The sequence below is a fragment of the Mesocricetus auratus genome, unplaced genomic scaffold, assembly GCF_017639785.1.
Source record: "Mesocricetus auratus isolate SY011 unplaced genomic scaffold, BCM_Maur_2.0 Super-Scaffold_6730, whole genome shotgun sequence".
Lineage (NCBI taxonomy): Eukaryota > Metazoa > Chordata > Mammalia > Rodentia > Cricetidae > Mesocricetus > Mesocricetus auratus.
In genome coordinates this window covers 60,790,123-61,366,838 of record NW_024429184.1, presented here as the reverse complement: position 1 = coordinate 61,366,838, position 576,716 = coordinate 60,790,123, and the positions used below count along the sequence as shown (strand labels likewise).

General features: G+C 39.8%; 1 protein-coding gene across 2 annotated transcripts; it reads left to right on the top strand.

Annotated features, from left to right (window-relative positions):
* The first annotated feature begins 109,800 nt into the window (after positions 1–109,800).
* Kcnb2 (potassium voltage-gated channel subfamily B member 2) lies at positions 109,801–547,935 on the top strand. 2 transcript variants are annotated; one of them, XR_005875630.1, is made up of 4 exons: positions 109,801–110,119; positions 134,215–134,882; positions 533,729–536,343; positions 537,081–547,935. XR_005875630.1 is itself a non-coding variant. In XM_005066767.4 (3 exons), exons 2-3 carry the CDS (start codon positions 134,304–134,306, stop codon positions 535,871–535,873), a joined length of 2,724 nt encoding a protein of 907 aa, XP_005066824.1. In that variant the 5' UTR covers positions 109,801–110,119; positions 134,215–134,303; the 3' UTR covers positions 535,874–547,935. The 2 variants fall into 2 exon arrangements, 1 of the variants encoding a protein (XP_005066824.1); XM_005066767.4 differs by having other exon boundaries at positions 533,729–547,935.
* The last annotated feature ends 28,781 nt before the right edge of the window (positions 547,936–576,716 follow it).

Sequence of the window (576,716 nt, the reverse complement as noted above, 5' to 3'; positions counted from 1 at the left end):
GACCGTGAGAGTCCTTCTCTCCAAACTACTTCCTACTGTTCAGGGAGGCTGTCATGGGGATCCTAAGAAAATGCAGAAATCCTGGCTGTAATGGTCCATGACTACATCATCTCAGCTGTTTTTGGATGTTGGATCACCTGGACCACTGCTTCAGGGGGTCTTGCTTCATCAAGCCATATTAGTCTGAAAGGAAACCACAGCTTTTCATTTTCTGTGGAAATATAAATAAAATCTCTTTTCCAAAGTAACATATTCTTATACTTAAATTTTGAAGTCAAGGCATTTTAAAGATATATAAATTGGATTAATCCAGCAGCATTTCTTTTAGCAGTTGTTGCTATTTCCTCAGCAGTCAAACAATTCAAAGACAGCACAATAGCATACAGTGTCCAGACTCTCTGGTATTTTCCATCTTTATGTGGCTTATTTATTTGTTATTATTGCTCTATTTCTTTTACTTTTATTTTTTCCTTATTTGAGACAGGGTTTCACTGTGTAACATTGGCTACTCTTGAACTCACTCTGTACACCAGACTGGCCTTGAAATCACAGAGACCCTCCTGCCTCTGCTTCCTTAGTGCTGGGATTAAAGGTGTGTGACATCATACCCAGCTACTCTATTTCTTTTTTCTTTAAATCACTTTATCCTGTTTCTTTTTCTCTCCCAAGCCTACGTACATTTTTAAACACTCTGTAAACATTTAGAGGTTTTTCTACATCTGAATCTGTCTTTACTGCAAATCTTTACCTTTTTCTGGCCACTCAGTCTTTTTTTTTTTTTTTTTTTTTTGGTTTTTGTGAGACAGGGTTTCTCTGTATTGTTTTGGAGGCTGTCGGGCCAGCCTGGCCTTGAACTCACAGAGATCTGCCTGCCTCTGCCTCCTGAGTGCTGGGATTAAAGGTGTGCCCCACCACCGCCCGGCTGCCACTCAGCCTTTTATCTACTAAACAACATTGTTAAAATTAAAGCAATAGTTGTTTTAGCCACTGTCTTTCCAAGACGGCAGGGGTACATTTGTCGCCAGCATGGAGAGCTTTGCTCACTGCCTTGGACTATGCTATCATCAAGCAGCATGCTGCTGCTTGGAGAGGTGGTCATTGCCAGCTGTTCATACACACCAGTCAATCGTTAGCAGGGTCCCTTAAAACAGCCTTGCAGTTGTTTTTCCTTTCTGCTTATGCTGAGTCAGGAAGATTCCCTTAAAGGAGCTATTCAAGTCTCTGCTTGTCTCTAGCAAAATAGAGCCCACCCAAGAAAATGGTGCTACCAAGAATCTGTGCTTGTTTCTGTTCTTTAGTTTCTAAAATACCTTTCTAAGCTTTTATAAGGCCGAAATTTGTGCCAAACGTTGAGAGCTACATTTTTGTAATGAGTTTCTCACCAAGTTATGTAGCCACCTCAGAGCTCCCAAATAAACACACATGACACTGTATTAGTTATGAAGCTGTTGGCCATTTGCTTTGGTTTCTTATTGGCTAGCTCTGACTTAATTATTAACCCATAACTGCTAATCTATATACTGTAACAAGGACTTATCTTCCCAGGATTACCTGGTGACTCCTCTTTACTACATTTCCCAGAATCCTCCTCAACTCCTAGTCCTACCTATCTTGCTTCCCTAATGGCCAACAGTGCTTTATTCATCAACCAATAAGACAAACATATACATAGAACACTCCCCATCATGTCATAGACCCTGTCATCATAGATCTTGTCACTATCTCTGGGGCAGGATTATCTGTTACTCAACTTCTCTGTGTCCAGTGGCTCTCATATAAAACAAAACTGATGGAGGTAACAATTCATGAAATGTCTTATGGTTTAAAATCCTTAGGCAGACATCTAGTTACATTATAATCTTTATTACACAATTAATAGCATTGTAGTCTTTCTAATGGCTGGTATCATACATGATACATCATACTGTGGTCATATGTTCTTTTGTTTGTTACTGAAAGCATTCTTTAGTGACATAAAGAGGAAAAGGCAGATTTATATTTGAGGCAGAGAGGCTTTTTTGTTTGTTTGTTTGTTTTGCAAAAATATCTAGTAGTTTCTCAATTGAGGTTGAATCCTCTCAGATGTGTCAAGCTGAAATGAAATTAGCCCACACACCTTAGTAAATTTTTTTGTCAAAATTATCTTATGTCTCTTTAGTTTTTAGACTTTAAAACCTAATACAAAAGAGAAAAAGGTCTAGAGCTTAATTTTTTTTGGTTTTTACGAGACAGGGATTCTCTGTATTGTTTTTGAGGCTGTGGGTCCAGCCCAGCCTTGAATTCACAGAGATCTGCCTGCCTGTGCCTCCCGAGTGCTGGAATTAAAGGCGTGCGCACTACAGCCCGGCTTAGAGCTTAAATTTTAAGCAAAAAATGCCATAATTTCTATGCCAAATCTGCTGATAAGCCACCAAATCAAGACCTATAAGAAGATACCATTTTTAAGTTAGAGGTTCATTGTCATTGTCTTTAGCCATGGATCAAAGAATAGTTATAAAGATAGCATCTCAGTGTTTATCTGGGAGGCTCTGTGGCATTGCTCTCTGTCTGCCCCCTAAAACTCATCACAACTGGATCCCCCTTGCCAATGTTTACTGGACACAGTTCTTCATCTTCTTTCCATCTCACCACCCATGGTGTTTAGCTGCCCCCAACTGCCTCTCTCCAAGCCCCACCTCCATCACTCTCTCCAGCTTCAATTTTTCTTCAGCATCATTCCTGTCTGCATATTTGCATATTCTAGGATATGTCTTTTCCATGCAAACTAGAAATAAATCCTTGGTGGTCTGCAATCACTTACTCTACCTAGCAAAGACTGCCACCACTTCCTTTGCAGCTGTTCATATTGGCTCTCTCTTCATCATCACCCACTGTTCCGTCTTCATAAGAGATTACTCAATCCCTGTGTCACTGAGGGACCATCCATTATCACCTTGTCCCAATATAGGTGTCCTTCTTAAAATGCATCCTATTTCCTCAGGACGCATACATAGTTTCTTTCTTTTTTTACTTCCTTTCTTCCTCAGTCTCTTGCATTCCTTTGTCCTACCTTCCTTCTTTTTTCTCTTCTTTGTCTTTCTTTCTTTCTTTCTCTCTTTCTTTCCTTTGTCCTCCCTCCCTCCCTCCCTTCCTTCCTTCCTTCCTTCCTTCCTACCTTCCTTCCATTCATGCCTTTTGTGTGGGGTTGACAGATTGCTTGCTGCTTCACTAAAATATAAGCTCTCTGTGGCCAGGAATAATGTTCAATTTGCCAGCCATGATATTGCTTATGATTGGTATAGAACCTTACACATACTAAGGACCCAAAATACTCTGTGATATCTGATATCATAGGGGAACAAATGAACTAAATAAGGACATTGAAAACAGTGTTTTGGTGGAAATATGGAATTGTATACTGTTTGGGTTGGATTGAACCTCTTTTTTCCCTTTGCAACAAGGTTTCAGGCAACCCATTCTGGCTTGTCATTCACTCTGTACCTGAGGAGAGCTTTGAACTGGAAATCCTATTGGTTCCCTGGTGCATTACAGGTATGTGCCAACATATCTGGAGAAATTTCTTTTATTATGATGCTGAAGTTACAAAGGTATTATGGGGCTAGGTTGATTCTTTTGTATGTTTCAATGGAAATATACTTATATATGCTCATGTGTGTGTGTGTATTTATTTATTTGTAGTTAAACAAATCATTGTTTACCACATGTAGCTACAACATGTGTTTATGTGTCAGTTTTAGTAATTTGGAGTCTAGAGATAATTTACAATGTTCTAATAGCCTGTGAGATATATTTTCCATTTTCCTTCTTTTTCTTTAATCTTTGAACATATATAAATTTATCTTCTACATAAAAGACAGACAATAATTTTATCAAATACCTGGCATTGGTTTTATCAAAACTAAAAACAACTGAACTTTATTAGGATCCTTATTAATATTGCAGCTCTTAATAATACCAACATAAATACAGATGAGTTTTTACAGTGGTTTGCAAATGCTCATTAGGACATCAAAGGCTGCCTTCTCCCCAGTGAAGTCGATGAAGTGAAACCCCATTCTCTTTCTGAAATTGTTGAATATTACTTTCAGGAAATTCGTTGTTCTCTGGAAAACTCAAACATTAATGTTAACAAAGAAATTTTCAACTTTTATATTTATGCATACTGGGAAACGCAACAATAGGGAAGATAGTAAACATGAAGGAGATTAGACTTTCAGAAAAAGAAATCCAGAGATGACAGTCTCTAATTTTGTTTTCTCTGTCTTATATCAATGGCTCTTTGATATAATACAGAAGTTGTGAATTTTATTTAAACAATACACTTGAATTTAGAGTAGGAGAGCCAAACCAACTCTAAAGCCAACTTCAGTTAAATGAATGGGGACTAAAGCATATTAAGAAGCAAAGAGAAATGGGTATTATAAAACAATATAGAGAGATTTAGACTTTGACACCACACAGTGAGTTATTGTTTGTTTGATGGTCCTAAGGGTAGCTATCCATTCTTCTTCAGGTAGCCATACGCCCAGTATTTTTTTGCTGAGTTTTCCTGTGAAGAAAAAAAAACAATTCTCTTTCCTTTTATGAGGTTACCTTACCCATGGTAGAATATGACCTTGTAGATGAGCCATAATCTTTCCTCCCCCTCCTGAGGTGTCTTCTGTTCAGATTGAATCTTGATTAATTTGTATGGAATCCAAAGTTTTTCTTCTCCTGTGGAAACAAAGGCAAAACCCCTTCCCCAGTGTAACACATATCCTGGTTTCCAGACTGAGGTTATAACATCCTTGAAATACACAGGTTGGTTCAGTTCAGAAGTTGTCCCTGTAGTCCTGTGCCTTTGTGAAGCAGTTTATCCTTTTTCATTAGCATGGGTAACTTACATTTCCTGACTTATACCCTCCCTGTCTTACCTGATTTTTTTTTGCATCCGTGTGGAAGGTAAGAACTCTCTGTTTTGTTACAAATCGTTCCCAATAAGTTACTGCAAGCCACTTGCCAATATTCTTTATCCTTCCATAAGGAGGAAATTTTCTCATTAGTTAAAGGTACAATAATTTCTGCTGGAACTCTTCCAGTCAGTTGATGAAGCCTTAACTTACCTTTTAATATCAAATCAGAGATCTTTTCTACATATATTTTCAGTTTTTTATTTTGTTTATGTAGCAGAAATAACCATTCTAGTATGATGTCTTCCCTCTGCATTAAAATTCCTGAGGGGTATTCCCGAGATGGTAAAATAACCAGAATGCAGTCCAGTTTTGGATCCACACGGTCCACATGTACTTCTAATATTCTCTTATCTACCCATTCTAATTTCTTGTCAGCCTCAGTTGATAGTACTCATGAACTATTAAGGTCTTTTTTTCCTTTTAAGGCCATTTTCAGGTGTTTTAAATCGTGTCCCTCAACACTGATAATTGTCTGTAGTTGAGAGATTTCTGCTAATAGATTTTGAAGATCATTAAGAGTCTGGTAACGATCTCTTCTGATCTATATTTTCTGCGGTCTAATTTTCTGTGAGTCTATTTTATAACCTAAATAATTAATAGAATCTCCTCTTTGTATTTTTTCTGGAGCAATTTATATTCCCCAGCAAGTCAAAGTTTCATTTACTGCTTTAAAGATCTTTTCCAAAGTACCTTTATTTGAATCAGACAGTAATATGTCATCCATATTTTGATGTATTAACGATTGTGGAAATTGTTTACAAATTATTTCCAGAGGTTTATGCACAAAATACTGGCACAAAGTCAGGCTATTTAAAATTCTTGTGGCAACACCTTCCTCTGAAATCTTTGTACTGGTTGGGAATTATTATAGGTAGGTACTATGAAGGTGAACTTTTCTCTGTCTTTTTCTTGTAATGGTATAGTGAAGACAGCAATCTTTTAAATCTATAACTATAATTGGCCAGTCCTTCGGTATTAAAGATGGTAGTGGCAACCCAAGTTGTAGGGAGCCCATAGGCTGAATTACCTTGTTGATGGCTCCAAGATCAGTAACCATTCTCCATTTCCCTGACTTCTTTTTGAAAACAAAAACAGGTGAATTCCATGTACTACTAGATTCCTCAATATGTCCAGCATCTAGCTGTTCCTGAACTAACTTCTCCAAAGCCTCTAACTTCTCAGATGTCATAGGCCTTTGACTTACCCAGACAGGTTCATCTGTTAGCCATTTAATGGTAGAGATTTTGGTTGCTCTGTAGGTTTGGCACTATCATCCTGTTTCTGTACAGCCTATATGTTTGGAATCTGTTTTCTGTAATGCCTTACTATATTCTTTCTACCACCAAGAGCTTGTCTATGATTCCTATCTGATATAGGAGGAATGTTAATCTGTATATTACACTGGTGTAACAGATCACAACCCCAGAGATTTATAGCAATATCTGCAACATATGGCTTCAATCTTCCTCTGTCCTTCTGGCCCAATAAAGTCAATCCATCTAGGACTTTGTTTTACTTGACATAGGGTTCCAATCCCTAAGAATGGAATGCTTACATGTTTTAGAGGCCCTTTGAGGGCCAAGGCCTCTGCTTTATGATAGTGACTTCAGTGCCAGTGGATCTTCTAATTGTCTTGGGAGAGGCTGTCCTCCACTGTTACTGGGAAAGACCAGACCACCTTTCATCTGGAAGCTTCCACCAAGAGGTCCCTGGACCTGTTTCCAAGATGGAAAGGTTTACCTTGTCTGTCTGTGGTCGACCAGAATTCCTTGGCCAATTGTCTGCCTTTGCCACACCTTCTGCAGAGATCAGAAGGCTGAGGCCTTCTGTTCGAAGAACTCCTGGTAGAAGCATTATTTCTAGGAATGCTTTGTCTACAATTCCTACTGAGATTTCCTATTCTACCACAGTTAAAGCACTTAGTATTTTTATGTCTTTTGAAATTTCTGGAGATTGTCTCCCCTACCCAGGCTTCAACATCATTACGGTTAAGGCAGTTGGCATCTTGGTGCCTCTTCAAACCTGTAGAAATCGCTTCACATACCCAAGATCCTGTATCCTGACTTTTATATTCAAGGTTAGCTATATATAGGACCCATTCCTCCAATGGCACTGATCTTATTTTTAATGGACAAAGTACCTACTTGCATTGTAGATTTGCATTCTCATATGCCAAAGGTTCTATGAGAAGTCACCTAGATTATGGATCTGTTACCTGTACTTCTACTGCTCTAGACAATCTTTCTAAAAATTCAGTGAACCTTTCCCTTGGACTCTGGACTACTTTGCTATAGGGTTTCATTATCTCTCCTGTTTCAGAAACCTTATCCAAAGCATTCAAAGCGGCTGTATGGCATAAAAACAATATGTGCCCATCATATGCAGCTTGAGCCTGTGGGTCAGCATAAGCACCCTCCCCAAGAATCTTGTCTTGGGGTGCTTCATAGCCTTTCTTTAATCCCTGAATCTCTAGGGCTTTTTCCTCTTGCCTCCATAAAGCTCTTCATTGTAATTGACATGAATTTTTGAGCACCGCTGAGACAAATTGGCTCCAATCTCTAGAATCCCTCTATTTGCAGTGGCCCATGAGTTCAGGAGCTCCCTGACATAGGGAGAATGAAGACCATATGAAACAATGACCTCCTTGATTTCCTTTAGGTACTTCATCTGTATAGGGTCCCATTGATAAGCAATGAAGCCATTTGGGTGATTCTTTGTTGCTGGTTTTTGGGTTACAGATACTGGGAACACCATAGGAGAGGGCATAACAACCTTCAGGAGGTCTTTCCAGTGTCTAAGAGGTGTAGGTAAACCTCTGTCATGACATGTTGCTTGTATCTCCGATTCTGAAGTATCAGAGTGGATGTCTTCTGAGACCTGCAATGTATTTATCGTTGTTTCTCTGAATTCTTGAGGTACTTGGGTCAAATAAATGGAATCATTCATTTTTTGCATTCATTATTTATATGTGATTCCAAACATTTCTCATCCTTAGAAAGTATCTCAATAGCATGAAAACTGCCTTCCAGAAATAATTTTCTATCAGCTAGTTTGTCATTGCTCTCAGACATGAATCAAATCTTTTCAATCTTATGTTCCAGTCTTTGTAGTTTGCTAGTGAAATCATCAAACACGGAACAGTTTTTTTTGGTTAAGCATTTCTACATTATGTTCCACTTTTTCTATTCTGTCTGCTGAATCAATAGATATGGAACACATATTTCCTGAAAGTAATTCAATTTTATGTTCTGTCTCTTTAAATCTGTTTGTCAGATCTTCATTATCATTTTGAATATTCTGAATATTTTTTTTTACCAAAACTTCCTTACTATCCTGAAAGGAATTTTCCATTTTCTGAATTCTTTGTACTAGTATTTCATAACCATCTTGTGATGACTTTATGATCTATATAAGTTTGTCATTTTTTGCCCTATTCTTGAACCATTTCTTTAGTAAAATTACATGGTGCCTGATTCATGGAAGAGTCTACCAGACTTTCTGAACGACACAGAAAAATGACAGACTGCCAATGCAGATGGACAGTTTGAAATTTCCTGCTTTTCTGAGAAGACTTCCAGACACACTGTGGCCTATGGGCTGAAGATGTGTGCCCCAATGTTACAGAGGAACTTCAGGTAACTGTCCACGTAGTTAGATATCTCTGTCAATTCTAGTGTTCATACATTATCCTTCTGTGGTCTTTGATGGAGTTGAAGACAGATAGTTATAATCAGAGTTTTCCTTAGTTATGATAAAAGATAAACTACATATAAGATTTGAGATTCACACAGATAGGATAGATGATAAAATACTAAATGTTAATGGACAAAATATTGTCACTATAGTTCTTACTTGATAACTGTTGATGTTATACATAATTTGACTATGTTAAAGTTAAAACCTTTCTTTTTGTTTAGACAGAAAAGAGGAGATGATGGGAGGTGTCATTCTGTAAATCTGTCTCTTATTGGTTGTTGAATAAAGCACTGTTGGCCAATAGGGAAGCATGATAGGTGGGACTAGGAGGCAAGGAGGATTCTGGGAAAGAGGGACATAGTCAGATACCATGTAGACCGCCATAGTAAGAGGTCTGGACCCTTTTCTCTGGTAAGAGAAATACATAGATTAATAATTATGGGTTAAATACTTAAGTCAGAGCTAGCCAATAAGAAACCAAGCAAATGGCCAACAGATTTATAATTAATATAGTGTCTTGTTTGTTATTTGGGGACTGCAACTGTGGCAGGGCCTAGGCAGCTGGCAAGGAAGACTACACTCTATAGAGTGCATTCATTCCTACCTGTTATCTGACAACCCTAAAGAGCCTGCTCTTCCTTTTCCACCTCAGTTAAAATGTTGTTGCAGAAGCTCTCCTGGAAACAGAGGTTTGTGTGTTGAACAATGTGGTGACAAGCAGAAGTATTTCAAAAGTAAAAGGAATTTCACAAATAAAGAAAGAAACTTGTTCAATGCTCCCTGTGGACATGTAAGGGAAGAGAAAGTTCTCTTTTCCCACCCCTTTTAAATAATTATTCATTTCTTCAAGTAGGATGATTTGCTTGTATTCTAATTACAGAAACCTTAAACACCCATTTCTAATGTGTTTGTGTGTGTGTGTGTGTGTGTGTCCTAGAACAACTAATGGACTTAATATGTAAGTGATGAATTACTGGCTTCACTATTCTTTGGAGCTATCAATATAATGAACTCATTATGTTAAAGAAGTAAAAAGCCAACAGAGATCTCAATGTCAAGGTATACTTTCCATCCTTTTGTGAATATGGTCATTGTTTAGTTGCATAAAAATTCACAGCTTCAAAAATAGTTTTAATCACATTAGTTTAATTTACCACTATTATTCAAGTGTTATAGTTCAAACACCTAACATAGGAGAAATATAGTCTTATGCTTACATTTAGTGCTAACAGCGTGGTGTGTGTGTGTGTGTGTGTGTGTGTGTGTGTGTGTGTGTGTGTTCTAAATGTAATTGAATTCTAGCTGCTTTATTTTCAGTCCACCCAGAACTGCTGATGTGGAAAACCCACATCAATAGTTAGAACATTGACTTACCTATTGTGGACTCCTATCAGTACCATGATTTTTAAATAGGAAAACCACACACTCTGGACTCTCCAACCAGGACATTTACTTCTTATCCATTTGCAAATGCAAGCAGGCTTCTCAGTGTAGCTGCTGAGACAATGACAAAATGACAGCATGTCTTTTCTTGTTTTGTAGTAGTTTCTGTTTGTAATTTGGATATCCTGGAAACATCTCTTGTCTATAGTTACCAGTGGCCATTCCAAAGTTGCGATAGCTCTGTTTTGGCTACTGTGCTTTCTGGTCAGGTCTCATGAACACCTATTGAGTGTTAATCTTTGCACTACAGAGTGCCACATGATTTATAGCCACTGGGACTCAAAACAATGGTACGTACCGCTTCAGTGGAGGACTTAGTATGCACACAACTTTTAGATGGGTGTTATATTGTATGTTTTCCATCAGAGATCTTCATTGGTTCACAGGCTAACTCCAGTTTGGGTTTAGGTACTTGTCACTATTATAACCATTTAAAAAGAGTTTTTTTCAAATGACATTTGCTTCAGTTCTAAATGTAAATGCTATTTAGAATAAAGAAGATCAATTTGTTTAAATACACAGTGCTATTTGCTGTTTGCTCTCACAATTAAGGGTATAGTGTTCATCACAGAGGACATGAATGATGTAATAGCTTATAATTTCATCCACAGTTGTTCAATACCTCTTGATTTGTGGGTCTATGTGGGTCTATGAGCTGGAATGAATAGGTTACTCCTTATGGTGGAAGTGGGCAAAAATGAATTCCAAGAATAGTCTACAAAAGAAATAGTGACATCATCCTTTCTGAGATTCTCCAATACCATGTTCTACATGAAGCCACAACCATGCTGGGAAGACAGTCAGCACTCTGTTGTGTCTTAAGTGTTGAGGATATGGGGCCTCCTTCCAGCAGCCATGGGAACACACCTTGTTCATGGCTATGTGGCATGATCAGGCTTTTTTTCGAATATTATTTAGAAGGACTACAAAATGGAAATACAAGGCATTTGATATGTCCAAATTGTAAATCCCCAAAAGGTGCTGGGGTTCTAACACTCACCTTAGGGTGTCACCTTTTATGGAACTAGAAGTGGGCTCATAGACAAAATGATTAAGAAAGATAAGGACACTGGGGTGAGCTCTAAATTACCATGACTTTGCCCTTACAAAGTGGGAAATTTGATTCCAGAAATAGATGTACATACAGAAACAATGACTTTGGACCTGAATATTGAGTTTAGTGTTGTATATCTACAATCCAAGCAACACCAAAGTTTGTTAGAAAATAAGAAAAGCTAGTACAATCTCCCACAAGCCCCAGAAGGAACCGACACTGCTAGTATTTGTCCTTAGGTTTCCAGCTTCCAGAACTATGTGAAAGTAGAGATTTTGATGTTCAAATACCAGTAGTTATGATACTTTGTTATTTTAGTTCTTGGAAACTCACAAAAGTTAAAGTAGCAACTTTTGTCATTGCAATATGCACAGTGATTAGTAACAGTGAGCACTCTCTCATTAGCTTGATGATACTATCTTTGTTTTAAAAGACTTTATGCCTTTTTTGTTTGTTTGTTACCTGAGTTGTAGATGTACTTAGAATATGCCATAAGTACAAGTTCTTGGAAGCATTTTCTCCATGTCCATGGCTTAGCTTTTCCTTGTTCTTTCATTGTTGGTGGCACAGGAGAAGTTGTAGCAGTCAATGCTGAAAGGTAGTTTGAAATTTTGTTTACATTTATATATATATACAAGCCTCCTTCTTGAAAGAGTCTTCTCACTTTAATCAAAAATTGTTTTATTTTGAAATTAAGAAAAGTAAAGTAATGGGCTTACATAGCAAAAAAGGCCTATGATTACAACTATGCACCTGATTCCTTCACCTATACATAAGACAGATGTAATTTTTCTCAGTTCTAGAAGTTGGAATCTCAAGATCAAAGTTCTGGCAGCTTCAGTGTTTGGTGGAAGCTTAGTTGCTACTTCCAGGGTGGCTCCTTTGAACTACATCCTCTAGAGCAGAAGAGTCTGTGCACTCATCTGAAGCAATAGAGGAAAATGGCTTGCTAGTTACCTTGAGCCCTTTGCAGGAGGTGTCTGTTATGATCTAAGGGTAAAGTGTCCCCCATAGTCTCATATGTTGAGTGCTTGCTTCTCCATTGATGATTTTTTTGGAGAGGTTCTGAAGACTTAGGAGGTGGGTGTATTAAGAGAGGCAACCACTGGGAATGTGCCTTAGAAGGAACATGCCTAGTCACCATTCCTTCCTTATTCTTACTTCTTGCCTGTCCTGAGGTCGACAACCTCTACCTACACATGTTCCTGTTACTGTGATGTTTTCACAACAGACACAGAAGCATGCAGCCAAGTGGGCACAGATTGAATCCTTTCAAGCTGTGAGCCAAAAATCATCCTCTCTCCCTTAGGTTTTTTCTCTCAAGTATTTCAGTCATAGCTATGCAAACATGAGTAATATGTCACCTAATCCGATTTATGGGAGAGAAGCTCTCATAGCCTGATCACTCTTCTCAACATTTCAACTCAATCCTACCACATTGGTCCTCAGTTTCTATATGTGGACATTAGAGGAGATACAATTTTACAAAACTCTTACTGTTGCCTGATTTCTGCTAGTTCTGGTATTTTGGCCTCTGAATGGCAATGGCACTTTTGAATAATAAAAGCTAGAATATTGTAGAAGAAAAAATAAAACACCATCATATGAATCAAACTAAAAACAAGGGAGAACAAACTTAATATAAAGAACTTTAATGTCTAAAAAGCTATGAGTCTGTTCACTCTCAAATACCCATTGTTGATCCTTAGCAGCCACTGAACCTTGATCTCAAGATTATTCTGTGTAGGATTTAACTGTGGAAATGAAATGAACTTGTTAGGAAGAGTACCTATCATATTGCTACCATAGTAACTAGACACTGATGATTAATTTGTATTAGTATCATTGCTATTATTGTCAGTAAATCATGAAAGGAAGATCTGGAACTAAACTTAGAACTGAATCAGTCACTTAGCGAATTAAATCACCTCTCCATCTCCCACCATTGTCTACACCTGCTCATCATCCTTCCTCTTTGACCAGTGATATGTTGGTAAATATAGAGGGAAGGTCAGATATGCAACATTTTCTGGTTAGATGCTGTAAATACTTATGCCTAGGTCATTTAAAGAAGATAATGTGATATCACTGAATGCAGAATTGGGAGGAGATGCCCTTAGAGATCATATGAGCTCACAGAGTCTGGACCAATAACCAGGAAGCCTGTATGGGTCTGACCTAGGCTCTCTATCTATATGTGACTGTTGTGTAGCTTGGTGTACTTGTGAAACTCCTAAGAATGGGAGCAGGGGCTGTGCTTAATGATTTGACTGGCTTTTGGGAGTTATTTCTCATATTATGTTGTCTTGCCCAGCCTTAGTAGGTTCAGTCCTATTGCAACTTGATATGTCATGCTTTGTTGATATTCCATGGGAAGCCTTCCCTTTTCTGAACAGAAAGAGCGGAGGACTGGATTGGGGGAGAGTGGATGGGAGGTGGGGATAGGGAATGGGAGAAGAGGAAAGGGAATCTGCAGTTGGAATGTACAATAAATAAATAAATTTAATTTTAAAAACCTACAATTATTGGAAGAAGATTTGCCATAGTCCCTTTAAATAACTCTAGGTCAATTTAGGTATAGAAAACTGGTGCCTGGACCCTACCCTGAATGAAATGATAGACTCTAGATATCCCCTATGTGGAAGGAATTGGCAATAGGGTGGGAGGATGGGGGGGATGGTGGCAGGGTGCGGGAGGAGGGAGGGAGAGGGAACTGGGATTGACATGTAAAACAAGCTAATTAAAATTAAAAAACTGTTAAAAAAGAAAACTGGTGAATATCAATAATATTCAAAATATGTACCCTCCATTCACCTATTAATATAAGTCACAGGGAATAAATACTCTTTTTTTTCTCATTTTGCATTTATTATGTGGGGTCTAGAGGTTTCTTTCCTTAATTTTCGGTGAACAATGGCTTATTCAGCTTAGCAAAGATATTTACAAATTTTGTGATTAAAAGGTCCTGAACACAGATGGTCTGACAAACAAAAGAGATGAATGTAGAGTCTTTAATGGAAGACATTGAAATTGTTAGGTTTAAAGGGCCTTGGGGTTGGTACCAAATGCAGCAGAGAAGCAAATACAGTGATGTAGGGACACGTACCACATGCCCAGTGTGCAGCTCCATCCCACATGACTACACTGAGCATCCTTTACTGTTGTTTGTTTTTTTATATATTTTTATTTAGAAACAACCTTATTTTACATATCAGTTCCCCCATTCCCTCTCCCTCTCATCCACCCATGCCCCCTCACTGATCCCCAACCCAGCCCCACCCACTTCCCAACGATAGTGAGGCCTTCCATGGGGCATCATCAAACTCTGTCACGTCACTCTGTCCTTCATGTATCTGGACTGAAATTATACTGGGCATCCTTATTCAGTAGAATTGGCAAGAATGTTTTATCCCTTTACTATGAGATATGAAAAAAATAAAATCTGGGCTGAGTGCTTGAAAGTCTCCCTGGGCATACAAACCCTATCAATTATCAAATAGAAACAGAGGGCAAAGGAAACTGGACAGTAAATGATACACATCTCAAATTCTCTTCCTCTCTGGTGCTGTTTCCAATCAATGTGGAGGAAGTAAGAATGGGTGTGATGAGCAGCCATCTGGCTGAGAATCAGAGGACATCTGGGTTTTTTTCTCCTTCGGGTCATACAAGCACAGCCAGGTAAAGCTGTCACATTTGATATTTCAGTTCCAGAATGACTTTTTTGTAAGTGAACATTATTCGAATGATGTCAGATTCCAGGATACATTTACTGAGAGAACATGGTTCAAAGAAGTAGCAATGTTTATAACATTGCAAGCAGTATTTTACCATGCTGATTGTCTTTCATATACATGTATATTTATATATCATAGTTGAGTTAGTGCAATAATGACATGCATGCAAAATGAAAATGTGAAGACATTATGAGTATTTAAAGCTGAAATATAAAGGTATAACCCATATTATTTAAGTCATTCTTAGCATGACAAAAATAAAAACTCATCACAGAGAACCTGAATGTGACTTCTGAATATTGTCTAAAATTATAAGGTTGTAAGGCATATAGTTAGTGAGTAGTCAGGTAGAAACTTAGATTAGTCTTAGTTGACACCTTGGGAGTTTATTTGCCCTACTCTACAAGTCCATGTCAAGAGCCATGGATACTCCATTCAGTTCCTTACTATATTGGCCGCTGATGAGGTCCAGTTAGAGTACATTAAAAGGCACATGTTCTCAAGAGCCTGGAGGAAGACGCTGTGGGCTGCAGAGCCACACTATGACAGCCACCGTAAGAACACACTCATCCTTGATTTGTGACTTAGTTTTATTTATATTCTTGCTCTTTTTCTGTCATAGTTACAAATTCCAGTACATGCCATCTCATTTTTTAAGAAGGAAAATCTCCTACATACTCAGCTATTAAAACCAACAGCAAAACACATTCTATTAGAAATCTTATCTTTTTTTAAAGGAAATTATTGAGTCAAAATTCTAACCAAAATACAAACAAACTTACCATGGGTATTTGCACAGTGATATCTGTGAAAAATAATAAAAGATTATTTTTAGGTTTTAAGAACCTTTTTTTCAGAGTTTCACTCATGTAATTTGTTAATCATGGACTACAATGAATAAACTCAGTGCAGCTTTCTACATTACTCCCATATCAACCCCAAAGCACAGTGAGAATGATACATTGACATATGAAACAATAATATCTAGATTTCTTTTATAATGATATAGTATTCTCATTATTCATTAACAAATACACTAGTATTCTTGATTTATGAAAATTCAAATATAGACAGATAAAATGCAGTAGTTCCCATGCTCATTACCCAGTCCCAAGAATTATAAACTTTCTCTCTTCTTATTCTTCAATCTACCTACCCAACTTCCCCTCTTGATTTTCTTATTTTGTCTCTTAAAAATTCTTTTGTTCCACTACCCTTTCAAACATAATGACTCCTTGATGTCACTTCTAGATTATGAGGCCCCATGTCTTCTATTGTAACCAACAAAAATCTAAGCACTCATACAGAGAGAATAGAAGGCCGTGTGTTACAACTTCTCTTTACCATATGGGCCTGGCAAAAAATTTCCTTCCAAAATAATTACTGGTAACAATTTTGGAAACAAAGTCATTGTTTCTTGTCATCAAGTAGTTTCAATCTCCCCTTCCCTTCTGGGAATACGAACACTCCTAGGAGGGCAACTGTGTCCTGCCAGCAATGAAGACACTGTTCAGTCTGTTCAGTTAAAAGACTCCATGTTTATTGTGATTGGAAATAGGGGCAACAGAGATGTGGCTTGTTTCACTCAGACACAGAAAGTTAGTCTTGACAACAGGAAAAGAGGGCTTGAGAATGGGGCAGTTCAGAAGAGACAGTGTAGTAGACATGAACAGGGGGGAGAATAGCACGTTCTGGGCATTTGAATAGCAAGCTGTGCCTTGGGCATTCTCAAGATGCTGACACATGAAATAAAACTAATGAAGCACGTTTAAAACTGAATTTTAACAATTCAAAACAAAGAGAATCTCACTAGAGTGTTTCCTAACATTTTTCTGACAACTAGCCAATAATATTGCACTGCAGATTCATTTGGCACCACATTTCTCAACTATAATCAGTAGACCATGACCTTTACTTAGATCCACCCCCATGAAAACATAGGGTGGCCTTGAATCTAAAGCAGGAGAATAATTTGGAAACATGTCATGTCCCCAGATGAACTCCTGATCTTTTCTTACATTCATCTTCAGTGTTTCTCATCCTATACAAGGCATCCCCAAACACCAGTGAGACAAACGGCCCTTATGACCTCCATTCCTAGTGCATGATCTAATCTGTCTGTCTGTCCTGGAAGCATCATTCAGCTTCCCCCATTTCTCTATATATCCAGTACCTACAACCTTAGTTTCAATGCTCACAGAGGATTTGAGCAGAGACAGAAATCTCCATCCTCCACAGAATCTGTCCCCCTCATTCATGCTTTGCCTCCATCATTTACTAAAATTCTAGTTTCTGTCATTCTCTGCCTTAAACCCTTCACTCCCTTTTCATCCTAATCACATTAATTCCAAACCCCTTAGACCAAGCTTGCAAGCTCTTCAATGACTGCTTCCAAAATCCTGAGTGCATAATAATGGTAACAAGTAGATTTGAATGCATTTTTAAAGTTTTAGATAATACAAAGCTAAATATTTTATAAAATGTTGTTAAATGCATAAAAGTTTAAACAGACTTCATTGTAAAGTCCTATAGTTTATTATGTCAAATTAGTGTCATTTATACCACTGCTGGTAGCTAGCATAGAAATATGTTAGCATAGAAATTAAAAGACTCTAATGAAGCATTAAAATATTCATTGTAGTTTTCTTCAGTTGTTGAGATATAATTTTATATTATTTTAATTTACAGTGTATGAATTTTCTATAAATACACATTTTAATTGAAAAAATGTTTCCCATAAGATATCATATAAAAGAGCAAATAATATCAGAACAATACAAATACTAGAGTAAATAATATCAAAGAAAAGAAAATACCTTCTTGGAAGTCGAGCACCTGCATATTTCTCAGGCCACCTTAAAGTAGGAAAAGCAGAGAGAGTTTACTGATGGGGCATACTGGTGACTCTCTGGGCCATAGCATGATCCTGTCCAGGGTCACTAGGGCCTAGTTCCCCTCAGATTTATAAAACCTTTATGGCACTGAGATTTCACTATGTTCCAGGAATGATGATAAGTACTTCGCTGGGATGATCAACTTTGATTGTCAAGTTGAGTAAAATAAGACATTCATAGGGCATTAATGACTACCTCTCTCCATTTACTGAATTTGTATTAATGTAGGAAAAGAAAAGGATCATCTGCAAGCATAGACACAATAGATTTATGAACTATGAGACATCTCTGTTATTAAAAGCAGTAACAACAAACTGACATATCAGATTTGTTGACTGCCATCTTAGATATTGGCAAAGGCACTGAAAATGCAAGATAAATAGAATAATTTTCACAAGCAAATCAAAGCTATGCTAGGTAGCAAACAAAGTGTATGGTCACTCTTCACACACAATGAGGGTTTGCATTAAAGGGACCTAGGTTAATCAAAGATATTCCAAAGACGCTGAATTTTAGGAGATAAGACTGGGTAAGAGGGATGAACTCTACAGAAAGCTATTGTCTGCTTCCTCAACATTCTCCTTGGTTAGTATTTAAAAGAATGTTCTGAGTCTGGGTCCAAGAATCAGGCAGATGTTGGAAGAATTCAAATAGAAAAGCTATAATTGCTTTTTGTTCTGGATGCAAAGACAGTTATTTTAGTAAACTGGCATTTATACTCAAAGACAGAGCTCCAGGCTTTTTTTTTGAGATTAGGTATTACGTGTCTCAGGATGTCTTGGAACTCACTATACAACAGAGATAGGTCTTGATTTTGTAATCGTTTTGCCTCCATCCCTCAAATGCTAGGATTCCAGGCTTATACCAACATATGCAGTTCATGAGGTACTAAAGATTGCATCTAGGGGTTTATGAATGTTAGCAGAGCACTCTCTCAATTAGGCAACATCCTCAGTCACCTAGACCCTCAGAGTTTCTACAGCTTAGGGAGTTAAAAGAGCAGATAGAGAAAATGTGGTACTATGCAATGGACTACTATTCAGCAGAAAAAAACAATGGAATCCTGAAATTTACAGGCAAATGAATGGCATTAGGAGAAACCATCCTGAGTGAGGTAACCCAGTCACAAAAGACAAACATGGTATATACTCTCTCATATATGGATTTTAGACATAGATCTGTGGTGTGCCAGCCTACAGTCCCACGGCCAGAGAGTCTGGGGAACAGACCCTTCATTCAGTGGCTGATGGAAGAAGAGGCAGACTCCCACCACTAAACACTGAGCTGAACTCAAGGAACCCAGTGACATAGAGGAAGGACTGATGAGGAAAGGGGTTAGGGCTAGGCTGGTTTAACCCCCAGAAAGAGCTGACATGACAAGGGTTAGCTCTTAAATCCCAGACTGATGGCTGGGAATCCAGCATAGGACTGATCAAGAACACCTGAATGTGAGTGTCAGTGAGGAGGCTAGGCAATCTATTGGGCCTTGGGTAGTAGATCAGTATTTATCCCTGGCGTACAAATGGACTTTGGACTCCCATCCAACAATGTGAGATGCACTCTCAGCCTGGACTCTTGGGGGAGGGTCTAGGCCTTGCCCTGGATGAAATGACAGACTATGGACACCCTAATGGAGGGCCTCACCTTGCCTGGGAAATGAGGGGGCATTGGGAGAGGCTGGTGGGAGGGTGTGGGAGGAGGGGAGGTTAAAGGGAGAGGCACCTGGGATTAACATGTGAAGCAACCTTGTTTCTAATTTAAATTTAAAAATAAAAAAAGAAATGACCAGGCCAGAAGGTGCTTGCAGGGCAGTCAGTGAAAAATGCATAGAATACATACAATGGGTAGAACACATAAAATCCTTTCCTGGGAGCTAAAGGTATCTCTGATATTCACCCCACTTCAATACTCATGCACATCCAAGGTCATATAGCTTAAGTTCACAACCAAGCTCCAAATTCCCTAGTATTCAATCTCTATGTTGAACCAATTAAAGGCATCACTTACTCAAAGATTTTTTTAACATTTGTAAGATTATCACTGCTTAAGTCAACAGAGGGAAGAACCCAAAGCTAGAAGTAAAGGGTTTAGAAAGCCCTTGGATATGTGTATTAAGGCTCTGCATTATCCAGTAAGGAAAGGTTAGGCTTTTGAATCCAAAACATATCTTTAAGGAACTGATTCAGAGACCAGTTAATTATCATAACTAGAGGGAATAACAAACTCAAGCTCAAAGAAAATATGTTCACTTTATCCAAATATGGGTCTCAGAATATACTCTCATACTGAGAGATAAGGAAAATACTGGAATGTCTTTTGTTTCTTTCTTTTTTTGTTGATTCTTCTCTCATATGATACATCCCAATATCAGCCTCCCCTGCCTCCACTCTTCTCAGTTTTTATCCACCTCCCTGTCCCTCTAGATCCATTGCTCCTTCATTTCCTTTCAGAAAAAAGTAGAATTCCCAGCGATTTTTTCCTAGTTCCATCTACTTCCCTGCAAATTTCATGATGCTATTTTTAACAGCTTAGTAATACTGAACTGTGTTTATCCATTCTTTGGTTGAGGGACATCTAAATTGTTTCCAGTTTCTGACTACTGTGTATACAGCCACTATGTACATAGTTGATCAGGTGTTCTTGTAATAGGATGGAGCATTGTTTTGGGTATATTCCCAAGAGTAGTACAGCTGGTTCTTGAGGTAGATCAGTTTCCAAATTTCTGAGAAACTACCATAATGATTTCCAGTGACTGTAAAAGCTTGCATTTTCACAAGCAATGGAGTAGTCTTCCCCTTGTTCCATATCCTTGCCAACATGAGTCATGAGCTGTCACTTGTGTTTTTGATCTTAGCCATTCTGGCAGGTGTAAGATGAAATCTTAGAGTCTTCTTTTTGTCCTGTTTTGTTTTTCAAGGCAGGGCTGTTTTGTGTAACATCCTTGGCTGTCCTAGAACTTGCTTTTTAGACAAGGTTGGCCTCAAGCTCACAGAGATCCATCTTTCTCTGCCTCTCAAGTGTTGGGATTAAAGGCATGCATTTCTCTGATGACTAAGGATATTGGATGTTTATTTAAATGTTTCTCTGCCATTCTCTTGAAAATTTTCTGTTTAGATCTGGTACTCCATTATAATGGATTATTTGTTTTTTTGATGTCGAGTTTCTTGAGTTTTTTTAAATGTATTTTGGAAATTAACCTTCTGTCAGATGTGGGGTTGGTGAAATTTTTTCCCTATTCTATAGTTTGCCATTTTGTTCTATTGATGGTGTCCTTTGCCTTACAGAATTGTTTCAGTTTCATGAGGTCCTATTTAATAATTATTGATCTTAGTGTCTATGCTATTTTTGTTCTGTTTAGGAAGTTGTTTCCTGTGTCAATGTGTTCAAGGCTATTCCCTGATTTCTCTTCTACAAGAATCAGTGTGTCTGGTTTTATGTTGAAGTCACTGATCTACTTACGCTTGAGTTTTGTGCAGGGTGACAAAAATTGATATATTTGAATTATTTTACACGCAGACCTCCAGTTAGGCCAGCACCATTTGCTAACAATGCTTTATTTTTTCATTGTATATTTCTGCCTTCATTATCAAAAATCAGATGTTGATAGGTATGTAAATTTCTATCTGTGTCTTTGATTCAATTCCATTGATCAACATGTCTGATTTTCTGTCTATAGTATGTGAGTTTTTGTTACTATAGCTCTATAGTACAGCTTGCTATTAGGGATGGTGATACCTCTGGAAGTCCTTTTATTGTTTAGGATTATTTTAGTTATCTAGAGTATTTTGTTTAGTTATCTAGAGTCTTGTTCTTTCAAGGTCTATAAAGAATTGTGCTAGAAATTTTTTTTAAGAATTGTGCTAGAATTTTGATGGGTATTGCACTGAATCTGTAGATTGCATTTGGTAGCATGGGCAGTTTTACTATGTTAATTCTACTGATCCCTGAGCATGGGAGATATTTCCATCTTCTGATATCTTTTTCACTTTATTTCTTAGGAGACCTGAAGTTTTTGTCATACAAGTCTTTCACTTGCTTAATAAGGGTTACCCCAATTGTGGCAGGTGTGGCCTGTGACCTTAGGCAGGGGGAGTCTGCCAGAAGGAACTGAGGGACCATTAAATTTTTTAAATGGTTGTCTTAGGGTTTCTATTGCTGGGAAGACACACCATGACCATGACAACTCTAATAAAGGAAAGCATTTAACTGGGGAGGTTTACAGTTCAGAAGTTTAGTCCATTATCATTATACTGAGGCGTGGTGGCATGCAGGCAGACATGCTGCTGGAGAAGGAGCTGGGAATTCTGCACTTTGATCCACAGGCAACAGGAAGTAAACTGTGGCACTGGGAATAGCTTGAGCATAGGAGACCTCAAAGCCTACCTCTTCAGTGATACCTTTACTCCAACAAGGCCATGCCTCCTAATAGTGCCACTTCCTATGAGCTTAATAGGGGCCAATTACACTCAAACTACCACAGCACAGCTCTTTTTGCATTTATCAATGTCAATTGAGAAACAAGTAATGAGTAATATTCACAAAGCAGCTCCTGCACACCTGAGATAACACTACCTGGCTTATAAATAAGCTGAACGTAAATCTCATTCCTCGTGCTCACATGTACAGTATTTCCTGTCTTTGTTTTCTTTTGGTGCATTGCCACCTTCCTGGAATCATCCAGAAAGCAGCATATCGTGCCCTTCTTTCAGCATCCACGGTCATCTCCTCTGTTCCTCTGCACCCTCGAATATCTGTTGGGATGGAAAAAACTCCTTCTTCTTCCATGTGTTCCAAAGTCGTCCTTTCCTACAGCCTCTCTTCATTTCCATATGTAATATTTTTGAGTTCCCCGAGCAGTCGTTTAGAACAGTGATCCACTTAGAGTGGCATGCTGCCCTGATAAGCACCTTCCCAAGCACCTGTCTGTGGAAGGCCAAGAGAACCGGTCCCTCAGAAAGAGCAGAAGGAAGAAAAGTCAAGAAACATTGCTAGGGGACAAAGTTACTTCTGTCACTTCTAGCACCACAGTACAATGCAGCATGCTTCTATGTCAACTTTAGAAAGTAGGGAAATTCAAATTCAGAGTAGTTAAAAATAAAAAAGTTGTGTTTTTCAGGCTACCCCAACATACTAGAGGTTCAATTTTACTTCTGAAAGATATCAAAATAACAAATTATGACATTTTAAAAATTAAGTTATATCATAGATTGGCAAAATATACTTTGGAGCATCTCATACATTTATTATTGTGTTTACTTTCTTTTTTAATTATGAAAATGAAACTTCCTCAGCATTGCTTGGACCTGAAGTATGGACAATGTTAAATGTTTTTTTCTTTTAAAAGTTTTGATTTGCTGGTAGGTGGTGGTGTCTACTTTTGATCCCAGCACTCAAGAAGCAGAGGCAGGTGGATCTCTCTGAGTTTAAGGAGGCTTGGTCTACAGAGTAAGTTCAGGACAGCCAAGGCTACACAGAGAAACCCTGTCTGGCAAAAAAAGAAGGTTTTTCTTTTGCTCTTTATTGAGATTGATTAAGACTGAGTTAAATTTGCCAATATTAACCTTGGACAAGTTTCCATATTGCAGAGGATTTGAACATGAACAATCACTCAGTGGGCTGTGACTCCTGCTTGTTGGATTTCTGGCTTTTAGACATTTTGACAATAATGTAGTCTTTAATTAGCCTACTTGTGAATGCATGCTTCTCAATTTGCCATTAATTGCCAATTAATAAAAGCATGGAGATGTCAGTATGTTAGTATATGAGCCACTACTTTGATGTATAATGTATGTCAGAAACACAGCTTTCAGAGTTGAACCAGGCAAAAAGGACAAATTCCACAGGCTCCACAGGTGTAGGAGGAAACCTGTATGCCACCATTAACCATGTGACTTACTAGAGGCGCATACAGATGAGGTAATAAAAGAGCCATTCACCACACCGCTAACCACACTCACTTTAGGCATGACTAAAGACGTATACGGACAGACGTAAAGATGTATACGTACGTAGGCAGTGAACTACGTCACTAGGGGGCGTTACGGGGGGAAGGCATAAAAGACAGCACACAGGAAGTCTTGGTCTCTTTTCCAGGAGTTTGGCTTCCGGTTCGGCAGCGGAAAACTACTTGGCTCATCTGGGTTACTTGTTTGATATCTTGTGAGTAATTTCTACAATAAATACTTAGTTTTACTTTCAGTAAGTGTGTCGCTTATCGTTACAGCGTCATTTGGAGCCTCACACAGGTCCCAGTTTTAAATCTTTAAACTTGACCTGATGGTTAGTCAGTTTTCTCAAACTCAACAACACTTTCTCTTCCCAAGAGATTTAGGTTTAATATTCCTGCAAATGTAGGATGCTGTACATGTTGAGATACCCACTCACTCAATAAAGGGAGGGAGATTTACATGCCTATGAATAATGCATGTTGACCTTGATGACTAGGCACAAATACAAGGACACAGAATTCACAGGGGTCAAGTGTGGCCAGGAAGCTCTGTGTAGGACACAGTGGAACAAGTTATCTTCGTTTCTACTCACTAAGTCTCCAGATACTCAGGCAGGAAGACCTAGACATGTGTGTCCGCCCACTCCAGAGCCAATACTAAACCTTAAGTCAAAAGAACCACTCGTAGACTTCTTCCTTCACCTCAAATAAAAGTTCTTTCCCTGACCCCCAAAAAATACAGAAGAAATGAATGAGTGCAAGAAGCTATGGTCTTAAAGTCCCTTACTGAGAAAAGAAAGCATCAGAAAATGTGCTTCAGAAAGCAGAGGAAGAGAGGAGCAACTCCAGTAAGACAGGAGAAGAGAGAACAGCCCACAGAATGGAGGCAAAGGAAGGGAATGGACAGCTACAAGTAGTTGTCAATCTGGAGCATTGGGAGGCATGAAAGAACAGTGTCTAATGTACAGCCAAGGAGACTGCACTGCCCAATTACTCCAAAGGCACTCTCCCCTCCCCATACTCCTTACCCTACCCCTAAGTATGCAAATACAATGCAGACTAATGTTGTTTTATTTTTTGCCTCCTGATAAATATTCTACAAGCTGAGATGGGACTGTACAGACTATAAATGCTTTTAGGGGCAAAAGTCGGGGAGAACTAAAGATGTGTAATTCTAAAGTGTTTGTTTGTCTAATGTTTCTGGAGGAATCATTTCTACTCCAGTATAAATGGCATGTTGGATGAATAGCTACCATTGTCTTGGCCCTGAGGAAGAATGTTTTTGAAAAGAGGTGCTGAATTTTTAAACGCTGTCTGCTTGCTTTTCAAGCTCAACTTTGTCATAATCTGACTTGAATGTCAATAAAACCAATTGAGCTGTGAGTGGCAGTGAAATTCACATGTATATGTATGCTTGTATGTCGTAAACACAAAATGTTACATTCTTGAATGATAATCCTTTGCTGATATCAGGGGGAAAGGATGGATTTACCATAAAAAGGGTGTAACATGAGTTTTTTGGCCCAGTTTGTTGGGTCCCACTGTCCTTCTCTGCCCCAAAGGAGCACACAGACCCTAAATTAATTATGATACCGTTGGCCATGGCTTGGGCTTCTTATTTACTAGCTCTGTCTTAATTACTAACCCATTTTTATTAATCTAAGTATTTGCAAGTGGTATTATTTTACCAGGAAATGCTGGACCTGCAACTCCTTTGCCACTACGTGATGACTGCTTAGGGTCTCTGCAGAGATGAGAGTGATTTCCTGTTTGTCCCTGCTTATATTCTTATTCTGCCCAACTATACCACGTCCTGCCTGTCTGTACAGACCTCCAGATCTCTATCGCCAGCTAGTGGCAGTTTCTGCCCAACTATGTTACTTCCTGGGATCGCATGATGACTACTCTCTGCCTACACTTCCCAGAATCCTCCTTGTCTCCTAGTCCTACCTATCATCCTGCCTGATCATTGTTTTATTCATCAATGAATAAGACAAACATATATACAGAAGAACATTCCCCATCAAAAGGGAAGAAACTTCTCTCTGGGTTTGGAGGCTAAAATACCTGTTCTAGCCTGAACCACAGTCATGAGCAGGCATCCCTCTAATTCATCTTCCTATTACAATTCTATAAACTTTTCCTTTGGAATCTCCATGAGGAGAGAAGGCTTGCAAATGCTTGTCTTTGGTAGCATTCTCCAAGCACCAGGATGGGCCATTCTTTAGAGCTCAGAACAATAAAGATAAAGGAGGACTCTCTAGCTCCTGTTCAAGAAAGAACTCTGTGGAATAAAATGGAAAGACATATACAGCATTTTAAGTTGTATGAAAATTCCCACTTGAGTTGAGCTAACTCATGTCATACTACTTGGTGAAGTCTACTGTCAGGTGCCACCGCTCACTCCAGGACTTTGTCACTGGTTCTGATGAGAAATGGGTATTCGAAAATAATTACTTTAGTGTTTCTCCATTTTGTTCATGTTAAAAAAGTTATTTTAGAATGTTATTATAGAAAAGTTATAAAAATAGTTTCTTTCACCACTCCTTCTACCTTCCCCTAATGTCAGATTGTTTAATGTCTAAGATACCAGTAGTCAAAAATAAGAATCCAATGTTAGTACATTCAGATTAGCTGAACTCTGCATAATATTTTGATTGAATTTAGCTTTCCTGTGAATGCTGTTTTTTGTTTCACAACCCAAGTTGTTTTCTAGGACATTGATAACTTCAAGGAGTACATCTCAGATATTTTTCTAAAATGTCTCTCCATCTGGATTTGTCTGAGCACATTGGAAATTGGCTTTGAGACTAAAATAGAAGAGATGGACAAGTTGGCCAATCAGAGCAAACAGCAAGTACTGTGCTACATAGGAGCATACGTCTGTAGCTGTATTTGTTTCTGATAGATCCCCTAAAAGATTGAGGGACCTGAGACTTATGTAACCCCCCAAATTTGTCATGACACAGAAGTTCACTGAGCACAATCTAAGACTAAGAGGATCATGTGGAAGTCAACCCCAGCACAGTTGGAGACAGATCATAGTCTTACTAAAGACAAAGATCCTTGCTTTGCCAAAATATAGGGTTCAGTGTCTCTCAGTCACTGGTGTGCAAATACAAAAAGTCAAAGTTATTAGAAAGATTAAAACATAGCCAAAGGAGATGAACGATAAGAGCAAATAGGACAAGAAGTCTCAAATACTCCCACAAGCATGGCCACAAAACCCTCCACTGCCAAGAGAGTCCCTAAAACAGTCTTAAAATGGAAACAGTAAGCAAATATCTTTCTTTAGGCTTTGCCAGTCAGATGTATTTCTGTAGATGTTAATGTTTCCATACAGTTAAGTAATGCACTTTTGTGCATTCCTAGGATTAAATCCATGGCTTCATGCATGCTAACTAGACAAGTACTCTGCTACTAACATCCATTGAACCTCACCATTTCTCCCTTCTGCTAGACTGACTAACCAGCTATCTCCTGAGACACACCTGCCTCCACCCACAATGCTGGAGGTAAAGGCTGGGTTTTATGCTGGTGCTGGGGATGTGAACTTATGTCTTCATGCTTGCAGAACAAGTCTTCTTACCCATTGAGTCACTTCTCTAGCTTCTGATTAAGTAGCTTTTAATGAGACCATTGGTTAGTCTAAATTGTTATATTCATTAGTCTCCAAAAACCATGGTTTCATGTTCAGCTTCAATAAAATAACTCAGCCAGCCACTGTCTACAAATATAGTACAAGGGGATACCCTATCTTGAGTTGAGTGAGAGGTTATACTGTAGATGCTGTACTGTTACAATTGATTTATTACATTGCTGATGTTAATCTCTTACTAAACCTAACGTGTGAAGTGGACAAACGAACCATAGCTATGGTTCAGGGTGATGTGTAGCTTGGGCATTCCATGCTTGCATAAAGAGAAAGCCACAGGACTTAAAGCTTCCTTTGGCTGTCATACATACCCAGATGCCGAGAGCCTCCTTGTGTACATGCATGGCCAGTAAGTTGGCCTCTGAAATTTGTTTCTGGAAAAGCCACCTTCATTCTGAGTATTGCTGCCGGGATTTTAAACTGGTCAAGCTTTTGTTCACTGTGATTTTTTTTACTTTAATTGGAAAACACTGTTCAGTGTCTGCATTTGAAGTCTAGTTAAGAATCAATTGGTTCAACTCACACAAACACTTGGGACCCATGGCTCTCATTTGCATTGCTATTTAACCATAAGTTATTATTGATGCCATATTATTTTTAAATCAATTATTTACTTATCATGGGAAGATACAGGTTTCCCTGTGACATCTTCATATATCTGTATATTATATATTATTCTTGTTTGCCCATATTAGTCCCTGCTTCCCCAACTCCTCTTATTGGACTCCTTCCTGGCCTGCAATCGTCCCCTTTCTCATTTCACAATACACATATTCTGTTATCCTCTCTTGATGCCCACATTGTTAAATCAGAAATATCTGATAATTGCCAGCATCTATTCTCTAGCAAAACAAATGTGATTAGACAATAACATTTAATTGTTCTAAGCCAAATAATGTTTTGCTTTTCCTAAATTAAAAAACAAATGCTTTAAGCAGGAGCCCAGGCAGAAAGCTGGAGAACCCGAGTCCAGGCTGGAGGTGCCAGGGTGAGGCTAAGCCTCTGCTTGTGGACCCCCGCAGTGGTGGCTGTAATCACAGGTAGGAAAAGTGTTGTGCACTGGGACAGCAGGACCGTGTGTTCCACATGCATAAAAAAGGTCTGTGCCATCACAGCCAGCCAAAATGTCCCTAAATCACTTGCTGTCATTCTGTTCCTCCTTTAGGAGGCTTTACTTTCTACATTCTTATGCTAACATAGCCAATGAGGCCAGAAGACAGAATGTGAGTCATGTATCAGTGACATTAGATGTCACCACACTTTTTAGAATATGCATACTGTCAAATTCTAAAAACGCAGAATTCAAACTTGAGCTATTTTTATCCGTATGACTATGAATGCTCTCCCAGTAGAAAGTTGTAGAAACACGGTAATACAGATAATAATTTAATGGTTTAAGTTAATGGAAGTTATAATCATGTTTTCTAACCTCAGTATAGCATCTGACATACTGGAGATGATAAGTTTTGGTATTTATGTAAACATTTTTCTTTTTCCCTCATAATTAAGGCCTAAAATATGGAAGCTAGCCTGCATTGATTAACTCCTGCTTAAAACTTGTTTTCCTGATTATTAATGGCCACCAGCAATTTCACCATACAAGAAACTAATTAATGTTATAAAGTCTGTGAATACACCCTAATTCCACCATTCCCTGGTAATGATATACTGATAAAAATAAATAAATTCTTATCTTATTAGATTTGATATCCACCCTGAAGCCAAGTCTCTGACCCACTAATCAGGTTACTAAAGGCATTCTTCCTTTAATTACAAAAGAAACGAACATGCACTAATTACATCCTTGTAATGTGTCATATGTGCACAGGTAATTACATATCCCTTAAATGCTCAGAGGAATGTTTAGAAATTTAAGACAGGTACTCAAAATATTCCCTAGTGTTCAAGCTTATCAGAGGTGAAATTCTCTTGTTTTTATGTAGAAGGAATATTCTAAGTGATGAGCTTGCATTATTTTCCATGTAAAAACACATGCTTTATCTGTCAACAAAAATTGATAACTGAACTGTCTTTTTTCCCAGAAATAAAATGAAAAGTACCACATCCCTTAATAGAGATTGTGTGGGACTTTGTAATCTGACCACATTAATCATTTCATGCCCAGTTTTCAGGAGTTGTATTTATGACCCATTCCTTAATTTTAACATTCATGTTTTGTCTTTGCTGCTCCTGTTCAGTTTCTATGACTGCCATGTCCTAGCCATGTCTGCAAATTTTCTTTCCTATTGCCTGGGTGGATTTTTTTCTGACTGTTTTGTCCTCACTGCTTGCATTACTTAGTACTGTTTATTGTGAGCCAAAAATATTGATTGTTTTATCTTTCCTGGGATGTCTCATTTTTAAAAAAAAGTTTACTTAGGTAATAATTGTGTGTCATATCATCTTTTGGTCCATTTAGCATTTCTTGGTTCGAAGTTATAATTAATGTTTACTCTGCCTGTTATGGAACTCAGCTAAATATATTCCCAAAGATTGCTTCCTTTTGTTTTATAATTCATGGTATAGGAAAGCAGGTGGCAAGATTTTCCAAGATTTTTATTTTAAATTAAAATTTAAATTAGAAACAAGGTTGCTTCACATATCAATTCCAGGTCCCTCTCCCTTTCCCTCCCCTCCTCCCGTGCCTTCCCACCAACCTCCCCAATACCCCATCATTCCCCCAGGGAGGGTGAGGCCCTCCATGGGGGTGTCCATAGTCTGTCATTTCACCAAGTTTTTTATTTTATTATTTAAAATCTTCACAACAGAGTGAAATTAAATTATGAAATCATATTTAAATAAAGTGATAACAGAAAAAATGATATGGAATGAAAGCAAAAGTTCCATAATATTAAGCAAGGGGATTGGTTGACAGATTGATTTTTGAGAGAGGTTCTCATGTAGTTCAGGTAGATCTCAAACTCTAAGTGTAATTGAGGATGCCCTTGAACTCCTAACCATCCTGTCTCCATTTCCAAAGCATTGGGACTGCAGGTGTATGCCACCAGGCCCAGCTAAGAGAACTTAACATTATAAAATAAGAAAAACAGTAAGGTGTTGGGGAGCAGTGAGATGGAGCTTACATTGTCACATGTTTCCCTCTCTGGATCATCACAATATCATACTGTGTGGTGGCTGTGCTAGCCACTGTTCTTCTGGAGGCCCGAGAGTAATGTTTATGACCACATCTCTTTCAAGGGGAGTTAAGGCTGTTGCTAGACAAGAAGGGTCACAGACCAGACAAATAAAACCACATCATTTACTTTCCTAAGGATTCTGCAGAAGCCTAGGGTGAGGCCAGCGGTAAATACTGTAATTGTTAAATATGGAAGCTTCTCCCATGTGGCCTGGTTTGAATGAGAGCCACCACTTAGCTTAATGACCCCGAATGAGTTACTGAATCTCACTGTGCCTTGGTTTCCACTTCTGTAAGAAAGAGTAAGCAGGTTCCTCTGGCGAAGTGTTAACTCCTAAAAGTTTCAGAATGTTCCAAAATGGCACCATTAGCCTGGAAGCATGTGTTCAAATACATGAGCCTATGCAAGACATTTTACCAATCCCCACCAGCTCTCTTATTTTGTGAGGTAATAACAACATCAAATATGTGCATAGTTTTAAATGGTCACAGAAGACTTTACTATTTAAAATGTGGTGTGTGTTCTAATAAACAACAATGCAATCATGAAATATCATGCTCTTTAATTTTCTCTACCTTTCTCATTGCTCATTGAACTTCAAAATCAAAGTTCTTAAAACTGAAAGTTCTTCCAGTGATCTGTCACCCATGATCTATTCCCTCTTCCATCTGACTTCATTCCCCTTGTTCTAGCACTTATTTTGGTTGCAATTTTAATCCCCTTTATTTTATATGAGATTGCATAACTGACTTCCAGCCCTGGCATATGACCCATGACCATGTGCCTCTTGGCTGACCAATGGCCATCAGCTTTCTTTCTTTCTTTCTTTCTTTCTTTCTTTCCTTCTTTCTTTCTTCTTTTTTCTGACCTCATGAGACTTTTATGAAGATTAAATGATTTGGTACATGTGAAGAATTCAATATAGACAATGGGACCATCAATATCATATCAACAGAGGTAAGAGTTTTAAAAGCCCAGAGCTAACAGACAGACTCACCTGTGGTATCCCCACCACCTAGAAAGAAACATGTCATGGCCATGTTAAATTTTCTGTTTTTCTAGTGTCAAAGCATGCTTATAAGTCATAATCCCAAATGGGAGGAACAAAGGGTAGACAGTCACTGTGCAGTGTGGCATAGCTTTAGCACAGAGGGGATGCTGCCTCCTTAGGAAGGCTTTTCTGCAGCCATTTTCTTACAGACAAAGGAACACTCAACTCCACTCTTCTTGGGGTTCTCTAGAGAGCACTGTCAAAAGCCACCGACACCCATGGTAATAATCTGAAGAGGCTCTTTCTTGCCTCTAGTTCTTGATGTGTTTGCTGTCTGGAGTGGAGGTCATCAGCTTTCTTTGTTTTCACAGTATATTCCCACTTTAACAATGACAGTCTCACAACCTTGGTAACTCCTCTCCTGAATTTGGAGTCAGTAACCTAACTCATACCTACTAAAGCCTTTTAGTTCTCCATACCCTATTGTCTGATGGATATCAAGATATAGGGTGACCTTGAGAGTCACGGACTGAATATCACAAATCCCCATAAGACTGGCTTCTCCATTTGTTGGGCCACTGCCTCTCTTCTCATTGTACCTTTTACTACAAAAGTAAATTCCTGTCTGATAAGTCATTAATTCTCCCTTGTGTTAATGGATGAACTAACCGTATTTGCTCTTGTTCTCTCTAAAAACTAATAAGGATGCTGTAGTAACTAATCATGGTTGTTATCCTCACCACATCTGGAATCAAGTAAACCCTAAGCACCTGTCACATCTGTGGAGGATTTTCATGATTGGATAATTTAGGTACTAATACCCTCTATGTATCTGGACTATACGTCTGGTGGCAGCCTATATAGAAGGACAAGGAAAAAGGTAGATTTTGCTTTTTGCCTGCTTGTCCTCACTCTCACTGGAAAGTTCATTTACCCTGATGCTGAGGAATGACTTCACTTATTTCTTCAGGATTCAAATGTAAACTGAAGACCAATGAAGACATCCAGCCTTGTAGACTGAATAACTATGATATTATTGTCTTACTGTTGGAAGACAACATTGTTGAATTAGCCTGACCACAGCCCATAAGACACTCTAAAAAATTCTGTATATGTATGTATGTGTGTATGTATGTACGTATGTGTGTATGTATGATGCAGGTATGTATGATACAGCTATACATTTATTCTATCGGTTCTATTGCTCTAGAAAAGCATAACTAACACAGAGGCTAAAAAGGCCATTATCTATTTAGAATCCTCCTTTATAGACAAATGTACAATTTTAATTTTTGTTCATTCTTTGCTTAAGAATTTGGCACTGAGACCCTATTCAAACTACCAGGCTATCTTCTGATCTATTTTTGTTTTCTCTCACCTTGAAGTTATCTTTAATGTATGTTCCTTTACTACTTCCTGCCATTCTTTATGCTTGTTTCTTATTGTCTGTCCACCTTACTGCTATCACTAGAGTATCAGTCTTCAAAAGATGTCTCGACCATAATGAAGTTCTTAACCATTATACACCAGTGTTCTAATGAGGTGGCTCAGCAGTAATAGTTATATTTTTAAGATTGATTACCTGAGTTCAGTCCCCAGGACCTACATGATAGAAGGAGATAACTGGTTCCCACACACATAATAAAATAAAATAAATAAAGAAATAGAATTTAGTATTTTTAAATATAAAAATCAAGGTATAGTAATAGGTGCCCAACAGATGTTTGCTGAATGAAGTAATTGATTTAGTTTACTTCATTTTTAGAATATACCAAGTTGATAAAAATAAAATGAAACCTGAGATACTCCCACACAGGCAAGAAGAAATATATTTGGTAGTGATTTAGCATTTTAGTCCCTTTCAAACATTTATAGTTCATTGTTATGGGTTTTATAAATCACATGATAATCTTTATTCCTCACTTGCATCTGAGATTTTCCAAAATAGAGAACCTAAGTATGTTCAAAAAGCAAGTATTTCAATCTTGGCACCTGTAATCACTCTAATTATTGCCTAGATGTCTCTGGGGATCACATCACACTCACTGTTGTTTTAGTGCTCCAGCATTGTAGCTACAGCTGTAGATTAATAGTGACCCTTCCTATCTGTCTGCCATTCTATACACATATCAGTATTTGCATGTCTCAGTAACTTATGCAAGTTTTACATTAAGAAATTGTAAGTTCTTATGTAGGTTGGAGACACCAAATCTTCAAGCAGAGTAAAAGGGCATTAGAGCACGTTGACTCTTCTGTTAAATCATCCCCCTAAAATAACATACATTCCTATTTGGCTTTTGCTTAGAGCAGGTATTGTGTAGCAGTCTTTGTGGCAGTGATTATAATGCAGATCCACAGGCGATAGTTTGTATCGTCTTTTCATTTCATCAGTAAGCACAACACGAGGTGTCATTTGTTCTTTGGGCCCTCTCTTTGGTCCAAGTTCCCAGCTAATCAGAATTTGTAGTTGGCAAGAATACCATCCCTGAGTGATTGCTTTCAGAGTGCTGAGCTTTTGTGCTCAAGGGAATGTTACCATGGCAAGAGCGTTCCATCTACCGATAGGATCAGTGTGATTCTGGAAGAGATTAAACAACCCACCACAATGTAATTCCACAGCTTTTTCATATCCCTCTGAGAAGTCTGTCAAAGCTGTTGTTATCCCTGAAGGGTACATATTCACAGAAGCTGCTTAATAACAGATACATTTGGAATAACCAGTTACAGAGGATCTGATCCCATGTTTTTTTCAGAATTAATTTTTTATGATTGTATTTGGGATTTATTTATGTTCTTTCTCAGTCAATTCCAAAATGAAATATTCACATAGAACTGGGCTTGGTGCTGGGAGAAGATAGTGAATAAATTTTTCATGTCCTCAGACAGATTGCAAGCTAGTGGCAAGGGTACTCAGGGGTTTAGTGGTTACAGTCCAGTGATGTCCCATGGTCCTAGGAGGAAATGGTAACAAGTCCTATTGCAGGGTTGGTTTTCTCGAGTTGGTGAGTGAGGACAGGTGATGGGAACCGTAAGAATCATGTGAACAGTCTACCAAGCTGAGTTGAGGTGGAGAGAGATGGTAGGAGAGGAGATAACAGTTGGAGGTTGGGCTTTTGAAACAGGGTTCTGTCTATGCCAAAGAGTTTGAGTAGTTCCATCATTGATATAAGAAAAGAACTGTACATGTCATCTTGACACAAATCTGTATATATTTGGGAAGAGGGAGCCTCAATTGAGAAAATAAATCCATCAGTTTGGCTTGTAGTCAAGTCTACGAAGAATTTTCTTGATTAATGATTAATGTGGGAGAACCCAGCCTACTGTGGGCAGTGCCACCTTTGGAGAAGTGGTCCTTGTTTACATAAGAAAGCAGGTTGAGCGAGCTTTGGAGAGCAAGCCAGTGTTTCTCCATGGTCTCTGCTTCAGTTCTTGCCTCCAGGTCCCTGCCTTGTGTTCCTTCTGTGGTTTCCTCCACAATAGACTGTTCTCTGTAAGACAAATAGACCTTTTCTTACCCAACATGTCATTGGTTGCAGCCCTCATCATAGCAATATAAAGAAAACTAGGACTGTGTGCACTTCACAAAGTTCTAGGAGTTGTAGTTACAATGTTTGTAAGCTTCTAAAAATACAGAACTCACTTTCCTTTCTTTATTTCCTATCATTGAGAAAGTTCACCCTTCTAGAAAGGCAGAAGTGTTTAAAATAATTTTGCTTTTTCTTTACAATCAACATATCAAAATAAGAGACTAATAAGGATGATAGTCACTGCAATAGGGAATACAATATATTTATTTACCAGAGAAAGAAAGAGAGAATCACACAAGCTCGGAATCAGAAGCGTGGTCGGCTTCCAAAAGAGGAGGTCCTTTTTCCTTTGCTTCCTTTTTATCTCTACCTGTGCTAATATCCTTATCCCCGCCCTCATGGATGGATAACTTTGTGGGGCTCACTCCTACAGACTAAGAGGCGTATTTGCTGGATTCATCCTAAAAGGACAACTGATGGAAGTGACTCAAAGTTAAAGTAGCTGTTTAGACAATACAGGCAAAATGGGTCACGGTGCATAGTTTTATTTCAACATGGCACAAGCTGGAGTCATCTGGGTAGAGAGAATCTCAGTTTGAGAAAATGCCTGCACCACATTGACCTGTGGGCAAACCTATGGTGCATCTTCTGGACTGATGATTTGTGTGGGAATGCCTAGCACTGTGAATTGTAGTACACCTAGGATGATGGTCCTGAGTGCTTTAATATGAAACAGGCTGAGCAAGTCCTAGGAAGCAAGCCAGTAAGCAGCATTCTTCCATGACCTCTGCATCAGCTCCTGCCTCCAGGTTCCTTCCTTGAGTTCCTGCCCTAGCTTTCCTGAATTGATGAAATAAATGATTTCCTAGCCAAGCTGATTATTGTCATGGTGTGTCATCACAGCAATAGAACCCCTAACTAAGTCAAGAATGATACTAGTTGCCTGTGCTGATCTGTACTTCCATCCAACAGAACAGACAAGACTAGTGTAATAATTTGTGAACCTATCTGGGAAGAGTAAACATTTGAATTAGTAACACAAATGAAAGACAGGCATTGTTTTTGTGTTGTTTTTACTACCATTATTAATCTTGTTAAAAGGTAAAAGAAGTGAGAAATTAGAAAAAGTCCAATCAGGAAGGGAAAAATGAGTTATCTGTATAAGAAGATGTTACTTTTTTTACTGCAGCCATAGTAAAAATTAATTTTATATTAATATACAAAGATATGCAAAATAGAAACAAAAATCTCTGAAAATCAGTTATTACCCTAATTATGTATAATGCACTTGAATGTTTTCAATTCTGCTGCTATTTTTGTCTTCTCTGCACAGCATAGTACATTTAATGATTGTGGATCTAGAAACTCAATGTAAGGAACAAGGAATGCCTGAGAACTGAACAGTGTGTGCTCTAGAATGGAGAGCATCACACAGAAGGCATACAGGAAGAGACCTGGGTTTTGACATCAGACCAAGGTTTACGACTTGATTTACAGTTATTTAAGCATGATATGTATGACACGAGGCATTCCTCAGGGAAACAAGACAGTAACAGAGTGCTCCCTCGCTGGGAATTATCTTCATTCTAGGTGGGGAGATACTGCAAACAGCAAAGTGAGCAAGTGAACATACAATGCTAAATACCAGATCAGGGTTACCGCTTGTGGAGAAATAGGATGGACCCTTGAAAATGGTCTGCAATGTAATAGTTCAGAAATAATGAACAAGAAAGACACTCAATGGAGGCATCCATTAAGCTTTTATTAAACACAATATGATTTATTCCTAAATATAAAGATGTTTTAAACATTCTGAAAATGCATATGTGTATATATTCATATATATAAATGTGTTTTAAAAGTATAAAACAAAACATAAATTCATATTTTCAGTAATAAAATATGACCCACACTTCTGAAACCCCCATGTGCTTTTACACAGCACATTGCCATTTTCTTCCCAGGACTAATCACTGCTTTGAACTTTTATTCATCTTCCATTTGTTTCTGGCATCTCCACAAATTTAAATAGTTGTTTCCCCTTATGTCATTTTGAAGTTACAACCATGTAATCACTCCTTATGTAGTTTCTTCTGTTGTTTGTTTCCTTCCTCTCCATATCAAGTTGAGGATACTCACCTAGAATATCTAATGGTTTACTTCCCAATAATAACATAACGTATATTTTTACACCAGGTACTTGGTCAAAGGGTGGGTATTCCCAGTTCATGGAGTTGTTTTTATGTTACTAAATACTTTTATGGTCATAGATATTTTCTGTGTGTTTCTTGAGTACCTAGGGTAACCATATAAAATATAGGTCACATGATTAAAATGAAATATTTTTAATAAACATGCCCCATGTAATATTTGGTGGCATATTTATAGTACATTTATTTAGTTTAACCTAAGAAACCTGTATTGTTATTTGATAAATCTAACCACCGTGTGTGGCAATCTTGAGTCTTTTGTTTTTCCATATAAAGCTGATTATTCTTCTTTCAAGTCTGTGAAGAATTGTGCTGGGATTTTGACGGGGATTTTGTTGAGTCTATAGATTGCTTTTGGCAAGATTTCCATTTTCACTATGTTGATCCTACCCATCCAAGAGCATGGGAGATTTTTCCATTTTCTAATCTCTTCTTTAAGTTCTTTCTTTAAAGACTCAAAGTTCTTGCTATATAGGTCTTTCACTTGTTTGGTTAGCATTATCCCCAGATATTTTTAGGTCGTTTGTGTATTGTAAAGTGTGATGTTTCTCTGATTTCTTTCTTAGTCTATTTATCGTCTGTGTATAATAAGGCTACTGATTTTGTTGAGTTGATCTTGTATCCTTCCACGTTGCTGAAGGTGTTTATCAGCTATAAGAGTCCCCTGGTAGAGTTTTTCGGGTCACTTATGTACACTATCAAATCATCTAAAATAGTGTAAGTTTGACTTTTTCCTCCCAATTTGTATCCCCTTAATGTCCTTTTGTTGTCTTATTGCTCTAGTTAGAACTTCAAGTACAAAATTGAGGAGATAGGGAGAAAGTGGACAGCTTTGTTTTGTTCCTGATTTTAGAGGAATTGTGTTGAGTTTCTCTCAGTTTAGTTTGATGTTGGCTGTTGGTTTCATGTAAATTGCTTTTATTAAGTTCAGGTATGTTTCTGTTCTCTCTAGGACCTTTATCATGCAGGGGTGTTGGATTTTGTCAAAGTTTTTTTTTCCAGCATCAAGTGAGATGATCGTGTTGTGTTTCTTTTGCAGTTTGTTTATATGGTGAATTACACTGGTATATTTTTGTATGTTGAACCATCCCTTCATCCCTGGGATGAATCCTACTTGGTCATAGTGGTTGATTTTTCTGATGTGTTCTTGGATTCGATTTGCTAGTATTTTATTGAATATTTTTGCATCAATGTTCAACAGGGAAATTGATCTTTAGTTGTCTTTCTTAGTTATGTCTTTGAGTGGTTTGGATACCAAGGTAATTGTAGCACTGTAAAAAAAAGTTTGGCAATGAACCTCCTGCTTCTATTGTGTGGAACACTTTGAGGACTATTGGAATTATCTCTTCCTTGAATTTCTGATAGAATTCTACAGTGAAGCCATCTGGGCCTGGGTTTTTTTTTTGCTTGGGGGACTTTTAATGACTGCTTCTATTTAATAGGGGCTCTAGGTCTATTGAAATTGCTTATCTGTTCTTGATTTAATTTTGGTAAGTATGTCTATCCAGAAAATTATCCACTTCCTTTAAATTTTCAAATTTTGTGGAGTACAGGTTTTCAAGGGATGACCTGAAGATTCTCTGGATTTCCTCAGTGTCCCTTGTTATGTCCCCCTTTTCATTCCTGATTTCATTAATTTGCATGTTCTCTCTCTGCCTTTTGGTTAGTTTGTATAAAGGGTTGCTTATCTTGTTGATTTTCATGAAGAACCAACTCTTTGCTACATTGATTCTTTGTATTTTCTCTTTGTTTTGAGTTTATTGATTTCAGCCCTCAATTTGATGATTTCCTGGCAACTAGTCCTCTGGGGAGAATCTGCTTCTTTTTGTTCTAGAGCTTTCAGTTGTGCTGTTAATTCTCTAGTGTGACTTTTCTTCAGTTTCTTCATATGAGCTCTTAGTACTGCTTTCAAAGTGTCTCATAAGTTTGGGTATATTGTGTCTTCATTTTCATTTAATTCTAGGAAGTCTTTAATTTCTTTATTTCTTCCTTGACCCAGGAATGGTACAATTGTGCATTGTTTGATTTCCACGAGTTTGTAGGGTTTCTGCAATTTGTATTGCTGAATTCTGACATTAAAGCAGGTGGTCTGACAATATTTAGGGAATTATTCCAATTTTTTGAACCTGTTGAGGTTTGCTATGTTGCCAGTTATGTGGTCAATTATACATATGGTCCCATGTGGTGCTGATAAGAAGGTATATTCTTTTGTGTTTGGATGAGATGTTCTATAGATGTCTGTTAACCCCAATTGGGTCATAACTTCTATTAGTTCCTTTCTTTTCTTGTTGAGTTTCTGTTTGATGGTCCAGTCTAGTGGTGAGAGTAGGGTGTTAAATTCTCCCACTATAACTTTGTGAGGTCTTAATGTGTGATCTGAGTTTTATTAATGTTTCTTTTACAAACGTGGGTGCCTTTGTATATAGGGCATAGATGTTCAGAATTGAGAGTTCTTCCTGATGGATTTTTCCTGTGATGAATACGAAATGACCTTCTTCATCTCTTTTGATTGATTTTAGTTTGAAATCTAATTTGTTTGATACTACGGTAGCTATACCAGCTTGTTTCTTGGGTCAATTTGATTGGAAAATCTTACCTCAGCTCTTTACTCTGAGGCAATGTCTGTCTTTGAAGTTGAGGTGTGTTTCTTGTATGCAGCAGAAGGATAGACTCTGTCTTCATATCCATTCTGTTAACCTGTGTCTTTTTATAGGCAAATTAAACCATTAATATTGAGGGAGATTAAGTACCACTGAATGTTAATCCTTATTTGTTTTTGATTTGTTGTTGTCGGTGTTATTATTTGTGGATTTACCCTGCGTTTTCCTTTAGCTTTTGGTAAAGTTGGACTATCTATTGCCTATGTTTTTGTGAACTTAGTTACCTTCCTTAGGTTGAAGTTTTCCTTCCAGTACTTTGTCCAGGGCTGGATTAGTTGACATTTATCGTTTAAATCTGGTTTTGTCATGGAATATCTTGTTTTCTCCACCTATAGTCATTGAAAGCTTTGCTGGGTGTAGTAGTCTGGGCTGGTATCCATGGGCTCTTAGTGTGGCTAGAATATTTATACAGGACCTTTTGGCTTTCAGAGTTTCCATGGAGAAGTCAGGTATAATAGGTTTGCCTTTATATGTTACTTGTCCTTTTTCTATAGCTGTTCTTAATGTTCTTTCTTTATTCTGTATGTTTGGGGTTTTGGTTATTTTGTGGTGAAGGGAATTTTTTTTGTGGTCCACTCTATTTGGTGTTCTGTAGGCTTCTTGTACTTTGATTGCCAGGACTTTCTTTAGGTTGGGAAAGTTTTCTTCTATTATTTTGTTGAATATGTTTTCTGCACCTTTGAGTTGGTTTCTTCACCTTCAACTATCCTTATTATTCTTAGATTTGGCCTTTTCACAGTGTCCCATATTTCCTGGATATTTTGTGTTAGGGATTTATTGGACTTAAGATTTTCTTTGGTTTGTGAATCTGTTTCTCCTAGTGAATCTTCAATGCCTGAGATTCTTTCTTCCAACTCTGTATTTTGTTCATTATGCTTGCATCTCTAGTTCCTGATCATTTACTCACCTTTTCTAATTCCAGCATTCCTCCAGACTGTGTTTTTTAAATCTTTCCTATTTCAGCTTTCAAACCTTGCACTGTTTGAATTGTTTCTTCAAATTTTTGGTTTGTCTTTTCTTCCATTTCTTTAAAGAATTTTCTCATTTCCTATTTTACAGTCTCTATCATCTTAATAAAGCTGTTTTTAAGGTCATTCTCTTCTGCTTCTTCTGCGTTGTAATGTTCAGGTCTTGCCAGTGTACAGTCCCTAGACTCTGGTGGCATCATATTGGTTTTTCTATTATTGAATGTGTTATTATATTGCCATCTTCCCATCCCTTCTTCCAGTGGGTACAGGTGGGGTTTCTTCCTTTCTTGGTGGGTATGGGTCCAAGGTTTTCTTCTGGTGGGTGAAAGCATGTCCAATATTCTGATGGGTCTCACAGTGGGTGCAGGCAGGTCTGAGGCACTCCCTTGCCTGGTTGGTGGGAGCTGGATTAGCACAGTGCTGTCCACAGTCTTGAGGTTGCTTGGTGAGCCTGGGGCAGGTTGACCTGTCTGCAGTTCCCAGGCCAGGAGATCCTAGAGAGGGCAAGGGGAAGGAAGTTGGACTGAGGTGCGGGGCAGAGCTCACCTCTGTCCTGAGTGGGGGTAGGAGTAGACTAGCACTTTCAGCAGGCTCCTGGTTAATTGGTCTTCTTGGTTGACTTGGCTGCAGTCCACAGGCCAGGAGATCCCAGCGAGCTTACTTGGTCTTTTTTCCTTGTAGCTTTTAATGTTCTTTCTTTGTTCTGTACATTTAGTGTTTTGATCATCATGTGTTGAGGGGACTTTCTTTTCTGCTCCAATCTATTTAATAGTCTTTAAACCTCATTTACTTTTATAAGCAACCCCTCTTTAGGTTAAGATAATCTTTTATGATTTTTTTTATAACTTTGATCTGTATTTCCTCTTCTTCCTCTATTCTGATTATTATTAGATTTGGTCTTTCATCGTGTCCCAGATTGCCTAGATATTATATGTTAAGAGTTTTTTTTAGATTTAACATTTTCCTTGTCTAAGGTATCCATTTCTTTTATCATATCTATAATGTCTGACAGTCTGTCTTCTATCTCTTGTACTCTGTTGGTAAATCTTGCCTCTGTGGTTCCTGTTCAAGTTCCTATAAGGTTTTGTTTCCAGAGTTCCCTCTGTTTCAGTTCCAGGTATTGAACAATTTCATTAATTACTTCCTTTGTGTTTTTTTTTGTTGTTGTTGCTGTTGCTGTGTGTGTGTGTTTAGATTATTTAAGGAATTTATTTGTTCCTTCTTTAAGAACCTCTCATTTACACAGAGGCTGTTTTAAAGTGTTTGTTTCAACTGTGTTGGAATATTCAGGGGTTGCTGTGATAGTATTGCGGGGTTCTAGTGGAGACATATTGTCCTGGATGTTATTGATTGTGTCTTCCCATTGCCATCCAGGTATCTGGGATTGGGGAAGACTGTAATTCTAGGTGATCATATCTGATTATGTCTTTGTTGGGTAGATGTTTTTTTCTTAGTCTCTGTTTCGTCTCCGGTTCTGAAGAGGGCGTGATATTTGTGTGTTGCCTGGTAGGTGTGGCCACTGGGGTTTTTTTAGTAAAATGCTTTTCTATCTATTTGGAGCTGAAACCTAGGAATGGGGACAGGCTTGGTCAGTGGAGGGCTTCACTAGAGGCAAGAAGGCAGGATGTTCCATGAGGATCTGGTTAGTTAGTCCCTGAGAATGGGAGAAGAGAGTGAGGACAGGCCACAGCAGAAGGTTGTTCCATAGCTGGTCATGAGATTGGGGGAATTAGACTTGGAGGAATGGAGGAAGAGGCAAAGATCGGTAGTTTGCCTACTTGCTTTCCCTGGCCAGAGTGTCTTGTTGGAGCTGCAGGTTGGGACAAAGTAATAAGAAGGTAATGGATGTTTGGAGAGGAATATGTGTGGGATCTGCTGGAGTACAGAGCAGGAGGGGTAACATAGCAGATGTACCATGAAGAGCTGGGGATGTGACTTAGGAATTAATTTGCAAGACACCTGGAGAGGTGAAGATCTGCAATTAGCTTGCCTGTTTCCTAGACTGGAATATCCTGTAGGTGCTGGTGTTGTGAGGTGGAACAGAGCAGTAAGTAGAGAAAGGGAGCTTAGGAGGAAAAGATTTGTGGGATCCAGCAGAGATGAGGTGCTCTACTACAGAGCTAGGGATGAGCCTGGAGGACTGGACTTGGAGGACTGGAGGGAAAGGTTGAGATCTGCAGGTCACCTACCTGCTTTCTTGACAGTAGTGGTCTCTGGGTTCCCAGGCAGTGCCAGATTGAATTGGGGGATGAGCTTGAGAAAATGGGCAGAGGGAGGCTAGGAAGGAAAGATTTGGGGATCACCTGGAGATGGGGCCAGAAAGGGGGAGGGAAGCTACAGCATTTGTTCTGTTGCAGAGTTCAGGATGTGACTGGGGAATTGGATTTGGAGAGGCAGAAGAAGAGGTGGGGGTCCACAGTTAGCCTACCTGATTCCCTGGATTTGGGGGCCTGTGTTCACAGGGAGTGTTTAACCTCATTTCTAAAGATCTGGAAGACGATAGTTGGGGTTTTCACCAATCTGATTACAGGGGTAGGCCAGTTCAGGCATCCTGTCTACTATTTCTAGGAGTCTTAGCTGGGGTCATCCTTGTGAATTCTTGGGAGTTACCCTAGCACTAGATTTCTCACTAAGTCCATAGTAGCTCTCTCTATTAAGGTATCTCTTTCATTTTTCTTCCACTCTATCCCTCCCCACCTCCACTATCTCATTCCCTCCTGTGCTCTTCCCCTCTTCTCTCACATTTACCATCCCAACCCTCAGTTTGACCCATAGATCTCATCTAATTTCTCTTCCCAGGGTGATCTATGTGTCCTTCTTAGGGTCCTCATTTTTACCTAGCTTTTCTGAAGCTGTGGATTGTAGTCTGGTTAGCCTTTTCTTTACATCTAATATCCACTTATAAGTAAATACATACCATATTTGTCTTTCTGAATCTGGATTTCCTCACTTGGGATTTTTTTTCTGGTTCCATCCATTTGCCTAAAATTTCATTAGGTCAACATTTTTTTACCAAGGATTAGTACTCCATTGTGTAAATGTACCACATTTTCATTATCCATTCTTGGTAGAGGGGCATCTAGGTTGCTCTCAGGTTCTGGCTATTACGAATAATGCTGCTAATAATATTGTTGAGCAAATGTCCTTGTGGTATGATATGAGCAAATGTCCTTTGGGTATGCCCAAGAGTGGTATTGCTGGATCTTGAGGTAGATTGATTCCCATTTTTTTTTAGAAAACTCCATACTGATTTTCAAAATAGCTGTACAAGTTTGCACTCCCACCTACAGTGGAATGTTCCCCTGACTCTACATCCTCTCCAACATAAGCTGTCCTCAGTGTTTTTGATCTTAGCCATTCTGACAGGTGTAAGATGGTATCTCAGAGTCATTTTGATTTGCATTTACCCTGATGACTAAGGATGTTGAACACTTCCTTAAATGTCTTTTGGCCATTTAAGATTCTTCTAGTAAGATCTCTTTGTTTAGCTCTGTACACAATTTTTCAGTTGGGTTATTTTGTATTTTGATGTCTAGTTTCTTGAGCTGTTTATAAATTTTGGAGATCATCTCTCTGTCAGATATGGGGTTGCTGAAGATCTTTTTCCTTTCTGCAAGTTGTTGTTTGGTCTTACTGACAGTATCTTTTGCCTTACAGAAGCTTTTCAGCTTCAGGATGTCCAATTTATTGATTTTTTTCTTTCAGTGTCTGTGCTACTGGTATTATATTTAGGAAGTGGTCTCCCATGCAAATATATTCTAGGCTACTTACCACTTTCTCTTCTATCAGGTTCAATGTAGCTGGATTTGTATTGAGGTCCTCGATCCACTTGGATTTGTGTTTTGTGCATGACAATATATATGGTCTATTTGCAGTCTTCTACATTTTGACATCCAGTTATGCCAACACCATTTGTTAAGGAGGTTTTCCTTTTTCTATCTTATCATTTTGGCTTCTTTTTAAAAAATCAGGTGTTTATAGGTGTGTGAATTGATATCAGGTTTTCAATTTGATTCCATTGATCTGCCTGTTTGTTTTTATGCCAACACCAAGCTGTTTTTATTATTAGAGCTCTATAGTAGAGTTTGACATCAGGGATGGTGATGCCTCCAGAAGTGCCTTTATTGTATAGGATTATTTTAGCTATTATGGGTTTTTTGTTTTTCCATATGAACTTGAGTATTGTCTTTCAAGGTCTGTGAAGAAGTGTGTTGGGATTTTGATGGGGGTTTGCACTGAATCTGTAAATTGCTTTTTGTAAGATTGCCATTTTTACTATGTTGATCCTACCTATTCAAGAGCATGGGAGATCTTTCCATTTTCTGGTATCTTTCAATTTCTTTCTTTAGGGATTTAAAGTTCTTGTCATACAGACCTTTCACTTGTTTGGTTAGTGTTACTCCAAGATATTTTATATTCATGGTTATTGTAAAGGGTGGTGCTTCTCTGATTTCTTTCTCAGCCTATTTATAATTTGTATATAGAATGGCTACTGATTGTTCTGAGTTAACCTTTTATCCTGTCACATTACTGAAGTTGTTTATCAGCTTTAGGAATTCTGGGTAGTTTTGGGGATCATTTATTTATATTTATATTTATATGAAGTTATTTATATCAGTTATTTATATTTATATCAAGTCATCTGCAAATAGTCTGACTTCTTCCTTTCCAATTTGCATCCCCTTTATGCACTTTTGTTGTCTTATTGTTCTAGCTAGAACTTCAAGTACAATATTGAATAGATGAAGTGAGAGTGGACAGCCTTGTCTTGTTCCTGATTTTAGTGGAATCACTTTGAGTTTCTTTCCATTCATTTTGATGTGGTCTGTTGGCTTGCTGTATATTGCCTTTATTATGTATATCTCATCTCTTCAAGACCTTTATCAAGAAGGGGTGGTGAATCTTATTGAAAGCTTTTTCAGTATCTAATAAGATGATCATGTTTTTTTCTTCTTTCAGTTTGTTTACATGGTGGATTACATTGGCAGATTCCTGTACATCGAATCCATCCTGCATCTCTGGGATGAAGCCTATTTGGTCATGGTGAATGATTTTTTTGATGTATTCTTGGATTTGATTTGCCAGTATTATATTGAGTATTTTTGCATCAATGTTCATGAGGGAGATTGATCTGTAGTTCTGTTTATTTGTTACATCTTTGTGTGGTTTGTGTATCAGGGTTACTATAGCCTCATAAAAGGAGTTTGGTAATATTCCTTCAGTTTCTGTTGTTGAATGGAACAATTTGAGGAGTATTGGTATTAGCTCTTCTTTGAAATTCTAATAGAATTCTGGGCTGAAGCCATCTGGTCCTGGGCTTTGGGGGGGGATTTTTAATGACTGCTCCTATTTCCATAGGGGTTATAGGTCTATTTAAGTTGTTTATTTGGTCTTTATTTAATTTTGGTATAAAGAACCAACACAGAAAACTGTCCATTTCTTTTAAATTTTCTAATTTTGTGGAGTATAGGTTTTTGAAGTGTGATCTTAGAGCCCTCATCCAGTAACTGATGGAACCAAATTCAGAGATCCACAACCAAGATCCAGGCCAAGCTCTGGGAATGTAGCCGAAAAGAGGGAAGAGAGAATATATGAGCAAGGAAGATCAAGATCATGATGGAGAAATCTACTGAAATAGCTAAGCCAAGTTTGTTGAAACTCATGAACTACAACTCTAGACCTATAACGGTGGAGACTCCAGGGGACAAAAGTAGGCCCTCCATATGTGGGAGGAAGTTGTGAAGCTTGGACTAGCTGAAGGGACCCTGGTAATAGGACCATGATACAAACCCAGTACATGAGCTACCATATTGGAGCCCATTCCTTAGACTGGGATGCCATGCTCAGTGGCATTAGGACCATATTTTCTTGGTACATGAGCTAGCTTGTTGGAGACCACTTCCCATGCTGGATGCCATGTTCAGTCTCAATGCATGTGAAAGGGGCCTGGCCTTGCCACAACCTATTGTGCCAGATTATGCTGACTTCTCATGGAGCCCTTACCCATGAGTATGAGTAGATGCGGATGGGCTGGGGAAGGGTGTGGGGTGGAAGGAGGGGTAATGGTGCTCAACAATAGGCTGGTATCATGTTATAGTTGTCTTAAAGACTAAAGAAGTTAATAGATTGAATAAGTTTTATAGTGCAAATTACCTACAGTACACTTACCCTGTATCAAGCCTGTAATAATAACTTTGGCATAGGATGTAAATTATTAGACTAATTAAAATATTCAAATAATTTTTCCTGAAATTCATATGTACATGTCACATAAATGTATCTGTCTGTGAACATTTATTAAAGTGTGCTTTCTCTGTTAGAGTAAACATAATTCCCTATAAAGTACTAGCATTATATGAAAGTGTATAAAACAGGAATATTGTGTGTGTGTGTGTGTGTGTGTGTGATACTAGATGACTGAAAAAGAAATTGTGTGTGTACTGAAAAGGAAATAGGGTGTGTGTGTGTAAATATTAATATACTAAAGGGTATGAAACAGGAATCATTTGTGTGTGCAGAAGTGCATGTGTCTCAAGGCCAGCAGACAACACAGTGAAGTTTTACAAAGAGCCATCAACCTTGCTTTCTTCTACAGTCTCTCAAGGGCCTGCAGCTTGCTGATTGGACCAGGCATAGAAAACAAACCGTAAGAATCCACCTTTGTCTGCTTTTCCTACATTGGGGTTACAATTAAATGTCACCATTCATACCATTCTTATCTGGATTATGGGGATCAGACCAGAACTTGGTGAATTGCAGAAAATGCACATCTTTACATGGAAATAACAGGTCACTTCCCTCTTATTTGTTTCTTTCTTTTTATGATCTATCTACCTACCTACCTATCTATCTATCTATCTAATGTATGTGAGTGTTCCGTTGAGGGCATTTCTGGTTGTCTTGCTTACAATGAAGCTCTTTACAAACAGAGCTCTCTCTCCAGCCTGAGATGGTAATATTTAAAGAAAACTGATCTTAGGAGAAATAATTTTAAGATTTATTAAGCACATCATTTTCAGTATTCCTAGTGATTGTGTCTGCATCCTTAGATACTTTTAGAAATCATACAGCTATGTTAAAGAATTTGTTTTGAACATTCAACTATTATATGTTCCCATGTTAATTGTCCATAATCTTAAATGTGACCACAACTCTAAATCAAAGTGTAATGTTTCATTCCCTTGCTGTATAGGACTGACTATAGTAATAAGCTCAATGGGTTCTAGACTATTTATTTCTTCCAACAGCAAATACTTACATTTTCACTGAAGTGCCCCTAATGTTTTCAGTCTCTGAAAGAAGATACTGACTTCCGTTAATTTTTGTTGTTGTTGTTTTTGTTGTTATAATAGAATGTATAATCAGAGAAACCACAACAGTTCAATTTCTGCTTTTTTTTTCAAACAGAAGACAGCATAATCTCTCCTGTTTTCCCTGGAAAAGCAGATAGAAATGCTACCATGAGGTACTGAATGTAGCACTTGCTTCTAGGTTCTACAGAAATGTTATCACAAGGTTTGTAATATAGTAAATCTAGCTTTGTGAGTGATGTCATTGGTATTTTGGTGGGGGCAACACTATATCTGTAAATCCACTGAGATAACATGGACCTTCTGATCACTAGACTTTTCTTATCCTTGAATTTAAAAGGTCTCTCCCATCCCCCTTCTTTTTGCAATTGCTTTCAAAGTATTTTGTAACTCTCACTGTAGATGTCTTTCACTTACTTGGTTAAATTTATTATGGGACATTTTATTTCCTTTTGCAGCTATTTTGAGTGGAATTCCTTTCATGGCAGCTTTCCCACAGTCTTATTATCAGGGTTTCCAATGCCACTGATTGTTGTATGTTACTGTTCTATCTTATAACTTTACTTAATTAATTTATGTTGAGCAGGGTCCTTGGGTATTTTTTTAATTGACATGATACATAATAGTACAAGGGTATAAGCATAACTATATGAAAGACAGAAGCACTCTGCATTTCTGCACTTAATTCACTTTACTGCTAAAATCCAATCATAGCAACCAGCTGAGTCATCGAGAATTTCTCAAAATGTAAACGTGTAACGAAAGTTGTTTTAAGTTCACTTCTCTACTTGTAAGATGTCTTTCAATACCCATGGGAGAGGTTTTCTATTTCTGAAATCTGTTGGTAATTAAAATGTGTATGCACGTAACTGCCTGAGAAGGTCAGCGGAAATAATTTTCACTCTCAAATTGGCAATTTGGTCTATCCCATAGTTTAAAAAAATGAGATGGCAAATGCTTGCATAAGAATTCATGGTCCTTGGAGGCTTTCTTTGACTCAAGGTGAACCTTCTTTCCTCTTACAACAGAACTTACAAAGTGAAATTCTAGGCATGAAATAATACAATGTGGAAGGTTTTATTTATCCCTTCTGCTGAATATTAACCACGGCCTTGAGCATGCTAGGCAAATACTATCACTGATTTATACCTCCAGCCTAGGTGATACTTTTTTAAAAAAATGAATTGCATGACATAAAATATCAGTCATTTCAGAGATCAGTATTGAATGAAACTATACTATTATAAAATGCATAATCACATTGCTTAAAAAACACAGTAAAAGATAAAAGGGCTCCAGTCCTCAGCTGGCTCCCTCAGACTCTGAACCCCCCCAATGTTGACCCTGGGGCTTTGGGCAGGAGGGAGGCCCTGGGTAGCTGTGGTGCTCGCTACCTTTGTACCTGCCTCTTTTAGCCAGCTGTGGTGCCAGGTGTGGTTCCATGTCCTCAAACTATAAAGAAAGGAAGAAAGAAAGAAAGAAAGAAAGAAAGAAGGAAGGAAGAAAGAAAGGAAAGAAAGAAAGAAGGAAGGAAGGAAAGAAAGGAGGGAGGGAGGGAGGAAAGAAAAAGAGAAGATAGAAGACAAATATTTAGAGCAGTAATAATGGGGAAAGTGTAGGAGAAACTACCAGCTAGCCTACCCAAGTCATAGGCACCCTGCCCAGGTGCCAGGGCAGCCTGAATGAGCATTCACGGCAACCATTTCTTCCCTGAGCCAAGCCTGCCTCTAAGTCCAGAGACTGTTGAAGAAGAGACATTTGACCAAAGACACCAATACAGAAAGGACAAAGCAGCAGAGTCAGTCCCCTAAGCCAATGAGACTTTGGTAGTGGGTATAAAGACAGGCCTAACTTCCTTAATAAATGAGTCTGCATCATGCTCTGTTACTCACTGACTCTCAGTACCTGAGTCGTTGGTGCTGCGTCTTCTCACCCCTCCCCCAAGGAGTATCTGAGCAGGCCAACCTACAACAGGAAAGTATATTATTTTTCAAGGAATAAAAATAAAAATAAAATCAGATTTCCTTCAGTAAAAATTCAAACCAGCATGGAGAGGACACTGTTCCTCTTGCTGAGCAAAGCTTCAGGCAAATGTCAAATAGTTGTAGAAGAGTGACATTAGGATGAATGCCAGCAGATAGACACTTAGAATGCAATGAAAATAATGAGGATCTTATGGACAGATAGGCACATGCTGGTCTTAAATAGCCCCACATGATATTTTATGGCTCCATGAGTCTAGCAAAATAAATTTCTATGCAACAACAAAGGACACAGAAGTGGAGAAGAATTAGTTACCAGAGTCCTCACATATCAGATGCAGGAACGTGAATCGTGATGTTGAAACACACACACCTTAAAGTCAGTTATGACTCATGATTGGAACTGCTCCAGTGGCCTGGTGTTCCCTCATCTCTAGCTTCCTCTAACTGCTCCAGCTCTTGGACAGTCAAAAGATAGCAGAACAAAGCTAACATGGGGAATGGGAACAGAAAAAAATATGAGAAAACCAAGATTATTTATATTGTGATTGGTCTAATTATCAACCCTGAAGACAGCTCACCAATTAGGTGAGCTGATTTGTCTTATTTAAAAACACATTGAGCTGAGATTTTTTTTCCTTTTGACATCAGAAGTATGCTAATTATGTGATTTTCTTGAGGATGCCTCAAGACATCAAAGCTTACCCTTCAGAAGAGCTACATGATCCTCAGCCTCTGCTCATTTACAGGACTTTCACTGTCAATTATGCAGTCATCATTAGCCACATTGGGTTGATAGGGTTCAACAGAACATCAGGTAAATGACAGAAGGGGAGAACAAAGCAGACTACTGGGTGCATTTTACAAAAACAATGGACTGAAGATAAGCAGACTCCAGGCATTGTCTGATATATTTCATACTCAATGGGATTCAAAGCTATAAAGTTCATTCCGCACTGCTAGTTTTTATTGTTTACAGGCATAATGGCAGTCAGCAGGTAAGGGACTGTACACGAGTGCTTCCTTGAACGTTTAACCATTTTATATAAACAAAAAATTACCCAGTGCTCCACAGGTAGCATCAGTGAAGATGCCCAATCAGTCTGACTTTATTTCCTCTTTTTTAAAATAAGAACACAAAACCCAAGGATTAGAAGAAGAAGTAGGTTGTAGGTACCACAGACTGCTTACAGGGAGCAGAAGTCTCCAGATGTGAAAACCAGCAGTTGAAGGATGAAGAAAGGCATTTAAAGACTGAAGGGTGTGGTGGTGGAGAATGTGATTACCTATTATCAGCTGCATTTGTCACAGTGACAAAACTCTGGGCATATACAGCTTGTAAAACAAAATATTTAAACCTAAAGTTTGATTCACGAAAGACTGGGCCTTCTGACATTATCTCATGTAAGGAGAGAAGAGACGTGTTAGGTTCCAGGAGAACCCTTCAAAGCTCCTCTTCCTGAGATTATATGAAATAAACAATGGAGATAGGTGGGAATTTGCAGTTGGAGAGCTGTGTTTACCCCTAGGAGCCTTCCTCGTGATAGAGGATTTTAAGTCACTTGTGTTTCTGTAATTCACTCTAATAAACTCATTCTTCATCAAGCTGGAATTGGAACCATTTTTTTATCTATTGATGCTCTCTGTGTCTGGCATGGATAGAAGCTTCAGGAATGTCTTCCCATCGAAAGTTACAAAGCAGCAGTCACTGCATTCTGAAATCTTACATCAGTGTAAATAACTGCTGGTCTGTTCACTTGTCTCACTCATTCAGTTACTTAAGTCATAGCTCATTCATTTGCTACCTGACATGCTTTTTTGAAATTCTTTTTTATCATTTTTTATTTTAATTTTAAATAGCTTGTTTTACATGTCAATCCCAGTTCCCTCTCCCTCCCCTCCTCCCGCACTCCCCTTCCCCCCCCCCACCCTCCCACCCTATTGCCAAATCCTTCCACATAGGGGATATCTAGAGTCTGTTATTTTACTCTGGGTAGGGTCCAGGCACTCCCCTAAGAGTCCAGGCTGAGAGAGCATCCCTCTTTGTGCTATAGGCACACGAAGACTGTTTGTATACCAGGAATAGACACTGATCCACAGCTCAGGGCCCCATAGGTTGCCCAGGCCTTCTCGCTGACACTCACATTTGGGGGGGTCCAGATCAGTCCCATGCTGGCCTCCCCACTGTCAGTCTGGGATCCAAGAGCTCTCCCCTGTTCAGATCAGCTGTCTCTGCTGGTTTTGCCAGCCCATTCTTTGCCAATTTGCTCATCACTCCTCTCTCTCTGTCACTGGGTTCCTTGGGTTCAGTTCAGTGATTAATTGTGTGTTTGCCTCTGCTTCCATCAGTCACGGGATGAAGGCTCCCGGATGGTTGTAGACATCAAGTTCATTATCAGGAATGGGCATTCGAGGTGGTCTCTCCACTATTGCTTAGCTTGCCAGTTGGTGTTATCCCTTTAGATCACTCGAGGTCGCTCTGGTGCCTGATCTGTATTCGATCCTATGATTCCCTCTTCTCCCTATTCTACCCCCACCCCTTCAACTTCCTGTCCCCCCATGACCAACTCTCTTCCTTTTCACCCCCTCTCTTCTTCCCAGGTCCCACTCCCCCCCCACCCCTTGCTGTGTTCCCCATCCATTCAGGGGATCTTGTCTCCATCCTCTTCTCTTGGGTACTATGCATATATGCCTATCTTTTAGGTTCTTTCCTGTTTCCCAGACTCTCTATCAGTGGAAGTGCAGACTGGCACTATCCTGATCCATGTCTAAAATCCATATATGAGTGACTACATACCATGTTTGTCTTTTTGCGACTGGGTTACCTCACTCAGGATGGTTTCTTCCAGTGCTATCCATTTACCTGCGAATTTCAAGATTCCATTGTGTTTTTCTGCTGAGTAATACTCCATTGTGTAAATGTACCATATTTTCTCCATCCACTCTTCAGTTGAGGGGCATCTAGGTTGCTTCCAGGTTCAGGCTATTACAAATAATGCTGCTATGAACATAGTGGAGCAGATGCCCTTGTTGTATGAACTTGCCTCATTTGGATATATGCCTAAGAGTGGAATTGCTGGGTCTAGTGGTATATTAATTCCCATTTTCCTGAGGAATCTCCATACTGATTTCCAAAGAGGCTGTATGAGTCGGCACTCCCACCAGCAGTGGAGGAGTATTCCTCTCTCTCCACATCCTCTCCAGCATAAATTGTCTTCGGTGTTTTTGATTTTAGCCATTCTGACAGGAGTAAGATGGTATCTCAGAGTTGTTTTGATTTGCATTTCCCTGATGGCTAAGGATGTTGAGCACTTTCTTAAGTGTCTCTTGGCCATTTTAGCCTCCTCTATTGAGAATTCTCTATTTAGTCTGTACCCCACCTTTTAATTGGATCCTTTGGTGTTTTGGAGACTTGTTTCTTGAGTTCTTTGTAAATTTTGGGATAAGCCCTTTGTCAAATGTAGGGTTAGTGAATATCTTTTCCCATTCTGTGGCCTGCCCTTTTGTCTTTTTGACTGTGTCCTTTGCCTTACAGAAGCTTTTTAGTTTCAGAAGGTCCCATTTGTTAATTGTTGATCTCAGTGCATGTGCCACTGGTGTTATGTTTAGGAAGTGGTCTCCTGTACCAACTCGTTGAAGAGTATCTCCCACTTTCTCTTCTAAAAGTTTCAGTGTGGCTGGATTTATGTTGAGATCTTTGATCCATTTGGACTTAAGTTTTGTAAGTAACATACAAAGGCAGACCTATCCGAATTACACCTGACTTCTCAATGGAAATGATGAAAGCCAGAAGATCCTGGACAGATGTCCTACAAACGCTAAGGGACCAAGGATGCCAGCCCAGACTACTATATCCAGCAAAGCTCTCAATTACCATAGATGGAGAAAACAAAATATTCCATGACAAAGCCAGATTTAAACAATAAGTATCCACGAATCCAGCTCTACAGAAAATGCTAGAAGGAAAACCTAGAGCCAAGGAAGATAACTACATTCACAAAGACACAGGCAATGTATAATCACACTTTACAAAACACCAAAAGAAAAAGGGAGGAGAAACTACACAAAATAACTTCACTAACAATAAATCAAGCACAAACAAGGATCACCAATCAATGGTCATTAATATCCCTCAGTGTCAACGGCCTCAACTTGCCCATAAAAAGACACAGACTAGCAGAATGGATACGAAGACAGAACCCTTCCTTCTGCTGCATACAAGAAACACATCTCAACATCAAAGACAGACGTTATCTCAGAGTAAAGGGTTGGGAAAAGATCTTCCAATCAAACGGTCCCAAGAAACAAGTGGGTGTAGCAATCCTAATATCTAACAAATTAGACTTCAAATTAAAATCAATCAAAAGAGATGAAGAAGGACACTTCATATTCATCAAAGGAAAAATACATCAAGACGAAGTCTCGATTTTAAACATCTACGCCCCAAATACAAAGGCACCTACATTCGTGAAAGAAACATTACTAAAGCTCAAAATGCACATAAAATCTCACACACTAATAGTAGGAGACTTCAACACTCTGCTCTCACCGCTAGACAGGACCTCCAGACAGAAACTTAACAAAGAAACAAAAGAACTAATAGAAGTTATGACCCAACTGGGTTTAACAGACATCTATAGAACATTCCACCCAAATACAAAGGGATATACCTTCTTCTCGGCACCACATGGAACCTTCTCTAAAATTGACCACATAATAGGAAACATAGCAAATCTCCACACATACAAAAAATTGAAATAACCCCCTGCATCTTATCAGACCACCATGCATTAACATTAGAATTCAACAATAACACAAATCGCAGAAACCCTACAAACTCATGGAGATTGAACAATGCACAATTGCACCATCCCTGGGTAAAGGAACAAATAAAAAAAGAAATTAAATACTTCCTCGATTTCAATGAGAATGAAGACACAACATACACAAACTTATGGGACACTTTGAAAGCAGTGCTGAGAGGAAAGTTTATAGCACTAAGTGCCCACATGAAAAAACTGGAGAACAGTCATACTAGAGAATTAATAGCACAGCTGAATGTTCTAGAACAAAAAGAAGCAAACTCCCCAGGAGGAGCAGACACCAGGAAATAATCAAATTGAGGGCTGAAATCAATCAAGTAGAAACCAGAAAAACACTGAGAAGAATCAATGAAACAAAGAGTTGGTTCTTTGAGAAAATCAACAAAATAGATAAACCTATGTCCAAACTAACCAAAAGACAGAGGGAGAGCATGCTAATTAACAAAATCAGGGATGAAAAAGGGGACATAACAACAGACTCTGAGGAAATCCAGAGAATCATCAGGGCATACTTTGAAAATCTGTACTCCACAAAATTTGAAAATTTAAAGGAAATGGACAATTTCCTGGATAGATATCACTTGCCAAAACTAAATCAAGAACAGATAAACAATCTAAACAGACCTATAACCCCTAATGAAATAGAAGCAGTCATCAAAAGTCTCCCAAATAAAAAAAGCCCAGGCCCAGATGGCTTCAGTGCAGAATTCTACCAGAAATTCAAAGAAGAGCTAATTCCAATACTCCTCAAAGTATTCCACACAATAGAAGCAGGAGGCTCACTGCCAAACTCTTTCTACGAGGCTACAATTACCTTGATACCCAAGCCACACAAAGACACAACTAAGAAAGAGAACTATAGACCAATTTCCCTCATGAACATTGATGCAAAAATACTCAATAAAATACTCGCAAACCGGATTCAAGAACACATCAGAAAAATCATCCACCAGGATCAAGTAGGCTTCATCCCAGGAATGCAGGGATGGTTCAACATTAGAAAATCTATCAATGTAATCCACCATATTAACAATCTGCGAAAGAAAAACCACATGATCATCTCACTAGATGCTGAAAAAGCCTTTGACAAAATCCAGCACCCCTTCATGATAAAGGTCCTAGAGAGATCAGGGATAACAGGAATGTACCTGAATATAATAAAAGCAATACACAGTAAACCAACAGCTAACATCAAACTAAATGGAGAGAAACTCAAAGCAATTCCTCTAAAATCAGGAACAAGACAAGGCTGTCCACTCTCTCCATATCTCTTCAACATTGTACTTGAAGTTCTAGCTACAGCAATAAGACAACAAAAGGAGATAAAGGGGATACAAATAGGAAAAGAAGAAGTCAAACTTTCACTATTTGCAGATGATATGATAGTCTACATAAGTGACCCAAAAAACTCCGCAAGGTTACTCCTAGAGCTGATAAACACCTTCAGCAATGTAGCAGGATACAAGGTAAACTCAAAAAAATCAGTGGCCCTATTATATACAGATGATGAAGTGACTGAGAAAGAAATCAGAGAAACATCACCCTTTACAATAGCCAAAAACAGCATCAAATATCTGGAGATAATGTTAACCAAGGAAATTAAAGACCTGTATATCAAGAACTTTGTGTCTTTAAAGAAAGAAATCAAAGAAGATACCAGAAAATGGAAATATCTCCCACGCTCTTGGATTGGTAGGATCAACATAATAAAAATGGCAATCTTGCCAAAAGCAGTCTATAGATTCAATGCAATCCCTATCAAAATTCCATCACAATTCTTCAAGGACCTGGAAAGAACATTAATCAACTTTATATGGAAAAACAAAAGGCCCAGGATAGCTAAAACATCCCTATACAATAAAGGAACCTCAGGAAGCATCACCATACCTGACTTCAAGCTCTATTATAGAGCTCTAGTCCTGAAAACAGCTTGGTATTGGCACAAAAATAGGCAGGTAGACCAATGGAACCGAATTTAAAGCTCTAATTTTAACCCACACACCTATGAACACTTGGTTTTTGACAAAGAAGCTAAAACTGTACAATGGAAAAAAGAAAGCATCTTCAACAAATGGTGCTGGCATAACTGTGTACTGGTATGCCGAAGACTGCAGATAGATCCATGTTTATCGCCTTGTATAAAACTTGAAATTCTTTTGTGATTCAACACATACTAGCATAATCATTTCCTGTTAAATATTCCCCTCTCCTATCTCTGTCTGCTGCTGTTTTCATTATGTACAGGCCCCGTCTCCATGCATTCACACAGAGCACAACTTTGGTGAAAAGGACACTGATGACTTCACATCACTACCACTGCATTAAAAATTGTGTAACTTCACCATGAACTTGATTAGGCTTTAATCAATCATGTGACTGACTTTTTCAAGGAAATATGCTCTTACTCTATTTTAACTCATATAAGTCACCTGAATTTAATCAGCCACAGAAAAATGATGGATTTCTAAGCCGAGTTGTTTGTCATTGCTGTTTTATTGGGCCAATCTATCTCCTACTATTTGACTTTTGACCTCATGCATAGTCTCAGCCCACATTCTTCCACTTGGAAAAAGTCATTTTCAAGATTTCAACTTTCAGGAGTTTAATACTCCAGCTTTTCATCTTTCAGTGTTGGGTCTGGGGGACTTTAGATTTAAGAGATTTGATTTCTTGGTATTTCAGTGCTTGGGATTATGGCATTTGATATTGTGTCTTCCAGGACTATTATTGGCAGTTCTGATAAAATAAATACTCAGAAAATCCCCCTTGCTCTTTCTTTCAAGTAGCACAGATTTTACTTTTTAAAGACCAATGGTATAAAACTTTGTCTTAGTGTTGTTCCAGATAGACTTTGTACAAACACCTACAGAGCCCAGCTAATAAATGAAGTGCCGAATGATCCCATGTTTCTATACACTAAATTCTCACTGTAGCATAAATCAGAAAAACACAGCTACTTTACAGAATGGCAATGCTCTAGCCATCATTCTTTTTCTCCTTCCAATGGAATTCAAAATTGTTTTTATATATACCTTCACTCTCCAGGGCTACACAAATTTTCACAATTCCTGCCACAATACAGTTGACAAGAATATTTATTGCTTTAAAGTCGTACAGCATACATCAATTCAATATATTGATAACTCCAAGTCAAGGCAGCAAGAACACTGTGTGCTTCCATAAAACAGAGCTAGAAATAAAAAATAAAAATTGGCTATGTATTTCATATAGGTAAATTTTGTGCAATTCAATAGATATGTATCACATGTCAAAACAGGTATTCTATGGTAAAGCATGATCTATTATGCCATGTACTCCATTGCCATTAGGAAGTATAATTCTTGTTGTAACTATTTGCGTTTTGACCAATTATGTCACAGCTGGCAACATGGTCTCATTCCATTCTCTACCATTTTATTTAGAAGTCAGTATGTGCTAAGTACTACTGAGATTTCTAGATAATACAAAATATAAGGAAGGAAAATAAAAGGTACAGTTATTAGAAAGGAAGAAATAAAAATTTACACTTGACATAATCATTCATATAGAAAGTATAAAAGAGTTAATAACAACACAAAACCCTGGAGCTTATAGACAATTATACAGAATGCATGAATGAAGTCATCCTTCCCTATTCCAAAAATAAATAAGTAATAAGTGGAATTTGATGCAAGAAATACATTGTTTATTCATTAGTACTGCTACACTTTAGGTATCAAGCTAACAATATATGTCTTAGTCTGTGTGGGCAAAACTATGAAACACTTAAAAAGAAAGGCTGATGATGTTAGTTTCTCAGCATCTATGATGCCCTGGACCCATTTTCTTGCATCACATAATATGTGATATGTTACTGCGCAGCCACAATCTCAGCACTCATAAGGATCAGGAGTTCAAGAAGATAAAGAAATTCTTTTATTACATAGAGGCTTTGAGGATAGCCTGGGCTATATGAGGTCCTACCAATGAGAGTCAGGTGATGAGAGGAAGGAAGAAGAGGGCAGAGAAAGGGAGACACAGAAGGGGAGAAAAAAAGAATATCAAATGTACTGTGGATCAATAACAATTAAGACAAAAGTAAGGATGGACAGCGAAATCAATGAAACAGAGAACTCCAAACATATGCGTGTATGAAGGACATGGTCAACCTATCTCTAACAAAGGCACAAAGATATTTTTCTTCACAAACAGTGCTAGAACAACTGGAAATTACGTGCAAACAGTAAAAATATATAAAGACACACATTATTCTCTTCACAAGGCTAACGCAAAACAGATCATAGAACAAAATCTGATGGGCAAAAATAGCCAATCCTAGAAGATAACATGATAGAAAATCTAAAGAGATTTTATAACTTAATGTATTTTTAGGTTATTTAGCCTGATACATGAAACGATTGATAAGCTGGACTTCATTAAATTTCTAATCTGCTGTCTCATCTTTACACTAGCCAAAGATATTTGCAATCAGCAAATCTAATAAATACCTGTTATGTAAATCATAAAAAGACTCTTAAATCTCAATAATAATATTAATGAAAACCACTTGAACAAAACAGAATAAAACAAACCCAAGGAAAATACCTGATCAGACAGTTAATTAAGATTTATAAATGTCATAGAGCAGGAATCAAGAAGACTGACCATAACAAGTCCCCAGCTACCTAAAGAGTGACAAAAAATCTCCTTCATTACTGGGGAGATACAAAATAATAGAGCCATTTAAGCAGATAATATGTCACAAAATTAAACACACTCTAAGTACATTTTCATTATTTATGTAAACTTTCTAATTTACACTGAAGGAGGCATCCTGAATGGCATTTGATCCTGGGACTAATGCTCTCCCTGTATGCCTTATCACCCAGACACATTGTTCTGGTTGCTTTCTAAAGCAACTTGGGAAGGAAGTTTCATCTTACAGACTCTGCTTCATCATCAAGGGAAGTAACGGTGGAAACGCAAGACAGGAGGCTGGAACTGAGGCAAAGATGGTTTACTGCCTACTGGCTGGGTCTCTGTGACTTGCTCAGCCTGCTTTCTTATATAACCCAGAATAATCTATCTAAGAGTGACACTGTCCATAGTGGGTTCAGCCCTCCCACATCAATCATTAATCAAAAACAGTCCTCATAGACTTTTTTTAGTTACTATAAATTATTTTATTTATTTATTATATATAGTGTTCTGTCCACATGTACCCCTGCAGGCCTGAAGAGGTGCCAGATCTCATTTCAGATGATTGTGAGCCACCATGGGGTTTCTGGGAATTGAAATCAGAACCTCTGGAAGATCAGCTAGTGTTCTTAGTCATCTCTCTAGTCCCAATAAATAGTTTTAAAAAGTAACGAATACATAAAATATGTTTAGAAGTTACATTTTTTAAATGATAAGATGTTGTAAGAGAAAAATGTGTCAACAAGTTTTAGGTAGGAGAATTTAATATTACAAAGGTTAATAATCCTGTCTTGGGGCCTTTTAGTACAACCAGTGGTTTTAACAACTGTCTTAGTTATAGTTGCTGTGAGAAGATGCCATGTCTAAGGCAACTTATGGAAGGAAGCATTTAATTGGGGGCTTGCTTACAGTTTCAAAGGTTTTGTCTCCTCATAGACTCTCTTACAGGCCAAAATGATGGAGGCTTCTCCCTCATTTTGCAGTCCCCACTTCCAAAACAACTCCAGTTTGTGTCAAATTGACAAAAACTAACCAACACACACACACACACACACACACACACACACACACACGCGCACGCACGCGCACACACACACACACACACACACACACACACACACAGCCTGACAGAACCCTGGAATGGCCTATGTTTTTGATATGCCCAAATTTATGGAGAATATCTTTCAATACATGAACTTCTGGCTTCAAAACTCAACTTCAGTTCTGCAAATAGAATAATAATATATAAAACATTCAATTTTTGCTCATTTACATCCCTGGTTCTTTAATTTTATTAACCAAGAATGAAAGTTTTATGTCAAGAAATTATTACACTGGGTCTTAGGCAGAGTTTATCAGTGAACACTTTTCGGCTTTCCATATCAGAAATCAATATTGGAAAATAAGCATACAAAAATTCTGGTAATTTTTAATACAGTCAGCTAGCTGTGAGTGACAGGAACTCACTGGTATGTATGTGGTTTTATTAAACAAACATTTCTGCTATCCAGTATTTCCCTGATGAGCTAATCCAGTTCCACAGCTTTATATTCCATCTTAGTACTCACAGCTTCCAGATTTGTATCTCCAGCATGGACCTCCCTGCACAGCAGACTAATACATCCAGCTATCTCCTAACATCTCCAAACACAGCTGAACCAGCATCCCAGGTTTGCCATGCCCCAAACCCCTGCACTGCTCACTTCTACTTTCTTGTCACTATTTTTCCTTTCATGTCTCATAACCCATCCTTCAGAAAGTGTTAGTGTGGCTGGCCAGACAATGACAAGCAAGGACAGGGAGGAAGGCAATGGGGCTTTCATTGAGAAGGAGAAGGAAAGCAGCTGCAAAATTTGAAGTAGAAGAATGGACTCTTCTAACTAGAGTTCCAAAATTATCATTCCTGCTGCTGTTTGGTAATTAGAGTGTTAAGAGGTGAAAGATGACAGCAAAAGTTCCAGTCAGGAGACTATTACAAGTTCCAGGTCAAAGATGATGGACTCAGCCCAAGATGTAAAGGCTGAAATGTATGCAGACTCTCAATGTGTATTCGAGAGGGAGGGCACTTATTTCCTGAAGGATGGGTTGTGAGACATGAGAAGAAAAATAGTGACAACAAAGTAGAAGTGAGCAGTGTGGGGGTTTGGACGATCCAGACTTTGGGGCATGGCAAGCCTTGGATGCTGGTTCTCACCAAAATAGACTCTGGACTCACTCCCTTTACCTCTTGTATATCTTTCCTCAAATGTCATAGCCCTCAACCCTGAAACCATTGATGGTCACCTAGATCACCCAACAAGCAGACACAGGGAAGGTTATCTACACAAGGGTTGATGAGAAACATCTTGGAGGAAACACCAGCTGTGAGCTAGAAATACTCAGCTGGCCCTGTGCCCAGAAGGAAGGAAGGATGTTAGAAGTGCCCTGGGCTTCTCTGTGGTTCCAGCCACAATAGCCTTTGTGCTTCTCCACAATACTGAGATTGCTGTCGCCTCAGTAAATACAGTATATACTGGTCGCTTATCTGTTAATATGACAAAACACTCTACCAAAAGCACTCAAGGGAAGAACAGGCTTGTTGGCTTAAAAGTTACATGTAGTTCACCATCAAGAGAAGCCAAGGCAAAAGCCAAAGCACAATGATGTGTACTGTCTTGCTTGCCTCAGGCTCACATTTAGCTATCTTTCCTATACAGTCCAGGCCCACCTGTCTCATGATGGTACTGACAGTAGATTTGGCTTTCCCACATCAAATAGCATTCATTAAAAGTCCACAGACATGAACACAGCACGGTATTGTCAAGACATGTTCTGATGTGTGTGTTTCTATGTATGTATGTATGTATGTATGTATGTATGTATGTGAACTCTCAAAATCTCAGGTTGAAATTAAATTATCAGCATGATACTAAGAAATAGGACTTTTTAGAGTCAGTAAGACATTCTTCTATGACATTCCTTCAACCTTGTTTTCTCCATCATGTTATGTGTTACGATGAGAGTTGAAGGAACTCACCATAGGCTGGTGTCATGCACTTGAACATCTCGTAACTGTGGCTAGTATATTCTTCTTGAATTAATCACTCTACATTATTGTGTTAAAGCAGTAGAAACAGACTAAGATGATATGAATGAGTGTTACTACCTTTGTGTTTTAAGAGCTACCACATTCTACTAAAGCTCTCTTCAAGCTTTCTTTCCCATTCTAATATTTCTAATATTTTGTTCTGCCCAGTGTCAAAAAGAATGAAATATTCTTAAGTTATAACTACATACAATATTTTGTGATATGATTAAACCACAACTTGTGTGTTCCCTCTGAATAAAATTTAGTTCTTTTCAATGTTTCTTCTTATATTCCAAAACACTAAAATGAAAAGTCTTAAAATATGACTTCCTGGAGCACATTTGTAAGAATCTTTCTGGACAGTATTTTTAGAGAAGAAGTTGATGGATTAAAAGGTATGAACAACTTTAGCTCCACTTAATTTTTGCAGAATTCTTTTCCCTATAATGATTGTACTATTAACAATACTATAGCAGTTTCGAGATCTCTTTTCTTCAAATATTTGTCAGCAAGTGCTGGGATGTGTGTCTCTATTTATATATGTCTGGTGTATGCACACATACTATTATATGTAGCTTTCAAATATCTTCTTTCAATTATTTTATGCTTATCTTTTAAACTAGGTTGTTAAGCAAATTTTGAATTTTACTGTCAAATTTATTAGTCTTTTTCTCTAGGAGTCATGCTCTTTTTTTGTCTTGTCTAAAATAAACCTTTTCTTGATGTTCAGTCACTGTGCCAGATAGTCATCACCACCCCCACACACTTCTACACCATTCTGTGCTGGGCTCTGAAACTCTAGTCTTCATAGATTATGTCACCAGCTCCCTTGTCTCTGGCTTCCAGATGAGTTTGGCCAATTGACAGCCTCTGCCAGAGATCAAGGGGCAGGAAGAAAGATAAATCAATGTATTTCTGTTCCCCATTTAACTCATGCTTTGTGAAAATGCAGGACAATTCATCTAAGTTCATGGTTCCTGTTAAATGGCCTTCTGAGTGGCTCTACTCTGGTGGTTCCTGTGTGCACCCACTCCCCTCTCTTCCTCCCTTCAAGTTTAAGGATTATAACACTAAAGACTGCTGACTGTTCGATAACCCCATAATTCTTTCTCTTCACTAGTTGATTATGTTTTTACACATTTACATATACATTTTGTTTTTTTCTCTTCCTTTTTTTAAAATTTAAGTTAGAAACAAGCTTGTTTCACATGTCACTCCCAGCTCCCTCTCCCTCCCCTTCTCCCCAACCCTACCCACCAGGCCCTCCCAGTTGCCCACCCAATTTCCACTCGGATCCCCAGGGAGGATGAGGCCTTCCATGGTGGATCTCCAGAGTCTGTCATTTCATCCAGGAAAAGGCCGAGGCCCTCCCACAAGAGTCCAGACTGAGAGATCATCCCTCACTGTGGGATGGGCACTCAAAGTCTATTTGTACACCAGGGATAAATACTACCCAAGGCACCATAGATTACCTAGGCCTCCTCACTGACACCAACATTCAGGGCATCTGGGCCAGTCCCATGCTTTCCACACAGCCATCAATCTGGAGTCCAAGAGCTCCCCTTGTTCAGGTCAACTGTTTCTGTTGGTTATTCTTATGCAGGCCAACAAGTAAACACATAGTACAGGCTTTAAACTCTGAAGTTATCACTTGTAACTGACTACTTGTTTCCTGTTCAGATCCTCTCAGTTCTTTCTAAGTTTCATGTTAATAATTTGAGCTTTTTAATTGTTTGTTTATATGGCATGATATAAAAATTGCATTTTTACAAGTGGGAAGCCATAAGTCACACATCTACTGAAAATCCAGGTCTTTTCCTACTGTGAAAATGCTAGTCTACCATACACTGAGGTATCATATGGTAAGCACATATTGAATTTGTTTCTGAAGTATGCATTCAGTTCCAGAAAAGAGGATTTATTTTTTCACAGTTTTGGCAGCTATGAAGACCAAGATTGTGGTTACTAGACAATTTGGTCCCCATGAAGGTATTTTCCCTTGGGAATCAGATGTTTGACATCTGACATCGACCTTACCTTAGTGCAGGCATGTGAGGAACAAGAGGAAGAAATTTTGGTTGCCATCATGAAGGCCCCATTCTTCTGAGCTAATATAACTCCTTTCTTGACTCACATTTATGCCACCTTAGAGGATTGCCTCTGATGAATTGATGGAAAAAGACAACCCCGAGCATGACAGACTGAAAGTGATGAAGTTCCTGTCTACAAATGGTGTTGCACTGAAGATTAATGTTTCAATATAGTGGTTTTAGAGATACACAAACTTTCAGTTCAGAAAGCTTCCATTCTACTGCTGTTGCTCCAATTATGAGCATGTTGAACAGGTGCTAGATTATCCAAGGACAGAAACTGACATTCATTTTTTGGACTATTCAGTCTGACTGCAAGACCATGTCTCTTCTACAATGGACTGTCTGAGGTATGTGTTAACATGGCATACAAGTATGCTTACTCTTTGCACTGACTCAACTTGTCTCTTAACACATCACTGCTGCAAATCTTGTATGCTGAACCTTCTAATATTATTTCTTCTGGCTTCTGACCAAATAGCTAAGTCATTCATTATCTATCAATTCAAATAAGCACTTACCACAGACCACTTTTCTTTCAGCACAATGGTGGTTAACTAAGTACTCATCAGCAAGATTTGCAATCAACATTGTCTTCCAGGAACTACTCATAGTAGCAATCCACTTCTGGAATCTGTCTGTGGAATCCAATTTATGAATTAACTCAATCTTTTCTTTTTCCATCAATTGATCAGGGGCAATTCTTCATGAGGTCATAAATGTGAGCCAGGAGGAGGGTCAATGATGAAAAATATACAAAGAGGCCTGAAGGTTTGGGAACTTCCAGTGCATGAAACTAATTATATCACTTTTAAAATCCAATGGATTACAATTGAGTCTTTTGCACCTTAAATCTTAAGTGTGTAATATCCATATATGAGTGAGTACCTACCATGTTTGCCTTTTTGTGACTGGGTTACCTCACTCAGGATGGTTTCTTCCAGTGCTATCCATTTACCTGCGAATTTCAAGATTCCATTGTTTTTTTTTTTCTGCTAAGTAATACTCAGTTGTGTAAATGTACCACAGAGAGTCTAGGAAACAGGAAAGAACCTAAAAGATATGCATGGTACCCAAGAGAAGAGAAATGAGGCAAGATCCTCTGAACAGATGGGGAACACGGCGAGGGGTGGGGGGCAGTGAGAACTGGGAAATAGAGAGGGGGAGAAGAGGAAGAGAGAGTAGGTCATGGGGGAACAGGTAGGTTGAGTGGGGGGTAGGATGGGGGAAGAGGGAATCATAGGTTAGAAGACAGATCAGGCACCATTGTGATCTCTAGTGATCTAAAGGGATGACAGCAATTGGCAAGCTAAGCAATAGTGGAGAGACCACATCGAATGCCCATTCCTGATAATGAACTTGATGTCTATAGCCATCCTGGAGCCTTCATCCAGTGACTGATGAAAGCAGAGGCAAACACCCACAGTTAAACACTGAACTGAACCCAAGGAACCCAGCAACAGAGAGAGAGGAGCAATGAGCAAATTGGCAAAGAATGGGCTGGCAAAACCAGCAGAGACAGCTGATCTGAACAAGGGTGAGCTCTTGGACCCCAGACCGACAGCTGGGAGGCCAGCATGGGACTGATCCAGACCCCCTGAATGTGAGAGTCAGTGAGGAGGCCTGGGCAACCTATGGGGCCCTGAGCAGTGGATCAGGGTTTATCCCTCGAATACAAACAGACATCGTGTGTCCATAACCGAAAGAGGGATGCTCTCTCAGCCTGGACTCTTAGGGGAGTGCCTGGACCCTGCCCTGAGTGAAATGACAGACTTAGATATCCCCTATGTGGAAGGAATTGGCAATAGGGTGCGAGAATGGAGGGAGTGGGGAGGTTTGGGAGGAGGGGGAGGGAGAAGGAACTGGGATTGACATGTGAAGCAAGCTATTTAAAATTAAAATAATAAAAATACTTCTAAAACAAAACAAAACAAGATCTTAAGTGTCTGAATTTCTCACATTATGATGTTTTATCCAGTCGGTCTAATGATAGGATGTCCCATGGTTCATATACTCAGTCAGTGCCATTACCCAGAATAATACGATCAGTTTATCAAATGATATAGAACTTCTGCTCCTGAATTTCAGGATCTATAGTATGATGCTTCTCTTGAGGTTTTCCAGAGACCATATGTATACTGCTTTGTTTTGTTTTGTTTTCCAACTATGATCACATACCTGACAAGGAAAATTTTCATGAAGGAAGGGTTTATTTAGTTTTAACCTTTTGAAACTAAACAGTCTCTTATCTTCATGTACCATCATAGGAGATTACACAGCATTTAGGATCATGTGCTCAGAAACAACATGATAAATATTATGAGAGTTTCCAATTGTGGTTAAGCTGGTGGGCTAATTCCAAGTGAAAATTGAAGTGACTTGTTACATTAGGTCAAAAAAGAACCCCAACTGCAATTACCCCATTGCTTCTTCTGGCAAAATATCTTGTTAAAGATGATGATCATCTGAGAATTCCATTAGTGACTCACTGGGCACTGCCTGGCCCATGCTGGAAATAGAGCAGGCAGTTAGGAATATCATTGTACTTCCAAAGCATAGCTCTCCATCGATCTTCAATGTTTAAGGTTTACCAAGAATGAATGTCACTAAGTGGTAACAAAATACTATTAGGATAATGTAATATGATACTCAGAATTCTTTAAGAACATTGTGTACTTTCCTGCTTCTTCTCCTTGGCTTGTGTCCCCTTGGTCTAGAACTATCTTTCCCTCTCTCTGCTATTGAATTTCTTTTTGTATTTAAGGCTCAGATCAAATATCAGCTCTGGGTAGCTCTCCATTTTCTCATTATTAAAAGAGCACTCTCTCCCTCCTTTTTGCTTATAAAACTATTTTAATACTGATCTAGTTGTAACTGTGTCTCCCTTTAGTTCTGTTTGCTTTTCATCTTTTACCCTGTGACACCTTCAACTCTACAAGCACATCGTTCTCATGTTTATTTCCTGATGACCAGAACTGTGCTTGACACAGAATTATGTACTCAACTATGTCTGTAACCTATGTTCCTTTTTTCCCGAAGCATGCCTTCACTCCCCCAGTGCCTTTATCAGTACCTATCAACTGGGTTTCTGTGTACAATGTCTGTTGAGTTGCATAAAATCCAGTCACATACTGCACTAATATTTGATGAATATTTAAACTTCCTTAACATTCTCCAAGGGGCACTACAAATAGAAGATAGTTACTTCCTTTTCTATGGGTCATTCACAACAGTGCTTAGGAAGGAATATTTTGTTTCACCTTTTATGGTGAAAGCCAATAAACCAAAATCATTTGTGAGCAGACTGCAACTGACAATTAAGCAAGTGGATGACAGAGGGCAAAGCTAGGTTTCTCAGTGTTCAGGAGTTTGTAAACAATCAAGAGGACAATCTAGAATGATCTAAGCAGTAATAGACTAGAATGGAAATGTGAGTATGAAATCACGTTATCTTAATGCAAATACAGATGGATTTGTGAATGTTCTTGTAGATATGTAAATGCTCCAGTTAATACGCGTGTATGTATTCAATTGATTTGTCACACGAAGAAGTCTATGAATAACAGTGCCCCCACAGCATTGAGCACATTCAGGATTCCATCTTGGGTTGTAATACCCTGTTAAAGTACACAGAACCAGGACTCCTTGGACAAACAGCAGCTTATAGGGCAAGAAATATACAAGTTGAAACTTGAATATCTTAAAGTAGCAAAAACAAAACAGGCAGGCAGTGGTGGCACACTCCTTTAATCCCAGTACTCGGGAGGCAGAGGCAGGCGGATCGCTGTGAGTTCGAGTCTGAGATGGACCGACAGCCTCGAAAACAGAGAAACCCTGTTTCGTAAAAACCAAAACCAAACCAAAACAAAACAAAACAAAAAACAAAAAACAATACTCAAAGATCAAAATGGGGTCAGCAAGACACTTCAGCAAATGGCCAAGCCTGACAACCCAAGTTTGATACCCAGAACCCACAAATATACCAGCGTGCACATTTTCCCACCAACACTAATTAAATGAATAAATAAACGTGTAGAATTTGTCAAAATGCCCACAGACGAAAACTAAAAATATTTCTGAATGATCAGAAATAAGATAAAATAGCATATTGTACTAGCTAAATAATCTATCCCATTATCCATGAGTACCGACTGACAAAAGAAATGATAACCATATGAATAAAAACATATTTTTTCTTTTTATTTTATGTATGTTTTTATTTAAATTAGAAACATGCGTACTTCAAATGTCAATCATGGCTCCCCTCTTCTCCCTCCACCAGCCCTACCCCCCCACCCCAGCCTAATCCCCACATCATTCTCCAGGGAGGGTGAGGCCCTCCTTGGGGGGGATCTCCAGAGTCTGTCATTGCATCCAGGGCAGGACTAGGCCCTTCCCCATGTGTCCAGGCTTAGAGAGAATTCCTCCACGTGGAATGGGCTCCCAAAGTTCATTTGTATGCCATGGTGAACACTAGTCTACTACCTAAAGCCCCAGAGATTTCTGAGGCCTCCTCACTGACACTACATTCAAGGAGTCTGGATCAGTCCCCTGTTGGGCCTTTAGTCATCAATCTGGGGTTCAAGAGCTCCCCCTTGTTCAGTCAGCTGCTGTCTTTGTGGGTTTCACCATCATGGTCTTGACCATTTTGCTCATCACTCCTCCAACTCTGTTACTGGGTCCCAGGGGGTCAGTTCAGTGTTTAGTTGAGAGTATCTCTCTATGTTTCCATAAGTAGCAGGATGAAGGTTCTAGGATGTCACATAAGTCACCAACCTTATCATCAGGGAACAGCTATTAATGTAGTCTCTCTGCTATCATTTAGTTTTCCAGTTGGTGTTATCCTTGTACATCTCTGGGAATCTCTCTACTGTCAGCTCTCTCCTCAAAGCTATAATGACTTCAACTATTATGGTATCCCTTATCCTGCTCCGCCATGTCTTCTTCTACTCTCCTCTTATCCCCCTCTCTTTTTCCTGGTTCCCTCTCTTCTCCCCCCATGTTCCCAATCTGCTCAGGAGATCTTGCCTCTTTCCACTTTTCTGGGGTATCATGCATATCTCTTGGGAACCTCCCTGTTTCCCAGACTCACTGACCCTGGAATTGTAGGGTGACACTCCCCTGATCCATGTCTAAATTCTATATATGAGTGAATACATACCATGTTTGTCTTTTTGTGACTGGGTTACCTCACTCAGGATAGTTTCTTCTAGTGACATCCCTTTGCCTACAAATTTCAAGATTCTGTTGTTTTCTCCGCTGAGTAGTACTCCACATTTTCTCTATCCATTCTTAAGGGGTGGGGCATCTAGGTTGCTTCCAGGATCTAGCTATTACAAATAATGCTGCTATGAACATAGTGGAACAGCCAGTGTGGCTGTACAAGTTTGCAATCCTACCAGCAATGGATGAGTGTTCCCCTTTCTCTACATCGTCTCCAGCATAAGCTTTCATTGGTGTTTTTGATTTTAGACATTCTGACAGTAGTAAGATGATATCACAGGGTTGTTTTGATTTGCATTTCCCTAATGGCTAAGGATGTTGAGCACTTTCTCAAGTGTCTCCCAGCCATTTTAATCTCCTTTATTGAGAATTCTCTATTTAGTTCAATCCCCCACTTTTTAATTGGGTCCTTTGGTGTTTTGCAGAATAGCTTCTTGAGTTGTTTGTAAATTTTGGAGATCAACCCTCTGTCAGATGTGGGGTTACTGAATATCTTTTCCAATTCTATGGGCTGACTTTTTGTCTTCTTGACTGTGTCCTTTGCCTTACAGAAGCTTCTCAGTTTCAGGAAGTCCCATTTATTAATTGTCGATCTCAGGGTTTGTGCTACTGGTGTTATATGTTCAGGAAGCAGTCTCCTGTACCAATTCATTCAAGGGTACCTCCTACTTTCTCTTCTAACAGGTTCAGTGTGGTTGGATTTATGTTGAAATCTTTGATCCATTTGGACTTAAGGTTTTGTGCCTGGCGATAGATATGCATCTATCTGCAGCCTTCTACATGCCAATACCCAGTTATGCCAGCACCATTTGTTGAAGATGCTTTCTTTTTTCCATTGTATAATTTTAGCTTCTTTGTCGAAAATCACCTGTTCCTAGGTTTGTGGATTAATCTCAGAGTGTTCAAGTCTATTCCACTGGTCTACCTGTCTATTTTGTGCCAATACCAAGCTGTTTTCAGTACTATAGCTCTATAATAGAGCTTGAAGTCAGGAATGGTGATGCCTCTAGATGTTGCTTTGTTGAGCAGGGATGTCTTGGCTATCCTGAATCTTTTGTTTTGCCAAATAAAGTCGAGAATTGTTCTTTCAAGGCCTGTGAAGAATTGTGCTGGGATTTTGATGGGGATTACATTGAGTCTGTAGATTGCTTTTGGCAAGATTGCCATTTTTACTACATCGATCCTTCCTATCCAAGAGCATGGGAGATCTTTACATTTTCTGGTGTCTTCTTTAATTTCTTTCTTTTAAGACTCAAAGTTCTTGCTATATAGGTCTTTCCCTTGTTTGGTTAGCATTACCCCAAGGTATTTTGTCTTGTGTGTGGCAATTGTCAAGGGTAATGTGTCTCTGATTTCTTTCTCAGCACTCTTATCTTCTGTATATAGTAGGGCTACTGATTTTCTTGAATTGATTTTGTATCCTGCCACTTTGCTGAAGGTGTTAATCAGCTCTAAGAGTTCCCTGGTGGAGTTCTTTGGGTCACTTATGTAAACTATCATATTATCTGCAAATAGTAAAAGTTTTACCTCTTCCTTTCCAATTTGTATCCCCTTGATCTCCTTTTCTTGTTTTACTCCTCTAGCTAGAACCTCGAGTAAAATATTGAAGAGGTATGGGGAGAGGGGACAGCCTTGTCTTCTTCCTGATTTTAGTGGAATCACCTTGAGTTTCTGTCCATTTAGTTTGATGTTGACTGTTGATTTGCTGTATATAGCTTTTTATCATGTTTAGGTATGTTCCTGTTATCACAGATCTCTCCAAGACCTTTATTATGAAAGGGTGTTGGATTTTGTCAAAGGCTTTTTCAGCATCTAGTGAGATGATCATGTAACTTTTGTTCCTCAGCTTGTTTATATGGTGGATTACATTGATAGATTTTCATATGTTGAACATTCCTGCATCCCTGGAATGAAGCCTACTTGATAATGGTGGATGAGTTTTCTGATGTGTTCTTTGATCTGATTTGTCAGTATTTTATTGAGTATTTTTGCATTAATGTTCATGAAGAAAATTGGTCTGAAGTTTTCTTTCTTAGTTGTGTCTTTGTGTGGCTTGGGTATCAAGGTTATTGAAGCCTTGTTAAAAGAGTTTGGCAAAGACCCTTCTGCTTCTATTGCATGGAATACTTTGCAGATAATTGGTATAAGCTGTTCTTTGAATTTCTGGTAGAATTTTGCACTGAAGCCATCTGGCCCTGGGCTTTTTGTGGTTGGGAGAATTTTGATGACTGCTTCTATTTCCTTAGGAGTTATAGGTATATTTAAATTAATTATCTTTTCTTGATTTAATTTGGGCAGGTGATATCTATCCAAGAAGTCATCCATTTCCTTCAAATTTTTGATTTTGTGGAATACAGGTTTTCAAAGTATGAGCTGATGATTCTCTGGATTTCCTCAGTGTCTGTTGTTATGTCTCCCTTTTCATTTCTGATTTTGTTAATTTGCATATTCACATTCTGCCGTTAGGTGAGTTTGGATAAAGGTTTGTCTATCTTGTTGATTTCCTCAAAGAACCAACTCTTTATTACATTGATTCTTTGTATTGTTTTCCTAATTTCTGCTTTATTGATTTCAGCCCTCAATTTGATTATTTTCTGGAGTCTACTCCTCCTGGAGGAGTTTTCTTTTTTGTGTTCTAGAGCTTTCAGCTGTGCTGTTACTTCTCTAGTGTAATTATTTTCCAGTTTCATCATGTGGGCACTTAGTGCTATGAACTTTCCTCTTAGCACTGCTTTCAAAGTGTTCATAAGTTTGAATATATTGTGTCTTTATTCTCATTGAATTCTAGGAAGTCTTTAATTTCTTTTTTATATCTTCTTTGACCCAGGCATGGTGCGATAGCAAATTATTCAATTTCCATGAGTTTGTAGGGTTCCTGCAGTTTGTATTGTTGTTGAACTCTAACTTTAAAGCATGGTGGCCTGATAAGATACATGGAGTTATTCCAACTTTTTTGTACCTGTTTAGGTTTGCTATGTTGCCAAGTATGTGGTCAATTTTTGAAAAGGTTCCATGTGGCGCTGAGAAGAAGGTATATTCTTTGTGTTTGGATGGAATGTGCTATAGACATCTGTCAAACCCAATTGGGTCATAACCTGTATTAGTTCCTTTGTTTCATTGTTAAGTTTCTGTCTTGTAGTCCTGTCTAGTGGTGACAGTGGGGTGTGAGGTTTTATATGTGGTTTGAGTTTTAGTAATGTTTCTTTTATGAATGTGGATGCCTTTTAATTTGGGGCATAGATATTCAGAATCAAGACTTCATCTTGGTGGATTTCTCTTGTGATGAATATGAAATGACCTCCTTCATCTCTTTTGATTGATTTCAGTTTAAAGTCTAGTTTGTTAGATATTAGGATTGCTAACCCTGCTTGTTTCTTGGGTCAATTTGATTGGAAAATTTTCCCAACCCCTAACTCTGAGGTAAAGTCTGTTTTTGAGGCTGAGGTGTGTTTCTTGTATGCAGCAGAAGGATGGGTTATGTCAGCCTGTTCTTTTTTTATTGGAGAATTAAGACCATTCTTATTTAGGGATATTAATGACCTTTGATTACTGGTTCTCGTTTGTTTTGGAATGGTTGTTTTTGGTGGAATTCTATGTGTATTTCCACCCCTTTTCTCTTTTGGGTATTGGTAAAGTGGGATTATCTATTTCCTAAAAGACATATTTTCCATAGAAGAATTCTAGTAATTTATGTAGGAACGTCCATTCAGTGTGACTGTATATAATTTCTGCCTTCCAAAGTATACAATGTGGAGAGATGAAAACAAATTAGTTTCATGGGAGGGAATGTGAATATAATGAATTACAATTCTGTGTCACAAACACATGAAGCCCCATAATTTGAGGCAACATGACAAGTGTGGAAGATGTTAAGTGAAACACATCAGACACAGGCAGAAGAGCACTTGTGGAATGTAAAGAAAGGCATCTCTCAGAAGCAGAGAATATAAGGGGAGAGATGGAACAGGAAGAGAATGATGGATATACAGTTAAAATTACATTCTACTGCACAGTAGGGTGTCTGTGGTTAACAATGCTGTTCTATTGTCACAGGGTGGCTGAAAGAGATGATACATATGCAAGGTGATGAATATTACAAATAGCTTGTTTTATTACACAGCACATTTATGTATTAGAGCTTCACAATCTATAAACATGTATGTGTACCAATGAAAGCTAAATAAACAAACTAAAACTATTGAGATTCTAATCAATTAGTAAAATAAAATACTATATATTTGCATAATACATAAAACATAAGTCAAGCATCATCCTTGATTTTTTCCCCATGACCATGAATGACCCAGAATTTGCTATGGACTGGAACAATTGTTCAGAACCTTTAAAACTCAGAATTATTAATTAATAATGTAAGTCCACACAACACTGCTATACTAGAATATACTGTATTACATTGTATGCCAAATATCACAAGCACACTGCTACAGAAACACAGATGAACACATCTATGTCTTTTCACAATTTGAGAATATATTGAGTAATAAATCCACAAGGTGCAGTGGTTTCAATAGCAATTTGTCAGGCAATCATGCCCCTATTGGTACTCTCAATAAGGCAAATGCAGGCTCTTTCATTCCAGTCTTAATTACTACTCTTGACTCTATCAGACAGCACACAGCAAATCTATCACCCTATAGTTAAAAAGACTTTAGTCATCTTCAATCAGTATCAGAAAAGGATTGATAGGAATGTAGCAGTCTGTGCTAATGAATCTAAACCAGCCACAAGGAAGATCCTACTTCTCAGGCTATGGAATTGCCAAGACTGGAAATGGAGGTGTAACACTGAGCCGAGCTACAAGGTGAGATGGACAGCTGGGAGCAGGAACAGCAGGTCTGGGTCCATATGGGTGAGCAGCTGGAGGAACAGACAGCATTAAAATAGGCCACATCAACAGCAAGGGTATTGAACCTTGCTGAAGCTACAGGAACATTTAGGAGATTTAAGTCCTCGATGTCGACATTTGCTATCTGATGACAGACTGCTGTGGGGCTGTTGCCATTGCTAGGCTACACACCCACCATTTCATGGGCTCCAAGTGAGAGAATTACACACTTTTCTTAATGTAACTTCATCCTGGGCTCCCTGATAGACTCACAATACAACCCTGTGTCCTCACAGTCTCAATTCACCCTGATAATTGTATAGGATGATTGCTACACTGGCGACTCTCCCAATAAGTCACTGATCAACCTGCGCTGCAGGGCTAGTGCCAGACCAATGGTAGATGCTCACTTGGTTGCTCACAAACGTAATCACCATCCACCCCTAAAATGGAGTCAAAGGGTCATTGTAAAGCCATGTGTCTAGGGAAAGACACCACCTGAAACATGAATGTTTTATGAAATTTGAAGTAACTTAGAATAGGGCATATCCTTCTCTCAATAGTAAAGTTGTCCAGACAAAGTAGCTAGTGACACAGTAGTTGTAAGTAACATTCCCATATTTTCCTGCATACTTAAATCATCTCTACATATGCTCTGCTGAAATGTAAATGGTAACTACATAGACACTGTATTGTATGACAAGGGGGCACATCTATTCATGCTCTGTATAGGTGGATTTTTATACCAGATTGTTTTAATCTGAGATTGATGAAATGCACAGCCATTTAACCAGAGCATTAACAAGACCAGCTGTCTTCTCAGACCCTACTAAGTGCATGGAAAACTCTATGCTTAGTGAAATGTAAGTAGAAAAGGGAATTGGGAAATCAGAAGATGAGAGGGGAAAGAGGGAGGAATAATTGAAAAAGGAAGACTTGGTCTTCATGGAGCCAGTGCCTTACTTAATCAGGTCTAACTTTTACCAATAGCACCACTGCCACATTGCTTAATAATCCATGAAAAACTAATTCCAATGGAAGCCCCTCTAAATTAAGTTGGTAGATGTTTTAGTTAGAGTGTCTATTTGCTATGATGGAACACCATGACCAAAAAGCAAGTTGGAGAGGAAAGGACTTATTTGACTTATTCTTCCATCTCACTATTAATCATGAAAGGAAGTCAGGACAGGAAGTTAAGCAAGGCAGGAACCAGGAGGCAGGAGCTGACGCAGAGACCATGGAGTGGTGCTGCTTACTGGCTTGCTTTCTCTAGCTTGCTCAGCCAGTTTTCTTATAAAATCCAGGACCACAAGCCTACGGAATGAACCACTTATAATGTACTGGTCCATCCCTCATCAATCACTAATTAAGAAAATGCCTCATAGTTGGACGTTATGGAGGCATTTCTTATTTGAGTTTCCCTCTTTCAGATAATTCTAGTGTGTGTGCTAAATTGATAGAAGGCTAGCCATAAAGATATAAAATCTGTTTTAGAATGCACTTTCCCACAGAAATAAAATGTTTATTCAAACACTAGTCTTTACCCCTTTTCAAAAGGAAGTTCTCTATGAAGGCTGTCACTTATCTCAGCTTTATCCGTCTGGATGACTCCAAGTAAGATTAGCCACTCTTCAACATGATGGTCCCTTCAATATTCAGAAACAGATTTGTATGTCTCTAAAACACTGCTTATTATTCTTTAGAGGCACTATCAAGGGATTTTTAAAAATGAAACTGGGGCAGTAGTTAGAAAACATTGAAAGACTACATTTTAAATTTTGCTTTGTGTAAGACACCTTCCTTGGAAACCAATCATCCACCAGGGTGGGTCCTCTATAAGAGAAACAAGGTCTCATAAAAACTGAGTCTTGGGGACCACAGACTGATGACCAAGCAACCTGGAACCTGCAGAAAGAGCTGATTCACTTCCGTCCACACTCAGGGCAGAGGTCAAAGGTGAGCTCCGGGTCCCCATCTTAGACCAGAATCCCTCCTGCTCACCCTCTCTCAGATCCCTGACCTGGGGACTGAAGCCAGATGTATGCACCGCTAGACTGACGACCAAGTTACCAGGAACCTGCAAAGAGCAGGTCCACTCCTGCCTGCACTCAGTACAGATGACAGAGGACAGAGAATAGAGAGCAGAGGACAGAGAGTATTGGATTTGCTTGCACCCACCAAAAGGGAACCCTGGTGGCCTACCTACCAGGAGAGGAAGAAGCTCTTTCTACACCCACTGGAAGAAGTGATGGGAGAAAGGCAATAAAATAACACATTCAGCAACCAAAAAACAAATATGACACCACCAGAGTCTAGAGATACTTTACCAGCAAGACCTGAATACCCCAATGCAGATGAAGCAGAAGGGAGTGACCTTAAAAACACCTTCATGAAAATGACAGAGGTCCTCAATGAGGATATGAGAAAATCCATTGAAGAAATGGAAGAAAGGACAAACCAAAAATTCCAACAAATGCAAGAAAGGGAGGAAATACAAAGCAAAAATTACAAGAAACAATTCAAACAGTGCAAGGGTTGAGAACTGACATGGAGACAATAAAAAAACACAGTCTGAAGAAATGCTGGAAATAGAAAAACTGGGGAAATGGTCAGGTACTACAGATGAAAGAATAACCAACAGAAGACAAGAGATGGAAGAGAGAATCTCAGGTGTTGAAGACTCACTAGGAGAAATAGATTCATCGACCAGAGAAAAATAAGTCCAACAAATCCCTAACACAAAGCATCCAGGAAATGTAGGAAACTGTGAAAAGACCAAACCTAAGAATAATAGGTATAGAAGAAGTTGAAGAAACCCAACTCAAAGGGGCAGAAAACATATTCAACAAAATAATAGAAGAAAACTTTCCCAACCTAAAGAAAGACATGCCAATGAAGGTGCAAGAAGCTTACAGAACACCAAATAGAGTGGACCAAAATGTCCCCTCATCACATAATAATCAAGACCCCAAGCATACAGAATAAAGAAATAATACTTAGAGCAGCTATGGAAAAATGTCAAATAACATATAAAGGCAAACCTATCAGAATTACACCTGACTTCTCCATGGAAACTCTGAAATAGGTCCTGGATAGATATTGTATCAACACTAAGAGACCACAGATGCCAGCCCACACTACTATTCCCAGCAAAGCTTTCAATCAATATAGATGGAGAAAACAAGATATTCCATGTCAAAGACAGATTTAAACAATACATATCCACTAACCCAGCCCTACAGAAAGTTCTAGAAGGAAAACTCCAATCCAAGGAAGTTAGCTACAACCAGACAAACATAGGTAATAGAAAATCCCACTTTACCAACAGTCAAAAGAGAAAAGGGGTGAAAAACCATAAACAATTCCACCACCATCAACCATTTCAAAACAAACAAGAATTAGCAATCAATGGTCATTAATATCCCTCAATATTAATGGTCTTAACTCACCCATAAAAAGGCACAGGCTAACAGAATGGATTCGAAGACAGAATCCATCCTTCTGCTGCATACAAGAAACACACCTCAGCTTCAAAGACAGATGTTACCTCAGAGTTAAGGGTTGGGAAAAGATATTCCAATCAAATGGACCCAAGAAACAAGCAGGGGTAGCAATCCTAATATCTAACAACTAGACTTTAAACTGAAATCAATCAAAAGAGATGAAGAAGGTCATTTCATATTCATCACAGGAGAAATCCACCAAGATGAAGTCTCAATTCTGAACATCTATGCCCCAAATACAAAGGCATCCACATTCATAAAAGAAACATTACTAAAACTCAAACCACACATAAAACCTCATACACTTATAGTGGGAGACTTCAACACACCACTCTCACCACTAGACAGGACCACCAGACAGAAACGTAACAAAGAAACAAAGGAAATAGTAGAAGTTATGACCCAATTGGGCTTAACTGGCATCTATAAAACATTCCATTCAAACACAAAAGAATATACCTTCTTCTCAGAGCTACATGGAACCTTCTCAAAAATCAACGACATATTGGCAACATATCAAACCTCAATAGGTACAAAACAAATGGAATAACTCCATGTATCTTATCAGACCACCATGCTTTAAAGTTGGAATTCAAGAACAACACAAATTACATAAACCCTACAAACTCATAGAAATTGAATGATGTGCAATTGCACAACTCCTGGGTCACAGAAGATATAAAAAAATTAAAGACTTCCTAGTTGATACCCAAGCCACACAAAGACACAACTAAGAAAGAGAACTTCAGACCAATATCCCTCACGAACACTGATGCAAAAATACTCAATAAAATACTGGCAAATCAGATCCAAGAACACATCAGAAAAGTCGTCCACCATTATCAAGTAGGTTTCATCCCAGGGATGCAGGGATGGCTCAACATAAGAAAATCCATCAATATAATCCATCATATAAACAAGTTGAGAAATAAAAATCATATGATCATCCCACGAGATGCTGAAAAAGCCTATGACAAAATCCAACACCCCTTCATTGTAAAAGTCTTGGAGAGATCTGGGATAACAGGAACATAACTAAACATAATAAAAGCTATATACAGCAAACCAACAGCCAACATCAAACTAAATGGAGAGAAACTCGAAGCAATTCCTCTAAAACCAGGAACAAGACAATACTGTCCACTCTTTCCATACCTCTTCAATATTGTACTTGAATTTCTAGCCAGAGAAATAAGGCAAAAAAGGAGATCAAGGGAATAAATATTGGAAAGGAAGAGGTCAAACTTTCACTATTTGCAGATTATATGATAGTTTACATAAGTGGCCCAAAAACTCTACCTACAGCTGATAAATACCTTCAGCAAAGTGGCAGAATACAAGATCAACTCAACAAAATCAGTAGTCCACTATATACAGACGATGAAAGGGCTGCACAAGAAATCAGAGAAACATCACCATTTACAATTTCCACAAACAACATAAAATACCTTGGGGTAACCCTAACCAAACAAGTGAAAGACCTATATCCCAAGAACTTTGAGTCTTTAAAGGAAGAAATTAAAGAAGACACCATAAAATGGAGAGAGCTCCCATGCCCTTGGATTAGTACAATCAACATAGTAAAAATGGAAATCTTGACTAAAGCAATCTACAGATTCAATGTAACACCCATTGAAATCCCAGCACAGTTCTTCACAGACCTTGAAAGAACAATTCTCAACTTTACATGGAAAAACAAAAACACAGGATAGCCAAAACCACCCTGTTCAACAAGGCAACATCTGGAGGCATCACCATCCCTGACTTCAAGCTCTATTTTAGAGCTATCATCCTGAAAACTTCTTGGTATTGGCACAAAAATAGACAGGTAGACCAGTGGAAGTGAATTGAACATTCTGAGATTAATCCACAAACCTATGAACAGGATGGGGGAAGGGAAAGGGAGCTAGGAAAAGAAGAGGGAGACAAGAGGAAGGGAGAGGTGGACATGGGGGAGCAAGAAATTGGAGTTGGAGGAAGAATAGAGGAGAGCAGGATGAGAGATAACATAATAGAGGGAGTCATTCTAGGTTTGAGGGGAGATATGGCACTTAGAACTCCAGACATGCATGGATGTAAATATTGAACCGTCATCATAATAATATTAATAAGTTATGATATAAAATATATTTATATTTAAATATAGTTATATTTAAGAATGTCATTACTTGTCAAGGCAGTATGATGTCATGTATGCAAATATTGAACTTTAATTATATTAATAAATTATGACATAAAATAAAAAAAGAAACAAGCCTAAGATATTGGCTAGAGCATTTATAATTAATAAAAAAAAAGAACTCCAGACATGTACAAGGATGACACCAACTGCCAAACTATGCAGTAGTGGAGAGACTACTTTAAATGCCCCTCCCTAATAATGATTTTGATGACTATTTTACATACCATCCTAGACCTCCATCCAGTGACAGATGAAAGCAGATGCAGACACCCACAGCTAAACACTAAACTGAACTCCTGGAACCCAGTGACCTAGAGGGAGGAGTGATGAGCAAAGGGGACAAGACTGGGCTGGTGAATCCCAGAGAAACAGCTGACCTGAACACGGGGGGGAGTTCTTGGACCCCAGCCTGATGGCTGAGAGACCAGCATGGGATTGATCCAGACCTCTGAATGTAGGAGTCAGTGAGGATAATCAAGCAATCTATGTGGTTTTTGGGTAGTATATCAGTATTTATGCCTGACACACAGATGGACTTTGGGGACCCATCCCACAATGAGGGATACTTTCTCATTTTGGACACTTTGTGGAGGGCCTGGGCCCTCCCAGGAACAAAATGACAGACTCTAGAGATCCCACATGGAGGGCCTTACCTTCCCTGGGGAATGGAGAGGGGATTGGGTGGGTGGCTGGGGGGGCCTGGGGGTAGGGAGTGGGCATGCAGGGGAGGGAGAGGGAGCTGGGACTGACATGGGAAGCAAGCTTGTTTCTAATTTAAATACGTAATAAAACAGTGTAAAAAATAATAAAGAACCGAGTGTTGACTAGCCCCTGTCACTTTTCATGTACTAATGAATTTTTGAATAGGGAATTTACAGTAGAAAGGAAGGAGATGGATATGCAAAGTGGATATAATAAAATACATATACAAAAGAATCATAAAACAACTGCTTAAATCTCTATAAACACTGATTGTAAAACAAGAGCAGAGGCAGGTGGGGTGAGACACTAGAAAAGAAGGTGACACTACAATGATTCAGAGCCATGCCATGTACAGCAGGCACTTTGGCAAGCTGTGATTTGAATTCAAGTATTCTTTTGTTGGACCTATCATTAAGATGGATTCAGACTTATTGGTATTCATCTATAGTTCTTTAGAGTAAATCAATCAATTAGATTTTAAAGTTAAATATATGAATAATAGCATGGGAATTATGATATTAACTATTCAAGGATTTAACAGCAATTAGTAAACAAATGTAATTGTTCTAGAAACAGTAGTCTTTTTATGCACAATTCTGCTCTGAGTTCTGGACAAACTCCTACACACACACACACACACACACACACACAAATTCAGACAACAGTGAGCACTCATTGTTCATCTCCTTCAATTCCATACTAAATAAATCATCATAAAATTACACGAGAAAACACCATAGACATTAAGAATGCATTGACTATACTGGCGTGTGTAATGCTAGAACAGAATGTTGAATACAGAAAAAACAAGTAGCAGGATGCAGGGAAAATTTTAGTACATTACATAAACTTAAATGAAGAAACCTGTGTTGTTTATGACTATGTACATATGCACAGGCAAATTATGAAACCATGCACGGAGGATTCATCTGACACCAAGGCAGCATTTACCTCTGGGAGGAGTGGGAGTTTGCGTGGGAGCAGGAATGTGGGTGAAATGACTTTAGCTCTCTCCATGACACCTTATTCCTTTTTTAACAAAAGAGAGTTGAAGCAAATATGTCAAAATATTGACATTTGATATATCTGAGCAATAGGTAGACAGGCATCACTTGTTTTCTTCATTTTTCCACATACTAAGTAGTTATTTATTTGGAAATTTTAAAACCTATTTGAATAACTCATAAGTTTTAAAGACTAAATCATGTTTTTTCCTCCTTTGACAATTTAATCTTTTTATACTTCTTTTGCTTTTACAGAAACATATGCATGCATATTTTTTAATTTGTGTCAGATGACACATATTACTCTGCTACTTGCTTTTATGGCTCATTGCATAAGTCAATACACGGATCTACATCACTTCATATTTTCCACCCTGTGGATGTGTCATAAGTTTATAACCTGATTTCTCCACTGATGAGCAATTAGATTTCTAAGAGTGTTTCTGTTTGTGTATTTGGGGAGAAATGATGCTACAATAATTCTATATCCAGCAAACTTGTGTGTTTATCTCTTTATTGAAGGAAAGTCAGATTAAAAAATCCCAGAACTGAGGGCATGGGGTTAAACAATATGCTATGACTTTTTCTAATTGCTTATAATAACAGCTGTAATATTTTATGTCACCAAGTCCTATCCATCCCAGGAAGCATCCATCTTTATTTAGCATTCTGAAATCTTTGTTTTTCCTATGTTTACTAGGAAGTCTCTTTAAATAAGCTCTCTCTCTCTCTCTCTCTCTCTCTCAAACACACACACACAAGTTGCTATTCATTAACTGTGTTAACGTGCACACCCACATATATGTGTGTTTTCTTTAAGACTCACTCTCTGACCTTAGTAAAATCATTTGATATTAGCTATACAACTCACCCATTCTCTCAATAAACATTCTTATAGCACATAGTAGATGCTTGGAACTAAGATTATGAGATGACAAGTAGCAATTGAGGCTGCGATGGTTTCTTCAGGGAGTTTATAATCCAGTAGAGGGAGACATACAAATCTGGGTGACCTGGAAGTTGCAGCAAGAATCTGTCTGGGCAGAGTGTGGAGAGCTGTTTGTGAAGCTCCCAAAAGGCCTAACTAATCTGTGCACAGCCATGGAATGCTTGATCTTGCAAATGGAGAAGTATTTGTCAGGTGCTTTCCAGGGCTACAAGAGAAAAAGACAAAGAGAGCAGGGGGAGGGCATGGATAATAGCACACAGGCGTCGTTAGTGTGGATTGGTACTCTGCAGTCAGAGCACAGGGTGGGAGACTCACCGGACTTGGACTCTGTTGAGCTATGGAATGCACAGCTGAGGACTTACCCAGGGAATCTTGGGCAATGTGTCTGGAGCACTGCATGGTTGGAATAAGAAATCTGGTTCAAGAGTCATCAACATTAGCAAGATTTGTCATTAGTCATGGCCTTTGTTGAACTGCTCCTGTCCCAAGCTTTGCAGTGTATTTCCAAGTTTGGCAGAAAACTACCTGCTTTCCAACTGCTGTTTTGAGAGATTTGTACTGAGTTTATTGGTTTTTAATGCCTCTTCTCTTGCTTTTAGTACTTGCTTCTTGATGCAGTCAAGTGTGTCCTATTCAAGGTTAGCCTAATGGTGTTTAGAACTGTGTCTGTACCAACATCAATGACTTACAGACATCTCACAGAAGGGATGACAATCTCTCATGGCAGAATATTGAATACAAAGCTCATTTCTTTGAATAATGTTCTTTTCATCTGATACTGGCATGCGCTTTTGAAGAAAGAACTCAAACTCTTAAGTTTCATGTTAGTAAAACCTTACCATGTTTAGAAACAAACATAATAACTGTTTTAATTATCTCCACTTTGCAAATAAACTCCTTATGATGGTTATTTTAAAGCTTTAAACCAGTAAGCTGGTTTTCAGAGATGCTTTAGGATGACTCTATTTGCTCTGATCCTTTTAAATTCCAGTGGCACCCCCACTATTTAAGGAGACCCATCCCTCCTGACTCTGTAGTAAGCCAAATAATATTTCACAATTGAGTCATTATCCCCAATTATTCTGATTCATGACTTCTAATCTGATCATGTAGTTTACGATATTATAACCTATATTCATTTTTTCATCATCAAAATAAGATATACATGTGCTTGAAAGCAGAAGGGCAAATGGTTGGTTCTTCAGGGACCACCGTTCACAATGCCTTTTATTTCCTCCTTCCGGGTGACCCAATACTCTCTTAACTTGCGCATTAATGCTCATTGCTCATTGCTGTCTGTTGTTTTTCAGCTTCTGTGACACTGGAAAGTCATTCTCAATTCTCCTTCCCTGTTTCTTTACATCCCTTTTCACACTTCTTCTACCAGACACGTGTGCAATCTTAAACGATATAGTTGAACATCTCTTTTCTACATACTAAAGGTAACCAGTGCTTCTTGACCTCCGCTGTAAAAGGTCAGGGTGCCAATGTGTTAGCATTATTACTTCAGCATGACCTCGTCTTTCAAATCTTCACTTTTTGTACCCTCAAGGTAGAGAAAATACATGGTATTATATTGCAATTATGTTCCTGATGTGTCTATGTCTTCCTTTTTAAAGTTAAAATTCTGATAATTAATTGAAAGTGTGTGGTATCAAGCACACACAAATTTGGGACACTGGAAAGAAGACTTAGTGATTCAAATGCCTGCATGCAAGCATGAGGAAAATTCATATCACCATACCCAAAAAGGAAACACCAAGGATTATGGTCTTTGTTTGTAACCCTAGCACCGAGTCGGGTCAGAGGAAGAAGGAAGATGGGACAGAGATCATATCAGCAAATCTCCAAAGCCCACTGACTTGTCAGCCTGGCTGAGTCAATGGACTTCAAGTTCAGTGAGAGACTATCTCAAAAAATAAATATGGAGTGGCTGGTGACATTGCTTAGCCTTAAAGTGCACTCATCAGTCTTCCAGATGACTCTAGATTAGTTCCCAGTACCTATCCTATGTCAGGCTCATAGCTGCCTGTAACTCCAGCTCCAGGATGTCTGGTACTCTCTTCTGACCCCTGTGGGGAACCAAACACACACATCATATATTGATACATGTACACACACACAAACACACACACACACCTACATTAACAAGTAATACACCATGCACACAACACAAAAATGAGCAAACATGTATTTGTTCCCATCAGACTGTGTATCACAGTTTCTGTGCTCGACTCTGAATGTTTTCTCCTGTATGTACTTCACAACATGCCTTCCCTGTATTCTCACAGCTCTCATTCTGTTTAATTGACTGAATTCCTTTATATCAGTAACACCACCCTAAGAGACTTCTGGCTGCCTGCTCCAATCTGGGCTGGATCCCCTTTGGCTTCAGCAAAACTGTCATTTGGGGCTTATTTACCACTGTATAGCTGGTATAACAGCCTCATAGGGCCAGTGTTGTCTTCTTCCTTTATGTTATTTATGAATGCTTCTCTGTCTAAGAAATGATGAGCGTTCTAAAGAAAGACTACTAGGACAGAGAACAGATCCCAGAAAGAAACTCTTACATCTACAGGTAAATGATTTTTAACATGTCTTCAAACCATTCATTATCAAGATGATAGCATTTTCAGTAAATGGTGTTACAGAAAATGGACATTGTAGCTGGAACCTTAAGGAAAATGGAATGTACCTGGAACCTTAACTTATACAATAAGGGTAACTTGAAATTATTTGAATGATTAACTATTAGAGCTGAAACTGTACCATTTTTATAGGGAAACACTGGGACAAACCTTCATGTCATTGACACTTCTGGATAGGAGACAATACCACTGGAAGCCAAAAAAAAAAAATAAAGAAAAAAGAAAACCAGAGTATTAGACCTCACTGAACTCATAAAATTTAGTGCATCAAAAGCACTGTCAGGTGGCTGAAAAGGTAAGTCAGTGTGTGTGGCGGTTGTACCCTTAAACTCTCTGTTCTCATAAAGCAAAGACTGGAAGATCTTTGTGATTCAGGGACACTCTTACTTATTTGTCTATAAGAGTTACAGGCCAGCCAGGACTAGAAAGTGAAACCCTGGCTCAAAAAATTAAGTCATATGATAAAAAATATTTGAACACTACAGCTCTACATCTTTGGAAAAGGATAGTATAGGGGTTGGAGAGAGGGCTTACCAATTAATGTTACAGGCTGCTCTTCCAGAGGACCAGGGTTCAATTCCCAGTACTAACATGGTAGATCACAACTATTAGTAACTCCAGTTCCAAGGGAACCAATGTCCTCATCTGGCTTCTGTTGACGCCAGAAATATGTGCGGTATGCAGGCACACTTGCAGGCAAACATTCATACACAAAAAATAACTTTTAACTGGTAGTATATTCACACACACAACTCCTAAAACTCAGTAATGACATAAATAATCTACAAAATTTTAAAAATGAGTCAAAGTCTATCAATAGCCATTTCTCCAAAGAAGTCTTGCAAATACCCAGCAAAGATAAAATGAGATGCTCACCATAGGAAACTAAATGGTGAAACCATAATGGGGAGATGGTGGTAACACTCAGCTTGTAAGGGAGTTTGGCCTGCAAGCCTGATGACTTGAGTTCTATCCCTGGAATCCACAGTGAAATAAAAGAACCAGCTCATGAAAGTTGCCTCTGACCTCCACACACTCACTGTAGGATGTGCACCCACATCCACAAACACACATCACACACATGTACAAGCATGCACACAGGGTGGGAGAGTCATGTGATTGCACTTCATACTATTAGAATAACCACTGTGAGACAAAAAAATAGAAAAACATTTTGGAGAGGATGTAAATAAATTGGAACTTTTTGCTCTGCTTAGTGGAGATGTAAATAATGCAGCTGTTGTGGAAAACAGCTGGTAGGTACAAAACCATTAAGCATGTAATCACCAATCATTCAGTAATCTATCTCTAGTTATGAACCCCCAAGAGATTAAAGCAACAACTAAAATACATATTTTTGTATCATGTTCACGGCAGTGTTGTTCAAAAGTGCCAAAAGATCAAAGCAATCCAACTGTCTACAGAATACTGTAGAGGAATATTAAAACATTTGCAAACATTCTAAGTGAAATGGGCCAAACATAGGTGGTCAAATACAATCTGATTCCACATATGTAAGGCATTTAGAAGAGCCTCAGTGACAGAAAGCAAGAAGCTTCTACCAGGGCTACCAGGGTTGGGAGGAGAGGATGGTGGTTGCTGTTTAATGGATATAGCTTTTTGTTTGGGGTGATCCTAAATCACATAGTAGTAATAGGAATAAAAATGTGGCTAGTTCCACTCAACTGTACATTCTATGCCACATATACTTTATCAAAAGTAACAAAATACTAAGGAGTAAACTAATTTGAATTTTAATACCCCCCCCACCAATTTCTTTAACTTTCATTGAGGATATATTGCTAATTTAAATAAGTGTTTGAATTCCAGGAAGAGATAATTTTTGATTAGAAATTTGAGGACTTTGCCTTGAGAAATATAATGTTCCTCTTTTCATTTCTCTTGAAAACTTCTATAAAGAAGTTGACATGCTTTCCAAAATTAAGTCATACTTCCCAAATAAGTGAAAGAATTAAAGGTGGTACTTTATAATTTTAATGAACAATAAAATTTCAAATTTACAGTTATTTGACCTGTTTAAAAAAGCTAAAGAATAATAATTTATTCCCATAAACCTCAGACCACTCCAACTAATTAGTCGTGCATGCTGAGGGAAGGACCTGACTCTGATATGGGCATGCATTTTAATGCCAAGGGATAATTTAGAAATAGCAAAGATCTGCCTCCTAATCAAGTATCACAGATCCTAATGCTAAAAATAGCTTAGAAAAAAATCACTAAATTAATCATTAACTGTAAAGACAAAAAGGATCTGTTGGGACTGGCTTTATCAAGAAAGGCTGCTCAATATCTTCTGATATTAGAATTTTAATTAAAAGTGATGGGTGTTTCAATTTTTCATTTCCTTCTTTTAAATCAGACTGCAAAGCCTGAAGGCTAAATACAAATCAGAAATAATTAAAACATATAAGAAGGGTTAGACTTTGAATAAACTTTTTTATGTAGTCTCTTACAGTACTCTGATTTTCAATATTAGTAATATTAATCTATTTGTATTGCCATCTAAATACTCTGTGTGGACAGCAGACTTTAAAACCCAGACATTAATTACTTACTTCTTTTTACAAAACTGATTCTGTAAATAGAAAGTATGTGATGAGTGTTCCCCAAATGGCATCAAGAAATACCAACAATATTAGTGATTACTTTCATCCTTTAATTCAGTTTGTGGTTCTGTGAGATGTCTCAGTTCTAAACTGAGTTGTTCTGCCTTTCAAGCCAAGCAAGACTTCAGGTCTAACAATCCCTGTATATGGCACCACAACAGCAAAAAACAGTAGGCTCCACTTTCTATTCTTCTGCTACCTGGGCATGGAGATTCAGGCTCCATGTGAAGACTTCATTCCCTTGTTGGTGTTTAGGACTCAAAGCAAGCTATGTAGTTTTGTTTTGCAACATTCTATTGAATTTTCTTCCTACTGGATTTAATTTAGCTTGATATAATGCTATTACATTTTTTTCCAGTAGCCAACGCTGTCTTATACATTTAGGAAACTGTTAAATTACATTTTTTAAAATGTAACTTCAGTCTGTTTTTGAAACTGGGCAGCACTGAGACTAGAAAAAGGAAAAAAAAGACAAATAGCAATTGAATGAGTCTGTCAAAGGTCACTGTCTTTGATGCTGCTATTTCCTTTGTAGTCTCAGCTCTCCATTGAATTGAGAGTCAATGCCATCATTGACTTTATTGGTAAATGTCTATTCCATCATAAACAAAGACCTGCATTTTGGTTTTTTTTCTAGAGAATTGTAAGTCATGGGACATATCTCACCAAATCTAATTTTAATAATAAGTCAACAAATAAAATAACATTCACATTTTGTAAATTGTGTTTTACAAATTTAATCTTACTCCTCCACTAGTCTCATGAAAACACAATTATTAGTTACAATTTTTAGGCAGGGAAACAGAAGTTCAAGGAAGGAAAGGGATGTGACTGTGGTCACTTGTTTTCAGGGTCAGGATATTAATCCCACCTCCTGACACCACATTTATGTTTTTGCAAACACCCACTAAGAACTCTGGTTGTTTTAAATTATGTTATAATAGGAACAAATGAAAAACAGAAATAGTTCATGTGACTCTGTTCATCTGTTTCAGCATATCATATTTCAGATTGAGAATGACTGGTAGTCAAGCTTTCCTGTTGTCTCAAACCACCTTGTATAGCTAACCATTGTGTCTTTTAATGTCCCATATGTGCTTTTACTGTGTTGAGACTGGGTTAACTTCTCATCTAAAAAAATTATATACTGTCACAATAGCTTTTGCAATGAGTTTGAATCTGACCAAGTCCCTGTGAGAAAACCAATGGTGAGAGCTCACATTTATTGTCTTCTATGATTAGTTTTTCTACGTGTTATTTTAACTGACCGTTAAAACAGTGTTTCAAGGCGGGGCATTGGTGGTACATGCCTTTAATACCAGCACTCGGGAGGCAGAGGCAGGCAGATCTCTGTGAGTTCGAGACCAGCCTGGTCTACCAATCGAGTTCCAGGACGGGGTCCAAAACAATACAGAGAAACCCTGTCTCGAAAACCCAAAAAAAAAAAAACAATGTTTCAAAATGCATATTCTCTCTGGCTTCTTATAAGCCATTAACCTGAGACTTAGAGACACTGTTTCATTTAGTAATGCTTGTAATTTATACTGAGTTCTTCAAATGGCTGTGGTTTCATAGCTGAAAGTTATAAATTTCATGTCTACCCAATTCCACTCAAGAAATTGATCTTTTTTGATGACCTTCAGAACTCTATGAAAATAGTGATGAGACTATTTCATGAGTGTTATAAATATTGTGTGATACAACAGACTGCTCTGTGTGAATGATACTCTCTCTTAGGACACAGAAGAAGCAGACGTGTCATAGTTTCAACATGAGCAACACTCTTCTTCTCAGAGTAGTCATGGAAGACTCTGGGGAGTAAGTAGAATTTAAGTGTACCTCTTCAGAATGTTGACTGTTGGAAAAGAAACGGGAGAGTAGTTTAAGAAAAGACTCTGGAACTATTCAAAGTCTGAAACTGTGAACTAGAGGAAACTATGTGGGGACCAAAGGAGCAAGCATGCAGTAATGTCAAACATAGGAATACTTAAGCCTCAGAGAGAGAGGTTGTAGATTTATCCAGTTACTGACAGGGAATCAGTCATAAATCAAACTCTGGTGTTCTTAAACCACTCAGTGGCATTTGGGGAGGATGAAATTGGAGGGGTTCTTAACGTTATAAACACCATATGTGTGCACGTACAGGTCTGTTCTTGAATGTACATGTGTGAATACAGTTCTGAGTTTGAATACTATGTGAGAGAAAACTTAAGACTTAGTAAGTATTGGATAAAGTATGTATAAGAACAAAGCAAAAATGGCTGCCAAGTGTTGATCTAAGGAATGGAAAGAAAAAGCTTCTGGGTGATCAACAGAAGGAACTAGTTCAAATAAGCTAAATTGAGATTATGGCCTAAAATTGGAGTGGGAAGATTCAAGAAACAATTGTAATTGTAAGGCTAATTATGGATAGAAACTACAAGTTTAGAAGGTATCTCTGTTCTCAGAGATTGCGGCTCTCCAAGAGAGAAAATGACAATGACCAAAGAGGAGGATACAGTGTACTTTGATACACTTTCTTAATTATTAACATTTCCTTCTGTTTGTGTGCAATTTATACATTATATTTTAGCTTCTACAACTTCAAGTCTAATAGTAATAGATATTAAATTGTTCATAGAGTGTGAGAATGTGAAGGAAACAGGAAAGAATGCCAAACAAGGAAGCTAAAAGCCATAAGTTCAACAGATTTGTTGCAAAAGAAATGCAGTGTTTAATACAGAAGTGATTTGCTTTCCTATTGTCAAGACTTATCATAATTTTAATACTTTAAATCTAGTTAAAGGCAGAACAATAGATATTCTTGTATTGAATAATGTTAATGTTTATTACCTGATATACTATACATTTTGAGCATGAGAGGCCCCAATACTCATATATAATAATATACCCAACTTTTAAATGCTCAAAGAGTATAACTTTACTTTGCTGCTTCTTTTTTTTACTTTATTATTGATTATCTGTTTTAATTATTTATTTTTAAATTTAAATTTAAATTACAAACAAGGTTGCTTTACAAGTCAGTTCCAGGTCCCTCTCCATTTCCTTCCCCTCCTCCCACGCCCTCCCACCAACCTCCTCCAATGCCCCCTCATATCCCCAGGCAGGGTGAGGCCCTCCATGGGGGTGTCCATAGTCTGTCATTTCATCCAAGGCAGGGCCTAAACCCTCCACCAAGAGTTAAGGGTGAAAGTGCATTTCACATTGTTGGATGGGAGTCCAAAGTCCATTTGTATACCCGGGATAAATACTGATTTACTGCCCAAGGCTCAATAGATTACCTAGGCCTCCTCACTGACACCCACATTCAGGGGGTCTTGATCGGTCCCATGCTGGTTTCCCAGGCATCAGCCTGGGATTCAAGAGCTAACCCTTGTCATTTCAGCTGTTTCTGGGGGTTAAACCAACCCAGTCTTAATCCCTTTGGTCATCAGTCCTCCCTCTCTGTTACTGGCTTTCTTGAGTTCAGCTCAGTGCTTAGCTGTGGGAGTGTGCCTCTTCTTCCGTCAGCCACTGAAGGAAGGTTCTGTTTCCCAGACTCTCTGGCCATGGGATTGTAGGCTGGCACTCCCCCGATCTATGTCTAAAATCCATATATGAGAGAGTACATGCCATGTTTCTCTTTTTGTGACTGGGTTACCTCGCTCAGGATGGTTTCTTCTAGTGCCATCTATTTGCCTGCAAATCTCAGGATTCCATTGTTTTTTCTGCTGAATAGTACTCCATTGTGTAAATACACCACATTTTCTCTATCCACTCTTCGGTTGAGGGGCATCTAGGTTGCTTCCAAGTTCTAGCTATTACAAATAATGCTGCTATGAACATAGTGGAACAGACATCCTTTTTGTATGAATGGGCATCTTTTGGATATATGCCTAAGAGTGGAGTTGCTGGGTCTTGTGGTAGGTTTATTTCCATTTTTCTGAGGAATCTCCATACTGATTTCCAAAGTGGCTGAACAAGTTGGCACTACCAACAGCAATGGAGGAGTGTTCACCACTTTGCTGCTTCTTACACTTGGAAAATTTGTTGAGAAATCCTAACAATGAGCTTTGTTCCTCTGAAGAGGCTGAGAAAAGAAATACTATGATCCAGTGCTGTTCTTTAAGTTGCATATTTTTAGTCTTGCTTTGCTTTTCAGGGGTGGGTTTATAGTACTTGATATCTGGGGAAGGATAATACTGTCCTGGTTACCCTTAGCTGTGAACTGGAAATAACCTTTAACTATATGAGAAGAGTCTTCTTAATAATAAAAAATACCTAGATCAAGCTGGTCCACAGGCATGTCTATGGTGACCTGTTTTGGAAAGTTGCAGCCTTGTGGGTGGCATCATTCTCTAGGCAGGGGTTCCTGGACAGTATAAGGGAGAAAAATGCTAGCTGAGAGTAGCAAGCAAGGGTACAGGCAAAGGTTCAGTCTCTTTGCTTTTGGCAGAGGATGTGACACTTTAAATTCCTTCCTCAACTTCACAGTGAATGATGTTTAACCCGAAATTTTAAACTAAATGAACTCTTTCTGTCCCAAGTTACGTTAACTCAAGTGTTCATCACAGCAACGAAATAACAATAAAATAAGTATGTTATAAATGTCCATTCCTTAAGAGTTGGATGTTTTAGGATCAGGCAGCTTAGAAGGTTTAAGAGTATATCTTGGTGATATAGTGTAGACTTAGCACACTTATTTAATCCCCAGAAACACACTTTGACCTCAAATTAGAAGGCTTAGTTATCTCTTATGTTTCTAGGAAATTTTTTGTTTTGCTTTAAAATATTTTTGTTCTTTGACAATTCATACATGTATATGCTATCTTGATAACAGTCACCCACAATTCTCTTTTTCCACTCATCAAGGGACACCCTCAAGTATTCCATTCCCACTTTGATATCCACTTCTATTTGTAAATAGCACACTAATCTAGCCACTGTTACCTACAAAGGGGTATAGACCATCCACCAGAACATGAGCTACCTACCAATAGCCATACACCAAAGAAAAATGATTTCCCTTCTTCCCCAGCATCAGTTGCCAATAGCATCTCAGCGAGGGTTGGAACTTCACAGGCTTCTACACTATTCATGCAGGGAAGCATGGCGGAGTTCAAGTCCACAATGGCCATATCTTGGTCAGAAGAAAACAACTCATGCTTCCTCTTCCACAATGTTCCCTTGGGTGGTGGTTGAAATAGATGCACTATAGTCTCTGAATCTCTGGACTTGGAGCCATTATGAGTTTCATTGCTTCCCAACAAAAAGAAGCTTCTCTGATAAAGGCTTACTTAGAGCATCACTGATCCATGGCTGTAAACACAAATACTTACGAGGAAGTTTAACAAGTCCAGTAGTAGTTTCCTCTTTAGAGTCTATGGTCTCTCCACAAATGGAATTTTGATAAGAACTATAGTACCAGCAATGAATTTCCTGCTGTGGATCAAGCCTAAAATCCTAGAAGAAAGTTGTTGGCTACCCCCCTTATCCATCATGCCATGATTGCACCAGTATGCATATCTTACCTAGTATGTCAATATGGTAGCCTCCAGTTCCAATTTATGGCCAAATCCAGGGATGAGGTTTCTCTTCCCAGCATCCTCCATAGCACCTTCTGCCACCAGAAAGCTGCACAGCAGATAAGTCTGCAGAGAAATTTCAGCTTGATTTATCTGTCCTGAAACTAAGGTATGTTTTGGCTTCATCAAATACTCTTTCCATGTAGCTGTAGTGGGCAACCAAGAGAAACAGCACTAGCCTGTGTTGTTTTGGGGACCATTGCAACTTCCTTACCAATAACTCATAGGAGGGTATCCTGTATCTGGCACTGACAGTTTCATTTAATAACTTGAATCTTCTAGGAGAAGTATTATTCCTCAACTCAAGATACCATTGTTTAAATTGTTTCATTAAAAAGTATCCCTTTTGTTTGTTTGTTTGTTTGTTTTACAAGACAGGGTTTCTCTGTGTTTCCTGGTTGTCCTGGAACTAGCTCTTGTAGATCAAGTTGGCCTCTAACTCACAGAGAGCCACCTGCCTCTGCCTCCGGGTACTAGGATTAAAGGTGTGCACCACCACCTCAAAGCTGAAAATTGTATCTTTAATTAGCTTACAATGTAGAGAAATCCCATGAAATTTTTTTCATACATTCTTGATTTGGGTTGATCCATCCATTCTTCCTTCCATCGCCTCACTTCCATACCTGCTTAAGGCTTTAACTGCAAGTATTCGTCACCTTCTACACTGACATCCACCAACTACCTGTCACTTAAGCCTTCTTCCCATCTGCCTCTTGTGGGCTCTTTCCAGCTTGATGACCTCTACAGACATTCCAATCAAACATATGTGTGCAAACAGTCAAAGCACAGAACCACATCTAGGCAGGAACATACAATTTTTTTTCTCTCAGACAGGGTTCCATCCATTTCTCTGGGTCATATGACAGCTCTGTTTCCAGCTTTGTGAGAACCCTCCACAGTGATTTTCACAGTGGTTGAAGCAATTTGCATTCATGACAATAATAGATAAGTGTTCCCCTTTCTGCACATTTTCACTATCACATTTTTCTTTGATGGTAATCATTATGACTTGGTTAAGACCAGACCTCAAAGTAGTTTAAATTTGTCTTCACTGATGGCTATTGACACTGAAAACTATTGAAGTATTTATTGCCAAATTGTATTTACTCTATTCAGAACTCCGTGTTCACTTTCTTAGCCTAGTTTATGAATTTCTTGTTTGTTTTCTTAAATTCTTTGTATACTGTACATAATCCCCTGTAGGATGCATAGTGTGCAAAGATTTTCTTCTATTCTTTAGGTTGCTGTTTCACTCAACTGACAGCTTTTCTCACTTTACAGAAGCTTTTTAATTTCAGGAGATTCTAATTTACCCATTATTGTTCTTACTCTATGAGTGATCAAAATCATAATTAGAAAATCCTTACCTCTGTCTATATCTTGAAGTGCGATCTCTACTTTTTTCTCTAGAGACTTCAGATTTCAGGTTTCATTCTGAGCTTCTTGTACATTTCTAGTTGATTTTGGGTGGGGTGAGAGAGGAATCTGTTTCATTCTTCTGTATGTAGATGCCCAACTTTTACAGTACCTTTGTTTGAAGATGCTCTTTTCTCCAAAGTATATTTTTGGCATCTTTGTAAGTAATCAGGTGGGTGTAGTTGTGTGCCCTCATATCTGGGCCTTCTATTCTGTTCCCATTTACCTACATTTCTGTTCTGTGCCAGTACCTTATATTTTTATTACATGTTGTTATTATTATCTAACTTGAAATTAGATAAAATGATACTTACATGGCTATCTTTTTCCATTCTCCTTGTTTTGGCTCTGTGAGGTCTTTTGTACTTAAATGTGAATTTTAAGATTTGTTTTTCTATTTCTTTGAAAACTGTTATTGGAATTTAGGCTGCAATTGGATTAAATCCTCAGATTGCTTTAAATAGGGTGGTCATGTCTGTAGTACTGATTTGTCTTATCTATGAACATAGGAGTACTTTTCATCTTCTAGTGTCTTCCTTAACTTCTTTCCTCAGGTTTTAAAGTTTCCACTGTCAAGTATTTTTTCCTTCCTTGGTTAGGTTAATTATAATATATGTTATATTATAATAGTATATAATATAATATATATTGTATATAATACATTCTTAGTTCTTTGGGATATTTAACACAGACAGACACTGGATTTTTTCTTTGAGTCCATATGTGAAATTTATTACATTCATTGATTTGTGTATTCTGAATTCTTTTAATCTTTGGAATAAAGCCACCTTGATCATTGTGAATGGTCTTCTGAGATGCTTCAGATTTGATTGGAAAATATTTTCTTGGGAGTTTTTGGTTTTATTTACTTATTTTTCTTGAGACAGGACTTCTCTGTATAATCCGGGCTGTCCTGGAACTAACTTTGTAGACCCCGATGGCCTCAAACTCACAGAGGCCCACCTTTTTCTGCCTTTCGAGTGCTGGTATTATAGGCATGTGCCACTATGCCTGACTTTGTTGTAAATGTTTATATCCATGTTCATGGGGGGAAATTAGTGTATAATTTTCTCTTTTCATTGTGTCATTATCTGCTTTGTGTATGAGAATAATACTTGGTTCAAAAATTAGCTTGGCAAGGTTCTTTTCTAGTCTATGGAATAACTAGAGAAACATTAGTGTTAGTTATTTTAAGATCTGATAAAATTCAGCAGTGATCCCATCTGGGCCTAGATTTTTCTTTTCTTTTTTGTCTGGGGACATTCTATCACTGCTTTAACCTCATTGTTTACTGTAGATCTGTTTAATTTTTTTGAGTTGCTTTTGGTAGGTGTGCTGCTTGGTTTTTGTCAATTTGACACAAACTAGAGTCACTTGTGAGAAGGGACCTTAGGATGAGGAAATCCTTCAGTCATATTGGCATGTAGGCATGTCCATGTGGCATTTTCTTGATTGTTGATTCATTTGGGAAGGTCTAGCTCTCTGTCCCTGGGCAAGATGTCCTTGAAGTATAAGAAAGGGAATTAGCTCTTCATTTCATTGTTTCTTTGTATTGTTTTGTTGTTGTTTCCATTTCAGTAATGGTGCCCAATCATAATGATTTCATTCCATCTACTGATTTGAACTTTAATTTGTTCTTCCTTTTCCAGTCCCTAAGGGATATCCTTAAATTATTTACTAGAGAGCTTTGATTTCTTAATGTAGGTGCTGAGTGCTGTGGATGTCCCTCTTAGGACTACTTTCATTGTGTCTCCCAATTTTCATTATGTTGTGTTGTCATTTTCATTTGATTGTAAGATTCCATTTTATGTATTTATTCAATGACTCCCTATACTATTCACCTTTCTATATCTGTGATAAAACACCATGGCCAAAGGTGACTTAAAAAGGACTTTACTTTGGCTTATGGGTTCAAAGGATTAAAAGTCCATCATGACAGGCAAGTATGAAAGGAAGTGGCAGGCGTGGTGGCAGCAGCAGAAAGCAGAGAGATCACACTTTGACAGCAAGCACGAAGCAGAGAGAATAAGCTGGAAGAAAGGATAGTATATACTCTCAAAATCCACTCACAGTAACAATCTTCCTCCAGCAAGTCCTCACCAATTCTCCAAACTGTTCCACTAACTGGAGGCACAGCAGTCTGAGAAAGAAATCTGAGAACTAATACACTTCACAATAGCCTCAAATAATATAACATACCTTGGTGTAACTCTAACCAAGCAGGTGAAAGACATGTATGACAAGAACTTAGTCTTTGAAGAATGGAATTGAAGAAGACATCAGAGATAGAAATATCTCCTATGCTCATGGACTGTTAGTATTAACATAGTAAAAATAGTCATCCTACCAAAAGCAATCTACAGACTCAATGCAATCCCCATTAAAAGCCCAACACAACTCTATACAGACCTTGAAAGAACAATATTCAACTTTATATGAAAAAATAAAACACAATAAAAAACCCAAGATAACTAAAACAATGCTGTACAATAAAATAACTTCCAGAGATATCTCCATCCCTGATTTCAAGCTGTACTACAGAACTATAGAAACAAAAAACACAGAGTATTGGCATAAAAACAGATGTGTAGAGCAATGGAATAAAATTGAAGATGCAGACATAAATCCACACACCTATGGATACCCGAATTTTGACAAAGAAGCCAAAATTATACAATGGAAAAAAAACCATCTTCAACAAATGGTGCTAGTCTAACTAGATGTCATCAAATAGAAGAATACAAATAGATCCATATCTTTCACCCTGCACAAAACTTAAGCTCAAGTGAATCAAAAACCTCAAAATAAATCCAGATACATTGAACCTGATAGGAAAAAAGTAAGCATTAATTTTGAATGCATTTGCACAGTAAACCCCTTCCTAAACAGAACACAAATAGCATAGGCACTAAGATGGACAATTAATAAATGGGAACTCATTAAATTGGGCAAAGGAAGCAATTAAGAAAACAAAATGGCAGCCTACAGAATAGGAAAAGATATTCACCAATCCCACATCTGACAGAGGACTGAATTCCAAAATACAAAAAGAACTCAAGAAGCTAGATATCCACAAACAAAATAATTTGATTAAAAATGAGATATAGATATAAACAGAAAACTCTCAACAGAAGAATCTCAAATGGCCCAAAAGCACTTAAGGAGATGCTCAACATCCTTACCTATCAAGGAAATGCAAATCACAATGACCGAGATTCTATCATACACCTGTCAGAATGGCTAAGATCAAGAACACAAGTGACAGCTAATGCAGGTGGGGATGAGAAGCAAGGGGAACACTCCTCCATTGTTGGTGGAAGTGAAAACTTGTACAGCCTCTTTGGAAGTCAGTGTAGCAGTTTCTCAGAAAACTGGGACTCAATCTACCACAAGACACAGCTATGCCATTTTTGGGCATATGTCCAAAGGATGCACAACCATACCACAAGGACATTTGCTCAACTATGTTCATAGCAGCTTTATTTGTAATAGCCAGAATCTAGGATCTCCCTAGGAATGAGAAATAAAAGAGATTTTGAGAGCGGACTGAGGGCAGGTGGGGATGGGAGCATGAACGAATAGGTTGGAGTGAGGAATGAGGGGGAGAGTGATTAAAGAGACTACTGGAAGTGGGGAAATTTGCATCCAGGAGCAAGAAAAGGGATGACCACAGCTAAGACTCCTAACAAGGTTGGGTACATAGCCCTAATTGGCTATCTTCTGTGACCAGTCTGATGCCCAGTCCAATTGTCATGAGTGAGTATTCATCCAGCACCTGATGGAAACAGATGCAGAGCCAGAGCCAAACATTAGGTGGAGTTCTCAGAATCCTGTAGAAGAGGGGGAGAAAATTGTAGGAGCCAGAGATGTCAAGGACACCACAAAAAACTCATAGAATCAGCTACCTTGTCTCATAGGGGCTCACAGAGACAGAACTGATAACCAGGGAGTCTGCATAGTATTGATCTAGGCACTCTGCACAGATGTGACAGTTGTATAACTTGGTCTTCTTGCGGAATCCTAACCTTTGAGATAGGGGCTGTCTCTTGAGTCTTTTGCTGGCTTTTGGGACCCTACTCCTGATACTGGGTCATCTTGCTCAGCCTTAATACATGGGGAGGTGCTGCGTTTTATGGAAACTTGATATGCCTTGTTTTGTTGATATTCATGAGAGACCTTCTCTTTTCTGGACAAAGGTGGATGAGAAATGCATTGAGAGTGGGAACAGAGGGGGTTGGGGATAGTAACTGGAAGGAGGGAGGGGAAATGTAGCCAGATATAAAACAAATAAATAACAAATAAATAAAATTTTATTAAAATTTAATAACTGCCATACCCATTCATCACTAGTGTTTTCTGTTAGTTTACATATGTTCTAAGGTTTCTCTTGCTGTTGATTTGTAGTCTCACTCCATTGTGAATATATAGAATATAAGGCATTCTTGTGACTTCCCTTGTGTGTTAATATAATGTCTATTTTAGAGGAAGTTCTATGAGCCCCTGAGAAAAACGTATATTCTTCAGTGTTTAAGTGGAATGTTTAGTTGATGGCTATTGAGCCCATTTGCTCTCTGATTTCATTTCATTCATGTTTATTTTTGGGAAAAATCTGTGAATTGATGAGAATGGGCCCTTGAAACTACCCAGTACTATTGGACTAAGGATAATTTATGGCTTCAAAGTTAATAGTATTTGTTCTGTGAAATGATGTTTAGTGTGTATTATACTCAGCACCACAGTGTCTTCTTGGTGTATTCTTCCCTTAATCAGTATGAAGTAACCTTTTTTTTTCTTTTCTTCATTAGTTCTCATTGGAAACCTATTTGTCAGATATTAGAACAGCGACACCAGCTTGTTTCTGAGGTTCATGTGGTTGGAGTAGCTTACTCCATCCCTCCACCTGTCTTGCTTAACAATTGTTCTAGCATGGTATATTCTTACTATGACCTCATAGCTGACATTTTTTTATCCTGAAGAATTCGTTCAAATATCTTCTGTGGAACTGAATTAAGTTCTTTGATGTATTTTTATTGTGAATGGTTTTTATTTTTCCTTCAGGTCTAACACAGTTCTGCTTGATGGAATTGTCTGCGTTGGCAGATGTCATCTTTCGAAACTTGAAACACATCATTACAAGCCCCTTTAAAGTTTCCATGGCATGATCTGGTGTTAAGATAATGCTCTCACCTTTAAATGGAATGTACTAGAATTTTAGTTAATGAGATTAGTATTGGAGTGAAGCAGGGTGGATGGGAACATGGATGAAGTATTTGATCAATTTTGAGAAAGAATACAAAATTGAAGTGGCTAAAGTAGTGGGAAGCAGATAGCTGGGAATGCTATAGATTTTGGAGGTAACTAAATTATGGAAAATGTTGTAAAAGGAGTGGCAAATGCAGGCTGTTCCCCCTAGAGACTCCACATTTAGTGTTGCTCTAGAGTATGAGAAAGCAGAGGTGTTAAGTCTGCGCCTAGGAACTCTGCATTTGGTTTTAGCATCTTCTGCACTTCAAGTCTGGTGTATGTGAGGTGCATCCTTTCCCTTACAACTTCCACTGCTCTGTCCTAGGCAGTTCAGTGCCGTGGTACCAGATGGGGAGGGCTTGCAACTGGGTCCAGATGCTACCTGATCGTTCTGTTCTTATCAGAATTAGTTTAAAAGTTGCTCAATACACTCTTAATACTATCCCTCTACATATAGCACTGTCTGGAACCTGGATTGTTATATCTCGTCTTCCCCCCAAGCTCATTTTGCAACAGAACTTTAACGTTTCTCTCTCTGTATTTTTCTTTTTAATTGCTTTTCTTTCTTTCCTTTTATCTTTCTTTTTACACAACTCCTAATCTGGTCACATTCTTCTCCTAGTGAAGTACACAGAATTGACTATAAATTTCTAGCTCACATCTTAACAGTCATTTAAATGTCAACAGCCATGTTTTCCAAATGGGAATGCCAACAACATTTTATAACTCTGCAAGCCAAACAATAATATTGTCTAAGGGCACTGGAATCTCATGCTTCAGGGGATAAACTGGAGTGTTTGTATAGAGGCAGGAAAGTGTTTTTCCTTCCTCAGCATTTGTTATTTAACTAACTCTCTTTTATCCACTGTCTCTTGTTTTGTTAATTTTCACATTAGTTTCCAGTCCTATAACTATTGGTAATTGCTATAGGCAATATGGAAAATTACATAAGGCAATAAACTCACTATAAATATAGTAAAAGCATTCTGCCTGGAAACTCTACAGTTTTTAGGTTATAATAGACAATTTTCACTTTGTGTATTACACAGAAACATGTTCTTTTTAAGAAAACAGTTTTATGATCTATGAATTTTGTGCAAAATGCTGAACTTTATAGTACATAGCATACTTGAATGAAAATGTCTTTGTGGAGCTTACCACTTTGTATAATGAATATACACTAATAACAAGTTTTAAGTTTTTGTATCTCATAGAAGTATGGTATGACATTTAAATTAAAGCAACGTGCAGGAGAAAAGATGGGAAGAAGCACACTAGACCTCTTTAGGACCGCTGAATGCAGTTGTCATGATTATTGCATTCACTGAGATTAGACAATATAAGAGAAAGCTATATCCTGCTTTATAGTTGCTGCATGTAGATGAACTTATCTGGAACCACTGATGGCCCTGATAGCAATCATATCAAGGTCTAGCTGGAGAGGTAATGATAAGGAATTAAAGAGGGAGCTAGAGGAATCCTCCAGCACAAAGAGGATTCCATCCCCCTGCACTACTTAGCACTAACCACATCACAAATGCGCCTTTTATTTTTGCTGGTGTTCTCTGGAAAGGTAAACTTTTATTGTATAGTCTCATTGACTGGAAAACAATACAAGATGAGCTGTGTATAGCTAACCTAAAAAACTCTTAAAGATGTGACTGGACTATTGCAGCAACAATTGATTTCGACTTCTTGGATTGCAGCAACAGAAAATCAAATTAGATTGTTTTCATGCTAATGAGGTGCATTCAGCAAGCTTGATTCTTCATGTTGATTTTCCCCTTAAGTACATCATTATCTTTATAAGCAATGTAACTGAAAATGATATATGTCAAATTCTAAGATTTCCTTGGTCTATGTAGTAGTTATTTTCTCATTGTTGTGACAAAACACCCAACAAAGTCAACTCAAGTTTGGAAATAATCTGAAAGAATAGAATCCATCTTATTTAAGAAAGTTTAGTTAAGAGTTAGTGAGAGTGGAGCATAGAGCTGGTATTCCTCATACCTCAGTTGTCTAGGGTAGCAAAAGCATGGTGTGATGACATTAGCTGACCTTGGGTGGTGACACCCACATTCAGGGTGTTATCCCCCACTCAGTTAAACCTTACTAGAAATTCTCTCACTGACATTTCTGGAGATGTGTCTCTTAGGTAATTCCAAATCCCGTAAAGTTGACAATGATGATTAACCATGGCAGTCTTGTTATCAAGGAATACAGTGGAGACAGAACGTGTGTAGGGGATTAGCCACTTTCACTTCTAGGTGTTTTTCTTTCCATTTCTGTATTTTAAATTACAGACAAATTTGCTTGCTATTGTACTCTAAAATATATTTCTGGATTCACTGAGACAGGTGTTAAACAGACCCAGTCACCTAAAATGTACATAGATAACATGTTACTTCATATTCTATATAATACAATATGTTGTATGTAATAAAATACTAAATGCACCATAACAAGCATTAAAACAAAGTGTTAATAGTAATTAAGGAATCAGAAAATTGGCATTATTGGAAACATTCATTCATCTTTATTGTTTAAGTAAAACAAGCTTATGTTTGAGTTTCTACAAATCTCATACTGTTGAAAAATTTTTATGAATTCCTCATATCTATTTATCATTAATGTTAAGCACTTAGAAATAGCTACTGCTCATTTCTTTATGTAATTTTAATAAATATTAGATGCTAGAAAATTAATTTCTTAATGCATTATTTATTATATTTTAATTAAACAAACATTGGAATATAAGTTTAGTGGAAAATGATAATTATTCAGTGACAGATGCCAGGGAGGATCACTGTTTCTACTGTAAATGTTTTGAAGGCATAAAAGTACCAACTCCACGGAAGACCAGGAAATAACCAGCACCACTTTTTCATCCTTCCTAGAATTAATGGCTCTCCGAAAGGTTTCTGTTGAATGGATTGCCAGTCCACTTAATTCTTAGAAAGGAACACAGGCACTGTTAGAGTATCTGCCACATTTTAAACCCAATTGCTTTGTTGAATACTGTGACCACATTGAAACTTCTCAGAAATGACTGTGGGTAACCAACTTAATCTTGCTAGTTATGGCTCTGATCTTGGCTTTTTCCAGACGAGGTCCTTGCCAGGGCAGAACAGATATATGTTGTTAAATCCACTTTGTTTCTGTTGATGAGAAGTCTGGGGTGCAGAACAATGCTTTGGTCCTTGCAGAGCAGCCCTTTTCACTTGTGGCTGGTTTCACTTTGTTCACTGTTGGAGACAAGTGTGCTCTCTCCTCGTTCTACACGTAGGATTTTTTAAAGCTGTTTTTTCTAGGGGTCCCCAAAGAGTTCTAACACACCATGTTAATGGTACATTGACAGATTGCAGCCGTCTGGTACATCTAGGTGAACCATCCACAGAGCTATCTTCCTTAGGTGAATCTGAAAGCCTTCATCAGCGTCCACGACAAGCCTCATCTTCAAAGCTCCAGTTTTGTCAAACCAAAACAATAGAATCCAGTCATTCAGACAACTGATAAACCGTGGGAGTAAAGCAAAGGACCAGCCTGTCAGGAAACAAAGGTGCATGCCCCACCTCCATGCCCATTTAGGATCAATGATAATTCTTTCTTTAAATAAATGGTTTCTTTTCCTTTTTTTCCTGCAGCTCCCACATATATCATATCTTGGTCCTTTGTTCATTTCTGCACATGAGAATGAGGCAATCAAGTAAAGCAAGAAAGACACTAGGAACGTGGGGTGAAGTACATTGTCTAAAACTTTAGGAATACACTGCTGCAAGTCAAAATCCAATGCTACTGTTTACCCACATGATCTTGAGCTAGAAATTTAAATTCTCTCTGGTTCAGTTGCTTACATCTTTAACAATAACAACAGTGTCATGATGATGATAATGATGATAGTTTTTACCTTTAAGAGATCTCATAAGGATTAAACTTGTAATAACATGTAAAGAATTCAGCCTATTGGCTGGTATGTAGTAAGATTGCTAAAAATGTATCTGTTACTACACAGCATAAATATTTAACAAAAAAGAGACTCAAGTCTGTGTGGGGCTCCAGTCATTGCTTTGCAGTGCCCTAGAATAACATACCGAATTTCAATTTCTAAGTGATGCATTTTCTAAATTTTCAGTTCACTAGTTCCAGAAATTCTGTGCCACTATCCTGTGGTACCTAAGAAAAAAACAAGCTGCTAAGGCTGTCTTCTGGTAGGTTAAAGGTTGAATTCAAATGTGGTACTTAGAGCCATACTAGGACATAGAGAAATGCATTTAAGTGTCTGGCAGTTTTCAAAAACTTCATGATCAGAACCAGAATTGTTTTGTTTTGTTTTAAATAAAAATACAGTCAGTCTGGAACTTATCTCTTGCCTTAAATCTTCAAAGGACAGCCAAGTCTGTCTCAACAAACCCAAGCATAGCCGGGAGATAGCACTTATCTTCTCAATGAAGAACACACAGAAGGCTCATTTATTTTCCAAGTCTTCGCTGCATACCTGAGTGTAGGATTTCAGTGGCTACTAAGATTCTGTTAGGTTGCTCAGAACTGCCCAAGTGTGCCTATATTTTTACTTAGAAGGAAATATTGAAGCACATTAGGCTTTAGTGTATGGTAAATCCTCATTGTCATACAAGGCTTCCATTATAACAGTAAAACCCACAGTAGTATTTGCTCTTTAAAAAATCCTGTAATCACAATAAATATAGAAATTGGATTTTAATTAAGGGCACAAATAGTATTATTATGTACTGATGTTTAAGGAAATTGATAACCACCACGTCTTTTGATATAACTGGTATTTGCCAAACAAAACAAACCTGCCTATTTATGCAGAGACAATTTCTTTAGCTTGGCAATGTAAACTTTTCCAGACTGTGAGGGTGTGGAACATACACACTAGCAGCATACACAAGCACATGCATGTACATGTGCATGAGCATACCCTATATTTATGCAGGTTTCTCTCTTAGTAGGGTCTGTGCAGTTTTTGGAATTCTTCTTTTGACATTCATTTTTGTTTTATTGGATTTTACTCAATATGTTGTACACTGCCTTCAATTTAAGGTATTTTTTTATTTTTAAAAGGAGTTTTCCTGGGTAGCCCACATTGGCCTGTAATTTGAGAATCATCTGCTTTAGCTTCCCAAGTGCTGGGATTATCAGCCTGTATCACTACACTGGCTTCATTTGTCATAATATAAACAAATAAATAAAAGTAAAACATACATTAAACCACCAAATTAAGTCTCCAAAAACTTAGAAATTGCTACCTTTTGTGCATTTAGCATTTAAAAAATGTGCTCATCTTCTAGCCTTCTATTTTATTCTAACGTATACAAGCCCTGCAAATCAACATGCAATTCAAATCGCTGCTTGATAGACTGAAGTAAGTTCTGATGTTATTCAGGTGGACTCCCATAGAACAATGTGAGGTGCACTCTCACCCTGAACTCTTGGGGAAGGGTCTAGGCCCTGCCCTATATGAAATGACAGACTATGGACACCCCCATGGAGGGCCTCACCCTCCCTGGGGGAATGAGGGGATAACGGGGGGGGGGGGAGGGCACGCGAGGAGGGGAGGGAAAGGGAGAGGGACCTGGAACTGACTTGTGAAGCATCCTTGTTTCTTATCTAAATTTAAACTGGAAAATAAAATAAATAATTTCAAATGTTGCAGCCTACAACAAAAACACATGAACATACTCTGCTTTGTACTGTATTTGCAGAGGTTCCTACACAGCAGCATTATGAGGCACGAGGAAAAACATTTGTCATTTAAATTTTGTCTATTGATATGCAGAAAGGTTATTTCAGGCTAACCTTGTACTACAGTTATTTGTTTTAGCACGTTTTACCAGGGAGGCATTCTGATACCCGGTGAGCAGTCATTTCTCCTCTTTAATATAATTTTCTCATATCACAGGATGAATCTAAGAAATTGAAATATAAGCAAAAAGAACATTTCTATAAATCTCAATAAAGATTAAAAATGAGTTAAGAAGCAATATGAAAACATGCCTGACTTTCCAGTTACATCATGTTACATTTTCCTCTGGAGAACAAATGGAGAAAATGGAAATTTATGTTCTAAAGAGGTGCAGCCACGTGATGATAATGAATGCAGGAGTTTCTGCTGTCTGTTGGAAGCAAAGCTCTGTGCTTTGGGCAAACTCTGCCACAACAACTGGTGCACAACGCCTCATTCTCTCTAACCCATTCTGAAGCGAGCAGCCCCCAGTAGGCAGAAGCAGATCATGCCCCCTACCCTGAAATTGCTTTCTTATCACTGCAACTCAGATTCACAACTGAGGCTATTGGGTAACCAAACCCTAGCACCCTGTTTCCCAGAAAGTAGAGTTGACAGCACTGCAGTTGGCTAACAATCATTCCCATGGTAGACAATGGATACAATTTTTCAAAACTAACCAAAGTCAAACGCAACTTTTTTTATTAAAGAAAGCTTTTTTTTTTTTTGCCTGCATGTGTATATGTGTACAACATCCAAGCCTGGTGCCCTCTTCTGAGGCAAGAGGCTGTAACATCTCCTGGAACTTTAAATACAGCTGTTTTTGAGTTGTGGTTGGGAACTGAACCTGCGTTCTTTGCAAAAGTGGCAGGAGCTCTTGACCAGTGAGATCTTTCCAGCCCCAAATTAACACCCCCGATTCTCTCAGTTTAGAAGAAATTTCTATGTGCCCACTTTTAGGCAAATATTTTTGAGCAATTATTTATCAAATAAATGAAGTTCTCACTGGGGTATTCAGTAGTATTGCTGATATATAGCTATCAAAGGGAATTTTTATAATTATTCTTACGTGTATAAAAGTTCTCTGTGCCATTGATATTTCAGTATACTCAAAATAAATGTTAGAATGTCTTTTTAGACTTAATGTTTCTTACAGATTCCATTCAAGTGACAAATATTGAATGGGAAAAATCCTGTACAGTGAGTGTTTGCTGAATAGGTGCCATTGTGTTTCCCCAAAGGCATGAAAACAGTGAAGGTATCTTCAAATTATTCCTGGGGGGGGGGACTTGCAGTTTACAATGATTCATTAAAGTACACACATGCCATAAAAAGCAGATGACATCCTGTGTCTCTTTAAAAAGCTGGGGCAGTGTGCTCTGGATGTCTAAGAGGAGAGGTCGAGTATGAAGTGGGCCTTGAAAAGGCTGTGGTAGTTAAGGAACCTTCTAGAAGGAAAGAAACACAGGACCTATTGTCACAGCTGTGCAGGCACAGTGATGACTTCAACGTTGTTCTTGGAGACGAGTTGTCTGCAGAGAAATGTAAACTGTATGGGGAAGACTGGAGGCAGGCAAGGTAATGCACTTCCTGCAAGCTCCTGGACACTTCGAGGTGGTGCTTGGGGGTGGGCCAGGACTGTGATAAACGTTTTATAATCTAGGCATTCTCTTCTTAGGGCTCACACTTCAGACGTCTCAAGGAGAGAAAACAGGAGCCAAGCAAGATTCCTGTTGGAGGGTGACGGAGTTAGAAGAACAAGAGTAAGCATCCAGCAAATGTGAGAGCTCACAAAAAGGAAACCCAGCACAAGCTAAGACCCAGAGAGGTAGGGACACAGAGAATCCCGGAAGGCAACGCCACACCCTGTACATAAGGACAAAATGAGTTGTATTTTAAACACAGTATCTAGACATTCTCGGTCAAAAGCAATGGTGGGGTCCCAGCTTGGAATATAATCTAGTGTCCTGAATTCTTTTAGAAAGAAATGGTGTTTTAAATTACGTGTTTTCCTGAAAGAAACACACCTGTCTTGACTGCTTAATTTCCCACACATCAAGGTGCACCTAGGTCAGAAACCTGCAGAGCCCAGTAATTTTGTTCACGTTCATTCTACTTATTGCACCCCGAAGTTGGGAAGGGAACTGGAGTATCCACTTTATGGCCCTCTCACTAAAGGAGAACTTGACATAGTTTTCCAGTCAGTAAATAGATCACTAAAGCAAGCAAGCCCAGGGTACGAACAGCGCCCCCATGGGAAGTAAGAGTCAAAGCCTCCCACCTAGCTTTATCCTAAAACACAGAAAAGCTGGTTGACTTTGACTAGGTAGGGATGGTCCGGAGTGGAGCTGGAAGATCTCGGAGTGAAGTCGCATTTCACCTGGTCTCCCGTTTATTCCGGGAGTTTCTCTTATGGGAAAACACACTGGGGCTCATTCTTCAGGAGTCATATGTCCTGGCCCCAGTGCCCCATGGTGGAACAGGAAGCCAGGCTTCTGGTCGCTTAGGGGTCAGCGGCGGGAGAGCATAGCCAGAGAAGGGCCAGGAAATCCGTGGAGCCACCGGAGCGTCTCCGCAGGGCTTCCCAGGGCTTTCCCGGCGGTGTGTTTGCTGTGGCCCCGGGGCTGAGGCCCCCTTGTGGGGTGCAGCAGTGTGGAAGCCACGCGGAGAGGCAGGTGGGTGTGGAGCCTGGACCAAAGCAGCGGCGGGAGCCTAGGGAGGATCCCGGCGAGGTGTGGGCGGCGCCCGATCGCCCGCGCCCCGGCCGCGCCCTGGGCACCGGGGGCGCTGTCGCCTGGCGAGCGCACAGCCCTGGCGGCTCGAGGCCGAGCCTGGCGTTCCCTGGAGGTGCCTGGCCAGCAGCGCAGCCAGGCCGCCCACCCCGGGAGCCGCGATTGCCTGGGAGCTGCGGGAGGAGGAGACGCAGAGAAAGAGAGAAAGAGAGAGAGAGAGAGAGAGAGAGAGGCGGCGGCGGCCGCCCAGCCTGCGGGTGCGCGGAGCGCGGGAGGCGGAGCGCCAGGCTGGGTGGCCGCGGGCGAGTGTGCGCGCCCGGCCAGAGAGCTGCGGGGCGGAGGACCCGCACCCCGGAGCGGCCAGCCTGGCCTCTCGCGCGCAGCTAGCGCCGCTGCTACACAGACACACACCCACCGAGTGCCACCGAGCCCCCGCCGCCCCCGCCGGTCTCCGCCGCGCCTGGGGCTGCAGGATCCAGAGCCAAGTCCAGGGCTGGCCCGGAGCGCAGAGCACCTCTTGATTTTTTTTTCCCCCTTCACTCCAGCCCTGTCTTATCTGGGCGGCGGCGGCAGGGGGATGGGGGCTCCACGCGGGGAAAGGGGCTGATGAGAGGAAGATTATTGTTCTTTTCAGAGGATGCCTTCGCTTCCTCCCAGTGAGTCTTCAGTGAACCTTCTTACTAGAGACTTCGGACCAGAGTGAGGGATGTAAAGAGAAGGAAAGCCGCCAGGAGCTCCAGCCAGCCGGGGAGACCCTCCTCTCTGTGGAGGGGAGGGGGATTTCCAGCGACACATCTCTGACGAAAGGGACCTTCGCAGGAGAGGAGCCCTCCGAGGGAGCGGGGAATCCCACAGCCCTTTGTGGCACAGGAGCCAGAGCTGCTGGCTGAGTGGAGCGGGGGTCTGTGGGAGCTAGGTAAGTGGCCCTGGCATTGCTGCTCCCCAAGAGCTCTTCTTTAGAGATGCTTCTCCGTGACAGCCTGCCAGACTTGAGTTGCTAAAGGAACTGGAAACTGCCATATGGCTCCTAGTGGACTTCCATACAAAGCTGATCGGGTTGTTAGCCCTGACTGGTTATAAATGCAAGGCTTCTTCCTGATGGGGAAGACACGCAAGTGTGAGTCCCTGACAAGCCTACCTTGACCAAAAGGATGAGAACTGCTGTATGTAGGAGAGGAGCCCCTGTTGCCTTCTGTTCCTGTTCATTTGTTGGTAAATGCCTCACTTGCAGGCACACACTTGTGGGACTAGACTTAGCGAGCGTGCTGTCTCAGTTGTATGCACAGTCCTCAGAACACAGAGATATGCATGCGTTTATTCCTTAATGGTGAGTGGTCTTGGTTCCCAGGAGCTAGCTAGAACAGATCTCTAAGGAAAGCTCTCCAAGGCTGTCTCCAACACGTTCTGCAGAGGGGACTTGGAAATACAGTTGCCCTGAGTGGCACCTAAAGACACCCACCATTTGCCTCATCATCTGCTCCTGAGACCTAATGAGCCTTTTCAAGATAGTGTCCCTCCATGCCATCCATTTTCTCACATTAGGAGCATTTGTTTGTATCCATTCATAAAAAGTGCCAATGTGCAATGTGTATAAACATGACATTTATGCAAAAACTATGACTGCACAAGTGTTTTAACAGGAATAACGCAGATAAGATTAAATACTGGGAAATTTTAATCTGCACGGCAGTCATTGAGGTAATTGCATTCAGGGTCAACACTCCATCTAATCAAGTCATGCAATAATGTCAATATTTTAAATAGCACTGCAAATTTCTATTTTTTGTATTGATTGGTTTTAGGGTTTTGTTGACAATCTGAGTGTTTTCAAGCCCAGCCCAAAAGAAAAGTAAATATTTTACTGTTAGTGTTTTTAAATGTCTAGCATTGGGTGGGACAGAAACCTCTTGCTTATTACCAGTGGTAGCAAATTGCACAGAATTAGCAAATAATAGATTTTGGTCAGATTTCTGGAGTCTTATCTGCCAGTGCTGAACGACTCAGAGGCTAGAACTTGAAAAGACAGTAAAATGCCAAAATTGCTCACATCGTAAAGTTTTGTATATTTAATTCTAGATTCATGAGCAGGGTGCATCAATAAATATAAAATTGCCCCACACTCATCTTTTAATATGTGAATAAAACATATAGATACCGAGAGAGTTATAAATTAACCAGAATTGCAACAGTTCAGTAAGTTCAGCCCAGTATGAATATAAGTGTAATTTTTTTTTAAGTTTTGCTGCCTTGGGTGTTGTTTTTAGAATGGGGTTTACTTGTGTAGCTACAGAGACTCAGAAAATACTGAAGGTCCAGTATGGAAACAACCCACTGACTTCTCCTCAAATGTAAAGGGGTCGGGTCACTTCTAAGTGTTCGTGTGCACTCAGGAAGCCTAGCCTGTGATTTGCTCGTTCGTGGAGTGCCTCCAGTCTCAGAGCAGTTGTTTACCACAAACAGGATTCTGTCTAACACATTCTCCTTCCTCTGGCACTACACAGACCTTTGGAGAAAGGCATGAACCACTTGGCAGTTCTCTTTTCTTACTTTCTCCTTCAGCCTTCACCTTTCCCTTCAAGCTCAGTGTCCCCAAGTCTCCCTCTTACACAAGCCGCTACACATGGGTTCCAGGAAAATGACTCTACTGCTTGCTACTTGGTGTTTTCGGCTTCACTATGGGTTTCCATCCTCTTGTATTCCCCCCCCGTTCTTGAAAAGACTTAATCTGTGCATCACTTGACACTGTTTCCAAATTAATTTTCACCCCTTATCCCACAGTTAAGTTCTCCGAGCATGTTTGTTTACTAACCATTCAGATCGACTGGTAGAAACGATCACCTTATCAATGCTTTTGATTTGTCTTTTAATGTGTTCTTGTTGATGCTGTGGGGGAATGGGAGCTTAGCCTGCTCTTCTAAGATGTTCAAGAATAAGATTGCTAGACAAAATGAAATTGCAGGAAGTGGGTTCAATCACATTTCTTGGCAACTTAGAGGCATATTTGATCAGATTTTTGTTAGACTTGTCTGAATGCTTAAAAATGTCTAAGTCTGTGGAACACTGAAAAGCACTTTGTTTCTTGAGAAAAATGTGTGGTTTTTTTGAACTGCTTGTAGAGAGGTCACTGCACAGGTCTACATCTTATGAAAGTAAATCATGTTACTGGCAACCTAGGAAATCCACAGAATATATTTCATTCCATGCCAGTGCGTGTTTTTCCTTTGATTAATTCCTTGAAATTTGCTGTCTCTTATAGACTAATTACTAAGGAAAATTCTAAACTGAGAGGTAATTTCCCCATGTGTATTCTAAAGTAGACAGATAAGATTAGGGTATTCTGTTTACTTCAGAATATCTCTTAGGGTTTTCTTACGGTCATGTAGTCATCAAGTAGGATTTGCAAAAAAAAAAGCACTGGGTCTGCTAATTTCATAAAGGCCTTCAGAGCTGGGCAAAGTACATATGGGTTATATGTGTGGTCTTTGAATTTCAAGAGTATTTTTTAAGGTAAGACTTTATGGTCATATCACTCCATGGGTGATACAATAAACTTTATAAAGCAGAGCAATTTTGAGGCTTTTTAGTCATCTATCACAAGTGTCTCCATACTAGGCCTCCATAGTCTAGCCCACTCTTATTTTTGCTCATTTCCTCCCTTCCTTCATAGATATATATTCTCCCCAGCTCTACATTAAATGTAGTTTCTAGGGAAGAAAGTCAAATGTTGTCAGAAAGGGTCCATTGACCCATGTCAAGCAAGCCCTAGAGAACCTCTTTAAAATTGCCTTTGCCGTAGGCTAAATTTTAGCTGTTTTTACTCTCCAGTTTAATATCATAAAGAGGTTACTTAACTTGTTAATGAATTGGTAGAATACTTGTTAAGTTTGTATCAGGAGAGTGCTATATCAGAATGGAACACCTGCCCTCAGTTTTCAAGTAGAAGAAGAGAAAGAAACAAAACCTCTTGCATTCTTAGTTTGAGAATCTCAGTTTCAGTTCAAAAGGACTAATTTCTTGCATGTAGAAATGCATCTCACAATTTCATATTAATAAGTTAATCAAAGCAAATTCATGGACAAGATGATGAAAATTTGTCATAGAGTATGAATTTAGGACTTCTCAGAAAACCCTATCATCAACAATACTAAAAGTTTTCTAAATGTTTCATTTTAGACTTACAAGGTATATGAGAATGATTTCATTATAAAATCAGAATAATATCTTCTTTAAACAAATAAAAAATCATAGTAGTCAGTTGAGCCATGTTCTGTCTGAAGTATACTGCAAAATCTTCATTTTTAACCTCATTCACCTTATGGGGCAGCCATACCAATGCCCTTCACACAGGGATGTGAAAACTAATATTCACAGGTGTTCCTTATCCAGAGTCACACAGGAAGGAATTGGAGAAGTCACTTTAAAGTTGGTATTTTGGGTTCAGGAACACAGTGACCCACTTTGCTATTAGGGCGTGTTGAGAAGGATAACCCTAGACAGAATTAGGAAGTATGTTTTTTCTTCTAGATTCATTGGGAGCTGTGTATTCTCTTTACAAAGGGTGTGGTTCTATGGACAAAGGGAGGCTTGGGAAAGACCAAATGGAGGGGAATTCATTGTTGCTTGTTTAGTTCAAGAGAAACCCACCCCCTCCACCTGCTCCCACGATAAATGTTATAACTGTGAATCTGAAAGAAGAAACTTTAGTTTTAGGCTGACTTTCAAGTTGTAGCCGTGGGGGTCGGCTTGGGGTGGCAGAGGTGGGGTGCGGTGGGGTGGTGGGGCAATCCTAAGAAAACTAGCATACTAGACAGCACTATGTTTATAGTGACTCTTGAAATTTGGGGGCTGGGGTGTGGTTCCATGCATAAAGCTCTTTTTCCAGAATACACATAAGATGCCAACATGGTGCCCCAGGCCTGAAATCCTAACACTAGGGAGGCCAGGCTGGAGGATTTCTACCCTCACAGCCTAACTCACTTAGCCTGACTCAAAGGAAGAGCGCAGCCTCCCCAAGGAGCAATGTCAATGATGTCTTCTGGCCTCTGCTTGTGTAATGGCATACACGTGATTTACATACAGTAAAAAAATGGAAAGGTGTCCAACACAGGTGACCTGACTGGCAGACTCTGCTCATAGGAGTACGATTTCATGTGTAAGTTATGTGAATTATTTCCAATAAAACATAGCATTACAGGTAGTTTTTAAGTTCCACGTCTCTGCTTTAAAAGAAAATTAGTATATTGGAAAATATAATAGTCATTTATCAGTGTCCTCATCTTTTGCTTTGCAAAATATGAACCCAGTATTTAATGGAAATTGAAGCATAGTCTCCGAACAGAGTCTTTCTAGTATATTCTTAGAATGCGTCTGTTCTATTACACAGCTTATAACTATAATTATGGAAGCACAATAAAAAATCCAACTTTGAAATATTTGTCAAGAGAACTTAAATAATATTTGAAGCAAAGTTCTTCCTAAGTAGCCACTACTTCTGTTAAAGTAGAAAATACCATCTGGTTTAAATCTGAAAGATAAAAATGATTAAATATTGTTTGCAAGATGCCATTGAATAAAATATTTGGATTCATCATCATGATTGATTGACACTTTTATTTTTCACACAGATGTGTCTCATAGGCTGGGTGACACAGTACATACACTTATCTCTCAGACTGCAATTAGCTTGTAGTATAAAAGTTCACTTAAAAACTTACATTTTCCCATTAAAAAAACAGTCTTCAGTGATGTTCAGGGTCCTCAGACAAAATTAGCAAAGCCTTTTAAACCAATAAAATACTTGAAGTACAGTACCGTTAGTTGCAAAATCCATGACCATTATCTCTAGTAGTGTTCCCAGGGAATGGCTGGTTTAAATAATGTGTATTGACTTCTCTGTATGAAACTCCCCCAGTGGGTATAGAGGTAGATGTAGTACTGTCCAGGCCCACAAGGAGGAGGGCAGGAGAGAGTAATGCATGAGCAGCTCTGAGTAGAAAAAGGGCTTTCTTAGATTGCTCGGTGCAGAGCTTTGATTAAGTGACTCATAAACTCATCCTGAGAGCAATGCCTTTAGGACTCACATCTGGTATTTCATCCTGAAAGGGCTCCTGGGTTTCTTCTCCACACTGGGTCCTGTGAGGATGAGTGCTAAGACATCATGTATTCTCAGTACAGAGGCAGAGGCGTAAATCCCCACAACATACCCTAAATGATCTTGGTGGGTGGCATAGCATTTCTGCTGAGTAGCTGCATTGCAGAAGGGTCCCAGAGTAAGGAAATACAGTGTGTTTTAGTTCCTCCATATATTTCGAGCCATGACTCTGTCTGCAGTTAGACCAAGTGCCTCTTCCCATAGGCAGTGTTTTCTAATACTCCCTTTGCCATCCTGAAATGACATTTACACACAACATAATTTGTCTGCACATTTATTTTAAACTAGTATAATTTGTCATAGAAAATACAAATAAAAGAAAAATATCTTTACAGAAAAATAGCAGGTATGGCAATATGTGTGTGCTCAGATCCAGATGGTCAGAAGTTAGGATGAAGTAGAGCCACTGAAGATGCAGATGCCGAGCAGAAAAGAGAAGCTGAAATAAGGTGACTTTGGATAAGTGAGTATTCTCTTGGATAGTGATGACACTTGTATATTTGCCATTTTAGAATAAGAGTGAGATAAACCTTCACTAACTGTGACAACTGTACACTGTAAACAAATGTGGGTGTGCTAGAGTAGTGAACCAGTTAACACGAACAGTGTTACGTAGGGTGACAGTTTTCCAGAGTGGTGAACAAATCCTGGTGATGTTCCAAATGTGGTAGTTACATCCCTAGAAAATTCCTCTGTAAAAATATACTGTTGTGCTATAAGGTTAGTATCCAGTGACATAATGAACAGGGCTTTGCTTATGCAGATGTCGGAGAAATATATGAACATTTGCAGGACAGGACAGAAGGTTTTTGTACATGTGACCAGGATACTTGCATCCCTGGGCCTGGCCAACTTTGCAGAACTCCTCCAACAGGAACAGTATCCTGCTTATCAGAAGCACTAGTTAGGTCTGTATTTTCCCATTAGAGGAAGCCACTGATGTTGTGATGCATGGATGGCTGACAAGAAAAGGTGGAACTCTTAAGCGTTTTATTTTATCTTATTCCTCAATATATGTTTTTATTTAAATTAGAAGCATGCATGCTTCACATGTCAATCTCAGCTCCTATTTTAAAGGCCTTTTTATTAGTTTGAGAAATTCATACAATGTATCTTGATCATATCCCCCTCTCCTCCAGGTTCCTCCTAGATCTATCCCCTTTACTTAACCACAAAACTCAATCTTTCATGTTCCTTTTCAACTCATTAAGTCCAGTTTGTGCTGTTGACACAATCTTGGGCACATGGCCATTCATTGGAATGTGATTTGACCCATCAAGCTGACATACCCTTAAAGAAAACAGCCATCAACTCTTCAGAGTGGAGTGGGAATCCGTGTTTATGTCTCCACTCCATGCTGGGATTTCCCTCTGGCACGAGTTTGAGCAGGACATTTGCATGCTTTTACACCCTCTGAGTTCATAATTGCAATTGCTCTGTTGTATCTGGAAGACACTTTCTGTACTCATCGACTGCTTCTGGATCTTACAATCGTTCTCCTGCCTTGTGGGAAGTATGTCCTGAGCTGTTGGAGGGTGGGGCGGTAATACAGGTGTGCCATTTGAAACTGGGCATTTCATAGTCTTTCAGTTATCTCTGTTCCTTGACCAGTTGTAGGTCTCTGAGTTAATTTTAATCTACTTAATCAGAAGCTTCTCTGATGAGAGTTGAGAGATGAACCTATCTGTGAGTTATCAGGGCCCACAAGCTTTTGGTAAGAAGGTGAGTTTAGTGGCTGGCTAAATAATAAACAAAATTGGCAACAAAAGGATCAAAACACATGGCTTGCTAAGCACTTGAGACACCCCAATAGTAGGTGCGATGTGTAAGGCTGGCTGGTGGGGCTGGTCTGATAAGAGCTGTCAGAGCTTCATTTCCTATGTAGGAGTGTCAGACATGCCTTCACAGATGAAGTGACATCTAAGCTCATTTTAAAAAGATGAGTAAGCCTTCTCCAGGTGGAGAAGGAGGCAGATGGAGCATGGTCTAGAAAGAGGGAACAGCATTTGAAAAACGTTGTCAGGAAAAGAGCTGGGCTGCGGATTGGCTTGGTGTTAACAGAAGTAGGAAACTGATGTCAGAGGAGGCTGAAGAAAATGAAGACAGTATTATATGCCGTCCTAAAACATTTAAGCTTTGCCCCATAGGCCAGACTATTGGGATCATGTGAAATTTAAAAGCAAAAGTGACACAATTCCCTGCATGTGTTAGAGACTATCTTTAAACTGGACTTTTGAGGCACTTGAGTTATGAGAGATAAGGTTGACACCAGGGAGACAAATAGGCTCTTGTGGAATACAGGCAGGATAAGATCAAGAACCCATTTAAACAAGAGTTGAAAGAGGGTGAGGAAGGTGTGGATTTCTTTTTTTCTTTTCTTTAGGGTCAGTTTTGAATTTCTTTAACTGTGCATTTCCCTCAAAACTGCGCTGTCATGTTTTCTGTTTTCCCACTGACCACAGGGAGCAGCATTCCCTCTGTATATTCCTTGAAATCACTTTCTTTCTTTGCTCATGTCTCAAATACACAAATCTCAAATGTTTAGTGTCCTAGTTAAGATTACCCTTGATGTGATGAAACACCATGGCTCAAAGCAACTTGGGAAGGAGAGGGTTTATTTGAGTTACACTCCCACATCACTGTGCAGCATCACAGGAAGTCAGGAAAGGATCTCAAGAAGGGCAGGAACCTGGAAGCAAGAGCTGATGCAGAGACCATGGAAGGGTGCTGCTTCCTGGCTTACTTATGGCTGTCTTTTAGAATCCAGGACCACCAGTCCAGGGGGGTCCTACCTAAAATGGGCTTGTCCCTCTCCCATCAATCACTAGTTAATAAATTGTTCTACAGGCTGATTTACAATCATATGGGAGCATTTTCTCAACTGAGCATCCCTCCTCTCCTGTGACTCTAGCTTGTGTCAAGTTGACATAAAACTAGCCAGCACAGTTACCTTTGGAATCATCAGAACAATAGGCTTCGATGGTTAGGGAACTTCATTTATCAGATGTCCATTTGGTAAGAGTTAGTTTCTGTCACCCAACACTCCCTGCAGCTGACCCTCTTCTTTGGGATCCTGTCAATAGTGAGCTGCTTCAGATTTTAAGGTCTTGCTTTCTAGACTTTGGCTACTCCCCCTTGTCTCTGTTATAAAACTAGCAATTCCTTCCCAAGGCCAGCAGTTAATTTGTTAATACCTCATTAAAAGTACTTGTAAAGAGCAAGCACAGTGTTCATTCTAATAATTTCCTTGGGAGTTACAGGTGGAACTTGAGTCTCTACAGTTTTGCACTACAAGTCTCTGTTCTACATTGGTTTCCTTGCTGATGGCCAGTATCACAATATGTATATTGTTGTAAAGCAGCACCTTCTTTCAGGGAACCAATTGCAATTTCTGAGTAAGATAGAATAATGATAATGGTTGCAAATAACACTGAATGCAGCTATTTAACTTGATGTATATTTCCCTAACAGTTAAATAAAGAGAAAAGAGAATGAGGAACAAAAAAAAGAAAGATAAAAAATGAGAGTGCTATCAGAGATGGAAGACGGGGATAGCAATAGGTAGATAAACAGATGATAGATTAATAACATAGATGATAGACAGACAGACAGACATATAATCAGTCTAAACTATTTCTTAAATACCTTGACTCTGATATGAAACATTTTGGGGGCTATTCGACTGATGAATATTTTTCAAACAGCCGCAACCTAGATAGATGGGGACTGGAAATTAAATCCTTGGCTCAATGGAAGCTTGTCAGTGACAAACCTCTCAGATGAAGGTGACGCATAAATTAAGATAGACACTTAGCCATCTTGGTGGTAGTCATCTTCCTTCACATTAAATTAGGAGGAATGGGTGTGAATTTGGCTCAATCACCAGTTAACCCATACTTTGCATACCACATAATCCCGTCTTCTCCTTGGCTCTCTTCCCAGGCCTCTGGGACATGATCCTGTGAGATACATCTTCCTTTATTCTCTGAATCCTCACCATTATAAGCCTCTAGTATGCATCAGACTCTGACTGGGTGCCTTTGGATAAAGGATGGTAATTATAGGATAGACAAGAAACTAATTATAATTAAATATTACGTGTCATTGCTCCTGGAACATATGTAGCATTTCTTACCACAAGGGCTTTTCTACTGGCTCATACTGCCCTGGAGTCTAGGCACCAGCCATTTGCTATCTCTCCCTTCCTCCAGATCCTTTCTCTCCATCCAGAACTGCACCACTGTCCTTTGTCAAGGTTCCAGTGGATGACTGGAAAAGTCAGAGGTATCTTATTATGTGGAACAATGTAACTCACGTTTGTCTCACTTCAACAAGAACACCTGGTTCTTGTTGATCTCCTTCCTTCCTTCCTTCCTTCCTTCTTCCCTTCCTCCCTTTCTCTTTTTCTTCCTTTCACAAACAGTTATTATTGTTTCTCAGAGGCTCTAGTTTTACATTATAGGCAGCTTTTCAGCGACTTTATCTCAGCAAATATTTGTCAGGCACTTTTCAGATAGGAAGTACTCTGCTAGCTCATGGGTTTAAACAATCTGAGTCTTTACCTTCATGGGATTCCTGTCCATCTGAGAGCAGGCATGGATTCCCCAGGCCTCTTTTCATGCTGTTTGTAGTGACTCTACTCTACGTGCAGACCAACGAGGGTTCTTTGGGTTATGAATGGTTTGAGAAAGAAAGGTGAGAAGCTGCATGTGGGATGTGGTACATTAAATCGGGAGAGTTGAGATGCTATGTCACCTCTATTTTCCAGAGCACTTAGCTGTTTGCATCTTGATACCAGTCTCCTCCTATTTTAACAGTCAAGGTGAAACTATCATACAAGGAGGTAAGACAGACAGGAATGATATGACATCTGGAGAAAATGGGGTAGATGACAAATGGCAATCGGCAGAGTTGGAACTTTCGAAATACAGCTGAATGTCCTGTGGGAGAGGGTGTCTGAGCAACCAGTGCCTGGAATTTTAGACGTGTGGAATAAAATGGCCAAACCAAAAACACAGAGTGCTGTTACTTGTAGGAACGTGAGATTTAGGAGAAACCTCTGTCTTTGGTGGCTGTCAGGGCTCCACCCAGTTTCCTTTATCTGAAAAACCAGTCGGTGGTCTTGTACTAATGAAAAGATTCAGTAGACAGTTGCATTTCTTGTGCCATCACCATGTGATTAAGCTGTCTTTCTTGAACTTCCTCTACCACTTACTTACAGGGACGCTTGCTTTTCTTACCATTTAAATTAATTTGGCACTTTGCATATTTTATAAATATCAAATTTGATCATGCCATTCTCAAATTCTTTCTGGACTTTTCTTCCTTTTCCTGATGGTAAACTACCAAGTGCCAACTCTGCCCTGTTTCTACTCACATTCCCTTTATACTCTTCTTGGCAAGCTCTAGGGCATTCTCAGAATCTAGGAGGCATTAGAGTGTGGCTGGAGACCCAGGATCTACCACAATTGAGAATGGAGATGGGCAGCAAATAGGAATATAAACACCGATGAGGCCAAGCTTCATGCTTCAGAGACATCTTTTCTCCCATCTTTTAAAGGACAGAACTTATTTCTGCATGGTGACAGGACGTGGCATCAAAGCCGCAGAAGAGGTTTTCAGAGCTCCATGAGAGGATGGGAATGTTGTAGACCTGGGCTTTCTGATCTGAAGTCACATGGAATACATGAAATGTGACTTCTAACACTGCAAAATGGCACTTAAGACTTATCTAAAGTGAAGCAGCAATAGTGACTAGTGGCCACGCTGGGAAGTGCAAGTCTAGACTATTATTAATATGAATTTATTTAGGAAGCCTAAGTTTCAAAAGCAGTGTTATTTGCTGATAATATTGGCCGTGCTTTGCTGTATATAAACATATCAGTCATTTCTTGTACCCAGTGTCTGCTTTGTCTCAGATGATCTCCTTTGTACTTGCTAAGGGAGGGATCTCAGTGCAATGATTCTTGTTTCTAACTATAAGAATCCCTGTTTTGGTGGCATTTCATGATTTCTGTGATCTGCACAAAATGTAGATACAAATTCAGAGCGTTATCTTTGTAAGTATTTGACTCGTGTGACCCTAAATGTTTTCTCACACCCAGCTGTCCTGACCAGGACTGTGGGGGGGGGGACCCTCTCCTCTCATCTGTTCCCACTTCCTGTACTCTACAGTTACACAAATACATCACTGTGTCCTTTATTTTTCATATTGATTTCTTTTCTCCAGTGCTTATTTATAAGACATGTTAGACGGTTTAGTTTAGTAGCAAAGAGCAGAACAGCAACAATTTATGCAAATCTATTTGGTTTATTTGCAGACACACACACCATATCTGAAACAATGGCAGCTTTTTGCTGCCAATTAATGCAGTTTGGAGATTTGTAAAATGTAATAGTTTCAATATGAATTATATAAAGGATGTAAGGTAGCACATCACGGTAACCTGGATTATTTTTCCTCTCTCTCTCTCTCTCTCTCTCTCTCTCTCTCTCTCTCTCTCTCTCTCTCTCTCTTTCTCTCTCTGTCTGTCTGAAACACACCACACACACAGACACACAGACACACAGACACACACACACACATTTTGATCCTTTAGAAGCATCTGCAGTTCAGGCTCATGAATTCTATGTCCTACTCCTTCCAAAACATTCTAGGGATGTGACCCTGGAAGAAGAATGAGGTGTCTAGATGTGAATATTATGAAATGTGATGGTAAAGTAACATTTAAGAAGGAATAGTCTATCCTGATCCCTTATCCTCAGTCACAAAGGCTCAGAAAAATCAAGTGGGTCCGGGGGCTTTCATACTGAATGTCTCCAGTTCATAAAATCATGATTATTAATCAGAACATCATTAAATATTAATTGACTTTTGAGATAAATGTCTCTTTAAATTTGGAATCCTGGCTTTTCTAAGTCTAAGGAGAGCATTTTCATTGGGTTTTATGGAATGTGTGCACAGAGGATGCTCAGAAGCTGGTAAAAATCTGCTTCTTCAACTGACCTCTGGCTTGAGTCAGACCCAAAGAAACACCCAGCTTTCAGCACGATAACTGCAGCTTGCAAGCATATACATGCAGCCTCCCTACAGCACATTGAGAGTTTTTGCTTGTTTGTTTTGTTTTTTATCTAAAGAGCTGTTTCCTTGCTAGAATTTTATAACGTTAAGGGCAGAATACTTAATAGGTAGTAGATACTCAATAGGTATTCATTGAACAAATGAACAAATTAAAAAAACCTCAAAGAATTTAAAAACCAAACAGCAGCCAAAGTTGTAACTGCCATAAATAGAGATATGATCCTAGATGGTACCTGGGATTTTATTACTTTTCTTCTGTTGCAGCAACATGTTTAAATCAAAGGGAAAGCTTAAAGACAACTCCAGTGTAATACTCAGGCCAGCAATATCATCTACACCTTAAAACACATGCTAAAAGCCCAAATCTAAGAGCTGCAATGCTCTGTTCAGGGGTCCTTTTGGTTTCTTGAAAGCAAAGAGGGGTCCTTGCCCAATTCGTTTCCTTTGAACTCAATGAACAGAAACAGATGAGTGACACATTGCTTTGGAAGAAAGAATGGAAATGAAAAGGGAATGGTGCATCTAAGCCAGCATTTTTATTTATATTCCATGTTCTTTTTCCAGTTTGACTATAACTGAAGCAGTACAAATTAGAGAAGCACATTGAAACCAGAATCATCAAAAATTAGGTTCAGCTAAACAGTGTTTGTAGGTCTCACTGTATATGAAGTAGGCACATTATTCTTGTTTTATACTTTTTCTAACCTGCAGTTTTCATTTTATATTTGTCAACTCATAAATTGTGGGTCTAAGTGAAAGAAGTAGGTTCTAGCCCTCACTCTTGGGAAGATAGCTTCAGTCCACTGATGTTATTTCTCTTCTACATTCTTTGATTTTCTGAAAGTTTTAACATTAAGAAAACAATTTTGGGGGTATGTCTTGATTGTAAGAATTAAATAATAATAAATTTATTAATGATCAGGACACTGTGCCAAGTCTCACCACCCATTTGATTCATCATATATATTTTATAATGTTATTTGGATAGTAAAAATTATTCTTCAAACATAAACCTACACCTAAGGGAAAAAGATATGCTTATTCTGCTGAAGTTAGGGAGTTGAAAAGTTTCTAAAGAGGGTTCTCGAAGTATTTTAAGTTGGGTCAGCACACTGGAAATAAGTTTTATTAAAATTAAACAAAATATAAGGTGGAGAGTAATACAAAAGATACCAGATGTCTGCCTCTTGCCTACACACAGACACATAAGCAGATACATACAAATACATCCACATGCAAGTGCATACACACAGAGACAGATACACACACTAACACACACAGACCCCCCACATACACAAACACACACAGAGATATGGCCACACACACACACACACACACATGAGCACTCACACACACACACACACACACACACACACATGCACTAACAATAGCATTGCTCCTGAGTGATGTATAAAAACTTATGATTTAGTGTAAAAATTTTCAATTTGCATGAACTGTTGTCAATATTATCACCCCTATCTAAAAATGGCATAATGTAATGTATATCAATTACACAGGTATAAATCTGTCCTTTTCTTTATCATGAAAGGAGTGTTGCTTCATATGAATCATTGTTGTGAGGTATCCCAATACCTACCATTCAGGGAAAATCCTTAGTGTCTTACAAAGTTAAAAGTGTGACCTCTGGATTCAGATAATGCTATAAGTGGGAGAATCCTGGAACCAACACTTAACCATATGTGTTAGTTTGGATAGGAAGTTTACCTTTCTGAACGTCAGTCAATCTGATTGTAAACTACACGAATAATCACCCCAACACGGGTTAAAAATAAAAAAGAAACCCCATTATCAGAATCAAATGGAATAAGCACATAATGTCACTTAATATCTGGTAGATGATGACAGTGATAATTATTAGCAAAGGTCACAAATCAAGTGAGATAAAAACTTGGTCTCAGTTTCAGATGCAGCCCCAAGAATATCCTGCCTTCTAGGAAATGTAAATCTTCCTTATGGACATTGAGATCATAAGCTGCAATCAAATCCAAATTAGGACTCTGAATCTCATTGCTATATTTATTTTACACTCACATGCTCACTCATGGTGAGCCTCTCTGTGCACCATGGGAGAAAGCATGCTTTGAGATTCCACCATCACCAAATCTAGAATACCAGACTTTCCTTGAGTGCAAAACAGTGGGAAGATAGTATCATATTAAATAAGAATTGCAAGCAGGAAACATACCCCTGACTTTATCATCACTCTAATGACATGCCTTCTTTCATTTATTTCTGAATATTTTTCCCTGGGTGAAAAGCAACAATTCCCTGTTTTATTATTCTTGCCACAATTTTTATGATTTTTATACACTGGTTTTGAAATTATTTATTTCAAGAATGTGTCATCTGGTACCAATCACATGAACTCGAAGCTTGATTCAGTCCATCTGTGGTCCCTAATTTTCACATTTTTACTTTAGAAACTGTTGGTGGGAATTGATGAGTTCATTTTCTGATTCTCAAATGCTTTTATATTTTCTCATCAGATTGTGCTAAATGTTATTATTGGCAGTAATTAAACACCCCAAAGTTCATAGATTCTAGTAGGTCATCTTGTTCATCTGCTTCCATCCTTTCCACTAACTGTCATTATTGAAGAACCCTAGCTTTGTGTACAACAGACACACATGATATATTAAGAGAGGGAGTAGGGACAAGGAAAAGAATATTTAAACACTCCAATATACAGACAGATGCTTAAAAATGATACTTAATGATCTGCTCAGATGATGAGAATAAATGGAAAATATCATTCACAAGATGGTGGAGAGACTGGTATCTATATTTTAGGGACATGTTTTCTTTACTAACTAGTAATGATAATAAATAAATAAATAATACTGAGCAGACATGTACTTATGAAAAGTTCTGATGTTTAAATATTTTCCATTAATATGATTTTCTTTCTGTAGTAGAATCTAGAGCACATCATCTTTCAATAGAAAGACATAAAGGTAGGAGGACTGAAAGGCAAACCAGATTGTGGTCAGATGAAGGGGAGAGAAGAGGAGGCAAAGAGAGAACAGAGAAAGGGGTAAGAGGAGGAAAGAAGAGAAGAAAGAAAGCAAAGGATAAAGGAAGAAAGAGGGATGAAGGAAGGAAGGAAGGAAGGAAGAAAGGCAGACTTGTGACTACAAATTTGTTTTGTTCCTGAGTCAGTGTAAAGGCATAATACCAGTTCATGCTTTGTCTGTTTTTGTTATTGTTTTTTTTTGTATCATGCCCATGTACCTTCACTAAGTTCCATGATGTCAGCAATGGCCTAGAGCAGAGTAATACCTCATAAATATTCACTGAGCAAACGAAGAAGAAAGAACTCTGGATGATCTCTGGAAAAGATGCTTGTTTTAATCTTGAATAACATGTAAGGGTTTACCAGAAACAGAATGTGGAAAAGAGCATTTCAAACAGGAAGCAGTATTTGATTGGAGAAATGGCAGATAATATGAGGTATCTGGAATGAAAGAAAATGACTTCTAAGTAAATAAAGTAAAAAGAATACAACATTTGATATTGTAATCATTTGTTGCTACAGGATAGAGGTACTTTGTTCTAAGAAGTCTTAAATATGAGAATTATTGTATAGTTAAGGAGGTCAGAGAGACCTGACATGTTAGCTGTAAGGTTATGCCTGGAGATAAAGATGGGGAAAACACTGCTGCTAGCTGACTCTGAAGGAAACAGAACCACTAGGAAGGGTCTGCAGCAGAAGAAGGTGGTCACCATAGAGATTGGACTGGAGAAGCAGAGGAAATAAAAGAATCTGTGAGGTGCAGCTCTCTTTTGATTGCAGCCATTGCCCATCCTGTGAATGAACAATACACAAAGGGTTGCTTGACTCAGTATTTTGACATGAGAGTAGTTCTTCAAAACTCTCACTAATAGGTAAAAAAAATCTATGGATAATGTGGAGCATGTGATGGGAAGAGACTTGTCTCAGTATCGACAGATCTGGGATCTAGTTCAAGCTCAACAGAGACCAGGTGACGTCAACTTAGTCATGTTACCTCACTGGAGCCCAGAGTTAAAAGTAATAAATAAGAAAAATGGGCCATATTCAAGCTCTCTTCTTCCAAGTACTTTGCTCTAGTCCCCAAACGTAGGCATGTATTAAAGCATGTTATAATATTTGTGTTTAGAGGTATGGAAATAAAGGCTTCTTGGTGAAGACTGAGAACTGACTTCAGCCCCCAGCACCAATATAGAATGACTCACAGCACACAGTAATTACAGCCCCAGGGCATCTACTACTTTTTTGTCTCCAAAGGTACACACACACACACACACACACACACACACACACACACACACACACACACACATACACACACACTCAGAGAGAAAGAGAGAGAGAGAGAGAGAGAGAGAGAAAGAGAAAGAGAAAGAGAGAGAGAGAGAATCTGTAAAAGATTATGCTGCAGAACATAATCCTTTAGTGTTGGTACTTAAGAGAGCTACATTACTTGTCATGTATTGGACTCTGGAAAATAGGGGACAAGAACATAATTTGAAATTTTATGTCTACTATTAATGGGACCTACCTGAGAAATATCACTTATGCCTAAAAATCATATGCCTGAATGCTTGAGACTCATAATTATGTAAGTTAAAACTAACAGTGTTAGAAGGAGTCTAACAACATGTTCAAACTCTACCCAAATTTCATGAACATTTTTTTAGTTTGGTTTCATAGAGTCTAACTTTGCTTTATGCCAAACATCCAAATGAAGTAGGAACTGTCAGCCAATCATCCAAGAAATTGACTGTACCATCCAGACAAAACCCTGGGTAGTAACTGGTCTTCAAGATATTACTATGGACCATTGCTTGCTATTTCTTCAGAACTAAGAACTTTTCTGTTGGTTGCTTTCTGTATTTCTCTCATCAGCTTTCATCTTTGTTTTTCCTTTTATTCCATTGTGACTTTGGGAAGACTTCTGTAGAATGAGATACGTGAAATAACACATTTCAGGTCCCAACATAAGGGCCTGTTCTCTGTCAGAATATCAAACTCTACACAAGGACAAACTCTCATAGTATTAAACTCCCTATTGAATGCCCAGGTGCTTACTATGAAAGTTGAGCTTTATTCCATATAAACAATTAATGGAGAAAAATTGTCATGGATGTGAGAGAGAGCAAGGAGGTATATAAAGTAAGGTTTGGAGGAAGGAAAGGAAGATGATATAATTATTCTATAATCTCAAAAAATAAAAGAAATATTCTTAGAGAAGCTTTAAAAGACCATTGTTCTAAATATAAGTCTAGAGCCTTCGTGTTCTAATTATAGCAAACACATGCATACATGGTCTAATTCTTTAAATAATTCTGTATTCTAGTGAAGAAAATGGTGTCTAAATAAAATAGTTTATTTATAAACTTGGGAACGTCTGTGTTATTGAATAATGCTCATGTTACATCGTCTTTAGTACCTGTCTTTCCCCCTTCTGACTGCAGGACAGCACATCCTGTGACCACAGAAGGCGAAGCTTCGGGGATCTAGCTGAGTGCATCTAAAAAAAGCATCGCATAGCTTACAGCAAGGGGGAAAGTTCTAGGTTTTTTGTTTTCAACTAAAGAGTAAATAGTTGTGCTGAAACTGAGGATCACATAGATACAAGTGGCCTTTGACTGCAGAAGAGAGATGCACTCTTACTCAGGACACAGAAACACCTCAGGTCTTCCTGGAGCCTGACTAGACGGTTCGAAATGCAGCAGTATTTCTAAGTTCCAACATAAATCCTGATTTGCTCAGTTTTCTCAGAATCCTTGAGAGGTTCCAGGAGCTCTGTTTAGAATGTTTTCTTGACTTACGATTTGATGGATCTTCAAGTTGTTAATTATTTTAAGGGTTTCTTTTTTCCACCTTTTAAAAAAGGCATTTTAACAGATTTTAGCAGGGAGTGGATTTTAAAAATTGATTTCATTATTATCTAACACTTATTTTGTCTTTCTCTCCAGACATCAACTGCAGATAATGTTTGTGACTTTCTGAAATACAAACAGCACTCCCAAAATTTCTCCTCCTTGTGTGTGTGTGTGTAAATTTAAGAAGCAACCACATAGTTAAATATGGATTCTAGAGACTTAAATGACTCAAAGCTGTTTGCTTGCAAATACCTGGTCAGCATGGGCCAGCAGCACAGAACTGAAAAGAGACATCACTGTCACCTTCAGAAACATTTGTTTTTTGTGTTCACAGGATCACAGATGTACATATCTTACCCTGTTTGGTTATACTAAGGAAGTGTCAAGTGTGTGGCATAATGCTAGTATTTTTGAGTCTGAAGAAAAGAAAGGAAAGGAAAGGAAAGGAAAGGAAAGGAAAGGAAAGGAAAGGAAAGGAAAGGAAAATCTCCCCCTCAAACCTGGAGCCTGAAGCTATAATTATGATGCCATGATCAGAAAGTTGTGTTTTGTCAGGTTTGGCCCTGAACGAGTGGCAGCATAATTCCACACTGCTGCTGGGAGAAGCGTGCAGCTGTGCTAACCTCCAGTATTTGTTTTTGTTTACTGTGTAAAGACTCGCTTTCTTCTTAGACTAATGAAGGGATGTTGAGTACATTTGCACTGGACAATTGATCTGCTGCAGGCTTTACGTTTCGTCGATCTAGCGAGGGAAAATATCAACTGCCAAAAGAAAACATTCACTGCAATTTCATCCCTCACATAAGTATATATCTTCATTTCTAACTAATCATTTGCACATATATAAATTCTACAGTTACTTAAAATCTATAGTTTAAGTATTGAATCATTACATTTGATATTTAACTTATATATGTGTTGAATTATGTGATTAATTTTATGAGGTAAAATTATTATGATAGACATAGTTTCACATATAAAATTATATGTGAGAGAACATGGTGTTGTATCCATTTGCATTACTAAAATTAAAAACATAAATTTTGCCAACACTCTGGAGTGGTAAGACACAATATCTAACCCAGAGGAAACCGACAGATTCATTGTTAGAAGTAAAATTAATATGGCATAAAAGAACATAGATTAAAAGTGAAATGTTACAGAAGACAAAATTAACCAAACACTAAATAAAGTGAGTGAAACTTTTATGATATTCAGAATGTAGTCTTGTCTAAGCCATGATAAAAATTAGAGGGCTCTTAAAGTGAAATATGCAAACCATCTTCTATTAGGAAGCTAGAAAAGTTTTCATTGATTTAGAGGTAGTTTGTGTTTATTCCTGTTTAAAGTAAACACAGAGATTGAAGAGAAGATGGAAAAGGCCACAGAACCATACTGACAGGAAAATAACAACCGGTGTCATGGGACATCAGAGGATCATAGACTTGCAAATGCCATTGTTCTGCAGGCGAGGAAACCAAAGCCCAATCAGAAAGGTCAAATGTGAAGCAGTCATCCCAGATGGAAAGAGATGCTATGGCCCTCATGCACCCTTCATTGGAAAGCACTTTGGGGGCAGGCACAGCAGCAGGTGCCTGTGACAAAGACTGATACAGGATGACTGCTTGAGACCAGCTTCAGGAGTCTGGAAGTTGACTGGGAAACACATTGACACCTTCTCAGAGGCAGTGAGAAAGAAAATGAAAATAGCTTCAGGGGCAGTGGTAGCTCAATGGTAAGGCACATCCCTTAGTGAGTGTTGAACCCAAGCACAAGGTTCAGTCTCCAACATCTGAAAAATAATAACAGCTTGGTTTACATATTTTTCCCAAAGTAAGATCTGATAGTTTCATCTCAGGAGGTTTTTATATTCAAAGGAGACACAGAAAAAAGCTTTGGAAAGCAGCGTAAATCTGAAAATAATAGTCTCTGTTTTTGTGGTTGTTTCCCAGGTTGTGTGTGAGAATTGAATGACATATGGAACATGCATGCTAGGAACACAGAGAATAGAATGGCAGTTAGATATAATTTATAGGGTAGTGGAGGCAGGCAAGTAGGGAGAGGCACCAGCTGGTAGACACAATGGGTCAGTGAATTTCTGAGGTTCTGTTGTCAGGGCTGGTGCGCTGGGGTGAGCCTGAGTCACTGGCTTACTCTGAAAGCTTCTGTGACCCTCTGAATACTATTCACAATGCTTCAGCTACTCAAGAATTAATGTCTTTAACCAGGAAGCATGCAGAACATTCTGCCAAGGGTGAATGAAGACATTTTACCACAGCAAACAATGTTAAGTTGTGAGGAAATCGAATCAACAGGGCACTCTCACCCTGGTCCCACTCTTCACTTTGAGAAGAAGGTGTTGGGTTTCAGCCTGCCTTTTATTGTGGGATCTGTAATCAACACTGGATTTCTTATAATAGAAAGTTCTTGATTAGGAAAGAAGACATTTTGAAATCTGAGTCTTCTGACCTCTCTCCACGATTTACTCCAGACTCCCGTTGAAAAGGAAAGTCCTATGTAAGTCAGGGGCATGAGATTGCTTAAGTAAATGGTGTCCTACTAGTGACTCGGACACAGAATTTAAACTTGGCTATAGGATTACAAGATGGCAGGTCTCAGTCTAGCTTTAATCATAGATATGAATTTTTCTATCAGAGTCATGTTAAAGTTCTCCCTCTATCATAAACCTCACACATGGAGTAGCTAATTAAAACACTGATTACGTTAAGTAGAAAGCATGATATTACAAAAAGAGTAGGTACATTTTTTGTTGTTGTCGTTGTTTGTCCTTGTGATGGCTGTTCAGGGTTCTGAACTTGACATACCCATGAAGAGAGAACCTCATCTGAACAATATAATCTCCTTCAGATTGACCTATTGGTCTGCCTGCCGGGGGTTTTCTTCATTGCCAATTGATGGAAGAGGGCCTACCTTACAGTGGATAATGCCACCCTGGGTAAATGCTCTTGGGTTGTATAAAGAAGCTAGCTGAGCAGGAGCAGTGAGTCAGGAAAGAGCAATCTTCCTTGGTGTTTGCTTCAGTTCCTGCCTCCAGCTTTCTGCTCAAGTTTTTGCCATGGTTTCCTTCAATGATGGAATGTGATGTGGAGGTATAAACCAAATAAACCCTTCCTTCTGCAAGTTGCTTTGGGTTAGTGCTTTATCTCAGTAAAAGCAAAGGAAAGTAGAACAGTATCCAAACTCAAAGCAGTCTTGCCTTAATGCTTATTGCTCCTGTGAACCAGTAACAAACTTTGAATTGTTAGAGTATTAGCAGGGTAAAGTCATTCAGCAGAGGAGACATCTGGGATCACCACTGGAATTGCCCTGTCCCTAATATTTTTATTTAAATTTGCCTTAAAAATATTTATAGTTCAATGTCAGTAAGATATAAAATGTGGACATGAACATCAGTGCCAACACAGTGCATATTACAGAATGCCTGTTATTTGTAGGTCTAATTCTCAGTAGAGAAAAAGAATGAAACCTGCAAATCCAGGCCTTAGAAGGCAAAAGATGTGCTATCATTCATCTAATAAACATGAAAGTGCTTTTTTATTATTCATTTTCTTTTGGTGGTTGAAAACCCAACCCCAAGAAGATCTGTGAATATCCTTATTTTATTTAGATATACTGAGGTCTTTACACAAACTGTCTCATTTACTCATCATGAAGCCATAACTTACGGATATATTATTTTGGTTTTTATAAAGGAAGAATTCAAGTTCAAACAACTTTAGCAGTCATTATAGTCCCTTTTTACTTTTGTAAAAATGGACATTATTTTTGTTCAGAAAAGAGGGAAGTATGTGTGTATGCTTAAAATATTCCTATAACTATCTATCTGAAGAAAACTCTCAGATTAAATATATTTGCTGCCCATGTTTAAAATACTTCTAATATAGTCCATCCACTTATTCTTCAGAAGCCAAACATATTCATTTGAGAGGATACTTGGCCTCCAGATGGTGAAATAAATTTAATTTGCAGATGGAGAATCCTGGGGCTTGCAAAAATTGCCGTGAGTCTTACAAGAAAGTTCTAGTCATAAGGACCTCTTGGACCTGAAAGTTTATCACTTCACTGTAGTCTCAGCCACTGACTTATGAAACGTGGCATTTTACATTAAAGAGGATTCTGTGGGCCAGTTTCTCAAAGCTCTCTGATTTTCTACCAAATCATTCAGAAGATATTAACCATGAGAATTCTTGCTGCTTCAGATGACAATACAACAAGACTATCAAGGGGAAACACTGTAGACACTGTGTTCTAAATAAGTAATGACCAATGGAAAAGAGATGTGAAGCAAAAAGAAGACAACTCTACATACAATAACACATTCTATATATGTGCAGCATGTATACATGGATGCATGTTTGGCACACAATCCCCAAAACTTCATTTATACATTTATACATTTTTTCTGTTAGCTGACTTGTGGAAAACAAATAATTGACTCATTTAAATATAGTAAACCACTCCAGTGTGTAATAACAGGGCTCAATGACAATGGCATAAAAATAAAGATGGGTGTGCTTGTTCTTGGGAGCTTTCAGTATATTATGAAAAGATATTTGAACAATATCATGGTGAAAAACAAGAGATACAGTGTCTTGATTCCAGAGGAGGTATGTCATGGGAGGCCTTCTGGAGGAGGTAACATCTATCTGGTCCAAGTCTTGAAAAGCAAGCAGTTGTTGATTAAAAGGAAATAGAAGAGGTGGGGATTCCACCAGGATCCACTATGGATAAACCTAGTCCTAGGAGTGGTGTGTGCAAGATGGGATGGTTGCAACACAAAGAAAAGTTCCACTCTTTCACTTTCTGTGTTTTTAGTTAACCGTGGTCAAATGAAGTCCTAAAGTATTACATGGAAATTTACAGAAATTAACAACTCCTTAGTTAACAACTCTATAGATAATTTTTAATGTGGTATGTTATTATAATTGTTCTATTTTACTATTAACTATTATTGTTGATCTATTAGTATAATTAGAATTAAAACACAGATTATGTGTGTATACATATGAAAATCATTTCACAATAGAGCTTTCTACATCTAGCTGCCTATATCATCTATCATCCAGCTATCTGCCTGTCTACACACATTTGGAGCTTCCCAAAACCCACTGAGTATTTTGAGTCATATCTCCTGCAGATAGGAGGATGGTTTCCAGACAGTGATTTGAACTAAAAGGTAATGTGGAGAGGATCTTGTAGGGCTGACTAGGTTTTACTTTCAGTCACAAAGAGCCTTTGAAGGTGTAAGACAGGGTGACAAGGCCAAGTCTGTATCTTAGTAGATGGTTTTTGTAGCTATTTGGTGAGTGTATTTCTTTGGGCAACACCAGAGGTTGGGCCACTTTTAATGGCTCTTAGAGTGACACATACAAGGAAGGCAAGGAATTTACCTCTGTGGCCTGGTGCTTGGGACTGGATAGTGTCAGAAGGTATAAGCAGTATCTAGGAGACACAATGTCTAGACTTCTGTAGTTGACTGAAGAGGTAAGGATCAGGTACGCTCAGACTTTGGCTTGGGCATCTGGGGAAGATGTGGGCATGAGGAAGTCATCAATGTGAAATGGATATTGTGACTAGAACTGGGTAAGGTGAAGGCCTGGCTGGTATAACTGTGCTGAGGTTTTATCTTTGAAGACTCAGGTGATACAATTGGGTCTTGTCAACTTACAGATGTGTACAAGTGAACATACAGCTTCCCCCTGTGAACCCCACTGTGCCGCCCCCTCTATGTTTTCTCACACAACATAGATTTATACCTATAAAAAATGAACATTAACAACATACCTCGTTGTAGCTGTTGAATGACCCAGTAGGACAGGCAGAGCTGTGGGAGACCCGTGAATAACCAAATGCTGTTGCTTTCTTCCAGCCATCATGGAGATGCCTGCTACAGAGCAATCCTTCTTCACCTGACCTCCTCCTTAAGGACCCTGGCTCTGTGATTCCGTCCAGGTCAAAATGGCAGAAAAGGCTCTCCCTGGCTTGAACAGGAAGACATCTAGGTCGACACTTTCTCTTCCTCCAGAACCTGTGGACATTATCCGAAGCAAAACGTGCTCTCGGAGAGTTAAGATCAATGTGGGGGGCCTTAACCACGAAGTCCTGTGGAGAACCCTGGATAGGCTACCCAGGACACGCTTGGGGAAGCTTCGAGACTGTAATACGCACGAAAGCCTCCTGGAGGTGTGCGATGACTACAATCTTAACGAGAATGAGTATTTCTTTGACCGACATCCTGGAGCTTTCACATCTATCCTCAACTTCTACCGGACAGGGAAGCTGCACATGATGGAAGAAATGTGTGCGCTGTCTTTTGGTCAAGAGCTTGATTACTGGGGCATCGATGAGATCTACCTGGAGTCCTGCTGCCAAGCCAGGTACCACCAGAAGAAAGAGCAGATGAACGAAGAACTGAGGCGGGAGGCAGAGACCATGCGTGAGCGCGAAGGAGAGGAGTTCGACAACACCTGCTGCCCGGAGAAAAGGAAGAAGCTTTGGGATTTGCTGGAGAAACCTAACTCATCAGTGGCTGCAAAGGTATGAAAACCATGGTCTTAGGTCACCTGTGTAGTCAGAAATGACGTGGCTCTCACATACGACTCAGTGTCACTTTCTTCATTGCTCTGGTAAAACAACATGGTTACACAGATAACAGAAAAGTCTTTCTCAGCATCGTATGTAGGCAGATGTAGTTGTTTTCCCTGTGGGATGTCATAAAATGGTGTTAGTCCTTGGTAAATGTTGCTGCTTGTAGCGACAGGCCAGGACCATGTGATAGAGTTCTGATTTCCCTGGCGTGTTAGATGGTGTGGTGGCTTGGAGGTAGAGGACAAAGTCTAAACTGAGACCCCCAGTCACAGAGTCTTGTAGACCTGGATGTGAGCTTCATCTTTGCTCAAGAAGGTGCCTTATTAGAAGTAGCAAAAGTGACTCCTGACCTGGTTCAGGGAAAGAGAAGACAGCAGGGACCAGAGGACTCAGGAGTCATGCACATGAGATGGGAACCATTTTAAGAAGCTGTGTAAGGCATGGGCCACTTTTTCACCATACATGTGTACTGTGAGGACTTCTCAAATAGAGATGTTTTTAACTATCGATGCATGTTTCTTTTATAAAAGAGGAATATTATCATGTCTCAAAGCTTATAAAGTGTTTGTTTAAAATGAAGGCAAGTTTATGTTTTTCATTGTGCCTGTATATACAACAAATCTGAATTAGTTTCCTGTCACCAGTTTTTGATAATAATGCATGATTTTATTTGTCTAATTTTATCTAGAGTGAGTGAAAACTGACTTCCATGCCACATATTTAATTCTATACTGTATTATGAATGATACAAAAAACACCAAGTTGCCTTTAGTGGCAGGAGCATAGATAGCATCAATGGTTCGTTCCTGAAGATGATGTAGAGTGGAACAGAGAGAGGAAATGGCATCATATAAATCTTTTGGATTACTTTTTGATTTTCGGATTTCTTCTCTCTATAAACACTAATGGCAACAGAAATAAAATAGAACACATGAGCATTTTGACCAGAAATGAACATTCTTCAGGATGATCTGCAGAATAAACAATAAAAGTAGCTGATGCGGATGATGAGAACATTGATTCTTACAGGGTTTGATTACCTGAATTGGATTCTGATTGACTTCTAAAAGGATTTTATTCTCAATGAGATGTGCACCTTAAATTTAAAAAAGTCTTTCCTTTATACACTATGAGGAAATGTATCTTTTTGGCGAATAGATGATCTTGCTAGTTTCTTCTTTCCTTTTTTTGTGACGAATTCTTGGTTTGTTCTTGCTTGTTCTATATGTAGAAGTAGATATGTCAGCTGTGTGGAATTTTGTAGGGAAAGTTTATTGTTTTCCCTTGTGCTGAATGATCATTTACGTATATGAGTTCCTACTGAAAATATTGGATGGATATTGAAAGTGAATGAAATAAACCCTACATTCTGTATTGTGGGAGTAAAAATTAACTTTTAAAAAGACTTTCAGCAACAGAGGAACAAGTTATGGTTACATAAAAAGTTCAAAAAGGAGTTTAGCCAATTATGTAAAATTAAACAGGCAAATCAAGAAGACTTGAAATTAATATGATTAATTTGATTATAACATTATTTATATACATCTAGAGTGCTAGTGAAAAATATTTCATATATTTATATATATGTATATATATATTGAAGAAGGTAATGCTATAACAGGGTCAGTAACATGTTTTCCAGACAAGGAAGGACATTTGACTTCCAAAGTATAGAAGCAACAGCTATCTGTTTATTTCTAGGAAGACAATAGTTTTTTTGTAATATACCATTATTACCCTATATATCAACAATTACTTAAGCTTGCTTTGTATAGGTATGTGCTTGTAGCCATACGTAAAAGCTAGTCACACTGTCCTTCAAATTTTTATGTTGTTATAGATAGTAAATTTGTCTCCACATAATAAATGAAATGAATGATTCTGCTACCTTAAGGACAGTCACAAAGCATTTACATTTATTTCAATGCCCACATTTTTCTCTCTGTTTCAACAGTGAAATATCATGGAAATGTTTATGTCTGCTTCAATAGTATAGTGAAAGTGTTCCTCTTTTGTCTGAACTTCAACTCTTTTTAAAGCCAGCTCTTCATAATGCTCAATGTAAACGGATGTCTTCTTCAACATGCTTCAAAAGCAACAAAACTTGTTATTTTCCTAGAGTGATCTGGGGGGGAGGAGAGGGCACATTCATGTGTGTGTGAAAAGTATTTTGTGTAACTTAAGAACAAGTAGTTGTATTACTGCAGTGGGAAGACACTCCAGTCCTTACTATGTATTTATGTTCTGGGTACATCAGGCTTCTTCATGTGCATGAAACTCATGTGGAAATTGCTAGAATTTCTCTGAGGCACAGCAGGCAGAAATCTGTGAACCGGATGTCTGTTTACCTTCCTTTCCAATCACTGCTGCTTTTGGCAGTTGAACTCATGTTCCATATCCCCTATACCTTTAGATCAGAGACTTGTGAAAGTGTCCCTTCTTCACAGAATTTGAAATCTGTCCTTTAACCTCAGGAATTTCATGCCATTGGAAATACTTGGGTTTTCGTCCTATGATTTTTCTGTATTTTCTGATTTATCTATAGTATTTCTGTAATAAAGTGCATCTGGGTGTTGGGTTACATGGCTTTAATCCTAGCACTTAGAATGAAGAGGTGGGAAGACCGCTGGTAGTTAAAATCAATCTAGGATGCTTACCTAGTTCCTGGGCACCTCACATTATGTACTGAGACCTTGTCTCAGAAATCAAAAACAGACAAAAGGAGTGTATTAAGACAGTTTTCCATTCCAACCACATTCCTAGTATGGAAAGAAAAGATTTTTTGTAAGACAACTTATAAGTTAAATATCTACTCACTGGTATTGAATGCATATTCAATCATTGAATAGCAATTGCTTAGCCATGTTACATGTTTCGATGTTGATCCATGTGCTCACTACTGACCTGCTCCACTTTATGTTTGGATACGGTCCTGTCAGTAAGAATTGACCCTTAGAGAACAGGTTCTCCAGTATCATGTAAAGAGCTATTTTGCCAAATAACTTTCAGGTATATTAGAACAATAACAACAAAGACAGACCAGGGTGTAAGAACACAGTCTATTTGAAACTTCAGTAGTTAACAAATTAGCTTCTGTGTTCATGAATAGAATATAATGAGCTATGATCATACTTTTCATAAAATATGAGAGGACTGGTAGAAATGGTGTCTCTGGGTTTCAGGCATGTTTCAGTGGTAGGCATTTGTCCAATATGTGCAAAGGTTTAATTTTAGCACCACAGCCCAAGGGAAATGTCTTTACCAGTTCATAGTGGTATGATATGACCTATGATTTGGTATTGTAGCATAAGTTAATTTTTGCAAGATGTATTTGTCTTCTGTCAATCCTGTCAGTGTATTTTGGTATCTGTATTCACCCTCATGTAAATATACTGTCCTGATTTTAAATTATGGGCTGTTTGTGAATGTTGGATCCTACAGCATGGGCCTGGATACTGACTGGGACACCTCTCTGATTACATGTGACATAGGATTACTGGCTCTACTATGTTTTCATAGGACTGAGGAAGGTCAAGGGCCAGGATTAACTCAATGTCAGTTTCCTGGGCAGTATCTTGGAATTAGATTTGAGCCTCAGTTTCCTGGGCAGTATCTTGGAATTAGATTTGAGCCTGTATCTCTTCCAGATTGGAACAATTTAGTCTGTTTCTAGATTTGAAACATTTTTCTCTCTTTATTTGGCCTTTTCCAAGGGAGCTATAATAACCATTTCCTATAAATATCACTGACAGGGACTTCAATATAAGGGATGTTTGGAAGATCTGAGGAAAATAGATCCTGTCCTCTGTAGTATCATCAGGCTTGAGGTGGAGAACAGAGGCACACAGCTGCCTACATTCTGAAGTAGACTAACTCACTGAATACCACACAAAGCCACACTTTGGATATCTAAAGACAGCTGTAGACTAAGGCCTTTAGCTCATTGTCTAGCATACCCAGAGACAACAGGATAGGCTCAGCTTGAACATAGATGGAGATGTGTGTAGAACAGTGCCTGACAGAAGGCTGATTTCAGGCTGACGTAGCATATGGAACCAGGACTCCAAGAAACCCTCTCCTGATAAGAGCAGGGCACATAAATACACTTCTGTTCATAGAAGCAGACAGTGAGAGCCATGCAGCAGCCTTGTCAGACATGGCACAGAGTCAGGACTGGACACTAGATTCTGTCTGCTTCCTCTGCAGTCCCCTTATTTGCCATGACTATCCTACCTCATACACTTTCCCCACTATTCCTGAGTTTCTCTTCCTTCTCCTTTACACCCTTCTCACTCTTCAAGTCCTGGACTCTACTCCTTCTGGCCCTCCTCCTTATCTTCTTGCTCTTTCTTCACCTTGTTCCTCCTCCTGTGTCTCTGTCCTTCACATGCAGCTTCGTTTACCTGAATGACTCTTCATCTTAACCCTCACCTCACCCGTCTCCTTTTCCTCCCCTATTCTTCTTCCTCTTGCCACCTCTCACATACTCATTTCTCCAATCTTTCATCCCTGGGAAATGACTCTATGGCGTAAGGGAAGTGGGGGTGACTAACCAGAACAATGCTTCTTCAACAAGTTTGTGTTAATAGCCACCTAAAAAGGAAGAAACCAAATAACCAAGAACAAGATGGAATAACATTTTTCCCAGATAGAGTAGAGCTTGAGAAATGCTACAAATGTCCATGTCCAACCTTCCCCATGAGAACTAGTTTTTCTCTCCTTGCAGGTGTTATTGTTTCCATTGATGTTGCAGGGATCAAGGAAAAGGAGATAAGCCTATGCCCCATCTTTGAGTCCCTCTCCATACTCTACATGACCATCATGGATAGCATGGCCCAGCACAGCACCTAAAGCAAGCATGGGCCTCCTACCCACTGGAGATCCAGGCTCAATGTCAGGATCTTCCCACTGTTGGGCTTCTCTGGGTGCAATAATTGCTTTAAAACCACATCCTCTCTTATCCACTGTATTACTGTGTGGGCCTTTTGTCACAAAAATAGTAAGGAGAAAACACATCAAAAGAAACAAAAAACCCTCCAAGATCATCAAGGAGAAAGAATATATAGCATTCTCATTCTTTTTACAGTATCTGTATCAATTATTCTACAGCTTTGAATGAAAAAAAAGGTACTAAAGTAGAACCATAGTTGATTTCTGTTTAGTCCAAGAACAGGAAACTGTCACGTGTTTGTGGGTCTGTACAGGGCCAAGCTCTGTCTTATAATACTCTCCATTTAACTCTGTGATGTCTCCCTTTGTGATCAAAGTCAAGTGACAATAAACATTTACATATTGATATACACAAAAAGATGGCTGAAAGAGTGTGGTGAACACACAAAGAAATCTGCCTGCATCTATTCATTTTTGTGAAGTAGACAGGTCTGTAATCCTTACCTAGTGTGGACAGTTGGCTAATTACCATGCTAGTGGCTGCGCTGGTGTTCTTCGGTCTCCTTTTCTTTCTGCATCTTCTTTTCTTCTTTCTTTCTTCATTCAGATTGTTCACATTGAGCCAGTCTGTGTTCTCTGGTACTATAGCGTAAGAGTTCAAACGTGCCAATAGGAGATTGGAGATTAACACAATGTGGCCAGGCTGTGGAAGCTGGACTGGGGGGTTGATGTTTTCATTTTTCTTTAAAAAGCATTATCCACGCAGTGTAGTCAAAATCCTAGTTAAAATATGTACAAAAAAAGAAGGCAGATAAAATAGAAAATTGCAGAAATTTGTTCCAAAAGTTGCAAATATTGTATTCCTTGATTTTTATGGTCTATTCCTAAATTCCACTTGTCCATTTTTTTTAAAGAAAGGCTGTCTGTGAAAGGCCCCTCTGCTAACTTGACCATATTTGATCAGAGTGAGAAAGGCAGAATAGGAGGAACCGACAAGACCAGTATGAGCCTAACTAGATGGAGGTGTGAGAGCAGAGCTTGCTTATGCAACTGTTTTGACTATTGTTTCAGTCTAATTATTAGTAATTTCTTTTTGCATGTAAAGGTACCTGTGTTTGTAAGGTAACTTGTGTGATCACCCTCAACCACTCCCCTACCCTGAGCCACAGAGCTGGGAATTTAACTCAGGTATTTGTGCTTGCCAAAAAGCTTCCTTGTACCCAGGAATATTTTTGAAAAAAGAAAAATCCAGGAATCACTAATTTTTCTCTTGTTTGTTTGGTCAGGTGTTTTTGGTTGTTTTGAAGAGAGCCAGTCCTAACTTGCAAGAAGCTTTTCATCTCTTTGAAACAAAAAAAAAAAAAAAACAAAAGAAGGCTGGGCAGTGGTGCCACATGCCTTTAATACCAGCACTTGGGATGCAGAGGCAGGTGGATCTCTAAGGAGTTCAAGAAAAAGAAACCCTGTCTCAAAAAACCAAAAAAGAAAAAAAGAAAGAAAAGGAAAAGAAAGAAAAAACGGACAAGGGAAAGTCATTCATGCTTCTTTTAAACCTGATTTTTAAACCTCAATAAGTGATTATCATTCTCAAAGTTAATCCAAAAACCACAGAAGCTCTTTCTGCACTACTTAATATTATCAACAGCCAGAATGCATTTGCAATATTTAAATGCCATGGCTTTTAAGTCCCAAGTAATTCTGAATTTATTTATTTCCAGCAAGAGACTTCATGAAGTGAATGAACTGTTATTTTAAGTCAACCCGGGTATCTGAAGAATGGTCACAATATTTAACACACTCCACTTTGGAAGATTCTAGAAGGGTTTAAACAATATGTTTTGATTAACTGCGCTTACTGAAGCTTGATCCCCCATTAAAACAGGAAGAAAAAAATCCCTTTAAGTGCTAAGAACTTAGAGGGGAATTCCAGTTGCATGTTCAGAGAGCTGACCCATCTTGTTTGTGCTTAAGAATTTATTTTCCAGTGGAATAATGCCTTGAGAGCCTGTTTGATAGCTGCATGAAATTGCTTTGATTCATTGAGATGATGACTAGAAATTGCCCTTTCCATTTTTATTCACATTGGCGTGGTTTAGCTTTGTTTATAGCTTGTTACACAGAACACAGATCATTTTCCCCCAAAACTAGTATGATGGGGAATGTCCTTATGTATGCTATGAATACATGATTCTCTTACTGGTTTAATAAAGTGCTGATTGGACAGTAACCAGGCAGGTAGTATAGGTGGGGCTACCAGACTAGGAATATGCTGGGAAGAGGAAGGCATAGAATGAGTCAAGAGTGAGATGCCATGTAGCTACTGGGAAGATGGGACACGGGGCATTCTTTGGAAAGCCAAGACCATGTGGAGATACATAGGTTAATAGAAATTCGTTAATAATTAAGAGAGTGCTAGCCAATAAAGGAGCCTGAGCATTAGGCCAACCAGATTATAATTAACATAAGCTTCTGTATGTTTATTTGGAATTTAGCATATGGCATAAAATAAATCTCTTCCCAGAGGATCCTTTAATATGACCATTATGAAATTTCAAGTTTTAAATATAAAGTGTTGAATGTTTTACTAAATACTATAATAAGTAATACACAAATTTAATCATCAAAAAGAAAAAGGGTTTAGATGTCTTATTCATGTTTGATTCATCTGTACTTCCAAATTGTTTCACAAAAGACAGCTCACTAGAAATACATGCACTAATGACTCAAATAAAGTCACAATAAAAAATCCAAAGCAAAAAATTAGAATTGGAAAAATATCTTTTGAATTGCCATAGTAACACTAGAGAATATTTTATTTTCTATAAAATGCAGTATCTAATTTTAGTGAAATATTACAATGTTAAAATCTTTATATTTTATACAATGTTAGAACCTTTAATATTCATAAACAAAGTTTGATCCTACGATTGGGAGAACCTACCTCTCTCGCCTTAGTGAATATTCCTAAATGACCCAAAAGAAGACCTATTCTTTTTTTTTTTTTTTTTTGGTTTTATGAGACAGGGTTTCTCTGTTTTGGAGGCTGTCAGTCCAGCCTGGCCTCGAACTCACAGAGATCCACCTGCCTCTGCCTCCCGAGTGCTGGGATTAAAGACCTATTCTTAATGAAGACACCCTTTGTGTACCAATTTGAACTGAAATTTTCCTGATAAACATGCTTTCAAAACTACTTAGCAGTCAATTCTAGAATTATTATTAAATGAATAAAAAGCCTAGCCTAATGAAATCATAGCTACATAGAAGTAGAACAGCTGACAAAGTACAATTTGTGAGGTAGATTTTTGTTTTGAGCAGCGATTTAGCATTGCTGATTTTATTCCACGTGAGAGTAAGTGCAGAGTTCCTTGCCATTCAACAGATGTAATGTGCTGTGCCATTCATCCGAGCTATATGTAATGAAAATTGAGATTAGGCATGCCAGTGGCTGAGAAAGTTACCTGGCCACACATCTTAAACTGCTTGGAGTTTTCTCCTCCTTGCTGTATAAATAATGTTTAATATTATGTATGAAAGGGGCAATCATATGCAATAAACATCTCATGACAAATTTCTCATTACAATCCAAGAACTTGAGAGGTTGAGGCAGGAAGATTACATGTTCAGAGGTAACCTGGTCTCCAAAGTAAGACCCTGCTTCAAGACAAATAACTAAGTATTAAGTGGGATGTATATACATGCTGAAAACTTTTCTTGCTTACCAGTATCCTGACATGAAGATATTCCTGTATGAGCAGAGACATCCTCAGGTCTCTACACCAAGCATTATCTATATACCATGTGGGCAGTGGCAAGGAGAGGCACTTCCTGTGTCTATTAACAATGCATACCACCTCCTCTTTCTTTATATTTCTCCATGTCTCCTGAACTATATTTGAAGATGGCTTTGTATCTCAGAATTAGAATTTAAGGACGTATGCCTGAGGCTATGCCAGCCTAACTTCAAACATAATCATTCTAGACTAAAGAAAGCAATTGGACATGGGCCAACAGAGAACTATAGTAACAGAACAAAGGTGGATCATAGCAAAGAGGATAAGGAAGATGTTTGCTTCCATCTTGCTGAAGATGTTCTAGGAGGCACTGACTGTTAACATCACAATCATTCCATACTTCATTCCATACTTGAAACCTGTGTACTGTTCATATTTGACTATGTATATTTCTATGTTAAGTTGACTTCTTATCAAATACACCAATTAAGTGGAGGCTTCTTACCCTCTCTCTCCCTAAGTCACCCCTTTGTTTTTATTAACCTTGAAGTAAGAGGTCCTCTGGATAGCCCCAAAGACAAGTCACTGAAGTAGATACATCTGTCCAGATGCATACACACTGCCACTTTTCCATTTAAACATGTAATAAGAAAACACAGTGAAGTAGGACATGTATTTGTTAATTTAGTATATATTCAACTTTGTCATCCAAATAAAATGTTCAGCCTATTCAGCCCATAACCTCCTGCGATAATCCGATCAAGCATGGAAATCCATGAGAAGTGTTCTATTATCCAAGAATAGGAAGATGAAGTATTTTTATTAGTCTCCCAGGATTTTGTTTCAGGATGTTAGAGGTCATTGCTACCCTGAGTGTCATGGTTTAACTTGTGTCTCATTGAGTCACTCCTGATGCAACCACAAGTGTTGAATGTCACTCTAAATAGATGACACTCAAGCCTATGCTATAGCAATATCAAGGGCAACTAAATGATCTCAGCACAACATCCTTCCCTGCAACCTACCTCAGGATATTAGCATATGAGAGGAAGGACTTCTGACCACTGCTATAACTCTAAATCAATATAAAACCTCGAGTACAGATTTGGATATTGAACTGCAGTTGTCCTAGCTGATGAAATGTCCTCAAACAAATTTTCAGTTAGAAACTTCCTTTTAATATTAAATTGTTAGTTTAAATTTCCAAGTGTCATTTCTTTGTGGCAATGATTTGTGTGGGATTATCTGACTTGTACTTTGGTGTCAGAGTGAGGAGTTTCAACCAGAACTTGATTGAATTAAGAAATAAATCAGTGCCACTTTCTATGACCAGATTTGTGCTGTAATTGACTTGTGTCATTCACACAGTGGGAGGTTTTGCTCCGAGAATCTAGCAGAGTCCCTGCATGGAATCCTGAAGGTGAGGAATCTGTTATGTTTTACAAGCAGACAAACATCAGTAAACAATGCCTCTTTTCAATGCCTGATAATTTGTGCTGCCACAGATGGGATGAACTGCAAACCAGATGAAGAAAGATAAGAATGAGTAAGCTAGGAAACAGGAAACTATACATTTGGCATCTCACATTTGCTCTGTAAAAGTCAGCACATTTTATTGTATTTCTTACATGAAGTCTTCAGGTGTGAAAATTATTGTATTACATAAGTAAAGTGATTGCATTATGAGTATTATTACAATTGAGGGCAAAATATGTTTTTTAGCATTGGTCTTTATTTTTTACTCTCTACACAAGTGCTATTATAAATGTTTTAATCTCCTCAGAATGATTATAATGTAATAGTCACACATGCCTTTCTCCTCTCTAAATTTTTACAGATTAGCACAAGGTAATTTAATACTCAGAAAACTGTTCTGATTAATAATATACATGCACAGTTTGTTCCCAAAGAAAGAATGATCCCTCTCTCTCTTGTACCTTTAAATGAATGAGCTTGAAGACAGGGTAGCAGACCTGGACTGCTTATGGGCTATCCCAGCCTGCCTGTGAGAGGGGCCTCTCACCATACTTCCATTGGAGAAGAGACTGGTCAAGGTACCATATTGTCAGTGAGGAGGACTTGGATACTGCAATGACTTTCTCCTTGCAATTTAGCCTAAGTAAGAACACACCTTAATTTCTTCCTTAGACTTTTATTTTCTCTCTGTCTGAGTAGGCTTACCTCCTTCATACTCTTCTCTAACAACCTACCTCTCTATTCCTTCACCTGGACCAGATCTTCCAAATAAATTAAAAAGAATTATGTCCTGCCCCGGGGAATGTACAGCCCCTTACCACTGGACTCCTCAAGAGCCCTCCTTAGAAGAGACTGTATGAGTTAATATGTACACAATTACACAAGTTCCTGCCTCTTCACTTGATTTCTTTGGCTCTTGTTAGATTTTGCATTTGTGCTAGCTTTTTCTTGTATCATTTTTTGTGCTGATATATTGTTAAATTATCATTTGTTAAGTATCATGATGTGGAACACCTTCCAAATCTAGCCTCCTCAGAGTGTAAGAGATGGTAGGCTTTTCCCTCATGGTTTCTTTGAAACCAGAATCCAGATAGTTCTTTTCCTGTTTCTTTGAGAGGAAGGGGTTCATTGTAAATTCAGCTTGTGCGAGGAAAGAAAGGCTTACCTTCTCATCCCTGTGGCTGCTACTCTCTCCCCCAGAGCCTTCTATTTTTTTTTTCAGAAATATAACGTGGGGGAGGCTGCAGTTACTTCACACCTGATATGGAACCCCAAACTTAATTCACTTCGGGTTGAAACATCCTCTCTAAGGTGCACAAACAGCTTCCTCACATACATCACTACACTGGCTCTACCTCCCTATTCTGATGCCCGATTCTTTCTCACAAGCTCATTTCCCTCACAACCAGGGAAAAGTGAACCTAATTCTCCACAGTCCAAGACATTACACAAAGCCTGACCATGTTTCACAGTCACTTTTCCACATCAGCAGTGGGAAACCATTTTCTGGAAAGGCAGCAGAGTCAACGTTTTCGGTTTTGTGGGACTCGAAGTCTCCATTCTGCAGGTGTGGCGAGAAAGCAGCTAGAAGGAATTGTGGCTTCTAAAGAACCTTGATTCTCTAGCTGTGTCCTACGTGGCCACTGTTACTTTGTGCCAATACCATGAGAAAACATCACTAATCCATTTTACAGATTAGCGATCTGTGCCTTTTCCTACTCATGTACAGCTGCCATGCTTTCTCACTGTTGTCCAGTGCCCCTGTTGCTCCTCCGCAGTCCCAGAAGACATTGCTTCATGACTTAAAGGAATCTCTTGCCAGCCATTCTTTTTTTAATTTTTTAATTTTAATTTTAAATAGCTTGTTTTACATGTCAATCCCTGTTCCCTCTCCCTCCCCTCCTCCCGCACTCCCCATCCCCCCCAGACTTCCACCCTATTGCCATTTCCTTCCACATAGGGGATATCTAGAGTCTGTCATTTCACTCAGGGTAGGGTCCAGGCACTCCCCTAAGAGTCCAGGCTGAGAGAGCATCCCTCTTTGTGCTATGGGCACACGATGACTGTTTGTATTCAAGGGATAGACACTGATCCACTGCTCAGGGCCCCATAGGTTGCCCAGGCCTTCTTCCTGACACTCACATTCGGGGGGGGGGGTCCAGATCAGTCCCATCGCCAGCCATTCTTAATAATAGCAAGTAATCCTGAGTCCCACCCTAGATGCTCTACATCTTGAAATCCATTAGCACAGGGATGGAACTTACTTCCCGTGTCTTAAATCCTGGTTACAGTCTCTGGGCTTGCTTCCTATGCCTCACTAAACTTTTTTTTTATCCTATGCAAGATCTTCATGATTGCTTGTCCAATTTATTTTCCACTAGATACACTTCTGTACTCCATGGTTTGCTCATCTCAGAATACTGTGAGTTCACTGACTGTATTTCCCCCTAGTTCCAACCTATTCTCCATTTGCTCAACATAATTACCTCTTAAGACACATCTGTGATGGATGGCCCCTCACCCACAATCCTCACTGCCTTCTCAATCACAGGGCTTTCTGTGTACACAGTTCGGAGAAGTTCTGAGGCATAGTATGGTAGCCTGTCTACAGGCTCAGGGTTAAGACACCTGGAATGGAGGCTTTCATCAGATCCTTCACACACTTAGGGAGATTGCTGGGCCTCATAGTCTTCACTGGCCAGGGGAAAGATGAGTACTAAGTAGCAATTACAGCTGTTACAAAGACCAAAATAGCTACTTGGCAGAACCAGTGGTATCCATACACATCTAGAATATATTTTATCATCATTACCCCAGTTTAGGGTTTCTGTTGCAATTTGGTAATTTCATTAGAGTGTGAAGGACAAAGTCTGTGTACACATAATAAGTTATTTTCTCCTATTTTAGAATAAATCCTCTAAGAGCAACTAATTGAATCAATTATTGATTTGTCCAGGTTTTCTAGAAAATGATACATTAGATAAATATAAATTGGGATGTAAGTAAAATATTAATGCCATCTCCACCTCATGTACTTTAGGCTCTTTTTCTCTAAGATAGGGTGGCCACACTTCTGTTCCACACAGTCCCGCTGAGGACTGAATGGGTTTAGTCCATGTCACATGATTTAGAGGAACACCTGACACACAGTGAGTGTGCTATTATTACTTATGTCTGTTTTCATAGCATGGTGTGATATGAGCAATGAAAACAGCTCCTCAGTAATATGCAGAAAAATTGCAAGTAATTCCCTAAGAATTAGCTGTAATATTATCAGTAAATAGGGTCTGACTCTCAGAAATATCATACAAGGCTGGAGAGATGGCCCAGTGCTAGAAAACACTTGTTGCCTTCCAGGGAACTTGAATGGTTCCTAGTCCCTGTGAGGAGCAGTTTACAACTGCCTATAACTGTAGCTCTAGGGAATCTGGCACCCTCCTCGGGCCTCTGAGGGCCCTAGTATACATAGGGAACATATATCTGGAGTCACTGGTAGGTAATTTTAATAGCTTTTTTTAAACGATGACTTTATCTATTTCTTCTTAATTATTTTCTGTGAATTTCCTCCCTCAAATTAGATCTTAAACTGAATGAGTATTATATGGATTTGTTTTATTTTTTTCTTCCCTCTAATGCTAGGATCAGTGTCCCACCGTGTTACAAAGTATTAAGCAAACATTGGTAAATTCCTTCATTTTGCTGTTTGCTTTAATTTAGAAATTTTACAACAATGCTAAAAGAAACAATGTATATCAAAATTATTATGACAAAATATGATTTTTTCAGAAATATACTGCATTTGTGAAAGCAGGTTTGGAATATACTGCATTTTAGTCAGATAATGGCTGTTGGCACTTTTGTCACTTGATTCATTTAAACCCATACTTTCAAGAGACAAGAAACTGACAACTTGAAAATGCACAGTTTGAAACATTTACAAGGATATGGAGTTTCTATCTAGTCAAATCTTTTCTTTTTTTTCACTCACTGTAAATAGATCCTTGTTAACCCAGCAGTATTCCTGAAAAGTGACATACTGAATATGTTCGTCCTTGTGGCAGAGAGGGATGTCCACATTGACAGATGCCTTGAGTTCACCAGAAGGAAGTCCTCCTACACTTTGGCCTCCTGGTACCTACCCTTTGGACAAGAGAACAAAACTATCAAAGAATGAACTACTTGGAAATGCTGGAGTCTGGATGTGGAGTTGGCATATTGCAAGCCAACATTTGGAAAGTGGAATTAAGAGTTTAAAGCCTCAGCCATAGAGTGAGTTCCAAATTAGCCTAGATTACACAACATTCTATCTAAGCAAATAAATAAGGTAAAACCCAAAACAAAAGCAAGCAAACAAACAAAACCCAAGAAAAAGAGAAAAAAAACCATGTTGGGTTATTTACCAATATAGAGCCCTTAATATGTGTCATTTCTCCTTTGAGAGACTATCTCTGAAAAAGTGAAAATATTCCATTAGCTGTCATGCTTTATTGTTGAGGTTTTGTTTTATTGTGTATGAGTATGTGTATGTGGTGTGTGTGTGTGTGTGTGTGTGTGTGTGTTCAGAAGACTGTGTACACAAGGCTGTCTTTTTAGGAGTACTCTCCACTTTACTCACTGAATCTAGAGCTTACAGTTTTAGGCTTAGTTGGAAGATGCAGGCAGCAAGCTCCAGTGTTCCTGCATGCTCCCATCATTATTGGGGTTGAAGTCATGCATAGGACCATGCTGGGCTTGTTACACGAGTTCTGGGGTTCAAACTCTGGTGTTGATGCCTATGAAGCAAGTACTCTCAACTGCTGAGCTGTCTCTTCAAATATTATTTGGAGATTTCTTTTATCTGTAACCCCTGAGATCATTGAACTAGTTCACTTTCAGAACTGTTTCTGAAACAAATATGTTGGAATATTTATAATTTCTGCATTATTAAAGGGGGAACTCCTAATAGAAAAGAATAACCAAACTAATAAAGCAGACATAGTGGGCTGGAGTGATGGCTCAGCCATTAAATGCTAGGCTCACAACCAAAAATATAAAACAGACATAGCATCAACCTGCCTTCTAAAATACTTATCCTTATACCCATAGATTTATGTAGCTCTCATCTCTTATCAGAGAAGTTTCTTATTGTAATGAAGGCAGCTAATATAATAACTCACAACTAGTCAAAGTGTAAATAATAAGTGATTGTGGGGTGCTCAGTTTCATGAGCTTCTGTAGTACCTCCTTCCTCCCAGGCTCAGAGAACATCCTAGAAGAAGGGATGTAATGTTGTAACACACAAAGGTCGGGGAGCACAGCTGTAAAATAGAGTGTTCTGGCCCATTTCCTTAATGAGCCCAAATATATATGGTTGCTTGCACAAGACCTACACACGATCAAGCCAGTCAACATTTGAACATGGATGGGAAAGGGACTACTGATGTCTGTCATCCCTGTAGCTGAGAGCATTGGCATTTGATGGCTATTGAGAGAGGGAGGGCCATTTTTCAAAGGTGAGACATCTAGTAGGTTTCCTATACTCAATAGATGGCCCTGTACCCATGAAAATATAGGCAGAAAAACAAAGAATATGAATTTGCAAGGGTGACATGGAGGTCTAGGAAAACAAGGATAAAAAGAGAGTAAATAGGATCAAAATACGTTGTATACATGTGTGAAATTCTCTAAGAATAGGTAAATAACATCAAAATTAACAATAGCACTATTATGTGAGCAAACAAGGAAACTGAAAAGAATGGTGCTTTCATAATGCACAAGAGTTAAGCGTCTACAGAAGAAATAAGCATTAATCATCTGCCACAACACCTTCCATGCTATATGACCACAACTACACAGCAATCCTCAGTTATGTGGTTTTGTTCTAACCTTGCAGAATGAAAAATTAAGCTCAGAGAGGTTATGCAACAAAACAAAGGGCATTTCCCAATTTTATGTCATGGCTTCAGTAAGTCGATCATCTATACTGCCAAGACTGTATAAATATTCTTGAGGAAAGAAGGAAAACTGCCATCCAGAATCTGACCTCATCATGTCATTAAAATCCTCCTCAGTCCCTAGGACTGGAATCGCTTCAAGTGGCCATTTCATTATGGGTTACCAGGAAATAGCATGTCTTAACTAACATGCATTATCTCTCTCATGGTGTGCTAGGGACTCCCATCCCGTGTTAGCATCTCTGATATTTCATTCAAATAAGGTCTGTGTGAAGAAAAGAAGTTGTGTATTTTCTCCTTTCCTAAATACTACAATGTGTTGCTGTCAAGAGACAAAGAGTCCTACACTTTTCATTTTTCATTACTAGAACTTCATCTGTAAACAAATAAAACAATAGAGAAATAATAAATACTGATTTTAAACCTTGAAAACATATTCTCAGAGGACAGCTACTTCAAGACTTCTTGTTGTGTGGCAGAAACCTTGGTGGCAGCCTGTGTCCCTGGGCACTAAAAGCTTCTTGGAGACAGGATGTGTGTTTTCATTTATGATTTTCAGCCCCTACCATGGGCAAGACTGATAGGTCCTCTGCAAATGGTGTCTCTGGAAAGATTGAGAGAATTTGTTAAGTCTGAAGTCACACTCTGTAATAGATGATAGACTTCAATTTAAAGTCACTTTCTATTTTTGAAGTTGTCATAATGTCTTTATTGCATGAAAAAAAATTAGGTGAGATATTCCTTTTCACAGAACTTACATACCTGAATCATGGAAAGAGTTAACTTACTACACTCATTCATTGAAAATCTAAAGAATTGAATTAAAATCCCATTCACATTTTAGGTAAAGGATTAATAGTACATTATGTGTACAAGGCTTTCATGGACTGCATGTATTATGCACTCATTTCCTTGGTTTCTGCATTAGGAAAGAACCAGGTCTGGAAACACAGTCATAGTTTTGAAGTTTGAACATGCTGTCTTCTGCATGCATGTTCATGTTGGCACACTATTGAGTTAAGGATTTTTTAAACCTCTAGGTTTGCTGCCAGTCTGAGGTTTCTGAATTCTGTGAGTTTCTTCATCTTAACAGAGACTCTTGGATATAATTCACATGTTAGTATGATCCCTGGACAACAGTGAACCTGTGGTACTCCACACCAGACTCGGTTTTATGAAGCACCTTAGTGAGCTATCTCAGTCTTCACACACAGTCAACAGGACTAATAGGTTTTCATCCCATTTGTAGGTGGGGATCAGAAAGACAAAAAAATGAACAAGTATGAACCATTTCACAGAGCAAGCAAATGACTGAGCTCAGGGTGATACCAATAGTCCTATTTTCATAGTCCATTATTGCATCACTGGAGACATTGCTCTGCCTAGAGAGAGAGCAATACATAAATGTGAGAACACACAATAAAAAGATATGAAACACTGCAAAAGAGGAGCAGCACCAGAACTGTATTTCTTACAGGTCATAGTGGTCCTTGATACACATTAACATGTGAGTATGGGCTACTATTTCCTTAAGACCTATGGGGTGCTTGATGGCAAAAGAATAAACTATCTAGGCTTAGTGAAAAGATATATTTATCATTTTAAATTATGTCTGGTTCTTTTTCTACTTTTTAAATTTTTATTTATTTATTTTTATTTACATTAGAAACAATCTTGTTCCACATGTCATTCCCAGTTTCCCCTCCCTCCCCTCGTTCTCTGACCCCACTAGCCCCCATCCCATCCCCCCTCTACTCACCAGGGAGGGTGAGGCACTCCATGATTGATCTTCAAAGTTTGTTCAAGTACTCATCCCACAGAAGAAAGAACTGAGGGAGATGAGAAGCATCTTGACTTAATTTAAGTGTAGGAACAACTTTTGTTGACATGTCTCTAAACCCATTTTTTGAACTGACTATCCAAAGAGTGGAATGGAAGTATAAGTTCTAAAGTGGTAGTAATTTACTTTGCTCTGAACTGTACAAGATGTTGAACAATTTTGAAAATCACACCAGGGTTGCAACACTGCTCATGGGATTATGGTCACTAATACATGCTTGCATGATAATCACATAGCTAAGGGCTGGCATATTCTGGTTGTCTACTTTGAAAATTTTCAGTTTAAAACCTAGACTATTTCATGAAAAGGGAATCCTTTTGTTTCTTGTTTTATATTTAGCTCCATTTATTAGTTGCTTTTTTAATCATTGGGACAAAATCCCTGAGAATGAGGTAAAGGAGGAGAAATGTTTGACTCATGGTTACAGATGGTTCTGTCTATGGTCACAGGCTTTTTGTTTTGGAGACTCTGGTGATGCAGAATGCCATGAATTTGGGAGCTTTAAGGGAAGGCAGCTGTGTGCAGCACGATTGACAGGAATCAGAAAAGAGCAGAATAAGAGGTAAAATGTAACTCTCAGGATATAGATTTCATAACCTACTTTCTCCTGCTAAATCCTATATCTCAACACCATCCAATGCTGCCATGGTAAGGAGAGAACTGACTCATAATAGTTGTCCTTTGACCTCAGCATGCATGCCTATTGTACATATGAACCTACATCTCCTCCCCACACACATCACATCAGCAGATTTGGAATCCATCCATTCAAAAATGAATCCATTTACTATTTCATGGTTCTCCTACAATCCAACCCACCTCTCAATATATGATGTGATGTGGGACATTTCACATTCAATATAAAGTAGCTAACAAGTTTTTTAAGTGTACAATAAGTTAAATTATTCACCAGTTTCATACCAATGTAGCAACGAATTCACACAAAATCATCTTTTCAAAAGAAGTGTCACTCTGGACAATTCAGAATCTCTGTGTTGCCTTTCATTTGGAACCATAAATAAGCAAAGTCATTAATTTTACTCTGCCAATTTTTGCAGCAGTTAACCAGAATTAACTTAATCATCTTAGAATTACTTCCTTGATACGTATTATGTGGTGTAATGAAGATGCACATATAGGCCATCACCCTGTTTATGATCTGTTATATGAATCTTAGAAGCAATACAAGAATGGGCATATATATATGGTCACGGGCTTTTTGTTTTGTTCTCCTAAAAAAAAGCTAACATTAGAATTAGGAAGAAGCTAATGCCATTGAACAAAACAGAAAAGTCACTTCTTTGAAAAAAAAAAGCTCATTTTTTTCCCATAGCGTATCATATGGCATACATACCACATGACCCATGAATATGAACCATTTCAGAGATGAATTTCTCTCAGAGAATTATGGTTGTAGCAACCTGTTCTATCAAGATCACGTCATTCTGCAGTATTTCATCTGCAGTTTGTAAGAGCCAATAATAGCATTTCACTTTGATAAAAATGTTTAATGAAAGCCAACCATGTGCTCTCATTATGCTCACAAGCATTTTACTAAGTCCCAGAAACAACATAGCCCCAATTCCTGTGAGTGTTAGAACTGAGAAAGAACTCTGGGCCTCACTCAGTCTGCATTTGATTCCCCAGGCCTCATATTGGTTGTTACTTATCTCCTAAAAACAACAATTGTAGCTCAGTATGTAGCCTTAGTAGGCAAAAGCTTTGGTTTTCAGTCAAGTTCACTTGTTTAATGAAGGAAAGGAAGAAGGAAGCCTTCTGTAGCATTCTGCATCAGACAGAGCGAGAGTTGTAAAACTTAATTCATATATTTTTAAAATATCTTTTGACCTCCGTGCTGGGAAGCACCTTTTGTTCAGTCAACCCTTTCAGTCAACTTCTTTGGTGTACTCTTGTCAAGGCAGACCTTCCTTATGTATTTTACCAATGCTTGGAGACCTTATTCAGTTACTGTAGTTTGTTAGCCATTCAGTGGTTAAGGGAGGTCTCTAGGCTGCATGCAAATTCAGATCGGATGACTTGAATAGGCAATGATTTCTATAGTTTGGTGCTGATCTGTTCTTCTCAGGGAATCCAAAAGATAGGTCACTATTAGTTATTATTAGTGGCTTAGAGGTTACATATGTTTTCTTTACTAGCATTTTCAATTTTTTACATGTATTTAAAATTTACATTTTAAATAAATTTGATACATATGAAAATATATGTAAGTCTAATATATCTTCATAGTTTGAGCCTGAGCAGACATTAATGAGTTCATAGGACACAAAGTAGGCTTTCAGAAATAATAGAAAACTTTGTTAGCTACTTCAGAAGTAGAAATGACTTATTCTAATATCCTCTGAGGCTCATCATATATTCAGTTATCAGTGAAAAGTCAGGTTATATATTTCTGAGTCTTAATACCTTTCCTTTCTCCCCTCAATGTTTCACTCATAGACTCAAATTTCATGATTTCAATGAGTAGAGACAATGAATATAAATCTTAAAAATAATGGAAGAAATCCACTGCAGGATAATCAAGCTAGGCTATCAGTGGGTTGAATACCACATTCAACTTTGACTTGTTTTGGGGTAGTATGGAACTGACAGGGCACTCAGCAACTGTTTTCTGAATTAACATTATTTTGATTATCATTTGGTGTAAAATTCTTCACATTATAATGCTGGTCTTGTGAACTATAAGAATAGAATCATGGGGAATAATCTTATGCAAATTTATATAACTGAGAGAGAAATCTTTTGAAATGAATATTTATCTACATAAACTGTATACCCAAAACTTGAAGCATAAGAAATTTACATTTTGGCATGGGAAGTCTCTTTATTGTTAAATTATACTGTGTCCATCTGCTCTAGCACTGCATAGATTTCAGCTCTAGTAAGCCAAGTAGGAGGATTCAATGGATTATTCATCTGCTTCACACTCCAATACATAGAAAACTTCTGATTTGTGAATTTTATCCTAAGTCTTTCTTTGTTTCATGATAATGAAATTAGGTAGTCTGTGCTTGAGTTAAGGTTGGCTTTGTAATTCTTCCCTTCACCCTAAAGAAGAAAAATGATGTGAATATGGTGAACTAAGGCCTTGCATTGGTACTGATTTAAGGTCCTTTTCTCTCCAGGACCTTATATATGAAAAACATACTTCATATGCATCTGTGTGTTATAGAAGTTAGCTAAAATATTTACAATTGGTATTAAAAAGTGTGTGTGTGTGTGTGTGTGTGTGTGTGTGTGTGTGTGTGTATGTGTGTGATTTGTTTCTGGACAGAAAGCCTACATTACATTGCAATCATCATTAAGGTTGTTCACTGATTTCTATGGTATGAGGCATTGGTGTCCTGGCTAATGAAATGTGAGTGCTGCAGTTGGTATCACTTCTTGGCAGATAATTTAGGAGTCTGTATGGAACATATGCATTTCCTTTCTGTTCCTTGTCTTTATGAATATGGAGAATGTGTTTTGTGATGGCTCTATCATCAGACAGTGTTTTTCAGTGGTCTGTGTTAATACAGTGAGAGTGAAAAAGACCTGAAATGTGTTTTGTTATATATATATATATCTAGTTAGTGTTTGACGAGGGTGTGCGTGCCATAGTACATATGTAGAAGTCAGAGAACAACTTTTGGAAATTGGTTCTCTCCTTCTACCCTGTGGATCCTGGTTCAGATCCTCAAGTCTGCTGGCAAGTTCCCTCTGCTGAAGCATCGTGTCAGCCTGAGGAAGAGACTTGTATGCATTACTAATCCTCTGATACTTAGAGTCATTTTGCTGTGCAGTATAGCTTACCTTAAACTACCTCAACTCTCATTCCCATCATATTCCCGCAAAGGAAAAGACTGCTTTATTTACTGAGTTTATTAGTGAATCTGGAGGAATATACTAAATAAGACTTTCTGAATTTGAAATACATAGAATTACTTTGGAAATCTTTTGTGAAAATTACATTTAGTGAAATAAAGCCTAATCTGACTGTGTGGAGTATTTCGCATGTTTGATAGTTGGTGGTTATAATTTAAATTAGAATACAACCATTATAGTTAGAATTCTTGGTTGGTTTGCAGACATAAAATTTATGTAGTATTTACATTTAGGATCATGTACTGTGCCCTAAATACCTTTTTAAAGAGAAGTACTTTAATTTGCACAGAACTGTAAGAGAAGTATGAACAATAAGTGTGTGCTTCATTAAATTATTTATATTCGTTAAGTATTATAGTTTGCTTACCTTTTGCTGTGATAAAGCGCTGATCCAAACCAATTTGGGAAAGAAAGGTTTTACTTGACTCACAGGAAAAAGTCCATTGCCAAATAAAGCCAAGACAGGAAACTCAAAGCAGGACCCTAGAGGCAGAGGCCATGGAGGAATGCTGCTTACTGGCTTGTTCCTCATGCTTGTTCAGACAGATTTCTTATACAACCTAGGAACACCCACAAATTGTGGCATTACCTATGATGGGCTGGACTGTGCCATATGAATCATTAATTAAAAAACAATGCCCCATAGACATGCCCACAGTACAATATAATGACAGCAATTCCTCAATTGAGATTTCATCATCCCAGGTGACTTTAGTTTGTGCCTAGATAAACAAAAATGAATTAGTACGTTAAATATGTTGCAGGGAACTGTGGACATGGTACTTTAAAATTATTCTGTCTCCTCTTTGGCTATGAAAAAATAACTGGCTATGGGGCTTGCAGGGTCTAAAGGGAAATATAAAAACATGTCCTGAGGGAAAACAGCTTTATAAAGACCCCATGATTACTGAGGCAAATATTGAAGAAACAAGGGTAAGTGCTGGTCTCACTTTTCTGTCTTAATTTCTGAGCAATTCCAGAGAAACAGCTTATAGCTCATGCAAGACCGAGGTGGGAAACCTGGCATTTTTATCTTACCATCTTTGAGCAGAGTGCATCAGATATGAGACAACAGCGGTCAATGACCACTTGGGGGTCTGGGTAATTTTTCAATAACATTTTCCCAGTCTGGAGCCCTGATCTGCTGCCATGGGTGAATTGACACTGTGGTGATCGATGATTAAGACCAATGTTAGGGCATCTGAAATTTTCAAATCTGCTGGGTTATGATTAATTTCATAAATATTGAATGAGCCAGTGTCTGCCAAATGGCTTCAATGTGTTTACTGGGCTTGTAGGAAGCAAAAAGGAAAAATGGGTCCTCTTTGGTTTCTTAAGTATTGGAAAGAAATAGAACCTCTATGGAGAATGAAAGTTACTGCAAGCCTTCAAGGTTTTTTCCACAAGGGCCATTGCACTTACCTTCACTTGTCATTTATTGACAACTTTGTAAGAGATATAAAGCTGAGCAAAACCACCTTCAACTTCAAGGAATTGAGAGTCCAGCATGGGAAATTACAGGCTAGTTGTGCACCTCATTTGGATATTGCTGTGACTCAACTCCACTGGTGCTTATGCTGGCCGTGCCAGTCTGCACTTCCACTGACAGAGAGTTTGGGAAACTGGAAAGAACCTAAGAGAGATATGTATGGTACCCCAGAGAAGAGGGATGAGGCAAGATCTTCTGAACACGGTGATGGGGGGAGTGGGAGCTGGGAAGAAGAGAGAGCGAGAAGAGGAAGAGAGAGTAGGTCATGGGGGAACAGGAAGGTTCAGTGGGGGATAGAATAGGGGGAAGAGGGAATCATAGGTTAGAAGAGAGTTCTGGCACCAATGAGACATCTAGTGATCTAAAGGGATGACACCAACTGGCAAGCTAAGCAATAGTGGAGAGACCATCTGGAATGCCCATTCATGATAATGAACTTGATGTCTATAGCCATCCTAGAACCTTCATCCAGTGACTGATGGAAGCAGAGGTGAACACCCACAGTTAAACACTGAACTGAACCCATGGAATCCAGTGACAGAGCGAGAGCAGCAATGAGCAAATTGGCAAAGAATGGGCTGGCAGAACCAGCAGAGACAGCTGATCTGAACAAGAGGTAGCTCTTGGATCCCAGACCGACAGCTGGGAGGCCAGCGTGGGACTGATCCAGAACCCCTGAGTGTGAGAGTCAGTGAGGAGGCCTGGGCAACCTATGGGGCCCTGGGCAGTAGATCAGTGTTTAGCCCTGGCATACAAACGGACTTCGTGTGTCCATAACACAAAGAGGGATGCTTTCTCAGCCTGGACTCTTAGGGGAGTGCCTGGACCCGGCCCTGAGTGAAATGACAGACTCTGCATATCCCCTATGTGGAAGGAAGTGGGGATAGGGTGGGATGCTGGGGGGTATTGTGGGGGGTGCAGGAGGAGGGGAGGGAGTGGGAACTGGGATCTGGGATTGACATGTGAAGCAAACTATTTAAAATTAAAGTAATAAAAAATAATAAATAAATAAATAAATAAAGGGCATAAGAGTGGAAATAGGGAGATAAAATGGATTTCTTTTCAATGAGTTTTTCCAGTTTTAAAAAACTAAAACTGTCTACCAAGAAGAAAATAAATACATGTATTGTATACCCTTGTTCCTCATCTTCTGTTTCTCTTTCTCCCATCTTTTAGATGTACAACCATTCCACTCTCTGGTACATATCAATTTTCAAAGCCAAATGTGACTAAGAAGAATTTCTAAGTTGCATTGGCTTGTGAGAATTTGTCTTGAAATACATCTAGGAGTTGAAGTGGGACATAAGGAGGTGATAATTCAGGTATGCTTGAAGTTAGAACACTGGATTACTTATTGGCTTTGTCAGCTTTGGTAACTTGGATTTTTCTTTCGATGATGACCACAATTTTCTTGTTGAATGTGCCAGTAGACACACTATTTCAATTTCAACATGATGTGTAGGCTTAACCTAGCCCACGGCTTTACCTAAGAATCATTTACTCAGCACTGAATATGTTTTGTGAAAGGCACCAGATGTCCTCTGTGGTGGCTAGTTTTGTGTCATCTTGACACAAGCTAGAGTTATCTGGAAGTAGAGAACCTCAAATAAGAAAATATCCCCTAATATCTGCCTGTAGCATATTTTCTTAATTAGTTATTCAGGACAGAGGGCCCAGCCCACTGTGGGTGGTGTTATCCCTGGACTGGTGGTCCTGAGTTCTATAACTAAACAGACTGAGAAGTCATGGGAAGCAAGCCATTAAGCAGCATCTCTCCGTGGTCTCTGCATCAGCTCCTGCCTCCAGGTTCCTACCCTGTCTGAGTTCCTATTCTGACTTCCTTCACGGATGTACTATGGTGTGGACGTGTCAGTCAGACAAACCCTTTACTCTTCAACTTGCTCTTGGCCATGGTGTTCCATTGCAACAACAGAAACCCTAACTAGGACATCCTCCAACCCCGCACTGCTTCTTGCTGACAAAAGGACTTTCTTGATTTATTATGTTGAAAGAGATAACAATTTGAAAACATGAATAGATTTATTATTATGGCAGGGCACGGAAATATATTAGCTTGAGAAAACTAGAAGAATGTTTTCTCTGTATTTGTGCATCAGCCAGAAGTGATGGTTGATGCACACCTGGATTGCTGAGAACAAAACCTATGAAAAACTTTTATGAGAACACAAACTATTTTAGTGGTTCTTTGAGAATTTCATGCAATGTGTTTTGGTCAGATTCACCTCCTCCCTTAACTCCTTTCAGATCACACTCCTCTATTCACCCAACTTCGTGTACTCTATTTTTGTTGTTTTTTTTAACTTCCATCAAGTCTGATTTATGCTGGCCATATATTCTTGGATATGTGGTCTTCCACTGAATGATGGTTGATTTACCAGGGACTAAACTCTTAATCAAAACTGACTATCTCCATACCAGTAGCTATCGATTGACAATACCTCCTTAGCAAGAGATGGAATATCATGCCCATTTCATTCTATGCTGGGATTTTGTCTGGGAGAAAACCAACAGCCTTGCCAACAGAACAGCCTTGCCAACAGTCTGTAAAGTTCAGGGACATGTGGGATAGCTCTGGCCAACAAAGAAAAATAGGTACCCATTCCTAGCATTGGCAATTTTATTGCTAGCCTGTGGTGTTAGTAGAGTCACTGAAACCTTCTTACAGGGTAATTCCATTTTTAGTGTGTGTGTGTGTGTGTGTGTGTGTGTGTGTGTGTGTGTATGTGTGTGTGTGTGTGTGAGAGAGAGAGAGAGAGAGAGAGATTCTACAGCAGTAGGTAGGTTTCCATATGATTTTTTTAAAAAGTTTTTAGTATTATTTATCCCTCCCCAGGATTCCTTCCTCTAACCTATCTAACCTATCCTTCTGTCCCAATTTATCCTGTTCCATTGTTCCCCTTGAAGTTTTTATACCAATGCTTCTGGATCAGTGGTGCAAAAGGACAAATTGTTCTTCCTATTTCAAATGCCCTCTGAGTTTCTGTTTTTTATATAATGGTGATTCCATCTCTTCTTCTACTCACAGGGGTGCAGTCAACAGAATTCCCATGAGCATTGTGTTAGGCAGCTACCAAGTCACTGTGACAAAATACCTGAGAAAAATGGTAAGAGGAGGAAATGTTTATGTTGCTGCAATGTTAAATAGTCCATGACCCTTTGATCCTGTTGTGATATATCATGGTGGGTGTGTTACACAGGGTTCTCTAAAAGAACAGAACTAATAGAATGATTATATACTTATAGATACACATACACTTACATGTATATATGTTATTTATTATATTGGCTTCCATGATATGGTCTGGATAGACTATCAATTTGTCTCACACTAGAGACACCTGAACTGAGTAGTTTCAGTTCATGAGAATGGATGTCTCTACAGCTCCAGTCTAGAACTGAAGTCTGGGTGATTCCTGGAGCACTGCCAAACTAAACTCTACATCAAAAACCTGAAGAAACTGGTTCTAATGTCAGCAAAGTAATGCAGTAGCAATAAGGTAAACTTGCCAGCAACAGTGAAGGAAAGACTAAGTGTGGAGACTTTCCAGGACTTACAAGTCATAAGCAATTAGATCTCTGAGAGTTAGAGGTCCACATATTGCACATAATTAGACTGTCTCACAAAATAAAACCAAAAAAAAACAAATAAAATAAAAGCTTTTTAAAGGAACTATGACCTATGAACTGTTGCTGGAATTTCTTGTCCCACTGCCCTTCAGCCCCAAATAAACACACAGAGACATTATATTACTTATAAAATTGTTGACTGACTAGCTTCTTACTGACTAGCTATCTCTTAATTATTAACCCATTTCTATTAATCTAAGTATTTCCACATGGTCTTGGCTAACCAGAGAATGCCTGGACCTGTTACTCCCTTGCTGTCTACATGGCATCTCTCTGGTTACTCTCTGCCTACCTTTCCCAGAATTCTTCTTATCTCCTAGTCCTGTTTATCTTCCTGCTTCTACTGGCCAAACAGTGTTTTATTCATCACGCTATAAGAGAAATATATATACAGAAGAACATCCCCCATCAATGGATCAAATGTATTTCTTAAGGAAAGTTACAGTTTAACATTACCATGCTGATTTCCATGGATCCTTCCACAACATGCTGGAATATCTGTACAGTTGATGCAGAGGGTGCATGCTCCACAACTCCTTTAGTATCTAAACTTTTCCATAAAGATGCTTCTAGTTCTTGGATTTTTAAACAAGCAATATATCTCTATCTCATGCACCAAATATCTAGTATTTAGGACAATGTTTATATACTATACATATTCCTTGTATTTTGAAGAAATTAATTTAAAATTAGTACAGTATATAAATTAACCAGTCAGGTAAAAATTAAAAGAATTATTCACACTCTATATGTAAGTAGTATTCTTGGTGCTACTCATGAATTCCTTGGGGCTAGCATGTGAAGACACTACTATAAGGAAGTATAAAACAATGATTTTGCTAAGCATTGCAAAGCAGGTAAATTGTCTTTCCTGAAGTTTTAAACCAGACTTCCCTTGTAGTGAAAGTAGAGAGAGAACAGCAAAAATCAGCATCTGGCATTAGAATTTAGGGCTGACTATAGTCCTAGCTGTCACATTTGCTACCTGTAGGACCTTGTATGACAACACATTGAACTTCTCTGTTAGTTTCCCATTTATGAGAATTTATATAATCTCTCAGGTATTTGTCTCCACATATAAAAATGAGTAGATTTTAGTGTTTCTTTGGGATTCTGTGAAGTTGAATAAAAGAGACTTTAAAGTAGCTTGCTCAAAGGAAGCTTTTAAAGATGTGATTTTCAGTGGTAAGTGTCTCCCTCAAAAATGCTTGCTTATGAGCAACAGGGCTGCAAATGGAGGTAATTACATTAAGTGAGATAAGCCAGACACAGAAAGACAGATACTGCATGTTCTCCCTCATCTGTGTAGTTACATAACAGCATCAAAATTTGGGAAGTAGGGCAGGGGAGGTTGCTCAGCACTTAAGAGCTATTGTTGCTCTTCCAGAGGTCCAAAGTTCCTTCGTGGAACCCACTTGAAGTGACTCACAATCACCTAGAACTTCAGGGCATCCAACTCCCTCTTCTGTCCTCCATGATCGTTCACACACATATGACACACACTCACACAGACACACATAGATGACTAAAAATAGGTAAAAACCAAATAAAATTCTGGAGAAAAAACAAAAAGAAAAGAGGAATTAATTTTGGTTCCCAGTTGGCTCCAGAAATCTAGGTTTTATTTCAAAATCCCAACACATAGAAATAAATGGTTTCACACCAGACAGTGTGCTCACTATGCTGACAGGATGTTGTTTTGCTGCAACTTCTGCAGTGATGAAACACGAACTACAAAACTCAACAAACCCACATGGAGTTTATTGGCAAACAGAACGAAGGGAGGGGTAGGTGTTGGCCAACCAAGAACAGAGATGGAAGGGGCAAAGGAAGAGAAAAGAGGTAAAGAGACACAGAGACAGAGAGGACGAGAGAGAAGAGGGAGACAGGAGAAGTCCAGTCTGCCCCAGGGGAACAGCAGAAAAGAAAGGAGAGTGAGAAAGAGAGAGTGGAAAGAGAGGAATGACCAGAAAGAAATGAGTGGGTATAAAGACCATTAACTTGGTGGAGCCTTTCTCTTAAAGGGGTCTTTGCACCTCCATGGTACCCTGGGCTGACCAGGGTACTGCCAGAGTGCATTCTGCCAGGTGACAGGGGTAGGGCAGCATAATGCCTGAATCCTTACACAGGACATGTAGTATATGTGCAGCATGTTATTATGTCGCATTCACAACTTTAAAAATACTACATCATCTTAAATAAAATTATAAATCATTGGTATTCCCTTTAAAGTTTTTAAGAAATTTCACCTTATTTGTGACATATTTCACCTAATTTCAAAGAAAATTTTCATTGGTATTTTTCCTGTGTTCTTTATATAAAGGGTTAGCAAGTGGTTCTGAATATAGCTAGATTAACAGATACACCAGGTATTATAATTTCTGAACTGCATTTATAAACATTCTTTTATTTCTATTATTTATACTTAATATAATGTAATATAGAATAGCATAGAATTTATAATATGTGACAAATTGACTTCTGGGTTGAAGGTCAACCCTTTTGTGTGCATTAAAGAGTAGCATGTATATAGGTTGCTGGGTTGTCATTTCACTCATTATAGCCTGACTGATTGATTGACAACTTTTACTGTTAGTGTTTAAGGAGCAAATATTCATGCAAGACATGCAAGATGAGTTAAAAATATATCTACTGTTCTAACAGGTAAATGGATTTTAACTTTTGAAAAAGAAGCAAGTATGACTTCTTGACCAAACAGGTGTCAAGACCAATTCACATAAGAATAGTCCATTGAGGCTTTTGCTAACACAAACCTTTCACAGGTCTAGGTAATGTGGGCAGTCAGACACTGAGGACAGGACATCACAGATGGAGGACCCTAATATGCGTATTTACAGACAGACTTGAGCTTGCTTATATGTTGCAAACTGCCTTAAGTGTGGTGTCTTTGGCAACATCCATTTTAGTAGCCCTTTTGATTTTGTGGACTGGGAATTTAGGAAGGCCACAGCTTAGAAGTTCTTGAGTTGTTCTTCATCAGGTATCAACTGCTGGTTTGATTTCGCTTAGCACATTCCTGGAAGTCTGTTCATCTATGGTTCTTTCTTTCCATGAAGTCTGACCACGTGATTTTTTTTGTAGATGTTAGACTTCACAAATAGCAACTCAGGATTCCAAGAGCAAGTCCTCTGAGAGGCCCACATGGAACAACAAAACTATTAGTGATTAAACCTCAAGATCCCTTCAAACCCACAGGTCCCAGCTAGAACCCCATTCCAACAACAACAGCAACTCCAAAACAAACAATAATAAGCAAGCAATGGCCATTAATATCCCTCAATATTAAAGGTCTTAATTTTCCCATAAAAAGACAGGCTAACAGAATGGATTGGGAAGACAGAATCCATCCTTCTGCTACATGCAAGAAATACACCTCAACTTCAAAAATAGACATTACCTCAGAGTTAAGGGTTGGAAAAAGATTTTCTAATCAAATGGATCCAAGAAACAAGCAGGGGTAGCAATCCTAATATCTAACAAATTAAACTTTAAACTAAAATCAATCAAAAGAGATGAAGGAGGTCACTTCATACTCACCAAGGAGAAATTCACCAAGATGAAATATCAATTCTGAGCATCTATGACCCAAATATAAAGACAATCACGTTTGTAAAAGAAACATTACTAATAGTCAAATCATATATAAAACCTCACACATTTATAGTTGGAGATTTCAACACTACACTCTCACCCACCAGACAGAAACTTAACAAAGAAGCAAAGGAACTAATAGAAGTTATGACCCAATTGGGTTTAACAGACATATATAGAACATTCCATCCAAACACAAAAGAATATACCTTCTTCTCAGCAACACATGGAACGTTCTCAAAAATCAACCACATACTCAGAAATATATCATACCTCAGCAGGTAAAAAAAATTGGAATACCTCCATGTAACTTAACAGACAATCATTCATTAAAGTTAAGAATTCAACAGCAACACAAATTGCAGAAACCCTACAAACTCACAGAAATTAAATAATGCACAACTGCACCATTCCATTACTGGGTCAAAGAAGAAATACAAAAAGAAATTAAAGTCTTCCTAGAATTCAATGAGAATGAAGACACAACATACCCAAACTTATGGGACACTTTGAAAGCAGTGCTAAAAAGAAACTTCATAGCACTAAATGCCCACATGAAGAAACTGGAGAATAGTCACACTAGAGAATTAACAGCACAACTAAAAGCCCTAAAACACAAAGAAGCAAAATCACTCCAGGGGAGTAATGTCAGGAAATAATCAAATTGCGGGATGAAATAAATAAAGTAGAAACTAGGAAAACAATAAAAAGAATCAGTGTAACAAAGAGGTGGTTCTTTGAGAAAATCAACAAGATAGAAAAGCATTTATCCAAACTTATGAAAGGATAGAGTGTGAACATGCAAATTAACAAAATCAGAAATGAAAAGGGGGTCATAACAACAGACACTGGGGAAATCCAGAGTCATCAGGTCATACTTTGAAAACCTGTACTTCACATAATTTGAAAATGTAAAGCAAATGGACAATTTTCTGGATAGATATGGCTTACCAAAATTACATCAAGAGCACACAAGCAATTTAAATATACCTATAACCCCTAAGGAAATAGCAGCAGTCATCAAAAGTCTCCCAACCAAAAAAAAATCCCAGGTCCAGATGTCCTCAATGCATAATTCTACCAGAAATTCCAAGAACAGCTTGTACCAATTCTCCTCAAAGTTTTCCATGCAATAGAAACAGAAGGGTCTTTGCCAAACTCTTTTTATGAGGCTTCAATAACCTTAAAACCAAGCCACACAAAGACACAACTAAGAAGGAGAACTTCATACTAATATCCCTCATGAATATTGATTCTAAAATACTGGTAAATTGGATCCATGAACACATCAGAAAACTGATCCACCATTATCAAGTAGGCTTCATCCCAGGGATGCAGGGATGGTTCAACATATGAAAATCCATCAATGTAATCCACAATATAAACAAGCTGGGAAACAAAAATCACATGATCATCTCACTAGATGCTGAAAAAGCCTTTGACAAAACCCAACATCCTTTCATGATAAAGGTCTTGGAGAGATCCGGAATAACAGGAACTTACCTCAATATAATAAAAGCTATATAAAACAAACCAACAACCAGCATCATACTAAATGGACAGAAACTCAACAGAATTCCTCTAAAATCAGGAACAAGACAAGGCTGTCCACTCTTTCCATACCTCTTCAATATTGTACTTGAAGTTCTAGCTAGAACAATAAGACAACAAAAGGAGATAAAGGGGATACAAATTGGAAAGGAAGAGGTCAAACTTTTACTATTTGCAGATGATATGATAGTTTACATAAGTGACACAAAAAACTCTACCAAGGAACTCTGATAGCTGATAAATACCTTCATCAAAGTGGCAGGATGCAAAATCAACTCAAGAAAATCAGTAGCCCTACTATATACAGATGATAAAAGTACTGATAAAAAATCAGAGAAACATCACACTTTACAGTTGCCACAAACAACATAAAATACCTTGGGGTAACGCTAACCAAACAAGTGAAAGATCTGTATCACAAGAACTTTGATTCTTTAAGTAAAAAAATTAAAGAAGACACCAGAAAATGGGAATATATGCCATGCTCTTGGATAGGTAGGATCAACTTAATAAAAATGCCAATCTTACCGAAAGCAATATACAGTTTTAATGCAATCCCGGTTAAAATCCCAGTACAATTCTTCACGACCTTGAAAGAACAATTTTCAATTTTATATGGAAAAACAAAAGACCCTGGATAGCTCAAACGATCCTCTTCAACAAAGCAACATCCAGAGACATCAGCATCCCTGACTTTAAGATCTTTAGTCCTGAAAACAGCTTGGTATTGGCACAAAAATAGACAGGTATACCAATGGAATTGAATTGAACACCCCGACATTAACCCATACACATATGAACACCTCATCTTTGTCAAAGAAGTTAAAATTATACAATGGAAAAAAGCCAGCATCTTCAACTAATGGTGCTGGCATAACTGAAGGCTGATATGTAGAAGAGTGCAGATAGATCCATGTCTATCGCCATACACAAAACTTAAGTCCAAATGGATCAAAGACCTCAACATAAATCCAGCCACACTGAACCTATTAGGAGAGAAAATGGGAGGTACCCTTGAATGAATTGGTAAGGGAGACTGCTTCCTGATCATAATACCAGTAGCACAGACACTGAGGTCAACAATTAATAAATGGGACCTCCTGAAACTGAGAAGCTTCTGTAAGGCAAAGGACACAGTCACCAAGACAAAAAGGCAACCCACAGATCAGGCAAAGAGTATTCACTAATCCCACATCTGACAGAGGGCTGATCTCCAAAATTTACAAAGAACACAAGAAGCAAGTCTCCAAAACACCAAAGGATCCAATTAAAAAGCAGGGTGCAGAACTAAAAACAGAATTCTCAGTAGAGGAGTCTAAAATGGCTGAACAACACTTAAGGAAGTGCTCAATATTCTTAGCCATTAGGGAAATGCAAATCAAAGCAGCTCTGAGATACCATCTTATTCCTGTCAGCATAACTAAAATAATAAAAAAAAACACCATTGACAGTTAATGCTGGAGAGGATGTGGAGAAAGAAGAACACTCCTTCACTGCTGGTGGGAGTGCCGACTCATACAGCCACTTTGGAAATCAGTATGGATATTCCTCAGGAAAATGGGAATCAGTTTACCACAAGATCTAGCAATTCAACTCTCAGGCATATACCTAAAAATGCACATTCATGCAACAAGGATGTCTGTTCCATGTCATTCATAGCAGCATTATTTGTAATAGCCAGAACCTGGAAGCACTCTAGATGCACCTCAGCTGAAGAGTGGACAGAGAAAATGGGGTACATTTACACAATGGAGTACTAATCAGCGGGAAAAAAAAACAATGGAATCTTGAAATTTGCAGGCAAATGGACAGCACTAGAAGAAACCATCCTGAGCAGGTAATCCAGTCACAAAAAGATAAAATGGTAGGTACTCACTCATACATGGATTGTAAACATGAATCAGGGGAGTGCCATTCACAATCCCACAGCCAGAGAGTCTGGGAAACAGGATCTTCATCCAGAGACTGATGGAAGCAGAGGCAGATACCCACAGCTAAACACTGAACTGAACTCCTGGAATCCAGTCACAGAAAGGGAGAACTGATGAGCAAAGGGATTAAGACTGGGCTGGTTTAACCCACAGAAACAGTTGACCTGAACAAGGGGGAGATTTTGGATCCCAGACTTTTGACTTGGTGAACAGCATGGGACTGATCCAGATCCCCTGAATGTGGGAGGCCTAGTTAATCTTTGGGTTCTTAGGTAGTATTTATCCCTGACATACAAATGGACTTTGTCTGCCCATCCTATAATAAGGGGTGCTCTCTCAGCCTGAACTCTTTGGGGAGAGCCTAGACCCTTCCCTGGATGAAATGACAGACTCTGAAAATCCTCCATGGAGGGCTTCACCCTCCCTGGGGATCAGAGTGGAGATTGGATGGGGGATTGGGAGACCTGTTGGGGAGTGCAGGGGAAGAAGGGAGGGAGAGGGAGCTGGGATTGACATGTGAAGCAAGCTTGTTTCTTACTTAAACAATAAAAAAGGAAGAAAAAAAAGATAATTTCATTGCCTGTGTAGATTAATTCCAGCACATCTTTGTTCAGACATTGATGGGTCAATTTAGTTTCCTCTGATGCTGAGCACATTTGTTTTTATTTTTATTTGAGAAGTTTGAATATGAGTACTGTATTTACATTATTTCCAACCCATCCCCTCCCTCTCCAACTCCCTCCCTCTTCCTCTAGATTCATGACCTTTTCTTTATTTTTTGTTTTGCACATGCACACACATCACACGTGTGCTTGCACACACAGAGACCACACACACAGCTGGCTGAGTCCATTTAGAATTGTCCATGTATATATGTTTACAGCATTTAAGTTTGCCAATTTAGGATTGAGATTGGGTAATTTATCAGGGGACTCATCCTATAAAAGACTGATTCTCCCTCTCTAAGGAGAAATTAATTGCCTGTAGTTTTTAATCTAGAGGATCCTCACTACATCTCTCCCATCTACATTGAGTTGTCAACTGGTGCTGTCATTGTTCATATCTTGCTTATGCAACCCTATTATTAAGATTTCATGGTTGCAACTATCTGTCATATACAGAAGACACTGTTTCCTACCAGATGTCCTGGCATACCAGATGTCCTGGACCTCTGGCTCTTACAGTCTCTCTCCACCCCTTTTTTTAATATTCCTGGAACCTTCTGTATAAGCTTGAATTGTAGATGCACAAATAGGAGATAGGCACCCCTTAGTTGTGTATTTCTGTAATGAACTCTGTATGTTGCCCTAAAAATAACTTATTTGATGAGGGATGAGAGCTATGTTTATCTGTGTATACAAAGAATCAGTCTTCAGAATGCAGTTGATAATTATACTGGTTTAGGAAAATGTCAGTTGTATGTTTTTCTCTAGGTTCCATGACCCAGTAAACCACGGGTAATTAGCCAGGTCTACAGTTACCATCCACAAATTTCCCCTATTGAACAGGCCTTAACGACAACTAGACAGTTATTGGTTATCCCCAAGTTATAGGTGCCACTATTGCACCCTTGGGCATATTATCTTGCTGTGCTAGTCATTATTGTGCCTCATTAGGCTTAGAGATGCATACAGCTATTGACTGCTTTTATTCTTAGGCAGCTTGTATAGCATCTTCAGATGCTATGAGAGCTAGGCCTCAGGACGTGGATTTCTGGATCAGTTACGACTTGATTACTCCAAGTACTGTGACCAAAATGCATAGCACCTTCTACAATAGGGTCCTACCTATTGGGATGAAACAAAGGGCAATAACAATGATCCATAATGTTTTGGGAATTTCCTGGACTCCCTTGACCAACAAATTGAAGGAAGGTTTCCCATATCTGTTAGTGGGATTCATTCCTCCCTAAGAGGACTAATTTTATTTAAACTATATTTGTGTGTTCAAGTAAACATGAAACAATATGCTTCCCTATAGATTTTCAAGCATTCTTAGTGTTTGTTATCCCTTTTTCCTCCTTCCTCTGTATTGGCCTTCCTTCCCTCCCTCCCCAGTTAAACTTTTTCCTATTAAAAGCAGGCAGTATGCTAGTCACTGAGCATGAAGTCATATCTCCTGTAAATCTCATACATGCAAGTTATTTTATGCTTCTCTTAACCTGTCCTTTTTCATTTAACGCCTCAAATACACCTTTGAGTGTCTTCTACATAGATAACCTCATCATTGATATCTCTGCCCTTACCGCTGTAACTGAAATTCTTAAACTACAGCACACACACTGTCAGTTCTCATTAACACCTCTAAACACCACATAAAGTGCTATACATCTGCCTTAGCTGCATGCTCTGAGACCTTAATTGTCTGCTCCTAGCCTGCTGTTGCTTCTTTTGTTGTAAACAACTTTTATACTTATTTATGCATGATTGAGAGAGCACATTTGGAGATCAGAGGACAGTGTGTGGGAATCAGTTCTTTCTTTACATCGTGTCAGTTCCATCAATAAATCAGACATTGTTTTCTTTTTATTTCTAATCTCAATAAAGGTGAAAGAGTAAATATTGTATTAAGCTACTAGTTTTGTAGAACTTTGTTATCGTATCCCTAGGAAATTAATGAACTGGATGACGTTGAGCACTTTGCTCCTTTCTACGCCTCAGTTTTATCATCTGTAAAATGGTCACAGTGATGAACCTTACTTGGCAAAGTGTTGTGTGAAATAAATGTGTTGTGATGCAGTAACCACTTAAAACCCTGTCTACACAGCGTTGGTGTTCCTCTACATATGCTGTTACTTAGCCTTAGGTTTCTTCTTCACTACAGTGGAGATGACCTCTGGTTATCATGCCTCTTATGAGAAGCAGGATGATGTAGCTTAAAAAAACTAATAACTGAGTTCAAGTTTCGGATGTCTCATTATTTAAGGGTAATTTTGAACAAATTATGTAACTGTGAGCCTCAATCATCTCATATGTAAAGTGATCAAATAGTACATGCTTTTCAAGGATATTGTAGCAACTAGGACTGTTTTATTGCATAACATGCCACACTGATCAGATAACAGAACTTGCTTCTTTTCTACAAAGTCACTAAGACATGAACTGCCTGTATGTGGATGGCACCCACCTGTAATCCCAGCACTTGGAGAGTGAAGCTGCAGGATAGAGAGTTCAAGGATAAACCTCTGCTACGTAAGGAGTTCCCAGTCAACCTTGACTTCATAATGAGACCCTGTGTCTAAAAAGAAAAAGTTTAGACTGAATGTACAAATCAATGAAGTATTTTTGTGGTTATGAATTTTGTGTCCTTTCAGATAGACTCCAGAGGCCATTCCCACCTTGGATAAGAATGCCAAGTAGAAGCACATGATCTTTTTAAAATGTATCTCTTATTACTTTATGAACTATCCATCAATCATGCCTTCTCTTGTATTTTTTTAAAAAAGGAAAAATGATTTTAACATTCTTGACAAGTTTTCTGTGCCTGCATCTGGATGCCAAGTTGGTTCTGCTGTTCTCATAACTTTATTAACAGTCTTGCTTAGAATATTTCATTCCTTTCATGTTGTGCTGTCACGTTTAAGACAGCCAATCAGCCTAACTGTGGTTCTCCATGGTGTGTGCCACTCAAATATGCAACAAGAAAGACTTGTAAGCTAGGCTACGAGACAAAGTTAATTAATAGAAGTAGGCAGTAAGAAGTCACTTGGGGGAAATGTCAGGAAGAAACGATGCTCCATTGCACTGCCACCGTGACTCTTACTAAGCCTGACACAGCACAGATGGGACCCAGTGTTAACAATAGTGCCAATAAGGTCATCATTCCTTAGCAGCTGTTTGTGTGTAGGCTACATTGGAGGCTCACAGAAAACATCATTAGGGCTTTTGTGATGTTGGAATCTGTGATTTTGTTCTTTGGGTCCATTTGTGTCATTGCTATCAGTCTGAAAGATAAGTAATTTAAATGCTAAGGAAATGATTGTATGGCCCTAAAGGATTTTCTTAGGAAAAATATAAGAGAACAGGATTTCAATAAAGTCATATAATCTTTTTTTTTAAATTTAAATTTAAATTAGAAACAAGGTTGCTTCACGTGTCAATCCCAGTTCCTTCTCTCTTTCCCTCCCTTCCTCCCATGCCCTCCCACCAACACCACCAATACCCCCTTATTTCCCCAGGGAGGGTGAGACCCTCCATGGGTGTGTCCATAGTCTGTCATTTCATCCAGAGCAGGGCCTAGACCCTCCCCAAGAGTCCAGCATGAGAGTGTTTCTCTCATTGTTGAATGGGCACCCAGTCCATTTGTATGACAGGGATAAATACTGATACACAAGGCCCAATAGAGTGCCTATGTCTCCTCAATGATACCCATATTCAGGGGGTCTTGATAAGTTCCATGTTGGATTCCCAAGCAGCATTTTGGGATTCAAGAGCTAACCCTTGTCAGGTCAGATGTTTCTGGGGATTAAACCAGCCCAGTTTTAACCCCTTTGTGCATCAGTCCTCCCTCTATGTCACTGGGTTCCTTGAGTTTAGCTCAGTGCTTAGCTGTGGCTGTCTGCCTCTGCTTCCATCAGCCATTGGATGAAGGTTCTGTTCCCCAGACTCTCTGGGCCTGGGATTGTAGACTGGCACTCCCCAGATCTATGTTTAAAATCCATATATGAGAGAGTACATACCATGTTTGTCTTTTTGTGACTGGGTTACCTCACTCAGGATGGTTTCTTCTAGTGCCATCCATTTGCCTGCAAATTTCAGGATTCCATTGGTTTTTTTTCCTGCTAAATAGTACTCCATTGTGTAAATGTACCACATTTTCTCTATCCACTCTTCAGTTGTGGGACATCTAGGTTGCTTCCAGGCTCTGGCTATTACAAATAATGCTGCTATGAACATAGTAGAACAGATATCCTTGTTGTATGAATGTGCATCTTTTGGATATATGCCTAAGAGTGGAATTGCTGGATACTGATTTCCAAAGTGGCTGTACAAGTAGGCACTCCCACCAGCAGTGGAGGAGTGTTCCCCTTTCTCCATAACCTCTCCAGCATAAACTGTCGTTGGTGTTTTTGATTTTAGCCATTCTGACAGGAATAAGATGGTATCTCAGTGTTGTTTTGATTTGCCTTTCCTGGATGGCTAGGGATTTTGAGCACTTTCTCAAGTGCCTTATTAACACAACTTGTGAAAAGCTGTGCATTTGCAAAAAGAGAATATATCTATGTGCTTTTTGATCTGTAAATCCTGCAAACTAATTTCACTGGAAAGAAAATGTTGAAATGAACCCCCTCACACACATCAGTTTCAACTTCCTTTGCTCACCAATTTCATCTTTGTGAAGTTATGCGATTGAGTAAAGATGCTAATAATGGCAGGAAAGCATAAAATTATAGACAAGATGATAATTAAGTGGTATCTATTTTAATGACAATATAAACTCATACAATTAAACTAACTTTTCAATATAAAGTATAAAGTGTCATGTTGTATCCTCAATATTTTTCTAGCAAGACATTATTACCCTAATAATGGAGAGAAAAAGACAATGGATGAAGGAAATTTATAAATTAACCAGTTATACTAAATAATTGCGAATAAAAATAATAGCCCACATTTCCAATTATACAGTTTTAAAGATACCAAAGCTTTAAAACATCTTAGTGTTCATGAGTGCACAGTAGGATGGCTGGCATAAATTAAAAGGGAACCAATTTTTGTGATATCCTTCTTGAGGGTAGCTGGAGTTGAAATGTATGTGCTATGGTTTAAATACAAAATGTCTCTCAAAGGTCTATGTGTTTTAACACTTGGTCTCCAGCTGACAATGAGTGTGTGTGTGTGTGTGTGTGTGTGTGTGTGTGTGTGTGTGTGTGTGTTAGGGCATTGTGGCAGAACCTTCAGTAGAACCTTGAGGGACAATGTGTGAGTCATTGGGAGTGGTTGTCAGTAGTTACACCTCAGCCTCACTTTCTGTCTAGTCTCTGTTTTCTGATCTTTCAAGATGTCAATATTACCAGCTATGTGACCCTAGTGGCTTAAACTCCAACATATCCTTGCTTTCATAATGGACTGTATTCTCAAGTCAACATCTATTCTCTCAAATTTCTCCTTGCTGAGTATTTAATCACTGCACTGAGAACAATCACTAATAGTGACTGCTGCTGTGATAAAACAGACAATAGTGTTTGTAGGCATTTAGAACAGGTTCATAGTAGGGTTAGAGATGTGAGCTGGAGAAGGCTTGGAGTGTTGTGAAGACATCTTAAGGGGTCCTTGTGACGGTGGTTAAAGACCAGAATGCTGGCAGTAAAGATAACAGTAAAGAGTAGGCTGCTGATATTTCAGAGAGAACAAGGACCCCTGAGAGTTGGGCTATAGGCCGGTTGTTGTATTTTAGCAAAGAGTCTGATTGTGTATTTCTCATGTCCTAAAATTTGATTAAAAACACAGAGATGGAGGAGTGATGAGCAAAGGGGTCAAGACAATGATGGTGAAACCCACAAAGACAGCTGACTGGATAAGGGGGAGCTTTTTTTATTTTTTTAACTTTTGAAATTATTTTTATTTTAAATAGCTTGCTTCACATGTCAATCCCAGTTCCCTCTCCCTCCCCTCTTCCCGCACTCCCCCAACATCCCCCCATCCTCCCACCCTATCCCCACTTCCTTCCACAGAGAGGATATCCAGAGTATGTCATTTCACTCAGGGCAGGGTCCAGGCACTCCCCTAAGAGTCCAGGCTGAGAGAGCATCCCTCTTTGTGTTATGGATACACGAAGTCCATTTGTATGCCAGGGATAAACACTGACCTACTGCCCAGGGCCCCATAGGTAGCCCATGCCTCCTCATTGACTCTCACACTCAGGGGGGTCTGGATCAGTCCCATGCTGGCCTCCCAGCTGTCGGTCTGGGGTCCAAGAGCTCCCCCCTTGTTCAGATCAGCTGTCACTGCTGGTTTTGCCAGCCCATTCTTTGCCAATTTGCTCATCACCCCTCTCTCTCTGTCACTGGGTTCCATGGGTTCAGTTCAGTGTTTAACTGTGTTTAACTAGATGAAGGTTCTAGGATGGCATATAGGGTAGACTTCAAGTTCATTATCAGGAATGGACATTTAAGGTAGTCTTTCCACTATTTCTTAGCTTGTCAGTTGGTGTCATACCTTTAGATCACTAGAGGTCTCACTGGTACCAGATCTGTCTTCTCACCTATGACTCCCTCTATTATGGTATTTCTCATCCCGGTTCTCCCCTTTTTCTACCCCCACTCAGCCTTCCTGTTCCCCCATGGCCTACTCTCTCCTCTTCTTCTTCCCCTCTCTTCTTCCAAGCTCCCACTCCTCCCCCACCTCTTGCCATGTTCCCAATCTGTTCAGGAGATCTTGCCTCATTCCTCTTCTCTGGGGTATCATGCATATCTCTCTTAGGTTCTTTCCTGTTTCCCAGACTCTCTATCTGTGGAAGTGCAGACTGGAACTATCCTGACCATGTCTAAAATCCATATATGAGTGAATACATACTATGTTTGTCTTTTTGTGGCTGGGTTACCTCACTCATGATGGTTTCTTCTAGTGCCACGCATTTACCTGAAAATTTCAAGATTCCATTGTTTTTTCTGCTGAGTAGTACTCCATTGTGTAAATGTACCACATTTTCTCTATCCACTCTTCAATTGTGGGGCATCTAGGTTGCTTCCAAGTTCTGGCTATTACAAATAATGCTGCTATGAACATAGTGGAGCAGATGTCCTTGTTGTATGAATGTGCATCTTTTGGATATATGCCTAAGAATGGAATTGCTGGGTCTTGTGGTAGATTGACTCCCATTTTCCTGAGTAATCTCCATACTGATTTCCAAAGTGGGTGTACAAGTTGGAACTCCCACCAGCAGTGGAGGTGTGTTCCCCTTTCTCCACATCCTCTCCAGCATAAATTGTCTTCGGTGTTTTTGATTTTCGCCATTCTGGCGAGAGTACGATGGTATCTCACAGTTGTTTTGATTTTCATTTCCCTGATGGCTAAGGATGTTGAGCACTTTCTCAAGTGTCTCTCAGCCATTTTAGACTCCCCTATTGAGAATTCTTTATTTATTTCCTAGGCTGATGACTGAGAAGCCAACAGGAAACTGATCCAGACTCCATGAATCTAGGGTCAGTGAGGAAGCCACAGACATCTCTGGGGGCTTGGGTAGTAGATCAGTGTTTACCATGGTATATGAATGATCTTTGGGAGTCCATTCCAAATAGAGGGATGCTCTCTTAGCCTGGACACATGGGGAAGTGCCTAGGTCCTTCCCTGGATGAAATGACAGACTTTAGAGATCCCCCCAAGGAGGGCCTCACCGTCCCAGGGGAATGATGTGGGGATTGGGTGGGAGGCTGGGAGAGCTGGTGGAGGGATAAGGGAGGAAGGGTGGGAGAGGGAGCTGGGATTGACATGTGAAGCATTCATGTTTCTAATTTAAATAAAAGCATATATTGAGGGGAAAAAGGGATGAGACCACAAAAAATAATGGACTAGGTGTTTGGAGAGAAAATTTCAAGGTGGCATATCTAGGCTTGCACACTATTGCATTTTCCCATATTTAGAGTGAGACAGACCAGAAACTAGAGCAGAAATATGTGGGAAATGTTCAGTGTGGCAAAGGAAGGAACATGAACTTAGTTACAGATGTGGGAAGAAATATGGAGTGTGATGGAGAAGGACATTGAAACCTGATGAAGTTAAGGTGAGGAATGTTTGAATAAAGTCATTGTAGTTGCTCAAAAGAATTAGTGCTATTAGGAGAAATTTTAGATTTTTCACAAGGTAAACAGGAAAGATGACTTTAGAACAATGAACCACCTATTGAAAACTCAATTAACAATAAAAATTAATTTAAATGGAGACCTATATTTTAATGTCAGTATCATATTGTCCTGGTTGCTAAGTTTTGAAAGCAAGTAGGGTTTTTAAAATTTTTTTATATATTTTATTTTAATTAAAAACAATCTTATCTTCCATACCAATCCCAGGTCCTTCTCCCTCCTGTCTTCCCATTTCCCCCACCAACCCCCCATCCCACCCGCCATCCAGTCCCCGGGAGGGTGAGGCCTCCCATGGGGGATCATCAAAGTCTGTCTCATTTTTGGCAGGGCCTAGACTCTTCCCTGTGTATCAAGACTGAGAGAGTATCTCTCCACAGGGAATGGGTTGGTTCCACTGCCAGAGGCCCCATAGACTGCCCAGGCCTCCCAACTGACACACATGTTCAGGGGGCCTGGTTTGATCTTATTCAGTTTCCCCAGTCCTTGAACTCCCACTTGCTCAGGTCAGCTGTTTCTTTTGGCTTTTCCAGCATGGTCTTGACTCCTTTGCTCATCACTCCTCCACCTCTTCAACTGGATTCCAGGAGTTCTGCTCAGTGCTTATCTGTGAGTGTCTGCTTCTGTTTCCATTGGCTACTGGATGAAGGCTCTAGGGTGACATATACAGTAGTCATCAATCTCATTGTAGGGGAAGGGCATTTAGGTAACGTTTCCACTATTGCTTAGATTCTTAGTTGGGGTCACCCTTGTGGATCCCTGAACATTTTCCTACTGACAGAGATCAGGAAGATCGAGTCAGGGGAGGAATAGAGAAGGAGACCAAGAAAAGAGATACCTTAATAGAAGGAGTCATTATAGGTTTAAAGAGAAAAATAGAGACCTATAAATGACTGCTTGGGAATTGTTTTCCCAAATTCGGCCATGAAGTTAAACAGAGGCTGAGCAACCCTGACCTGTGCTGACCAGATTGCGTCTTGAGCATGCAGTCAGTGAAGCTTTACATTCTATATGCAAGAGGTTATAGAGACTGGGAACCAAGGTTCCCAAAAGTTGCTGAGGCCATAGAACATGTGTCAGGGTCAGCTTCTTTATACAGAGCCCTTGAGCTAACTGTGTGTAAAGCTCTGAAGCCAAAGTCTAAGTTATAGTTATGACCCAGGTATATGAGAAATACCAGAAATGAGAGATATCTGAAGGGGCAAAATGTTGCAATTATCAGTTGGAACTAGCCTAAAAGAGGGGTCACATGCATCACAGACAATAAAGCTATAGGGATGAGGCTGCCCCAAGGCCATTGGAGCACGTGTTCTGCCATCATGAGCTTCTTATGCCAAGTATGAAGCAGAAGGGTCTGCTATTTGGCCTACTAGGGTTTGGTCTTACTTTGGAACAATCACTGTTCCTCCTTTTTTGAATGGAATTTTTTTACCCTGGGCCAAAATTCCCACATTGGGGTGTATGATTTGTTTTTATGAGAGTTAGGAGAATGCCTGAGCCTTGGAAGCAACTTTTAATCTCATATTTTTCAGTAGTGTAAAAGCTCGATAAGACTACTGGGACCTGCAAAGCTAGACCAAATGAAGTTTGCATTATGATATGACCACGAGCATACAGGTCTGGGGAAAACGTGCATATGAAATGGCCCCCATAAATACTTGAACACTGGTCCTCAGATTGAGGTGCTATCTGAGGATGAGGTAGAACCTTCTGGATGAAATTTTGCAGTCCAGTCCTATATCCTGTGCAGTGTCTGCTTCCTGGTTATATGAAGAATCCCAGTCATGTGCTTTCTGATGCCATGAACTCTACCTCATCAATCTTTCCTCACCATGACAGACTATATCGTCTCAAACCAGGCAGATGAGATCCTGCCTTTAAAAGAGATTGAGTTCTCAGCGGAGTGAGAGAGAGGGCCATCTGAAAATTTTTAGGTAGTGAGGCACTGCCCAAGGATTTTAGAGTAGAGGGTATGATAGAGAATTCTGAGTAGATATTCTAGATTATGAGGTTGAAGAAAATTTTGTAGAAGAAGACTGGCACATGCATATTTGTGATAGAATTATGTGGGCATTTCATTTTTTAAAATAGTTTTTATTTAAATTAAAAACAATATTATTTTACATACCAATCCCAGTTCTCTTTCCCTCCTGCCCCCCACTCTCCACACAAACCTCCATCCCACCACCCCATCTACTCCTCAGGGAGGGTTAGGCCTCTCATGGGACATAATCAAAGTCTGTCACATCATTTGGCGCAGGACCAAGGCCCTTCCCTATTTATCTAAGTGGAGAGAGTGTCTCTCTACAGGGAATGGGCTCCCAAAGCCCATTTGTGCATTATGGATGAATACTGGTTCCACTGCCAGAGGCCCCATAGACTGCCTAGGCCTCCCAACTGACACCTATGTTCATGGGGCCTGGTTTGGTCCTATGCTGGTTCCCCAGCTGTCAGACTTGCTCAGGTCAGCTGTTTCTGTGGGTTTTTCCACCATGGTCTGGACCGCTTTGCTCATCACTCCTCCCTCTCTAAAACTGTATTCCAGGAGTTTGGCTCAGTGCTTAGCTGTGAATCTCTGCTTCTTCTTCCACTAGCCACTGGATGAAGGCTTTATGATGGCATTTAAGGTAGTCATTGATCTCATTATAAGGGCAGGGCATTCAAGGTAGCCTCTCCCCTATTCTTTAGATTCTTAGGTGGTATCATCCTTTTGGATCCTGGAGATTCCCTTAGTGCCAGATTTCTCACTAACCCCCTAAAGGGCTCCCTCTATTAAGGTATCTATTTCCTTGCTCTTCTTCTCTGTTCTTCCCCCAACTTGACCTTCCTGATCCCTCATGTTCCTCCTTACCTCCCCCTTTTCTGTCCTCTTTCTCCTACCTCACTCTCTGCTCCTCCAGTGCTCTCAGTTTACTCGGGAGATCGTGCCCCTTTCCCCTTCTTGGGGGTTCATGTATGTCTCTCTTCAGGTCCTCCTTGTTTCCTAGCTTCTCTGGGGTTGTGAACTGTAGGCTGGTTATCTTTTTTATCATTTTTTATTTTAATTTTAAATAGCTTGTTTTACATGTCAATCCCAGTTCCCTCTCCCTCCCCTCTTCCTGCACTCCCCTTCCCCCCCCTCCCTCCCACCCTATTGCCAAATCCTTCCACATAGGGGATATCTAGAGTCTGTCATTTTACTCTTGGTAGGGTCAAGGCACTCCCCTATGAGTCCAGGCTGAGAGAGCATCTCTCTTTGTGCTATAGGCACATGAAGACAGTTTGTATACCAAGGATAGACACTGATCCACAGCTCAAGGCCCCATAGGTTGCCCAGGCCTCCTCACTGACACTCACATTTGGGGGGTCCAGATCAGTCCCATGCTGGCCTCCCCACTGTCGGTCTGGGGGCCAAGAGCACTCCCCTGTTCAGATCAGCTGTCTCTGCTGGATTTGCCAGCCCATTCTTTGCCAATTTGCTCATCACTCCTCTTTCTCTGTCACTGGGTTCCTTGGGTTCAGTTCAGTGATTAGTTGTGTGTTTGCCTCTGCTTCCATCAGTCACAGGATGAAGGCTCCCGGATGGTTATAGACATCAAGTTCATTATCAGGAATGGGCATTCGAGGTGGTCCCTCCACTATTGCTTAGCTTGCCAATTGATGTTATACCTTTAGATCACTCGAGGTCACTCTGGTGCGTGATCTGTCTTCGATCCTGTGATTCCCTCTTCCCCCTATTCTACTCCCACCCCCTCAACTTCCTGTTACCCCATGACCAACTCCCTTCCTCTTTACCCCCTCTATTCTTCCCAGGTCCCACTCCCCCCTACCCCTCGCCGTGTTCCCCATCCATTCAGAGGATCTTGTCTCCATCCTCTTCTCTTGGGTACTATGCATATATGCATATCTTTTAGGTTCTTTCCTGTTTCCCAGACTCTCTATCTGTGGAAGTGCAGACTGGCACTATCCTGATCCATATCTAGAATCCATATATGAGTGAGTACATACCATGTTTGTCTTTTTGCGACTGGGTTACCTCACTCAGGATGGTTTCTTCCAGTGCTATCCATTTCCCTGCGAATTTCAAGATTCCATTGTTTTTTTCTGCTGAGTAATACTCCATTGTGTAAATGTACCACATTTTCTCTATCCACTCTTCAGTTGAGGGGCATCTAGGTTGCTTCCTGGTTCTGGCTATTACAAACAATGCTGCTATGAACATAGTGGAGCAGATGCCCTTGTTGTATGACCCTGCCTCATTTGGATAAATGCCTAAGAGTGGAATTGCTGGGTCTAGTGGTAGATTAATTCCCATTTTCCTGAGGAATCTCCATACTGATTTCCAAAGAGGCTGTATGAGTCGGCATTCCCACCAGCAGTGGAGGAGTGTTCCTCTCTCTCCACATCCTCTCCAGCATAAATTGTCTTCGGTGTTTTTGATTCTAGCCATTCTGACAGGAGTAAGATGGTATCTCAGAGTTGTTTTGATTTGCATTTCCCTGATGGCTAAGGATGTTGAGCACTTTCTTAAGTGTCTCTTGGCCATTTTAGCCTCCTCTACTGAGAATTCTCTATTTAGCTCTGTACCCCACCTTTCAAGTGGATCCTTTGGTGTTTTGGAGACTTGTTTCTTGAGTTCTTTGTAAATTTTGGAGATTAGCCCTCTGTCAGATGTAGGGTTTGTGAATATCTTTTCCCATTCTGTGGCCTGCCTTTTTGTCTTTTTGGCTGTGTCCTTTGCCTTACAGAAGCTTTTTAGTTTCAGAAGGTCCCATTTGTTAATTGTCGATCTCAGTGCCTGTGCCACTGGTGCTATGTTTAGGAAGTGGTCTCCTGTACCAACTCGTTGAAGAGTATCTCCCACTTTCTCTTCTAAAAGTTTCAGTGTGGCTGGATGTATGTTGAGATCTTTGATCCATTTGGACTTAAGTTTTGTACAAGGCGATAAACATGGATCTATCTGCAGTCTTCTGCATACCAGTACCCAGTTATGCCAGCACCATTTGTTGAAGATGCTTTTTTTTTCCACTGTACAGTTTTAGCTTCTTTGTCAAAAATCAGGTGTTCATAGGTGTGTGGGTTAAAATTAGGGCTTTCGATTCGGTTCTATTGGTCTACCTGCCTATTTTTGTGCCAATACCAAGCTGTTTTCAGGACTATAGCTCTATAATAGAGCTTGAAGTCAGGTATGGTGATGCCTCCTGAAGTTCCTTCATTATATAGGGATGTTTTGGCTATCCTGGGCCTTTTGTTTTTCCATATAAAGTTGATTAATGTTCTTTCCAGGTCCTTGAAGAATTGTGATGGAATTTTGATAGGGATTGCATTGAATCTATAGACTGCTTTTGGCAAGATTGCCATTTTAATTATGTTGATCCTACCAATCCAATAGCATGGGAGATCTTTCCATTTTCTGGTATCTTCTTTGATTTCTTTCTTCAAAGACACAAAGTTCTTGATATACAGGTCTTTCACTTCCTTGGTTAACATTATCCCCAGATATTTGATGCTGTTTTTGGCTATTGTAAAAGGTGATGTTTCTCTGATTTCTTTCTCAGTCACTTCATCATCTGTATATACTAGGGCCACTGATTTTTTTTTGTTTACCTTGTATCCTGCCACATTGCTGAAGGTGTTTATCTCCTCTAGGAGTAACCTTGCAGAGTTTTTTGGATCACTTATGTAAACTATCATATCATCTGCAAATAATGAAAGTTTGACTTCTTCTTTTCCTATTTGTATCCCCTTTATCTCCTTTTGTTGTCTTATTGCTGTAGCTAGAACTTCAAGTACAATATTGAAGAGATATGGAGAGAGTGGACAGCCTTGTCTTGTTCCTGATTTTAGAGGAATTGCTTTGAGTTTCTCTCCATTTAGTTTGATGTTAGCTGTTGGTTTACTGTATATTGCTTTTATTATATTCAGGTACGTTCCTGTTATCCCTGATCTCTCTAGGACCTTTATCATGAAGGGGTGCTGGATTTTGTCAAAGGCTTTTTCAGCATCTAGTGAGATGATCATGTGGTTTTTCTTTCGCAGATTGTTAATATGGTGGATTACATTGATAGATTTTCTAATGTTGAACCATCCCTGCATTCCTGGAATGAAGCCTACTTGATCATGGTGGATGATTTTTCTGATGTGTTCTTGAATCCGGTTTGCAAGTATTTTATTGAGTATTTTTGCATCAATGTTCATGAGGGAAATTGGTCTATAGTTCTCTTTCTTAGTTGTGTCTTTGTGTGGCTTGGGTATCAAGGTAATTGTAGCCTCGTAGAAAGAGTTTGGCAGTGAGCCTCCTGCTTCTATTGTGTGGAATACTTTGACGAGTATTGGAATGAGCTCTTCTTTGAATTTCTGGTAGAATTCTGCACTGAAGCCATCTCGGCCTGGGCTTTTTTTGTTTGGGAGACTTTTGATGACTGCTTCTATTTCATTAGGGGTTATAGGTCTGTTTAGATTATTTATCTGTTCTTGATTTAGTTTTGGCAAGTGATATCTATCCAGGAAATTGTCCATTTCTTTTAAATTTTCAAATTTTGTGGAGTACAGATTTTCAAAGTATGCCCTGATGATTCTCTTGATTTCCTCAGAGTCTGTTGTTATGTCCCCTTTTTCATCCCTGATTTTGTTAATTAGCATGTTCTCTCTCTGTCTTTTGGTTAGTTTGGACAGAGGTTTGTCTATTTTGTTGATTTTCTCAAAGAACCAACTCTTTGTTTCATTGATTCTTCTCAGTGTTTTCCTGGTTTCTACTTGATTGATTTCAGCCCTCAATTTGATTATTTCCTGGCGTCTGCTCCTCCTGGGGAGTTTGCTTCTTTTTGTTCTAGAACATTCAGCTGTGCTATTAATTCTCTAGTATGACTGTTCTCCAGTTTTTTCATGTGGGCACTTAGTGCTATAAACTTTCCTCTCAGCACTGCTTTCAAAGTGTCCCATAAGTTTGTGTATGTTGTGTCTTCATTCTCATTGAAATCGAGGAAGTCTTTAATTTCTTTTTTTATTTGTTCCTTTACCCAGGGATGGTGCAATTGTGCATTGTTCAATCTCCATGAGTTTGTAGGGTTTCTGCGATTTGTGTTATTGTTGAATTCTAATGTTAATGCATGGTGGTCTGATAAGATGCAGGGGGTTATTCCAATTTTTTTGTATGTGTGGAGATTTGCTATGTTTCCTATTATGTGGTCAATTTTCGAGAAGGTTCCATGTGGTGCCGAGAAGAAGGTATATCCCTTTGTATTTGGATGGAATGTTCTATAGATGTCTGTTAAACCCAGTTGGGTCATAACTTCTATTAATTCTTTTGTTTCTTTGTTAAGTTTCTGTCTGGAGGTCCTGTCTAGCGGTGAGAGCGGAGTGTTGAAGTCTCCTACTATTAGTGTGTGAGATTTTATGTGCATTTTGAGCTTTAGTAATGTTTCTTTCACGAATGTAGGTGCCTTTGTATTTGGGGCGTAGATGTTTAAAATCGAGACTTCGTCTTGATGTATTTTTCCTTTGATGAATATGAAGTGCCCTTCTTCATCTCTTTTGATTGATTTTAATTTGAAGTCTAATTTGTTAGATATTAGGATTGCTACGCCCGCTTGTTTCTTGGGGCCGTTTGATTGGAAGATCTTTTCCCAGCCCTTTACTCTGAGATAACGTCTGTCTTTGTTGTTGAGATGTGTTTCTTGTATGCAGCAGAAGGAAGGGTTCTGTCTTCGTATCCATTCTGCTAGTCTGTGTCTTTTTATAGGCAAGTTGAGGCCGTTGACATTGAGGGATATTAATGACCATTGATTGGTGATCCTTGTTTGCGCTTGATTTATTGTTAGTGAAGTTATTTTGAGTTGTTTCTCCTCCCTTTTTCTTTTAGTGTTTTGTAAAGTATGATTATATATTGCCTGTGTCTTTGTGAATGTAGTTATCTTCCTTGGCTCTAGATTTTCCTTCTAGCATTTTCTGTAGAGCTGGATTCATAGATACGTATTGTTTAAATCTGGCTTTGTCATGGAATATTTTGTTTTCTCCATCTATGGTAATTAGGGGCTGGAGAGATGGCTCAGAGGTTAAGAGCACTGGCTGGACTTCCAGAGGTCATGAGTTCAATTCCCAGCAACCACATGATGACTCAGAACCATCTGCACAGGGTCTTTTAAGGTGGAATAATAGATCTTTACATTAAGATCTATAATATCATTCTATTTTTTCATGAAGAACAAAAGGTTATTCCAAAATAAATATTAATATTTTCTAATGTGCTTTTGTACCTGAATATAAACTATAGAGATACAGATAAAATCAGATTTTACATGTACTGCAAAAATGTCAGGTAAAAGGACCAAGAAATATTAGGTCATACTATCAGTTAGGATCATTGTAGCATAATTTCATTTGGAGTGCTTTGGAATATCTATAAAATGTTTTGGACCATTGAGCATTTATATAAATCAGGTTTTATTTTGGCTCCAGATTGGATAAAACATGATCATCTATACATCAGTGTCACCCCACCCTGCACTCTAAGTCACCATTCCCATGGAACTCTGGAACTTGGGGACTGTTATTAACATGAATTGTGGCCATGGTTACGCCGAGATGTGAAGTCCAGAGTACTCTGATTTCCTTGTGTGAAGGAAAATTGGGTTTTCACAAACAAATTCTACTTGAAGAGAATTTGTAGACTTTCCTATCTACAGTGTTTGGATAAGGTAGCAGTGGAAATTACACATCAATGATCAGAAAACGGTTAGAGCAGAGAGCAAAGAGAAAACTAGTGACTCATAAAGCACTGCACATTACATCTCTTGAAAAGTATGTGCTGAGCTGAAGTATAATCCCCTCAAAATCAAGGGCTTAGTATTTCAGTCCTCTGCTCTGACCAGTGGACAGTGGGGTCAGGGGGCATTTTTTCTTCTACTGATATGCATGCAAACTGGAGTCTAAGCTAAGTTGAGAAGAGGTTTTACACAGAATTTAGGTTTTATGCAATTCAATTTTGATGATTTATCTTGAAACCATTTTCATGCTCACAAAGTACTTTTGTTTAAAACCTCAGTTTACAATTTGTACCTTCCTCAGATTTCTTTCTTTCTTTTTTTTTTGTTTTGTTTTACGAGACAGGGTTTCTCTGTACTGTTTTGGAGGCTGTCGGTCCAGCCTGGCCTCGAACTCACAGAGATCCGCCTGCCTCTGCCTCCCGAGTGCTGGGATTAAAGGCGTGCGCCACCACCGCCCGGCTCTTCCTCAGATTTCTAAGATAAACCACGCTGAAGAAAAGGATAAGATAGGAAATGATGTCTTACTATATAGGCAGTAAAATTAATACTCATAATACCATCAACCAATGATGAATGCCCCCTGTAAGAAAAGCTCTGTTGTGCATAATTTACAGATAGGTTAACCAGTTGGTCCTTACAAGAAATTCTAAAAGAAAGGGTCTGTTATTACCTTCATTTGAAAACATGCCTAAGGAGGCAAGGTCAATAGAATAAAAATAGAGCCTTTCTTCTCTGTTGAGGAAAGAAAACATATCAATCTATAGCTTGAATAAAATCAACAGGCAAACAATTTACAACATAGAAAGCAAGACTTGGACAATTAGAAACATAGGAGAAGGAAAGAGACTGATAAATTCACTAATAATGCTGGGTTTTCAGAAAGTGATAATTACTCTGTCCATGGATGATTTAAAATGCATTATACCAGTAGGAGAGACTGCCTAACAATTACATGTTCAGTTAAGATCTTGTGCTACTCTTCCAAAGGCTCCAAAAGTGGTTCGTACCACCCATGTCTACCAGTTATAACCAGCTGCAACTCCAGATCCAGGAAGGTTTGATGCACTTAGCCACTTATACTCAAATTTGTATATCAACAAACAGATAAACACATACACATAATTAAATATAATCAAAATAAAAATTTAAAAATAAATTTTGCCCAAGTTTTGGTAAACATAAAAATAATTTTCAGTTAAACACTGAACTGAACCCATGGAACCCAGTAACAGAGAGAGAGGGGCGATGAGCAAATTGGCAAAGAATGGGCTGGCAAATCCAGCAGAGACAGCTGATCTGAACAAGGGGGAGCTCTTGGACCCCAGACCAACAGCTGGGAGGCCAGCATGGGACTGATCCAGACCCTCTGAGTGTGAGAGTCAGTGAGGAGGCCTGGGCAACCTATGGGGCCCTGGGCAGTAGATCAGTGCTTATCCCTGTCATACAAACAGACTTCGTGTGTCCATAACACAAAGAGGGATGCTCTCTCAGCCTGGACTCTTAGGGGAGTGCCTGGACCCTGCTCTGAGTGAAATGACAGACTCTGGATATCCCCTCTGTGGAAGGAAGTGGGGATAGGGTGAGAGGCTGGGGGGAGATGGTAGGGGTGCGGGAAGAAGGGAGGGAGTGGGAACTGGGATTGACATGTGAAGCAAGCTATTTAAAATTAAAGTAATAAAAAATATTCCCTCAAAAAAATCTTCAAAAATACATGGGAGGGAGATGGTTCAGAGTTCACATCCCCAGCACACATGTAAATTCCATGTGGGCATGGTAGCACACCTGTAATTCCTTCACTTGGAGGCAGGGTGTTAGACAGCCTGCCTCAGTTATCAAAATAGATGGTGATGAAGGAAAACACCTAATGTGAATGACCCTCTGGGTTTTGCACAAAAGCATGTGAAACGTACAAGTGCATGCACACTTGCACACATGCGTGCCCATGTATCCCCCACACATGCACATGCAGAAGATGAATTAAAAAGGAAACACAAGGCAATAGACCATAATTAAAAGAATATTACTTCCTGTTCTTTGTATTCCAAATCAATTACATTTCTGCTTTGCCTTCATCTTCCCTTAAGTTTTCCATCTCTTTAATAAAGGTATATGGAAGACGCTGTGGAAGTTAGAAACACATGCAGTGGGAAACCCTGCTCTAGTTCACACCTGTGTATGAAGTCTTTGCCCAATGCAGCAGTGTCAGCATCCGTCAGACATCAAGGTCAAAGCCTACAACAAGAGAAACAGAAATTGTTGCCTTGGGCTTTGTGGAGGTAGAATGGGTGTCTGAATGTGATTAAATGAAATAATTCATTTCTCTGGGGGCAAGAGTGATTTAGCAGTTAAAATTTCCAAAGGAGTTCAAGTTTTATCCTGTAAGCTACAGTTTCTAATAGGAAGTGCAGCATGAGAAAGTGTGCTAGAATGATGTTCTCAGTAGATTTAAGCCACACCCTTTGTGTTCCAAGGCTTCTTGGTGAAGAGTAAACACGATGTAGTATTAAGAGATATAATGTTTTGTTAAAATAACCTCTCTGCAAAGGGAGTGTTATGTCATTTACACAGGAGTGCACATGCACTCACAAATAAATGTCACAGGGAGGAAGGAAGGAAGGCAGGAAGGAAGGAAGGGAGGGAGGGAGAGAGGGAGGGACGGAGGGAGGGAGAGAGAGAGAGGGAGGGAGGGAGGGAGAGAGGAAGGAAGGGAGGGAGGAAGGAGGAAGGGAGGGAGGGAGGAGAGAGAGAAAGAAAAGAGAAGAGAAGAGAAGAGAAGAGAAGAGAAGAGAAGAGAAGGCAACAGTGAATGAAGAAAGGCTTTTCCACACTTTGGCTGCAAAGAGGAAACCTGATTTTGGGAAGGTAAAATGAAAATAATGGATGGCAAATAGGCAATTGTCTTCCAGCCGAATATGATCAGAGCAAGCAATGCAGAGAGAGAGGGTGGACTTCTACAAGTTCTTATGGAAATCTGTAAGTCTCGGATAACTACGACTGTATAGCCCTTGAAAAATAACATTTTATCTAATTTTCCCACAGCTGTATAGACGGAGGGCTCTGACAGACTATGAACATCTGTGTTATGTAACTGAAACATGTTTCTAATTAGTCCCATGCTTTTTTAACATTTGACTTAGAAAAAATACATAAAAATGAAACCCCTATTTCATTGAATCGATGTTTTACTGTGTTTCAGATCTGACTACCTAACATAGGCGCCTAACTGGAAATATGCATCGCTCAGCCTAAGCTGTGTGCCTGGAATTAACTCTCAATTCACTGTGGCCTGTCCTAGCCATTCAGGGACATCTGAAAACAATATTCACCTCTAGCTCATGTTCCCTTGTAAGCGCTATAGGTGATTGTGCAGTTTGGCTCATAGCTGCCAGCAGTTGGCATGCTGTGCATTCAATTAGACACTCCTTCCCTCTACTGGGAAATTGGAAGGGTCCCCTTGAAATATCATCAGAATGAAAAAACATGGAAGGGTGAATTTCTCGAGCACTTGTAGTTACTAAGATCTGGTCTGATCCATTCTCAATATGCAGAGATTAAGAGTGTAAACTCCCACACGGCAGCTGAGATAATGACACCAACTCAAAGAATAAATGTGGACTGATCTAATTTTAGTCGGGTGGCAGTAGATTCTCTTGTAGAAATGTTGCCTGTCTCCCTGCTGGGATGGATGGGAAAACACAGCTCATCACACACTGTGGCACAGCAATTTTCCTCTTGCTAAGCGTATAGTGTTCAGAGAGAAACAGTTCTTCCTTCTGATAGTATTGCAGTTGCCTCTTCTGGAGGTTGTTTACTGAGTAAAATAGTTTTAGTAGACACAAATTGAATGCAAAATAAGAGGGAAATACAGTTTGCAATTAAGTATATATTTCAATTATGTATACAATTAAGAAAATATACATGTAATTCCATTTTTTTCCTGTTTGTCCTACCATTGAGTTGTAGTGAAGGGTCAGTGTGGAGTGGTAAGTATAGCACCAGACAGGAGTTGGATCTACATTATAACTCTGCCCGTGGTCCTGTGAATAACTTGAAAACTATTTAATTTTATTTGTGATGAAGTGGATACCCATACACACATATACCTGGCTCTATTGCTATGGCAACAGAGATCTTACAATAAAATACACAGCCTGGCTCTGATGGGGCAGATGGCAGTCTTTGGGTGTCCCAGTGCTTGAGAAGTTTGTACCTCTTCTGCCTGCTGGACAGAGGGAGTTCATAAAGATGTCCACTTTTCTCTGATTTTTCCCAGTGAAAATTGCCTCAGGATAATTTGAATGGGACATAGTATGACCAGGTCCTCATTGTCTTCTGCAGGCTCCCACTTTTCTTTTTTCTTTTTTTCATATTTTATTTAAATTAGAAACAATCTTATTTTACATATCAATCCCATTCCCCTCTCCCTCCCATCCTCCCATTCCCCCCCACCAAAACCCCATCCCATCCCCCCTTCTCTTCCCCAGGGATGGTGAGGCTTTCCATGGGGGATCATCAAAGTCTGTCACATCATTTGTGGCAGGGCCTAGGCCCTACCCCATGTATCTGAGAAAGTATCCCTCTATGGGGAATGGGATCCCCATTCGTACACTAGGAATAAATACTGTTTCAGTACCAGAGGCCCCATAGACTGCCCAGACCCCCTAACTGATACCCATGTTCAGGGAGCCTAGTTCCTATACTGGTTTCCCAGCTGTCAGACTGGGGACCATGATCTCCCTCTTGTTCAGGTCAGCTGTTTCTGTAGGTTTCCTCAGTTTGATCCCTTTGCTCCTCCCTCCTTCTCTGCAACTGGATTCCAGGAGTGCAGCTCAGATCTTAGCTGTGGGTGTCTGCTTCTGCTTCCATCAGCTACTGGATGAAGGCTCTAGGATGGCATATAAGGTAGTCATCAATCTCCACTATTGTTTAGATTCTTAGTTGGTGTCAACCTTGCAGTTCTCTGGACATTTCCCTAGTGCTAGATTTCTCCTTAAACCTATAATGACTACCTCTATTCTTCCCCTGGCTCAATCTTCCTGATCCTTCATGTCCTCCTCTCCCCTCCCCTTCTCCCCTTCTCTTTCTGCTAACTCCCTCTCCCCTCCCTCCATTGCTCCCAATTTTCTCAGGAGATCTTGTCATTTTCCCCTTCTCCAGGGGACCCAATATGTCTCTCTTAGAGTCCTCTTTGTTTCCTAGCTTCTCTGGAGAGAGGCTGGTAATCCTTTGCTCTATGTCTAATACCCATATATGAGAGAGTACATACCATGTTTGTCTTTTTGTGACTGGGTTACCTCACTTGGGATAGTTTCTTCTAGTTCCATCCATTTGCCTGCGAATTTCAAGATGTCATTGTTTTTTTTCTGCTGAGTAGTACTCCATTGTGTAAATGTACAACATTTTCTTTATCCATTCTTCAGTTGAGGGCATTTAGGTTGCTTCCAGGTTTTGGCTATTACAAATAATGCTGCTATGAACATCGTTGAACCGATGTCCTTGTTGTATGTATGTGCCTCCTTGTGTGTATGACTAAGAGTAGAAATGCTGGATCTTGAAGTACACTGATTCCCATTTTCCTGCAATGGATAGCACATTGAACTTCTAGTGATGAAAGACTCCCTCTTTTCTGAAAGCCTCTTTCATTTCCTTATTGCCTGTCCCTTCATCAGATCAAGTAATTTCATAAGCATGTTGAGTCACTGTTACTTATAGATGACCCTACAACAGTTCATGTGACCTAATGACTAAAGGCTGACCCAGTTCCACAGAGCAAAGAGATATCAAAGGTCATATAGTGTCACCACAGAGCTCCATACCCAGGTGGAGTAAGTGGTGACCAGGGAGTTAGGAGACTGACCACCATGGGCTGTCTAAGCTATGCCTGCGTGAAACCCTGATAGTGGATTATGAATGAGGATCTGAAATCTTGCCCAACTCTTTCTTTTTCTAATCACTCAGAGCAGATTGTGCCCCTGCCCTGAACTCTCAGCATTTTTTACCTGTATAAAAAACACCATAAAACCTGTTTATTCTGCTTCTCACGATAGTTCATTATGAGAATAAACCACTTTGTGAGTGTTGGAGGTTCAGAAGGGGTCCATTCTAGTACAAGTAGTTGGCAGTCTCTGGTCCTGTTTAAAGCTTTGTGGGGCTTTGAAATCTTGCACTGAAGGGTATACTAGCCTCAAGACTTTGCCTTAATATTCCAGAGTTTGGCTTCTCAATTGTGTGATAATTATATAGAATACTAGTTTAAATGCTGAGTCTGGGGCCTCACCTCAAGAATTTTGAGTTCATTTTGTTCATAATTAAGCCTGTATTTTAATAAGCATACAGTGGTAATACAAAGCCTTGTCCTTGACCAAATGCCATTTTGTCCCCTAAGGGGCCAGTCCAACAGTAAAGTATGTTTGAAGCAATTACTTAGGAATAATAAAGTGGGAACACATATATTGTAGTCTATAAATTCTGATAACCTATAGACAGAAAATTTGGAAAATTAATTTAAAATTGAGGCATCTGAATTGTGTACATTAGCTTTTATAACCCCCAAAGGGCAGTTTTTAAGTGACTAGAGTGGATGAAATATGTAAGTCAGCAACCAGATCTGTCCTCAGTGGATTATGGAACTTCACATCTATAGGGTTATTAATCTGTTTTGATAAGCTTATAAAATTGAGGAACAAAACACAACTTAAGCTTAAGCCACACAGAAAAGAATTTATTACCTTAGAAATGCCAATTGTCTTGTGCTGAATTCTCCCAGTTATTAACTATCCTAGCATCATAAAGATTAAAGCTGATCATCACAAGGGAAAAACGTTTCTGTAAGTTAGCCAAAGACAATGAACCTTTTCTTTATTACATGGTTTTATTGATATATAATTCACATATAAGACAATTCATTATATTTTTGCCTATTATATAAATAATTTGATATACATATATGACATTTCCATTGTAACTGTTTTTGAGTGTATAGTTTCATAGTCTAATTGCATCACAATGTTGTGCAATCATCATTTTTATTCATAGTACCTGTCAGAAATTTTATAGCTGTTACAAAATGACTCTCCATTCTCCAATTAGCTTTCTATGCCCATGTATTTTCACGTTGTAGATAGTTCACATAGTGGTGATTCATATATTTCATGGTTCTTCAGAGAGGCTCATGGTACTTATTCTAGTCTTTATAAAATTTTTGTAACCATGGAAGCCAGGAAAGTTCCCATGTATCTCAATGTGAATTTCTTGAGTTCTTGGTCCAGTCATTTATTCAGCTATTCATTCTACATGTCCTACAGTTCATTGTATAGGACAGCCCTCTCTTCTGTTTCACATCTGCTTACACTTTCATAGCACGTCTCACTGTTTGAAACTTTCATATTTTTCTGTTTATTTTTATCTTCCACTCCCCCTGGAATGTGGAATTCATGAGAGCAGGGCAGGTGACCCTTCTTCTTGCTTCCTAAAGTGAGACATGAGGCACAGAGAGAAAACGATGCAGTGTTTGCTGATACCTATGTAAACCGTTGATGACAAGCCTCAGGGCTCTGCATTCAGACCCCTGCCCTCTGTCCTGTCATTGAAATTTCATTTTAAAAGTGAGGGAATGAAGGGAATCTCACATTTCTTATACATTCCTTAATTAAATGCCTTCTAGAATTCTTCTCTTTCCTATGTGCATTCTATGTTCTATGAAGTCTATGACTTCACACCAGGAGTCACTTTCTTCTTTAGTATGATTTATGTACAGTGGTTGTAACCAGTGACATATTACCTCAGTGAGTATGTGGCTAAAATGTTCATTAATAACGAGAAGGCTGGTTCAATATCAGGTTCTGCAGCTCTATGACACTAGGATTTGTTAACCAAGTACACTGACTTCAACATCATAGTGAGCAAGAAGAAACCCAATGGAAATTACTGCCATGAACCTGATCCTGCTACTAACATGTGAGGCTCCTTGTAGTCTCTCTGGAGATGGACAGAGGAAACAGTGAGGCCTGATTTGCAAGCCTAGCCACTGCCAGATCACACAGTTGATGCTGCCCTTTCTCTCCTCCTCTTCTATCTGGAGCATCTGTCAATGAACGAACATCTTTGTGGAATCATAGGCAAAAGTTTCAGTTGAAATACAGTGTAGATGCTGAGTAAAATCCATCATGGAAAACGTGGAGTGGTGGCTGATATTGAGTGCCAATTTGGCGAGATTTAGAATCACTGACTAGACAAGCCTCTGGGCATGTCTGTGTGGGATTATATAGACTAGGTTAACTGAGGTGGGAAGACATACCCTAAACTTGAGTAGTGTCATCCAGTGGTTGAGTTTCCAGGCATCAGTAGTTATTGTTCTTTGCTTTCTGACTGTGGACAGACTGAGTGGCTTACTCAAGCTTCTGCCTCTGGCTTTGGCTTCTTCACTGTGGTGGACTGTATGATCCAGCAGTTACACAAGTCTACCCTTCCTTCCCAAAGTTGCTTTTCTCGTGTATTTTGTGGTAACAGTAGAAAAACTAACTAATACAGGTAACAAGTAGTGCACTACTAGGTCATCAGATCACCCGAATATCGATGACCAGATGCAAGGTGAAAGGGACCAGTGATGACCCATAACTTGGACATGTCTGAGAAAGTGTGGGAAGCAAATGAAGTCTACTGAAGTGTTCTAAAATAAGGTCTGTGCTGGTTGCAGACACAGAACAACATAAATACACTCTCTGGCTGAGAATGCTGGATGATAGGAAAGGAAACAAAAGGAAGCAGACTCCTCCAGACTCCTTGACACATCCAGAACTGTTTCTACTTGGGTCTACTTGCCCAGGTTGTATGCTTTCCTCTCACCTCTAAGCTCACCATGTAATGGTTTTTCCTGACAACAAATTCCTCTCCTCTTCTCAAAAATAAATGAATAATCAATTTAAAATAGAGCGATTTCTGGCAAGTGCTGTCTAAAGCCCATTTTAGAAAACACACACACACCATAATATTATCTAAGCATCCTCTCAGGCTTTTTAGTGAGGGATATAAATATGCAGGCGAACAACTTCAGGGCTCCCATATCGAGCATCAGCTGTGACATTTGGAGTCTTTCATTATGCAGTTGCTGGGGCCGTGCAGCCTCCCACTTGCCTTGGTACCTACACACACTGCTGTTTCTCATGCTCCTTTGTGTCCCTGCATCTGGGTGACAGGAAAGCTAAAAATACCCCCAAAGATGGCAATGTAGATGGACCTCATGAACTGACAATGTGTATACAAGCATCCCTCCCCCCCAAATCCCAAATGACTCAATATTCTATAGTACCCACAAAGATTAAACTAGGTCAAATAACAAAAATAGATAGTACCCCTAAAATTCTTAAGTTTTTATCCCTAGAATCAGAGAAGTTGTATTAATTCCTAATTAGTTTACTGTACATATTGGTTTAAAAACAGAAATGTTGCTGAATTATCAAAAGCTGTTCTTGCTGGTGGCTAGAACTCAAAATATAATTTCATTAAAATATTTTAATTATTTTCAGGTCATACTATAAGCAGTAGTGAGCAATTTCATTTACTTGCCCTTATTATATGATTTCCTTTTCTTCAAATTTGTTCTTGTGAATATTATCATCCAAAATCATCATTCAGCATTTCACTGAGCACATACACAACCAGTTTCAGAAAACAACTAACAAAATCTTCAAAACTGTAATAATGAAAGTGAAATGTACAAACATCTCAGCATCATTGATTTTAAGTATCCAAAGACTGAATTGCCCATTTGCTGATGGTGTTATGGTAAGAATATGAGACGTCTCCTACAGGTTCACGTCCTAAATTCTTGGTGCTCAGATGGTGAGAGGCTATGAGGTGAGACCTACCTGAAGGAAGTAGATCACTGGGAGAGGTTACTTAGTGGGTGTTTTGACCCTGGCCCCTCCCTGTCTTTCTATGTTTCCTGTCAGCCATAAAGTCAAGAAGCACTTCTGTGCTATAGGCTACTGCCATAGGGATGGTCTACTCAAGCATATTGGGTCAATCAACCATGCACCAAACCCACCAATGTCATGATGCCATGAACCAAATTAATGCCTCCTCCCTTAAGTTGTGATATTCTACCACAGAGGTGATGAAAGTGATTCACATAGATGAATAGTGCTATACTGTCCAATCTGCCAAATACTAAGGACTTTAAATGTAGCTGGTTTGAGTTGAGATGAGCTATAAGCATTAAATATATGCCAATTTGTTGAGGACTTATTGATGAAAGCAAGAATGTAAACTATTCCTTAATAAGCTTTTAGAGAGGTGACACACAAAGTAATAATGTTAATAAATATTATTAATAATAAAAATAATAACACAATAATAATACATTATGACAAGATATGTCATTAAACCAGGCTTTGGGGTAACATGCCTTTAATCTCAGCAGTCTGGAGGCCAGGTTAGGTGGTTCTCCATGTGTTCAAGGCCAGTCTGATCTATAGATCGAGTTTCAGATCCGCTGGGGCAACACAATAAAACCTTGTCTTGAAGAACAAAACAAAATGATATGTCATTAAAACTAATTTGTTAGTATTTTTAAAACATAACAGAGAAATAGTCTTGTTAGAGTCCAGTGGACATGGCTGCTTCAGAGAAACTAAAATTTCCCATTCTTTTATTGGAAACAGTTAAAGTACAACATTATCCATTGTGAGATCCAGTGTAGCTAATTTAAATGTTCTGCCCAGAGAACCTACTCAAAGCTCCTCAGGGGCCACCTGAAAGGTACCTCTAAAGGAAAGGTACCTCATTGTCCTCACTGACTCCATCCTCCATCCTTCTTCTGCAGTAACAGCCATATCAATTACCAGGATGTGAGGGGGTTGCTTGACATTCAATTGCTGTAAAAGAAGAGAATGGCGTACATCAACAATCACAGCCGAATGAAGTGTGTCAGTGCCTTCCCACATTTGTCTATCCTAAAACCAATGGTCTCTTTCGAACCATGCATCCCTTCCAGAGGCATTGTTACCCAAGGGGTTAGGTTTTTCCAGTATTACCTCAGAGCTACATGAATTCATAGGCTATGTATTGAACCATCGGGCATAAATGTAAACTTGATCTCTGGACTTCTGTCTTCCCAAGATGTTTCTGTGAATGCTGTCTGATATTTGAGAATTCTAGAATAAAAAATATTAACATAGAAACAAGTCCTCTGTTTTTAGATAAGAAAACTACAATTGTAGCTTAAAGAAACATGTTTTCCAAAGGACCTTTGTGAAATGCATACATTTTATATACTACCAGTTTCTAACGTATGTGTTAAAAACTTCATCTGAATTCCATCCTAACTTGATGGTAATGACATTTTATGGACACCAAGGAGCTCCTGCCATCTGCTGGCATGTGTGGAGTTCACTGTGGTCACAAGCCCAGCAGCATCATCTCACACAGTCCACTTACCAGCTTCTAGACTTTTCCATTAAAAGATCCAGAAAGACGTTTAGAATATGCATTACATAACTGGCATTATCGCGAGACACTGTTACCAGACAATTGTCATCAGGTTCATTGTTTTGTTTTGTTTGCTTCCTAGGAAGCCTGTTTGCTTGCTTTGCTTTTTATTTCATTTTTAATTATTTATATGTGTGTTTATCTATGCATTTATTCATTTGTTTGTGACTACACATACATATTATCCATACGTGCGTTTAGTCATGTGTGTGACATACATATTATTGTGGGCTTGTGCCTATGGAAATCAGATATCAACATGCAGTGAGTATCTTTCTTGCTTCTTCTCTACTTTATTCTTTGAGAATGTATCCCTCATTGAACCTGTAACTCCTCATTTATCTGAACTGGTTGTTCATTGAGTTCTGGGAACTCATCTGCCTCTGCTCTCCCCCCCCCAGGGTTTGGTTTTTCAGAGCATGCAAGAGATCTACACATGTGTCCTTATACTTGTGCAACAGTCCTTTTACCCACTGAGCCATCCCTCCAGCCCTATATAGTTCATTTGTATCATAAAAACGACTTTTATCTATTTCCTTTCACTCATTTTATTTCTCAATATTGTAGAAATAAACAATCTAGCACTAACAGCACAGATTTTAATGAAATTTAGACCACATTTAAAATTTTATTTCAAAGATATATATCAGCTTTGGTTTGAACCTAGAGTGACCCAACTTGATCCCTAGCTGATGGTGGTGAAATGGAGCCTTGAAGAGTTGGTGTCTTGCTAGAAGTAATGTGTTGCTGGAGGCAGGCTTTGTGGGTTACAGCCCACCCTCATTCAGGCTCAGTTTCCTTTCTTTTTCCTGACTGCAGAGGTAATGTACCCAGCAGCCACAGTGTTGCAAGCTACAATGAACTCTGCTGTGCCTTCCCCACCATGACAGGCCTTTCAAAGTCTACCCAAAGGAAATGACCCTTTCTTCAAGTTGATTCTGTCAAGTAGTCTGTTGAAGCAATAAAACAAGTAACCACCATTGCAGTGTCTCCATGAAAGACGTGCCATTCAGTGTTATTTGACCCTGAGTTAAGTTATATTAGTGTAACAGTTTGCTGTTTTAAATGTAAATAGATTAATTATAGCCGTATCATATGGACTATATAAAACCTATAAAGAAAACGTTATTGTTTAGGTAGTTTTAGTGTATTTTAAAGCTCCTTGCCATGTCCTGGTCTGTATGTGAAGTGTTGGGGATAAACTGATAACTTGCTATTATCTGGTCCTTAGGCAAGAGAACAGACATGTTCAGGGTTTTGCTTGAGTTTTATTTTATTCTTTAAAAATGCCTGTGTGATTTGAACATTTTTAAACATATTTTTAATGATTTATATGCAATTTTGGAAGGATAAAAGCCCTATACCCATACTACTGGCTTCCTGAATAATAGTGACGGTCTCACCTTTTATCCCAATGAAAGGAGACCAAATACAGCATGTTTATCTTTTAGCAATAATAAGAAGTATCCAGTGTGCTATTGTCATAACCACCCATCGCAGATCAGCTGAAATTCAAAATGAGCAGCCCTAAACTGAAATCCAAACTGTTTTGAAATCTGAAACTTGTGCATGAATGAATGCTTATTTATGTAAATGCGTATTGCGTTACTGGGGACTGAAATCAAAACTTTGTTCATACTCAGAAGAGGTAATTCATGGCTGAGTTATTTGCCCAGCCTTGTTATTTATTTAAAAGCATTTTTTGAGGCAACACCTCACTAAGTTGTCCAGTATGGCCCAGCCTGAAGCTCAGGAAGCCCTTGGAATTCCAGTCCTACTGCTTCAATACCTTAAGTTGTGGAAACTACAGATCTGTGCCCCCAGGTGCTGCTTAAAACCTCCAACTTTTTGAACACTTTCTACCAGTGAACAATCCCACATCATGGCACTTGGTTTCACGCATAAAGTGATTTCAAAACCTAGTATAAAGTTACTTTTAGCCGGGCAGTGGTGGCACACACCTTTAATCCCAGCACTTGGGAGGCAGAGGCAGGTGGAACTCTTTGGGTTCGAGGCCAGCCTGGTCTACAAGAGCAAGTTCCAGGATAGCCTTCAGAGCAACAGAGAAACCCTGTCTCAGGAAAAAAAAATCAAAACCCAATAAAAGGATGGCACCAGAAGGTTTGAAGTGTTATTTTTGGTGTGCCTTCATTGACGGGGTTGTTAGTAATGAAGTCATTTAATTGGAGCATTTCTGGTGTAAGGACTTGTATTCCAGTCAGTCTGAGTCAATCTATGTTGAGGTTAACTTTCTCTGACTGTATTGATCTGATAAAACAGTTATCGCCAAAGTGCTAGGAAAGAAATATCTACTTGCAGCTTAAATCACAGAGATGCTCATCACAAATTAGGAGCACTTTTGATCATTTGTCCTTCTAAAGTTGACACAAGGATTGCAGACATCAAAGTTTAGTTTCGAGGAGGAGGGCTGGGTGAGAGAAGGAGGTTTCCCCTGTGCCCAGAGAATCAAACACCAAGAACTCAGGGTGATTGGCTGAAACTGCAGGTAGAGGCAAAAGAGACAAGGAAATCATGGCTATAGCCTGATGATGACTCCTGCTAATAGACAACTTTGGAACCCACGCTATTGAGTCACATATCAGGAGAGCACGAAAAACTGAAAAAAATGACTACTCAATGGAAGAAATATGAAAAGGTTGAAAGGAGAAAGATAGTGGATGCAACCTTTTGAATTAGTTGAAAGTAACTGGCTCCTGCTATACAAGAGACCTTCATTATATTGAAAAAAATCTGTTCATAAAACTCAGAACATGAAGAACTTGCTTCTTTGTTGTTTTAGAAAGAAAAAGAAACGGTTCCTGGTGGTGCAAATGAGTCCACTGGCACGACTTCATCTGAGAACACCCAGTGAATTATAAAAACATCACCTCCAGTTTTCATGTCCATGAAGGGAGGTATTTGGATCCTGCATCTTTTGGACACATCAAAATATGTTTTCTATAATACTGTATTAGTCAGGATTCTCTAGAGGAAGAGAACTCATGGGATATATATTTGAATATACATTCACATATATAGAAATTTTAGAATGGCTTAAAATCTGCGGGTCTATCTAGTCCACCAATGGCTGTCTACCAACAGAAGGTCCAAGATTTCAGTAATTGTACAGCCCAAAAGGCTGATGTCTCAGCTGAACTTCAGTATATTTCAGAATTCCAAAAGAGTCAGGATCTAATGCCAATGAAGGAATGGAGAGTAAGCAGGAAAAAGAGCGCGCTTCCTTCTTCTAGGTCCTTCATATAGACTGCTACCTGAGGGCACGGTCCAGATTAAAGAGCACGCTTCCTTCTTCTATGTCCTTCATATAGACTGCTACCTGAAGGCACGGTCCAGATTAAAGGTGTATCTTTTCACCTCGGTAGGCTCTGGATATCTGAGAGAAAGAACTTCAGAGAAAGGGTTTTAGTTTGCAACGTGGCTTCATCATTTTAGGCTTGTGGCATTTTCTTCAACAAAATATAATGTTACATTTCTCTTGGTTTTCTTGTGATCTCTCATCAAATTTCATGAACCTGAGTTGACATAGCATGTAGCATGTCAGTCTTACCACAGGTGTTTCTTTTAACCACATTTGAGCTTCAGAACTTTGCAGTACTCTGTCTGGTCCTGTGGTCCTAAAGAACATGGAAACATTTTTAAAAAATAAGCCACCTAAAACTTTAAATTCAAAGCTGCCTGAAGTCACCAGGATAAAGCAATTTCAAAATCAGCAATTCAATCTCTAGAAGACTATTTTCTGAAAAGAAAATCTGAAGTTCCTTTTCTGTCATCAGAAGATTAAAGTCACAATATGGTGATCACATCAGTTTTAATGTCTCCCCAGAAAGCTCTGAGCAAAGGCTTTTGTTGATTCTCTGCCTAACTTACATAGCTTTACATTCAACTATGGAATGCCCAGTCACCTAGACCAGAGCCCACCCCAGCCAAGTGCCTAGCAAGTCTGAACTGCTAGTCATGTAAGAGACCTGGACTATCTACCTCATTCAGCTAAGAGCAAGACAAAGGCCACATTCTATGGAGTCGACTAAAGTGTTTTGAAATTCCTATGTAAACAATCATATTCAGAACACTGTAGAGCTTATATGTGTTCTGTGTCCTATGCAATGCAGTGACTGCCACTGGAGTACACACATGGTTCTCGTGCAGATGATATAACCTAGTTATTTATAATGTATGTTGATTCTGTTTATCTGTGTTTAGAAATCAGGCTGAGTCATTTGATGTATATTTAATTTTGTTTTCTTAAGAGTATCATTACAGCTGGGCAGTGGTGGCGCACACCTTTAATCCCAGCACTAGGGAGGCAGAGGCAGACAGATCTCTGTGAGTTCGAGGCCAGGCTGGACCGACAGCCTCCAAAACAATACAGAGAAACCCTGTCTCGTAAAAACAAAACAAAACAAAAAAAAAAGAGTAACATTACAGGGATGGAGAAATGGCTCAGTGGCTAAAAGCATGAACTACTTTCATAGAGTATCCAAGTTCACTTCCTAATACCCACATCTGTCAGCTCCAAACAGCCTTCAACTCCAGCTCCAGCGATTCAAATACCCTTTTCTGACCTCCATGGACACCTGTACTCATAGACACATTCTACAGAGAGACACACACAAATAAATATAATTAAAAGCAAAAAATGAATTAGTGAAGAACTTTAGAGAACCTAAACTACATGCCAAAGCTCCAATAACAATGGCAACTTGGGGTCGGAGTCTTAAATTAGACCCCATGTCTGGCTTCTTCCTCCTACATGATGCTGTGATGGTGACAAGACATTGGGTTCTTTTTTGTTCCTCATAATAGCCCAGTGGAAGAATTTTAGAGTAGGTAGGATATACAATCAAAATGTTCAAACAACTATTTTTGGGAAAATCAAGATATAGTCATGAATTTTCTGGTGTTAAAATCATTCCTTAAACAACTGGGACAAATGAAGACACCAAAATTGTTGGTTCTAGTAGGTGAGCATTATGTGCATTATATGTGTCACACTCACACATATACAAATAAACACACACACATATGTGGTGTGTGTGTGTGTGTGTGTGTGTGTGTGTGTGTGTGATTTTTATCTGAGAATCTAAGTCAAGGCCTGCTAATGCTAGGCAAACATTCTATCACAGAGCTACATACCCAGCCCTGTATGCTTATGTATTAGTGTCTTTTCTGTTGCTGTGATAAGATACTGTAACCAAAAGCAATTTAAAAAAGAAAGGTGTTATTTTAACGTAGAACTCCAAGGGGATGAAGTCTTTATAGCAGGGAAGGCTTGACATGGCAGAAGCCATAGCAGCAGGAGCTGGAAGATTGATTGATCACATATCTCCCACACAAAGAGAGAGAGAGAGAGAGAGAGAGAGAGAGAGAGAGAGAGAGAGAGAGAGAGAGAGAGAGAGAGAGAGAGAGAGAGAGAGAGAGCTTCTTATCGGGGTGAAGCTATGAACCCTCAAAGCCCATCCCCTGTGCTGAACTTCCCTCTGCAGGGCTCCACTTCCTAAAAGCTCCATAGCCTCCCCAAACAGCACTACCAGCTGGGGAACAAGAGTTCAAATACCTGAGCCTATGGGGGCATTTCTCATTCAGCCACCCAAGCACATATGTGTATTTTAGTAAGAATAAGTTTCTCTCACACTTCCTCGAAAGGATTTGTTTAAGGAGAAGAGAACACAGACACATGGAAACCCGAAACACTTCTATAATGAAGGACATCACTAAGGAAGATGGTAGAAGGGAGTCTGTGTAATGGTTTTTGGAGATACTAAAACATTTTCTGGGGCTTTCAATTTAGATTTCCTTTATGTTTAATTATATTTTCTATCCTAAATAACCTTGTTTATAACCCAAGAGCTTCAGAAAGTACATATTCAGAAACAAAAAGCATAATCATTTCTACTCTACACATTTTAAACAGTCAAAACTGTTCCAATACACAATTTTCTTACATTAGAGAACAATTTGAGCACAATGTGAATTTCTACTTTCTTCCCCATTCCTTTTTATCAGTGAAAAACATTAGGTGAATACAGAAAACTGCAGTGAGCTAAATAACATATGTGGTAATGCAAAGATTGATCATACACACACACACACACACACACACACACACCTCTAACCTTTTGGCAGCTACCTTCACTCACCATATGTAACAACCATGTGTGTTGAACCACACACGTCCATATCTCATGTAACACCTTCCATTTGGATTCCAGAGCCCCCCTTACACCACCTCACACTCACTGCCAGGTTTCTGGCACACCTACTTCCACAAGCAAACTCCATGTCATCGTAGTATTATAGTATTTTCAACATGCAAAACCATACTACTATTTTATTCACTTTAAAAATGTTTCGTGTTGAAATTTTTTACATTCATGTCTTCCAAGTCCTGTGTGTGTGAGAGAGAGAAAGAGAAAGAAAAAGAGAGAGAGACAAAGAGACAGAGAGACAGGGTGACACACAGATGTTTCTGCATTCTACAGTGGTTGTTAGATAAGACATTATTCAGAACTATTTCCCTTCATTATGTTGACTGTGTCCCTGTTAGGATGCATGCATGCCCAGCCTTGCATTTGAAGTAAAGTCTACTATTTATATAAAGCAGTTCTTGTCACCAATTTTGAGGCGATTTCTCCAAAGAAAGACAGACTAACTAGGCATTAATTCTTACGAAGGTTTCCAGAAGACAGGCCCAAAGAACAGTGCTAATTTGATTGTCTAGGATGGCATTTCTTAAACACTGTGGTAATGACAGGAGTTCTTTCCAGTACTTCCAAAAAGCAGCTTGCAGATTTTTCACCCCTTCTTTTACACTGAGATGTAGCAAGTCTCAGGCATTCATGGGTTTCTCTTGAGGTCAACCATTCAGAACATATCAGTTAGTCATGCTCTATGCTTACACAGCCTTTGAGTAACATTCACATGAGATGCCCCATTTGAAATAAGACTTCAGCTTGGAGACCATGTTGGCTTCCTTCTAATCTTTACCAGGTCTCCATTCCTTTACTTCAAAGACATGAGAATAGCTTTGATTTTTTGAGTTATGAGGAACCTCAGAACTTGTTATATAAAGAATTTAAACTTGAAGCAATAAATAGATGATAATGCTACTAATGAGAGTCAAACCAATGGTCAAGCAGTGACTTCAAGGGAGTAAGCAACACCAAGCAGGGAATGGAGACACTTCAAAACATCTGTCTCACACAAGAGCTCTGAAGTGAATAAAGTTTGGTGGGTATGGGTAGGATCAACCCATGACTTCTGAAAAACAAGTCAGTAGCTAAATACGTGCTGAAATGTACCCAGGTGTAGAGACTGGGAAGAATCATGTTCACTGGAGGAATGAACTCATTGTAGATAAATGCATGCATCACACACATGTACAGACCTCAGAGACACAATTCACCCACATGTATGCATGCACTGATGTCCCCAATAGTCAGTCCTCACACTATGTTAAGTAAATCAGTCTTTGGTAATCTTACCTCTTAGGAAGTTCCATGGCTTCCAAAAACTTTAAGCTTATATTCTGTCTTCTCGATAATTCCAACAGAGAACAGTTTTCTTCTCCAAATTTATAAAATAATAACATCAGTGGTACAACCCTGAGCTTTATTGGTTTGGTGCCATTTCCTAAGCATCATCATGGCTAGTGTAGCAAAGGAAATAAGCCACTCTGATTGTCCAGTCCTAACTGATCAGTCATGTTAAAATTGGATCCTGGGAAGAAATCTGTTGCATATGAACAACATGAATTTAGAGCATAAAATAAGCAATGTCTAGAAGCCCTTAAGTCACTTGCAATATCTAGATGCATTGTTTCTCTTTTCCTATAGCCAGCTGACCAATCAAGGATAATTGGCAATTAGTTAATTGCATAAATCATCGCTATTATTTTATGCTGTTGAGGAATTTATCTGTATATCTCCTTCCCTTTAAAATGCATTAGTATTCATAACTTGAAATCACAAGCTGTGTGGGGATATTGGTACCACCACCGCAGTTGGTGCACATGACGAGGGAGGCACAGCTCCCCCATCACAAAGAGCTGGTTGTGACACATTTTCCAGGATAGTTGCAGGGATTTAATCTTCAAGTGCTTTTTCTTCTTGCCCAGAGTATTTTATCAAACTCTCAATACAAAGAGAGGTGTGACTTAAGAGGAAGTCAATTAAAATATTGGATTTTTTTCCTTCCCCTACTTACTGCCAATGCAAATGACTTGAATTCTATACATTTAGTGTAATTTTTATTTCATTTACACTATTAATTCAATTGACCAACCAGTCACTCTCTATTAGATAACAAACATGAGCTTTTAGCTATGAAATTGACTTCACTGATGATTTATTTTTAATATGACAAATGGAGAGGCTGGATATCACAGATGTACTTCTTATACATAGTGAATCTCTTGTACCCACATTTCCCAACAATTGTATTTGTTAGCTTTGTCCTTTTTGCCAGCTGGTAATTATTTGGGTAAAGGGGAGAAAGCAGACACATACAAATACTTCTTTACAAACCTAACTTGAAAAGAAACAAAGGTATATATTTTCATCACTTAAACTATGGAAACTGAGTATACCACAATTCTGGACGTAAGAAGTTCTAGATCATGGTGTCAGTAACTGCTTCCTTCTGAAGACTGTGAAGACTGTGAAGAAGCATTTGTTCTCCCTAGCTCTCCTGGCTGCTGCAAGTTCTCTGGAATCCTCAGAATTCCTGGGCTTCTGCTCTATCACTCTGCCTCTGCCTTCATCTTCATCTCCTTTCTTTCCAGTCTAAATGCCCCCTTTTGTTGCTGGTGTTTTTCTTACTGGCCTGGTCCCCCAGCCACTCGAGTCCCAAATAAGCACACAGAGACATATTAATTATAAAATGGTTGACCAGTGGCTAGGACTTCTTATTGGATAGCTCTGTCTTAATTGTTAACCAATTTCTATGTGTCTATATATTTCCACATGCTCATGGCTTATGGGAGAATGTCCTGACCTGTTTGTCTTTTGGCGGCTATGTGGAGTCTCTTTGTGGTCTCGCTCTGTCTACCTTACCCAGAATTCTCCTCATCTCCTAGTCCCATCTATCTTCCTGCTTCTATTGGCCAAACAGTGTTCTATTCATCAACCAATAAGAGAAACATATATACAGAAGGACATCCCCCACTACCCTTTTACTGAGGACATCAGTCACTGAGCTAGGGCCCAACCTCTGCTTTGCCTTAACTTGATTAATCCATGAAGAACTTGTTTCTAAATACATTCCATTCTGAAGTAGCAGGTTAGGATCTGAACATATTTTCTTGAAGGCAGACAGAATTCACTCATAATACCACCATAATTAAATTATTATTAAAGTATCACATATCAATATCAATCTATAATAGTTCTTGATTAAGCTGGATGCCTGGCAAATCAAATTCCCTTCCTTGTGAACAAGATATTCCTAATGATTTTCAGAGAGCACTCAGATTGCCCAGCCTCCCATGCCCCTCTTCAGCCTTTTAAGTGAACCTCCATTGTGCAAGTACAGTTTTGCTTATTTAATGGGCAAGCCAACTCAGCCTGTTGCCTTTCTTTCCTTTCCTTTTCTTTTTGTAGTATCTGTAAACCTAGAGGGTTTTTTTTCAATTTTAAAAGATTGGAAACAAATCAAAAGAAGAACATGTCATGACACATGAAATGATATAAAATTCAAATTTCGGCACCAATAAAGCAAGTTTTATTGGCAACCAACCACACTTACTCATTTGCATATTCCCCGATCCAGCTTTTACACTGCATGGTAATCGCTTACGGAGTTGTGGAATAGACCCATTAGTCTGCAAAGCCTACAATACCGAATCTACCCATTTATAGGGAGAGCTGGCTGACCTCTGCTTTAGGATACTAATTTTGTAAACCCCATTCACAGCTGATTTCTGAGGCTCCTGAGTAACAGCCCAGCCACCAAGACAGATAATCAAAGTGCTGCCTGTCTTTGTGCTATGGAAGAGATGTCTTCATTCATAAATATTAACATCCTCATGATTTTCTCTAATGTGTTACTATGAGAAGAACCACACAGCTAATTAGTAGGCATTTAATTAGGAAGCTGCATCAGAACTGTTGATAGGCATGATTAATATTCCACTCACAAGTTACTTCTGAGATCAAAGGGACAAGCGTTAATCCCCTCCAGCCCCCACCCAGTATGGCAATGTTTTATGTCTGTATGATAAACACAGTCTCCATATGTAGCTTTCATCATGGAGTAATTTAGTTCACTTAGATTTAGTGAGTTTATATTTGATTCTTTCTCTTATGTCTTTTCTATTGTAGCCAAAACAATATAACTGTTTGAACCACCCGGCATTTACTATCTCAGTGTTCTGCAGGTTAGGAGACTGTGCACATGGTTGGCTCCTCTGCTCTGGATGTCAGTGATCTGGAACCAAGATGTTGGCAGGACTACATCCCTTACTAGAAACTATGGGAGAGAATTTATTTCCACACAACTTCACATTCCAGAAAAACTCAGTTCACTGTGACTCTAGGGCTGAGGGCACTGTTTCTATGGTGGCTCTCAAAGGCACACCTTAAGATGGACCTTCTCTCAAAGGCACTCCCTTAAGATAGACCTTCTCTAAAAGGCACCCCCTTAAGATGGACCTTCTCTCAAAGGCACCCCTTAAGATGGACCTTCTCTCAAAGGCACCCCTTAAGATGGACCTTCTCTCAAAGGCACCCCTTAAGATGGACCTTCTCTCAAAGGCACCCCCTTAAGATGGACTTTTGACCTTTGCTCAAAGGCACCCCCTTAAGATAGACCTTCTCTCAAAGGTACCCCCTTAAGGTAGACCTTCTCTCAAAGGCACCCCTTAAGATGGACCTTCTCTCCAAGGCACCCCTTAAGATGGACCTTCTCTCAAAGGCACTCCTTAAGATGGACCTTCTCTCAAAGGCACCCCCTTGAGATGGGCCTTCCATCTTCACATCACTACATCCATCCTTCAATTCTTTTTCATTAGCTTATAAAAAATTTAGTTATCAATCAAAGTAGAATTACATCATTTCTGCCCTCTCTTCCCCCCTGCCCCCACCAAGTACTTTCCGGTCAATGGCCTCTTTTTAATTATCAGTTTTCTCTTTCCTTGTATTTACTTGTTTCTTTTTTTTAATCTTCTCTCATATATTGTATTTCCCCTCCCTCCCCCACCCCCCTAACCTCCTGTCTTCTGCAGATCCACCCTCCCTCTGTCTACTCTCAGAAAAGAGCATGCCTCCAAGGGACATCAACAAAACATGGTATAATATGCTACTACAAGACCAGGCAAAACGTATCATCACATCAAGGCTGGACAAGGCAACCCAGTAGGGAGAAAAGGGTCCTATAAGTGTGCAAAAGGGTCAGCAACTATCCCCGTTCCCAGTGGTGGAAGTCACACAAGAACACTGAGGTACTCAGCTATAATATATTTTGGTTTATAGAGACAGGGTTTCTCTGTGTAGCACTGGCTTTCCTGGAACTCACTCTGTAGACCATGTTGGACTTGAACTCACAGAGATTCACTTTCCTCTGCCTCAAAGTAATGGGATTAGAGGCACATTCCACCACCACCATCACCACCTGGCTCTCCTTTTAATTATTACTGTAGCATACAAATATGTGTGTAGATAATATATAATCTAACGAGTCTATTTAGTGTTGCTAATATGGCCAGTTATTTGGGATTATATAATCAATTTGGGAACTGCTCCTTAAAGAAGACACCCTCTCTTTCTCATAAGTTGTTAACTATTATAGTTCTTTTCCTAGGGTGGGGCTCTATGAGATTTGCTCCATCCACATTGGCATGTGACATGGTATTGTCATCAGTTGTGTCTTCTTTAGGCAGTAATATTTAGGAGAGCTCATGGGTGTAGTCTCCATGTCATATCTAGGAGACACAATTCCATAGCATCCTTCCTGGCACTGGAGCTCTTAAACCTTTCTGTCCCTTATTTTGCAGTGTTTTCTGAGTCTTGGGTATAGGGCTTGTATTGTACCCAACAGTCATTTTTTCTTTCCATCTTGATCAGTTGTGGTTTTCTGTAATGGTATTCATTTTTTCAAAGGAAAGATAAGGCTTTTTATGAAACAAGAGTTATAAGTATGTGTGGATAAGGCTAAGTATTTTAAATGAAGTTAGGAATTATACTGGTTTAGGAAACTGGCAATAGTCTGTTGTCCTCTAAGATCCATAAACATACTAGCCATAAGCAGTTGGTTAGGATTAAAATACCAGGATTGATTTCCCTCCGGTTGAATGGACCTTGCTGGTTACTATTAAGATATAATTCCCATTATTTCACCTGTTGGCCATTTTTGTGACTCATAGGCATCGCATATAGATAGGACTATTTATTACATTTCTCTCTTGGCAGATTTTACACTATCTTCTGGTATTACAAAAGCTAGTCCTCAGGGAAAAGGCATTTAGTTCTGATCCATCTCTGAATTCTGCATCCAAAGGGCATAGTGTCGTCAGCAACAGGGACTTGCCTTCAGCTTCTAGATGGCAATCAGGGGTAACAGAAGTAGCCTATATTGTTTGGGGGGTTTCTTGGACTCCTCTGAGTAACAATTTAAAAGGAGTTTCTCATACCTGGTACTGGGGTTTTTGTTAGACAGCCCATGGCTTTTGGGAGGAGTGTTATCATTATGAATATATAATATGTATCTATATGTAATTTAAAGTAAATATAAAATAATATGATTCCCTGCATCATTTTCTAGCATCCTTAGTGTTATTTATTGTTCCTCATCCCCTCTCCTGTGTTGGTCCCCCTCCTGCTCCACAATTAACTCCCTATTTTCTCATTTTCCCTTTCATATCACATATATCCTGCTATTTACCTCTCTAGTTCTCTTTGGTTGTTTGAAAAAAATGACCCCCAAAGGAAGTGACACTATTAGGAGGTGTGGCCTAGTTGGAGTAAGTGTGTCACTGTGGGGGCAGACTTTGAAGTCTCTTTTGCTTAAGTATGACTGAGAAAAGGTATGACTCTTTCCCTTAGTGTGACTGTGAGTCTACTTTCTGTTGCCTGTAAGATGTAGCACTCTCAGCTACTTCAGCACCATATCTGCATGCTTTTCTTCAAGAAGATAACAAACTGAACCCCTGAAACTGTAAGCCACCCCAATTAAATGTTTTGCTTTATAAGCGTTTCCATGGTAATAGTGTGTCTCTTTACAGCAATGGAAAACCCTAACTAACACAGAAGTTGGTACCAGGGACTAGTGCATTGCTCTGATAGGCCTGACCATGTTTTTATTTAGAGGAATTTGGACTTTGGTAGTTTGGGTTTGAAAAGCAATGGAATTATTTAAATGGGCTGAATGGGCCATACTAGTAGGAGCAAGGAAGACAGTGGTATGGAATGTGATTTGATGAACTGTGGGGATGAAGAGGTTCAGGAGAAGAATGTTAGTATGTAGCCTAGAGACTTGTCTTGTGATACTTTGGTGAAAAAGTGACTTTTTTGTCCTCATCTAAAGAGTCTGACTGAGGCTAACATGAAGAAGTTTTGATTAACTCTATTAGCAGAGGAAATCTCAAAACAGCTATGTAGTTTTTAGCCGTAACTCTAATAAAAATTTATAATGAAAAGGAGCAAGCTGAGAAGGGTAAATTACAAAATAAAATTTTTGAGGACAAAAAGAGCACAAAGAAGTGGAACAGAGCTAAAATATGTGTTCAAGGGGACACATGGATTAAGAAATGGAATAAGAAGAATGGTGACCTTGGGCAAGATCCCATTGAGTTAAGATTCCAACTTGTATAAAGAAACTAAATAAAAGTTTAGAGCAGGGTGTGGTTGGGTACACCTTTAATCTTAGCATGGAAGACAGATACTCGCAAATCTCTGAGTTTGAGGTCCACCTTGTCTACAGAGCAAGTTTTAAGACAGCCAATCATAGACAGTGAAAAACAGAAAGATTGTGGAGATGTAATTGAAAGAAGGGGTCATTTCCAACCATAGCAAGCAGTAGAACTCGGCAGTTTTGGCCATGTGGCTCTGGCTTTAGAGTTAAGGACAGAAGAAAGGAGTTATGGAAAAAAGCCATGAGGCAAGACATGTGTCAAGGGTGTCCCTTAATAGAGTCCTGGAAGAGAAGCCATTGTGTGAATCTGTGGAGGTGAATAATGGATTGCTTTGGAAACCTTAAGATGTTAGAGATGCCAGACTCATGGGATATCTTCAGAAGACAGCTGCTAAAAGGGAATGGAACCAAGAGAAAGAAGTGTGTTACTGTCAGTAAAATAAATGGAATTGGAGATGTGGAGAGTGTTTTGACATCAGACACTGAGATGCAGCATTTGGAGTTTGCCCAGCTAGTTTTCAGTCTTGCTTTGGTCCTGTGTCTTGGAATGGTCCTGTGGCATTATATGTTGGAAGTATGAGATCTGCTTTTTGATCTTGATTTTTGCAACTGATTACAACTAAGAGATTGCCGTACATCTCAAAGAGACTCTGAAGTCTGAAATAAGTTTGAGACTGTTACAGACTATGGGGGCTTCTGAAGTTCAACTGAATGCATTTTTGCATTGTGCTGTGGCTATAAGCTTTGCGGGGTCAGTAAGTGGAATATGGTGATGTTGGGGAAGTCTTATGTCAATAAAGCACTGTTGATCCAATAGGGAACCAAGATAGGAGGGACTAGGAGTCCAGAAGGACTCTGGGTAGGAGAAACACAAGAGAGTCGAGATGTAACGCCATGGGGTAGGAAGCCTGGAAACTTCTCTGGTAAGAGACATACTTAGATTAACAATTATGGGGTAATTACATAAGTCAGAGCTAGCCAGTAAGACACAAGCAAGGCCAACAGCTTCATAATTAATATAGCCTCCTGTGTGTTTATTTGGGACTGATGCGGCTCTAGAACCAGGCTGGCGGGAAGGCTTCTCTCAAAGAAAAAGCTTCCCTTTACTAATGGTGTCAGAGTGGGATGAATTTCCATGTAGAATGACAAAAGCTTTAAAGGAATTTTAGAAACAAACAAACAAAAAAAAAACAGAGAGAAGCACACATTTTTGGTAGCAGCATTTTCTCAGGCGGGCTCTGTTTTGTTAGCAGCAAGCAGAGACTCGCGGCTGGCTTAAGTTAGTCTTCCTGACTCGGCATAAAAAGAAAAAAAAACAATAACAAACAAAAAAAACCCAGCAAGGTTGTTTTAAGAGACTCTACTAACAATTAAAAGGTTTGTGCGTATGGCTGGAAGTGGCAGTGACCACATCTCCAAGCTGGCAGCTGGAGTCACGCTTACTCCTGCCATCTTAAAAAAAAAAAAAAGTCAGTTTAAAACAGTCGCGGTTTTACAGATAAGACACGTGGCCAGAAAAACATAAAGATTTACAGTAAAGTCAGAGTTGGATGAACAAAACCTCTAAAGGTTTACAGTGTGTTTAAAAATATACGTGAGATTGAGAGAGAAAATGAAACGGCAAAGTGGTAAATAAATACAAAAGCCGGCGTTGTGGTGGCACATGCCAGTAGGATTTACTCCAGAGGCAGAGGCAGGCAGATTTCAAAAGAGAAACCCTGTCTCAAAGAAAAATAAATAAAGTAATAATAGATAAATAAATAAGCCACGTAAAGATGGAAAATACACAGAGAGTCTGGATACTGTACGCTATTGTGTTTTTCAGTTTTTTCATTGCTAAGGAAGGAACAACTGCTAAATACACTTGTTTATAAATGCTGCTGAATTAATTCAACTTCTATCTTTTGAAAATGCCTTGACTTCAAAATTTAAGTATAAGGATATGTTACTTGGGAAAGGAGATTTTGCTTATGTTTCTACAGCAAATGAAAAGCTGAGGATTCCTTTCAGACTTCTGTGGTTTGATGAACCAAGACCCCCGGAAGCAGTGGACCAGGTGTTCCAACAACTGAAACAGCTAAGATGATGGACTTTACAGACCACGAAAATAAGGACTTATTCAGGTTTCTGAGTTTTTTCATGATCCCCATGGTATGAACACCGTCCCCTTCCAGCACGAAGCAGTTTGGAATGAGCAATGTCCTAATTCCCATCTTGTTTATAAATCTTTGTTTTCATTTAAATGGGGTTGTTTGTAATTGGCTAATGATCACAGCCAATCTCTTGTTAATGGTAAAAAGGGGAATTATGTTAAGGGTATGGTTTTTCATTTATTGATACAATTCAAGGTCAATTTTGTGATGTGTATATTTCTCCTCTTGATTAAGTATTGTGCTTATATTGATCTTTTAAAATGTAATGCGTAATTAAATACAGATTGTAGATAGTTACTTATAATAGTCAGAATTTATAGTTAGGTAAGTTAGGTTTTCTAGATACACAGAAATATATTTGAGATAGATAGGCAGTCTTCAAACCTTTCAAAGACCTTCAGAAAATGGCATTTAAAATGGTTTAGGGTTTTTCTTGACAATGAGAAATGTCTGCTCCTGGCAGCACCAATTAAGTCTCAGAGAAAGATGGGCATCAAAGAAACTTGTTATGGAGTTTGCTTTCAACATGGCAAGATTAGCCATTTGGGCAAGAAACTGCTTTTGCCTGGACTGCTTGACTGTTGCTATATAATTTGGATATACAGGACCCACAGGAAAGTGACTGCTGAACACAGTCTTACAGGGTTCCTGCTTCAGGTGACTGTCCAGGTAGCAAGATGTCTCTGTCAATCCTAGTGTTTATATATTATCCTTCTGTGGTCTTTGATGGAGTTGAAGACAGATAGTTATAGTTACAGTTTTCCTTAGTTATGATAAAAGATAAGCTACATAGAACTTTGGACTCACAAGGATGGGATGGATGATATTTTCTTTAAATCTTGCTAAAATATTGTAACTATATTCTTACTTGATAACTGTTCTGTTATATACAATTTGACTATGTTAAAGTTAAGGCCTTCCTTTTGGTTAAACAGAAAAGAAGAGATGTTGGGGAAGTCTTATGTCAAAAAGCACGGTTGAGCCAATAGGGAACCAAGATAGGAGGGACTAGGAGTCCAGAAGGACTCTGGGTAGGAGAAACACAAGAGAGTCGAGATGCAATGCCATGGGGTAGGAAGCTTGGAAACTTCTCCGGTAAGAGACATACTTAGATTAACAATTATGAGGTAATTACTTAAGTCAGAGCTAGCCAGTAAGAAACAAGCAAGGCCAACAGCTTCATAATTAATATAGCCTCCTGTGTGTTTATTTGGGACTGATGCGGCTCTAGAACCAGGCTGGTGGGAAGGCTTCTCACAAGGAAAAAGCTTCTCTTTACATGGTGGTTTGAAAGAAAATGGCCCCCAAAGGAAGTAACGCTATTGGGAGGTGTGGTTTTGTTGGAGGAAGTGTGTCACTATGGGGGTGGGTTTTGAGGATGCTCTTGCTCAAAGTTCCCTCAGTGTGTCAGTTGACTTCCTCTTGCCTGTAAGATATAGGACTCTCACTATACCAGCACTACTTCTGTCTGTTCTCTGCCAAGCTCCATGTAATAATGATAATGGACATAACTTCTGAAACTGTAAGTGAAACACCCCAATTAAGTTTTTTCTTTACAAATGTTACTGTTGTCATGGTGTCTCTTAGCAGCAGTAGAAAACCCTAACTAAGACAAGCTCCCTCTGAATGATCTTGTTTTCTTGTCCCGGTTTCTACAGTTAATCCATGTTATATATTCATATTTGAGGACTTGGAGCTAGGAACTGAAGATGAGATAGAACATGTGGTATGTGACTTTCTGGATATGTATTTCCTCACTCAATATAATGTTTCCAAGTTCCATATATTTACCTGCAAGTTCAATTGCTTTACAACCAGAGTAGTCTCTAGTGTATATACAACCCATATTCATTATCCATTCTTCAAATGGAAAACATTTAGGTTGTTTACATTTCCTAGCTGTTGTGAATAAAACAGTAATGAACATAGACGAGCATCTGTAGACTAGGATGCTGATGCTTTTCGGCCAAAGAGTGGTAGAGCTTTATGAGGGTTTTCTACACAAATTGGATATACTAGTTTGCAATCCACTAATAGTAAATGAGAGTTCACCTTTCTACACATTCTCACAAGCATTTTTTGGCAGCTGTTTCCTTGATCTTAGCTATTCTTAATAGGATAAGATAAAATCTCAAAGTAGTTTTAATTTTTTTATATATTTTATTTAACATTTTACACACATTACTCTCAGTTCCCTTTCCCTCCCTTCCTCCCAAAGCTCCCCATTACTCCCAACCACCCATCTCACTCCATCTCCCTTCTGCTCCCTAGGGAGGGTAAGGCCTTCCATGAGGGATTTTCAGATTCTGTCATATAATCCCAGGGAGGACCTAGGTCCTCCCCCATGTGTCCAGGCTGAATGACCATCCTTCCATGTGGAATGAGTTCCCTGAGTACATTTGTATGCCAGAAATGAATACTGATCTACTCTCCAATGTCGCATAAATTGCCAAGACCTCTTCTCTGACACATAGGTTCAGGGGACAGGTGGTGTCTGGATCAGTCCCATGCTGTTCTCTCAGTTATCAGTCTGAGTCAATGGGTTCCCCTTGTTCAGGTCAGCTGCCTCTGTGGGTTTTGCCAGCCTGGTCTTGATTCCTTTGCTCATCAGCCCGTTTTGCAACTGGGATCCAGGAGTTCAATTTGATTTTTAGTTGTGAGTGTCTGCCTCTGCTTCTGTCAGCCACTGGATGAGGGTTCTAGGATGGCATATAAGGTAGTCATCAATCTCATTATCAGGGGAGAGCATTTAAGGTAACCTTAATGCCAGTTGGTGTCATTCTTGTAGATTTGTGAAGATCTCACTAGTGCCAGATCTCTCCTCCAACTTATAATGGCTCCATCTTTTCTGGTATCTCCCATCCTTTTCTCCTTTATTATTGCCCTGGCTTAACTTTCCTGCTCTCCCATGCCCTCCTCTCCTCTCCTATTCTTCCACTCTCTTTCTCCCATATCCCTAGTGCCATCCATTTGCCTGCAAATTTCAGGATTCCTTTGTTTTTTTCTGCTGAATAGTACTTCATTGTATACTCTATTTACTCTTCAGTTGAGGGGCATCTAGGCTGCTTCCAGGTTCTGGCTATTACATATATAGTAGGGCTACTGATCTTTTTAGTTAATTTTGTATCCTGCCACATTGCTGAAGGTGTTTATCAGTTGTAGAAGTTCCCTGGTAGAGTTTTTTGGGTCGCTTACATAGACTATCATATCATCTACAAATAGTGAAAGTGTGACTTCTTCCTTTTCAATTTGTATCCCCCTGATCTCCTTTTGTTGTCTTATTGCTCTAGCAAGAACTTCAAGTACAATAATGAAGAGATATGGAGAGAGTGGGCATCCTTGTCTTGTTCCTGATTTTAGAGGAATCGTCTTGAATTTCTCTCCATTTAGTTTGATGTTGGCTGTCGATTTTCTGTGTATTTATTTTATTATGTTTAGGTATGTTCCTGTTATCCCTGATCTCTCCAAGACCTTTATCGTGAAGGGATGTTGGATTTTGTCAAAGGCTTTTTCAGCATCTAGTGAGATGAGCATGTGGTTTTTCTTTTTCAGATTGTTTATATGGTGGCTTACATTGATGGATTTTTGTATGTTAAACCATCCCTGCATCCCTGGGATGAAGCCTACTTGATAATGGTGGATGATTTTTCTGATGTGTTCTTGGATTTGATTTGCAAGTAATTTATTGTGTATTTTTTCATATTCCTTTATTATACAGGGTTGTTTTGGCTATTCTGAGTCTTTTATTCTTTTTATACAATTGAGAATTAATAAATAATTTAAATAGACCTGTAACCCGTAAGAAAACAGAAGCAGTCATCAAAAGTCTTCCAACCAAAAAAATCCAGGGCCAGACAGTTTGGGCACAGAATTCTACCATAAATTCAAAGAAGAACTAATACCAAGCAATACTGTTCAAATTATTCTACACAATAGAAGCAGAAGGATCACTGCCAAACTCTTTTTATGAGGCTACAATCACCTTGGTACCGAAACCACACAGACACAACTAAGAAATAGAAATAGAGACCAATCTTCCTCATGAACATTGATGCAAAAATACTCAATAAAATACTGGCAAATAAAATCCAAGAACACATCAGAAATATCATACACCATGATCAACTAGGCTTCATCCCAGGGATCCAGGGATGGTTCAACATACGAAAATCCCTCAATGTAATCTACCATATAAACAAGCTGAAAAAGAAAAACCACATAATCATTTCACTAGATACTAAAAACCTTTGAGAAAATCCAACACCCATTCATGATCAAGGTCTTGCAGAGATCAGGGATAACAGGAACATACCTAAATATAATAAAGGCAATATACAGCAAACCAACAGCCAACATCAAACTAAACAGAGAGAAACTCAAGGTGATTCCTCTAAAATCAGGAACAAGACAAGGTTGTCCACTCTGTCCATATCTCTTTAATATTGTACTTGAAGTTCTTGCTAGAGCAATAAGATAATAAAAGTAGATTAAGGGGATACAAATTGGAAAGGAAGAAGTCAAACTTTCACTGTTTGCAGATGATATGATAGTCTACATAAGTGACCTGAAGAATTCTGCCTGGGAACTCCTACAACTGATAAACACCTTCAACAAAGTGGCAGAATACAAAGTTAACTCAAAAAAATCAGTAGCTCAGACAATAAATGTGCTGAGAAAGAAACCAGAGAAACATCACTCTTTACAATAGCCACAAACAGCATAAAATATCTTGGGGTAACTCTAATAAAACAGGTGAAAGACCTACATGGCAAGAACTTTGAGTCACTAAAAAAAGAAATTAAAGAAGATACCAGAAAATGGAAAGATCTCCCATAATCTTGTATAGGTAGGAACAACATAGTAAAAATGGCAATCTTACCAAGAGCAATCTACAGATTCCATGCAATCTCTATCAAAATCCCAGCACAATTCTTCACAGACCTTGAAAGGACAAAGCCTGCCTAAATTGTAATAGCTCAGAAAATTAGTATTTGTTTCATAGAACACAGTTACAAAGCCTCAGTCACAAACATTGTGGCATGAACATGGCCCAATGGGTTGTAGTGTGTTGTTCAACCTACTCCTCCAGAGACCATCCCAAGCAAAAGGTCTGTGTGTTTTCCATTGCCCACACTTTTTCTCCTGAAGACAAAAGCCAGAAGTCATATCAGAAAGCACAGACATTCTTTAAAGTTTGTAATGCATCCATTTACTCATGACTACTCAAACCGCTGATCCACTTCCATCTGTGTTACAATATCCTGTTTCCTACTGCATATCTGGACCCGGTGTATGTACATGTTTGGAAAAATTCTTGGACTTGATACAAATATGAGAAATCTTGAAACATACTGAAAAATTTGGCTTATTTATGGTTACATTTAGCAAATCTTTGATCAGGAGAGTAGATTTCCCAGCCATAAGAAAAGTGAGTCATAAGGAGGAGCTGTATTTTCTGCCTTCCTACTGTGATCAAAGCATATAGGCCCTCAGCTCGGGTGGGGCTTTGTAAACTCTTACAGGTTCTTGAGTCACCAAAGGCATGCATTAGCATTCAGGTTCAGATCTGGTGCTGAGGTAGTGCCAGGGATTCCATAAACATCACCATATCTCAGAGAGTGCAGTCTCCATGTGCCATGGCCTATAGTTAGAGTGGTAAGAGTATAAGTGAAATGAATGTATTTATCCTCAAAGGGGTTACTTTTTATATTTTTGGTTGTTAGCCTAGCCTTTAACAACTGAGCCATCTCTTCAGCCCAAAAGGGGTTACTTTTTAATGTTAGCTGACTTTTATTTTGAATATACACATGTTACTGGGATGGTTTGGTGCCATTTTTCTTTCTTGTTGTTCACCTTTAAGTATAGTTTTGATGATGTTGTTGGCTCTCAGGTGAACAAATATGAAGAATGCCCTTAGTTCAATAAGTAAAGATCTAATTAGAGAAAATAATATGTTTATAAAGGATGCAAGCTAAAATTTTAATTCAAGTATAATTTGATGATGGGGCTAGCATAAGGAAGATAATTTTAAAGAGCATTGTATTCAATGGGACTCATCAATCCTCATCACATTGAGACAGTATTTTGATGGATAATATCCTGATCCTCATTACACTAAAGTTGGGAATTCTGGAGCTCAGAGAGGTTAAGTAACATGCCTTCAACCACACAGAACTAAGAAGCTGTTGCAAGGCAGTATACAACCATGCTCTCACTGACATTAAAGCCATACTTTTTATACTTGTCATGCGTTCCCTTCCATAAATAAGCTAAATCTCTTTATATCCAAGACAATTTTTATCATGACCAATTACAGAAGATCAGACCTCAGATTTATTTCAAAGTAATAAGTAAAGTGATCAATAAGAAAGAATAAAGAGTCACAAAGACAGATCTGAAAAGCTCTGGAGAAGACTCTGTTGGTAAAGTGCTGGCCACACAAGCATAAGGACTTGTGTATGGACCTTCAGCACCTGCTTAGAAAACCAACAAGTCAGCATACACTTCAATCCCCAGATGCTGAGATGGAAACAGGTAGATTCCTCAGGTCTCACTAGCTAGCTGACCTTCCCGAATTAGCTAGCTTGGGGGTATTAAGAGAACTTGCCCCCCCAAACAAGACAACTGAACTGAATCAGGTCCCCTGAATGTGGGTGTCAGTCGGGGGCTTTGGCAGTCTATGGAGCCTCTGGCAGTGGAACCAGTGTTTATCCCTAGTGCATGAATGGACCTTGGGACCTATTCCCCATAGAGGGGGATACTCTCTCAGCCTAGATACAAGAGGGGAAGGCTTAGGCCCTGCCCCAGTTGACATGACAGACTTTGATGATCCCTTATGGAAGACCTCATCTTCCTTGGGGAGTGGATGGAGGGTGGGATAGTAGGGTTGATAGGGGACAGGGAACTGAGATTGGTAGGTAAAAATAGATGGTTTCTAATTTAATTTTAAAAAATAACAACAACAGCAAAACAAAGAAACAAGTGTACTGGAATGACACCAAAAGTTGACCTCTGATCTCTACATATGTGAGCACACACATGTATGTGGTGTATACACACACACACACACACACACACACCATATCATGTCATACCACACATATAAATAAGGCTTTCTGTCAAGGAATTTCATGACCTCTGATGAGAACATGTGATGAAGAAAAGCAGAGTGAATACTCAGAAGCCTTCAGGAAGACCATATCTGAGCCTGTCTGAAAGGGAAAGGGAAAGAAGAAATGAAATGAACCAGTTGTGGAATGAGGAGTAAAAGAGGGGCAAAATTGGTCAGATGTTGATAATTCCTTTCTCCTTCCTGTACCACTCAGTTTTTGTGTTCTCACCTGAAAAATAAGAACATAATAATAATGCCAAACTCATATAATTGTAAAAACTAAGAAGGGAAATTAATGGAAAGCATACATTAGGGCTTATATTCACTTAGGTTAGAATTGTCCCTTTTAAGAGTGAACATGATCCTCCATGTTCCCATCCCCATCCCCTCCACTCTACCCACCTTCCCACCCCAGTTTACCCAGAAGATCTCATCTATTTCTCCTTCCTTGGGCGATCCACGTGTTCCTCTTAGGGTCCTCCTTGTTACCTAGCTTCTCTAAGGCTGAAGATTATAGCGTAGTTATCCTTTGCTTATGAGTTACTACATACCATGTTTGTCTTTCTGGGTCTAGGTTACCTCACTCAGGATGTTCTTTTCTAGTTCCACCCATTTGCCTGCAAATTTCCTGTTGTCATTGTTTTTCTCCCATTGAGTAGTACTCCATTGTGTAAATTGTACCACATCTTCTTCATTCATTCTTCACTTGGGGGGCATCTGGGTTGTTTTCAGGTTCTGGATATTACAATTAGTGCTGCTATGAACATAGATGAGTTGGTGTCCCTGTGGTATGAGCATCCTTTGGGTATATGCCCGAGAGTGGTATTACTGGGTCTTGAAGTAGATTGATTCCCAATTTTTTAAGAAACCAGCATACTGATTTCCAAAGTGACTGTACAAGTTTGTACTTCCATCAGAAATAGAGTGCTTCCCTTACTCCATATCTTCTCCAACATAGGCTGCCATTAGCTTTTTGATCTTAGTCATTCTGATACGTGTAAGATGGTATCTCAGAGTTGTTTTGATTTGCATTTCCTTAATACATAAGGATGTTGAATAATTATTTAAGTGTATCTTGGCTATTCAAGATACTCACTTCCATTGAGAACTCTCTGTTTAAATCTGTACCCCATTTTTAATGGGATTATTTAGTATTTTGATGTCTGGTTTATTGAGTTCTTCACATATTTCAGCTATCAGTCCTCTGTCAGGTGGGTGAAGATCTTTTCCCAATCTGTAGACTGCAATTTTGTCTTATTTACATTATCTTTTGCCTTACAGAAGCTTTTCAGTTTCAGGAGGTCCCATTTATTAATTATCAATCTCAGTGTCTGTGCTACTAATATTATATTCAGGATGCGGTCTTTTTGTGCCAATGCATTCAAGGCTACTTCCCACTTTCTCTTCTATCAGCATCAGTGGAACTGTACTCATGTTGAATTCTTTGATCCACTTGGATTTGAGTTTTGTGTTGGGTGATAGACATGGATCTATTTGCATTCTTCTATATACCACTGTTCAGTTATGCCATCGCCATTTGCTAAAAATGCTTTCTTTTTTCCACTGTATATTTTTTATTTCTTTGACAAAAATCAGGTGCTCATAGGTGTGTGGATTTATGTTAGGGTCTTTGATTCAATTCTGTTGATCCACATGTCTGCTTTTATGCCAATGCTACACTTTTATATTACTATAGCTCTATAGTAGAGCTTGAATTCGGGGATGGTGATACCTACAGAAGTTCCTTTGCAGTACAGTATTGTTTTAGCTATCATGGATGTTTTGTTTTTCCATATGAACTTGAGTATTATTCTTTCAAGTTCTGTGAAGAATTGGATTGGGATTTTAATGAGGATTGCATTGAATCAGCTGATTGCTTTTGGTAGGATTATCTTTTTTACTGTTAATCCTACCAATCCACGAACATGGGAGATCTTTCCATTTTCTGATCTCTTCCCCCAATTTCTTTCTTCAAAGTCTTAAACGTCTTGTCGTATGGGTCTTTCTCTTGTTTGGTTAGAGTTACCCCAAGGTATTTTATATTATTTGTGGCTAATGTAAAGGATGTTGTTCCTCTGATTTCTTTCTCAACCCATTTATCAATTTATATGGGGAAGCTGCTAATTTTTTGAGTTAATTTTGTATCCAGCCACATTATTGAAGGTGTTTATCAGCTGTGGGAGTTGCCTGGTAGAATTTTTGGCATCACTTGTGTATACTGTCATATCATCTGCAAATACTGCAATTTTGACTTCTTCTTTTCTAATTTGTATTCCATTGACCTCCTTTTGTTGTCTTATTGTTCTAACTAGAACTTCAAGTACTATATTGAATCGATATGGGGAGAGTAGACAGCCTTGTCTTGTCCCTGATTTTAGTGGATTCCCTTTGAGTTTCTCTCTATTTTGTTTGATGTTGGCTGTTAGCTTGCTGTATATTGCCCTTGTTGTACTTAGGTATGTTCCTTGTATCCCTGCTCTCTCCAGAACCTTTATCAGGAGGGGGGTATTGGATTTTATTAAAGGATTTTTCAGCATCTAATGAGATGAGTGTGTGATATTTTCTTTTAGTTTGCCGGTTATAGTGGAGTACAGGTTTTTTTGGTTTTTGTTTTTAAGTATGACCTAACGATTCTCTGTATCTCATCAGTCTATTGTTATGTCCCCCTTTTTGTTTCTGATTTTGTTAATTTGGATATTCTTTCTCTGCTTTTTGGTTAGTTTGGATAAGGATTTGTCTACCAAGGACATTGGCCACTTGGCTTAAGAAACACTAGTGCTTATTTTGCCTCTTTGCACAACAACTCAGTGGAGATGTTCTGCTCAGCTCAGGAAAGCCTTTCTTACAGCAGCTGAGTTCTTCGAAGGGGCATTTCTGATTGTACAGTTTCCTTGGATACAGCAAACATATTTTAAATCCAGTCTTACAATCATAACTATTGTCTAAATTCTGTTTCCTAAACAGACACAAGTCAGCAGCATCCTCCAACTCCTAGGAATTTTGGTTTTAATCATTTCAAACCTTTTCTAAGTAGGAAAATCTCAGAAGCCACTTCACATTACTGGGGAACCTGGAACGTTCTCCTGTACTTTTCCATTTTTAAGTAGAAAAATTCCAAGTAAAGATTCTTGCTTTTAGAAGTAAAAGCCTTAAGGAAGTTCAGTCAAAGGCAAACCTATCACCAACTTGTGTGGATAGTAGTTTGTTGAATTCTTGTTAATGGCTTCCAGGCATGTTCAATGTCCCTCTTCCTTCACCTAGTGATTTCAGGCTAAAAATATGAACTGGATTTTCAAATTTTAAAAGAATATGATTTTAAAAATGCATCATGATAGAGACAGAGGGAGTGGGAACTTGGCCTCTTGGACAGATAGGTGAATCTTTCCCCAACTTGGGCTTCTAATGGCAAGTCTCCGGAGTCTGACCCAAGATGACCCAAGTGGCATAAGCTCTCTTGTGCCACTCACCATGGGAAGAAACAGAAATATTCTACAACCAGTAGAGCATCCATTGCTTAGACACTTACAAGCTATTTTGAAATCTCCTTGATCCTTAAGCTTTAGACAGAGAAACACATTTTCAGCTCTCGTGCACTCGTTTTTTTAAGTTGAATACACTTTATTTCCTTGGTTTTAAAAGTCTATATCTCTGGCCGTTACTATTTGGCTGATAAGGCCTAATCTGTGTTGTTTCCTGCCTCTCTCTCAGATATACTGATGAATTACCGCTACCTGGAGGGATGTGCCCCTTCCTAAACCAGGTCTGTGACTTCATCCTAGTTTGACACCTTGGTTCCTGGGTGGTTGAGGAGTGGAGTCACTGGACCTTCTTCTGGTTGTTCTCAATAGTTGCCAGAACAGCTTTGAAGCATGTGGTACCAGGGCTGCACTGCAGACTGACTACAACACGATTTCACAAGAGAGGTCTTGACATTAGTCAATGTTTTAAACTCCCTAAGATAATCTGATGTGAAGTGTTCAACTTACTCACTTAGAATTTGCTTGGAACAGAGAAACAACCAAAATACAGAAATGTGGAAGGAAAACCAATGTGGAAGGTCATGTAGGTGGTATAGTGTTGAACAAATCAGAGTGGCTAGCAGATAAGGTGTAACCATCTGTACATCCTGGGTTTATTTACTGTCTTTTCAAGAAGTTAATTGGATGCATAATTGCATATCAAGTCTTATAGCCCCCAAGTGGCATGATGGTGGCCCTTACGCATGGTAAAGGATAAAATGTAGTTTGTGCCTTGTTAAACATCTAACATTGGTGTTTTGCTCAACTGTGGGTGATGAAACACGAACCACAAAACTCAACAGAACCCACATGGAGTTTATTGGGGAAAGGGAACAAAGGGAGGGGTAGATGATGGTTGACTGGGAACAGAGATAGAAAGGGAAGGGAAAGGAGAAGCGGAACAGAGATGGAAGGGGGAAAAGGGGAAAGAAGGAGATAAGGAACAAACAGGTGGGCGGTTCTCTCTTAAAAGGGAAAATTTGCACATGCATACAGAGTCCTTAGGCAGCCACATAATGCATGATGTAGCTACACAACATAGGGCCCTGTGAGCTGTCTAAGTATCTGCCTGAATGTCGATGTAAAGTATCTGCCTGAATGTAGGTGTGCATTCCATGCCAATTGTCAGGGCGGGTTGGGGTTTGAATAATGTCTGGATACCAACAGTAAGGACTGATGATGCTATGTTTTTTATTTCTTGTGCCAAATTATTATTCATCAAAATCCTGGTGCCAAACTTCAGTAATGGGAATGTGTCTGTGTCCAGTGGCTCCTACATTACAAGAGCTAAGAATGTCAAATAACTCAAATTACATTTCATTGGAGTATCTAAGTTAATTTTCTTAAAATGCCTGATAAAAGACAACTTAATCTATGGAGGTTTTATTTCTACTTGTACTTTAAGAAAGGATACTGTCCATTATGGAGGGGAGATGTGGTACCAGGAGTATGAGGCATCAGAGTTGAATCTGCAGTCAAGACACAAGGAGTAGATAGAAAATGGGGGCCACGTATCGAAGCATATCATTCTATGGGGGCTATTCCACAATGAAATTACGCACAGCCCAGTGATACTGAAAAATACTGTGTCAAGAAGTAAAAAGAAACTCTTCATTAAAAAATTCATTATTAATCTCAGAGCATGGAGGAGGGGAGGAGCCCAGAAAAAGAGAGAGGGAAGGGGAGGAGAGAGGAAGCCATGGGGGAACAGGAAGTTTGAGTCGAGGGAAGAATAGAGGTTCAGGAAGAGAGATACCATAGAGAGGGAGTCATTATAGGTTTGAGGAGAGATCTGGCACTAGTGAGATTACCAGAGATCTACAAGGATGACACCAACTGGCAAACTAAGCAATAGTGGGGAGACTACCTTAAATGCCCCTCCCTGATAATGAGTTTGACTACTTCCTTATATGCTGTCCTAGAACCTTCAACCAATGATTGATGGAAGCAGAGTCAGACACCCACAGCTAAACATTGAACTGAACTCCTGGAACCTAGTGACAGAGAGGGAGGACTGATGAGCAAACAGATCAAGACTGGGCTTGTTTAACCCACAGAAACAGCTGACCTGAACAAGGGAAGCTCTTGGACCCCAGATTGATGTCTGGGAGGCCAACATGGGACTGATCCAGACCTTCTGAATGCAGCTGTCAGTGAGGAGGCCTAGGCAACCTATGGGGCCTTAGGTCACAGATCAGTATTTATCCCTGGCATGCAAATGGACTTTGGGTGCCCATCCCACAATGAGGAATGCTCTCTCAGTCTGGACTTTTGGCGAAGGCTTAGGCCCTGCCCTGAACAAAATGACAGACTCCGGAGATTCCCCCAAGGAGGGTTCCACACTCGCTGGGGAATGGAGTGGTGATTGGGTGAGGGTATGGGGGGTCTGGGGGGCCTGAGGGGGCTGGGGAGGGGGTGAGAGGGAGGGAGCTGGGATTGACATGTGAAGCAACCTTGTTTCTAATTTAAATAAAAAAGAAAAATTCATTATTAATCTCACAAAATCAGATTTTAAAGAGGAAACCCCATAATAAAAATCAGAGCAAAAATATACTGGAAAAAAGAGTTTAATTACCACATCTACATTCCTAATATTACATTGTAATTGACATTAATGTAGACTAATTGACTCCAGGATTTTGATGAAAAATGCCCTCTTTCTAAACATCAGAGTTTTAAATGGTGCTGTCAGCTAATCTATTAATTCAATCTTATACTACAAATCACTCTGGCTGGCCAGTGTTAAGAAAAAGAACAGAAGTTAGAACAGTAACACTTCAGTTTCCTCCAGGTCTAACCTTGTGTAATTGCAGCGGGTGTTTTTCATTTGTAATATGGCCCTCTGACAGGCCAGGGAGTGTGTGTATGGTTGGAGGAAGCAGGTAAAGGTGCACTGAGGGTTTTGCAAGTGACACAGAAGTGCAGGGAATTAAGCAGCAGCTAACTTGATAATTAAATCATTGAAGAAATCTACCCAACCCCCTTTCCCCAGGCAGAAAGAAACATTTCCCCTTTACGATAAGTTTTCATGGATCACAGCATCACCCTTATCCTTTAGGTACACTTTTGTTGGTTGTGGTTCTACTGACCATGATGAACTTAGTTGTTCCCTACTTGCACTGAATTCATTTTCTTAGTCACAGTTCTATTTTGGAAAGCACTTTCCAAAATATGCTTGTTTTCCTGTAGCTATGCAGGTGAGTTAAATCAAGTCATATAATCAATCCACTCAAGTGAAGGATATATATTAAATGTTTCTATGTCAAACGAAAGAAATGGCCATTGTAGATGACCTGGCTTGCACTTCCTTTCTTGCTCTGTTAATCTCTCCTTATTAGTTTCCCCATCATTTGTAAGCTTCAATTTTATATACAATGTGAAATTAGACACCAATGAAGTCATATACTCATGGTTCTCCTGAAGTCACCAGTGTGTAATAACTGATCACAAGGATCCAACGATTGGATTGTGGAGATGCAGATCGTGACACTGTTTCTTACTATCAGTGTGTCTTTGAGTAGGCAGGCCACTTTCTAAGAATCAAGCCCTTTGTGCAGTGACTGTCATCATCTTACCTATCTCATTGGGTAATGACAGCATGATTGAGGTGATACATGTATGTGCTGAGGCAAAAGAGCAGCTAAGTTGGTGCTAAAGGTTCATCATGTTGCTATGTGTTTCCTGAGAAGCTAAGGCATCTCAACCCACTTACTTCCCTACACTGAAAACACTTGTTGAAGCTGAACAATCTTGTCTGGCACACATGATGAGCTCAGGATCTGAGTTCAAGCATTAAATTGGAGGAAGTAAGAGTAGTTAAGAATGGGGAAGTTCAGGTGACTCAGTGACTCAGTATGGCCATTTATTTCTGCATGTAACCATGGAGCACTGGCAATATGGCCAGTCTAAACTGATATATGCTGTTACATAATTGAAACCTAGTTCAGAAAAAGAAAATAATAAAGCATCTCATTGACACCTTTATGGTTTGTATTGAACTAATAAAAATTTGGATGAATTGTCCCAAATAAAGTATATTTTTGCAATTTGTTTTATCTATCTTTGGTTTTTGAAAAAGAAAAAAAAGTGATGACTATTAGTACATTTTCAATCATGTACCTAATTTGCATACTTCTACTGTACAGCACTGTTGCATATAAAGATGGCATAGCCCATAAGTTCTGTTGTTTGTTTGTTTGTTTAAAGAGAGAGATGAAGAATGACCATGGTATATGTGTCAGAGAACTTATAGTCTAGACATAGCAGACAGCACTGTGTAAAACCCAGCCCATAGCATGGGGGTCTTGTAGTCTATGTCATTTGTATGCAGCAGTGGCAGCTTAGGGTGGGACGTTTCAACAAAATGAGTTTTCACTGAAATGCAGCTGAAGCAAACAGCAGAGTTTTTCTCACTAGTTCTGAGAACTTACTGGAACTGTTAACACTCTTCTACAAATTCAGATATCAAAATACCAAAGTAAAGTAAAATAGCTTACTTTTGCTTCCCAAGTCTTCACAGACTCTTTGTTCAATGAAAAGAATTACACCAGCTTCACGGTATTTTGGCCAATAGAATTGAGATATATTTTGTTGCAATAGTACAAGATGTGAAGAAAAGCCTAGATGGAGAGGACTTAAAACCTTAATTAGACAAATCAAAAGAAATATCTTTGCTTCTTAGTAGCTGGAATGGTCAGGATTTTCTCAGGAAACAGAAACAATAGGTTCAATGAATAGACAGACAGACAGACAGACAGATAGATAGATAGATAGATAGATAGATAGATAAGTAGGTAGGTAGATAGGTAGATAGATAGATTCAATCAGCCTACATTAAAATGGCAACATAGAAGGTGAAAACAGTAGAAGGTGAGCATGAGGTAGTTGTGTGGTCCTTGAGCCTGGGTGCCTCAGCATTGGCAGGGGTCCCCTAGCAACTGTCAACAATTTGTTAATTTCTCAGTCCCTATGGCTAGGTGTCTTAGCAGTCTAGTGAAGAAAAGTTGGAAAGTTTCTGGAGAGCCACCAGTCCTTAGTTAATCATGGAAGCCTGGAGATGCTATTTCTGATATCAGCAAAAGAAACTGTACCTTCAGTTTCTCTTGGATAAATTAGGCCTGCAGCAAAAGGGAAAGGCAAGTGAGCAACGTAGAAACCAAGAGGGCATGAGGGAAAGCCAAGTGAACAAAAGAAGAATGAGCTTCCTTCTGCCATGTCACTTTTATCTTGGCTGTTACTAGAAGGGGCCAGCAGACTCCATTGGGGCAGGGTCTTCCCACATCAACTAAGACTATCAGGCCAGTTATTTAATTGAGTTTCCCTACTTAGGTGATTCCAGTTTGTGGTAAGTTGGCATTAAAACCAACTATAATAGTAGCTGTTTTGTAAGTTCTGAGACGAGAGTGAGCATGCCATCCTGGAATGAGAATGTAAAGATAACATTGTGATCAGTCACCTAAATATGAACGTAAAATATCGTGTTCTTTGAAAGTGGATTTGTGCTGCACATGAACTGATTGTTCTCACATGCTGAGCACATAATTCATACCCAAAACGTAAGTATTCATGTATACTGTAACCCTCCCACCTACATTAAACTATGGGTTTGTTTTCTCTATTGATTGAAAATTTCATTCATGCATGTGTTTTGATCAAGTATACTTTTCATTTCCTCCCCTTTAATAATTCCTCCCCTATGCCACCACCACATTTACCTCACCATTGTGTGAGTGTCTGTATGTGTGTTTGTGACTCTGTGTGTGTGTGTGTGTGTGTGTGTGAGTGTGTGACATGCTTAACCCACAGAGTCTTCTTAATGCTTCCTGTATGTGCATGTGTGTAGAATCATCTGCTGAGACAGACATGTATAGCCTCTCAGGGTCAAATCACTGAATAAACTTTAGTCACAGAAGCCAAATTGGTTGCTAATAACTCCTTGTCTAGGGATGGGATTGTGGTTTCCTGGCCGCCTCGCCACTATGGTGTCCCCTCCCCACCCCACTCTCACCCCCGGCTTGAGCATCTACAGATCTTGTGCATGCGGTCACAGCCACTGCAAGTTTATGTGTGCAACTACACTGCTGCTTCTGGAAAAAAAAGAGTTGCTTCACTGTGCTCGTGGACTTCCTCTGGCTCTCAGAGTCTTGACACTGCCCTCTTCTACAATGATCCTTGAGCATTTGGAGGGGGTGTGATATAGACGTTTCGTTCAGGACTGGCCAATCCATGCTCTCTTATTCTGAGCACCCCAATCAGTTGAGGGTTTCTGTGGTAATTTTCATATATTGCTACTCTGAAGACGCTCTCTGACAAGGGTTGAGAGATGTGCTTATCTATGGGTAGAAGGGTTAAACCTGTAGGAGCTGGAAACCATGGCTTTGAAAACTCTAGCATTCTCCTCCTCAGATGAACACTGTATGAGAACAAAGTAGAGTTTTTGCTGTTGTTTAGTTTTGTCCTGAATTTTGCTGCTTGCTCATAGTAACTGATCATTTGCCACAATTTCCTCCTACACTAATTGTCATGGTTTGCCTGGTACTGGTGATGCAGTTAGGATTTAATAACAAACGGGGGATGAGGAATAAGTAGTGAAAAATTCCTTCAATTTGAAATGTAATGTGATAGCTCCACATATTGGAACTCAAATATGATAATACTGTTGCCACTGAAGCGCTGTGTCATCTTTGCCAGCTTGCAGTTGCCCAATCGGAAAGCCCACCCATTTCCTATGTATTCTAAATATAGATTCACTAGTATCCAACAGGCAGAATTCTGGTTTTCTCAAATAGACAGGCATACATTTCCATGCCATTTAAAATACATATGGAAGATTTGCTTGAGTCTCAATTACTTTATCTCACAGTTCAATTATGATTTGTCATATACTTTTTCCCATACCATGTACTAACTAATTGGACCCATACACATTATTTTGTTTAAGCTTTGCAGTTCCTTGTGGGATTGTTTCTCCTAATTTCTAAATAAATAAACTGATATCCAGAGAAATTAAGTGGCTTGACCAAAAGAAATAAAAACCAAGATTCAGGTAGCTACCAGCTGACCCTTAATTTCATGATAGGGCTTGTTGCTTCCTTAGCAGGCCAGGAAGCTATGCTGAAGGATAGAGAAGGAAAATACAACCAATGTGTCACAGTTGCCTTACAACCATCTTTCAGAAGTTAGGAAAATCATACTTGTGATACCTGTGTGATATAATTAAGTCATGGCTCCATGATGCATGCTGCTACTGAGCAGTCACAGGAGCTGTGTCACTGCACTGCTGACCACACACACACCACACACACACACACACACACACACACACACACTGCAGGGGCACAACTGCTAGAGCGTATCTTCTGCCTAAGACCTGTGTACATGGAAGTGGGGATCATTTCTGGGACTTGGCATAGGCATCAGTTCCCTGTGCTTTGGTAGTCCTCTGGCTCCTTATCATAGGCTATGTGCTTTGTGGTTGCAATTTCTTGGTATTAAACTATTCCTGGATTCTTCACATAAGTAGCTACAAGGTGATAGCGGAACATCTCATGCTGGCAAGTGCATCATTTACGTCTGTATATACCAAAGCATCAACTGTGTCTTGATTTGGCCTAATAACAGAAGCTGCTCTCTCTCCACATTGCTGAAAGCAGCCCAAAGAGGGCACTATGTGTAGTTCATTTTGATGCACTTGGTTCTAGTTTTAGTGACATTAGATCTCCTAGGTTCCTATTGCAGAGTAATATGTGGGTGTGCATATTCTTTAGAAGCTTCCAAAGGCAAGAGGCCTGGTCTAAATTCTGTCATCAGAATTGCCTGGCTATCTCCAAACTGAGCCAAGTTGTGTTCTGAACCCTCCAGTCACCATTCTTAAGCACTCATGAATTGACTATACCTACTTCAAAATGAAACTTCCAATTCTTTTCACCAGTTTTAGATTCTAATCTGGTGGTGTTGCCACCTTCTTGACTACTGAACAGTGGAGGGTATTTAATGAGTCTTTCCAACCATTGTCATTGATGTTCAGTGCATGTCGTGTCTCCCAGGTTACAAAGTGGTACCACCTGCCATTGGAGTATCACTTATTTTCTTTTCTTCAGTGTTTTCATCAGTGTTAGCAATAGAATTGTTTACCTGTCTTTTAAAAATATAAATAAAAGCTCTACCTCATTAAGATGAAGTGTTTTAAAAATATATGCTTATCACATTTCTAGATATACTTAATTTTACTAAGTAGATAAATATATTAACTAACGTTAATATATCAAGAATACCATATATTTATATGTTAAAATACATTCAATTTAATATATGTATCAAATATGTTTTATATATTAGGGTCTGTAGGGAGAGATCTTAGGTACCTGTACCACTGACCACACCTGTTTGGGCATGGTCAACAGGTACAAGGGTCACTGAATTATTTTGTGTGGTTTGTATTTATTGATATTCAGTTCATATGCTTCATAATTCATTTCTTATTAGACAGTTAATAACCATGATTTTCTGAAGTCCTTATTTCTTATGGATGAATATAACAATATTCTTTCAGAACCAATGTCTTTCATGTAGTGGAGGGATTGACTAAAAAATCTTCCAGAGTCCCTTTCATCGTATGATGAAAGACAGAAAGACAAAACCAGGATTTCTAACTCCCAAAACACTGCATTAAAAAATTCTGCATTCATCCTTAAATAAAAAGAAAGAAATTTGCATCATTCTACTTTGGTGAGCATCGATGACATTGTTTTAAATCAAGTAAGTCAGAGAAGAAGAACAAATTTGTAATTGCATTCCATCTACATGTGGCAGCTACAGTAAGCAAAGCCATAGGGGCAGCGTGCAGAATAGTGGCTATGTGTGGCCTGGGACAGTTGGAATGGGGAGTTAAAGTTGACTAGAAGGTGTTTGGGGAGGTAAAAATGTAACAGATAAAGAGAATGGTGATGGCCTCCCAGTCATGTGATTGTGTTGAACACCCCTGCAATTCACACTAACATGTGTCACTGCTAACACGTGTGTTGTGCATACTTTACAATTTAAAAAAGCCACTGTGACAGTTTTCTTATTGCTAGAGGGTACACCCCCAGTTCTAAATAAATGAGAACAAATTCCAGGGGTGACTGAGCACACACAGAATCCTCTGTATTCCCAGGGCATGCCTTTCTTACTTTTAAAAAAGTAAGTCCAAGAGAAATTTTGTAAGCCACTTTCTCTTGTTTCTACTGTTTCTCAATAAATCCTTACAGAGGCTCTCCAGATCTCAGAGAGATTATGAAGAGGCAAAGGGAAAATAGCATATTTATAAGAAAGCAATTTATTGACACTCTTTGGAAAGTTTTAATGATTCTGCTTCCTGGACAGTGCTCCAGAATAAAAAGCAGTTAAGCCACCTTAGGATCACTCAATAAATAAATGGAAGAGCTAGAAACAGAGTGGAGGATTCCCCGAATTTCACCCTACATCTTCATAAACACGTTTGCACCCTTCTGAGCAGCAGCGAGGTTGGCAGGCAGAGGGTGGGGGTGGGGGGGTTGGCAGCCTGAGGACAATCTTCCATGCCTTAAAATAGTTTTGAGTTCTAAAAATCTTTCATGGCAAAGCAAACGCTGTTACAAATGCTGACTCTTCTCCCAGCTGAGCTAAGGGAGAGGAACCTGAGGGAGGAAATAGAGTATGTCTTCATAGCCTCATTGCTATTCCCTGATGTTCCTGATGTTCAGATACTTCAATGTTCCTATCTTTTAACTTTTTTAAAAAAATAGCAATCTGCAAAATTTCTAGAGATTTACTGGTGTCAAACAATTAATAGGATCATGTTAATCATTTCAGATTCTACAACCTACAATCCTATGTACTAATGGGCATTGTTTGGAAACCTCCTAAGTCTAGAGACGTAATCATTCTATTTTAGTGAAACCAAGCAAGCCTATCACTGACAAGAATTAGCACATGTTGGCATTTGATTTGATCTAGAAACTACTGACAGGAAGGGACATAGCTGAGTTCCCTTCCAGTCTATAAAGAGGGGATAGCATTTTGAAGTGAGACTGAAGAGAGCCAAGCAGAGGGTGAGTGAGACTCAAGACATCAGAGAAGTAAAAGCTTAGCAAAGATTAGTCCAGGCCTATAATTAAGCCCACTGTGCTGTTTAAGGAATGACCTCCACCCATGCAATGCCTGAGACAGGCCCTGCTCATTGTGAAGGGGAGGTTGACCCTGGTGGCTCTCAGGTCCCAGAGCACTCCTGAGTGCTCTTAGGAGAAACTTATGCATCACCACATGGCAGAAAGGTACTGACAGTTTTGATTTCTTTTTTATAACCTTTTTATTTTAGAAACAATCATATTTAATGAACCAGTCCTCCCATTCCCTCCCCTCCCATCCTCCCCTGCTTCTCACTGACCCCCCACCACCCTCACCCACTCCCCAAGGATAGTGAGACCCTCCATGGGGAGCCATCAAAGTCCCTCACATCATTTGGGGGAGGGCCTAGGCCCTCTCTTGTTTTCCAGCTGCAATAGTATCCCTCCATAGTAAATGAGTTCCCAAAGTCCATGTGTGCACTATGGCTCCATTGTTAGAGGTCCCATAGACTGCCCAGGCCTCCCAGATGGCACCCACATTCAGAGGGCTTGGATCCATCCAATGCTGGTTCCCCAGTTTTACCACTAGGGTCTCCTTGCTCTCACTAGGTGAGGTCAACAGTTTCTGTCGGTTACTCCAGCATAGTCTTGGCTTATTTACTCATCCCTCCTCCCTCTCCACTGCTGGATTCCAGGAGTATGGTTCAGTGTTTAGCTGTGAATGCCTGCTTCTGCTTCAGTCAGCTACTGGATGAAGGCTCTAGGAATGGCAATCAAGATTGTCATCAATCTCATTATAGGAGAAGGGTATCAAAGGTAGTCTCTCCACCACTGTCTAAATTCATAGTTGGGGTCATCCTTGTGGATCCCTGAACATTTCTCCAGTTCCAGACCTTTCTCCAAACCTCTACTGGATCCCTCTATCAAGCCATCTCCTTTTTTCTCTCATTTATTCCTCCCCCGTCTTATTCCTTCTGATCCCTCATCTTCTCCACCTCCCTCTGCTTCTCCTCCTCTCCCCTTCCATTCTGAACATCTATTTCCCAAATATTAAAGCACTCACATTCATAAAAAAACATTACTAAAGATCAAACCACACATAAAACCTCACACACTTATAGTGGGAGACATCAACACCCCATTCTCACCACTAGATAGGAACACCAGACAGAAACTTAACAAAGAAACAAAGGAACTAACAGAAGTTATAACCAAATTGAGATTAACAGACATCTATAGAGCATGCCATACAAATCCCAAATAATATACTTTCTTCTCAGTACCACATGGAACATTCTCTAAAATTGACCACATACTTGGCAATAGCAAACCTCAACAAATACAAAAAAAATTGGAAAAACCCCCTATATCTTATAGGATCACTATGATTTAAAGTTAGAATTCAACAACATAAATTGCAGAAAACCTACAAACTCACGTAAATTGAACAATGCACAACTGCACCATTTCTGGGTTAAGGAAGAAATAGAAAAAGAAATTAAAGACTTCCTGGAATTCAACAAGAACAAAGATGCAACATACCCAAACTTGTGGGACACTTTGAAAGCTGTGCTAAGAGGAAAGTCCATAGCACTAGGTGCCACATGTAGAAACTGGAAAATAGTCACACTAGAGAATTAACAGAACAATTAAAAGTTCTAGACCAAAAGCAAACAAACTCACCCCAAAGGAGTAGATGCCAGGAATCAATACAAAGAATCAATTAAACAAAGAGTTAGTTCTTTGAGAAAAATCAACAAGATAGACAAACCTTTATTCAAACTAACCAAAAGGCAGAGAGACAGAGCATGCTAATTAACAAAATCAGAAATTAAAAGGGGAGCATAACAATGGACACTGAGGAAATCCAGAGAATCATCAGGTCATACTTTGAAAACTTGTACTCCAAAAAATTTGAAAATTTAAAAAAAATTTGAAAATTTAAAAGAAATGGACAATTTTCTGGATGGATATCGCTACCAAATTTAAATCAAGAATAGATAAGCAATTTAAATAGGCATTTAACCCATAATGAAATAGAAGCCGTCATCAAATTCTCCCAACCAAAAAAAGCCCAGGGCCAGATGGTTTCAGTGTAGAATTCTACCAGAAATTCAAAGAAAAGCTAGTACCATTACTCCTCAAACTGTTCCATACAACAGAAGCAGAAGGGTCATTGACAACCTCTTTTTACAAGGCTTCAATTACCTTGATATCAAAGCCACACAAAGTAACAACTAAGAGAGAGAACTACAGATCAATATCCCTCATAAGCAATGATGCAAAAATACTCAACAAAATACTGGCAAATCGTACAAGAACACATCAGAAAAATCATCCAACATGATCAAGTAGGCTTCATCCCAGGGATGCAGGAATGGTTCAACATATGAAAATACATCAATATAATCCATCACATAAACAAACTGAAAAAGAAAAACCACATTATCATCTCACTAGATGCTGAAAAAGCCTTTGACAAAATCCAACACCCCTTCATGATAAAGGTCTTCCTGGAGAGATCAGGAATAATAGGAGCATAAAAGCAGTATACAGCACACCATCATCAAACTAAATGGAGAGAAACTCAAAGGGATTCCTCTATAATAAGGAACAAGAAAAGGCTGTCCACTCTCTCCATATCTCTTCTAGCTAGAGCAATAAAATATAAAAGGAGATCAAGGGGATACAAATTGTAAAGGAAGAAGTCAAACTTTCACTATTTACAGATGATATGATAGTTTACATAGGTGACCTGAAAAACTCTACTAGGGAACTCCTACAGCTGATAAACACTTTCAGAAAAGTGGCAGGATACAAGATGAACTAAAAAGAATCAGTAGCCCTAATATATATAGACGATAAATGTGCTGAAAAAGAAATCAGAGAATCATCACCCTCTACAATAGCCACAAACAACATAAAATATCTTGGGGTAATGTTAACCAGACAAGTGAAAGACCTGTATAGCAAGAACTTTAAGTCTTTAAAGAAAGAAATTAAAGAAGACACCAGAAAATGTAAAGATCTCCTATGTCATTGGATACATAGGATCAACATACTAAAAATGGCAATCTTGCCAAAAGCAATCTACAGATTCAGGGCAATCCCCATCAAAATACCAGAACATTTTTTCACAGACCTTGAAAGAACAATACTCAACTATTTATGAAAAAAATCTCAAGATAGACAAAACAACCCTGTACAATAAAGGAACCCCTGGAAGCATCACCATCCCTGACTTCAAGTTCTAATATAGACCTGTATTCCTGCAAACAGCTTGCTACTGGCACAAAAATAGACAGGTAAATCAACAGAATCAAATTAAAAATCGTGATATTAACACACACACCTAGGAACATCTGATTTTTGACAAAGATGCTAAAATTATGCAATGAAAAACAGAAATCATCTTCAACAAATGCTACTGGCATAACTGAATGCTGACATGTAAAAGATTGCAGATATCTATTGCCATGCACAAAATTTAAGTCCAAATAGATCAAAGACCTCAACATAAATCCAGCCACAATGAAACTCTTAGAGGAGAAAGTGGTAAGTACCTTGAATGAATTAGTACAGGAGACTGCTTCCTGAACATAACACCAGTAGCAAAGACACTGGGATCAACAATTAATTAATGGGACCTACTGAAACTGAGAAGTTTCTGTAAGGCAAAGGACACAGTCAATAAGACAAAACAACATCCCACAGAATGGGAAAAGATCTTCACCAAAACCACATCCAACAGAGGGCTGATTTCCAAAATATAAAATGAGCTCAGGAAGCTAACCACCAAAATACGAAACAATCTAATCAAAAACTGGGGTACAGAACTAAATAGAAAATTTCCAATAGAGGAATCTAAAATGACTGAAAAACTCTTAAGAAAGTGCTCAACATCCTTAGCCATCAGGGAAATGTAACTCAAAACAACTAGGAGATTCCATCTTAAACCAGCCAGAATGGCAAAAATCAAAATCACCAAATGACAGTATGTGCTGAAAAGGATGTGGAGAAAGAGGAATAGTCCTCCATTGCTGTTGGGAATGCAAACTTATATAACCACTTTGGAAATCACTATGGTGGTTTTTATAGGAAAATGGGAATCAATCTACCTGAAGATCTAGCAATTCCACTCTTGGGCATATACGTAAAGAATGTACACTCATACAACAAGGACATATGTTCAACTATGTTCACAATAGCGTTGTTTGTAATAGCCAGAACCTGGAAGCAACCTAGATGCTCAACTGAAAAATGGATGGAGGAAATGTGGTACATTTACACATTGAGTACTATTCAGCAGAAAAAAAAAACAATGAAATCTTGAAATTCGCAGACAAATGGAAATGGATGAAAACATCCTGATTGAGGAAACCCAATCACAGAAAGACAAACATGGTGTGTACTCACTCATATATGGATATTAGACATAGAGCAAAAGACTATCAGGCTACAACCCACACCACCAGAGAAACTAGGGAATAAGGAGGACTCCAAGAGAAGAACAGATGGTCCCCCGAATAAGGGGAGTGGAACAAGAACCTTGAGTAAATTTGAAGCACAGGGAGTGGGGGATGTAGAACTGAGGATTTTAATCCTCCCACACACATAGTTTTGAGGATTAAACCCCATTAAAAGGGGTCTTACAAACGTTATACCGCTGAAAAAAACCTTAGACCCTGTATGTCCCTTCCAGTAAGGTATCTATGAAAGGAGAGTCAGGGCCTGTTGTCAAATGCCACAAAGGAGACAAACAAATAACAAAAAGCCCAGTAAATTCTTGGACTTCTCCAGTCAGGAATTCAGAATAAGGCTGGGGATGGGAGGAGGGCTGACTCAGGGAAGCATCCTCAGGCAACTGTAGCCTGGTCTGAGTACAGGTGTGCTAAACTTCCAGTGCAGGAGCGTGAATGCCGTTCCAGTTTGCAGGGCCTATAGAGAAGAATGCACTGCTTGATTTGAAATGGTAAAAAAAAAAGAGAAGAAGAAAAAGGTCGGTTTTTCACTGCGCTGCCATTCCGTGGCACATTAGATGTGCACATCATCAGTGTGCCTGGGCTGTCTTCGACCAGCACATGTTTGTAGATGCAAAAGCTTAGGATAGCATACCAGATACTTCAGAATGAAAAGGAACATTATACAATCACATTTTTATCACTGAATGTCTTATAAAATTTCAATAAATTCCTTGTATGATGTGTAATTATTTTTAGGTTTTTTTTCAAACTAAGAATTTAAAATGGAATAAAATGCTAGCTGTTCCAGTTAGGTGAGACATAAGATAATTAACACAGGAAAAAACTGATTCAAATGACACCCTGTCTAGCTATTATAACCAGGAAGATTGTGTTATTTACCAGATCGATAAGTAAGGATCAATACATAAGATCTATAAAATAGGCACTAGTTTATGAGGAACAAATTTACTGCCATATCAAGTTAACATTGTCTGTCTTGTGAACTTAGCACCTCAAGATTTTTTAAACTTTTTTCTCACTCTGTGTACTTTGTGCACTTTGTGCAAACTTGTATGCAATTCAATATACACCTGATATGCTTCCCTATTAAAGATACTTTTATCATCTACTCTTAGATGGGGAGATTTTCATTATATGTTGTAACCTATGAATCTCTTCTGTTCATAACACTCCTTGGATTTTAAAGACAAGGCTAATGTGCTCTTTAAAAAATATCTTCTCACTCATGGTATCTGGAATTATCACACTTTGATTAATGAATATGGGTTTGTTTCTATGTCTCTGAGAATATTCTAACTCCTTTGGAGATATGCTGGAAGACATACCTCTTCCTGTTCACTTAAAGGACTCACTGGCATTCAAGCTTCAAAATAGAGACTGGAAGGTGAGTCATGGGTCCCTTAGACTTACCCATTAATCATCTGGCAAGAAGTGTTACCAGGATGGAGATGTGGGTCAAAGGGATCTAAGAGTCCACTGTGAAAAGTTTGTCACATCTCCCGTGTGGTTTGATTCCTTTTTGCATTTCATGGAACTTCTAAATATCATATACTTCTCCTGTGTTTGAGAGTCTGAATAGTTCTAAAGATTATGTGATCATGTGGAATGATTAATAGTAGAACTACCTGGAATGACTTCAAAAGGGGAAGTTATTAAATTGTCACATAAAGGGTCACAAGTGCATCTCCCTAAACAGATGGTTCTCCTGGTAAGGTTGATTCTGTTGGCAATGGAACCTTTAGGATGTGGATCTTTGCTGGAAGGTATACCTCACTGGAGATAGGCTTTGAGAGTTTATAGTCTCTTCCTACTTCCAGTTTACTATCTCTGCTCCATGGTGAAGATGTGATCTCTAAGCCTCCTGCTTTTGACAACCTGATATCATATCCTCTAAGATCCGTGAGCCCACTAATCCCAGGAAGTACTAGTTGTGATTTCCCTCTTACTAAGCAGGCCTTAAGTTCAAATCAGACAGTTATTGGTTGCCATGAAGAAGTGAATGCCACTATTACACCTGAGGAATATCTTTATTGTTATGGACCATGAGCACAACAGCTGGGTGGAACTACTGATTCCTTCCCCCATTTTGCAGCTTTCATAGCACCTACTATAAAACATAGTCCTAAGGAAGGCTTTCCAGTCAAATCTGCCTTGGGTCCTCCAAGTCTTATGTTTGAAGTAAATTGTATCTTTAGCAACAGATATTCTTCTTCAACCTCTGAGAAGAAACTAAGGGCAACAACAATAGCCCATGTTATTTTGTGAATCTCTGGGATGTCCCTCATTTAGATATACTCTGACTTTTGAGATGAGCATTGTGTTTTAACTTCATTTAAACTATATGTGTATACTTATACACATATAATTAAATGTGTTTTATTTTTACAAGCTGATCCAGTTGTTCCAGATCCCTTAGATACTGTCGATGCTTTTCTAAATTGGAATGTTTGTAATTTGTTGAATTCTTTAGTTATTTTTCTAACAGTTCTGCTTATGCTCCCTGATGTTGCTTGTAACAAAAGGAATCCATAAATGACCTTCACAGAGCATTGGATTCCACAATTTTTCAGTCCATTCTTTCATTTAAACTTCTCAACATTCCATTTCACCAGTGAGGAAAGTCATGTTCAGAAAGCTTAAGTAATTTGTTCAAGAGCACGTATACAGCATCTGTCAGAGCCATGAATCCATACCAGGGCCCTCAGAGACGACCTGTATTCTTCTCATCTGGATGCTGCCACCACAAGATATTGTCACATGTTTAGTTGCCCACTGATGAGTGACAATGAATGTGAGAGTCTTACAAAAGGGTACTATGAGGATTCATAAGGTATTTTATTTTCTTAAAGGGAAAATCAACATCCATCATACTTTCAGTGTCCTGAAGTTCTGGTAAAGCGATAGACATAGATAGGGCATAGTATTGATATAAAAGTCTACTCTAGTTTTTTTTTTAAAATGACTTTAAACCTCCCTGTAATGATTTCATATCTACTATATGGCAACTAAGATCATTTTAGGAGACTAATACAGTTGAGAACTCCAAGATAGCACCAAGTGTCAAAATTGATATACTTTTTCTAAACCTTAGAATTACCATGTCACAAGACTGTGGGAAGCTTCAGGAAAATGCCTTTTCCTGTACTCTAAGCATTCATTGAGAAAATTTCATTGAGGGGAGTCTTAGGAATTAGGAAAATGCAAAGCATGGCCTCTTGCTTTCCTTCGGCTATGAACATGCCTAGATTTTGTACATGAGACATATGCCACATTTTATTTCCTGTAAGTCGTAGAAAATAACTATGTCAAAAACTTACCTATTCTGTTGTTATTCAATTTGACCTCCAGTTGATTAAAGGCAGTATGTCTATATGTAACTAATTTCATTACTTGAACAAAGTAATAATAAACAATATCCTCTCAGGAGTTCTTTCAAATGTTTCATTTATATTGAAATTGTGGTGGATAACAAAAGCAGCCAAAATGGAATTATACATTTGACATACTCAAGACAACACTAAAACAACTCATTAACCCCCCATTAAAGATTATTTAACATTAACATGTACATCCAGGGAGACTTTCTGGCCCCCAAATTCAATGAAGGCAGCACTGAACCACACAAGCCAGTGATAAAAGGCTCAGCAGTGATTTGGCAAGAGGCCCAGATGTGGTTTATCTGCCATAAATTGTACTATATAATCATAGTCAATCCTGAGAGTCTTTTGGAAAATACTTCTACTTTTGGTCTTTGAATACTACATCTGTATCTCGTTCATCTACTTCACTTTAGACAGTTACCAGGTATCTATTCCATTATTTCAGGATATAATAACAAAAAATGGAAATTGGAAATTAACTCCTAATTTAATGTACAAAGTTGTCTACTTGATTTCTTTATTTGGGTGCTCAACAGTGATCTCAAAGAGCACACGAAATAGAACTTTTGTATCTATCCTTTCTTACCTGGACAACCATTACCTTATTTGGCCCTTCTTGTAAAATACCATCTATTATTCTGGTCAGAAAAGGTAACGCATCATTGGAAGTCTACCTCACTTTCCACATCAATAAACTCACTGATGCCAGCTCCATAAACTACCTTGAATTTGACCTTTTCTCAATACCTTCTTACCACTAGTCCAAGACTCAAGCATTATTACTCAATACATTTTAAAAGATGTCCCTTTATCAAGACACAGGCAGTGTACTGATGGTTTCTTGAGAACACATCTATTGACTTAGAAAGCCATTGTAATAAATTCACATGTCCCTGGGTGGCAGTGCTATAATTGATTTCCCTGAGATTGTGCTGTACAAAACCTACAGAACCATGTATAATGACCCTGAATCACCCACCATGAGTAGATGTTAAAAGAGCTATCTAACTGCCATACTTCCTTCATCCCTGTTATGCTATGGTCATTTTTTTTCAAGACACATCTGGAATGATCTCTTAAAATTATGTATCAAGCCACATGTTTCCTCCTCAATGTCTTCCATTGGCATCCATTTACATTTATAGTCAGAATCAAACTATCCTCCAAGGCCACCACTTTTAGGATTTCTGGTCCTTGACTTTTCAATGTTCTTTCTCTTGGGATCAATATGTAATCAAGATGGAATGTCAAGGCTTAATGACTAGTGTCTATTCTGATTGACAGGTGTCTTAACCATGTTGGCTAAATGTCTTTAATATCAACACTGACTAGCTGCTTTGTAACTCCCCACTTGGCTCTTTTTTTTTACTGTTCCTACACAAAAGCAGGATTTTTGAATATGTATTAACTCCTAGAATTGCCTCAACAAATCATGTCAAGCTGAGTGGCTTAAAATAACTACTTTCAGGGATTGGTTTTTTGTTTGTTTGTTTGTTTGGTTGGTTGGTTGGTTGGTTGGTTGGTTTTGGTTTTTCCAGACAGGGTTTCTCTGTGTAATTTTGGAGCCTATCCTGGTACTTGCTCTGTATACCAAGCTGGCCTCAAAGTCACAGAGATGCACCTGCCTCTGCCTCGTAAGTGCTAGGATTAAAGGCATGTGCCACAATGACCTGTGCAGTGTTTGTTTTCCTTTGAGAAAAGTTTGTTCTCTCACAGAAGTAAAGATAAGAAGTTTGAAATCAAGACTCACTCAGGGCCATTCCAATCTATATATAATGAGAATCCATTCATGTCTTCTCTCAGATTGTCATGCTTGTCAGCAATTCTTGGAGTTCCTTGGTCCTAACTCTGGTCTCTGCCTCTGTGTTTACACTGTTCCCATCCTTCTCTTTGTTTCCTTATAAGATCTTTTCATCAAATTTAATGCACATATCATTCCAGATGATTTCATCTCAAGGTCCTTAATTTAATACCACCCACAAAATCCCTTATTCCAAGTATGTTCATATTTCTGTGTTCCAGGTAGTGAGAATGTTTGGCAAATCCGTGGCAGCAACTACAGATATATAAGGCTGTATAATAGTTCTCAAGTCTATAGTTTTTTCCCTGGATCTTTTTAATTTGGCAGGCATGGCTTTTCTTCTTCACTTTATCCCATTTTATTCTCAAATAATAGTTTCTCAGGGACACCATCCTTTATGCCCTATCTGAAATACTTTCCTCCTCTCCCATGTCACTCTGAATTATTTTATTCTACTCCTATTTTCTTAATGGAACTTTAAAACCTCCTTCTACTCCTTTGGGCATTATCTATTTTTATTTTTTGATTATTTCTTCACAATATGAATTCTATGAAGTTAGAGACTTTATCTGTTTCACATAAGTGTCGCCTAGAATAGACATCAGCAAACAATGTCCCACTAGTCAAATCTAACCTCACACCAGTTTTTATAAATCATGTTTTATATAAACACAGCCAGCCCCACATGGTTAAATAATTTGTACAACCTATTAGACTGAAACAGCAGAGTTGAATAACATGACAAAGACCATGCAGTCCACAACCTGAAATAAGTAGTGTGTATTTGTCCGTTTATAGGAAAACGTATGCTCAGGGAATTAGTTTGAAGTACAGTATATGTGTGTTGAGATGTTGATCTTATAGTGTAGGGTATTATTTCTAAAAACAGAGATTAAAATAGATCTTGGATTTGACCCACTTAGTAGAAAGGTACCTGTAGTTTTGTTTCTTTCTTTCTAACCTAGAGGAATTCATAGGTGCTAATTTGGGTATTTAAGAGATGAAGAGATTATATAAAGACAAGTTTACAGAATGAACTTTTCAGATCTTAACCTACTTTGAAGAGTGTACCACAGTGTTTATGTTCATGATGACCCAGTTAAGATAACATTGGGTCATTCTATCAGAAGGAGGCAAAGCCAGAGCTCTACTTGGGCTCTGATTTGAAGTTCAGGGTCTCTTCATTGCATCTGTTTCACAGTGGATGCCATCAAGAAGAGCACATGCAGACACACTGCAACCACTTCCTAATTCTCATAGATGTCCATGACCAAGCATATCAGCTTGACATGTCTCTCATTCTTGACAGTCATAAGTACTAGCTTATATTTTAGTATATAATGCAAATATTTAAAAAGCAGCTATTTAAGAAAAACGCAGTGTTGTCTATTTTTTGTACACCAACTAATATTGGAAGAGCACAAAATAACCAGAGATGTAGATAAATGATATCGAGTCATTATAACTGAATTCTGATACCTAATAGCAATAGAATGAAATACAGTCTAATGGTTTAAACAACTTAAAATATTTACTTACAAGAACCATCCAAGGACTAAAATCAATGAATCTGTGTTAGTTACAAACAAGAAAGATTTGGTCTGAGGTAAGGAGTCTTTGTATCACCATATGCTTTTATGTATAATTTAACGATTTGATTTAAGTTAATGAATGTGAAACATGAAAACATGAGCACGGATATTCTGAAAATTAGTGGACTTAAAAACTTGAACATAAAGATCATAGGAAAACCATTAAGTGAAAAGACAAAAGACAGAGTAAATGCAGAAGAGCTTCATGGAATGAGCTTACTGAATGAGGATATATATATATATATATATATATATATATATATATATATATATATATATATATGATAGATAGATACATAGATTCTATAGCATGTTGAACAACAAGCCAGGATAGTATATGCTTTCTTCCAGTACTTATATGGCTATTTCTGAGTCCCCAAGTCATCATTATGGTTAAGATAATACAGGGAGAAAGGCACAAATTTAATGAGCCATGTCATTCTAAGAGACAGGATGGACATGTCTACCTCAGACTCAGTGGATCTCTCCGTCTTTAAGAGCAGCTATTCATCCTTGACTAATAATTGCTGAGTGCTCATGCTTGATTCTGGTATTCACAGCTGAGGAAGGCATCCTACTTTCCCTTGGGAGTTTCACAGTCATGTGGAAAGGTCAAGAAACGTTTGTCAGTAGAAGGGATTTGTGACCTGGAATCAGGCAGAAAACGACACCATAGGCAGAAGACCTAAAAATACCAAAGTATTCAGAGGCCAAAAATGTCTTAATTAAACTTCTGTACTTATGATCTTGCTTCTTCATGCCTGTGCTTTCAGTTTGTGATGCCTAAGCCTCCTGAAGACCAGTTTTTTTTTGTCTTTGGTAAAATTGACAGCTTCCTCCATTTTCCTCAATGATCCTAGCTGAAGGGGAAAGGTTGAAATGATAAAGAAAGGCCAAATATCTTCAACACAAATTCTCACCTTTGAGAACTACATGTCTTCAGGGTTGGAGGTTTTAATATGAACTGCTTTGCCAGTCTGATTCATTCAGAAAGCCCCAAGGCAGAAACCTTGATACCTCTATCCTTATGCAATGCTGAATTGACTGTCAACTTTCAAATCATAAATAATAGTAATAGCCTTAAAAAGTCAGGAAATACATAAGTGAAGGCTTTCATTCCAATATTAACTCATCCATTTGTGCCTTAAAATATCTTGCAATATCTAGATAAACTTCCCAGACTTATTTTAGTATGTGAAAAATGGACAATAAGGTTAAGTTACCATTATATTATAATAAGCATCTTAGGCTTTCATAACTTGAAATTTTCTAAGCATTATTGCTTAAAGCATTCATATAGTATAAACAGGAAGTCTCATATTAAGCTATAAAAGGCCATCTTGTGGATTGGTAGATAATAGTTTCTCATCTATGGAAATAGAAGCTCATCTACATTGATATGTTTTTCAGTATAATAGATTTTAGTAATGCTCTATCTCAAATGTAGTTTAGAACCAGCAAGACAAGCATGGCAGTGGAAAACGAACTATCAAACTTACCTCCTTGAGGAGAGGGTTTTTGGCATGTTTCTGAGATAATGAAGCAAGTCTGCTTTAAGGTGTGAGGAAAGGCAACTATATCTGTCATAATCCATGCTATGTGAGCATGTACAAACTATTCATGGCTCTTCGTGAGGCATGTGTGCAGAAAATGTCGACATTAGCTGGGGGTGAGTTTTTAATTCTCTGACACCAGAGTCACTGGGGCCCAAGTGGTGAATCTGTGTTATCCAGATCAACAGCATTTATCTCCTTGCAAAGTAACCTAGGCAACCATTATCACCATGACCCACTCCCCAGAAGTGATCTGTAATAGTGGTCTGCATGACTTCTAGAACTGGTGGCTTTTAAAGCCAACAAAAATCAAGTAACTAAGCAGTGAGAAGGGTGATGAGAGTCAGAATGAGAAAACTGCAAAGGGTTGCCCAGTGTAGGCAAGACTGGGCCAGCTATGACTATTGACTGGTGATGGTCAAAGTTAAGCTCATTCTTCCACAGCGTCTTAGAGATCAAGACTTGTTCTCTTGATGACTGTGTTTTTGAAATGAACTGCTGGCTTCTAACTTATCACTGACTTCATACAATACTCAGTGTGTATCAGATTCCTTACCCAAATGCAAAATATTTCTACTCCAATTTAATAAGTATTAGTCACCTCTGCAATATTTTATTCAAAACAGTCATGGATAGCACATAAGTTGTACACACACATAAAAAGTATAATTGGTTAAATGAAGATGTAACAAGATAATATACAATCAATAAAGAAAAAGTCTGAGAACTGGTAGGGAGAAATCACAGGAAAGGGTAAAACTTCCTAGAAAAGAAACAGACACAGGTTGTAATTTTAAAGGACTCAAATTTTATTTAATCAAATATATTTATCTTGTGGAAGTTGAGCCTTGTTTCACAGAAACATTTACAATTGTAAGAGGACACACATAAACTCTTTCTACAGTTCATGCTATGGAGGACATAGTAAATAGCACAACTGAAATGGGATCTTTGCCAGGTGTGGTGGTGTATGCCTTTAATGCCAGTGCTTGGGAGGCAGAGGAGGTGGATCTCTGTGAGTTAGAGGCCAGCCTGGTCCACAAATCTAGTTCCCGGAGAGCTAAACTGTTACACAAAAAAACCCTGTCCTGAAAAACCAAAACTAAATAAACAAATAAATTAATTAAAAGAAATGGGATCTTAGATAGATAGATAGATAGATAGATAGATAGATAGATAGATAGGGAAGTATTTACTTCTGAGACCCGCTTTAAACTACACCTATAGGATTATCATAATGATTACAATTCTGCTTAGCTTCCAGTGGCCTCTTTGGTAATCATTTAACAACAAGTAGTAAGGTCAATGAGAAGAAATTCAAAGTTTTAAGAGCTAGGCCAAGAAGGTTTAGTGTTTAAGATTATCGAGTAGCTATATGAGAATAATAGACTATCTAAAAATCAAATATGTAGTGAACTGCTTTATGCTCTTCACATTTGTAATGCATGTTATATAAAGACCTGGTAAGAATGGTGAGCACCCTCCAGTCCCAGATGAGCTCATGCATAATCATCACACCACCAGCAGTGAACCAAAACAGAGCAATTTCAACTTATTTTCAGAGAAAGGAAAAGGAAAGACTTGCTTTGCTGCTTTATTATTTTAGTGGACTTGTTAACAGCAAAAATACTGTAATTATACTACCTGTGAGTAGAATCAAATGTAGACAATTAACCTATGATGCCCACATTTCAATAATCTACAATTATAAAACATTATCCAAAAATTTAATTGTATCAACCTTCATTTAAGCTATTATGCAATATACCTAATAAAGAACAAATCAAAAATAATTTTAGTCTCAGGGACAAAATGTCTTGTTGGAGTTCTGAGCCTTCAGAAAGAGACCTATAAAGACTACCAGCCCCCTCCCCCTGGCCTGGCCAAGGGGCTGTCATTCTGTTTCCAGGCTGTGTGGAGGAAATTCAGAACAACATGCAGAGACTGTTCATCTTGCTAAGTTAAGGGTGTGACAGACCGGGTAAGACCCTTCCTAAGAAGATCTGTCCTTGCTGTCAGGAACAGCCATAGACAACTGCCCTGGCTTATTTTAGGAGATGCCACTTGCAAATTCTCTGTGACACCTGACTTCTCATGGGAGTGTAATGTGGAGGTGGAGGATCCCCATTGAAATGGAGAGTTAAATAAAAATAAAGTCCTTGGTATCTCCCTGGACAGTCAGGGAGCTCCCAAAAGGCTCCCCTGGAAAATGAACACAACTCGATGGAGTCAGCCTGTCTTTGAGCCTTGATCTTGGATGAGCTACATGATTAACACAGGATCATCTCAATGTCAGAATCAGTTCTCCTTCCTCACTGAAAATCATCACCCAGAGATTCTGTGGAGGTAGTCTCACGATGTCCCAAGTGTCCCACTTCTGACATTAGGGACACAAGGTTATTTCCAAAACGTTGAAACACTTCCATAAATTTTAGTTAGTGTGGGCCTTTCTTAAGTAACTGAGATTTCTCTCAGCCAACAGAACGCTCAAATGATTACTCTGAGCTTTTCTTCCAAGGGAAATGAGCTAACTTTGATAGTAATCAGTGATTTAGTTGACTTTTTCCACAAACAATTTTGCCCTTAGTTTTTACATGTATGGCTGGCCTTGTCATCAGCTACGGGTAAGTTTGCCTCTATTTTTTTTTTAGTGCAACTACTTCTAAATTGGTTATTTGTTGAAAATTCATTTTTTTTACTTCAGTAGAGGTAAGACCTTACGTTTCTACTAATATTTTTATGTTCTTTTCAACGTATTTCTAACTATAAGAAAACTTTTACAGTTTAAAGATTTCTAATATGATTTTGAAGTATATCACTTTATTTTTCTCCATAATTTACTGCATGCTTGATTTCTTCTTTATTTTACAAGTACGTATTTGACTCTGACCCATCACCTGGGCCTTCAAAGCTCCTTTAGATTGTTGCTCTAAGAGTCCTCAAACCACCATACCTTTCTCCAAGAAAAGCAATCTAGATTGGGATCATTGAGAATAAGTCCTCCAAGGGCTTCTTTTTTATTTTTTTAATTTAAATTAGAAACATGAATGCATCACATATCAATCCCATATCCCTCTCCCACCCCTCCTCCCTAATTCCTCCACCAGTCCCCCCAGCCCCCCCAATCTCCACATCATTCCCCAGGGAGGGTGAGGCCCTCCTTGGGGGGATCTCCAAAGTCTGTCATTTCATTCAGGGCAGGACTTCGCCATGTCTCCAGGCTGAGAGAGCATCCCTCTATTTGGAATGGGCTCCCAAAGATCATTCATAAACCATGATAAGCACTGATCTACTACTCAAGACCCCAATGATTTCTGTGGCCTCCTCACTGATACTACATTCATAGAGTCTGGATCAGTCCCCTGTTGGACTCTCAGGCATCAGTCTGGGATTCAAGAGCTCCCCCTTATCCAGGCAGCTGTCTTTGTGGATTTCACCATTATGGTCTTGACCCCTTTGCTCATCACTCCTCCATATATGTCACTAGATTCCAGAAGTTCAGCTCAGTATTTAGCTGTGGGTATCTGTCTCTGCTTCCATCAGTCACTTGATGAAGGTTCTAGGATGGCATATAAGGTAGTCATCAACCTTACCATCAAGGAGGGGCATTTAATGTAGTCTCTCCACTATTGCTTAGTTTGCCAGCTGGTGTTATCCTTGTAGATCTCTGGATATCTCAGTAGTGTCAGCTCTCTCCTCAAGCCTATAATGACTCAATCTCTCATCCTGCTCTCCTGTATTCTTACCTCGGATGTGAGAACAAGGTATGGGGTAGCAGGAAGGTTGAGTCGAGGTAAGAATAGACAAGGGCTTCTTTTTGATTTTGTCATTTAAACTTGTCCTGTAGACACTTCAGCATGAAAGGTCTACCATTTTATACTGGTTGTTCATGGCCTTTCCACACATTTCATTCTCTTTTTGAAGCAGATTCCTGGTTCTTTCAACAGTGGAATTTTCACCTGCACTATCTTTTAGAGTTGCCTGAAGTTGTTCTTTGTTGGTGTTGTTGTTATTGGTGGTGGTTGTGGATTTTGTTGTTGTTTTGTTTTTGATAAATGTTTTACTGATACTACTTGAATCAGATGTGAAATGATGTGCCTTGTGAAGATGGGAGCTTTCTTGCACTGTTAGGCATCCAGTCTCCTTGTTCTAAATATTTAGATTTCTCTTCTTGAGATCTTCTCCTAACATCTCTATTTTAAACTCAAGGAACGATTTTGAGTCTCGAAGCTTTTCATTAAAGACCTCCAGTTTTGTGTTTTGTTTTTTTGTGTTCCTAATGTTTTGTTCTTGTGACAGCCTTCAAATAAAGCTGTACTGAAGACTCCAATTTCTGTTCAATGGGGCTAAGCCTTGGAAGGATAAGAATTCCAGTAACGTATCCTGTGTGCCTGTGCAGGTCTTTGTTTGTTTGTTTGTTTGTTTGTTTGTTTGTTTGAAAGAGTATCATATGGCTCAAACTCGCTGTGCATCTGAAGACCTGGACCTTCTGATCCTCTTGCCTCCACCTTCTAAATACTGGGATTAAAGTTTGTGCTACCACATTCAGCATGACAAACATTTGATGAGCAAAATGTTCTTACCTTCATCATCAGTACTGCCACTCCCATGGCAATCTATGTGGCTCAGGGCACCGTCTAATGTACTTGGCTATACTTCTGGATTCTGGTACTGACTGCTAGGGCTGATACAATGCAGACAGAGCACTGTAACATCTGATGCAATACAAGAGCCAGGCTTCAGACTGTAAGAACCACAACAAACTTCAAAGGATACTGATGACCATTCTGCATAAAATGAAGCCAATGCAAGGCAGCCAGCTGATAACTCAGTGGAAGATGGAGAAGTAGAACAGTTTCTTCTCAACCTTCCTCACAACAGAATACGCAGACAATAGTATTATATGATCCTGGAGTTTGAACTGAGGCTACCTGAAGCTATGGGGTGAGCTGGGACTGCAGTTACCCCAGGTCCAGACTGCTTGCCCCCAGAACTGAGGACATGAATGCAATTCACTTGATCAATACAGTGGTGACAGTTGAGCACCTCTTTAGTAGAAGATTTGTAAGCCTATTACTATGACCAATAATCATTTTCTGCACTAAATATCTGCACCCTGGATAACTTATCCTGCCCATGAAAGTCACAGATAGCAATGTCCACAGCCTCTTTTTGATCTGTCCATCTTACCTTGCAAAACAGGTAGTAGTATAAAAGAACTCACAAGAAATCTGGACTTTCATCACTAATTTCACCTTTAAAAATGAAGGCAAACTGGATTTTCACAGTCCACACATTTTGTGGATACACAGTCTAACCATGAGCAAGAGATTCCTTTTGTTTTCAGACTTGTTCCAAGGGTAAAATATTTAATGATATAGGAGGCTTCAGTATGGCAGGGACTTTAATACTCCTGTAGGGTATAGACTGTCCCTGGGCATGGACTAATAGCCAGTATTTAGGAGATATTTCTATTTTCTATGTAGAGTGCCACTTGCTTCATATAGGTTAATTCATAATAGCACTATCAAATAAATACTTCTATTTTCAGCTCTTATATGTGGGTTTGCCAGAACTTGTAAGGGCTCCATACAACTAATAAGTATTTGATTCCAACCCAAGTTTTTATTCATCAGAACATCACAGTATAGGCGAGCGAATACTCCAACCAACAGACATTAATGGGCTAGGACTGAATATGGAAATCAGGGTCAGTGTAGCTCCAGAGAATAGTGAGAAGGTGATTTGGAATCATCTTTGAGAAACATCTTGCATGATGTTTCTATCAAAAAAGATAGAAAGAAAGTAATTTTTTCAGGCCAGCATTTTATTTTTCACACCTGCGGAGCCCCAACGATATATATCTGCTTATAGCCTTGAGTATAGCAAAGGGGGTATAAATCCAGTCAATTGGATTCTAGTTTGTCTACTCCCATCCTACTTAAATTAGAGCATTCTGCATGTAACTTTATCTGCATTTTCATTGAGTATTACATTTATTCCTGAAGGATAATTTTATTGCTTAAATATAAAAATTGAACCACTGTTCTGAGAAAAGACTCACTTGGATAGGCATCACCTGGACTAAAGTGAAGATATCCATACAAGATGAGTTGGAGTGGTGAGGAAGTAAAGATAAAACACACAGAAAGCTGGACTTTGCAGTGACTAAAAATAATAAGCTTCCCTTATAGGCCTCAACCCCAGACAAAGAACTACAAGCAATGAAGGAATATTGAGAAATAGTCTTTCCCAGGGGAGAGGACACCAACTGGTTATCCAACAGCAATGTTCAGTCCTAAAAATGTACATACAAGTAACAGACTGAGCATGGTGTATATATGTTTTTAGGAATGTGTGTGTGTGTGTGTGTGTGTGTGTGTGAGTGTGTGTGTAACAACAATTAAAGAAAAACAGGCCATGAATTTGAAAGAGAGTAAGTGGAGTTCAGAGGGAGGAAAGTAGTACAATCTCAAAAAGCAAAATACACACACACACACACACACACACACGTAAATATACTTTCATATATTTGTATTTTTGTTGTTCATTTTTACAAACAAAATTTTAAATAATTAGAAAGGTTACTTCTACAAAGCAACTGCAACTTTAAGGACTTGCTAAGCAATATCAGTGCCTCCTTAAGATTTTCTTTCCAGAAATAAAGGGTCTTCTCTTTGGTTTCATATGGGGACCTGTTTAAATAACATTCTCTTTGGATGTAGGGGTTGGGTCATTGTGAAATCCTCTATTTTTTTCTGATTTGAATTGCAGGGAAGCCTGTTCCCACTGCAGGAATGATGTCTCCCTTATGTCCCCAGAGCTGTAAGTTCCCCAGGAGATAAGATTGAGACTTGCAACCCATCTCTGTCCAGTGGCCAGATGTTTGACCTTGTGTCAGCCCAGCTCCTGACTCCCATGCTCTGCAGATTCCTCCAGTGAGGTCTTCCTATGCACTTTAGTAAGATCTGAGCCAGGATAAAGAGGCAGGATCTAAATGAAGAAGTCACCTATGTGTTATGCATGAGGGAATTTAAGGTTGAATCAGCAGGCATTTGCTCCTGTGTTTGAGGGAGGGAAGTGCCATAAACTCACCAGAGACAGTGTCCATCCCATTGTCATGTCTCCACATACAACTCTAACAGGCTTTCTCATCCCTGATATGACTGTCCTGAGTTAGCATAAAATGGCACCTGCACCACCCAAACTCTTCTGCTATTGATGGCTTCTTCTGTAGAATGTGTTATTTCCATGAAAGGACGGATGTAACATGAGTTAATAAATGACCCAGAGACTTACGTTGGGATTCAAGCTTCAAGCTGAATATCAGAAAATTAAAGCTGCTGGCCACTAGCTTCTTTTTTTTTAACTTTTAAGAAATAGTTTTATTTTTTTTTCTTTTCTTTTTCTTTTTATTAATATTTTTTTCCATTTTAAATTTAGATAAGAAACAAGGTTGCTTCACAAGTCAGTACGAGGTCCCTCTCCCTTTCCCTCCCCTCCTCCCGTGCCCTCCCCCCATCCCCCCCCCCGTTATCCCCTCATTCCCCCAGGGAGGGTGAGGCCCTCCATGGGGGTGTCCATAGTCTGTCATTTCATATAGGGCAGGGCCTAGACCCTTCCCCAAGAGTTCAGGGTGAGAGTGCACCTCACATTGTTCTATGGGAGTCCAGAGACCGTGTATATACTTGGGATGGGTACTGATCTGCTGCCCAAGGCTCAATAGATTACCTAGGCCTCCTCACTGACACCCAGATTCGGGGGGGGTCTTGATCAGTCCCATGCTGGATTCCCAGGCTGATGCCTGGGATTCAAGAGTTAACCTTTGTCTGGTCAGCTGTTTCTGGGGGTTCAACCAGCCCAGTCTTAATCCCTTTGATCATCAGTCCTCCCTCTCTGATACTGGCTTTCTTGAGTTCAGCTCAGTACTTAACCAGCCAGTAAATGAAGTTACTGTTTCCCAGACTCTCTGGCCATAGGATTGTAGGCTGGCACTCCCCAGATCTATGACTAAAATCCATATATGAGAGAGTACATGCCATGTTTCTCTTTTTGTGACTGGGTTACCTCACTCAGGATGGTTTCTTCTAGTGTCATCCATTTGCCTGCGAATCTCATGATTCCATTATTTTTTTCCGCTGAATAGTACTCCATTGTGTAGATGTACCACATTTTCTCTATCCACTCTTTGGGTGAGGGACATCTAGGTTGCTTCCAAGTTCTGGCTATTACAAATAAAGCTGCTATGAACATAGTTGAACAGACATCTTTGTTATATGAATGGGCATCTTTTGGATATATGCCTAAGAGTGCAGTTGCTGGGTCTTGTGGTAGGTTTATTCCCATTTTTCTGAGGAATCTCCATACTGCTTTCCAAAGTGGCTGAACCAGTTGGCACTCCCACCAGCAATGGAGGAGTGTCCCCCTTTCACCGCATCCTCTCCAGCATAAATTGTCATTGGTGTTTTTGATTTTAGCCATTCTGACAGGAGTGAGATGGTATCTCAGAGTTGCTTTGATTTGCATTTCCCGGATGGCTAAGGATGTTGAGCACTTTCTCAAGTGCCTCTCAGCCATTTTAGACTCCTCTATTGAAAACTCTCTATTTAGTTCTGCAGCCCACTTCTTAATTGGGTCCTTTGCTGTTTTGGAGACTTGCTTCTTGAGTTCTTTGTAAATTTTGGAGATCAACCCTCTGTCAGATGTGGGATTAGTGAATATTTTTTCCCATTCTGTGGGCTGCCTTTTTGTCTTGCTGACTGTGTCCTTTGCCTTACAGAAGCTTCTCAGTTTCAGTAGGTCCCATTTATTAATTGTTGATCTCACTGTCTGTGCTACTGGTGTTATGTTCAGGAAGCTGTCTCCTGTACCAATTCGTTCAAGGGTACCACCCACTTTCTCTTCTAAGAGGTTCAGTGTGGCTGGATTTATGTTGAGGTCTTTGATCCATTTGGACTTAAGTTTTGTGCATGGCGATAAACATGGATCGATCCGCATTCTTCTACATGCCAGTCTCCAATTATGCCAGCACCATTTGTTGAAGATGCTTTCTTTATTCCATTGTATATTTTTAGCTTCTTTGTCAAAGATCAGATGTTCGTACGTGTGTGGGTTAATACCCGGATTTTCAATTCGATTCCATTGGTCTACCTGTCTATTTTTGTGCCAATACCAAGCTGTTTTCAGGACTATAGCTCTATAATAGAGCTTGAGGTCAGGGATAGTGATGCCTCCGGACGTTGCCTTGTTGAACAGGGTTGTTTTGGCTATCCTGGGTCTTTTGTTTTTCCATACAAAATTGATTATTGTTCTTTCAAGGTCTGTGAAGAATTGTGCTGGGATTTTAATGGGGATAGCATTGAATCTGTAGATTGCTTTTGGCAGGATTGCCATTTTTACTACATTGATCCTGCCTATCCAAGAGCATGGGAGATCTTTCCATTTTCTGAGGGCTTCTTTAATTTCTTTCTTTAAAGATTCAAAGTTCTTACGATACAGGTCTTTCACTTGTTTGGTTAGCGTTACCCCAAGGTATTTTATGTTGTTTGTGGCAATTGTAAAGGGTGATGTTTCTCTGATTTCTCTTTCAGCCCTTTTATCATCTGTATATAGTAGGGCTACTGACTTTCTTGAGTTGATCTTGTAACCTGCCACTTTGCTGAAGGTGTTAATCAGCTGTAAGAGTTCCCTGGTAGAGTTCTTTGGGTCATTGATGTAAACTATCATATCGTCTGCAAACAGTGAAAGTTTGACTTCTTCCTTCCCAATTTGTATCCCCTTGATCCCCCTTTGTTGTCGTATGGCAATAGCTAGAACTTCAAGTACCATGTTGAAAAGGTATGGAGAGAGTGGACAGCCTTGTTTTGTTCCTGATTTTAGAGGAATTGCGTTGAGTTTCTGTCCATTTAGTTTGATGTTGGCTGTTGGTTTACTGTATATGGCTTTTATTATGTTTAAGTATGTCCCTGTTATCCCAGATCTCTCCAAGACCTTTATCATGAAGGGGTGTTGGATTTTGTCAAAGGCTTTTTCAGCATCTAGTGAGATGATCATGTGATTTTTGTTTTTCAGCTTGTTTATATGGTGGATTACGTTGATGGATTTTCGTATGTTGAACCATCCCTGCATCCCTGGGATGAAACCTACTTGATCGTGGTGAATGATTGTTTTGATGTGTTCTTGGATCCGATTTGCCAGTATTTTATTGAGTATTTTTGCATCAATGTTCATGAGGGATATTGGTCTGAAGTTCTCTTTCTTGGTTGTATCTTTGTGTGGCTTGGGGATCAAGGTTATTGAAGCCTCATAGAAAGAGTTTGGCAAAGACCCTTCTGCTTCTATTGTGTGGAACACTTTGAGAAGAATTGGTATAAGCTGTTCTTTGAATTTGTGGTAGAATTCTGCACTGAGGCCATCTGGACCTGGACTTTTTTTGGTTGGGAGACTTTTGATGACAGCTTCTATTTCCATAGGGGTTATAGGTCTATTTAAATTGCTTATCTGTTCTTGATTTAGTTTTGGCAAATGATAGCTGTCCAGGAAGTCATCCATTTCCTTTAAATTTTCGAATTTTGTGGAGTACAGGTTTTCAAAGTATGACCTAATGATTCTCTGGATTTCCTCAGAGTCTGTTGTTATGTCCCCCTTTTCATTTCTGATTTTGTTAATTTGCGTGTTCACTCTCTGCTGTTTGGTAAGTTTGGACAAAGGTTTGTCTATCTTGTTGATTTTCTCAAAGAACCAACTCTTCGTTGCATTGATTCTTTGTATTGTTTTCCTGGTTTCTACTTTGTTGATTTCAGCCCTCAATTTGATTATTTCCTGGCGTCTACTCCTCCTGGGGAAGTTTGCTTCTTTGTGTTCTAGAGCTTTTAGCTGTGATGTTAATTCTCTGGTATAACTGTTTTCCTGTTTCTTCATGTGAGCACTTTGTGCTATGAACTTCCCCGTAGCACTGCTTTCAAAGTGTCCCATAGGTTTGGGTATGTTGTGTCTTCATTCTCATTGAATTCGAGGAAGTCTTTAATTTCTTTTTTTATTTCCTCTTTGACCCAGGGATGGTGCAGTTGAGCATTATTCAATTTCCATAAGTTTGTAGGCTTTCTGCAATTTGTGTTGTTGTTGAATTCTAATTTTAAGGCATGGTGGTCTGATAAGATGCATGGAGTTATTCCAATTTTTTTGTAGCTGCTGAGGTTTGATATGTTGCCAAGTATGTGGTCGATTTTTGAGAAGGTTCCATGTGGTGGTGAGAAGAAGGTATATTCTTTTTTATGTGGATGAAATGTTCTATAGATATCTGTTAATCCCAGTTGGGTCATTACTTCTATTAGACCCTTTGCTTCTTTGTTGAGTTTCTGTCTGGTATTCTTGTCTAGTGGTGAGAGTGGTGTGTTGAAATCTCCCACTATAACTGTGTGGGGCTTTAGATGAGATTTAAGTTCTAATAATGTTTCTTTAACGAATGTGGATGCCTTTGTATTGGGGGCATAGATGTTCAGGATAGACACTTCATCTTGGTGGGTTTCACCTGTGATGAGTATGTAATGACCTCCTTCATCTCTTTTGATTGATTTTATTTTAAATTCTAGTTTGTTAGATATTAGGATTGCTACCCCTGCTTGTTTCTTGGGTCCATTTGATTGAAAATTTTTTCCCAACCTTTAACTCTCAAGTAATGTCTGTCTTTGAGGGTGAGGTGTGTTTCTTGTATGCAGCAGAAGGAAGGGTTCTGTCTTCGAATCCATTCTGCTAGTCTGTGTCTTTTTATGGGTGAGTTAAGGCCGTTAATATTGAGGGATATTAATGACCATTGATTGCTCATCCTTCTTCGATTTGCGATGGTTGTTGTTGGTGGAATTATGGGTGGAATTTCACCCCTTTGTTCTTTTGGCTGTTGGTAGAGAGGGATTCTCTAATGCTTATGTTTTTCTGGTTGTAGTTAGCTTCCTTGGGTTGGAGTTTTCCTTCCAAAATTTTCTGTAGGGCTGGGTTAGTGGACACATATTGGTTGAATCTAGTTTTGTCATGGAATATCTTGTTTTCTCCGTCTATAGTGATTGAGAGCTTTGCCGGGTATAGTAGTCTGGGCTGGCATCCGTGGTCTCTTAGTGTAGGTAGAATATCTATCCAGGACCTTCTGGCTTTCAGAGTTTCCATGGAGAAATCAGGTGTAATTCTGATAGTTCTGCCTTTATATGTTACTTGACCTTTTTCCTTAGCTGCTCTTAATATTCTTTCTTTATTCTGTATGTTTGGGGTCTTGATTATTATGTGGCGAGGGGATTTTTTTGTGGTCCACTCTATTTGGTGTTCTGTAGGCTTCTTGTACCTTCATTGGCATGTCTTTCTTAAGGTTGGGGAAGTTTTCTTCTATGATTTTGTTGAATATGCCTTCTGCCCCTTTGAGGTGGATTTCTTCTCCTTCTTCTATACCTATTATTCTTAGGTTTGGTCTTTTCATGGTGTCCCATAATTCCTGGATGTTTTGTGTTAAGGATTTGTTGGATTTAAGGTTTTCTTTGGTTGATAAATCCATTTCTCCTAATGTATCTTCAACACTTGATATTCTCTCTTCCATCTCTTCTATTCTGTTGGTAATGCTTGTATTGGTAGTGCCTGACTCTTTGTCCAGCTTTTCTATTTTCTGCCTTTCTTCAGATTGTGTTTTTTTTTTAGTGTCTCTATTTCAGTTTTCAACCCTTGCAGCGTTTGCATTGCTTCTTGCAATTTTCTGTTTATCTGTTCGTCCGTTTGTTGCCTTTTATGAATTTTTTGGTTTGTTCTCTCTTCCATTTCTTGCATTTTTTGGTTTGCTTTTTGTTCCATTTCTTGGATTTTGTGCTTTGTTTCTTCTTCCATTTCCTGCCTTTTTTGGTTTGTTTCTTCCTCCATTTTTTTCATTTTTTGCTTTGTTTTTTCTACCATTTCTTGCATTTTTTGCTTTGTTTCTTCTTCCATTTCCTGCCTTTTTTGGTATGTTTCTTCTAATTCTTGCATTTTTTGCTTTGCTTTTTCTTCCATTTCTTGCATTTTTTGCTTCATTTCTTCTTCCATTTCGTGCCTTTTTTGGTTTGTTTTTTCTTCCAATTCTTGCATTTTTTGGTTTGTTTTTTCTTCCATTTCTTGCATTTTTTGGTTTGTTTTTTCTTCCATTTCTTTGAGGGATTTTCCAATATCCTCATTTAGGGCCTCTATCATTTTCATGAAAGTGCTTTTAAGGTCGTTCTCTTCTGCCCTTCGCGTTGGAATATTGGGGTCTTGCTGGTGTGGAGTCTCTAGAATCTGGCGGTGTCATATTTGTTTTTATGTTGCTGACTGTGTTTTTGTATTGTCTCTTTCCCATCTCTTCTTCTAGTGGGTGCAGAAAGAGCCCCTTCCTGGTCTGGGGACCAGAGTTCCCTTTTTGGTGGGTGCTAGTAAGTCCAGTAATCTGGTGGTTCTTCTATACCTTGTCCAAATGCTGGTCCGTGGGTAGAGAAGAAGAACAGGAATCTGGGGCGCTTAGCCTCCTACCTGGTCCCCTGGACCCTATGCTGGGTCCTGTTGTACCTGATCCGGAACAGCTACTCCCCTGGTCTCCCTGGCTCCTGTAGTTTCCTGGTCTCTTTGGTGGGAGAGAAGATCTGGAGTCTGGGGTGCTTGGCTCCCGCCGGGACTGGGAGCTCTGTGCAGTTCCCAGGCGATCTGCAGGCTCTGGAACACAGGCCGGAAAGCCGGCCTGTTTACCTGATGATGCCAGAGGGACAGCTACTTCCCTGTGCTCCCAGCCTTCTCTATGCCACTAGCTTCTTACCTCTACCTCAGGCTAAATGGGCTGGTTCTGTCTTCACAAACTCTCACCAAGCCTCAGACTGTAACCTCTCCTCAGTATGGCTGGAGAATGAACGCCTCTCTGAGACCTTGCTTCTGTCTTATATACTTCCTTAATATTGAGATTAAAGATGTGAGCTATAATTCTCTTTTAAACTGATTCATCCTTGTGTAGATCTGGGTCACCTTGGATGCACAGAAATCTGTCTATCTCTTAGTCTTCAGTCCTAAAATTAAAGGTGTATATCACCACCTCCTAGCTTCTGGCTACTGGGATTAAAGGTGTGTATCACCACTGTCTGATCACTATAGCTTGAGCCTAACTTTGCTTTTTGAATCCTCAGTCAAGCTTTAATAAACCATAAATAATATTTCACAACAGACTGCCCTTTTAGTTTGTGATGGAGAAAGCATCTTTTCATTAACTTCACTCATGTGATAAGTCTTTAGTGCATACCTTCTATGTCTTAGAAGTGTTCTAGACAATGAGGATACAACAATTTGCAGTGCTGCAATTGTTCTCCATCTCTCTTAGTTAGAGTTTATATTGCTGCAATGAAACGCCATGACTAACAAGCAAATCAGGGGGCATCAAGATCATTCTTCTTGCTTACACAGAGATTTATGAGGCTGGTATGAGCTATATGAAACTGTCTCAAAACAGTTTTAAGCATAGTTTGTTAGACTATGATAATGCCATGAAAAAATCATGTGTGATAACATAATCATTTAGGAGTTACATTTTTAAATAAGGTAGTTGGAGAAATCAATGGAGGAAAGCCAGATCTTTAACACAGAAGTCAAAGGCCAGAGAATATCTTCAGTATTCTACAAACAGCAAAGAAAAAGGAGGGACTTAAGTACAAAGAACTGAGGGAAGGACATAAGGTGAAGCCTTGGAAAGACTACAAGGCACAAATCTGGAAGAAGCATGAATCTCACAGGTAGTGGTTCATAGACTTTATGTGAATCAGGGCATTATTGGCAAGGGGCACGTGTTATCCATGATTTGACCTGCCTTTGAATATGATTTCTTGAGTTTCTTTGCTGACTGGGGTGAGGGTGAGGGCAGAAGAGAAATGGAAATTTTCATGTGAAGGTAGTTATGGTCCAAATAAGGAAGCAGAGGTTTTGGAGGAGAGTCAGTGAGAAATACCAGGGTACCAGTGCAGGACTTGCTGATAGAAGACAGGGATGTGTTCTGTACTCTGTGCTTAGACAGCTGGAAGACTGGAGGTGGGGTAGTGGCAAAAGAACAGGTTGGAAGGAAAGGGGACAGGGAAACTTTATCAAGTACCTGCTGGTTATCCTTCCTAACACCATGAGAAACTTCACTGATGGGGCTAGAAAGGTAGCTCTGGAGGTAAGAGCACTTACTGGTCTCCTAAGGGATCTGACTGACCAGTTCCCACATCAGGTAGCTCATGAATGCCCATGACTCCAGCTCCAAGAGATGCTACACCCTCTTCTGGCATTGGAGAATGCCCACACACATGCACATATGCACACACACACACTCTCTCTCTCTCACACACACACACAGAGAGAGAGAGAGAGAGAGAGAGAGAGAGAGAGAGAGAGAGAGAGAGAGAGAGAGAAACATGCTAAACTCTTAGGGTGAATTTTTAGCCAAAATTATAAATAATATTGTAAGGTAGATCATCAGATTATTTGGGAGAAATCTCACTGTAGTAACCTAAATTCTAAATTAATGTTCGTTTGGTCTTGGATTGAGTTTATCCCTGCAAAGACTAACAGGAAGTTTCCTTCCTAAACCATTTTCTGATTGATGGGTTGGGTATTTTTTCCAGATTGAAGGATACATTTAGCCCAGCCAACAGCTTAGTTCTATCCAGATGATTATTTTTTATTTAACTAAAAAAGCAACTGCAGACTCAGCCCAAATAGACTAGCTGTCTCCCAGCAAACCAATCATTAAACACAGTCGATCTCTCCCCTCCTCACCAGCTGACACACTGTGAAAATGAAGTGGTTACCACAGTGAGTGAGGAAGGTGGTGAGTATGGGGACGTGGAGCTGTGCACACTAGGAGAGAGCAGGAGTAACTTCCTGGTTCTTGTGGACAGGAACTTACCGACCTCTGACAGGCCACAGATTCGTGAATGGGACAGAGCTTGAATATTTTTTTTCTCTTTAGGGTTTGTTTTTGTTTGCTTTGTTATTTAGTGAAATATTATTCCTTTTCATAATTACTTGATTGAAGCTGCTCTAAAACACCGTCAATGTTTTGTTCTTTGCAAACAAAGCCCAGTAACAATTTCATGAATGCAGAGAGCTTGTGGGCACTCTGGTCTGACCTCATCTTCTCTCAAGAAGCACAGTCACTGTTATCTGTGTCCACCAGAAAATACATCTTAGGGCTGATCTCTATACCCCTCCTGATTTAAAAATGTGGAAAGACTATATCTGTTTCATGAAGAAAAGATGCTTTTGCATCCTGTCCTGAAAAAACTTATGAAAATAATATCCCTAATGCTTCCTAAAGTACCTTTATACACATTACCAGTTTTCACTCCACTATCTCCCTCTTATAGATGGGCAAATCAGAAGCTTAGACTAAATTCTGAATGAATGGTTTAGGGAACAAATTTTATGCTGTTGTGATTTATTGAGTAAGTTGTCTGGGCTGTGAACAATTTTACATGCCTTTATATGAGTAATAGAAAAATTTTGACAGCTTAGTAATAATATTTCCTTGACTGTTTTTCTCAGTCATGAAAATTATAACTACTAGAAATTTCTTCAATCATACCTTTTTGTTTATTTTGTTGTTATGTTGGAAGTTGTTTGCTTTGTTTTCCTTTCTGTTTAGACATTGTAAAGGAATAGAACAGAAGGTTTAAGAGCCAAATGTCTGTATTCTGGTTCCTTTACATGAGTACAAGTGTCGGGGAGGGGGACAAAGAGAGAGATGAGAGAGACAGACACTGAGAGAAATGATACATGATAGATAGATAGATATTGATTGATAGATGATAGAGATGGATGATAGAGAGATGATATGCAAACAATAGACAAAGAGTTACTTTGAGATGGATTGTAATACTCTATATCACTTGTTCTGAATATCTGAAGAAGAATAGAAATAGTACTCACACTGTATACTTGGCGAGGATGACCAGATCAACTCACATAAATGGCCTAATACTGGTCTGATGTGTGCAAGGCTGCCTCTTCCTCATCCTGGATTCTAAAACCCTCAGGGATTCAGTCAGAGCCTTCTGTCTTTCATCTGCACAGAATTTCTTTCATGCAAATGTTCATTATCATGGCTTTAAATATTTATCGACCTGCTTTCACCTTTAAAATTGATATTTTTAGTCTGTTCAATTTAGATGCTTCCAAGCTTCTCACATACAACACATGCATCTGACTTTGTTCTCTCTGTATCCCGTAAAGCTTTCCTCATTTGCTCTTCTGTTTCATGGTACCACCATCTACCTAGTAAGTAGTGATATTATTAAGATGGTAATGTGGGGGGCAAAACAGTGGTGACCCATGCCTTTAATCCTAGCACATGGGAGGCAGAGGCAGGTGGGTCTATGTGTGTCCAAGGCCAGCCTAGTCTACAGAATGAGTGCCAAGACAGGCTCCAAAGCTATTAAGAGAAAACCTCTCTCTCTCTCAAAAAAGGAGGGTAATGTGGGAACCATTGGTTACATGTCTTGCCTTCTCTGCTGATATAGAACTACTAGTTTCTCTTCTTTCAAAGACAACATTGAGCACCCACAGCTTTCTCACACTTCACTGACCTCAGATACCCCAGCCCAGTCCAAGTTTCTAATGTGACTCATCTTGGGTGGATGCATGAAGGCCCTACCTATACCTCTCTAATCCTTCCTCACACAATGTCTATAGAACCTAGGAAGACGCAACAACTGTGTCACTCCCTTCCCTAAGCCCCTCCATCCCTCTGTAGATTCTTGTTGAACATAAAACCCAAACCCCATAACCTTCCTTATTATCACAGATGTTTCCTTCACTGCCCTCTACACTCAATGACCCAGAAGACAACCCCTGGAGTTCAGTGATTCACTATAAGAATTCACAATGCTTAGAAAACTTGTTAAAATCAAGATAATTACTTTCTGTGGTGAGATGACAAGACTACAATCAACAAAGGAAAATGAACAAAGGTCAACATCCAAGAGAAATCAGCCATAAGCTTCCAGTCATCCCCTAGCAGAGTCTTAAAAGCCTGGTCTTCTAGAAACAATGTATGTAATAACATGTGGAACATGGCCAGTCAGGAACTCTGGAGTCTGAGTTTTCACTGGAGATTAGTCACATAGTGTGACTTCATTTGCTCATTTTCCACCCCAGATTATTGTTAGCATAAACTCTCTAGTGTGACCCATAACCCCAGTAGACAAAGACAGCTTTCAGGTTGGGTATTCCAAGTACTCTGATGTTGTTTCTCAGAAGTTGGTCAGTGATCAGACTGTTCTTTGAAAGGTAAAGATGCTGGACAATCTAGGCATGTTGACTTAATCCTTTCTATCTCCTGACAAGGTGAACGATCTTACATTAGAACAAGCACTTTTCCCCCCAGGGTCCCTTCTTCTCATTTTGGGCATCATTCTCTGCATGTCACTTCATCAAAGAGAACTTTCCTAACTACTTGGTGCAAGGTGACCTGTTATTTCTATTATTCTCCACCATATACTCTGGACAAAATACTCTGTAATAGTTATTTATATGTTTATAGTCGTCTCTTAAATATTGTGCAAAGAACAGGGAAGATACTTATTTTTCTCTATGCTAGGTCATTATCTGAGATGCATTCATTACTCAGAAGATATCAATTAATTATTGGAGCTAAAATTTGAATAATGAACATCTGTCAGTTGTATTGATTTGGTAATTTTATTGAGTTTTGACATTTCTAACTTGACAGCCAAGTTAATGGTACTTTCTGTACTATATTTGTAACCTCCTGGGTTGACTAATCTGGTCAGGCAATTTCCAGTTTTTCCACCTATGTCTTTGCAAAAGAATGACAAGGAGGAAAAATCCACTTGCTCCTCCCAACTCTGTATAAATCTAACAACACAATTCAAGAGCCCTTGTGGTCATTTGCATGCCTACCTTGGTTTTATTAATCAAGTGTATTTGCCATTTACTTGCAGTAGTAGTAGTATTACTTCAGTAACATTAGTATCACACAATTTAGAAAGACACTAAAGTGCACATGACTATATTATAACTTAAAATAAAATATGTATTTTGTTTTATATTTAGCAGATATACTTTCTAATAATGGCTCTAAATAGGTGAATAGAAAATATAACCTCTTCAGTTCAAAGAAATCTGACTGACATAGAGAAGAAAAACACAAATTCAGCCAGAATATTCTTTTTCACACTGATGAGTATAATTATAGAAATGTCACTGTAATAAACAGAAACTTCTCTCTGTTTTGACGTTAAAAAGTTCTAAATGCCAGTGGCAATATTCAGAAAAAAATCCATTCTTTCATAATAATGAAGTCAATTGACATGCATTTCATTCAGCTTTTGTACAGAAGTTCAAGAGCTAGAGTACTTTAAATAAATCATAGTAGTACAAGCCTTAGTGGCATCTTGTTCTACCAGTGGATTTGGGGTGGTAGCCACCCCTTAGGACATGGCTTCAGGGGTATGGCGTGACTCCTTATAATGAAGAAGAGGGGATGGCTCACTTTCTTGGGTTGTGGTTGTAGCATCTTGAAAGGTCAGAGGCCAAATTTCCATGAGCAGGAAGACCACAGGGGTTATTTACCATCATTGTGTCAATGCTTCCTAAATAAATACCTGTTAATTCTTGTCTTTTTGTCTTTTTATTTTTAAATGTAAATTAGAAACAAGGTTGTTTCACATGTCAATCCCAGGTCCCTCTCCCTGCCCTCTTGCCATGCCCTCCCACCAGTCCCTGGTTCCCCCTCCCCCAATCCCCTCTCCTTTCCCCAGGAAGGGTGAGGCCTTCCATGGGGGGTATCCATAGCTTGTCATTTCATCAAGGGCATGGCCTAGGTGCTCTCCCAAGAGTCCAGGCTGAGAGAGCTTCTCTCATTGTGCGATAGGCACCCAAAGTCCATTTGTGTGCCAGGGATAAATGTTGATCTACTACCCAATGCCCCATAGATTGCCTAGGCCTCTTCACTGACACCCACATTCAGAGAGTCTGGATCAGTTCCATGCTGGATTCCCAGCCATCAGTCTGGGGTTCAAGAGCTCCCCCTTGTTGAGGTCAGCTGTTTCTGTGGTTTAAAAAAGCTCAGTCTTGACCCCTATGATCATCAGTCCTCCCTCTCTATTACTGGGTTCCTTGAATTCAGCTCAATGTTTAGCTGTGGGTGTCTGCCTCTGCTTCCATCAGTCACTGATTGAAGGTTCTGTTTCCCAGACTCTCTGGCAATGGAATTGTAGGGTAGCACCCCCCTGAACCATGTCTAACATTCATATATGAGTGAGTACATACCATGTTTGTCTTTTTGTGACTGGGTTACCTCACTCAGGATGGTTTCTTCTAGTGCCATCCATTTGCCTGCAAATTTCAGGATTCCTTTGTTGTTTTTTTTTCTGCTGAATAGTACTTCATTGTGTAAATGTACCACATTTTCTCTATCCACTCTTCAGTTGAGGGGCATCTAGGTTGCTTCCAGTTTCTGGCTATTACAAATAATGCTGCTATGAACATAATGGAACAAATGTCCTTGTTGTATGAATGTGTATGTTTTAGATATATGCCTAAGAGTGGAATTTCTGGTTCTTGTGGGAGGCTGATTCCCATTTTCCTGAGGAATCTCCATACTGATTTCCAAATTGGCACTCCTACTAGCAGTGGAGGAGTGTTCCCCTTTCTCCACATCCCATCCAGCATAACCTGCCATTGGTGTTTTTTATTTTAGCCATTCTGACAGGAGTAAGATGGTATCTCAGAGTCTTTGATTTGCATTTCCCTGATGGCTAGGGCTATTGAGCACTTTCTTAAATGCCTCTCAGTCATTTTAGACTCATATATTGAGAATTCTCTATTTAGTTCTGCAGTCCACTTTTTAATTGGATCCTTTGGTGTTTGGGAGACTTGCTTCTTGAGTTCTTTGTAAATTTTAGAGATCAGCCCTCTGTCAAATGTGGGGCTAGTCAATATCTTTTCACATTTTGTTGGCTGCCTTTTTGTCTTGTTGCCTTACAGAAGCTTCTCAGTTTCTGGAGGTCCAGAAAATCAGTATCCCTACAATATACAGAAGATAAAAGGGCTGAGAAAGAAATCAGAGAAACATCACCCTTAACAATTGCCACAAATAGCATAAAATACCTTGGGGTAACACTAACAAAACATGTGAAACGCCTGTATATCAAGAACATTGAGTCTTTAAGAAAAAAATTAAAGAAGATACCAGAAAATGGAAAAATCTCCCATGCTCTTGGATAGGTAGGATCAACATAGTAAAAATGGCAATCCTGCCAAAAGCAATCTACAGATTCAATGCAATCCCCAGTAAAACCCCAGCACAATTCTTCACAGACCTTGAAAGAACAATAATCAACTTTATATGGAAAAACAAAAGACCCAGGATAGCCAAAACAACCCTATTCAACAAAGCAACGTTTGGAGGCATCCTGATGTCAAGCTCTATTATAGAGCTATAGTCCAGAAAACAGCTTGGTATTGGCACAAAAATAGACAAGTAGACCAATGGAATCAAATTGAACAACCCGATATTAACCCATACATGTATGAAAATCTGATCTTCGACAAAGAAGCTAAAAATATACATTGGAAAAAGAAAGCATCTTTAACAAATGGTGCTGGCATAACTGAATGCTGGCATGTAGAAGAAAGCAGATAGATCCATGTCTATTGCCATGCACAAAACTTAAGTGTAAATGGATCAAAGACCTCAACATAAATCCAGCCACACTCTTAGAAGAGAAAGTGGGAAGCAGTACCCTTGAAGGAGTTGGTACAGGAGACTGCTTCCTGAATGTAACACCAGTAGCACAGACACTGAGTTCAACAATTAATACATGGGACCTCCTGAAACTGTTAATTCTTTATCTGGGTATTGTGGCCGCCTTTAAACCCACCATAACTTGGTGCCCACAATGGAGTAATATGTTGTTCAGTCAGTCGACTTGATGTGGTGGCCACCATTAAGGCATGACTTCAGGTACATGGACATGGCCCCTTATAAGGAAGAGGAGAGAGCTGACTTGCTCTCTTGGGTTGTGATTGGAGCATCCTGAAGTTACACCTAAGGTGTGGCCACCACACCAAGTCCACTGGTCAAACAAGATGCCACTATACCTTTTATGATTTCACATTTTCTATCTAAGTCCAGACCTACCCTAGACTGAAGCTTGATTTTCTGGTCCCATGTGAGTATGAACTCTTCTCAATTTAAATTCATCTATTATTGTTAAGGATTCTTCAGATGTGCTTTCATTCTACCACCCACATTGCTGTGCCTAAAATCCTAATGTTGTGAAATTTCTAAAGTGAGTGAAAAACACCATACACTATTCTGAACAGGAATGGAGGTAGGATTTTCCCATAGCTCCCTGTCCTTGACATGGCATCGCCTATCCTCTCAAGAATATATAATAAGTAGTATTCTGTACAAAGGTATGTGTGATTCATCTTTGCTGAATAAAGGAGATGTGGTCACCTTAATAGGGAAATGATGTAGAATATATTATGATATAGAAAACTGCGAACTGTGTGTTTTACTTATATTACTACTGCTGCAAGTTGCTACTGTGTTGTACAGGACAGCCTGTAAAATCCTCATAATTTCATCAATTCATTATTCCAGCATTTTTTAGGAGATCTATTCTGATGACTTTTATGGCCCTGGAATAATAACAGATTCGTAATATGCTTATTATGAATCATGTGATCGAGAAAAATAACTTTTCCTCAGACACTAGTAAAAGTTCTATGACTTCCTAAGGATATGAAGCAGATTGTGGTGGCCTAGTAGCTTTGAAAACTCATCTGTCAGCCATGCGTTTGTTCAGTTTCTTTTTGCACATGACTTTGTTGATCCCACTCCTGAGACTCTGTTTCCCCCTTTAGTTTGCTTTGCCACTTGTGGTTAGCAATGGTGCCATGAGCAAAGGTTTGAAAACAAACTTACCTGTCTGTCCCTGTGGTCTTCTTTCTCACTTCATCTCTGCAATCATATGACCACGCCTTCAGTAGGCTATTGGAGTGCAAAGTCGTACTGAGCCCACCATCAATTGCAAGGGATTGCTGCCCTGAGTGAGTCAAAACCCAACTGACAGATGAGGAGTTGTGAATCCCAGCCCTGTACAGCAAAGCTTTTGCTGGGTCAGCACCTTAGACTCATGAGCAGATCTTCAGGTTCTGCATGCTTTTGAAACTGAATGGTTGTTTGTTAGAATGTGTTATTTCAGAATAGATAATTGGGCTTGGGATGGTGGGACACACCTTTCATCTCAGCACTCAGAGGCAGAGACAGATAGATCTATGTGAGTTCAAGACCAGTCCAGTCTACTAAGAAAGTTCCAGGACAGCCAGGCACACACAGTGAAACACTGTGTGGAAAACAAACCAACAAACAAACGAAGCTAACTGATAACTGAGAGGAAACATAACCTCAGTCCCATACATCCCTTAGCAAGGACATGACAGAGAGTCAGTGTAGTAGTTTCCTGCTGAAGTGTTCAAGGGTGGCTGAGTGCAATGCTCACTGAATGATCAGGGCTATTCTGGAAAGTTAATTTTGCAGCAAAATTGCTGGCTTTAATTGAGTTAGATGACTTAGAAGAACACTAGGGGCAGTTTCAGATCCTGCAGAATTTCTTAATTCAGAATCATAAGAGAGAAACCTCGACGAACTCATTTCCTTCAAAACCATTAGCCTAGCCATTTTCAGCAAGTTGCAACAAATTAACACGGGCTGTCTTTCCACAGCGGCAGCCAGCAACATGCTAAGGCATTGTGAACTACGGGTGGCTTAATGAAACTCGACAGGGGCACACATCCTCGTGAGAAATGGTTCTGGGGACACTGCATGGCTCTGGGGAGGTTGACACATTGAGATAGTTATGGTTTTTGCCATGATTTGTTCTTACTAAAATTCACTAGGACTATAGTGAAGGGCCCATTTGTGATGCTCTTACTGTTTTTAAGGTTTCTAAAGCTTTTGTCCAGTTTTACGGTCTTTGTTTCAAATGCCCTGGAGCATAAGGAATATAAATTGCAATGTGAAGTAAAAGTTACCTGTTTCTCAATTACAGTGGGTATCTTATGTTCATTAATAATGCCATGAATCCCTGCAACTCTTATATACTTTGGTTGATGATTTTAATTTAAAAATTAATAGTAGTATTTCCAAGGGAAAAAGCAAATAACAGATGTCGCTGAAGAAATTAGAACCTGTATGTGGTACATTAGGTACATGATACTGCAGATTCTATGAAAAACAATATGGTAGATCCTCATAGATTAAAGATGGAATCATCGTGTGATCCCACAATCCCATCTCTGAATTTATACTCCAAAAAACCAAAACTAGGGACTTGAGCAGATATGTGAGAAACAATGTTCACAATAGCACATTCACAGCAGCCGAAAGGGAGCAACAGCCTAAATGTACAGCATTTAATGAACAGATGAACACATGAAGCAATGTTCAGGTACAGTGGGATTTGTCAATACAAGGTGTCAGGACATTCTCATGCACTCTATGAGACAGCTGAATATTGAAGCCATGCAAAGTGATAGAAACTGGCCACAAAGCAAGGATTGCAGCAAGCACATAGACAAGTCCCACTCAGCAGCAATCGGTACAACTGTGGCTATGAGACCGAGAGTGAGGCAGGACAGGGGAGTTATTTTAAGGAGTGTAGAGTTTCAGTTTTCGAAGATGGAAAATAGCTAAAAATGGAGGCTGATGATGGATTCCCAGCAATGTAAATGTGCTTAATACTCCCAAACTCCACACCTAAAAACCACAGAAGTGTTAATTTTTATATTGGGTATATTTTACCAGAATTTTCAAAAGTGAAGACAAAAGCTATTAATTACTTGCTTAAGTGGCACTTGGTCACTCTGGGGACATTTTTGACTCAGCCTGTGTGTGGGTAGCTCTTCTCTGCTAGAATAGCTAAGTGACATGGTCTCATGGTGAAAAGGGCATAGGTTACAAAGGCAGATGCATGATTCTCAATCCCAAGCACAGCTCTTAAGACTACAGGTCAAGCTAATTAGCCTTTCCTTACCCTTAGTTTTGTCTTCAGTAAATAGTGATGATGATATCTATCCAGAAAAGGGTTTTGAAACTATTAAACATCTTCGAGTTCAAAAGGGTCATTTCTTTTTCCCCAAGCCTTCTGATTTTCCTTCATTTGGTTTGCTAAATACCACTTAGGCTAACAACATTTTAAGGTGTAAGTTTCATCAAATATCACAGACAGATCAAGTTCCACGTAGCTTGTAAAAGAGTATAATTGCTTTTATGAATCTAGTTTATTTTTTCCACTTTGCAACTTTAGCTCATAGTACTACTATTCATTCATATGTCCAGCTTATGAAAATTCAATATTAATCAAAATTTCTTTGCAATTTGTTAATATGGAAAGTGCAGATATACATGTCTTAAATGACTAGTAATGGATAATTGACATTTTGGGCAGCCCTAGCATCCTACATAAACGAAATAGTTAGTACATATTGTGTGTAGCAAGAAAAAGCCCTGACTTCTAGAGAAGGGTGGATTAGAAATGCTGGGTGTGACTATGAGCCTGTGCTTACAGTACACAGGCTTTGATAGGACAGATTCCATTGTTGAAAAACTTGTCAGAACAGGGGATTTCCTATTGCTACAGAGAATTAAATGAAGTTGTAGCAAAAAAAATGAAGGATTTTTCCCCATATGAAAATAAAGAGAAAAAAGTGTATGTGTATGAGCGATAAAACATGTTCCTAAATAAACAGAAGCAGCTTCCTGTTTCACTTTGCTCCGGGGCTTGGCTTCTACTTGTTCTTTTGGTCATTCTTTCTGCTTGCATACAACACACTGTGGAAATGACAGATGAGGACCACAGCCATCATTGGCATGGGCTGGAAGAGAACAATGTGAGCAGATAGAGTGGTCTTTAAAATCACAGAACCAGGTATTACATCCAGATATCTTGGGAGAAAAAAAATAATAAAAAGTATGTGAGTGTCTTTGCTAAGAAATATTGCTTTCTTTTTTCTCTTTCTGTTTTTTTTATATTTTATTTTCCAGTTTAAATTTAGATAAGAAACAAGGTTGCTTCACAAGTCAGTTCCAGGTCCCTCTCCCTTTCCCTCCCTCCTCCCGTGCCTTCCCCCCTACTCCGCCCCCCGTTATCCCCTCATTCTCCCAGGGAGGGTGAGGCCCTCCATGGGGGTGTTCATAGTCTGTCATTTCATATAGGGCAGGGCCTAGACCCTTCCCCAAGAGTTCAGGGTGAGAGTGCACCTCACATTGTTCTTCTCTTTCTGTTTTTTAATTTAAGTTAGAAACAAGCTTGCTTCACGTGTCAATCCCAGCTCCCTCTCCCTCCCCTCCTCCTTCCCCCACCAGACCCACCAGTCCCCAAGCCAATCTCCACTCCAATACCCCAGTAAGGGTGAGGCCCTCCCTGGTGAATCTCCAGAGTCTGTCATTTCATCCAGGGCAGGGCCTAGACCCTCCCCCAAGAATTCAGGCTGAGATAGCATCCTTCATTGTGGGATGGGCAGTCAAAATCCATTTGTACACAAGGGATAAATACTACCCAAGGCCCCATAGACTACCTAGGCCTCCTCCCTGACACCCACATTCAGGGGGGTCTGGGTCAGTCCCATACTGTCCACTCAGCCATCAGTCTTGGGTCCAAGAGCTCCCCCTTGTTCAGGTCAGCTGTTTCTGTGGGTTAAACCAGCCCAGTCTTAACCCCTTTGCTCATCAGTTCTCCCTCTCTGTCAGTGAATTCCAGGAGTTCAGTTCAGTGTTTAGCTGTGGAGAAGTATTGTTTTCTTAATTCAAGGCTTTTATGTTTATATGTTCCCTGATGGAAGCAATGACTAGCAGCCTTTGCTTGATTTGCTTCAGAGCAATATTGGGGAAAAATGAACAAAATATGCAATGAGAAAAAAAAATCTGTGCAAGTCCCCCGGGTAAGGACTGCCTGACACTATAATGGATGTTTTCCATTTCCTCTTGTCTGGAGTTCTAGGTGGTTGCAGGCCATATATTACGCTCCTTTCACTCCCACCATTTCCACCCACATTAATGGTCGGTCCCATTGCAAAAACAAGGCAATCTGCAGCCTTATTGTTAGTTATGGAATGAGCTCATTCTATCTGGCATAAGTGCTTCATTACCCTTCATACTCTCAAGACAGAGAGGCACGAACAGAAACTGTTTGAAGAGGGGATGAATTAAGGACCCCCCCCCCGCAGTGTCACTCTCCAGAAATCACTTTAAAATAGATGAAATAGATGCTTCAATAACCATTTCCAAATGATTGCATTGATTTTGCTCCTATCATCCCTCTCTTCTCCCTCCCCAACCGACTCTTCATATACAGGGAACACCTGCAGATTTAGAGGTGCCTGTTGCGGCGGGGAGGGGGTGTTGCTACTCTGTTTCCAAGGTCTCCATCAGAAAGTCACTTGAAAAAACACAGTTCATTTAACTTGTCAAGGAAGTGAACCTAGTGGGTGGTGAGCCTTCACCCTAAACTTGTAAACACAATGAAAGTATCCATCTCATTCAAGGCTATTGAAGTCGAGATGCAGTGTATCTTATCTTTAAAAATCATTATGGGAAGACTCAGATGACTTTATCTATCATAGTAAGGACTGAATATCGGGTCTCACAGCTCCTAGCCGTGTACCCTGCCACTGGGCATCATACCATTGAGTCCTGTCCCTTACAGACAGATCAGTTGCCACGCCTGAGGAGCCCTTTGCTTCCTATGTCACTCGGTTGTTTTTCTTCCCATTGTGTAATGTTTACACATTCATAAAGTCATCATTCTAGGTGAGATTAAGAACTCTTTCCTATTCTAGGTCATAATTCCTGACGTCATATCTTCAGTTCAGTTTGGCTGAATTCCATGCATCTTAGGAGACACAATTCAAATCTGAAGATACTGACTCTCATACACAGATTGATGGGTATATTGATGGGTATTCTGCAGGGGTCTAAGCTAGGTAGACCTGCGTCTTTGCTCTTGCTGACATTGCTGCCTTTTGCTTCACTCAGAAAACAGAAGCAATTAGATGAGGCACAGTCTCTCACACCACAGGTAACCCCCTTTGGTACTGGAATCCATGCTCATTCCCTGCTCCTCTCTCCTTGTCCCCCTAGCCCTTCCTCTTCATATTGGATCCTTATGTGGTTTGAATTGTGTCCTCATCTCTCCTGAAGTGTATGTATCAAAGTCCTAAATCCAAGTACTTCAGAGCATAATCTTGTATTAAGAAATATGGTGTTTGCTGTTGCAATTACTTACATCAAAGTAAAGTCACCACAGCCAAGTGTTGTCAGTCATACACATCTATGATGCCAGAACATATGAGAGTGAGGAAGAATGATTGTGAGTTGCTGGACAGCTTGGGATGTATTAGACCCTGCTAATAGATGAACATGGGGTCATATTGGAGTAGGGTAAGCCATTATTTCTGTTTGTCTGGTATCCTTATTAAAGGGGAAATTTTAAACGAAGACTCATCTTCAGGGAGAACATCTATGAAGACTGGACCTAGGCTACTAGAAATCAAGGAACTACAAAAAGCAGAGAAGTCTAGAACAGATCATTTCAGAATAGCTACAGAGAGAGCATGGCCCTGTTAACTCATTCATCTCATTCCCTGTCTCCTGAACTGTCAGACAACACATTTCTGTTTTTAAGTTGCTTAGACTGTGATACTTCTACATGGCCATACTAGCAATCCTGCACAAGCTCCCATCACTCTCTCTTCCAAGACTGCATGACAACATTTCTTCTGCTAGTACATAATCATATTGGAAGTCATCCCTAGCTGTGTTCCTGTTTCCTCACTCCTTTGTATAACAAAATTGTTGGAAACCTCATGCATGGATATTGTCTCTTCCTTGTCTGCTCTTGTCTCTTTGGAACTAAATTGAAATAGGTTTTTACCCTCAGTGCCATTGACCTCCACATGATGAAATGCCATACACCCACCTCAGTATCTGCTTCACACCATCTGTCAACAGCATCCATTTAGATTCCATGACACCATTTCCTTTTTCAGGTTCTTTTGCCGGTCCACTTCATGTCTCAGTGCATCTGACTTCTATGCAATGTCCTTACCACGTGAGTCCTTCAGATACAATCAACATGAACTCGTTCATCACTCCTTCTGTCCCCAAACCCTAACATCCCTGCTTCCTGAGCTCGCCAAGAATTTGTCACGAACCTGCTGTGGCCCTTGTATTTGCAATTATTTTTGCTACTGATGCTGTCCAGAAAACCTCCCATGATAAAACCTTTGTTCATTACATGGTATTTCTTACTTTGTTCTTACTTTTTAAAGGAACACTGAAAGATTCACAAAGCCAGGGAGTTTGTAGCATGGACCATTAGGAAAGATGCAAGTGTACACTGGATGAATTACTAATTGGTCCACAGCTAAGCTGAGATAGACAACCAAGTACAATCTGGTAGTGCCACACTTCTTTCAGTGCCATGTGCTACACCTCCCTTTGTCTTGTGATGTTGTTGCATGTCTTGTACAAATCTTGGGGTGATGTACTTTGAGACACTTCTTTGCTCTTGCTGCTCTTGGAGTCTTAACAAATATTTAGTATGCTATTTTGAATGACTAAATGTGTACTTAGATTTCAGGCCTTAGAGTCTTAGTTCTGAAATACAATCCTCATCCAACTTCAGTTTCCTGTGGCCAAACAGTAAGTTTGATATGTTCCTTTTTAAGGGTCTTAGGCTGCACATTTTCCCAAATATTTGGAAAGATTAAAGGTGCAAAATTAAGCCTTAGTTGACTGAGGAAAGCATTAAAAGGACAAATCTTGAGACTGGAATTTCAGTGGCTATCAGAACTTGTTGTTATTGCAGAGGACCCGAGCTTGATTCAGAGCACCCCCATAGCAGTTCATAATATCTGTAACTCCAATCCAAGGAAAGCCAATGCCTTCTGATCTCTAAATGGACAGATGTGCTTGTAGAACGCTCACACGTAAAAAGAATAAGCCTAATAAAACATAAAGGACCAACTTTTAAGGACTAGTGTGAACAATGTTTCTATTTGTGCATCGGATTGCAGAAGGCAAATGTCTACATTTTTTTCTGTCTATATTGTCACATGGCCCATGCTCTTCACATCTGGAAAGAGCCTTTTATCATATGATAGATAAGTACCACTGGGTCTTAGTCCAAATCCCTTCACACATTACATCAGCATTTCCTCAGCCTTTCCACTGAAATACTCCTGACATTAGGGAACAGCAGCATCCATTCTCAAGAGTCTAGCTACGTAAACCAAGAGTCATCAGCAAATTCAAGAGTGCTTCTTGTTCTACTATTTAAAAAATGTGGAATTTTCTACCTCATGAGTTTTACAAATGATGTTTGTTTTCTAGATTTGTATTAGTGATTGAATATATATATATATATATATATTCAGAAATGTCCTGCCACTGAGATACACCCTCAGTTCCACATCTAGTATCCCCAAGATCATTCTGAAATAACTGAAGTGATTATTTTAACTATTCTATGTCTCTTTTAAAATAATTTCTGATGTTTTCAGTTCTTTACAGAAGAACACTAAAAGTAAGACATGTGTGTCTTGTGGCTTTAAGGAAGACATAGGACCAAGCGTCCATTGAAATCCACAATTTGGGGCTTATTACATAGTCTCTGGATAAGAAGGAATGTGCTGTCCTTGCTAGGCATAGATCTGGCAACTATTGAACACAGCTTACTGCCTGCAGAGGCTGCTTTTCTGATCAGAAGGCTGCTTTTGGCAGCCGATAACTTCCTGTCTGATCCAATCCTCATCTCTAATGGAATGATGCATCACCGTGTAATGGGTCCTGTTTTATTCATTTTGTTCTATTAAGCCTAGATCAATAATGCAACTAATATCCCGAAGGCTCATATTCTACCCAGCTCTCATTGTGGTGTCACCTATCTCAGTGCAAGATTCAGCTTAATAATAATCAATGCCTAATAAGATTTTAATTACCTGTATTTCTAGAGCACAGTAACACAGTTTCACTTTAATTAACTTAGGGCTTTTCCAAGGCCTGTTCTCTAAGGAAAAATCACTAAGGTAAACCCAGAGGTGGAGTTTACAAATGAAGGCATGGGTCAAAACATGGTGGAATACATGGGTGGGGGGGAGAGATGATAACCCTCTCTGGGGGAAAGTCATGTGAGGGAGGTCAGACAATTAAGGAATGTCATATTTCACTTGGCCTTGGATACCAGAACTACAAACTTGGAATTCATTAAATAAAAGCAATAGTGCTACCAAGGGGAGGCTATGGGACACTTTTGATACAGAAAATGGAATGTTTGAAGAAACAGTTTTTGAAAACAAAGTGGGTTACCATGGAACAGTGTAGTTGGTAAGCACAGCCAAGGCTGTTATTGTAGGCCAGGTGGAGGTAAGGAGGTGTGTAGGGTAGAAATGAGAATGGGTTTTATAACAACTGCCTGTCTGAGGCTTCATCTCTAAGGTGAGGCTATAGTCTTGTTCGTGGAATCGGAACATAGAGATCGCTCAGTCAGGGAAGTATGTAGAAGACTTGAATTCAGTCTTTCAAACCCACATAAAAAAGGTGGGCATGTTGGCGTGCTTCGACTTCCATCACTGGCGAAGAAGAGATGGACAGACCCTAAACTAAGGAAGTACCAGGCCACAGAGACATTTTTCTCTCAAAAAAGAAGAAATGTAGATGGTACCTGTGGTTGTCATTTGATGTGCACATGGGTATGCACACACTCACATGGGTACAATACACACACACACACACAGACACTGCACACACATACCCTACAAAACAGCAATTCACAATTTGCAGGACAGAGACACAGCCTTCTAGCGATATTTTACTGTTTCATGTAAAGTGCAGCATCACAGCCAAAAGCCTTCGTAGTTGACCACTCAAAGCTTTGCAGTCTACATGCTCACATCCAAGTGAAATAAATATCTTGTATTTACTTTTACAGAAACAGCCCATGGGGTAAGTGAATTCCCCTGGCTTCTGATGAATGTATGGTGATGTAGATCAGTAAGCTTGAGTTTTTCTGGGAATGTTTTGCACTTCTCATTAGAAGATGAATGACTTATGCTCTGTACCAACTCCAGACAAATGGAGAATCATGTGGCCTATGGTTGGTTTGTGGTTTTGCCTCTGTGGTGAAAATGCTGTCTAAGTTCCTGCCTATCAAGTCATGCTACCACTCTTAGATCAGCTCTTCCTGGGAATGCTACTGTTTCTTCACTCATGCCAGGATCTCGCTCAGTGCTGATGCCCACGGGTTCCCAGCAATCCTACACCCTTTCTGTGACTCTTGAAGCACCATTTCTATCCCTAGAGGTCTACCTGCAGCTTTCTCTTTCTGCTGCCTCTCTGTCATTTGCAGCTATCAGTGCATTCTCAGCCTGCCACATAGGATACACTCTCTATCTTGAAGCTCACAAAATATGAACACTTCCCATGCTGCAGATGGATACCTGCCTCAGAGTCTGGGTTTGGGTTGGTGTCTTCTCCCAGAGCATTGGCAGAGTGGGACTACATGTCCATCATAGTAGAAGGCGGGATCTCTGACACGGGCAAAATGGAAGAGAAGCATGAGATGAAATGTTGTGGTTTAACATATTCATATACTTCAGTGAGCATTCCAAAAATAATCTGCATCTGGGATTAAAATCATATTTTAGGCTATTAGTTCTACTCAGTTAACCATGATATAGTGGCTTCCCAGGCTGCAAGACCATCTTTCCTTTCTAGGCATTTATGCTGAGTTTTTCTAAGGTAATATGTTAATACCAACCTGTAACCTGTCTGATTAGGGAGTATTCTGTTTGAAGCCTAATTTCTTTTAGAGAGTAACTAAGGCATAGCTTTTCAAATATATCTTGGGTTCAAGCCATAATAAATGTCCTCTGGAGTGTGGCCACCCCACCTAACACAGCTGGCGCTGTCTCCAAAAAGCTCACCATGACTCATGGTGGTTATAGACCAAGGCAAAGACTCTTACTCCTTTCTAAATCACAGATAATAATGACTGTGCCACATCCTCTGGAATTTAGGAACTGCTGACTGGTATTATAAATGAACTGCTAATGACAGTATTTATGTCATTGTGTTCACATAAGAATTTTTTGCAATCTTTCAAGGTAGTTCTATAAGAGACAAAGGAGATTAATGGGAGAGTGAATATGGGAATGTGCAACTATATGACTATGTGGAAATCTCACAGTGACCTTATTTTCATACTAACATAATTTTTTTCAAGGAGGCAAAATAAAAATTCAAGTTAATTCTAGGATCTAGGCCGCCTGTAAATTTGGTGGTTTTTACACTGTGCTGCCTTGGGGAACCTTAGAATCTTTCACCTCACATCCTGCCAGGAAGTCATGGTGCATAAGTAGAACTGTATCTGTCACCTGGAAAAATCAGATAAAATATCATCACTGAGGTGTAATTACTTCTAAAGAGTGGGAAGAGCTGGGTCTTGTGGTAGACTGATTCCCATTTTCCTTAGCAATCTCCGTACTGATTTCCATAGTGGCTGTACAAGTTGGCACTCCCACCAGAAGTGGAGGAGTGTTCCCGTCTCTCCACGTCCTCTCCATCACAAACTGTCATTGGTGTTTTTGATTTTAGCCAATCTAACAGGAGTAAGATGATATCTCAGAGTTGCTTTGATTTACATTTCCCTAATGGCTAATGATGTTGAGCACTTTCTCAAGTGTCTCTCAGCCATTTTATACTCTTTTATTGAGAATTCTATATTTAGTTCTGTAGTCCACTTTTTAATTGGATCCTTTGGTGTTTTGGAGACTTGATTCTTGAGTTCTTTGTAAATTTTGGAGAAAAGCCCTCTGTCAGATGTGGGGTTAGTGAATATCTTTTCCCAATCTGTGGGATGACTTTTTGTCTTGCTGACTGTGTCCTTTGCCTTACAGAAGCTTCTCAGTTTCAGGAGGTCCCATTTATTAATTGTCAATCTCAGTATTTGTGCTACTGATGTTATGTTCAGGAAGCTGTCTCCTGTACTAATTCGTTCAAGGGTACCTCCCATACCCAAAAGATTCCCATTCACACAACAAAGATGTCTGTTCCACTATGTTCATAGCAGCACTATATGTAATAGCTAGATCCTGAAAGCAATCTAGATGCCCCACAACTGAAGAGTGGATAGAGAAAATGTGGTACATTTACACAATGGAGTACTACTCAGCGGAAAAAAACAATGGAATCTTGAAATTTGCAGGCAAATGGAAGGCACTAGAGAAAACTATACCAAATGAGGTAACCCAGACACAAAAAGAAAAACATGATATGTACTCACTCATATATGGATTTTAGATATGGATCAGGGGAGTGTTAGCCTACAATCCCAGTGCCAATGAGTCTGGGAAATACGGAGGTTTCCAAGAGAGATGCATGATACCCCAGAGAAGTGGAATGAGCCAAGATCTCCTGAGCAGATTGGGAACATTGGGGGAGGGAAGAGGGAGCCAGGAAAAAGAGAGGGGGGTAAGAGGAGGGGAGAAGAAGGCATTGGTGAGCAGGAAGGAAAGTCGAGGTAAGAATATAGGAGAGCAGGATGAGAGATACCATAATAGATGGAGTCTTTATAGGCTTGAGGAGAGAGCTGACACTAGTGAGATCTCCAGAGATCTACAAGGATAACACCAACTGGCAAACTAAGCAATAGTGGAGAGACTACATTAATAGATTAATAGCCCCTCCTTGATGATAAGGTTGATGACTACCTTATATGCCATCCTAGAACCTTCATCCAGTGGCTGATGGAAGCAGAGACAGATACCCACAGCTAAACACTGAACTGAACTTCTGGAACCTAGTGACAGAGATGGAGGAGTGATGAGCAAAGGGGTCAAGATCATGATGGTGAAATCCACAAAGACAGCTGGCCTGATAAGGGGGAGCTCTTGAATCCCAGACTGATGCCTGAGAAGCCAACAGAGGACTGACCCAGACTCCATGAATGTAGTGTCAGTGAGGAGGCCACAGAAATCACTGGGGCCTTGGGTAGTAAATCATTGTTTACCATGGTGTATAAATGAACTTTGGGAACCCATTCCAAATAGAGGGATGCTCTCTCAGCCTGGACACATAGGGAAGGGCCTAGGTCCTGCCATGGATGAAATGACAGATTTTGGAGATAATCCCCAAGTAGGGCCTCACCCTACCTGGGGAATGATGTGGGGATTCAATGCGGGGCTGGGGAGGCTGCTGGAGGAACAAGGAAGGAGGGGTGGGAGAGGGAGCTGGGATTGACATGTGAAACATTCATGTTTCTAATTTAAATAAAAACACATATTGAGGGGAAAAAGTGTGGGAAGAAGCACTTCATGTTGGTTTTGTGTGTGTGATTTGACATGCAGAAGAGGACCAAAACATCATACGTCCTGGCAGGAATAAGTACTAGGATGTAGCCTTGTGGTTGCTCTCATCTGATGCAATGGACAGTTTATTATTTGTGCTATTATATAATATAGGAAAATGGGAAGTAAGTGGTAGGGCTGTAAAGAGCTCAGACTCCCTTGCATCACAATACAGCACTGTTGGCACTGTCCCTATGCTCTTGCTATTGCTTATGACACTTTTTTTCATGTTCCCCTTCCCAAGGAGTTAGGTTATTCATGCCTGCAAGCTTTCATTCATCCCCTCAATCAATCAATGTTTATTGTGTTCTAGGCACTATGCCAAGCCAGTATAGGAAGAAAAATGAAATCCATTTTTTCAAGAGTCTTATCAGTTGGTGCTTTTAATTGGTGGCAGGGATGTGTACAAACAACTTTAAAATGTTAAAGGATCAAGAACGCAGTGTTAGGATTGAACATAACCACAAAGGTGTAGACTATAGAAAATTAATAAAGTGCCCCACAAAGGCATTGCTGCTGGACTGAATCAGCTCAGCCTCCTGTTCACTTTTGGTCATTCTCCTGAAGTCTAGGAAGCACTTCTCCTTAACCAGACTTAGGTCAGGAGCCCACCCTTTGGTCAAAGAAGGTGGGGATATCTTGACTGATTGATAGTTCTTCCAATAGAGATTGAGGAGACCAAATTTCTTTTACCAAAAGATGAGAGAATCACCACTGCAGATACAAAGAAGAGCAGGTGTCAGGTAAGCCAATGGACATTTCAATGTAGGACATTTCAACACACTACATCTTAGTACCACATGGATATTTTGAATAAATGAGGTTTAAGAGAATATCTTATCAGTGACCACTAGTTGAAATAAACTGGAAGAAAAGAAAAAGGGATGAAGGCTGTTTGATCAACAGATGCTAAATTGTAGATAGTTAATAACCAAGCTAGTCACCCAAAGGTGAGTGTGAACAAAAACAATATACTGCATATTTCAGGAAACTAGAAGAAAATATTTCAAGTGTTTCCATAAATGTTGGCATCAGTTACTTCTCTTTTTGTGACAAAATACCTAACAAGACAACTTAAGGAAGAGTTTATTTTGACTCGCAGTTTGAGGAGATGCAGTCCATCATCAAGGTAGGCATCCAGTGAGAGCATGAGGATGCTTGTAACAATGACTCCACAGTCAAGCAGTGGAAAAATTTGAATGCTATCACTCATCCAGCTTTCCCCCTTTTCCCTTTTTATGTATCTGTGACTCCAGCCTATGGGATGGTATTGTCATATTCAGGGGGTCTTCTCCCCTCTGTTAAGCATTCTGGAAACATCTCCCAGACACACCCATAGGTATGTCTCCTAGCTGATTCTAAATCTAGTATAGTTGACAGTGAATGTCAACTACCACAGTATTTGATGCAATTGTATTTAACCTGATTAACACACATTGTGTATATGTACCAAAAGAACATTCACCATTAATATGCATAATGTGTTTTGTAAGTTTTTAAAAGTCTAGAAAGATGATAACAAAATAAACAATATAAATAAAATCTCATTAAACATTGAGTAAAGCTTGCACAATAGATTTAATACTGTCTGATATCTGATTTTAGTTAAATAAAAATGCAAACACGAGCAAAATTAATATGTTATTTGTACATGGATGAGTTGTGTATTCATTGAGATAGTCACATCAATATATTCAAATTTGTTTTTCATTGTCCATCCAATGTAATTTGTCACCTCTGCTTCCACCTTGTGAATATACACACTCGTATTTATTTCTTTGCATAAATTCTTTTTTAAGGAATTCATACGGTAATAAGTTGCAGTTTATAAGCAATGAAACTTTAAATTTAATTTTACATGCAAGTAACATGCTATGATCTAGAAGGGACTGCACTCTTATTTTGAAACACAGATGGCGGTCTTAGTTTGCCTGTTGTGCCCTTACAAGTCAGGGGGAAAATCTCTACCATAAAGCCAACTCTGTCGACCATATTGTCATGTTTATGTCTCAAGAAGAATCAGTGGTGTGGGGAAATATCATTCTTGTATTCATCACTCCATAGTCTTTTATTTTCACCAGCCTGTTAATTTTTTCTTCCAAGTTGCTAAAACAATGTGTGCAACACATATATCCATAAAGACTACAACAATTTTAATTCATCCACAAATTGGACTGCTGCAGGTATGTTGTGCTTGCTCCTCAAAAGTAGAGGCACAGTGTTGAATAGGACCTGTGCGTTTACCTTCTTTTTGATTTGCAGGCTAGTAAGACAAACAGTAGCATAGATTTAAAAACGCGGAATGGTGGTGCTCCAAAACTGGAGGGCCTGTGAGCTCTGTGAGCAAGTAGCAGAAGCACCTCAGCAAATGTGGTGAATCAGAGAAGAAAGTCTAGATGAAGAAGATTGATGCTGAGGCCTGAAGATGATTGGCAGACAGACTGAGCCAGGGTCTTAAGGTATCACAATGCCATATGAGAATGTCAGATGTCAAAGAAAGACTGGCAGCTGAGCCTGTTTTTAGGAACCCTAGCTCCATAAGCCCAAAAAGTCCTTGGCCAACATTTCCCTTGAGACTTTATAAGACTATATTCTTCCTACTTGAAATACATAGCTTCCAACTTAATTGCTGTATCAAGACCTTAAACTTTCACACAGAAAAATATCCTAGTTGAATAGTGTCTGAAGGATGAGACTGTTAGAGTGTAACTCCTCTTCGGGTCAGTTTGGGATTCTCCAAGGCAACAGCTTCTAACCTCTCTTTACTGAAAATTTCTTGTCTAAGGAACCTGAGACAGCAAAAGGCAGAAGTGTGAAACTGTTAGCCTCTTAATATATTGCCTTTCTATCATGAAAAACAACCAAAAATAAGTCTCATCCAATCAAGCCTCATCTGTGGGGTGACCTCGCAGAAGTCCTTTCCTGTCGTTGGCTTATCGATCATTTTCTGATACTATGGTGATTCACCTCACCTTAGAATTATGCATCCTATGATCCCCCATGGAAGGCCTTACTCTCCCTGGGGAGTGGATGGGGGTGGGAAAAAAGAATTATGCATCCTAAAGGAACTTGGCTAGAAACAGACCCCTGAGGACACATAGAAGTTTACCCCACATCATGTTTGCCTAAACCAATACTTAGAATGAAGTGTATATCCTAAGCAGTCACTGTAAAATCACTAAAATCACTTTTCTTCTGGTAACATTAGTTTTCTTTAGACCCCCATGATTTCTGTGATGCTCCCTTGAGAAATGTGCTCCACAAAAGAGCTCACCCCAGAGAGCTGGTTATGCAGTCACTTGAGAATGCCTTTGAGAATGATAGAAAGCACCTTCCCTTTGTGACAGGAAGTTGATGATGTCTCTGTGAATATTTGAAATGAGTATCTGATTCACCTCATCCTTCAGGTGAATGACCACTGATGGTAGCAGATTGGGATATCTATCCCTGAAACAGAGCAACCTTGAAAACTGTACCCCGTATCAGCGTTCTGCTGTTTGGGGTTTTCTATCATTTACCATAGGATTACTATTTTTGCTCTCAGCTCTGGTGTCATCAGCCAATGGAAATTTTAGGAAGCTTGTATGACAGAACAGAAAGGAAAATGGACTTCTTAAAGCATCATTTAATTTTGTGTGTGTATCGTGTTTATCCTGTTTCCAAGCTTGACATGCCATCCTCCTCTGTACTGAGCCATGAGAAAGCTGTCTAGGGAGGTCTACTCCTTATTGTCTCCTGTAAGCCTGTAGCCTTGGGTGGGCATGTTATTTTCTCCCTGGAGGAACTGCAACAATGAAATTCATCAACAATGAAACCACAGCAATAACAATACAAAAATAGACCATTTCTAAGTATTGTACCTTTAAAACTGGGGTCACAAAATCTATTTCTCCAGACAGTAAGAGAGTTAGTTCTTTCAAGGTAAAAGCATGCTTTGGTAATTTCAGTTTGACTCAAAACTGTGATGCTTCTACAATAGAGAGATACAATGGCCGTGGAAATAGAGGAATTAGTCCACAGACTTTACTTAGATATTCTTTAGCTGAATGCTGGTGGTGCCTCTCTATCTCTGGTGTCACAGGGACACAGAACTGGTCTGCGAGAATGATAAACAGATGTTGTTGGTTAGTCTCAGCCATAGAAGAACAAGACTTCCCAGAGGCTTGATTGCAGGAGTAGGATAGACCAGAACCTATGAATGAAAGAAGATCAGAATCTAAAGTCAGTCCTGAGTGCTGTAGAGGCATACATACCTGAGAGCTGGATGGCTCCTGGAGGTGGATTTATCTGCAGAGCTCACCTCATCTACGGCCCCCTTATATGGCCTGGCCTGTCTGATCTCTACACTAATGACAAAGTGATCTTTGTGGAACACCCACCTGATTGTCACTCACCTGCTGGGGATCCATCGTGGGTGCCTTATTAGAAGATATATATCCAAGACCCAGGCTAGGGAGATAATTCAGTTGGTAAAGTGCTTACCATGCAAGAAAAAGAACCTGAGTTTGATGCCCAAGACTTAAAGCAAAGCTAATAGCAAAAACATAAAACGTGGTCTGGTGTGGCCACACATGGTGATGGTCCCAGCACTGGGGAGGAAGAGACAGGTATATTACTATCCTAATCAGCAGAACTCAAGGTGGCTGTTGCTTGAGAAGTGGGACAAAAGGTTGTACACACACACACACACACACACACACACACTGAAACTCTTTTGGTGACCTTTAGCTTTCTACCCTAGGCTCTGCTGTCCTTTATAGACTGTTTGCTTCTGATCCCTGAGGGGCACTCGTTGATATAAAGTCCTGGAACCTATTCAGCTTCTCCAAGAACAGCATGTTCTTTCACATCTGCCTGTTTGTCCTTTGATGACCAAGTCCTTCCTTCTTGAGACATCTTCTAGAACATTCCTAATTACATTTCCTGAAATGTCTTGGTTGAAAACTGATCTCCCTTGACAATGCCTGATACCTGCCTCCTCAGAGCAGCCACCACATTTTACTTTCTTATTTGTCTGTCTTCCCACTGTACCATAAACTTGGGTACAGAAACCAGGAAGCTTATTGCATTTCAGTGCCTAGAACGATGCTTAGTATACACTTGAAAAATACTGAGTAAATGAATGAGTGAACTAATTTAGATTGCCATTACTTAAGTTATAAAAGATGATTGGAGGAAATTAAATTTTACTTTTAAATTTTATTTTAATGTTTATAGATAATCTGAAAATTTTGATAAAAGATAGATATTTGAACAGACGCAGATATCCAGCCACAGAGAGAACTTAAAACTGGTTTAACTGGTGTAGTTACTTGTTAATAAGTGTATCCACTTGCATGTGGACCAATTGCTATGTGTTTAGCAATACAGGAAGAAATATCTATATGTTTTTTGTTGACAAAATGCTACATTGAACATGAACCAGTTCTTCAATTTTGCAGACTCATGCAACCATTACCATGTTCTAATTCTACTGTAGTCCCATAGCCTCGCAAGAAAGCTGTGCACATTAACAACCACTCCAAGCATTTACACCCTAAGCCCCAGTCAATCAGGAGCCTGTTTCCTGTAGACTGGTTCATTCTGGACATTTCTGTAAATAAACTTATAGAGTGTGTGATCTTTGGGGTCTGATTTCCTTCATTTGGCATAAAGTTTAGAGAGTATTGGGTGGTCAGCACCCATTCCATCAGGTGATCATGCTACGTTATCTAACAACTCACCAGTTCACAGACAATTTGTGTTGATTCTCATTTTTGTCTATGGACTTTGGAATCTGGTTCTCCTGTTCTATCTGGCTTACCTTGGCATTTCCATCTCTAAAAGTTACTTTGTTTTATAGTTAGTAAGCAGATGATTTTATATGTAACACTAAAGCAAGGCTATCATATAGCTGAAATTGCTCCTTACATTAACAAGTCTAAATTAAGCTTGCTCTGGTCCTGATGTCCAACCCCTTAACGTCATGAATCCACACAAACTTAGTTGGCTGTTGCAAGAGATTATCTTCCTGAGGTCAACTTGTCATTTCATGAGACTGGAGAGTCAGAGGAATTTCCTTCCAAGTCCCTTGTCCTTGTGGATCTTAGCTGTGCAGACAGGGGCGTGAGTGGAACGTCTTTGTGCCTGTAAATGTAGACCTGTCAAGTGCTGCCCAATAGGGGCAGCTGTCTGATTGGATAATTACTGTTTCCATCTCTCCTCAGAAGCAAATTGCTGTCATTATCAACTGTCATCAATTAAATCAGCTATCATCTTGGAGTCTTTAGACCAGTTCTCTTGTGGGAGGAAAAGCCAACTAAAAGTGCTTTCACTTCTCAAAAAGCCATTCTACCTTGTCCATGGGTTCCCACATAGGCTTGCAGGCTTCCTACCTCTTGGCACACCTACCAGGATGGGTTTGTCATCTACTAGGATTGAATGTTCTGATGAAATCAACCAAGGCCATCATTTCAGGACATTCCCAGTTTTAAACTTTGTTGAAACTTCTCACTTCTCAACCCCCTTATGTGATCATTTGCTTTCCCTTTCCATCAAATAGAAATCACACAGATTTAAATAAAATACCCAAAGGTGCCAATATTCCCCCAATTCAGATGCTCATAAAGCTTTCAGAACCATCCCTTATAGGTGTCTTTAATGTTGTGAGTAAAGGAAGACTGTCCTGAGTCCACAGCATTTCAATATCAAGGAAGCCATGCTGCTGTTACAGCCTCTGTTTCTGAAATTAAGGACAACATAATATGCGAAAGTCTTGAGACAGCTGGATGCCTTGTATTGGAAATGTCCATAGTAGACCCTGAACTGTCTGCATTGAGGACCTCAGTAGTGACTCGGTGCCATGTTCATAGGATGGGCTGATTCAGCTCCCCCAGGCTAAGAGGCATTTAATCTCTTTTCCTTTTGAATTAAGTGCTTATGTAACTTGACATTTTAAAGCATAGACTTTATCTTCCCCTGAGCCTGTCATTCCATATGATACCCTGACTTGAGCCCTGGCAGCAGGCATTACCCTGCATCTCAGATTCTGAGAGAACTTTTATTCTGGTCCATTTGGGACCAAAGTACCAGTTGACTTAAATTCCCACTTACCAGTTGGTACTAAAGTTGCCCCAAAAAGAAACGTTGTGCTGGGAGTAGTGGTTCTTACCTTAAATTCCATCACACAGGAGACAGAGGCAGGTGAGTCTCTATGCGTTCAAGATCAGCTTAGGGTATATAGTAAGTTCCAGGCTAGTTAAAGCTGCAGAACATAACCTTCTCTCTCTCTCTCTCTCTCTCTCTCTCTCTCTCTCTCTCTCTCTCTCTCTCTCTCACACACACACACACACACACACACACACACACTGCACATCTGTAAGGCTTGCACAAGGTCAAGCCAGCCAAAACTTCACCATGAATGGGATAATGAAATTCTATTCCTATCTGTGTAGTTATTGGCAAGTGATAAAAAGAGAATTCAAGGGATTCTCTCTCAGCCTGGACTCTTAGGGGAGTGCCTGGACCCTACCCCGAGTGAAATGACAGACTCTAGATATCCCCTATGTGGAAGGAATTGGCAATAGGGTGGGAGGCTGGGGGAAATTGGGGGTGCGGGAGGAGGGGAGGGAGAAGGAACTGGGATTGACATATAAAACAAGCTATTTAAAATTAAAATAAAAAATTAATAAAAAAGAGAATTCATTTTCTTTAGAGATGTGGCTTCTGAGAGGGTATTTGTGATCTAGTAGATAATACTACACTCATGCATATCCAGACAACACTAAATGAGCTCAGTGACGGGGGTGCATAGTATATTTGGAGGCAAAATGATATGGAGAATAAGGGACAAACTGATGGGAAGGGACTAAGGGGTGGATGTTATCCAGAAACATTACATGAAAGAAATGAAGAAAGGAAGGAAGAAAAGAAATAAAGAAAGAAATAGAGGAGGGAAGAAAGGAGGGAGGAAGAGAAGGAAGGAAGGATGGGTGGAAGGAAGGAAAGAAGGAAGTAAGGAAAAACAAAACAGGGAGGAAAGAATGGGAAGGAAGGAGAGAAGGAGAAAGGGAGGGAAGGAAAAGAGAGACACAGACAGAGAAGGAAGTCTTCCATAGTTGAACTAGTGCCATTTCAGGGCACAATAGAAGCCTCCTTCAAGTTGCTAATCATTTTGGAACCTGCAACTTCCAACATTATAAGCCTAGTAATTATTTTAGTGAACATAACTGGTATTTTTTTATTCATGCTTAAGGAGCTAATCTGTTTGCTGCAATAATATCCAATCTCTGCAGGTGCTGTAGGTTAATTACACTCTGAGGTTAAAAGTACAGCCGCTCACTAATCATTGGGTAATTTCAAAGTTCTCCAGCCCAGCATTCTCATTGAGAAGTTGACAATTTCATGACTTTGCAAAGTTGATCATCAGGCAGCTTCAGTGGTGACTGCCATAGTCTTGTCATCAGTTAAATGCTTGGTCCTGTCATCTATATCCCTGTCATTTTACATCTACAGTGTTGATACTCCCATGGGAGATGTTCTAAGATTCCTAGCTTGCTGTTCTGTTCTGTTCTGTTTGCAGTGGTCCTTAGTGGAGACTGAGGATTCATGGGCAGCAGTTTGGCTATGCCTGCTAGATCTGATGTGAAAGTGGGAGTTTATGTTCCACACCTCTTTAGGCTCTTCAATTTACTTTCTCATTGGTTAATATTTATTATGCCAAAATATATACTCAGGCTAAGTAGTATGTGAGGGAAGTAAATCGTTTGCCACAGATAGCTATAAAAAGCAGGGTCTGCCTCATCCTTGAGGCGCTGGACTGGCATGAGGTGTGTACCTCTTCATTTGTAAAAATTAGTCACACCCGGTGGTCTTTAGTTTCTTCTGTTTAACTTTATGCCAATAGCCAAGGATATTCTTGTTGTGAACATAGCCATATAGATCTTAATTTCTAGGCTCATAATCACTAGACTGTTGTTTTACCGAATATTATTGACCTCCCATACAAAATGTCACAGATTATATAAAACTGCTTTCTGCTTCTGAAAATTTACTCCATATTACTTGGATACATATCCACTGTGCAAGCTATTGGTGCTGGATGCCTTGTTTTCAATAGATTTTCTTTCTAAACTTGGGTTTTCTGATTTTTACTAAAATGTTAGTCAGACGGCAGATCTGGTAACATGAGTCTCATGAGTTTTTCACTTTGTTCTCAGGCTTTTTGCTAATGGTAAAATTGTGTAACTTGGTAATGAGAAATTAGAATATTGTGATTATCATAATGTTACCATATCCTGAGCAACTGGCAGCCCTTCTTGTCTAATTTGAACAAAGGAGAGCAGTGGAGTATTCTGCATTTCTTTCTTCCATTCACAGCTGTCTAATCTTGAGTTACATCCAGGTATGGTGTGTGGTGGGTCCATCTACCCAAAACCAAAACATAGATGACTTTCAGGTAAGAAGAGTTTCAAACACCACTCTTGGACCCACTGATTCCTCTCCCTCTCCCCTTAAAGTAGTGACCCCCCAAAGTTGACTTCCAGGGAGGAAGGGTTTCACCCAGCACTCTTAGACTCCTGACTCATCTCCCTTCTCCCCATAAAGTGGTCACGATTCTTCAGGTAAATGAATGTCCTCTCGCAGAATCCCTGCTATGACTTTACCTTCTGAGGGGACGCCTGCTTACATGAAGATTTGTCCTTCTTGTATAAGGTTCTCTGAGACTTGTTGAGACTCTGTCACAGGAGCATAAATCTTGTGTCAGTCAACCTGCCTGTCCACCCCCACAGCTAGGAAGAAGGCTTAGCTGCATCCTAAAAATAGCAACAACTCCTTATATAAATGTCACTCATTTGGCCTCAGCTTGTGTCTGGCCACAGAAATGCATAGGCAGTTCATAATATTCCAGAAATATTCTTGGAGATAACTCAAAATGGAGCTGGTTTCACTGTATCTGTGGAAACATGGTCTCCCAACAGTCATGGGTCCCATCTGAACTGAATAACCCTGGAGAAGAAAAAAAGTGAAGGCAAAAAGATGGGACATGACCCTCTGTTGCCCCCTCTGTCTCACGAAGTCCTGACCTCCCTACAGAAAATCCAGAAAGTTGCCTACATATAGCCTTCCTGAAACATCATGGTTGCAGTTTTATAGTCTGTGTTTCTCTTTCTTGAATAGCAAGAAAATTTGCTTCCAATTGGATTTTTTTCAATCAGCACATGGAAGGTTCAGTGCTACATGCAGATTGAGAACAAGTAGAAATTAACATTCAATTTGGGCATGTTTTTGCCATACACCATCCTCACAAGAGGAAGAAGAATAATTAAGTATATTATAACTAAATTACAAACTGGTCAGGATGGGGAAGTACTTGAAGCTTGATTTAATTTTTATTTTACAAAGGTCATTTCTTGAAATACTCCTGTAGGCATGTAAAGCACTTGACTTTGCATATGTGGTTGGAGAAGACAAGCTTTTAGAGGCAAATCATCCAGTTTGCATGTCTGTTCTCCCACAAACACATCTGTTGTTTTTCCTCCCTGCCCAAAGCCCTCCTGAGTATTAAAAAACACCTGGCCATAAATGGAGTGCAGACTTGTTCTCCTTGTGTATTACTGCATTTTAAATGAGAAACCTTTCTACACAGTCATTCCAACGACCAAAAAGGAATGCAACTAGCAACAGCAGTGTTTGTCTGCATGTATGTCTGTATACTACATGCCTGCAGTACCTGAGCAAACCAGAAAAGGGTGTTGGATCCCCTGACACAGGAGTTACAGATGCTTGTGAACCACCGTGCTTGTGCTAGGAATCAAACCTAGATCCTCTGGGAAAGCTGTCAGTGCTTTTAACCACTGAGCCATCTCTCTATCCCCAGCAGCAGCTTTGGAAAACAAACAGACAGATATTTAAAATAAAGATAGACAATTGTGACTGAAAAAATGTTCTAACAAACACATTAAGACTTCCATGTAGTCATAGGTCTAACAGAATGGAGGCTATTAGCTCATCATCTTTATGCCCACTGCTGTGTTGCTTACACTAAAACAACTGGGTACATATATTATTCATCAGAATGACCCAGAAAATAGTAGCACCAGTTATTAGTGATGATAAATGTCCTGGCATTTTTGTAGTCATCTTTTTCTCTTTAAAACATAAATGCATACAGTTTTTAAAGAAAAATAAATATTTTATTGTTTCAATTTCAATTAATTATCTGATTAAGACCTTTGGGTTTTTACATTGTTTCTTGTCCTGAAAACAAGACCTCCTACATTTTTAACCAAATTAGCTGTAAGTCATTAGCTTTCAATTGAATCTTGCAAAATTTTATAAAGGTACAGCTTTATAAATCCATACATTTATAAGTCTGTATTTCCTGACTGAGACAATGGATTGCTGATATTTATATTCCGTGGGGAACTTTTAAGAGTTCACATTACTATGTGAGTATAGTTGGCAAAGATAACACTTTAAAATACTAATCTAGTAGCCTAACTGAGCTAAACCCAGTTCCTCAAGTGTGTGAGACAAGAAACTTACGACTGAATTATCACCCCAGTAAAGTGAGCTTTTTTAAAATGGGAGTCTTCTATTACTGGCATCTCCTTTAAGTATTCCTACAGGGAGCTCGTTCAGAGAGGAAGGGGGCTTCTTAGGGCGGCAAAGACAGCCATTGACAAATTCAACAAGAACATTACCAGACACTTTTTCCATTATTGACCATTTCGACATACCCACTGTGTTTTCTAGAATTGACTTTTGATGTTTTCATATACTCATAGCACCTGAATGAATCACTGAGTATCTTCAATCATTTTTTTAATCCTAGTCAAATAATACCATCTTTTTTCATCTTGATCATATGATATTCTCTATGTTTGTCCTGTGTTTTTAAAGACCTCCTGAAAATTAGGCATTAGTTCTATATGGTGACACTTCAAATTAGAGACAGAGGTAAAATGCAGATTGAATCAAATCATGGTCTTAGGCTGTGACCCATGAACCACATTAAGAAAGCGATTTTTCTAAAGTGATTTTCTATCTGGCACCTGTAAAGACATCAATTGGAGGCATTTTGGTGTAACCTTGTCAGGGAACTCAGGGATAAATCTAATAGTTTTTGACATTTCCCTCCCTGCTTCCCTTCCTTTAGCCTTTCCTTCCTCCAATAAATATTTATTAAGGACTTTTTCTGTGCTAAGTGCTTGGGCAAGAATCCAGGGGTGAATCAGAATTGGATCCTGCCCTGAGGGAGTTTATAATCTAGCAAGGAGGTTAAATAGGAAGGATCATTGAATAAAATGATAGGAGAATTTGAAGGAAAGTCAGGATTTCTGTATGAACAGTTAAAGAAAATGGAGTCTTTGGGAGAACTTAATGAAGACAACAGACTTGTTCATAAAATAGACTTTCTAGTTAATATAGACATGCAATCCCAGTAAGTTCACAAAACCACAGGAGACATATATGAGTGCACATTCATACATGTTTTCATGTATAAATAGTGTGAACTGAGAGGGAGTAGTATTTGATTCAAGCCTTCAATCATGGACGGGAAAGATCCGATGGGAGGGACTGGAGGAAAAAGTAGCATGAGGGAATCAGGAGTCAGGAGAGCATAGGAAACCATCCCCTTCTGACCCTAAATTCTGCTTTATTCTGTAAGAATGCATTTTTATAAGCTTTTTGTTTTAGTGTGTACAATGTGTGGAAGCAAGTATGTGTGCTTCTGTGTCCACTCATGAAGGCCAGAGGAAACCGTAACCAGTGTTCTGCTCTGTCACTCCTCACCTTTTTCCTTTGAGACCAAATTTCTTACCAAATCTGGAACTAGGCTAGTGGCTAGCAAGCCCCAGCAGTCGAAACCTCCTGCCTCTGTCCTCCCTGAGGACTGAAGTTACATGTGCACATGCTTCAATACCCTACTTCTTAAAGCATTCTGGGGTTGGAGTCAAGTCTTCATACTTGCATAGTAAGTGCTTGTACTTACTGAACCATCTCTGCCAGGCCCAGTAAAGCTTTCCTTAAATAAAATTTTAGGGACCATTATGAACCATGAGCATGACAATGTTCTAACTTGGCTAAACCTGTCTTCCCATTTCTTCTTCTACCAGGAAGGCAAAGAAAAAGTGATGGCTTTTTTATAATTAATCTTTGTAAAACATCTTTCCTGCATGCATCTAGAAATGGGGTGAAGTTATGGTTTTATATCATCCCAGTTATACATATGCAAAACTAAGTTATTGATCTTAGGGAACTACTGTTTAATTTGTGTATACATCACTGCTAAAGCTCATTACACTGTCCTTTGCCATTACTTGGAATCTTTCAAGGACTGCAATCAAAATAATCAGATGAGTACAGCAGATAAGTAATTAAACAATTAACTTTCTATAGCATTCAAAGTATGCCTTTGACCTCATATTAGTCAAAAAGAAAATAAAAGAAATGGAGCCATGTCCTACAGTCATTTTGTAGATTAAGTGGGCCATAATATTTGTGAAACACTCATGAGAGTTCTAGATTCAGATAGCACTCAAAAAATGTCAACTTACCTCATCATCACCATTATTACTATTTTATTATAGTGTGTCTTACGCCTTTTCAGTACCTAATTCTTTAGCTGAACATCCCACCATGCGCTGCCCAAACAAGATCTTACCCAAGGTGTCCTCACTCCCAATAAATTTGAATGAGTTCACTGTTTGAGAAAACCCAGTCTAATTTCAGAAAATTTAGAATTACCAAATATGAGGTTTGGGAAGGAATTATAGACATCATTTATTTTCTAATACAAGTCAACAGGATGTAATTGCTGGAGGTTCTCTGAAGTCCTAAGATTCTGGTTTTTCCCAAAATGATTCCATCAGCAGCACCCCTGGAAATACAGCTGCCCATGATGCCCTGAGACTTTGTGCGTTGGACACTGGGGTAAGGCTCACAGACACAGACCCTCCAGGTAGATATCATATGCTAAAGGTTTGAGACCACTGATCTAGAGCTCGTTCTCAAATCATTTAAGTTGTTATTCTCATCATGCTTTACATTTCATGTCTAAGAGATTATTCTGTTGCTTAAAGGCAGGTACCTCACAACAGTGAGTCACTCAGTGACCAATGTGTCTAATAAATACCATTCTCCAGCATTCCCTGATCTTGGTATCCCATAGCACACTATTGCAGTATGAGTAATTATTTTCAACATGACATCTCTTCATTTATGTCACTTTTTCTTTCTTCTTTATCTTCCCTTTTCTTCCATGTTTTCCTGTGTGTTAGGCTAGGAGAAAAGCTAGCAGAATTAATATGAAAGCAACCAATTTCAACACCATTTTCCTTGTCCTAAGGAAATAATCATCCATGTGTTCATATGTGAGGAGATTGTCTACAAATGCCTTTAACTGAGTGTTGTTAATATAGCTAGAAATGAGAGATTACTCAAAGTGTAGTAGGCAATGGCTAAGCAATTTGTGGAACATACATAAAAGAAAAACCTATTAACATACTTGGGACAATATAGGGAGGTTTTGGGCCAGCAAGGCAACTCTGCAGGTAAGAGTTCCTGCTACCAAACCTGAAAACCTGATTCCCAGAACCTACATGGTAGAAGAAAAGAATTGACTCTGACCTTCACACATGTTCACACAACCAATCATCAATCAATCGATCCATCAAATAAAAGCTATTAGAAAAAAACACACATTCTTGAGGTGAACTTTCCTCTTTGATATTTGTCATTGCTTCTGAGGTCAAGCACTCAGCCCAGCTCTTATCTCTGCTAGAATAAGATCCAAGCAGTGAACCCAAATGCCCAGAACATAAGTTCATTCCATGGTTTCAAATGTTGAGTGGAGGAACTCACTAAGTCTAGTCTTTGCTATGGTCTGCTCCTTTTCTTCGTGTCTTGACTTGTCATTTCCTAGGGTTGTCCCCATGAAACCGAGGAAGAAAGATACAGAAATATGCACTTCAAATAAGGCTGGACACACTGTGCCAGCAGTACTGAGTCTGTGCCCGTGCCAGTCCTCAGCACCGTAACAGCAATACCGATTGTGTCCATACCTGCTGTCAGCACTGCAAAGCTCTGCGCGTGCTCCGAGTGAAGCTTAGGTACAGTTTGGTCTCAGTGAGAAGTCTGTTTGTGTTTTCATTTTGTGTTTTCTCCCTTAGAGGTGAGAAAATAGGACATACAGTCAATTACTTTACTAGTGATTGTTCAGTAAACCTCAGGCTTCCTGTGCACTGGAGAGGAAGGGGTTGGCTAGGGGGAGGCTGCCTTTACCAGGCCCTGGCTGTCTCAGACTGCCACTCTTTGAAGAAAAGAAATGATGTGGAGAAATTGAATCATGATGTGCCATTCATTTAATTCAAAAGCCAACTTCTGCCAAGAATCTTCTGGGGGGAAAAGTGAGTTTGTGCTATTAAATGTCGTGTTCTGTTTATAGGAGTCCTTTCAGCTTGGCAGACAGAGCCCAGGCAGGAAGTCTCATCCAGACCCATTGTCACAGCTTAGAAGAGCCTCAGGAAGTCATGAGGCATTAGGGAAGATGTTTGGAAACAGGCTTCCCAGAGATCTATTGGCCTTCGACAGAGTGTGTAGACTTAGATTGTCATTCCGTACAGTGACCTTGCCTCATCTCTTGGTTGTTGAGGGACATCAGGGGACCACTTCTAGGTCAATCAAGGAAGCCTCTGAGTATGTTCACCATCTTTCTCTAGCAACCATCTTATGTAACTATCAACAAACAATCAGAAGGCTGGGTGAAGGAGAGTATGGAAACAAAGGGCTTTTCTCTTCCTAGCTAGACCATTTTCTGCACTATTCCAAACCCGGTCATGGTGCTATTGAGATCAGCCAGCTTCCACAAAGACTTTCTGAAAATATCTTTATCTGTGAGATAATGGTGTCAAGGTACAGCTCCTCTGAGGCTCCCTGGGATAAAATCAGGCAAACCAGGCTGGTACTGGTAACTAGGTAGGAAAGGCCCTTATTTAAGCCAGATAAGAAGTTGAAGTATAGCCTGACAGTGGTGGCACATGCCTTTGACCCAAGCACTCGGGAGACAGAGGCAGACAGATCTCTGAGTTCCAAGACCACCTGATCTACAGAGAAAGTTCCAGGGCAGCCAGTGCTACACAGAGAAACCCTGACCTGACCCTGGCTCAGAAAAACAAAAGGAGGAAGAGAAAGAAAAAGAAAAAGAAGAAGTTGTTGTTGAATTATGACATCACCACCATGACCTCATGACCTCAGTCCCAAAATTTGCTCTGGAATATGGTGGCTCTTTACAGTTGTCACCAGCTGGACTGAGGAAGATAGGGATTTTTACAAAGGCCAGTCCTTGGATATGGGATGCCCCAAGCTCTTTGACATCTCTTGTCAAGGCTCAGCTAAGAGCTGAAGTCTCTCAGTACCTCCAGCTTCCAAAAGTATAAGAGCTTCTGTGCTGATGTCAGAGGAGGACTCTAGGAGTCTCAAAAATACACCTGTCTATAGTAAGCAACTAAAAGCATTGTAGAAGGGAGAGTCAGTTTTCTTCAGGGAAGTTACCCCTTTTAAGTACCATGTGATCCAGTGGATATGCATAAGAATAGCCACTGATTGGACACAATGAGACTCTGAAAAGAAGGCATGAAGTGTGTAAGGAAGAAAGTCTGGCAGGAGTTAGGGGAAATGAGGGATTGATATGACTAAGGTATGGTGCATATGTGTATGAAATTCCCAAAGAATGAATAAAAATATTTTGTGAGTAGTTGTTTCACAAGGAGTTTTACATGGATGACTCCCATGAGGCTCATGAACCTATGTGGTCCTGAAGGAAGTTCAAGGTTGCAGGGTAAGCCATTGTTGGAGAGTAAATGATGCTTCTGAACACCATCCTATGAATGTCACACTGAATGGCATGTTGCCTCTGAATCTATGTTTACAAGTTGATGTCACACTCAGTGACATATCACCTCTTTGCCTATGCTTACAAGTTGAAGATACATTTCTAAAACCAAGCTGAAGACAGTTGCCCACACTTTGAATTCTCTTGTGTGTCTGCCAGAGGGAAATCAACCCCCATGTAAACACTACAGTTTGAAAATCCTTTCTTGGATGATGTCAGTGACCATGAAAAACAGACCTTTGCTCCCAGAGTTAATTGAGAGAGTTCAGAACCAAATTACTTTATCAGTCATTTAGTCAATGACATTTATTAAGCAAATAACCTTTTATTTAGAGGTTGTGGAGCACTACCAAAATGGAAGAGAAGTAATTACTACTAACATTTGGCTCGTTCTTCATTGTGGAATATTTTAGCATAATTTTTAGTGAGTTTTGTTAATATCCCTATGTTATAGATAAGAAAATGGGGCTCAGGAAAATAGAAAAATTGTTTCCAACTGCTAATTGTTGATTTTATCTCCTAGAAGTTTTCTGGGAATATCTAGTTTGAAAGGGGTTACTGAAATAGTATCACTATTACAGCTCCCTCTCTCTGAGAGAAAGTCGGAGTGTGTATATGTGTATGAGTGTGTGGGCAGGGTATGTGAAGTGTGGGGTCATGTGGGAAGGGACATGGGGGTGTTTATAAAAGACTGAGTAATCCCTGATTTGTAGCACACACAGGATATACTGTATGCCTGGAAATATCTCAGCCTTTAAAAGCACTCAAGATACAGTATAGCTTTTAAAACAAATCAAAGGTTGCATCCTATCTAAAGACTCAGAATCTAGAAGTAACTCTTGGTACTTCTTGTGTTGCTATAAAATAGTATATGGTGCTTGGTAATGTATAAAGAACAGAAATTTACTTCTTCCAGTATGGAGGCTAGGAAGTTCAATGCCAAGGTGAGGCATCTGGAGACCTCCTTTCTTTTTTTTTTTAATTTAAATTAGAAACAAGGTTGCTTAGCATGTCAATCCCAGGTCCCTCTCCCTCCTCTCTTCCCATGCTCTCCCACCAACACCCTCCCCCAATCCCCACTCCTTAGGTCCTCCATGGGGGGTGTTCATAGTCTGTCATTTCATCCAGGGCAGGGCCTAGGCCCTCCCCCAAGAGTCCAGGCTGAGAGAGCATCTCTCATTGTAGGGTGGCCTCCAAAGTCCATTTGTATGCCAGGGATAAATATTGATCTACTACCCAAAGCCCCATAGATTGCTTAGGCCTCCTCTCTGACACCCATATTCAGGGGATCTGGACCAGTCCCATACTGGCCTCCCAGCCATCAGTCTTGAGTTCAAGAGTTTCCCCTTGTTCAGGTCAGCTGTTTCTGTGGGTTAAACAAGCCCAGTCTTGATCCCTATGCTCATCAGTCCTCCCTCTCTGTCACTGGGTTCCTTGAGTTCAGCTCAGTGTTCAGCTGTGGGTGTCTGCCTCTCCTTCCATCAGTCATTGATTGAAGTTTCTGTTTCCCAGACTCTCTGGCAGTAGGATTGTAGGCTGGCCTCCCCTGGTCCATGTCTAAAACCCATATATGAGTGAGTACATGCCATGTTTGTCTTTTTGTGACTGGGTTACTTTACTCAGGATGGTTTCTTCTAGTGCCATCCGTTTGCCTGCAAATTTCAAGATTCTATTTTTTTCCACTGAATAGTACTCCATTGTGTAAATGTAACACATTTTCTCTATGCACTCTTCAGCTGAGGGGCATCTAGATTGCTTCCAGGTTCTGGCTATTACAAAAAATGCTGCTATGAATACTGTGGAATAGACGCCCTTTTACGTGGAGAACAGGGAACACTCCTTCACTGCTGGTGGGACTGCTAACTCATACAGCCACTTTGGAAATCAGTATGGAGATTCCTCAGGAAAGTGGGAATCAACCTACCACAAGACCCAGCAATTTCACTCTTGGGTATATACCCCAAAGATAGTGAGGACCTTTCTCCTGGACCACACCATGGCAAGAGGCATCATATGGTAAAAAAGTATTCATGCCAACTCAAGTCTCTCTCCCTTCTTTAAAGACACTAATTTTGTCATAGGTGCCTCACCCTCATGACTTTCTTTCACTTTAATTATCTTCTCAAATATAACCAACATATGCATTTGGAGATGAACTTTCCAGTGCAGAAACTGTCAAAGCTTTACCTGGAAACTTTCCTCGGGTGACCTCTATTAGTTACATACAACTTTTATGAGATTGCTTAAGTCTCCATGGTTATCCATTTCTCATCTTCCAAATCTATGAAGGAATCCTTAGTCAGACTCCAGTCTAGGTGTTCTGATGGAATGTTAGAAGAAACTTAAGCTCAGCTTGCCTAGTGAAGAGAAGAGAAGATGAGAAACCGTACCTAAGAGGAAATAAATACTAATGGTAGTTCATTCTAACATCTGCAAGGCTTTGTTCCTCTTATCTGCTGAGATATTGGTTGTGTGATGCAGTTGTTTCATAGGCAGTAAGAAAACTAGCATGTGGGTTTCAAAGGTAGAGAGAGGTAGGCAAACTAAGCAGACCAGGGCATCTTCAAAATGAGTGTCTTGGATAATGGTAGGTGGGACAATATAAAGAGGAAGGCACCCCTGAGGTCACAGAATTGACAGATACCCACAGCATGATAATGAGATATTTTTCCTAATCATCTAGTGCAGTGGTTTTCATCCTGTGTGTTGCAACTGTATGAGGGTCAAATGGCCCTTTCACAGGTCACCTAGGACCACTGGAAAACAGACATTTGCATTGCCATTCATAACACTAGCAAAGTTGCAGTTCTGAAGGAGCAATGGAAACACTTTTATGGTTGGGGTCACCACATCATGAGGAACTGGATTAAATGGTCGCAGCATTAGGTAGGATAATAACCACTGATAATGACAGGTAATGGTGTCCCACACATCCTCAAGGGGGAGAACTCTGAAGAGAAAGAAAAGGCAAACCTTGAAAGACTGGAGGAGCTAAGAAGCCAGAATCCCATTTCCCAACAGAGATACAGGACCCTTGGGGCTTGGGAACTAAGTATCTGACTAAAGCAGATGCTGTGGTCACGCATCTAATACCAGGCCTGGCTAGAAAGGGAAGGAAGTCAGAGACCCCCAGAGGAGGACACTCCAGGGCCAGAACAAAATAAAAAGACAGGTTACCAGATTTAGCTACCTGATGGAAGTTAAGGGAAGGCTGAGCTGCACAGGGTCTGGCAACTTGAGAAGACATGGATCTGGCAGCTAGACTGAGTCTCCTAGGGATGCAAAGGAAGAGACACACTGAGAGTGTCTTATGAGACAAGATAGATGCAATGTGTCCTTGTGTCTGCAGTATGTTTCAGACAAGAAGGACAGTACCTCTCAGAGACATCCTGCTGAGTTAAGCATGGGCACATGGGGTGTTGTGGGGGGGGGGCTTCTGCTAAATAAACCTAAAAACCCTCTGCAGACCTCTATCCTTCTCTCAGCTAAAGTCATGTTCCCATAGATACGTAGCGGTCATCTGAGAGCTGAATACCGATACTCAGTTATGCTATGCATCTCTTGATGGAAGTACAGCATGGGGTTTCGACTCAAAGTGCTGGTTTCAAACCACAAGCAGCATGATGTTTTCTAAAAAGTGGGGAATAAGTAAGAGTAGTTCACAGGCAGGTCTTGCCTTTACTATGACTGTGAGTTCTTCAGGTGTCAGAGATAGATTCCCAATTAGTGTCATGGTGCCAGATTTTTTTCCTCATGCACACACAGGGATTTATAGCTTTTAAGTACTGTTCCCTGAAGCTTATTATTTTTCATCTGTACGTATCATGATGTTGAGCAGGCCAAGGGTTATGGAAATGAAAGTGATTGGTCTTTTAATTGTTTCACATGTATAAAAGATAGGCCTTTAGTTTTTTCTTAACATAGCCAGCCTTCTCTGAAGGAGAATGATAAGAAAGGTTGCCAAAAGTTATCCTTCAGATAGCAATTGGATTCCATTGCTTTGTGGCATGTGCTGTTCAAAGCATTTCTCAAGCAACAAGCCTGCTGTGCTGTCTGTCATGTGGCTCACAACCCAGTCTCCAGTCATGGGTCTATGTGCTGCCAGAGTGTGCTGCTCATCATTCGCCTGCCTCCTGCTGAATCACTTTCCTATTGCACTGCCTGTTTCTTCCCATCAGGTACAAAACTCGTACCATTTTGAACATTACCTTTTAGATATTGATGTTGATTTGACCTTTATGGGCTGCAGAGGGACCTTGAGAAGTTATTTAATCTCAGCACTTTCCTTCAGAGGGAGTCAGAATCAAACATCCTAGTGAAAAGAGAACTCCAATTGCAATGACATCCACAGAATGTAATCTCACCACTTTCCTTGCTAACCTCCACTGTTTCCAGACACGGTAACATACCCAGGCACTATGAGACTCTGTTTGGAATTTCTGATTTAGCTTCCTCATGCTCAACCTTAAATAGTTCTTAGGAGCCCAGGAAAGAATAAAGAATGGTTGTTGACTACCTTTATCTTCTTAAGGGATCACCTAATTATCCCCTTATTTCTCTTTGGCCATGTGATTATTGATGGTAAGTCATAGCTTTTCTGTTTGTTTTGGTTGCTTCACTTTTGTGTATTTCTTTAATACATTTCAGGGGGCATGACATAGCACAAGAAGAAACATAAAGTTGCAGAATATGAATATTACAATATCAGAGTATTCTGATATCAGAATATCAGAAAGCCCCACCCCAGTCCTTATATGCATATGATCAGATGACCCCACATATATCAAAATCCCAGAAGCATCTATACACCCATTAAGAAGTTACCCTAAAACTCAATGCTCCATACCTCCTAAATAAAAAAAGATATAAATAAGGCTTACCACTGTCCTTTTTAAAGTTTATTCTCTCCTACTATTTTCCAAACCATCAAGAGCTGGCCTTGGAAACATTCTCTTTATTTTCATATGTACGAGTCCCAGATAGTAAATGAGCATGCGAAACAAATAGGACAATGTGAAGAGAACATAAAGATAGGACTTTTAAAACAGGGCATCGTAAGATGAGGAAGTGCTAGGAAAGAAGTGAGGCCCTCTTCTATATCTCAAGACCAAAGAAGTTGAGAAAATCTACACAGAGATGTCAATATCTCGCCTCTGAAAAGACCTGGGCCTGGGGATAAAATAGAAGACTACACAACCCCCTGCAGCCCAACACACTCAGTCTTTCTCCAATGTTCCATTGGCCAGTCCCAACAGGAAGCCAAGAGCAGAAGGATCTACCACTGTGGTCATGCAAGGACACTCTTGGAGCACCTGGAGCAAGAAAAAACCAGTAAAGACTGGGCTTGGGAATAAATGGAAGTTTCCCAGCACAGACATTGAGAAGAAACTTGACCTCTTAGGAAGAGAAGAACTGGTGTTGTCTGTTGGTTTGGTTTCTTTCTTTGGGAAAGACATTATTTGAAGCATAAACTTGCAAGAGAAACAGCGAAGTGCACATGGAGGAGAAGCTACAATATTCCTTTAATTTGCTGAGATCATCTGGAATGATTTAGTGTGGTGCAAGGGAGAATCAATAGGGGAGCGTGGACTGGAGGTTGTCATTGATTTCAGAGAATGCTATCTTCTGTGCATTAACTTAGAGTTAATGCCTGTCTCATCCAGAATCAGAACAAGTCTCAAATCTCTTCACAAGCTTTTCTGCACCGGTCTTAATTATTCAGACACTTTGCCTCTTAATAGTGGAGAGTGATTTCTTCTAAATCTTTGGTTTCAGTGTGTTCAGAGTCTGCCCTGCCCTTTCTCCCCTTAGTCAGAGATAAATAAGGATCTGTGTCTTATCAGAGACATGCAGTCAAGTGTTTTCCATAGTTCCTTCCTTTGGACCTCCTAATGATGATATTTGCAACTATTTATTCATAATAGCAGAAGCAGTGTGTTCCCAAAGTCTGGTGTAGCTTTAAGAATGAGAACCTGGCATGGTGTTATGCTTAGCCTCATCCTATTTTTGTCTGTAGGCTTAAAGACCTGAGGGAAACTTCAGAACACAGACTCTCCCAGGACTGCTCATCTATCTTGTGGATGTCAGTAGCCAAATGTGTAGCTTGGATTTTGACCCTGCCAGGTGCTACAGAGTGGCTAATAAAAAAGGCAGACACTGTAAAAAGTGACACATTGTTTACATTTGGATAATGTCACGCTCTCTTAGTACTGACATTATTTACTGACTCTTTGTCTACTTTCATCAAGCTATGCAAGGTTTGAGCTTAAACTCTTGGGTGAAATATGTCTGGAGAAGAAATAAGAATACTATTTTCCCCCACTTAAAAGGAGACGGAATAAAAGAAAAAATAGCCCTAGTCTGTTCCTATTACCTCTAATGTGACTCAAAGATATTTTAAATTTTTATTAGCATAAAATAAGGACAAAATAAGGTTCCCAAAGCAAAAGTTATAATTGTTTGAAATGTGACCTTTCTTGACAACAACAACAACGATAAAATGGGTGGTCTCATTCTTCCAGGCATCTTTTCAAACATGGCTTTGCTTCATGATGACAGAGCTGCTCATGAAGTTACTATGGTCCCAAGTGGACAGATGTTTCCTCCAATGGTACTTGGGGGAGGGCAGCTTTTGCTTTTCTGTGGGAAAAACTACACTACTCATGAACGGAGCTACAAAGTGGGAACCCTTGACCTTCGCACCTCCCATTCTTTCAACAGCCCCATGCTCAATGTGTCCATGGTCTTCATTCCTCACTTAGCTGTCCAAGAGACTTCACTGAAACACCTCCCTCTTATGTCCTTGGCAGGCTTTATCCCATGTTTTTATCTTCTCTTGACCATGAGAGTGGGCAAATATTTTAGGGTAAGAATGAAGTAATTTTTGCCCGTCTACATGTGATTTACTTCAATTTGATAAAAGCATTTTAGAGACACTAACACAAATAATTTGTAATTTAAGGGCATTTTACTTTATGGTTCCTTTCAAAACATGTGCTTAATGTGTTAATTCTACTTTGACATACATGTCATCTCTAAGTTTTCTCATAGTCATCAATACTTGAAAATGATAAATGTCTTATCCAAAATACTAATTAGAGCCAGTAATGAACTAGCATGGAGAACTTGGTATTGCAAATTACTGGGACAATTCAGTGTGTTTTGAACCATAGGGAAAGAGAAATCAGCGTGTGTGTGTGTGTGTGTGCATGTGTTTGTACACTTATTTATGTATTACACATATGTGCATATATGTAAACATATATGTATGCATATATAAATATACAAACATATGTACATGTGTGTGATGTGTGTGTAGACATGTGCATGTGTGTATATAAGTGGCACATATATGTTCATGTGTGTGCTGAAGAGAAGACACTAAGGGAGAAGTAGATGAGAAGAGCAGTGGAGACCCACCCTCTCATAACGGTAACAGTTTCTCTCACATTAAGCTGATATACCAATGGCCTGGGACAGTAGGTCAGGACTGACAGCATGATGCAATCACAAAGTACCTTTCAGTATTGCCTATCTCACAGCAGCATGTCACTTTCCTGGTTAGTTACAAAGAAAATTTTGGCCAAGATGTTATTAAATTTCTAAATGTATTTTTTGCTTATGCCAGAGATTTTTTTAAAAGAGAATAAATTTAAAAATTTTAAAGCATGTCAGGCTTTCCTGAAAGAGAGAATGGATTTGAAGGTCTCTCAAGGCTGTTTAAGTGGACAAGAAGGTCACAGAGCTGTTTCTTCTTTATTCATTTGTCAATAGTATGGATGCCATGTATCAGGGTGTGCCAAGTTATGCTGATCACTAACAATGCCAAAATCACAAAGGTCTTGAGTGTCAAGGACTTATTACTTGCTGTGTCCATTGTGGGTCAGTTTAGGACTTGGCTGGGCATCATCCTTACTACAGAATCTAGAATGATGGAGCAAGCAGCTGCCTTCTGGGATGCTGGCTCCCGGCAGGTGAAATGACAATTGATTGCTCTGACACAAAAGTGGTACACTTCTACTTGTATCTCATTGTCCAGAGGACCTGGCACAGCCCAACGAAACCACAAGAGACCAGAAGCCCAATCTAGATATGAGTCCAGGGAGCAAAGGGTCAATGATATCTGTGACCACCAATTGCACATGTTCTGCCCACACATGACAGGTTACATGTAAGGTGCAGGCTCACCACTGCTCCCAGTTGGCCTGTACATTCACACTGAAGAGTCAGGTACCTAGATCAGCATCGGGGACAATGTTTAATAGAGTCTGTGATAAAGGATACCTAAAACATACTGGAGGAGGGATATGCAAAAATTTCTACAGTGTTAGGAGACATTTTAAAGGGAAATAGTATCCTTATGGTACAGCCTGAAGTACAAACAGGCGTTAGCCAGACAAACCCAAGGGTGATTTCAGATTTCTTAACAGAGCATAACACCTGCAAAAGCCACTGTGATGCTTTTTATCGAATCGTGTAGGAAATTAATTTTTCTTCTGTGTTCATTGATTATTTGGTTAATGTGATATGTACATTATTCCAAATGTGTACTCATAAATGATTTCAATTTGCCTTTTTTTAAACAATGGCTATTATCTGTGAAAAGCAATGAAAGTAATTCATGATATAGCTTTCATTATGGAAACAAATTATCAAGCTTAATACAAACAAGGATAAAAACTTTTGAAAGGCATTCCAAGTGCTGTAGCAGGCTGTAGTGGTACCCTAGTCTTGCTGGTGGGACACGTAATAGTTCTCTCTCATTGGACACTATTTTATTGGTAAATTTCTTAGCTTCAGTTGTCCTGTAGTACATGTTATATATTGAAAACTGTTAGCCAAATTTCCAAACTTGCTTTGGAAAAACCAAATGCCACTGAACTGACCCCATGGCCTGGGCTAGCTTTGGTAGTTTTCTTCAGAAATAATAGCACACTATCAGTTAGTACTTGCTGAGTGGAGTAGAAAATCTTTCAACTTGACGGGGCAGAATCACCTAGGAGGCTGGGCTAAGCCTATGACTGCATTTTCAGAGTCCATTAACTGAAAGTAGCAACAGTTTGGGGCTAAGAGTCTGGGTAGAATAAAAATTGAAAGGGGAAAATGAGCTGAGAGCAGACATTTCCATTTCTGTTTCTTGACCTGCCACTCAGGAGGCTGCTCCATCATGTTTTCCTCACGAAGAATTGAACCCTCTGAAACCATGAACAAGAAACCATCCCAGCCTAGGTTGTCTCTGTCAGCAAGGCAAATGTAACCAGTTCACAGATGTGTATACGCCACAGAAGGCAGGCAAGCTTCATGTGTGCTATAGTTTATATTGTTCACCATCGTGAAGCTGAGGAGCCAGCCCTGTACAGGACAGCAACAATCCTAGAAGGTGGATGTGTTGGGTTCCTTTCCTCCAATTCGCATATAGTAGATCAGAGGCTCAGGGATGAGGCAGCAAATTCAGCCATGATTTCCTCCACACCCTTCAGTAGTACACCATCCACAAATCGTATGATAAGAATTAGGGCACCTATAATAAACAGAATCAGGAGGTGTGTGGAAGGAACCATTTTCTTTGCTGATATGCTAATCTGAAAAAAGATGCCTACCATTGAAGAATAAATGGAATATTCTTGAACCACTCTTTGGGATTCAGTTTTCTTTTCCCTTGGGGAACTTGATAACCCATGGTTGCAGTCACATTCAGAAGGAAATACGCTGCTCCCAACAGCACCATGTGTTCTTGAGATACCCAGGGAAGACTTAGGGGACATCAGTGTTTGTTCCTGACAGAGTGTTCTTAGACATCATACATAAAACTATATGATTTGCTTATCATTTGAAACATGGAAAATAAAGGGTTTTACTCACACTCTCTTCTGAAAATATTCAGTTTTCTCTATTACCATTAATTTAGTAATTAAACACCAACCAACAGGTTTGGATAGCAAAGTGGCTAGACATTACTCATAATTTTTTTTTCTTTCAAAAAAATAATCTGATTTATCACTTGGTTTTCCATCCACACAAGTAACTATATGTCTTTCTGCTATTCCATTTTATTTAAACACAGTAATGATACTTTGGGGCTTGAGGGGAAACACTTCCTCTGCTCTCAGTCAGTCCAATAACAAGGTCGGAATGACCTACCTTGCAGTTGGCATTCACAGGTGTTTAGTAGCTTAGGAAAGGAAGGGAGGAGGGTAGAGAAGGAGGTGAAGAATGGATGGAGGAAGAAGACTGGGGGAAGGAAGGGAGAGAGGGAGAAGAATGGGCGAAGGGAGGGAGGGAGGAGGAGAAGAAAGGGTGGAGGAAAGGCATGAGGGAGAGGAGAAGAAGGGATGGAGGAGATAAAGGGAGGGAGGAAGGGAGGGGAGGAAAGGAGGAGAGAGAGTGAGGGAGGGGAGAAATGGGAGAAGCTGGAAGGCGGAAAGTAGAGAAACCTATTTTAATTTAAAATTATGAACCAAAGAAACAAAAGGAAACTCCAAGTAACAGGAATTTGATTAGAAACTCCTAAAAATGCAGGCCAGGGGCATGGTAAAGGACACACACCACGTGACAGCCAGTCTTTCTGGTACTGGAAACACAATCCGAATGTGCTTGAGCCCTGGGTAATATTTCCCAGGTGAGTAATCACAGTGGAGTCCAGTGCTGTCAGTGAGCAAGGCTCAGCCAGTCCTCTTCCTGTGCAGCCTATGGTCTGCCCCTGAACCACTGTCCCCTGGGCTGCTGGGTTTGGGTTTGGGTTTTGGTTTGTGGTTTGCGTTAGTGGTGACTGAGCCCAGGGCCTTGCACATCTCATGTGCTGAGCAAGCGCTGTGTCGCTGAGACACACCCTCGTCCTCTTTCTTCCTACTTTCCTTCCTTCCTTCATTTTTTCTCTTTCTTCCTTCCTTTCTTGTTTTCTCTCTTTAATTAATTTCTTTCTTTCTTTCAAGACAGTGTCTAACAAAGTTGACCAAGCAAGTTGCAATTCTCCTACCTCAACGTCTTGAGTTTTGAATTACAGAACTGCACCAACAGGCCCAACTTACACAGAGTATCTTACCATTGATCTTCTATTTCCATTGGCTCTACATCTGTGGAGTCAAGCACAATTATCTGAGCAAAGCATTGCATCTATACTGAATGTGAGAAGCTTTTCTACTGTCATATAGTGTAGCAACTATTTCCATAGCATTTACATTCTATTGATATTATAAACAATCTAGAGGTGACTTAAAGGATACAGATGGGTAAGCATTGATTATATGCACCTTGTATAAGAGACCTGATCATCCTCTACTTCTCAGTCACAGTCAACCAAGGAGAGATGGGGGTGGGAATGTGGGCTAGAGGATCTTGCAAGTTACACTTTCTTAGGAAAGGGGGGTGCAGGCAGTCAGGAAACTTAACACTGGAATTAACGGCAGTTGAAGCCTCCACATTAAAAACTGTTGGACCATGTCTGTTTGGCCTCCTACAGAATTGAGCATCTTATTATTTCTGTTGCATTCCTACAAATGTTAAGTCACAATTAGCACATCTGCAGTACTGTGATATCCAAAGGGGTGCTGGAGTAGTACCTGGACACTGAGGGTCATGTAGCATATTTATGTTGCCTTCTGCAGAATGGTATTGTTACTGAGCCTCCAGACATTAGTTAGTCTGTCATCCCCATTAGATTAAAGGCTTGGGGCTTACACAGAAAAAGCTTGGCTGCCCACTTTACTGAGGCTCTGTCAAGAGGTGTTTAAAAGCAGTACATAGTTGTTCCATGTGGATGACACTTATCTTCCTTTCTGTTTTGTCATTGTACAGAGGTCATTTCTAGACCTTGCTAGTTTACATGATTCATCACCTGATCATGGTTTCCTCTTGATTAACGTCAGAGTACATCTTGCCAGCCTCTGTCAGAAGACTGCAAATAAAAGTTTCTTTTAAAGGCCTTTCAGCAATCCATATAGTGGTTTCTTAGAAAATTGGGAATCAATCTACTTCAAGACTGAGCTATACCAATTTTAGGCATATACCCAAAGGATGTGTAATCATACCAGAAGTATACTGGCTGAACTATGTTTATAACAGCATTATTCGTAATACCCAAAATGTGGAAACAACCTAGATGCCCCGCAGGTAAAGAATGGAAAAGGAAAAGGTGGTACTTTTACACAATTGAGTACTACTCAGCAGAAAAAAATGAAATCTTGAAATTTGAAGACAAATGGATGGCACTAAAAAAATTCATTCTAAGTGTGGTAACCTAGACCCAGAAAGACAAACACAGCATGGACTAACTCAAAGGTGGTTATTAGGAGTAAAGTATAGGATAACCAATCTACAATCCACAGTCCCAAGGAGGACCCAAAGAGGGATCCATGGATTTCCCTGGGAAGAGGAAGTACAAAAGATCTCCTGTGTAAAATGTGGCCAGGGGTTAGGGGGATGGAGGGATGGGAACTAGAGGAAGCAGGTTTGGTGCAGGAGACAGGTTGAAGGCAAGATGGAGGGGAAGAGTAACAAAAGAGAAGACTTGATGGCAGGCATTTTGTGGTTAGGGAGAAACCTGGTGCCAGGGAAGCCCTCCAAAACCACATGGATGACCCCCACTAAGACTCCCAGCAATAGTGGAGAGGGTGCCTGAACTGGCCATCTACTGTAATTAGATTGCTGACTACTCCAATTGTCATCAGCAATGTGCAATCAGTCATGTGTCTTGAAGCTCTCTACCCTCTCCACCTCTGTCCTCAAAGGCAAACATGAATGAACCTTCCTCACTGATATATCTGGGTGAGGAGCACACAGTGCAACAGACCAGATGTTCCTGCAAAGTAGGCAATCTGTCTATGACCAAGCATCTCTCTTTTCCATGGAGCACCCTTGCTTCTAATTTCCATGATTTGTTGAGTTCATGAATACTCAACGATGCCATCTTGACATCTCAACTCAGTATCAATACATCATCTTCTAACTCACTCACTGGAAACTACCATCAGATTCTTTCTGTTTGTCTCCTCCTTGTGTCTCACATTTTGACCATAACATCTCTGTCACCATCATTGACAGGATTATTTAATGAGTGCACTATAGTTCAGGAGTTGTTTCTATTTTCTTCTCCATGGGAATTAGTTACTTCTCTCATTACTGTTATTAAAAAAACAAAAAAATCTAACACAAAGTAACATAAGGAAAGATTTATTTTGACTGGCAGAATAGGAAGGGTTACAGTCCATCATACTAGGGAACACGTGGCAGCAAATGTGTAAGACAGCAGATCACATTCCACCTACATTCAGAGCACAGAAAGTTGGAGACAGAATAAGGTCAGACTATAAAACCTGAGTTTTATAGTCACAGTCCACAGGGACCCATTTCTTCCAGTAAGGCTTACTATGCTACAGTGCTACAACCTTTAGAAAGAGCATCACTAGCTGGAGACCAAGTGTTCAAATGCACAGGTATATGAGTGCCATTTCACACAGAGACCACAATACCTAGCAAATCCTAACACACAATAGATTCTGATTCATTGATTGATAAGATCTTTATGGTTGTGTGAACATTAAAGCAGACCTTGTTTTAACGATTTATCCAAGAAGATTTGTGTTGTTTCAGAAAGGTTAACACATGAAAAGAAACATCCCTGGGCACCTGTTGACACAGTGAACTACATTTAATGCAATATTATTAATTAAAAAAATCAACAGGCTCACTTAGTACCTGCTCTGGAGAAAGCCAGGTATTGTACATACTGAGCCTGTCCATACTTCCCTGCTCCCAAAGTCTAGAAAACTGAAAACCATATTCACTGGAGAACACGCCATCTATTTATCACCAGTGACTTGAAAATGCACTGTCCAAGGGCCTAACAAGAGCCAACACCATTCAGTCTTTCACATCAGCGATACTGTAGAAAGTACACATTCTTGCTTGAAGGATTAACATTCGCCTAGGAGGGCTGAAAAGCACTGAATTAAAATATGTCTAATAATATAGGATGTTTGCCTTTTTATAAAATTTTATTATGAAACAATTAGTTGACTAAATTGCAATTGGAAAGAAAATGCAAAGAAGTGGAATCTGTCTTTAATTATTGACCTTCCATGCTTCATTTTAAGTAGAACATCAGAATGATTGCATTAATACATGCTGGGAACATGCTTTGGAAAAGATACTTACTTGAACTAAGACATTCATTAAATGGAATAACACTTATAACTGAAAATTAGTCTAAAAGTCTTAATATTTATCAAAACCTAAGCCCTATTGTCACAAATGAGTTACTCAAACTGATTTCTCCAGTTGTATTACAGAACTTTGTATACCTCAGAGTTACTAGAAATAATCATCTTACTGATCTGTGGAACTTCAAATCCCCCTATCCTGTACACCAATGTCTGGGAAAGCCCAGGATCCTCCATAGTTTCCCTGATAGCTTGTCAGACTCTTCTAGCCAGTCCATCTTCTACCTGGTCACTCATACATTAAGCCTCAGACACCAGATGGGTTTGCTTTCCTCTCCTCATGATCCAGATGCCTCAAGTAAAAAATAATCAACATTGTGATCATATTTTCCAACTCTAAATCTTATGGATAAATACTCTTTGAAGACCAAGGAATGTTAGGATTTCATAGGCCATCCTAGGGCCATCAAATAGAATATTCTGAACTAGGTTTCTCTGGTTGACAGTTATCTAAAAAAGGTTAGCTGCCCTAGCTGTGATTTGTGAAGTAGAGTGTCCTCTGCATACACATATTTCTACTATGGTCCCTTCCTGCCTCCATGGTGGATTAAAAGTCATTCCTCATTATCTCCTGCATCACAAAGTTTAAATCTTGTACCTGGAAAGTAACACCCCTTTCTTCCTTCAGGAAGAGACTATAACTGTTTCTTCTGAGTTGTATCGCCTTCCTTGCTGTTCCTAATTATACTTTTATCTCCCCTGATTGACAAAGGAGCCCCTCACAGCACTGTGGTCAAATTTCATAGTCTTACAAAGATATCACATGTCACTGTCTGCTTTGTGTTTTATGGTGTACCCACAGTACTGTAAATTAAATATGAGTGAGTGGTTATGCCCAGGAAAATCAATCTTTAGCCAGATTAATATTTCAATGCCAATTGTATACATATTTCTCCATTTATTTTGTGTCTTGGCTTCCAGATAGAAAACAATGAATGTATCATTTTAGAAAACCTTTAAATCAAGCTGAAGACAAAGAAAGTAAGCCAACTATAATAAGACTTTGAAGCTGACCATTGAAGGAGAACTAATGACTACATTTGTAGGCACAAGATCTTTTAACACAGACAAGAGGAACTTTATTTCATTTCTGGCTATTTCATCTCATAGGTTGGAAAGAAAAGCATAGATCATGTCCATGAGGAGCCACCCAAAGCAAATACAGGATACTCAGTCAATTTTATTTTAAGATTACTAATGATTTTTAGTACATATATGTCTCAGATAATTCATGGACTATACTTATGTTGGAAATAAGTCAAGGGTAATTTTCTACTATTTGGATAGAAATTCTAAGTAGGCACAGGGCCACAACCAGTCCTGAACTCTTGAATGGCAGATCCATAGTTTCTGGTCTTAGAGACCCAGATGCTTAGAACTGTAGGACATGAGAACTAGAAGGTTTTGGCCCCAGGATTTAAAGCCTAGAGGCTTAATTCTCTAGACATTCAAATCAGTAAACTGTAGGCTTTGGACTTAAGTCTCATGGATCTAGGACCAGAGAACTAGAAATGTATAGTTTCAAGTTGTCAGCAGCAGATACTCATAGCTCGAAGTGCCAAATCGAAGTCTCATTGCTCAAGGCTTTGAGTTTGAGACCCAGGAAGCACCATCAAGTGATGAGTCTATAGTTCCTGAGGTCATGGCTTTGGGTCCTAACCATTGGTGGCTCTTGGGAACTATTGTAGCGCTCACCTTTGGCACCTCCACAGTCCTTTGTAGTCTTCACAACTTCTGCTCCAAGCTCCTCTTTGAAATGTTTCCACTACTTCCTCTCTGTTAGCAAGCCAAGCATTGATATCCCTGTTGCTTCTGGGTGCTTATAGCCTCAGAAATCACCTTCCAGCCAACTTCTTTCTACTGCTACCTGATTCTGAAGTCCAGGACTGCATCTGCTTTTGGTGTTGCTAGCCCAGTTCACTAAATCCACAATAAAGACCACAAGAAGGCAATAAAGCCCCATTTGGGAGAAACATATCATGGGTCTAAATGTTGTAACACTAAGAAGGAGGGCTATAGAGATGGTTCAGCAGACTAAAGCATCAAATTTTCCCCTAAAGCATTTGATCACAGGGACCCACATGACAGGAGAGAATGAAGTCTACAAGTGGTCATGTGACTTCCAAAAAATGCACCATGGTTTGTGTCCCCAACTCCTACCCTGAAACACATACTAAAGAAACATAGCATTAACACAACAATATTACCAAGGGGTACTGTACATAGCAGAAGGCTCCCTGACTGATCCAAAACCCTGAGAAACATTCTGTTCATACAGCTAGAAAGAAGCAAGATACATTTATAATTGTATTGGTTTCTCAGGAATCTCAGCCTTACATGTGCTTGACCTTTAGTCCCACCAATGACAAGCCTTATAAATCCACTAGTTATTAGCCTTGCTTATGAACCAGTCATTAGCCTCATACCAATCGAAGGCTTTCTGTTAGGTAGCTGAGGTTCCCTACTATACTGAAGGAGAGGAGTTACAGGGTTGGGAGGGTCGTTTAGAGTTCACAGGCTGTGTTATCAAGCTGATGGGAGTTGCCTAGAGCTATTGTGACTGTAACAAGCCTGCCTACAACAGAAATAATGGAGTCAGTGGTCCTTGAAGCTAGAGTGTAATTTCCTAAGAGTGGTGGTGGAGTACTCAGTGAAGATTGTCAGAAAGGGGGATTGCTGGGCTAGTAACTCCCTGCTTAAAGCAGATGGACATAAGTGGAGGTGGAGATCCTACCAGCTGCCTTTCAAGAATGGCTTCCCCTGCCAGACAGTTTTGCTCATTCACCTCTCTCTCTCTCTCTCTCTCTCTCTCTCTCTCTCTCTCTCTCTCTCTCTCTCTCTCTCTCTCTCTCTCTCTCACACACACACACACCCCACTTACATTTTTTATTTAAATTAGAAACAAACATGCTTCACATGTCAATCCCAGCTCCCTCTCCTCCCACACCCTCCCACCAGCTCCCCCAGTCCCCCACCCAATCCCCACTCTGTTCCCCAAGGAGGGTAAAGCCCATCATGGGGGATATCCAGCGTCTGTCATTTTGATCAGGGCAGGGCCTAGGCCCTCCCTCAAGAGTCCAGGCTGAGAGAGCACCCCTCATTGTGGGATGGGCACCCAAAGTCCATTTGTGTGCCAGGGATAAATACTGATCTACTATCCAAGGCCCCATAGATTGCCTAGGCCTCCTCACTGAAACCCATATTCAGGGAGTCTTGATCAGTCCCATGCTGGATTCCCAGGCATCAGTCTGGAGTTCAAGAGTTCCCCCTTGTTCAGGTCAGCTGTTTCTGTAGGTTTCACCAGCCCAGTGTTAACCCATTTGCTCATCACTCCTCCCTCTCTGTCACTGGGTTCCAGGAGTTCAGTTCAGTGTTTGGCTGTGGGTATCTGCCTCTGCTTCCATCGGTCACTGGATGAAAGGTCTAGGATGGCATATAAGGTAGTCATCAGTCTCATTTTTGAGGAAGGGCATTTCAGGTAGCTTCTCCATTATTGCTTAGTTTGCCAGTTGGTGTCTTCCTTGTAGATCTCTGGAAATCTCACTAGTACCAAATCTCTCCTCAAACCTATAATGACTTCCTCTATTATGGCATCTCTCATCCTGCTCTCCTCTATTCTCTCCCCCCCCACCCTGCCTCAACCTCCCTGCTCTCCCTGGTGTCCTTCTCTTCTCCCCCTCTCTTTTTCCCAGCTCCCTATCCCCTCTACCCCCCCATGCTCCCAATCTTCTCATTCCCCTTCTTTGAAGTACCATGCATATCTCTCTTAGGGTCCTTCCTGTTACCCAGACTCTTTGGCAGTGGGATTGTAGGATGGCACTCCCCTGATCCATGGCTAAAATCCATATATGAGTGAGCACCTACCATGTTTGTCTTTTTAAATTATGCTGTTCATCTGAAATTTAAATATTTTGAGGCTACTTAGAGTTAAGTTTGACAAATATGATATGCCCAACCAGCCCAGTCTTAACCCCTTTGCTCATCACTCCTCCCTCTCTGTCACTGGGTTCCAGGAGTTCAGTCCAGTGTTTAGCTGTGGGTATCTGCCTCTGCTTCCATCAGTTACTGGATGAAAGTTCTAGGATTGCATATAAGGTAGTCATATAAGACAATTAGAAGAAAGAAAACCATTTCCTGAGGCAATCCAAATACATGGACTTAATTTACTGACTAACATAGAATTAACATAATGTCTAATATGATAAAGCTGGCTAAGCATCCTAGAGAGAAAATCCAACATGCTCCCAAATCTCAATTGAGCATGAACATATCACCAGTGGAAAAGCTACACCACATTGTGTGTACTGAGTTACAGTCAAAACGCATACACACTAATATATTATATAAAATCCCCTTCAAGTCTCATCCCTAAGATATATCTGTGGATTCTGTGATTATGTGATATAAGATGAGGTTATGTACATGTGTATATTCCAAAATCAAAAAGGAGGAAAAGTGGGAAGGGAGGGGAGGGGAAGGTAGGAAGGAAAAAGAAAGGAAAATAAACATTGAAAATGGTCAAAGTACTTAAATATATATATGGTCCCCAGCATTTCAGATGATACCAAGCCAGTCTTTAGATTCTTTACCTCTTTATTTATAGGAAGTCCTAAGATACCTTTCTGACCTATGTTGACTCCTCATGGGAGCCCTAACCTGTGAGGAGTGAACTGTGGGTGGTCTGGGGAAGGTGAGGAGAGGTGACAGGAGGTGATGGGGTGGCAAGGAGAACTGTGATTGGAATGTAAAAGAAATCAAAAAATGAAAAAAAAGATACCATTCTGGCAATGATTCTGTATTACTCTAAGAAATGGTTTAGGTTTGAGATCTTCAGAACCAAACACCTGTTATATTGCTTTTTTTTTTCATTATAACTCTGGTCCTGTGACACTTAGTTCCATAAAATTACTTAAAATTTAGTTTTATTAAAAATCTTTGGGAAAATCAATCACCCCTCCTGTCTACAAAAGGCAGCCATGTTTTAAAAAATGAGATTGTACTTTAGGTTGCATCTGACTTATTCCTCCCCACCAGACTATGAACAAATTAGGTAAAGGCAAAAAATAATGCTAAAAGATTTTAAAGTGTTCATTCCTTATTCCTGCCTCAGAGCAGAGACCTTGACAAAATGGAAGATCTTAGTATTTTCTCTGCCTAACAAACAACATTCCTACAGTTATGTGGAATAACTTTTGGCATCAAGTCAGCAAATTAATTACTACCAAGAGTTCTGGTAAGACAACTAAAGGTTAAATTCTACCCAGTACGTTTTTTAAGTGAACTGACCCTCAGCAAAGCACTCTCTTTTACTTGTGGAAACTATGTGCTTTTTAGAAGGCAAATTGCCCGTAAAGACCACAAAATCCTGAGGATATATGACCCTGTCTGCAGAGGGGACAGTGGAAGGGGGCAGGCTTCTGCTCCACTGTCTCTGCACTGGACCTCCACCCATCTGCTCAGACTGGACACTTCGTAGGATTCTGCTCAGTGATGACTAATCTTGGTTGTCTACTTTGACTATGTCTGGTTTCAGCTAAAACCCAAGCAGCTAGACACACCTGGGAGGGATTTTCTTGATTGGATCATCAGAGTTGGGATGGCCCACCCTAAATCTGGGTCTGGCCTTCATAAAGGACTTGGAAGAAAGAAGTGTTTGCTTTTTGTCTGCTTGCCCTCATCTCACTTTCAGCAGCAAGTTAATCTATTATGTTGTTGAGGTATTCTTCTTCCACTGGTGTTTGAATCTACTTCTTCAAGATTCTAATGTAGACTGAAGACCAGCAGCTTGCTAGGAATCTTCTGGGACACCAGCACCAGCTTCAGATTGCTGAGACATCTAGTCTCATGGACTGAACGTTCCTGGTCCTTGGCTTTTCTATTTGAATACCCAGATCACAGCCTGTAAAGAACACACACACAAACACACAAACACACACACACACACACACACAATCAGCTCTTTCCCCTTAGGGAACTCTGACTAAAACAACACTTCTTCATTATCAGGTCTCTCACTGGTTCCCTCATAAGCGGTCCCCAGAGAACAGCCTCCATCTCTACACCATATAAGCTCATAGTGAGAAAACATACATTTAAAGCTAAGAAAGGAGCCCTCACCAGACACTGACCATGTGGACACCATGAACTCTATACTGTGAACTGTGAGAAAGTGATTTCTGTTATTCAGGCTGTCCACTCTATGGCAACTTACTAAAGCAGCCTGAGTCAAGTTAGATCCATATCTAAGTACAGAATATGGATGCAGTAAGTGGTGGCAAAATCTCCTGTAAAACTCTGGGCAGTTATAGTCATTCCCAGGCCAACTTGGTGTATGGGAAAATGTTTGTGATGTTTAAATGAAAAAGAAGACTATATAACTGCACTAAACATTGTGCTATATTTTTAATATTTTCCTTATCATATATTACTCACACATAATGGGTTTCCTTGTAGTGTTTTCACACATGTACATATAATGTATTTCAGCATGCTTATCCCTTTATTTTCTGTTGCCCCTCTATCACTACTGATGATCCCATTTTTCTTCCTAAATTGCATCATGCTATTTTCATGTCACTTTTTGTTTATAACCCAGTGAATTTCCTAGGGTTGTTTATGGGAGTATAGACACTTTACCAGTACTTAAATGATGTAGAAAACTAAGAACATCCTCTCCTTCCTGTAGCAATTTATGGACTAATACATGTATGTACATACACAAAACATACCACATTGTTGGTTTTTTAAACACAAAAACACAAGGTCATAAGTCAAAAATGTGAATAGTTATCTCTGAGTTAGATGCTGCTTTTGTTTTATTCTCTACCATACTACCTACATTCTGAATTTTGAACATTGTTTTACTTTAGTTATCAGAAAAACCAACTAGGAGACATGTTGCCGTCATTGTTTCCAATGACTTGATCCCTACTTTAAAGGCTGACACCCAAGAGAGGAGCTGGTCCAAGAAGTCTTCCCACGTACACAGGAGTCTTGCTCCATAAAGGCCTCTTGATGAGCTAGGAGGCAGATTCACAGCTCCCTAGCCAATAGGGGCCCTACCTGATAGGAGTGCTTTCTTTCCCTTTTCTTGTCATCTCATCACTTTCCATTTGCTATGATAGCTTTGTTCATTGGATGAGTAAGCAAGACAAGGCACTCTAGCGTGAAGCAGCAGAAAGATCCTTCTAATGAACAAAGACACTGTTAGAAGCTGAAATGAATCAGAAAGACATGCTGCAAACAAGACCGGGTTGTGTCAAGGGTTTGACTGGCTTTTCTGTACTTGCCTAGATAAACTTTAAATCCCCAGGGCACTCACCCAATTACTTCACTTCTACACAGCTTGGAATTTTTGTCTGTCTATCCAATCTTTTAGCAATTATCCTGTAAATCAAGAAAAGGGACATACTAATTAGGCTGATTTGAGCATTGTATATTGTATGCATTTGTCAAAACATCACATTGTACCCCATAAATATATGACTTTAATTTGTCAATTAAATATAAAGTAAAAATTAAAAGTGTGCATAAAAAATAAATTAGGGTATTTCTCAATTTGGCTATTGCAGCAAGCTCATTAACTAAGACTTCTGACCCTCCTCTCTCTTTCTCCTTAACAGGCAGCTCATTATCATAGAGCATATTGTAGCTTCACTGCAGTGTCATAAAATAGAAGAAATTTTGTAGATTGCATTGAAAGTTAGATAAGCTGCCAGTCTATTCATTTGTTACTGGGTCTCTAACCTTTTCCATAGATGAAATCCTATTAGCCAGGCTCTTGAATTATCTGCAAGTCTATACTTACGTAGCAAGGCTGGCATTGAAACCTTTCTAGGGGTGGTGATCTCTGCTCTTTCACTGTCACAAGATGTATGGTGTGATCAGAGCCAGGAGAAATGTTCAGATGACATGGATTTCATGGGTCATTCCTGATGGCACACAAATTCATAGAAGAGTAAGTGACAAAGAAGAACAGGCAGGAGTCATAAACTGAGACCGAAAAAAATAGCAAAATATCACAGATGGATTAGAACCATTGTCTAAGAAAGGAATTACCATGTTGTTATTTCTAGGAACCCGTTACAGAGCTTTTAAGCATCTATTTAAAGCATAGATTTTGTGCAGTGTGTATAAATAACAATCTAGCAGTACTTTTTGCATTTCTAAACTTTATGTAAATACTAAGATTATATATCCCCAAAACGCAAAGGGAGCTCAACTCATTTGGGATGCAAGAAAACCAATTCCAAATTATCCAACCAGCATGCAGTTTCTTTTTCCAATCAGAGTGGATTGTCCCTTCACCAGGCACTTTGTGTGACTGAGAAACCAAACAAAGGGAGACAAGCCAGCTCCCTTCATATTTCAGGACTCCCCAAAAGTGTCTCTCTAAGTCCCTGTTTGATGGTGTGACTCTGTTCTGACATCTCCACTTAGTTTTTAATTGGGAAGAAGTTGAACATTAGTTTCAGAAATAGTGAGCTATTTTCATCAAAGGCTGTATGATATATAGTGCTTTCCTTTAGACTGGTGATGTGGTCCTCAGACATGTTGTGGTCCTCAGGTATGAGGTGGGCATCAGATATGATGTGGTCCTCAGAGAGCAGACTGATGAAGAAACATCAAGCATGGCTTCTCTTATGTCTGCTAATCCTACTTCTCAACTTGTCTCCGAGGTCTAATCCCGTACTGTACCAGTAATACATAAGGGTTAACAGATAGATTAATAAATGGTCCTTAAGGGATAGTCTGAGAATGGGGAATACTTGATTGGTAAAGCATCAATGAATACCTTTATATGACATATTTCAAGCACTCTAGTGCTAAAGAGTGCAAAATCTGACAGCCCTCAGATAGTTACAGTGTTGTAATAATAGCAGATTTAGACAAAGTATGATTAATTTCCTCATAGTGTTCTCTTATATTTCTATTAAAGCATGCCACACATTCCAAACTATACCATAATGATATTATTTAATAATTACTTCATTGTTCAACCTGTAAGGCAAAGAGAAGAAGGAAACACAGGGAAACTATGGAAAATGTATAACACTGAGGTAGGCCTGGAGGTATCAGGAGGCATTTGCCAGGCTGATGGAGTGACAAAACATCTAGCAAGAAGAAATCAAAGTACAAATTTGTCTCTTTGGAGGCATTTGCAGTGACTGGTTTTGTGTGTCAACTTGACATAAGTGCAAGTCATCAGAGAGAGAAGAAGGAACCTCAGTTGAGGAAATGCCTCTACGAGTTCCAGCTGTAAGGCATTTTCTCAACGATCAATGAGAGAGGGTCCAGGCCATGGGTTTTGCCATCCCTGAGCTGGTGGTCCTGGTTTCTATAAGAAAGCAGGCTGAGTGAGTTGTGATAAGCAGTCCAGTCAGCAGCGCCCCTCTGTGGCTCCTGCATCAGCTCCTGCCTCTAGGTTCCTGCTCTGATGAAGTTCATGTCCTAACTACTTCCAATGATAGATTATGATCTAGAAGTGTAGCCAAATAAATTCTCTCCTCCCCAACCTGCTTTTTGGTCATGGTGTGTCATTGCAGCAATAGAAGCCCTAACTAAATCAACACCAGTCTCCAAAAGACTCCAGAAGAATTCAAGATAACGTTTTTTATTGATATAAATGCAAGAATTAGAAAGTCAATGCTGGAAAAAAGGACTAGAGGACACTGGAAAAAATAGGCTGTGCATAAAGACCATGGTGTCCTTCACAGTCAGCAAAAACCAAGACACACCTGAATCCTGGGCTTCACAGTGGATGAAGACCACAATAGCTTGGGCTTTGTGCCTACTGTTCTCTGGCTCTGAGTGTGGGCTCATCATCTGCGTAATGAGGATTCTCACTGCATGGCACACACTATGGTGAGCACATATATAATTAGCCTTTTATTACCCAATCTAAAAAATTGAAATCATTAAAAAGAACAAAATCTGTGGCCCACAGAAAATGCTAGAAAAATCACAATGGGCCTTCATGCTTCTTGTCAGTTGGGTTACATGATATTCTGCCATGAATGTTCACCAACACCATTGGTCCATTTTCTACTTTCCTTTCTTTTTTGTTCCTTAAGAGTTCCATATAATTTATTGTGAGCATATTCATTCTGCTCAGCAACTCTTACCAGATCTTCCCCTTCTCTCTATGTATCTAACTCTTCATGTTCTTTCTTAAAACACACACACACACACACACACACACACACACCAAACAAAAAACATGGAGTCAAGTCAAGTTTTCCAATTTATGTTGGCCACCTGTTCCTTATCATGGGTCCTGATATGGTTGCTATACTCAGTGTCACTCCATTAAAGAAACCTTAATTTTCCCTCTCCTGACAGCTATCAATTACAACTCATTCCTTGGCTAGATGTGAATCTTCTCCTCACTTCCCCTCCTCTGTGCTGAGATTTTGACCAGCTTGAGCCTGTGAAGGTCTTGAGCATGGTGCCCTAGCCTCTGAAAGCTCATATGTATATCTGCCCTACTGGTTCTGGAAAACACTGTTTTCATGAAGCAATAACCACCACTGCCTCGGACAATCATTCTGTCCCCTCTTCCACACAGAACACTGATCTTTGTGTTTATTAACACCCCCTGCAAGAAGCTTCTCTGATGAGTGATTAGCTGTGAGCTAATCCATGGATATAGCAATATGTCATTAGGGGTCACTTTGTTGCTGTATTCATCTAGCAGAATAACAGTAAGAGATTATTCCTCTGGGGCCTTTGACTTATTGTCCTGTTTTACATCAACTTGACATAAGTTAGAGTTATTTGGGAAGAGATACTCTCAACTGAGAAAATGCCTCCATATGATTTGCCTGTAGGCAAGTCTGTAGTGATACATGTGCTTAATTGGTGATTGATGTGAAAAGGCCTAGTCCATTATGGGTAGTACCATTCCTGGGCAGATGCTCCTGGAATATATAAGAATGAAGCAGGCTAAGCAAGGCATGATGAGAAAGTCAGTAAGCAGCACTTTTCCATGGCTGCTGCTTCAGATCCTGTCTCCGGGTTTCTCCCGGAGCTCCTGCCCTGACTTCCTAGATGACACACTATAAGCTATAAGATGAAATAAACCTTTTCTTTCCTAGATTCCTTTTGGTCAGAGTGTTTTATCACAGCAATAGAAGCCCTAAGGCGTGTGTCTAGCTTCAAGTTCTTAGCATCAATTACCTTGTCAAGTATGGGTTCCATCTCATTGAGCAAGCCTTAAATCCAATTTTAAAAAGTAGTCAGTTACTCCATAACATTTGTGCCATTATTGCACAAGTGGTTATATCTTGCAAGCAGGTCATTACTGTAGCTAACTAGGTTCAGACCTAGGTAAGATTAATTATTACTTTTCTTTTCTAGTTCCAGTACTGGTCAATGAAGCTTCCAGTTGAGGACCAGCTAGGTTTCTTCATATTCTATAACATAGGTAAATGGTGTCTTAAGTCATAGGGCCTTACTACTGTGTGTGTGTGTGTGTGTGTGTGTGTGTGTGTGTGTGTAAGGTAACCACTAGCATTGACAGTAGCATGTACTGTGCAATGTTTTGGGGTCTTTGGTACCACACTGGCAAACAGCTAAAACATATATAACCCTTTACTTGTACTGGGATCTTATTTGACAGCATATGGTGTCTAATTCGTGTATTGTTACTCCTGTTATGTGGTAACTTCATTTAAACTTCATATATATGTGTGTGTATGTATGTATGTATATATGTATACACATACATATATACATTATAAACAAGTATCTACGCTATTGTGTTTCTGTGTAGCTTTTTAAAATGGGTTTTAGTGTCAAATATCCCTCTCTCTCATCTCCCCAATCCCTTATTCCATTCATTTTCTATTTCAGTGTGTACATGCTATTTTGGGCTTCAGTTTCCAAATTCTAGATACACAATATTAAATCTAGAATACTTTACAAGGCATCCTACATAGGCTCACCATATTCTATCCACTCTCCACCCCCTTGTAATGGTCTCTGCTACAAATTAGAAACAATTTTTTGCAAAATCTAAAACATAGGAGGAAAGGCTGTGCTTGCTAAGGTTGGCTAGACCCAAAAATACATGAGTTTGCTTTTGACACAACTCTCCTTGAACCTTTCCTTATCCATTACAGCCACTATTTCAACATAAAACTTAAACTAGGCTTCCAGTATAGCCTTTGATGAAATCTTGATTAGTAATGTTCCTTTCTCACCAAATGCCAATTAAATTCTGAAACTGTATGTGGAAAGAAGAGTGTATAATGTATAATGCATATCCTAATGATAGATTGATTCTGTGTGCTGTTATTAGCCTGTTTTCAATCCATCAAATCTTACTGGGTGTATAATAGAGCAGCAACTCATGAACTAATTCATCTACATTTATTTCTTCACACGCAAAAAAATTACTCCAAGAGTTCCCACCAAAACAGAGTACTCATGGTTATTAGTAATTAAGAAATTTACTACTGAAAAAGGAATATTCTATTTTATAAAAACAGTGATGCTAACACACAACGTTCTGGCCCAGGAAGCCATTGTTTATCCTTCCCCTGTTTCCACTTTCTGCTGTGTGTCATGCATGACACCCAGCAAGGAAATGTGAGCTTTTCATGATTCTTATGCAATGGTCAGAAAGTCTTTCTAAATAATATGACCATGAGATGGAGTGGATGGAATGGGTGAGTGGGGATAAGGAACAATAAAGAAGAAAATGTCCAGCATTGTATATACATCATCCTTTATTTTTAGATAGAAATATTTGTTGCTACTTAAGTTAGCTACTTCACTTGCAAGATGGCCACTCTATATATCAATAGTCAACTAATTGCTTAAGAATTGCACAAAATAAAGTACACAGAAGATAAAATACATGCTGGGCATAATTTAATTTCTTATTATGATTTAGAAGGTCTTTTTGAATCTGGTAACATTCATTTTGAGTATCAATTATCATTGTATGCTAAACATGAGAATATATGCTGTGATTTTTCCCATTAACCAAGCACTATATTTTTATAAGTAGTTCACAAACAAAACAGATGCTTTATATAAAAGTCACCAGTTTAGAAGCTGCTTGAGCAAGGCTACTTCTTCATGGAAAAGTATTGGGACGTAGTGTAGTGTCTACTCATTAGCAAGAACTAGTGTGAGTGAGTACATCATACTTTCTCAGCCCCACAAGCACTGTGGTATGTTAAGGTCAACACTGCTCAGGGAAACCCTGAGAAATGAGCCAAGGGAAGAGAGAAGTATATTGTAAATCAATACATGTCCGAGAACTTCTAACAGAAAATGTTCTGTGTCAGAACTGATTGTTAATTTTAGAAACTCCAATTTTTTGGTGTCATACCTGGTGTCATACTTTCCTGGCGATTGTTTCTGGCCCAGGCCTCTTTGGCTTTATGAAAAAGTTGCCTGGAGAATGTATTTGCCCAAGTCCCATGTGGCAGCTGGTGTCACATATGTAATTTAGCTAATTCATCTTCGCAGAATGGAAGAAGTTTCCCCACAGTTAGATTTGAATTCTCTGATGATTCTTCCTCCCCTGTGGATGCCAAGAGGATGTCTCATTTGGAAGTTACTAGATCCAAGTGGGTTCTCTCTGGTACAGGGTGTTTTGTTCATTTTCTGCTGAAGATGTTTCCTTTATTCTGCTTGCCCTGGGAGCTGAGCTCTTTGATATGATAGCATCCTTATTTGCATGCACACCTGCTTACTATATGTCCAACTGTGTGTCCTTAGTTGGAAGAAACTACTTCATAGCTAGAATCTGTGAGCACCACTATTTATGAATCTTCAAGCTCATATTCCAGGTTTTGCTGGGGAACCTAAGGCAGAGTTAACCACACCTCATAGGCTGTGGCCAGTCACCTGACTCCACTGCTGGGAGATGACCCTTCCAGCATGGCCCACAAGCTTCTAGGAAACTTAACAACATCCTACTGGTTACTCTTTACCCTGGACATTTATACATTGCAAGGGAGTATAACTAACAAAATGATTTCATTGCCAAGTATTTTCAAGAGAGATTTTACTGCAAGAACTGATTAACTGAAGTAATAATAAGTACAGCTGAGTATCCACAGCCCCAAATCTGAAGCATCTCAAAGTTACAAGTTATTTAAATGCTGTTTTGAAGCTATAAATGGATAATTTCATGTTGGAGTTCATGTGCTTTCTGATGATTCAATATACACAAAATTTGTTTCAAAAGTAACAATATTTTTAAAACTTTATAATACGTATTCATGCACAAATCATAAAATGATAAAATTGAAAAGATTGTACAAAGTTACCTTCATGCTATATGTATAAAGGATATATGTAAAATAAGTGAATTTCGTGTGTAGACTTGAAATGCATTAGGAACATACTATATGTATACATATATTACAAGTTCAAAATATCTAAAATCCAAAAGAGTTCTCATTCCAGGCATCTCACATACTGAGCTTACATGTAAATGCTCTTAATGGACCATATTTTCAAGGAGTAAGGTATGTAAATAAGGATGCTTGTTCGGTGACCATGAGTGGTAGGTAGTATTCTCCACAAACACGACTCCTACCTCTGAACTGTCTAAGTAGCTATGTTTGACATTAAAAATAGCACACATAATAGCGTGTGGGACTGAGTGGGACTGACTGTCTTCACTGCTAAAATGTAAGCACTGTGGGGACAGTCACGTAGCCTGCCTCTGCTCAGTACCTGGCACTGTGCTTGATATGATGAAGGTGCGTATGAAATAATGGAATAGATGATGCATGAATTCAGAACATGTAGGGAGAGGGGGTAGGGAGGGGATACTAAAGCATGAGAGGAGGAGGAAGGAAGCACAGAGGGGGAAGGCTGTGCAAGCCTTACGTTTATTGTTAACTAGCTTGAAGAGACAGTGTAAGGATGCTCCAACAATATCCAGCGTCGATGTGCCACGTGTTCTCTCTGTGGTCCCCCTGGCACATCACTGAAGTTGTAACTAAACTGCACCCTTATGTATTTTGGCTTTTCACTTATCATCTTGGTCTAAATATAAGTGAGGTAAAATCACAGATTTTGATTTTGATTTTGAGCTGAGAAACAAGGCAGGGCTGTGGATAACAGGCATTCCTGCAAGGAAACCCTGCCAGCATGTGTATCGAAGATTCCAGGCTTTGTCCAAGCAGGCAGCAGCAGAGCATAACAGCTGAACACACAGCTTGCATGATCACACAGGGTCAGAGTCTGCTCTACCACTAATTAAGTGTGTTCCTTTGAATAAGTTATTTGTCTGAGCTCTCCTCTCCTTGTGGGTAAAATAAGGAGCATAATGACTATGACGCCGGACTGTCTGGGGCTGATGTAAAGTGTGTGAAGTGTTCTGCACAGTGCCTAGCACCTTGGAGATTCATTTTGCATGTCAGCACTATAAAGCCATCCTGTGCCAGGAAGGTGGTCCTTAGACAGTGAGGAGGAGGAGACTTCTGGGCTGGCAGCATCTAGATGCAGTTTCTGAGGGAGCATTTGGTGCAGAGGACTGGGGCACCTGCTCTCAGAGCTGAATTCACCATGGAGATGGGTTAAGGAGATGGAGGTTGGGGAGGGAGGCAGGGTGGTTGGAGGGAAAGCCTGACATTGAAGTGAACTAAATTTGTGCAAGTGGCTATTTTTGTCAGCCCAACCACAGTGGGTGTGTGATCGGGCGTCTACTTCTGATCCAGCTCTTTTTATAGATGCTGGTTTTTCTTAAAGGCAGCTAGCTCTCTTCCGTCCTTTCTCAAGCTGCTGCAGTGACTTGGAAGTTGGCTTATGGAATATTTGTCATCTGCAATCCCAAAAGGACAACATTGAGGTTAGTAACTGGATTCTCCTTGAAGATGTAAAAAACAATCTCACCAGCCCCAGCAGGCTTTCTAGCAGTGCTTTCCCCTTAGAGAAGGCAAACGCATTACCATTTCAAAAGGTTTTTTCAGAGCCCAAGCTCAACCTGTACAGGCAGCTTTGGTGAAAATAAAAGCCAACATCAATCCATCCCAGCAGCCGGCTCTCTTTCTTCTAGTAAGGAAAACTTGACTTCAACCATGTCAAAACCTGTCCCTATGATTGTCACTTAGACAAGTTCAATTAGCGTCATCTTGCTCTTTCCCGAGAGGGTGTATAGAAAGTTATGAACTGTTGGATACAAAAGAAGGAAGCCTGTCAGCTGGTGCTTCCAAAGTATTTTTTAAGGATTCTATGAACTTTTCATTTTGGTACTGCTGTTTTGTGTGGTTACTTTAAGGGCACAGGATGCTACCAGAACCAAACCAACACTTGAACCACAGGACCCATAACGCAATGCCAAGCGCATCTGGTAACCATAATCACTACAATAAGAAAGTTGAATGAGACTCAGTGTCCTAGCTTCAGAATGCTCCCTGTATCCGCAGCAGACCAAGTTCCTCCTCTTTAGTGAGCAGGTAGGTCTCAGTTGGCACAGCTTTGAGCTGGTCCAGAGAGGAACATGGCTGCCTGTGCATAGAGCAGCTCATGATGCTAAGGAAGATTTTCAGCAATTTTAGATGTGTCCACCATTTTAGAAAATTCCAGTCTATTTCCTCCCTTGTTCCTCTTCCCCAGGGCAGGCAGGTGGGCCAGCCAGGCTTGCGCTAATGAATTGGGAAGATTCTAATGTAGGAAGCATGTTTTCATCACTATGGACATAACAGGCACATGATAGGGGGGCAGTTAATAGTCACTTCCACTCAAAGGAAAAGATGCAATTATCTGAAGCCAATTCGGTGGTTTATAATGGACATCGGAGGAAAGGGAATTTGTCTCCTTGTCACAGCCTTCCTGTGAGCATCACCATGAGTCATATCCAAATTGTAGTGACCCTATACCACACCAGTCATTTAAACCACAGACACCTGATGCCACAATCTCAATCTTCACAATTATAAATAGCATCCAGGAGTGAAGTTATTTTTTTTATTTTTTTATTTTATTTTCCAGTTTAAATTTAGATAAGAAACAAGGCTGCTTCACAAGTCAGTTCCAGGTCCCTCTCCCTTTCCCTCCCCTCCTCCCATGCCCTCCCCCCAACCCCCCCCCCCGTTATCCCCTCATTCCCCCAGGGAGGGTGAGGCCCTCCATGGGGGTGTCCATAGTCTGTCATTTCATATAGGGCAGGGCCTAGACCCTTCCCCAAGAGTTCAGGGTGAGAGTGCACCTCACATTGTTGGATGGGTGTCCAAACTCCATGTGTATACTTGGGATGGGTACTGATCTGCTGCCCAAGGCTCAATAGACTACCTAGGCCTCCTCACTGACACCCAGGTTCAGGGGGTCTTGATCAGTCCCATGCTGGATTCCCAGGCTGATGCCTGGGATTCAAGAGTTAACCTTTGTCTGGTCAGCTGTTTCTGGGGGTTAAACCAGCCCAGTCTTAATCCCTTTGATCATCAGTCCTCCCTCTCTGTTACTGGCTTTCTTGAGTTCAGATCAGTACTTAACCAAGGGAGTCTGCCTCTTCTTCGATCAGCCACTAAATGAAGTTTCTGTTTCCCAGACTCTCTGGCCATAGAATTGTAGGCTGGCACTCCCCAGATCTATGTCTAAAATCCATATATGAGAGAGTACATGCCATGCATGTTTCTCTTTTTGTGACTGGGTTACCTCACTCAGGATGGTTTCTTCTAGTGTCATCCATTTGCCTGCGAATCTCATGATTCCATTATTTTTTTCTGCTGAATAGTACTCCATTGTGTAAATGTACCACATTTTCTCTATCCACTCTTCGGTTGAGAGACATCAGCCACTTTGGAAATCAGTATAGAGATTCCTCAGAAAAATGGGAATAAACCTACCATAAGACCCAGCAACTCCACTCTTAGGCATATATCCAAAAGATGCCCATTCATACAACAAAGATGTCAGTTCCACTATGTTCATAGCAGCTTTATTTGTAATAGCCAGAACTTGGAAGCAACCTTGTGAAGTTCTAGTTTTAAGACAATATTTTCAATTTGTGCAAATAAAAATTGGTCACCAGGTAGTGACTGTTTGATTATCCCTTATGCTTTGCTATAGTCAAGCATTGAGGTTTTTCAAAGTATTTGATTAGAAGCAGTTAGAATCATCATTTCCCAGCAAGACTTATTATTTTATTCATGAAAGTCATTGTGTATCTTACTGAAAAAAAATGGCAGGAATTTCCCATAAGAAATCTGTATGCCAAATTTGATACTCCGGGTTTTGTAAAAGTCTCCCACACAAAAACAGATGAAGTTACAATGTAACCAAATAATGTTTCCATTAGAGATTTTTCAGACTTTACTGTGAATTGGAATCATCTGCCATACTTGCTAAAAATTCAGACAAGAACGTTCTGTGAGATTGGGCCTTTTGTTCCTTGTGGTCTACCGATGTCCTGTTATGTGTGGGACCTTGGACTCTTCCTGGGAGCACCAGTGACTCAATTTGTCTAGGACGACAAAGATGGTGTACATTAACAGTAAAGTAGCCATTCACTAAGCCTATTGGCAATCCCTTCATCTCCTGGTTTGTTCAGATGCCAATGAGAATGTCATTAATGGGTGTCCTTAAGAAGTGTTACAACAACTGAGCAGGACTGGCTGGTGTTCAAATTTTGTACAAATTACAGTTTCCCAGCAAGTCAGTCTCCAAATGGATGGGCAAGTCCTTTGATCATTGCTACAGGGTGAATTCTTTCTGTGCATCTATACTACAATTCTTAATCTTTAACACTAATTCCCAGCAATACCACAAATAGGGACATTTCCCAAGTTTTACTGTAAAACTCACCTGATAGCAAAATGTGGTCTGAGTTGACAGTACACCATGAATATAATTTTTAAACAGTTATGTAACAGTATGAATATTGAATTAGTTTGTTATAAAAATCAAAATGATTTGGAATCACTGCTGGATTTAGTACATGTCCCCTATTTCTTTCCTACTGTTAAAACTTCTTAACTATGTCTGGTCCCAGGATGGATGGACCAGAACGACCTCATCCACATGCATGACAACAAACAGATTTTCTGAAACCTTAGCTCAATCCAAAAAGGTGTTGTTCATAAATTGAATGAGGTAATAAATCCAAAGTTCATTAACTGAAAACTAAGATGACTGTCATTTCTTATTGAGAAACAATGGCAAGTGTATCTCTGTGGTACAACACATGCCTAGCATGCACAAGGCCCAAGAACTGTCCCACATCCATAAAAAGAAAGCATGACGAACACTAATGGCCGTGTGCTATGGAGCCAGGAATCCTGCTTCCATTTGTTTGAAACAGGTAAAGCCCAAACTAGCTTTTAGAACCACTTATTGTCATTTCCCACTTTACAAACAACTCCTTTCTCCCTGACCCCTTTTTTTATTAAAATAACTTTTTTCACACCTAATATATCCTGATTACAATTTCCCTTCCCTCTACTCCCCCTAGTTCCTCCCCACCTCTGCCTCATAAGGATCCACCGCTTTCCTGTCGCTCATTAGAAAACAAACAGGCTTCTAAGAGATAATAATAATATATATAAAGTGATAAAACAAACCTAATACGTTGGAATAGGACAAAATAAACAGAAGGAAAGAGTCCAAGAAAAGGCACATGAAAATGATATAGACACAGAGACTCACTCATTCCCACACTCAGGAATTCTATAAAAAATAATAAAAACTAGACTGGAAGTTGCAGGACACCATTGCAGATCAAAGGGCTTGTAGATGGAATGGTGTTCATGTTTCTCTTTTGGTAGAATGCAGAGCACCTTCCTGTACCAAAGACTCTAGCACAAAGAGGGAAGGCTCTATTTGGGCACCAGCTTAACTTCTGAATATCCAATGAGTTTCGTAGGTGTTGTCTCCAGCAATGGGCCTTTTCTATCAGTTTATGGAGAGCTGCCTATAGTTTTGGCAACAGCTTTGGTTGTTAGAGGTTACCATGGGACCCTTTTGGGGAAAAAATCTCAATTAAACATAAACCAATCCTTAGACTGGAAACTGCATTTAATGACAAGAGATGTCCAGTTAGGGCTCTCTGTCTCCCCCATTATTTGATGATTTCATTTAGATTCCTTTCATATATGTATATATGTTATGAAGCTTCTATTATGTTAGGTTTTCATACTACCCCTTAAATGGACATTAACTTTAGCTATCTCTCCTTGTATTCATTTTCTTGTCTCCCTCTCTCCTCCCCCTCCTTGTTTGATCTTTCCATTCTAGCCCCACCATCCCATTCATCCATGTCTATTCCATTCCCCTTCCCTAGGGAGATCTGTCTGTACCCATTAGTCCCTTACTCTACCTAACTTCTGTGGTTTTACAGATTATGGTAATCATTTGGTTATCAATGAATTAACAGCTAATATCCACATATGAACAAATACATACCATATTTTTCTTTCTAGGTTTGAATTACCTCAAGATGATTTTCTTTTATCTCCATTAATTTAACTGAGAATTTCATGGTATCATTTTTAATAGCTGATTAATACTCCATTTTGTAGATGACCATATTTTTTTTGGTTTTTTACGAGACAGGGTTTCTCTGTATTGTTTTGGAGGCTGTTGGTCCAGCCTGGCCTCGAACTCACAGAGATATGCCTGCCTCTGCCTCCCGAGTGCTGGGATTAAAAGCATGTGCCACCACCACCCAGCCATATTTTCTTTATATTTTTCTTTATATACTCTTCTGTTGAGGGACATCTAGGTTGTTTCAAGTCTGTGATTATTTATGAATAGAGCAGCAATGAACATGGTTGAGCAAGTGTCTCTCGGTTGGATGAAGCATCCTTTGGGTATATACCCAAAGGTGATATATATAACTGGATCTCGAGGGAAGTTGATTTTCATCTTCCTCAGGAACTGGCACACTGATTTCCATAGTGGTCATACAGGTTTGCACTCCCACCAGCAATGGAGAAGTGTTCCCATGCTCCAGGTCCTCTCTAGCATGAGCTGTCATTTGAATTATTGATCGTAGCCACACTGACAAGTATAAGCTGAAATCTCAAAGCAGTTTGATTTCCATTTCCCTGGTGGCTAAGGATACTGAACATTTAAATGTTTTCAGATCTCTTGAGTTTCCTCTTTTAGGAGTTCTCTATTCAGATCTAAACTTGTTTTCTTGATATCTGGTTTTTGGAGTTACTCATATATTTTGGATATCAGCCCTCTGTCACACTTAAAATTGGTGAAAACCTTTTCCTATATTGTAGGATGCCACATTATCCAAATGACAATGTCCTTTGCCGTAAAGTAACTTTTCAGTTTCATGAGGTCCCATTTATTAATTGTTGATGCTAGTGCCTGCACTTTCAGTGTTCTCTTCAGAAAAATCGTTCCCTATTTCCTACTTTCTCATCTATCAGGTTCAGTGTACCTGGTTTTATGTTGAGGTCTTTGGTCCATTTGGAGTAGAGTTTTATGCAGGAGGATAAGTACGGATTTACTTGGATTTTCTACATTCAGCCATCCAGTTGACTAGCACCCTTTGCTGAAGACACTGTCTTTATTCCAATATGTATTTCTGGATTCTTTATCAAAAATCAGGAAATCATAGGTGTGTGGATTTGTTTCTAGGTCTTCAATTCAATTATATTGAACAACATGTCTGTTTTTGTGCCAGTACCATGCTGTTTTTATAACTATAGTTCAACAATACAACTTGAATCATCATAGTGATACCTCTAGAAGTTCTTTTATTATTCAAGATTGTTTTAGCTATCCTGGGTTTTCTGTGTTTCCATATGAAGCTTAAAATTGTCCTTTCAAGATCTGTGAAGAATTGTATTGGGATTTTGATGAGTATTGCATTAAATCTATAACTTGCTTTTGGTAATATTGCCATGTTTTACAATAAGTAATCCAAAGCCTAAAGAATGCCCCATCTTTTGATATCTTCCTCAATTTCTTTCTTATGTTTTTATTATGCAAGTCTTTCATTTGCTTGGCTAGAGTTACCCCTAGATATTTTAGATTATTTGAGGCCATTGTGAAAGTATTGTTACCTGATTTCTTTCTCATACACTTTGTCATTTGTATATAGGAGGACTGATGTTTTGTTTGTTTATTGGTTGGTTGGTTGGTTGGTTTTATATCCAGTTATTTTGCTGAAAGTGTGTATCAACTATATGAGTTTTCAAGTAGAAGTTTTAGGATTATTTATATATACTATCATATCACTTACAAATAACAATACTTTGGCTTCTTCCTTTCCAATTTGTACTGCATTTCTTCCTTCATCTTCTTCAGTTATCTTATTACTTTAGCTAAGAGTTCAAGTACTATACTGAATAGGTATAGAGAGGGGGTACAACATTGTCTTTTTCCTGATTTTAATACACTTGCCTTGAGTTTCTCTATATGTAAGCTGATGTTGGATATTGATTATTGTAAACTGCACTTATCATGCTGAGGTATGCCCCTTGTATCCCTAGTCTCTCCAGTACTTTTATTATGAAGAGGTATTAGATTTTGTCAAATGCCTTTTCTGCCTCTAATGAGATGATCGTGTGTTTTTTCTTTGTTTGTATGATGGAGTATATTTATCAATTATGTTTGTTGAACCATCCTTGTATCTCTTAATCATGGAGCCTACTTAATCATTAAGCCTACTTAATCATGGAGAATGAATGATCTTCTTGATGCCTTATTAGAATTGTTTTGCAAGTATTCTATTGAGTACATTTGCATCTGTGCTCATAAAACTGGTCTGCAATTCTCTTTGGTTTGTTTGTTTGTTTTGGTTTTTTATGAGGTTTGAGTCTCAGGATAACTGTGGTCTCCTAAAATGATCTGAGCAATGTTCTTTCTGTTTCTTCTTTGAGAAATAATTTGAGGAGTGCTGGAATTAACTCTTTTTAAAAGTGCAATAGAATTCTGTGTATAAACCAACTGCTCTTGGACTTTAGCCTGTGTCAAACTGGCATAAAACTATCCATCATAGGTGGAGTACAGGATTTTAAAGTACATCTTATGATTATTTGTATATCCTTTGTGCTTGTTGTTATGTTCCCCCTTTCATTTCTAATTTTATTAATTTGGATATCTTCTCTCTGCCTTTTAGTTAACTCTGCTTTGGGTAAGAGTTTGTCCATCTTACTGATTTTCTCAAAGAACCAAATCCTCGTTTTATTAATTCTTTGTATTGTTTATTTGTTTCTAGTTTATTGATTTCATCCCTGAGTTTGATTATTTCTTTCTGTCTAATTTCTTCCTTTATGTTCTAGAGCTTTCAGGTATGCTGCTAAATTACTAGTATGAAATATCTCCCATTTTTTAATGTAGCACTTAGTGCTATAAGCTTGCCTTTTAGAATTGCCTTCATTGTGTTCCACAAGTTTGGGCATGTTGTATATTCATTTTAGATTAAGTTCTAGGAATTCTTTAATTTCTTTCTTAATTTCTGTCTTGATCTAGTTTTCATTCAGTAAAGAGTTGTTCAGTTTCCATAAGTGTATAAGGTTTCTGCTGCTTCTGTTGTTGTTGATATCCAGCTTCAACCTGTAGTCAGGTAGGATGCAGAGTGTTGTTTCAGTTTTCTTGTATCTGTTGGGACTTGCTTTGTGTCAGTATGTGGTCAATTTTGGAGATAGTTCCATGAGGTGCGGAGAAGGTTTGTTCTTTTGTGTTTGTGTGAAATGTTCTGTAAAAGTCTGTTAGGTCCATTTGGTTTATAAAGTCAGTTAGCTCCAAGCTTTCTCTGCTTATTTTATGTCTAGATAACATGTATATTGGCAAGAGAAGGGTATAGAAATATCCCACTATCAGTGTGTTAGGATCAATATGTGATTTAAGCTGTAGAAGTTCTTCTTTTATGAACTTCTATGCCTTTTGGCTTGGGGAATTAAGAATTGAAATATCCTTTTGGTGAGTTTTTCCTTTAATGAGTATATAGTGTCATTCCCTACTCTTCTAACTAGTTGTCATTTTAAGTCTTTTTAGTCAGATATTAAAATGGTAAACCAGCTTGCTGCTTAGGTTCATTTGCTTGGAATATCTTTTGCCATCTTTTTGCCTTGAGGTGATGTCTAACCTTAATGTTAAGGTGTATTTTTGGAAGCCACAGAAGAATGAAATCCTGTTTTAGCATTCATTCTATTAATCTGCTTGTTTTTGTTGATAAATTGAGACCACTGATGTTGAGAGATACCAATGGATGGTGTTTGTCAATTGCAGGGGTTTTGTTGTTGTTGTTGTTGTTATAGTGAGGTGTGTGTGTGTATGTGTACCCTCTTTTGATTTGCTGGTCTGAAATTATTTTTCCTTATCTTTTCTGGAATGTGGTTAAACTCTTTAGGTTAGAGCTTTCCTTCTAATCCTTCTGTGGAGCTAAATATATAAACAGATATTGCTTAAGTTTGGTTTTATCATGGGATGTCTTATTTTCTCCATTTATAATTATTTCATGCTTTGCTGGGTATAGGAGTCTGGGATGGCATTTCTGTTCTCTTAGACACAGACATGGTCTATAGCACATCTGTCCAGATTCTTTTGGATTTCAGAGTCTCTATTGAGAAGTCAGATATTAGTTCTAGTAGATCTGCATTTTTAGGTTACTTAGTCTTTTTCCCTTGTAGCTTTTAACAGTCTTCCTTTGTTCTGTATCTTTAGTGTTTTGGTTATTATTTGCTGATGGAACTTTATTGCCTTGTCCAGTTCACTTGGTGTTTGGTATGCTTCTTCTACATCTCCTTCTTCAGATTAGAGGAAATTTCTTCTATGATTTTATTGAGAATAGTTTATCTGCCTTTGATCTGGGTTCCTTCTCTTTCTTCTATCCTATTATTCTTAGAGTTGGTCTTTTCATAGTGTCCCAGATTTCCTGGATGTTTTGTATCAGGAGTGTTTGTTTTGTTTTAGATTTAATGTTTCCTTTAACTAAGGTATCTGTTTCTTCTATTATGTCTTCAATGATTGTGCATCTCTATTCCACATCTTATATTCTGTTTGTGAAGCTTCTCTTTGAGGCTCCTGATTCAGTTACTATCTTTTTTCATTTCTAGATTTCTCTCTATTTGGGTTCTCTTTATTGGATTCTATTTTCACTTTTAAATATTCTTGAACTATTTTAATCATTTCCCTCCAGTCTTTGTTAGTGTTTTCATAGATATCTTTAAGGGACTTACTCATTTTCTCTTTTAGGACCCCTAACATATCCATAAAGGATATTTTAAGTACGTGTGTGTGTGTGTGTGTGTGTGTGTGTGTGTGTGTGTGTGTGTGTGTGTGTTTCAACTATGTTGCAATACTTAGGGCCTACTGTGGTAGGGTTTCTGGGCTCTAGTGAAGACATGTTTTCCTGGCTGTTACTGATTGTGTTTTTATGCTGGAATCTAGGAATCTGGGTTTAGGAAGATTGTAATTTTGGTGCTGATATCTGATCTTGTCTTGTTTGAGTGAGTACTTTGTTCCTTAGTTTCTGTTGCCCTGTCTGATTCTTATGAGGGAGTAGTGACTGTATAATGCCAGGTAGGGAAGTCTGTTAGGATCCTGCCATGTGTAGCCCTGGTGTTTCCAGGTAAAATGTGTTTCTAGGTATTGGAAGCTGACACTTTAGAAGGTTGAAATGCTGAGAAGTCTAAAGGAGGAAGGAAAGCAACGTGTTCTACAAGGATCTGCTTGTTCCCTTGGGAATGGGGTCAGGGAGTGAGGAGAGACCACAGTATGCAGTCTGCTACAGCACTGGGGATGAGACTGAAGGGTTGAATGTAGAGAAGAGAATAGGGGAAAGAAAATCCAATGCTTGCTTACCTGCTTTGCTGGCCGACTTGCTTCTGTGGCAGTCTTGACTGGTGGGTTCCCAGGGAATGCCTAATGCAGTTGGGAGCTGGGATAACAGGATGAGTGGTGAAAAGGGTTGGAGAAGATCTGTGTGATTCAGAAGGGGTTTAGAGAGGGGGAAGCCACAGCAGGTGCTTTGTTGCACAGTTGGTGGTGAGACTGGGGGAGTGTGTGTGTGTGTGTGTGTGTATGTGTGTGTGTGTATGTGTGTGTGTGTGTGTGTGTGAGAGAGAGAGAGAGAGAGAGACAGAGATCTTACTATGTAGTCCAGGCTGAGCCAAAACTCATGCTGTAGCCCAGGGTATTCTTGAATTTGAGATCCTCCTGCTTTGACCTCCTTCCTGAACACTTGTTGTATTGACATGTGCCACTGTACTCACACAGCCTGCTCTTTAACCAACCTCATATAAATATGGGTATAATATTTCCTAAATTTACTTAAAGTTTATCTAAGCCAACCTAGGCTACCTAGTAAGACCCTGTCTGAAAAATAACATAAATAAAAATAAATTAAAACTAAATAAAATATATAAATAATAAAGAAGAAAGTAAAATAAAAAGACAATCAAGTTAGCTTATGTGGCTAACTATTTCTGATTAATGTCAGAAATTTATTTAAGACAATGTTACTTCAGGAAGCCTCCTAAGTCAAGTATTATTCCTTCCAGAATGCTCCTTCAAAAGAACATACTTGCGTGCGCGCGCGCACACACACACACACACACACACACACACACACACATATATATATATATATAGAGAGAGAGAGAGAACACACAAGCATATGTATACAAACACATAGGCAGAACACACACCCATGAATACAACCACAGAGAAGAACATACATGCTTTTGTGTATGACAAATATACATGCAAAAGAACACATGTGCTTGTATTCACACACATAGAACTCTCATGCATGTACACAATAATGCATACAGAAGAACCCACATATGCATACACACATATACAAACACATACTGAAATAAAACACACACTTGCATATATCAAATATCTCTAGTCCAAAAACAAAAATATAAAATGCTTCAAAAACTCTAAAATTCTGAGCTTCGATACATCAAAAGTAGAAATTCCACACCATGAAACTTTACTTTCATTCAGAAAAATCACTAAAAAATATCCTGTAAAATTATCTTTAAGTTCACTGTGTGAAGAAGATGTGTGTGAGAGAGATATATGAATGTCTCCTTGGTATTTGGGTGTGGTCCCTAATGTCTCACTTGATACACATGTTAACTATTAAAGTATTTTAAAGTTCCAAGTGTTAAACACATTGGTCTCAAGCATTTTGGATAAAGGCTGGATATATGTGTGGGGGGTGTATTTACATATGTATTACACATATTGTACATACACACACACATACACAGAGGTATAAATTTCTCTGTACTCCTGTACTTAAAATTTATTAAAAATTGCACATAAAATAAACAATTCATCATTGTGTTTTTCAGCTACCACCATCACACTATTACAAAGTTATGTTTTACTTTTTGTTATGGTTGTTTTTATTTGTGTGATTTGGCAAAGATTACAGAACATATTCTTTATAGGCAGTAAATCATATTCTTTCTGAATATATTTAAGCATAATATATGCATGGTGAAATAATTCATTGGTATTTCTAATTGATTCCAGCATATGTTTGGGTTATAGTTTAGCTTTCAATAATTTCTGAACCAAATGAGCAACAATGTGCTTGTTTTCCAGATAGGGCTATTAGTTGTGATTAATAATGTCTGGATTTTGCCAAATTATATTAAGCAATGAACAGTCCTTATGGGCACAATCAATAGCCTGTTCTTATTAAAAATCTTGGATCCAGTACAGAATTAACATGGAATAAGGTTGCACCTTCACAGCTTGCAAACATGACTGCTTAGCCAATGTTCATTAATGCAAATTAGTGAACATTCTTGATATCAGTACTTAAAGATCCTTTCTGAGATGTTTTCTGGTATTAACCAGATTGAATATTTTGTGCTTTAACACCGCATATTGAGAGATGCTATGGACTCAGTATTGAGTCATGTATTATTCGAGGTAACATGGAAAGCTCACTAAATCCCTTAGTGCTATCCCGTGGTTGTCCATGGCAGTAAGAATGGGGACAGGACAATAACCAAGGAGAGATGCCCTGAAATTTCTTCTGCTCCAAAAAGAACCCCACACACTGAAGGACATGATTTTTAAAGAAAAACACTACTGAAATTACGGGATCTATCCTTGCTCAATTGTCCATTCTGTTCAAATGAATATCTGAGATAGTTGCCCAGAAGGCAGCTGCCCAGTCTGTCTTCCACAACTGATAGATACCAAGTGTGTACCTTGTATCTCAACCATCCCCCTGGAAGCCAGGCCTGGCAAGGCATCACTGGAGACAGGAATGCACTACAGTGGGAAGTCACATCAAACTCTGTATGCCCTCCACCATTCTTCACAGAAAACACACATCACTCCCACTTCACCCTGTGACTATGACCATTCAATGGCTGAAGTCACTTCATGGCTCAGAATTGGTGTTTCTCACAAAATGCAACTTAGTGTCAGAGTTCATAGGGTCAAGCCTACATATTTCTGGCCGAAGTATCACACACTAAACCAAAGATAAGGTAAGCAAATAATTTAGAAGAGTTTTATTATATTATGTAATCTGTACGTTTCAGAAAGAGCCTCTAGGAACATCAGGACATAAGATGTGATTGTCATCTTGATGTCATTGGGGAAGTGAAGCTATAAGCTTACAATCAGCTCTGATGTCAGTAGGTAGTTTCAGAATTATTTGCACATCACAAATAGATCACTTATTAAAATGAACACGTTCTTTTCTTTGTTTTCTTAAGTTTGCCTCTTAAGTATCTAGTGATACATTCTGACCTTTGAATAGTATGAGGAGCTCAGTGGATATGTTTTCCCACTTCTGTCATATATGCTTTTGCCTAGTGCTCTTGTTCTCTCGCTTGGGGTGTCTTGTTTTATTGTTAACTCTTTCATTTCCCAGGAAGAAAATGTGTCTACCTGCTGTTCCACTTATGTAAGATAGAATTACATTAATTTATTAATTTATTGTTAATCATGTATGCCTTTATCTTAGTTGGTGTATATTTCTTTGATTCTAATGTTATTTAAGTCTGGATAATAATCAATAATAGCTCAGTACCCATCAATCTGAAACCATGACTTAATACTTGAAACAGTTACTATTTTTATACTGAATGAAAGAGTGACGAGCAAGTATGTTCTGAATTACAAAATGCAGATGTACAAGTAGGTGTTTGGCTAATAGTTACAATGGAAAACTTAATATATGCTGCTCATTAGGCTTTTGGAATGCCCCTCCCCAGTCAATACACCTCTGTGCCTGGCAGCTCATCCCTCAAGCTCCGCAATATTTCAGGTCCCTGCCACCTACTAAACAATATGGCAGAAGAGGAGAAGTCATAAGGCTTAACGACCATTCATTTCCAACAGCATTGTGTTTATGGAGCCCTTTCACAGAGCCCGTTCTGGTGGTGAAAACAGAGGCAGACTAGGAAAGGGCTCAGATGGAGAAACACAAGCTGGATTTATTTACATTATCCTTTGCCAGCTCTGCATTCTCCTTCTACTTGAATTACCATGATCAACTTGTCTTAAAACCACCACCAACCACTTCTGCTCTCAGAAGACCTTATGCTTGTTAGTTCTTCCTAGTAAATCCGATACTTTAAAAATTGGTCATTTCTGAATGCAGAAAGGTATCTTTCAGCAAACGGATACTAAGTTCAATAATGCTCAATAACACATGTATCCTGCACATTATGCCTTCCTTCAAGATATTTTAAAGATTGATTGACTGATTGATTGACTGATTGATTGATTGAATGATTGATTGATTTGGGAGGCCTGTTTAATTTTAATAGGGCTATTGCGATGATATAGGAAACACATGAAACTGAAATGCAGTATTAGGAATAATAGACAAATCTCATAATTTTGAGGAATTTTGTAGCCAACATTCTTTTAAATAATTTTCCTATTTTCAAATCTTTTTCATCATTTATTCTTCTTCAGATGGCATAATGGTCTTTTGTCCCCCAGCACTACTTCACAGAAGAGCTGTTATTACAGAGGACCAGAGAATAACAGTTGGGTTTCCAACACTCTTGTAATTCTAGCCATAGGGATCTGATACCTTCTCCTGCAGCCCCTGAGGACACTTTGTACCTCATTGCCTGCTAGATTTCTACTCACTCATTTTGCAGTTCAGAGTCAACACTTTCTCATGTCTCCAGGCAGCATTAGTGATGCTAATCTCTGCTTGTACTAAAATGGAGCTGCTGTTGTCTTCTTGTGCTCTCATACTGCAGCATCGCACTTCCAGTGAGCTGGGAACAGTTGACTAGGCAAAGGCTGTCACAGCCTCAGACTCCTAACAACACACAGTGTATAAAGTCAGACTCTGATTCAGCCTTGCAATTTTCATTCATCATCGCATATACCTTCCACCCTCTTGGACCACATTCCAAACTAAGAGACAGAAATATGCTGCCCTGTTGCTTCTCCTCTTAGATGTGGACATCTGCCCCCAGATGTAGATATCTGGGTGTTTTGAAACCTCTCATGTTGCTAGTAACTTAATGAATCACAACCTTGCCTCCTTAGATACCTGAATGGGATGAGTGTTTCCTATTTCTTGGGTGCAGGAGGAGCATTTCTCTCAGAAGTCTACTTTCTGCACCATTATCCATCCTCTTCTCTATCCTCATGAAGGAGATTTAAAACCTGTGCAAAGAACACAGAGACAGAGCTGACTTGAAATTTTACTAGTCTCCTTTCAAATCCAACTTTTTCTTGGTTAAATTAGAAGGTTCCATTTACCAGCATTAGAAGTGTTTTCACCATTGAGGTTGTGGTAAAATCTGTGTCAACCCCATCAAATTGTTCCTAGGATAGAAACATGGAAGGGTCTGTGACTTCCTCTGCCACTAGTAGCTTACAAACAGAGGCAGAATATTTGTCACATTTTATTTTTAGTAAAGTACATCTATATTAATAGGTGTGTGAAGAATGAATGAATGAATGAGGACATGAGCTCCTGCCAAGACCTAGAATCTGTCACTTGCCAGTGTAACAATGAATCCTGCTTCTATGCAGAATGGGAGCCTTGAATTACAACTGAACATTCTGAAAAGTCCACTCTAGCAACAGTTTATTTGGATCCTATGAAATATGAAATGCTAGCACTGCCTATACATAACAGGAGGTGCAAATATGGCAATGGGCTTGGCATAGTCTAGAGAGAGCAACATGACTAATCCTTTGTATATCATCTTTAACTATGACCTGTATCTTCTCTGAACTATATAGAGCATGGTGTAGATTGTTCATCTAGAGAGTGAGTATCCTAATAGAATACCAATCACCTTCTAAAAGTACACCCTTCATTTCAAAGGTTCTATTGGATGGCACTTATAAAGGAAATGCAGCTGGGTAAATTTAGAGTGTTGAAAGAATTCCAGACCAAGAATATTCCTTGGCACTGAGTCTAGGGCATTTTTATTTGTTACTAAATTCAATAAATTTTCACTTATTTTATGTCCTTTGCTGTCTGCACTTTTTTTCTTCTGAGACAGGCAACTAGCCATTTGTATTTATTCTGTCTTGAACATTACAACTAAATTACGACACATTGTGTAAAAACTATCAAAATGCTTATAAATCTTCCTTATTATACAGATTTATCTACACTTTATATGGATCAGTCTCATTTAATACAATCCTGATAAAAGAACACCACAAAAAATGTTTAAAAGTGATTGCATCATGTCTTTTCCCTTTAATTAAGATGTGCCTGTTTTTTAAATATAAATGTAGTGAACCTAGAGACCATAAACCTTACTTTCCTGTACATTTTAAGTAATTTTTTCTGCAAGTTTTGTGCTCTTTCTGGTTCTATCTTATGCATAGATAAGAGATATTCTTAGAAATAATGTTAACTTTTAAAACTAATAACAAAGAAATGAAAATATTAATATTTTTCTGAAATTGAAAAATCAATTCAGTTGAGTACAGAGGATGCTATGTCATGTCGGAGAGCAACTGAGTCCATTAACCACAAGGAAAAGGAAAGGACACCAGTGCAGGACCTTGAATGTCCTGAGAGAGAAACTGCAACACAGAAATGACTGTCTTCTCCCTTCTCATAGGTATAAGGCTCGGTTTGCACAGTTCCTTCAGGGAAGAACTCAGTCTTATACATTTGCTGTGGCCTCACATCACCGACAATAGGAAAGCTATTGTGTGGGCCTAGGACATGATACAAAACAGACATATAAACCCTGTCATCATGGAGCTCACTTTAGGGCAGTGTGTATAGAAGTAGACAAAGAAAATACAAATGTAAGAAAATAAACCACTCATACATTTAAAACAGTAAGCATTAAAAAAATAAGCCAAGACACAAGTGAGCCTTTCCCATAAGAGCCAGCAATATGTCTAGAGGGAACTGACATTGAATGCCAACTGTGAAGAAACATACAGCTTATGAGTTGATTGTGGAAGAACATTCTAGACAGAAAAAAAAAACAATCGCTGAAGTCCTGAGGCAAGAATGAAGTCAGAAGGATGGAGGAAAGGCAGGCATTCAGGAAGCCGGTACACAATGACAGAAAGGAGCAGCAGAGATCACCTGGACCCTGGGTTCCCACTGGCCTCAGAAGCTGCTTGAATTGAGACCTGCAGTTAGTTCATTTAGTCTGCCACTCATCCCTTCATAGCTGCTAGTGGCTTCACTCATCTGTGTTTCTGTTTGACAAGGAGTGAAGGGACTTGACAGAATCAGAAGGACTGTGCTTGCTAGTGCAGCTTTGTCTTTGAGCCTTTTGCATTAAGTTTGCATCCTGGGGCCTTTTGCCTTCTCCATCCAGGAGAATTTGGGTGCTATTTACCCCTGCATCTTGGAAAAGAAGGTAAACAAGCCCTTGGCCAAATTCAGCTGAACTAAACAAGAATGGAAACTGCACTGATGAGATCAATCTACCACGAGGAATTCTCTATGTAAGAATGTGTGTGGTGGGTATTAGGAGGGAGGGAGTATAGTGGTCGCTTTTCTCATTGTTGAGACCACATACCTGACTTACCTAACTTAAGGAAAGAATGGTTGAGCTGTATCTTGGCTCATAAGGGACAGCATGATGGCAGGAGTGTGAAGTAGTTAGTCACACTGCATTCACAATCAGGAAGAGGGGAAATATAGGTATTCAGCTTGTTTTCTCATTTTGATTCAGTTCCAGATGATGATGCTAGCATTCAGGGTGGGTCTTCCCACCTCACTTAGTGCCCTCTGGACCAGTCCTCACAGACACAACAAGAGTGATGTTTCCTAGGTGGTTCCTGAGGAATCAAATAGTCAGTCAACCATCACAGGAAGAGGAAAAGGCAGTGAACAAGGAGCCTGTCACACAGCTCTCTCCTCAACTGGCTTATACCATTGACCCTCTAATCACAGGATTGGTCTTTGTAGACTACACAGCCCCTTCTTAGATTACAGTATCAGGTGATATCAAAAGAGGCCATCATCAACAGCAAAGGCACTCTCTTGTCACTGTGTAATAAATCCAAACACCCAGAAACTACCTCCCAAGAGGCAGAGACAAAGGCTGAAAACATTATTGTGAGTGCCTTACATTGCTTTTGTAGGCTCTGGACTAGTCATGAGTCCAATATAAGATCCCTGAGTTACAAAGCAGCCATGTCTAGTGCTTGAATTTCTTTGCAGAGTAGAACTTGGAATTTAGGTATCTTATAAAGGAATCACGAATTTGAATTTTGCACCCCAACATGTCGCGTGGCACTTATGTGTGGTCCTTTCCTTATTGACAAGTGTCCCAGCCCTGCTTCTGCCCTCTCCTGGATGTTTGCCTCTGCCTGGAAGACATTACATGAGCGAATGACATCAGCATCATGAGAACCTGTACTGGAAAGGCAACCCTAGCTCACCCTTTCTCCAAAGAAGAATGGCCTAAATAGAACCCCCCCCCCGCTTGTGTCCTTGGCATTTTAGGGTCTGAGATTTCAGTCAACTCTTCAAACTGTTCTTTGTCTACATGTGATAAAGCATAAAGGTAAAGAAAAATAACAACAAATAAATCGCAATGACATTCTAATAGCTCTGTGGAGGATGTGGCTGAGGACTTGAGGTCTGGGTTGGTTGTTTGTGCATGTCAAAACCTCAAATACAGATTCCAGAAAATGTGGTTGCTAATTTAATGTAAGTATGACTTGTGTAATTGAATAAAGCTGGAGAATTAACCTGGGTGTTTACATTTCATTAGTACTCCTTTTTTATTAGCATATATCAATTGTATACAGTAATGAGCTCCACAGAGACATTTTCATTCATCATATATTTTGACGTATACACCACCCTTCCCTATAATCTTTCTTCCTTTCCTGATAGTCCTCTTCCTTTTCCCAGAGAGTTTTGTTTCTACTTTCAAGTCATTCACAAAGATTGTTCAGCTATATAGAATCTAAGAAAACATGCTGTCTTTCTGAACTTGGCTTATATCTCTTAGTTTGATTATCTCAGCTTCACCTCTTTTCTTGGAAACGACGTTTTATTCTCTGTGACTGAATAAACCTCCACTGTATAAACCTACTTCACTTTTGTTATCAGTTCACCTCATGACAGGTACCTGGGCTTGGGTATTGTGTGTACTACTAAAATTACCATATATGTGCACAGATCTCTATGGTACAGTGACTTAGATTCCTTTGGTCAGATTCCCACGAGTGGTATAGCTGGATCATATGTTAGATCTATTTTTAGTTTTGCTGGTGGGGGTGTAAATGAGTTCAGCCCCATGGAAATAAGTATGGAGATTATTCAAAAAAATCTGAGAATAGATTTCTGAAAGGATAAATGCTCAGACTCTCCCAAAGGACATAGAGAATCACATGTGCCTAGGTTTCTTCTTAACCAATTAAATGAGTGTTTCTGTGGAGAGGCAGCTGCAGTTTATCCAGAAGTCGAGGGAAGCCACACTGAGAAAGTATGGTAAATGTCAGCATCTCCCACCACTGTAACCCAGAGAATCAGAAGTTCTGGAGAAGGCTCCAGCATTGCATAATTATCTACTCCAGTTGATGTTCAGAGGACACAGAGAAAGTTAAATTAAGAGACAAGAATAAAAATAAAATTTTAGGCTAAGTGTAGCCTGTGTAACATTCAGGATGTAGCATTCCCTAAACAAATCAATTGCTGTCTGAGAATCTAATTTAGCCAACTGTCCTGACTTTATTTACAAAATAGGACAATATTGCTAGCCCAAGGACTCTTGAGAAAATGCATGTTCTGATTTAGCAGGTAAGAACTAGGCCTAGAGCTTTTCTTGTAGCAAGTGCAAGAGTCTTACTAATTAATTGTTGCTCTCAAACCTCACTCTGAGTAGCAAAACTTTATTGAACATCCTGTGACTGTTGTCAATGTCCTATAGAGGGCTATCAATAGAATTCATCCACCTTAAGTTCTTCAGCACAGGGCATTGATTCTCTTCATTCTTGATTCTCTCTACCTTCCCGTGTTGCCAACAGACCTAACTTATCCTTTCTGAGGTTGTGATGGTGTGGGATCTGCACAAATGAAGTCTTTGCATGTGGAAACCAAAAGTCTGAACTTACAATAAGAGTGTTTTTCTGTGTGCCTTTCCAAAAGCCAGAGGAGGTGAACAGGTTAGTTGTCAACAAGCCAGAGTACTCTCTCGCTTGACCAAAGCACAGATCTCGATGAAGCACTGTTTATTTAAAAAAAAGCATTGAGTGATAGATGGAAGAATGTCGTTCTACTCTAGAGCAACTGTAGTTTTTCTTCCAATGGGCAGCACTCTGGTGCTTCCATCTGCAAAGTTGCTATTTTCTTATCAACAGTGGTGTTCACCTCCCCTGATTTGGTCAAGTGTGAAATTACAGTGAGAGGCAGAGTGCAGGGTGCCCTCCACAGTTCATAAGAATCTTAAAAAGATTGAAGGGCAAACACAAACATGGCAAGAGAGAAACAGGATGGATTAATAGAGATGTGGTTTAACTTAAGACGAGTGACGCCATTGTAACTTTCACATCTTGGATATTTATTTCCTCCTTCAGTCAAGCCTCAACTACCTACAACATGAGAAGTTTATTTGTCTTTTTTTTAACCAATCACTGTTATTGAACCCAGGGATTCATGAATTGAAAGCATGAACTCTACTACTGAGTTATACTCCTGACTTGGTTCTGATTGGTTCTTTATTAACCTAGCATTGCCTATCAAATGAGCAGCCCACTCTCTGCAGAGGGACCCTACTGCATGTTAGAGGAGTAAACTGCCATTAGAAGATGGAGAATATTTAATTTTGATGTTTAAGTTTTATTCCCAATTTCTGTGAGCATGCCATGCTTTGAGAAGAACAGTCTGAGAAAGAGAGATCAGGTTGAAATACAATAAATAAATTCCTAGTCCTATTCAATATACAGTGTATCCAACTCATTGGTTTGGTTTAGAAACTAGAAGCTGATGAAATAACAAGGTTTGTTATAATGGTTTATCCTTTTAAAAAATCTCTCCTTGTTCCATTTCTCACAATTACACATTTATATTTGGAAAATTAAAAATTGTACGTATTTGTCTGTATGATGTTTTGAATCATACATCCAACAAAGGCTTAGTCCTCCTAATTATGTCAATTACCTCCCACAGTTATCATTTTTCATAATAAGAACACCTAACATCTACATTAACAGTTTACAAAGTAAAATATGTTGTTAATTACTAGTATCAGACTGTTGTGCAGTATTTTATAATTTGTGAGAAATTTTGTAACCTCAACAAGTAAGTTGAAATTTGAGCTCCAGTCTTCTCAGTCCCTGAAGCTTGGCCACTTCCATTTACTGTTCTTCCTTTCAGCAGGAAGCCTTTCGAGACTCAATGCCTCCATTCAGCAAGGCATTACAGTGATGAAAAGCTAGGGTACTAGGGCAAGTCACTGGGGAGGATGCTTCAGAACCATTTGTTTTCCATAGAAAATGTGTATATATCAGCTTTGACTGTTTCATTCTGAATTCAGTTTTGAAAAGCCAGATTAGGGACAGTGTGCCTTAGACGTTTACTAAGTTAAGCATCTGTGGGATGTTTCCTATATGCTTGGCACTCCTTTGGGAACATTGTACACATACATACACTGAATACACGCACACGCATGTGCACACACACACACACTATTCATGTACATATACATACACACAAAACGTAGACACACTGCCTACTTTCAAGAATAATGACATCAAGCAGAGACCAGGAGAATAGGAGAAAGTATTTCACTAAATCTAAATGCCTTTTGTATTTTGGAGATAGGCCCCTAGCATTTTTAGTGGAAGCAAAACGGGTGAGACATGTCTAGGACATATGGAGGAAATAGAACCCAAAGGATTGGTAACCTAGTGAACATGAGTGCAACAGGAACAAACAACAGGAGTGGCCCCATGAAATCCTTATATTCAGGCCGGCCGGCACGTCCAGGTGGTTCCATTGCCAGGAAGTAACAATAATGTGACAGAATAGGCTTAAAGGAAGCTAGATGAGGTCAAGTAGGTAGATGTAACAATGACTGTAGCATAAGGCCCCAAGGAAGATGGTGGGCACGTGAGGAGGCTGGAAGCAGAGGAGGGAGGGAAACTGCAGGTGGAATGCGATATGTGGGAGAAGAATGAACTATGGTGGTAATGATGACGGTGTTCAGGAGGCTGTGGTTATCATGGAGGCTCCCATAGTTTTGCGTTTTGTCAACTTGACTTGACCAAGAATGACTGGATCTGACTGTTGACTTGACCAATGACTGCTTTCTGACTGTACATCATTTCTGGATGGGTCCTTATGCCTATGGTGGAGACTGGTATTTGAATCAGTGGATTCAGTGAAGAAGATTTTCCTCCCCAACATAGAACAAACGTAGAGGCAGAAGAAACCATACCTATTTGTTTTTCTGTCTGCCTCACTACAGGAGCTGGAACATGCCATCTGGTCTCCTGTGATTCTCAGGCCTTTGGGCTCAGCCTGGAGCCAGTTTCCACATGAAGATAACTGCTCATGTGTTTATTAAGCTCTATAATCATGAGAGGCCGTCCATCATTTTATGTGCATACGCTCCTTGATTTGTGGTGAGATTCTATCCTGATAAGTTGAAAATATCACGTGTCAAAGGTGTATTTAAAGTATCAAGCTTAGCGATCATCGCAACAGCACAGATCTTACAGAGTGAAAGTTTAAGCTGGCCATTGTATTTCAGGCCCAGGGCTGCAGCCTGCTCACCCACTAGCAACTGAAAAGCTATCTACCAGCTGGCTCCTAGCTCAGGAAGAGTTGAAAAAGAATAAGTGTCACCAATTTTACACCATCACAGAGTGAAAAAAATCCTTAAAGTATTTCCATTTATGGACTCTGTGCACATGTGTGTGTGTGTGCATGCATGCGTGTGTGTGCGTGTGTATGTGTGTGTGTGCATGTGTGTGTGTGTGTGTGTGCCTATTGGACTATTTCTCTGGGAAACTCTAACACACAAGCTAACAGCTTACTACTAAAATACTTGATAAATGATAATTATCCTAATTTTTAGTCAGGAAACTTTCAGCTAGGATAGCTGTGCTCTTCTGTTCCTATTTGCTTCCTTCCAAAATACGGTGAACGAATGCTGACACTCAGATGACACATTTTTGTTCTAGTTTGGCTTTGAGTCCTTCATCTATGGATCAAAATGCTAGGAATTAAAACGAGATTCTGTTCTGAATGTGTTGAGATGACAGCCTAGGGAAGGATGTGCTCTCCTTAAGACTGCTAGACTTTCTTCTTTAAGGTGTATTGTGACAGCAGACTCAAATTTGGGGACAGAATAATGGTACTGTCAACAGACACCAAAGGAAAAATCCATCTTTTCTCCCAATAGTTTTATGTGGGACAGAGATGCAAAGGATGGAACACAGGGCCTTGCACAAGCAAGAATGCAACCCACCTCTGAAATGCAGTCCAGCTCCCCATAAAATTAAATTTTATTACCCATTTCCGTTGACTTACATTGTAATTGGTTCTGCTTACTAACTAGCTAATGCCAACAAACATATCTCTATTTATATGGCTGTAAGCAGTCTCATCATCCTATAACCACCATCTTGCAGCATCACTTTTGCAGTGGTATAGTTGAACAAACTTTCAACAGTGCCTATGCCCTTATGCCCTGGTAAACAGTGATAAATCAGGGACATACAGTGTCTGTCTTCTTGCAGCTTAAAGTCAAGAAAAACATTTATCAATCAGGAACAGGTAGAATGGAGCCAGTTCAGAATCTTATTAGTTGCAAGAGATTTTATTGAATTCTTGTATCAACCCTGTGCAATAGGTTATCCTTGAGAAAGCAAGCTCACTGAGCTAATTGACTAGTCTCCATTCTTAATGAATATGTTGGGCAAAAATCAAACTTTCAATTCCTGTTCTCAAGCTATTTTCAAGAGGGCTGAAGATTTGTAGCAATGGTTTGGGTGAAATAAATCAGATATATGCATGCAAAGGAGGATTAGTCAGCAGCCTACAGAAGGTCTGCCTGAGAATCTCCCACTAAGGCGGTAAGTCTCTAGGCCTACAGCAGAGCACTTACTAAGAAAGGCATTCTTGGCACCTTCCTGCTTGCCTGAACTGTTGCCACAACATAGAGTTCGGCACACTTGCACCTCTTAGCTGGGCTAGAGGAGCCTGGAGTTCAGGTACTGTCCGCAAGATGCCAGAGAATGGGTTAGCCTTAGGAAACTCTAACACAAACCAGATCCTAGCAAGCACTAGACATGGGATTCTCTAAAAACTAGCCAAGTCCATCCTTGAATAGGAACTCTATGGGTTGAACATTTATACAAGTCATTATATGCTAATTTAAAGTAGAAATGAAAATGAAAATGGGCAGGGCACAAGCTGGAATAGCCTGAAAAGGGGCACAGTCTGACCACCATAACCATCACATATCTAAGAGTCTTCATTTTTCCTTCCTCATTAAAGGAAGGCTTTCTCTGTTCACTAAGTGTTTCAGAAACCAGGATGCACCTTGCAATCAATATGTACATTTAACAATATAGAAGCAGTGACTCTTTCTGAACATGTGTTAGCTTAGTAGTAAACCTTTTAAAAAACAATATAGTAACAGAAGAGCTGGAAAAAAAACCCACTGAGATCTTGATAGAAAATAATGGGACAGGCAAGCTCTCCAAACCCAGAGTCCTGGTCTAATTGTGAAGAAACATCTGACAAACCCCAGGGAAGGCAGTTCTGGGGAACGCCTGAGGATGTTCTCTAAGATTGGAACAGACACAACATCAAGAAAAGTCTGAGAAACTGCCTTAATCCAAAGGGAGCCTTTAAGGTGAGTGGAATAAACTGTATGCAACCCTGACACAGCAAAAGGACACTGGGTTAAAACTAAAGAAATCGACTGTAGGCTTCACTTGGTCAACATATCAGCACTGTTTCCATGACTCCAATATATGCACCAAATTTCTGTTAGGTATTATTCATAGGGGAAACTGAACCCAGGCTATAACCCCTCAGAACCAAATATATATATATATATATATATATATATATATATATATATATCCATTGGAAGAGAATATTGCAGGTTTTCATGTAAAGATGATGTGTAGCTTTCCCTACAAATATCAGAAAGCCAGAGAAACGTTGAATAGAGATGAGATCCATCTCACTCCTTCCTAAATTTTGTGGCTCCTGCCACCCTATTTCTGGCTATGAGGTCTCTAAGCCTCTCAGAGGCTTCACTGTGACAAAAAGATGGGAACAAATTCAATCCCAAAGCTAGATGCTCCTCTGCCTGTTGCCTCACCTGTGGGTGGCAAACGACAGGGACCCAGAGACAGTGTCTTTTGTAGACAATAACAGTCTTGGAATGAGAAATAACAGATAGCCTTTTCTGCAATTTGTGCATGGCATCAAATCCAAAGCTGGCCTGAATCTACCTGCTCCAGGCAATAGATAGCCTGGTCCTGCTCACAAGGCTGATTGCAACTGTACATGGACATGAGCCAGTGGATAAGGGAGGACTTTCAGTAGGAAATCCAAGGAAGCAGAGCTCCATGTCCAGTCACAGCCTAGCAATCTCTTGGTGACCACTCTGCCAGAAAGAACCCCCATGCCAGGTTTGAGTAAGTGCACAGTAGAAGCTACTCTTCTTCCCACTGGAAGGTCCCCCATGGACTATCAGTTCTCACAACCCTAAACTCTCAGACTTTATAAATCAACTATTTAATGAATTGAAGTTTCAAATGAAAACTGGGGTGGCCAGCCAATTCCAGGCCCTCCTAAAGACATGCCTCTTGCCTCTACTGACTTGACTCAACATCTTACTTACACCTTCTTCATGGTCAGTGCCCCTTCGGAGGAATACAGTGTTGCAATGCACCCGGACAGCGGGAGTGTTGGCGCATCCTGCATCCTCAAGCACACCCATCACAAGGGCAGAGACAAGAACTTCCCACAAGCTTCTAAGCTCATGAGGACTTGAAATGGGAGAAACCAGGTTTGAGGTTATCCAACCCAGAAGAAAGGCTGCCCAAGGCAAGATGCCAGAGAGCTGGAGAAGCAAGCAAATCATTCCCATGCCATCACTAAAGAGCTGCCCTCCTCAAGCCTGGTGCAGTTATGTTTGCAGCAGCTTGATTCTGATAGAAACTGCAAGAGGCAGAAGAGGTTGCCGACAAAGGGCATTTTCCCACCATTTCCCCCACAGACACCTTGTTAAATGGAGAGGTGCCTTTCCTGGGAACAGCAAAGCTGAGAAAGCCGTGAGAGATGTTGGGAATGTCCCCATCTGGCTGCAGACTTGAAGCAGGCGTTGCCGGACTCCAAAGGCATCCTCTGTTCCTTGTGAAATCTGGAGAAACTCACAAGAAAGCAGAAGTGCAGGCTGAAGGAGAGTCCATTCTTCACCTACTACACTCCCTGCTCTACAGCAACATGTGATGAGTTCTGCAGCCGAGTAGCTGCGCTTGCTGCCCAGAGCATCCCTAAGTGCTGTGGCACTTAAAGACCAGAGGGACATCCCTCATGCCTCCTCCACAAATAATAAAACAAAACTAAATGCAGGGCAAACACAGTGTGGCGGGAGAAAACAGTGGGAAATGGGGGCCACATGTATGAAAATCTCATATGGGATTACACTGACTCTAACTAAACGTAGTAATGAGGCATTTTAAAAGAGGGGCAGGTTGGTCGGTAAAACAATGCAGGGGAACATTTTAATTCTGTGAATGAAAGAGATCAACTAAGCAAGCTGTGTCTAGAAGTCCTGCCCAGCTGGGGAAAGTTGACTCCTTGGGCTTTCAACAACTGTACACATAATGTTTCCTTCTGGCTGGGACTGTCAGAATATTCCAGATCTTATCACCATTTACTCAGGAGAAGTGAGCAGCAGGAGACAGATGGGAGAGGGAAGATCCAGGTCACTATAGATAGGAGGCACATGAGCTTCAGACAGCAACCTCCCAGCAAGCAGCTTCCCTGTGTGAACAAGTGTGTTTACCCATCTCTCCCCTCCCCTGTAGAACCCATCCTTTCCTACTCCTCTTCCTGTTAATCCTCCACTCTCAGTCTTTGTAATACTGTGTCTGTGCATCGTATATCATGCATAGAAGTTGAGTTTTGTGTCACAGATACTGACATGAACAATACCACGCATGGATGATCTTGACAGCCTATTCGAATCACCTTAGTGAGCTAGAATTCTAAATACTAGATATATCCCAGACTGACTGTAACAAATATGAGTTATCCTAATATCTATCCAAGGTCAAAGCTACTGACACGATCAGAAGTGGAATAGAGAAAAGGAAAAAGTTATTGGCATTTTAGTGTCTGATGTGTCCCCGGGCTATACTGGAGAGTTCCCCAAAAGGTCTGGCCAAGAACAGCGCCTTCACTGGTCATGAAGGTGGAATTAGAAGATCCTGTGGTACTAGATAGAGAGGAGAGAAAGTTAGTGTTTTGGGGTCTATTAAATCCAAATAAAAGTCACAGGCTTCTGGAACTATCCATGTGGGCGTGTGAGATGCTCAGAAGAGAGGACGGCAGAGGAAATGGTTGGAAAGCGCTGGCATAAAACGGTCCCTGGGGACTTGGAGATGAGTGAGATTGCTTTCTGAGGCTGATGGAGTGGGGAGAACTGAGTCATTGTGCTCAAGATCGGGGCAGAGAAAAGGGAGCCAAGAAAGCAAACTGAGTCCCTCCAAGGAGAACCATGGCGAAGCTATGGAAGATAAAGGAGCAGGTGGTGTAGGAGGGAACAGCAGGTCCATGGAGGCTGCTGAGTCCAGTGTGGTGTTTATTGGATTTGGCTGTGGACTTGGCTCAGGTCGAATAATTTTAATAGATACGGGTGGGAGAAGCCTGCCCACAGTGGGGCTGAAGAAAGGAGACTGGGACAGTGAGGCTAAATTCTTTTTTGGCAAAACTGGCTGTGAATGGAAACAAAGATGCTTGGAGGCAGCTGAAGGAAAATGTAAAATTCAGGGAAGGTTCATAGTGTGTTTATGAGTTATGGGGGAGGAAATATAACTGTACCAACAAAGCGGTGAAACTCCAACAGAGAGAAGTGGGAACTGATATATCAAGGACTCTGAATGGGACAGAGAGAGTGGTGGCTCCTTGAACACTGGAGACAGAGGGACATCCTTGTTCTGTTGTTGTTGTTCTTGGTGGTAGTGTTGGCAGAGAGAGAGAGAGAGAGACAGAGAGACAGAGAGACAGAGAGAGAGACAGAGAGACAGAGAGACAGAGAGAGAGAGAGAGAGAGAGATGTGTGTGTGTGTGTGTGTGTGTGTGTGTGTGTGTGTGTGTGTGTGTGTACCTAGAGAAAGAAGAATGATTCTTCTAGAGAAAATCATGGTGAGCCAACATGTCTACAGACTTTCAACTAGAGAAGGTCAGGGTTGGGTCCAAAGTCATAACCCTGAAACTGAGAAGTGACAGCAGAGAAAAAGTGTAACTTCCAAGAGCAGAAAGAATCTAACAGTGCATGGGACTTGAATCCCAGTGAGCGCTAGGTTTCAAAGTAAAGAAAATCAAGTGGGGGACACTATATCAAGGCAAAGTCTCTGTGGAATGTGCATGGTGGAGAAAGAGAATCAAAGATAGAGAGGAACGACTGGGAGGTGTGTTATGTAGCCCATTACCCATTAAGTCACGGGAACTTAAAAGTAAAAATGGGGACAGAAGGTGACCGATTCCCAAGGAAGAGCTGCCCCCACCCCCAATTCTTAACCACGTGGGACGCAAGGCATCAGTCTCTAAAGGAGAACAGGGGTTTGGAAGAGACTAGAGTAGCAAAGGAAAGTTCTGAGTGACCACTGAAGAGAACAGAAAAGGACAAAAAAGGAAGCTGAACAAGAGAAGTCAAACAGAGGTCAGTTGACATGAAAAAGTGGGTATTTTTGGTGGCCCCAGTCCTAAACCATTAGTTATTGCCTCCAGTTGAGCTTGACAACCCAGGTGCAATCATATGCACAACTGTGAGATTCACCCTACCAAGGCAGATGTGGCCGAAATACAGGAGCCAGGCTGTCAAAAGAGGCTAGAAAAAGGTAAAGCCAAAGCAGATGCAAAAGAAAGGCTGAAACAGAAAGTCACAATATATTGCTGCCTTGTGTGTCACCATTATGACAGTTAACCCAGCCTCTTTCAAAAGGCTTGTGCCTGGTTCTCAAGAATGAAATCTGATTCTTCACTCAAGATCTTACTCATTTCTCATAGCACAAACCTTTCCATTTATTTCTTGAAACGGAATATCTCTACCCTTCTCATTAGATGGAAAAGCAACCCAGTTTCCAGACTTACCTTTGTAGTGAGTAGACTAGTTTTAAACAGTGATTGAATGGCAGCCCTTGAAAATGCAGGGCCCATGACATCATATAGTTTGAAGAAGGAACTCTGGTTATTTCCCATGAGGATACTAACAATAGAGAAAGGCAGAACTCCACAGGCTAACCTGATTTGACATTTACTTCAAATGTGCCAAGTGCTGTTTATCTGAGTTGCCTTATTATATGCCCTGGCTTGACTGGATAATTAAAGGGCAGCTGGAGAATGAAGATAAAATCATGCCAATATTTTACAAGAAAAACTTTTAGAGTTTTCTTTCTCCCCCTACCCCCTTGTGTAATGAACTTAGTCTGAGCTGATAGAAATTTTATACTGAAGCCAGGGAAATGAACTAGGGGAAAAGATGAAGGTCAAATAACATTTTATTTTTCTTTTTAGCACATTCCAGCATTTATTATAACTAACAGAAATATAACATGAATATATTGTACTGGTTAAAATGTATACATACAAAGGAAATAATATTTTTATATGTGACACATGAATATCTAAAACTAATACCAAACAGGCTAAATACCACAGCTTTAGTCACCATGGAGAAAGGACAACTGTCTGATATAAATACATACTTGGAGTTTTTATTCTATCATTTTCAACTATTATTTTCAAAATATGACTTTAAAAGTCTGACTTATTCTAGCCAGTGAAAGAAATGGTGGTACAGAGGGAAAGATATTAATCTTTTCAGGTTTAAGGGAAAGTGGTTCTTGGCTCACTTATGTGGTTATAAGTTGCATTATAAAATATGGAAAAACTAAATTTGCCTTGAGGAGAAAGGAATCTACTTCCCCTATATTTACTAGAAATGAAGACATAAAAATATCTCAGGGAAAAGAAAAAGTAAAGAAAATATAGACAATCTGAGGAAAATTATACAACATATTGTTTGTCCCAGGGGTTCTTAATATATACTAACAGACAGCCATCATAAATTAAATTTCTATCTCCACCTCCATACTGATCCTTTTTTCCTTCTACTGGGGTTAATTGAAATTATTCAAGCAGAGCCCATGAGGTTCTGTTTCATGTAGGATGAGTTCACCACTCTCCATCAGGACTGACTTCAAATCCTGCAAACCACAAGGACAGTAAAGAGTGCCATTTTTAAAAATTACCTTTCCTATTGTTTGGGAGAGATAATTCCTAAGGTTTTTAAGGTAGAGATAGGGAGAGTAAGATGGGACATAGGTTTTGCCCCAGTCCTGAATGATGTCCTCATGAGAAGTAGCAGGGAAGGCAGGGAAGGCAACAATCATTCCTAGAGTCATTCACCCATTAGAACAAGTTCTTGTATGGAGACTAGGAGTGACATCTGTGTTACTGAGTGAGCTGAGCTAAGATTCAAGATCAGTGATGTATGACAAGGCAGTCATCAGAATTGGGGTCAGGTTAACAATGTAACTGACAGAAACAAGGCAATCTTGTTCGCCTGTTACTTGTCCTAAAACAATGAACTAATGTTTTACATAGTAAATCCAATGCATTCCTTTACTTATCCCTGATTCTTCTTCTCTGGGTCTTTAAAAATATTCTCCTTTTAAGGCAAATTGGCCCAAAGAGAAGCTTAGATGTTGTAGAAAGTCTAAGATTGGGAGCCAGACCAACTCTGGTGACTCCAGCCTCAAGGCATGTCCTTCATGGACTGATACAAAGAAGCTCTCTGAACTTAAATTCTACTGTCTGGGAATTAGAGATAGTAATACCCATCAGACCACTGTGAGCACTAAATGTGATAATGTATGAACTATCCTGTGCTTAATAGTTCCTCAGTAAATTTGTCTCTTCCCCATTCAAGAGTAAACATTAAAACAATGTAGGGGACATAGACCTGTGCTCAAATCTACCATATTCCCAATGAGCTGAGTAAGGTGTCCCCTCTTCTAGTGTCTCACAATGGGACAATCAAATTTGTTCCCTGGATATGGAGTAACAATATTACCTGGAAACCTAGGCCCTGTTGCAGACCTACAGGATCAGAAATTCTTGAGGAAGGGCCCAGAAAACTGTGCCTCACCAAGTACTCCAGTGGATTCTGGTGCACACTGAACATTGGCATGTTCGGATGAACCAGGTTAGTAACTCAGGATCAAGCAGTGCAATGCCCATAGACTTCAGCAAACATTTTCTACAGAGTACAAGCTCATGAGTGCCTTCACAGATCCACTTGGTATTGGCAATATTTTACTTCAACTAGAGCCTGCATGGTTGATGTGCCTAAGTCCTGGACTTGGTGAAAATTTCCAAAGTTCTGTCCACTAACACAGATTTGGTTATGTATCTTAAGTTTTGGAAATTACCAGAACCAATCACTGGGCTGAAGAAGTGACCTGGCTCATAAGAACCAATCACTGGGCTGAAGAAGTGGCCTGGCTCATAAATTGCTTACTATGCAATCATGAGTATCTAAGTTTGAGATTTTAGCACCCACATAAAAGACCAAGATACGGCAGTGCAAGCATGTAATCCCAGCATTATGGGAGCAAAGACTAGAGCATCCTTGGGTCTTGCTGTACATGAGGTCTATTCAATCAGAAAGTTTCAAATTTAGTGAGGAAGCCTATAAGATAGAAGGAGATATAAAGAGGGGAAGAAAGGGGGAGGGAGAAGAAAGGAATAAGAAGAAAGATGAGGAGTAGAAAGAGAAGGAGGAGGAAAGAGAAAGAAGAAAAGAAGGAAGTATGTGGCCAGTGTCACACACCTACACACAGAAGAATGCACACACACATACACACACACACACACACATACACACACACACACACACATGTCACCTTCCTTTAAAGCCAGTAATTCCTGAGTGCCATCATCCCCCTTCCCCTCCCAATTGGTATGTTTGGTGCCTGAGTACCAAATGCAGCCACCAAGTAATTCTCTGAGCTATTACAAAATCTCAGTCTCAGAGAACGGTAACTGTTAACAGCTTTCCAGAGAATAATCCTCCAGGTGTGTGTGACGGTGCAGCTAAAGAGGCCAAGAAGCAGAGTTCATCTACAACTTCTGACTCGCAGTGTAAAGCAGATGCCAACTCAGGACAGCCACTGACCCACGATCTCTCTTTCCCACTTTTTCTTATATAGTCCCTGCACTGAATGCTACACAGTCCCTGGGTCACGTACTATCTCATGCAGCCTTGGAATTGTGAGCTGTCTCATATAATCCCTACACTGGGTGCTACCTCACTAATGATTTTGAAATGACTCATCAGCAGGTGTCTGTCACTCTTAGGTTGACTGCACCTGCTCCTTCTCTCTAGCACTCCTTAAATGAAGGAGAAAAACAAAATTTCACCTTGAAATGCGGGCATTCACAAGTGATCTCCTTTCAACAGTGCCCAAGGATAAACAGAAAACCAAACCAGCCTTTTCTGTCTTGTACAAACCATGGCCACCAAAGTATGTGCATTGTTCTGTCAAGGTCCAACACTTGCCAGAGTGATTGTTGGAACATTCAGGGAAGAGAGATTGTGTTTATAATGAGAAAAAAATAGATTAATCAAAACTCTAGCCCTCAGCTGTCAGAACCAGAATGTAATATGTCAATTGGAATATCAGATACCTTCAACAAGAATATCATTGCTTGCTTTAGTCAATCTTACTTGGAGCAACCCTACTGAAGCAATGATTTTTCTGTGTAGCAAATGAATGCCTACCAACAAAATCAATAAGCTATGAAAGTTGTGTCATTGATTTTAGAATAAAATGGCTGTTTCAAAAGAAGGAAATCATATCCTAATATCTGCAGTGCCGGCAGCCTGTTCAAGCCTCCAGAGAGATCAAATGCAAAGGTAGATCCCCTTTGCAAAATGTGCATAACTCGCTTCACTCATCACTCTGCAGATTGTCATCCATGAGATCATCAAAGAGAGATTTTTGTTGACTCTAACAATTGGTTTCAATTGGCATAACTCAGCAAATTTGTGATTAAATACATTGTACTACCTACTAAGAGATGTTTCTGTCTAATACCCTCACCATGCCGTAAATGCCGTAAACAAATGTGCAACAATGTCATCTTAGGTACATCAAAACCCCATTCCCAAAACTGCCTGCTTCACAAAAGCTGTGGCTTTCTGACCATGTTCTGGGATGAGAGGTGGGGCCCTGTGGATTTGGGGCCACAGATTTTAGATGGTTCAGGTGTGCATAAAATGGAATATGTATCTATCCATCAACAATGTAAAGGTGATATGCTGACATTTTTAACACATTGTCTTTTAAATGGCATTCCACTTGGGACATTCCTTCAGAGTTCCCAGACATACTCGGCCCCCCATTCTACCTGCATAATTGTACCTTCACACCAAATGGGCTCTACTCTGCCTTTCAGGAGGTGCCCCCGAGTTTCTCTGCATATGAATTAAGGATCTACATGTGCATTTGTATTGATTTTAGAAGAGTAAATGAAATAATGAAGTCGAAGATGCCTAGCATGCAGGAAATGTTCAACAAGCATTAGCTCTTAGTATCCCCTCATGCTAGCCTGCTCTTAAATGCTTAGGCTAGATAATTCTATGCTTATTTCTTCATTGGAGTTTTGAAAGGCTTTTCTTGGTAGCTAAGAAAGAAAACAAAACACATCATTTTAATAAATATGTACATTTGTGAATTTACATAATACATACATCAATAAAATAAAGCTTTTCATTTTGGGCAAAAGTAAGCTTGAAGATAAACATGTAGGCGATTCTTTCTTTATATTTGGTTCAGAATGAATTAAAAAAGTCCCTCTTAAGCTACTCTTTGATCAGCACTGTCCTGAAGCTAAGGGTCTACTGGCAGAAAGCAATCCTAAATGGACTTTTCTGTATGGGTTTTCTCATTGATGGTGTGTGCAAGAATTAAGGTAGATGCTGTAGACCCCACAATGAAGCATCTCACAACCTGCCACACTGCTGGATACTATGCTGTGGTGATTTGAGTGAAAATGACCCCCATAAGCTCATATGTTTGAAAGTGTGGTCTCCAATTGGTGGAACTATTTGGCAAGAATTAGGAGGTGTGGCCTTATTGGAGGAGGTGTGTCAGTGGAGGTGGGCTTTGGCGTTTCAAAAGCCCATACCAGGCTCACTTGCTTTCTCTCTGCCTCATGCTTGTGCATCAGATGTATGTTAGCTCCTGCTCCAGGGCCATGCATACCTGCCTGCTGCCAGGTTCCCCACCATGATGTTCCTGGACTCTAACCCTTAAGAACCTTGAGCCCCCAGTTAAATGTTTTCTTTTATAAGCTGTCTTGGGCACTTGGACATGGTGTTCTGTCATGGCAATAGAAAAGTAATTAAGACACATACAACGACATATCAGAAGCACTGATTTTATTACCGTATCTAGCAATGGGTTGACAAATGTGCTTTTTTAAAACTTCAGTACCTTCAATGGCCATTAAGCAGGCACAAAGTTCTCTAGATGCTAGACAAGGCCTAACAGGGCTGAGAGATGTTATTGAAATGGAAAGTCACATGCTTAGACATGAAGCCCAGTGAGAGAGATGCCATTCGGTTATAATTATTTAAAACCAGACTTCTGTTTCTCAAAAAAAAAAGTTTAGCACAGACATGGGAAATTGAGCATGTGCCAGTTCAGCCAATAATGCCCAGTGATTAAAAAACGGAGTCATTTACCCAAAGTAAGGTTCTATCCTGCCCAGGACAACTCAAGTGCTCAATAAATTATGTTGAATTATTAAGTACAGAGAACGTATTGTTAGCTTCAACAGTAAGCACCATTGTGAAGGCCTGTGCCCAGCACTGCTGGGAAACACAAGCAGCAGGCTTCCCTGAGGGAGGTGAGACTTGCATGACCTTGAAGACAGAGTGGGCTCGGGTAAGCAGCTACAGGAAGAGGAGGAATCCAACTAGATTAATGTGTGCCCACAGACATAGGAGAGGCCTTGTGTTGAAGAATTCAAGCAGTTCCTATCATCCACAGCTACTGTGGGGGAACCATACCTGCATTCATGGTGATACTGCACTAATTCTTCACAGGGGAAAGGAAAAGATAGAACTGAGGCCATGTGCCAAAGTCTTCCTTGAAAGAGGTGCAATGACCTCAGAGGTGACAAGGCACAGTAATGAAGGAAGAGCAGAGAAATTAGAGAGAGCTTTGCAAATGGGCAATGGAGAGCCAGCATATGCTTTGAGATGACTTAGAAATGAACTGGGTTAACTCAGGGTTGGACAAAAGAGAGTGAAGAGGCCTTTGGCTGAGGTGGAGTCGCTTCACTGAAGACAAGGAAATGAATACAGTGTTGGAATTCAAGAGAATTCAATTGCAGAAGATGAGATAGAGACTGGTAAGAGAGAGGGTCCTTCAGGAAGGAAGAGCTCAAAGAGGGAGAAAAACTGTCCAGGAATCCGGTTACACAGGCAGAGGTTACTGTGAAGGGGCAGCAATGGAAAGACACAGTTCCATCTGCCTAAGGTCAGATCTGAGTAGAGAGTCTATCCAGGACCACATCTTGTGATATTGAACTACTGGTATAGTCAGTGTGCCTTTGGACTGGGGTGAGTCCACTTGTCTTGGCCATCGTGTATAGCCCTGCATCCCATTGCCTATCTTCCCTCTTATTTGAAAAACACTGAACAGTAGTAATCACAGCAGAATAATCCTCAATTTTTGATTGTTTATTACACATCACATTTTAGGAAAATACGTCCTCAAATCTATCAAGAGAAAAATGTGGGCTTACAGGTTCACTTGTTTTAGTTTCCAGCTCAACAGAATAATGCCAGAGCTAGAGTATATTCTAGGCAAAATATATCTGCAAAATTCACTGGTATACATTCCTTCACAAGGAATGACAGGTACTCTTCATCACGGAGTCTGAATCAACTGTGACAAATGCGTTACTTGGGAGAATATTTATCCAATTGATACAATTCAGTACACACATTCAAGTTAGTAGTTGCTAATTGCAGGGTGTCAGAGAATGTATAAAGTGGGACGAGCCCTACATAACTCTTCTGATGTGCAGACAGGTACTTAACCTTGACTCATTACTGGCCACAGACAGCTGAGCCTAACCTCTGCCATCAAGCTGGACTGCCACCCAGGGTTATTTGTGTATTGTTTCTTTCCACCAAGCAGATAATTGCTGGGGAAAAATACCAGAATTTATGAAGTTTTCAGATGGAATGTTTTTTATTCTTGTTTGTGTATCATGTTGATATCAATTTGATCACCAGTGTCCTTTATTAAGCAAGATAGAGTAATAGATTCTCTACTAATTTCAATCAGCCTGTTTTATGCTCAAATGTAAGTCAAAGAAATACCTGTTCCTACCATGCACATGAACAAACAAAAACCAGTGTGAGTACAGTCACATTCTGAGTTCTGTCCCTGGGAAATTTCTTGTTCAATTTTATCTTCTTTGGTCTCTCAAAAATATCACAGTTCTAGTTTTGCTGTCATTAGCAATTTGGGTAGAATCCGAATAAGTTTAATGGAAAAGAGCCATTTTAAACACAGTCTAGTAGCCTTATCTGTGGAGCTAAGTCTACTCCAAATGCTCATGTAATTAATACTACACTAAGTCCCCAAGATTCTCAAGATTCAACAGACATCTGAGTCTTGTTGGGTGGTTTGCCAAAACACAAATAGCTGGGAACCACACTGCCAGACACCCAAATTCTCTGGGTCGGGGCTCCCAGACTTTAATCCTAATATGTTCTAAAATGGTGCTGACATTTTTAGTCTAGAATCCATACAAAAAGAGCCTCACTTTTTTCCCTCAATATATGTTTTATTTAAATTAGAAACATGAATGCTTCACATGTCAATCCCAGCTCCCTCTCCCACCCCTCCTGCCTTGTCCCTTCACCAGCCTCCCCAGTCCCCCACCCCATCCCCACATCATTCCCCAAGGATGGTGAGGCCCTCCTTGGAAGGATCTCCAAAGTCTGTCATTTCATCCAGGGCAGGACCTAGGCCATTGCCCATGTGTCCAGGCTGAGAGAACATCCCTCTATTTGGAATGGGGCTCCCAAAGATCATTCATACACCTTGGTAAACACTGATCTACTACCAAAGGCCCCAGTGATTTCTGTGGCCTCCTCACTGACACTACATTCATGGAGTCTGGATCAGTCCCCTGTTGGCCTCTCATCCATCAGTCTGGGATTCAAGAGCTGTCTTTGTGGCTTCTATCATCATGGTCTTGACCCCTTTGCTCATCACTCCTCCATCTCTGTCACTAGGTTCCAGGAATTCAGTTCAGTGTTTAGCTGTGGGTATCTGTCTCTGCTTCCATCAGCCACTGGATGAAGGTTCTAGGATGGCAAATAGGGTGGTCATCAACCTTATCATCAAGGAGGGACAATTAATGTAGTCTCTCCACTATTGCTTAGTTTTACAGTTGGTGTTATCCTTGTAGATCTCTGAAGATCTCACTAGTGTCAGCTCTCTCCTCAAGCCTATAATGACTTCATCTATTGTGGTATCTCTCATCCTGCTCTCCTCTATTCTTACCTAGACTCAACCTTCCTGCTCCCCCATGCCTTCTTCTCCCCTCCTCTTATCCACCTCTCTTTTTCCTGGTTCCCACTCCCCTCCCCTGATGATCCCAATCTAAGAGCCTCACTTTTAACCCAGCAACTACCTTCTCAATTTACAGTAGTTAACTGCTCTAGGTGATTTCCTCCTTCAGTCACAAAGCTGATGGTTATTTTAAGATGTGTGAGTTTGTGGGTTTGTGTGTGTGTGTGTGTACGAGTGAGCACACATGTGCCTAGAGTCCAGAAGATGGCATCTGTTCCCTTGAAGCTGAAGTCACAGGCAATTGTGAGCTAATGTGTGTGTTGGGAACTGAACTTGGGTCCTCTGCAAAAGTAGTATATGTTATTAACTGCTGAGCCTTAGTCAGCCCCACAATCATTATTTTTTTATTATTTTTCTAGGCTAGGCCTCAGTATGCAACTCTGGGTGCCCTGGGACTTTTATAAAAATCAGGCTGGCTGTAAAGCTGTGTTTTGAGATACAGTCTGAGCACCATGTATACTGAGCTCACCTAGATGCTATGAGCAAGCAGTGAACTCATGCCAGGAGCATTTTGCTAGGAAATACACATGAATCTTTCAACACTGACTCTCCAACATTGCCTCCCCCAGAATAATGGCATCACTTGAAAAGCTCTAGTGACCATAGCTTCCTGGGTTCTGGCTGCAGACTGTGATTTAATTGACTTGAGCACATCCTAGGTATTGAAATATTTCAGTGCTACCCTTAGATATTCAAGTGCAGGCACCACTTGGGAAGGATGGCTTGGGGATAAACTCTTTGTAATTTTTTATTGTTGTTGTTAGTATTGCTTAACATTGTTCTTCCACAATTTCATATATGTTGTATTAGGGTTTCTAGTGTCGTGAAGAAACACCATGACCACATCTCTTATAAAAGAAAACATTTCATTGGTTTTTTTTTCATTTCAGAGGTCTAGCTCATTATCATCATGGTGGGACATGTAGGCAGACATAGTGCTAGAGAAGGAGCTGAGCTCTCTGTCTTGATTCAGAGGCAATAGGAAGCAAACTGAGACACTGGGTGTGGCTTGAGCATAAAGGAGATTCAAAGCCTGTCTCCACAGAGACACACTTCTTCCAACATGACCATACCTACTTCAACAAAGCCATACCTCCTAATAGTGCCCCCCCTATGAGTTTATGGGATTATAATTAAATTCAAACTACCACACATGTATACAATGCATTCTACTTACTCTCACCTCCTGTTGTGTACCAGTTTCCTCCAACGATTGAAACAGTCCATCCTTCAGGAAGCTCCATAAACAAGAAGGTAAATAACCTAAAATAGCTTCATGAAGTTCCTTAAATGGGAAGGTAAATAACTCAAAATAGCTTCAGGAAGTTCCTGAAATTGACCAGATTCAATAGGCCTTCCCTTCCAGAGTAAGCAACGAAAGACAAGAGTCTTCAGACTGAAGGGAATTGAGCTATAAGGAAAACTCTCAGACAAGCAAAATTCCAACTAAGATCAATACCAGACCAGCTGTCTGGAAGAAGCAGAAACTAGACAAGCCTCTTAGAAGATGTTCAGACTAACTCAGGCACCTGGAAAGGACATTCTCTAGCCTGATGAACTACCTACAGGGTAGCTCCAGGGTACTCTAGGTTCCCAACTTTGTGAGTTGTCACCCATGCTAGGTTGGGCCTTGGTGTTGCAACTTGTCTTTGAGTCATTTCTGCTCCTCTGGGTAAGCTATCACCAATATTCCTATAAGTAACACCATAAAAACTCTTTAGTTTATCAAAGTGGACTTTGGTGATATCTGTACATTGGTTTCTCGTGGGTTCCTTGTCTGGGGTGAATAGACTTATGTGTTGCATCTTCCCAGAAAAGATTGTATCACAGAACACCTTCACCCTGACCTGTCTCCCTCCCAACTCAGCCATTACCCAGTCTTCTTTACAAGTCTGTTCTCACATTCATGCCTTGTTGCTTTATCTTTTGGTTCACTGATTTTAACCAGGATCATCTGTATGACCAAAAGTTTAGAACAAGGCATTGGAGCCTAAGGGGCTCACTCTTGAGTACACAACTGAAGAAAATGACTTTGTTTTTTTAAACAGAGCATTTATACCACTCCTCTGAGGCTTATAGAGTGTAATGGAAATAGGATAAAAAGAATTTCAGAGCAGATGAGAAATGCTATCTTCAGGGCACAGCCTTTACAAACACAGTCTCACAGTAGCTGGGCATGCACTGGGCATGCACAAGACTAGACCTGTTAACAACCAATCATGGATTGGGGAAGGGTTAATGGTCTCCTGCTCCCTATTGAGGTAGTCCAAAGGTTCTTCTGTCTTAAAACATGTTCCTTAGGAGAACTTGCAACTGGTCAACCCTTACCTAATGACCAGGGCTGTCATCATACACAAAATTGCTATATTGAGACACAATTTGTACAACATAAAATTTGCCTATTTGTAGTACACAGTTTCGTGGTTTTGTTAAAGTCATCAATTTGTGCATTCATGAATATGGTTAACTCCATAACATCTTTGTCATTTCAGAAAGAACTTACATGGCAAAAAGGAAGCATACACATTTCCCTCTGCACCCACACCAGCTCTAAGCACCAAACATCTACTCTCTGTCTCTGCTTCATATAAACACAATCATGTAGTATGTAGGCTTTGGTTTCTTTCACTTTGCTTGATGTCTCCAACTTTCATCTACATTATAACACATAACGGTAAATCATCCTTTTGTATTACTGCAAGACATTCTATTGCCTGGACATACTGCTTATTTTATACAGTTATACCTGTGGGCATTTGGGTTTCTGCTTTGAGGCTGTTATGAATAATACTTCCTTGAACGTCCATGAATAAATTCTAATTGAATGTGCGTTCTATTCCTCTAAGAGCAGAATCACTAGATGATCAGATAAGTTCATGTTTAACACCTTGAATAATTACCAACTGTATTCTAAAGTGGTAGCACCATTTTATGTCCCTACCCGAAATGAGGATTTCAGTTTTTCCACATCTTTATTAATAGTTGTTATTTATTATAACTATACTCATGTGTTTGAAGTGCTATTTCATTGTGACTTTTATTTGCATTTCCCTAATGACTAATGGTAGTAAGCTTCTGCTGGATGCATTTATCAGCCACTTACATATCTTCTTTGTAGACGTGTAAGCTCAGTGCTTTGTACTTAGGGTGGGTTACTTAATTTTTATGATTGGATTATAAGAGTTCTTTTTATATTCTGGTTGTAAATCCCTTTCTGGAAATAGGATTTGCAAATATTTTTGGCACTGTATTATTTGTAGCATGAAAACTTTAAATTCTGATCTAGCGTAGCTAATTCATTCTTTCTTTAGTCAGTTGTGAGCTTTGGCAGAGCATCTAAGAAGTTGTTGCTTAAGAAAGTCACAAATGTTTATGCTTGTCATCTTCTTAATAATTTATAGTTTAGCTCTTTCATTTGCCTTTTGATCTCTTTGAGTTGCTGTTTGTGCATGACATAAAAAAGGGACCCAATTCCTTTTTAACATGTAGATCTCCAGTAGCTGTGGCTCTAATTGTTATAAAGATTATTCTTTTCCCCCAGCTGAACTGTCTTAGTATCTTCATTCTATCAAAAATTAAAAGCTATAAAAAGACAAACTATAATATTTCCTTAGATGAAAAGACTCACTGAAAATTAATTAGTTAGGTGTCTATGTATACTGGATACTGCTCATGTCCTCCAGCAATTAAAGATCCTAATTTAGCATCAGTTAGACACTGGTTAAATACTTCCTACATGCTGGATTCTAGGAAAGAAAAATAAATTGGCTGTAATTTGTATCCACTCTACCTATCTAGGAAGACAGAAGAGTAAACAGTAAACACTGGTAAATATGCTGTCAGTAATATGGAAGCATAGAAATGGGAATGTTTCTCTCTGAGGTGAAAGCTGGGTTCAGCCCTTGAGAGAAGGGGCTGCCTGCAAAGAAGGGAAAAGAAGGTCTGGAAACTCTATGAGACTCCAGCTCTTGAGCAATTGGGGAGGAGAGTTGCTGGTGATGAAGCAGAGAGCAAATCAGTTTGGAACAACCCTGCATACCAGCCTCTGGAGTTTGGGCCAGATAGGCATCACTGAGAACAAATTCTGATTGCTTTTTCCTCACCAAACCGTGAGTCAGGTACATACATGGCCCTTTAACTAGTAAGGTCTCCACCATTCAGATCACAGCGCAGCCTCAGTGTCCTTCATTATGAGTGGCACACTGGCCCAAGTCAAATGGAAGCTGGACCAATGCTTAGTTTGAGACACAATACCAGTTTCAAGTACCCATTGGAGAAGAGAATAGCCCGTAAAGTTCTGAGAGCATCAGGATCCACCCTTAGCCCCCAGTCCTGAAAGCTCACTTCTTTGGATACAGCTGAAAAGTAACCCTCTTGGTGTCATGTGACAGCCCAAAAAACAGTATAGACCTGGTCACATCAGGACATATAACTACCTATAAATTTCCCTGTCTCATCTACAAGCTATGTCCCTGGGGATGACAGTGGTGTGCAAGAGTTCTGTTTATTGAGATGTAGGTTCTCTTCCTGTGCTTAATGAAAAGGACCTATTTGTGCAATCATCTACAGTGTCCCAACTTGAGCTCTGAGGGGAAAGTCCCTGTGCTGCTGTTTGCAAAACAGAGCAAGAAAGTATACCTACACATTAAGAGAGAAAGTCCTCCTTATTACTAATTAGGAAGTAGCAAAGCAGTTAAAGGTTGGAATACAGTCATGCTATCTACCAACAAGTTTATTTTTGAACTGTCAGTTCTGTGCTGCACAGAATGAAGGTGGCGGAACCGACTGCCCAAAGTCAGTGTGAAGATTAGTTGGAGAATTCATGTTGAAGCTTAGCTACTTAGAATAAACTAAGTGCTCCTTTAATGACCACTTTTAGAACTAGGGCTGCGGTTATTTCTCATACTTACAACAGAAATCAGTGGGGATGCTGCATTGGATACATCTATGTAGAGATGGGGAGAAAGATTTGGTTTTTCTCATAGTTCCAGAGACCTCAGGCCTCACTAGGCAGACCATCATGGTGGCTGGAGCATGTAGGGGAGAAGACTGTTTATCTCATGGTTGACAGGATGTAGAGAAGAAGGATTGGGACTAGGTATAGAACTTCAAGGGTTTGTCTCCAGTGACCTGCTCCCTGTAGGTAGGCCCTACTTCTAATGTTTTCAGATCCTCCCAAAAGAGTGCAGCCAGCTAAGGACCAAGAATTAACTACCTGAGCCTGTGGGGACATTTCATATTTAAATGACAACAGATGCAACACACTGAAAATAGCCACATGTTTCTCTCTGAGTGTAAAAGCTTCAGAACTGAGCCCAGGTCCAAACTACATGACTGACTCTGTAGGCCCCAACCACATGGCTCCACATATGATTCCACAGGGGACCACAACCATATGGGTCTGTAAAGACAACCTTAAGCAACATGCTGTAAGTTCTGACGACATTTTACTGATCTAAGTTCAAATTATACCCTTCACATACCTTTTTATGATGGGAATTCAGCTAAATTTGTTGATGGTGATTTATATACTGTTGAAGAGAAAAGCTTCCAGCTATTGACTGAGAGAGAGTACTGCTCTAGCTTTAGCTAAAGTCATGGTTTCTCAAGAAAAACAAATCATCACAGGTTGTAATTATTCCATAAGAAAGGACATAGGGAAGAGATACATTAGCTGAAAATCATAATGATAAGGAGGAAGATGATGTGTGACTAGCCTTGCAGTGGGTAACATTAGCAGCTCCCCAAGCCTCTTTCCCAGAACTGCTCACTTGAAAATCAGCCAAGCTTGCTGTGGCATTTTCTTAAATATTTAATTTACCTGCCTGCAAAGAAAGCCATTCCCTTTCTTCATCTTTTTTCCTTCTAGCTATAGAATTCTGCTTTTACCATATCGACATTCAAAGTCATTGGTTTTATAAAGAAGATTATTGTTTTTCTTGGGCTCTCTAAATATAAACTACTGTCTGACACGGAAGGTAGCTTCATTTGCTTGTGCGATTGAAGAATAGGATGAGATGGAGAAGAAATCATGTGCTTTGTGGCTAAGTCTCAGTGAGAGGTAGGTCAGGCCGATGGAATCCTGAGACCAAGCACATGTAGGAAGAGGATTAGGGGAAGATGTGGTATGTGGGGAAGCTAGCTATGGCCAGAAACTGATGTTTCAGGAGGCTGACATTCAATACAATATTGTAAAACCAGAGGTTATGCCTTAAAGTCCATTGTCTTTAGGAAAGTCCAGGGGTTGTTTGTGAAGCTTAAATGTATATTATGACATCCCAGAGGGTCCTAGTACCAAAGACCAGATGGCAGGAGTTGGGACTTCAGTCCCTAAAGGAATCAAGGAGAAAGCTAATACCACAGCTCCAGATGAAGCAGGTGACCATCAGAGGATCTAAAGAAGCATCCAAAGACATGGCGTCAAAAGTGAGGAAGAGGCCAGCACTGAGGTCCAAGGGCAGAAAAGGCCATGCTGCCAGATCAGTGCACCCTAGCCACTGAGGTACCACTTGGAGGACCTAACCAGGGCCAGTATGAACAAACACCTAGAACAGGTCACATATAGGTGTCGGCCTTGGTACTGCTGACATTTTAAGAAAATACATTTTTTTTGCAGTGACAAACTGCTCCATTCTCTGTGGAGTATTTAGAAGCATGTCTAGCCTTTAGACATTAACCTCCAGTAATAAAAATTTTAAATGTCTCCAGCCCTTGTTAAATATCCCCGTGAGTTCCTTTGATTGAAACTAGTAAGTGGGCACAGCTGCCTAAGTCCAGCACCCAAGGTGAAGAGCCATGCAGAGCTATATCACTTCGTGCTTGAAGTTTGTCACTGTTGTCTTCCCATTGTCCCTATATGAGCTTCCCAGAGCTTCCTTCTAGTTCTTAAATATCAAGTCTTTTCTGGTCATGTTTGACATTTGTCTAATTCATTCTACAAGAAGGATTGGGTTAGAAAATATCAGTGTCTACCCTAAAAGCAGTGAGATGCCTGCACAATCCCTATGAGATGATAGGCCTTGCTCTATATCCATTTACTCTAACTACATAGGTAAAACATACCTATTCAAAAGAAGTAGCATGGCAAGACCCAAATTTTAACTAGAGTTTATAGTGGATGTCACCTTTGGTAAAGTGAATCTATGATTCTAGTTCCTAGTCAATGTGTGCCTCTGGGATGGAAGCTGGAACACTGTGGAAAGTCAGTAGCTTTAAAAATACTACCCTTGCTAGTAAGGATCAGATGACATTGGTGACAATCTAGATCTCTCCACCTATTGCAATCACACATGACCTCAATTTCTCTCGACTGGCTATCACTAGACAGAAATACCATGTCAAGATTAAATTGAGTTTAATGTATTAGCCCACAGTTATAATCTTAGCAGTTAGGAAGTTGGTGTAGGAAGACAGACGTGAGTTCAAGGCCAGCCTGGACCATAGAATAAATTCTAAGTCAGCCTAGACTAGACAAATACCCTTGCTAAAATAATCATACCCACACACATGCACACATAACACACAGTACTCTGGAAAACATGGACAACACTCACATCCTTCTTGACTGGGGTGTTCTAGGTAGTGTTCATCAGCATCTGTCATGTGAATTATTGATAGATGGGAGGCAGTCAATCAGGTCTGCGGAACAGAGCATCATAATACTTACTTAACCTGCCTTCCCTAGGAAGATATGGTTTCATAGCTTCCCCTCTGCGAGGAAAACTGGTTATTTTTGTTAGTTTGGAATAAAGTAATCTAATCTAATCTATTCATTTCAACATTAACAAAGGGATCTCTATATAGTGCTGCTGAGGAAAATACCATTTGTGTTTTAACCATAGGATTACTTGTCTTCTTCCTAACCTGTGTTACACTGGGGGAAAATCTAGAATATGCCCGTGGGGTGGGGATAGGTTGGGCAGGTTTCACGTGTGATAGTTTTAGAGTACTGGCAGAAATTAGGGACAGTTCAAGACATTGTTGGCTGAATGGAGTAAAATATTGTCTGGCATGTTAGGTAAAACATTATTTCAACTTAACAGGTGTATTGAAGGGCTCAACATACTTTCATTTTCCCAGACTTTATCTTAATCATTAATTTTGTATGTAAGAAATTTTAAGATAGTAGAGAACTTTATTGTCAAAGCATAGTATTATACTACAGTATTTTTATGGAGCTATAAACCAGTCACTGATTCATTCCAAGATCTTGTAAAGCTATATATTATTGAGAGAAGTGTCATTTGGTCAAGTTTTAGTAGCAGTCATGACATTGATAAAAATCAAAGGCTCTTTACATGATACCATCCCCCCTTATATATATTTCTCATTAAATCCATTATGAATCTATGAGGTCATTTATTGTTTCCATTTTTTGTAAATAAGGAAACAGAGACACAGAAAGCCACCTGCTTGATGTCAGCCATGGATTAGTCAACATTCAAGCCCAGGCAGACAGATGGTCTACATGTATCATAATTATGTTATTTTATTTTTCTTGTGTATGAGCCAAAGGAGGCTATTTCTATACTTTTACTTTTCCTTTTATTTCACATTTACACCACCCCTGTCATTACATACATTTTATGTATACATAAATTAGCATACAATTTTATGTATACAATTGTGTGTGTGTGTAATAAACGTAGAAATCCTACTGTTCTCAATACATAAATACCCTGGTATAAATTTGTATTTCCCTGGATTGTGCTTGGTAATGTGTTTATAGCAATAACACACTTTAGGTAAATTCACAAAATGGCTCAGATCTCTCTTATGGGATCTCGGGCCATGAGCATCCTAACCAACCCTACTAGAGTTTCCTTTAGACAGAGAAATTGGTCCAGAGCAGAAGCATGCAAGCTGCTGAAGCCAAGGCGGAAGGAAACCCAGGGAAGTGGGAGGCTAGCAAGTTCACCCCTGCAGATACACATGACTGGCAACTCAATGGCTCTTCATCTGCCTCCTGTCCTTATGCCTTTGAGGCAAACAAAGGCCAGGAGAGCTAGCTATCTGCTGAAAGTCACCTTTCAGGACCCCCATTCTCTACCTTGACACAGATTCTTAAAGTTCTGGCCCCCAAAGATGGCCCCAGACAACTAGAGGTGGGGATGGGTGCCCTCAAGCAGAGGTTACTGATATTGTCAAAGGATGCTGAGCTGCTTCTTAGAAGGATGAGGAAGAGAAAGGACCATGAAGTGGAGGAGGGGGACTTGTTTTATTTTTAAGAGTTGGTGGGATGCCCATGTTGGATCTCTTGGAGTTGGAGTTATGAGCAGTTGTCAGCTGCCTGATGTGAGTACTGGGAATTGAACTCATGTTCTTCTCAAGAACAGTGCACACTCTTAATTGCTGAACAATCCCTCTAGCCATGACACTGAACTTGTAATCTTTTAAGCAGTATCTAGGGAGGAAGACCATCTGTGCAGCATATAGCTGCAGGCTGTCAGTTTTGAGCATCCTCCATGGAGACAGCTCAAGGAATTCCTCAGAATATGCAGCAGTTTGACCTGAGAGGAACCATGGCCTTCCCTTCAGTATCAAGATGAGTGTGCATATTTTTAAGAGCATGCTCTTTGCACTCCCTTTAAGTAAATATAGAGATTTAAAAACACAGAGGCACAACTTGACTTTGTGACTCACAATAAACAACCCTGTGCCAACACCCCTCAGCCCTGAAGCAAAAGCACAGAAGTCCACCCTCCCCCAGTGTCAGCATCGTGTTAGTGAGTGGGGAGGTTTAGAATAAGTGGCCATATGAACTCGCTGTTCAAAACCGATCTACAGGTAGGAACAGCTTGTCTGGGTCTATTTTGATTTGCAGGAATCCCGAAGGGTGCCCTTTTCTCAAAGCCATTTGATTGCTTCCTGCACTTTGAGCAGCTCTTCCTTATTCATCCTCTTGCCCTTATTTACATATGTTTGCTTTGTGTGGGCTCTGGGATCTCAGGAGGATGTTAGCAACTCCACTGGTGAATATTTTTAGCATTTTCAATGTAGCTCTCCTTGTTCACAGTGTCTTATTTGTATTTCTGTGCCTGCCACTGACAAGTATCCTTTACAAACATCTGCAGGGTGGGGACTTGGGAGTGGGGCCCAGTCAAGGGAACTGGGGTAATAAATGAACTGCACAGTTCAGGGTTCAACATCCCCGAATCCAGCTTTGCCAATCAGTTTTAGATGATGACGTCTCCTGAACAGAATCTGTTAGGGAGAGAGGAGACTTGGGACTTGCAGAACAGATGGAGTAAGCTGGAGCTTTTTTCTCTCTGGGTCTTCAATGAGAAGATAAAAGGAGACTGGGCAACCTCTGAGATACCCTGAAGCTATGACCGCCCATGGCCAATCGTTCATTGAGCTACAAAGGTTGGGAATGGAATAGACTCCAGAAAATAGACAGGAAATGCAGAGATCATCTTACAGCAGCGAAGAACAATTTACCTACTTAAATCTTCATTAGACCAAGGTTTGGAAGCATTCTCAAGCTATCATTATATGGCATCCTCTCTGTATGATATGCTCTTAGGTCCACGGACCAAGAGCTTGCAGACAAAACCTCCAGTGCCATAGAAACATAAGCTGAAGGACTAGTGAATGGCACTGCATCTGCTGGCCCTTTGGCCCTTCGCATTGGCGAGTGCTCCTAAGACTCATGAATGAGTGTCATGTACACTTGACAGATGAGAGGATGAGACACCCTGGTTTGGCAGGCACCGGGAATGAGAAGCTTTCTGGAAACTCTTTGGAGTTGGGTTGAACGGTGGTGAGTGGCAGAGTGAGTCAAGCTGTCAACCCCCTGAGGCAGGAAGTCACTGTGCTCTCTTGGAAAAGTCACCCACATTTTGTATCTCCAGTTCTTGACTTGTGAAATCACCCCCTCCCAAAAAGGAAAAGGAGTCTCTTGGTTATTTGCTGCTATCATGGAGTCAGGGGGTGTTTACTCTTTTTGTTTCTGAAGAATTTCCAGAGTCCTAGACCTTAAAAGTAATGGCAAGCTAATGTGTAATGTGGTCATCTTATTACAAACACTCTTTAGAACTGTCTGTACACACACACACAGACACACACACACACACACGTGAAATGCCACCAGGCTTAGTTGACAGAGGAGAACAAAATGAAGCTGCCATCTGTGACATTGATGACATTCACTCCTAAGACAAAAATGTGTGTGTGAGGGGCGTGTGTCTGTCTGTCTGTCTGACTGTGCGACTGTGTGTGGTATGCAGGGTGGGGCTGTGTGTAAGAGGTGTGTGTGTGTGTGTGTGTGTGTGTGTGTAGAGAAAGAGGGGGGAAGGAGATAAAGGGAAAGAGACAGAATGCTTTAAAGAAATTGGCTGCTATAATCTTGGGGGATTCATTGATATGTCATAGAAGATACAATTTGTTACTTCTAAAGAAATAGTCACCAATGGATAGTCAATTGAGGTATTGCCCTTTCTAGAAGCCTTGTTACTTTAAGCCAGTGAGTAACTCTGGCCTGACTTCCTCACTGAACTCATAAACTAGTGTCAGTCCGAGAAGGAATTGTCTAAAACATCATCTGAGAGTCAAGAGCCCCTGTGGTGGCCCATGTGCTAGCACTACTGTTACTTGACGTGTGATATTTATAATTAATGCTCTCCCATTTCTAGTCAGCAGTTATGCAGCTTTCTTTTCCAATTATGGAAACAGAATGAGTGTTCACACTGAGGTATTGTTTTTACTGCCCTGGAAAAATGAAGATCTATGAAAAGAGAGGAACCCTCACTGGCTCCTGGCTTTCAACCTGTCTTCCCAGGTCAGCTGTTACCTTGGCTCCCTTGAGGGAGGATCAGGAAGTTGTCTTTGATTGAGGATAGTAAATGACGATTGGAGTCAGCATCTTCTCTAGAAATCTTCCTGGTTTGATGAAGTGATGACAGAGAAACACCTCTAACTCCAACTCAACTTTGTGGCTTCATTTCCTACTGGGTCACTCTAAAAGGCAAGTGTTGTGTTTGGCTGGTGTGTTCTCCTTCAGACACAGCTGCCAAGGCTACCTGCAGAGGAGGCAATGGTAAAGATCCAGGGAGTACCTCAGCAGCCAATCATGAGAAGTTGGTTCTGTGGTGATTCCATCTGGCCCAGTCAGGAAGTTCACAGAGTGCTGGCTAGTAGCTGGTTTCCTCCTGATGTGTGGCTCACTCGCACCTTAGCATGCTACTCTCTGAGTAAATGCCAATCGAGGCCTTGGCATTACAGTCTCAGGCAGAGAAAACTAAACCCATACACTCAACCCACAAGGCAGAGGTCTCGGCATTTTCAACACTTCTCTACTCTGTAAGTAACAATTTTAGGACAACTTTTGCTTTCATTTGCTTTCATTTAAAGAAGGCTTTTGACTCTGGTTAGGCTGCTTTCTGTTGATATAACAAAATAGCCAAGGCTAGAAAACAGAGAAAGAAAAAAAGGTTTATGTAGCCCATAGTTTTGCAGGTTCAAGAAACAAACATTGACATCTCCGTGGCTCTGGTGAGAAGCTGCTTGACTGCTTCACAATGGAGATCACATGGTAAGGCAGAAAGCCAGAAGGTGGCAGAGAGCAATCCTACTCTTTGGAAGCTTACAAGGGTCCCCTAAGAACTGTATTAGTTCCCTCTCTCAGCAGTACCCTAAGTGCCACAGTTACCTTGTACTAAGTCTCATATCACAAAGGCTAAAGGGGAACTTGCCTGCTCAAGCACGTGGCTCTGGCAGGCCTTGCCCTTCTCTCCCATTCCCTCTGCCGGGCTGAAAACCCTTAGATTGCATTCCTGAAGCTGGCCACCAAGGTCTATTCCCTTATTTGACCAATTCCTCCTCCTGAGGCTGACTACCAAAGTCCAGCAGTCAGAAGCCCCCTTTGACCCACATAATTTACATGCCCAATTAAAATTAAACGCCTCATCCTAACTCGGGGTTTCCCCTTTACCTTTATAAACTGTTATTTGTCCAGGTGCCACGCCTATTCAGAGGCGGGCCTGTGTCCCTTTGGGACAAACACCCCTGTCCTCTCTCCCTTGTTCCCTTCCCCTTCCCCTTGCCCTCTATTTCCTCCACCTTTGCAAGCTAGGCGATTCTAACACAGACCTCCCTCTCCTATTTCTCATCTTAAAATCACACCTGCAAGGTTGTTTGCTGCCCTGAACGTGGGCGGCACCATCCCCTAGGCTAGGGCGCTGGACTGAGGAGAGAGAGGAACGTATGCCTCCATTCATCTCCCTCGTTTCTCGCTACCAAGTCCTGAGGGCGTGAGAGTCCCAAGTTGATATCCCTGCTGCTGTACCTTCCCCACCCAAACCAATCTTCCTTCCCTAAGTTGCTGTTTGCCAGGTATTTGGCAGCAAGAAACATAGCTAATACAATCCCCGACTGCTGGATTCGACGGGCCTGTGAAAATCTTATCTGTCTATAGCGCTCTTTTTAGAGGAAACTTGACAATTGTAAAATCTAAAGTTATAGCCAAATGAGGAGAAGGTGCCAGGTCAGAACATGTAAAACTGAAGTGCCTAGGTGACAGCTGTGAAACACTCTCCTCGGATCAGCACAAACTGAGCATATGAGACCTGTAGAAAAATGGCTGTCAGGGACAGTGAGATGACTCAGCTGGTAAAGGTGCTTGCCACCAGGTCTTAGGACCTGAGTTCTAATCCCAGGACCCACATGATAGGAAAACAAGACTCCTACAGACTGTCTTTTGACCTTCATGTGTAAACCAGGGCACACGGACACACGGGGACACACACACACACACACACACACACACACACTAAATTAAACTATGTAGTATTTTTAATGACTGGTTTCCTTAGTGATTTCATGTCTCACACACTCTGTGCCTTTGGAGGACTATTTCTTTGGTGTGAGGAGAGGTCCTTCAGATGTCTAGTGCATCTTTTTCCATCACTACAGACAATGCTCCAGCCTCTATGGGTTAGACCTACCTATTTATTGGGACAGTTGCTCTGGACTAAGCTGCACTGTAAAGCTGCTGGTTTTGGAATGCAAAGCCTCTTATCTGAAGTGTCACTTAATGATGCTCAAAGCTATGAGTTGAGTCCCTTGGTTCCAACACGGGCCCAGACACTGCCACTCTAGTTTATGACTTCTGATTGTCCCTCTGTTTGGAGAAAATTGAAGTTCTGAGGCCAGTTTGACAAATAGAGACCAAAGTATCTGAAGATCCTGGTGCTGAAAATTTTTCATCTCGAATTACATGGTTAATGTGTCCTTCCCATGTCGCCTTGCATTATTCCTCCTCTATTTCTTCTAGACAATGACTGCAAATATCACTTAGCTGTTGTTAAATGTTAAAATTCTCAAGCAGAAGGAAATATGTAACAATTGAAGTATTTAAGTTGAAAGTGCTTCACAAAGTTCGGACAGTTCTGAAGTCTATTCACATTATTTGTATGTCTGAATCAATTCTCAATTTCATAAATCTCAGAGTATTATAATAATCCTCATTTTTCCCTTGAGCCTGAACTTTCCTAATGACTATAATTGTGTTTAAATCACATTGGAAAATAAACAACCTTTACAAGCGGTGTATTATATGAAATGCCACAGACTTTTTGATGGCTCTTTCCAAGTGTCTATCTTCATGGCATGTTACTAGCAGTTGCAGAGAAATCCATTTTCTTAAAGATGTGCTCCATACACCACATGCTCCAACTCAGATGGAGCTGAGAATTCCTGTCATCAAGTGATGTGGCTGCCATGCTGTTATCATACCACGATGCTTGTACATTGACACTTCTATACTCCTGTGCTACCAGGAAATACATGGAACATACAGTATACACCAGGTCCATGACACCTGAGAATGATAACAGACAATTTTGTTACCAGTTATTATTACCGCCTACAAACTTTTTATTAACACACAGTCCTCTACCTATAAAAAAAATTATATATTATGCCAACAGTTGTCTGGTAGATCTCAGGTTCACAGTGTCTCTCGGTTGCATCACTACGCCATAGTTAGTGACAGCCCTATGCTCTCTAGGTTCATGTAGGTATATTCTCTTGTGTTCGTACAGGTGGAATCACGCAGAAACACCTTTCTCAGAACACTTGCTTGTTCTTAAAAACCATGTGACTGCAATAGTACCGCTTAGAGATGAGGAGTAGGCATGGAGTGCCTTGTTATTTGATTTCAGTCATCGACACTCCTGAGAAGACCACAAGCTGATATTTGTCATTCTGACCATTGGTTTTGTGAGATCCTTCCAGATCTTTCTTCCTAAGTGGATCTCTCTTTTTAGGTTTGCCTGGGTAATTCCTAAGACTTATGTCAAACAAGTCATTTCTACAATAGTTTCTGCTGGCTGAGAGTGAAGTTCAATTCTATTTTGAAAAAGTTCTAATGACCTTGGTCAAGTTTCTGAAAAGAACATTTCTCCCTATGGGTCTTTAAAAAAATTCTTTCAAGTCACTGTAGAAGAATACTTTTCCTCTTCATAAGAACAGCTGTGGGTTTAAAGCTAATTAGAGTTGCAACATTATCTGATGTCTGAATCAGAGAGCTGTAATGTGGTACCCTGCAGACCCTTCTTTAAAACAGTTCTTCAAATTTTGCAAGCACCTTTTCTGCAAAGATTTTTATTTTGTTCATCAGCGTCGTCATCATCATCACTATTTATGTGTATAACACAGTGGGGAAGGTGTGTGCGTGCCACATGAGGTTAGAGGACAACTTTTGTGGAGTTGTTTCTCTCTTTCAACCTTTATGTCAGTTCCTGAGATTGAACTCAGGTCGTCAGGTGTGGATAACAAGCACTTTACCTGCTGAGTTGACTCGTCCAACCACCTAGACAAATTTTATAAGTATCTTCGCGTCTACTGTGCAAAGAAATGTTAAAGATACTTTTATACTTAGATCCCTAAAGAGATTCTAGCTTCTGCTTTTCTGCCTTCACTCTATTGTTTACCCCCATCCAAGAACTTCTGTGAGTTTTCAGAACAGGATCCAAATCATAGCCTGACAATGACCACTGGTGTTTTCCCCCCAAGCTCCAAGGCTGACCTCAGCTTGCTCACACAGTTCTTTCCCCATGACTTTGAAATCTCATGTGTTTTCACTCTTCTTCAAATGAATGGCTGTTCTCCTGGGACCCCTGGGAAGGCAGGTTTATTCCTATTTTGAGCCCTTTGCAGTCTTCTGACCCACTGCACAGAATTCTCTCCCCCAAGTCTCTGCCTGGCTCAAGGTACAGTTAGCCTTCTCAAACAAACTGACGCTCTAGATAAACATGTCATCCATGAAATGTGGCTCATGGCTAAGCTTTTATATATATGGCCTGCATGGTTACTAAGGATAACCTAAATCCATAAGAAAACTGCAAACAGTATTTTGGAAACTAATTACTCTGAGTATTTGATCGCAGCCTCCAACTCCTAAGGAACTATGCTGATGAGAGCACAGCCTCTGCTCATTTCTTTTCCTAACAAAATTACGTAGGAGAAAGGGATGCAGAAAGGAACTACCAACAGCCCACGTGCTGGGAAATGAGCTCCTGACTAATTAGAACTCCCTAGATTTCTGCTAGTCTTTTATTTTCTTTTCCTAGAATTCTCAAGTCCGTACTTAGGAATGATGAAAACCTGCAAGAAAATAATCAGCTGTGCCTTGTTGATTTATTCTTAATTCTCCAGGAAGAAAATTAAGTTAATCCAGTTAACGATTCAGATAAGAAGTCAATATGAAAACTGCCTGGAATTGAATGGTATTCTTTAATTGAAATGCCCCCCCCACCCACCCATGGGAAGATAATACCATTTAATCTGGTACTTTCTGACATTCTGTTTTATGAGATTAAAGACACCTGCCATGAATGAGAACTTGTTTTTGTTTTTTTTTTGTGTGTGTGTGTGTGTGTTTTTATGTCAATGTATTCCCCAAACTTCTGGCATATTGTCAGCTTAGCATGATTAACTTAGATTCCAGAAATCTGATTCCTTTGGTTTAACAGTCTTTGGTACAAGGTGGAGTTATGACATATTCACTCACTCATTGTATGCCTACTGTGCACTTGCCAGTGCGGTAGGTGCAGAATGAGACACGTCGTCACAGGGTTGAGATTTCCCAAGACCTTTCCCCATGACCAGCATACTGAAAAGGGCAATTCCATTTTTAAATTCTGGAGGATTTCCATATTGAAATGTGGCTTGGAGACACAGAAAGGTCACTATTTTGCTGCAAAAATGATGTTGCTCATAATTAAATGTGAAGTGGGAAGAAAGATGGAAATGAAAAAGAAGCAAGACTTGGCTTGGACCCCCCAAATTGGTGTATTCACTGTTTACTTGTAAATTCGTAAATTTTGATAGATTTTTTTATCTAACCCCCTAAGCACAAAAATATGATAGAATTAAACATAGCTGTATCCTTTTAAATACGCACACTCATCTCTTATAAGACATGGAATATGACATTTTGCTCAGGAAACCCTCTAACCCTTAAGGCAAATTTCTTATAAACTACAGCTTTAGCATGAGAAATAAACAGCAGGTGGCCTATCAAAGTTATCCAGTCAAGAATAATTGGTAAAAGATTTTTGCACTTCCCTAGGCTGCCACTTTGCTTGTATGATGGCACCCTTTTCTATACAGAAGGATTTGACTTAAAGGTCCCTTCTACTCATTACTGGTTTTAATGCCTACACTATCCATGTCGTATTCAGGAAATCCTTCCTTGTGCCAATGAGTTCAAGCCTATTTCCTACTTTCTGTTCTCCCAGATTCAGGATATCTAGTCTCATGTTGAGGTCATTGATTCATTTGGAGTTGTGTTTTGTGCAGGGTGATAGTTATGGATCTGTTTGGATATAGCCATTCAGTTTGTCCATCACCATTTATTGAAGATACTGTAATTTCTCCAGTGTATATTTCTGGCTTCGTGTGTGTGTCTGTGTGTGTGTGTGTGTGTGTGTGTGTGTGTGTGTGTGTGTGTGTGTGTGTCTGTGTGTGTGTGTGTGTGTTGTTTTGTTTTGGTATTTTTTGGCTTATTGGCTTTTGTTTATTTGGGGGTTTGTTGTTTTGATTTTTATTGTTTGTTTCTGTTTTTTGAGAGAGAAGTGAATGAACATAAAATTGACTGGGTGTGTAGGTGGGAAGGATCTGGGAGGCGTTAGGGGAGAAGAAGGAATATCGTCAAAATATATTATATGAAAAATAAATGAAAGTTATCCCATGAAACTGAAACGCTACTGGGAAAAGGGCTCATGTTTAAGAATCTTCGCCACACTCACACCTAAAAATTTATTTACCTACATCTATAACTCCATGTGAAGCAAGATTGACATCAAAGTGGGACTTTTCTGGAGCTGCAGGGTTTTCCATGGGTCCTATTCCCCTCTTCCTACAGGACTTGATAAATTCTGTGTCAGCTTAGCTACCAGGCTGTGAATTACCACTGGATGTTGCTATCTCAGTCTCCTTCTGTTTGATTCATTGCACAGATTGTTTTACATGATCAGACAATTCAGTTAAGCTTCCTTGAGGCCATGAGGACTTGATGGTATCTTCTGAAAGCTTAGTTTTGCTTAATTCTGAATATCCTAAACTGATTATATCTGTGATGAAATGAAAAGCTTTAAAGACACTGTAATAAAAATGAGGGAATCACAGTCATTGAAAATGAGAGTCTTTAGGATAGGCATCTCACTTCCCATTCTCCTTTCATCATATCTACACAGCCCACAGTAGAGTCACTCATAGTCTATACTGTCTAACCTAGGAGCCAATGTAAGAGCCATAGCTCTTCATTCCTTGCTAATTTCCAAAGCACACTGACCACTCAGGGCTAGGATTCTTCAAATGTAAGGTTGTATTGTTACTTTTTGTTATATCTGCCTTTCAATCTGTCTGTGCCAGTTGCCTTTGTGTATAAGCCCATGGAAGACAGTACAGTAAGAATGGGTTGTTACTTTTATGAAAGCTAAAGTGAGTACTGTAGGGATAGTCACTAAGGGGTTGTGCCCACATTTTTTTCTTTTGAATTAAGTTCATGCGTGACAACTTTACAAAACTAGGAAGATGAAGATAAGAAGCTAAATGGTATAGCAAAGGTCTTTATGGATCCACTGTAGACTTGAAACTCATGACTCAGAGTTGTACACAATGTGTTTCAAAAGTGACTTATGGAAGAAAGGCAATGCAGAGTTCCAAGCATTCAACCAAAGAAATAATCTTTATCGTTCCTTCTCCATGCCCTCCAGCAGAACAAGAGCAGATGAACTTGCATGCATGCATTTTACACCAAAGTGACACCATAAAACTGTACTGTTTTTCACTGTGTGTTTTTCTTTAAAATAACCTTTATTACTTACTAATTCCTGATTTCACTCATGTCAGATAATTTAGTTTTACCATCTGGCATCATCAAATTCTTATGTTAGACATCTTGAATTACAGATTTGAACATCCCTGCTTTCTATGACCTTGGGCACCTGCCCTGTTCTGTTTATTTATGAAATGGTGGTGAGTGTACCCATTCCATAAGCTTATAAGGAGGACTGAATGAAGTAAGGCACATTAAGGAAAGTGTTTGGCAATACAATAGTTCTTTCTAACATTGTAGAAGTGTCCTCCAGAGTCCCACATGTTAAATGCTCAGTCCTTAACCTCTGATGCTGTTTGGGAGACTGTGGAATCTTTTTGAAAATTTATTTATTTTTATTTTATATGCATTGGTGTTTTGCCTGCATATATGTCTGTATCAGAGTGTCAGATCTTGGAGTTATAGATAGTTGTGAACTGCTATGTGGGTGCTGGGAATTGAGTCCAGGTCCACTGGAAGAACATCCAATACTCTTAAGCATCCCTCAAGGCCCTGACTGTGAGTCTTTTAAGAAATGGAGTTTGGTGAAAGGAAGTTAGGTCACTAGAGGAATTCTCTTGAAAGTGATGGTGGGGCCCCAGCCCTTTTCTCTCCTTTATTATTGGATGCTGTGAAGTGCACATCTTCCTCTGCCATTCTTTCCCCCGCATGATATACTATTGCTGCTTTGCCATGGGTCCAAAAGAAATGAGCTCACTGACCATGGACTGAAACCTCTCCCAAACCATGAGCCAGAATCAACCTCCCCTCTTTATAAGATTGCCAGGTATTTTATCAGAGTGGTAGGAATCTGACTAATATCCCTTAATAAGTAATATCTGCTTACACATTTTGTATTATCATAGCAGAAATTTTGTTCCATGTGTATTAACCCACTCAGCCTGTCACAACAAGATGCCAAATACAGGGCGATTTGACAATAGAAATTTACTTTGTTTTGGTTCTTGAGACTTCCATCTGAGAAATAAGTCACAGGGCTTTAGGAAAAGAAGACAAGTAAACAAACAATGTGATGATAATGAGCTAGAAACATAGTTCATAGAGTTTTATATAAGATTAAGTTCCATGAGATAAAATAGCTATCATTTATTGGATATTCAAGATGATGTCCTAGTTACCATGCCAAGTGTTTAATAGTAATTGTTAAATTTAAATTTAAAAAATATGAAGTTAAGTACTGTTATAATTAACATTTTTAGGATTACATACGTTTGGCATTGTAGTGGTTAGCGTTGTCAGTTTAACATAGTCTAGAACTAAGTCATGGGTTATCTACATTGGGTTGGCCTGATTGCATGTCTGTGAAGACTGTCTTAATTGATGAAGGAATATCCAGTCCATTGTGAGAGGTACCATTCCCTAGATTGAGTAGTGGTGGTCCTGAGTTGTGTATAAGTGGAGAAACCAAGCAAGTGATCATGTGTGCGTTCATTTCCATCTGCCCTTGACAGTGGATATGATGTGACTAGCTGTTTGAAATTTCAGTCTTGACTTTCCCACAATTGTGTACTGTAATCTGGAATTATAGATGAAATAAACCTCTGTCTATTCTATGTTACTTTTGGTAAGGGTATTTCATCACAGCAACAGAACTAAAAGCACAGGAGTTGTGCTGTTTGTAGCTATGAAGTGAGCAAGCGAAGATGAACTCAGGTCTGGATGATTCTAAAAGTAGATTTTCATCACCATGGTGCATTCTGCATTTTTGCATGGTGAGCAATGAGACTGACTAAATCTCCATGAGCCACAGCATACTTAGTAGGAAAAGTCACCATTGAGCTCTCGAAGGGAATACAGAGGTTATCTGGGTGAAGAAAGAAAAAGGAGCACACAGGCAGCCCAGGAGGATTGGAGAAACTTGGTGTACTCAGGAGTGGACAGCAAGTTTGGTTTGGTACTCATGGGTGCTTTGACTCTTCTGACCTCTGCTGTGTCTTGTCTGGGTTCTTCTGGGTAACTCACCTCAGATATTATCTCTTCCCAAATGCATTCTGGTCTGGATTAAGCAGGATTTAAGAAAACTGTAACATTAGAAAGAAGACAATTACTTCACCATCTCTCCAATCAAGAGATATGATGTGAGAGATGGCTCAGCAATTAAGAATACTCGTTATTCATACAAATCACCAGGGTTTGGCTCCAAGCATCCACGTGGTAGCTTACAACCATCAATTGATCCAGTTCCAGGAGCTATCCCATCATCTCCTATCCTCTATTGGCATGAGGCATACATGTGATGTAAATGTGCATCAAGGCAAACATTCATACATGTAAAATAAATAAAATAAATCTAAAGAAAAATGTAAGAACAGTATGAAAGACATGCTTGATAGCACAGTCTATTAATCCCAGCACTCTGGAGGTACCAGCAGGCAGATCTCTACAAGTCTGAAGTTATCCTGATCTATATAGCGAGACCCAAGCCATACAGTGCTACATGATAAAGCCTTGCCTCATAGCCACATGAAAGAAGAGATGGAGTGTATCTTAACTAGGAAAGTGGGATTGGACTATAGAGGGGAATGTTGAAAACATGTTATTAAAAGACTGATAGACCAGTAGTTTAATTAGATGAATTGAATCCAAATAAAAAGGCAAGACTCAGACTGAGAATCTCAGCTGGAAGAATTGTAGCTGGAAATATTGTTCTGTGAATCAAGAGAAAAGAAAGGGGAGGGAGTTATGGGTGGATGATAAAGTTCCACTTAGGATCTCTTGATTTCAGTTGCTTATGAGATCAGCAAGTAAGCAATGCTTGTAGACAGTGGGTGTGCTGCTCTCAGGTATCAGGGAGAGAAGCCATCTGGAAATGGTGATTTGGGAGTGCTTACCCATAAACAATAGCTCATGGCAAGGTGAAAAAATGAAAGTCTCCAGATCAGCAGCCAAGGTCAGTACCCAAAGACCCCAGAATAGATACTGCACTGCAGTGGTCAGAAGAGCCAAAGAATGCCAAAGAGAGGAGATTCCTGGAGGTCAGGAGGATTAAACAGCATAGCAGGAGTCTACCCACTGCAGGTAAGTAAGAATTACTTAATATTTGTTGAATGTGATTATTTGGATATCACTGGCCACAGTGCTGTTGAGGCTTTGTTGGAATGTATGGATAGACGCCAAAGTATAATGGGTGAAGGAAAGAGTAAACACAAGTAGAAGATATGTTTTCAAGAAATTCAGCACTCTGGGATCAGAGTCAACAGGCTATCAAGTTCAAAGCAAAAATGATGGGGTTTTTCCCTATTGCATCTACTGTTTCTATTAATACCAACACTATCTTTTCAGAGCTTTAGAGCAAAGAGAACACTGCCATTATTTTAAACTTCACTTCATTTGCAAGTGGCAAAGTTTGTTTGCACTTGAAATTTGTATATGAGATTTTCCTGTGCTTATTCTGTGTCTAGCTAATATAAAAAGTTTACTGAAATTCAAGAGTACCCGACTCACAATGTTCTTATACATCCTTTTTCCCTGAGTGTTCATTAATAAGACTCATAATCGGTTTGTGTTATTTGACCTATTTTTAACATTGTTCAGAATGTGAGCATTTTCTGAGTAGAAGAGAGAGGAGCCAAGGCAAGACTTCCAAAGATTTGCATGGGAACAGGAGACCTCCTCCCTCAAATTTGAATAAACTATGCTGAGAGACTACTAGGAGGCAAGATGAGGTTTCAGACTAGTGTCAGATATGAGAGAGCTAGCCTTCTAAAAAACAAAATAAAATAAAACAAAACAGGTAAACACTGTACACACAGCAAATACACTCATCATAGGAGGACCCGCAGCTGTCACACTTGTATACTCATTTCCCTCACTCCTACAGGGAAACAGTAGATCACATTGGAAAGTCATCATCACCAGGGAAATATAGAGTCCAGCAGCCAGCTTATTCACAAATCTTGCTCTATTTCATCTGGATTTACCTGTCTGAGAAGCTGCAAAATGAGCATTGCTCCACTAGACAGGAAAGAGAAATGAAGCTTTAAATAATGATATTCCACCTTTTAGAGCTTCAAGTAAGGTATACCAGCGTCCAGAGCCCATTAATGACAATGGATGCTGCAAACACTTCCTTGGCACTTAACATAACCATTTATAGTTCTCCCAGGATGTGGTGCTCTACTGTAGAGGGAGAGGAGAGCTGTGCCCCAGTAATGCTCAGTGCATCTGCCCATAGCTACTGTCACAAGCAACCATCTCCTCTTGTTCCTTTTGCTCTGGCAGTAAATAAATAGGCTGGAAAATCTTGGACTGGCCTGGGCCACAGAACTGACAAGAGTGAGTGAACAAGGCAGGAGGGGCTGTTTGGTTTAAGGGTTTAAGGGAAGGAAAGTATGGAAGTGGGAATGGCCCCAGCTATGGCAGCAGGAGTGTGAGCCATCTAGGTAATCAAGAAGCAGAGTGGATAGAACTTTAATGTCCACCAGCATTTGCCCACCTCCTTCAGTGAGGCTCCCCTTCCTACTCTCCATAAGCTCCCCAAACGATGCCACCAATTGCATTCCAATATACGTTCTTATGGGGGCATGGAGCATTCCAATCACAACACTCACCCTAATCTTCAAAGTCATAGCCAATGTCAGGTCTTCCTTCAATGTGTTCTTCATGGAGGAAAGTAATGTCACAACTGAACACCTTTTGAATTTATGCCTGGGTTGATCTTATGATTAATTTTTTGTCTTTTGTTTAAAATGTTCCCAACTTTGTGTCTGGAGAGATGACTCTGCAGTAAGGGTGTTTGCTGCTTCTCCAAACACTCAAGTTTAGTTCCCAGAACCTATGATGGGCTACTCACAACCACTGTAACTCCAGCTTCAGAGGAGCCAATACCTTATTCTGGCCTCCATGGGTACCTACACTTATGTGGGGCAGGCACAGGCACACATGCACACACGCACACACGCACACACACATACACACAAACACACACACACACACAAATAAAAATTAAAAAAAGAAAACATTCTAAAGTATAGAACTAGGCCTGGAACAATACTTGTCTGTCTGCACATGAGTATTGTTTTGGTTCTTTTTTCTTTCTAGTTGTTCTAGCTACAATGGTATTATCACTAAGCCCATCCCTGTCACAGAAGCTAAATTAGGTGTCTGCTCCAAATGCCTTCTCCACATTTCCTTCACAAACCAACTTCCCTGTTAGAGTGTTTTTTCTTAATTCAGAAATTCAGTTTTCAGAAAAGACTTCCCTTGTCACTCATCTCAAGGGGCTGCCCCTTGGTCTGTTCTTTTTGAACAGCTAGTAGCTCCAGGGTTGTTAGTTTTGTGTGCTCTGCTTATGCATCTGGAATAAAGGCTGGTGAAAGCAAACACCACAGCTCAGCACGATAGGTCATATTAGACACCCAATGCATGCAAACATGAATGTAGAATCTCTGTAATCATGGGAAAACATGAAAGGATACACAAATTTTTCATGGTTCAGGAAACCCCAGTGTATTTCATTTACTTAACAAACAAGCATGTTAAAAATTGGGTAGCCACTTTCAGGTTCTAGAGTACTATTCTCTTGGTTTGTGGAGGGGGAGAAAGATAATGTCATTAAGTTCCCTAAAAATCTCTAAACATACATTTTAAGACAATTAAAGAAAGTGAGAAGTATATTCAGTTGACCATGCTATTAATAAATGTCATTGAGTTTTCACTTGCTAAATTCTACCATCTGGATGATGCTATGTTATGCTAAAAATTAAACAGACAGATAATAGATATTGGCAATGCATAATTTACCTGGGGGCTATTAATGGGTTTATCAGTTGGCTTGTAGATGTCAGTAGTTTCTATTCTTGGCTACAATTAGAGACTTGTATTTGTACATACACAAAGAATATTCTACTAAAGAATATCTGAGTGTGGTGGCCTGCTATCAGAATCTTTTATAAGTACCCCCTGACGCATGTGCAAGCTCTGTACAGTCATGCTAAGTATGACTGACACATGATTTGATATACTTTGGTCTGGAGAGGGGAAAACCTTACATTTGCAAGAGAGACAAAAAACACCCCCAACAGGAATTGTTTCTTTCATTTGTTTGTTTGTTTGTTTGTTTGTTTGTTTGTTTTTTAGGAAATGGGGACATTTACCTTTTTATTTTGAGAAACGGTCATCTTTTTTACTTTATCATCTGAGCTAAGTCACAAATGTTTTGTTAAGTGCCAAGGAAGTGTTTGCAATATCCATTGTCATTAATGGGCTCTGGATGCTGGTATACCTTACTTGAAGCTCTAAAAGGTGGAATATCATTATCTAATGCTTCATTTCTCTTTCCTGTCTAGTGGAGCAATGCTCAATTCTGCAGCTTCTCAGACAAGTAAATCCAAATGAAATAGAGACAGATTTGTGAATAAGCTGGCTGCTGGACTCTATATTTCCCTGGTGATGATGACTTTCCAATGTGATCTACTGTTTCCCTGTAGGAGTGAGTGAAATGAGGATACAAGTATAGCAGCTGCGGGTCCTTCTATAATGAGTGTATTTGCTGTGTGCACAGCGTTCACCTGTTTTGTTTTATTTTGTTTTACTTTTTAGAAGGCTAGCTCTCTCATATCTGAAACTAGTCTGAAACCTCATCTTGCCTCCTAGCAGTCTCTCAGCATACTTTATTCAAATTTGAGGGAAGAGGACTCCTGCTACCGCACACTGCTTAGTAGATGGATTAGAACAGACTCGGGAAAACCATCAAAAAGCCAATTAAAGACACTGAACAGAGGCAGAACAGTTAGAAAGGACTCAAGAAAATCATCAAGAAGTCATTCAAAGACAATGACTATTCTAGAAGAGAGGCGCTGGTGTTTTGTCATAGTCCAGAACAAATAGAGAAAAGTGGTCAGACTTGGTCTGTTGTAGGTACATGGAAGGTAGTCAGCTGCACTTGCTAGATTTTCCTGAATCAAAGGTGTGGTGGCTTTATAACCTCAAGGTTAAGGAAACAGTGAGGATGACTGTATGCCCCATCTGTGAGGGAGAAGATCAGAGTCAGGATGCAATAATTAAAATATGAGTATGTGGGTCCTAAAAATCTTTTCCTTGGCTTCTCTGTTGGACAGTAAAGGAGGAAAAGCAAGTAGGTAGGTGAACAGATAACTCTGAATCTCATTGAAAGATAAGGGAGACAAGCAAAATGAGAAATTACAATTATGTAGAAACTAGTCACAGACATGAAGGTGTCTTAAAAGTATTGGAGCCAAACTCCTAGAGCGTGAATTGTTTGAAAGAAGAATGGCTAGCTGGTTCAAATGTTACTCATAGAGATGCAGTCACTGGAAAAAATTGTTATCTCAGATGTGGCGTTTGAGAAATCAGGTGGCTGGGTAGAATGTAATCAATGATAATAAGGTTCTAACCACAAGTTAATGGATACCTTCAGCTAAAGTGACCCAGACTGAAAACATACAAGTCAAGATGTTAGAGGTGTAGGATCAATACACAGTCAAGGTTGTCAGGAGATAGGTACGATTGAAGCTTTAAGAAGAAGGCCTGAGGGAACATGTATAGATCACAGTTCTTCTGAAGTCGAGTAAGTGGATGCATAAAAAATAGATAGGGACTCCATAATTTACATATTTCTACTTTCATTTCCCTGTAAATCTTCAGGAAGGACTCAGGAGAGCAGATGTCTAAGAAACAGCAGTTAGAAGCTTGGAATTTCAATAAGTAAAATTACTTAGTCAGGGACTAGGGGAGCAAATTCACCAAGTGACCACTTAAGTAACTAATGTTTTCTATGACAACTTTGAGATTTCTGTTGAAAGTCTTGCAGTATAATGGAATACTAAGACATTTTGAAAGCAATCTTGATTTGTCTAAAGGCAAATACAGTGCATGACCTCATCCAAGTGCTGCACAAAGGGCCAACTCTCACTGACCATGCGTAGTCAGGTAGTCCAATTACATCTACCTTGAAACTAGTGATGTATTCATCACACAGATTCATTTCCAAACACAAACTGAAAGCTCACATTCGAGTTTCTTTTTAGGGGAACTTTCAGAAGATGACACTGAACACAGTCCAAAGCCCAAAGTATTCCTACTCCTGCTGGGCAGAGGTAAAGCTCCATTGTGTTCCCTGCAGCAGAGTCTCTCTCATGACTCTGTAATAAAGCATCAGAACTAAACCAACTTCAATCAACTCAGAGTACAAAAGAAAAGTCTCTCATTCCAAATGGCTGATGTGTGCATATGGGGCCCAGAAGCTGTTGTTCAGCTTGCAATATAATGTATAACATAGGCAGTCGCACACTACAGAGGTATAATTCCCTTCTTACAGAATAGAGGCCATAATAGTCCCTCTTCCGAGGCTCCATCTGTCACGTCTTATATTAAGCTGCTACATTTATGACCCATGATCTTTTATATCGCCAGGAAATATTTACTGAAGGTAATATTTATTCAAGGTTACTTGTCATGAGTAGACACCTGTTTGGAGCTGTTGTAAATCAGTCTGAATTCACCTCGATTCAGGGTAACTATGTACAACTGAAATCCAATGTTTTATTTTTCTCCATTCCTCGGTTTTCATTACAAGTACAGGAGGGCAAATGAAAGAGATGATCTAATGTATAAAAGAACACAGATGTAAATGTATGTGCTCTGTTTTTAATTGCACCAAACATCTGGCTAATGTTAATCATACAGCCAGAAATTCAGGACCTTTCCAAAGATACAAGAAACAGGTTATTTTGTCACAGTTCTTGTGATTTTTAAGGCAGCTCAGGAAAACTAAGTCATGCCAATTTTAAAAGTAATTATAGTTTGCAGCTTTTTAGTGTTGTTTTGAGAGAATTTATAAATATACAGGTCATTTATTGAGACAATAAGATGGGGATTAATGTGCCTATGTAATCTAGCAATCTATTCAGATTTACTAAAATTTACTAAAAACTACTAAGTATAAAAACTTTAAAAGATTCCCATGGTAATGGATACCAGGAAATTGTTTTTGTTCTGTTCCACAAAATAAGGAGGTTAAGCAGAAATATTATTAGATTAAGTAATAATATGAGAATTTCAGGTTGTCACTAAACTGGGGTCAATTCTGAGTGCATGTGTTCTACATGGATAATTGTGGTTGCTGTTTTTGATGTGCAGAAAGTTATTTTCTGACAAAATTACAAACCAAAGACCTTGCTAGATACTTTTAAAAAATGTTTTTTTTTTTTTTGCTTGCTTGCTTTGGGTAAATCCAATGTTCCACTAGGATTGATGAAAGTAAATTGGAAATCATCTGTTTGGGCCTCGTGGCTTGTCTGGGTTACTACTAATGTCACAGTGTGGCACTTGATGTGATTTGTATGATATATAGCATGATACTGAGATCCATTTCTCACCGTGCTCCATTTCCTGACTCAAGTGAAGCTAGATTTGCATTCTCTGAAAAAGAATGTTCATTTTCCTGTTTTTATGGGACTAGCTGTTTTTATAAGCATCTTTAAAAGTTTTTAAATGACTGTCAACACTGTGCTATAAGAACATCTGTAAAGGTGATAAGAAGTGAAACTGAGCCTTCTCATTTGTCGTCTGAGAAATCACAAGTTCTGTCTCCTGTGGCTTACTAATGAATGTATGGCTACCAATCAATTAACCCACAGTCAATAATATAACAAAAAGGGAGCTCATTACCTTTCAGATGGCAGCCAGCCTCTCTAGGCCCAGGGTTAAGAGGAGGCCCCTTGGTAGGACCGGCACTCAGAATGAGGCAGCTCCTCCCACCACAGAAACCCATGAGCTACCTTCTACCAGTTTGATAAATTTATTCTTCCTATTTGTGTTTTTCAACTTGATGACCATGGAAATGTGCTACAAATGGGAGTAGCTTAATAAACTGGAATGAAGTTTGCTAGATTCAGTGCCTTGCACCTGCCAGACTGAGAGTGTTTTCTCATCTGTCTGCGATAACCCCTGCTGACACAGCTTAGCACTGTGAAACCAATTATCCATCTCACCTACAGTAACACGGTGCCAACTGGATTATAAAGATGCTAACTGCTGGGAATACATGCCAGCTCCCAAGGGCTTGTTTGTAATGTCATTGAGGCTTGTCCTGTAGATAGTAAACGTCTTTTCAGAAGATGGAGAAGAGAATGTAGAAAATAGGCAAAAGAGGACTGCCATTGCCTTTCATATTTTAGTATTTTTAATATGCTATGAAGATCAAAACCTCTTCTCCGCACCACTTGTCCTCCACAATATTACTACTTCTTAGCCAGCTTTTTCTTGATGTCTGTCCCCACCTTTAATACACATGGCCTAAATAAACTTTTTCTGTTCAAGTATTTTCATGAGGATATTTTATTTTGGGTCAAAACTGGAAAAGACACAACAGTGCTGTGTTTGCCCTTGATCCTGAGACACAACTTTTATCCTTAACATTTTTATAAGTTTTTTTAAATAGCCCCAGGCTTGAAAACTTGCAGGCTCTGCCTAGATTAGTGCTAGCCTTGGAAACTGCCACAGCTGCATTTTAAGACTAGTCTACAAAGACAGAATTTTGCCACAAATCTCTGTGTCTCAACAATTTCAAAATGTGGATCGTCGGCTCCTTTTAAAGGCTCTCTCTCTCTCTCTCTCTCTCTCTCTCTCTCTCTCTCGTCTCTGTCTCTCTCTCTCTGTCTGTCTCTGTGTGTGTGTGTGTGTGTGTGTGTGTGTGTGTGTGTGTGTGTGTGTGTGTGTGCGTATTTAATGTGGAAACTACTATGGCTCTGGGCTCAGTGCCTTCCTCACAGAACTCTTTAGTTGAGTGCTTGTAAAAGTGAATTTTTCCCTTTTCTACTCTCCCTACCCAAATAATCAACACTAAGATATCCCTCCTTCAACTCAGCAATTGTGATAGCCAAAAATTGGTAGGTGTCTTTTCGATGCAAGAATGAAGGCAAGTTCTCCCTCTCCCCTGACTTGCCCTTCTTACCCTAACCCTCCCGACACAAACACACTAGTATGTCTTTTCTGATTCTTCAGCTCATCAGGTACTAACTGTTGCATTATGGTGTCCCATGGCAGTAGAGGGCATCTGTTATGGGGCACTTGTTGGAGGTTTCTAAGAGTGCTTACAAAAGGCCAGATTCTTATGAGGATTGACCTTTTAGGAATAGTTAGCACACAATGGTCAGGTCCCAAGGTGACAATGTGGTGGCTCAGGGAAGTGACAAATAAGTGAAAAGAATTTTGTTGGTCAGTTTTTCAGCTCTATGACATGTACCCAAAAGAAACAGCTTAGAAGGAGAAAATATTTATGTTGGCTCATAGTTTCAGACTGGGACCAACTAGATCTATGGCTTTGGGTCAGAACTGAAAGGGAACATCATGGTGGTAGGTTCATGTATTGGAGGAAGCTGCTTACCTCATCATAAACCAGAAGCAGAGAGAGGTACCAGGACAATATATGCCCTTATAAAACATGTTTCAGCAACCTCTGTCCTCTAACTAGGTCCCTTGTCCCATAGTTTCTATCTCCTCCCAATAGTCTATTCAATTATCAGTCCATCAGTGGATCAATGCATTGATCAGGTCAGAACCCTCATGAGACAATAACATCTCATGGTTTGGACTTAGCACAGGAGATCAAGCCATTAGAAGAGAAGCCTCCCTAGGAGAATCTTGCCCTCTTCCTCATTTTTTAAGACAGGGCCTATCCCCACCTCTCCTGTCCTCTTGACTGTCCTGGAGCTTGCTAAGTGAACCAGGCTGGCCTCCATCTCACAGAGATCCTCCTAACTCTGACTTGTGAGTGATGGGGTCAAAGGTGTGAGTCATCATGCCCATTTCCCTCTTCTATCTCTTGACTAGGGTTTCTCTAGGACCATCTTTTGCCCACAGAGCTTCATCTTTAGATGTGTGAAGAAACTCAAAGAGAGTGCTGCTCACAGGGCTTAAATCCAAATGCAGCATATAAAAGACCATAAGCCTGTGGTCTATGGCCATCTTCTCAATTCTGTAGATGACTTAACAGTACCAATATCACACGTGGTTGGAACAATTTAGAGAAAAATACTGAGAGACAATATTTTCCTAAATTCTGATCTAATGCTATCACTTTGAGCAAACCAACTGAAAATTGCAACACTATTTTCCTCCTCAACATTCATCTAAAACTCTGATTTTAAAAAATGTATAGAAGATGTGGCCTGCCTTATTTGAGGAAGCATGTAGAGAGCTATATGTGAGTGTTTGAAGGGAAGAAAAGAAAGGGAGAAATGTTATAGTAACATTACAATGTCAAAAATAGAATTTTTGAAAAGAAAAAAAACACTATTATCATGTGTGGATCTCAAAAGAGATTTGCTTTCAAATGCTGATTAAGTAAATTCTCTGGATGCCTGTATTATAAACTGAAAAATATATTGTGGCATATAATAAAGGGTGGGAAACCAAACCCCCCCAAAGAAAGCTATGAATGATCTTAAAGACAAAATCAAGGCGACTTATAAAAGCAACCATTTAATTTTAGGCTTACAGTTTCAGAGTGTTAGAATCCATGATTAGGAGCAAAGTCATGGTGGCAGAAACAGTTGAGAGCTTACACCTTGATCTGCAAGTAGGAGGCAGTGAGAGAGAGAAATGGGAATGACATGGCCTTTTGAAACCTCAAAGCTAACTGCCAGTGACACAACAAAGTCACACTTCATAATCTGCCTCAAACAGCCCCACCCATTGGGGACCAAGTAGTCAGATATATGAGCTTATATGGGGCCATGCCCATTCAAACCACCACAGCATTTGATCTTACATTTTCAGATGTCTTCACAGGCCTAATATTCCCAGATTGCAGAAATAATGTGTCACTGGACTATAATTACTCTCCTTCAAAACATAGTCTAATTTAATCCATGGAAAAAACAACATACTGTATTTCTACATTTTATTCATTGGATATTCATGAATATTGACAAAATTGAGCCTATGGAACATTCTGTCTCTTATCCAAAACTTTAGTCATCGAATAAGTTTGAATTTAATATAATAAAACATCCCTGGGACTGCATGCTTATTCTTCAAACGAAGTCTCAGGATGTTTATGTTTAAAAGTTCCAGTAAAGTGGCTTACACCAGGCTGAGGCAAGGATTTCCATGAGTTCCCTATAAACCTGATGTGTATATTGGGTTCCAGAAGAAGAAGCAGAGGAGGAAAGGGAAGGGAAATAAAAGCAAGCCCTGGTGAGACCAATAGCTCACTGGACTATTGGCCTTTGCTCACAAACACTCCATAGCTGGAAAAACATGGATAATGCCCAAGGCAATATACAAGGTTCAATTCCTAACTTGTCTACTGATATTAAATAAAAACATTTGTCAATAACACAGTCTCAGTGGCCTCTTTTAAAAGATTTTGTGAGAAAAGATCCCATTCTCTAGCCCAGGCTAGCCCGGGACTTGTGACAATCTTCCTGTTTCAGCCTCCCAAGTGTTAGGACTACAGTCCTAGTCCCTACTACCTTTGCATATATGTTCTTATATCCTCAGACTCACTAACAGCAAGAGGTGATTGGCTAAAGTTCTGTTTCTTGTTATATCTGGTAGACTTTCATATCTGCTTCCCAAAGTGATCATTGGTAGACTGATGTTTCTTTCACAATTTCCAATAATAGAAACGGCTCCTAAGATGTCATTTTCAGAGAGAACATGCTGTTTGAGCTAAAATTTTCAGGTTGTAAGCCTTCCTAGAAGAAGGCAACTTTGATTCCCACTTGGGTTGCTGCCAGCAGCCCTTTGTGAGGACTTACTTCCTAATGTTACATTTGCTCTGTTTCCTGTAGAAATGGCTTATCAGTAGCTTGGACCATGAAAGGGGATATAACAGTGTGAAATCTGAGGTCTGTACTTGTCTGCCTCCCCTTGGGGAAACAAAGCAAACTGAGTCCCTGTTAAGACTTTGAAGGGATGTGACCAAAACCAAGTTCTTCTAGAGTCTTTGATTCAAAAGTTTCCATCATATGAAATAGTATTGTTATACACCACACAGGGTAATCATGTACCCTCTTTTAGATACTTGCCCCTAAAGCCAAAGATATCTATTGATCAAAGTGTCCCATTTTTCTGTTTTGTGAAGAAAAGACTAGAAAACACTTGCTAATGCGTTTCTGAATGGTTTGAGGCCACCTTTTAGGAAAAAGTGAATACTATTCTGTATGTAGTTTAGGTTTTAGAATTGAATTCTTTAAAGGCCAGATATTAGGAAATCTTATTTAGGTAGACATTGTTGTCATCACTTTTTCTAATAGCTTCATTTTTTGAGTATCTGTTGATTTCCAACTATATCAGGTGAGTTTCCAGGTTTACAAAATAGATGACACAGTTTCTGCCTTCAAGCCTAGCAAGGGAGACTGAATACCCGCCCTCGGAAATACAGCACATGGAGCACTGGGATAGACAAAAGTGGCATCAGGGTCACTGAGACCCCCAGAGAAGATGTGCTTTATCTTAGCTCATCAGGTAAGATGTCTAAGAGGAGCTTTTAGAAGCTTGAGGCACATTTCCCAAGCAGAGCCAATGGAAGCTTTGGGATTGACAAAAGGACGGCATCATTTTCCATTTCATGTATTTGCTGAAACAAAAGTAGAATCATTTCAGCCACTTCCTCAGCCTCTATGGGCAGGCAGGGCAGGGAACAACATTTAAAAGAAAAATTAAGTAACTGGTTTCCTATTAAGTCTCTGTAAAAGATGAGTTTATTATTTGTCCTGTTAGCCTGCCCAGATCTCAATTTGGATAATTACATTCCACCCACCTAATTTATCCCTGTAGTTTTAATTGCTTTCAGAATTTTCCTTCTCTTCAATTGTTGTGTAGTGTTGTTATTTGGTATTAAACAGCTGTTGTATTCTTCCACAGAGCTGAATATTTTTCAGGAAGCAACATAGTGATTTCAGTCCTATAGGGCAAACAATGACATTTGCAAGAGCTTGGAGATGACAAATAATCCCTGAATGCATAGACATGCTGCGCTAATTATTGATAGCAATGGTTCCTAACCATACAGTCATCACACTGAGAATAGCACAGAATGCTGTCTCTAGGCTACAAAGTCATATACCCTGAGAATGATTCTTATTTCTTTAGATAGTGTCTCTGTGTTGACATATACTCCAGTGTTGCTCATTCTTCATTCTTCTATTTTGTTTATATTATGTTGGTTTTAATTAAATATATACTGCAGTATACCAAAAACAGATGCTCATTTTACTTTTTAATCAACTTAGAAGACGTTTGTTTGGCTATTTGTGTGTTTAGTAATATGATTGTAGGCATTCTCCCATCAATCCCATGTGTGTCTCACTGAGATGACAAAGATGGAAAGATTTCATAGGTTTTACAGTGGTTAGCTACTCTGAAGCCTGACCTCAGTACTTTCATTAATTCAGTCCTATGCTTAGCCACATTCCTCCTCCTCCTTCTGATACTGCTGTTGTTAAAGGCCATGCTTGATACCTGTAATGAGATCATCATTCTCTGCCACCCATTATGAACTTCACTTTAGGGTGAAAGTTCTGGACCAGGGGAAGCACTAATGACTTAGTTGGTAGAAATGTCAGTCGCTTTCTTCTTCACCTTTTTATCATCAAGTATTTCTTAGCTCTTTTGATGAATACTATAGAAAATCCAGGAGAGTTTTTTCTAAGAACTAGTGCTTAGTAAAAAGATTTGTGCTTCATGTCCTTAAAATCATCAGTCATATTTGAAAATCTGTGCAACTTTGAGGAACTTGTTTGGTTGTAACAATAATAATTCTGTGTCCATGAGCTCAATGCATGCAAATAAAGAAGGCAAAAGCCTGATCATTTGGTGGAAGGTGGTGTGATGTATGTCAACCAAAGGAATCACAGATATATCAACATTAGTATCAAGGAAGTCAGTCTAGATACCACTGACCTGAGCTGGGGTAACCTCAGGCTACTAAATTCCATGGTCAAATCAAATAATACTCTAGATTATTCTTTGTGTCATTGCAACTATCTGCAGACTGACTTCAGATTCTCACTTCTTGTTTCGTGCATATAGCATCTCACCAACATTTCCCCAAACTTTCCTATTGCCTGAAAGACAAACCAGTTCCAAGACAACCATTCCAAGTATTTAAAAACTACTCTGTTCCCAAGGATGCACATCATCTGGTGTCACCAATACTGCACTCATAAAATTGCCATCACACTGTGACCCACTGTACAAACTGAGAGGCATAAAAAGCACCCAGAAAAATCTGAGCTTATACCAATGGCCAATTTTATACCACTCATTCTTCTATAATCCTGTGAGCTCACAGGCCTGAAAGAGAGGGGAGCAAATTCTGAAAACCTGCAGAAGGTGATACAAGAATTTTTCCCCACGATCTTTTTGGTGTAATGACAGATGGACTCAAAGCTGAAATAAATGTAAATGAGAACCAGAGTTCTGGGAGCTGAAAAGAATAGCAGGAGAAGGCAGAGAGTTTGGAAGCACAAGCGAGGAGTAACAAGCCTTACTTCCTCCTGTCCTGGGTTGCTGGGATGATGGGACTGGGTAGCAGTGAAGACCCAGAGGACCATCATGAGCCCCTGCATCTGAGTGCCAGTCTCCCTTCCCATTCTAGTGTAAACAAAAGGGTGTGCAAGCAGAAGGCCCTTTGTAAAGACGTATGGGAGTGGCACCTATATGGTCCCATGTGCCTACAGTCCTGGCATTTGAGAGGAGGCAGTAAGATCAGAAGTTCAAGGTGAGCCTTGGGTGCATAACACATACAGAGCCAGCTAGGTTGCATATAGGAAAACAATAGCTCTTGCCATAATCTGTAGAATGTACTTGGAGACACAAAGAGCAGCAAAAATATACTTTTAATAGTTGCTTTCAAGGTCAAGTGAGCAGGCAACCTGGGGAAGTTACAGTAAGCATTTTAATCACCTGGGGAAGTTACAGTAAACATTTTAATCACCTGGGGAAGTTACAGTAAGCATTTTAATCTCCTAGCACAAAATTCCCTCTACTGTTCCTCACTGGCTATGAAGTTTATAATTTTCCAAGCCACCCGAGTTTCATTATTGCCTTATAATCTATTCCTTTTTCTTGATCCCCATTAACATTTACAGTTTTCAACAAAGACTTTCTTGCTATTTTATCCCTTCTCCAATATCCAGTTTTCTTAGGGACCATCAAGATGCATGAACTTCGTCACGTATGTCCGAAGGCCATTGGGGAAGTTCTGGCTGCTAGCACTGTTCCACGCTGAGCTCAGCTGCTCTTTTGGATGGGAGTAGTTCAGAGACCCTGAAAAGCAGGTACAGCGTCTGAGGGTAGGAGCCCAAGGATTTATTTCATGCAAAACATTTTCGTGTTGAAAAGGGACATCACAGTTTGGTTTTTGTTGAGACAGAGTGTCACTGTGTAAGCCCAGTTGACCTGGAATTCCCTTTGTAGACCAAGATGACCTTGAATTCACCAAGATCCACCTACTTTGCATCCTAAATGTTAGGATTAAAGGCATGCATCACCACACCCAGCTCATATGTTTTTATTTCTTACACTTGAGAGCTTATCTTAAGCACATGTGGGTACACACAAGGAAAAGGACACATGAGAATGGCATGTTCCAGAAAAACAGAAGTTCAACATAGCCAGACAACAGGTGGGTGAATAGATTCATGGTGAAAGGGAAGTTTGATCAAGTTCCATGTTTTATGTAGAAGCATCCTTGTCCCCAGGGCAGTGGAAATGTATGGGAGAAATTTATGTAGAAGGGTAATAGGATCAGATTTTGTTAGCAGAAGTGCAGCAAAATGAACAAAGGCCAAAAAGAGAAAAGGGACACACAATCTAGAAAATCTAATCTGTTTAAGCCATAACATGTCACCAGAACATGGAAACATTTAAGGGCCACTGGAAGGTGTGATTCCAGTTGGGAAGACTGACTACTACCTAGGAATACAGACACAAAAACAACTTACTCAAGCAAAGCTTCTATTGATGAAGATTAAGATTCATATATAATTGTATTTCCCTCAGAGGTCTTCCAATTCAAAAAAATTAATCAATACTGTCCTTTTTATATTTCCTTCCTCTACAGATAACCTCCTTCCCCAGGGATTAAGTCAAATTAACCACTAATTAAAACATAACATTCGGAAATGACTTGTGGGGCTATGCTATACAATTAATAAAGTGAATGGAATTGGAATTAGTTCTGAAAATGCATTGACTCATTGAACAAACATTTGCTGAACACCTGTTACCTGCATTTGTTAGCTACGACACTGTTGGGAATATCAAGATGGAAAGGACTAAACTGCCTCTTGGAGCTGGAGCCAAAACATGGGAGTGGAGATAAGGATCTTGTCTAGACAAAGTGTTGAAGGCAGAGAAGTAGAGAAGTGTTGAATGGAGCCTGGGGTTCACAGAACAGCAGGCATTTGCTCTCCAGAGTGAAGATTACAGTCAAAATACTGACTTCATAGTATTGGATCAGAGACAGCATGCTGCAATGGATCAGCTGCTGGCCACCAATACTAGAGTGCCTCAATTTATGTTCCAGCTGCATACACATAGCCCAGTTTCCATCCCAGTAAGATGAGCATCCCTATGTCATTGTGGCAACTGTAAGGATGACCAGTACCAGTTACCACAATGGTCAGACCGTGTGTAGGAGTAGACTGGAGTTGTACATGCCATTCTCCATCATCATTATCCAGTCTAGTAGCTGAACAATCTATAATAGCAAAGTGGAACAATATGCTTCAACAACAATGAGAGAAAATGCCAAGGGAGAAAAATGTTTGCTAGGTAATCCCTTTGATGGCTAATCTTTATTGTTGACCTGATTGGATTAAGGAATATCTAGATTAGTGAAATGCACTTCTAAGTGTGTTGGTGAAGAAGTCTACAGAGAAAATTCAATCTTGAGAACAGTGACGTGATGGATGGATTCATGATAGGATGGCATGAGAGGTGGTGAGAGTTAGGAGGTGGGGCCTAGCAAAAGAAAATGGCTCATGATGGGTCTGTATATCCATTCTCTGATCTCTGACTCCCAAGAAGTACAGAATAGCCTCCACCATAGACATTTGCCACTGTGATATACTGCATAAGTACTTGAGCCTTGCTGCCATGGACTGCTCCAATGAAACCATGGTTCAAAACTCATAATAATAATAATAATAGCAATATTTTTAAAAATGTTTCTTTTAGGTATTTGGTTATATAATAAAAAGCAAATGAATACAATTGTCCTCCATTAACAGGGGGAAGATAGCCCCCTCTTTGGTCATAATTTTATGCAGGTATCCTCTTTGAACCCAGACAACCTTAAGAAATAAATTGCTATTCTCTTTTGCCTTCTCTCTGTGAAAGTTTAACAGTGTACAGCGTGGCTCCCTAAGGAGCTTAAGAATGGATTTTGAGAACACTATCTTGAACTATAAATCTGTCCTTCTACATACAGCCAGGCTCTCAAGGATTATTCCCTCTGCAAATAAAGATTTTAGAAACAATGATAAATAGAATTATCTCATCCCATTGGCCCACTGATGTCTTAACTTATCCCATTTACTCTCATTACCCAGAGTGATTCATGCCCCTCTCAGCCTTAAATTCATTTTTAGTCTGGTTCTTTAAATAATCTTACCCCAAAAGTGCTTGCAGATGATTTCAAAGTACATGACCTCACCAGCATCATGCCCCTTTGTGCTTGCTTATGACACACTTCATAAATAGTTTCAATCTGTCAATGTGAACATTGAAAATATGACCCTTGCGTGGCAAGAGGAGTAGGTGTGAATGAGGCAGAGACCTGGCTGCTGTCCTGCCCAAAACCTTGAATAAAACATGACACCCGCAGCTACCGTTTGTTCATCTGCACAGTGCAGTGCAAATACAGAACTCTGTTGTTTTATTTCATGTTAGCAAGTAATTGAAAATGATCATTATTTCCCACAAAGGTGTTACTGAGTAAAGTCCTTTCAGATATGTGTTGCATGCCTCGTATGTACCTGTACCACATTCTGTGCTGTCTCACTGAGGTAGCAGGTAATGAGTCTCTTGTCTTCCATTCCAGTCAAAAAAGAAGCCAGCAGAATGAGTTTAGATGGTTACAGGTGCTCCAAAGGAACAATCCAGTGATGAGAACAGATAGCAGAAGAGCACTCCATGCTTAAAGAACATAGTCATGGATAGTCTCTCTGTGTGTTTCTGTGTCTCTGTCTCTATCTTTGTGGTTCTGTCTCTCTGTGTCTCTCTGTGTGTATGTCTCCTCCCCCCTACACACACGCACGCACACACACACACACACACACACACATACACACACACATTCAAGCACACACATTTTAATTATGTCTATAATGGTAAAAGGGAGCCTGTTACTAAATAAGGAAAGAAAAAGAGGAAAGATACAGCTCACTGTAAAAACTCTAAGGAAGAAAAATATCTGAATTTTTTAACACAACTATCTGGCCTAAATATGCACACACTACCAGCTGGTAGGAGCTTTATGTCTGTTTGGGGACTCTGCAGAGTTATGGCTTCACAGCATGCAGACCATGTATGTGATGCCCTATATCTCAAATTATGGCTGCTCCCCAGTGAGCTGTAGAGATGAAGTATATGAACCGTACCCTGCAGGCCAATGCAAGCAAGCTGCTTTGGGGGATTCAAGGTTGTTAGGAGAAGCATATGCGGTATCTCAAGTGAGTAAGCACTTGTAAATTTGCCCACCCTGCAAGTGTGAGCTATCACAGCTAATGTGGAACTTATTGATGGTCTCTGCAAGCACCATTCACTTCTAGACACTCGCTCTGTGTGCATCTTTGTTCTTTCCTGGTTCTATCTTCCTTTGCGTTCAATGAACTAACTTTGCTTAGGACTCAACTCCACGTTCATGGTGGCGAGGGGTGACCTTAGACTGTATAGGGAGATTTGTGTTTGATTTACTCACCGCATCCTAAATAACAGTTCAGCAGTAGGAATTGGAAAACGCTACCTAAAAAACATCTGGGCAGGGAGAAATTGCCACTTCTGTGTCACACAAATATGAGACAACAGTAAATCTGCATCTCTGTTTGGGTCACTTATTTTTCCTCAAAGTTGCAAGTAAAATAAAGACATCTGGGAAAAAGCATATGGGGTGGGCATTTCTTTCTAAACCCAAAACTGAGTAAGTAAAGGGATGCTGAGAAATAAATCAAAGGAGGCAACAGGGCAAACCCAGCTGGTAAAGCTGTTACCAAAAGGTTGAACATTTGCCTGGTTCTGGCACTTAAGATAACCTTCCCTATGCTAATACTCATAACAATTTCTGTACAAGTTACTGGAGAATCAAGAGTCTTGGGAGTCAGGGTGAGGCAGAAGATCAAGGGTTTTGGGCTAGCCTGGGCTACCTAGCAAGACCCTATCTCAAAGAACACAAACAAACAAGAGCAACCAAAACTGCCTTCCTATTTCTGCATTTCCTGGTTTGGCCAAACCCAAGCCTCCATTTCATCTCACTAAATCCTGAGCCAAAGATTACTTTCACTCTGAAACATTGTTCTTCCATGATATGAGCTCCAGTGTGATACAGTAAGATGATAGGTGTCAGCGATTTCCGGTGTGCAGTTGTTACATCTCAGAATACGTTTTGATCAGAAATAGATCAAGGGTCAGTGAAGTGACTTAGCAGATAAAGGTTCTTGTCACCAAGCATGAGAACTTGAGTTTGATCCTCTGAAGCTCTTTGACAGAAAGGACCAACTCCTAAAATTGTCCTCTAACCTCCATATGCACACCATGGCGTGCACGTGATATACATAGACGAATAAATAAATGTAAAACTTCGGAAAGAAATATGTCTAAATCTACGTAGCAATCATCTTTAGTATCTGTGAAGCTTCATAACATCGCTATATAAAAGACTAATCTCTTGAGTGAACACTATCAAGTGGTGGGCCTCCAAAGTCACTATAGTCTAATATCAGTATTAATGTCAGAGTCAAGAATCCATCTAGAATCTTCAGAAATGAAAGAAGTATAAAGAGATGTGTACAGTTAGAAAATATTACTCTACTGGGGAAACCCATACAAATAGCTGACCTGAGCAAGTGAGAGCTCACAGACCCCAGACTGACAGCTGGGAACCAGCATAGAACTGAACCAGGGCCCTCTGAATATGAGTTTCAGTTGCAGGCTTGGACAATCTATGGGGCCTCTAGCAGTGGAACCAGTGCATGTATTTATCCCTAGTGCATGAATGGGCATTAGGAGCCCATTCCCTATAGAGAGATATTCTCTCAGCCTGGATACATGGAGGGTGGGCATAGGCCCTGCCCCCAAATGATGTGACAGACCTTGATGATCGCCCACGGGAGGCTTCACCCTCCCTGAGGAGTGGGATGGGGAGATTGTTGGGGGAATGTGAGGACAGGAGGGAGAGGAAACTGGGATTGGTATGTAAAATAAGATTGTTTTAAATTTAAATAAAAGATAATTTAAAAAGAAAGTATTAGTCGGAGCACCAAGAGAAAATATATTATTACCAATTAAAATTACATCATTTAGCCGGAAATTAGCAGGGGTCCCAGGTGTTGATAGAATCTGAATCCCAACCCTAACTCTTCACCTCGTGTCAATCTATCACCCAAGTTTAGGAGTTCTTCATAGAACCTTCCTGACCCTAATTGTGTACTATATCTTTCTAAGCTCTTAGCACCAGTTTGTCCTCATCATACTAACTTTTTTGAGGATTCTACTCTAAGTATCACAAAACTAAAACTCACTTATCATTCATGCAATTATAATTTGAAATGCATTTTTATCTTTCTTGGTCCTAGAGGATAAAGTCTGGAAACCATGAGAAATGACTCTTATTACTATACAATGATACCTGCCAAGAACCAAGTGCTCAATAAATATTTGCTGACTAAACATTTTAGGAAATGATTTTTGTGTCCAGGATCTGTGTGGCCCCCTAAGTTATCCTAGCCATCAACAATAAAACCGCCTTTAAGTAAGAGAAGCTATGCTTGTGTGGGATCACTTAAATGCCCAGCTCTATGTGACCATTTAGTGCTCCATGAGAAGGTTAATTCAGATATTGTGTGATTTCTACTTTCCAAGACAAATATTTCAACAAATTTCCTAAGAACTTTCTTCTCTAATGTATAGAAATTACTTATCCTTCTCTCAGTAAATCTTATTTCCCCAGTGGTAGAGCGACATTTACAAACTAAAATTAAAATGAACACAAAAAGAAATGTGGAATTTAGAGTAATACGGCTGGTATTCCTAAGAGCATTTGAGAAAGCTACCATCACTCTGGGGGGTTAAAAGGAGATAAGACTGATTAGTTCAAGAATGTTGCTTTCTGGATCTGAGAGAGACGTCTTCTTTCAACTTTATTAGATAAGTGCTTTTAAAACTGAAGCTACCATCCTTCTATCACTCGCAAATATGCCCCTATCATCTCCCTGGAAAAGATCATCAATATTCATGAATGTCTCCAAGGAAGCCCAAAACATCCCAATTGCTCTGGTTTCTAAATATCAGTACTTACCATACCTGCAATCAGACTTGGTATCTTAAAATTTAGAAACAAGTGAAAAATCTCAAGTTATCTCTTCAAGTAAACAACTGCCTACCTAGAAATGCCTTAGCAAGGCTGCTTGCCATTGTTTATCATTATTTTTGCTTGTATTTTGTAGCACTCCATTCATTCTTAGTTCCTATTACTCTAACAATCCCTCACTCTGACATACTGCCAACTGGACCAAAATAGTAAAAACTCAATGGTCCCAAAACTGTCTTAACTTTGATTCCTCCTGGAATGGTTTTATCTGTGCAGTCAATTCAGCCCCCACCTGTCAGTAGATGTGACAGGTGCTTCATTCCCACTGAAGATGTCAGAGGAGAGAAAGTGTTTTAGGATGCTACTAATCAAAATTCAAAGCAGAACATCCAACCAGTTTAAAAAAATTCAGCACAGAGGGCTCTATACCAAGGGGTCAGAGATAAGAAAATAGGTAAAACAGAAGTCCAAAAGATCAGGGACTGTTAGTCACCCATGTTATTTTGAGAATGAAAGATATATAAATAACAAGAGGTGTAAACCTGGACCATTGCTGACCATCCAAGGTTCCTGGTCCATCATGAGGGTGTGAAAAGAGTCCAAAGCAATCCTTCAGGCTCTACTGAGTTGAAACTTTTTCTGCCATCCTTTGTCCAAGTGTCCATGGCCGGCTGTCCCCCTTTGACTGACATTCTAATCCCTTCTCTTATTTAGATGAGGAAATATTTTCTTTTTTAAATTTTTTGAGACAGGGTTTCTCTGTGTAGCTTTGTAAACCAGGCTGGCCTCAAACTCACAGAGACCCCTGCCTCTGCCTCCTGAGTGCTGGGATCAAGGGCATGCACTACCACCACCCAGCATGATGAGGAAACATTTTCATCCAAGGTCAGATTTAATCTCTGCATTGTCAATATCATTAAGGTGATATGAGCAGGTCCCTAATAGAACCAGCTGTGTATTATTGTTATAATATTGCAATTAGTAGAGAACAGACTCAAGTCCATTATTACCCAGAGAGTATTGTTTTGTGGTACTAGGCAATCAAACTCTCAGGGCTCACGCATGCTATGCAAATGTTATGTCACTGAGAAATATGCTTATTCCCAGGTTTTTGTTGGAGATCAGCCATTGGTTACTCACAAAGCTTTTCTTCATTGATTAGAAAGATTTCTATAACAAAGCAGTACTGGAGTACTCTCAGTTCAAGAGCTTGATACCAAGCACTTTGGAAACTTGAAAGAAAAAAAGCACAGTGTGTATCCTAAGTCACTCTAGCCCAATGGTCACAGACATCAAATCTAAGACATGGTAACATGCCTTAGATGGTAACGTCAGTACATGCCTTCAATGGGATTTTTCCATCTTAGACATGATGGAGACATAGAAAGGGCATGGCATCATCAGCATGTCAGCGGTGAAAGAGTAAGCAACAACAACCCAGTTTGCTGCATTTCTCTCATGGCTGTCAGGCTGGAACATGAAAAGGAAAGGAACAATGTCATCTTCTCATGACAAGGCATGTTCAAACCCCATTTACATGGTCTCTGGGCTGCTTTCTCTCTATGTATGTGTATGCACATGAACTGAGTGTGTACACATTTATATGTACATGTTCAGAAGCCAGCAGTAAATACAGGATGTCTTCCTCAGTGTCTTTTCACCACCATCCTGAGGCAGTCTCTTTCTTGGCCTAGAGTTAACTGAGTTAAATAGAATGGCTGGCTAGCAAACTCCAGGGATCCACCTACCCAGCTCTTGGATTACAGACTTCTGCTACTATACCTTACTTTCTGCATGAGTGATGATATATATATATATACATATACATGTATGTATATATAATTTCTGAATCGTCTGCTTTAGATCACATTGTCTTCATAAATTCCCTTAGAGAGATATGACAACTTTTTAATTGCCTCCTATTCTGATCCAGTAAGCAGAATTTTTTCTTTTGTTCATGTCTTCAAAATGTTGGAAAGTTGTGAAGGTTTCCACATAGCTTGCTAAGTTTTGTCTTGAGATTGCATTCTCAATGCCGTCTCTTCCCCATTACACCTTCTAACTTGCATTTCTATAAAGGGTTGTTGACCTATCTTAATTGAGGTTGTATCTTCCTGATTCTTCTCATTCTTTGTATGCACTTTTTGCTAGCTCTCTTGGATTTTTCAGATAAACACTCTTGCTTACAAATACTAACAGATTTACCTCTTTTGTAATTTTTATGCTTCTGATTACCTTTTTGTTTATTTTTTTAAAAGGTAATGCTCACAGCAGGCATCCTATTTCCACCCTATAACTGGGAGGGATTTTCTTTTGTTTTCCCATGATTTTGATGTTATTTGGGAATGATATAGATGGCAGACAAGGATAGATAGAGGGATGAATAGATGGATAGATGGACATATAAAGACATCATATTACTTTAAAGAAAACCTATAAATTACTGCTCAAATTGATGTTTTAATTACAGTTGATGAATTTAGACTGCCAGTTCTATAAAGAGGGCAATATTTTTTCTTTATGTCTACCAATGTTATCTCTGTTAGTATAGAACCTAGTATCAATACTTTCTTTTTCTGGAAGAGTTTCTACTTGATCCTGTCTTGCTTACTTTTCTTTTAATGTGTTTCCAGATTCTTGTTGTTGGGGTTTTACATGGATTTTCATCTGGACACATTAGTTCTCTAGGGTTCCCTTCTTTGTGTGATGCTTTTCAAATTCAGCCACCCAGGTTGTACAGGCATCGTGAACAGTTGAGAAGGTTTCCATATTTCATGTGTCTCAACAAAGAATAAATGCCATGGAAATCAAATGTCCTTTAATGTTACAGTCAGGTTCCCAAAAGATTTGATGGGCAGTGCACTCTGTACCAAGCACTGTGCAAGGTCACATGGAGATACAGAAATGAATGGTTTTATCTCTGCCTTCAATGTTCTAATGTAGGGGTTAAACATGTTGCTGGGCGGTGGTGGCACACGCCTTTAATCCCAGCACTCGGGAGGCAGAGGTAGGCGGATCTCTGTGAGTTCGAGGCCGGGCTGGACCGATAGCCTCCGAAACAGTACAGAGAAACCCTGTCTCGTAAAATCAAAAAAAAAAAAAACATGTCAGTAACACATTACACAAAGGAATAATAAGTTTCTATAGTGGAATAATGCAGGAGATACTGTGACAATACAAAAAAAAGTTTCAAAAAGGGCAATACACTGTGCTTAACCAGTATTGACTACATCATGAGAATGAAAAGCAAAAGCTCAAACTGGAACTTCGGAACCTCTGTTCCCCTGACACGCTGCAGCTGCTGAAGTTTTCTTTGTGGGAGCCTAAAGATTTGTGGACAAGAGGGACAGTCTAAGTGTTAGAATGCAGCTTCCCAAGGGAGATGTTGAATTCCCAATTATAGTTATACCCTAAAGCTATGATTTATGGTCATTGCTCTCAAAGATGATTTTCATACAGAAAAGGCAAGAATAAGGATTGTAATGTTCCCAGATTCATGAAAATGGCAATAATGAGGAGGATGGAAAGAGTAATGATTAAAATGTCCCCAGATTCACAAAACTGAAAATGAGCTCCCAGAAGAGAAATAAAGGATTGGCAAAGGTAAAATTCACCAGTGTTTTTCTGGTTCTACCTAAATTTATTAGCCATTGACTAGATTATGTTTGCTCTTACAAATCTTTCCCTCCCTCCCTACCTACCTACTGTCCTCTCTCCCTCTCTCTTTCTCTCTCTCTCTCTGTCTCTCCCTCTCTCCCCTTCTCTCACTATCTTTATGTGTTTCTTCTTGTAAGTTTTTATTGAAAAAGATCACACACATTTACACAAGTACACAACTCAAAAAGTGTGTAAATTAGTTAATTTTCACAACTTACACATACTCATGCAATCATCAGGCCCTTCAACCATGCCAAATAAGTTCTTTTCTGATTTGTACCAAAATGAATTGGTTTGCTGGTTTTGAACTTTATGTAAAATTCATCATCTAGTTCATGTCACTTCTTGTATCTACTTTCTGATGTTCTATATTATATCTGCACAATACAAACTTGTGGATGCATGTTGATTCTGTTCTTGTTATTATACGGTCTGATGTTATAGGGAATACCACAGCTTTGGTCTTGGGTTTTGGTTTTGGTTTGGTTTAGTTTTTGTTTTTGTTGTTTTTATTTGGGTTTTTTGTCCGTGTTTGTTTTTAATACATTCTGGTTGGTTTTTTTCTTAAGGTTTGCTTTTTTGTTTTTGTTTTTGTGATCAGGCCTCCATGGTACTATATCCATATTTGTTCATGAGTTCTCATTATCCTTGTTATCAAATATATATTGAGAAATGAAGTTGTAGGTTATCGGATGGCCATGTGTTTAGTTCCTAAACAGTTTTCTGAAGTGATTATACTAATTTATTTTACATCTAGCAATGTATTAGAATTTAATAGCCTCTATACCAGCATTGATACTTTTTAATTTTCATCATTGTCATTTTAGCCACTCTATAAGTTAATTTAATGCTCAACAAAGCTTTGAATAATTTGTATTAAAGAGCTTATTTCTAATTAATTAATAGATAATAAATTAATTAATTATAAAGAAATAATGAAAGGAATGGGGAGTTCTAAGTAGCCAAAAAATGTAATTCACTCCGAAGCTAATCACCCTACTGAGGACATTTGCATTTATATTCATAGTGAACACTGAGGGGACTCACTCTTTCAGATTTTAATGATTTTCCTGTTCTCATGTTGGCATTTAATTCGGCACACCATAGTTCTAGCAAATAACATCTCTAAGTGAGGGGAATAATAATTGTTCCACATTAATTTTTCAAGACAATGGACCAAAGAATGGGGCCTGAGTTACAGAGAAAACAGTGGGCTGAGCTACAGTAATTACTAAGGAAGTTAAAGAGGTGAGGGCTTGCTAAAGAGAAACAAAATACATTAGAGCAAAGGAAATTATTGAGGCTGGGCAATGCCTTGTGAACTAACAAGTGACAAGCTTTAGAGGTGTTGCAAATATCTGCCTTTCAATTTGGGAGTTAGTTAACAAAATCTACCCTGGTGAGAGTGATGGTCCATTCTAAGGTCATCTTTAGTTTCATTCCAGCTAGCTGGTACACACTCTCCATACATTCTCAGGAAGAGAGGAGTAAAGGGACAGGGAAACTGAATGCCCAGAATGAGGACTTACATTCATAAAATAATGACTATTTCTTGGATATTTTCAATTTTAACTCCAGCTTCTGTGCAGAATGTCTTGAAGTATATTCTTAAAGGGGTGAACACTTAATTTTAGTCCATCTCTATTAATCCCTAAGGATAGTTTTGTCTATTTTGAGACAAGCTCTCATTAAGTAGCCCAGGCTGGCCTAGAGCTTGTAATCTTCCTCTCTCAACTTCCTGAGTGCTGTGAACATAGGCATGGACCACACATTATTTTTAAATAGAATTCTGGATCATATGCTTTCCCCCTCAAGTAGCATTATCCATATCACCACCCATGCTTCGTTTTCCTTTGTCCTCTGTGAATGTACACACGAAGCAGCTATTGCTGTGTAGCATCTCCATTGCTTGTCATATCAGGAAAACCATATGAAAAATATTTGTCACATAAGTAGATGAGTGAACAAACCAAGAGGGAGCAACTCAGAGTTAACACTTTTCTAGTTTTTCATTGGCTAATTGATCTTAAAATCTTATCTTGCGTATCTTATGCTTTAAAGGGCAAAAAACAAAGTGAAAAATAATCCTATTGCAGCAAATTTCTAAGTGGAAAATCTAGCAGGAAGTAATCCCCAGCATGAAAGAAAGTGCAGGAAGATGTTCTTGAGGAAAGTTAGGAGAGTGTGAAGAATTCCCTAGCACCCAGACAGCAAACCTAGAGGTTAAAACGCTGATATGAAAAGCCTATGAAAGCTAAATAAGAGCATAGAGAAATAAGAACATAATAAAAAAGGAAGAAAAAGACAGTTATTTCATGTTAAAACTGCAGAAGACAGCAGTAAAGCAAGACGCAATGAAAATTTAAATTCATAATGAAGTAATTCAAAATTAAATACCTATGAAGAGAACAAATTTGAGAGCTTTGCACAGATTTGTGCAAAACATGCTGAATAATGAGGCTCTACAACTTGAGGAGCTAATGACACAAGTTCTGTGGATTTAACCAGATCCCCAAACCCTGGTCCTTCGTAAACTGCACAGCTGCCAGTGCAGCAGGCAGGGTTTATTGTAAAAACATTTACAATTTCCCTTTGGGTTGAAGAAAGGCTGAGGGACCATCTGAACAGATAATGAAATAACTGTGAAAGTTCAGAGCCCGCTGAACAAAACAAAATATGTTTTGCCTGATTTATGCAAACTAAACATATTGTCAAGATTTCAAAGCAGTCAAGTCCAAAACATGCACGAAACACAGCAATTTCTTAAGTCTCCTGGTAGCAGATGAATTAAATGGAAATGCATCTCAGAAAGTTTAATCAGACCAGATACATTTTTGTAATATGAATTCACAATTAATGTCTTTTTCTGTAAGAAGTAACCTACTCAATGCACCTAAACAGTCTTGCTCCTATTAATGGTGTTGTCTCACTAGAGAGACACCTTTGTTTTTGAAACTCCTGTTAAGGAAGATACAAAATTAGATATCTTTTTTTCTTGCTCTTTTCCTCATTCTAAAGAAACCAGGTCAATGACTGGCCACCACTGCTGTTTCTTCTGCATAGTATCTCATCCTGAGACCTCTAGCTGTGAATTTTGGAGGCCAAGTGGTTCAAACAGTTCTTTCATGACATGGGAACATTCAGGTATCTGAAAAGCTGTTCCCCTCCCATCTCTTGGGACAGTAAATGGATCAGTGAAATCTCCGGAGTTGGGCAATTTTTGAAACCTTTCATGCACCTTGGTGTGGGTGGTCCTAGAAAAAGGAAACAGTCCTGTAGAAAAAATATCTTCCAAGGGTAAAGAAAAACAGTAACCTTGGACAAGACTACAGGATTTTGAATGAATCAAAGGTCTGTGCTTGTGACATGTTGTCAGTGGTTTTCTATATCTGAATGAGGAGTTGGTGATTCATAGGGCAGAACCATGCTAGAGCTGAGTATGGCAGCTGCACAGTGAAAAGTCTTGCCCTCGTCTCATCCTGTGCTCTCCCTCCTGAAGCAGGTGTATTCAAAGTCCTGCCTTTAGGAACTGAAGAGGCCCATCCTCTCTATCTGCCATTCAAAGGCTGATGTAAGTGAAGGCAACAAAAGACCATGTAATTCTCTCCTCATAGAAACTGGACTGAGTACCAATTAAATGTTTTACAAATACCTTTTTGAATATCTTCTATCAGACAGAAAATAGGATGTTAACTAGTAAGATTATTTTACAAATGAATAAATGACTAGAAGGATTGGAGGTTTTATAAGTGTTATGGTTTCCATCTAAATTTGCTCTGCAAACAGGCTCATGTTTTGGTTCACTGCTTCTGACATAATCCCGAAAATCATGAAGGCTTTAGGAGGTGGGACCTATCTGGTGGAAATCACTCAGTAGGGATGGTGTGTTAAGGTTACAGTAGTCCTTGGTTCTTACAGTTTTCTGTCTGCTGGTCTGTCCCTATTAGAGGCTCCTGCCACATGCCCTGGCTACCATGGATGCTACCATGACTTTCTTATGATGGACTAAAACTGAAATCATGAGCCAAAAAAAAAACTCTTTTCTCCCTTAAAGTTGTTTTCATTACATGTTTTGTGACAGCAACCCAAAAGTAGCTAACCACCAGGTTTATTCAACAGAGCTAATAACCAAAATTTTATACCTTTGAATTTCATTGTTAAAATGTTCCTCCCATTCTAAAGGGGGCCATGCAACCATTCTTTTAATATACAAGAAATTTACTACATTCCAGCAAAAATCTTTCTTAAAAACTGGTATTTAAATATGGTGGCAAACATACACCTTTAATCCTAGCCCTGGGAGTCTAGGGTAGCAGTATGGAGAGTTCAAGTCAACCTGAGTTATATAGCAAGTTCAAGACTAACTTAGGCAACTTATTGAGACCTTATCCCAAAAATAAAGTTTTGGGTTTTTTTGTATTTTTTAAAGTGAGGGGTGCCTCCCAGTGGTAGAATATTTGCCTACCATGCACAGGCTCTGGGATCTGTAGTGTAAAAATAAAATAAAATGTAATCTTTACTTCCCTGATATTTAACAAAAATATTATACAACCTATCTAACAATATCAATATTTTTCTATTATTCAATCTGTCGTCATCCTAAGACATTCCATATCAACACACTTTGCATAAAAGGGTAATTTGGTTTAGAATGACTACACAGGACTAGCCAATAACACAGGAGCTGTCCAAGTTCCACTGCAAATGAGCTCTGTGACCCTAAGACTATCACTTCCAATTCCTTCTGTATCCCCTGGAAAATGTAAGAGCATTTACAGTCTGATGTTTTAAGGACTAAGTAATATGAACTGACATTATGCCATACCAAGTTGGTAGGAAAATCTTTTCACAATAATGATGTAACTCTTCAAATTAATTGACAAGAATGAATAGCATTCGTGGTGATGTTTTCAGAATGATCTGGCCTTCCTTCCTTAATCATATGCTGATGTTGCAGATCTATGTTTCCCTTCGATATACAAAATTCTTCCCCTTCAGTTGTTCCCAGAGCCCTCTCTGGTCAATCTACAGTGAGCAAGACACACTACATCCAGCAACTTCTCTTTCCTTCCTACCATCTGACTCATTGCCAACTCTTTTCATTCGGAGCTTCTTTCTTTCCACCATGGATCCAGTTTAGACCCTCTCAATGTCACAGTGCAAGATGAGTCCTGGTTCTGCTCTTCAGTCATGTGAAATCATTGTTCTGTGTCCCAGCTTCATTGTGTCTAGGACAGAGAGAGTAAATCCCAGTTAGACAAGTTCCAAGACAAAGACAATGCAGAGCAAGGATGTCTGCCGAGGTCAAGGCACAGCCACACCACTCTTAACCCACCACACACTCTTAATCCTCTCTTGCCTTATTCTTCTGTTCCTGAAAAGAGATCTATAGAGATATACAGCTACTAAACTACAGAAAATATCAATTTCTGTTCATTCCACCTTAGCTACAACATCCCACCCTCTTTAGAGCCTCTTCAGAATTAGGCCACAAAACACTGCAAGACACCCTCTTACCAAGCTGCTGCAGGATTTCTCATAGAAGGGTTCTCCTTGTGGGACTATGGGCATGGTCCTAATTATCTATATTGACTAGGAAAATGCCAATAGAAAAACTATGTAACTGTTCTATTAATAATAATTTAACTTAATAATAATAATTTAATTCCCTTAGGGATGTTTCAAAATTCAATGAGGTGATGTGAATATAGTTGTCCTTCAACAGGTGTAAAGAACTAATTCCAGGGCTTCCCATAGATACCGCAATCCACTGCAGTTCAACTCTTTTATGTGAAATGGTCTAGTGTTTGCATATAACCTATTAATATCCTCTCATATACCTGAAACCATCTCTACATTGCCTACAATGCCTAATATAATGTAGATTCAGTATAAATAGTTGTTGTACTGAATTGATCATGAAGTAATGACAGGAATGTAGTCTGTGAATGTTTAACACACATACAACTATTGTAGTTCTCTCAAAATAATACATAAAGGAGCCTGGAGGAAAACAATGCTAAAGAAAAGTGTTGGGGAGACTGAGGCTCAGAAGAAAGCCAAAACACAGTTGAATGTGACTTTATTTGTATGAATTAAATGAAGTGTTGGGCAAAGCAATTTACATTTTGATTTCTAAATCTATCTGAAATTTTTATGTGTGTGTGATATTGTGTGTGTGTATGTGTGTGTGTACACATACACATATTCAGTCTGTACTTAGCTTGAGTTTGTAAAGACAGAATCCACACATTTACAGGGACTATTATGACACAATGAGCAGAAGTCACACATGGTAAGCACTTAGTAAGTCCTAGACGCTGTCTTTCTTATTGTTATCACGATCACTATCACTCATTACTGATTTGGGCACAAGTTTCATTACTCTCAATACACCCAGCATTGACCTTCAAGTTATTACCGTCTACTTATCTCTCTGTTCAAATCTTCCACTGCTCTCACAATCCAAACTCATTCAAAGAACCAACATCTGCTGTGTTCAGTGCTTTTTCTATCTTTCCATCCTCCTGCAGAATGCTGTACTCCCACTGGTTGACGGTTTTTCATGGTTATCCAAGCAAAGCTCTCACAAGAAATTCACACATTCATCCAAATGAGTCCCAAGTACTCATTCTTCACATAACTTCACCATCCTGTTCTTCCAGAAACAGCCTTATCTACCTCTCATCACCTTTGTACCCATCAAATCAAGCTTGCCTGTTCATTTAGCATAAACTCCAGGACTTAATACATGACTGCTGTTCCTACAAACACATTTATTATCATCTAAAGTGTAATATAGATGAAAATCTCCACCAAATACTGAATTTCAAACCTCTTTTTGTCACAAATAATTATATCATACTTTTTGATTGAGTTACTTTGATTATACTTTTTGAGTGAGTTACTTTATATATTAAACCTTTCTTTCGGTAGTCTGCTCACTCCAGGAATTTTTTTCTAATTCATTTGCACAATGAGTTTCTCTAAGTATGTAGATAAAGATATACTTACTTGGTAAACCATACTTGCATCCTCTGTCTTTCAGGATAGGCTGTACAAGCATCCAATTCCTCACCCCCTGCCTTCATCTGTCTCCATGACACAAAGTTGTATCTTGTTGGGCTTGCCCATATCTCCATATCTTCCCTATGAGATTTCTGTGTGAAACATCACATTTGAGTTGTGAAGCAGCTTTCCAGTGTGACTTGTGGTTACTTCTATACTCATCCTGCAACCCTCAATGAGTTCTATAGTCTTTACCTCTTGAATTTTTCTAATAGGCTTAATTCCAAGCATATAGCCCCATGGGACCCCCACTGTCAAATCATAAAGTCTTTGTTTTCACCCACTCTAATTTATTCAACCATAATTACCTTTTAAAAGTCCATTGGCTAATGTAGTCTCTCGTCATTACCTCCTTCCCTCAAGATTCTTTCTCCATTTCTGCTCTTATTCAGCCTTCTTATACAAGTCAAACGCATTTTTCTTATCTCTACTAAAATCAACTAAGGCTTTATTGTGGTGTTTCTCGTGAACTGGGAATATATTTTCTTACTTAACATTTATATCTCCCTTATGCCTCCCAAAAACCTTTATCTAACTGATGAAATAAAGAATCTTGGTCTATTGTGGGTTACCCCATCCTGTTGTGGGCTACCTGTAACCCTTACTTGGCTTATCCCACATAGCCACATGTTAATCCATGACCTGCATGCCAGGTCAGGTGTTGTAAGAATTTCAGAGTTTAGCTGTTCAGTCTTCTCGTCTGCCTGATGGGGAATATCCTTCTGTATATATGTTTCTCACATTGGTTGATGAATAAAACACCAATTGACCAATAGCCAGTAGAGGCAGGAAAATAGGCAGGGCTACCAGACCAGAAGGAAGCTGGAGACAGGAAGACAGAGAGGAGATGCCATGTAGCCACCAAAGGAGTAATAGGTCCAGGCATTCTCCAGTAAGCGCCAAGGCCATGTGAAAATATATAGATTAATAGAAGTGGATTAAATAATTAAGAGAGAGCTAGCCAATAAGAAGCCCTAGCCATCATCCTATGGTTTTATAATTAATATAGCATCTGTGTGTTTATTTGAGGCAGAGTGGCATATGTTTCTCTTATTGTTTGATGAATAAAGCACTGATTGGCCAATAGCCAGTAGAGGCAAGGAGATAGGTGGGACTATGACATGAGGAGAATTCTGAGGAGAGGCAGAGGGAGACCTCGAGGAGATACCATATAGAGACAGGGTGTTCTCCAGTAAGATAATGCCATGTAGAAATACATAGATTAATTAGAAATGGGTTAAACAATTAGGAGAGAGATAGCCAGTAAGAAGCCCTAGCTATTGGCCAACAGCTTTATAATTAATATAGCATCCTTGTGTTTATTTGGAGCCAGACCTGGTGGGACAGAAACCTCCATCTTCATCTGCCTTTTAAATTTTTTAAGTAAGCATAGTATGTATTAATATGTCAAGTTATTAGTCTGGTGTTGTTCTGTTGGTATTCACTTAAATAAAGAAGACTTATACAGGAGTGAAAAGGGAAGAGGAACACCAAAGGGGTGTAAAGACCTAAGGCAAGAACCTGGCTATAGTTCTTTAGACCCACAGGCCTTTGTGTGACCCTTAGCTGCTCTGATCCTATTTGCACTGTACAGCGTGGTAATCACAGCCTAGAACATGGCAAGATGCAAAGTAATCATTGGCATTTTAAAAAGAATTTCAATTAAAGATTATTTTCTAGCATATTCACTCTAAATGTGTTCCTATATGTCACTATACTGTGCAGTGAACATACAATGTATACATATACATACACACTCACTGAGCCCATACACATGCACATGCACATGAATACATTCATTGAGCCCATACACATACATGCACATGTATACACACATGTATACTCATTGTGCCCTATGTATACACACATACATGTGCACACACATACTCATTGAGCTCATTCATAGATAGATAGATACATAGATAGATGATAGATGTTGATATGGATGGAGACAGAAAAAGAGAATCTTCCTTCTCTGCTTGCTCTCCCCAACCTATCCATCCTCACACACTTATTTGCAGGCAAATATCAAGTTGAGTGGCTTCCAGTCCTTGGTATATCTTAGCTTCATCCTCATCTTCTATCTCCATCCTCGCTCTTGCTTCCTTCATCCATCCTGACCCACCACACCCATGTACCTACCATTCTTTCTATGCTGTTTCATCTCTATCTCACCTGGGCTGTCTGACAGCACTTGTAGACATTTAGTTAGTTGGAAACTAGGGAATCCATCCTAGTTTGCTTCAGATGCCAACTTGGCACAACCCAAAGTCATCTGAGGGGGTCTTAATGGTAGTATTTCTCAGATCAGGTTGTCCTGTGCCCATGTCTCTGAGGAACTGTCTTGATTGATAACTAATGTGAGAGGGTCCAGCCCACTGTGGACAGATGGTCCTGGGCTGTATAAGAAAGCTAGCTGAGTATGTGCTGGGGAAAAACCAGGGAGCAGCATGCCCCATGGTTTATGCTTCATGCTCCTTCCTGCCTTATGTCCCAGACCTGAAGAATGCCAATGATGGACTATGCAACCTGAAAGCGTAAGCCTATTAGAGGCTTTCCTCTTGCAAAGACTTGAAAAGAATTGCTTTTGTTCAGGGTGTTTATCACAACAGACAGAAAAGTAAAACAGGATCTGTTCATGCATTTCAAAAGATTTACCCAATGGCCAAGAAAATGCTAGGCCAGGTACAGAAGAAGGAAATAAATGGCCACTAAGAGGGCTGATGATATGCCAAGATAATTTGAATCTGGACTTTCAACCTCTCATCATTATTGAAGTTCCAACCGAAAGAATCCACTTTGCAGAAGACCTGGTGGAAAGTGCAGTTCTTTTCATCATCTTTCTGTCACAAAATCCTCTGGTGACACCACGTCATTTCAGAGAGTCTCTCCCCAGGAATTAGCTGCTTGAAGTGGGGAATTAAAATATCACTTTGAATGTGTGAAAAGGCCAGCTTGTCCTTCAGCAAGACCCACTCCTTTGCGGCTCTGGCCCCTGTCATGGTTCCACAGTTAACTGTGTATTTGAAATGTGTCCCCTCCTTTCTGTGCCAGGAGGACCAATGTCTCACACGTAGCACACACCTGGCATCTCTGTGCTGAACCATGTAGTAGTCTGGCTGCAAAGATGAGACACAGAAACAAGAGCGGGGACTAAGTCTGAGGCAGTAAGGGTCCACTAATCACATACAGTCTGTTGACCTAAGTGTGGGGTGCGTTCTCTTGACCTCACAGAAAGAAGCAGTCAGCCCCTCTCACCTTCCTTCTCTCTGCTCTGCTTCCCTTGACCAGCCATCACGATTTTTCCCCTCCTGCATCTCAGTCTCTTTATGCTTGCCCTTAACCTCCTACCTGGGTCAGTCTCCAATAGCAGTCATCATTATCACTGTAAGTAGTTACAAATCACATTGTCACCCATGTTTCAAACTTCAGAATGGAGCCAGCAAGATGGCTCAGCAGGTTAAAACACTTGTCTCCAAGCCTGACAACCTGGTTTCAGTCCCTGAGACTCACATGGTAAAAGGAGAAGACTAAGTCTCTCAAAGTTGTCTTCTGACCTTGACATGTGTACCATGGAATATGCATGAGTGTGTGTGCATGCAAACACACACACACACACACACACACACACACACACACACCTGAATATAATAGAAAACTCTTTAATGATTCCCTACCAAACTTAGGACAGGGTTGCCCTCCCACTTCTCTGGCCTTTGGCATGTGTGTGTGGCTGGGGTCATCTGTGCTGAGCTCTGTCCAATACCCATCTCTTTCCTTCATTTACATCTCAGCTTCACCCTAGCCCGGACCCTGTTATCCTTCCGAGAATGAGGCACCTGGCCATGTGGTTCATTCTTCTTTCAGATCCCCTCCTTCTTAAGGCCATTTGTAGTTTAGGCATACACACATTTGAAAAGAAATTTCCCATGCAATATACTCTGATCATGCTTTCCTGTCCCACGACTCCTCCCAGATCCCAACCCCCTTCAATGCCCTGTATTTGCTCAGCATTTATGGCCCAGCCTATAACCAGAATGAGGAAGCCGCTCTGAGTCATGCTGTGCAATTTCCAGTACCTTGAGAACAGGTGATATTTTTCACAGTGTCAGCTGCAGGGCTCTGCAAGTGTTTCCCTGTTGCCATGGTAAAGGCTTTGTGAAGCAAATCTCGCCTGGGAAGGAGCTTCTCTGTGCTTTTGAAGTCTCTGCACAGACACTAGTTCCCAAATGGACCCTGCCAAGGGCATTGCTCATGGCACACTCTTCGTTAATCTTGATCTAAGCTAAATTGAGTTGAGACTTTGATGCCTCTGATACTCTACTGCCAAGCCCCTTGTCAAATGCCAGTTCCAGGACCTCAGAGAGAAGACACGATATTCTTTGTTGGAAACACAACCCTCAAAAGGAAGACACCTGTAACTTTTCTACCCACAATAACAATTATATTTCACATATAGAAGTACTTACTTTCATTGTCTCATGCAATTCTAAAAACATCTAGGTAGCAGATAATATTATTAACTCCGTTTTACAAGACAAAAAACCAGGACTGAAAGAGGCTAAGTGGATCATTACAAGTGCAAGTGCTAGAACTGAAACATGAAAACACAACATCACCCCGGAGGCTGTGGACGTTGCTTTCATGTGTAAGGGGTTTCCAGGGAAACCTGCATTAGCTCTTCAAGAACCTGGGAACCCTGAGCTTGGGCCTGGTGTACCCAACAAGCATGGCTAGTGGTTGGTGATCAGAGTGCATTCTTGGGAGCTGGAGAGATGGCTCAGTGGTTGCAGAAGACCAGAGTTAGGTTCCCAGCATCTACACTGAATAGCTCACAACCATCTAGACCTCTAGTGCCAGGGAATCCAATACTCTGGCTTCTGATGACATGAACTAACTAACATGCAAATATCCCCACATAGACATGCACACATATCCATAACAAATAATGATGATGATAAATCTGTAAATATTTTTCACAATCACTCTTGTTTCAACCTTCTCCATTCCTTTAAACTATATTAATACTGGCAAGAGTCCTCTCCATAGACATAACCATTCATCTCGTCACTCAAACAAAAGCATTCTATGGCAAAGACAGTCTTTTGTTGTTGCTGCTATGTTTTGTTCAGCTGGTGGTTTATTTTTGCTTTGTTTGTCTTGTTTTATATGAGACACAGTCTCACTCTGTAGCTCAAGCTTGCCTGAAGCACACTAAGCACCCTACACTGGCCTTGAATTCACAATTGTCCTTCTGCCTTGGTCTCCCCTGTATTAGAATTACAGACATGTGCCGCAATGCCCTGAAACAAATAAATGGAAACAATGAAATGAGCAAGCGACATCACTGTAGAAAACTTGGAGCCTGATAGGCCATCTCTCTGCTCTCGCACTTTGCTTGGCTTAGGGCTCCTCCTGACGCATCCCTTGCCAGTATTTGTCTCATGTGCCCTAGTCCGGCACATGTCTGAAAGATGACTCTCCTGTAACCTGTCCCTGCTGGACTCCCCTGTATTACTGTCTCTCCTGCAGAACCAGGCCATCGCCTCTAGCTCCCTGCTCAGAGCCCCCCCCCCCAGTCTCCTGATGTATGTATGCTCTGCACTGGTATGGCCATGATCCTCCTGCCCTTGAAGTAGGCTTCTTTCAGGATGTCTTTGAAAATCTGACAATGTCTTTCCTGCCTGGCCTAAAACCACTCTCGAATCCTTTGTTCCCTCAAATCTCTGCACATTCAGACTCATTTCAAAGCAGCAGTCATGGTCATGAGCCTAAAGCACCCAGTCTTCCTTGGTCTTGATATACTCGTCTATGGATCACATACAAAGAGTTAAGTCTGATTGGTAGTCTCATGGAGCCAGTCTCAGACTGGCAATGGGTGAGGTGACAGCCCACACTGGAAGGAGAGTGGGTAAGACCGCTCTGTAGCTGATTTTATTTTGCACTTTGGGAGCTCACTACCCAGATCCCAAATAAATACACACGGTCTTATTCTTTCCTATAAATGCCTGGCCTTAGCTTGCCTTATTTCTAGTCAGCTTTTCTTAACTTAAATTATTCTATCTTTTGCCTCTAAGCTTGTATCTTTCTCTGTTTTCATATGCCTTTCTTTCCTTCTTACTCTGTGACTTGCTGTGTAGCTAAGTGGCTGATCCCTGATGTCCTCTTCTCCTCCTTTTTCTTGCTCCTCAATCTTCTCCCAGATTTACCTGCCCAGCCTTTCTCCTGCCTTACTACTGGCAGTTCAGCTCTTTATTACACCAGTCAGGTGTTTTAGACAGGCAAAGTAACACAGATTCACAGTGTTAAACAAATGCAACATAAAAGAATTTAACACACCATTGCATTGTCAGATAAATGCTCCACAGCATAAATAAGTGTAACACATCTTCAACTAATATTCTACATCACCCTTCCCTGCAAGGCTTTCTCTAAAGAGCCCTTTCCCTCTTCTACACTCTGGCTCCTTTTAGATTTTGATGTGGTAAAATATAACATAGCTTTTGTCACCTTATGGACTCATTGTTGGAGCCAAGTTTTGTAGCATGAAGTGGGTTTACATGGCTGCACAACCATCACCCACTTTCATTTCCAAAATGTTTTCATCTTTCAAGACTAGAGCGCTGAGCGCACGAAATTCCCTACACCTGAAAACTCATACTTCTTTTAGACATTGTGATTTTTTTGTATTGCTAATACTTCCTATCAATCAATATCTGTCCTTCCACAACTATCTTAGTTAGTGTCTTACCTTAGAAACATAATCCAGGTTTCCTCTTTTAGATAATATTTCATTATCCATACATGTTGTATTTTGTTCATCTATTCAACCTTCTATAGACACCAAGTTGCTTCAACCTCTTGGCTGTAATGAATGGTGCCTTTGCCATGCATCCCTGCTTTTGATTCTGGGGTAAAGGACTAGTAATTGAAATGTAGAGTTGTATACTGATTCTGTATTTAATGACTTGGGGAATTCTCTCACAACTTTCCACAGTAGCTGTACCATTTTATCATGGGGGGTGTCCTGTATGCTGTGAATATGTGTTTCTTTTATTGGTTGATGGATAAATGCTTACTGACCAGTAGCCAGGCAGGAAGGAGAATTCTGGGAAGTGGAAAAGAGAGAGAAGTCACCATAGAGATACAATGTAGCCACCGGGAAGACAGGACTCTGGGCATTCTACAGTAAGATAAGGCCATGTAGAAATACATAGATTAATAGTTATGAGTTAATAATTAAGAGAGAGCTAGCCAGTAAGAAGTCTGAGCCATCAGCCAAAAAGTTTATAACTAATATAAACCTCTGTGAGTTTATTTGGGTCCATACAGTTACGGGATAGAACCAGGCAGAACAGAAACCTCCATCTACAATTTTATATTCTCTCTAACAGTGCACAAGATTCCAAATTCTCTGAATTCATCCCACCACGTATTTTGTATCTTGCAGCTATTGCCCATATTAATGGAATCAAAGTGAGATTATGTAGTAGTTTTGTGTTTCCCACTGATTATATGGAACTCTCCACGTACTTAGTGTCTTTAGCTCTTCTTTGGAGTAATATCTATCTAAATTCTTGCCCTCTTTTAAATTGGATTGTTTTTGTTTGTCATTATAGATGCAAACTCCTTATTAAAGATATGATTTTTTCACATAGCTTTCCTATTTCATGACTTTTTTATTCTCTCTGAACTAGTGTCCTGTGGTGCAATTTCAGTTTTGTCGAAGTCCAACATCGGTTTTCTTTTAAATTTTCTGCCTATGATTTTGGTGTCATTACTAAATGAAATTCCACACAAAGTTTTTTTCTGTTTTCTTAAAAGAGACTTACAGCACTGATTCTTATGTTCAGATATCTGATTCCCTTCTAGAAAGATCTATACCCTAGTAGCTTTGCTTTTCTGCAGGAATTTCATATGTGATGCTTTTTATCCTTGCTTTGGTATTAGTTACCAATCATATTGGTACCCAAGTCAGGATTGAGACATGAAGAATCTAATTGTAACATCTATATGATGGGAATACAAGATGTAGGAACTGCAAGTCATCTAGTGTATTCTAACTGGATCTCACAGACCACAAGTCCTACTGTGGTTAGTATGGTGAAGATTTTCATCCTAACAAAGATGAATCAGCAGCAGACAAGGAGATTTCTGTGAACAGTGAAGAAGGGAAATAGGTGTGTCTAACTTGAACACAGAAAGCTGAGGTGTGACAAGAATAGTTTGCAAGCATATGATGAAGACTCGGACAGCTGTTCCCTTATTTCATAGGGAAAAGAATTTAAAAAATAGGTTTCAATAGCAGGATGAGAGATTAATTTAGGTATTTCCTGAGAATGTGTGTCTAGGTTACCATGGATGCTAAGTCTTTCTGTTTAGAGATTTTTCTTCTTAGATAAATGGAGGGAAGGTGACTAAATTGACTTCTTAGACTTCTCAAATAGAAAATGTTATTACAGGAGAAAATCCATACTTTGAAGGAAATCAATTTCCTTGCCTGACGAGAGTAACTCTGAACATTACAGAGTAAAACTGGCAATACTCCCAGCTGTGACCCTCACATCTGTTGCTACTTTTTTCCATTGCACAATTTCTGTGTCATTCATGGCCATGTAAATGTGAGCAACAATAATAACTACACAGCAGCATTGTGTTAGTTTTATTTCTCATTTCTCAGTCTTTAGAAAACGTATTTGAATGCTGCATGGAAAGTACTGAACAGCACTCCTTTCTGATTTTTGCTATCAGGGTCACCTGTTTGGCTGGCCACTATTAGCTCAGAGGAGATGTTCACTTGAATATCTGCAACACGAAGTAATCCCAAACTTAACTTCTGCTTGGTTGTAGATTCTGCCACCTGATGAGCAAGCATAGATTGACCTTTCTGGGTGGTTAAGGGTAGAGAAAGCCCGCTATTTGTGAAATCAGTTTTCATTCCCTACACACATACCAAATGCTCAGGAAGCAAAGAGAAATGGCAGAAGTGATTTTGACATAGTCAGGGAAGTCAATTTGACATTGAATTTTTTTTCCACAAGCAACCTGCTAAATACATTGATGTGTGAGATGACCTAATGATATTTTCAATTTCAGGCCTCTGTTGTTTTTCTAGAAAATTCAAGTCTACTTTATCTGTGGGGTGCATGTCAGGGACAGCTCTGCCACCACGTTGTCTTGAGTTCCACAGACTGAAGTACAAGTCTGAGGAGTCCTCACACTTTGCACAGTTGCAGGAGACTGTTTTCCCTGGCTGTAATCGGATTCTCTACACAGATGCAACTTTCTATCACTTTCTCCCCTCTGTGTTGGCTGCAGTCCTTTCCTAGACATGAATCTCTCCTCTTCCAACAACCCAGTAAGGGCCCCCTTTCCTCATATCCCCAATTTTTCCTTTAAGGTAGTGATAATATCTTTCAGCCTCTGGGAAGCCTTTCTGATTTTTTCATTTTAAACCCTGGTAGAATAATATTTTTTCACAATGTCCAGGTCATCCTATCATGGAATCAAATGTCTTGTAGTTATGTATGTATTTAAGCTTCACTCCCTCTGAGATTCCCGCTAGAAGGGATGGGGCATGTTCATATCTGGGGTCCGTGTACCAAGCATGCAAGAGTCTGTGGTGGTTAAATGAATACATTTAATCCCTGTATTAACTAGCATTTCTAAAGTATTTCAACAAGTATTAACAGTTTTCTCTTAAGCAAGGAAACTAAGCCTACCCTCTAAAATATTTCCTAGAGAGATTTTAAATTCAGATACTCTACTAAGGTAAAAGATGCTAACCAAAAGATTACTTAAGCTATCACTTAAGTACTGAGTAAGTAAAAGACATGCAAGAAAGCAGTGCTTTAATTGCTAACACAGCAGCCAAGAATTGTAAAGAGAATAACCTCCAACTTAAACTCACTTGTTCACTAGTTCATTCAGCAAATATTAACAGATGCCTACTTACTAAACAGAACAAAGACAACAAAAAAGAGCACAGTCCACTGCAGGAGTGACAAGCCTCTAGGTGGGCTCATTTCTATCCAGGGCCTTCAGTTCCAAGTAACTCTATTCTTTATTCAACAAAATGCCTTTCTGACTGCAATTGCAACCACCTAGAAAAAGGGAAGTGTTCTTGTGAGGAATAGCGTGAAATATACAAGGGAAAGACAAGGTTAGAGAGAAAAGTTAATTTCTAAACGATTCTCTTACGAGGGCTCAGCTTAAGTATCATTCATTGGAAAGAACATAACCCAGTTGGGTCACAGCCTGTAATTGTCATCAAGTCTCCATAGATGATATGATGAAGCCCATAGGAAAATAACTTAATTTGCACAGTATCCCAGCATGGTTTTCTGTCTAGCCAAATAGCTCCAGTATTTGGGTTCTTGGAGTAATCAGCATCGTAGATCTCCTTATGCACATTTTATTAACAGAAATGGGTTACTGTCCATGAACCAAGGCCACTTACTATCCGGCACTAGCAGAGAGTTTGGCAGGGCTTCCTGGATTTCTTAATGTGCATATTTGATCAGAGCAGTTCTGGAAATCTCAGGATTTTGTTAGAGAAAGGACAGATTTGTGGCCGCAGGGTTTCAGTGTTTATCTCATTTAAAACCCTGGACTTGTGACAAACAGCACATGGCCTCCCATCTGTTTGCTCTTTCTGTGGATCTATTTTTTGAGCAGATTGAAGAGATCTATTATGCTAAAAATATATTCTATTCTATAGTTTTCCAGCCAAGCTAGGATCGTTCATTTTCAAACCTTCTAAGAATGGGGAGGCTGTGGTAGTGCTTTACCCAAAGTCCCAGAGTAAAGCATGCACCGAAGAAAAGGCAGCTGAGTTTTCCATCCCAGCACTCAGGAAGTTTGACACTCTGGAGAGCTTGAAATAGCCTCTTCTATTCTCCCTCTGCCTGTTTCTCTCTTTTCAGCTCTGACTTAGAGAAGCCCCTCCAGGCAAGCCTCCTCCTGTAATTTCATCTGCTTTGTCATGGTTCTGCCCAGACAAGAGTCTGAGAGTCTGCCTGTAAAGACAAAATTTCACCTGTTGAGATGAAGAGTTAAATCAGTAATTTATTTTAGATTACTCTACCCAAAACTCATTCTACAAATTGAAGGATGTTAGAGGCCTGGATTACATTCATGAAGACACTGTCATCTAGTTCTTATATGCACAGAGAAACTCATGAACTATGGCATGTCGAAATGAATTCAGTAATTATTCCACTCTACACATCATGTTAGAAAGCAACTTTGACTACAAAAAAGTATTTCCTTCCAGTCTGGGCATCTAGCTGAGTGGGAGAGCACTTGCCTGGCCCGCAGGAGGCCCTGGGTTCAGTCTCTGCCTCCGATAAACAGAAGAGAAGGATTTTAGCACCCTGCATCCATTTGGAATCCCCTGAATATACAGAAGGCACCTATTATTTCCTGAAACATGTCCTCTGAGCAGTGATGACAAAGTAGTGTACGGAAGAAAATAGAGAAGAAATGCCTGGTGTTTCTGACATTTCTGCATAGGCTCCCAAGTCTTTTGGAAAATGTTTTCACATTGTCCTTCAGTGTCTCTCTATGGACGGTCTTATTTTTATTACAACATTCCGTACATGGAGAGTAAGACCTAAGAAATGAGGTCGCTTGCCTCAGGTCACAGTAATTCTAAAGGTGTTTTGGGACTGGCCCCCAGCTCTGGTCCTCTCCTTCTACTGTGGGATATCCCACATAGTACTTTTAAAGTATCTATGCACACTGCTTGGTGAGCCCTTTCCAATGCCTTGATAACGTAAACGAGCAAAAATAATCTCTCTGAAATTAAAGCATTCAGGTGTTTATTTTTGTGTGATTGGCTTTTGTAACCATGGATACAGATGTGTCCTTCCATGAAGACTGACAGAAAGCAAGGTTGCAGTGGAAATTATAATTATTGGGGGGTTAAAAGGAGGGTGTAAGGGAAGAAAGTGATGAAAAAATATCACTGCTTCAAAAGTAAAAGGCTAACTATTCCATAATTGGTCACCAAAAATAGCTACATGTCAACTGAGAGCATCCAGTGCACCACAGAACTGTTTAATCGGCTCTTCATTATTCCTCTGCTTTTAGTGACACAGCCTACGTCATCATAGTCCCCTTGCCTTCCAGTGACACACTGCCTCATAGGCTGCTGTAACAGCAGGGATTCTTATGAGCTGGCAAAGTCTTCATAGATACTTGTCAAGAAAGAAGGTGGTGAAGGAGGAAAGACCCCTCATATCCTCATCATTAGCCCTCGGTCTCTCTGTTCATCCTTCAGATGTCATGCTAACCTGTCCAGATGGTTTCTCCTGTCTGTGTCCTGGGCAGAGAAAGTTTGAGTGGAAGTATGCGATTCAGATACTTCATTCAGAGACAGCCTAAGATGATATATCCTGTAATGCCGTATAAAATCTCAGGATTAGCAAAGCTAAGGTTGAGTTGCCTGCTTTTGAATTTTAAGCAATTTCTCTTTTGTTTTCCTCCCTATAGACCAACATCATAAACTAACAATAAATTTTAAATACTGTAGATGTCCACTCAAACTTTGTCCACTGTAACAACTTATCTCTATTTTTTCCCCTCAGTAATCATGTTTACTAAGGCTTATCACATGCTAAGTGGTCCATCCATGGGGTATTCCATCATGGTCTCATGAGACCACCCTGAGAGTCAGCTATGTTTGCTCCCGTACCAATTTACCTTGTTTTCACTTGTATTATAATTATGTTACATAAGTTAAAAATTGACTAATATTACCAATGAAATCAGTACCCAAAGAGGAAGTTTTTTTCAATTAAAAAACAAAATAAATGCCTTAGAAACATACACAGCAATAAACAAAAAGTGCAAACCTATTCTTAAAGCAATGTATAAGGGACACTGTGAAAAGAGTGGACATAAATCCACATTTGCTAACACAGTTGTTAGAGAAACAAGAGAATTATAAAGATAGCCTTTAATGTCACAGTAAATTGGACATCATTCTGCAGAAGCCATGGGATTATTAAAGCATCTGGGCAGTGTCTTATGTGTTTGAGGTATGGCATCATATGATGAGGAAAAATAAGTCTCCTAAATTTGGAATTAGAAAGTCACTCTCACCTTTCCAGGGAGTAGGGTGTTAGAAAGATTGGGAACAAGGTTGAGATTCAAAGTAGGCATTTGTGGGGATGAGTAGAGACATTACTTTTGAGAAAGAGCTGTAGGTGCAAGAGACAACATAACTAGATTTAACCCAGTAACAGAATCAAAGAGAGATTACTTTTAAAGATTTGAAGGACCAATATTACTGTTGCAGAGAACTGTAAGAGATCTGAAATTTAACCCACTCTCATCTTAAAGTACAGGACCACTGATGCTGGCAGAGTACACAAGACCACTAAGTAAGAGGAGAAGTACCATGCCAGTATCCAGAATACTACTATTTTCAGATGTAGATCTCCATGTCCAAGTTCCCATAGGGACATACTGAAAAGGTCAAGTGATCCTTCATCTTCAGGAGGGAACCTTTGGCTTAAGGACCACTAGTAATTTATGATAAACAGTGGTGAGCCCACCCTGCTCTGGTAGTGCAGATTGTCACCTCTACGTTGTACAGCTGTGCACTGATTCAAGCATCCCTGGGATAACACACCAGGGCAAAACCAGAGTTAAGTTCTGCTCCACACATGAATACAAGAGTCCTGTATGATTTCCTAACAGTGAGTGGGTATACTAAATCTAATGAAAGGTATTTCGTGGCAAAGGTTCTAAAAAGCACCAAAAGGCAGAATCAAGACTTACAATAAAAGCATTGAAGAAGATATTGGCTTAAGAGAGGAAGGGGCTTGTTTCTATGTACACCATGAGAAAGCAAATAAGACAAACCAAAATTGTAAACTGATCACTGTCTGTGAGTACAAACAACTCAGGAATCACTCCAGAAATAGACACTGTAGTGTTTCTTCATTCTATCACTCTGCACCACCCCAGCAAATCGGGCAACTGCTTTCCTCAAGTGGTATCAGTGGGAAACGGGCAGGAAAAGTCCGATTGAACAAGTCTCTGCGTGGCTGTTTCTCTAGCAAAGCTCATTTGATAGGTTTCCACAGCCGTTTACCTCTAACAAGGAACTTGGAACTTGCGCATGACTGAGAGAAGGAAGCAAGTGAACCACGCATGTGCGCAAGGGCAAACACTGACCCGAACCACTCTGCTCCTCATAATTCACAGGTCATTTGTTAAGACCTCACTTTGAGTACAGTGGTGTCTCTGAGTGATTAAATTTATAAATACTATGTTTTATTATGAAAAGAAATAGTATGGCTCTCTTCCCTGAAAATTAAACCAAACCCAGTTGTAGCTGTGCGGGTGGTGGCTTTGCCTCAACAAGGAAAATAAAGTAATGGGAAACAAAAAGATGTGAGCCAAGCATGAGCCTGGAGAGAGAAGGCACCTGATGCAGCAAGCTCTCGGAACTGTGTTTTCTTTATTAGGAGCCTGGCAAGACACCTCTGAAACTAATTGCCTGTCTTTGAATGCCGGTACTGCGAGTTGTGCAAACTGGACTTGACGATACTTAAGGCGCTTCAAAATAAAGACCTGCTCTTACTCTGAAGGTTTCTGTGCAGAGAGCTCCCCAATGTGTTCTTTCCAAGGCCCTGAAGGTGTAAGCAGAGTAGAAAGTACAAATCACACATGATGCAAGCTGAAAACTCACAATTACTGATGAAAGGAATTGTGCGGAGAACCAAAGTGGATAAATCACACTAAACACTGAACTCCTCTGCTAACGGCAGGCATCTACTGGAAATCTTCATTCCTTCACACACACATTCTCCTCCAGCAGGCCTGCCAGCTCCCTGCACTCAAAAGATACTGTGCCACCCATGAGCTTGAATGTATCACAACACACACACACACACACACACACACACACACACACACACGCGCGCGCGCGCGAGCGCATTAACTCTTGAGCTTCTCAGAGTATGTCAACCATGACCTAGCCACCTTTTGCTTCATCTGTTCTTTACAATTCATATTTAATATCTCAGCCTTCACATGTTTTGGCAACAAACTTTAAAGTGAGTTAAGGCTAAATGTTTGGATTGGGAAAGTTTGTCAGTGATACAGCCCTGGGTTCAATCACCAGCAACAAAATCAATAAAAATAGGAGCAAGACAGGGACAAGAAAAACTAGACAGGCAGAATAAAAAAGAAAAAGATTATTAGCCATTTTCACTTCTACTTGCCTAACTTGTTTTCTCTTGACTTTGTCGAAAACTTAATGGTGTGGGTAATAGACAACAAGGTTCCAAAAAGATTTACTACCTTGATGTTACTCACAATTTACACATTGTGGGTACTTTTCTTTAAAATAAGCAAATGGTAAGGTAACTATTCAAAATGTGTCTCTCTACTTTAAAATAACCTTACGGCAAATGAAACAGAAATGACAGTGAAAAGCCACACACAATTGTTTAGACGTCCTCTAGGAGCTAGCCAGTGCTGACTGAAATCTAAAGTACCAACCAAAAGGTGCTTGAAATTCCAGCAATTTCCTGGAAACCTGACAAGCTGGGACACCGCTAACACAAACCAGCACTCCAGTGACTCTGGGAGTTACTTCTTTGCATAAGCATCACATAACCTTCTTTCACTACACAAAGCACTATCAACATCTCTCTCCTTCCTTGTTCTTCAGGTGTTGCTAATTCAAGGCTCCACAGCGCTCCCCCCATGTCTTGAGATATGAGTACTTTTCCAGGAGGTGGTTTTTAATTCTACCAAAATGCTTATGAATTCTGTTTCATAGGTTGAGTATGTTTCAAGTGAACATAGTCCCTGTGAGAGTCACCAGACAAGATGTTACTACTGGCTGTTCTCTGGGATATCTGCCCACTTACTCCTGGTTTCGGTACAAGGGCCAGTGAAGTCCATAGGTCCATCTCAGAACATCCATGTCCCTTCCATCAGCTGGAGACCCTCAAGGGACCTTCATGCTGTTAGAAGCTCTTGTTCCCCCTCCCCTACATTCTGAAAAACCTACCTGCCATGCCTGCTGATTTCCAAAGCTACTTCACAGAGACCTGATTTATGAACAGTGACCAACCATCTTCCACATTATAATCCTCGGGTCCCTTATAAATTCTGAAACCATCCTCAGAAATTATTATTGGTCAGACTCTCTGTATTCCCTGATACTGAGTTGATTGCATTGAGTAAAATCCCTCTTCTCCAAATCCTACCAACTTAGAATCCTAAACTCTTCAGTGTTGACTAATGGTGTGGCCCCTGGCAGATTGACCATTCAGCATGGTTAGCCCATCCCACCCATGAGATTTACTAATCCCGTGGCAATTAACCCACAAAGAGAATGTTGGCGACGCTGGCAAACAAAATTCCTCAGATATTCTAAATCAATGCCCATGCCAATTTCAGACCTTATTTATTTCCAGTTTATTTGTTGAAGAAGTAAAGCCCCAAGGACCCATCAAAAACTACAAAATATCTGGAAGTTGGGAATGTAGCTCAATGGTCCAATGCTTGTAGGGCATGTATGAGGCCCTGGGTTTCGATCCTCAACACTGCAGAAACAAATTCTAAAAGCATTTGTTCGGCAAAGTATGGGTTCAGGTTGCTACTTACACAGCAAAGCTCTGTGTCCTCAGAAATATTTTTAGGCTTTGGTTAAGGCACTCATACTGGTCTAACCTTCTTATGCTAATTTATATTAGTATTGTTGTCCTTATGAAATACAATACATAATCATTAGCCGAGGATTTCACAGCAAGGTCTGTAGGATTCATTACAGCTGCTTCCAGGGTGAAAACTTCACATTGGAATCCATATTTCCAAGACCTAGGGAGATGGCTCAGCAGTTAAGAGCACTTACTGTCCTTGCAGAGGATCCAGGTTTGGTTCCCAGCACCCACGTCAGTGACTTTCAACTGCCCGTAGCTCCAGCTTTGGGGGCTCCAACTCCCTTTTCTGGCTTCCCAGGACACCCACATGCACATGGCATATACATGTGTACACACACACACATTCAAAAGTTCTTAAATTTTCATTCCTGTAAGCAAATTCTAAGATACATGCCTACAAATACAGAAAATGTCTACACATGCCATCAACTAGATACTATGTAAAATAAAGGAGTTTTCTATGTGTAGTCTTCTGAAACATTAAAAAAATTAATTATAAGAAATGTTTTCAGTTGTTAGAACCAATGTGGACTGGGGCTACTGAATGAGCATAGCAATCCTCTCACCTTTTCAGGGGCTGGAAGGGGGTGGGGTGGGGGTAGGCTTGTAATTTTTATATGACAACATTAGCCACCAATTACTGTTCAAAGTAATTAAGCTTAGTCTCAGCATTAACCTGGAAGTGTTTCTTTGATTTTGTTTAAAAGGTAGTTAATTGAATGTAATCACCTATTCAATAAATTGTACTATAGTAAAAGATCACCCAGTGCAGTAAGACACCTCGTCACTCAAGCACGTGCACTGTCTTCTCCTTTTGTCATTACCAAATGTGTATATTTTCAAGTTAACTCATAATTTACATAGTATTTTACATCCCCTTTTATACTATAAGCATTTTCCAGCACGGTTGCTGGCTTTTTTTTTTTTTTTTTTTTTTTTTTTTTTTGGTTTTTTGAGACAGGGTGTCTCTGTGGCTTTGGAGGCTGTCCTGGAACTAGCTCTTGTAGACCAGGCTGGCCTCGAACTCACAGAGATCCGCCTGCCTCTGCCTCCCAAGTGCTAGGATTAAAGGCGTGCGCCACCAACATTAAACATTAAACAATTAAATGTTATTTAAATGTCCTAGTAAGATGCAACTTTGTAAGTCGTGCCTTCTGTTTTGGAGAATTCGGATCCACTTCCATTCCACGCACAGCTTTGGAACACCAACGGCTTCCCCTGCCGTGTACTATGTTAGGTATCCCACCGAAAAATGAAAGAGTCTGATTCCGTGCAGAGCAAAAGCAAAAACACACCAGCAAAGCATGCTCAGTAATCCCTCAAAGCACATTTCACATTGCCGGGAGAGGAGAGGAGCTAAAGTGAAGAGATTTTTCAGTTCCATTGGAAGGCTCCTTTTAAATGTGGAATGATTTCACACATTTGGATGAAGAGTTCGCTCAGGAAACCACTAAAAGCCCCGCTTTCTGGGCAAGGTTTGGGGTTAGAAGCAATGTTCAGTGCTCTCTCATGGTAGCCAAACACTGTCCCGGTGCCCTGTGCAACATCGCCCCCAAGTGGTCTTCCAGTTTCTGCCTAAATCCTAGACCTCCCAGGCCACCCAAGATCTTACTTTGCTTCTGGTTTTGTGTGTGTGTGTGTGTGTGTGTGTGTGTGTGTGTGTGTGTGTGTGTGTGTGTGTGTGTGTGTGTGTGTGTGTGTTGTTGTTGTTGTTTTGTTGTTTTGTTGTTTTGTTCTATTTTTGTTTTGAGGCAAGGTCTTGATTCTCTTTCCTCAGCCTCCTGAGTTCTGGGACCACAATCATGTATTAACCACCATGCCTGGCCTCTTCTAAGCTTTAAGTCTTGATCTCTTGATATTAAAGACAGAACAATAGGTTCCTTAACGTTTGCCATTCCTCCATTGCTACTTGATAATTATTTGATTTGCGAAGGTCTTTGTAAATTCTAATGTTCTTGCATTCAGGTCAAATATTTCCTTTAACATTTATACAACCAGTCAAGGGCAAGAGATAATTGTGAATATGTAAAACATTTTAACACCATTTGATTAACCTGCTGTTCAACCTGAGAGGTTGTCCTTGCTTTCCTGAGAAGGCTCTGTTTTCCTTCCACTCAAACTAAATCAAATTCTGTCAAATTAATGAGTACCCTAATAATGAGAGCACAAGAGACCTAACAAATGGCTACAATGTTCTGAGTCTTCTGGGCAAATCAGCAGATGTTCTCTACCCTCCATCTCCATCCCAGAACCCAGCTGGCCCTCTCAGTTCTCCAACTCACAGCAAACGGAAGCTGCCTCCTGGAGTAAGTGGTCTGTTAGTCCCTGGAAGGAAAGACTAGGGTAGGGGAGTCTGTGGGAAGACCATCATGGTCTCTTTCCCTAACAGATCACAACCAGACTTGCCCTAGTGGATAAACCCTCTTGCATTAATTCCTTGTGTGTGCTTCTTCCTGCACTGACCACTTCAGGCAGATTCCCAACTATAACTTCTGAACATGCCATTATTTATACCATTAAAGTCCAATTTGCATTTGAAATATAGAAAAATGGCCAGATGCTTTCTGTTTTCGTGTTTGCCAGTAAGAATGGGTCATTAAATCAAGCACTTAAGCAAAAAGACACATCTGTTTTCCAGATAAGAAAGGGCCAGTTCCAGCTATCCCCACCCACTCTGGCTACTCCAAGTACTGATCTGATTCTATCAGTAAGGTGGGGGGGGTGTAGCTTCAGGGAAAAAAAAGGCATTTCTAAAACTTTACTGAAGGAACACTTTCTCATTTGTTTGTTGCCTTTATATTTGTTCTGGACAAAGACTTTGGTAAATAATAATGATGAATAAATTAGGATAAACCATGCCCTTGACTATTTGGGCATTGTCAACTGTTATAAAAACAAATTCGCCTGGCATTGGTGGCATATGCCTTTAATCCCAGCACTCGGGATGCAGAGACAGGCGGATGTCTGTGAGTTCGAGGTCAGCCTGGTCTACAGCGCGAGTTCCAGGACAGGCTCCAAAACAATACAGAGAAACCCTGTATCAAAAAAAAATCAAGCTGGGTGAGGAGGTACAGTACAGACTTATAATGCTAGCTCTTGGCAGGCAGAGGACCTCAAATTCAAGGCCCACATTGCCACATTGACTACATGACACTACTTGTATCAAAAAAAACCTGAAATAAAAAAATTATTTACTCTAAATGATTTCTTTCAATTTCTGTTGTTCCCTTGTTAGGGGTTAGTGGCAGTGGCACCTCGATCTGGTCCAGGGACAACACTTTGAATAGTATGTCCATAGAGGATGAACCTGTGACTAGATCTAAAGAACATGTGTTTCCTTTTTCTCCCAAAGCTGCTGTTCAAAATGCTTGTTAATTCGGCCATCTGTCTGGTCTTTCACCAAATACTTGTTGCATATGTAAATATACACTGCTAACCCGTTAAGTAGGACGTTGTTGCATACTGGAGACACAATAGTAAATAAAGAGCACTGTCTATTCTTGGGGAGCCTACCCACTGTTGGAAGTGTTTTCAATGGAAATTAAAAATCTAGCGCTACAAAGTTTTCTTTATTTTCTTATACCTAATAACAGGGTCTATTTTTTTTAGTGTTTTCATCACATATATATCATTTCCTCTAAGGAAAACGTGAGGTATTTATTGCCTCATTTCCTTACCCACTGAAAGAAACTTTTTCCTTCTCAGCTTGCAATTCTCTACACACAAGTCATAATTCCTTTCTGTCTCAGATTCTTGAGCTGTGGCTGAAATTGGATTAATACAACCAGAATTCTATCTAACATTTAGCATTCTCTATATGGCTGTAAACCCCTGCTCCTAAATACCGGCCTTTCAACTTGTCCATCCCCATTTACATCACATGCCAAAACCAGAGCACTGCTTACTTTAAGGGACTCGTAAGGTGAAGACATTAAATGTTTTGTTGCTCTGAAGAAGAGCTTGCCAAAAGTATATCTGAGGAGCAGGGCTCAAGTGGCATTCTGTTTGCTTTTCCAACCACACCGGGTAGTTTTGTCTTCTTCCATCGGTGCTGTGAAGTCGGAAGTCTTGTAGGCAGTCTTTGAAAAACTCGGACTTCAGACATGGGGGGGGGGGGAGCTGGCAATCAATGTTCTACCATCCAGGTACTTCAGGGCTATGCACAGCACCCATCACTTGCCAAGCTGACTCACATGCACTCACAGAGCAGGACCATACTGCAGCCGACTGTGTATGCCACAAATATGCTCTGACACCCACTGAGGCCCCAATGTTTGTTGAGTGAATGTTGAATGTAATGACAGCTCAGTCCCAAAAGTGGGACACAGTGAGGGGTATGATGTTGCCTCATTAAAAGAGACAAGATGCACCATGGGAAGCCATCAGGACAGTAAGAACAAAGGACCTGTGTTATGTTGCCTCACAGTTGATGCATTTGTACATTCCTGTTGCATAATTCTCATTCAATTCATGAAGTTGACCAAGAGTTTTGATACGGGAATTTGAAGTGATCTTAAATCCTCCTCCTAGACAGCTGGACAAGGACACAAGCCTTCCTCCAAAAGCCAAACTTGTGTGTACCTCTCCACTGAGAGCATGGGTGCCTTAACAACAGAAAAGCTGGCTTCAACCGGAAACCTGCATGCCATTCTAAACTGCCGGGTGAGCAGGCTCCATGGAAGAGACCAACATGGTCATAGGCCTCTTTAGAGGAGAGAGCTGATGAGTCCCTAAATTAAGCCAGGAGGTCAGTGTGCCTTCTTCTCCTCCCCCCTTTAAATAAAGAGATAGGAGGAAAGGACTGCTGCTGAGTTCGGAGACTTCCCCTCCCACCTTTAAAAACTCCTGATCAGACTGGAGAGAATTGGGGCTTTCTGCATAAAGAATGAAAAGGAATGTAAGGAGTAAAGATGCCGTTTTCTTCTTACGGGAAGCAGATGGATCTGGTGCCTTTATTTGCACAAAACAGAGGAGAGGAGTGCTGTAGCTTTGTCCGAGCATGCCCGTGCAATGTGCCTCCCAGCTCAGTTCGGTAGCTGCTAGCTTCATGGCTACTGAGGGTGCAGCTTTGGCTGCTCCACACTGAGATGCAGCAAGGGTTAAGTTCACAGGGATGTGAAGAGGGACTAGTGGGGAAGTGAGAGAATGGAATGGGGCTAAGGAGGTGGCTCTGCAGTTAAGAGCGTTGAGTGCTCTTGCAAAGGACCTCCATGGGGAGGGTGTATCATGAGAGACAGCTCAAAATTCCAGCTCCAGCTCACAGCCCCAGCCCCAGCAGATCTGAGGCCCTCTTCTGGCCACCTGCCCTTATGCACATACTCTCACACAGGCACACATTCATACACATTAGCAATAACAATAATAATCTCAAAAATACAAGAGTATGTAAAATATCCCTTCAGTGAATTTGGTATTGTCCGAAGTTTAAGTGATAATGTTTTCTATATAGTGGGTTATATAAACTATACAGTTGAAATTAATTTCACCTTTTGTTTATCTTAATTAATACAAAATTAGCTTTGGAAGGATTTGGCCTCTTTAAAATCTCTTCGTTGTTGAAATAAAGTCAGGGAAACCATCAGAAAAGACATTGACTTTGTTAACCAGACGTTATATTTGTGTACATCTTCAAACTTTTTTCTCAAAATCACTTTCCATTTACTCCTTAAAAATAAATAAAAAATGGGGCTGGAGTGATGCCTCAGAGGTTTAGCACACTTTCAGGAGACCGTGGTTTGGTTGCCAGCATCCACAAGGAGGCTTAAAACCCTAACTCCTGTTGCAGGACAGCCAGCGCCCTTTTCTGACCTCCACAGGCAATAGACATATATGCCCTGTGCTTCGCTGGTACATGTCAAATAAAATAGATGAATCTTTCTTTAAAAACTAAATGAAAGCACTGTACCTCTTTAAAAAAAAAACCTACCATGCTTCTCTCAAAGTATGATAGTTTTAAGTGAATAACATCAGCTTTAAAAAACTGATTTGCTAGTGATACTACAATTTTAACTTCATCAGTTGTTTTGAGGAGCTGGAGAGATGACTCAGCAGGTAAGGGAAGTTGTTCTTGGTTCCCGCATTTGGTTCCTGCACCCATGTCTGATGAGTCTCAGCCACCTGCAACTCTAGCTCGACATCCTCCTGTAGCCTCTGTAGGCAAAACAAAACTCTCTCTCTCTCTCTCTCTCTCTCTCTCTCCATTGATAATGCTCATTCACTAATCTAAGCAGATGAATTATTTATCATCAGAATTTCATATTTCATTTTATTTGCTGCTTTGTTTGTTATTGTGCAGTTATGATCCTAACTAGAGTTGAAATACTGCAGGTCTCATAGTTTTATTACATTAATCTTTTGTTTATAGAAGAAAATATTCTTAAATATTTATAAGCATTGGAAAAGCAGTCAATAGCCATATTCTACAGCAGATAATATAGAACGAAATAGGCTTCAATACAATAATTTTCTACATGCCTGGTGGAGACACCCCAACAGGATCTGATAACTAATCTCCTGGTCTTGTTTCTACATGGGAAAGTGTCCCATAAAAGAGTAGATAGCAGCTGTTGCCAAAAACTGACAAAGTGATCAATCATCATTAAAGGCATTTGGCCTCTTATCCGTTGTAATGTAGATTAAAACAATATTGATGATTCATGTGCAAGTCTAAGACATTTCCTCCCAATTAAATTAGAACCATTTAGAGCTCTGTTCTACTCCTATGAGGTGCTTGTCAAGGAGCTATTCATTTACTTATTTACTTATGAGATCTAATTGTTTCCTGGACTAATATGCCCTAATTGTGATTGCTATTAGAGGATGTTCCCAAAACTGGATCTTGGTGCTCTGCAAACACTATGAGGTTTTTTTTGGTTTTATTTTGTAAACAGGAAAAAATAAAATCACAAAGAGTAAAGTGCATGTTCTTATAAACATAGCAAAATAACATCTGAGACAACACGGAGAAGTTGAAAGTTACTGAAAGTTTAGGTCTGGGTGTCAATTTCAACCCAGGGACTGTCATGGTTCATCATACTGACTCTGTCTTTTCAGAGCTCTGATTCTCGGAATAGTCAGAACTCATCCACTTTATTGATAGGTACTTGTCAAGGATTACCGGGCACCAAATACTGTCCTGAGAAGCTGGGAATAACACAAAGTAGAACAGAAACATATAGGACCCCGTCCCTTCAAGTAGAGTATAACTGACAATGCTGTTTTTAATTAATTACTGTGTGAATATAATTGGGAAGGGTGTTTTCAGGATAGTGGAACATGGTCAGTTCCAAGTTATCAGCCTAGACTTCCAAACAACCCAATCATTACATTGACATTGTAGGAAGCCTGGAAGTAAATAGAATAAGGAAGAGTAGTTCATGGTGAGCCTAGTGTGTGCAAAGATCCTGTGGCAGGAAGAGGGCATAGCCAACTGTGACAGACATGGGTACCTGCCTAAGGTGATAAGCTGAACAACCCAAAAAAGATGAGGAATGTTTTAAAATGGGACAGTTACCCAACTAGGCATAATCTCTCAATCCAATTAAAATATTTTTAAATTGTTTCTATTATTTTATTATTTGCATATTTGTGTTTTGCCTGAAAGTATGTCTGTGAACCACATGCATGCTGTGCCCTCAAAGGCCAGAGTAGGGTATTGGATTCGAGGAGAGTACAGCTTTGGATAGTTGTGAGTCACAATGTTGACACTGAGAATCAAACCTATGTTCTCTGGAAGAGCAGTCTCTGTGTATCAACTGAGTCGTCTCTCCAGCTGGAATTGAAGTATATGTAATTTGTGTTCCCTATAAGCAAAGACTATGCTCAATTCAGATCTAGGAAATCTTCCTCAAGAGAACCCTAGCAATACTTCTCAACTCTACTGGACTCCATGAGTGGCTTTTCTACCAGGGATCCTAAAAACAAACAGAACCTTACATCATTTGTATAAGTTGTACCATAGCCTCTAACATAGAGCCAAATGGTTTTGAGATTAAACCTATACAGCCTTCTACATATATGCACGGAAGAGTCCTATCTTAAAATCTGCAGTTTTCCCTTATCTGAAAAGAAAAACTGTGACTTTGTATACAAAGCCCCCAGGACCAGACTGTCTACACTATCTCTTTTCTGCCTGAGTCATTACATTCCAACAACTCCAGGCTGCTTTGGGGGCTCAGAAAATGTTTCATCAGAATTGGCATAAACCAGAATGCTTCAGGTTTCTGTTATCGCCTGTATTTCAGACTTCCAGACTGTTTAAATGAAGTCCGGAGTATGGAATGGCACTGTCAAGTAGAAACACAGTAATGCAAGCCATGTCTCTGATTTCCAAGTTGCTGTATCAAAAAAGTAAACAGAGCAAGAGTAGTGGTGGTGACACACGCCTTAAGTCCCGACACTCCGGAGGCAGAGGCAGACAGACTCTGAGTTCTAGGCCAACTTGATCTACAAAGCAAGTTCCAGGGCTACGCAGAGAAACCCTGTCTTGAAAAAAAAAACAGTAAATGTAAACAGGTGTAATTAACATTAGTGTCATTTATTTAACCCATATATTGAATAAGCTATCATTTCAACATGTGATTAAAATAAAAATTATTAAACCTTCCGTGCTTTTTTCCCCTAAATTTGGTGTATATTTTAGCAACATATTGCCCGGGTTCTCACCATGTCTCAGGTCCATCTGCGGCTGATGGCCACCATATTGTGTAGAATAGATTTAGATAGCTGGCCTCCAGGTAAGGCCAGAATCCACACGAAATGAAAAGCAGAGAATGAGTCAAAGAAAATCAATATGGGCCTCACTGAAAATACTTTGGAGAAATCAATTGTCTGGGCACAGAGGCTCTAATTGTCTCATTTAGTTGTGGATGGACTAAAATGTCCTTGCCCACTTCCTCATGTCTGCAGACAACTTCAATATTATTATTATCTCTAAAAAAAGAAGTCCAGTGAGCATTTCTTCTGCTCTTCGTAGTTCACTTTTTCTTGATTCTAAATCTAGATATATGTGAGCTACTCAGATGGGCTGCGTTAAAGAGCACTGCAAACTAATTTCTAACATTTTTTAAACTAGCATTTATATTTCAGGAGAAAAACAGATAACTGGCATAGTGTTACCTAGCAACATTTCTTCTCTTGCCTCCAGAATCAGTTTTTCTCACTTGATCAATTCATATAAAAGTATTACTGAGTGAGTGAGATTCAACAAGAATTCTACATTTGAGCATCTCTCTCAACCTCAGAAACATGGAAACTCAGAAGTTGCTCAAGTTACCTACTCAGCTAGAAAAACTTTTACTCTCTTCTTTTACAACTAACTGAGAGACTCCAGTGTGTTCATTGAGAAACACAACCTTAGGCTGTTCACTGTTTGAGTCAGTTTTTCCTAGACGGATTATTGGTCACCTACTATGTACCAGGCTTTAAGCTGGGCTCAGGGACTACGTAATCATAGACTTCAAGGAGTGTGCAGGCCCTTGAAGAAGTCAGACATTGCTTATGCCTGTGATTTTTGTGGAGAAATGTGAAAGAGGTGGTAGAAGCAGCCTGGGGCCTGGATCTGGGCTACTGAAGGCCTTCCTGAGAGAGAACCATCAAGGTGAGAGCTGAGAGAGGAGCAAGAGTTAGCTATCTGAGGAAATTGGGACAGAGCTGGCTCAAAAAGAAAAGAGCACATGGGAGATTCACATTTAATACAGCATATGTCTATTTGGGCATCAGAAACAAAGCTTTCCAGGAAATGGAAGTCCATTATCTCTTATGAGTGGGGGATGACTGAAGGAGGATGCATGTCTTAGCTAGGGTTTCTATTGCTCTGAAGAGACACTGTGACCCCCCCAAAAAAGGTCATGGTCCACATGAAACACTGGCACTGACCATGAAAGCCTAGTAGGGATCATTGATGAAGATGCACTAACCATGGAAAGGATTAAAACCTGGTTTATAGACCTCTGCATACTGCCTTGAGTAGTTCTCCAAATAGCATGTTTGAAAATGAAGAAGCAAGATCAAGGGGTGGGGATGGAGTGTTTGCCCATAGTCTCTGTGTGGAAATGGAGCAAGAGGGACATGGACACCTAAACTCAGACCTACCAAGCCACTAAGTCAATCACAAAAGGGAATCTTAGTTTTTCAAGGAATGTGGGATAGGGTGTGGAACGTTTGCCTAGAATGCTTGTGGCCCTACCTACTTCCCATCTCCAGTACAACAAAAATAAACAGATGAAGGAAGAGATGAGGAAAGGGAGGAGAGAGAAAGAGGAGAGAAGGAAGGGGGAGGAAACTCAACTTTTGGGGTCAATACAGTTGAGTTCTTTATATGGGGTTGCTTATCCATGCCTGTATGCCCTTAATGTTAAAAGCAGGCATTTCATTATTGCAGTTGCCTTCCCACAAGTGTCAATCATAAATAACACATCAGCAGTGCCCTGAGCTAGCAGAATGGTGGTACACATCAATCCACATTTGTCATTACATATCTAGTTCATATAGTCCTCATTTTTACATTAAAACAGTCAAAATTCATTGAACAAGACTAGCCTAATTAAACGGCTTTGATCCAAGTCTCATATGAGACTTGGAATTAAACATATGTCTTAAGAAGGAAACCCCAGCCATTAAAAACAGCAAGTTTTTAGTTTTAGTTCTTTCAAACAGTGATTTGCAAGAAAAAAAAAGATTACATTCCGAGCAGGGAATATCTTTACCTCTCTAATGTGCCATTTCGCTGCTTTGCTACAGTGTTTGTTAAGTATTTGTGCACAGTTGCATTTTCAGTGGGCTAAGCATAGACACAAAATAGCCTTCCCACACCGCAAGCTAAGTTTCCTGCATAAATTGGCTTTTCTCTATCACATGACATTGGGCTCCTGTCCTTCTAATGAACTGAACCAACTTTTAAAAACAGATTTGCAAACAAGGTGGGTAATATGTGCATCTCAAGGTGGTTGTGGCTATAAATCCCCAGCCAGAGCTGCTGAGACTGCCAGTGGCCATGTGAAATGCCTACAGAATGATGAGGTCACGGGAGTCCTGGATTCTCTTGTTGCTTTCTCTCCTCAGTCAGTACATGTTGTCTCCCACAGTGTGAGTTGCTCTGCTCCCTGATAACTTTTCTTGAATAAATGCAGTTCTCCAAGGGAACAAGGTTTTCTGGCTTCTGCCCCCTTTACTTCAAGTAAATGAGGCTTGGCTTCGGGAATGGAACCTTTCTCTTATTGGCATCCAGCGCAGGCTGGATGATACAGAGGCTAAGCTGACTGCAACTCCTGCTGTGCAAACCCTTAGAGATCATGCACTGTGTACTCATGAGCCTGGGATTCTTCTTGTCTTTTGATGGTTGGCTTACTTCATTTGGGACGTTGTTCCCTACTTCCAGCCATTGATGCCACAAAAAAAAAAAAAACACAAAGCTTGTCTTACTTAGGGTGTCTGTTGCTGTGACAAAACACCATGACCAAAAAGCAAGTTGGAGAGGAGATAGTTTATTTGGCTAACACTTAAGATCATAGTTCATCACTGGAGGAAGTCAGAACAGGAACTCAAGAAGGACCTCGGCAGCAGGAACTGATGCAGAGGCCATGGAGTGCTGCTTAGTGGCTTGCTCTCATGGCTTGCTCAGCCCACTTTCTTATAGATCCCAGGACTAGCACCCCATGGATGGCACCACCCACCAAGGGCTGTGCCCTCCCCATTGATCACTAATTGAGAAAATGCCTTACAGTTGGCAGTTCCTCAAGTAAGTATCCTTCCTCTCTAATGACTCTAGCGTGTCAAGTCGACAGACACATAAAACTTCCCTATATTTTTCTCTACCCACTCCTGCTTCATTGGACACTGAGACTGGCCCTTGGATTGGCTGTTTTGAACAGTGAAGTGAGCATGGTGTGAGCACATTTCTTAGCATACAAAATTTATATGCAACTGAGCAGTTGAAAACAAAATTTGTTTTGAAAGTTGGGCCTGTAAATGAGTGGAATGCTTGCCTAGCATGTATAATGCTATTAAAAAAAATACTGCCTTGGTCTTTTGAGAACTTTGCCTTTTTTGTTTGTTTGTTTGTTTGTTTTTTGGATACTGGACTAAGTAACATTCCTGCCAATAGTACCCAGAAGTTCTGCTTTCTCTACAACATTTTGTTTTTGGGGGGTTTCTGCTTTGTTTGTTGTTGCAATTGGTGTTGCTGATTGGTAGGAGTGTCCTAACCATTAAAAAACAGGAGTGATATTTCATTGTGGCTTTCATTTGCAAGTCAGGGAACATTTGCTCATGTTTCTGCTACCCATTTGTATTCCTTCTTGTAATAAGCCCACTCAGGTCCTTGCCTGTTTCTTAATTGGATCATTTCCTTCTGTAGTGCTGTTTGAGTCGCTCATAGATTGCAGACATTAATCTCTTGCCTGACACATGGTTTGCAAGTATTTCTCCCAAACCTTAGGCTGCCTCTTTTTTCCTTGTTTTGTTTTGTTCAATTCGGTATATAGCCTACTTACCTGTTTTTGCTTAAGTTGCACAAGTGTGCTTGTGTTGGTTGTTGTTGACCATGGTGAATTTGGATTTATTTGTGATTGTTTTGGATTTTAAATCAGTCTCAGATAAGCAAGTCCAGAGATGAACACAAGAATCTTTCTGCACCCTTACATGTGGAGCTGTCACACATTTCGTGACAGTCTATCCATGTTTTCTACAATTATTCCCAAGTCACTTGTGTGTTTGCTTTTCCTAAAGCATTAACTACTCCTAATGAACATCTGCGTCTTACCTGTGTGGTGACACTGAAGCATGTTACAAATGCTGATCGTACAGCAGCCACTCACAAGGCAGTATGTCAGAGATGGTTTCTATCATGAAGTCGCTATTGTTCACCTCACACAAACAAGTATGTTGGGAACTGTGGCGTGTAGCTTAGAGAAACACACTGTTGAGCCCATCTCAGAACCTAGAAGGACATGAGATGCTCTTCCACGGTACTTGTTCATGTCTACGCTGTTGAAATGGTGAGGCCCATGATGGGAAGAGGAGCTTCGCTTGCTTTTCAGTCGAAGTGCTTGTCCAGTCTGCGAAGACTCCATTTATGGATGTTGAACCTCTACACCTTTGCAGCTTCTCCCACATTTGTGGCTCAAATTTGTAAATTATGAATTTTCTGTGTATCCCTAACCTCAAAGCCATTATGTCGTTTGCTGTAATGTCATTTTGGTAAAAATAAGGATTTGCTCATAACTGTGCAATTTAAAGTCAAGAAGTACTCTCGCTTCTTTCTCTTCTTTGACAGCCTTTCAGAGGTGATTATAGCTCTGCTCCCTAGAGACAAGTCCTGAGAGCTGGAAGTTCACTACTGGCAGCTGTCAACCCAAGGGTAGGCAGAAGCAGCTAGTACAGCATGCAATAAAAAGCAAACGCATTCACACTTAGCTGCTGAGGACCAAGATGTCTTCGTGCAGAAGGGTGAAATGAGGGACACGAGCTGTTGACAGCAGTGACTTTGGTGTCATGCTTCAATTGGTACCTCTCCCAGCCTGCACTAGACCGGGACTCAATATTCCCTGGTTAATCTTAATTTACCAGACCCACCCCAGGACCCCAAAATAAAAGTAGTGGCTAATTCACAAAAGACCGTGCTGCACTGAAAGTTCGTTTACTGCTTTTTTTTTCTTTTGGCTTTTCAAGACAAGGTTTCTCTGTGGCTTTGGAGGCTGTCCTGGAACTAGCTCTTGTAGACCAGGCTGGTCTCAAACTCACAGAGACCCGCCTGCCTCTGCCTCCCAAGTGCTGGAATTAAAGGCATGCACCACCACTGCCCAGCTTGTTTACTGCTTCTATAATTACTCTTCAGTTGTTGTGCTAAAATATCATGACCTCAGTGGCATACAGAAAGAGTTTATTTGTGTGGATGGTTCCATGGCAGGGAGGTATGACAACAGGCAGTCCTGGCAACAAGATCTGGGGGCTGAGCCATCATGTAAACAGAACAAGATTTTCAGTTCTTGGAGCCTATCCTCAGAGGCACACTTTCTCAAGCAAGGCTTCCCATAGCCTCTCCAAACAGCACCACCACCTGGGGATGAAGAGTTAAAATGCTTGTGTTTATGGGGCATTTCTCATTCAGAACAACTGGGATAGGATGTCTCCTGTGACCAAGGGCAGTCCTTGTTCTTATAAGCTCTGGTGCCAACCTAAGATGCTTAGCTGGCTAATGATTTCGTTGAGAAACTCTAGACATTTGAAATTGAAAGAAATTTACAAACAACCATTTTTAAATTCTCCACGTCCAGACACAAACCAACTTCTGTTTCATCGATGTAATAAGTCACACAAATACTTAATCTTCGGTGTAAATGAAACCTAGAATATAATTTATTTCCAAGTAAAAGAAATTGAAGTCATGAACTTGTCTAGTGTTCTCCCATGGCTATTAGTTAAAGGTGGCCATTAATTGTACAGGTAACTATCTCTCTTCCTCCTCTTTCTGTGTGTCTCTCTGTCTCTGTCTGTGTGTGTGTGTGTGTGTGTGTGTGTGTGTCTTCAGTCAGTCAACTTTTTTCCTTTGATTCTTTTTTCCACAAGATAGGGTCCCATTATGTAGCTCTGACTGTCCCAAACTTGCTCTGTAGGCCAAGATCCATCCACTGCTAACTCCTGAGTACTAGGACTAAAAGTATATGCCACAACCATTTCTGAATAAAACCTGAGACCTATAAAAGTTTGAACTGTGACTACAATTTAAAGTATATGAAAATTTCCAGCATACTTACATTAAAAAGATACTATGATTTTTAGCATTGGGGTTTATATTGTCATTGCATGCTTTGCTAGCGATCAAACCCAGAGGCTCGGAGCATAATAATCAAGTGTTCTACTGCCTCGCTCTATTCCCAGCCCCCAAATCCTATTTTTACTGAGATTGTCTCTTATTTCTTAATCATAGATCTCTGGATTAACCATGAAGTTACAAAAGGTGGGAATCTCCCAGTCTTCTTATCTATTAAAAAAATGGGTTGAGTAATATCTTACATTCAGTCATTAAAAGTCTTAATGTTACTGTAGTTGTAAGAGTCACCATTTTTGGCCATGCTCTCCCCAGGCTGTGAGCTTGCACTGTGTTGTGCAGACACTACACTTCTTTTCTAACTCATAGGCAACTTGGTGGAAATATGAACAGATCCTGTGATGTCAGGGATGGTTTTAGCTACTTGACACACAATTATATCATCTTCACAATAACCCACAAAGATCAAACTATAATTCTTACTTCACCTCTGACAGAACTCAGGCTCACCAAGATTAAGCTGCCCCTGGACTCAGAGTCACAACGACAGTTAGATGAAAGGCCAGGACATAAATCCAGATTGCTTTCATTACAAAGGCATGGAGTTGTACTATCCCAGGCACTTTTCAATCACAAAAGAATGTTAAGAAATATAGGGGTTTTTTTTAACTCTCTGAAAATCATATAGCTGGATATGGTGGCATGTATCTGTATTCCCAGCACTCAGGGTTATGAGTTTGAAGTCAGCCCAGGCTACATAATAAAATTCTGTCCCCAAAATCAAAACAAAAACAAAAACCATACAGTAAACCATATAGTAAAAACAATACAGTAAGTGTTGTCTAGTAGGGGATCTGATTTCATTAATAAATTCAGTGGTTTGTAAGCATCATGCCATTTGTTTTTGTGTAAACAGCACTCCTACAGGGCTTGTCAGTGCTGAAAACAATTTGTCCTTTAAGTATTTCAAACATTCCCTCTGCAATCTGGTTTGCACTATTAATTTCACTCTATTAGGAATGCGTTTACCAAGCAAAAGTAAGCCAGCCCAGCTTGGGCCTGTCAAAATGATAATACATTTTAAATTAGTGGATTTTTATTAGTTTTTAATATGCTAATGGATTTCAGAATTCACACCAGATAATTATCCAAATCTTTAAGTCAGCTGACATATTCCTAAAAGAGAAAAAAGGGGAGAACTAAAAGGGAAGAAAAGAGAGAGGAAGGAGGGGAGGAGGGAGGGAGGGGGAGGGAAGGAGGAGGGAGAGAAGAAGGAGGGAAAGAAGAAAGGAAGGAAGGAAGGAAGGACAGAAGGAAGGAAGGAAGGAAGGAAGGAAAGAAGGAAGGAAGGAAGGAAGGAAGGAAGGAAGGAAGGAAGGAAGGAAGGAAGGAAGGAAACTGTACTTGTGTCACTGTTCTTATCAGCTCAGTGTCCTCTGGGCTGTCATCCCACCAGGAGCTCTCACCACCTGTTGTCATTGGTGGCCAATAACCTAAGAGTTCCCAGGTGTGCACAAAGGGCATTCTTTGCTCACCTCCAGCAACTGGACCCGGATAGCACCTGCCAACTTGTGAAAGTGGGACCAAGTGTGTACAATGGGCATGGTTCCTTTCTGAACACATCTGGGTAGAAAAGTCCCTTTGCTTTCTAAAGCCAGACCACAGCCTGCCTCCCGAATCTGATCCTAACCCTAACCATCAACAGCCCCTGGCAGGCTGGCTGTGTGCTGGGGGAGGCTGTTGTCCAATCTTGGAAAACACAGAAGTCACTGAATACATAATGGCGTCAGATTGAAGAGCCCTGTGTCCCTCATCTACCTGAAGACCCACTACTGTCCTTCATGTTCCTTAGTAAGAAAAATGAGCACTGAAATGCAAAGTGGCTTCATTCTAACTTCCAGCATTTAGATCTCTAAAAGCAGATCTCTTATTCTGTAGATGTTTCCTTGTCTTTATTCTGGTTTTTAAAATCAGAAACAAAAACCAGAGCAGAAACTCCTCTGGGAGTTCCCCTGGTCGACACCCGCTGCCTGCTGTAGAGAAGGCATGAATAATTGATTGAATTTCCATTAGGGTCAACCAGAGTGTATATTACCTACAGTGTGATGCAAAGGGGAGGGTGAGCTGGAGTTAATGATCCGAGATCGAGACAAGGGAGTCAAAGCTTTGTCCTGTGAAATCAGAAGTGTCTTGACCCGAAAGGACTAATCCAGATGTGGAAAATAGCAGAAAGACAGAGCATAACTGTGCTGGGATCTACAAGCTGCCCTTCACTTGGAGCCACTCCCAACACTTACTCTGTTTTTCTTATAGCTTGATTAGCCATCTGATGAGCCTTCAAGAGTGTTTGCAAGGGAATACAAATTATGCTGGTGATGCTACATGAGTGTTCTAGCTAATTAAATCTCAAGCAAGGGCTCCTGTTTGACTTGGAACTGGGTGTGAGAGAAGGAATCAGAACCAACACTGAGTGTTCGTGCAATGTGTTTGTCTTACTGACAGTTCATGTCCAGTTTCTCCAAGAGAGAACTCGTTTTTACCCCACCCCTCCTGCCCTGGCTGTGTTTGCCTCGTCGCATCCGTGTCTCTTCCAAGCCAGAAGAGTCTCGCCTGAGAACTGTTCCCACTAGCCGCAGCTCACAGGAAGGATCACTCTGAGCTTATTTCCTTTTTCTGCTTTTTTTTGTTTGTTTGTTTGTTTTTGTTTTTTCGAGACAGGGTTTCTCTGCGGCTTTGGAGGCTGTCCTGGAACTAGCCCTTATAGACCAGGCTCACAGAGATCCGCTCTGCCTCTGCCTCCCGGGTGCTGGGATTAAAGGCATGGACCACCACCGCTCCTTATTTTGGATTGAAACATGGAACACTCTGGCACCTTCTGGGAGGTGTGTAGGATCCCTGATCAATGCCTTCACCCTGCAGCGATTCAGCCAGCATCACTCACAACAGGCTCCTCTCTGTTCCCTCTGCCCAGCAGTCACAGGGATGGTCTGTTCTAAAGCTCCCAGTGCTGGGCCTGTGCCTCAACTTCCTTCCTTCTCTGTTCATGCCTTCACTCTCCTCTTGCAGAGAAACAAGAATGCTCCCTGAAATCTAAGGACAAAATTTTTGGTGTGGTTTTCTTAAGAACATGTATTTTGAGTGCATACAGTGCAGCACTTAGCCCTCACCAAGGAGTTACTAAACAAAGATAATAATGACGATCATCATCATTACTACTCACTTAGAATAATCTCATAATAATTGCAAATAAATGCTGATCTTACCCCTCCTTAGCTCATATGTAAGATGCCTACCTCTCCGAAAGTCTCGGAATTACCAGCACACTCTCCCTCCTGCCCTTCAAAGACTCAGCTCTGGCCCGTCCAATAGATATTTTCCTGCTCATTGTCTCTTGCTCATCGTTCTGGTCTCGTGTGAACGCCCCCACCGTGAAGCAAGCCTTAGCTACCCTCAGGAATCCACCAACATCCCAAATGCACTTTGCCCACTTGCTTCCTGGCACTTGCTGCATCCTGTTTGCGGTACTTTTCGCTAACACCATCCTCTCAGCCTGTGCTCTCAGGTCCATGAAAGCAGAAGCTTGGGTTCTTTGGCGCCATATCCCCAGCTCCTGGCGTAAGACCTTGCACATCGTGCTCATTCAAGAAAGACCTTGGTCATCTGTTTCAAGCCTTTACAAAGCTTTGCAAAGAGCTTTTGGTAACAGAAAGAGCCAATGAAAACAGCTGAGTATCACAGCTTTCTCCAGATGAACCCTTGAAATCCGCTCTCATTACTCTCCCTATGTGTTCGTTGACAAGTTCTAGCCAGGTTCCCTGAATAATTACAGCATGCCACTAGAAAACAGAAACCTTTCCTACTCTAAAGGTCAAGGGGCCTGGAGGAGTCTCTGGAACATCTTTAAGATGGAAAACTGCCCTTTCGGTTTGGTTGTGCAAATTTGTCTTAACCACATGTTCTGTTACCTGGTTGAAATGCCTACTGAACTCCTTCACAAAGCAAGGGCTCTACAGTAGACACAGGACCCAGAAAGTTCCAACTGTGACAACCCAGAAGTACTTGATTATCAGAGTTAAAGCCCTAAAATGACTGTCACAACAGGCACTCTGTTTGAAGAAACATTGTGCAGAGCAATCTCCGGGGTAAGTAGTTATCAAAGGACATCTCAGAAGCCACTTACAGGGACACTCAGAGAAGTGTAGATGCTTATTATAAATACTACTGATGTCATGAAATCCATTTCATGATTTATTCTTAAAAGAGAATGAAAATTCTTGTCTCTTTTTTTTCAGTATTTTAAAGTAGATGGGGAAGAATTCTTTTTAAAAAGTGTTGGGCCTGTGCCTCAGTTGCAGGTCAAGTCACTGGTGACACTGACTCCAGTCAAGGGCATCTTCTCAGGGGGGCCCTCCCAGAAGCACAAGGTGTGCTCAGTGCTGCTCAGTGCCGGTTTGCTTTTCACACCGTGGATTTGACAGTGGTTTGCAGATGCACCAGTAAATTGCTCAACCGTTTACAACCCTCTGCCTTAGACCTGTCTATCCACATGAATCACGCCTAGTTAACATATCACTAAACACCATACTGTGAAGCATGTGTTCTGGTAAGAGAAGTAGGGTAGTTCCAGGTGTGAGCATTTACTCACAGGAAAGTGTTGCTGCCTTTGCTCTGAGAGATCAGCCCCATGTTGAACATGTCTTAGAGCCACAGGGTGGAGATTTTCTTGTTGATACGATCTAGCAGCTCTTGTTGAAATTTAGTCAAGTGATTCTAATCTAAAGAGGACTTCATAAGTAGTAGCCCGCAGTAGAACATCCATCTGTCATGAATCTAGTCAGTGAGTTAGCACAGTTTTTCCTTTTCTCCTGCCTCCTGGGACATGCCCTGTAAATCTCCTCACATTTAAAGTGAGCTATGGGCCTAACAGTAGACAGGATGCTTTGACCCACCCAGTGACAGCATCCCTGTGTGAAATGACTTTGTTGCAGTTACTTTCTAGAATAGAGCAGTAGTCAGCGACTACTGGGGCACATTCCAACATTACTTGGTTGTTTCCTTCTTGTCACCTTTTGTGTCCCATGCACATTCACAGGAATGTGTTGTTCAATTCATTGAAATAAATATTACAAACAGCAGGTAATAATGTCATTCATCAATGAAAGAATAATATAGAAGCTTAAGAACAGTATTGAAGCAAGGTGCTTGAGGTGTTTTTGGTTTTTACCTTCAATTACTTTCATAATCCAATGACAGTTTTCTAGTTCTCATAAGATCCTTGTTCTTTTACTTTTGTTGCTTGTTTTTATATTGTATTTGAATTACGACATTTCTTCCTTCCCTTTCGTCCCTAAACCTCCCCATCTACCCCGCCCTGCTCTCCTTCAAATTCACGGCCTCTTCATTCATTAATTGTTATTGCCTCCATATATTTAGTATATGTGCATGCATATTCCTACCTAACTGGTTGAGTCTATATAATGTTAGTTGTATGAATGTTTTCAGGGCTGACCGTTTGGCACTGGACAGCCAGTTTGGATGCTCTTTCCCAGGAAGGACCGCCTCTTCTGCTCTCAGCTTTATCCGGTTTCTGTAGTGCTTTGTTTAGGATTGAGATATCGTGGGCTTTTCCCCATTCAGTTTGGCATGTTTGTTGGTGTCTTCTTTGTTCAGCTCCCTTTCGGGCATTCATGCTGATATGACTTTGCAGGTGTAACTTCTGATGTTATTCAGAGACACGATCTCATAGAAAACCCCTTGGTCCTCTGGCTCTTACAGTCTTTCTTCCCCCCCTCTCCTGAAATGGTCCTTGAGCCTTGTGTGAGGTATTTTGTAAATGTAACTCTGATGACTGGGCTCCACTACTCTGTGTTTTGATTGGTTGTTGTTTTCTATAATGGTCTCCATCTGTTGCATAGAGAAGTTTCCTTGGTAAAAGGTTGAAGACTATATTTATCTGTGGGTATAGGAACAAATGTTTATACACTGTTATTAGGGATTGTGCTGGTTTAATAAATTAGTGGTTGTAGATTCTCCAGTAACCATGACTTCATTAGCACTGAGTAGTTTGCTAAGTTTCCAGTGCAAGTGTGGTATCCCTCTTGTTGAGTTCTACAATTGGGATCGTAGAGCTGTTGGTTATTGCCAAGGTATGTGTCCTGCTACCATCTGCAGGGTATCATGCCATGCTGATCATTGTCGTGGTACATTGGCATTATAGCAGGGTAGGACTGTTGTTTGCCTCCCTCCTTTGAGAGCTTGCATGGTTCCTTCTGGTACCATAAAAGCTATTCCTCAAGGAGGGGGCATTTAGGTCAGCTCCAGCTCAGGAACCTCTGAGAGAGGTCTCACTCTTAAGAGAAACACTAGGAAGCCAAATCTTGGCACTTGGAGGTGGAGAAGGAATAAAGAGTTCAAGACCAGCTTCAACTACATATTGAGTTTGGAGTTAGCCTGGGTTACATAAAACCCTGTCTCAAACAAACAAAATCCTTCCTTACTTTCATTAATTATAGTCCAACCAGACTTAAAGACATGAAATAAAATGTTGTGAATTGATTGGTAATTTAAAAATTACAAAAATCCCAAAAAAGAGGAAGCTTGAGTCAAAGCTGCACACCTGTGTCAATGGAGGCACCTTCTTCTCTCTTAAGATTAAAATGTGGTCCCTGGAAATTTCCTGATGTCACTTCTAATTATTCACTTCCCCATGTGTTCATGGAACAGTCTATTTCTTCCCCCAAAGTCCGTCCTCATTTACCAAAAAAAGAACCAGGTATGTAGCCAGATTGGTGTGGAATGGGTAATTGATAGTGGAGAAACCAGGCCAATCCCCAGGAAAGTGAACCCACCCCAAGCCACACCAGTTCTTTTCCTACTGTAGAGAAGAAAAGCTTCTAGCTTAGGAAGAACTCAGAGATAGAAACAGAGTGGTTGGTCACCTGCCTTGTGGGTAAAGGCAACAGGTTAAAGTCCATGGGAGGCAAGAAGAAGTGTCTTTGCATGCCCAGGGCAGACAGAGGATGTGGAAGGAAGAGTAAACCAAAAAAAAAAAAAAAAAAAACATAGACCGTGGCTCAGACACATTCGGAAGGGGACAAATAAATTGACATAAATCATGACTTTCATGGACTTGGAAATGTGTGCCTTTGTGAAAATGGGGAAATATTTTAAAATTATGTACATGTTCCAAAATATATAAGGAACTACTAAATGTATCTGCCGTGCTGTTAAGCTGATGTGCGTGCCGCCCAGCACCCGTGTGCAAGGAGGATAGCAAACTAAACTCAGCAGCAAAAATGGATAACAAATGACTCAACTTAGAAATGGGCAAAACAATTAGACAGACAGTTTTTAATATTTTTATTTACTAGTATGTGCCTGTGTGGGAGGGTCACATACATGCCATGGCACATGTGTAGAGGTCAGAGGACAATCAGCGGGAATTAGCTCTCTCCGTCTACCATGTGGGATGCAAACTCAGGTCCTGAGACTTGGCAGCAGCACTAAATATCAGAGTAAGTCAAGTCAAAAGCACATTGAGACATCACCTCACACCTGTTCATTCAGCTGCTTTGCTTGACACAAGCCTAGACATACCCAGGAAGAGGGACTCTCAAATGAGGAATATTTTTCCCATCAAATTAGTCTTTGGGATGTCTGTGTGGTATTTTCTTGATAAATAATTGATGATGATACTCAGGCTGTGCCAGCTCTAGGCAGGTGGCCCTGGGATATGAAAGAAAGGTAGCCAGAATAAGTCATAAAGAGTGAGTCAGTAAGCAGATGCCCTCTGTGGTTTCTGTCTGTTACTGCCTTGAGTTCCTGCCATGACTTTCCTCACTGATGGACTGGAAGTATAGGATGAAATAAGTCCTTTTTTCCCCAGGTTATTAGTGGTCATGGTGTTTATCACAACAACAGAAAGGCAAAGTAGGACAGCCATGATCAACAAAAGGAATGCTAAATTATTGTTAAGGTTGTGGAGAAAACATAACCTTGGTACCTGTTGGGGGAAATGTAAATTAGTGTAGCCACCATGTAAAACAGTGTAGGACAGGAAACTGAAAATAGAACTCTTGCATGATTGAGCAATCTTGTGTAAAGAAGGTCCTAAAGAATTGGTATTAAGATCTCCAAGTACTGTCTCCTACCGACACCACGGCAGTCTTACAACAGGCAAAGGTTGGAGAAAACCTATAGATCCATCAACAGATGAGTGAATAAGAGAAATATGGTGGCTACATAAATAGAATTTATCCCACCTTAAAAATTAAAGAGGCCCTATCATGTACAGCAGCATGGATGGGTAAACCTTGAAAATGTTATAGTAGGAGAGATAAGCAAGTTGCAAGGGGAAAAAATACTGCCGATTCCATTTACATGTGGTTGTAAAGCAGTCATCCTCAAAGAGAGGGGAGTAGGTGTCTCCTGTTAATGAGGATGAGTTCCTGTCATACAAGATGGGTCTGACAATGATCTGATGTGTGGCATTGTATATCTATTTAACAATCTGCATCAGGCACCTGGCAATTGTTTTAAGAGATTTATCTCAAGCCTAGTGTTATTACCACAATAAAAATACATTTTTAAGGCTGAGGATATGGCTCAGAAGGTAAGTGTACTTAATGTACAAGCTTAACAGCCAGGGTTCAGACCTGCAGCACACATGTAATTGCTAGGTGTGGCCACAGGGCTAGGGGAGGGTGTAGGAGACAAGACAGGAGGATTGCTAAGACCTGTTGTCTAAGAGAAAAAACAAGTGACAAGCTGCAGCTTCAGTAAAAGACCCTGTCTCAAGAGTAAAAGATCAGGACCCCTGATGTCATGCATGGGCTCACCTTCATAACACACACACACACACACACACACACACACACACACAAATGAATAAATAAATAAGTAAATAAAAACTCTTAGAATCCAGTTTGGTAAAACCATGCTTGCACTCCATGTAGTTGCTAGGCTGAGGCAGGAAGATCAAGGCTTCACATCCAGTCCGAGGCACATAGTATAACCACGTCTCAAAAAAATGTACAGTGCAGTCATATGTAATAGACGCACTGAAATAGAGTTGAATATAATCCAGGTAGACTCTTACATATTAGTTGCTCTTCTTGTCATCGTCTGTTCTTTGATCATAAATGAGCTTAAATTCATTAAGGAAGAACTTGAACATCCCTCTTACAGTATTTGCATCTGCGATGAAATAGTGACCCACCATGGGAAAATGCGGGGCTACGGCTCAGCTCCGCTTCTCGCTCCTGTATATCATCCCTGAGTTTTGGCTTTCTCATAAGTTGTTATGATGAAGACTTAGAGGTAATGCATCCCAAATACTTTGCTGACAGCTGCATCAAAGCACTAAGTAAGTGGGGGCTGCCAAAAGTGCAGCGATCTTATAATATAAAGGCAACATTTGAGGGGCCATCAAGAAGGCATTGGCCACCAATCCTGAGGCTTGAAGTTCAATTCCAGGGACCCACTTTGTGGAAGGAGAGAGACAATCCCCACCAGTTGACCTCTGACCACCACCCGCACACTTTGGCGTTGCATACCTGTGCACAGGCACACCGAATATATAAAGGTGCAATTTTTAAAAAATAGATAAATAGAATATTTGAAATGGAGTCAAACAAGGTGGCTTGTTTGCTCTTTTTCCCTCACAATAGCTATGTGACCTCAGTCAGGCACTGACCCTTTCTGAACACTAGTTTCATCATTTGTAATAATATCTGATGTGGCATCCTCACAGACTCACCAAAGGGGACCAGTGAGGTGACAGATGCAGAAGCATCTGATTATTAATGCTAATAGCTTTGCATGATAGAAAATACTGCCACAGAAAAGGAAAAATATAGACAGACATATGCAGACAAAAGCTATCCAGTAGATCCTGATAAATGAGAGAGTGAGTGAATGAATGAATGAATGCCTCAAAAAGCTCCCTATATGTGAAATACTAAGCTTTTGGTTGTTGGCCTTGTTGGTGAAAACATCACAAGGCAGCCCAAAACAGAGGTGGCAAATATCCATGTGATTTATGATGACTAATAATCCATATCTTGGACTTTACAGACATACCATAGACTTCAAACTGTCTTTAGATTCCCTGCATTTCCCATCCCAGAGATGACTCACTTAGTGGGTGATAGGGCAAATGGGATTTACCCAACAGCACTTGCTCTTGAAACACATCACATTGGACCTTCACACTGAAACATTCTTACTTGCTATTTCCTCCACACTCCTCCTCTTTGTTTACTAAAACTGTCAGGTTAAAATGACTTACAAAGGACTAGAGAGATGGTTCAGTAGCTAAGAGCATCAGCTGTTCTTCTATAGCAGCCGGGCTCAACTTCCAGTATCCACATGACAGCTCACAATCATCTGTAGCTCCAGTCCTAGGGGATGTAACATGCTCTTCTGGTCTCTTCAGGCACCAGGCATGTATGTAGTATGCAGACAATATATCCATTCACATAAAATATATTTTAAGTATTAAATATAAAAAATACAGCTTACAGGCTGAAGAGATGGCTCAATTGGTTAAAAAAAAAAAAGAAAAGAAACTTAACTGCACAAGCTTATCAATTTCCAGAACCCACATAAAGGTCAAAGGAGAGAACTAACTCCCCACAACTAGTCTCTGAACTTCACAGGAATACCAAGACACAAATGCTCCCATACACATCCTGTGTGCACACATACACTCACACAATAATAATAAAAATTTTTTAAATGCAGTGACATGTCAGAGTTGGGTATATAACTCAATGGTAGAGCATCTGCCTCACATGAGCATAGCTGTGGATCAATTCCCAGTACCACACACACACACACACACACACACACACACACACACACACTCTTTCTCTCTCTCTCTCTCTCTCTCTCTCTCTCTCTCTCTCTCTCTCTCTGTCTCTCTCTCTCATGCACGCATCCATGCACACTGACATATATTATTTAAATGATAAAATAATAAAGTGTACACTGAAGTTTTATTTTAAAGTCATCTGCTCAGCCTACATGAAAAAATACAGTTTTTATTATAGGAGACACAATAGAATGGCTTGTTTCCTATGTCATGTAGTAGTATCTTAAATCAGAATTTCACTAGTTAGTCTTGCTCAAGAGAATTGTTTCTTCATAAAAGTCCTTTGTGGCTTAGCAGAGAACCATGACCAAATGTAGGCATTCCTCATCAAAAGACACGGGTTACAGTCTTTCCTCAGCCTGGGAAGGGGGCCCCACAATGTTTCAGAACAGCTTACAGTTACAAACATGCCTCAAGCTCATGCACGCTTATCAGCGCCCCCATAGCCTGCAGAATCCCTGGCCTGTGGGCACTTGCTTGTTCAATGGAGAGTGTCTCTTGGGAGAATTAGCCTGTGGCATCTTAAGAAAACTGCTCTTTTCAGCAGCTCTGCTTATGATCTGGCATCTCATCTGTGTAGCTGACTGGCATTCTGAGCACAAAGGACAATGACCATGTTTCTTAGGCAAATGGCTCTGTCAGAAGAGCCCTCTGCTTCCCAGCACACCCCAGTCTGCCTTTAAACAACTTGGCTCTAAGCTCCCATCTTGTATTTTGTTTTCTCCCGCCTCCACCTGTTCCAGTGTGGCACCCTGTATACAGTAGGATCCCCGGAGAGTCTTTTGAATGCTAATATGCCTTTTTGTCTGGGAGAAAAGAAAAGTCAGAACAAAGTCTTATATTTTCACTTATATGTTGAGAGATTTCTGCGACTCTAACATTTGTCCTGAAAGCACCTATTGCAAGTAAATCTCTGTGAGGGGCTCATAGTAGTTACGGTGGCCAGGCGTTCCTATGTAAGAGAACCAGCTTTTCCAACAGGCTTTCTGTGAAAGGAAAGCACAAAGTCAGATCCATGGCCTTCATCCTTTGCCTAGGCTCATCCATGAGTCTGAGCCAGCACAAGTAGGATGAAAAGCCTCAGTTCTGTACTGCTGCCTCCCAAGCAATGACAATAGAAATGACATAGATGCAACATGACTTCAAGTCCTGGCCACGACATACGACATGGAGCCTTTGATTTTAAAAATAAGAGAAACGTAACCCAAGTTTTGGCTCTTCTTTTCCTCCATCAGTTTCACCCTGCTGTGACCACCAGAGAAGACCACTCGGACAAAGGTTTAAGCCAATAGGAAGTCTATCAGCTGATCAGCCATGGCACTGGGTGCTTGGGACTTGAGTGTGGTCCCAAGCCTTCCTCAGGGTGGGCTAAGCACTAAGTCCTCATCCTGGGTTGACACATCTCAGTTAGCAAAAACTCTTCGCCAGAAGTAGAACTACAGAAGCCAAATCCAGAACTTCAGACTTTGATGGATTAGGTCTTTCTTCTTATTCTGGCAAGGTTGCTGCCTACATGCTGGGTTCCAAGGCAGAAACAGTACTTCCATCATGGAGTCATTTGTGCTAAGGCCTAGAGTCCTACTGAGGTCTAGGGAGTGTTTTACTCCCTCCCTAGAAATAGATTTTCCTAAAACTCCTGGGGCCTTTTTGTTTGGGGCAGGGAAGTAGTTTGATTTTTAAAGCAAGGTCTCACTATTTAGCACAGGCTGGACTCTAACTTGCTATGTAGCCAAGGATTACCTAGAATTTCTCATCCTTTTGCCTCTAACTCCTGAGTGCTGGCATTATGAGTATAGTCTACCCTGTCCCCTTCATGCAATGTTGGATTTCATATGTGCCTGGTAAACATGTCACCTACTGGGCTAGCCTCAACCGGAAGTCCCTGTTATCTAGTTGAAGGCAGAGTGCTTCTTGCTACTATGAGATTTGGCATCCCATCACACACACACACACACACACACACACACACACACACACACACACACAGTGCCGTCTTTTTCTCATTTCCAAAAGACGAACCAAGAGGCACATGTGGACTTGCCTGCTCCTGCCCACTCAGATCTGCAATTTAAAAGGGAATTAACTGTGACTCGCTCTCTTTTCACTTGGGGACTCTTCCCTTTCACTTGTTTTTGAATTTAAATGGGACATAATTTCAATTTCCAAAACATTATCAACCCCATATCCCAAAATTACTTAAAAACCAACTTCAATAATGTAGCTTTGCTCCAGTGACTGATAGGCGTTTGCTAGAGGGTTTCCAGAATTTTCAAACTATCTTAAAGTGGAGCCTTAGCCTTTACTCTATTTTGCCTGTGATGTACCCTGGCAGGCCAGAGCCTCTTGAGGGAGTCTGTGAGTGGGGCTTGAGTGGAATTCTCAGGCCCCGGCAGTGTGACTGCCACTGAATCTGGTTTCTGCCTTCACCTGTAGCTAGTGCCTTCCCTACTGTGCTGAAGCAGCCGCATGGCCAGTTCCTGGAGCTCAGGCACCCCAGGCCTTGTCCCATACTCTCTGACCAGCTCAAGCATGGAAAAGTGTGTGCAGGGCGGGAGAGGAAGACAGCTGTTCAGAGGCAGAGGGCACAATGGGCTGAGCAGATGACATGTTTACACTGCGGGCGAGGCTTTAGCTCAGCTTCCAGAACCAAACAACATCTGTTGCGGTCCTGTGGGGCCCAGAGGTTCTCATGGCCTCCCTGTCGGAAGCAGGAGGGGCCAACCTGACTGTGACACCATCTGTGTGCCAGGGACTCAAGCCAAATGGCCTGGCACTGGAGGGCATAATTTCTCTCCATCCAGGCTGCTCCAAGAGAAACCTTGGAACCGACTAGCAACAGCCCCCTTTTCACTCTGGCTCACCTGATCTGCCCCAGTCTCAAAGGACCGCACAACTGCTAATTTGCCATGCACGGAAGCCTAGCAATACCCTCTGCTCACACACTCCCTCCTCCAGCCTTCAGCTGCTGCTAGTTTGCAGCCCAGAGACTAGTTGACAGGAAGCTGAAGAACCCAGGGCTGCAGTTCCAAGAACAATGTTGGCTGGCCCTGTCACCTCACACAAAGGCAAGCGCAAGAACCCTCCCTCTGGGCCTCTGCAGTCAAGACTTCACCCCAACAAGGCTCAGGTGATGAAGTACTATCCTACGTAAGAGGGGGAGGCCCATCTCATAATAAAGGGGGACACTGCATCTTCCCACGTTTTCCTCTCTGTAGCCCTCCCTTGACGGATGCAGATGCGGTATGTAGATGAACAACCTCAGGGGCATCTGGAAGCTCGCTGGGGGCCTCTGGGACCCTTCTAACCCAGAGTATCAGAATCTGCATCTTAACAAGACATCAGGTGATTTGTTTGCACATTGTTTAGGGAGTTACTCTGTCCTGTGGCTGAAGATAATGATCTGATGGCTCACTTTAAATGAACACCAAGTTGGAGGAAATTGCTTCTGTGAAATCACCCTGTGAAACAGAAAAGGATGGAGGTGCTGACACTTCTGAGACAGAATGCTCTGCACCAAAGCTGTTCATCTTAACAGTCTTACCAAGAGATCTGTCTACCCTGCCCGGCCTCCTGTTCAGAGAAAGGAGAAGAAAATACTTGTAGGCTTCCTGTTTCTAACAACACCCAGTGAATGGGGAGGGGGGTGTCTCCTATAACTAAGAAGATAGGAGGGCTCTGTCCTCACAGCCACCTTCTGCTGCAGCCAGGAAACAGCCAGTGGAAGCCATTTGGAACTTCCCTTGTCACTCAGAGGCTATTAAATTTTTACAACATGAGAAGTACTTTTTCCAAAAATAAACCCCAGCGTTACCATTTCAGCAGACTGGGGAGATGTGCAGTTCTTTTATTATAACCAGATGAGAGAAGGTCTACAACAGTTCTAAATTTCTTCTAATGCTATAATCTTCTCTCTTGGCCAGGAAAAATAATAATAATAATAAAGCAACCAGGTATTGATTAGTACATCGAAGCACACCTGTGTCCAACATGGTCCCTCTCTCCTGCAACATGCTATAAGCTGAGAAACTCAACCGTCTTTGGGGAGAAAGAGAGAGCAGGCCTGGGAAGGGGACTACACAGAGAGGGCCAGTGTGAATGGGGGTCATAGTTCATCCCCAGGAGATTCCTGGGCCTTCTTCCAGATCATCCAGTTCTGCATTTTGGACTTCATAGAGTTTACAGGCTAGGTCTGTTATTTCAACTATCCAGATTCATGAGGGTGGAATGTGGTGTGTGTGTGTGTGTGAGAGAGAGAGAGAGAGAGAGAGAGAGTGTGTCTGTGTGTTGTATGTGTGTATGTGTGAAGTGTCTTTATAATATGTGTGTACACATTGATCTCTGTGTGGTATATTCATGAATTGTGTATAAGAGTGGGCATGTGCAGTGTGTATGTGTGTGTAGTATGTAAAATGTATGCAGTAGTGGTGTAGTGTGCCGTGTATGTTTATAGTGTGTAACATGCATGCAGTAGTGGAGGTGTAGTGTATCATGTGCATTTGTATGAGTGTGTTCAATCCTACTCTTCACTGTGAGCTTCTCAGCATTAGGGCACTAGCAGAATTGTCATGGCACCCCAGGACTGGTGCTTCCTCGGGTACTGCCTGCAAGATAACAGTCTGTTGGCAGGAATCCGCAAGCAACTGACTCTTCTTGATGCTTTCTCCCACACAGTATTTCAAGAAACGTTCAAATTTATGGAATATTTTAAAAATCAGGAAATTTTACCTATCTTTGTTTTAAATATGTCCGGATTTCTGGCTTCCTTTGAATTGGGAAGCTGATGGCATCTTCACTTCGATTTGACAAGAGCTAACTCCAGTTGTGGCCACCCCCCCACCCCCCCCAACCCCCGCCTCACCTCCCCTCCCCCAACCCCCGTTTAGATGCTGTCTCCAGCCCCCATCACACCTGGCTGGGAGAAGATCCACTGCAAAAGCATCTAGATGACTCTTCATCTCAGAGTGTCATGTAAAAATAAGATTGGATGCAACAAGAAGGAAATGGAATGCCTGTGTGGACAGACGCTGTGCTTCTTCAGTGCCGTGGCGCCACTAGCCAGCACCCGCCTGCAGAAATCCCTGTGGAACTGGGCATCGCTGTCAGCCCTCCTAAGCAGCTTTGTGACTCCAGCCACTCCTCAGCAATGAGCTGTCTACCTCTCTGCATTCCCTGGGGGAGGTCCTTTTCATGGGTGCAAGGACACACGGCATCTCTAGACTTTCTTAACAGCCCCTCACTTCCATTGTATGGAACTTGCTCATTTGTAGCTGCTCCTTGGCTTCTGTTCTTTACTGTGAATTATTTCAGATCTATAGAAAAAAACATGAGAACAGGGTAAGCATGAAGCTCCCAGCGTTACTGGAACCACAAGCTTTGCCCGGTGCTCCAGGCTATTTTCTCCTGAGAACAAATAGCTTTGATTATATTTAAGGCTCTCCACATGTTCTTCCCAGATTCATGAACTTCTCTAACTTTCTGAGGTTAGCGGCAGTCTAAATTACCTTCCTCTTCCATTATTTCAAATGCCATCTTTAGGTTTAGCCATTTGGTACAGGTTCATGTTTAAGTGCTACGCCCCTGCAGAATACTGTATGATCAACATCAACACTTGCTCCTCTAAACAGATGTGTACCTTCTATCTGGATTTTCTCATTACCAACACTGAAGTGACAATTCCTGTATTTGGCACGTGGGCATGAGTCTCTTGATACACGAGAAGTAGAATTAGGAGTCATGAGATAGTGTTTTCATACTTATATTTTATTTTATGATCGCTACAGCTTTTGCAAGAGCGTCCTTTCTTTTAGCTTTTCCAGTATTTGATATTATGGAGGCTTTTAATTTAGGCTAATATAAGGAAAAATAGACATCTGAATATCACTTAAATTTCACTTTTAGACTACTGGTTAGCATCCTTTAAAATATATATATCTAAAAATATATAAAGTATATATTTATATAGTTTTTAATTATAAAATTGTATATAATTCAAGTGTGTGTGTGTGTGTGTGCGCGTGCGCACGCGCGTGCTCCAATGCCAGAACAGGTGCCCTAGAAGGTGAAAGGCACCAAATACTTTCTAAGAACTGGGGTTAACAGGTGTGTGAGTGGTCCAGTGTGGACACTGGTAAATGAACTCAGATTCATGTGCTTAACACTGAGCATCTATCTCTCCAGTTCCAGGTTGCAAACCTTTTTGCATGTTCATGGGCCCAACAGCAGGGTTCCCCATGCCGTAGATTGCCTGATCATTTTGTTCTTTTTTTCTCTTGCAACAATTGATGGGCCCACTCCTTAGCCCTAGTGACAATCTCTTGGAGGTTAGATATATTGAAAATGAGGGGGTCTTTTGTTTTTTAGAAGTTTGGGGTCTTAATGAAGAACAGTTTGTTAATATTTTCATGCCTGGTGCTTTCCATGCCTAGTTTAACAACTATTTCCCTGCTGTGAAGTCATAAATGTACTTTCCTGTGTTAGTTTGTAAAGGTTATTTTAAAGTTTTATTTTACTTTGCACACTTAAATTCCTGAACCCCCTAGAAGTGTTGGCATAAGGGCAATTTCCTCATTTCCCCTCACCTTTCTGACAAGGTCTCGCTGTGTAGCCCTGACTGGCCTGAAACTCACAGAGATTGGCTTGCCCAGGCCTCCCAAGTGCTGGGATTAAAAGTGCGAGCATGACACCAGCTCATTACCATCTTTATGATGGGCAAGCAAGCGTGTCCGCAGTATTGCTTGCAATGTTGCCACTGTTGTTTATGTATTTTCTGTTTGTTTCAGATTAGTTAGGAACTCTGCTCTGTTTCACTTTTTCTGTGTCGCCTGTTCCACCCCAATCCTCATTTTAGTTGCTGGTTTTTCTGATGTTGGCAGATTCCAGTCCCTCTAACCTGGAATTTACCTTTGCTGTTTAACCTTTTGCTGTTCTGTGTAACCTCGGCAGTCAACTGAGTACGACTTTGGGGTTTTGATTGGAATTGTATCATTGCAGATTGATTTGTACTTTCCTTTTAAAAATATGTATTCTATCAAGTTAAGAAAACCTTTTTCAGCTGGAAGTGATGGTGCATGTCTTTAGTCCCAGAACTCAGGTGGCAGAGGCAGGTGGATCCCTATGAGTTTGAGGCCAGCCGGGTCTACAGAGTGAGTTCCAGGATGACTACACAGAGAAACCATGTTTTAAAAAACCAAAAAACAGACACACAAAAACAAATCACCCTGGATTCAGTAGGAATTCTTAACCCTACTTAAGTGTTGAATTTCATCAAATATTTTTCTGTGTCAGCTAATATTATTTCATGGTTTATTACATCATCACCTATAATCTGTTAAGAATACTTTAATAAATAAATTTTAAAATAGTACCCAAAGGTATTGGGTGACATATACCTGTAACCCCAGCTCTCAGGAGGCCGAAGCAGAGAGATCACAATTTTGAGACCTGTGCTACATAATAAGACATTGTAACTAAAAAAAAAATTTAACTTGGCTATGCTTGTATTCCTTGAATAAATACCTAATGGGCATACACCCTGCTGATCTAATTTACTATTTATAAATTAATTTTTAAATTTATATTCTCTAATGGGAGGAGCCTAACGTTTTCAGTTAGCAACCAGATGAGTTACTTTTTCCTCTCTGAAGCTATTTGAATAATAAAGGGATTATCTGTCCCCTGAAGTGTTATCAAGCCTAGTGCACAAAAGACTCAGACTTTGTGTTGGTGATTGTTTAGACGTACTAGTGACTCAGCTTCCTTACTTAATGGTGGCATTATTGAGACATCTCATTAAATTATTGCTTTTTAGGAATCGTCCACTTCATTCTTGTATTTGACAGTATTACCATAAAGATGAACACCACAATGTGACATTTAAAAATCCCTGCATTATTTGTAATTGGTAACCTCTTCCCATTTTATATATTTTCTGCTACATTTCATTCCTATCCATCCTCCCTTTCTCTTGCCTTTTTACATTTTCATTTACACACATCATCACAAAGATCAACTTTGAAAACAATTTTTTCTGATGAAATGTTAAAATTGCAGTTGATGTCTGAGATGTATATGGGATGATACCTAAATGCATGGATTTCGGTATAGTATGCTGCCACGAAAAAAAAAAAGACAAACAAAATAAAAATCTGCCTCCTGGCTCTTTGCTTTCCATTTTCCAAGGGATTGTCCTCAGAATAGGCATTTTATCTGTTTGCTTGTTCTGTTAATTGTAGTGCTGGAGAGTGAACCCAGGACCTACTGCATACTCTGCACCAGGTCTGCTTCTGAGCTACAAGCCAACCTCAACCTCCATGGAGTATTTTCTTAACTTAGTCTATAGACATAGACGTTAGAACTTCTAAGCCAATCAGTCTCCATACCAAACCCAAGACTGGAAATTAGCCTCTTGAGAAGGTGACAAGAAAACTCATAGTCCACAAATTATCTTTTCCTCTGTTATTAACCATTCAATTGCAGCCAGGTGTTGTTGGTGCACACCTTTAATCCCAGCACTCGGGAGGCAGAGGCAGGTAGATCTCTGTGAGTTCCAGGCCAGCCTGGTCTACAGAGCGAGTTCTAGGACAGGCTCCAAAGTAATGCAGAGAAACCCTGTCTAGAAAAATCACACACACACAGAAGAAAAACCATTCAATTGCTCTATTTTATATATCCAACGCAGATGCTTAGATGAAGGCTTAAAAAGGAAAACATGCATGTTTCTTTGCCTATGTTCTTCTGTGTGCTTTCTGCCATGCCATGATGAACTTCCCCAAGTAAGGCCTTGGGTCTCCTTCCTAACCTGGTGCCTGCTCTCTGGCCTGACTCCTCAAAGAGATTATGAACTTTCTTCCCTAATGGTACACTTTTCTATTGTATTTAAGGCTTAGTCTTACTGTTTCCCAGACACCAGAAAGGAAACAAAAATGAAAAGAAAGAGAAAAAACAGAGGCCCACAGCATTCCTGTGAGTCTTCTGGACCCAAGCCAAAGTTATGCTTCCAAAGATGGCTGCTTTCTCCCCTGACAGGCTGTGTCCCACCCTGAAAGGAACTGAGCATCAGGTGTCTTCCTCCTGGGAAGGCGTCAGCATTCAGTACCCACTTTTCATTGGTCACAAAGCGGTATTTTCAAGCTGTGATAATGTTCTTGCCTAGATGAGTGAAAGCCCGGGATCAATTCCCAATGTCAAAGAAGAAAGGAGCTATGGAAGGGAGGAGGGGGGAGAAAAGAGGAGGAGCAAGGTATTTCCCTCACACCAGGCTCCCTCAGGAAGGGGACAGAATTGGCAGCCTTCGGTCTACTGCACAGAGCCTAGTATTGGCCCCAGCCCTGGTGAAGTGATGCCCCCTGACCCTAAGGCTGGCAGTGATATTCACAGACAGCCCCAACATGTTTCTCACAGCTTAGACTCCTTCAGCCTAACAAACAGCAGCAACTGAAACAGCTCATCAGCTTTTCTTCATCACGGTGGCAGCTGGCACACCAGGAACATTCCGTTAATATCCACCAATAACTACCCAGTGGCTCGGAAAAGAGGTGAGCATCTTAATCTGATGGATTACCCAAGGTCACACTCAGCAGTCACTGGTCCCTAATCTTCAATGGATGACACATCTCCAATCAACAGCAATTTCTTCCAAGAGAATCTGCCTACAGCCAAAAAGCAGTTCACGTCTGCACACCATTCTCTCCAGGACAAAGACTGTGTTCTGTCTGCCTGAGCTGGATTGTGAATGCAGATTGTTGAGGATTCACTAAACCAGCTTGGTGAGAATTTCCTATCATCATTTCCACAGCCAGCCAGGGAGGAAGCTGAGCAGAGCCCTGCCTGTGGAGCTTGCATGAAATCACAACAATCACAAATCCTCAAGAGCGCCCCGCAATGGCCCACTTATCTATTACAAGAACAATCCAGGATCATGTTTGTCAGTACTTAATTGGCCAACCTTCTATAGACTAAACTGAGATGGAAAATGTTTCTTTACAATACAGAGTGAAGGGACTTAGCCCAAAGGCATGATAAGTTTAGTGTACCAGTTGCATAGCTAAATGCACAACATGGTTCCTGATTTTCCTGACTTGTTTCATAATCATAGCTAGGGCTTTCCAGAAAACCTACTCAATCTCTAGTCAGGAATGGGAATAGAGCTTCTGGTCAATCTAAACTGACTTGGAGGTTCTCTTGACCTCCAGTACACAGGGGGCACTGTAGGCGCCCTTCAAAGGCTTCTCTCAAAGAGAGCTTGTGCTCTCTGATATTTCAGAACTCTATTTCCCTAAGTATTTGATTAATCCAGATAGCTATCCATTGACTTTTTCGTCTGCCTAGCCCATAGGCAGGACCTATCCCGAGCCTTCCTCATGTGCCTTCACTCTTGGAGTCCAACCCTCATCTCCAACTCTGCCCAGTACTGTGAGCTTCTTTCCTGTCCAGAGGGGAGCTTGGTTTTGAACAGGCCTGATATGGGGAAGACATCTACACAGTTCTAATCAAAATGTTTCCCTGGCCCCCAAGTGTGTTCTGTAGAAGATAGTTCCATTAGACACAGGCTGCCTGTGCCACGCATGTGTGCCTTGTCCCCAGGAGATGTTAAGCTCAGAAGAGTGCAAACACCTTAATCAAATGTTCTACAGATAGTATGGTCTCCTTTAAAGATCCCTCTGTTGATTTCTAGTCAGTTAATTTTTTAAGAATCCATTTATAAAATCTGTGATCAAACCCTAACTACCAAAGGCACATTTTAAAGCTATAGTAACTTTGCTTTTGATACAAAAAGTGGTGGAGAAGCAAGTCTTAAGGGCATTCCACAAGCCTTTGAGTCAAGGGGATGATTAGCCTTGACTCTGCTACACATTTTAAAATAAGGAAGCATTCAATACACATAAAGGTAAATTATACCTAGCACCTTGCTCTCTCTGGGGCCTCAGAAATTAAAAACAACAAACTCAGCTCCTCGTTCCTCGGTAACAGAGGTTCATATTATTATTCCCTAGTAAGAGAATTGGGCATAAACTGCCGTTGCCTCTCTGCAGTAAGGGACATCAGCCAGACATTCTTCTTCATAATCATTTTATTTAGAAGACAGAGGAGAGACATATAGAAAAAATAACAGTATGGAGAGTACAGAGAGAACTCATTTCTTGGAGCAGATTTTAAATGAATTAGAAATGTATTTTTTGCCATCTGCTGCTGCTACTGCTCTTATGAAATCTGGGATTCACAAGCAGCAGTTTGTGTAACACTAACTATGGGACTCGGGAAATCCATGGCATGATCTGTAACCTGCAGGAAATCTTGTGGATTGTTTTGCAAAGTTCTGTGACTCTATATAAGCCTGCTTTCTGCAGAGCTTCCCCGGCAATTGGCAGACAGTGCCACAAGCTTCTTGGGCAAGAGAAGAGGAGAGCTGTTTCTACCGGGTACCACAAAACACCACAAGAAAAACCCCTTCAAGAACACTTCCTGTGGTGTAAACAGCTTCATTGTGCCACTAAAAGGAACACTCGCTGAAGCAGGAAGGTGCATTTCACATGGACTCATTCAGAGAAGTAAACTGACATCACTATAACCAAAAAGAGAACACAATAACTAAAAAACGATGGTCAATTCAAAACTCTTCATGCCCAACCAAGCCCCACTACTTTTTATTATTTCTAGGCTTGGACAGAGAAAGGACAAAATTTGGGGACAACGCTCTCTAATCAGCTGCCAAAGGGTCAGATTCAGATGCTGAAGTTCTAGACAATTCTGTGTAGCATAGATGACCTATCACTCTGCACAGAAATACCTAAACCTCATTCCATTCCTTCTCCCAGCATAATTGGCACCACACCTACAAAGATGAAAAGACATGATAGGGAAGGAACGTAAGTCTAACTTCGGGAGACCATGGCTGTGCTTCAGTGGGAGCAGAATGGTAGATAGGGCTGAGATGGAGCACTACTGCTTAGCAGATACAGTAAAAGCAGGTCTCTGCCCAACAATGCAGGCTTCCACATACCTAAAAAGCTCAGGTTCCTTTCCCAGGACAGCATACTAACCTAAAACACCCGTCTCACCTGTTCCTACCCCTGACTCACCACAGGAAGCAGCAGCAATGGGTGTGCTACTATCTATCCATGATAAAGTGCTTTAATGGAGATTGCAATCTGCAGGGCAAAATTCACATACAATCAGAATGGCTCATAGTGGACTCTAGAAATGCAATGGAGGATCCTACCTCAGAAAGACCAAGAGCTGATCTCCCAATGCAAGACACCTTAGCACAACCCAAGATCCCTTGGGGGCCAATGAATTTATGTAGAAGACTAATATGTATACAATGCAATTCAATAGAAGTGTCTCCAATGGTCACTTCCTTTCTGTAGTGTCCTAAAGACAATTAAGAGCTCACAATTTCTGTGACTATTTTTATGATGATTAGAAACTGGTGGGGGTGGCTGGGGAGATGGCTCAGCACTTAAGAGCACTAGTTGCTCTTCTAGAGGGCCCATGTTCAATTCCCAGCACCCACATAGCAGCTCACAACTGTCTGTAACTTTATTTCCAAGGGATATGGTACCCTCACACAGAGGCACACACAGGCAAAACACCAATGCACATAAAAATAAAGCTTGAAGAAAAAATAATACCCAGGCAGTAGTGGCACATGCCTTTAATCCCAGCACTCAGGAGGCAGAGGCAAGAAGATCTCTGTGAGTTCAAGATCAGCCTGATCTACAGATCAGGTTCCAGGACAGGCATGGCTACACACGGAAATCAAAAAGAAAAAGAAAGAGAAAGAGAAAAAGAAAAAGAAAAAGAAAAGAAAGAAATGGGTGTGTAGGAGGAATCAGAGACTCAGAGACAGGAACAGTGATCCCATGTGGATCTACTGATACAGTAGAAATGGACAAGGGCCGTAAACTATGGTTGCCTGATACAGTAACATCCAGTTTAAACTGACTTCTCTGAATATTCATATCAAGAAAATGAAGTCTCAAAGTACAGACAACCTTAGGCCTTGGAATCCATGGCAGCATCGATATGCAACATCTATACCATAGACTGTACAATTGCTGACAGGATGAAGGGAAACTTCAGTCATTCATGGTTCAAAATTTGTCATTTCTTTGTTTTTGGGAGATTTCCTTTTTTGACATAAGTTCCCAAACTGTAGCTATGACTGGCTGGGGCCCACAGCAATACTCCAGCCTCAGCCTCGATAGTGCTGGGATTACAAGTATGACATTTTCTGAGATTTAGGTAGGGCTGTTTGTGATCCAAACAGGGTGACACACCAGCCTATTCTTGTGGCTCTGGATAGAATGTATCAAGGATTTCTTTTTCCTTTTAACTAACAGTAATCTCTCAAGGGTTAACATGTCATAATCTCTATCATTCATTATTCCTTCACATGAACAGTTGGATTGTGTCATCCTCATGATACATAGGAAGTCCAATGAGATTGCATTGGGCTTCAGGAGAAAGGACAGAACTTGAGAGGCTGGCAAGTAGATCTTACTGGCAGCCACAAGTGAACAGCAGCTGAAACAGAAGGTAAACTAGATAATGGGGAATGCCCCAGTTTTATCCTGTCCCTTTGTCACTGCTGGTTGAAATGAACCGAGGTAGAGGAAAGACAGCCTGAAGCTTCTCCCTGGCCTTTGACAGGCTTCCATCTTAAACCGTCCTACTGGGGAATATCCAGCTCAGATTTTCCCACACTGCAGCTCTCTCTGTTTGACACTTGAAATGCAGGACATCCCTTTTGAGTCCAAGTATGGGGAAGAGCATGTTCCACAAGTGGCCATGGGCACAAAGGAGCTTCTAGCAGAGCTACCATTCAAGAAGGCCAAAATCATCCTCGAAATCAATTAAAAGCAGTGAATGAAGCCTACTTCATCCTTGCTTTGCTTTTTTAAAAGTAAAATAAAATGTAATAAAATAAAACAAAAACTATCACAATGAACCTGAACTTAACAAACATGAAGGAAAAGATCCCAAGAGATGGCACAAGAAAAAGAGAGACACTTGTTTGCACACTCAGGAATCCCATTAAAAACACTAAACTGGAAGCAATAATACAAACTAGCAAAGGACTTTGTGCAGACCCACGCAGGCCCTGTGCATGCTATCCCAGTCTCTGTGAATTCATACATGCTTTGATCTTGTTGAATTAGAGGACCTTGCTGTCTTGTCCTCTGTCCCTTCTAGCCCTTATACTCTTTCCACCTCCTCTTACCCAGGGTTCCCTGACTCCCAAGGGGAGGAATTTCATGGAGACATCTTACTTAGGACTGAGTATTTCAAACTCTAATTCTACATAATGTCTGGCTGTGAGTCTCTGTATTTGTTCCCATCTACAGAGGAAGCTTTTATGAGCATAGCAGAAAGTTACTAGGAGTCATTTTATTTCTACTTTTTTTTGTAGAACAGCAATATTTGGTTTTACTGTAGGTATCTGGGAAAGCTAGTCTTGGTCACTCAAGGAGTGTCAGGTGTGGGCTACATCTTATGGAGTGGGTCTTAAATCTGATATTGGTTGGTTACTCCCGGAAGCTTTGTCCATCATTGCACTAACTTATCTTGCAGGCAGGACACTATGGCTTATCCAAGGGTTTGTGGCTGGCTTGGTGTTTAAATTTCTCTCTTGGTATCATTCTGAGTATCTTCTTGTACCAAAACCTGTAGAACATAGGGGTGAAGGCTCCAAGTAGGCATCAGCTCAACTTCTCCATGCTCACTTAGCTGTGTAGCTGTTGTCTTAGGCAGTGAGGCTTTGCCATCAGTCTGGGGAGAGAAACCTATAGTCTTAGCAACAGCCTAGATTCTTTGGGGGTTCCACTAGAAGCCCTTTGGCCAACAACTCAATTAGATTTAACCCAATCCCAGTATTGCAAGCTTCCTTTGTGACAAGAGAAAGTCTGTTGGGGACTCTGTCTCCCTGTTATTTGGAGATTTCAGTTAAATCACCTTCATATATGTATATATTTTAGATAGCTTTCATTATATTTTATTTCCAAGTGGCACTTCATTTTAGATGTCTCTCCACATATTCCCTCCCCCACCCCCACTTCCTTCCCACTCCCTGTTTACTTCTTCAATTCCAGCTGCCTCATTTATCCGTAACTGTCTATTCTATTTCCATCTCCTAGGAAGAGCCATCCCCACCCTAGTTACTAACTTTTTACCTAACCTCTGTGACCCTACAGATAGTAGCTTGATTTTTATTGACAGTGAATGCATACCATATTTCTCTTTCCAGGTCTGGAATACCTCACTCAGGATGATTTTTTTCTAGTTGCATCCATTTACCTGTGAATGTCATGATTTCATTTTTTTAAACATCTGATTAATGCTCCATTGTATAAATGCACCACATTATCTTTATCCAGTCTTCTTTCCAGGGATATCTAGGTGGTTTCTAATTTCTGGCTATTTTGAATAGGGCAAAAATGAGCATGACTGGACAAGTATCTCTGTGATATGATGAAGCATCCTTTGGGTGTATGCCCAAGACATTTAGGATCTTGGGTACATTGATTCCCATCTTCCCAAGAAACTGCCACGCTGATTTCTACAATGGCTGTATAAGTTTTCCCCTGGCTCCACTTCCTCACCAGATGAGCTGTCACTTGTGCTCCATTCTTACAGGTGTAAAATGAAATCTCAAAATAGTTTGATTTGCATTTCCCTGATGGATAATGGTGTTGAACATTTATTTAAGTGTTTCTCAGTCACTTGGATTTCCTCTTTTGAGAATTCTTTGTTTAAATCTGTACCCTATTTTTACTGGGTTGTTTTCTTGATATCCAGTTTTTTGTTTTGTTTTATTTTTAGTTCTTTATATGTTTTGGATATTAGCCATCTTTTGGATTTATAGTTGATAAACATCTTTTCCCATTCTGTAGCCTGCTCCGTTCTAATGATGGTGTCCTTTGCTACGCGAAAGCTTCTCAGTTTCATAAGGTTCCACTTACTAATTGTATATATTAGTGTCTTGCTAACAATGTTGTATTCAAAAAGTCTTTTCCTGTACCAATGAGTCCAAAGCTATGCCCCACTTTCTCTTCTATCAGATTAAAAATATCTGGTTTTACGTTGAGGTCTTTGATCAATTTGGAGTAGAGTTTTGTGCAGCATGATAACTATGGATCATTTTGGATTTTCCTACATACAACCATCTAGTTTGAACAGCATCATTTATTAAAGATGCTGTCTTTTTCCCAGTGTGTATTTCTGGCTTCTTTATCAAAACTTTGGGTTTGGGAGGATTGTAACTCTAGGTGCTGATATCTGGTCTTGTCCTTGTGGGAGAGTGCTACATTCTTTGGTTTCTGTTGCCATCTCTGGTTCTTGAGAAAGTATAGTTGTTGTCTATTGCCTGGTATGAAATTCTTCTGGGTTCCCAATATTGATTCCCTGTCAAGAGTGCCCTGTGGGTTTCCAAGGAGTCATCTTTGTTTTTCTTATTTTTGCAGAGCAAAACTGGTTTTTTTGAGACAATCTGGGACTCCCTTAAGAGTGTAGACATATCCAGCATTTCACATGTATCACCCTCAGTAGTCAAAGAATCTGGCAGGCATTCTTATCTCATGTATGAAGAAACTCAGGTTCCCAACACTTACACAGCTTGCTCAAGGCTTATGTAGCTGCAAAATGGCAGATCCAGGATCTGAACCATTGTCAATCACTTATAAGCTAACCAAGAGCTCAACCACTGAACTATAATTCTAGCCCTCATCCCACTTCTGTAACTCCTTTGTTCTTTGTTTATTTTTAAACCTCTAGGAAAGTATTATCCCTGGAAATTTTTCCAGTATCTTATGACTCTGAACACGTGTCCATTAGGTTGTGAATTAAATCAGATTACTGTTTAAACGAGTATGCAAATTTATCTTTAAAAGCAGGAAATGTGCTTCCGGAACCAGCCACAATAACATTCTGCTTCTGGAACTATGAGCTTTGCAGCATCAGCTGATCAGCCCTTGGGAACAGATAATGATTTTGTCCTGGACTACTGCACAGCCGGAAAATTTGGTTTGACCTTAGGGTGATGAATGTGTGTGATTTAGAACTGAAGACTGATAAAAGGGGGGAAAGTTTATGCAAGGTGACACCAAACAAAAAAAAGAAGATAGCTGTGGTGTGATTTGATTTGATTTGCTATTTATAAAGAGATTGTTTGCTTTTTGTGATAGATTTATCTGGACTGACATTTATTCTGCTTATTAAAAATTCACACTCATCAGTTTACTCTGTAGGCATAATAACTATATTTCACGTCCCAAGTCCTATTACACTGAATTTATTTCCATTCCAGGAGGAGGTAGAAAATATAGCTTTGATTTGTTCTTTCCAACTCTGTAGAATGTTTTATCACCTAGACTTTATGCCTTTCATGCTTGAAGATATTTTAGTTACATTTCTGTGATTCTTATCTATTTTAACACACACAAAAACAAATATTAGTTATCATGATTAAGACCAAAAATTAATCAGAATATTTTTTCACAAAAACAATAACACTAGATTAACTGTGTAACTGTTCATAACTATATACACACATTTATATATGCTTCTATGTGTTTTTTATATGTGCACACATTTATATGACAAGGTGGTAGGAACATGTCGATGAACAGGATAGATGAATCTTCACAGAAGTCACAGAACATACAAAGACAGTTGAGTGGAAGGTCACATGGAGACATGCACATGCGTGGGAGTGATAGAGAGAGAGAGACTGAGAGAGAGAGAACAAGCATCCAATTGAGTATGTATCTACTATTTAGTTGAAACAAGTCTTAACTCATTATTATTATTATCCCATTTTTGTCCATCTAGATAACAATGGAAAAACATTGAGAAATATTGTTTAAAATACAGAAGATTTAGCCAGATTCTTTTTCAAATCCAGATGTTCCTTTATAAACTTAAAAGCCAAATGGTTCATCAAACTGATCTGTTATATGGCTATTGAATATGGGTGTCAGAGAGCAGAGGGCATTTTGAGATATTTTAAGTTGGTATGATGCCAACCCAAACGGTACTACCACAAAGCCAATTGTCCATTCTTTGATGACACCCTTAGATTTTTGAGTTCCTGCCCTCTACCTTACTCTGACTGGCACACAAAGGATAAAGCAGTGAGCTAGAGTGTCACCTTCCTTAGTCTTGTGGAATTAATCCGATACCAAGACAGTTCATGATGTGATGCCCGAGGGAGGTCAATAATAAAGGAGTCACTTGAACAATTATCCCGAGTTTTCAATGACAAACAATGTCACCATCTTCGGGAAGAATGGCTACAGGTGTAGAGACAAGTGAGGGAGGCAGCTAGAGAGTCTGTGTGGGGCTGAGCACTGCTCAGACTGGAGAGTGGAGGAGACACGGGTAGAGAGAGCACACACATGGAACATCACAGGCCTGAATCGGGAGTTTATGTGTTATTCTAAGTGGAAGTGGGAGTCACCAGAGAGTTGTTTTTTTTTTTTTTAAAGAAGGCTGTTTTAAAGGTTGAAGTTAGAAATGTGACCATACGCCAATTCTTGGAATAATGAGAGAATCAGTTCCGTGTCAGTCGCATCGCTTTGCATGCCATAGCACCTCACCTCAGCTTTCCATTTGTAGCATAAAGATGCCAAGATGGCGCCTACTGTCTCGGTCCCTGCGGCGTCTCCCATGAGGCAGTAGTAACCTTGGCAGCTCATCTTGTTTAGAGGCTGAGTGGTCTAAACTCCCTTTGCCAATAGTCTTACGGGGACTTTACAAAGAGTTCCACTGCTTATTTGAGCCTGAAAAATCCTGCCTCTTTCCCTAGAAATTAAATTTCACATTCTGGTAGTTTGGGTTGGGGGGTTTTTTGTAATTTTTTTTTTTCTGGAAGCTGAATGCAGACAGGGGCAAGAAAGACCATCAGATAAAGGGGGTAGATTTAAACACGATCATAAATATCTGAATGGGAATTTCCAGGACTGTGTCCCAGGATCCCTTAAGTGCTAAGAATGAGGTAATAAATGGCCCCTACTCCTGAGTTCCTTAGAAAGGGAAATGGATCAGTAGTTCAGGAACAAGAAGTGAGTTCACCAGAATGGTGCATTCCAGCCTCTGATAATGAATGACAAATATGATAGGCAAAATAATGACTGCTAAAGAGTCCATATTTTAATTGCTAGAACATATCAGTGACTGTTGCAAATGGAATTGAGGTTGCTGATCAACCGACACTAAAATTGTCAATTTGTCCTGGATGATGGCAGTGGGTACTGTGTTAGTTAGGGTTACTATTGCTGTGATGAAACACCACAAAGAAACCTGGGAAAGAAAGGGTTTATTCAGCTTGCACTTACCCAGCACTGTTCATCACCAAAGGAAGTCAGAACAGGAACTCAAACAGAACTGGAACCCGGGGACAGGAGCTGATGGAGAGGCCTTGGAGTGGTGCTTCGTACTGACTTGCTCCCGTGACTTGCTCAGTCTGCTTTCTTATAGACCCCAAGACCAGTTGCCCAGGAACAGTACCACCTACCATGGGCTGGGTCCTCCCCTATCAAACACTAATTAAGAAAATGCCTTACAGCTGGATCTTATGGAGGCATTTCCTCAAATGAGATTCCTTTCTTTCAGAAGATTCTAACTTGAGTCATAAAAGTAACCAGGACAGGTACCCTGAATGTACAAGTTTCCTTACAAATGGCAGAGGGATTCAGAAGATGACAAGTATGCAAAGATCCAATGCTGGTATCTTTGAAGATGGAGGAAAGCAGCCAAACCCAAGGGAAGAGGGAAAATCAAGGAGATGGATTGTGTTCCTATGTCTCCCAAAAGGGCACAGCCCTAACAACACACCTGGATTTTAGTCCATAGAACTCTTGGTCAAGAACCTTTGAACAATGAAACTGTTATTTGGCAAATGTGTGTTGTTCCCTACCCTGGTGTTAATTTGTTTAAGAGACAACTGAAAACTAATGCAACAGATAAGGTTTCCACATTATGGCATAAATAAGGAAGGTCAAGAAGAGAGCTGAACAGAGCCACAGGCTCCGGGTCTCACAGAGAGGCAAATCCTCATGCATAAAAGCTATGATAGACATCCTTCTGCAGAAGAAAGGATAAAACAAAGACCTTCATATCTTTGGAACCAACACCCATGACCAGCAGCCTGCCTAAATTAATACATGATACAGGAATATTTTTGATTGGTTTCTGTATAAGTTTAAAAATATCTGGGCTAATGAATATAGATGTTGATTAGGGATGTGTTTTGCTCCTAATTTTAAGGGTCTATGTTTCATAACCATTTAAGTTGTCATTTATAGCTCATAAAATCTGAAGGACAAAATATCCTTGCACTATTACACTTTTCAAGTTTATTAAGTGAGTTTATGTAAATCTCCATGGGTCTTTGTAAGGATCTATGTTGAGGCTCATTCTGTGACCTGACGGAGTTTTTCTCTTCTAAAGGTTTTAAAAGAGAAAGTTAGCTATGGATATCTTTGTAAGTGAATATTGATATTTAATAAGCTCCACTGTGATGGAACTTGTTAGCCAATGCCTCTTCCACAAAGTCAACACTGGCCTGTTTGTTGTGTAAGCCAGTTAAGGGAGGAGGATACTGGTGATTATTTTGAGTTCAGCATTTTTCACTCTCTGTATTTTCTCCATTCTTTAAACAAATGCAATGTGTGTTTCTTCACCTTCATTTCCATCCAACTATGAGTTCAGTATTTTTTATAATGCCAACCCTACATGATATTTCATGAGTGAATAAATGAAGGGGATATTGAATTACATTGAATTATAGCAGAAATATTGAGCAGTCAATTTGAATAATTAGGACCAATTTTGACTGTCCAGACTTTTTCTTATATAGGAATGTTCATACACATGAAATTTCTGTAGTTATGCATTATGCCAATGCATATGTATGTAAATTGCCAAAATCATCCTAATATGTATAATTTGTCATCATCAATATCAGATGATAGAATACTAAATTATTGTTAGTTCAAATACACTAAATTCAAGGGCATAGAGAATATTTCAAAAGAATGCACCACTTTTGAAAAGTAGAAATTCCTTCTCATTGTACTTCTTCACAATGAATAATTTTCATAACACATTTTAATTGAAGGTTCTCCTACAGCTTAGCTTTGCCACTAGAAAGAAAGGGTCAAAATATGAGTCAGTCAGAGCAACTCAATTTTTCAGCCAGATAAAGAAATCAAGAGTGGAAATACTCATTTTCCTTTGTCGGTATCTACTTACCCTTAATCATCATTTTTGAATTGTTTGTGTTTGGTTGCATTTTGTTCTGGACTACTGAAAACCTAGAAGAGGCTCGTGTGAAATACCAACTGTGGCTGAACCTATAAGCACATAGATCTGTGGGATATAAATAGACAATCCGGGTTCTAAACAGTTCTAGACTAAAGTTTCTCATCATATTATAGCAACATAGGAAGTTGCTGGAGTTCTTTCCTATACTTATACCTGTATGATAAGAGTGACCACCTCTTATTTATTACGTGTAATTCCTTAGCTTTAGGATGCAGCTGCCAGCTGATCATTTTATTGAAATTCATTCTATGGGTAACAATTAATAATATAAAATCAAGTAACAATAATAATCCAATTTTATATCTACTTTAAATAGACAATAATAATAAATAATTAGAACCGGGGTAAAGTACTTGCCTAGCATTTATGGGCCCTGGAGTTTATCCCCGGGACTACAAAATTTGTGTGGTGTTGGGGGAGGCATATTAAATAAAACTTCCAAACCCTAACTTGTCCAAAGCTTAACATGATAGTAGACAATTTATGAAGTTACCTGAACATCACACTTGAAAAACCAACTTTTACTCCTACCAAAATGTTTGACAGCTTCTGACTTCCTCTACCTGTCTTACATATGTAACCACAGATCAAGTTAAGTATCGTATGTAAAGTCAATCTTATACAAAACCCTGAAGCTCAGGGTTTGACCTGAATGATTCATTGGTGTTCTACCTGTCCCAAATTCATTAATTCACAGCTCCTCTCACCAGCACTGCCTTCCTTTGGACTGTCTTGATTTCAGCCTTGAAAGTCTTTTAAATAAATTCTAAATATGAGTGACCCAACATAAAATCCTATTACAAAAAAAATTCTCACCCTGATGCTTGGTCTTCATTCACAAGTTTAGTTTCTTAGTTGTATCCTGATGGGGATGTCCTTCTCTATGTGTGCTTCTCTTCTGCTTGATGAATAAAACACTGATTGTCCAGTAGCCAGGCAGGAAGGATAGATGGGGCTACCAGACTAAGAGAATGTGAGAGAGAGGCTGCCAGGGAGAGACGCCATGTAGCTACTGAAGGAATAACATGCTGGAGTCTTCTCCAATAAGATAAGACCACCTGGAAATACGTAGATTAATAGAAATGGGCTAATAATTAAGAGAGAGCTAGCCAATAAGAAGCTTGAATAATTTGGTCAGATAGTTTAATAATTATTATAGTGTCTGTGTATTTATTTGGGGATAATCAGCTGCATGACCAGGCAGAATAGAAACCTCCATCTTCAATATCCTGCTCCCAGATATTGTAAACCCAGTGGGAAGACAAAGGTATCCCAGGCAGTTAACAGCCTGCTTTGGTGCAAAGCCATCACCTCTATTAGTGCCAGATTTTTATGTGTTTATGGGGCTTTCCAAGCAGCCCTAGACCCTGAGACCTAGATTTTCTGTCTTTCATTCTATACTTGAAAGCCTGTTTTATCAAACAGGTACTAATTTTCTTGTACAATTCATGAGGAATTGTGTGTCTAGGAAAGACCAACATATTTGGAGAGCATCTGGAACTCCATTTCATCACCCCATGTGGGTGAGATGTCTCTCATACTCTGGCTACAGTCTGAAAACATCTTGCCATTGAAAACTGACCACTTACTTGTCTGGCACAAGCAGTTATTCTTTGATCTACATTATGGAGGCCAAAGTGTTCGTTCAAACTATACTTACCAAAGCTACGGAAATTCAGACGAAGCTCTTATCAAACCAAGCCAGAAGTCTCCCCTGCTCATTCACATTCCTTTCCAATTTTTCTGAGCTTCCTAGAAATGTATTTGAATAGATTGTTTCTTCATGGGTTCATGAACATCACTTCTCAGCCAACCTTAAAAAACTTGAAATTCAACCAATAGTAACTATTTTTGAATATTAACTATAGACCTAGTCCTGGGCTGAGCCAAATGAATTCTAAAGGTATTTTTTCCCATATGCTGCAATGAATCTGACTTTTGACAAGCTTTTCTAAACACTTCAATTATAGAAGTCTATGACTTCCTTTATCTCTTTTTTAACCTGGTTTGCCTGAATGAAGGGTAAGTGCTTTCTACATACTTGTTTATGCTCAAGTTCAAGAGGCAATGAAATATAAGTAACATATTAGGAAGGAATTTTAGCAGCCATCACTGTTTGTGCCTCTGCAATCCTCTACTGAGAAAACACTAGGGCGCAAGTCTTTGAAGGACATAGGAACAAGGACAGAGCAGAAGATAGCAAAAACAGAGCATGGCGGTGATGCTAGGTGTCCAATGTAATAGGTAACAGATTATTTAAAAACAAGCACAACATCAGGCACAGTTTAGCAAATGAAAGCAAGAAACACTGTCAGAATTTCAAAAGAAGAGACAGAGCCTAGCCCTGGGACAACTGTAGACATTACAGTTTGAGAGCCAAGTACTGTTTCTCTCTTCTTTGTTTTTTTAATTAAGCAAAATGTTTATTAATTCATATCTTTGATATCTTTTAGTAGTATAGTACAGCTTTCTTTTGTACATCACTATTATCACCTAAACAACCCTCCATTATAATCTAATCTCTTTCACCTGTGTAGTGCTTTCTATAGTGTTAATGGCATTAATGGGCAGTAAACTTGTTTTCTTACAACAGTGTTAGAATTGATCGCTGCTGATGGAAGTGTTTTGTATTTGGGACATTTTAGCTTTAAGGTAAGTTTATGGAAGTCAATTTGCTGAGTCAGAATATATGTACTTTTGCTAGGTGCGGCCAAATTCCTGTTACTTTTACAGTCAAGTGAGTACAGAGTATTGAGTAATGCTGGAGGCTCCGGGTGGATATTTGATGGGCTCCAAGTCCGGTATCAAATAGAAAACAGTCACTGGTGAATATAAAAGGAGGCTGGTGCGAACTGGTGTGTTGAAGCAAGAGAGACATTTTCAGAACTACAGAGGAAACGAAACACCAAGTGAGATAGGACCCTTCAGCGCTGTGGAGGGTTCAGCTGTGATGCTGGTTTTTGAGCTTTTACCAGCATTACTTAGCAGACTGAACCAGTGGGCTACGGGTCAACAGTGGAACTATTGACATAGGAGTTTACACTAACCTGTGTCAGAACAGTAAAGCACATGGCAAAAGAGCAATGAAGTTGAAGGTGGGTAATACCATGGCATGCATCCACAATGGACGCAAAGGAATATGAAGCTAAGAAGAATAAATAAATAAAAGTTCTGGGACAGAAGAGCTTGAGGAAGAGTCAACAATAGTTGCCATGAACGTGAAGAAGAATCAACAATAGGTGTCAGGAGCCTGGAGAAGAGTAACAATAGGTACCATGAACCAGAGAAATTGAGAAGATGGAGAGACTGTAGATTATGATAAGAGGATTATTTTTGGAAACTAAGATCTTTTTTAAAAATTATTTTTTTATTTATGTTAGAAGCAATCTTGTTTCACATGCCAATCCCAGCTCCCTCTCTCTCCCCTCCACCCCCTGCCCTCCCCACCAGCTCCCCCAGTCCCCCACCCAATCTCCACTCTGATCCCCAAGGAGGGTGAGGCGCTCCATGGTGGATCTCCAGTGACTGTCCTTTCATCCAGGGCAAGGCCTAGGCCCTCCCACAAGAGTCCAGGCTGAGAGAGCCTCCCATATTGTGGCATGGGCACTCAAAGTATATTTGTATGCCAGGGGTAAATACTACCCAAGGCCCCATAGATTACCTAAACCTCCTCACTGGTACCCACATTCAGGTGGTCTGGGTCAGTCCCATACTTTTTACACATCAATCTGGAGTCCAAGAGCTCCCCCTTATTCAGGTCAACTGTTTCTGTGGGTTAAACCAGCCCACTCTTAACTCCTTTGCCCATCTGTTCTCTTTCTGACACTGGATTCCAGGAGTTCAGTTCAGTGTTTGTCTGTGGGTATCTGCCTCTGCTTTCATCAGTTGCTGGATGAAGGTTCTGTTTCCTAGACTCTCTGGCAGTGGGATTGTGTGATGGCACTCCCCTGATTCATATCTAAAATCCATAAATGAGTGAATACATACCATGTTTTTCTTTTTGTGACTGCGTTACTTCATTCATTATGGTTTCTTCTAGTGCCATCTATTTGCCTGCAAATTTCAAGATTCCATTGATTTTTTTCCGCTGAATAGTACTCCATTGTGTAAATGTACCACATTTTCTCTATCCACTGTTCAGTTGAGGGGCATCTAGGTTGCTTCCAGGTTCTGGCTATTACCAATAATGCTGCTATAAACGTGGTGGAACAGACATTCTTGTTGTATGAATGTGCATCTTTTGGGTATATGCCTAAGAATGGAATTGCTGGGTCTTGTGGTAAACTGATTCCCATTTTCCTGAGGAATCTCCATACTGATTTCCAAAGTGGATGTACAAGTCAGCACTCCCACCAGCAGTGTACGAGTGTTCCCCTTTCTGCACATCCTCTTCTGCATAAACTGTCATTGGAGTTTTTGATTTTAGCCATTCTGACAGGAGTTAAATGGTATCTGAGAGTTGTTTTGATTTGCATTTCCCAGATGGCTAGGGATTTTGGGCACTTTCTCAAGTGTCTCTCAACCATTTTAGTCTCCTCTATTGAGAATTCTCTATTTAGCTCTGTACCCCATTTTTTGATTGGATCCTTTGTTGTTTTGGAGACTTGCTTGTTGACTTCTCTGTAAATTTTGGAGAACAACCTTCTATCAGATGTGGGGTTAGTGAATCTTTTCCCAATCATTCAAGGGTGTAGGAGGAAGTCTGATGCCGCCATTAAACATGTGACTTACTAGAGGCGCATACAGATGAAGTAATAAAAGGGCGGTTTACCACACCGCTAACCACACCCACTTTAGGCAGGACTAAAGACGTATACGGCTGGACGTAAAGACGTATACGTACGTAGGCGGAACTACGTCACTAGCCAAGCCCACTTTTGGGCATGGCTAGGGGCGTTACGGGGGAAGGCATAAAAGACAGCGCACAGGAAGTCTCGCTCTCTTTTCCTGGAGTTCGGCTTCCCGTCCAGTCGCTAGCTGAGATCTGCTGGGCTTCTCTGGGTTTGGTAACTTGTGAGTAATTTTCTACATAAAATACTTAGCGTTACTTTCAGTAATTGTGTGTCGCGTATTGTTACAGCGTCCGTTGAAGCCAACAATTGGTGCCTCCCACTTTCTCTTCTAAGAGTTTCAGTGTGCCTGGATTTATGTTGAGGTCTTTGATCCATTTGGACTTAAGTTTTGTGCGTGGTGATAGACATGGATCTATCCGCATTCTTCTACATGCCAGCATCCAGTTATGCCAGCACCATTTGTTGAAGATGCTTTCATTTTTCCATTGCATATTTTTAGCTTCTTTGTCAAAAATCAGATGTTCATACATGTATGGGTTAATATCAGGGTGTTCCATTTGTCTACCTGTCTATTTTTGTGCCAATACCAAGCTGTTTTCAGGACTACAAGGTCTATAATAGAGCTTGAAGTCAGGGTTGGTGATGCCTCCATATGTTTCTTTGTTGAATAAGGTTGCTTTGGCTATCCTAGGTCTTTTGTTTTTCCATACAAAGTTGATTATTGTTCTTTCAAGGTCTGTGAAGAATTGTGCTGGGATTTTAATGGGTATTGTGTTAAATCTGTATATTGCTTTTGGTAAGATTGCCATTTTTACTATGTTGATCTTACGTATCCAAGAGCATGGGAGATCTTCCCACTTTCTGGTGTCTTCTTTAATTTCCTTCTTTAAAGACTCAAAAGTCTTGCTATACAGGTCTTTCACTTGTTTGGTTACCCCAAGGTATTTTATGTTGTTTGTAGCTATTGTAAAGGGCGATGTTTCTCTGATTTCTTTCTCAGCCCTTTTTATCATCTGTATATAGTAGGACTACTGATTTTCTTGAGTTGATCTTTATCCTGTCACTTTGCTGAAAGTATTTATCAGCTTCAGGAGTTCCTTGGTGGAGTTTTTTGGGTCATTTATGTAAACTATCATATCGTCTGTAAATAGTGAAAGTTTGACTTCTTCCTTTCCAATATGTATCCCCTTGATCTCCTTTTGTTGTCATATTGCTCTAGCTAGAACTTCAAGTACAATATTGAAGAGGTATGGAAAGAGTGGACAGCCTTGTCTTGTTCCTGATCTTAGAGGAACTGCGTTGAGTTTCTATCCATTTAGTTTGATGTTGGATGTTGGTTTGCTGTATATAGCTTTTATTATGTTGAGGTAAGTTCCTGTTATCCCAGATCTCTCTAAGACCTTTATCATGAAGGGGTGTTGGATTTTGTCAAAGGCCTTTTCAGCATCCAGTGAGATGACCATGTGATTTTTGTTTCTCAGCTTGTTTATATGGTAGATTACATTGATGGATTTTTGTATGTTAAACCAACCCTGTATGCCTGGGATGAAGCCACTTGATCATGGTGGATGAGTTTTCTGATATGTTCTTGGATCTGATTTGCCAGTATTTTATTGAATATTTTTGCATCAATGTTCATGATGGATATTGGTCTGAAGTTCTCTTTCTTAGTTGTGTCTTTGTGTGGCTTGGGGATCAAGGTTATTGAAACCTCATAGAAAGAGTTTGGCAAAAACCCTTCTGCTTCTATTGAGTGGATTACTTTGAGAAGATTTGGTATAAGCTGTTCTTTGATTTTCTGGTAGAATTCTGCACTGAGACCATCTGGCCCTGGGCTTTTATTAGTTGGGAGACTTTTGATGACTGCTTCTATTTCATTAGAGGTTATAGGTCTATTTAAATTGCTTATCTGCTCTTGATTTAATTTTGGCAAGTGATATCTATCCAGAAAAGTGTCCATTTCCTTTAGATTTTCAAACATGGCATATTACCAGAGAGGAGAGCAAGGTTCTGGACTGATGAATTGAAAAATAGGACTTCATAAGATTAAGAAGTGTCAGGAAGTTATATTGCATGAACATGAATGGCACTTGAGATTAGCATTGGAGGTAATCAAAGGATTTGATAAATGGGAGAAATTTCTAGTATTATTTAATTTGAGTAGAATGAAGTAAACAACCAAATTTCTTCAGAGAAGCCTTTTGCAGCAGCTTTTAGGAAATAATGTGGTCTATCAGTCTGTTTTGGTTCATAAAACTGGTGATTTACTTTTAAAAACAATTTTATTTGGAGGGCCAGAGAAGCTAACAACTGTCTGTAACCCCAGTTCCACAGGATCTACAGTGAAAACACTCATATACATAATAAAATTTCAAAAAGATTTGTTTTTTATTTATCTCATAGTTCTAGAGTTCATGGAGTAAGATCTTGCAGAGGCCACCTTAGCTATGCTAGTTGGTGATGGATGGCATTATGACAGGAACCTATGCATAATAGAGTGATGATGGGCAAGACAGGAAGCCAAAAGCTAGAACCATCAACTTGCTCCATATATCAGTTCCTTTCCAGGACAACACCTCCAGTGACCTCCTTCCCTTTCACTAAGACTCTGCTTCTAAACATTCTACCCCCTCTCAGCTTGTCACATTGAGAGCCACAATTCCAGCACACTCCCCTTTAGAGGACAAGCTAAGATACGGCCCATGGGGGTTGGTTATATACATTTTCAGCATTTAGTACAGTATTACTGATCTGGCTTTTAAAGGCTGGCTAGTAAAGAAAATTAGCATGTTGCTGTTCCTATGTCTTATTTTGTGTTTATCTGTGAGAGATATGGAGTATAACAAATCTCACTGTGAGTAGAAATGTCAGAGATAGCATTGTTTTTAGAATTTCACCGTTCACTTCTAACTCTAAAATTCATGTTTCTGTAATTGTAGAAACTTAAAATTAGCATATATTCACTATACAAAGTGATAGATTTTTAATTTTCATTTATATTTTCTTTATTTTTATTCTTTCTTTATATTTATTGTTTCAGGATAGGGCACATGTGAAAGGGCAGAGAACGACTTGTGAAAGCTGATTCTTTCCTTCCATCATGTGTTCCCAGGGATGGAAAGAGCTGTCATCTTGCTCGGCAGCAGGCACATTTTCCCAAATCTACAATACACATTTAACTCATATTCATCACTCACTACGCTCTATTGTCTCCCTGCCCTTCACACTGGTTTCTTCCTCTCCTCAACTAATGACTATACATTTGAAGGAATGCAGAAAATTCTGATTATATTCCTCAATCCAGTTTGAAATGTTTTTTTAAATTGCTTTGAAACTGAACACAGTGACGCATGCCTATAGCCCCACCCCCAAACATACTTAAGTCAGGAGAATCACCAAGTTCAAGACTTCGGCCAACTTTAGAGCTCTTTGAAAAACAATTTTTCACTCTGAAGGCAAACATGAAGTTCTTAGGTAGACCTTTAAAACAACTTGCAGTTCATAGGTGTCATCACTGCATAGGACTGTTGATAGCATCCCTCCTTTGGAAGCCTGTATGACACATCCTGATACCATGAAAACTAGTCCTCAGGTCATTCAGGTCAGGTCCAGCTCAGGAGTCTCTGTGCCCTGAGTCTGAAGTGCATGGCATCTTTAGCAATAGGAACTTACCTTCTACTTCTGGGAGAAGACAATAGCCATAGTCTGTAACATTTGGGGACTCTTTTGGACATCCTTGACCAACAACTCAAAAGAAGGCTTCTCATGCCTGGTATGGAGCATTTTGCTAGGTGGTCTTTGACTCTTGGAGCTGGCCATTGTCAGCTCAAATGAGAAAAGTTCATTTGAACTATATGTGTGTATTTCTACAGAGACTAACTTACCTGAATTATAGAGTTAGATAAATAGTATGATTCCTTTTGATTTTTTCAGATATCCTTGCTATTACTTTACCCTGCTTCTCCTTCTTCTGTGCTTATTTCCCTTGGAAATAGTCTCCATGGAAGAGCACACCAATTGTTTCTCCAATACCACATGGTCAGTCCTCAAAACATACATAAAAGTAACATACAGATGGAGCATGTTACATTTAAAAATATGCATGTATATACATGCATGCATGTAAAAACAATTAATGATAAAAGAGGCCATGATGGGGGTATATAAGAGAGGGTTTGGGCCGGGCGGTGGTGGCGCATGCCTTTAATCCCAGCACTCGGGAGGCAGAGGCAGGCGGATCTCTGTGAGTTCGAGGCTGGGCTGGACCGACAGCCTCCAAAACAATATAGAGAAACCCTGTCTCGTAAAACCAGAGAGAGAGAGAGAGAGAGAGAGAGAGAGAGAGAGTGTTTGGAGGGAGGAAAGGGAAGGAAGACATGTTTTAATTATATTATAAGTCAAAAATAAAAGAAAAAATTTAAAGCAACAATAAGGGGAAGGAAGATAGGAAGGAAGGAAGGAAGGGATTACTTGTAGGAAATCACACCAATTCCTTGACATAGAATGAATTTTCAAGTGGATATGGCAATACTCCCAAATATTTAATGACCCTAGATCTCTGAAAAGATTATTTATCCCAGGACTCCTGAGTCCCCACCATTAGCTATAGAGCTATTGACAGTTAACGCATTCTGGAGAGGGCAATCAGTTTTTCTTCAAGGGTATAGCTTCTGGCAGGTTGGCCACGTATTAGTGGGATGGTCGTATACCCAAGAACATGTGAGCAGCACAAATTGGCACTGGTGTGTTATTAGAGAAAAAGAGGACACAGAATTGGGAAGGGATTGGGGGGGAAGGTGAGTGGGGGGGGGTGAATAGATAAATATACACTATATGCTTGTATAAAAATTTCAAAAATTAACAAAATATCATATTTTTAAAAGATGATCTTCCCCATGAAAGCTAGACATATAAGAAGCCATGTAACCCAAATCTTGGTAAGATAAATAACACAAAAGTTTCTCTCTTTGTTTATGCTAGGTTTTGGAAAGAAAAAACTTGTTTTATTATTCAATGAAAGCATACTTTCACTTAACAAGGATTTAATTTTGGAGAGCATGTGCATGGATGAGGCATAACATTTTGTACTTGATGAGACTATATGCTAAAAAGACAGATAAAAATCATGTGGAAATATAAACAAATAACCACAGTCCAAAACAGGCTAACTCCAAGATGAGTCATGTATGTTAAAAAGGAACACCGGGTAATTTATAGCAGGAGTTCAAGGAGAAACGCAGTTAAAATACCTCTATTTCTCTTTTTTTAATTTTTATAACATTTTCCCACTTTTCTGTTCTTATCCTAATGATTTGCTTTGTATACATAAGATGGCCGTGTCAGCAATTATTTTTGTAAGTTGATGTGTTTATAGGTAGGTATTACTAAGACCTATAACTACTGTACTATTTTAAGTGTGCACAGATAGTTTTAGATTCTTTATAAGTCAATTATCCAAAGCAGCAAACTTTCCATGTAAGATGAATTTCACTTCATCTTCCTTCTGCCCCCTGAAATGGTCTTAGATATTTTGAGACTGGACAAGAGAAAGGAATACAAGTACAAACTAAATTAGCTTAGCTGGCTACATCTATGTATTTTTGGTGTTTAAAAGTAATTAAAGCAGTTTTAACCAATTCTACCTTAGCACTTTATATAAACTTATACTGGAAAATCTATCAATTCTTAGTATACTTTTTAATGTACCCATTTTTTCATATAGTCTGTAGAAAGAAAAATCTCATCTCATTCACTGCTATACTCCTTATACATTCCACAGACTGTATGGAAAGACAGGTGGGCAGGCAGATTATGGGTGGGGGGATTGATGGATGGATGGATAAATAGAAGTATGGATGTATGCATAGACAGATGAGTGTGTGAGTGAACTGATGGATGAAAAGGTGCTGTGGTAGTTTAAATGGGCATAGATTTTATAGGTCCACATGTTTAATACTCAGTCCCCACTTGGTATAACTATTTGGAAAGAATTGAGAGTTGTGGACTTGTTGGACAAAAGTGTGTCACTGAGAGTGGGCTTTGAGGTTTCCAAAACTCTTGCCATTCCCAGTGTCTCTCTCTACCTCATGCTTGTGGATCAAGCAGTACACCCTGAGCTACTGCTTCAGCACTATGCCTGCCTGCTATGATAATCTCACTATGATGGTCATGAACTCTAACCCTCTGAAAATGTAAGCCCCAAATGAACTCCTTCTACAATTTGCCTTTGTCATGATGTTTTACACAGCATAGAAAAGTAACTAAGATGGGTGGATAGACTGGTAGATGGGTAACGGCCATCAATGAACTCTTCAGCAAGGTCTGAAGAAGCAATCATCATCCCCTTTACGCATGAAAACATCTGGCAAATCTGATCTCACTTTCAATAGCTATCTGATGACTGTCAAATTATTTATTTAAATCGCCTGTGGACCAAAGATTCTTAAAGTTTCTCAATATCTCTTAGAAGCCAAACTTGACTTCTGTAAATCAAAAGATTGAATGTATTTAAAGCTCACTGCACTGTTAAAATGCATGCCTCTTAGGCCATAGGAACAGCTTTCTCAGGATTTTTCTCCACCCTTCTCCACTTTCCCCTGCCATGTTGTCCATGATGCATGGGATCACACTGTTCTTCTCTACGCCATGTTGGCCATTCTGAAAGAATTTTAGGGAAAATAGTTGAATTGCAGAAATGTTAAACTAAAACAAAAACAACCTCAAGTTTCTCAGAACCTTACAGAAATTTACATGTGCTAGGATTGCAGAAGAATTAGGAAATTCAATGAGATTAATGGCATGGGAACATGTTAATAAGAAAGAATGTTTTCAAAAGAAGACAAAATCAGAGGCACAGTAGTTACAATAGTCAATCCTCTGCTATGTGTGTTGTTTTGCTTGGTTTGTATGAGGATCAAATCCAGGTCTTCACACACCCTCAGCAAGTCCTACTGCTGAGCTCCACCCAGCCAGGTATTGGTTTCTAATCAGTTCTAGGCATAATTGCTGACAATGCCTTTGGGGTCCATTGTAAAAGAAAATATCTCAACTGCTTGCATATTGGAAGCAGGCTTACTTATAGTAAAAAGAGCCATCACCCCACAAATACTGAATCCAGTCCAAAAGCCCAACTGGAATCCTAGTGGACCCGCCAAAAGAGTTGGGAAGACTGTTCTCAGCATTCATGCGACATAGTCAGCTCTTTCAGAGCTGCCAGACCATCTAGAAATAGCATGAGATATCTAGAGTACAGATCAGGAGACATGGGGAGCATGGAATCCCATGGGACTCATTTTAAGGAATAATCCAGGCCAAATCCATAAGAGTTCCTCCTGAGAAAAATGTCTCTCCGCTGCATCAGAAGCAAGTCACTATTTAGCTTTCTCTTACCCCGCCCTTTGGGTGAGTTGTCAAGTCACCCTGGAGCCTGCATGTGCATCCTGCCTATGAGCATAGTTGAAACAGAAAGGAAAGAACACAAAACAAAGCAAGAACCTAGGTTGTCTTCTTTGCTCATTCTTCTACACTAAAAAAAAGTCATTTCTGTTGTCTGAATCCCTAAACATTTCATCGGTTCTCATCCAAATTTTCTATTTTCCTTTCCAATTTGAACGTATGATCTTCATTGGTTTTGGAAAGGTTTCCAAGGACTTCAGATCATCATTAGTCCTAAGATGAGGTGTAATTAAACAAGAGCATCTATAATTTTAAGAATGCATTTGTTTCCTTTTTTACAATCAAGTATTTAGTAGGTTTTAAAGATACTTGGTAGAATTTAAACTATACCACGAAATAAAGCTGCTTGGATGGCTTTATGCAAAAATAATTTCCTTTCTTAGAGTAGAAGTTAGTTTGCAAATTAATGAGGTGGAGCCAAAATAGAGAATTGCATTGTAAAGGGGTGACTCACAATGTTTTGACTTTCTAAAATATTACTTTCCTGACAGCAAAGACTGCCTTGTCATTTGATTGCTATCTAATGAATGTTAAGCTCTATCACACTTCTGCCACCAGCGCTACCCACTGTGACCTCATATTACCTGTCCTTGAAGAATGCACGGGGCAATTATGACACAGAGTCTATGATTACAATGATATACCTTCTATATTCTACCTAGAGATATGGTACAATCAGTGCCACCATGAGAATGTTGCCATTAATAGCAGACAAGCAAATCAATGTTTATTTGCTTAGAAGTAAAAATAGTTGCTTGCTGCTGATAAGTATGTGTTCTTTGTTCCTTTTATTTACAAAGAATTAACCAACCATGAAGTATCCTTGGTAAATAAAACCAGAGTACAGTCCTCAAAAACAACTTAAAAGTACAGCTTGTAAAGCAGTACATTGCATAGGGGACAATTTGAGCTGAACACATAAAGTCGATCCAAAGCATGTGGACTGTCTCACTGAACGGACCCTGCTTTGAACTCTTACCTAAAGTCTACATTCAGTCTAGAACCTAATGTAGAAGCACACTGAGACATACTTAGATTCTTTCATCCCCCAACTGTTTAAAAAGAAAAAAATAAAGCTATGCATAAAAGGCTCCTAAGTCAGACTATGCCAGAGAAAGGATGTCCAAGCATCAGCAACTCCACCTCTCCTTGTATCACTATAATTAGTAATTTAGATTGAGAAGAGCCTGACAATGATGTCTATGTCTATGAACCTAGTGGATAATGTAAATATTTAGCCTGTCTCCCTTGACTAGGTTTAAAGCCTGGGTCAATCAGTTCTTACTTGTAAGTTTCCATTCATGTTAATTGAGTTGAGGAAATCAGTCCCGGCTTCCTAGGACACCTGTCTACAGGACCTGTCACCCTCCACTTGGACAAAAACAAAGAATAGTTGTCTCTTCTACAGGATCTTGGAAACTCAGAGCCTTTGACTCAGACTATGTACAAAGCAATAGTTTTTTTTTTTAAGTATTTTCTCTGCCATTTCTGATTCACTCAGTATTTATTAGAAGGGCTACCTCAAACAGTGATGGAAACATTTTCCTGTTCTATACCTGTTTAGTTCTTTCATGTCCTTTTCCCTCAACCATCATATTCTCAGAGAAGCACTCCTGACCCCCAAGTCCATGGCAGCCATGAGCCTTGGTCTTTCCTTCATAGATCTGATTTTAAATGTGAATAAACTCACTTATTGATTATTTGATTAATGCTTGTCGCAAGAAATTGAGAACAGGAACCATGTCCAAATTTGTTCAGCAATTTATTCCAATGTCTGGCACTCAGTACCACTCTGTTAATCTGTGGATTGATTGGTGAATGATGGATGGATGGATGGATGGATGGATGGATGGATGGATGGATGGAGCAACCAGGAGCCCACAGTATTCTACAACAAAATGAGTAAGACTAGGCTTAGTAGGCAGGTGAGGCTAGAGAAGTAGAATTGGGGCAGAATTTTTAATAGCCTTTCAGAAGCATGTTCACATAGCTTGTAACAAGAAGCTATGAAATTTCAAAAACTGAGCTAGAAATTTACCAGGTTCACTGGGGTAGAAGGATATAGAGAGGCCTAGGAGAGGAGGAAGTAGAGGCAGGAAGAGGAGGAAGGTGTTGCAGTGGCCCAAGTCATAAATGTTGGGGTTCAGACAAAAGCAGCAGCTGCAGAGCAGCAGGAATGAGTGATGAGTCCCACAACTTCAGACAGTCCTGCTGCTTCCTAGAGGGTCAACAAGGGTCACAAGGAATAAAGGGTGCTTCCACTTCTCCGACCCAGTAGACCCACCAACAAAAATATCCTCAAGCCAAAGGCTGATCTGAACCTTTCATGCCCGTGGCAGTATAAGCAGGAAAAAATTTGCTATTTTTCTTCCTGGTTATTTTTTCAAGTAGTTTCAAGAAGGTTAAAAATTCAGGTTTAGTTAGTCAACCAATATTTGTCAAACTCTGGTCACATGCCCAAGACTTTGGATAGAAGGACTGAAGAAACATGAAGGCAGATATGGTCACTATCATTACAAACCTTAGAAACTGATGAACCAAACAGCCACAGATGGGCTGGGGCAACACAATGCAGCAAATGTTCTGATGGGAGAAACAAAGAGCATGCCAGTGAGGTAAGGGGAGAAAGGACATTACCAGATGCAAGGCTGCCATGCACGAAGACTCACGAACAAGAGGACATTACCAGGGATAGAAAGATGGCATTGCCTATTTCATAAGATATTGGGTGAAATAACACTGAGACTCACACAGACTCATTAAATAACTATTGATAGCAGCAACTCTCCTGGAAATGTAGATTTGAGAACCACCTGTGCATAGATGATGGGAACCAGTGCAAGAAGTGACACTGGATGAATAAAATAGCACTAACAGTACACAGCATACCCTGGAGATGAGACGAACCCTGTGGGGCTGGAGCGGGGGTATAAAGAAAATGACAAGTGTGCAATTATAGCCTGGCATTGAAGTAAGTGAGAGGCATTAAGAAGAGAATGTTGTACATAGAAGAAACTTTTACCAAGCACCAGAGAAAGGGCTGTAAAGAGCCAGTGCAGCCAGAGTTAAGTCGGGATCAGGGACCCCAAGATAAGAGTTTTTACAGATAGGCAAAATTACAGCAGGTGAAGAGAAGTTTCCAGATACGGGTCGGTAGTTAATATGCAAGGTACTTATTAAAAACAGTCCAGGTCAGGCATATGAACAAGTGAAAGTGTATTCTGACTGCAGTAATGAGATTTTGCCTCTGTGCTGTGGTTCAGCATGTGATAAAAAGACCTTCAGGCTCTGGCTTTGGATGCCCCATTCTAACATTTTATCATGCATTGTCAGGCACTGGCAAAGGAAAGGGAAAATAATAGTTCTAAAGTCATTTCATATAGAAGAGACTTCTTGAATATGCCATCCAAGCATAATGTGTTTATTCTGTTCTCAAGGATTTTTTGAAAAGGAATTAAACTCAATATAGCCTCAGTAGCAATTTTCTGCATTGCGTGTGTATTCACTTGGAGAATTTATTTTTCTACTTGAGTATTAAAAGGCCTGTTTGGGGCAGACATACTGATGACAGGCTACATCTCTAGGCCCCACTACAGAATCTTCTCAATGACTTTTGGAGATTTGAGAGCAGCCTTCATTTAAAGAGAGCACAGACAAGATTGGAAATTGGCACTTGTCCTTGTGTGAACATTCACTTCGTCTGTGTTAGGATATTTATTTACCCTCAGACTAATAAGCTTTAGTCCAACTGAACACACAACAGAGGAAAACACACACACACACATACACACACACACACATCATTCAAACCTTCACTTGAAAATAACATTGAATAGATTAACAAACTGAGGTACCAAGTGATTTGCTTTTACATTGATTTATTATTTATTTATTTTGTGTGGGAAGAGGTACACATGCCATGGTACACATGTAAAGGACAGAGGACAACTTGTAGAAGTTGGCTCACAATTCCATCATGTAGATCCGAGGAATCATACTCAAGTCATCAGGCTTGGTGGCAAGCATGTTTCCCCAGCCATGTATAGAGAAGAACATATTATATCACTGACCAACATATAGCCACAGGCAAACTGAGCACTCTTCCTCTGTGTCAAAACTGACCTTCCATCCAGGACTTATCACCAAGGAACTGAGTGTCAGCTTTGGACTGACTCACATTAGGTGATTCTTTGGTACAAGCTTGAGTGTGAACATCACTAAGTCAATTCCTTGTTTAGCAGGGCCACCTATAGAATCAGACAGGCAGAATACAAGTACCAATTTAATTTCTCTGTGCCGCAGTTTCCCACCTTATACTATTGGAGATAACAGTAATATCAACTAGCATGGAGTAGTGAGAATACTATGTGTTAACATGTTCATTAATGAGGCACACCAGGCATGGTCCTGAATCATTTGTCTTTTTGCTTCCTTGTCTTTTGGCTAAAACTAATAATGACACCTGCCGAAAGGTACATTTAAGAGATTGACATTGACCAATGTATGCGTATTTGTCACTACTAACACCTCTTTAATTATTTTATGTCCTGATCAACTTTATTTGGAGAATAGGGACAATTCCTGGGTCATGTAGTAAAACATTGTGTGTACCTTCATGGTCAGTCACTCTTCCATGATTTAATAAGTCTTATTTACCTCCTCACTCCTGAAGTTGAGTTTGTAACAACTAAAGTCTGCAACCCAGCTCGACGCGAACGTAGTTTCCTGAGTTTTGCTGTGTGGAAAAACTCCTGGGAGTTCAGGAGATGGCGGCTAGCTTTCCCCTGATGAAAGAACACAAGCCAGGTGAAATAACTGTCTGAGGCAAAGTCCATGAGGCAGTTTATTATTTTATTTATTATTTTATTGCTCCATGTCCATAGCCTTTATGAGTGAGAGGAGTCCTAAAGAAGTACACACCAGCCTGTTGCACTAACCATGGCCTCAGTTTAGCTATGTCAAAAACTGTAAAAGGAAGGGTCTATATTCTATAAATACAAACAATACATGTCAAATATAACTCATATACACCACGAGGATTCTGAGTACTTTAGATCACATGATGTTCAATCTCTACAACTTCACCACAGAATAATAACACTATGTACATGTGGAAACTGACACACAGGTTGAATATGTCATTCAAAGATGTCCAAACATAATGAAAGGCAAAGGCAGAATATGGACACAGTTAATCTGGAGCCCAAGGCTACATGGTTAACTGCTATCTATACCATCTCTCCAAGATTCATACTTGAGATGAATAACTGCACAGGTTAACCCACAGCTTCGTTTTATCAGAGAAGAGACAACTGTTTCAGAGGAGTCTGGCCTTCTGAACAAGCTGTGTACCTACACTGTATTTATTGCTGTTTTTCTCAGAGATGTACCACTTTATCTAACAGAGATAAAGCTTAGCAACGGGGCTAATTTAAGTAGCAAAGAATGAGAAGGGAGTTTATCTTGAAAACACCCTCCAACATTTTCAGCAACCAGTGATGTGAGGCAAGGCCAAATTCAGAGTCGGAGTGAGTATAAATAAAGAAGAGAAATTGTTTATATCTTCTCTCCAGAGTATAGGGTTTCTAAAGAAAAGATGCCTTTTATGTAACAAATGTGGGTCCAGGAGAACCTGGTGGCTTTGGGGCAGAGTATGATAGAACAGAGACACCTACTGGTGAGAGTGAGCCTTGTGTCACAATCAATTTGATTCCAGAACAGTTTCTCACTAATATTTAAAAATGTTAGCGGGAGTCCATATAACAGTAAGATGCAGAATCTTTCCTACAGGAAGTTAGGTTTGAAAAACATCAGGTACAATCAACTATTCACTTCCTAACTCAAGCGTATTCTCTCTATGCCCCCAGACAAAGCTGCTTCCTTTACTTGCTGGCTCTGCTTGGATCCTCCGTCCCACCATTTAAGGCAACAGCATTGAATGAATACTTACATTCAAAAGATAGTTGAGACAAAGCACCTCAAGCATTCATATCTATGCATCCCAGAGCCAAGATGCTTTTCCCTTTGGACATGACAGAAAGCTAAAGACAAGGACTTTGCATCTAATCTGGACATCCCAGGAATAGAGCCTATCCCTTTTAGATCAGTGGTTGGTATAGCCTAGGAAATTGAGATGTCACTTCGATTCTCTAGAGATAAAATTTCCCTGCAGTCTTTCATGAACGTGTCATCACTGGAATTCTCTCCTCTCCCATCTCAGCTGGTAGAATTGTGCATCAAAAACTGTACTTTACTTAGTTTTTTTCTCTTCTGTTTTTCTTTCAATTTTTATTAATTTATTTTCTACTTTCCAATCTCAGTTTCCCTTCCCTTCTCTCCTCCAGCTCCTCCCACTCCCTCCTTCTCCCATCTGCTCCTCAGAGAGAGTAAGGCCTCCCCTAGAAAGTCTGCTAAGTCTGTCCCATCATCTAGTTGAGGCAGGACCAAAGCACATCTCTACCTCTCACACGCCTATGTTAGGCTAAGAAAGGTATCTCTCCACATAGAATCAGCTCCACTAAGTCATTTTGTGCATTAGTGCTAGATCTTGGACCCACTGCCAGTGGCCTCATATATTGTCCCAGTCGCACCATTGTCACCTATATTAAGGGAGTCTACTCTGGTCTTATTCAGGTTCCTCATTTGTCAGACCTGAGTCAGTGATCTCTCACTAGCTTGGGTCAGCTGATTCTGTGGGTTTCCCCATCGTGGCCTTGACTCTTTTGTTCATATTTTTGCTGCTCCCTCACTTAGATTGTTGTAGAGGTGCTTGGCCCATTGGTTAGTTGTGGATTTCTGCATCTGCTTCCATCTGTTTCTGGAAGAGGGGTCAAGCTTCTCCAGGGTTATGAATTGTAGGCTGGTTATCTTTGCTTTATGTCTGGTATCCACTTATGAGTGAGTACATGCTACATTTGTCTTTCTGGTTTTGGGTTATCTTGTTTAGGATGTTTTTTTCTAGTTATGTCCATTTGCCTGAGAATTTTAGGATGTCATTGTTTTTTACCGTTAAGTAGTACTCCATTGTGTAAATGTACCACATTTTATCCATTCTTCAGTTGAGGGGCATCTAGGCTGTTTCTAAGATCTGTGTATTACAAATAATGTTGCTGTGAACATAGTTGAGAAAATGTTCTTGTGGTGTGAAAAAATTGTACTTTACTTAGTTTTGACTTCTAAGAAGAATTCAGAAAGAGATGTGCCCTAGTCTTTTCAGGTTACCAGAACAAGTATTGAACACCAGGTATCTTGTAGACAATGGAAATGTATTTCTCACAGTTATGAGGGCTGCCAAGCATATGATCAAGGCATGAGCAGCCTGTTTCTGGCACAGGCCCATTTCATTCATCACAGATGTCTTTGCGCTGTATCCTTACATGAAGTCACTCAGGCCTCTTCTACTAGTGGACAAATCCTGTTCAATGGGGCTCCACTCTTAGCAACCAATCTTCCCAAAGGCCCCACCTCCAAAATCCATAAGCTTGGATGTCAAATTTTCAACATACATTTTTTACCACTCTATATTAAGTATAAATTCAAGGCTCCTGATGGGACAAAAGGGTGGAGGGCTGCTTCTGGAACAGGCAAAGACAGAAGCTGATGTATCTACAGGAGTGGTTTCTAAAGAGAAAAGGAGATGTCTGTACTAGGATGAAGTGCTAAGTCCTGATTGACGTTAGCCAGTGTAGCCAAAGAATGAATTTTGATAGCTGAACCTCAGTGATCTGCCTCAGGAATGAATGGGACATAGGAAGTGGCCAAATAAGAAAATGGGCCTTGGTGGCTAGTGTAGGAATGTAGAAGTGTCTAAATAAGGGAATCTAAAAGAGAAGTGGGAGTGCCATGTTTGCCATGCTTATGCCTGTCAGAGCCCTTCAAATTCTGATTAAATCTTTAATCAGGCATTTGGGAGGAAACACAGACACACACACACACACACACACACACACACACACTACTGGTCTCAGATATTTTAAATTGATAGGATTTTTTATATTAGTATAAATTTAAGGTTACCTTTGTTATACTGTATATATGTTTCTACTCTTGATTAAGATATTTTTGTATAGTGATACAAATTTAAGGATATTTGTGTGTGTGTGTGCGTGTGTGTGTGTGTGTGCATGCGCGCGCATGTTTCTACTCTTCTTTAAGGTATTTTTCCCATGCAGCTCATTTAACAGTGTGATGTAAAGTTCTAGTCCTTGAAAATTATTACCACAAACTATTTAGGATAATTAGCAATTGCATGTTAGTAGTTAGTCATCTATAATAATCAAATTTGTGGCATTGTTAAGTATGTTTTCAAAGGTAAAACAGATAGATTTTAGATAGACGCTCTTCAAATACTTCAGAGACCTACAGAATATGGCACTTAAAAGTTTTTAATAACCCAAGGCTTTTCACGATAGTGAGACAAGTCTGCTCCTGGAAACACCAATTTTTACTTCAAAAAAGGATGATGGGAATCAAAGAACCTCCATATGGAATTTGCTTTCACTGTGGCAAAGTTAGCCACTGGGCAAGAAACTGCCCTTGCCTTGACTGCTGTCAGTATACTGTCCAAATGGGACAAGCAAAACACAAAATAAGGCTGCAGAGGAACCTTGGGTGACTGTCCAGGCAGCGGATATCTCTGTAATTTCTATAGCTTTGAAAGTTGTTTACTATACACTTCCTGTTTAATCCTTCTTGGGTCTCTGATGGAGTTGAAAATAGGATAGTTATAGTTTTCCTTGTTACCACATTCAGAAAAGAAACTCACAAAAGATGTAAAGTATATAAGGTTGAGATACATAAAAGGTTAAGTTGTTTATCTAAGAAAATGTTTTAAGGTCTAAAAAGATATTTCTATGTTGGTAATACAAGTCATGATAGAAAGTGAATTACATATGAAACACTGGACTCGGGTGGGATGCGAGAAGAAGGGGACAGAAGGAGGAGAGGAGAGAGGAGGGACTGGGATTGGAATGTAAAGAATAAATTAAAAAATTGGACCAATGAAACACACATTTGGACTCACCAAGATAGGATAGATAATAGAGTGTTTTCTCCAAATTTGCCAAATACAAATGGACTGGACATTGTGAATGTAATTCTTACTTGATAATTGTTCTTATTTTATTTAGTTTTACTCCATTAAAGTTAAAACCTTTCCTTCTTGTTTAGACAATACCTAATAATTGTGTGTGTGTGTGTGTGTGTGTGTGTGTGTGTGTGGTTTACTATGTTACAGTTAAAACCGTTCCTTTTTATTTAAAAAGGGGGGAATGCTGTGGGATATTTGTTCTCACTGACACTCCAAGACTACCAATAAAGTTTACCTTGAATCAGAGGATGTAGTTATCGATTAGTTGACCAGAATTAGCCACAAAGGTTTTGGAGGACCCAGAATATATCTAAAGAGGCACTGAAAGTAGCAGGGAGGGATTTAGAAAGATGTGATGGTCCCCAGTACTCAGGAGGCAGAGGCAGGCGGATCTCTGTGAGTTCGAGGCCAGGCTGGACCAATAGCCTCCAAAACAATACAGAGAAACCCTGTCTTGTAAAAACCAAAAAAAGAAAAAAGAAAGATGTGATGGTCTTTTGGATTGGGGAAGAAGAGGGGGAGGAGGTCATTGGTCATTTCTCTGATGATTCTCTGGTCAATCGGGCTTTTACCCCAATATCTGACTCCTGAGTTTTATTTAATTATAATATAAGTAAAGACATCAAGATTCAGTCAAACTGTCAGTGAGAGGTAGTAACTATCAGGGAAAGACACCCATGCTTAGGCTCTGAAACAAGATGAAGGTGTAGGGATAGTCAAATGACTAAGGACAGGGATACGGGCACACTCCTTGAACTCTCTCCCACATATGCATCCTATCCTCTCATGGAAGACAGGCAGGACTAGAAGCAGTGAAATTTCTGAGGACGTGATGTACTATAAGAATGAGAAGTTAAGGGTTTGGGGATAGGGCAGAATGTACAAAGCCCTGGATTTGATCTCCAGCACCACATAAAACCAGAAGTGGTGCCACAACCCTCTAATCCTACTACTTCTGAAACAAACACAGGAGGGTCTGACCTAAACAGTGAGAACATTTATGTCTCCAAAAAAAAAAATCAAGATCTGGATATCTGGAAAAGGAAGGTAAAATGGAGAGAGAAGCAGTAAAAAGAAAATCCTCAAGAATCAGTGGTTACCCCATATCAGAAGCTATGTCCAATTGATATACACTTGCAAATAAAAGCTCAGTTTTCTCCAATGGAGTCTCTCCAGGGATATCAACCACTCCTAAAGAGAAGCCCCATGTCCAGCAGTAGATGACCAACACAAAACAAACTCAATATCAGCATTAGGGGGTTCTTTGTCCCACAGGATTTGGATGGTTTTGTTTTGTTTTAACCTTAAAGATCCTTTGTGTATATATTGCAGCTTCCAGGGATTTTTGTTTGTTTGTTTGCTTGCTTGCTTGCTTGCTTTTAGGGGATTCCTGTGTGTAGGAATTCATTTGTGTGTGTGTGTGTGTGTGTGTGTGTGTGTGTGTGTGTGTGTGTGTGCATGCCATGCTTTTTTTTTTAACTCTTGTTTGTTGTATCCTATTCCAGTTTCTTTGTTTTTTATCTTTAATTTATTTCATTTTGTTTATTTCATTATTCTTCAGGTGCCTGCTTGTTTTCTAACAAGAGATGGAAATGGTATGGATTCTGATGGGGTAGTAGGTGTAAGGAACCTCAGAGTAATTGGGGGAACCATAATTATACTTTATCCTATAAAAATATATTTTTAATAAGAGAAAGAAAAATAAAAAGAATTGGTGTCTGCAAATTGGAGACTTGGGAAAAGGAATACACAAAAACGCAGATATAGACAAACATTAGAATGAGGAAAAATGCTTTAATTCCATGGATTGAAAAATGAATAAAGGTGCTATTTTTGATAAAAAAAAAAACTAGGAATATGATAGCGAGCTGGTTCAGCAAGTAAAGGTGCTTACTATGTACCTTGGCAACCTGTGTCAACACAAAACCACAACTGTCATTTCACCTGTAGTTATACAACATCCCAACCTTGCCACTGTCATTGCAATTCTAATCATTTAAATCAGACTCAAAGAAAGTTCAATATGAAATGCAGTTCTTTCCAGAAACTTCTGAGTTCTGGAAAAACTGAGTCATATCTGAGTTCGATCCCCACATGAACATGAAAAGGGAGACAGGACTCCACCAAGTTGTCCTCTGATGTCTACATAAGTGCCATTGCACACATGCACACGCACAATAATGAAATTCATTTTTAAATATTTATTTATGTATGTGTATAGCATTCTGCCTCCATGTATCCCTGCATACCAGAAGAGGGCACCAGATCTCATTATAGATAGCTGTGAGCCACCATGTGGTTGCTGGGACTTGAACTCAGGACCTCTGGAAGAGCAGGCAATGCTCTTAACTGCTGAGCCACCTCCCCATCCCGATTAAATTCTTTTTTAATCAGGAAGGATTCATAAGCATTGGAAGACAACATCATGATTTCCTTTTTTTCAACCTTCTCTAAGTCTAGAGCAACTGACAATTATGTAAGTGGGCATATCACAGAAGAGACTGGAAATACAGAAACAAAAACTATATGGAAATCATGGACTCTATGGAGAGAATTCATGAGATTTTAGCCTCTCCAGAAACTTAGTGTAGAGAAATGCTAATTTGTTTATATTGTGGGTTGATTTCCAGTCAATTTTGCACACTTTTATATAACACTGGTTAAATATAAGGCTGCTGTTTATAAAAAAATGTTGTGAGGCATAAACCACAGTAAAGTATTAAGCTGAAAAGGAAAACATTTCCTTGTGATATTTTGTGGTTACTAAAATTGACAAGTCATTAACCGTTTATAATGTAAATAAATCAAACAAAATAATAAGTTAAAAAATAAAATCATCATGGCTAAGAGAGACCAGGAATCAAAAGGTTGAATTTAGTACCAAATATATCCTCAGTGTAATGGGAAAGAATAAATCTATAATAAGTTGACTAAAAGCAGTCATTAATGTGTGAGATATCACCCTTACTGAAATACTCACACAGAAAAAGAAAGCCAAAGTGACATGTTACAAGTGAGAGGGAGTTGATTTATGCCGTCCTCAAATGCATATATGGTCATTTTGTTGAAAAGAACAATTCCCAGAGTTAAAAGCTTGAAACTAGTCAATAAATTGGCTATTTTAAATGCTCTTATTTGGCCATTGTTTGTGGTGTTAAAAAAGTGTTTAGTTTCTGTTCAAACAGAATATTTAGTATTTAGTTTCCCAGTGAGATTGAAATAGGAAGGAGAGAGAGAGGGAGAGAGAGAGAGAGAGAGAGAGAGAGAGAGAGAGAGAGAGAGGAGAAGGAGGAGAGAGGGAGGGAGGAAGGAAGGCAGATTGGCTTATTTATTTAAATGATAAAAGTTTAAAAATAGTGGTTTGTTGTACAAAACCATTTCTATAGTAATGTCAATCTTACAATTTGGCCTGGTAGAAAAATATTTTCTGTAATAATTTAATGAGTTGTACTAATCACAAAAGTCTTCATTTGAAATTCTACTGACAAGAACACACTCACTGGAACAAGAGTTACTCCACTATTATGGTGGCATCAGGTTGGTTGTGCAGGAGCTCTAGGAAGAGATTGCTGAGGGAAACACTTTAATGAGAGCAAAGGGGCCATGAGCAGAAAAAGGTAACAGCACATATGCTGTGTTGAAGAGCCCCTAACAGCTCCAAAAGGTTCAGTACTTGGCCCAACAAATGAATGAAGAGGAAGAGAGGGGAGGGGGAGGAGGGATGAAAAGAGATGGTGGAGGGGAGAGGAGAGGGGAATAAGTAAAGAGGGCAAGAAGAAGCAGACTAAATAGTAAGATAGATAACTTACTCCACACTGTTTCCCTGGCAAGTCTGGAATGCCAATATGCAATTGGACAATTACGTTCTCATCTTCAACCTACCTAGTCATGGCTGTACAGAGAGAAAATTAGTAGTTCCTTTCAGCCTGCTTTGAATGTGGACTTGAGTGTTCTTTGTTTATCTGCCAAATCTGCGGTACCTGACAGTCTCCCAACCGTATCATTAGGATGAGAACTCTCAAGCAGCAAGACCAGGCAGCACAAAAGTTGTATGTTTCATGTAAGTACGAAGCCATCATGTGCTGGATTTGTTCATTGGTCTACTTAACTCTACTTAACTCATTGTGTAAGCACTGTTACACAATGAAAAAATGGAATGAGGGTGGATGCTTGAGGGGTTTAAACGATTCTTTCACTCACTCTTTAGTTTAAATTGAAAGCTTGTTTTCTTCAGCTTACTGTATTAGAACAAAGTTTAAAAAGGTTTCATGGTCCTGGGTGGTATTTACTGCATATGTTTGCGCATACATAGAACTTTGACATATTTAATTGGCATCGTTGGGCTGAATACTCAGACCTGAACATCTTACAGAACTCTTTGTAAGGACTTGTACACTAGCATGTAAATAATTATACAAGAAGAACCTTCTTTATCATGTTGATTCAATTATCCAAAACTGTACAATGTTTCTCTTAAAAAAGGAGAATACAATGACTGAGTTTTTCTTGGTACTCAAGCCTTCCAGCATCTTGGAGGCTAATTAAATATGTTCCTGGTACAGAGGTTGAACATAGCAGCCTTTGCAGAGGCTAGTTAATACACTTCATCTGGATGGTAGCAACCAGGTTCTCAAAGGATTCCAGTTTTATGTACCATCTTAAAATAATGTGTTAGACATGTCCTCTGCTTGCTTGGAGGTATCAAATTTTAGCTCCTTAGCATATGCAAAACTGGAATGGCATTTAGAAGGCCTAGATATCTAAAGCACAGAGCCTCACTCAATAGCCAATTCTGCAAACAACAGCTGTGGCCATGAATAAAAAGCATCTATTTGGGAGGAACCAACATGGAAAGGGCTTATGGTCAAACAAATACTTTCACACAATATCCTTAAACACAGCTCATAAAAGTAATACTTTCAGGCATTGTCAGCTTTAAAGGATATATAGACCTCTGTTTGCACATATTACTATGTGTATATGCATATTACTTTATATTTAATAGAGACCAATTAAGTTGCTTCTAGCAAAAGAAAAATCTGATGAAAAGGTTCCTTTCTTTATGTAGTTACCTTGTGCCTTTAGCACTATCTGGGAGACAGCTCCACCAGGTCTGTGGCAAGGCAAGGTGAGCTTCCCACTCAATGTGCTTTCAATAATGGCCTCTTGGGAACACCCAACGAGTTCTAAGGTCCTGTTCATGGAGATCAAAAATGAAAACTTTGGAAGATATGACTTTTAAACTGGGCCTTATTCAAAATAACTAGCTGTGTCTATACTTCTAGAAAGAACTCCCCTCCAACATCAGAAGCAGTGATAGGTGGGAGTTTTCAGACAGGGCATTTCATTCCTTTGTGCAAACAATTAGTAAGATGCTGGCATATATATGATTGCCATGTCAGAACCTCTAGCCATGCTTCCAAATGTGACTAACCTGTGGCTAAGGCTAAGAATGCTACATATAAAATTATTCTAGAATCATAATCACAATATACTCATTCAGTTTGTTTTTAATCTGTATACTAAGTATATTAGTGGTTGAAATTTGCCTTGATAACCAGGAATCATAGTAGACATAAATCTTCATGTAGGAAAATTATTTTAAAAACTTTCACTCCAATATTTTTTTAAATCACTTATTGGGTATACATATATTGTATAACATATTATAACTTGATCCTATCAGCTCTATTACCTGAAAAGTAGCAGCCTCATATTAGGTGAGCAATAGAATTGACATTTGAATCCAAAATATAACCTATTAAGTTGTATAATCAAGTATCTTAATATTAACTATTTAAATCATATGTATCCAATATATGATTATAAGTACTTATCTAATCAAGTTTGGATCATTTGTTTTGAAGCAAGTTATATAACTGAAAAACCAATGTGATCACTAGAATGATTCATCAATATTGTCAAATTCTTTTAAATCTTGAATGATTTAATTATAAGTTTAGATGGAATATTCTAAGAGAATAGTGTTGTCCAGTTTAATATTTGCCAATTCTTTATAACAAGGTTTTAATTACTAGATACATTTTTAATGATTCATGGAAATTTATCAACCCAACATATAGTCTAGAAAGTATTATAAAGTCAGTTATTTAAACAGATTTGAAACACAATCATAACAAAAGGATGAAAATGACAAATGAAGTCGGGCATTGGTGCCTCATGCCTTTAATCCCAGCTCTCAGGAGGCAGAGGCAGGCAGATCTCTGTGAGTTTGAGGCCGGCCTGGTCTACAGAGCAAGTTCCAGGACATCCTCCAAAACAATAGAGAGAAACCCTGTCTCGAAAAATCAAAAAACAAAAAAAAAAAAGAAAATGACAAATGAAATGACAGAAATCTTTTTTAAAGCTTTCTTACTGCTTTGAAAATTTTATACAACATGCTTTTGTTATATTCAACCCCTCAGTCAACTTCTTTCCGATCTTCCCTTTCTTCCTACCCATTCAAGACTGTATCTTTTTTTTTTTTAGACACAAAGTCCAGTTAGTACTGGCCATTTATTCTTGGATTCATGGCTCTTCCCGTAGGAGTGTGGTCAACTTACCAGGAACTATACCCTTAAAGAAAACTTACTGCTCCAAACAATAGCTATCAATTGACAATAGTTTATTGGCTTCATGCCTATCTCCCTTCTCCACGCTTGGATTTGGTCTGGCTTGAACTTGAATAGCTCTTCTGCATACTGTCAGAATCAAAACTATGAGCTTTTTTGTGTGGCCAAACTGCTGTGTCTGGAAGACAGTGTTTCTTTGTAGTCATCCATTGCCTCTGGCTCTTACACTTTTTCCTCTCCCTTTTTCTGCAATTATATTCGAACCTTAGGAAGAATGGATGTGATGTAGATGCCCTATTTTGGGTTTAGCATTCTTCGATCTCTTATTCTCTATAGCCTGGCCAGTATAATCATCCAGTATAAATACATGTTTCTCTGATGAGGGTTAAGAATGGAATTGGTTTAATACTATGAAGGATAGAAATCTTAGGCCAGAAGTAAGAAAGTACCAAATTGTTTTTTTTAATAAGTAGCTATATGGGCAAATTACATAATGATATCTATGTCACTGACAAAGTGCATATCCAATAGTAATTTCTAATATTAAACCACGTAGTGGCACCATAGACACACTAGTTTGTGTGAACACATCATATAATGTTCAGAAAAAGACAAACTCAGCTGATAATGCATCTCCTAAAGCTTATCACACTCCATATTTCCAACTCCTAAGTCAGAGGAATGCTAAAGTGTGAGAGCTCAGGAGAATGCAGAAGTAGTCTACTGTAGCAAGACTAGCCATTTGGGCAAGAAACAGCTCTTGCCTGAACTGTTTGACTGTATGCTGTATAAACTGGACATGAAGGACTACAGGAAAGTGACTGCTGAACTTGGAAACAAGATGGAACAGTCCTTCAGTGTTTCTGCTTCATGGAAAAGTCTGCCAGACATTCCGCAGGACCCAGAGAAAATGACTGACAAACTGCCAATACAGGTGGGACAGTTTTAAGTTTCCTGCTTTGCTGAGAAGTCTCCCAGACATTCTGGACATATTGGCTGAAGATGGATGCCCCAACACTATAGAAGAACTTTGGGTAACTGTCTAGGGAGAGAGATCTATCAGTAAATTCTAGAGTTTATATACTATCCTTCTGAGATCGTTGATGGAATTGAAGACAGGTAGTTATGGTTATGGTTTTCCTTAGTTATGATAAAAGATAAGTTACATATAAGACTTTAGACTCACAAAGATAGGATAGATGATAGAATATTTTCTTTAAATGTTGCAAAATGTTAATAGAATAATATTGCTAACTGTAGTTCTTACTTGATAACTGTTTTGTTGTATATAATTTTACTATGCTAAAGTTAAAACCTTTCTTTTTATTTAGACAGAAAAGAGGATATGATGGGGGATGTCCTTCTGTATATATGTTTCTCTTGTTGGTTGATGAATAAAATACAGTGGCTAATAGAGGCAGGGAGATAAGCAGGACTAGGAGGTGAGGAGAATTCTGGGAAAGGTAGGCAGAGAAAGCCCACCAGAAAGAGATGACATGTAGCCACCAAAGGAGTAAGAGGCCTGGACCCTTCTCCAGTAAGATAAGACCAAGTGGATATAAAAATGGGTTAATAATTAAGACAGAGCTAGACAATAGTTTAATAGAGCTTTCAGCCAACAGTTTAATAATTAATATAGCATCTGTGTGCTCATTTGGAGCTGAAGCAGCGGGATCTAGTGGGACAAGAAAACATTGAAATAGTCTACCCTCTCTCCATTTGTAGCATTATCCAGTGCTTGGCTTGATGGTGGTACATGCCTATAATCTCAGCATTTGGTCAGTCAAATCAGGAGGATAATAAGTTCAAAGCTAACCTGAGCTGCATACATGACCTTGTTTCAAAAATAAGAGTAAGGGAGAGGAAGAAAGGAAAGAAAAGAAAAAAGGGCTATGTTAATGAACAAACTCATGCTGAATTTATATGGATCATTAAATTATAATTTTACAGCAACTATTGTTCATTCTTATTCTATTGGCATATGTTAATTGCATATAATGATAGATTTCATTATATGTTTTCATACATACATAGTATTTTCATCATACTCATGCCCCATTATCCTTTCCTGTTCCTCTTCTGCTACCACTGATACCCTTCGTGCCATGCAGTCCCTCCTTTTTCTACTCTACCTTCATATATTTATTTAATTTCCTGATGAACCAATGAGTCTAAGCAGGGTTACTTACATGGTCTTAAGTGATTATTTACAGGAGCATGGGATTGCCAATGGCTTCACCACTGAAGTTCTTCCCCCAGTGATTATTAACTGCCTATAGATACACAGAGAGGAGAAAGGCTCCCTCTTCCTAGTTGCCATTTAGTGCCTATAGATCCTTGGGGTCAGAGGCCTCATAGGTCCTTCTCTGTCCTGCCACCTATGACAGGATGTTGGCAGACTCAATCTGTGCAAGTCTCGTGCCCTAAGTTCTGCTATGGGACCATGAGTAGACCTACAATGTCATGTCCCAACGACTGTTTCACTTCACTCTACTCCTCCCTCCAGCTCTTACCTTCTTTCCTTACTTCTTCTGTATTGATCCATAAGCCTTAAAGGAGATGATCTGGAAGTCCCACTAGTGGCTGAACAACCAGAAATGCCTTATTTTCAGTATTTTGACCAGTTAATGAATCTCTGCAGTTATTGCTGTTGGCAACTAAAGAGCTTCTGTGGCCAGAGCTGGCAATAGCACTAGTCGTGGGTATAAACAAGGTTATTTAAATGGAAAACTGATGAGTACAGAGTGTTCAATTGTATAAACAACACCAGTAACTTCCTCACTAAGGCTATGACCCACCCAACTATGGGCTTTTGACGAGGTTTACAGTACAAGGTATGGATTCCTTCCTATGGAATGGGCCTCAAATCTAATCAGAGTGGTTGCTTACCCCATTACTGACTTGCCACTATTACATTGGTTGGCACTTTTACCCTAGCCAATCAATTGTATAGTGTGCGGGTCCATAGCTGAATAAGACACTGGATGCCAATTCTTCCCCAGATGACTGGGTGAGTGGTTATTTATAGGAGCATGAGTTCCTTACCAGAAAATACATCACTGAAGAGAATGTCTTTCCCTCCTCTAATGACAACTGCCTAGAGGAGAAGGGCCTTGTGAGCCCCTCCCTGTACCTACCATCAACTGCCTAAAGGTCCTTGGGTATGCGGACATAAGGGACATAGCACCCTGCAGGCACTATGAAAGCTTCCAGACCATCCCAGCTCATTTTTTCTATGTACTGTGACAAAAGCATGTGGTGTCTTTTGAAACAGTGTCTTACCATCCAGTTCTGGTAGGCAATGAACAACTTGGCAAATGCCTGCATTATTTTTTAGGGAAAAACTAGGAGGAGGAAGAGTAGTACTAATACCATGTCCCAACACACACACATAAACATGAACAAATATTTTACAACACACAACTTATTCTTCCTGCATTTCATGTCCTAGTGTCAACTATTCTATCTCACTTTTATAGAAATGCTGACTATCAGTCTCAAAATGATTTGAGATCACCAACAGGTTGCTACTCACAGTTTGAACAAATACTGTTCATCCATAGACAGCCACTGCTATGGTTTGGCTGGCCCTGTTCTTAGTGGGGGCTAAGTAGAAAATACATAAGTACATTTAAGGTGCTTTTGGTCTAAAACCTATTTATCTGAACAATAACATAATAATTCCTCAGCATCTTTCACTAATAAACCACCATAATTGTTGCCAGCTACACATCAGACAGATTAATATCTAGAATACATAAAGAATTAGAAAATTAAACAATTTAATTCTCCAATTCAATCAATCAATATGCTAATGAACTGAATAGACAGATACTTCTCAACAGAAAAAAATCCAATGGCCAACAAATATTTTTAAAGTGTTCAACATTCTTAACAATCAAATTAAAACTACTTTGAGACTCCACCTCACCCCAGTAAGAATGTCTATCACTAAGAAGACAAATAACAACAAATACTTGTCAGGGGATGGGAAGGAGGAATCCTTTTCACTGCTGGTGGAATTGCATAGCCACTATCAAAATCAGGATGGGGGCTCATCAAGAAGATAAACGTAGAACTACCATATGAGTTAAGCCTATAGCTCCTGAGTATGTACCAAAGTATTCTAAACCAAAATACCACAGGGGCACTTGCACATCCAAGTTGACTGCAGCACTAGTCACAATAGCCAGAAATGGAACCAGTCAACAAATGAATGGCTACAGAAAAAAAAAGTTACATATATGCAGTGAAATTTTCTCAGTCTTAAAGAAACGAAGTCAAGACATTTGCAGGGAAAAGGATGGAACCCTGGATCAGTATTTTAAGCAAATTAAGTCAGACTCAGAACATACCGTATGGTTTCCCTCATGTGCAGAATCAAGATTTAAATGTGTGTAGCAAGGGTTGGAGGTTGGGGGCTGGTAAAGAAAAGGAAGAACTCTTAATGAGGGAGAGGTGAATGTGGGGGAGGGCAATGGAATTCCTGTGACAAGAAAGCAGAAGGAACCAGGCAGTGGTGGCACACACCCCAGCACTGAGGAGGCAGAGGCAAGCAGATCTCTGTGAGTTGGAAGCCAGCCTGGTCTAGAGTGAGTTCTGTGACAGCCAGGGCTACACAGAGATAGAAAACAAAAGGAAGGCAATTTCTGGGGAGAAAGGGACAGCAAGAATAATGAAGGAGAAGTGAGTGAGAATGAATTGTAATGACATATATATCTTAAAATGCCCAAACCTGTTGTATTATGTGCTAACGTCAAAAATAAATATAGCAAAATAGAGAACCAACTCAAAACTAAACTGGGTTTTTCCATTTCTTAATACCAAAGGAATTTCTTGTTGTTAATTTTCTTTTTTTTTTCTTTTTTAAATTTTTTTATTAAATAGCTTGTTTTACATGTCAATCCCAGTTCCCTCTCCCTCCCCTCCTCCTGCAACCCCCATCCCCCCCAGCATCCCACCCTATTGACAATTCCTTACACATAAGGGATATCCAGAGTCTGTCATTTCACTCAGAGTAGGGTCCAGGCACTCTCCTAAGAGTCCAGGCTGAGAGAGCATCCCTCTTTGTGCTATGGACACACAATGTCTGTTTGTATTCCAGGGATAAACACTGATCCACTGCTCAGGGCCCCATAGGTTGCCCAGGCCTCCTCACTGACACTCACATTCGGGGGGGGTCCGGATCAGTCCCATGCTGGCCTACCCGCTGTCGGTCTGGGGTCCCTGTTCAGATCAGCTGTCCCTGCTGGTTTTGCCAGCCCATTCTTTGCCAATTTGCTCATCGCTCCTCTCTCTCTGTCACTGGGTTCCTTGGGTTCAGTTCAGTGTTTAACTGTGGGTGTTTGCCTCTGCTTCCAGTATTCACTGGATGAAGGCTCCCAGATGGTTATAGACATCAAGTTCATTATCAGGAATGGGCATTCGAGGTGGTCTCTCCACTATTGCTTAGCTTGCCAATTGGTGTTATCCCTTTAGATCACTCGAGGTCGCTCTGGTGCCTGGTCTGTACTCGATCCTATGATTCCCTCTTCCCCCTATTCTACCCCCACCCACTCAACTTCCTGTTCCCCCATGACCAACTCTCTTCCTCTTCACCCTTTTTAAAACTGTTATTGGTAGTATTTCCTTATTCCCTACCCCCTATCCCACACCCTGCTTGTATAAGTGACTTTTTCAGTTTCTGATTCCTATGGCCCAGCTTGTTTTGAACTACTTCTTAGGATACAGGTGTTAATTATCTAAGTGACAAGGCTGTTTACATACAATAGTAAATACAACGTGTGTCCCCCAATTAAACAGGCTTTCTTGCTGACTAGGATTCTAGCCCTCCTTTTCAAATGACAGTAAATTTGCTTTTGAAGTAAAGTGGCTTAGGAGCTCTTTAAGTGTCACAGAACTATCCTCATTAACGATTAGAACTGCTAATTGATTAAACAACCCAATTGCATTCATGTCCTCCCTATGGAATTACCACAAACTGCAGAGTTGCAGACAACAAAGAGCTGTGTTCTCTCCCACCAGGCTGAATGTACTGGGAAGGAATCCTTCCTTGACTGTTCTCAGCTTCTAATGGTTGCTGTCAGTCCACAGTGGTTTGAATGTGGAGCATCCCCTATGACATTGTGTATGTGAACACTGGGTATCAAGTGGGCAGGATTCTTCCAGAAGGTTGTGTGACCCTTAGAGAATCAATCCTCACTAGAGAACATGGGTCACTGGAAGGTAGGACTTGGGATTCTGACGCCTTCATCGGGCTACTTCCTGTCCAGGCTCTGCTGTCTGACTGCCCATTCAATGTCCTCATCCACACTCTGAACAGGATAAAGAAGGCCACAGGCTTGAGAGCACCTACTTGCCCACAGAACTGAAATTAACCCATTAAAAATGTATGAAGGAGCCTCTAATTATGTCCTTGATCTTGCTTTCTTTCCTTCTTATCATGAGGATATGGCCTGGGGCCTCACACATGCTAGGCAAACATGCTACATTGAGCAATACTCCCCTGCCTTCGAGTTTTTTCTAAAATGACACACACGCATGTCTAAAGGGAGTTCTCCTCAGGTTTAATGCACACATGAATTTCTTGGGAATTCTGTTAAAATGCAAGTTCTGCAGGCAGCAATCCCAACATGGAAGGCTGAGTCAAGATGGTCACAAATTCAAGGCCAGCCTGGGCTACATGGTCAGACTCTTGTTTCAAAAATAAACAGAAGGAAATTTGGGTTCTAGGATGGGTTTGTAGCTCAGTGGTGTAGTGCTTGCCTGACAAGGGCCTTAGGTACAATTCTCAGTGATTTTTTTAAGCAGGGGCTTGGGATGAAGCCTACTGGCAGTGATGCAGCTAGTTCAGAAATCACACACGCACACACACACACACACACACACACACACGCACACACACACACACACACGCGCACACACACACACACACACACACACACACACACACACACACACGGTGATTCAGAAAACTTTCAATAGGAAGATATAAACATTTGAGATCTGTTTTAATAACCCTACCTTACTATCTGGAGTCTTGAGATTTAAGATGCTATTGTGGCTTCTATCTTAAAGTCTGAGTTTACAAATAGAATTAAAAGGTATGTCCAATGTTTATGCTGGTGGGGCACAGGGTGGGGGGCAGGTATTGAACTGGTAAAGCACTTGCCTTGCAAGCACAACAGCCCGAGCTTGAGACCCAGAACCCACATAGAAAAACTGGTGTGGTGGGTGTGGTGGGTGTGACCTGTAATCTCAGTGCTGAATAAGGAGATCCCTGTGACTAGGTGGCCAACCAATCTAGATTCACTTGTGACTTCCAGACCACTGAAGGACCATGATCCCAAAAACAAGGTGGACAATAATATCCACCTCTTCACACAAATTGCAAATACATCTGCACACACACAAAAATAGTATAGCCAAATGCATAAGTGAGGAAAAGATAAAGAAATCTCTTTCTACAAAGTATTTTATTTTATGATAAAGTTTTTTTAATTGTATGTTTTAAGTGGCAAGTCCTTCGGTAATCCTCAGAATGGAATCTAGGGGTGACACTATGCTTAGAATGAATCTATGTGACTATATATTTTGTCCATGTAAGACAGTAAAGAGATCCCTCTATTCAACAAACACTTCCTGAGCTAAGTAGTAAACACAGAAGTGCTGGAGCCCATTCAGATAATGGGTCTCGAACTGTTGCTGCTGAAGCAAGTCGAACAAGCCACAATGAAAAGCCTTTGTGTTTTATGTTCAGTCTCATGCTTGGAAGAACACCATTCATTGTTGCATCAGAAGTGAGGGAAAAAAATCTGCTTCTTGGGCCGGGATACCACACAGTAGCCTTCGTAATATATACTGAGCCAGGCCCAACTGGGTTTGGCTCCCATCTAACTTCTCCCTTGGCAGTGTTGCTCAGTTTCACCATGGCCCCTGCTTGTCTTGTTTGCTGGCATCCCATAATGTGGTCTTAATGATGTTGACCCCAAAAGTACTTTTCAGAGGACGTTTGCTGCAGAGATTTATTAAGAGGGAAGATGATTGCATTACAGCTTTTGCTTTTTCTTCCTGTGAAGCTGCTGGGACACAGTCATGAGCTATGGGGATAATGGAAGAAATAAATCCTTGTAGTTCTCTGCTAATGGTGATTGATGAGCTGATGAGAGTGAGTAGGTACCCAAGGAACAAAGCCAGATTTTAATGGCACTTTAATTCTGGAAATTTAGAAGACTTCCTTGCAGAAACTAAAAGTCACAATGGAAGAAGTCATTCAACAAACAAGCATGCTTTCAGGGAACGACAAGTGTAAATTGGTACTGAAACTAGCCTTTACCCTGTGTGACTTGAGCATGTACACTTAGGATAACATTTTATCTAAGAAATCAGTTCTGGTAAATAACAGTAAACATTTCATAATTTATTCATATGCCTAATAAATGGTTTAACTCTATCAGAAAATGTTTACAAAGCCAAAAGTTCTGAGTAGACTAGTTTCTTACTATGAAGAAACATCTTTTAAGGTAAGTCATGGTTAATGCCAAGGATGCCTCTGTCATCCTCCTGTAAGATAACGATGAAGACAAAGATGAAGATGATGAAGCACCTGTCAGAGCTCCTCAGTCTGCCTGAAAACTTAGTGAGAAGCTGGGGAGCCCTGGACTCCTCCAACCCTGCAACAAGTAAGAGTCAGAGTAAGATGCCTCTGGAGAAGCAGTCTTACCATCTGCTCACTGTCCAGCGGATGTAGAAGCTTCTCTCTGAGTGTCATTTGTGTCCCTAACCTGTCCAGTATATTGTAGCCATCAGTCTGTTCACTCTGCAAATCTAGACGCCACTGCCTTGTTTGAAATCCTTTGGTGGCATTTACTCCTTACAGAGAAATCCTCAAGCTTTAGTAGACATCAGCATCACTGGGATGAGTAGCAAAACAAACGAACAAAATACTGACTGCTGGGAGTCTCCCCAGTTTTATTCCATAATAATTAAATAGGGTCTGGGAGTTCACATTTCCAACAACTTATCACATCACACACCATGCTCCTGGTCTAATGGTGCTGAGACAGGGAAACAGGTCTATAGAAGGAAGATCAGCACACTTGCTTTCTTTATGTCATGTACCCCTCACAATTTACCTTAACTCCCAGAAGTACCCAGCAGACTCACTGTAGAACTTTCTGTTTCCAAGGGCTTTCAGGGATATGTGTTGTTCAAATGAAGGAAGGGCCATTCACATAGAACATCCCAACTGGTACCCTCTGGAGTTACACCGTGCACAGTCTATACCCTTGTGTGTAGCAGCCATAAACTCCTCCATGCCTTGCTTTTTAGGGATTCCTAAAGTCACACAATATTACTTAGAATTTTATGAGCAACCCTACTTTGGGGAGCCTCAAAGCCATTGTCCCCTCCTCTCAACCTACCTTGAATTTACTTTCCTTTTTGAGTGGAAATCTCTGCCTATCTGTCCCTCAAGGCTTCCCTCTCAAAATTAATTGTGATTAGAATTGCAGTTAGGTCAAAGAAAACATTTCCACAAAAATTAAGAATATTACAAAATCTGGATAGAAATGTAAATAGGCAGATATGCCCAATCTTCCTGTTAGAAAATCAAACACAATCAAAATATGTTCTTATTCCTTAATTTCCATGAGTTACCTCTTTAAAGAACTTGGAAGCTGGTAATAGTGTGAAAAGTAAAAAATGGATTCTATCTATTGTCTTAATTTTGTTCTTGGTCTTCAAATGTCTGAGATGTTTAATCACATGGCATTTTAACAAGTTATGCTTACAAATATGTATTTCTTCTGACAGACTATGGACACCCCCATGGAGGGCCTCACCCTCCCTGGGGGAATGAGGGGATAACGGGGGGGGGGGATGGAGGGGAGGGCACGGGAGGAGGGGAGGGAAAGGGAGAGGGACCTCGTACTGACTTGTGAAGCAACCTTGTTTCTTATCTAAATTTAAAATGGAAAATAAAAAAAATATTAATAAAAAAAATAGTCAGCACAGAACCTTAAAAAAAAAACAAATATGTATTTCTTCAATAGGATATGCATAATTCTTTAGTTTTTACTTTTACACATTTTCAATACTTTTTATGGGGCTTTACTTTTGGTCATATGGGATAGTAATTGGCATATAGCTATATCAAAACATGAATGTAAGTGTTATAAGACAAAGAGTAATGTGACCCCTGGGAAGTCAACCACATGCCAGGGCAAGGCCCACTCATAAGATTAGTTGAGCAATGCAACTTGACTTGATGGAGGGAAAGGAAAACTCAAAGTTGGGTTTGAAGGGAGGAAGGAGTGGAGAGTATGGTTATGGGAGGAGTTGGGGGAGAAAATGTTTAAAACATATTGTATGAAAATTTCTAAGAATTAATAAAATACTGTTAAAGGTAAAATAAAATATGTATATATACAAATCTGTTTTCAGTACATAACCTGTGTCATTCATTACTCTCAGTGGCTTAATATCTTTTGCATAAGCCTGAATCATACAGATGTATTCATGCAAGTACCACTGTGTGAACTGATAAAATTACATGCAAATTCATAAAAATGAGACATAGAATGAATACAGCACTTTTTAAAGCAAGTCTATCCTTCCAGGAAGGTGACGTACAAAGCCAATATCAATTCAAGAACAGGGTACCTAAAGAAAATGGATTTTAAAAGAGGAAAGTCAATCTTCTTGGTGTAATTGAAGAAGAAAAGGATCAATAAAAAGTATAGTTCTTAGGTGGGGTTGGGGGGAGGGCACGGGAAGAGGGGAGGAAAATGGAGAGGGACCTGGAACTGACTAGTGAAGCAACCTTGTTTCTAATCTAAATTTAAACTTAAAAATAAATAATAAAAAGTATAGTTCTTAAAACTAGGAAAGGATTATGTTGTTGAACCTGGAACACTGCTCTGTTATCTCAAATGGACCATTTCAAACAGGAATTTCTATTTAAGGAAGTAAAAAATTTAGGAGTTCAAAATTTGAAACTGACTTTGGATTATGAAGGACCCAGCTAAAATGTTAAAATCTCTGTCATATTCCCTCATAGTTAGAAAACATTTGACTTTCTTCCAATGCTTATTTATGTTTGTTTTTATATAAAGTCTTACTATGTTGCATGACCCTACTACTTCAGCTTCTACAGTTCTAGAACCGCAGGTGTTCATACCATTCTCCAAGGGTCCATTCTCATGTCTCCAGCTCAGTGGATCCCTTCCCTTCTTTTTATGGAGAATATAAAACAGGGGTGGAGGTTGACTCCTTTATCAAAATGCATTCACAAAGTGCCTGCTCTGTTAGACACTGTATGAACTTCCACAGAAGATTAGTAATAATTTCCATTAGCCTAAAACTTTGTTTGAGAAACAAAATTATCTCCTATAAACTTGTCAAATGAGCTGTAAGATTGCATGGGTATAAGGGAAGATGAGTAAAACTTGGGCAAACTTGAGCTGAAGACAGGAGGGTAAAAGACAACTTAGGGAAGAGACTCCACAGAGGATGAGTTTGCTGTCACTTGTCACAGAGAACCACCACTGCACACCTACACCCCAGCAGCTATTTACCTTCAAGTCTCTCAGTTCCTTATTCTGTACACCCAGCAGCAAAAGCTTCTGGTTAGGGGCTGGAGAGATGACTCAGCTCTTGAAGAGGATCCAAGTTGAATTCCTGGCACCTGTGTCAGGTAGCTCATGACTGCCTATCATTCCAGTTCTAGGGGACCTGATTCCCTCCTCTGACCTCCTCAGAAACCTGCACTCACATGAACAGACCCAAATACAGAGATGCTTGCATGCACACAATTAAAAATTAAATCTGCTTAGACATCCCGGAACAGAGATCATTGCCAGGTCTGTATGCCTGATCAAACACAGAACACTTTCTTAAATTTGAAATTCATACAAACATCTAATGCATTTTTAGTACATCCCAGATAAACATTTTATTTAAATACAACTAAAACATTCTGTACTTTAATCTCTTAAATCTGGCTACTCTGTAAAAAAAAAAAAAGGGCAGTTCTTCAAGTATAATAAAGGCGGCAAAAGGAGAATTTGCTCCATGTAAATATTCAAAGGGATGTCGGTAAATGGAAGTTACTGTCCCTCCCCATCCCCCAGCTGTTTAGTCCCAAATAAACACACAGAGGCTTATGTTAATTGTAAACTGTTTGGTGGTGACTCAGGCTTCTTATTGGCTAACTTTCTCTTAATTATTAACCCATTTCTATGAATCTGTGTATCTCCACGTGGTCTTGGCTTATCAGCTATGCTTGGGCCTCTTGCTTCCTTGGCAGCTACATGGCATCTCTTTGGCTCCACTTACTGCCTTTCTCTATCCCTGTTTGGATTTCCTGCCTGGGTAAATCCTGCCTGTCTAATGGCCGAAACAGCTCTATTCATCAACCAATAAGAGATACATATATTCACAGCATACACAAGGACATCCCCCATCAGAGGTCTCCCCCATCTTCTGAGCTGGCTAGGCAACTGGGTGAAGGGGCCATGTTAGAAGGTTTGTAGCTGTTAGGAAAAGCCCAGCTTTGGAAAGCCTTTTTCATTGTCACCAAAATCCAAGACCCTACAGTTTTCTGGCTTTCCTAAATATGCCATGTACTTGAACATGGTCCTTTGTAGGATATCGGGGACAAGGGGCACCTAGACTTGGATCCTCAGTCAAGATTACTCCCAGACCTGCCTACTGCCAGCCACTTATTACACTCCCTCAAACTGAGTTTCTTTGGGTTTCCCATTTTTCTTCCAGCTTGATTTTTATAATGTACAATTTCTAAGCAGGCGACCTTGATAAAAACCCTCTGGAACTATATGTTCCCCTGGACCTCTTCTTGCATCTCTCTGCACACCCTAGCATTCCTTTGCTGAAGGGGAGGTTTAAACCTTCATGTGTGGTAGTTCAGCATCAGAGGTCTTACCTAATACATGCAATTCTCTGTGTTGTCTCCAGCATGGCAACAAAAGCAAGCAAACTTAATTAGTGAGGTATTCATGGAGACCACCAATCAACAGAAAGGTTCCATGACTCTGATCAGAAAGAGCTAGCGGAGGAGATGACTGTGCTTTGCCAGGTGTGGCTAGTCTCCATTTTCACTCTTTGGCTCCTAACTGCTTCCCTAAGAAGCAGTTACCAAGGAAAGGACTGCCTAATCATGGTAGTGAGTGTAAAATTTATCTCCAACTTACTATTGCTCCTATGCTTGTAGAAATTCTATGAATAACATGGAATTACACTTGTCAGCCTTCACCTAATGACTCACTTTCTAAAATCTAATCCTTTCAGACACAGAAACATATCTTGGATAATGAAACTACACTTATTTCTGAAGACACCAACAAAATAGCAAAACAGTGTCTTTGGTCATAAAATAGCCAAACTCTTATCTCAAAAAAATTAAGTGTGGGTTGCTCCTCACACCCCTCTGCTCCCCATACAGAAAGCATTGTGTACATGGACAATCCACAACCTTTCATTCAATCAGCCCACAGACTGCAAGAGAATTGAATTCTGGGGTCACATAATCACGAGGGCCATCATAACCTTGAAAGCAATTGAATTTTATCGTGGTGTTTGTTCTTTTCTTTTAGTCATGTGACATTAGAGCATAAAGAGTCATGCCTGTATGTGAAAATTGGCTGAGAGAACTTAAACCTGGAGCCTCTTTTGTTCTGGGAGAGCTAAGGGAACATTAGAAGAAGGGGCAGTTAGCCAGACTGTAGCCTTCAGCCTTAGAGAGGTGGGCACCGTGTGGTTCAAAGAAAATGAAAGGCTGGAACTGAAAGCATCCATGTGACTCTTCCTTCAGTGGAAATCAAACCACTTACTTTTAGCTCAGCTATTCCCAGTAGTCATGTGGATAGTAGATACAGGAGATGGGTGCATGGAAAGCATGATATTCTTACAAAATCCTTGCCTCTCCCTTAAACAAGTGGGTTGGCATTTGGCTGATTGGCTCAAAACACCCCTCTTCTGAAAGTGGAAAATTATTCATGCTTCTAAGAATGCTTTTTGCAGCCCTCTTTCTTCCTGTCATTTTAAACAACTTATCCTTGCCCTGAAAATCCTCCTGTTGTTCCTCTCCACATTGTTTTCCACAGTGCATCCAAAGCATAGATTATGCCTCACCAGGAACATAAAGCCACAGTGATGCAGAGTGGTTCAGAACACTGAACCTACTTCACTCACCTGCTGACATGTGTTTATGGGAAGAAAGGCAGAGTTAGGGAAGAGAGAGGCAATACAAATGGACCATTTCATGTCAAGCAGAGAATTTTTGTCTATTTGTGTGGCAGACTGAAGATCAGGGAACACACAGCAGACCAACACAGGTAAGGAACAGACTACAGAACTAACTACATATTTTAAGACATGAGGCAGCTGAAGCAACCTCTGTCAAACTGGTTTAGTCAGAAGGAAAATGAGATTCAAATCACTGCTTAGGTCAAAGAATATGATTGAAAGTGCTGAAAATATGAATAGGAAGCTGGTTATAGTAGTCCACATCTGTAATGCCAACGCCTGCAATGCAGAGTCAGGAAGATTGGTAATCATAGGCCAACCTGGGCAACAAAAGAAGATCTAGAATCATATTTAAAAGGGTTGGTATAGTACTTGACCTAGCATCCATGGGACACCTGACCTCAACAACACATAAACAAGGTAGGGTAGAGCAAAGCAATAATCCTAGCACTTATAAAGCTCAGACAGAAGGAACAAAAGGTCTAGATCATCCTCAGCTACACAGTTAGATTGAGGTCACCCTGGACTACCTCAGATCTGTTCTCAAAAACAAAGAATGGTGTGGAAGGATCTCGAGCATTCCTTGCACTCACTACAAGTGTTTTCTTCATGATCCAGCCAATGATTCTCAGAAGCAGGTGAGGCATCTCATTGTGAGATGAGACTCATTCGTCTTCATACCTAGCAGAGGCATGAGTCGTAATTCTTGCCTTGTATTTCTCCCCACATGACATCCACATTATCTACAAATAACAGCAACAAGTTGGTGTAACTGAGGTGAGTCTTGGGCTTCCATGCATACTCAAACAAGCAGAAATCCATGCAGCCTACTTATGGAAGTATGGGAACCCTGTCTGTAACTCCATGTCATGCTATAGTGCCTGTGTCAAAGTCATCCTGATGGTTCAAGAAAGAAAAGTGTCACCCAGAAAGAATGTGTATTCCCCATAACTAAATGCTTGCAACATTTTTCAAAGCCTTCTCTTTAAAAATTTTTCTTAAGCAACAAAACTTAACTCTGCTCATTGAACAAACAAAAGTCAGGGTCATTTAGGTCTTTGGTTTGGTTTACAGCCATGACTGGAATAAGAAAAAACATTAAAGCAAAACATAGAATGTTAGTTCATAGTATGTTGATTCTCAGTATCATAAATGTTAATGAGAAAGGGACATTGGTAATGAGCTAATTCAAATCTCCAAGAAAGGTAGACCAATATCACATAGATGGTTTCGTAGAATAGACACTTCCTTTGCCACATACAAATATAAGTCTATTTGATAACACTGAGAGAAACAGTTTGGCTCTGCTAGCTCTGGAGACCAATTAAAAGTAACAGGGATTAAAATCTGAGTCAGTCATGTCCTAATTTATGCATGGCTATAAGTAAAACAATACACATATCATTAGTGTTCATTGTACTTAGTGTACATACCCATGCTTAGAAGTTTATCCTATAGCCCTGAGCAAACTTTCATCACAAAGTCACTTTTGGTATATATGGAGTAATTTGTCTGAAGAGCAGTCCTTCTGAGATAACTCCAAGTTTTCACAGGATATTTCAAATAAGCCATTCCTACAAACTGAAAGCAAATGGGTTCTAAAACATTGAATATCAACATGAAATAGTAGCACCTTTGATTTTCTTAATGTCATGTGGATCTACTAAGAACTTCAATGTTTGTTTTTTTTCCTATAATAATTCCCTTTCTTCAAGAATGTACTCTGGGTCATTTCATGCATCTGCTAACTTTCTAAGTGTTAAACAGAGCCATCTTTATTAAGTTGCTACCATCTAGACTATAGATCGCATTAATATTACACATAATTTTGGTGTTAAAAAATATTCTTTGTCCAACGGTTGGAAGATGGGGTCTAGGGATATGGCTCAGTGGTATAGCACATTCCTAGTATGTATGAGATCCTGGGATAGTATAGCACATGCCTAGCCTGTGTGAGATCCTGGACTTGGTTCCTCACACCATATTTTTAATTAATTTTATTTGAATTAAAAACAATCTTATTTTGCATACCAATCCCGGTTCCCTCTCCCTCCCATTCTCCCTACCACCCCCATCCCACCCCCATCCACTTGTCAGGGAGGGTGAGGCCTCCCATGGGGGAATAATCATCAAAGTCTGTCACATCATTTGGGGCAGGACTGAGGCCCTCCCCCATGTATCTAGGCTGAGAGAGTATCCATCAATAGAGAATGGGCTCCAAAAAGTCAATTCATACACTAGGAATAAATACTGGTTCCACCGCCAGAGACCCCATAGACTACCCATGCCCCCAACTGACATCCACTTTCAGGGGGCCTGGTTCGGTCCTATATTGGTTCCCCAGCTGTCAGACTTGCTCCCACTTGCTCAGGTCAGCTGTTTCTGTGGGTTCCCCCCCCCAGAGTGGTCTTGACCCCTTTGCTCATCACTCCTCCCTCTCTACAACTGAATTCCAGGAATTCAGCTCAGTGCTTAAGTGGAGTCTCTCCTTCTGCTTCCATCAGCTACTGGGTGATGGTATTTAAGGTAGTCATCAATTTCATTACAGGGGAAGGGCATTTAAGATAGCCTCTCCAAGAGTTTAAAAATAATGGGATGCATTCCAAATAGAGGGATGCTCTCTCAGCCTGGATACATGGGGAAGGGCCTAGGTCCTGCCCTGGATGTGATGACAGACTCTGGAGATCCCCCCAAGGAGGGCCTCACCCTCCCTGGGGAATGATGTGGGGATTGGATGGGGGGCTGGGAGCTGGTGGAGGGACAAGGGAAAAGGGGTGGGAGAGGGAGCTGGGATTGACATGTGAATCATCCATGTTTCTAATTTAAATAAAAAATAATAATAATGGGTTGGATTCATTTGCATTTCTGCTTTTCTTCTTTCCCTCTGAACTGACAAATATCAGTAAAATGTATCAGACATGGTTATGGGAAGAGATTCAATGTGGAAATCTAGAGTATGGATATTTGTACAAGAATGGTAGAAGAAATCCCAATATTAAAATGTTTGGAGATGGGTACAGTGGCATATGTCTGTGGGAATCAGAGGCAGGAAGTTCAGAAGTATGAAGCCAGCCTGGACTATACAGTGAATTCAAGGCCAGCCTCTGCTATATACTGGGACCCTGTCTTTAAAAAGAAAGTTAAAAGTATGTTATTAAGAATAGCCTCCTAAGAACTGTAGACCTGGCTTCTTATGTTAGAGCAAAAGATCAGGTAAGGGTGACCAGTGACTTCAGAAAAGGAATAGTTTAAGTGTTGTCCTGTCATTGCCCGATGAAGGAAGAGATTCTAGGTGAACATTCCTAACTTGTCTCTAATAAACAATCTGTCATCCACGGACTCATCTAAATAAGCATTCTTAAGGTGTTTCTACTTCAGCCTCCATAAGCCTTTTAGGATAGATGAAGACAACTGGACCTATGGGGATTCACTGGTCCGCCTTTAAAAAATATTTAATTAGTGCATTTATTTATAGTGAAAATTCATACAGTATATTTTGATCATAGTTTGCCTTTCCCCATCTCTTCCTAGATCCTCCTCACCTCACCACATATCCAACTCCATGTCTTCTTTCTCCCTCTGTCTTTAGAAAAGAAACAAGTAAACAAACCAGAAACGAAAGAGCAAAAAATATAAGAAACATACACATAAACATAAAAACACAAAACTGAAAACTATTGTATACAAACAAAATTCCATTGGGATAAAAATGCCAAACAAGCCAGGCGGTGGTGGCGCACGCCTTTAATCCCAGCACTAGGGAGGCAGAGGCAAGCGGATCTCTGTAAGTTCAAGGCCGGGCTGGACCGACAGCCTCCAAAACAATACAGAGAAACCCTGTCTCATAAAACCAAAAAAAAAAAAAGCCAAACAAACCAATATGAGACAAAAAAATCTACAAAAAAAATCTGTTAGGCATGGGGGTGGCCCTTAAGTGTGGCTTATATGCCCAGTGAGGTTGATTACTCCTTTGTAAATAGTTGTCAATTGAAGATAACATCTTAGTTAGGAATAGGAGCTCATGTCCACTTCCCCATGTCAGTATCGCTTTTTGGCTTGAACCTATGCCGGCCCTATACATGCTACTACATTCTCGATGAGATCATGCATGTGTCAGTTATGCTGTGTTTGGAAGACACTGTTTCCTTGACCTCACCTGTCCCCTCTGTATTTATTTTTATTTATGTACATGTGTGTATATGTAGGAGGGGAACCCTCAGAAGCCAGATGGGAGTATCAGGTCCCCTGGATCTGGAGCTAAAACTGGAGTTATAGATAGCTGTGAACACCTGATGTGGGAGCAGGAAAGGAAACTCAGGTCTTGGGCAAGAGCAGAAGTATTCTTGACCACTGAGCCATATCTCCAGGGCAACTGCCCCACCTTTTTGATAGGAAATTCTGAAGTACACTCAAGAAGCAATACATAACCTGATCCTAGGGGAAAGCAAAAACCAAAGGAAAAACAAAACCCTACTACTGGAGTACCATTCTTGGAGTTGAAGAAGCACACATCTTTTTTTTTTAGTATCCATAAGACATTCTGAAATGCCTTATGCTCTTATGATTTTCTTTATAACAAGTGAAGAGTAAAATTGGGGACTGAAGAACAGAAAGAGAAACAATAAAAGATACAAATGAAGCCTAGGAGTAAGGAAAAGAGAATAACCCAAAAGCAGAGTAGCTTACAGACATAAAGGGGAGAAACCACAGGCTAGAAAGACGGCTCCATGGGTAAAAGCACTTGGCATGCAGCATAAGGACCCGAATTCACATTTGCAGAAGCCATTCGGAATCTGGGTGCCCAGCATAAGCATCTGTAATCCCAGCACTCCTACAGGGAGATGGGGAGCAGAGGCAGGACTCCCCCAGGATCTCTCAGTCAGATAGTGTAATGTACATGTCAGAAAATCAACAAAAAGATCCATAGCAAGAAATATGGAAGGTGAGGATGGGCATCTGTCCATCTGCGGTTGTCCTCTGACCACCATACATGGACGTTAGCAAATGGACACCTTCACACACATCACACACACACACACAGAGAGAGAGAGAGAGAGAGAGAGAGAGAGAGGTATAACATAAATAAGTAAATGACCCAGAGACTGATATGATATTGGGGTTCAAGCTTCAAGCTGAATATTAGAAAAGCAAAGAAGCTGGTCACTAGCTTCTTACCTCTACCTCAGGCTGTCTCCACAAACTCTCACCAAGCCTCAGACTGTAACCTTTCCTCAGAATGGCTGGAGAATGAATGCCTATCTTCAGTGTGGCTGGAGAATAAATCCTCTACTGAGAACTTGCTTCTGTCTTATATACTTCCATAATATTGGGGTTAAAGGTGTGAGCTATAGTTCTCTTTTAGATCTTGGTCACTTTGGACTCGCAGACATCCGTCTATCTCGTAATCCTGAGTCCTAGGATTAAAGGTGTGCACCACCACCTCCTAGTTTCTGGATGCTAGGATTAAAGGTGTATGCCTGGCTTCTATGTTTTGTGGCTGACTTTGCTTTCTGAATCTTCAGACAAAGTTTAATAAATCATAAACAATATATCACTACAGGGGGAGGGAGGGAAAGAATTCAGAAGTCCTAACACACTAAGTTTTCACAATCCAGTAAGTATTGAGCTATGGCCTCAAGACCTTTAGTCATTGTGCTTTGAAATTTTACCTAGATGCTGAGTCTCTATGTAAAACAGTCACTATCTGGTTCTCAGAGCTAGGTACAAAAACTGTCAACTAATAACACCTGTCAAGGTCAGAGGGCATCAGTTTAAGGAATTACTTCTTCATGCTAGGCTTTCATTCACACGAGGTCATAGATAAAGGACAGACCAAACCAAGATGGGCCCAAATAGGCAAAGAGTGTTGCCTACTCCACCAAGAATTATGTACCCCACATGTACAGATTTTTTCTAAGCAAAGATGTATACCCCTGCATTGCTCTCTAACTTTAATCTTTGATATACCCCCATGAGTCAAGTACACTGAGTTGGAATCAGGAAATCCCCCTTTGCATTGTCTATATTTTGTATGGATTTACAGATTTCCCACACACCCTTTCTTGATCTTTGTGTTGCTACACCAAAGTCCTGGGTCAACAATCTGGATCTCGTTTTTATCTACTTAGCAATATCTGCATACTATGCAATTGTTATAGAAACCGTGAAATAGCTATGAACACTGCAAGCATTTCACATACTTGTAAATGAAGACACAGAAAAGTTACATAATCTGATCATGGTCTCACAGAAAGTGTCGTAGCTAGTATCAGAACTTAGACTGCAGACTCCAAAATTCAGTCACTAAATCCCCCTCTTACTTCTTTGTGATGCCATCCTCCTCCTTGCCTTTGTTTTGCCCTTTCCTTAGCCTGGAGCATCTGCCTGTCCTGTAATGGCATCTATCTGGTCTTCAGAGTCTTCATGAAAACCCTCTTCCTGAATGAAATTAGCCCATAATCTTCCTCACCCAAGTGATACTGGCCAGAAATCTGCACTCCAGACAAAGGCTATCCCAAGTTGCTTCTCATGTCAATGCTGACCACCTGAGAAGTATTTGTTCTTATGAGGAGTATGGCCTCTCCTCTTCACATCTGGTGTTTGCATCAGTATGCATAGCTGTAGAAGTAATCTTTGAGATTCTCTATCAAGCTTAAGTGGCGTGTAATATAATTCACACAATCAAATACAAATCAGGTGATTAAGAAAGCAAAAGTTCAGCTACCTAAGAGGGAAGAGATTACCACCCCCAAGAAAGTGCGCCAACTATATGGAGTCCTCATGCCAATGTTGGTTAACCCACACAAATGTGCCTTGGGCAGTGGCAACTAGAGAGAATTCAGGTATGGTCAAATTGCTAAAATCAAAATGTGTATGAGACTGTTAAGCATAATTAACTCGCAAAGTATCTGTATTCCTTAGTGAGCTCTAGGTTGTAAAGTGACCTTCGTAAAACCTTTCTGGAATAACTGAGATCATTCTCTCATTCCGAGAACCACCGATGCGTGTGTGGTTGCCAGAGAAACAAAGAGGATTTGCTAATGTGGACCTCCTTCTCCTTTCCAGATCCTGGCCATCGTGTCTATCCTGTTCATCGTACTTTCGACCATTGCTCTGTCTCTCAACACACTTCCGGAGCTGCAGGAAAATGATGAATTTGGGCAACCCAGTGACAACCGCAAGTTGGCGCACGTCGAGGCTGTGTGCATTGCTTGGTTTACCATGGAGTACCTTTTACGATTCCTGTCGTCACCAAATAAATGGAAATTCTTTAAAGGCCCCCTGAATGTCATTGACCTACTGGCCATCTTACCATATTATGTCACCATCTTTCTCACAGAGTCCAACAAAAGTGTGTTGCAATTCCAGAACGTGAGGCGTGTGGTCCAGATCTTCCGAATCATGCGTATCCTCAGGATCCTGAAACTCGCCAGACACTCGACTGGCCTGCAGTCTCTGGGCTTCACCCTCAGGCGGAGTTACAATGAGCTGGGCTTATTAATATTATTTCTGGCTATGGGGATAATGATATTTTCCAGCTTGGTGTTTTTTGCTGAGAAAGATGAAGATGCTACCAAATTCACCAGTATCCCTGCATCATTTTGGTGGGCCACCATTACCATGACCACTGTGGGCTATGGTGACATTTACCCTAAAACACTGTTAGGGAAAATTGTGGGTGGCCTCTGCTGTATTGCAGGAGTCCTGGTAATTGCCCTTCCTATACCCATCATTGTGAACAATTTTTCTGAGTTCTATAAGGAGCAAAAACGCCAGGAGAAAGCTATTAAAAGGAGAGAGGCTCTTGAAAGAGCCAAAAGGAATGGCAGCATCGTTTCTATGAACTTAAAAGATGCCTTTGCTCGAAGTATGGAGCTGATAGACGTGGCTGTGGAGAAGGCCGGAGAGTCAGCCAATACCAAGGACTCAGTGGATGACAATCACCTGTCTCCAAGCCGGTGGAAGTGGGCCAGGAAAGCTCTGTCGGAAACAAGCTCCAATAAGTCTTACGAGAATAAGTACCAGGAGGTTAGCCAAAAGGACTCCCACGAACAGCTGAACAACACTTCTTCCTCCAGCCCACAGCATCTGAGTGCCCAGAAACTGGAGATGCTATACAATGAAATCACCAAGACACAGCCTCATCCCCACCCAAACCCGGACTGCCAAGAACAGCCCGAGAGGCCATCTGCTTACGAAGAGGAGATAGAAATGGAAGAGGTGGTCTGCCCGCACGAGCAGCTGGCTGTGGCACAGACCGAGGTCATCGTGGACATGAAGAGCACCTCCAGCATCGACAGCTTCACCAGCTGTGCCACTGACTTCACAGAGACAGAGAGATCGCCCCTGCCCCCACCCTCTGCCTCTCATTTGCAGATGAAGTTCCCCACTGACCTCCCAGGAACAGAAGAGCACCAAAGAGTCAGGGCGCTTCCATTTCTATTGCTAAGCAGAGATAAGGGGCCTGCTGCCAGGGAGGCCACACTGGATTATGCCCCAATTGATAGAACTGTGAACCTCGACGCTGGGACTTCCCTTGGTCCTCTGCAACCTGACAGTGCCGCTGACAGCCCTAAGAGCTCGCTGAAAGGGAGCAACCCCCTCAAGTCCAGATCCCTCAAAGTGAACTTTCAGGAAAATAGAGGTAGTGCACCCCAGACTCCACCCAGCACAGCCAGGCCACTGCCAGTAACCACAGCTGAATTTCCGCTCACCACCCCTCAGCACATCAGTACCATCCTTCTAGAAGAAGCCCTCCCCCAGGGAGAGAGACCCTTGCTGAGTGCTGATGTTTCAGCACACTGTCAGGGACCTTCCAAAGGGCTATCCCCCCGATTTCCCAAGCAAAAACTGTTTCCTTTCTCTTCTAGAGAAAGAAGGAGCTTCACTGAAATAGACACTGGAGAAGACGAAGACTTCTTGGACCTCCAAAGGTCAAGACCAGACAAGCAAGCAGACTCCAGCCCCAACTGCTTAGCAGATAAGCCTAGCGATGCCAGAGACCCTTTAAGAGAAGAGGGCTGTGTGGGTTCTTCCTCCCCTCAGAACACAGACCACAACTGTAGGCAAGACATTTACCAGGCTGTGGGTGAAGTCAAAAAGGACAGTAGTCAAGAAGGGTACAAGATGGAGAACCACTTGTTTGCCCCAGAGATTCATTCCAACCCAGGAGACACAGGTTACTGTCCCACTCGTGAGACCAGCATGTGACTAGTTATAAAAGCAATAAAAAACTTGTTTCTTAAAAATGCGATCGATAATGCCGTGAACTAAAATATGGGAAACCCCTCTCCCCAAAAAAACAGTGCATAAGATGTTATTTTTGCATGGCATGAACAGTTTAGTTTAAGTACTGTTTAAATAAAGAGTCAAGACTGCATTTTGTAACAAACAGAACAGAGTCAAGGACAGCGAGCAAATAAAGAACTCTGTTAGGAACCAGTGATCTGCAATGTCTGACATTTCTGATCCTTTCATTTCGAACTGGAGGCAGATTTTCCGGTTTTAAATTTTACATTATCATGAATTTTAGGATTTGCACATGAAGGGATGAAATGTCACTGCCTGTGTTCATGCTTATGCGGAGGAAGGTGCTTTGAGCTTGCAAAATGCATAACTTTGTAAATAGGCCTGGATGCAAAAGTGTCAAGAACATGTGTATACAAGTTTCTGAGACACAGGTACTTCCTTCACAGCTACTACCTGGAGGGACTGTCCAGACTTCCTGTTGCAAGCTTGCAACCTCTTCTTAGCCCACTCTGTGCATCTGGCTTTGGATTATAAAGCTCTTATGTTTGTTTAGAGGCATACAGTATTTTTATTTATTTGGGATATAATTCAGAGGGTATGTTTATATGTATTTTTATTTATTTGGAATAAAATTCAGAGGGCATTATTTTCCCTTTTTCTTTTGCTTTTGCTGTTGCATTTGTGGTGTTATTTATAAATCATGGAAATTAGTAAGATTTAATGACCAGATATCAAGTATTTGGAATTTAAGCTTGAATATTTGCCTATAAATTAAATACCATGTCATAGACTATTATAGAAATTCATTTTCATAAACTTGAAAATGTATAGAGGGTTCTATCATAAAATTTTTAAAAATTAAATTAGTATCCCACATTTGGAAATCATCTTTAAAATGATTTCTTTTGGCACTGCATACATGGCTGTATTCTCCTCTGCTGTCCAACATACAAGTTAAGATCTGTTAAAATGGAAATTCCACAAAATGACTCTTGGAAAAATAAAAGTAGAGCACCCTTAACTGACAGAGCTGAACCCCAAATGAACTACTGTGCTAGGATCCCAGGTCTGGAAATGCAGCACTAAATACTTCTCAGTATAGGACAGAGGTATAAGATGACACTACCAGTCATAGAAGGATTTTTCTTTTCTTTTTTTTTTTTTTCAGACTTTGAATCCTTCCCATGCATGGCAAGAGCACTCTCAGTATATGCAGCAACTGGGCAGGCTCTCTCAAGCTTCCAACCGCAGAACCCCCTAGAAGAGGTCAGGACTTCCCTGCTGAGGGTCACTTCTGGCACTTTCTAATGGAACACACTGAAGACAAAAGCATTGGGCATTGGAGGTTGCCCTTGAACTCACCTTGCTTTGTGTAAAGGAAAGTTCTAGTTACCACGGAGCAGCTACCAGCCATGCAGTCTCCAGAGTGACTCTACAACCTCTCGTGATCTCACTTGTATCCAAATAAATAAAAAAACACCAAGTTATTCCAAGGCCCCCTTATGATTTCAAATTAATGATTTCTAGTTTCCTGGCAATGCTCAGGTTTTGCCTCAGCAAAAATGTATTTTGTGCATGTGTAAGTACAGTTCAGGGAATTGAGAAAGCTAACAGGACAAACTAAAAGCAAAGTTTGGTGTTTAAGGGGAAAAATCTAAATTTTGTTCTTTTTTTTTAGGAAAACCATTCAGGTAAAAGATCCCAATATTTAAAATCTAATATGTCTTTAATATTTCTTAGCTAATAGTCTCTGGTCATTAAATCTCAGATAAGAAAATAAAAATGGTCCTGATGCTAAAAACTAATTTAAAATATTTCTTCTATCCCATTGTGCTTAGAATTTCTTAATGGTTTTCATGTTTTTTGGTTTTTATGGTTTTGTTTCATAACATAACCTTTAAGAGTTTATAGTAATTAGTCACTGATATTTATATTATGCATACTTCTTTTAGTGTCTAAAGACCACATATTGATAAGGTTTTGTAAATCTAGAGTATTTGAATTTTCTATATATAGTTTTTCAAAGTCAAGCAGGTATATCTATTGTTAGATGAATAGCAAATAAGTTAGGAAGATCATTTTCTTCATACAGCCTCATGAAGCAGTTATTTTCTAATGTCTCCTACAGTGAATCTCTATTTTTTTTATTCATCTGGCTTCATAAGTGGACTTATTGCCCTGCCATATGACCAGTGTCCCACTCTTTGTGTGTCTGTCTGGACTTTTACTGAGAACCCCCTTCCATAACACTTAGGTTCAGAACCCTTATCCAGTCTAAAAGTTTCTGTTGTTTTCCCTGGAAGCATTTTTCCTAGAGTCTCTCCCTGTCTTTCTAATGGTTTGTTAGGAAGATTTCTGTTTGTAAGTTTTCAAGAATTTAAAAACAAACAAAAACATCCCTTGGAAATCTCATCTTTTGTGTTCCTCTGATTGAAAGTCTTCAGCTAAGAGAAAAAAAACAGAAAATTTTCCTCCAGGAATCTTTGACTTTGCTGTTTCACATGGAGGTATCTCCTGGAATGCACTTGTGAAGCCTTTCTAAACTTCAGCAAATGGCATCTAATTCAGAGGAGAACGTGTCTGCCTGGAAAGACATGGATACACCTATCAAGTGTGGAATTCTTTCGAAGTCTCTTATGTTCTACATTAAAAGTTCATGTCCGCACTGCAACATACCCCACGATATATCTGTTTCAGTATTTTTTAAATGCTGTTTTATATTACTCATCAACAGTAAAACTGACAATCATATGACTTCAAATACCTCTTTCCCATCCCTTGAAAAACACCACAAACATTTAGAAAGGACTGCCTGAATGGGCTATTGGAAGGCTATACTTCTAAGAGTTCATTTCACCATTAGCTAGCTCAGTGGCCAGGAAGAAATGGCCAATGAAAAAGACTATTTGAATGGCCTCAAAAGAGCATGGTCCCTCAAATAGCTAGGCTGTTTCTCCTGGCTCTCTTAACCAGCATAAATTGCCCCCAAGAAGTTTTTTATCTCAAACATAAGAGCATAGATATGATGTGCATTGAGTTCTGGATGGAGACCAATGGGAAAAGGACCTGCCTAGCATGCATGGCAACCTGTTTAATCCCCAACACTGCAGAAGAAAAAGGAACAGAGTAAGAAAGGAAGAAATACCTTGAGTTGGTCCACACATATACCTAGCGGTTCCCTGAAAGTGACTTAATTGTTGTCTCATCATTCCTCTAGAAATTCCCTCACTCTGACACAGCCTACTGCTTTGAAGTAAGACATGATCAAGCACTATCATGATGAGACTAGATCTGGTAGCAAAGAGAGTATGCGCCCAATGTCTGTTTCCATATTTTCTTGACAACATTCTTACTCTCACACTGGCCATGAAAATTTAACACTTTATTTTTTTTTCTTCAGATTAGAAATGGGGGGGTGGGGGAAGGCTTAGACACGTAGACTACTTCACAGTTCCTTCTCTCTCAACAGCTTTCAGAATTATCAGTAAATGACAAAAGAAGCCTGTTCTTTGCCGGGTCCCGCGTAGATCACTGGTAAGTGGTAGACCCTGACCTCAGGCACATCATCTGACTGGCATCCTAATATACCACTAGAAAGCTATTCAAACAGTTTCTCCCATCAATGTCTAAATTATGTAAATAAACAGAAATCATATTGATAACATGAAATGATATTTTTAGTAGCAAGAAAACCTGTGGGATGGTAAAAGACTAACAATTTTGATGAGCCAAATTGGGCACTTATATTAACCAACTGGGAATTCTGGACATATTATAGATATTCCTTAGCTAAGAAGAAAGCCTCATGTTTGCAACGTGATATGTCACACACATGAAGCAGAAGGATGCAGAAAGCCGTTGATCTTACCCAAAAGCAGACAGAGCTAAAGTCACCTCCAATCTAAAGTAAAACACATCATTTATTAAATTCAGTCACTGTGCTGCTGTTTACTCAATCAGATGATACTAGGTGGACCCTTCCTCTTCCATGCCAATCACAGTAGCATGAGCAATGGTACAACTCTTAACCTCACACAGCTTCCTGACACTTTCGGCTACACCACTGATACGGAGGGGAAGATACTTGAGGTTACTGCCAAAAGGTCACCTGTCAGGCTGAAAAGATAATCACCTAGTGATCTCATCAGAGAACTATAGAACATAAATAAATTATATTACTTTCCCAAAGAACCATTTTCCTAAGAAATAAATGAAGTGCATAAAGCCAAACTTATAATTATGCTTGAATCGTGTTTAGTTTTTATACTTGAAATAACAAATTGTTAATCTGATTGAGTGAGATCCTGAACTATCTTTGTTATCTGGTAAATTAAAAATTAATATTTTATGGTTGGGAATGTACCTCTGCGGTAGAACACTTGCCTGCATGAGGCTCTTGGTTGGATCCCCAGTACAAAAAAAATATTTTAATGAGATATATTTCTTATCAAAATAGCTAATAATAGTCTATCACAAGTAACTAGAGAAAAATTTAGTACTAGTGGGAAAGGATTGAAAAAATTTACATTCATGAATAAATTTTAAAATGGAGCATTTAAGTGTTTTTCTTCCTGCAGTCTCTTAGCAACATTACAGGATATAACATTATTCTCTACTTAATCTTCTAAATTCCTAACATTTAAAAGTCAGCATTCAAAAGTCCTGCAGCTTGACTCAAAGAATTTAATCACTAGGTTCATAGAGATTTGAAAGTATATTGGTTATTTTGCCACTGCCATGTCTTCCTCAAAGTAGCACAAAAAAATAAGGAAATAAAGGAAAACACATATGAGAAAAGAGAAATGGATTTGGTGGCACATGTCTTTATTGTTGAAATGGGAAGGCTGGGAGTTTAAGCACAGTTGTTGCTACACAGGGAACTTCAGATTAGCCTGGCTAATCTAGGGAGACCCTATCCCAAAAGGAGGAGGAAGAAAAGAAAGAAGAGGAAGGGAAGCAGCAGAAGCCCAACATGGTAGTGTGCACATGAGTCCTTACACTCATGAGTTCAAGGCCAGCCTGGTCTACATATCAAAGTGAGCAGCCCGTACACACTCTAGTTAACACTGCAATCCTTTGGTGGTTTCAACAGTAATTTCTTTCACTTGCCTTTGTAAAATAACCTGATTCAATTCCATGAATCCTTACCACTGTCATTTAAGTGCATTACCTTCCTTAGTAAGTCTAAAAGGTTATTTTATATATAGAGAGAAAAACCATAGAGAGAAAAAGGTATAATAAGTTGTTTCAACACCAGAAAAAGACAAAATACAAAAGATTTTTTAAATCAAGTAATTAGTGTATTCTTAATTTGTTGTATATACCTGCATAAATGTTGTACTTACACAAATACACGTGTATGAAACGTAGGTACTTAGGAGATACATGAAGAAGAGAATCAGGCCATAGTTTCCACTTTACTTCCTCTCCTAAAGAAGTTATTTCTTATCACCAAACAATTCTAAATTACTGTTGGCACATAATAAAACTTTCCCTATAATCAATAATTGCCCGAGTTAACAAGCACAAACATCGATGCCTTCCAGCTTACAGTCCAGCAGATGCTTCATATTTAAGTGATTGTGTTCCGTGTGAAATCCAGTTTTACAGAGTGAGCTTGAAAGAGCATCACAAGGTATCTGAATCTGTTGTCTGAGATCTCAAAAGTCCTTTGCTGTACCCTTAGACTCAAGGTGTTTATTTTCATTCTTTAATCTAGTATCCAAATTCCACCATGGCTTAAAATTACAATAGCTGCCTGATATTAATAAAAGTGTATGAAGATATTTCTACTTCAAAAGAGAAAAAGAAAGGTGAATGAAAGAAAATATTAAAGATAAATCATGTTTATTAATAAAACTGGTTTTAAAAGATAGGAGCTCTCTGTAGGTAGCCCAGGTTGGCCTCAGAATCACAGTCCTCCTGTCTCAGCTACCTATGAAGTGATCATTTGTAACTATTATGTTTTGTATTTGCAACACTAGCCTCCATTTAAGCCAACACAATGTACTGCTTGGTAAAAATCCTACTGCTGGTCTGAGTCCATTCACATCCTTACCTGCTGACAAAGATATGGCTGGAGAGTTTTTTTATAGTTATTTTTCATGTTACTGGATCTGAAATAGATTTGAGGTGGCATATCACGTCAAAACAACAGCCTTTCAGAATGAAGACACAGAACCCTGACACCCCGAGGTGAAGACCCAAAGGTGTATCATAATAACCATCCTTCTATGTTTATTCTCTACCTTAGATGCCTTCTAGTGCTCAACGCAAGAAAAGGTGAATTCTGTGAGAATTTGTACATAGATGTAATGGTCAAGCCCAACCCGTATTCCTGTCCCTTCAATCCCTCCCCTGGGTCCCCACCGCTATTCCTTCCCAATTCCATATGTTCCACAAAAGGTGGGATCCTATTGGCACAGAAAAGGTGGCTGGTGACCAGGAGTAAGGACAAGTTCTCTACCACTTTTTATGTCCATGTCCCCTGGATGCAGTCAGAAACAACCAGGTTCCAGACATTTCTGTGATCACATCTCCTTTTTCTTTTTATTGTCCCTTTTAGTTTGCTACTCTCTGCACTACATTCTCAGGGCGCCTTGACTGCTGCCTGTAAAACACACACACACACACACACACACCAACAAAAACCTGCAAATTTTGCTACATCTTGATTAGTGCTATATATCTTTACTCTAGCTATACAGTGTGCATCACTTTGACGTTTTTGCCACTATGGGAAACTAGGCAAAAACTGAAAATGGCGGGAGGGGGTGGTTACCAGTCATGGTGTAAAGACAATACTGCCTTGTTGGCCTTCTCAACAGCTCCTACTCTGATAGCATCTACTTGGAGACCATGAATAGAGTGTGACATACCCCCTGGATTGATCCTGTTAGAGAAAGGAATGTCTTCTAAAGTTCCCATAGACATCAGTTGTGCTAGCCAGAAATCCTGCTATAGTCAAATTGCTCACCCATCATTAAGGCAAAATACAGCTGGAATTTTTACTTGGAAATATGGGCTATGTTTTGTTTGTTTGTTTGCTTTTTGGTTTTTGGGATCTTTTGCCTGTAAGTTTTATACAAATCACTATATTTGACTAAAGTTGAAAGTATTTTTAAAGAAAAACAGACATAAAAAGGCAATATTACCATTATTAACCCAAATTACTTACTCAACGGGAATGCTGTCACCAGAAATAATTAATAAAAATGCATATACTACTAAAATTTCAGGAAGGATAATTGAAATCCTTTGTATTCATCTCAAAATCAAAGAAAGAAAAAGAAAAGTCTGCAACTCACAAAACATTAGGTTTATCACACAATAATCAAGTTCCAAACTTATGCAATTTTAAAGAGGTATATATTAAACCATAAAAAATTCAAAAGTGAATGTGTAGAAAGGCTCTATTAAGCAAATATGAGGTGCCATTAGCAGAGTGAAGCATTTTAACAGCCTTTAATTTCACGACAGAATAGCTATGCAAGCTCTTAGCACCTTGCTTTCATTGAAATACTTTATTTTCAACTGTTGCTTATATGTTGTTTGCTTGCTTGTTCTGTTCTCTTTGAAGAAGGGAGTATTCATAGAAGAGGGTTTAAAGGTATAAATTATTGGGCAACTTACTGTTCCTGGAGTATGTGGGCAACCATATGGCCTTCACTGTCCTTGATTCCCCCACTTCCCTTTCCAGGCTTTGCTGTCTTGGTTGTGAGAACAGTCTTGTGATCACATCTCACATCCTTCTCCCTCCAGTTTTTCACTCCTCTTCTGTCTGTAGTACATGCCAGGTGTCCTTCCCTAGGGCCCACCTGCTTAGAGCTCACAGGTACCAAGTCACAAGCAAGAGCAAGTGGGCCATTAGCAATAACAACTTGAAGCCTAAAGCCAGAAGGAGGGTTTCAGAAAACTTAGAGGCTAAAGGGAACTGTCCCAGAACAGGAGAATAACATGATTTGACATCGTTCTTTCCCCGTGCGTGACCAAAAATACAGTTCAGGTGGTACTGTGAGTCAAGTCCAGGCAATCACTCCTGCTATGTATTACGTCTATGGCTGAGCTGCACCAGTAGGTCAAATACAGTGTATTCAAGTTTTCACCACGATGGAAAACTAGAAAGGAAATAACTAGGTTTTTTTAGAAAGATGGAACCAAATTCATTTGTGTATCCCAAGGCAACCATTTCAAATGCAAGCTTTTCTACTAATTGTGTGGGAAGCTCATGAGTGTGTCTGTTTTCAAAGCAATATCCCAAAGGAAGATACCAGTGTCATCTTTCTAGTTTTCTATAGTAACAGACATTTCAGTCAGGGAAAACTGATATTCTGGTAAGTTTTCATGTAGATAGGGGACAAAATTCTAATAGCCATTCATACAAAACCTTAGCAAAAGATACTAGGGTGGAAAGAAAGCCATAATGAAAAACTCATACTTTGACAATCACGTAGTCATAAACAATTCATATTTGAATTAGGATTTTAAATTTTTCTTCTATGTAAAAAACATCTTTAAGTTACCATGTGAAATAAATACTACTTATTTTTATTATAATATGTAAATTTCTATTGTAACTTAAATGAAATGGAATGTAGGAAAACACTAAGCATACTGCTGGACAAATAGAAGGCGTGTGTCTTAAAATCAGAATTCCAAAGGAAGAGGTTCAAGTCACATTTGTGTTCTCAAAAATGAGTTCTCAAATCCTTTTGTAGCTTCCTGAACATCCAAAAAATTTTAATATGTGTTTAAGTAAAATCCACTGTAATATAAAATATAGGTCATTTTATTTGCTAAGTTATAAACATATAGGTACCCTATGTGGCTTTCAAGAATGATATTATTTTAACAAATAACATGGTATGAAAACTAGTGGTACATTTTCAACCTAATTGCCTTAAAGTTTTAGTGTTCAGTTTGCAAGTCTCAATTTCTTCTTGAGGAGAACAGCTTCCTACAATGATTTCAATACACTGTCTATTTGGATAGTATTTTGTATTGTTTCTGTTACCACAAGTTTAAACTGTATCATCATCATCATCATCATCATCATGGGAACATTCAACATGGTGGGCCATCTACCTGTTTCAAATATTTGCAAACATGTGGATCCATTTCATGGAGTGATTCATAGCCAATTTGGTTCCACAGTTATAGTAACTGACCCTTTGCCAACTATATTATAAGTACAAAGGCTTTGTCATTAAATTTTTCCTCATTAAATTTTTGGTCTTGAAAACCTAAAGCACAAATTTTCATCAGTGGATTTCACTGGAGACTTTTGTTTTGCTGTATTTTAAGGTTAATCTCACTGATCAAGAAAGGGGACTCAGGGGGAGCTAATTTTTCATGACAGTGTGTTTAAAATTCGGGGCAATGAAACTGAGATGAATGCCCATATCTTGTGATGACGAGTGGTGACCAGGGGACTACATATAAGACAACACCCTTCACACTCAGTCTTGACACCACTGCAGCAACTCCAGCCAAAGCAGGCTGACCACTGTGGAAACAGGGTGAGGCGACTCTGATATTACAGACAAGCTAAACTGGGACTTCTTCTGTTGAATCCACAAAAGAATTTCCAAGATGCATTAAAACTTTCTTCTCAGAGAATCTAGTAGCTATCACTAGAAAAAAATGAAAACCATACTTAAGTTTTAATGAATTTTCATTTGCTTAATTGGCTTGGGAAGATTATTTTAAATATGTTTGGTTTGAGGGAGAGGGCAGCTCTTTTGGGGGTTGCTTAGCAATTTTGTGAAAATCTTAATATAACACACTACTTGGTTTGGACTTTCAATTCATTATAATTCTTAAAAAATAATTCACGTTCTAAGTCATAATTGCATGACAATTAGCTCCTACTATTTAGTTATGGCCTAATGGAGACTGTATACCTCTGTTTTCTCAAAACAATAAAGTTCCTAGTTTATTAAATAGTATTCTGACAGAAGATTATGCTGCCCAACCAGCTCTAAGTGTACTGATACCTGTCTGCATATAGTTTGTGCAAAACTTCCATGTCGACTGTCTTGTGTCTGCTGCACTCTGAAGCTGCCACTGTCATCGTTTCATCTTACTATGCCAACAGCTGTGGTGTCATGTACATAGGCCATGATACAAACACAGTTGTAAACTGCTTACTAAGCATCAAGTCTACAAAGTCTGATGCAAGACAACAACACTGTAGTTCAAACGGCACACTGTGCAAATCATCTTCATCCCTGCATTCTTTACCACAAATGCTGAAGCACTGTGTCATATCTACATGATCAAACTATGTCGAGTAATTTAGTTTTAAAAGTCTGCCAACTAACAAAGAAAAATATCTACTAACTTTCCCATATACATCACTCAAATTCTCTTCAGTCGTCAATGTAGGCCTGTCTCAAATGGTGTCTCTCATCACTATTATGTGTAAAATATAAGGATGGTACCATGGTGAGATTTGACCTGCCTAACATTGGCTGTTACAACTGGTCAAAGATTTGTACTATCCTCAGAAGTGATGCAGCTATTACAGCCTAGTATTCCAAAATACTGAATGTGGGGACACTCGGTGTTGGAGTGCTTGGCCTGTGCATGCAAGGATGTGGACTCAAACCCCAGCATCAGAAAACTAAGAAAAACAAAGTTTGGATACCTACAAAATTAATGATTATGAACACTGAGGTTCCAGTATTTGGGGAAAGTGGGAAGCAAGTAAAAGGGGAAATAGGAGAAAATGGAGAAGAAAAAACCAGCAGGGCACACAAAGGAAGTGTTAAATGGGGAGTTAATGCTTATAGTGCATGTTTATGAGAAAGTGACTGGCTTTGGGAGGTGTACATACACAGGCAGTCGCGTGTGTAGGATCAGAAAGGGATCCTAAATTGTCTACTGGGTTTCCCCACTCTGGTTTACCAAAGTCATATTTTTTTCATTTTAATTGTTTAACTTGTCAAAGTCATTAGTTCAAAATTTAATGCTAGGATTATAAGCTTATTGTTAAACTCAAGACAACTATGTAAAGACTCATATTAATTTTCTGAAAACTGCTGATGAAGGTGTTTAGTACTGTCAGTAACTAATGAATACAAAAGGTCTTGTTCAGGGTAATCCTGAATGATTTCTCTATAAAATATATTAATATGCAACCTGTTCTTTTTCTCTCATTATAGATATTTTACTTGTTGTAATGAAATCCCTAAACATCCCCCAAGCTACAAATACTCAAAAATATTTTTAAATCTAAGGAGTCTAAGTATCAGATATTAAATATTAAATGAGTAGTTCTTTCAATGCTTCTATACATATATATTAATTAAAACAACTTGCTATCTTGGAGATACACACGGCATTAGGATTGCAGCTGCAGTGCATGGTACTTCATTCCTTTTTCTGACATCAGTGTCTTAGGGGGTTTTCACACTAGTCTATAAAAGCTCTGAATGCTGCAGGGAAAAAGAAGCACAATCAGTATTTTGTTTTAAGAGTTCCCAAGTGAGTGACCCTGTCCTGTCTCCTCATGTAATAACTGCATTCCACCCTATACTCTGTTGACTTTCAATACAGATTCTCTCTAGAGGCTAAAGCATATGTATAAGTGACTAAGTCTTGTCTAGTCTCATTCATCTGCCTCGACATACTTTATTCCATTGTATCTGCAAATGAAATGTTTGTTTCAGTTCCGTAAAGAGGATGTGGTTTAGCATATGCGTGTTTGTTTGGCCGTCCATCCTGCACCATTAATACAATGCCTTTCTCTCCCATTTAATGGTGTTTGTATCTGTGTCCCTGTATTTGCTGCATTTTAGGTACATAGAAAAAAAAACATGATTTTTGTACTTATAGTTTTGCTCATCAGCTCAGTAATTCTGCACCAATCAGCATACTTCTCTGCATGTAGTAGTCTATACAATTGTTCAACATCAAAATACTTGTTTCTTTTGTGTCAAAATGTCTATAAAATTGCCAGCATTGTTCTCCATTTCAGTCTGGTAGAATACGTGAGATAGAAAATAAATGTGCAAATGATTCATCTGTGTCATTTCAGTTCTCTGCATGAAACCACTGCGACATTAAACATGGCACACATGCTGCCCCTCCCCAGCGGCCCATGGTAGCCTGACACATCATTGTTGATACTTTAGGCAGGTAGTTTTTAGAAAGTGTGGGGAAGCTCTTGAGTCCTGGGGAATGGGGGTTGGATCCTCTGCCACCGAAAGGAAAAAACTGTACTCATGTTTTCAAAGCAATCCTTTTACAGAGATGACAGGCAAACGTCACTTGCTTTATACTTTTTAAAAACTCCAGTACAGGTCCTGGAGAAATGGCTCAGCAGTTAAGAGTGCTTCCTGCTCTAGCAGTGGACCCAAGTTTAGTTTCCAGAACCCACACACACTTTAATTTCTTTTAAATATAATGTAATGCAGACAACCCTGAAAAACTCTGGGGTAAGATAACCAAAAGTCATTGAGATAGTCTCCCACTGTTATCCCGTAGTCAACTCAGAACAGTCCCTACAGGTAAACCAAACCTTCCCTCTGGACCCAGCACCCGCTTCATGGGTATGTGACCTGTATTACTCCATATAAGTGCAACCCTTCAGAAAACAACCCCACACACATCTGCACCGAAATGACACCTACTGGTGTCATCTTGAAATTCTTAGTTTTGAAGGGGATGCCTTATATTTCCATCAGTTAGGTAAACGATGGAATTTCCCACCTATTCAGATCCTCCAAAACAAGAAGTTAATGGAACAAAAGATTTACATAGTGCTTATCATACATTCATTTGCTCATATTCTTCATACTGTATTATCATCATCCCCATTTTACAGACAAGGAAGTCAAAGCAGAAAGAAGTTAAGTTCCTTGTGTAAGGTCACGGAGCTAGGAAAGCCAGGGTTTGAACCCAAGTGTCATGTGCACTGAGGCCCCTGACCATTTCTGCCGTGCTGTATCTCACTTTGCTGTGCTGCCTTTCCATCAGAGAAAAGGACTTTGTTTTGTTTGCTAAGACAGTGTTTGGGAAGCACATTAGGGTCTTTCATCTTAAAAACTAGTGCTTAATAACCTAAAAGTTTCAAGATGCCTTCTGAGAAACTGCAATCTCCACAGCAAAGTGGCCCTGCTCTTGCCAGGTACTTGTGCATATTACATCAATAAGATAGCTATAAACTTTAAGTAAAATATCACCAGTGGACTTGTGCCTCCAGCTCAAACATGACTATATAGAGCCTGGTCTCCCCAGACTCCTTCTGCACTAGGAAGAGAGGAGAGAAGAGTGATAGTAAGGGAGGTAGTTTTGGGCTTGAACTCCCCTCCATCATCCCTCTACCTTTCTAGCTCAGAAACATCCACACTTTCTTCCTGAAATAACAAAGGACAGCACACATGAGTAGATGCCACCATAGTTGCCACTTGATATAAAAGAAGAAAAAGCTCGTGTGTGTGAACATGAGGGGTTGGAGCTGGTGTAGAGTGATTCAGTACCAGATTCTAGGAATTGGAAAGAAAACAGATGAGTGATGTTCTTTTGAGGTTCAGTGTCACAGATAGAGGAAACAGGGGCCCCTAAAAAGCCTACAATACCAACATCCTCCAAATTGGATAATACCAACCAAAGTATCTGGATAAAGTACTTATAGTCATTATCTTAGTTTGGGTTTTTATTGCTGTGAAGAGACACAATGGCCACGGCAACTCTTATAAATGAAAATATTTAATTGGGGAGGCTTGTTTACAGTTTCAGGGTTTCAGTCCATTACCATCATGACAGGGAGTGTACATGTGGTGCTGGAGCTCCATCTTTCAGGCAACATGAAGTCAACTGACAGTCACACTGAAAGAAACCAGAGTAAAAGAGACCTCAAAACCAGCCCCCACAGTGACACACTTCCTCCAGCAAGACCACACCTACTTCCGCAAGTCACATTCTAATAGTGCCACTCCCTTTAGGAACAATTTTCTTTCAAACCACTATAGTCATCCTCTAGGGTTGCCCCCAAAGTGGGTGATCTGTTCACATTAGGAAATTATAAATCTCCCAGTAAACTTCTTTATTCTGTTCACCACATTCTTCAGAATTCTTTTTTTTTTAAGATTCAGGGAAAACAGATTAAGAAAAAAAATGAGTAGGAGGTCATCCACTCTTAGAGCTCTACCTAGGAGAAATGGAGCAAAACCTGGTTAAATAAAAAATTTTCACTAGAGATGTGTTTCTTCTCAATGCTCCCATCCACCCTATTCATTCCCCACTCCTCCTCAACCTTAGAAAATAAGTTGTATGGGGCACGATTTGGGAAACAAAAAAGATGGAGGTGGGAAGCATGGCTCTAAAATAGGATTTTTCCCTCCCTTCTCCACCTTCCCCCATATTCAACCTCGTGTAAACAGATGGGTTTACCAGCATGACTCAGATGGGTACAGAACAGCAGATGTTGCATAAAGAATAGCAGATGTTGCTAGAGCCAAAGCAGAGCACATTCTTCACTTCATCCCCAGGCTCTCTTAGTCCTGATGGCCCCATTGAATGTCTTCTCAGAGATAAAGATTGTCAGCATTTCTAGCCAATGCATTAGAAGTTAACTAGGAAAGCGGTCTATTGAAGTTACATGGGTGCCTCTGATTGGCTGAAACATGTGTCCCCTCCTATGACTGAGCTCTGTGGTTTCTCAGGGCACACAGTGATGTCAGAAAGCATCAGCAGAGAGCAGGGTTATCAGAACTCTTCACAGTGCTCAATGTAGTTCAAGCCATGTGCCTATAACACACACACACATAGTCTGGATGGTGGGTAGAACCTTCAGAGGGGAACTGCAAGAGAGAGAATGGGAGAGGTTGAAAAAGAAAGGTAATCAGAAAAACAGTGGTATGTTCACAGACAATTTTTTTATTGCTGTCACTATACAGGAAGGTAGAAATAACATTCACACAACTTACCAATGTTTTGTTAAGTAATTCTTAGAACAGTCAATATTCAATTAACTCATGTTACATCTTTTAGTGCTGAGTACTAGTCTCACACTTAATACTAGAGACCTAAAACTTGTAACATGAGGAGCCTGCCATCAAAGAGCTCACAGGTAACATTACGGGAAAAGCAAAAGTCAATACAGTTATTCCATGCCATTTAGTCCCCTGTCCTTCCTCATGTCACCTCTGAGTATGCATTCCACTAACTCAAGATACAGACAAATCAACCACCTCAGGTAATCAGAGAAGCTAACCCATAGAGCATTTAAAGTGTTTTTATCACTAGAAGTAACAAAGATCTCGAGACCTTCCCCAAAGTAATGATTACTGCTGTGGCAGTTGACAAACTTTGAGAGCACACTGTGTGCCAGATACTATTCTAAGAGTTCTATAACTCTGCTATCTCTTTTAATCCTGTCTTGGAAGTAGTTGGTTAACCGGAATCTTCAGCGGGCATCAATGAAGACACATTTAGAGGAAATGGGAATAAACTTCTGTATGAGGAAATTAGGTGCCCTTTAGACAGAGCCTCCATGGTGATGGATATTTCACATTAGTGATAAGGACAGAGCTGTGGAGATCATCTTCCCAGGATGTCTTCAGAATTAGGATAGATATTCACCCAGCTGTAATGAGAAGCACAAACCTGTCACAGTGAAGAAAGACAAAGCAGATGACCTTTCTGTGTCCTTTCCATTTCTGAGAGTCTATAATTTGTGATGCTCCAGAATCAAGTTTATTTTTTTTTCTAAGAGTCTGTGGTGAATTGTCTTCATTAGACTGCCCTCCCTCTCCATTAGTACAGATGATGAAGCTAAGGGGGGGGGGCAAGAAATGTGCAAAAACACATTTTTAAGCTTCTAGTAATCACGTATCCACATTTTTGCAAGAACAAAAATCCCATTTAGAGAATTATGCACCAAAAGATCTCAAAGCAAATGGCAGACATGACATAAGGCTACATCCTAGAAACCCAAGCAAACAAACCCTGCACCAAGTGTGGTAAACGAGTCTGAAATGCCTCTCTGAGGATGGAGACAAATTAATGAGTATTTATCACTTGTACACACAAACTAATTCTGAAATGTCAATGATTTCAGAAGGAATAAAAATAGAAATATTAGAATATTTTTAATTTTAAGAATTCAAATTATGAAAAGATAGCTCGGTGGTTAAGAGTACTTACTGCTCTTCCGGAAGGCCAGGGTTCAGTTCTCAGAATGTGCATGACAACTCACAACCATCTATAACTCCAGTTCCAGGATATCCGATGAATTCTTCTAGCATCCTAGGACACCAGGCAGTACACACATGGTACACAGACACACAGAGATACATGCAGACAAAACCCATACATATAAAGCATTTTTTAAAAAGGAGTCCGAATTACTGTCTAAGTAGAATTTTTAAAAATGTGACTTCTGTAACATTTGATTTTATTGAGAAAATACCACTACTACAAAGTATAATGCTGCATCTTTAAATCCTAACCCCAATCTATTTTTTGGTCAGTAAGTCATGACACCCAACATCTGTCCTTAAGCCTATTGTCTAGAGGATAAAGTAAGGCTGTTGGGCTCTTGGCGTCTACCCCTGTGTAGGAAGGGTGATGGATAAGCTAGAATCCCAGTTTCCAGTGACCAATTGCTTCATTGCTCCATTCCTGAACATCCTAAGAATGTTATTCCCTATCACATTCTCACTTTATTTCCTCTGTATTTTACCGTGTTCTGAGCTTTTCTTGTTCAGTTGATTATTTCTTCAGTGTTTCTTTCCTATTCCCATGATCCCAACTACAATGAAATAAGAACTTCATGCAGAGACCACCTACTCTTCCCTTTCTTTTTTCATTAATTTTTATTTACATTAAAAACAATCTTATTTTACATATCAGTTCCAGGGCCCTCTCCCTCCTTCCTCCCATTCTCCACCAACTCCTCATCCCACCCCCCCCATCCGCTCCCCAGGGAGGGTGAGGCCTATCATGGGAGATCAATAAAGTCACATTATTTGGGGCAGGAGCTAGGCCCTGCCCCATGTATTTATGCTGAGACAGTATCCCTTCATAGGGAACAGGCCCAAAGCCCATTAATGCACTAGTGATAAATACTGGTTCCAGTGCCCAGGCCCTTCAACTGACACGCACTTCAAGGAGCCTGCTTGGGTCCAATACTGGTTCCCCAGCTTTTATGACTGGGGTTGGGAAGCTCCCACTTGCTCAGGTCAGCTGTTTCTGTGAGTTTTCCCAGAACAGACTTGACCCCTTTGATCCTCATTTCTCCCTCTCCTGGATTCCAGGAGTTCAGCTCGGTGTTTAGCTGTGAATCTCTGCTTCTGCCTCCATCAGCTACTGGATGAAGGCTTCAGGAGATCTTGTCTCTTTCCCCTTCTTGGAGTGGTCCATATATGTCTCTCTTAGCTTTTCTGGGGTTGTGGATTGTAGGCAGGCTGTCCTTTGTTCTGTGTCTAATATCCACTTATGAGTGAGTACATACCATGCTTTTCTTTCTGTGTCTGGGTTACTTCACCCAGGATTGTTTCTTCTAGATCTATCTATTGGCCTGCTAATTTCAAGATGTCATTGGGGTTTTGGTAGTGGTGGTGTTTTCCTGCTGAGTAGTGTGAATATATCACATTTTCTTTATCCTTCTTCAGTTGAGGGGCATGTAGGTTCTGGCTATAATAATGCTTCTATGAACATAGTTGAACAGAGGTCCTTGTTGTATGAATGTGCATCCTTTGGGTAAATGCCTAAGAGTGGAATTGCTGAATCTTGAGGTAGACTGATTCCCATTTTTCTGAGAAACTGCCATACTCATTTCCAAAGTGGCTGTACAAGTTTGCATTCCCACCAGCAGTGTAGGAGTGTTCTCCTTTATCCACAACCTCTTCAGCATAAACTGCCTTTGGTGTTTTTGATTTTAGACCTTCTGACAGGTGTAAGGTGGTATCTCAGAGTTGTTTTGATTTTCATTTCCCTGATGGCTAAGGATGTTGAGCAATTTCTTAAGTGCCTTTCAGTCATTTGAGATTCCTCTATTAAGAATTCTCTATTTATATCTGTACCCCATTTTTTAAACTGGATTATTTAGTGTTTTGATGACTAGCTTCTTGAGTCCTTCATATATTTTGGAGATCAGCCCTCTGTCAGATGTGGGGTTGGTGAAGATCTTTTCCTATTCTGTGGGATGCTGTTTTGTCTTGTTGACTGTGTCCTTCGCCTTATAGAAGTTTCTGTTTCAAGAGGTCCCATTTATTAATTGTTGATCTCAGTGTCTGTGCTACTGGTATACATTCATGAAGTGGTCTCGTGTGCTAATTCATTCAAGGGTATCTCCCACTTTCTCTTCTAAGAGGTTCAGTGTGGCTGGATTTATGTTGAGGTCTTTGATCCATTTGGCCTTAAGTTTTGTGCATGGTGATAAATATGAATCTGCAATCTTCTACATGCCAGCATCTAGTTATGCCAGCACCATTTGTTGAAGGTGATTTCTTTTTTTCCATTGTATAATTTTAGCTTCTTTGTCAAAAATCAGGTGTTCATAGGTATATGGTTCATAGGTATCTTCAATTCATTTCCATTAGTCTACCTGTCTGTTTTGTGTCAATACCAAGCTGTTTTCATTTCTATAGTACAGCTTGAAGTCAGGGATGGTGATACCTCCATAATTTCCTTTATTGTACAGGGTTGTTTTGGCTATCCTGGGATTTTGTTTTTCCATATAAAGTTGAGTATTGTTCTTTCAAGGTCTGTAAAGAATTGTGCTGGGATTTTGATGGGGAATGCGTTGAATCTGTAGATTGCTTTAGTAAGATTACCATTTTTACTGTGTTGATCCTACCTATCCAAGAGTATGGGAGATCTTTCCATTTTCTGGTATCTTCTTTAATTTCTTTCTGTAAAGACTTAAGGTTCTTGTCATACAGTTCTTTCACTTGTTTGGTTAGTTACCCCAAAATATTTTATGTTGTTTGTGGCTATTGGGAAAGGTGATGTTTTTCCGATTTCTTTCTCAGCCCATTTATCATCTACATATAGGAGGGCTACTGATATCTTTTAGTTAATTGTGTATCCATCCTGACACTTTACTGAAGCAAAGAAAAGAAAGCACCCAAGTCAAAGAGCACTGCAATTAAAACATGAGGGGCCCAGTGTGTCCTGGAAACAGCAAAATCTTCACAGTACCCATGAAGTGTAGAATGCCCGTTTGTCAGTTGGCTTTGGTCACAGGGATGACACACTTGAAGACAGCTTAAAACAAAAACAAAACATTTATTGTGCCCCATGGTGTCAGAGATTTCAACCCATAATTGGTTGAGTTAGCATCATCAGGTCTACGGCTGTAGTACAACAGTCATGAAGGGGAACACATGGTAAGGAATGCTGCTCACCATCTTACAGTGGTGAGAAGGACAGGGAGTGGGGTTGAAGATAGGATGCAGACAACATACAATGTGAATGGCATGCCATCAATGACCAAACAAGTCCCAAAACAGAGTGTTGGGTGCCTACAAATAGCCTATTAAGCTATGAACCTATCAGTGGCTTAATATATTGATAAGGTCAGAGTCCTCAAGACCTAATTATCTCCCAGAATATACCACCTCTAGCTCCTGAAGACCATGACTTCAACACATGAGACCTTAGAAGGCATTTCACATCCCAAACCATACCAATGCAAAATGCCTTGAAAATCATATGAAATAATTTCACTTTTACTCTATGTGAAGGGAGGCTATTTTGAAGAAATGAGTATTGTGTTAAGTCATGAAGAGAATAAAACATCTGAAAAAAAGAAAGAAAATTCAAGAGGGGAAGTCTAGGAGCACTTGTCTTGTGATAAAGAATGTGACAAATCTTATGTCTTCTTCACAACCCCCACACAAAAGAAGATAATACTCCTGTTAACCCTTTATGATTTAGACACTGGGGTTTTGAAACTGAGTTTTGAAAGCAGAATACTATTTTAATAATTTAGATAAGAAATAATGAGAACAATAAGACCCAGAGGACTAGAAAAAAAGAATATTTTTAAAGTTGCATTTTATATGCCTCATACTCTACTATTCCCATTAAGTTTTATATTGCAAGTGATACTCCCCAAAATCACACTTATTTAAATAATTAAAGGTACTTAATAGCTCAAAAATTGAACATTCAATTTGATGTCAGTTGGTCTACAGAGTGAGCTCCAGGATAGTAAAGGATACATGATGAAATCCTGTCTCAAAAAATAAAATAATGGGGGCTAGAGAGATGGTTCAGTGTTTAATAACACTTGTTCCTCTTGGAGGAGACCTGGGTTCGGTTCCCAGCATATATACAGTGGCTCAAAATCATACCGAACTCCAGTTCCAAGGGATCTAATGCCATTTTCTGAACTCTGTAGGAAACAGACTTGCACATACATACATGTCAACAAAATATTCATAGAAAAAAAGTAAAATAAATAAATCTTTTTTAAAAATACACCAATTTGAAAGTTGAGCACAAACTTCAAATGTGATCTATTGGCTGACTTAGGTTGTGAGTGAGCTTCATCCTACTGCATTGCTATCTGTAGCACCAGTTTCACGTGCAGTCACATTATGGTGATGCTGGCAGTTCCAGACTATCCCCTCTTCACTCAAAATAACTGCCTTGGTTTCAGAACTCATAACCCGGTACAACTCTGTGTTTCATTTTTAAGAAAAATAATGAAAAGAACAAAATTAGATGAAACTGAGAATGTCTTTATAATGCAAAAAAAGGAAGAACCAGGCATAGTGAAACACACCTATAATCCCAGCACCCAGGAGGCAGAGGCAGGACGCTCATGAGTTCAAGGGCATCCTGGCTACCTAATGAGTTTTGAGACCAACCTGGTATACAACATGACCCAGAAAAAAACAGGAGTAAAAGAAGGATGGAGAGAGGAAGGAAAAAAGAGAGAAACAAAACAAAAAAGACACATGGTAAATCCTAGAGGATCACAAAGTATCATCTTTTAGGATTACTATTCATTAACATATGTACCTCTGGAATCCTCTTCCAATATCGTCTGTATGCTCTTTGAATGACTCTTTATATGGCTTTGTAATATCTTCTATGGAGAAGAGAGAAAGTGATTCATTCTTTCCTCTTTGTGGTTGTTGATGTTAGTTTATTATTCCTGGTTTATGAAAGAATTTTTCTACTATTTTATTACTCATTTTGGGTAACAACATTTCTAGTTTCCACACAGTTTCATGCTTAGACATGACTTCTATACCTCAGAAATCTGTCTTTAGCCCCCACTGGCCAGTACTGAAGCAGATGGCTCAAATCCACCTTACCTTTCGTATACCCCACTCATCTCAGCAGGGAATGGATAAGTGATGAGTGGAGTAGTCTCTGAGGAGTTTATCTTGGGACCAAAGACAGTGTCTTTATGCTCAATAACACCAACAAAACTTGAGTAAATATGGTTCGTGCCTAGTCCCAGACCTCTGACAAGGACTTAATGGCTAAAAGTAGAAACTATTTTCCACTCAGAGATCAAAAAGTGAATTGTAATGTCTGTGAGTTGGGCAACCATTGAAAATTTAAACTGGCTCCATGTGTATCTTATTCTAGGAATAGTGGATATCTGACATCTGCTATTTCCATGGCAGGTGTAGAAATGAAAAGGACTAACCAAATGATGCAAGCATTCATATTAAATGTGTGTGTGTTGTACTTGTTTATATCGCATGAGTAAGGAAAAGTCATATGACCAAGCCAAGAGTTTTTTAAGAAGGGTGGCACTCAACCAGTGAGGCAGTTCAAGGAAATTGGGGTTCTTTTTTGGGTTCTTTAGTTCACTGATAAAAGGGTTGAAAACAGACTCAGAATTTATTTGCACCTGTGTTTATTTACTTCTTTTATAAAGAACTTTTTGATATTAGTAAGGTTTGGCAACTAGTTGCAAATTCTCTCTGGTTTTGTTTTTATAGAAACCTTTTTATTTTTTAGAAATAGCTCCTCTGGATAAAATAATTTACATAACAAATTTTTTCTTTCAGAACTCTAAGACTAATATCACTGTCTCTGGACTCCACTGTCTCCTGATCCCATGGTCTCTGGACTCCACTGTCTCTGGACTCCACTGTCTTTGGATTCCACGGTCTCTAGATTCCATTGTTTCTTGTGAGAAATTGGCTGTTAAGCTGAGAGTTCTCTCCTACTTATTTTTAAATTTTTACTTATTTATGTATTGAAACTCAGTGTGGCCTGGAACTCGCTATGTTGACCAGACATGTTTTGAACTTGCAGCACTCTTCCAGCCTCTTCCTCTCAGGTGCTGCAGCTGTTGGAGTTCTCTTTGTGATGGTTTTCTTGTTGGCTTCAAGATTTATTTCTTTGGTTTTCGGTGTTTTTTATGATGAGCATCTTTATGGAGTTCTACTGCTCCATACTTGGACTTTATTGAGCTTCTCACGTGAGTGTGAGGCATGTAAGCACAGGAAGCAGTTTAATATACTGGAACAACTCCTTCAATATGTTTTGAGTTGTAATACTATGTTTTCTTAACCCACAATTGCACACACGCCCTCTCCCCAAACAATGTTCCTAGGAACTTTGGAGACCTCTAGCCCTCCCAATTGCAATGGGCTGCAAATGCCCCCATATCTGAAAAATACAATTGTAACCAAACATAAACATTTTTATTCAATATTATCCTCCAAGGACTTGGCAAGGAAGCTACGTGTGATGGCATCAATGATAAATATCCCCCATGGTCGAGGCTATTTGGTGCTTGATTCCCAGTGGGTGGCACTATTGAGGAGGCTTGGAAAGTGAGAAGCAGGTCAGTGGGGGGACGGCTTTGAAAGTTTAATTTCCCAGGGGCTCTCAACCTTCTTAATGCCGTAACCCTTTAATACAATTCCTCATGCTGTGGTGACCCCCAGCCATAAAATTATTTTCATTGTTACTTCACAGTTCTAATTCTGCTACTGTTATGAACTGTGATGTAAACATCTGTTTTCTAATGGTCTTAAGTGACCCTATGAACGGGTCATTTGGCCCATAAAGGGATCTCAACCCACAGGTTGGGAGCCATTACTTCCATCCTCAGTGCACAGTTTCATGCTTGCAGTTCCCAGTGCGAGCTCTCAGCCTCTGTTCCTTCTGCCACATTTGCTGTCATCGTGGACTCTTATTACCCTGGAACAGTAAGCGCAAGAAAGCCCTTTCTTCCGTAAGTTACCTTGGTCATGGTCCTTCATCACAGCAATAGAAGAGTAACTGATGTGCTGCATGATACTAATAAGCCTTTTTGTTTTCACTTTTTCCTACTGAAAAAATTATCCTGACCACTACCTTAAATGGAAGAGAAGCAGATACACATAGTAATTTTTACATGTTCCAGGCACTCAAGCAGAAAACAGGGGTGAGTTAGAACTAATAATCTACTTAGCTATGAGAGAAAAATAAGGATATACTTGCAGAGGATATGGATCCTACTGTAGGTGATGCCCCAGGTTAAGCTACAGTCAGGGATGCGATAGTACAATACTTCTACTAACTGAAATCTTCAAAAGAGTAGAGAGCTTTTGCTTGACATTTTAAGGAAAGAAAAATCATTAAACTCAAAAATATGTATCTCTCACCTCTGTCATAAACTTGGGATCCCGGCAGTCCTAAACTTCTATCTAGACCAAAGTTTCTCAGACATTGGCTGTAAGGGGAGTAGGTGTTTGTTGGAAGACTTTGCTATTGTAGCATGTCTAGCAGCATTGCCGGCCTTAACCACTAGATGCCAGCACCACACCCCCGTGGCAACCAACAATGTCTCTAGCCTAATAACAGGAATACTTACCTAGACCAAAGCTTCTCTCATTGTGGGTCGTAACCCCTGGTGAAATTGTGTGATTAATGTGGCTCTTTTGAAATATATGGCAACAGTAAGGGTTTTCCGAGTGCTCCACAAGAAAATAATCTGAACTGGAACACACAATGAATCTGAAGACTTTCTGGCGGGGCTCACCCATGTTGCACTGTGACTTCACGGCACTCTTTGTTTTGAACTCACAATATGAGCACTGGGCCTAATGCATGCCCTCAGACCATGTTTATCTTGTACAACTCCAATGTGGCAGTTTCTGTGTTATATTTTATTTTGTTACGTTTTATTGTTATTCCCTTAGAAGCCTGATTGCTTTCCAATGAGAGACAAGAAAGGGAATGGATCTGGATGGGGGGGGAAGAACTTGGAAGAGTAGAGGGAGGGAAACCATTGTCAGAATATATTAGGTGAAAGGGGAAAATCTATTTTCAATTTCCACAAGAAGGAGGGAAAAGAATAAACACACCAAAAATTAAAATTAAAAAAATTCCTAAAGAAAAGGCCCTCATCTAGACTATCAACAAATAAAGAGTAATATTCAGAAGGACAGATCAGTTCCTATTGTATGTTGGACATCTTTCTTCAATAAAGATGAAATGTCCCTCTTTAGGGTGAATTTTAATAAAGGAAGTTAATGTAATGGCGCACGCCTTTAATCCCAGCACTCGGGAGGCAGAGGCAGGTGGATCTCTTTGAGTTCGAGGCCAGCCTGGTCTACAGAGCGAGTTCCAGGACAGCCTCCAAAGCCACAGAGAAACCCTGTCTCGAAAAACCAAAAAAATAAAAAATAAAAAAATAAAAAGGGTCAACTAGAAAAGACTGATACTAATTGATTTCTCCTTGATAATCAGTCACTTGTTAAGTTGTTACATTAAGCGTATTTCTACAGACTGTGTTCTATTCCACTCAAAATTAACTATATCATCTCTGGATGCTGGCCTGGGAGATGCTTGTCTCCCAGTCACTTGCTGTGAACATTTTGCAGACCTAGTACTTTCTCTTAAACTTGCTGGAAATTACCCTGAGAAGTTCCCAAAGTACTGAGGCTCTGAAAGAAATTTCACAAACCACTTAAAAATTCCTTCTTGTGGAAATGAAAAACTTCGCTCTTGCAGAACAAGTAATCAAGCATTATTCTCCAAAGAACCATTTCCTCTCTGTGAGCACAAAGCCCATTTCGGGAGATGTCCTAAATGGAACTGTTTTATAAATGACCACCATCAGAAGGACCACACTAGCATTCAAGTGGGAAACTGCAAACCAGAAAAAAAAATGGATCCTGGCAGTGGTGGGACAATGCCTTCGGCTCTGAGAAATCATTCTCACATGAAGAGTTCAGTGAGGGCTGAGTGGTCCTAGGTTTTTCACTCTGCATAATGCCTGTCTGTGGGACTTTGTGTTTGCTCCCAACTGCTGCAGGAGGAAGGTTGTCTGATGATTACTCCTCAGAGTGATTTTCAGAGTATCCTAGATATAATGAAACTGAGAATCAGCTCTTGTACTATGCCCAACCCAAACACTCACTACTTGAGGAAATATCTAGCTCAGACAGGCCAGAACTGAGACACTGGCCTTGGAGAAGACCTTCCCAGTAAGTTGAAAGAACTCCCTAACATTGGCCTGTAGGCAAGCCTGTGTGGCCTGTGAGGCTGGGTGATCTATGTGAGAAGCCCCAGTCCACTGTGGAGAGGTATTTCAGGGGTATATAAGAAAACTAACTGAGCAAGCCAAGACGTAACACTCCTCCATGGCTTCTGCTTTACTTCCTGCCTCCAGGTTCCTGCCCTGACTTTCCTTAGTGATGGACTATGACCTGAGAGTTGAAAGATGAAGTAAACCCTTTCCTCCCCAAGATGATTTGGTCATGGTGTTTATTAGAGCAATTGGAAGCTAACTAAAATATGCACATATGACCCCAGCTGTTTGGAGACAGAGGCAGAGGAATCCCAGGAATAAGCTGTCTAGCCAGATTAGATTAAACGGGAAAGCTCCATATCATCAAGAGCCAATGCCTGAATAAATAAAGCGGAGAGTAACAAACAAAGACACCAAATTTCAACCTCCACATGTAACACACACACTTATACACACATGCCACACATGTGTGAATGAGAATGTACAAAACACACACACACACACACAGCACTACCTCTCGTCTCAAAAACTTCTACTCTTTCCAAAGTCAAGGCTTTATTTTTCTTTCCTTTGATTTTCTCAAATAAATACTTATAAGTTTAATTAGTTAAAATAGAGCTGGGTGTGGGGCACATGCTCGCCATCCCCTCAGTTGGGGAACCACAGGAGAGTTAAGAGTTCAAGGTAATTCTCAGCTACACAGGGAATTTGAGGCCAGCCTGGGCTATCAGAGACCCTGTAATTTTTTTTTATTTTAAATGGAGTTTCTTTACAGTCAAGATTATACCCATGTAAAAACAAGAATTGCCCAACCCTCTCATTCCCATCAGACAACTCTCCAAGTCAGTGATCTTGATATGACTCTGGCTCTAGCAAACAGGTTCAGCTGCATAATGGAAACCCTGCTTCATCACATTGTGATCCACTGGATTTACACATATGCCATGTGCATGAGCCTTGAAATCACAAACCAAGCCTAAATGTCTCTAGAGAGTCTGAAAAGCAAAACTTATCTGGACAAAGGTACAGATGCTATTTCTAGCAGAGTAATACTTTGTTAGAAACTTAAATTTTGAGAATTATGCATGTCTTATAAAAAAAAATCAAACATCAGTGAGGCGGGTGCAATTCCAGAACTTAGAAGACTAGGGCAAGAAAACCACACGGTTTTAGAAAGATCACGGCAAATTCAAGGCCAGTCTGGGTTACAGAGTGAGACACTATCTCAAAACAACAACAAAAATCCAGGCATGGTGACACAAACCTGTGGTCACCAGAATTGAAGGCAGGAGCATCAAGGCCAGCCATGGTGTATTGACATGAGACCCTACCTCAAAAGGACGACAACAAAAACAGCCTTACGGACTTTAAATGTTACACTAAGGAACTTAAACACTAGAGTAACTATAAATAATGTGTAAGTAGTTTTAGTTATTTAAGATTTGGATTAATGAGAACCAAATTAGTTTGTCTTCAGCCAGAAGACACTGCAGCCTCTTATATTGCCTCATGGTTGCATTCCCTAAATCAGCCAATTCTGCAGCCTAGCTCTGCCAGAAACTTCTGAAAATACAGAAACTGTAATTTATGCAGTAATTAAAATATGAGAGAAATAACTCTAAATGTGAAGTTGGAAGACCTAAAATTTTAGTTCTGCCATTTCTAAGTTGGGTAATTTGAATGGACCTCTGCAGGTCACTGACACCCACTGGCTTCCTCATATGTAAATTCAGGAAAATAATCACCAAAAAGCTACTATTACAGAATTTCTACCTTCATCTACACCATGTAAAGAGTTTGGATGTTGCCACTTCTGTCTTTTAACAAGCGAAATGTAAAGAGAAAATCAAAACCTTTTCTTAGATACAGTGAAGAATTGTGAACAGGGCCAATGGTCACACTAAAATCTGAAGAGGTGAATAAATAGACAGACTCACAGTCCAGATTTGCTGACCTGAAGCAAAAACTACCAAAGGCAGGAACACTTTTAGGAATGACAGTGAGAAAATGCCAGAGCCAGAGTCTGGCAGAATCCTTACATGTATATGGTTTTCCCTTCCTGGTATCCCAGCGTTTGGGGAAACCCTTATAGGTGTATGGGTTTTGCTTCTGAGAATCTCGCCGAGTTCTCCCAATGATGAGCTGGGAAAAATGCCTTCATATGTTCAGCAGGAGGATAGGAATGGTAACCATTCAAACTGTGCCTAAACCCCAAAGACTCCCTGTGACAAAGGTCTACTTTCTGGATAGAACTTTCCAGAACCTTATCTGCATTGTGAAAGGATGTTTACCAGGCATCACTCCCTCTAGACTTTCTGTTTCACCTAAAAATGAGAAAAAATAGCTAAAACCACTTGTGAGACCATAACCTAGGACACATTAAAAACTAGTTTGGCCACATGACTGTTGGGTGCTCCTGGCACTTTACCCCACAAGGCCCCAGGATAGCAACATAGCTTGCACTAGAAAGAGCGGCAAGGGTCAGATTCTATTTTAAGAGAAATTATTATGGAAGTTTAAACAAAAGCCAAGGACACTGGAATAATATGTAGTTGCCCTGGTACCTGTAGCTGTAGCAACTCCTTACTAGATTAATATTAAGCTTCACACTTAAGGTCTTTTAACCTTATTTCCTATAATCTTACGCATCATGTCTGGTTTTTAAAAAGTCAATCATGACAGGGCTATGAGGGATGGTTCAATTGATAAAGCACATAGCTTGCAAGCAAGAGTTCTACCCATGGAGCCCACATGAAACTGCTGTCCTTGGTGGCACAGGCTTGTTACCCCAGGGCTGGGGAGTGTGACACAAAAGGATCCCAGAGATTAGTGGCCAGCTAGTCTGTCCTAACTGGTGAGTTCCAGGCTAATGAGAGACCTTTCCAAAGGAGGCTAACAACATTTCTCAGACTGCCCTTGCAAGGGTGATCTCCAGCCTCCATACACATGAATACATACATTCATACACACACACACACACACACACACACACACACACATTAAAAAGTAACCAATACAGAGTAGTAGTGCTAAAATTCCAAGTATACAGTCTGATAAGGCAAAGCATCATGAGAAACAGAATAAGAAATAATACCTTACTTGAAATGAATTATCAGATAGGAAATTTAAAATAACTATAACTAATATATTAATGACTATAGAACAAAAAGTAGATAGCATGAAAGGACAGAGATGGAATGCAAGCAGAGAGCAAAAGAATCAATAATGAATGCTGTATATCAAGCCTACGGTATCATAAATGAATGCCTTTGGCAGGCTCACTGGAAGACTAGACACAGCCAAAGAAAGAATTCACAGTTCAAAAGAACTAGCAGAAACTTGTTAAACTGACAAGCAAAGACAGAAAAGAATAACAAAACAAGCTGCAATCCAACCACTATGAGCTCTTGGAATATACAAAGAAGGAATAAAGAAAGCAAGAAATGTTTGAAGCAAGAGTGGCTAAGTCCCCCAAATGAATTACATACTCTCAGTTAGACACAGTGTTATTGATGAAAAAGAAAAAACAAAAATCAATGAGAACATGAATGGGAGGGCATGTTGGGAAAATTCCTAGAGGGACAGGGAAGGGGAGTTAGGGCTAAATATAATCAAGATACATTGTATATATTATGAAATTATTGAGGAATAAAATTATTTTTTTAAAAATATTTTTAAAAAAAGATGCAATTATTGTTGATTAAAGGAACACATACATGTACACAGAGAGAGAGAGAGAGAATACAGAAAGATGAAAATCACTATAGACCTCAAGCCAAAATTACTCAGAAAAGATCATGAAGGTCACCATGTAACAAAGGGGAAACACCACCAAGAAAATACAAACATTATAAATAAATGTGCACCAAGCATCAGTACACCCTGTTTCATAAAACAACGCTAGGCAAAAGGGACAAGCACAGGTTCCAACATAGTAATATTAGGTTATTTCAATACCCACTTACATCAGCAGATAAGTCATCCAAACAATAAAATGAACAAGGAAATTCGAAGTCAAGCCATTCCATGTATCAAACAGATTTGACAGCCACAGAGTATTCCATCCAATACACATGTAGAACAGAGACCTAAAGCTCAGAGCTTGCTGGATAGACAATGCACTCTACCCCAGGAGGACTTCTGACCTAGAGAGTCCAGGAATTCAATAACAACTATCTACTCTAGGCGTGTGCTGCTTAGGACTGCATTACTTCATTTCCTCTGGAATTTAACATTTCATTTTAAGTGTGAGACTTTAATAAGTGTCCAGAACGCAATCAAGTCGCCATTTAAAATGATTTGCTATGATTTAGATTTTTGATTTTTTAAAAACAAAATTCTACTCAGAAAAATTGAGGTATCACAAAGGCTCAGATTTTTCCCTTTGTTTCCACATCGTTCAGTTTTGTGTCCAAATGTGACCTGTAAAGTGTAGCAGCTGTCATCCCTGTATTCTACATGCTCCTTTCTGAACTGTGCTGAAAATTTGGAAAATAAAGATTAAAAGCAAAGTACTAGTCAACTCCTTACAACAAACAGCAGTCTTCCAGTAACAGCTTTCCACTACCCCCTCCGTGTGGTGCAAAACCTGTACTGCATGGAGTCCAAGAAAAACTGTCTTTCTATGAAATCAGCATGGCTTCCGAGTACCCTACTATGCAGACATGGGGGGCAGCTCCAGAACCACAAAATCAGAATCTGTCCTGCACCTATTTCATGTGACGCAAACATTCATCGATGTCAATAGAATCACTGCAGCCACACTCTGCCACAGTTCCACCCCTTACCCAGAGAGGGCCACTCAGGAAATGGCAAATATAATTCTCTAGTCTGTTAGGTTCCAAACCCAGGACAAACTGCTCAGATGCCTGTTTAGCATATCAAAGCTGACCTGGTGGCCAGGTTCTCCCAGCAACCCCCACCTTCTACCTGTTACAGCTAGGACACCTGCCTCTATCCTAAGCCTCCCAGTCCAGGGGCTGGGCTCCTTGTCCCCCGGAGGCACTTCCCTGTCTGATACAGTCATTTTGGTTTCCCGCCCCTTTTTGTACCTTGGGCCTCCTGGCTGCTGCATCTGGTTCCTTCTCTCCTTTCTCTCTTCCCCACGCAATCTCCGCACATGGCCCAGCTCAGTCCAGTCCACTCTGGACTCTCCCAGATGTCCCTGCCTCTAGCCAGGCTCTCCCTGTTATCCACAATAAACTTTCTCCTCCGCCATACCTGGGAGCAGTCACGTCCTTTCCTTCACTCTTTATTTCTTTTTTCAACTTTCCAATACTCCAATAAATCGCTGGGGTGCCAACTTATGAAGACAGAAGCGGGGTTTTACCTCACAGTTGTAGAAGTCCTACTCAGTTCCTTGGCTTGGTTACTTTTAGACCTGCAGCAAAGTCGCACATTGGAAGCAAAACTACAGTGCTCATCTCATGCCTCAGAAGAAGATGGGGGGCGGGGGCCGAGATTCAACCATAAGAGTCCCTCAGAAACCTAAAATTCTACCAAGTCTGCCACCCTGGGCACCAAGCATCTAATACTTGGGCCTTTGGGAAGTACTTAACATCCAAACTCTAGAACCTGTAAGCGAACCTACTGATGTGTACTGATGTTTAACAGCTCTCAACAATCTTGAAACACACATTTTAGATGTTAAGGTTAATTAGCCAGGAACACTACCACTTTTCATTTTGTGTGCTAATGGGGGCATTTACGGGAACTACAAGAACAAAATTAGCATTTATGAGTTCTAAGTAAGCTTCAGCTCCCAAATATAATGTATTTTTCTTTTCACGAAAAATAGTGAACCTTTAAACTAGAAAAGGAAATAACAAAATGCCCAAATAATTATAAGAAAATTGAGGCAAGGGTGACACCACTTAAATTTTCCAGTTTCTGATTTTTCACAGCCTATTCAGAGGTCCATGATCTTTAAGAGACCCAGATTTAACAGTGAAACATAAGATAAAAATTAATGAACATGTCAATACACTATGAAATCATTAAATATTTCTTTTTAATATTAGCCATTTAGTATTACTATTGCTGTTGCCATGGTAACACTAACCCACAGGAGTAAAGAGGGTCTATATGAAAAGCCCAGACTATTAAAAGCATGAAGTTATTAACTTTTGTTGCCTTCATTTTTACCAAGGTCTTGACTATCAGCAGCTCTTCAATGCCTTTCAAAATAAAAATAAAAAAGCATTTCCGTGGGGAAAGATTAAAATGGTAAGAGAGTTGGGGTATACTTCAGTGGTACAGCATTTGTCCAGCATGCACTTGGGCCCAGGGTTCAGTCCCAAGCATCACAAAGCAAGCATTTAAATTAAATAAATAAATACAATAGAAAGCACTGGAAGCAGTAGGATTCCATGTAAAGTACCATGAATAATTCTGGTACAAAAAGGAGGCTTTATTTTTCTCCAAAACAGTCTGGGGAATGCCTACAACCATCTTAGTTACTGCTAAGGGGCAATGTCTTCATCTATTTTGGTGGCCCTACAGCTTTCTCTCCTTAATTAGAGTCTCCATATTGCCCAGCCATCTGCTTCTGGGTCCTTCCCAAGCTTTAGTGATGGGAGGGATATTTTATGATCTCATCCCTTTAGAGGGAGGATAAATCTGATCAGAACTAAATGAGAAGATATGAGGACCCTCATGGTGCTTGCTATGTAACTGCGGAACATTCCTTTTGCTGCAGAACTTCCTAATATTCCTGTTTGACCGTTCACAGCAATCTAGGATGAAGATGTCATGTGCAGAACATATTCTCCCTGCTTTCTCAACCCCAACCTTGTTTTGTCTCCTGTTCTTGATTTGTCATTTGAAAGAAATATTTGTATTGTCTCAAACGCACTGCTTCTTCCTACACTGAGTCATTTGACTGTTAGCTGCAATCCTCTTTGGGCAGCCACACACCCAGTCTGATTGCTTGACACCAACTTCTCAGTTTTTCACCTTTGCACTAGCATTCTGGTGAACTGTCTGCAACAATGGTTTTCAATAGTCCTGCTCATCTCCACGCATGCATGTGTCTTCTCTTACTTGACAGCCATAGGTTGTGGGGTGACCTTGGGTCTTGCTTTGGTCCAAAGAGAGGGAAGGGAGTGACACTACTATTCTGACCCTGAGCCTTCTGAGATTTAAAGACCATTCAGAACCTGACTGCTATGGAAAGAACTTCAGTCAAAGTTACATCAGAAGAGGTCATGAAGCCAAATTCTGGAGGAGAAATAACATAGTAGAAGGGGGTCACATGAAAGAAAATCAAGGATTCTGGCAAAAGCATGATCCATACCATTCTGACAAGAAAAGAATCCAGCAAGTCTGTAGTCCTTTGAATTGTTCTTTTTTAATGCGTCAGAGATGGACATACCACTGACATACCATGTGGGACCATCTTAAGTCCCATAACATCAAATGGTTGTAAGTCATGTGCCCCAGCCAGCACCACGTAGAGTGGAGAAGAACTATTTCATCAAGACATTCCTGAGTCCCTGACCTACACATATATGAGTAAAATAATTGTTGCTATAAACCTCTATGTTTGGGGATGGCTTGTTATGTAGCAATATATGGCTGTCAAAAATAGTTCAATATACCATTGTAAAAACTGTCACAAGGAATGATGCTACCCTGTGTCCTTGCAATGTGATATTGGCATATCTCCCATCAAGAGGCAGAAAACTGTGACTACTGACCAACAGAATATGACCAAAGAGATGTAGTAGTCCTAGATGAGTATTAAGCCACAAAGGGCCTTGCAGCTACAGCAGTCAAACTTTTGGAACCTGGACTCCACCATTCTAGAAGAAACCTATATCAAATCACATAAAAGGAAATTAAGATGACCCAGAACCAACTGTAGCCAACAGACACTTGAGTGAAGTCACCTTGACACTCTTCCAGCAAATGACTATGGGTAAGTGAGTTAGCACCACATGATCACCAATTTTGCTGTCCCTGAGAAATGATTATTATTTTAAGCTACTAAGGATAGAGTAGATGACAATGGATTAAAAAATGCTTCTAGCCCACCCCAACCATAAATCCAATAAGGCTGTACAGTGTAGATAGCCAATCATCACTGTTGGAAGTCTAGAACAGTGGTCAGACCCACAGGCTGTAGCATTATACTCCTGGGGGTTATCAGGGTTCTGTCACTAACAAGGAAGTGAATGATCTAATACAAGTTTCCTTGTTTGTGAAATAGGGATCAGAATGGTAGGTATCTCAATGTGGCCTCGTGGGCCTTCAGTGAAACATCTACATGATATATAGTCAGAAAATATTTGACAGTCTTATTTTTCAAAGACATGAGATAGGTTTTTATGGAAAGTCTTTACAAATTTTCAAGTGAAGTCACATCCTTTTAAGATCTTTTTATAAAATGAAACTGAGAATGAAAAGCCCACATTCCATAGCCCTCCAAACCTTCTTCAGGGGGTTGTCATGGCAGTACTGAAAGGATTATAGAGAAAATGGTTTAGGGCATTTTTATGGGAGGGATCTGTAGGAGGAAATACGTCTAATGATAATTTTAAATAATTTTGAGTGAAGCTTTAAATCCTGGTTGTTTTTAAAATTCCTACTTCCAGTTACTTAAACTAGGATTATGAAAAGCTCCCAATTCCTGTCTATATGAAGATAGGCATGTAAATAATTGTTTATGTTGATGTCACACAGCAGAAACATCAGTAGAGAGAAGATCCGTTCTGTGACATAGACATGGAAATGCACAAAGGAGGGCTGGCAAGATGACATAGCAAGGGTGCTTTCTGCCAAGACTGAGGACCCAAGTTCAACCCCGGTAGAAGGAAAGGACTGACTCCCTCTTCAGCACAAGGGTAACTACACATACACATAGTAAATATATACATACATAAATAAATAAATGTAATTTTAAACAAAAAAGAAATAAATTCACACCTTAATAACTGGCAGAAAATTAAATATTGAATATTGAAAACTTAATTAAATGATAGTATACCGGTTTATCAGGAATTTATACACTGGGAATAGGGAATGAATACTGTCCAGTCTATTGGATTATAATGCAAATTGCTTATTTGTATTCAAGAACTGCCTCATGGCTGAGACATCAAAATTGTCAAGGCAATGGAATAAGAATGAATTATGGTCTTTAAATGAAAAACGAGATGAAAATTATCTACAACCAGAGTCAATACTATGATTTGGCAACATTTTAAATAATAGGCATGGAAAATACTAACAAAATTAATGTATATTAGTTTTACACCCTTTAGAATCTTACTTAATTCAGGTTGCTATAGCAGAATATCATAGACTGGTAATCTAAAACAACAGACATTTATTTGTCAGTTTTTCTGGAGGATATGAAGTGTAAGACCAAAATGACAATAGTTCCTGGAGGACCACTTTCTGCTCTGTTCTTACATGGAAGAGAGATAGAGACAAAGAAATAGAGAAAGAGAAACAGAAAGAAACAAGTAATGTAAGTGAGATTTCTGGTGTCCCTTCTCACATGGTTAATAAGTCTATCATGAATACCTCACCTTGAACACCTAATTGCCATTCAAAGGCCCAATACCCAAATACCATCACTTTGAGAATTAGTGTTCCACAGGTAAACTGGGAAGACAAAATCAGTCCATAATGTTAATGAAAGGATTACTTGTCATACATGCAAGAGTATGTTTCTGTATTCTGAGTTTCCTTGAATCTGGGAAGACATTTGTAGCCACAGCAAACAATACCCGTGGTTTGTATCCATGAATGTCTATTCTCTTGGGGACATTTGGCAACATCTAGAGACAAAGGGTTGTAACTAGTGAAGACGGTGCTGCTACTACTAAATATCCCATAGTGTACAATGTCAGCAGCGCTGAGGCTGAGCAAGCCTTAATAAAGATGGTCGAAGTCAGTGGTTCTCAACCTGTTGATCATAAGCCCTTTGACGACAGAGCAATCCTTTTACGGGGTGAGGGGATTTATATCAGATATTTACATTATGATTCATAACAGTAGCAAAATTACACTTAGGAAGCAGCAACAAAAATAATTTTACAGTTAGGATGACCACAGTGTGAGGAACTGTATTAAAAGGCCACAGCATTAGGAAAGTGGAGAGCATCAATGGACATGATGCCAATGACTCTCTGGGCTAGGTTGTGCAGGACACTCCACCTTATTCTTAGTGCATCCTCTCAGGAATCGTTCGCCTTTTGGACCCGTTAGCATGCAAAGAAGAACCCAAGCACAAGGAACACCAGAGGCCTGCTTCATACCACTTGCAGAAGTCCAAGCCGACAATCCAGAACAATTTATCCAGACATGCAACTGTGTCACCTTGGAATCAGATCTCCCAGCTATCAGTTAAGCTATCTCCACTGAAACAGGCAACAGAGATGAGCTACCTCCTTGGAGGCTGTTCAGGACAGAGTCATACGCAAACTGAATCTCTCCTTTAAGTCATTAAGTTTGTAAATCACCTGTTCCACAACAATAGGAAACTGCCATTTACTTATCACCTATTCAGCAAGCCACCTACCATTCATTTATCCAGTCTCATTACTTACAGTGATTAGCACCCGCATAAATGGAGTTGCATTGTGTTTACTATGTTGTAAAGAGCATAGATTAGGAGCAGCAATCGACCCTTCCTGGGAACTGGCTAGTCACAGGTATCAGTGGCTACCTACAGAAGCAACTGTAACTCTGACATGAAGAGCACCTGCAGTCCTCAAGTTGTAAAATCAGCACACTAAATGTGCCAGCATTCTAAACTGTACTGCAAGAACATAAAAGAGCATAATTATTGACCCTTCATCATACTTCTGAAATAAAACTCAGACATATTCAGCAGGGTAAGAATATTGTTTTTAAAGAATCAATACATATATTGTGCAACTATAATATTCTATAGTGAAATATTTCTAGTAGAAAATTACCCCTGGAGGTAAATGGTAAAAGAAGTGACTTTTGTTTCTAGTTATAATTTCTATGTTGCATTTCAAAAAGTATATCAAGAAACTTTAAGGTCACTCACATAAAGAAAGGTTTAACATTAGTTGATATCATAGAATTTGTTGGGACTATTTCTAGGCATCATCTTCACTCTGTAGTACTATGTTTTGAATTTTATGTAATGTTTGAGAATAATACATTTTGTCAACAGAGTATCACATAATTAATAATTAAGAATCATAATACCCTCTTCTTGTAAGCATTCTAGGATGACCTGTAAAACCATCTTTACGCTCTTGATCCAGAAAACCCTCCAAGGGCATGCAAGTAAAGAGGTTTAATCTATGTTTCCTTTAAGAACTCCCATAAAATGTCCTGACCATCAGTAGTATTCATATCCCCAAAGCCATCAAGTGTCTGAAAGACATATCTTTAATACATAATCCCAAAGTTAATAATGTGTGTGTATAAAGATGTTATGATGAAACCCATTACTTTGTATAATAACCTTTAAAAAAAAAAAGAAAAAGTGGCAACTCGCATGATCTTTTTAGTGGCATGGTGTCTGGGTTACCATGTGAGCCTAGGCCAAACAATGGAGAGAGAGTTAGGGTTAATAGCCAAAGAAGAAAGTTACCTTTTTTTCCTGTGTGTTCTTAAAATTGCAGAAGGTAATGTTGATTTGAGTACAGATTTTTCTGGCCTTATAAGATATCCAAGTGAGTCAAACACCTAAGATGCACCACTGTGATTACAGAGTTCAGGGGTCAAATTAAACCATATAGTGAACTCCTATATGGATCGTCTTCTCGTTATTGTGACCAAATAACAAAGTTAAAGAATTGTAATTCAGTTGTAATAAACAATTACAATTGCTTTACTACTGGTAAAAGACAAGCCTCCTGAGCTACATGAACACACATTGTGACTCCTAGGTCTGCCTTTGACATCCTTGTTTTCCCAGTACTTCTAACTTAATAGCTTTGTCTATTCATTACCACTCAAAAATCTTAAACTCTGTAGTGACTTCCAGGAAGATCTGCAACATAGCTTCCTGCAACCAGAAGAATGTACAAAAATCTTTGAAACGAGATCTCGGAAATAGTACAACACAGACTAATTTTTTAAAGCTGGCTTCATTGGCATGCTTAAGTCATCTTATAATGGCACTCAAACAATCTGTGGTGAAGAGCTAGTTTCTTATTTTACCTCCCGTTTCTACAGTCCATGACTAATTTTCAAGTCCAGCCAATGCCCATATGATATTCACTACATAGAGTTCAGTAACACCTGAACTTGTCTAAATCTTTTATTTAACAAGACAAATCGACCAGTGCACCATGACTCATTTAGATGTCTCAGCAATAATTCATTGGCATAGGGTCTCTAAAGCTTGGGCATGGTGGCACACATTTTTTAATCTCACCACTTGGGAGGCAGGAACCTTAGTTCAAAGGCAGTCTTGGCCACATAGTCAGTTCGAGGACAGTTGGGCTATATGAGACCCTGTCTTGCAAGTTTCCAGATATTTCATCTTAGCTTTGTTCTTTGTTAACTGAAAAGCAATCGCTCACAGCACCAATTGCAGGCAGTACCCTCTGTAGCCTTGCACTAGAAATTTCAATTAGCTAAGTACCAAAGTGCTGACCTAGCATGTCGGTGTTCAGTGTCCATCACTCCATAAAAGCAGAAGTGGTGGTACATACCTACAATCCTGGCATTCAGGAGTGGGGCAAGACAGTCAAAAGCTATACATCTTCCTCAACTAATAGCAAGTTCAAGGTAAGTTTGAGCTTTGTGAGATACTGTCTCAAAAAATTATCCTGAATGCTTCTTTCCAGGGAATTAACAAAAGATATTAAATGGGGAACATTTACAGTCCCCTTTCTGGAAGACATTATTTGCATAAATTTCATTCTAAAATATCAGTTTGGCTAAAATTTATATATTTTTATTTTATTATTTACTTACTCATTTGTATGTGTGTGAGCCACATAAGTGCAGATGCCCTTGGTGTCCAGAAGAGGACGTTGTATGCCCTGGAACTGGAATTTCAGTCTATGGCAATGCTCTACAGGCCCCCAAGCTGTCATTTTTAGAGTAATAAGAATAAGGGTTTGACATCAGTGCACATGGGATCTGATCTTGCCTACATAATTAGTAAATGTATGACAAGTTATTTAACATCCTAACCCTCAGTTTCCCTCATTTGAAATATGTGGTTAACATACTACAAGGATGGTATGTTGCAACTGGAGTTTTCTGTTCTGCCTGGTTGGTCCCACAGCCGCTTTGCCCCCAAATAAACACACAGATGCTATATTAATTATAAAACTATTGGTCAATGGCTAGGGCTTCTTACTGGCTAGCTCTTTCTTAATTATTAACTCATAACTACTAATCTATGTATTTTCATGTGGTCTTGCAGTCTCTCTCTGCCTACCTTTCCCAGAATTCTCCACATCTCCTAGTCCTGCCTACCTTCCTGCCTCTATTGGTCAAACAGTGTTTTATTCATCAACCAATAAGAGAAACATGTATACAGAAGGACATCCCCCATCAGTATGTGATTTTGTTTAATGGTGCTGTCTAGTATTTACCACATTCCTACAGTGTACTTATGCATGATAACTGCTGCTTCTATTATTCATATTTAGTATTGATCAGTAGTGCTGGGATTTGAACTCAGGCCTTGTACCTTGTAAGTACATGTTCTACCACAAAGCTTATACCCCAGATCCTGTGTTTAAATTGGAAAAATTTACCTTGTTACTAACATTAATTTCCAATCAACAATTTCATTTTCTTTAAGTACAACTTCCTTAAAACAATGTCTCTCACAAGTTAGGTAAGATGGTTCATGTCTATAATTCTCCCATACCAACAGAAGCTGTAAGGAACACAGACAATAGATGGAGGAGACAGCAGACATCTACAGAATTCTGAAAGCAGATGGCCATCAACTTAGCACAGCATACAAATTTGAAACTGTGTCTGGGATGGGGGAATTCTACTTCAGGAATCAAGACTTTTTTTAATGCATGTACTAGGTACATCTTTGAAGACAAAAGTGTGGTATAAGGAAACCAACAGTTCATTTCCTCCAGGGTCTAACTCAGAACTGAGAGAGTGTGTTTTTTTGAGGGAGGTCGGGTTTTTATTTTTTGAGACAGGGTTTGTCTTTGTAGCCTTGTCAGCCCTGGAACTCACTTTGTAGACCAGGCTGGCCTCAAGCTCAGAGATCTGCCTGCCTCTGCCTCCCAAGTGCTGGGACCAAAGGCATGCACCATCACAGCTGGGTGAGAGTTGTGATTTTTACCTAGCCTTAAGTCCTTGCAAAGAATCCACCTATAAATGCCATCGCTTTATGTTTGGAGGTTGAGTTTATAGCACACAAGCTTCCTGAACATCAAACCCCTGTCTGAGTGCATGAGTATACTGGCCAACTACATAGCTACACAGCTGGCAGGCAGTGGGCAGTCCTCTACCAACATAAGAAGTCAATGTTCTGAAATCCTGAGCTCCTTCCCCAGTTCTAGTCTCAAAACAGCAGCCTTCCAGCTGACGTTAGAGGGTTCCTTACTGAAGAAGCCATCCAACCCAAGAGAAAACACCTACAGAAACTTCAAATTCCTATCAATTAGGTTAAGGAGACCTGGTGAAAAAAATCCAGTATCTTCCCAGTCACTCTTCAATGTGACTGATTTAACACGTAGATGAGCCAGGACTAAAGAACATCACTTTCTAAATTAAAAACAGCCACTAAAGGTCATTAACAGTGGACTCATGTGGAGAGAGATAGAGCTGGGGCCCCACTGGACAGAGAATACAGTCACAGTCCAAATTCTAAAGAGAGACACTTGTGCCTCTCTGATTCTCACACTATCATCTTGGCAAAACTGATGTATTTAACAGGCACTGCAGGAATCCAGACTTGAAGCTCACCTCCAAAGACACAAAAGCTGTCCCCACTTTCCTACACCTGCTGAAGGTCTCTAAAGCTAAAGAGTGCAGGAACAGGCAGGCAACTTCCACCTACCCTCCCCATAAAACCCCCAAGAGGGTTTTCTCATTTGCAACAGGGAGTCTGTAAATCAGAGTATCTCTGACCCCATTTTCTTCAGTCAAGTCCGATTGAATAAAAACTGTCTTCTTCACCAGTCTGTCCCCTGGTTTTCTAGGAAGGGACCAGCAGCAGTAATTTCAAATTCCAGCAACAAGTCCAGCAACACTAGACATGTGTCAAACAACAAATTTCAGGTGGATACAGCCTTGCTGACATGCATAGCTGCCAGAAAGCTTTTCAGCATTCCTTTTTCAAATATGCACAAAGGTTAACTGAGGGAAACTGTTGTGGGTCACCCTGCTTGGACACCCCTTGGGGGAGGAGTGAGAAGACGCAGCACCAAC

Coding starts and splice junctions, on each gene's coding strand:
- Kcnb2 (XM_005066767.4), top strand. CDS start 134,304: ATGGCAGAAAAGGCTCTCCCTGGCTTGAACAGGAAGACATCTAGGTCG. Junction 134,883..533,728: donor ACTCATCAGTGGCTGCAAAG/GTATGAAAACCA, acceptor TCTCCTTTCCAG/ATCCTGGCCATCGTGTCTAT.